The sequence below is a fragment of the Ranitomeya imitator genome, chromosome 4 (genome assembly GCF_032444005.1).
Source record: "Ranitomeya imitator isolate aRanImi1 chromosome 4, aRanImi1.pri, whole genome shotgun sequence".
NCBI lineage: Eukaryota > Metazoa > Chordata > Amphibia > Anura > Dendrobatidae > Ranitomeya > Ranitomeya imitator.
The window spans coordinates 347,762,469-348,339,184 of record NC_091285.1 but is presented as its reverse complement, the minus strand read 5'-3'; the positions used below and the strand labels follow the sequence as shown (position 1 = coordinate 348,339,184).

The following is a 576,716-nucleotide window of genomic DNA, read 5'->3' as shown; positions in this document are numbered from 1 at the left end:
ATATGATAAAGACAATGACCGTAATAAGGACAGTTGGTGGGCAGACACCTTCTCCTTTCTTAATCCAGCCAATTGGTTTGAGGGACTTGCGGCTGGATAGCTGGATTCTTGCAAAGTTTGTTACATGTCACTGCCTTTATCCTTGTCATATATGTAATACTAAAACTTGTTCTTTGGTGTATTTCTGTATGTATTAGGAAATTCTGCACTAAGACAACTAATGATGAAACCAAAAGCGTTGCCACGCCTGCTTTTCTCTACACCGATTTCACAAAGTTACCTGATGAAGATGTTGAAGCCAAGCGCATGGCTATCTTCAAAAGATCCCCACCACTGTTATCAACAATTGTTATTCAGAAATTCTAGTATACAGGGGGGACGGGTACGCCGCAACAGCCATGGCTGGTAACATGGCACCAGTCATGTGAAGACCAGTACCCCTCGAGCTTATAGCTTGGGATAGTACCTCTGATGCTGGACATTAATTAACAAAATTTATCTAGGGGGGAATGTGAAGGAACAAGTTATGAAAGATTCTCCATTTTGTGCTTTGACTCCATTTTGTTGTTGGTTAAAGATAAATTCTGTTATTTACTTAGGTAGAAGGTTACAGCTGCTATGAACTAACTGTCCTGTTTCTCACGAAGATAATATTTTGTTATTCAGCTAGTCTATGGTTCATAATTGGTATAAAGACCTTGAGTGTTCTAATTGGAGCCGAGCCAGATAAGAGACTCGTGGGGGTATCGCTATACAAGACTGAGGCATCTGTTAATATGTTTTTCTATGCCAAAAAGACATGACCATATCTGTAGTTCCCATTTTTCCTGTATCCTCATGGGTTAAGTTTTTCCTGTATTCTTATAGGTTAAGAACTGTGAACGTGTTCTTATGCTGATTGGTTGAAGTATAATTTCTATGACTATGAAAAGTCAGACAATAAAACGGGGGCCCAGAGATCTGCTCGATCCCCCACACAGAGGCACGAGTCTCCGTCTGGTCATTTTCAGTTGCCGGCAACGCCCTTTAGATTAATTTGGAAATCACTGAGTCAACCGTGAAGGATCACTTTAGATCTTCCCTCAACAACGTCACCCTACCCCGCCCCCTCTGGCCTCACTTCGCCGGGAACACTATGCGCACACTATTCCACCTCCCCACTATATAAGGAGGTCTCTGGCGCTCCGTTCCCCAGCCTGCACTTGCGGTGGATACCGCGTGCTCTCCCCACTCATCAGGCTGGTAAGTCCCATATACCACACGCTCTCTGTCCCAGCAGTGTAGGGTGTTATCCCTCTTACATAGTCTCTGCTTATACTCTCCCGGTATCTTTCCTGCTCAGCCCACAACAGCTGTGACTCCACGTGACATATTTATTGGGCGGGTAAGTCCTGTGTACCTTTTACTCTCACTACTTAGTGGCTCACTAGCGCCATGCACTACATACTATACTTATCCCTCCTGCAGATAGCGTCACTTGTGACATTCTACCCTGCATCTGCAGATCGTTTCCAATAGGCTGGAGTCCATATACCTTCAGGTTTTCTTCTGGTAGGAATCATATACCTACACAATCTAGTGGCTCACTGGCACAATCCACATTTTATCTATCTCTCCTACAGAAAGCGCCATCTGTGCCATACTCCCCTGTGTCCACAGATTACTATTACCTGAATTCCACATAGCTCCAGGCCTTTTCTCTGGTATGTAATCATCCTATATGGCACATCTAGCCCTATAGCATCACGGTTTTTGGCCCATTTAGGCATACACAGGTACATGTCTTTATGTATTTAATTTTCCCTCAGATGCATTTTAGCTCTCATCTCGGGGCTCTTTCAACATACTAGTTATCTAGGTAGGTTTACCTTTCACCTATACTTCACGGCACAGTGTGTCTCTCATCACCACCTTGCCATACCTCTTTCCTCTAGCTCCCTCCTCCACGGTACTATATCTGCACGTATATGACCAATTTGTTCAAGCATGCATATCTCGGCAAACCTTGTTTTGATGGTCCTCCTATGTGGCTACTATTAATTTTCTCTGCAAACATGACCTTTTGTGTTGTATATACTTTTGTTTATTTATTATATTCTGTTTATAGTTATTTTTGTATTTTTGATGAAGGTCCAGAAAAGTTTGCAGGCTTCCTGACAGGTATCAAGATTCAAGTTCGAACAGACAATAATCTCCTGGCCCACCTTGAGAATGCTAAATTGGGGACCTTAAAACAACGGTGGGTGGCTCGCCTAGCCAAGTTCGACTTTACCATCCGTTATCGTTCTGCTACCGAAAACGCAAATGCTGATGGGCTGTCAAGAGTGACTGTGGAGACTCCAGTGGGGGATTTTGATGAGCAACTCGAAGAGGAAGAAACCCCAGACTTTCGCAAGTTTAAGTCCCCAATGGTTGCAGCCCAGTCAAGAAGGGAGGCCTGTGCATTACCCTGGTCCCTGGGGAGAACCAATGAGGAATGGGGACACGTTCAGGATGAAGACGAATGGCTGAGACAGATGAAATGGTGGGTAACTCAAAAGCGGAAGCCTGGCAAACAAGAGAGAGATGATCTAGACTCTGAAATGAGGAGTGTGTTACATCAGTGGGATAGACTGGAGGTGCGAGAGTCAGTGCTATATCATAAGAATCATAAGAGGCAACAGCCAAAAGATATGGATGTAAGGTGGCAAGTTGTCATCCCAGGAAGAATGGCTCAAGAAGTACCTAAAGAAGCACACGAATTTGGAGCGCACTTCGGCCCCATGAAGACCTACCAATGGTTACAACGGTATGTGTATTGCCCCCGGTTGGAGTTTGTAGTGGAAGAGGTTTGCCGGCAATGTCGAGTATGTGACCTCATTAAAAGTACCGAACAGAGGGCACCCATCCAGACCATACAAACTAAGGAACAGCTAGAAGTCTTGATTATCGACTACGTCCTAGGCCCGGGGGCTGCAATACTGTTTGGTGATGACCAATCATTTCTCTAAGTTCGCAGTAGTCACTCCGACTAGAGATCAGATTGCGGAATCGGCGGAGCGAGCCATCTGTCAAGACTTCATCCGGGTGTATGGGTGCCCAAAGCGCATCCACTCTGACCAAGGCGCATGTTTCCAAGGCAAAGTGATGGAAGAATTGTATCGTATGTATGGCATCGAGCAGTCCCGGACCACCCCTTACCACTCTCAAGGCAACAGAGCTTGTAAACGCTTCAACCGAACCTTACTTAAAATGCTGAGAATGTTGGAGGAGGATAAGAAGGCGTTTTGGCCAGACTATCTGCCGGAATTGGCCTGGACCTACAACAATCGGGTCCACTCCACCATGGGTTATACCCCCTATCTACTGTTATTTGGAAGAGCTGGATGAGAGATCTTTGAGCTGAATTTGGAACAGCCAGAGGAGCTGATGGAGCGAACTGTCACCTCATGGGTGAAAGAGCATCGGCAACGATTGCAAACGATACGGCGGTTGGCGGGTCAGTAGCTGCAAGAAAAAGAACATACGGGCCACAAACCAACTCAAGACTTACGGCTACAACCTGGAGACCGAGCATTAGTCAGAGAGAAAAGCCCCAAGGGAAAACTAAGTGAGAGATGGGAAGTACAGCCGTACAAAGTTATTGAGCGAGTGTATGCTAATGGCCCTGTCTACAAGGTACAGATTGAGACTGGGGCATCCGCCCCTAGAGTACTTCACAGAAATATGCTGCGGCCTTGCCGGTCTGAGGTCTGTTCTATGCCATTGTCGCCTGAGGGCGCTACTCCACTTCCTGAATCTGTCATACCTGATGGTGAAATCGATGATGAGTGGTGGACCGTCCCTGACACAGTAGGGGGTCCTCAGCCGCACAGAGACTGTAATCCCATGGATGTACCAGTACCGCCATGCGAGGACGAGACCAGACAAGAGCTCACAATGTCTCCTGCAACAAGTATTCCTCTGGAAGATAGTCAAGCCTTGCCTGACAGCCTAGAGCTTCGGAGATCCCTGAGGCCTAATGCAGGGGTTCCACCAGTCCGATATGTAGAACAGTGTGCTCTGTCTGTTTTACCACCTTTATTGCCTCCTCTATAGGTGCTTTCTCCGCATTACATGTTCCTCCATTACACTTTTACCCTGATTCTGTGATGGCCGAGGACGACCATCATTAAGAAGGGATGCATGTAAGAGGGTGGTGCTGTTATGGACAGTAAGGAACACGCTGTCACTTTTAGAGGCTGCACCCCCTTGTCTGGCATGATGGAATGTTCTGCTTCTCCCCTGCAATAATCGTTGTAATGAAGTAGTCTGTACAGAGTGCAGGTGTGGAGCTGGAGCACCGTGTGTGAGCTGAGGCTGCTGGAGAGAGGACTTTTTGTGCTGATAGCTGAACGAGAGAAAAACTGTGTCCTGATATAGCTGCAAGAGAGCCACGAAGATACAGAGAAAGGGATTTACAGTTTCCAGGAGCATCCCTAGGATCCAGAAGCAAGGAGAAGACCATGTTTCACAGAGTGGACCGAAAGCCGTGCGCACCACCGTATTAGACTGCTGGGGGCCCCTGGGACTTGACCTGATTCTCCAAACATCACCGTGAGTTTGACCCTGTTTGGTGCACCTGTTAGAGCCTAGTGTAGGCTTCAATAGTCAGTACACGGGAGCCGTGTGGCCTGCTTAATAAAGGCCAGGGAGGGTATATGTAGAGTAGCATCATCACTTGTTTATTGTTTACATTTGCTTGTTAGACATATTTTGAGTTTGTTATAGCTGGAACACCGTGCTATTTTACAGAAAAGATAAAGTTTATTACTCTTGTAAATTGGCTTTTGCCATTGTATACCCATTTGCATCTTCCTCATTCCCTTCATTCCTTGCCTTCCAATAAATCTGCCCTTTGTTGTTCGCACCTCATCTTGTGTACAGTAGTCTTCCTGCACCGTGGTGGTCCCCCGGCCATCGCTTCAGTATGGAGACAGGGAGGTATGGAGACAGATGGGACAGATGGAGATAGATGGGGCAGGATGGAGACACATTGTGCAGGATCATGGGGCAGGATGGAGACACATGGTGAAAGATCATGGGGCAAAGTGGAGACACTTAGTGAAGGATCATAGGGCAGGATAGAGACAAACAGATGGGGCAGGATCATGGGGCAGCATGGAGACAGATGGGGAAGGATGGAGACAGATGGAGCAGGATCATGGGTCAGGATGGAGACATATATGGAGGGATGTAGACAGATGGGACAGGAACATGGGGCAGGATAAAGACATATGATGCAGTATCATGGGGCAGGATGGAGATATGGTGCAGGATGCATCATGTGGTGCAGCATCATGGGCAGGATGGAGAAAGATATGGAGACAGGGAGGTATGGAGACAGATGGGACAGATGGAGATAAATGGAGCAGGATGGAGACACATGGGACAGGATCATGGGGCAGGATAGAGACAAACAGATGGGGCAGGATCATGGAGCAGCATGGAGACAGATGGGGCAGGATGGAGACAGATGGGGCAGGGAACATGGGGCAGGATGAAGACACCTGGTGCAGGATCATTGAACAGATGGGGCAGGATGGAGACATATAGTACACGATGGGGAGATCATAAGGGGCAGGAAGGGACATCACATGGGGAGAATGAATACTAATGAGGGCAGGATGGAAGAACATGTGGATGGAGCCAGGAATGAGACACAAGGGTGCCAGATTGAGGGATATTATTACCCTAGTGCAGGGGTGGGGAACCTTTTTCCAGCCGGGGGCCTGGAATTTCTACCATCATTCTGGGGCCACACAAAAATGATCAGCTTGAAAATCACCCTGGTATATTTAGTCAATTAATTACGGTAACTCACCCTTAATGTGACGGCTGGAGCTGCTTCTCTTTGGTGCAGCTGTGATGATAGGTGATACTGATCATGTTGCTTCTCACAGCTGCTTTTCCAGGGTTATGTCGACCAGGAGAACAGTCAACTTTTTGACATAATAAGTTTTGTTTATCATATACATCACATAGGAGATGCTGGGACTACTGTATATACATCACATAGGACATGCTGAGACAGCTGTATATACACGTCTTAGGACACGCTGGAGCTGCTGTTTATACATCACACAGGAGATGCTGAGACTGCTGTACCTATATCACATTGAGGATGCTGAGACAGCTGTATATATAATTTAAAGCATAGCCAGGAAAAAAATGCACTAAAACTTAACATTTATTAGATATGATAAACCTAGTACAAACATACAATCAACAATTCCGCAGTGTAAGTGCTCATGATTAGCAGTGCTCAAGTAAAAAATTGTTCAATCTCACCAGTATAGGTTTTTGTTCATGTTCTTCAAGACCTATTTATTTGAATAAAAAAGCCAGAGCGGGAGGAGAGAAAGGGGGATTAAAGGGTAAAGATAGAACAGTCTTTCTGTTTCTCCCTGTCGTGCCCTTGTAGTACTCCCACTCTGACAAGGGCAGTACCCAAGTATGGACCTGTGTGACGCCCCAGGGTCCTGGTTGTCACAGTGGCATTGCTTTCCTCACGGGGAGAGTGAAGTTATGTTTGGAAGCGATGAAGGATATCTTTTATCAGGTAATCACAATGCATACAACATGTTCACACTCCAGGTCAGAAGGGGGAGCTCTAAGCCTAGTTTAGGGTGAACTCCTCTATAAATACATTCTGATCTGGAGGGAAAGGGTTCAGAAAGTTACAGACAGAGAAGAGAGCAGACCGACATAGAGTGTCAGAAGGTCTGAGAGGGCCCTTTAGTCTGAAGTGCTACAGCCCCAGGAGAAAGAAACATACAGAAGCACAGAATATCATTCAGTGAGTGTGCGGTAGCCGGGATACCGAGGTTGTAAGGGACTCTACGACTTACATCAGAGAGCGGCAGGACAGCTGAACTACAAGTTACTTGTCCTTTGCACACACCTGAAGACACAGTAACACATAGAGCCCGGGGCGTGATAGAGTCCCTGTAAAAAGTCTCGAGTTACCTGTCATACAGGTATTGTCCTATTCTATATGGGAGACAGAGGGAACTGTGAGGACCTTATCTGAAGCCACAGGCTCCACACCGGGAGCCCTGGGGATATAATTCACTTGCGGGAAGTTATACCATCTAGCTGCCATAACATCACCCCAAAGGACCCCTTAAAGCAGCGTCGGTCCCCACTGAACGAATACCACAGGTGGCATCACGAACATAAACTTTATTCAATTTCCCCTTTTACATGGGCGCCCAGGACAACGGACAGGGTCGCCACCATGACATCCCCATGTGAACACCGGACCCGGTACCAGGTACCCCATGGCCCTGGTTGGCGACTCACCTGCTTATAAAGGGCCCATGAATAATGTAGCCTCCCTGAGTATTGTAACCTCCCTACGCGTTTCCTCCCCTGTCAAGGGGATTCATCAGGGGAAAAGAATGAAAAAAGCCAACAGGTTGCTTGCAGTGGCAAGTTTGACCTGGCTAAACTAACTTGTGGTGTCAGTGCCTCTGTACGGGAATGAATGTACGGGACCATTCATTCCCGTACAGAAGCACTGACACCACCAGATAGTTTAGCCAGTTCGGACTTGCCACTGCAAGCAACCTATTGGCTTTTTTCATTCTTTTCCCCTGATGAATCCCCTTGACAGGGGAGGAAATGCGTAGGGAGGTTACAATATTCAGGGAGGCTACATTATTCATGAGCACTTTATAAGCAGGTCCATACTTGGGTACTGCCCTTGTCAGGGCGGGAGTATTATAGGGGCACGACAGGGAGAAACAGAAAGATTGTTCTATCTTTAACCTTTAATCCCCCTTTCTCTCCTCACGCTCTGTTTTTTTATTCAAATAAATAGGTCTTCAAGAACATGAAAAAGAACCTATATTGGTGAGATTGGACCATTTTTTACTTGAGCACTGCTAATCATGAGCACTTACACTGTGGAATTGTTGATTGTTTGTTGTCCTAGGTTCATATTGGTTTTTTAACATATCTAATAAATGTTAAGTTTTGGTGCATGCTTTTCCTGGCTATTTTTTAAATTATAGTGTTGCCTGATTAGACAGGTAATTTTGGAACAGATAACTCTGATCCTTTGTGCTCAGGGGCTGGCTGGCACTTTTCAGCCTGGGGGGCAATCACAAGGCAGTGGCCCACCAGTTGCGGTGGACCACCCCTGCCCTCCTTATCTCTGGTCCCTGCATTAAAGCAGCAGAAATAACATGCTTTAAAAAATGGGAAGGTATATAGATATGGGAACAGAACGGAGCTTGCTGAATAGATATGGGAATACAAGCAAGCTTACTACCTACATAGATACTGCAACAGAAGAAAGCTGACTGCATAGACACGAGAATGGAACCAAGATTACTACATACATACCTGAACTGAAATGAGCTTACAAAAAAGATATGTGAGCAGAATCAAGCTTACTACAAAGCTATGGGAAAAGAACGGAGCTTACTACAGAGATAAGGGAGCAGAGCCAAGCTTTCGCTAACTAAGTCTACTACATAGATAGAGCAATAAAACCAAGACTCCTACGTAGATATGGGAACAGAACCAAGCTTACCGCATACATATGGTACCAGAATCTAGATTACTACATTGATACAGTGCCAGAACCAAGCTTACTGCTTACATATGGTACTATAACTGAGCTGATTTACAAACATACATACAACTCCAGAAACACGGACATGTAAAACACACAGTATGGCAGGGGTGTTGCTAGGGTCATAAAAGATCAGGGGCCCAAGCCCCAAAGTGCATGTCTCCCCATACGACCCCCCTCTAGCTATTTAAAATAGCATCAATACGTGTATAATTACAGTATATACTGTTGCTAACCAAAAACACACAATGCAATAACCAATATTATAAAATTACGGCTATAAAATGACAAATAATACGGCTACACAATGTCAACTACCATAACCACTACACAGCGAATACATAATATTATCATATTACCATTACCTCTACATAACAAAACACTTTATATAAATACCAATGACACCACTATACACCTTCTACTACATAATGACTGAAACACATTAAGCTGTTACTAAATAAAAAAAAGAAAACAAAAATGCTACTAAAGAGCAATAATACCACCTTATAGTAACCGTATATTGGTAGATCCCAGCCCTGCACATACATGTGATTACAGTACAGTCATATATAGTAACTTACAGATGACGTTTTTTTCTGATTCAGGTGCCCCTATGAAAACTATTAATTTCCCTATTTATAACAAATAATGTCCTCTGGGTTCCCAACCAGCTCTGTATACAGTGGGTACGGAAAGTATTCAGACCCCTTTACATTTTTCACTCTTTGTTTCATTACAGCCATTTGGTAAATTCAAAAAAGTTTATTTTTTTCACATTAATGTACACTCTGCACCCCATCTTGACTGAAAAGGAAAAACTGAAATATCACATGGTCATAAGTATTCAGACCCTTTGCTCAGTATTGAGCCTTCTTGGGAATGATGCAACAAGTTTTTCACACCTGAATTTGGGGATCCTCTGCCATTCTTCCTTGCAGATCCTCTCCAGTTCCGTCAGGTTGGATGGTGAACGTTGGTGGACGCCATTTTCAGGTCTCTCCAAAGATGACCATTGGGTTTAGGTCAGGGCTCTGGCTGGGCCAGTCAAGAATGGTCACAGTTTTTCTTAAGTCGCTCCTTTGTTATTTTTGCTTTGTGCTTAGGGTCATTGTTTTTTTGGAAGGTGAACCTTCGGCCAAGTCTGAGGCCCACAGCACTCTGGAAGAGGTTTTTATCCAGGATATCTCTGCACTTGGCCGCATTCATGTTTCCTTCAATGACAACCAGTCATCCTGTCCTTGCACCTGAAGAACACCCCATAGCATGATGCTGCCACCACCATATTTCGCTGTTGGCATTGTATTGGGCAGGTGATGAGCAGTGCCTGGTTTTCTCCACACATACCGCTTAGAATTATCACCAAAAAGGTCTACCTTCATCTCATCAGACCAGAGAATCTTACTTCTCATAATCTGGGAGTCCTTCATGTGTTTTTTTAGTAAACTATTGGGGCTTTCCTATGTCTTGCACTGAGGAGAGGCTTCTGTCGGGCCACTCTGCCATAAAGGCCCGACTGGTGGAGGGCTGCAGTGATAGTTGACTCCATCTCCCTACTGCATCTCTGGAGCTCAGCCACAGTGATCTTGGGGTTCTTCTTTACCTCTCTCACCAAGGCTCTTCTCCCACGATTGCTCAGTTTGGCTGGACGGCCAGGTCTAGGAAAACTTCCGGAGGTCCCAAACTTCTTCCATTTATAAGCGTCTGTTCTATAAGGAACCTTGAGAACTGCAGAAATTCTGCTGTAACCTTGGCCAGATCTGTGCCTTACCACAATTCTGTCTCTGAGCTCCTTAGCCAGTTCCTTTGGCCTCATGATTCTCATTTGGTCTGACATGCACTGTGAGCTGTGAGGTCTTATACAGACAGGTGTGCGCCTTTCCAAATCAAGTCCTATCAGTTTAATTAAACACAGCTGGACTCCAATGAAGGAGTAGAACCATCTCAAGGAGGATCACTAGGAAATGGACAGCATGTGACTTAAATATGAGTGTCTGAGCAAAGGGTCTGAAGACTTATGACCATGTGATATTTCAGTATTTCTGTTTTATTAAATTAGCAAAAATTTCTACCTTCCTTTTTTTTTTCAGTCAAGATGGGGTGCAGAGTGCACATTAATGAGAAAAAAATGAAGATTTTTGAATTTACCAAATTGCTGCAATAAAACAAAAAGTGAAAAATTTAAAGGGGTCTGAATACTTTCCATACCCACTATGTATATAGGATAATATGTAAGTGGTGTATATTACGCAATGACTACAGACATCAGATATTACACCAGTCACATATCCAGTATATACCATCAGATGTCTGTGCACGTAGTATATTACATATAGTATACAGGATATGTGACTGGTGGGTGATATGTCTACAAACATCAGATGTCATATACAGGATAGTATGTGACTGGTATACTGTATATAATACTACGAGTACAGACATCAGGTGTTTGACCATCACATACAATATTATCTACTATATAACATCTGATATCTGTACACATAGTATAAGGGTATGTTTCCATGGTCAGGAAACGTAGCTCTTTGGATGCAGCGGATACCCCGCTCCGCCCAAAGTGCTGCCCCCCTTTGTACGCGTGGTGATTCCGTCTGTGTTCATTGAGCACATGCGCATGCGGAATCACCGCATCCTGTACATAGAGTGGGTTATTTATCTTGCGGAGACGGAGCGTCTTCTCCGCAAGATAGACATGCTGCGATCTAGAAAGACGCGCTGCATGTGCGTAAATGCAGGGCCGCCAGATGCGTCCCTGCACGCATAGTGGAGATGGAATTTCATAAAATCTCCTCCACTATGCTGTAATATCTGGACGCTGCGGATATACACAGTGTCCAATCCGCAGCAAATCCTGATGTATTATGCCACGTGGAAACATGCCCTTACACATACAGGATAATATATTACTTGCATATGAAACATTGTCATACAAACATCAGATGTTGTACGGTATACACATGTGTATGTATGTAGATACGTATACATGAGAGTGTGCATACTGTATAACATCTCATGTCTGTACGCAAAGTATAAGGCCATGTTCACACTTGCGCATATTTGCCATGTTTTTTTTCTGCGCAGATTTGTTAACAAAACCTGATGCCAGCAAAGTGAATGAGAAACGTGAAGTGTCCTGCAGATGTTGAGTATTTCTTGACTTAGTTCACACAGGGCGTTTTTGCAATGTATGTTATTGTTGATGCTTTTCTTATGCAAATTTTCAGCTGCATTTTACAGAACCAGCAAAGTCTATGAGATTTCAGAAATCTCATGCACACTGTTTTTTTGTCATCAGGATTTTGTGCTTTGCATGTTTTTTTGCACAATGGAGCATGTCACTTTCACCATTTGTTTACCCACTGAAATGAATGGGTGGTGAAAAAATGCTGACAAAACACACCAAAAACTCAGGTATCAGGTTTTGCTGCGTTTTTGTGCCAAAACCCTGATTCTATAGAATAGGACTTTTTTTTTAAACACTTAGCTTTATCAGCATGCACAAGAGACAAATCTAGGATGCCAAAACCGCAGCAAAAACCTCATTAAAAACGCAGCAAAAAACGCAGGAAAAACAAACGTTTTTCTGCAGCTTCTTTCCTGCCAAGAGATCAGGTTTTGCTGCAGAAAAACCGCATAGTGTGAACTTACCCTTTTAGATTTGGTGCAGAGAATAATCTGCAGCATGTCAATTCTCTGTGCATTCTTCCCTGCGTTTTTCACCATTGATTTCACAATCAGTTAAAAGCGCAGGGATAAAAAATACTGGTTTTGTAGCTGCGTGTTTCCTGCAAAGAAAGGCTGAAATTTTACTTTGTGCACATTCCCCAAGGGTATGTCCACAGACATTTCTGCCCCATTTCTGTCTTTCTTTGCAGGAAAAAGGCTGCATATAGTAGTTTTTGAGGTGTTTTTTACATGCAATTTTATTGCAGATTTGTCCCCACTTATTAGGCCGGGATCACACACAGTGCGCTATGGCCGAGTCTCGCAGGTTAAAACCAAGCTCTGGCACCGACACTCCAGAGCGGAGCATGCGGCCGCACAGCAATACATGGAGCCGCACGCTCTGGAGTGTCGGTGCCAGAGCTTGGTTTTAACCTGCGAGACTCGGCCGTATCTCACTGTAGTGTGACTCCGGCCTTAAGGTACCGTCACATTAAGCGACGCTGCAGCGATATAGACAACGATGCCAATCGCTGCAGCGTCGCTGTTTAGTCGTTGTGTGGTCGCTGGAGAGCTTTTTACATTTACAATGGTAACCAGGGTAAATATTGGGTTACTAAGCGCGGCCCTGCGCCACCCTGTGTGTGATGCCGATCCAGCGATGTGCTCACTTGTAACCAGGGTAAATATCGGCCCTGCGCTTAGTAACCCGATGTTTACCCTGGTTACCATTGTAAATGTAAAAAAAAACACTACATACTTACATTCCGGTATCTGTCTGTCCCCCGGCGTCACCTTCCCTGCACTGTGTAAGCGCCGGCCGTAAAGCAGAGCGGTGACGTCACCGCTGTGCTCTGCTTTACGGCCGGCCGGCGCTGACACAGTGCAGGGAAGCTAACGCCGGGGGACGCGACAGACATCGGAATGTAAGTATGTAGTGGGGTTTTTTTTACATATACAATAGTAACCAGGGTAAATATCGGGTTACTAAGTGCGGCCCTGCGCTTAGTAATCCGATATTTACCCTGGTTACAAGTGAACACATCGCTGGATCGGCGTCACACATGTCGATTCAGCGATGTCAGCGGGTGATCCAGCGACAAAATAAAGTTCTGGACTTCTAGCTCCGACCAGCGATGTCACAGCAGGATCCTGATCGCTGCTGCGTGTCAAACACAACGAGATCGCTATCCAGGACGCTGCAACGTCACGGATCGCTATCGTTATCATTCTAAAGTTGCTCAGTGTGAAGGTACCTTTAGTCTGCGTGAAATCTGCAGCAAAAGCACTGATAAAAGTGATATGCTGAAGATTTACATCTCTACCAAATCTGCAAGGAAAAAACATAAGGAATGTTTGCACGAGACATCAGGATTCTCAGTCACTTGATGGCATTAGGAATCCCTTTAGGTTTTGTGACAAATCTGTGCAGAAAAATCTGCGACAATCTGCAGCGTGTGCACAGGCCCTAACACATACAACATAACATATAAGTGGCATTTGATATACTGTTAGGCCGGGTTCACATTAGTGTTTGAGTCCCCAGCGTGGTGCTGTGGACTTGTTTCCTTAAGCTCTGCCTACTTCCACATGCGTCCTGTCTACCTATCTTTAACATTGTGTACGCAGAGACATGTGTTGTATGCGGTGCGACGTTTTGATGTGCCTGCCGAATGCAACATGTTGCATTTTCTTCTGTTCTAAGGGGACGTCAAAATGATGCACGCGGATGCATCCACATACAATGCATGTCCCTGCGTACACAATGTTAAAGATAGGTACGCAGGACGCATGCAGAGTAGGTGGAACTTAAGGAAAGAAGTCCGCAGCACCACGCAGGGGACTCAAACGCTAATGTGAACTTAGCCTTATACAGTATACGCATTTTTGTATGTATAATACAGATCTAACATAGTGTGTACACGGTATAACCTCTGATCTCTGTATTATTCTTTGTACCAGGCTCAGGCTGGATCAGTCCAGGGCAGGATTCAGTATTGTGTCTCTGGTCACTCTGAGGTACAGGGATGGAGATTTATTGCAGGAGATTGAACTTTCCTGCAGATCTGGTGATCCTGGAGCTGATAACCTGTCACTGACAGGGCGACCCTGAAAGTTCACTCTCCTGCAATAAATCTCAGTGATCAGCAGAGCGGCCGCTGACTCTATACAGGAGCGGCCCTGCTCACCACACAGAAGCTCTACAGCACTCACCATCAGGTCTCCTGTCTGAGCCGCCCACAAGCTCCTCTCCGGCCGGAAGAAGATACAGCCGCGCTCCCCCACTCCAGCAGAGCAGACGGCCGCACACAGGGAGCTGTGCCTGCGTCTGTGTCTCCTCCACTGTGATGCTGCCTGCACAGCTAAAACAAGGCGGCCCCCTGGCGGCCTTAATCAGCTGCTTAGTGACCGGCCCAGGGGGCAAATGCCCCTTTTCCACCTGGGCCAGTCCGCCCCTGTTTGTGCTGGATATTACAGCTGTATATATATCACATAGGAGGCACAGGGACTATTGTATACACATCACATAGCTGTATCACTACAGTGGTGACACCACCTCCTTCCTTTAATTGTACGGCCAAATATGTCACCCCTCTTATATGATACAACTGTACCACCATAACATTGTCACCTCTACTATTGAATTTATAGCTACAGTACATCACTATTTAATTATTAATTCATGGCCTTCAGCTCAGTCTGGAGCGATGGTGACTTGATGGATGAACTATCGGTAGGGAGATCAATCTCGTGCAAGCCTAGATAGGTCCACCAGGGTCTTTTCCTCCATTATCTTGATTGTATCAAGCCATTGGGTTCTTCTTCTTCTCCTAGTTTCTTCTATTTTTCCAATCATGATGTCCTTCTCCAGTGATAGTTCGCTTCGTATGATGTGCCCAAAGTAGGCAAGTCGTAGCTTGGTGATGGGTACTTTGAGTGACGTGTCTGGCTTGATTTGTTCCAAAATTGATTTGTTTGTTCTTCTTGCCATTCCTGGTATTGATAACATCCTTCTCCAGCACCACATTTGAAAAGGCATTGATTCTTCTTCTGTCTTACTTCTTCATCGTCCAGTTTTCCCATTTGTACATTACCACAGAAAAGATAAAACTATGTATAAGCCGTGTCTTCGTCGCCATTGAAATGTTCCTCATTTTGAAGACCTTGTCCAGTGTCTTCATTGATGATTTGCCCATAGCTATACAGATATTCACTTCTGGTGTTGTCGTTTCATCTTGAGTGATCATCGATCTGAGTAGGCGGAAGTCTTTTACAGCTTCCAGTTTGTCGCCGTTTATCTCAAATGTGTCCGGTTGTACCTGTCAGTAGTCAATAATATCTTTGTCTTCTTTGTGTTGAGTAAAAGTCCCTGGTTGAGTTTTCCATCTGGACACTCTGTAATAATTCCATCTACGCTTGTTACTATCAATATTAAATTGCCTGCATATTTCAGATTGCTGATGATTCGTCCAGCAATGTTTATTCCTTCTTCCTTTGAATTACAATACATTTATTATTGCAATACCAAACACAGCCTAAAGAGAAGAGTGGCGCTATACACCAGACAACCCATTTCAATCCAGAACTGTGAAGGGTAAGACATATTAGACAGAGGAGAGTATTTTGTGTCCTACTTCTGAATGTGAAGATAGTGTAGAGTATAACTCCAGCGCTGGGCTATATGGTTACTTGTTACAGTTATGCATCGGACAATGGGTGTTACATGTAAGGTTTGTCCATTTACTACTGACATTTCTGTAGGGATCAGGCAGACCTAGCTAAGAATCAAAAGCTGAACATGAATATAAATGTTCATATGGTGCCTTTGATATCAAACTTGGAAGCATAAAGGAAACGTGTGAATGTGGTTTTCTTAAAAAAATAAAATAACACAAATTGCAGCATAATTTCTCTCAGTATCTAAAATTATCACCAATTTTACCCTATATCCGTACTTAACCCCTCTGTGACCTTAGACGTACTATCCCGTCGAGGTGCCCTGGGCTTATCTGACCCTGGACGGGATAGTACGTCATAGCCGATCGGCCGCGCTCACGGGGGGAGCGCGGCCGATCGCGGCCGGGTGTCAGCTGCTTATCGCAGCTGACATCCGGCACTATGTGCCAGGAGCGGTCACGGACCGCCCCCGGCACATTAACCCCTGGCACACCGCGATCAAAGATGATCGCGATGTGCCGGCGGTGCAGGGAAGCACCGCGCAGGGAGGGGGCTCCCTGCGGGCTTCCCTGAGCCCCCCGCAGCAACGCGATGTGATCGCGTTGCTGCGAGGGTCTCCTCACCTCCCTCCCTGCTCGAGCCCCGGATCCAAGATGGCCGCGGATCCGGGTCCTGCAGGGAGGGAGGTGGCTTCACAGAGCCTGCTCAGAGCAGGCACTGTGAAGGCTGCAGCGCTGCAAGTCAGATCAGTGATCTGACAGAGTGCTGTGCAAACTATCAGATCACTGATCTGTGATGTCCCCCCCTGGGACAAAGTAAAAAAGTAAAAAAAAAATTTTCCAAATGTGTACAAAAAATAAAAAAAAATATTCCAAAATAATGAAAAAAAAAAAAATATTATTCCCATAAATACATTTCTTCATCTAAATAAAAAAAACAAAACAATAAAAGTACACATATTTAGTATCGCCACGTCCGTAACGACCCGACCTATAAAACTGTCCCACTAGTTAACCCCTTCAGTAAACACCGTAAGAAAAAAAAAAAAAAACCGAGGCAAAAAACAACGCTTTATTATCATACCGCCGAACAAAAAGTGGAATAACACGCGATCAAAAGGACAGATATAAATAACCATGGTACCGCTGAAAGCGTCATATTGTCCCGCAAAAAAAGAGCCGCCATACAGCATCATCAGCAAAAAAATAAAAAAGTTATAGTCCTGAGAATAAAGCGATGCAAAAATAATTATTTTTTCTGTAAAATAGTTTTTATCGTATAAAAGCGCCAAACCATAAAAAAATGATATAAATGAGGTATCGCTGTAATCGTACTGACCCGAAGAATAAAACTGATTTATCAATTTTACCAAACGCGGAACGGTATAAACGCCTCCCCCAATAGAAATTCATGAATAGCTGGCTTTTGGTCATTCTTCCTCACAAAAATCGGAATAAAAAGCGATAAAAAAATGTCACGTGCCCAAAAATGTTTTCAATAAAAACGTCAACTCGTCCCGCAAAAAACAAGACCTCACATGACTCTGTGGACCAAAATATGGAAAAATTATAGCTCTCAAAATGTGGTATTGCAAAAAATATTTTTTGCAATAAAAAGGGTCTTTCAGTGTGTGACGGCTGCCAATCATAAAAATCCGCTAAAAAACTCGCTATAAAAGTAAATCAAACCCCCCTTCATCACCCCCTTAGTTAGGGAAAAATAAAAAAAAATGTATTTATTTCCATTTTCCCATTAGGGCTAGGGCTAGGGCTAGGGTTAGGGCTAGGGCTAGGGTTAGGGCTAGGGTTAGGGCTAGGGCTAGGGTTAGGGCTAGGGTTAGGGCTAGGGCTAGGGTTAGGGTTAGGGCTAGGGTTAGGGCTAGGGTTAGGGCTAGGGTTAGGGTTAGGGTTAGGGCTAGGGTTAGGGCTAGGGTTAGGGCTAGGGTTAGGGCTAGGGTTAGGGCTAGGGTTAGGGTTAGGGCTAGGGTTAGGGCTAGGGTTAGGGCTAGGGTTAGGGTTAGGGTTGGGGCTACAGTTAGGGTTGGGGCTAAAGTTAGGGTTAGGGTTTAGATTACATTTACAGTTGGGAATAGGGTTGGGATTAGGGTTAGGGGTGTGTCAGGGTTAGAGGTGTGGTTAGGGTTACCGTTGGAATTAGGGTTAGGGGTGTGTTTAGATTAGGGTTTCAGTTATAATTGGGGGGTTTCCACTGTTTCGGCACATCAGGGGCTCTCCAAACACGACATGGCGTCCGATCTCAATTCCAGCCAATTCTGCGTTGAAAAAGTAAAACAGTGCTCCTTCCCTTCCGAGCTCTCCTGTGTGCCCAAACAGGGGTTTACCCCAACATATGGGGTATCAGCGTACTCAGGACAAATTGGACAACAACTTTTGTGGACCAATTTCTCCTGTTACCCTTGGGAAAATACAAAACTGGGGGCTAAAAAATAATTTTTGTGGGAAAACAAAAAGATTTTTTATTTTCACGGCTCTGCGTTATAAACTGTAGTGAAACACTTGGGGGTTCAAAGTTCTCACAACACATCTAGATAAGTTCATTGAGGGGTCTAGTTTCCAATATGGGGTCACTTGTGGGGGGTTTCTACTGTTTAGGTACATTAGGGGCTCTGCAAATGCAATGTGACGCCTGCAGACCAATCCATCTAAGTCTGCATTCCAAATGATGCTCCTTCCCTTCCGAGCCCTCCCATGCGCCCAAACGGTGGTTCCCCCCCACATATCGGGTATCAGCGTACTCAGGACAAATTGGACAACAACATTTAGGGTCCAATTTCTCCTGCTAACCTTGGAAAAATACAAAACTGGGGGCTAAAATATAATTTTTGTGGGAAAAAAAATATTTTTTATTTGCATGGCTCTGCGTTATAAACTGTAGTGAAATACTTGGGGGTTCAAAGCTCTCACAACACATCAAGATGAGTTCCTTAGGGGGTCTACTTTCCAAAATGGTGTCACTTGTGGGGGGTTTCTACTGTTTAGGTACATTAGGGGCTCTGCAAACGCAATGTGACGCCTGCAGACCATTCCATCTAAGTCTGCATTCCAAATGGCGCTCCTTCCCTTCCGAACCCTCCCATGCGCCCAAACGGTGGTTCCCCCCCACATATGGGGTATCAGCGTACTCAGGACAAATTGGACAACAACTTTTGGGGTCCAATTTCTCCTGTTACCCTAGGGAAAATACAAAACTGGGGGCTAAAAAATAATTTTTGTGGGAAAAAAATTTTGTTTTATTTTTATGGCTCTGCATTATAAACTTCTGTGAAGCACTTGGTGGGTCAAAGTGCTCACCACACCTCTAGATAAGTTCCTTAGGGGGTCTACTTTCCAAAATGGTGTCACTTGTGGGGGGTTTCAATGTTTAGGCACATCAGTGGCTCTCCAAACGCAACATGGCGTCCCATCTCAATTTCTGTCAATTTTGCATTGAAAAGTCAAACTGCGCTCCTTCCCTTCCGAGCTCTCCCATGCGCCCAAACAGTGGTTTACTGCCACATATGGGGTATCAGCGTACTCAGGACAAATTGGACAACAACTTTTGAGGTCCAATTTCTTCTCTTACCCTTGGAAAAATAAAAAATTGGGGGCAAAAATATAATTTTTGTGAAAAAATATGATTTTTTATTTTTACGGTTCTGCATTATAAACTTCTGTGAAGCACTTGGTGGGTCAAAGTGCTCACCACACATCCAGATAAGTTCCTTAGGGGGTCTACTTTCCAAAATGGTGTCACTTGTGGGGGGTTTCAATGTTTAGGCACATCAGTGGCTCTCCAAACGCAACATGGCGTCCCATCTCAATTCCTGTCAATTTTGCATTGAAAAGTCAAATAGCGCTCCTTCCCTTCCGAGCTCTCCCATGCGCCCAAACAGTGGTTTACTGCCACATATGGGGTATCAGCGTACTCAGGACAAATTGGACAACAACTTTTTGGGTCCAATTTCTCCTGTTACCCTTGGTAAAATAAAACAAATTGGAGCTGAAGTAAATTTTTTGTGTAAAAAAGTTAAATGTTCATTTTTATTTAAACATTCCAAAAATTCCTATTAAACACCTGAAGGGTTAATAAACTTCTTGAATGTGGTTTTGAGCACCTTGAGGGGTGCAGTTTTTAGAATGGTGTCACACTTGGGCATTTTCTATCATATAGACCCCTCAAAATGACTTCAAATGAGACGTGGTCCCTAAAAAAAAATGGTGTTGTAAAAATGAGAAATTGCTGGTCAACTTTTAACCCTTATAACTCCCTAACAAAAAAAAAAATTGGTTCCAAAATTATGCTGATGTAAAGGAGACATGTGGGAAATGTTACTTATTAAGTATTTTGTGTGACATATCTCTGTGATTTAATTGCATAAAAATTCAAAGTTTGAAAATTGCGAAATTTTCAAAATTTTCGCCAAATTTACGTTTTTTTCACAAATAAACGCAGGTACTATCAAAGAAATTTTACCACTATCATGAAGTACAATATGTCACGAGAAAACAATGTCAGAATCACCAGGATCCGTTGAAGCGTTTCGGAGTTATAACCTCATAAAGGGACAGTGGTCAGAACTGTAAAAATTGGCCTGGTCATTAACGTGCAAACCACCCTTGGGGGTAAAGGGGTTAAATTATTACTAACTAAGAATAGGATATAATCTCCGCGCTAACTACATGAAATGGAGGGTACAACAGACCTAAAAAATGCCAAAAAGAATAGGTATATACAAAAATTATATATAGAAGGGAATAAGATATGATATACCGTACTCACTTGTTATAGAATATTTGCCGATTTGGGCAGCTATATGGGAGCTTTGATGCTTGAAAAAGGAGAGTATATGTACAATATGCTGGAAAATAATAAAATGATATTAATACCGTGACTATAAATTGTATATAATGTGCTGAGGATAATGAGGGGTACTTACTGGCAGACAATGCTGCATGAGAAATTGAGTGAATCCTCAGTGTAAAGTGGGCATAGGCTAGATAGATGGCCAGTACACGGAGACTGGTTATAGTAGAGAAATACACTGGAACAATGTATTGCGGAGCTACTGCCGTATATAAAAAGGAAATATTGAAAATATATAACAGGGTAACAAATGCAGTGCTCCTACCTGGCTCGCCCCCTGGGGCACTGCATTTGTTACCCTGCTATATATTTTCAATATTTCCTTTTTATATACGGCAGTAGCTCCGCAATACATTGTTCCAGTGTATTTCTCTACTATAACCAGTCTCCGTGTACTGGCCATCTATCTAGCCTATGCCCACTTTACACTGAGGATTCACTCAATTTCTCATGCAGCATTGTCTGCCAGTAAGTACCCCTCATTATCCTCAGCACATTATATACAATTTATAGTCACGGTATTAATATCATTTTATTATTTTCCAGCATATTGTACATATACTCTCCTTTTTCAAGCATCAAAGCTCCCATATAGCTGCCCAAATCGGCAAATATTCTATAACAAGTGAGTACGGTATATCATATCTTATTCCCTTCTATATATAATTTTTGTATATACCTATTCTTTTTGGCATTTTTTAGGTCTGTTGTACCCTCCATTTCATGTAGTTAGCGCGGAGATTATATCCTATTCTTTTTTAGTCCACTCATCCTTTGCAGGTATACGCACAGAGCCTGCTTATATCTCCAGCGGCTTCTGCATTTCCACTTCACCCCTGTCGCTAGTGGTAAGCGCCAGTGGTATCTTTCTGTTTTTTCTATTACTAACTAGTTGTAAGGCCATAATAATGTTTAAAGGTGTTAATCCAGAAAGAGAGTAAACTAACAAACAAACTGAAATAAATGTGCAGGAGCAGCTGCTGTAGTCACAATGCAAAAGCAGAAAGAAAAGAGGCAACAAAATTCTGCAACCGCAAGTATGTAAACGGCCAGATTTATTACACAGCTCCGAGAAACGTGAGGTTCTTAGCGCACATTTTGATCAAACTGTGCGAGCCCATCTGCCAACGACAAGGCGACCTCTTCAGATGGGACCCTACACTAACACTACACTAACCGGTATTAATGAAGCCCCTATGTCTAATGTTGTTGATCCAGAAGAAGGCAAAAAACCCTGGACACTCTCAGCCAATTTGTGACTCAGGGAAAAAATTCCTTCTTGACCCCGGGAAAAGGCGATCAGTTCTAGAACCCTGGATCAAACCCTGCTACTAATACTATGGCTATTATTATCCTCCCACATTATCGGTTGTTATTTATTTATTATTATTATTGTTTCTATTCTAGGTAATGTTTATTCTAGTATTAAAACTAAAATCATTACTATATGCGTATTATTAAAATGCTAATTTAATAACTGTTATAATTATTTTATGCTTTTTCTCCTTTTTCTTCCTTATTATAAATATTCTACCATTGCAGCTTTAATTATTTTTTTGCTATAAATATTAAAAGACTATTGTATGTTTTCTGCTATAAATATTACTACTATGCTATGTATATGCTTTTGATCCAGAAGAAGGCAAAAACCCTTGGACACTTTCAGCCAATCTGTGTCTGAAGGGAAAAATTCCTTCTTCACCCCGGGAAAAGGCGATCAGTCCTAGAACCCTGGATCAAGCCGCCTAATTCTAATAAAATGTGTATATTGTGTTATATTAATAGAATAGTGGTTAATACTAGCTGACTACCTTGTTATGACAACTGCTTCTCTATATCCTATTTATACTACTGTAACTAATTGTTTATATTATTAATTATTATTAATGCTACGCCCCTACCAATAATAGGGTCCCTATGTTACTTAATGCTACATCAAACCTGCTGTTATAACTACTAATTTTATTACTTTTACATTTTTATTCCTACTGTTTTTTACTATAATTACTACTTTTTGTTACTACTATGATAGCTGCTATTACAGTTTTTCCTACTAATATTAATATACTGCTTCTCTCATATTATTATACCACTCTTATTGCTATTCTTTTTTATACTTACCTCCCAGTATTCGCCGTATATGATGTTATCGGCTGAGAGGTCCTAGCAGGATTGTCCAGATGATGTTCTTCTTTCCTCTCATATACTGGTTGATATATTGGAGGATGTGGCACTGCGTGGTCCTGCTGCTTCTTCTGGCCTCTGTCCTGCTGCTTCTTCTGGCCTCTGTCCTGCTGCTTCTTCTGGCCTCTGTCCTGCTGCTTCTTCTTGCCTCTGTTGTGGTCTCTCTTCTGGCGCCAATCTTAATTGTGATTTTGACCTCTTTTTTCTTCCTTTCTTCTTTTTGGGTTCTCTGCTCTTCATCCAGGTCCATACACAGTACTTTAGCCCGCATTGCCCTTGCTTCTTGTTCTGTGATCCTGGTCTTCATGGATGGTGCAGGCTGCTCTTCATATTCATGCCTTGGTGTATATTTCTTCTGGGCTTCTGGGCTGGTCGGCATGAGGCGCTAAGAAGACAGCAGATTAAGTTACTCATGTAATAAGACATTCCTATACACCCTTGTGAAATTAAAGGCAGCAGTATAATCTTCTCAGTAACCTCCATCTTGTAGAGGGGTGACGGCAGAAACTTCATACAGAAGGCCAGTCTTCTGAATGCCTCCTCCGGTGTGATATCAACTGCAGAGAAAAGAACCAAATATAAGGATCACCCATAACCATACAGAGAGGATGTGACAGGGCGGCACTACTGATCGCCATATTGCTAACCATCCCGCTAAAGTGCTAGGAGCACGTCTGACCACAGCACAGAGAATGGTCATCTAACAGTGTGAGGAATCTCACCTGATCCAACGCTGGATGAAGGTCCGTTCCCCATGGTCTTGCTGTGGTCTTCACTCGTGTCGAAATCTATCAAAATCCTGCAAAATAGCAGAACAGTCAGAATAGGTTTTGGGCTCATTGACCAGGGTGTACCGTTACTGGAAACTTTGGGAAACACCGTCTGTGTGTTTAGGAGGCATTGCGGGGGCAAAGGCAACATTGGGCAATGTGCAGGATATGACAGTTCTATATCCAATATCTGCCCTCCCCCATTATTATGTGCTGTATATGGAGGAATATTCGGAATAATCGACTTTGGTCCGTTCTCCGCTCTGCAGGCGCCGTTCTCTATGGAGGAAGGAGCTGATGTTAAATATTGGACCCATCCAATAAGATGTGACAAGTGGTGACAGCGGAGTATCAGCCGCCGGCTCCTCATCATGTGCATGCCTCTATGTGAAGCATTGGGATAAATAAGAATAGTTAGTAACAGAACATCTCGGGTTATTCTGTGTGAATATGTGATGAGATAATCAGCCGTGACTTATATAATATTACAGGTTTATACCTGAAATGTCGCGGTTGTCGCAGGTGTCTGTCTTCACTCTCTGCTGAGATAGAACAGACTAAGCATAACTGACGTTTGTGTTTTTTTCAAATTCAAATCTAACAATCCTACTGGTTGTTTATTGCCATGGTGACAGAAGTCACTGATAATTTAAAGGGACATTAATAGTGAATTTTACTACACTGTGTGCAGAATTATTAGGCAAGTTGTATTTTGGAGGATTATTTTTATTATTGATCAACAACTATGTTCTCAATCAACCCAAAAGACGCATAAATATGAAAGCTTAACCCCTTTCTGACCTCGGACGGGATAGTACGTCCGAGGTCAGAAGCCCCGCTTTGATGCGGGCTCCGGCGGTGAGCCCGCATCAAAGCTGGGACATGTCAGCTGTTTTGAACAGCTGACATGTGCCCGCAATAGGCGCAGGCAGAATCGCGATCTGCCCGCGCCTATTAACTAGTTAAATGCCGCTGTCAAACGCAGACAGCGGCATTTAACTAACGCATGCGGCTGGTCAGCCGGAAATGACGTCATCGCCGACCCCGTCACATGATCGGAGGTCGGCGATGCTTCTCCATTGTAACTATAGAGGTCCTTGAGACCTCTATGGTTACTGATCGCCGGTAGCTGTGAGCGCCACCCTGTGGTCGGCGCTCACAGCACACCTGCAATTCTGCTACATAGCAGTGAACAACAGATCGCTGCTATGTAGCAGAGCCGATCGTGCTGTGCCTGCTTCTAGCCTCCCATGGAGGCTATTGAAGCATGGCAAAAGTAAAAAAAAAGTTTAAAAAAATGTGAAAAATAAAATATAAAAGTTTAAATTACCCCCCTTTCGCCCCAATCAAAATAAATCAATAAAAAAAAATATCAAATCTACACATATTTGGTATCGCCGCTGTTGTGAATTCTGTGGCTGAATTCACTCCTGTGGTCACAAGTGGTACTGCAGCTTCTGAGCTTCCTCCCTCAGGTGTTCTGGTGAGCTCGTTAACTGCTTCATTACTTAACTCCGCCTGATGCTGCTATCCTTGCTCCTTGTCAATGTTTCAGTGTTGGATCTGAGCTTCTCCTGATTGTTCCTGTGACCTGCTGCTCTGTATAGCTAAGTGCTTTTTGCTTTTTTGTTGCTTTTTTTCTGTCCAGCTTGTCTTTTGTTTTGCTGGAAGCTCTGAGACGCAAAGGGTGTACCGCCGTGCCGTTAGTTCGGTACGGTGGGTTTTTTTTTTGCCCCCTTTGCGTGGTTTTGCTTTAGGGTTTTTTGTAGACTGCAAAGTTTGCTTTACTGTCCTCGCTCTGTCCTAGAATATCGGGCCCCACTTTGCTGAATCTATTTCATCCCTACGTTTTGTCTTTTCATCTTACTCACAGTCATTATATGTGGGGGGCTGCCTTTTCCTTTGGGGAATTTCTCTGGGGCAAGTCAGGCCTATTTTTCTATCTTCAGGCTAGCTAGTTTCTTAGGCTGTGCCGAGTTGCCTAGGTAGTTGTTAGGCGCAATCCACAGCCGCTTTTAGTTGTGTTTAGGATAGGATCAGGTGTGCAGTCTACAGAGTTTCCACGTCTCAGAGCTCGTTCTTGTATTTTTGGGTATTTGTCAGATCACTGTGTGCGCTCTGATCGCTAAGCACACTGTGTTTCTGGATTGCCTTCATAACACCTGTCATTAGCAAACATAACAGTACAAGGAGCCATACTAATGATTCTCAATAGAGGGAAAGAAAAGGTTCTGACATCATTTTTTTTTTTTTTTTTTTCCTGCTCTGTGTTCACTTTTTTTTTTTTTCCCCTAGACATTTGGGTGATTCTGGACACAGGTGTGGACATGGATATTCAGGGTCTGTGCTCTTCAATGGATAATCTCATTATAAATGTACAAAAAATTCAAGATACTATTGATCAGAAATCTATGTTAGAACCAAGAATTCCTATTCCTGATTTGTTTTTTGGAGATAGAACTAAGTTTCTAAGTTTCAAAAATAATTGTAAGCTATTTCTGGCCTTGAAACCTCATTCTTCTGGTAATCCTATTCAACAGGTTTTGATTATTATTTCTTTTTTGCGCGGCGACCCTCAAGACTGGGCATTTTCTCTTGCGCCAGGAGACCCTGCATTGAGTAGTGTCGATGCGTTTTTCCTGGCACTCGGATTGCTGTACGATGAGCCTAATTCAGTGGATCAGGCTGAGAAAAATTTGCTGGCTTTGTGCCAGGGTCAGGATGATATAGAAGTATATTGTCAGAAATTTAGGAAATGGTCAGTACTCACTCAGTGGAATGAATCTGCGCTGGCAGCTTTGTTCAGAAAGGGTCTCTCTGAGGCTCTTAAGGATGTCATGGTGGGATTTCCTATGCCTGCTGGTTTGAATGAGTCTTTGTCTTTGGCCATTCAGATCGGTCGACGCTTGCGCGAGCGTAAATCTGTGCACCATTTGGCGGTACTGCCTGAGGTTAAACCTGAGCCTATGCAGTGCGATAGGACTATGACTAGAGTTGAACGGCAGGAATACAGACGTCTGAATGGTCTGTGTTTCTACTGTGGTGATTCCACTCATGCTATTTCTGATTGTCCTAAGCGCACTAAGCGGTCCGCTAGGTCTGCCGTCATTGGTACTGTACAGTCCAAATTCCTTCTGTCCATTACCTTGATATGCTCTTTGTCGTCGTTTTCTGTCATGGCGTTTGTGGATTCGGGCGCTGCCCTGAATCTGATGGATTTGGATTATGCTAAACGTTGTGGGTTTTTCTTGGAGCCTTTGCGGTGTCCTATTCCATTGAGAGGAATTGATGCTACACCTTTGGCCAAGAATAAACCTCAATACTGGGCCCAGCTGACCATGTGCATGGCTCCTGCACATCAGGAAGTTATTCGCTTTCTGGTGTTGCATAATCTGCATGATGTGGTCGTGTTGGGGTTGCCATGGCTACAAACCCATAATCCAGTATTGGATTGGAATTCCATGTCGGTATCCAGCTGGGGTTGTCAGGGGGTACATGGTGATGTTCCATTTTTGTCGATTTCGTCATCCACCCCTTCTGAGGTCCCAGAGTTCTTGTCTGATTATCAGGATGTATTTGAAGAGCCCAAGTCCGATGCTCTACCTCCGCATAGGGATTGTGATTGTGCTATCAATTTGATTCCTGGTAGTAAATTCCCTAAAGGTCGATTATTTAATTTATCCGTGCCCGAACACGCCGCTATGCGCAGTTATGTGAAGGAATCCCTGGAGAAGGGACATATTCGCCCATCGTCATCACCACTGGGAGCAGGGTTCTTCTTTGTAGCCAAGAAGGATGGTTCGCTGAGACCGTGTATTGATTACCGCCTTCTTAATAAGATCACTGTTAAATTTCAGTATCCCTTGCCATTGTTATCTGACTTGTTTGCTCGGATTAAGGGGGCTAGTTGGTTCACTAAGATAGATCTTCGTGGTGCGTATAATCTGGTGAGAATCAGGCAAGGAGATGAATGGAAAACTGCATTCAATACGCCCGAGGGTCATTTTGAGTATCTAGTGATGCCGTTCGGACTTGCCAATGCTCCATCTGTGTTTCAGTCTTTTATGCATGACATCTTCCGTGAGTATCTGGATAAATTCCTGATTGTTTACTTGGATGACATTTTGATCTTCTCAGATGATTGGGAGTCTCATGTGAAGCAGGTCAGAATGGTTTTTCAGGTCCTGCGTGCTAACTCTTTGTTTGTGAAGGGATCAAAGTGTCTCTTCGGTGTGCAGAAAGTTTCATTTTTGGGGTTCATCTTTACCCCTTCTACTATCGAGATGGATCCAGTTAAGGTCCAAGCCATCCAGGATTGGATTCAGCCGACATCTCTGAAAAGTCTGCAAAAGTTCCTGGGCTTTGCTAATTTTTATCGTCGCTTCATCTGTAATTTTTCTAGCATTGCCAAACCATTGACCGATTTGACCAAGAAGGGTGCTGATTTGGTTAATTGGTCTTCTGCTGCTGTGGAAGCTTTTCAGGAGTTGAAGCGTCGTTTTTGTTCTGCCCCTGTGTTGTGTCAGCCAGATGTTTCTCTTCCGTTCCAGGTCGAGGTTGATGCTTCTGAGATTGGAGCAGGGGCGGTTGTGTCACAGAGAGGTTCTGATTGCTCAGTGATGAAACCATGTGCTTTCTTTTCCAGGAAGTTTTCGCCCGCTGAGCGTAATTATGATGTGGGCAATCGAGAGTTGCTGGCCATGAAGTGGGCATTCGAGGAGTGGCGTCATTGGCTTGAAGGAGCTAAGCATCGCGTGGTGGTATTGACTGATCATAAGAACTTGACTTATCTCGAGTCTGCCAAGCGCTTGAATCCTAGACAGGCCCGTTGGTCGTTATTTTTTGCCCGCTTCGACTTTGTGATTTCGTACCTTCCGGGCTCTAAAAATGTGAAGGCGGATGCTCTGTCTAGGAGTTTTGTGCCCGACTCTCCGGGTTTATCTGAGCCAGCGGGTATCCTCAAGGAAGGAGTCATTGTGTCTGCCATCTCCCCTGATTTGCGGCGGGTGCTGCAAAAATTTCAGGCGAATAAACCTGATCGTTGTCCAGCAGAGAAACTGTTCGTCCCTGATAGGTGGACTAATAAACTTATCTCTGAACTTCATTGTTCGGTGTTGGCTGGTCATCCTGGAATCTTTGGTACCAGAGAGTTAGTGGCTAGATCCTTCTGGTGGCCATCTCTGTCACGGGATGTACGTACTTTTGTGCAGTCCTGTGGGATTTGTGCTAGGGCTAAGCCCTGCTGTTCTCGTGCCAGTGGGTTGCTTTTGCCCTTGCCGGTCCCAAAGAGGCCTTGGACACATATTTCGATGGATTTCATTTCTGACCTTCCCGTTTCTCAAAAGATGTCAGTCATTTGGGTGGTCTGTGATCGCTTTTCTAAAATGGTCCATCTGGTGCCCTTGGCTAAATTGCCTTCCTCCTCTGATTTGGTACCTTTGTTCTTTCAGCATGTGGTTCGGTTGCATGGCATTCCTGAGAATATTGTTTCTGACAGAGGTTCCCAGTTTGTTTCAAGGTTTTGGCGAGCCTTTTGTGGTAGGATGGGCATTGACCTATCCTTTTCCTCGGCTTTCCATCCTCAGACTAATGGCCAGACCGAACGAACCAATCAGACCTTGGAAACATATCTGAGATGTTTTGTTTCTGCAGACCAGGATGATTGGGTGTCCTTTTTGCCGTTGGCTGAGTTCGCCCTTAATAATCGGGCCAGCTCGGCTACCTTGGTTTCTCCATTTTTCTGCAATTTTGGGTTCCATCCTCGTTTCTCTTCAGGACAGGTTGAGTCTTCGGACTGTCCTGGTGTGGATTCTGTGGTGGATAGGTTGCAGCAGATCTGGACTCAGGTAGTGGACAATTTGATCTTGTCCCAGGAGAAAGCTCAACTTTTCGCTAATCGCAGACGCCGTGTGGGTCCCCGACTTCGTGTTGGGGATCTGGTTTGGTTATCTTCTCGTCATATTCCTATGAAGGTTTCCTCTCCTAAATTTAAACCTCGTTTTATTGGTCCGTATAGGATTTCTGAGGTTCTCAATCCTGTGTCTTTTCGTTTGACCCTCCCAGACTCCTTTTCCATACATAATGTATTCCATAGGTCGTTGTTGCGGAGATACGTGGCACCTATGGTTCCATCTGTTGAGCCTCCTGCCCCGGTTTTGGTGGAGGGGGAATTGGAGTATATTGTGGAGAAGATTTTGGATTCTCGTGTTTCTAGACGGAAACTCCATTATCTGGTTAAATGGAAGGGTTATGCTCAGGAAGATAATTCCTGGGTTTTTGCCTCTGATGTTCATGCTTCCGATCTTCTTCGTGCCTTTCATGCGGCTCATCCTGGTCGGCCTGGGGGCTCTGGTGAGGGTTCGGTGACCCCTCCTCAAGGGGGGGGTACTGTTGTGAATTCTGTGGCTGAATTCACTCCTGTGGTCACAAGTGGTACTGCAGCTTCTGAGCTTCCTCCCTCAGGTGTTCTGGTGAGCTCGTTAACTGCTTCATTACTTAACTCCGCCTGATGCTGCTATCCTTGCTCCTTGTCAATGTTTCAGTGTTGGATCTGAGCTTCTCCTGATTGTTCCTGTGACCTGCTGCTCTGTATAGCTAAGTGCTTTTTGCTTTTTTGTTGCTTTTTTTCTGTCCAGCTTGTCTTTTGTTTTGCTGGAAGCTCTGAGACGCAAAGGGTGTACCGCCGTGCCGTTAGTTCGGCACGGTGGGTTTTTTTTTTTGCCCCCTTTGCGTGGTTTTGCTTTAGGGTTTTTTGTAGACTGCAAAGTTCGCTTTACTGTCCTCGCTCTGTCCTAGAATATCGGGCCCCACTTTGCTGAATCTATTTCATCCCTACGTTTTGTCTTTTCATCTTACTCACAGTCATTATATGTGGGGGGCTGCCTTTTCCTTTGGGGAATTTCTCTGGGGCAAGTCAGGCCTATTTTTCTATCTTCAGGCTAGCTAGTTTCTTAGGCTGTGCCGAGTTGCCTAGGTAGTTGTTAGGCACAATCCACAGCCGCTTTTAGTTGTGTTTAGGATAGGATCAGGTGTGCAGTCTACAGAGTTTCCACGTCTCAGAGCTCGTTCTTGTATTTTTGGGTATTTGTCAGATCACTGTGTGCGCTCTGATCGCTAAGCACACTGTGTTTCTGGATTGCCTTCATAACACCTGTCATTAGCAAACATAACACGCCGCGCTCAGAATCGCCCGATCTATCAATTAAAAAAGCGTTAACCTGATCGCTAAACAGCATAGCGAGAAAAAAATTCGAAACGCCAGAATTACGTTTTTTTGTCGCCGCGACATTCCATTAAAATGCAATAACGGGCGATCAAAAGAACGTATCTGCACCAAAATGCTGTCATTAAAAACAACATCTAGGCATGCAAAAAATAAGCCCTCAACCGACCCCAGACCATGAAAAATGGAGACGCTAAGAGTATCGGAAAATGGCGCAATTTTTTATTTTTAGCAAAGTTTGGATTTTGTTTTCACCACTTATGTAAAAAATAACCTAGTCATGTTAGGTGTCTATGAACTCGTACTGACCTGGAGAATCTTAATGTCAGGTCAGTTTTCGCATTTAGTGAACCTAGCAAAAAAGCCAAACAAAAAACAAGTGTGGGATTGCACTTTTTTTGCAATTACACCGCACTTTGAATTTTTTTCCCGTTTTCTAGTACACAACATGCTAAAACAAATGATGTCGTTCAAAAGTACAACTCGTCCCGCAAAAAATATGCCCTCACATGGCCAAATTGACAGAAAAATAAAAAAGTTATGGCTCTGGAAAGGAGGGGAGTGAAAAACGAACACGGAAAAACGAAAAATCCCAAAGTCATGAAGGGGTTAATATTTTTGGAAGTTGTAGTGTTTTTTTTTTTAGATTTGGCTATCTTACGAGGATATCTGTTTGTTCATATAACTATTACTGTGCAGACTTATTAGGCAACCTAATAAAAAAACAAATATATTCCCATCTCACTTGTTTATTTTTACCAGGTAAACCAATATAACTGCACAAAATTTAGAAATAAACATTTCTGACATGCAAAAACAAACCTCCAAAAATTAGTGACCAATATAGCCACCTTTATTTATGATGACACTCAGCAGCCTTCCATCCATAGATTCTGTCAGTTGCTTGATCTCTTTACGATCAACATTGCATTCAGCAGCCACCACAGCCTCCCAGACACTGTTCCGAGAGGTGCACTGTTTTCCCTCCCTGTAGATCTCACATTTTATGAGGGACCACAGGTTCTCTATGGGGTTCAGATCAGGTGAACAAGGGGGCCATGTCATTATTTTTTCTTCTTTGAGACCGTTACTGGCCAGCCACGCTGTGGAGTAGTTGGAGTCATGTGATGGAGAATTGTCCTGCATGAAAATCATGTTTTTCTTGAACGATACCGACTTCTTCCTGTACCACTGCTTGAAGAAGTTGTATTCCAGAAACTGGCAGTAGGTCTGGGAGTTGAGCTTCACTCCATCCTCAACCTGAAAAGGTCCCACAAGTTCATCTTTGATGATACCAGCCCATACCAGTACCCCACCTCCACCTTGCTGGCATCTGAGTCGGAGTAGAGCTCTCTGCCCTTTACTGACCCAGCCTCTGGCCCATCCATCTGTCCCATCAAGAGTCACTCTCATTTCATCAGTCCACAAAACCTTTGAAAAGTCAGTCTTAAGATATTTCTTGGCCCAGTCTTGACGTTTTATCTTATGTTTCTTGTTCAAAGGTGGTCGTTTTTCAGCCTTCCTTACCTTGGCCATGTCCCTAAGTATTGCACACCTTATGCTTTTTGTTACTCCAGTAACATTGCAGCTCTGAAGTATGGCAAAACTGGTGGCAAATGGCATCTCGGCAGCTTCACGCTTGATTTTCCTCAATTCATGGGCAGTTATTTTGTGCCTTTTTTGCTCAACACGCTTCTTGCGACCCTGTTGGCTATTTGCCATGAAAAGCTTGAATGTTTGGTGATCACACTTCAAAAGTTTGGCAATTTCAAGACTGCTGCATCGCTCTGCAAGACATCTCACAATTTTGGACTTTTCACAGCCCGTCAAATCTCTCTTCTGACCCATTTTGCCAGAGGAAAGGAAGTTGCCTAATAATTAAGCACACCTTATATAGGGTTTTGATGTCATTAGACAACAACCCTCCTCATTACAGAGATGCTCATCATCTGATTTACTTAATTGGTAGTTGGCTCTCAAGCCTGAACAGCTTGGAGTAGGACAACATGTATAAAAAGTATCATGTGATCAAAATACAACCTGCCTAATAATTCTGCACACAGTATACATGCTAGTCCCCTTTGACACCATTTAAGCACATGGATATGTGTTGTAATTCCCTGCACAGATTATAGGCGCAATACTATGCAGGAAAATGATATGAAGGACCAGTGTCCCATTTATTCTAAGGTTTGGTGCTGGTCCCAGGAATTGGGTTCTAGCAATATGTCTTCGTTTACCAAAAACCCTGTATTTGCTTCTACTTCACTGCATTTTGTGAGGTCATGATATCTTATTATCTAGTTGGATTGCTCAAGGGAGTTTCTGTTGTGTGATTTACAATTAAGAATAAAATTGTTGTCACCTAGGAGAGGCATGTTCAATAAATATTAGGATTAGGCAGGGCCGCCATCAGGGCATTACTGCCTTGACTGGCGTATGGGGCTCGATGAGCAGAGAGGGCCCAAAATGCCCCATCTGTCTCCTTCCTGCTTGATGATCCTGCATCCATCCATGTGACATGGTGCAGGATGGAAACACGTGGTTCAGGATCATGGGGCAGGATGGAGACAGATGGGGCATGATGGAGATACATGGTGCAGGATGGAGACAGATGGGACAGGATCATGGGACAGCATGGAGACAGATGGGGCCGGATGGAGACAGATGGGGCAGTATGAAGACAAAGGGCAGGATAGAGATAAATGGTGCAGATTCATGGGCAGGGAGAAGACATAGGCCAGGATGGCGACAGATGGGACAGAATCATGGGACAGCATGGAGACAGATGGGGCAGGATGGAGACAGATGGGGCAGGATGGAGACAGATGGGGCAGGATAGATACATATGGGGCAGCATCATGGGGCAGGATGGAGACAGATGGGACAGGATCATGGGGCAGGATGGAGACACATGGTGCAGTATCATGGGGCAGGATGGAGATATGGTGCAGGATGCAGACATATGGTGTAGGATCATGGGCAGGATGGAGAAAGATTTGGAGGTATTGTAAGAGGGTGGTGTTATTATGGACAGTAAGGAACACGCTGTCACTTTTAGAGGCTGCACCCCCTTGTCTGGCATGATGGAATGTTCTGCTTCTCCCCTGCAATATTCGTTGTAATGAACTAGTCTGTACAGAGTGCAGGTGTAGAGCTGGAGCAGCGTGTGTGAGCTGAGGCTGCTGGAGAGAGGACTTTTTGTGCTGATAGCTGAACGAGAGAAAAACTGTGTCCTGATATAGCTGCAAGAGAGCCACGAAGATACAGAGAAAGGGATTTACAGTTTCCAGGAGCATCCCTAGGATCCAGAAGCAAGGAGAAGACCACGTTTCACAGAGCGGACTGAAAACCGTGTGCACGACCGTATTAGACTGCTGGGGGCTCCCCTGGGACTGAACCTGATTCTCCAAACATCACCGTGAGTTTGTTCCTGTTTGGTGCACGTGTTAGGGCCTAGTGTAGGCTTCAATAGTCAGTACACGGGACCGTGTGGCCTGCTTAGTAAAGGCCAGGGAGGTTATACGTAGAGAAGCATCATCACTTGTTTGTTGTTCACATTTGCTTGTTAGATATATTTTGAGTCCCCCGGCCATCTCTTCAAGTGGCACTGCGAGCAGGATACTGTCACCAAGATGGAGGCAGCAGACAGCAATGGCGGGAATGCTAATGTTAATGGAGATGCTGTGGGCATTGGTGGAACCCCTGCAAGGACACTCCCTATGGGCACCATATTTAGTGTGCTACCAAAGTTTGACGGCAAGAATATGCCACTGTCTGACTGGGTGTCCCGGCTGCAAAGCACCCTGAAGTTTTATAACATCAGCCTAGACATTGAAGTGGACATTGCGTTAACTGCCCTAGAGTGAGAAGCCCATAGAAACATCTGCCTACAACCAGAACTCACCCGCAGAACCCTGAAGGAGCTAGTAAAGTTCCAGGAAGAGATCTACGGCGAGACTGCTAGTGCCGGACACCTTCATGCCAAATTTTTCTCTATGCTGCAGCGGGAAGAAGAAGGAATTTCTCAGTATGCAACAGCACTGCAAGAAGTGTTAGCAGAGGTGCAGAGAAAAGAGACGGATGGATTTGACGGCATGGGCTCTAAAGACCGGATACTCCGGGAGCAATTCATTCTGGGACTGCACAGCACATCCTTGAGGCGAGCACTGTCAGAACGGGTCCGGGCAGATCCGGCTCTTATGTTTCGTCAAATCCTGGCGGAAACAGTGGCCAGAAGTAAAGAAGAGAGCTATGCATCTGGGGTGATGCATGTCCAGGGCGCCAATACCAGAGGGGACCCAATCCATCAGGAGGTGCTGGTCCAGGTGATGCAAGACTTGCAGCGGTCCCTTTTCAACATGCAAGAGAAACTGACCCAGATGGAGCGAAGAGTGGGGGTGCTACAACAGTCTGACCCACCGTACTCATGCAACCATACTTCAGCCCGACTGATAAGGGATCAGTGGGAGCAAGCCCCCTCCCGTCAGGCATCGGCGGCACAAGGACAGGCTCGAGGTACCCCCCGGTGAGGTGGGGGAATCCAGTGCTGGGAATGTGGAGGACCGGGGCACCATGCCAGAGACTGTTGGAACTATACTCAAGGCCAGCGGAAGCCGCCGTTAAACCACCAACTCCCGCAGTAGTGCGGCACTCTGCGGGGGAGGCGAGGAGAGAGGCCGCTCCATATCATAATGAACACTTGATTGCTGGGAGCCCCATCCTACGTGCTGAATTCGAATGAGTTCTAGTGGATTGCCTGGTAGATACCGGGTCACAAGTGACAATGATGCCAGAAACGTATTTCAAGCAGTATTTCCAGGACCTGGCCAAGCCAGAAAAAGAGACATTGATCCGGTTGTTTGCTGCCAACCAACAACCGATCCCGGTTACAGGGGTCGTGGGGATGAATATTCGAATCTGTGGGCAAGAAGTTGGGAGAAAAGGGATCCTGCTAGTCCCTGAGTCTATCAAGCAAGATGTGCCTGTAGTACTGGGAATGAACATCCTACGTGAACTCGATCAGATTATGTTTACCAAACGGGGACCTGGATATTGGAAGAAAGCTACTACACATAAGCCTACTCAAGAAGCCCTTCAATGACTGATCCGCGTCTGTGGGACGCAGAAGAGTGTGCCTTCTTATCAGACGGTAGGGGTCATCAGGGCTCCTGGTAAAGAACCTGTAATGCTAGCTCCCGAGTGAGAAACTTTAGTATACCTTCCAGTGGGGACTCACCGCAACCTTGACGGGTTGGAAGTGGTTGTTCAGCCTGTGGTAGGTGGAGGAGTGGACCAAGAAGTCATGATAGCTCATACGATAGCTGTGGTCCAGCGAGGACATGTCCCCATAAGAGCTTTGAATGTGGGCCCCGGGGAGGTCACCTTGCCACGAGGGACAGATCTGGCCCTGGTGTACCTACATAAGGGTGAAGTGGTGAGTCAGAAGGAGATGTCTTTATCACCAAAAGAAGGCGTGGAGTGGACCCTAGCATTTGCTGCGGGGGACGAAGAGATGCCATCCCCCGAGTGGAGTGGACGGGTCATCCTTGATCAAATGGAAGTGGATGTGAAGGCTCTGGGCACTGAGCATGTGCAAGCAATCGAAACTATGCTGTGGGAAAATCAGGCCGCATTCACCCGTCACGCCGAGGAAGCCCAACGCGAAACGCGCGTCGGGGCTGCTGCAGAGACAGGCACTGGCACATGGGTAAGATGAGCGGCGTACTTGGCACATTTACTTACCTTCTGGTCCCGTAGGTGATGCAGCGTGTATTGAACTATGTACCCCATATTGGGATATAGTCTCATACTTTTGAAGCACTTTAGATTGCACTAAGCACTTTCTTAGTATACGCTGTACCATATATAGTACGGGGTGATCTGCTCTATCTTCCCTGAGTGTTACTACAGTTGCTTTTTGCTCTCTGTACAAGCATCATGTCTGAATTCTGTGTTGTTACTATGTAGTTATTATTTTTTTATTATTTTTTCGTTTTTGTATTATCATTATTAAAATTACTGAACTTTTATTAGAGTGTATTGGACTTTGTACTCCATGGAGTCTTTGTAGGATTAGTGTTTTTGGAGTGTCCTGGTTACTATGTCCTAACTGATATGGGATGTTATCCCGGAACATATCTCTAAACTATGTATCAATGGTATTTGTTCTTTGCTGTTGTACACAGATGGTAGCCTTCATGGGCTCGGTGCAGCACGTTCTCAGATACAGGTTGGACATGAGAGAGTCATAGGGTATGCCAGCAGGTCCCTGCGAGACAGCGAAAGAAAGCCTCACAATTACAGCTCCTTCCGGTTAGAGCTCCTTGCCCTGGTGTGGGCCATGACAGAAAAGATTGCAGGCTTCCTGACAGGTACCAAGATTCAAGTTCGAACAGACAATAATCCCCTGGCCCACCTTGAGAATGCTAAATTGGGGGCCTTAGAACAACGGTGGGTGGCTCGCCTAGCCAAGTTCGACTTTACCATCCGTTATCGCTCTGCTACCGAAAACGCAAATGCTGATGGACTGTCAAGAGTGACTGTGGAGACTCCAGTGGGGGATCTTGATGAGCAACTTGAAGAGGAGGAAATCCCAGACTTTCGCAAGTTTAAGCCCCCAATGGTTGCAGCCCAGTCAAGAAGGGAGGCCTGCGCATTACCCTGGTCCCTGGGGAGAACCAATGAGGAATGGGGACACGTTCAGGATGAAGATGAAGGGCTGAGACAGATGAAATGGTGAGTAACTCAAAAGCGGAAGCCTGGCAAACAAGAGAGAGATGATCTGAACTCTGAAATGAGGAGTGTGTTACATCAGTGGGATAGACTGGAGGTGCAAGAGTCAGTGCTATATCGTAAGAATCATAAGAGGCAACAGCCAAAAGATATGGAAGTAAGGTGGCAAGTTGTCATCCCAGGAAGAATGGCTCAAGAAGTAGCTAAAGTAGTCACTCCGACTAGAGATCAGATTGCGGAATCGGCGGAGCAAGCCATCTGTCAAGACTTCATCCGGGTGTATGGGTGCCCAAAGCGCATCCACTCTGACCAAGGCGCATGTTTCCAAGGCAATGTGATGGAAGAATTGTATCGTATGTATGGCATCGAGCGGTCCCAGACCACACCTTACCACCCTCAAGGCAACGGAGCTTGTGAACGCTTCAACCGAACCTTACTTCAAATGCTGAGAATGTTGGAGGAGGATAAGAAGGCGTGTTGGCCAGACTATCTGCCGGAATTGGTCTGGACCTACAACAATCGGGTCCACTCCACCATGGGTTATACCCCCTATCTACTGTTGTTTGGAAGAGCTGGACGAGAGATCATTGAGCTGAATTTGGAACAGCCAGAGGAGGTGATGGAGCGAACTGTCACCTCATGGGTGAAAGAGCATCGGCAACGATTGCAAATGATACGGCGGTTGGCGAGTCAGCAGCTGCAAGAAAAAGAACATACGGGTCACAAACCGACTCAAGAGTTACGGCTCCAACCTGGAGACCGAGTATTAGTCAGAGAGAAAAGCCCCAAGGGAAAACTAAGTGAGAGATGGGAAGTACAGCCGTACAAAGTTATTGAGCGAGTGTATGCTAATGGCCCTGTCTACAAGGTACAGATTGAGACTGGGGCATCCGCCCCTAGAGTACTTCACAGAAATATGCTGCGGCCTTGCCGGTCTGAGGTCTGTTCTATGCCATTGTCGCCTGAGGGCGCTACTCCACTTCCTGAATCTGTCATGCCTGATGGTGAAATCGATGATGAGTGGTGGACCGTCCCTGACACAGTAGGGGGTCCTCAGCCGCACAGAGACGGTAATCCCGTGGATGTACCAGTACCGCCATGGGAGGACAAGACCAGACAAGAGCTCACAATGTCTCCTGCAACAAGTGTTCCTCTGGAAGATAGTCAAGCCTTGCCTGACAGTGTAGAGCTTCGGAGATCCCAGAGGCCTAATGCAGGGGTTCCACCAGTCCGATATGTAGAACAGTGTGCTCTGTCTGTTTTACCACCTTTATTGCCTTCTCTATAGTTGCTCTTTCCACATTGCACGTTCCTCCATTACACTTTTACCCTGATTCTGTGATGGCCGTGGACGACCATCATTAAGAAGGGAGGCATGTAAGAGGGTGGTGCTGTTATGGACAGTAAGGAACACGCTGTCACTTTTAGAGGCTGCACCCCCTTGTCTGGCATGATGGAATGTTCTGCTTCTCCCCTGCAATAATCGTTGTAATGAACTAGTCTGTAGAGAGTGCAGGTGTGGAGCTGGAGCAGCGAGTGTGAGCTGAGGCTGCTGGAGAGAGGACTTTTTGTGCTGATAGCTGAACGAGAGAAAAACTGTGTCCTGATAGAGCTGCAAGAGAGCCACGAAGATACAGAGAAAGGGATTTACAGTTTCCAGGAGCATCCCTTGGATCCAGAAGCAAGGAGAAGACCATGTTTCACAGAGCGGACAGAAAGCCGTGCGCACCACCGTATTAGACTTGACTTGATTCTCCAAACATCACTGTGAGTTTGACCCTGTTTGGTGCACCTGTTAGAGCCTAGTGTAGGCTTCAATAGTCAGTACACGGGAGCCGTGTGACCTGCTTAATAAAGGCCAGGGAGGGTATATGTAGAGTAGCATCATCACTTGTTTATTGTTTACATTTGCTTGTTAGACATATTTTGAGTCTGTTATAGCTGGAGCACCGTGCTATTTTACGGAAAAGATAAAGTTTATTACTCTTGTAAATTGTCTTTTGCCATTGTATACCCCTGTTTGCATCTTCCTCAATTCCTTCATTCCTTGCCTTCCAATAAATCTACCCTTTGTTGTTCGCACCTCATCTTGTGTACAGTAGTCTTCCTGCAACGTGGTGGTCCCCCTGCCATCGCTTAAGTATGGAGACAGGGAGGTATGGAGACAGATGGGACAGATGGAGATAGATGGGGCAGAATGGGGACACATGGTGCAGGATCATGGGGCAGGATGGAGACACATGGTGAAAGATCATGGGGCAAAGTGGAGACACTTAGTGAAGGATCATGGGGCAGGATAGAGACAAACAGATGGGGCAGGATCATGGGGCAGCATGGAGACAGATAGGGCAGGATGGAAACAGATGGAGCAGGATCATGGGTCAGGATGGAGACATATATGGAGGGATGGAGAAAGATGGGACAGGAACATGGGGCAGGATGGAGACACATGATGCAGTATCATGGGGCAGGATGGAGATATTGTGCAGGATGCATCATGTGGTGCAGCATCATGGGCAGGATGGAGAAAGATATGGAGACAGGGAGGTATGGAGACAGATGGGACAGATGGAGATAGATGGGGCAGGATGGAGACACATGGGGCAGGATAGAGACAAACAGATGGGGCAGGATCATGGGGCAGCATGGAGACAGATGGGGCAGGATGGAGACAGATGGGGCAGGGAACATGGGGCAGGATGAAGACACATGGTGCGGGATCATTGAACAGATGGGGCAGGATGGAGACATATGGGACAGGATGGGGAGATCATAAGGGGCAGGATGGGACATCACATGGGGAGAATGAATACTAATGAGGACAGGATGGAAGAACATGTGGATGGAGCCAGGAATGAGACACAAGGGTGCCAGATTGAGGGATATTATTACCCTAGGGCAGGGGTGGGGAACCTTTTTCCAGCTGGGGGCCTGGAATTTCTACCATCATTCTGGGGCCACACAAAAATGATCACCTTGAAAATCACCCTGGTATATTTAGTCAATTAATTACGGTAACTCACCCTTAATGTGATGGCTGGAGCTGCTTCTCTTTGGTGCAGCTGTGATGAAAGATGATACTGATCATGTTTCTTCTCACAGCTGCTTTTCCAGGGTTATGTCGACCAGGAGAGCAGTCAACTTTTTTGTCATAATAAGTTTTGTATATCATATACATCACATAGGAGACGCTGGGACTACTGTATATAAATCACATAGGACACGCTGAGACAGCTGTACATACACCTCTTAGGAGACGCTGGAGCTGCTGTTTATACATCACACAGGAGATGCTGAGACTGCTGTATCTATATCACATTGAGGATGCTGAGACAGCTGTATATATAATTTAAAGCATAGCCAGGAAAAAAAATGCACTAAAACTTAACATTTATTAGATATGATAAACCTACTACAAACATACAATCAACAATTCCGCAGTGTAAGTGCTCATGATTAGCAGTGCTCAAGTAAAAAATGGTTCAATCTCACCAGTATAGGTTTTTGTTCATGTTCTTCAAGACCTATTTATTTGAATAAAAAACCCAGAGTGGGAGGAGAGAAAGGGGGATTAAAGGGTAAAGATAGAACAGTCATTCTGTTTCTCCCTGTCGTGCCCTTGTAGTACTCACACTCTGACATGGGCAGCACCCAAGTATGGACCTGTGTGACGCCCCATGGTCCTGGTTGTCACAGTTACATTGCTTTCCTCACGGGGAGAGTGATGTTATGTTTGGAAGCGATGAAGGATATCTTTTATCAGGTAATCACAATGCATACAACATGTTCACACTTCAGGCCAGAAGGGGGAGCTCTAAGCCTAGTTTAGGGTGAACTCCTCTATAAATACATTCTGATCTGGAGGGAAAGGTGTTGTGAATTCCACTCTTGGGCTCCCTCCGGTGGTTGTAAGTAGCATTTTTGTGAGTTCTGCTCTTTGGCTCCCTCCTGTGGTTTTGAGTGGTATGGCTGCTTATTGGATTTAGCTTCAGCAGCTGTTTTCACTGATCGTCTTTCTGGCTCGGCTATATTAGTCTGGCCTTATCCCCATTCAATGCCAGTTGTCAATTGTTCCTGCCTGGAGTCATTGCTCTTAGGACTTTCCTGACACTCTGACCAGTTCATCAAAGCTAAGTCCTTGCTTGTCCTTTTGCGGTTCTCTTGTTGTGGACTTTGTTGTTCAGCACTTTCTTTGTTTTTGTTCATTTGTCCAGCTTTTCAGTATGGATCTATTCAGCTAAGCTGGAAGCTCTGGGCAGCAGAGTTCTCCCTCCACACCTTTAGTCAGATGTGGAGATTTTTGCATTTCTCTGAGGTGGACTTTTTTCTAGTTTTTATTACTGACCGCACAGCGTTCTGTCCTGTACTGTTTTCTATCTAGCTAGAAGTGGCCTCCTGTGCTAAATCTTGTTTCATACTACGTATGTCATTTCCTTCTCCTCTCACAGTCACTATTTGTGGGGGGCTAATCTATCCTTTGGGGATTTTCTCTGAGGCAAGATAGTTTTGCTGCTTCTATCTTTAGGGGTAGTTAGCTCTTAGGCTGTGACGAGATGCCTAGGCAGAGTTAGGAGCATTCCATGGCTACTTCTAGTGTTGTGTTGAGCTTAGGGACTGTGGTCAGTATAGTTGCCACCTGCTCAGAGCTAGACGCATGTCGCTCCTTAATCACCAGATCATAACAGTACAACTGGCCAAAAATGAGCTGAATGCCTCTCAAAAGAAGGAAGAGAAAAAGAGTTCTGAGCCATTTTTTTTTTCTTTAGTTTGTTTTGTCTTTTTCCTTCCTCTTGATCTCTGGGTGATTCGGGATTTGGATGCAGGCATGGATGTTCAGGGTTTGTTTTCTCGTGTGGATCAGCTTGCTGCAAGAGTACAGAGTATTCAAGATTATGTGGTTCAGACTCCGGCCTTAGAGCCTAGAATTCCTACTCCGGATTTGTTTTACGGGGATAGATCTAAGTTTTTGAACTTTAAAAATAACTGCAAATTATTTTTTGCTCTGAAACCCCGTTCCTCTGGTGACCCCATTCAGCAAGTAAAGATAGTTATTTCTCTACTGCGTGGCAACCCTCAGGACTGGGCATTCTCACTTGAGTCAGGGAATCCGGCATTGCTTAATGTAGATGCATTTTTTCAATCGCTCGGATTATTGTATGACGAACCTAACTCTGTAGAGCATGCTGAGAAAACACTGTTGGCCCTGTGTCAGGGTCAGGAAGCGGCAGAATTATACTGCCATAAATTTAGAAAATGGTCTGTGCTCACTAAATGGAATGCCAGTGCTCTGGCAGCAATTTTCAGAAAGGGTCTTTCTGAAGCCCTTAAAGATGTTATCGTGGGGTTTCCCACGCCTGTTGGTTTGAGCGAATCTATGTCTCTGGCCATTCAGATTGATTGGCGCCTGCGCGAACGCAAAGTGGTGCACCATATGGCAGTGTCCTCTGAGCAAAGTCCTGAGCCCATGCAATGTGATAGGATTTTGACTAGAGCGGAACAGAGGGAATACAGACGTCAGAATGGGCTGTGTTTTTACTGTGGTGATTCTGCTCATACTATTTCTGATTGCCCTAAGCGTATTAAGAGGGTCGCTAGATCTGTTACCATTAGTACTGTGCAGCCTAAGTTTCTCCTTTCTGTGACCCTGATTTGCTCATTGTCATCTTTTTCTGTCATGGCGTTTGTGGATTCAGGCGCTGCTCTGAACTTAATGGACTTAGAATTCGCTAGGCGCTGTGGTTTTTCTTTGCAGCCTTTGCAGAGTCCCATACCCTTGAGGGGTATTGATGCTACACCATTGGCCAAGAATAAACCTCAGTACTGGACGTAGATGACTATGTACACGGCTCCTGCACATCAGGAAGATTGCCGTTTTCTGGTGTTGCATAATTTACATGATGTTGTTGTACTGGGTTTTCCATGATTACAAGTACACAATCCAGTGCTGGATTGGAAATCAATGTCTGTGACTAATTGGGGTTGTCAAGGGGTACATAGTGACGTTCCTTTGATGTCAATTTCCTCTTCCCCCTCTTCTCATGTTCCTGAATTTTTGTTAGATTTCCAAGATGTATTCGATGAGCCCAAGTCCAGTTCCCTTCCTCCACATAGGGACTGTGATTGTGCTATTGACTTGATTCCTGGCTGTAAGTTCCATAAGGGCCGACTTTTCAACCTGTCTGTGCCAGAGCATACCGCCATGCGGAGCTATGTTAAGGAGTCTTTAGAGAAGGGGCATATTCGGCCGTCTTCATCACCATTGGGAGCGGGATTCTTTTTTGTTGCCAAGAAGGATGGCTCCTTAAGACCCTGTATTGATTATCGCCTTCTTAATAAGATCACGGTCAAATTCCAATACCCTTTACCTTTGCTCTCTGATTTGTTTGCTAGGATTAAGGGGGCTAGTTGGTTTACCAAGATTGACCTTCGAGGGGCATATAATCTTGTTCGTATTAAACAGGGTGACGAATGGAAGACTGCATTTAATACGCCCGAAGGCCATTTTGAATACATTGTGATGCCATTTGTGCTCTCTAATGCTCCATCTGTGTTCCAGTATTTCATGCATGATATTTTCCGCAATTATCTTGACAAATTCTTGATTGTGTATTTGGATGATATTTTGATTTTTTCCGATGATTGTGAGTCTCATGTGAAGCAGGTCAGGATGGTATTCCAGATCCTTCGTGATAATGCTCTATTTGTGAAGGGGTCTAAGTGCCTATTTGGAGTTCAGAAGGTCTCTATTTGGGGGTTTATTTTTTCTCCTTCGTCTATAGAAATGGATCCTGTTAAGGTCCAAGCCATTCATGACTGGATTCAACCCACATCTGTGAAGAGCCTTCAGAAATTTTTGGGCTTTGCTATTTTTTATCACCGTTTTATTGCCAACTTCTCTATTGTGGTTAAACCCCTGACCGATTTGACGAAGAAAGGCGCTGATGTGACTAATTGGTCCTCTGAGGCTGTTGAGGCCTTTCAGGAGCTTAAACGCCGATTTACTTCTGCCCCTGTGTTGCATCAACCTGATGTTTCTCTTCCTTTTTAGGTTGAGGTTGACGCTTCTGAGATTGGGGCAGGGGCCGTTTTGTCACAGAGGAATTCTTGATGGTTCCTTGATGAAGCCATGTGCCTTCTTTTCTCGGAAGTTTTCGCCTGCGGAACGCAATTATGATGTCGGCAATCGGGAGTTGTTGGCTATGAAGTGGGCATTTGAGGAGTGGCGACATTGGCTTGAGGGAGCCAAGCACCGCATTGTGGTCTTGACCGATCATAAGAATTTGATTTACCTTGAGTCGGCCAAGCGGCTGAACCCTAGACAGGCTCGGTGGTCCCTGTTTTTCTCCCGTTTTGATTTTGTGGTCTCGTATCTTCCAGGATCTAAGAATGTTAAGGCGGATGTCCTCTCTAGGAGTTTTTTGCCGGATTCTCCTGGAGTCCTTGAGCCGGTTGGCATTCTTAAGGAAGGGGTGATTCTTTCTGCCATCTCCCCTGATTTGCGGCGGGTGCTTCAAGAATTTCAGGCTGATAGGCCTGACCACTGTCCTGTGGGGAAGCTGTTTGTTCCTGATAGATGGACGAGTAAGGTGATTTCTGAGGTCCATTGTTCAGTGTTTGCTGGTCATCCTGGGATTTTTGGTACCAGAGATTTGGTTGCTAGGTCCTTTTGGTGGCCTTCCTTGTCGCGCGATGTCTGTGCTTTTGTGCAGTCCTGTGGGACTTGCGCCCGAGCCAAGCCTTGCTGTTCCCGTGCTAGTGGGTTGCTTTTGCCTTTGCCCGTCCCGAAGAGGCCTTGGACGCATATTTCCATGGATTTTATTTTGGATCTTCCTGTGTTCCAGAGGATGTCTGTTATCTGGGTGGTTTGTGACCGGTTCTCTAAAATGGTCCATTTGGTACCTTTGCCTAAATTGCCTTCCTCCTCTGATTTGGTTCCATTGTTTTTTCAGCATGTGGTTCGTTTGCATGGCATTCATATTGTGTCTGACAGAGGTTCCCAGTTTGTTTCCAGGTTTTGGCGGGCTTTTTGTGCTAGGATGGGTATTGATTTGTCTTTTTCTTCGGCGTTCCATCCTCAGACCAATGGCCAAACTGAGCGAACTAATCAGACCTTGGAGACCTATTTGAGATGCTTTGTGTCTGCTGATCAGGATGATTGGGTGTCTTTCTTGCCGTTGGCCGAGTTTGCCCTTAATATTCGGGCCAGTTCGGCTACTTTGGTTTCGCCTTTCTTTTGTAATTTTGGTTTCCATCCTCGTTTTTCTTCAGGGCAGGTTGAGCCTTCTGATAGTCCTGGTGTTGATTCTGTGATGGACAGATTACAGCAGATTTGGACTCATGTGGTGGACAATTTGACGTTGTCCCAGGAAAAGGCTCAGCGTTTTGCTAACCGCCGTCGGTGTGTTGGTCCTCGGCTTCGTGTGTGGGATTTGGTTTGGTTGTCCTCTCGCCATGTTCCTATGAAGGTTTCTTCCCCTAAGTTCAAGCCTCGGTTTATTGGTCCTTATAAGATTTCTGAGATTATCAATCCTGTGTCTTTTCGTATGGCCCTTTTAGCCTCTTTTGCCATCCACAATGTTTTCCATAGATCTTTGTTGCGGAGATATGTGGTGCCCGTTGTTCCATCTGTTGATCCTCCTGCCCTGGTGTTGGTTGAGGGGGAGTTGGAATATGTGGTTGAGAAAATTTTGGATTCTCGTTTTTCGAGGCGGAAGCTTCAGTATCTTGTCAAGTGGAAGGGTTATGGCCAGGAGGATAATTCTTGGGTTGTTGCCTCCGATGTTCATGCCGCCGATTTGGTTCATGCTTTTCATTTGGCTCATCCTGATCGGCCTGGGGGCTCTGGTGAGGGTTCGGTGACCCCTCCTTTAGAGGGGGGTACTGTTGTGAATTCCGCTCTTGGGCTCCCTCCGGTGGTTGTAAGTAGCATTTTTGTGAGTTCTGCTCTTTGGCTCCCTCCCGTGGTTTTGAGTGGTATGGCTGCTTCTTGGATTTAGCTTCAGCAGCTGTTTTCACTGATCGTCTTTCTGGCTCGGCTATATTAGTCTGGCCTTATCCCTCATTCAATGCCAGTTGTCAATTGTTCCTGCCTGGAGTCATTGCTCTTAGGACTTTCCTGACACTCTGACCAGTTCATCAAAGCTAAGTCCTTGCTTGTCCTTTTGCGGTTCTCTTGTTGTGGACTTTGTTGTTCAGCACTTTCTTTGTTTTTGTTCATTTGTCCAGCTTTTCAGTATGGATCTATTCAGCTAAGCTGGAAGCTCTGGGCAGCAGAGTTCGCCCTCCACACCATTAGTCAGGTGTGGAGATTTTTGCATTTCTCTGAGGTGGACTTTTTCTAGTTTTTATTACTGACCGCACAGCGTTCTGTCCTGTACTATTTTCTGTCTAGCTAGAAGTGGCCTCCTGTGCTAAATCTTGTTTCATACTACGTATGTCATTTCCTTCTCCTATCACAGTCATTATTTGTGGGGGGCTAATCTATCCTTTGGGGATTTTCTCTGAGGCAAGATAGTTTTCCTGCTTCTATCTTTAGGGGAACAAAGTTAAAAGAGGGGTATAGGACACACAATGAGCGTAATCTTGTAAACCATGACAGAACATGAAAAATGGGGCGTTTTCACCGGTGAGGTCCCCTCATCCCTCTCCCCCCACGGGCATCAGGTGAGCTCTCCCTGCGATTGTATGTCTGACATTGGGGCCGTTCTGGCCACCCACGGCCTTTGGCTGTGCGCTCCAATTTGAGTGTCAGGGCAACGGCGAATCCCTCTCACACCATACTACTTTTACCATATGATTTACTTGTTTCTATTTGGTGTGATAGGGATCGTTATGGATGCCATCTTGTACATGCTGCTAGGCTCTGCACACGTTTAGTCACCCATTAGTCAGGCACTGCCACTGCGGTGGGGGCTTCTTTTTGGCCAGTGTATTCTGGCTCCTGTCAGCTTGGTGGGACATATTTTGTTCTGTGTTCCCACCTATCCCAGTTTATGGTACCACGCTTTTTGCAGGGTACTCCCCTTTATTGCCAGATTACAACCACCTTATTACTCTACGTGGGGGCAGTGGGTTGTGGGATGTGTTTCTCCCCCCCTTTTTTCATGTTCTGTCATGGTTTAAAAGATTACGCTCATTGTGTGTCCTATACCCCTCTTTTAACTTTGTTATATTAATAAAGATTTTTTACATTATTACTATATGCTCCTGTTCCTCCTTCCATTTCATGTTTAGCGTTTGGAGCGATTATATAGAGTCTGAGTGACTACTACATACACTTGTTTAATTTTCTTTCCCAGATCTCTGATATTATGTACTCGGTATCTTGTTTGGCATTTCTATCATTAGGGGTAGTTAGCTCTTAGGCTGTGACGAGATGCCTAGACAGAGTTAGGAGCATTCCACGGCTACTTCTACTGTTGTGTTGAGCTTAGGGACTGCGGTCAGTATAGTTGCCACCTGCTCAGAGCTAGACGCATGTCGCTCCTTAATCACCAGATCATAACAGAAAGGGTTCAGAAAGTTACAGACAGAGAATAGAGCAGACCGACATAGAGTGTCAGAAGGTCTGAGAGGGCCCTGTAGTCTGAAGTGCTACAGCCCCAGGAGAAAGAAACATACAGAAGCACAGAATATCATTCAGTGAGTGTGTGGTAGCCGGGATACCGAGGTTGTAAGGGACTCTACGACTTACATCAGAGAGCGGCAGGACAGCTGAACTGCAAGTTACTTGTCCTTTGCACACACCTGAAGACACAGTAACACATAGAGCCTGGGGTGTGATAGAGTCCCTGTAAAAAGACTCGAGTTACCTGTCATACAGGTATTTTCCTATCCTATATGGGAGACAGAGGGAACTGTGAGGACCTTATCTGAAGCCACAGGCAGTAAGGGACTACAACTCCACCGCGCTAAAGGAAGGCTTTTAACTCCACCTGTCAAAGGGGACTCTGGATTCGCTTCCAAGCCAGCCGGACACTGCCTGCCCTGTGATCTGGTATTCTGGACAGTGGCTGCCTGAAGTCTTCAAAAACCAGGTAAAGAGAAGGCAAACCTGTGTCCTCGTTCGTTACTGCACCCTTCACCATAATCTTCCATCTACATACCGGGAGCCCTGGGGATATACTTCACTTGCGGGAAGTTATACCATCTAGCTGCCATAACACCACCCCAAAGGACCCCTTAAAGCAGCGTCGGTCCCCACTGACCGAATACCACAGGTGGCATCAAGAACATGAACTTTATTCAATTTCCCCTTTTACATGGGCGCCCAGGACAACGGACAGGGTTGCCACCATGACATCCCCATGTGAACACCGGACCCGGTACCAGGTACCCCATGGCCCTGGTTGGCGATTCACCTGCTTATAAAGGGCCCATGAATAATGTAGCCTCCCTGAGTATTGTAACCTCCCTACGCGTATTCCATTCATTCCCGTACAGAGGCACTGACACCACCAGATAGTTTAGCCAGGTCGGACTTGCCACTGTAAGCAACCTATTGGCTTTTTTCATTCTTTTTCCCTGATGAATCCCCTTGATAGGGGAGGAAATGCGTAGGGAGGTTACAATATTCAGGGAGGCTACATTATTCATGGGCACTTTATAAGCAGGTCCATACTTGGGTACTGCCCTTGTCAGGGCGGGAGTATTATAGGGGCACGACAGGGAGAAACAGAAAGATTGTCCTATCTTTAACCTTTAATCCTCCTTTCTCTCCTCACGCTCTGTTTTTTTATTCAAATAAATAGGTCTTCAAGAACATGAACAAGAACCTATACTGGTGAGCTTGAACCATTTTTTACTTGAGCACTGCTAATCATGAGCACTTACACTGTGGAATTGTTGATTGTATGTTTGTCCTAGGTTCATATTGGTTTTTTAACATATCTAATAAATGTTAAGTTTTGGTGCATGCTTTTCCTGGCTATTTTTTAAATTATAGTGTTGCCTGATTAGACAGGTAATTTTGGAACAGATAACTCTGATCCTTTGTGCTGGATATTACAGCTGTATATATATCACATAGGAGGCACAGGGACTATTGTATATACATCACATAGCTGTATCACTACAGTGGTGACATCACCTCCTTCCTTTCATTGTACGGCCAAATAACTGCAGATATGTCACCCCTCTTATATGATACAACTGTACCACCATAACATTGTCACCTCTACTATTGAATTTATAGCTACAGCATATCACTATTTAATTATTAATTCATGGCCTTCAGCTCAGTCTGGAGTGATGGTGACTTGATGGATGAACTATCGGTAGGGAGATCAATCTTGTGCAAGCCTATATAGGTCCACCAGGGTCTTTTCCGCCATTATCTTGATTGTATCAAGCCATTGGGTTCTTCTTCTTCTCCTTGTTTCTTCTATTTTTCCAATCACGATGTCCTTCTCCAGTGATAGTTCGCTTCGTATGATGTGCCCAAAGTAGGCAAGTCGTAGCTTGGTGATGGGTCCTTTGAGTGACGTGTCTGGCTTGATTTGTTCCAAAATTGATTTGTTCGTTCTTCTTGCCATTCCTGGTATTGATAACATCCTTCTCCAGCACCACATTTGAAAACGCATTGATTCTTCTTCTGTCTTACTTCTTCATCGTCCAGTTTTCACATTTGTACATTACCAAAGAAAAGATAAAACTATGTATAAGCCGTGTCTTCGTCGCCAGTGAAATGTTCCTCATTTTGAAAACCTTGTCCAGTATCTTCATTGATGATTTGCCCATAGCTATACAGATATTCACTTCTGGTGTTGTCGTTTCATCTTGAGTGATCATCGATCTGAGTAGGCGGAAGTCTTTTACAGCTTCCAGTTTGTCGCCGTTTATCTCAAATGTGTCCGGTTGTACCTGTCAGTAGTCAATAATATCTTTGTCTTCTTTGTGTTGAGTAAAAGTCCCTGGTTGAGCTTTCAATCTGGACACTCCGTAATAATTCCATCTACGCTTGCTACTATCAATATTAAATTGCCTGTGTATTTCAGATTCCTGATGATTCGTCCAGCAATGTTTATTCCTTCTTCCTTTGGATTACAATACATTTATTATTGAAATACCAAACACAGCCTAAAGAGAAGAGTGGCGCTATACACCAGACAACCCATTTCAATCCAGAACTGTGGAGGGTAAGACATATTAGACAGAGGAGAGTATTTTGTGTCCAACTTCTGAATGTGAAGATAGTGTAGAGTATAACTCCAGCACTGGGCTATATGGTTACTTGTTACATTTAGGCATCGGACAATGGGTGTTACATGTAAGGTTTGTCCATTTACTACTGACATTTCTGTAGGGATCAGGCAGACCTAGCTAAGAATCAAAAGCTGAACATGAATATAAATGTTCATATGGTGCCTTTGATATCAAACTTGGAAGCATAAAGGAAACGTGTGAATGTGGTTTTCTTAAAAAAATAAAATAACACAAATTGTAGCATAATTTCTCTCAGTATCTAAAATTATCACCAATTTTACCCTACATCCGTACTGAAATTATTACTAACTAGTTGTAAGGTCATAATGTCTAAAGGTGTTAATCTGGAAAGAGAGTAAACTAACAAACAAACTGAAATAAATGTGCAGGAGCAGCTGCTGTAGTCACAATGCAAAAGCAGAAAGAAAAGAGGCAACAAAATTCTGCAACCGCAAGTATGTAAACGGCCAGATTTATTACACAGCTCCGAGAAACGTGAGGTTCTTAGCGCACATTTTGATCAAACTGTGCGAGCCCATCTGCCAACGACAAGGCGACCTCTTCAGATGGGACCCTACACTAACACTACACTAACCGGTATTAATAAAGCCCCTATGTCTAATGTTGTTGATCCAGAAGAAGGCAAAAAACCCTGGACACACTCTGCCAATTTGTGACTCAGGGAAAAAATTCCTTCTTGACCCCGGGAAAAGGCGATCAGTCCTAGAACCCTGGATCAAACCCTGCTACTAATACTACGGTTATTATTATCCTCCCACATTATCTATTGTTATTTATTTATTATTGTTATTGTTTCTATTCTAAGTAATGTTTATTCTAGTATTAAAACTAAAATCATTACTATATGCATATTATTAAAATGCTAATTTAATAACTGTTATAATTATTTTATGCTTTTTCTCCTTTTTCTTCCTTATTATAAATATTCTACCATTGCAGCTTTAATTATTTTTTTGCTATAACTATTAAAAGACTATTGTATGTTTTCTACTATAAATATTACTACTATGCTATGTATATGCTTTTGATCCAGAAGAAGGCAAAAACCCTTGGACACTTTCAGCCAATCTGTGTCTGAAGGGAAAAATTCCTTCTTGACCCCGGGAAAAGGCGATCAGTCCTAGAACCCTGGATCAAGCCGCCTAATTCTAATGAAATGTGTATATTGTGTTATATTAATAGAATAGTGGTTAATACTAGCTGACTACCTTGTTATGACAACTTCTTCTCTATATCCTATTTATACTACTGTAACTAATTGTTTATATTATTAATTATTATTAATGCTACGCCCCTACCAATAATAGGGTCCCTATGTTACTTAATGCTACATCAAACTACTAATTTTATTACTTTTACATTTTTATTCCTACTGTTTTTTACTATAATTACTACTTTTTGTTACTACTATGATAGCTGCTATTACAGTTTTTCCTACTAATATTAATATACTGCTTCTCTAATATTATTATACCACTCTTATTGCTATTCTTTTTTATACTTACCTCCCAGTATTCGCCGTATATGATGTTATCGGCTGAGAGGTCCTAGCAGGATAGTCCAGATGATGTTCTTCTTTCCTCTCAAATACTGGTTGATATATTGGAGGATGTGGCACTGTGTGGTCCTGCTGCTTCTTCTGGCCTCTGTCCTGCTGCTTCTTCTGGCCTCTGTCCTGCTGCTTCTTCTTGCCTCTGTTGTGGTCTCTCTTCTGACGCCGATCTTAATTGTGATTTTGACCTCTTTTTTCTTCCTTTCTTCTTTTTGGGTTCTCTGCTCTTCATCCAGGTCCATACACAGTACTTTAGCCCGCATTGCCCTTGCTTCTTGTTCTGTGATCCTGGTCTTCATGGATGGTGCAGGCTGCTCTTCATATTCATGCCTTGGTGTATATTTCTTCTGGGCTTCTGGGCTGGTCGGCATGAGGCGCTAAGAAGACAGCAGATTAAGTTACTCATGTAATAAGACATTCTTATACACCCTTGTAAAATTAAAGGCAGCAGTATAATCTTCTCACTAACCTCCATCTTGTAGAGGGGTGACGGCAGAAACTTCATACAGAAGGCCAGTCTTCTGAATGCCTCCTCCGGTGTGATATCAACTGCAGAGAAAAGAACCAAATATAAGGATCACCCATAACCATACAGAGAGGATGTGACAGGGCGGCACTACTGCTCGCCATATTGCTAACCATCCCGCTAACTGCTAGGAGCACGTCTGACCACAGCACAGAGAATGGTCATCTAACAGTGTGAGGAATCTCACCTGATCCAACGCTGGATGAAGGTCCGGTCCACATGGTCTCGCTGTGGTCTTCACTCGTGTCGAAATCTATCAAAATCCTGCAAAATAGCAGAACAGTCAGAATAGGTTTTGGGCTCATTGACCAGGGTGTACTGTTACTGGAAACTTTGGGAAACACCGTCTGTGTGTTTAGGAGGCATTGCGGGGGCAAAGGCAACATTGGGCAATGTGCAGGATATGACAGTTCTATATCCAATATCTGCCCTCCCCCATTATTCTGTGCTGTATATGGAGGAATATTCGGAATAATAGACTTCGGTCCGTTCTCCGCTCTGCAGGCGCCGTTCTCTATGGAGGACGGAGCTGATGTTTAATATTGGACCCATCCAATAAGATGAGACAAGTGGTGACAGCGGAGTGTCAGCCGCCGGCTCCTCATCATGTTCATGCCTCTATGTGAAGTATTGGGGTAAATAAGAACAGTTAGTAACAGAACATCTCGGGTTATTCTGTGTGAATATGTGATGAGATAATCAGCCGTCACTTATATAATATTACAGGTTTATACCTGAAATGTCGCGGTTGCCGCAGGTGTCTGTCTTCACTCTCTGCTGAGATAGAACAGACTGAGCATAACTGACGTTTGTGTTTTTTTCAAATTCAAATCTAACAATCCTACTGGTTGTTTATTGCCATGGTGACAGAAGTCACTGATAATTTAAAGGGACATGACGGTATTATTGCACAATAGTGAATTTTACTACACTGTGTGCAGAATTATTAGGCAAGTTGTATTTTAGAGGATCATTTTTATTATTGATCAACAACTATGTTCTCAATCAACCCAAAAGACTCATAAATATGAAAGCTTAATATTTTTGGAAGTTGTAGTGTTTTTTTTTAGATTTGGCTATCTTAGGAGGATATCTGTTTGTTCAGATAACTATTACTGTGCAGAATTATTAGGCAACTTAATAAAAACCAAATATATTCCCATCTCACTTGTTTATTTTTACAGGTAAACCAATATAACTGCACAAAATTTATAAATAAACATTTCTGACATGCAAAAACAAACCCCCAAAAATTAGTGACCAATATATCCACCTTTCTTTATGATGACACTCAGCAGCCTTCCATCCATAGATTCTGTCAGTCGCTTGATCTGCTTACGATCAACATTTCGTGCAGCAGCCACCACAGCCTCCCAGACACTGTTCCGAGAGGTGCACTATTTTCCCTCCCTGTAGATCTCACTTTTTATGAGGGACCACAGGTTCTCTATGGCAGAGGTGTCAAACTGCATTCCTCGAGGGCCGCAAACAGGTCATGTTTTCAGGATTTCCTTGTATTGCACAAGGTGCTGGAATCATTCTGTGCAGGTGATTAAATTATGACCTGTGCAATACAAGGAAATCCTGAAAACATGACCTGTTTGCGGCCCTCGAGGAATGCAGTTTGACACCTCTGCTCTATGGGGTTCAGATCAGGTGAACAAGGGGGCCATGTCATTAATTTTTCTTCTTTGAGACCGTTACTGGCCAGCCACGCTGTGGAGTAGTTGGAGTCATGTGATGGAGAATTGACCTGCATGAAAATCATGTTTTTCTTGAACGATACCGACTTCTTCCTGTACCACTGCTTGAAGAAGTTGTATTCCAGAAACTGGCAGTAGGTCTGGGAGTTGAGCTTCACTCCATCCTCAACCTGAAAAGGTCCCACAAGTTCATCTTTGATGATACCAGCCCATACCAGTACCCCACCTCCACCTTGCTGGCGTCTGAGTCGGAGTGGAGCTCTCTGCCCTTTACTGACCCAGCCTCTGGCCCATCCATCTGTCCCATCAAGAGTCACTCTCATTTCATCAGTCCACAAAACCTTTGAAAAGTCAGTCTTAAGATATTTCTTAGCCCAGTCTTGACGTTTTATCTTATGTTTCTTGTTCAAAGGTGGTGGTTTTTCAGCCTTCCTTACATTGGCCATGTCCCTGAGTATTGCACACCATATGCTTTTTGTTACTCCATTAACGTTGCAGCTCTGAAATATGGCAAAACTGGTGGCAAATGGCATCTCGGCAGCTTCACGCTTGATTTTCCTCAATTCATGGGCAGTTATTTTGTGCCTTTTTTGCTCAACACGCTTCTTGCGACCCTGTTGGCTATTTGCCATGAAAAGCTTGATTGTTCGGTGATCACACTTCAAAAGTTTGGCAATTTCAAGACTGCTGCATCGCTCTGCAAGACATCTCACAATTTTGGACTTTTTAGAGCCCGTCAAATCTCTCTTCTGACCCATTTTGCCAGAGGAATGGAAGTTGCCTAATAATTAAGCACACCTTATATAGGGTTTTGATGTCATTAGACAACAACCCTCCTCATTACAGAGATGCTCATCATCTGATTTATTTAATTGGTAGTTGGCTCTCAAGCCTGAACAGCTTGGAGTAGGACAACATGTATAAAAAGTATCATGTGATCAAAATACAACTTGCCTAATAATTCTGCACACAGTATACATGCTACTCCCCTTTGACACCATTTAAGCACATGGAGATGTGTTGTAATTCCCTGCACAGATTATAGGCGCAATACTATGCAGGAAAATGATATGAAGGACCAGTGTCCCATTTATTCTAAGGTTTGGTGCTGGTCCCAGGAATTGGGTTCTAGCAATATGTCTTCGTTTACCAAAAACCCTGTATTTGCTTCTACTTCACTGCATTTTGTGAGGTCATGATATCTTATTATCTAGTTGGATTGCTCAAGGGAGTTTCTGTTGTGTGATTTACAATTAAGAATAAAATTGTTGTCACCTAGGAGAGGCATGTTCAATAAATATCAGGATTAGGCAGGGCCGCCATCAGGGCATTACTGCCTTGACTGGCGTATCGGCCCCGATGAGCAGAGAGGGCCCACAATGCCCCATCTGTCTCCTTCCTGCTTGATGATCCTGCACCATGTGACATGGTGCAGGATGGAAACACGTGGCTCAGGATTATGGGGCAGGATGGAGACAGATGGGGCATGATGGAGACGAAAAAACTTTGGTTCCCGCTCCAAAATGCTTGATTAAAACTTGGTACTTTATTATTCCATATATAAAAAAGCAAGGGCTATGAAGCTCTCCGGAGCACAACGGGAAACGAGCAACGCGTTTCGATCTTCGCAGATCTTTATCAGAGCTACATACACATAGACAAAATCACATTAAATAGCCACCACTAACCAATGAACAATTACCGTGAAATCACGTGGTATATACAGGTCCTGTAGGTAAAAGACTTAAACCATACAATTAAATACATGCAAAATGTACAAATTAAATAAAAACACTGTGAACAGAGAAAACATAAATAATAAAACTCTAATTATAGTGCTTTGGCACAAAGCACTATATTGTTATTCCACCGTAGATAACTTCTTATTATTATTAGGCTTTTTTCTGCAATTAATGCGGCCCGAATCGCTGCACGCACAGACTCCAGTGAGGTTTCATTTCGAAGCCAGCGTTCCTGAGAGGTGTGCTAAGTATTTTTCGTGTCGATCGGATTTGTAGTTTTGGCGCAATTTGCTTTTGAAATTTTGGCTCAATGTATTTCAATAGGGAAATTGTGCCATAAGCTTATAATGGCTGATTTCTGAGGCAATTTCAAAATAACTGCCAACTGCCACCTGGCTGATTAGCTCATTCATATGTTCAGTCAGATCCAGTTACTATGCCAACGCCTACGAACTCTACATGACCCCACCAGGACACAGTTTTGCCAGATAATATCAGCTCATAAAGTGACCCGCACACCAAATCTGACCCTGAGGTGCCCAGCCCACCAAATCGGAGGCCGAGGGGCTCCGACCTCCAAATCGGAGGCCGAGGGGCCCCGACCTCCAAATCGGAGGCCGAGGGGCCCCGACCTCCAAATCGGAGGCCGAGGGGCCCCGACCTCCAAATCGGAGGCCGAGGGGCCCCGACCACCAAATCGGAGGCCGAGGGGCCCCGACCACCAAATCGGGGGCCGAGGGGCGCCGACCTCCAAATCGGAGGCCGAGGGGGCCCCGACCTCCAAATCGGAGGCCGAGGGGTCCCGACCTCCAAATCGGAGGCCTCCAAATCGGAGGCCGAGGGGCCCCGACCTCCAAGTCGGAGGCCGAGGGGCCCCGACCTCCAAGTCGGAGGCCGAGCGGCCCCGACCTCCAAATCGGAGGCCGAGGGGCCCCGACCTCCAAATCGGAGGCCGAGGGGCCCCGACCTCCAAATCGGAGGCCGAGGGGCCCCGACCACTAAATCGGAGGCCGAGGGGCCCCGACCACCAAATCGGAGGCCGAGGGGCCCCGACCACCAAATCGGAGGCCGAGGGGCCCCGACCACCAAATCGGAGGCCGAGGGGCCCCGACCTCCAAATCGGAGGCCGAGGGGCCCCGACCTCCAAATCGGAGGCCGAGGGGCCCCGACCTCCACATCGGAGGCCGAGGGGCCCCGACCTCCAAATCGGAGGCCGAGGGGCCCCGACCTCCAAATCGGAGGCCGAGGGGCCCCGACCTCCAAATCGGCCCCCGAGCGGCCCCGACCACCAAATCGGCCCCCGAGCGGCCCAGGCCACCAAATCGGCCCCCGAGCGGCCCCGGCCACCAAATCGGCCCCCGAGCGGCCCTGACCACCAAATCGGCCCCCGAGCTGCCCCGACCACCAAATCGGCCCCCGAGCTGCCCCGACCACCAAATCGGCCCCCGATCGGCCCCGACCACCAAATCGGCCCCAGAGCGGCCCCGACCACCAAATCGGCCCCCGAGCGGCCCCGACCACCAAATCGGCCCCCGACCGCCAAATCGGCCCCCGAGCGGCCCCGACCACCAAATCGGCCCCCGAGCGGCCCCGACCACCAAATCGGCCCCCGAGCGGCCCCGACCACCAAATCGGCCACCGAGCGGCCCCGACCAAAAAATCGGCCCCCGAGCGGCCCCGACCACCAAATCGGCCCTCGACCACCAAATCGGCCCCCGAGCGGCCCCGATCACCAAATCGGCCCCCGAACGGCCCCGACCACCAAATCGGCCCCCGATCGGCCCCGACCACGAAAACGGCCCCCAAGCGGCCCCAACCAACAAATCGGCCCCCGAGCGGCCTCGACCACCAATTCGGCCCCCGAGCGGCCCCGACCACCAATTCGGCCCCCGAGCGGCCCCGACCACCAAATCGGCCCCCGATCGGCCCCGACCAACAAATCGGCCCCCGAGCGGCCCCGACCACCAATTCGGCCCCCGAGCGGCCCCGACCACCAATTCGGCCCCCGAGCGGCCCCGACCACCAAATCGGCCCCCGAGCGGCCCCGACCACCAAATCGGCCCCCGAGCGGCCCCGACCACCAAAACGGCCCCCGAGCGACCCCGACCACCAAAACGGCTCCTGAGCGGCCCCGACCACCAAATAGGCCCCTGAGGGGCCCAGCCCACCAAGTCAGCCCCTGAGGAGCCCCCCCACAAAATCAGCACCTGAGGGGAACCCAAGTGTGAAAGTTATGCAGGGGCAGCCCGGGCACCATTCCAAAGCACTATCTGTAGTTCCTTCAGGAAATACCCATCTAGTTAAATCTGTTATTAGTAATGATACATCAATTCATTGCGCTTATTTAAACCGGCTGGAAACCGGGTATTCAGATGGTAAATCCAAAAGGGTTTGCGCATAAAAAGGCATCTCCTAGTGTTCCCACCCCGTGGAGGTTTATTAACTCGTTCTATACCATATGCACGAAAGTATTTGGTATTGCCAGCATGCTGCTGGGTCATAAAGTGTTTAGACGCCGCCGATACTGTGCGATTGGAGACTCCTACATAATTTATATCATGCAAATGTTCGTATATACGTGTCTTCAATTTACGAGAGGTACAACCAATATAAGATAGATGGCATAGAGTGCAGTCAATTTTATATACTACAAATGTAGTATTACAATTTATATATTGCTTGATATTGAAGCTTTTACAATTTGTAGAGTCGCTAAATGTTTTGGTAACAAACGCATGGGCACAAGTACTACATCTATTACTACCACATCTATAGAAGCCTGTAACATCAAGCCATGTTCTGTTCCTGTTTTTATTTGTGCAGAACAAGCTAGGTGAAATTCTGTTACCAATGGTTACGGCTCTTCTAGGTATCACATTGATTCCCGTCCTTAAAATTTTAGCCAGACTGTCATCCTCATATAAGATGGACAAAAAAGTTATTTACAATACCCTTAATTAAATTGAATTGTGGGCTGAATTGTAAGCATATAAAAGGTTTTTTATGTGTATCCACTGAAGCTGATGAAGAAGTTGATGCTGCTTCTGATGTAGTTACATTTTTTCGTTCTTTATAATCAACTATTTTACGTGCTCTATTTAGTGTCCACTGAGGATAATTCCTACGTTTTAATTTTGCTGATACCATATCAATTTCATCTTTTAGGACACAGTGTTTGCTATAATTACGTTTCACTCTGGTGAACTCACCAACGGGAATAGCCTGAATGGTGTGCCTCGGATGACCACTATTAGCATGCAAAATAGTGTTGCCACTAAGTGATTTATGGTAAGTCTTGGTTTCAATAATTTGATCAGCAACACCACTCAAGTTCAGATCCAAAAAATTGATTTGGCTTTTGTCATGTCTGTAAGTAAATTGGATATTATATCCATTAGAATTCAAATAATCAGCAAAAACCGGTATGGCAGACACATCGGCGGCCCAGATGATAAGTAGGTCATCGATGTATCTACCATACCACATGATGCAGGACAAAAAAGGATTTGAAACGGAAAAAATAAAATTATATTCCCAGAATGCCATAACGAGGTTTGCCAATGAAGGTGAAAATTTGGCACCCATGGCCACACCAGATTTCTGTAAACAATAATGTTGATCAAACATAAAAAAATTGTGTGTCATGAAGAAAAAGGTGACCTGCAAAATATAATGTTTCAAATCAATGGAATAATCACTAAATGTGTCCAAATGAAATTGAAGCGCCTGCAATGCTACATTGTGAGGAATACACGTATAAAACGAAACAACGTCACAACAAAGCCAAGTATATTCAGCTGACCACTTTTTAGTTGAAAAAATTTCCAGTACTTCTTTTGAATCTTTAGTATACCCCGGAATTCTGCTCACAAGTGGCTGAAGCAGAGAATCAATCCATTCGCACAAATGTTCATTTGCTGAGCGTATCCCAGATACAATAGGTCTCATTTGGGGAATGGCTTCTTTTTTGTGCACTTTAGGCAGTCCGTGTAAAATCGGACACACAGGGTCCTGTACAATCAAATATTCAGATTGTTTTTTAGTCAGGACTCCCAATTTGTAACCTTCTTCAATAATGGAGTCAGCTTTGTTTTTGAACTCCCACGTTGGATCTTTATGAAGTTCAATATAGGTGAGTGGATCAGACAATAGTTCCATGATTTTCATCTGATAATCCACAGCATTTAACACAACCACAATTCCCCCCTTATCAGACATTTTGATTATGATGTCCTTCATATCCTGAAGTTGTTGCAATGCTTCCCACTGTTTTCTTGAAAAATTACTGTTAAATTTAACTTTATTGGAGACAATGTCATCATTTAAAATTTTCAGCTCACGTTCTAGTACTTCCTGAAATCGGTCCATGCAGTCTGACCTTGTTTGAATGGGATAAAAATAAGGATTTCTAATTGTGAGTTCGTGAGACTGATCAATACCAATACGATTGGACACGTCATCTTCACTCAAAGACTGCAAGGCAACCAATGAGACTTGTTCCGAAAAATCCATACCTCGATATTCATTAGAATGTCTAACATTAATATTCTCTGACTCACAATTCACATTGCTTTCCTCGTGATTCAAAAAATGTTTTTTGATAGTGAGATTACGGATAAATTTATTGATATCAAGCAAAGTAGTAAATAAATCGAATGTCTGATTAGGGACAAAATTCATGCCCAAGGACAAAACCGAAAGTTGGTCATCAGTCAAAGATCTAGAAGAAAGATTCAAAACATTGTCATTATTATTTATTTGAAAAGACGCTTCCTGTGGCGTGTGGTAACCCCTTGGTATTCTACGGTGTTTCCTGCCACTGCGCCTTTGGCGTTTTTTGAATGACGAAAAAACTTTTTTCTTCCAGTATTAGCCAAGTCGTTTGAAGATATATCTGACATGCTGTGATTATTATCCGATGATTCAGGATCGGAGGACGTAAAATTTACATGTGATTTGGCTGCTGCCTGCCTGCGGTGAAATTGGCTACTTTTCAAAATGGACTTGGGAGTCCTATTAACATTTTCCCATTGCCCCCATTCAAATATCTTATTGGTAGCGTAGTCACTCAAATCTCTAGCAAATTTTCTCTTTTTTCTTTCCATGATGTCTTCCTCCAATCCAGAAATATTGTCGTGCATTTTCTTAATAAGAGAATCAAATTGTGCCAGAGTTTTAAATTGCATTAAGGAGGAATTCACTTCATCCATTTCCTTTTGAATCTCACTAAGTCGTGTGTCTTCATATTTGACAATTAGTTTCATGAGACTCAATGAGCAATTGCTCAAACTAGTGTTCCATTCCTCCATAAATGAAGTTGAATATATAGTAGTGGGCAATTTCTTAATTCGTAAACCACGAGGGACCATATCTTTAGCCAAATAGTTCTTTAAAGTGGTTTGATCCTACCAAACTCTGGTTTCTTGTGATAGAAGTTTTTCAAGATTGCTCACACCACTATTTAAATCTGGCACAGCGCCAAGATCCTCCACTTCATTAGAGAACACATGTGCCGCTTTGAGAGATCTATCTCGTAGTAAACTGGTGGCCATGATGAAAGTTTACTAATAAAAAACGTGTGTTCCCGTATATGTGCTTGAATGTCCAAATATAATATGCAATTATCAAATGGGAGCAATCCCGGGAGCAACGGCAATCAAAATCGTAAGAAACATAGAAACAAGGGAAAAGCCAGCTCACCAGGCAGCCGCAGCAGGTGCACGGAACCTCCACGTTGATCCACGTAGTTATAACAGGGAAGACGAAAAAACTTTGGTTCCAGCTCCAAAATGCTTGATTAAAACTTGGTACTTTATTATTCCATATATAAAAAAGCAAGGGCTATGAAGCTCTCCGGAGCACAACGGGAAACGAGCAATGCGTTTCGATCTTCGCAGATCTTTATCAGAGCTTCATACACATAGGCAAAATCACATTAAATAGCCACCACTAACCAATGAACAATTACCGTGAAATCACGTGGTATATACAGGTCCTGTAGGTAAAAGACTTAAACCATACAATTTAATACATGCAAAATGTACAAATTAAATAAAAACACTGTGAACAGAGAAAACAAATAATAAAACTCTAATTAAATCTGTTATTAGTAATGATACATCAATTCATTGCGCTTATTTAAACCGGCTGGAAACCGGGTATTCAGATGGTAAATCCAAAAGGCTATGCGCATAAAAAGGCATCTCTTAGTGTTCCCACCCCGTGGAGGTTTATTAACTCGTTCCATACCATATGCACGAAAGTATTTGGTATTGCCAGCATGCTGCTGGGTCATAAAGTGTTTAGACGCCGCCGATACTGTGCGATTGGAGACTCCTACATAATTTATATTATGCAAATGTTCGTATATACGTGTCTTCAATTTACGAGAGGTACAACCAATATAAGATAGATGGCATAGAGTGCAGTCAATTTTATATACTACAAATGTAGTATTACAATTTATATATTGCTTGATATTGAAGCTTTTACAATTTGCAGAGTCGCCTAATGTTTTGGTAACAAACGCATGGGCACAAGTACTACATCTATTACTACCACATCTATAGAAGCCTGTAACATCAAGCCATGTTCTGTTCCTGTTTTTATTTGTGCAGAACAAGCTAGGTGAAATTCTGTTACCAATGGTTACGGCTCTTCTAGGTATCACATTGATTCCCGTCCTTAAAATTTTAGCCAGACTGTCGTCCTCATATAAGATGGGCAAAAATTTGTTTACAATACCCTTAATTAAATTGAATTGTGGGCTGAATTGCAAGCATATAAAAGGTTTTTTATGTGTATCCACTGAAGCTGATGAAGAAGTTGATGCTGCTTGTGATGTAATTAAATTTTTTCGTTCTTTATAATCAACTATTTTACATGCTCTATTTAGTGTCCACTGAGGATAATTCCTACGTTTTAATTTTGCTGATACCATATCAATTTCATCGTTTAGGACAAAGTGTTTGCTACAATTACGTTTCACTCTGGTGAACTCACCAACGGGAATAGCCTGAATGGTGTGCCTCGGATGACCACTATTAGCATGCAAAATAGTGTTGCCACTAAGTGATTTATGGTAAGTCTTAGTTTCAATAATTTGATCAGCAACACCACTCAAGTTCAGATCCAAAAAATTGATTTGGCTTTTGTCATGTCTGTAAGTAAATTGGATATTATATCCATTAGAATTCAAATAATCAGCAAAAACCGGTATGGTGGACACATCGGCGGCCCAGATGATAAGTAGGTCATCGATGTATCTACCATACCACATGATGCAGGACAAAAAAGGATTTGAAACGAAAAAAATAAAATTATATTCCCAGAATGCCATAACGAGGTTTGCCAATGAAGGTGAAAATTTGGCACCCATGGCCACACCAGATTTCTGTAAATAATAATGTTGATCAAACATAAAAAAATTGTGTGTCATGAGAAAAAAGGTGACCTGCAAAATATAATGTTTCAAATCAATGGAATAATCACTAAATGTGTCCAAATGAAATTGAAGAGCCTGCATCGCTACATTGTGAGGAATACACGTATATAACGAAACAACGTCACAACAAAGCCAAGTATATTCAGCTGACCACTTTTTAGTTGAAAAAATTTCCAGTACTTCTTTTGAATCTTTAATATACCCCGGAATTCTGCTCACAAGGGGCTGAAGCAGAGAATCAATCCATTCGCACAAATGTTCATTTGCTGAGCCTATCCCAGAGACAATAGGTCTCATTGGGGGAATGGCTTCTTTTTTGTGCACTTTAGGCAGTCCGTGTAAAATCGGACACACAGGGTCCTGTACAATCAAATATTCAGATTGTTTTTTAGTCAGGACTCCCAATTTGAAACCTTCTTCAATAATGGAGTCAGCTTTGTTTTTGAACTCCCACGTTGGATCTTTATGAAGTTCAATATAGGTGAGTGGATCAGACAACAGTTCCATGATTTTCATCTGATAATCCACAGCATTTAACACAACCACAATTCCCCCCTTATCAGACATTTAATTACATCAGAAGCAGCATCAACTTCTTCATCAGGTTCAGTGGATACACATAAAAAACCTTTTATATGCTTGCAATTCAGCCCACAATTCAATTTAATTAAGGGTATTGTAAATAAATTTTTGCCCATCTTATATGAGGACGACAGTCTGGCTAAAATTTTAAGGACGGGAATCAATGTGATACCTAGAAGAGCCGTAACCATTGGTAACAGAATTTCACCTAGCTTGTTCTGCACAAATAAAAACAGGAACAGAACATGGCTTGATGTTACAGGCTTCTATAGATGTGGTAGTAATAGATGTAGTACTTGTGCCCATGCGTTTGTTACCAAAACATTTAGCGACTCTGCAAATTGTAAAAGCTTCAATATCAAGCAATATATAAATTGTAATACTACATTTGTAGTATATAAAATTGACTGCACTCTATGCCATCTATCTTATATTGGTTGTACCTCTCGTAAATTGAAGACATGTATATACGAACATTTGCATGATATAAATTATGTAGGAGTCTCCAATCGCACAGTATCGGCGGCGTCTAAACACTTTATGACCCAGCATGCTGGCAATACCAAATACTTTCGTGCATATGGTATAGAACGAGTTAATAAACCTCCACGGGGTGGGAACACTAGGAGATGCCTTTTTATGCGCGAAGCCTTTTGGATTTACCATCTGAATACCCGGTTTCCAGCCGGTTTAAATAAGCGCAATGAATTGATGTATCATTACTAATAACAGATTTAATTAGAGTTTTATTATTTATGTTTTCTCTGTTCACAGTGTTTTTATTTAATTTGTACATTTTGCATGTATTTAATTGTATGGTTTACGTCTTTTACCTACAGGACCTGTACATACCACGTGATTTCACGGTAATTGTTCATTGGTTAGTAGTGGCTATTTAATGTGATTTTGTCTATGTGTATGTAGCTCTGATAAAGATCTGCGAAGATCGAAACGCGTTGCTCGTTTCCCGTTGTGCTTCGGAGAGCTTCATTGCCCTTGCTTTTTTATATATGGAATAATAAAGTACCAAGTTTTAATCAAGCATTTTGGAGCTGGAACCAAAGTTTTTTCGTCTTCCCTGTTGTAACTACGTGGATCAACGTGGAGGTTCTGTGCACCTGCTGCGGCTGCCTGGTGAGCTGGCTTTTCCATTGTTTCTATGTTTTGCATGATGGAGACACATGGTGCAGGATGGAGACAGATGGGACATGATCATGGGAAAGCATGGAGACAGATGGGGCCGAATGAAGACAGATGGGGCAGGATGGAGACATAGGGCAGGATAGAGATAAATGGTGCAGATTCATGGGCAGGGTGTAGACATAGGCCAGGATGGAGACAGATGGGACAGTATCATGGGACAGCATGGAGACAGATGGGGCAGGATGGAGACAGATGGGGCAGGACAGATACATATGGGGCAGGATCATGAGGCGAGATGGAGACAGATGGAGCAGGATCATGGGGCAGGATGGAGACATATATGGAGGGATGGAGACAGATGGGACAGGATCATGGGGCAGGATGGAGACACATGGTGCAGTATCATGGGGCAGGATGGAGATATGGTGCAGGATGCAGACATGTGGTGTAGAATCATGGGCAGGATGGAGAAAGATTTGGAGGTATTGTAAGAGGGTGGTGCTATTATGGACAGTAAGGAACACGCTGTCACTTTTAGAGGCTGCACCCCCTTGTCTGGCATGATGGAATGTTCTGCTTTTCCCCTGCAATAATCGTTGTAATGAACTAGTCTGTACAGAGTGCAGGTGTGGAGCTGGAGCAGCGTGTGTGAGCTGAGACTGCTGCAGAGAGGACTGTTTGTGCTGATAGCTGAATGAGAGAAAAACTGTGTCCTGATATAGCTGCAAGAGAGCTGTTATGAAAGGCAATTCAGTACTACAATGGACATAGCGGTCAGAGCACATACAGTGATCTGACAATAACCCAAAATCATAGAACGAGCTCTGAGACGTGGGAACTCTGCAGACCGCAATCCCTAATCCTCTCCAAACAACACTAGAGGCAGCCGTGGATTGCGCCTAACTCTGCCTATGCAACTCGGCACAGCCTGAGAAACTAACTAGCCTGAAGATAGAAAATAAGCCTACCTTGCCTCAGAGAAATACCCCAAAGGAAAAGGCAGCCCCCCACATATAATGACTGTGAGTTAAGATGAAAAGACAAACGTAGAGATGAAATAGATTCAGCAAAGTGAGGCCCGACTTTCTTAACAGATCGAGGATAGAAAAGGTAACTTTGCGGTCTACACAAAACCCTAAAGAAAACCACGCAAAGGGGGCAAAAGACCCTCCGTACCGAACTAACGGCACGGAGGTACACCCTTTGCGTCCCAGAGCTTCCAGCAACAAATTAGACAAGCTGGACAGAAAAAAATAGCAAACAAATAGCAAAGAAGAACTTAGCTATGCAGAGAAGCAGGCCACAGGAATGATCCAGGGAAAAGCAAGTCCAACACTGGAACATTGACAGGAAGCCAGGATCAAAGCATTAGGTGGAGTTAAGTAGAGAAGCACCTAACGACCTCACCAGATCACCTGAGGGAGGAAACTCAGAAGCCGCAGTACCACTTCCCTCCACCAACAGAAGCTCACAGAGAGAATCAGCCGAAGTACCACTTGTGACCACAGGAGGGAGCTCTGCCACAGAATTCACAACAGTACCCCCCCCTTGAGGAGGGGTCACCGAACCCTCACCAGAGCCCCCAGGCTGACCAGGATGAGCCACATGAAAGGCACGAACAAGATCGGGAGCATGGACATCAGAGGCAAAAACCCAGGAATTATCTTCCTGAGCATAACCCTTCCATTTAACCAGATACTGGAGTTTCCGTCTAGAAACACGAGAATCCAAAATCTTCTCCACAATATACTCCAATTCCCCCTCCACCAAAACCGGGGCAGGAGGATCAACAGATGGAACCATAGGTGCCACGTATCTCCGCAACAATGACCTATGGAATACGTTATGTATGGAAAAAGAATCTGGAAGGATCAGACGAAAAGACACAGGATTAAGAACCTCAGAAATCCTATACGGACCAATGAAATGAGGTTTAAACTTAGGAGAGGAAACCTTCATAGGAATATGACGAGAAGATAACCAAACCAGATCCCCAACACGAAGTCGGGGACCCACACGGCGTCTGCGATTAGCGAAACGTTGTGCCTTCTCCTGGGACAAGGTCAAATTGTCCACTACATGAGTCCAAATGTGCTGCAACCTGTCCACCACAGTATCCACACCAGGACAGTCCGAAGACTCAACTTGTCCTGAAGAGAAACGAGGATGGAACCCAGAATTGCAGAAAAATGGCGAAACCAAAGTAGCCGAGCTGGCCCGATTATTAAGGGCGAACTCAGCCAAAGGCAAAAAGGACACCCAGTCATCCTGATCGGCAGAAACAAAGCATCTCAGATATGTTTCCAAGGTCTGATTGGTTCGTTCGGTCTGGCCATTAGTCTGAGGATGGAAAGCCGAGGAAAAAGACAAGTCAATGCCCATCCTACCACAAAAGGCTCGCCAAAACCTTGAAACAAACTGGGAACCTCTGTCAGAAACGATATTCTCTGGAATGCCATGTAAACGAACCACATGCTGGAAGAACAATGGCACCAAATCAGAGGAGGAAGGCAATTTAGACAAGGGTACCAGATGGACCATCATAGAAAAGCGATCACAGACCACCCAAATGACTGACATCTTTTGAGAAACGGGAAGATCAGAAATAAAATCCATAGAGATATGTGTCCAAGGCCTCTTCGGGACCGGCAAGGGCAAAAGCAACCCACTGGCACGAGAACAGCAGGGCTTAGCCCGAGCACAAATCCCACAGGACTGCACAAAAACACGCACATCCTGCGCCAGAGACGGCCACCAAAAGGATCTAGCCACCAACTCTCTGGTACCAAAGATTCCAGGATGACCAGCCAACACCGAACAATGAACCTCAGAGATAACTTTATTGGTCCACCTATCAGGGACAAACAGTCTCTCCGCTGGACAACGATCAGGTTTATTAGCCTGAAATTTTTGCAGCACCCGCCGCAAATCAGGGGAGATGGCAGACACAATTACTCCTTCCTTGAGGATACCCGCCGGCTCAGACAAACCCGGAGAGTCGGGCACAAAACTCCTAGACAGAGCATCCGCCTTCACATTTTTAGAGCCCGGAAGGTACGAAATCACAAAGTCAAAACGGGCAAAAAACAGCGACCAACGAGCCTGTCTAGGATTCAACCGCTTAGCAGACTCAAGATAAGTCAAGTTCTTATGATCAGTCAATACCACCACGCGACGCTTAGCTCCTTCAAGCCAATGACGCCACTCCTCGAATGCCCACTTCATGGCCAGCAACTCTCGGTTGCCCACATCATAATTTCGCTCAGCAGGCGAAAACTTCCTGGAAAAAAAGCGCATGGTTTCATCGCTGAGCAATCAGAACCTCTCTGCGACAAAACAGCCCCTGCTCCAATCTCAGAAGCATCAACCTCGACCTGGAATGGAAGAGAAACATCTGGTTGACACAACACAGGGGCAGAAGAAAAACGACGCTTCAAGTCTTGAAAAGCTTCCACAGCAGCAGAAGACCAATTGACCAAATCAGCACCCTTGTTGGTCAAATCGGTCAATGGTTTGGCAATACTAGAAAAATTGCAGATGAAGCGACGATAAAAATTAGCAAAGCCCAGGAACTTTTGCAGACTTTTCAGAGATGTCGGCTGAGTCCAATCATGGATGGCTTGGACCTTAACAGGATCCATCTTGATAGTAGAAGGGGAAAAGATGAACCCCAAAAATGAAACCTTCTGCACACCAAAGAGACACTTTGATCCCTTCACAAACAAAGAATTAGCACGCAGGACCTGAAAAACTGTTCTGACCTGCTTCACATGAGACTCCCAATCATCCGAGAAGATCAAAATGTCATCCAAGTACACAATCAGGAATTTATCCAGGTACTCTCTGAAGATGTCATGCATAAAGGACTGAAACACTGATGGAGCATTGGCAAGTCCGAATGGCATCACTAGATACTCAAAATGACCCTCGGGCGTATTAAATGCAGTTTTCCATTCATCTCCTCGCCTCATTCGCACCAGATTATACGCACCACGAAGATCTATCTTGGTGAACCAACTAGCCCCCTTAATCCGAGCAAACAAATCAGATAACAATGGCAAGGGGTACTGAAATTTAACCGTGATCTTATTTAGAAGGCGGTAATCTATACAAGGTCTCAGCGAACCATCCTTCTTGGCTACAAAAAAGAACCCTGCTCCTAATGGTGACGATGACGGGCGAATATGCCCCTTCTCCAGGGATTCCTTCACATAACTGCGCATAGCGGCGTGCTCAGGCACGGATAAATTAAACAGTCGACCTTTTGGGAATTTACTACCAGGAATCAAATTGATAGCACAATCACAATCCCTATGCGGAGGTAGGGCATCGGACTTGGGCTCATCAAATACATCCCGGTAATCAGACAAGAACTCTGGAACCTCAGAAGGGGTGGATGACGAAATTGACAGAAATGGAACATCACCATGTACCCCCTGACAACCCCAGCTGGACACCGACATGGATTTCCAATCTAATACTGGATTATGGGCTTGTAGCCATGGCAACCCCAACACGACCACATCATGCAGATTATGCAACACCAGAAAGCGAATAACCTCCTGATGTGCAGGAGCCATGCACATGGTCAGCTGGGTCCAGTATTGAGGCTTATTCTTGGCCAAAGGCGTGGCATCAATTCCTCTCAATGGAATAGGACACTGCAAGGGCTCTAAGAGAAACCCACAACGCTTAGCATACTCCAAGTCCATCAAATTCAGGGCAGCGCCTGAATCCACAAATGCCATGACAGAATACGATGACAAAGAGCAGATCAAGGTAACGGACAGATGAAATTTTGACTGTACCGTACTAATGGTGGCAGACCTAGCGAACCGCTTAGTGCGCTTAGGACAATCAGAGATAGCATGAGTGGAATCACCACAGTAGAAACACAGCCCATTCAGACGTCTGTGTTCTTGCCGTTTAACTCTGGTCAAAGTCCTATCGCACTGCATAGGCTCAGGTTTAAGCTCAGGTAATACCGCCAAATGGTGCACAGATTTACGCTCACGCAAGCGTCGACCGATCTGAATGGCCAAAGACATAGACTCATTCAAACCAGCAGGCATAGGAAATCCCACCATGACATCCTTAAGGGCTTCAGAGAGACCCTTTCTGAACATAGCTGCCAGCGCAGATTCATTCCATTGAGTGAGCACGGACCACTTTCTAAATTTCTGACAATAAATCTCTATCTCATCCTGACCCTGACAAAGAGCCAGCAAATTTTTCTCTGCCTGATCCACTGAATTAGGTTCATCGTACAGCAATCCGAGCGCCAGGAAAAACGCATCGATATTACTCAATGCAGGATCTCCTGGCGCAAGAGAAAATGCCCAGTCCTGAGGGTCGCCGCGCAAAAAAGAAATAACAATCAAAACCTGTTGAACTGGATCACCAGAGGAGCGAGGTTTCAAGGCCAGAAATAATTTACAATTATTTTTGAAACTCAGAAACTTAGTTCTATCTCCAAAAAACAAATCAGGAATAGGAATTCTTGGTTCCAACATAGCTTTCTGATCAATAGTGTCTTGAATCTTTTGTACTCTTGCCGAGAGCTGATCCACAAATGAAGACAGACTTCTAATGTCCATCGCTACACCTGTGTACTGAACCACCCAAATGTCTAGGGGAAAAAAAAGGCAAAACACAGTGCAAAGAAAAAAATATGGTCTCAGAACTTCTTTTTTCCCTCTATTGAGAATCATTAGTACTTTTGGCTTCCTGTACTGTTATGAAAGGCAATTCAGTACTACAATGGACATAGCGGTCAGAGCACATACAGTGATCTGACAATAACCCAAAATCATAGAACGAGCTCTGAGACGTGGGAACTCTGCAGACCGCAATCCCTAATCCTCTCCAAACAACACTAGAGGCAGCCGTGGATTGTGTCTACCTCTGCCTATGCAACTCGGCACAGCCTGAGAAACTAACTAGCCTGAAGATAGAAAATAAGCCTACCTTGCCTCAGGGAAATACCCCAAAGGAAAAGGCAGCCCCCCACATATAATGACTGTGAGTTAAGATGAAAAGACAAACGTAGAGATGAAATAGATTCAGCAAAGTGAGGCCCGACTTTCTTAACAGATCGAGGATAGAAAAGGTAACTTTGCGGTCTACACAAAACCCTAAAGAAAACCACGCAAAGGGGGCAAAAAGACCCTCCGTACCGAACTAACGGCACGGAGGTACACCCTTTGCGTCCCAGAGCTTCCAGCAACAAATTAGACAAGCTGGACAGAAAAAATAGCAAACAAATAGCAAAGAAGAACTTAGCTATGCAGAGCAGCAGGCCACAGGAATGATCCAGGGAAAAGCAAGTCCAACACTGGAACATTGACAGGAAGCCAGGATCAAAGCATTAGGTGGAGTTAAGTAGAGAAGCACCTAACGACCTCACCAGATCACCTGAGGGAGGAAACTCAGAAGCCGCAGTACCACTTCCCTCCACCAACAGAAGCTCACAGAGAGAATCAGCCGAAGTACCACTTGTGACCACAGGAGGGAGCTCTGCCACAGAATTCACAACAGAGCCACGAAGATACAGAGAAAAGGATTTACAGTTTCCAGGAGCATCCCTGGGATCCAGAAGCAAGGAGAAGACCATGTTTCACAGAGCGGACAGAAAGCCGTGCGCACCACTGTATTAGACTGCTGGGGCCCCCTGGGACTTGATTCTCCAAACATCACTGTGAGTTTGACCCTGTTTGATGCACCTGTTAGAGCCTAGTGTAGGCTTCAATAGTCAGTACACGGGAGCCGTATGGCCTGCTTAATAAAGGCCAGGGAGGGTATATGTAGAGTAGCATCATCACTTGTTTATTGTTTACATTTGCTTGTTAGACATATTTTGAGTCTGTTATAGCTGGAGCACCGTGCTATTTTACGGAAAAGATAAAGTTTATTACTCTTGTAAATTGTCTTTTGCCATTGTATACCCCTGTTTGCATCTTCCTCATTCCCTTCATTCCTTGCCTTCCAATAAATCTACCCTTTGATGTTCGCACCTCATCTTGTGTACAGTAGTCTTCCTGCACCGTGGTGGTCCCCCGGCCATCGCTTCAGTATGGAGACAGGGAGGTATGGAGACAGATGGGACAGATGGAGACAGATGGGGCAGAATGGAGACACATGGTGAAAGATCATGGGGCAAAGTGGAGACACATGGTGAAAGATCATGGGGCAAAGTGGAGACACTTAGTGAAGGATCATGGGGCAGGATAGAGACAAACAGATGAGGCAGGATCATGGGGCAGCATGGAGACAGATGGGGCAGGATGGAGACAGATGGAGCAGGATCATGGGTCAGGATGGAGACATATATGGAGGGATGGAGAAAGATGGGACAGGAACATGGGGCAGGATGGAGACACATGATGCAGTATCATGGGGCAGGATGGAGATATGGTGCAGGATGCATCATGTGGTGCAGCATCATGGGCAGGATGGAGAAAGATATGGAGACAGGGAGGTATGGAGACAGATGGGACAGATGGAGATAGATGTGGCAGGATGGAGACACATGGGGCAGGATCATGGGGCAGGATAGAGACAAACAGATGGGGCAGGATCATGGGGCAGCATGGAGAAAGATGGGGCAGGATGGAGACAGATTGGGCAGGGAACATGGGGCAGGATGAAGACACATGGTGCGGGATCATTGAACAGATGGGGCAGGATGGAGACATATGGGACAGGATGGGGAGATCATAAGGGGCAGGATGGGACATCACAAGGGGAGAATGAATACTAATGAGGGCGGGATGGAAGAACATGTGGATGGAGCCAGGAATGAGACCCAAGGGGGCCAGATTGAGGGATATTATTACCTTAGGGCAGGGGTGGGGAACCTTTTTCCAGCCGGGGGCCTGGAATTTCTACCATCATTCTGGGGCCACACAAAAATGATCACCTTGAAAATCACCTTGGTATATTTAGTCAATTAATTACGGTAACTCACCCTTACTGTAATGTGACGGCTGGAGCTGCTTCTCTTTGGTGCAGCTGTGATGATAGGTGATACTGATCATGTTTGTTATGATCTGGTGGCCTTGGATCAGCATGAGACGTACTCTGGAGAAGGTGGTCCCTGTACTGACCGCAAACCCTGAACCTAGCAGCGCAACTAGAAGTAGCAGTGGGGGTACCTAACACTCCCTAGACCCCTCGGCATAGCCTAAGATCTAACTACCCCTAAAGACATTAACAGGAAACCTATCTTGCCTCAGAGAAAATCCCCAAAGGACAGATAGCCCCCCACAAATATTGACTGTGAGAGGAGAAGGAAATAACATACGCAGATATGAAATCAGATTTTGGCATAGGAGGACATACTAGCTATAAAGAAAGAATAGAACAGAGTACTATGCGGTCAGTATAAAAACACTAGAAAATATCCACCGCAGAAAATACGGATCACCACATCTGACTAAAGACATGGGGGGTATATCTGCATCTCCAGAGAAATAGCTAGGCTGCAAAAAATCCTTCACAGACCAAGCTGGACAAGACAAAAACATGAAAATGCACAGAGCTATAAGGTCCACAGCAGGTGGACAGCAAAAACAAAACCAGGACTTATCTTTGTAGAAAAACACAGCAAACTGGAGAGACCAGCAGGGAAGTGAATCCTTCAAGAACAATGGACAACTGGTACTGACTAAAGGATCCAGCAAAGCTATATACCCCAGTCAGTTTTGCAATTAGTAGATACACCTGTCCACTCCTGCAGTCCAGGCACAACTGCACTACCCTCTACAACCACCGGAGGGAGCCCAAAAGCTGAATTCACAACACATGTTGCTTCTCACAGCTGCTTTTCCAGGGTTATGTCGACCAGGAGAGCAGTCAACTTTTTGTCATAGTAAGTTTTGTATATCATATACATCACATAGGAGACGCTGGGACTACTGTATATACATCACATAGGACATGCTGAGACAGCTGTATATACACCTCTTAGGAGACGCTGAAGCTGCTGTTTATACATCACACAGGAGATGCTGAGACTGCTGTATCTATATCACATTGAGGATGCTGAGACAGCTGTATATATAATGTAAAGCATAGCCAGGAAAAACATGCACTAAAACTTAATATTTATTAGATATGATAAACCTAATACAAACATACAATCAACAATTCCGCAGTGTAAGTGCTCATGATTAGCAGTGCTCAAGTAAAAAATGGTTCAATCTCACCAGTATAGGTTTTTGTTCATGTTCTTCAAGACCTATTTATTTGAATAAAAAAGCCAGAGTGGGAGGAGAGAAAGGGGGATTAAAGGGTAAACATAGAACAGTCTTTCTGTTTCTCCCTGTCGTGCCCTTGTAGTACTCCCACTCTGACAAGGGCAGCACCCAAGTATGGACCTGTGTGACGCCCCAGGGTCCTGGTTGTCACAGTGACATTGCTTTCCTCACGGGGAGAGTGATGTTACGTTTGGAAGCGATGAAGGATATCTTTTATCAGGTAATCACAATGCATACAACATGTTCACATTCCAGGCCAGAAGGGGGAGCTCTAAGCCTAGTTTAGGGTGAACTCCTCTATAAATACATTCTGATCTGGAGGGAAAGGGTTCATAAAGTTGCAGACAGAGAAGAGAGCAGACCGACATAGAGTGTCAGAAGGTCTGAGAGGGCCCTGTAGTCTGAAGTGCTACAGCCCCAGGAGAAAGAAACATACAGAAGCACAGAACATCATTCAGTGAGTGTGTGGTAGCCGGGATACCGAGGTTGTAAGGGACTCTACGACTTACATCAGAGAGCGGCAGGACAGCTGAACTGCAAGTTACTTGTCCTTTGCACACACCTGAAGGCACAGTAACACATAGAGCCCGGGCCGTGATAGAGTCCCTGTAAAAAGGCTCAAGTTACCTGTCATACAGGTATTGTCCTATCCTATATGGGAGACAGAGGGAACTGTGAGGACCTTATCTGAAGCCACAGGCAGTAAGGGACTACAACTCCACCGCGCTAAAGGAAGGCTTTTAACTCCACCTGTCAAAGGGGACTCTGGATTCGCCTCCAAGCCAGCCGGACACTGCCTGCCCTGTGATCTGGTATTCTGGACAGTGGCTGCCTGAAGTCTTCAAAAACCAGGTAAAGAGAAGGCAAACCTGTGTCCTCGTTCTTTACTGCACCCTTCACCGTCATCTTCCATCTAAACACGGGGAGCCCTGGGGATATACTTCACTTGCGGGAAGTTATACCATCTAGCTGCCATAACATTACCCCAAAGGACCCCTTAAAGCAGGTCCCCACTGACCGAATACCACAGGTGGCATCACGAACATAAACTTTATTCAATTTCCCCTTTTACATGGGCGCCCAGGGCCATGGACAGGGTCGCCACCATGACATCCCCATGTGAACACCGGACCCGGTACCAGGTACCCCATGGCCCTGGTTGGCGACTCACCTGCTCATAAAGGGCCCATGAATAATGTAGCCTCCCTGAGTATTGTAACCTCCCTACGCGTTTACTCCCCTGTCAAAAGGATTCATCAGGAGAAAAGTATGAAAAAAGCTAATAGGTTGCTTGCAGTGGCAAGTCTGACCTGGCTAAACTAACTTGTGGTGTCAGTGCCTCTGTACAGGAATGAATGTACGGGACCATTCATTCCCGTACAGAAGCACTGACACCACCAGATAGTTTACCCAGGTCGGACTTGCCACTGCAAGCAACCTATTGGCTTTTTTTCATTCTTTTCCCCTGATGAATCCCCTTGACAGGGGAGGAAATGCGTAGGGAGGTTACAATATTCAGGGAGGCTACATTATTCATGGGCACTTTATAAGCAGGTCCATACTTGGGTACTGCCCTTGTCAGGGCGGGAGTATTATATGGGCACGACAGGGAGAAACAGAAAGACTGTTCTATCTTTAACCTTTAATCCCCCTTTCTCTCCTCACGATCTGGCTTTTTATTCAAATAAATAGGTCTTCAAGAACATGAACAAGAACCTATATTGGTGAGATTGAACCATTTTTTACTTGAGCACTGCTAATCATGAGCACTTACACTGTGGAATTGTTGATTGTATGTTTGTCCTAGGTTCATATTGGTTTTTTAACATATCTAATAAATGTTAAGTTTTGGTGCATGCTTTTCCTGGCTATTTTTTAAATTATAGTGTTGCATGATTAGACAGGTAATTTTGGAACAGATAACTCTGATCCTTTGTGCTGGATATTACAGCTGTATATATATCCCATAGGAGGCACAGGGACTATTGTATATACATCACATAGCTGTATCACTACAATGGTGACACCACCTCCTTCCTTTAATTGTACGGCCAAATAACTGCAGATATGTCACCCCTCTTATATGATACAACTGTACCACCATAACATTGTCACCTCTACTATTGAATTTATAGCTACAGTATATCCCTATTTAATTATTAATTCATGGCCTTCAGCTCAGTCTGGAGCGATGGTGACTTGATGGATGAACTATCGGTAGGGAGATCGATCTTGTGCAAGCCTAGATAGGTCCACCAGGGTCTTTTCCGCCATTATCTTGATTGTATCAAGCCATTGGGTTCTTCTTCTTCTCCTTGTTTCTTCTATTTTTCCAATCATGATGTCCTTCTCCAGTGATAGTTCGCTTCGTATGATGTGCCCAAAGTAGGCAAGTCGTAGCTTGGTGATGGGTCCTTTCAGTGACGTGTCTGGCTTGATTTGTTCCAAAATTGATTTGTTCGTTCTTCTTGCCATTCCTGGTATTGATAACATCCTTCTACAGCACCACATTTGAAAAGGCATTGATTCTTCTCCTGTCTTACTTCTTCATCGTCCAGTTTTCACATTTGTACATTACCACAGAAAAGATAAAACTATGTATAAGCCGTGTCTTCTTCGCCAGTGAAATGTTCCTCATTTTGAAGACCTTGTCCAGTGTCTTCATTGATGATTTGCCCATAGCTAGACAGATATTCACTTCTGGTGTTGTCGTTTCATCTTGAGTGATCATCGATCTGAGTAGGCGGAAGTCTTTTACAGCTTCCAGTTTGTCGCCGTTTATCTCAAATGTGTCCGGTTGTACCTGTCAGTAGTCAATAATATCTTTGTCTTCTTTGTGTTGAGTAAAAGTCCCTGGTTGAGCTTTCCATCTGGACACTCCGTAATAATTCCATCTACGCTTGTTACTATCAATATTACTATGTTACTATCAATATTAAATTGCCTGCGTATTTCAGATTGCTGATGATTCGTCCAGCAATGTTTATTCCTTCTTCCTTTGAATTACAATACATTTATTATTACAATACCAAAAACAGCCTAAAGAGAAGAGTGGCGCTATACACCAGACAACCCATTTCAATCCAGAACTGTGGAGGGTAAGACATATTAGACAGAGGAGAGTATTTTGTGTCCTACTTCTGAATGTGAAGATAGTGTAGAGTATAACTCCAGCGCTGGGCTATATGGTTACTTGTTACATTTAGGCATCGGACAATGGGTGTTACATGTAAGGTAACTACTAACAACTAACTAGTTGTAAGGTCATAATGTCTAAAGGTGTTAATCCAGAAAGAGAGTAAACTAACACAAACAAACTGAAATAAATGTGCAGGAGCAGCTGCTGTAGTCGCAATGCAAAAGCAGAAAGAAGAGAGGCAACAAAATTCTGCAACCGCAAGTATGTAAACGGCCATATTTATTACACAGCTCCGAGAAACGTGAGGTTCTTAGCGCACATTTTGATCAAACTGTGCGAGCCCATCTGCCAACGACAAGGCGACCTCTTCAGATGGGACCCTACACTAACACTACACTAACTGGTATTAATAAAGCCCCTATGTCTAATGTTGTTGATCCAGAAGAAGGCAAAAAACCCTGGACACTCTCAGCCAATTTGTGACTCAGGGAAAAAATTCCTTCTTGACCCCGGGAAAAGGCGATCAGTCCTAGAACCCTGGATCAAACCCTGCTACTAATACTACGGCTATTATTATCCTCCCACATTATCTGTTGTTATTTATTTATTATTATCATTGTTTCTATTGTAAGTAACAATTATTCTAGTATTAAAACTAAAATCATTACTATATGCGTATTATTAAAATACTAATTTAATAACTGTTATAATTATTTTATGCTTTTTCTCCTTTTTCTTCCTTATTATAAATATTCTACCATTGCAGCTTTAATTATTTTTTTGCTATAACTATTAAAAGACTATTGTATGTTTTCTGCTATAAATATTACTACTATGCTATGTATATGCTTTTGATCCAGAAGAAGGCAAAAACCCTTGGACACTTTCAGCCAATCTGTGTCTGAAGGGAAAAATTCCTTCTTGACCCCGGGAAAAGGCGATCAGTCCTAGAACCCTGGATCAAGCCACCTAATTCTAATAAAATGTTTATATTGTGTTATATTAATAGAATAGTGGTTAATACTAGCTGACTACCTTGTTATGACAACTACTTCTCTATATCCTATTTATACTACTGTAACTAATTGTTTATATTATTAATTATTATTAATGCTACGCCCCTACCAATAATAGGGTCCCTATGTTACTTAATGCTACATCAAACCTGCTGTTATAACTACTAATATTATTACTTTTACATTTTTTATTCCTACTGTTTTTTACTATAATTACTACTTTTTGTTACTACTATGATAGCTGCTATTACAGTTTTTCCTACTAATATTAATATACTGCTTCTCTAATATTATTATACCACTCTTATTGCTATTCTTTTTTATACTTACCTCCCAGTATTCGCCGTATATGATGTTATCGGCTGAGAGGTCCTAACAGGATTGTCCAGATGATGTTCTTCTTTCCTCTCAAATACTGGTTGATATATTGGAGGATGTGGCACTGTGTGGTCCTGCTGCTTCTTCTGGCCTCTGTCCTGCTGCTTCTTCTGGCCTCTGTCCTGCTGCTTCTTCTTGCCTCTGTTGTGGTTTCTCTTCTGGCGCCGATCTTAATTGTGATTTTGACCTCTTTTTTCTTCCTTTCTTCTTTTTGGGTTCTCTGCTCTTCATCCAGGTCCATACACAGTACTTTAGCCCGCATTGCCCTTGCTTCTTGTTCTGTGATCCTGGTCTTCATGGATGGTGCAGGCTGCTCTTCATATTCATGCCTTGGTGTATATTTCTTCTGGGCTTCTGGGCTGGTCGGCATGAGGCGCTAAGAAGACAGCAGATTAAGTTACTCATGTAATAAGACATTCCTATACACCCTTGTAAAATTAAAGGCAGCAGTATAATCTTCTCACTAACCTCCATCTTGTAGAGGGGTGACGGCAGAAACTTCATACAGAAGGCCAGTCTTCTGAATGCCTCCTCCGGTGTGATATCAACTGCAGAGAAAAGAACCAAATATAAGGATCACCCATAACCATACAGAGAGGATGTGACAGGGCGGCACTACTGATCGCCATATTGCTAACCATCCCGCTAAGTGCTAGGAGCACGTCTGACCACAGCACAGAGAATGGTCGTCTAACAGTGTGAGGAATCTCACCTGATCCAACGCTGGATGAAGGTCCGGTCCACATGGTCTTGCTGTGGTCTTCACTCGTGTCGAAATCTATCAAAATCCTGCAAAATAGCAGAACAGTCAGAATAGGTTTTGGGCTCATTGACCAGGGTGTACCGTTACTGGAAACTTTGGGAAACACTGTGTGTTTAGGAGGCATTGCTGGGGCAAAGGCGACATTGGGCAATGTGCAGGATATGATGGTTCTATATCCAATATCTGCCCTCCCCCATTATTATGTGCTGTATATGGAGGAATATTCAGAATAATAGACTTTGGTCCGTTCTCCGCTCTGCAGGCGCCGTTCTCTATGGAGGACGGAGCTGATGTTAAATATTGGACCCATCCAATAAGATGTGACAAGTGGTGACAGCGGAGTATCAGTCGCCGGCTCCTCATCATGTGCATGCCTCTATGTGAAGCATTGGGATAAATAAGAACAGTTAGTAACAGAACATCTCGGGTTATTCTGTGTGAATATGTGATGAGATAATCAGCCGTCATTTATATAATACTAGATGGCAGCCCGATTCTAAAGAATCGGGAGTCTAGAATCCATATATACTTTATTTATTCAAATGTAAGAATAATACAATTAATAAATAATAGTAAGAAAGAACAAAAATAATAGGCAGTATATGGAGAAAACACCAAACAAAAGTTCAAAATTGGTGTGAAAATGTCACTGAACCACTTCACAACTAAATATATATAGTTTTGGTATATGGTATTATCATTTTTTTGACGAAATTCGGCAGGAGCTTGAAGAGCAACGTCACTGGGCCCGCCTCCACGCAATAGAAACTTGCTGTGAGGTAAAAATTCAAAAATCACACCAAAATGGCGGGCGGAGTGTGTCACAGTACGGCACGTTTCTGATTGGTCGCTCGCAGCAGGCGGCAACCAATCAGACACTGGACACTGTTGACGTCACTTATCTCCGGACACTAGCTCCGGACATTAGCTCCGGACATTAGCTCCGGACATTAGCTCCGGACATTATCTCCGCACATTAGCTCCGGACATTAGCTCCGGACATTAGCTCCGGACAAAGCCACGGAAGTTGGCACAAATTGCAGGAAGTAGTATTCTAGGCAATTAATCACCGGACATTAGCTCCGGACATTAGCTCCAGACATTAGCTCCGGACATTAGCTCCGGACAAAGCCACGGAAGTTGGCACAAATTGCAGGAAGTAGTATTCTAGGCAATTATATATTAGATTACAGGTTTATGCTGTACCTGAAATGTCGCGGTTGCCGCAGGTGTCTGTCTTCACTCTCTGCTGAGATAGAACAGACTGAGCATAACTGACGTTTGTGTTTTTTTCAAATTCAAATCTAACAATCCTACTGGTTGCTTATTGCCATGGTGACAGAAGTCACTGATAATTTAAAGGGACATGACGGTATTATTGCACAATAGTGAATTTTACTACACTGTGTGCAGAATTATTAGGCAAGTTGTATTTTAGAGGATTATTTTTATTATTGATCAACAACTATGTTCTCAATCAACCCAAAAGACTCATAAATATGAAAGCTTAATATTTTTGGAAGTTGTAGTGGTTTTTTTTTTAGATTTGGCTATCTTAGGAGGATATCTGTTTGTTCAGATAACTATTACTGTGCAGAATTATTAGGCAACTTAATAAAAACCAAATATATTCCCATCTCACTTGTTTATTTTTACCAGGTAAACCAATATAACTGCATAAAATTTAGAAATAAACATTTCTGACATGCAAAAACAAACCCCCAAAAATTAGTGACCAATATATCCACCTTTATTTATGATGACACTCAGCAGCCTTCCATCCATAGATTCCGTTCAGTCGCTTGATCTGTTTACGATCAACATTGCGTGCAGCAGCCACCACAGCCTCCCAGACACTGTTCCGAGAGGTGCGCTGTTTTCCCTCCCTGTAGACGAGATTGATTCGGCTCTAAAAAAATGGGAGACTGAAGTGATACAAAATAAAACAAGGAAGTACCAACGTGATATGGCTGACCGTGAGCAAGGCAGGATGTTCTGTCTTCCTCCACGTAGGATGCTGTGTGGATTCCAACATACGGCTAAACCTTCATCCACATCCCAGTAAACAGACTGTGTTGATGCTTAAGTCTTGTTTATTAGGGTGATGATAACCAAAACTATAACGTTGAACAACAATGGTGGACAGTATTCATAGTAGATGATCGAATAGTGAATGATGTTGATGTACAAAGTGGATGTTCAGTGAATAATCATAGTGGATGACTGATCATAGTGGATGACTGATCATAGTGGATGACTGATGAAAAACTGTAAAGAATAACAGCATTTCAGTATATGCACATACAGGGTGCAATCACATAAATAACTGGGACATAACAGCAAGAATTATACAGAGTGCATTACACAGTAATTCTAACAGCACTGCCCTATTCTATACAAGAATGCATCTATGTACATGCAGAGTACACCTGAACCTAACTGCAAGCTGCAAAGCACATCTGCCTAACTATATCTGACTATAGGAGCTGCATAAGGCTTAAATACTAACACAAACATAAGATGCATTAAACCTTTATAAACGTACCGAGATCCGTTAGGACAGGGGTAAGAAAGTAAGCGAGACAGGAGCACGTGTGCCTCTCTGCAGATCTCAGGAAAAATGGCTACTGAAGCTTGTCTTCACAAGAAGAATATGGGCGGAACTAACCCATAAGACATTGCTCTTAGGAGGGAAAGGTTGGTAAACAACATGAAAAGTAGGCAACTGATGACCTCCAGTGGCCACAACTTGAATAACATGATAATTAACTCTTTGCACATTAAGATGGGCAGAACACTCCCCGCTTGGCGTCAACAGATGCCACAATTAGGTTCTTTTGGGGAAAATAATAATACAAGCTCGGTAACGGGTCTGAGGAACAGTTTGTTTTCTCCAAGCTTGCACACTCTGACCTCTACTTTCCGCACTTTCCCATCTTTACTGGGCAGGGTCTTAATGACTAGGCCGAGTGGCCACTCGTTCCGATGTGACTGACTGTCTTTGACGAGTACAACATCGCCAGATTGAATGTTTGAGCGGTCTTTCTGCCACTTTGTCCTGCTTTGCAGAGTGGAGAGATACTGTTTCCTCCATCTATTCCAGAAGACGTTGGACACGCTTTGTACTTGCCTCCATTGTCTGTAGAGGTCTTTGTCATTGAATTCTCCGAGTGGAGCTTTCGGGACACAGGTTTTCTGTGTGAGTAACATTGCAGGGGTAAGGATGGATGGATCTCCAGAATCACTAGAAAGTGCTGTCTTGTAGGACTGGGTTACAAGAAATAGACAAGCTATAGCTCGAACAAGTGACTTCCATGTGGAGAACCTGCTGAACCGGTGAGATTCGAGGTGGCAACTTGAAATCTCTGTATGTAGAGCAGACACTTGAGGTCGGATCTCTTCGTCTGTGTCTGGACCCACTAGTTCGAAAGTTTCAGGCCTGCTGATGTGGGACATCGAACGGTACAAAGAGGTAGGACCTGTGAACCATGAAGTGTCCTTCAGATGACTGGGTGCAACGGATCTAGTCGCGTGGTCCGCAGGATTGTGATGAGTAGGTACGTAGTGCCACTGATTAGGGTCGGTGGATCTTCTTACCCGAAGTACCCGGTTGCTGACGTAGACGTAGAAGCGTAGTGTCTCGTTACAGATGTACCCCAGTACCACCTTGCTATCGGTGTAGAACTCTGCATCCCCGATCTTCAGGCCCATCGCATCCGAGACCAGCTCGGCTAACTCAACTGCGAGGACAGCAGCACAGAGTTCCAGTCTGGGTATCGTGTGTTCACGAAGTGGCGCCAATTTCGTCCGGCTCATAACGAACCCGATATGGCATTGTCCGCTTACGTCTGTGGATTTGAGGTACGCTACTGCTGCAATCGCTTTGACTGATGCATCACAGAAAATACAAAGTGTTTGCGTTTTGACCTCTGTGGATGGCACAGGAGCATACGGTCGCTTCACACGAAGGTTGGTCAGGGCTTCAAGAGACTTCCTCCACTCTGCCCACAGGTCAGCCTTTCCCGCTGGAAGTGGATCATCCCAATCAGTAGTGTCTTGGGTGAAGTCCCTGAGCATCAGCTTCCCTTGGATGGTTACTGGAGCTACGAACCCCAAGGGGTCGTATAAACTATTGACGAAGGAAAGAACTCCTCTGCACGTGAAGGGTTTCTCATCCTTGCTGATCTGAAAGGTGAAGGTATCTGTCTTCAGGTCCCACAGCAATCCAAGGCTCCGCTGCATGGGAAGGGGGTCGATGCTGAGGTCTAAATCCTTTAGATCGCTGGAATAGTCTTCAGAGGGAAAGGCTTCCATCAACTCTCGGCTGTTGGAAGAAATCTTGTGTAACCTTAGGTTAGACTGAGCGAGCATGTCACGAGTCCTCTTTAGTAGACTGATTGCGGCCTCACTTGTCGGTGTGGACTTCAAACAGTCATCCACGTAAAAATCCTTTTCCACAAAGGACCTGACGTCCGAGCCATACTCTTCTTCACCCTTTTTGGCAGAATGTCGGAGGCCGTAGATTGCGACCGCTGGGGAAGGACTGTTCCCAAAGATGTGTACCCGCATCCGGTACGCTGCGATGTCTTCATCCGGGTCGTTGTCACGGTACCAGAAGAACCTCAAGTAGTTTCTGTGTTCCTCTTTGACGAGAAAACAGTGGAACATCTGTTGTATGTCAGCCATAAATGCCACTGAATCTCTACGGAAACAGAGTAATACTTCCAGAAGTCTGTTGTTGAGGTCTGGGCCCGACAGTAAGACATCATTCAATGACACGTCTTCGCATTTGGCACTTGAGTCGAATACCACTCTAATTTGACCTGGCTTCTTAGGATGGTACACTCCGAAGATGGGCAGGTACCAACAGTCCTCTCCGTGTCGAAGTGCAGGTGCAATCTCTGCGTGGTTGTTCTGGAATATCTTTCCCATGAAGGTAAAGAAATGTTCCTTCGTCTCAGGTGACTTCTGAAGCTTGTGTCTTAGGGAGATGAATCTGCTGTAGACCAATTCCTTGTTGTTGGGTAGGCGTCTCCTCTGAGGTCGAAATGGTAGAGGTGCGACCCAACTATTCGACGTATCCTTGACTATTTGTTCGTCCATGATGTCCAGGAATATCTTGTCTTCTATAGACATCGCTACCTTGTTGTCTTCCTTCGTCCTGTGGAAGACTGTACATCCTATGTGGTCTTGTTCACCTTCACAGGCGTGGTCTTCGTTGATAGGAACTGAGAAAGGGCAAGGTAGGGGAGTGCTGCTCGGTAGTTCCTTTACCAGCAGACTATTGTGACACGGCTGTAAGAGAGATGGACGTCCATTTTCTAGTGTGCTGGTAAGCATACTGTTGACTGAGGCCGGCTTGTGTGCTCCTCCTAGACAGACATCTCCTACAATGACCCATCCAAGGTCTTGCCTCTGCGCATATGGAGCATTCCGTGAGCCATTGATATATTCTCTAGTCTTGTGGACTCGTAGTATATCTCTTCCCAGAAGTAAAGCTATTGGCGCTTCTGGTTCCAACTTAGGTATCAGGTGGGCTATACGCTTCAGGTGGGGGTGATACGTTGCCACCTCTGGTGAAGGTATCTCAGACCTGTTGTCAGGAATCTGGTTGCACTCCAGGATGGTCGGTAGTGACAGACAGGTCCTGCCATCCATGGACTCCACTTTGTATCTGGTTGCTTTCCTCCCCGCCGTCTCGACGGTACCTGAACATGTCCTAAGGGAGTAGGGAGAACTGGGGCCTACAATGCTGAAGTTTTCAAAGAAGATGGACCTGGCTAAAGACCTATTACTTTGGTCATCTAGGATTGCATATATCTTGAGCGCTTTGTCTCTGTGGCCTGTTGGATAGACTCGGACAAGGCAGATTTTTGAGCAGGATCTTCCTCCCTTGAGTCCCTTAGAGATCTCCGTACATTGAGAGGTGACCGCAGGGGTGTCTTCGACGGTGTTCTTCTGTTTCTCATCGTGCTCCTCTGCTTGTGACAACACTCCTGGAGGTGGTCCAGGATGCAAGGCTGTATTGTGATCCGTGCTGCTGCATTCTGCAAATTTCACGCTAGCTCCACAGTTCCTGGCGAAGTGAGAGGTCGTAGCACAGCATTTGAAGCAGATGTTGTTTTCCTTGAGGAAACCTTTGCGATCCTCTAAAGTCTTCTCCCTGAAGGCTCTGCACTTTAGTAGAGGATGTGGTTTCCTGTGTAGAGGACACTGCTTACTGACATCCTGAGGTTTGCTCTCTTCCGTAGGGGGCTTAGTTGTCTTGTGTGGAGGACCTGTGGAATCAATATCAGTTTTATGGACTGCCACGGGTGTCTTACTGGGTTTGACACCAGGGGTAGTGGAACATGACAGAGTGAAATCAAAACTAGGGTCATTTCTGATCTTGGCTTGCTGGGTGACAAACTCAACAAATACAGTAAAAGGAGGGAATGGTACGTTATGAATTTGTTTATACCGTGAACCATGTATAATCCACCTTTCTTGAAGATTGTAAGGAAGTTTTTGTACTATTGGATTGACACCCCTAGCAGTGTCTAAGAATGCCAATCCAGCCAAGTGACCTTCCTTCTGGGCGACCTGTAACTCTATCAATAAATCACTCAATTCTCTAAGTCTTTGATAACCCTTGGGCCCTATCTTAGGGAAATCATCAATTCTTTTGAATAAAGCATTCTCTATTACTTCTACGGACCCATAGCATTCGTCAAGTCTTTCCCACACTTTACGTAAACCTATGTGTGGGTATTCTATGTTAATGTCTCTTAGTCTTTTAGCATGCTCGACCGATTCAGTTCCAAGCCACTTTACCAGGAGATCTAACTCCTCACTACTAGAAAGGTCCAGTCCCTGAATGGCGTTCTGGAATGAAGCTCGCCATGACCTGTAGTTTTCGGCTTTGTCAGTGAACTTTACAAGTCCTTTTGTTACCAGTTCTCGGCGGGCAAAGAACTTTGCCAAGTCTATGGTGGCTTGATCAGTGTTGGTACGAGCCGGTATGTTATAGCCATGTCTAGTGTGTGGTGCATCACCATACCTGTGAGATGCTCTTGGCTTTGGACAGTCTGCATAGTACCTTTCTGGTGAAGAAGATGTCTCTTTAAGGTGAGGTGGGAGCTGTACCTTCTTCTCAGTGGAACGATAGCTGTGGCCGACTCCTCTGTGTTGGACGTCTTATTGTTTGTAGTAGTGAAGTTCGGGGTTGGATCGATGATAATCGGCGTTGGCTGATTGTTGTAGTCTGTCGAGGGTGTTGTCCATGCTGGAGTGTCGATGAACGTACTCTGCGACGCGCTGAGCTGGATCTTGCTGCTCTAGATCTGTTCCAAGAACGTTGCTGCGTCTCTCATAATCAGGATCCTTCTTGGCTTCCAAGTACTCTGCCTTAGCTATTGCAGCTGCTGCCTCTTTGTCTACCATAAGTCTTTCTAGAGACACTTGCAGGCGCGCACCTTCTGCTTCTTGCTCTGCCCGCAAACGTGCGGTTTCAGCCTGCAAATGTGCATTTTCTGCTTGATGCTCTGCTTGTCTCAGCTTTAGATGCATTTCTTTCTCGGCAAAGGAGGACCTCGCTTTGGCTGCTTCAGCTTCAGCACGAGCGACAGCGGCCAGCTCTGCTAATGATGACCTGTTAGAGCTTGCTCGTGACCTCGTCTTGAGTGAGGATGTGCTGTTTCGAGACATTGTGCGCTTAGCTGCGTACTGCTGAGTGTTTTGGTGGGAAACTGAGTCTAGGTGCGGTGAGCTTCCGCGTGGCGGGAATGATGTAGCTCCTCTTGGCGGGCTGCAGTATAGTCCTGCGGCTGTATGGCGGCTGCTGTGATACCCGAATGCGGAGCAGTGTGGGTGTTAGCGGTTCCGTACAGTCTGATCAACTAGAGCCTGCGACCGGCTATCAGTTTCACTGAAGGCAGCTAATCTGTTCTTACTTTACAATCACCGCCTGCGACTGGCGGTCTCGTTTTTCACTGTTCTGTCTTCCTCCACGTAGGATGCTGTGTGGATTCCAACATACGGCTAAACCTTCATCCACATCCCAGTAAACAGACTGTGTTGATGCTTAAGTCTTATTTATTAGGGTGATGATAACCAAAACTATAACGTTGAACAACAATGGTGGACAGTATTCATAGTAGATGATCGAATAGTGAATGATGTTGATGTACAAAGTGGATGTTCAGTGAATAATCATAGTGGATGACTGATCATAGTGGATGACTGATCATAGTGGATGACTGATGAAAAACCGTAAAGAATAACAGCATTTCAGTATATGCACATACAGGGTGCAATCACATAAATAACTGGGACATTACAGCAAGAATTATACAGAGTGCATTACACAGTAATTCTAACAGCACTGCCCTATTCTATACAAGAATGCATCTATCTACATGCAGAGTACACCTGAACCTAACTGCAAGCTGCAAAGCACATCTGCCTAACTATATCTGACTATAGGAGCTGCATAAGGCTTAAACACTAACACAAACATAAGATGCATTAAACCTTTATAAACGTACCGAGATCCGTTAGGACAGGGGTAAGAAAGTAAGCGAGACAGGAGCACGTGTGCCTCTCTGCAGATCTCAGGAAAAATGGCTACTGAAGCTTGTCTTCACAAGAAGAATGTGGGCGGAACTAACCCATAAGACATTGCTCTTAGGAGGGAAAGGTTGGTAAACAACATGAAAAGTAGGCAACTGATGACCTCCAGTGGCCACAACTTGAATAACATGATAATTAACTCTTTGCACATTAAGATGGGCAGAACACAGGACATACAAATGGTACAATATACGTGTACCTAACAACACTTTTCCTAGAAGCCGTTCTACTTCCATCTCTTCTGTATCCTCGGTGGAGGACAGAACACAAAGAATGGAAAATAATAGACCAATCTGGAATAAAAGGGATCAGGAGAGAAATGAGTGGAGAAATGGACGATTGAGAAACAAGCGAAAAATGAATACCTCTCCTATGATGGATAAAAAATTGAAAACTAATGTATTAGAGGTATTTAATTTGTCCACTCATATTCTCTCTGAGCCACAAAAAGAAGTGTTGGGGCTGAGCCTTTCATTTTCCCCATGTAATAATTTTGATTTTTTTTTTTATAGCATTAAAGGACCTGCATCTTTTTGCCCGGAAGATCATTTTAAAACGACTCCATTTGCGCTCTTCAGGAAATGCTGAAATCACTGACCCTACTGAAATAGAAACAATGAGAAACCTGGAGGAGTTGGAGCAGGAGTCTCTTGCTATGGGGGTAAGTGCCTCTCCACCTCATATTTCAGCCAGATGTACCACTTTTCCCCCCTTTTCCCTCTGAACACAAGTAGAAATCTTCATAAAATTAGTGATGGAGGATTTCAACAAAATTAGCAACTATAAAAAAGAGATAACCTCACAGTTAAACAAAGGGAGGCACTACAAGAAATTAAAATGTGGGATGACGTTGTCATTAAACCGGCGGATAAGGGGGGAAACGTGGTCATCTGGCCTGTGGAGAGGTACGAAAAAGAGGCCTTCAGGCAACTAAGAAATAAAGATACATACACCCCCCTATCACAAAATCCTCTTCCTAAATTTCAAGCCCAATTGGAAAACATTCTGGAAATGGCCTTTGAAAGAGGTATTATTAACAAAAAAACCTTGGGTGGACTTTTGACCCAATGCCCTGTAATACCTACCTTCTACCTGCTCCCCAAGGTCCACAAGGATCTGTCTTCTCCTCCGGGGCGTCCGATTGTCTCTGGCATGGGAGGGCTGTGTGATACAACGTGTAAATTTATTGAACACTATTTAAAATCACAGGTTGAGACGCTGCCCTCCTATGTCATGACGTCCTGCGATGGGTTGATGGCCTTGTCGTGGAGAAGGATATGCTACTGGTCACGGCGGATGTCAAACAACTATATACCAGTATCCGCCATGCTGATGGGATGAGGGTCACTAGATTTTTTCTGGAGTCCAGTAATTTGGATCCGGACTTACGTGAGCTGGTGTTGGAGTTGTTGGGGTTCATCCTTACACACAATTGTTTTGTTTTTAAAGACCGTTTTTTTCTCCAGAGACAGGGCACTGCTATGGGGGCGGCCTGTGCGCCTTCCTATGCAAATTTGTTCCTTGGCTATTGGGAGCGTGAGGTTTTTCAGGGTGGTGCACAGTCCGCCCCTTTTGTCCACCAAATTCTTGGTTGGTATAGATATATCGATGATGTTTTATTTATATGGCATGGCCCTGTCCTGGAGTTACAGGAATTTATGGTGGGATTGAACAACAATGACTCCAACATCAAGCTCACGTATGTGTATCATCATAGTGAGATCTCCTTTCTGGACATTACGTTAAGGGTCCAGGAAAATGGTGAAATTTATACCGATATGTATCGGAAGGAGACCTCTGTGAATGCACTTTTGCATTCAACCTCATCCCATCCAGCCTCCATGATAAGAGCCATCCCCATAGGACAGTTCCTTCGGGCTCGAAGGATCTGTGCCTCTGATTCACTTTTTGAGAGGCAGGCTGTGGACCTTGGGGAGCGTTTTAAACAATGTGGCTATAGTGGTCGGACTATTAGGAAGGGGTACCTAAGGGCAAAAAAATCATGCAGGAATGATCTTTTGGTTGAGAGAGGTAGGACCAAACAAAAAACTTGGGATAATCAACCTAGATTTGTGTCAACATTTAATCACAGGTGGGAGGAGATGAGGCATGTGTTAACAAAACACTGGCCTGTCCTGGTTACTGATCCCTTACTCAAGAGATGCTTATCTGACCAACCTCCTATGACAGCAAGAAGATGTAACAACATCAAAGACATACTAGTCCATAGTCACTACATGGCAAAGATACCAGACCCTTTTAAAGCAGGGAGACAAAAAAATGGTTTCTTCCCATGTGGTGACTGTCTGGCCTGCAGAAACCTTGTCAGATCTGCTACATTTACGTCATCAGATGGGAAACGTGAATTTGGGATAAAAGACTACATCACATGCAGCACGACTCACGTCATCTATTATGCTACCTGCACATGTAAACTTGTGTACATTGGATTGACGTCCAGGGAGTTGCGTGTTCGCGTACGTGAACACGTGAGAGATATTAACCCCTTTCTGACATCAGACGTACTATCCCGTCCAGGTGGGGTGGGCCCCCATGACCAGGGACGGGATAGTACGTCATGCCCTTTAATGCGACACTGCGACTTAAGTCGCGGTGATCACATTAAAATTCCGACGCCATCTTACCTCAGGGAAGATGGCCTCGGCATCCTGGGGTATGGCGTCCCCTCCCCCGCCTCCCGATCGCTGTGATTGGCTGTTCAATTCTGAACAGCCAATCACAGCCTTTCTCATTGTTTCAGCCAATCAGCTTGGCTGAAACAGTGAGGTTCCAGGCTAGGATCGAGTACCGATGTACTCGATCCTGGGGCCGGTGCCTGGCAACCCAGGCACCGGCCAAAACCCCCGGATTGGCGCGATCGACGATCACATCGATCGCGCCAATCGCAGGGCATAGCGGCGGTGTTACCGCGCTGTGCCCTGCCTGAAAGTGCCTGATCCGGAGCCGCAGGGCAGCTGAGGAAGGCTCCGGATCCTGCAGCTGTGATTGGCGCGATCGATGTGATCGTCGATCGCGCCAATCAGGAACAGTCCCGCCGGATCGGCGCGATCGACGATCACATCGTTCACCGTCGATCGCGCCGATCGCAGGGCACAGCGGCGGTGTTACCGCGCTGTGCCCTGCTTGGAAATCCAGCCTCATCTGCCTGCCACCTCCCCCACCACCTCCTGCAGCTCTGCCAATCAGGGCACAGCAGCGGTGTGCCCGCGCTGTGCCCTGATGGTGACCTGCCGGTGACCTGCCGGTCACTTGCTGGTGACCTGCCGGTGACCTGCCTATGATCGGAGCTGTGAGCTCCGATCATAGGCTGGTGCCTAGCGACACCGGCGTCACCAGGGCCACCTTTGATTGGTGGGATCGATGTGATCATTCGATCCCACCAATGACAGGTCACAGCAGCGGTGTGACCGCTCTGTGACCTGTCTCACCTGTCCCTGACCTGTCTGACTGCTCTTCAGGAATCCTCACACTTGGTGAGGATTCCTGAAGAGCGGTCACGCTGACAGATCCCCTCCTGTGCTGAGACTTGTGGTGCCACAGTAGCCTGTGACACCACAATTCTTGCTAAAGAAAGAAGACAGAAGAAAGAAGACAGAAGAAAGAAGAGAGACTACAACTGTAAGTGTTCATCCCCGATCCCGGCCCGATCTTACTTCACCCCCCCCCCCCCTTACCCATCCTCCCCTTCCCCTTCCCCCTCCACCCCCACTTTGCGCCGTGTCCGTCCGTGCCCAAATATAGCAGCCGCCGAGCGTTGATTGGTGACGCAGTTCACCGATCAACACTCGTGCTCGCTTTTCTTTCCCACATCCCCGTCCACGCACCCCGCCGCTGCGTCTGAACCCGTGCCTTTCATTTCTTTTTTTTTTTCCCACATCCCCGTCCACGCACCCTGCCGCTGCGTCTGAACCCGTGCCTTTCATTTCTTTTTTTTTTTTCCCACATCCCCGTCCACGCACCCCGCCGCTGCGTCTGAACCCGTGCCTTTCATTTCTTTTTTTTTTTTTACACATCCCCGTTCACACACCCAGCAGCCGCCGAGCTTTGATAAGTGACGCAGTTCACTTATCAGAGCTAGGGCCTGCTGTTTTAGACTTTTCCTTTTACAGGTATTTTTTTTCCCTTTAGCTTTTTCCTTTCAGAATAGTTTGCACCAAACACTATCCCCCCCCCACACGTACACAGTTATCAATAAATATTACACCCAAGCACCATAATCACACAAAAAATGTCCCGTTCGTCCCAGCAGCGCTATTCATTGGAGGAGGCATATGCTTTCCTTGCCTCCGACACTGATAGCGAGGGAGAGGATCCCACATTCCTTTACTCTTCAGATTCTTCATCCTCTTCCTCCTCCTCATCTTCCTCCTTGGGTCCTGCGGAACCGCCACGCAGACGCCCCAGGAGAGAAGATCAGGCAGCGCCCACTCCTGAAAATGAACCAGCGCGACCCTCTTCGGACCCCATATGGACCTCGCCCCCCGAAAATTACGAGCCACTGATTCCTGATTTTGTGGCAGAATCAGGAATCAAGTTTGACACCACCGGCCTCACAGAAATAGACTTTTTCAAAGTCTTTTTCTCTGAGGCTTTCGTTAACCTCATGGTGGAGCAAACTAATTTGTATGCTCGGCAATTTTTGGAGCAAAACCCCCGTTCATCATTTTCTAACTGGTCTCCTGTGGACGCAGTTGAAATGATGCAGTTTTGGGGCCTGGTCCTCCATATGGGGATCGTGAAGAAGCCAGAAATTCGGCAATATTGGAGTGTAGATATTTTATATAACACTCCAGTGTTCCGAATGGTCATGGTTCGGACGCGTTTTGAGGCCATCCATAAGTTTTTGCATTACAACGATAATGCACGGTGTCCCGCACGAGATGACCCCAATTTTGACCGTCTGTACAAAGTTCGGCCGGTCATCGAACACTTCAGCAAAAAGTTTGCTGAAGTGTACGTGCCCAAAAGGGACATCTGTGTGGATGAGTCCTTGGTTCATTTTAAGGGGCGGCTCAGATTCCGTCAATACCTGCCCAGCAAAAGGGCCAGGTACGGAATCAAACTCTACAAGCTGTGTGAGAGTACCTCAGGGTACACCTACAGCTTTAGAGTGTACGAAGGGAAGGACAGCAGGATTGAACCGCCTGAGTGTCCTTCCATCCTGGGAGTGAGTGGGAAAATTGTGTGGGATTTGGTGCACCCACTGCTGGATAAAGGTTATCACCTCTATACTGATAACTTTTATACCAGCATCCCACTCTACAAATCCCTCTCTGCGCGAGGTACCGCAGCCTGTGGTACTGTCCGCAAAATTCAGAGAGGCCTCCCGAAGACGCTACTTGGGCAGATGCTCAGAAAAGGTGAGAGCAAAGCCCAATGTAGCGACCACCTGCTGGTGGTCAAGTACAAGGACAAGAGGGATGTCCTTCTCTTGACCACCATACACGGTGATGGCAGTGCCCTCAGCAGTGTACGGGGTACCTCAACACAGGTCTGCAAACCGGACTGTGTACTGGGGTACAACAAAAACATGGGGGGCGTTGATCTCTCCGATCAACTCCTCCAACCGTACAGTGCTTTGAGGAAGGCCAAGGTGTGGTACAAAAAGCTGTCCGTGTACATCGTACAAATGGCAATGCTCAACGCTTTCCTGCTGTCACGATGTGCACGACACACTGATACGTCGTACCTTCAGTTCCAGGAGGTAGTGGTTAAGGCCCTGATATTTGGCACGAGGGAAGGAGCGGGCCCCAGTACTTCCGGAACTGAGGGTGCTCGTATCATACCAGGTCAGCATTTTCCGGGGGTGGTCCCGCCAACTGATAGAAAAAGTAAGCCGCAAAAAAGGTGCCGAGTGTGCTACAAAAGAGGAGTACGCAAGGACACCATCTATCAATGCGACACCTGCCCCGACAAACCTGGCCTGTGTATGAAGGACTGCTTCAAATTGTACCACACCTCCATGCACTACTAATTTACTTAACAGGAACCAGTAGATTAGTTCCAAAGAGGGGGCACATCTAAGTAAGTTCCTTGGGGGTCTAGGTTCCAAAATGATGTCACTTGTGGTTTTTTTTTACTGTTTAGGCACATCAGGGGCTCTGCAAACGGAACATGACGCCCTCAGAACTAGTCCATCAAAGTCTGCATTCCAAATCGTCACTGCTTCCCTTCTGAGTCCCGAAGTGCCCAAACAGTTTTTTCCCACATATGGGGTACTAGCGTACTCAGAACAAATTGGACAACAAATTTTGGGGTCCAATTTCTCCTGTTACCCTTGGGAAAATAAAAAATTGGGGGCTGAAAGATCATTTTTGTGGGGGAAAAAATAGAATTTTTTATTTTCACACCGGGCATCATAGACTTTAGTGAAGCACTTGGAGGTTCAAAATTCTCACGACACACCTAGATAAGTTCCTTAGGGGGTCAAGTTTCCAAAATGGGGTCATTTGTGGGGAGTTTCTACTGTTTAGGCACATCAGGGGCTCACCAAATGGCACATGATGCCTGCAGACAATTCCATCAAAGTCTGCATTCCAAGACGTCACTACTTCCCTTCCGAGCCCCGAAGTGTGCCCAAACAGTAGTTTTCTCCCACATATGGGGTACCAGCGTACTCAGGACAAATTCAACAACAACTTTTGGGGTCCAATTTCTCCTGTTACCCTTGGGAAAATAAAAAAATGGTGGCTGAAAGATCATTTTTGTGGGGAAAAAATAGAATTTTTTATTTTCACACCGGGCATCATAGACTTTAGTGAAGCACTTGGAGGTTCAAAATTCTCACGACACACCTAGATAAGTTCCTTAGGGGGTCAAGTTTCCAAAATGGGGTCACTTGTGGGGAGATTCTACTGTTTAGGCACATCAGGGGCTCACCAAATGGCACATGATGCCTGCAGACAATTCCATCAAAGTCTGCATTCCAAAACGTCACTACTTCCCTTCCGAGCCCCGAAGTGTGCCCAAACAGTAGTTTTCTCCCACATATGGGGTACCAGCGTACTCAGGACAAATTGGACAACAACTTTTGGGGTCCAATTTCTCATGTTACCCTTGGGAAAATAAAAAATTGGGGGCTGAAAGATCATTTTTGTGGGGGAAAAAATAGAATTTTTTATTTTCACACCGGTCATCATAGACTTTAGTGAAGCTCTTGGGGGATAAAAGTGCTCACCACACACCTAGACAAGTTCCTTAGGGGGTCTAGTTTCCAAAATGGGGTCACTTGTGGGGGGTTTCCACTGTTTAGGCACATCAGGGGCTGTCCAAACGCGACATGGCGTCCGATCTCAATTCCAGCCAATTTTAGCTTGAAAATGTCAAACGGTGCTCCTTTCCTTCTGAGCCCTGCCATGCGCCCAAACAGTGGTTCCCCCCCACATATGGGGTATCAGCGTACTCAGGACAAATTGGACAACAACTTTTGGGGTCCAATTTCTCCTTTTACCTTTGAGAAAATAAAAAATTGGGGACTAAACCATCATGTTTGTGGAAAAAATAGGATTTTTTATTTTCACGCCCGGGCGTTATAAACTTTCGTGAAGCACTTGGGGGATAAAAGTGCTCACGACACAACTAGATAAGTTCCTTAGGGGGTCTAGTTTCCGAAAATGTCAAACGGCACTCCTTTCCTTCTAAGCCCTGCCATGCGCCCAAAAAGTGGTTCCCCCTCACATGTGGGGTATCAGCGTATTCAGGACAAATTGGACAACAACTCTTGAGGTCCATTTTCTCTTTTTACCCTTGGGAAATTAAAAAAATTATTGCTGAAAGAACATTTTTGTGACTAAAAAGTAAAATGTTAATTTTTTCCTTCCATGTTGCTTCTGCTGCTGTGAAACACCTGAAGGGTTAATAAACTTCTTGAATGTGGTTTTGAGCAGCTTGAGGGGTGCAGTTTTTAGAATGGTGTCACTTTTGGGTATTTTCTGCCATATAGACCCCTCAAAATGACTTCAAATGTGAGGTGGTCCCTAAAAAAAATGGTTTTGTAAATTTTGTTGTAAAAATGAGAAATTGCTGGTCAAATTTTAACCCTTGTAACTTCCTAGAAAAAAAAATTTTTGTTTCCAAAATTGTGCTGATGTAAAGTAGACATGTGGGTAATGTTATTTATTAACTATATTGTGTCACTTAACTCTCTGGTTTAACAGAATAAAAATTCAAAGTTGGAAAATTGCGAAATTTTCAAAATTTTTGCCAAATTTCCGTTTTTTTCACAAATAAACGCAAGTTATATCGAAGAAATTTTACCACTATCATGAAGTACAATATGTTACAAGAAAACAATCTCAGAATCACTGGGATCCGTTGAAGCGTTCCAGAGTTATAACCTCATAAAGGGACAGTGGTCAGAATTGTAAAAATTGGCCCGGTCATTAACGTGCAAACCACCCTTGGGGGTAAAGGGGTTAAGGGGGCATGTGATGTAGTGGATGAAGCAAATTTAAAACCTATTCCCAAACACTTTCGCAGACATCACAATTGCAACCCCAAAAACCTAAAAGTCTGGGGGATTGACAGGATTCGGGTGGGCATAAGAGGCGGTGACGCAAAACAGAAACTGGCTCAAAGAGAATGCCGCTGGATCACTGTTTTGAATACACTTGCGCCAGCGAGTCTCAATGAGCAATTGACCTTTAGTTCCTTTTTGTAGAAATTTATTCCGGATCTTTTTAGTTTATTTGGTTGTTGCTGTTGTTTTTAATTATTGTATGTGTTTTTATTCATTTTTTCTTTCTTGATCAATTATTACACAGTTACCTTTTCATGTGTACTCTTCATTCACCGTTGACGTGGTCCCCCCACCGGAGGAGATGTATGTGACCCATATTTTAGTCACCATATTGCCGGACAATTGAGGCTACAGCTAAACTTGCCATTTGGACACTTGTGATGTCACAGCACCTGCGGAGCGACAGGAGAAAAAATATATACGAATCACTGTTCACTTTTACATTTTTATGTAATTATTGTTTTTCACATATCTTCATGGTCATTGATATTTACTTTGTTTATTTATATCAAAAATATGTAACGCAATTCATCTCTTTCTTAATTTACGTTTTCTGTATATTATCATATTTTATTTTTCACTCCTTCTTTGTATTCATTCTCATCTTCATGTATATTTTCCTTTATTTTCTGAGGATGTGCATTTTTGCGGCATATACTGGGCTATTTCTATTAGTCCGTTTTATTAAGATAAAGATGCCGCCCCCTTCTTTCCTCTTTTCTCCTTTCCCTTCTCCTTTTTTAGGGCACTAGTTATTCACTATTTCCTTTCTGTGGCCGCCATACCGCCGCTTTTAATGGGGATACTTACGCTCCTCCTTCTGGCATTGGTCCACTGCGAGCATGTCTTCTGCCATTCAGTGTCTGGGGCATTGCGGGCGGCGCCGGTTGATGACGCGTGCGGTGCAGTGACGTCATCGCGATGGAACTGGCCGCGGCGCCATCTTTGGACGCTGTCTGGGATGCAATTCCCGACTGTGCGAGCGGCGACATGCGCCGCACCAGGTGGTACCAATTACACTATCTGGGGATCTTTAAATAACACCACCGGTTTTCTAGCAGCACCGCCCCCTGACGAAGCTGACGCGAAACGCGCGTTGGGGCTACAGCGTGGTGTTCTCCTGAGTGCCATTTTGTGGGGTAAGGATTCAGGGTTTTTATGTGATCGTTCACTATACTGTCAGTGATTGGAGCCTGTGTACAGGGCTCTGAGATCCGTCCACACGGACTTGATTAGCCTCTTTAGACCTGATACACCCTGACCCCTTCCCCCTCTGTTTAATTGTCGCACTATGCACTTTATGAAAATATAAATTGGCATCAGTTTTTCTCCACGTTGTTTTTTATCTGTGTTCCATAGCTATCTCTTCTGCCTGCAATACCTTCGTGTACTACTTTTTGTATTGTTTGAAATTTGATTATTGTCTATGTACATTTAATAAACTTGATATTTTTATGGACATATACTCCGTTTTCTTCTATATAATGTTTTCCCTCCCTGTAGATCTCACATTTTATGAGGGACCACAGGTTCTCTATGGCAGAGGTGTCAAACTGCATTCCTCGAGGGCCGCAAAGAGGTCACGTTTTCAGGATTTCCTTGTATTGCACAAGGTGCTGGAATCATTCTGTGCAGGTGATTAAATTATCACCTGTGCAATACAAGGAAATCCTGAAAACATGACCTGTTTGCGGCCCTCGAGGAATGCAGTTTGACACCTCTGCTCTATGGGGTTCAGATCAGGTGAACAAGGAGGCCATGTCATTATTTTTTCTTCTTTGAGGCCGTTACTGGCCAGCCACGCTGTGGAGTAGTTGGAGTCATGTGATGGAGAATTGTCCTGCATGAAAATCATGTTTTTCTTGAACGTTACCGACTTCTTCCTGTGCCACTGCTTGAAGAAGTTGTATTCCAGAAACTGGCAGTAGGTCTGGGAGTTGAGCTTCACTCCATCCTCAACCTGAAAAGGTCCCACAAGTTCATCTTTGATGATACCAGCCCATACCAGTACCCCACCTCCACCTTGCTGGCGTCTGAGTCGGAGTGGAACTCTCTGCCCTTTACTGACCCAGCCTCTGGCCCATCCATCTGTCCCATCAAGAGTCACTCTCATTTCATCAGTCCACAAAACCTTTGAAAAGTCAGTCTTAAGATATTTCTTAGCCCAGTCTTGACGTTTTATCTTATGTTTCTTGTTCAAAGGTGGTGGTTTTTCAGCCTTCCTTACCTTGGCCATGTCCCTGAGTATTGCACACCTTATGCTTTTTGTTACTCCAGTAACATTGCAGCTCTGAAATATGGCAAAACTGGTGGCAAATGGCATCTCGGCAGCTTCACGCTTGATTTTCCTCAATTCATGGACAGTTATTTTGTGCCTTTTTTGCTCAACACGCTTCTTGTGACCCTGTTGGCTATTTGCCATGAAAAGCTTGATTGTTCGGTGATCACACTTCAAAAGTTTGGCAATTTCAAGACTGCTGCATCGCTCTGCAAGACATCTCACAACTTTGGATTTTTCAGAGCCCGTCAAATCTCTCTTTTGACCCATTTTGCCAGAGGAAAGGAAGTTGCCTAATAATTAAGCACACCTTATATAGGGTTTTGATGTCATTAGACAACAACCCTCCTCATTACAGAGATGCTCACCATCTGATTTACTTAATTGGTAGTTGGCTCTCAAGCCTGAACAGCTTGGAGTAGGACAACATGTATAAAAAGTATCATGTGATCAAAATACAACCTGCCTAATAATTCTGCACACAGTATACATGCTACTCCCCTTTGACACCATTTAAGCACATGGAGATGTGTTGTAATTCCCTGAACAGATTATAGGCGCAATACTATGCAGGAAAATGATATGAAGGACCAGTGTCCTATTTTTTCTAAGATTTGGTGCTGGTCCCAGGAATTGGGTTCTAGCAATATGTCTTCGTTTACCAAAAACCCTGTATTTGCTTCTACTTCACTGCATTTTGTGAGGTCATGATATCTTATCTAGTTGGATTGCTCAAGGGAGTTTCTGTTGTGTGATTTACAATTAAGAATAAAATTGTTGTCACCTAGGAGAGGCATGTTCAATAAATATTAGGATTAGGCAGGGCCGCCATCAGGGCATTACTGCCTTGACTGGCGTATGGGGCCCGATGAGCAGAGAGGGCCCACAATGCCCCATCTGTCTCCTTCCTGCTTGATGATCCTGCACCATGTGACATGGTGCAGGATGGAAACACGTGGTTCAGGATCATGGGGCAGGATGGAGACAGATGGGGCATGATGGAGACACATGGTGCAGGATGGAGACAGATGGGACAGGATCATGGGACAGCATGGAGACAGATGGGGCAGGATGGAGACAGATGGGGCAGGATAGATACATATGGGGCAGGATCATGAGGCGGGATGGAGACAGATGGAGCAGGATCATGGGGCAGGATGGAGACATATATGGAGGGATGGAGACAGATGGGACAGGATCATGGGGCAGGATGGAGACACATGGTGCAGTATCATGGGGCAGGATGGAGATATGGTGCAGGATGCAGACATGTGGTGTAGGATCATGGGCAGGATGGAGAAAGATTTGGTGGTATTGTAAGAGGGTGGTGCTATTATGGACAGTAAGGAACACGCTGTCACTTTTAGAGGCTGCACCCCCTTGTCTGGCATGATGGAATGTTCTGCTTCTCCCCTGCAATAATTGTTGTAATGAACTAGTCTGTACAGAGTGCAGGTGTGGAGCTGGAGCAGCGTGTGTGAGCTGAGACTGCTGCAGAGAGGACTTTTTGTGCTGATAGCTGAATGAGAGAAAAACTGTGTCCTGATATAGCTGCAAGAGAGCCACGAAGATACAGAGAAAGGGATTTACAGTTTCCAGGAGCTTCCCTAGGATCCAGAAGCAAGGAGAAGACCATGTTTCACAGAGCGGACAGAAAGCCGTGCACACCACTGTATTAGACTGCTGGGGGCCCCCTGGGACTTGACTTGATTCTCCAAACATCACTGTGAGTTTGACCCTGTTTGGTGCACCTGTTAGAGCCTAGTGTAGGCTTCAATATTCAGTACACGGGAGCCATATGGCCTGCTTAATAAAGGCCAGGGAGGGTATATGTAGAGTAGCATCATCACTTGTTTATTGTTTACATTTGCTTGTTAGACATATTTTGAGTCTGTTATAGCTGGAGCACCGTGCTATTTTACGGAAAAGATAAAGTTTATTACTCTTGTAAATTGTCTTTTGCCATTGTATACCCCCTTCCAATAAATCTACCCTTTGATGTTCGCACCTCATCTTGTGTACAGTAGTCTTCCTGCACCGTGGTGGTCCCCCGGTCATCGCTTCAGTATGGAGACAGGGAGGTATGGAGACAGATGGGACAGATGGAGATAGATGGGGCAGAATGGTGACACATGGTGCAGGATCATGGGGCAGGATGGAGACTGTTGTGAATTCCGCTCTTGGGCTCCCTCCGGTGGTTGTAAGTGGCACTTTTGTGAGTTCTGCTCTTGGGCTCCCTCTTGTGGTTTCTAGTGGTATGGCTGCTCCTTGGAGTTAGCTGTCATCAGCTGCCTCCACTTATCGTCTCTTCTGCTCGGCTATTTAAGTCTGGCTCTATCTTCAGCCAGTGCCACTTGTAAATGGTTCCTAGTTGGATTCACATCTCTTTGGAGTTCCCTGTTATCCTGACCAGTTCAGCTAAGCTAAGTTTTTGCTTGCCCTTTTCTGTCCATAGATTGTGGACTTATCCATTTTGTGCTTTCTATGTTTGTCCAGCTTATCAGTGTGAATTTATTCTGTCTTGCTGGAAGCTCTGGGAGGCAGATTTGCCCTCCACACCTTTAGTCAGGTGTGGAGATTTTTTGTAAACTCTGCGTGGATTTTTGTAGTGTTTTATACTGACCGCACAGTATTCCATCCTGTCCTATCTATTTAGTTAGACTGGCCTCCTGTGCTCATCCTGGTTTCATTCTGTGTATGTCTTTTCCCTCTCCACTCACAGTCATTATTTGTGGGGGGCTAATCTATCCTTTGGGGATTTTCTCTGAGGCAAGATAGCTTTCCTGCTTCTATCTTTAGGGGTAGTTAGCTCTTAGGCTGTGACGAGATGCCTAGGGAGAGTTAGGAGCATTCCACAGCTACTTCTAGTGTTGTGTTGAGCTTAGGGACTGCGGTCAGTACAGTTACCACTTCCTTCAGAGCTCGTTCCATGTTGCTCCTAGACCACCGTATCATAACAGTACAAGTGGCCAAAAATGAATTAAATGCATCTCAAAAGAAGGAAAAGAAGGTTCTGAACCATTTTTTTTTTCTGTGCTCTAGTTTGTCTTTTTCTTTTTTTTTTTCTTTTCCTCTTGATATCTGGGTGGTTCAGGATATATGCTTTGGCATGGATGTTCAGGGTTTGTTTTCTCGTGTGGATCAACTTGCTGCAAGAGTACAGTGTATCCAGGACTATGTTGTCCAGACTCCGGCTTTAGAGCCCAGAATTCCTACTCCTGATTTGTTTTTTGGGGACAGATCCAAGTTTTTGAACTTTAAAAATAACTGCAAATTGTTTTTTGCTTTGAAACCCAGTTCTTCTGGTGATCCCATTCAGCAAGTAAAAATCATCATATCCTTGCTGCGTGGTGACCCTCAAGACTGGGCTTTTTCTCTTGAAACAGGGGATCCGGCATTATTGAATGTAGATGCATTTTTTCAAGCGCTCGGATTATTGTATGACGAACCTAATTCTGTGGATCATGCGGAAAAAACCCGTTTGGCCTTGTATCAAGGTCAGGAAGCGATTTCAAAGAGAAAAAAAAACTCCAAGTAAATGTGGCGCTAAGCACCTACGGATTTTTTGAATTCATCCACTTCATGTGAAAAATGTTAAAAAATTCATTTATTTTCTCAAAATAAAAAAATAAAATATATTTGTAAATTTTTTTTAAAAAACAGTACAACGCGTTTTGGCTGCTATTTTTACACTACATGGTAGCCTCTTGTTAGTCATCAGGAAAAGAGAACCTGATCCCCGGTCCCGCCCTGCTAATCCCTTCTAGGAACCCTCATAAATAAGAGAACTTGGAGGTTGTAACATCATTTTATAGTGCTTATTGTATTGTTTGTTCTTTTTGTTTTTTTACTACCTGATGAAGGCTGCACTGTAAAAATAGCAGCCGAAACGCGTTGTACTGTTTTTTAAAAAAAATTTACAAATATATTTTATTTTTTTATTTTGAGAAAATAAATGAATTTTTTAACATTTTTCACATGAAGTGGATGAATTCAAAAAATCCGTAGGTGCTTAGCGCCACATTTACTTGGAGTTTTTTTTTCTCTTTGAAATCGCCACCTATGTGGATCTGAAGCAGGATCAACACATAGTTCTCCAAAGTGAGCTGCACACCTTCTTGGATTATACAACATACGAAGAAGAGTTGCCTAAAGAATTGATTCCTTGAGAATCTCAACGTGCATTTCTTACCGATAGAAGGTGAGCATAACTACAAATAAAAGAAATGTTTTTAACTTGTTGGTAAAAACGTATTACACTCAGAGGAAGCGCCGCACTTGTCTCTTTTGTTCCCCTCTTTCCCTAAACCAGGGTATTTCTAAAGGTCAGGAAGCGGCAGAGTTATACTGCCAGAAATTTAGAAAATGGTCTGTGCTCACTAAATGGAATGAAGAGGCTCTGGCTGCAATTTTCAGAAAATGTCTTTCTGAAACTCTTAAAGATGTTATGGTGGTCTTTCCTATGCCTGCCGGTTTGAGCGAATCTATGTCTCTAGCCATTCAGATTGATCGGCGTCTGCGCGAGCGCAAAGCTGTGCACCATATGGCAGTATCCTCTGAGCAAAGTCCTGAACCTATGCAATGTGATAGGATTTTGACTAGAATAGAACAGCAGGAATTCAGACGTCAGAATAGGCTGTGTTTTTACTGTGGTGATTCTACTCATGTTATCTCTGATTGCCCTAAGCGTACTAAGAGAGTCGCTAGGTCTGTTACCATTAGTACTATACAGCCTAAATTTCTCTTATCTGTGACCCTGATTTGCTCATTGTCGTCTTTTTCTGTCATGGCATTTGTGGATTCAGGCGCTGCCCTGAACTTAATGGAATTAGAATTCGCCAGGCGCTGTGGTTTTTCCTTGCAGCCTTTGCAGAGCCCTATTCCTTTGAGGGGCATTGATGCTACACCCTTGGCCAAGGATAAACCTCAGTACTGGACACAGATGACTATGTACATGGCTCCTGCACATCAGGAAGATTGCCGTTTTCTGGTGTTGCATAACCTGCATGATGTTGTTGTACTGGGATTTCCATGGTTACAGGAACATAATCCGGTGCTGGATTGGAAAACTATGTCGGTGACTAGTTGGGGTTGTCGAGAAGTACATAATGATGTTCCTTTGATGTCAATTTCCTCTTCCCCCTCTTCTGAGGTCCCTGAGTTTTTGTCGGATTTCCAGGATGTATTTGATGAGCCCAAGTCCAGTTCCCTTCCTCCGCACAGGGACTGTGATTGTGCTATTAACTTGATTCCCGGTTGTAAGTTCCCTAAGGGCCGACTTTTCAATCTGTCTGTGCCAGAGCATGCCGCCATGCGGAGCTATGTTAAGGAATCTTTGGAGAAAGGGCATATTCGGCCCTCTTCGTCACCATTGGGAGCGGGTTTCTTTTTTGTTGCTAAGAAGGATGGCTCCTTGAGACCCTGTATTGATTATCGTCTTCTTAATAAGATCACGGTCAAATTCCAATACCCCTTGCCTTTGCTTACTGATTTGTTTGCTCAGATTAAGGGGGCTAGTTGGTTTACTAAGATTGACCTCCGAGGGGCATATAATCTTGTTCGTATTAAACAGGGTGACGAATGGAAAACTGCGTTTAATACGCCCGAAGGTCATTTTGAATACCTTGTGATGCCATTTGGGCTCTCTAATGCTGCATCTGTGTTTCAGTCTTTCATGCATGATATTTTCCGCAATTATCTTGATAAATTCATGGTCGTATATTTGGATGATATTTTGATTTTTTCCGATGATTGGGAGTCTCATGTGAAGCAGGTCAGGATGGTGTTCCAGATCCTTCGTGATAATGCTTTATTTGTGAAGGGGTCTAAGTGCCTATTCGGAGTTCAGAAGGTCTCTTTTTTGGGTTTTATTTTTTCTCCCTCATCTATAGGAATGAATCCTGTTAAGGTCCAAGCTAATCATGACTGGATCCAACCCACATCTGTGAAGGGTCTTCAAAAATTTTTGGGTTTTGCTAATTTCTATCGCCGTTTCATTGCCAACTTTTCCAGTGTGGTTAAGCCCCTTACTGATTTGACGAAGAAAGGCGCTGGTGTGACGAATTGGTCCTCTGAGGCTGTTGAGGCCTTTCAGGAGCTTAAACGCCGATTTACTTCTGCCCCTGTGTTGCGTCAACCGGATGTTTCTCTTCCTTTTCAGGTTGAGGTCAACGCTTCTGAGATTGGGGCAGGGGCCGTTTTGTCTCAGAGGGAGTCTGATGGTTCTTTGATGAAACCGTGTGCTTTTTTTTTCCAGAAAGTTTTCGCCTGCGGAACGCAATTATGATGTCGGCAATTGGGAGTTGTTGGCTATGAAGTGGGCGTTTGAGGAGGGGCGACATTGGCTTGAGGGAGCTAAACACCGTGTTGTGGTCCTGACCGATCATAAGAATCTGATTTACCTCGAGTCGGCCAAGCGGCTGAATCCTAGACAGGCTCGATGGTCCCTGTTTTTCTCCCATTTTGATTTTGTGGTCTCGTATCTTCCGGGATCTAAGAATGTCAAGGCTGATGCCCTCTCTAGGAGTTTTTCTCCTGATTTTCCTGGAGCCCTTGAGCCGGTTGGCATTCTTAAGGAGGGGGTGATTCTTTCTGCTATCGCCCCTGATTTGCGGCGGGTGCTTCAGGAATTTCAGGCTGATAGGCCTGACCGCTGTCCAGTGGGGAAGCTGTTTGTTCCTGATAGATGGGCAAGTAAGGTAATTTCTGAGGTTCATTGTTCAGTGTTGGCTGGTCATCCTGGGATTTTTGGTACCAAAGATTTGGTTGCTAGGTCCTTTTGGTGGCCTTCCTTGTCGCGCGATGTGCGTGCTTTTGTGTAGTCCTGTGGGACTTGCGCCCGGGCCAAGCCTTGCTGTTCCCACGCTAGTGGGTTGCTTTTGCCTTTGCCAGTCCCTGAGAGGCCCTGGACGCATATTTCCATGGATTTTATTTCGGACTAGCTGAAGAGCCCGGCGTTGCCTGGGCATAGTAAATATCTGTGGTTAGTTATAGCACCTCACTTCTCTTATTTTCCCATCACGCCTCTCATTTTCCCAATCACATCTTTCATTTTCCCCCTCACATCTCTCATTTTCTCCCTCACACCTCTCATTTTCTCCCTCACTCCTCTCATTCCCCCCTAACACTTGTCATTTCAACCTCACATCTGTCATTCTCTGATCACTCCACTATTTTTCCTCACTTCTCTCATTTTGCACTCACACCTTTTCATTTTCACCTCACACCTCTCATTTTCACCTCATCACCTCAGTATATACATGTTTGTCATCTCCCTTATATATAGTATACATCTGTATGTCATCTCCTGTATATAGTATATACCTGTATGTCATCTCCCCTGTATATAGTATATACCTGCTGTGTGTCATCTCCCCTATATATAGTATATACCTGAATGTCATCTCCTTCTATATATAGTATATACCTGTATGTCATCTCCTCCTGTATATAGTATATACGTGTGTCATCTCCCCTGTATATAGTATATATCTGAGTGTCATCTCCTCCTGCATATAGTATATACCTGCATGTCATCTTCTATATATAGCATATACCTGTATGTCATCTCCTCCTGTATATAGTATATACCTGTGTGTCATCTCCCCTGTATACAGTATATATCTGAGTGTCATCTCCTCCTGCATATAGTATATACCTGCATGTCATCTTCTATATATAGCATATACCTGTATGTCATCTCCTCCTGTATATAGTATATACCTGTATGTCATCTCCTCCTGTATATATATGTACCTATATGTCATCTCCTCTATATAGTATATACCTGTGTGTCATCTCTCCTGTATATAGTATATATCTGTGTGTCATCTCCCCTGTATATAGTATATACCTGTGTGTCATCTCCTCCTGTATTAGACCTCGTTCACACGTTATTTGCTCAGTATATTTACCTCAGTATTTGTAAGCTAAATTGGCAGCCTGATAAATCCCCAGCCAACAGGAAGCCCTCCCCCTGGCAGTATATATTAGCTCACACATACACATAATAGACAGGTCATGTGACTGACAGCTGCCGTATTTCCTATATGGTGCAATTGTTGTAGTTTGTCTGCTTATTAATCAGATTTTTATTTTTGAAGGATAATACCAGACTTGTGTGTGTTTTAGGGCGAGTTTCGTTTGTCAAGTTGTGTGTGTTGAGTTGCGTGTGGCGACATGCATGTAGCGACTTTTGTGAGATGAGTTTTGTGTAGCAACATGCGTGTAGCAACTTTTTGTGTGTCGAGTTACATGTGACAGGTTAGTGTAGCAAGTTGTGTGCAGCAAGTTTTGCGCATGGCAAGTTTTGCGCGTTGCGAGTATTGTGTGTGGTGCCTTTTGAGTATGTGCAAATTTTGTGTGAGGCAACTTTTGCATGTGTTGCAACTTTTGTGCATGTGGCAATTTTTCCGCGTGTGCAAGTTTTGCGTGTGGCAAGTTTTTCATGAGGAGAATTTTGCACTTGTGGCGAGTTTTGCAAGAGCCTAGTTTTTGCATGTGGCGAGTTCTGCGCGTGCCGAGTTTTGAGTGGCGACTTTTGTGTTTTGACTTTTATGTGGCGAGGTTGGTGTATTTGTGGTGAAATGTGTGCTGAGGGTAATATGTGTTCAAGCACGTGGTAGTGTGTGGCGCATTTTGTGTGTGTTCATATCCCCGTGTGTGGTGAGTATCCCATGTCAAGGCCCCACCTTAGCAACTGTACGGTATATACTCTTTGGTGCCATCGCTCTCATTCTTTAAGTCCCCCTTGTTCACATCTGGCAGCTGTCAATTTGCCTCCTACACTTTTCCTTTCATTTTTTCCCATTATGTAGATAGGGGCAAAATTGTTTGGTGAATTGGAAAGCGTGGGGTTAAAATTTCACCTCACAACATAGCCTATGACGCTCTCGGGGTCCAGACGTGTGACTGTGCAAAATTTTGTTGCTGTAGCTGCGACGCCTCCAACACTTTTCCGTTCACTTTTTTCCCCATTATGTAGATAGGGGCAAAATTGTTTGGTGAATTGGAAAGCGCGGGGTTAATATTTCACCTCACAACATAGCCTATGACGCTCTCGGGGTCCAGACGTGTGACTGTGCAAAATTTTGTGGCTGTAGCTGCGACTCCTCCAACACTTTTCCTTTCACTTTTTCCCCATTATGTAGATAGGGGCAAAATTGTTTGGTGAATTGGAATGCGTGGGGTTAAAATTTCACCTCACAACGAAGCCTATGACGCTCTCAGGGTCCCGACGTGTGACTGTGCAAAATTTTGTTTCTGTAGCTGCGACGCCTCCAACACTTTTCCTTTCACTTTTTTCCCCATTATGTAGATAGGGGCAAAATTGTTTGGTGAATTGGAAAGCGCGGGGTTAATATTTCACCTCACAACATAGCCTATGACGCTCTCGGGGTCCAGACGTGTGACTGTGCAAAATTTTGTTGCTGTAGCTGCGACGCTTCCAACACTTTTCCTTTCACTTTTTTCCCCATTATGTAGATAGGGGCAAAATTGTTTGGTGAATTGGAACGCGCGGGGTTAAAATTTCGCCTCACAATATAGCCTATGACGCTCTCGGGGTCCAGACGTGTGACTTTGCAAAATTTTGTGGCTGTAGCTGCGACTCCTCCAACACTTTTCCTTTCACTTTTTCCCCATTATGTAGATAGGGGCAAAATTGTTTGGTGAATTGGAACGCGCGGGGTTAAAATTTCACCTCACAACGAAGCCTATGACGCTCTCAGGGTCCCGACGTGTGACTGTGCAAAATTTTGTTGCTGTAGCTGCGACGCTTCCAACACTTTTCCTTTCACTTTTTTCCCCATTATGTAGATAGGGGCAAAATTGTTTGGTGAATTGGAACGCGCGGGGTTAAAATTTCGCCTCACAATATAGCCTATGACGCTCTCGGGGTCCAGACGTGTGACTGTGCAAAATTTTGTGGCTGTAGCTGCGACTCCTCCAACACTTTTCCTTTCACTTTTTCCCCATTATGTAGATAGGGGCAAAATTGTTTGGTGAATTGGAACGCGCGGGGTTAAAATTTCACCTCACAACGTAGCCTATGACGCTCTCGGGGTCCAGACGTGTGACTGTGCAAAATTTTGTTTCTGTAGCTGCGACGCTTCCAACACTTTTCCTTTCACTTTTTTCCCCATTATGTAGATAGGGGCAAAATTGTTTGGTGAATTGGAAAGCGTGGGGTTAATATTTCACCTCACAACATAGCCTATGACGCTCTCAGGGTCCAGACGTGTGACTGTGCAAAATTTTGTTTCTGTAGCTGCGACGCTTCCAACACTTTTCCTTTCACTTTTTTCCCCATTATGTAGATAGGGGCAAAATTGTTTGGTGAATTGGAAAGCGCGGGGTTAATATTTCACCTCACAACGTAGCCTATGACGCTCTCGGGGTCCAGACGTGTGACTGTGCAAAATTTTGTTTCTGTAGCTGCGACGCTTCCAACACTTTTCCTTTCACTTTTTTCCCCATTATGTAGATAGGGGCAAAATTGTTTGGTGAATTGGAAAGCGCGGGGTTAATATTTCACCTCACAACGTAGCCTATGACGCTCTCAGGGTCCAGACGTGTGACTGTGCAACATTTTGTTGCTGTAGCTGCGACGCTTCCAACACTTTTCCTTTCACTTTTTTCCCCATTATGTAGATAGGGGCAAAATTGTTTGGTGAATTGGAACGCGCGGGGTTAAAATTTCGCCTCACAATATAGCCTATGACGCTCTCGGGGTCCAGACATGTGACTGTGCAAAATTTTGTGGCTGTAGCTGCGACGGTGCAGATGCCAATCCCGGACATACACACATACATACACACACACACACACACACACACACACACACACACACACACACACAGACACACATTCAGCTTTATATAGTAGATCTTCCTGTTTCCCAGAAGATGTCTGTTATCTGGGTTGTTTGTGACCGTTTCTCTAAAATGGTCCATCTGGTACCTTTGCCTAAGTTGCCTTCCTCCTCAGATCTGGTTCCATTATTTTTTCAGCATGTGATTCGTTTGCATGGCATTCCGGAGAATATTGTGTCTGACAGAGGTTCTCAGTTTGTCTCTAGATTTTGGCGGGCCTTTTGTGCTAGGATGGGCATTGATTTGTCTTTTTCTTCGGCGTTTCATCCTCAGACTAATGGCCAAACTGAGCGAACTAATCAGACCTTGGAGACCTATTTGAGCTGCTTTGTGTCTGCTGATCAGGATGATTGGGTGTCTTTCTTGCCGTTGGCCGAGTTTGCCCTTAATAATCGGGCTAGTTCGGCTACTTTGGTTTCACCTTTCTTTTGTAATTTTGGTTTTCATCCTCGTTTTTCTTCTGGGCAGGTTGAGCCTTCTGATTGTCCTGGTGTTGATTCTGTGGTGGACAGGCTGCAGCAGATTTGGACTCATGTGGTAGACAATTTGACGTTGTCTCAGGAAAGGGCTCAGCGTTTTGCCAACCGCCGTCAGTGTGTTGGTCCCCGGCTTCGTGTGGGGGATTTGGTTTGGTTGTCTTCTCGTCATGTTCCTATGAAGGTTTCTTCTCCTAAGTTTAAGCCTCGGCTTATTGGTCCTTATAAAATTTCCGAAATTATTAATTCGGTGTCTTTTCGTTTGGCTCTTCCTGCCTCTTTTGCCATTCATAATGTTTTCCATAGATCTTTGTTGCGGAGATATGTGGTGCCCGTTGTTCCCTCGGTTGACCCTCCTGCCCCGGTGTTGGTTGAGGGAGAGTTGGAATAAGAGGTTGAGAAGATTTTGGATTCTCGTTTTTCGAAGCGGAGGCTTCAGTATCTTGTCAAGTGGAAGGGTTATGGCCAGGAGGATAATTCTTGGGTTGGTGCCTCTGATGTCCATGCCACCGATTTGGTTCGTGCTTTTCACTTGGCTCGTCCTGATCGGCCTGGGGGTTCTGGTGAGGGTTCGGTGACCCCTCCTCAAGGGGGATGTACTGTTGTGAATTCCGCTCTTGGGCTCCCTCCGGTGGTTGTAAGTGGCACTTTTGTGAGTTCTGCTCTTGGGCTCCCTCTTGTGGTTTCTAGTGGTATGGCTGCTCCTTGGAGTTAGCTGTCATCAGCTGCCTCCACTTATCGTCTCTTCTGCTCGGCTATTTAAGTCTGGCTCTATCTTCAGCCAGTGCCACTTGGAAATGGTTCCTGGTTGGATTCACATCTCTTTGGAGTTCCCTGTTATCCTGACCAGTTCAGCTAAGCTAAGTTTTTGCTTGCCCTTTTCTGTCCATAGATTGTGGACTTATCCATTCTGTGCTTTCTATGTTTGTCCAGCTTATCAGTGTGAATTTATTCTGTCTTGCTGGAAGCTCTGGGAGGCAGATTTGCCCTCCACACCTTTAGTCAGGTGTGGAGATTTTTTGTAAACTCTGCGTGCATTTTTGTAGTGTTTTATACTGACCGCACAGTATTCCATCCTGTCCTATCTATTTAGTTAGACTGGCCTCCTGTGCTCATCCTGGTTTCATTCTGTGTATGTTTTTTCCCTCTCCAATCACAGTCATTATTTGTGGGGGGCTAATCTATCCTTTGGGAATTTTATCTGAGGCAAGATAGCTTTCCTGCTTCTATCTTTAGGGGTAGTTAGCTCTTAGGCTGTGACGAGATGCCTAGGGAGAGTTAAGAGCATTCCACGGCTACTTCTAGTGTTGTGTTGAGCTTAGGGACTGCGGTCAGTACAGTTACCACTTCCTTCAGAGCTCGTTCCATGTTGCTCCTAGACCACCGTATCATAACAGGAGACACATGGTGAAAGATCATGGGGCAAAGTGGAGACACTTAGTGAAGGATCATGGGGCAGGATAGAGACAAACAGATGGGGCAGGATCATGTTGCAGCATGGAGACAGATGGGGCAGGATGGAGACAGATGGAGCAGGATCATGGGTCAGGATGGAGACATATATGGAGGGATGGAGAAAGATGGGACAGGAACATGGGGCAGGATGGAGACACATGATGCAGTATCATGGGGCAGGATGGAGATATGGTGCAGGATGCAGACATGTGGTAGACATGGGCAGGATGGAGAAAGATATGGAGACAGGGAGGTATGGAGACAGATGGGACAGATGGAGATAGATGTGGCAGGATGGAGACACATGGCGCAGGATCACGGGGCAGGATAGAGACAAACAGATGGGGCAGGATCATGGGGCAGCATGGAGACAGATGGGGCAGGATGGAGACAGATTGGGCAGGGAACATGGGGCAGGATGAAGACACATGGTGCGGGATCATTGAACAGATGGGGTAGGATGGAGACATATGGGACAGGATGGGGAGATCATAAGGGGCAGGATGGGACATCACAAGGGGAGAATGAATACTAATGAGGGCAGGATGGAAGAACATGTGGATGGAGCCAGGAATGAGACCCAAGGGGGCCAGATTGAGGGATATTATTACCCTAGGGCACGGGTGGGGAACCTTTTTCCAGCCGGGGGCCTGCAATTTCTACCATCATTCTGGGGCCACACAAAAATTATCACCTTGAAATTCACCTTGGTATATTTAGTCAATTAATTACGGTAACTCACCCTTAATGTGACGGCTGGAGCTGCTTCTCTTTGGTGCAGCTGTGATGATAGGTGATACTGATCATGTTGCTTCTCACAGCTGCTTTCCCAGGGTTATGTCGACCAGGAGAGCAGTCAACTTTTTGTCATAATAAGTTTTGTATATCATATACATCACATAGGAGATGCTGGGACTACTGTATATGCATCACATAGGACATGCTGAGACAGCTGTATATACACCTCTTAGGAGACGCTGGAGCTGCTGTTTATACATCACACAGGAGATGCTGAGACTGCTGTATCTATATCACATTGAGGATGCTGAGACAGCTGTATATATAATTTAAAGCATAGCCAGGAAAAACATGCACTAAAACTTAACCCCTTAGTGACAGAGCCAATTTGGTACTTAATGACCGAGCCAATTTTTGCAATTCTGACCACTGTCACTTTATGAGGTTATAACTCTGGAACACTTCAACGGATCCCACTGATTCTGAGAATGTTTTTTCGTGACATATTGTACTTCATGTTAGTGGTAACATTTCTTTGATATTACTTGCAATTATTTATGAAAAAAACAGAAATATGGCGAAAATTTTTAAAATTTTGCAATTTTCAAAATTTGTATTTGTATGCCCTTAAATCAGAGAGATATGTCACGCAAAATAGTTAATAAATAACATTTCCCACATGTCTACTTTACATCAGCACAATTTTGGAAACAAAATTTTTTTTTGTTAGGGAGTTATAAGGGTTAAAATTTGACCAGCAATGTCTCATTTTTACAACACCATTTTTTTTAGGGACCACATCACATTTGAAGTCATTTTGAGGGGTCTATATGATAGAAAATAATGAAGTGTGACACCATTCTAAAAACTACACCCCTCAAGGTTCTTAAAACCACATTCAAGAAGTTTATTAACCCTTTACGTGCTTCACAGGAACTGAAACAATGTGGAAGGAAAAAATGAACATTTAACTTTTTTTTGCAAACATCTTAATTCAGAACCATTTTTTTCATTTTAACAAGTGTAAAAACAGAAATGTAACCATAAATTTTGTTATGCAATTTCTCCTGAATACGCCAATACCCCATATGTGGGGGTAAACCACTGTTTGGGCGCACTGCAGAGCTTGGAAGTGAAGGAGCGCCGTTTTACTTTTTCAATGTAGAATTGGCTGGAATTGAGATTGGACGCCATGTCGCGTTTGGAGAACCCCTGATGTGCCTAAACAGTGGAAACCCCCCACAAGTGACCCCATTTTGGAAACTAGACCCCTTAAGGAACTTATCTAGATGTGTGGTGAGCACTTTGAACCCCCATGTGCTTCACAGAAGTTTATAATGTAGAGCCGTGAAAAAAAAATCGCATTTTTTCTACAAAAATTATCTTTTTGCCCACAAGATTTTATTTTCACAAGGGTAACAGGGAAAATTAGACCACAAAAGTTGTTGTGCAATTTCTCCTGAGTACGCTGATACCCAATATGTGGGGGTAAACCACTGTTAGGGCGCACCGCAGAGCTTGGAAGAGAAGGAGTGCCGTTTTACTTTTTCTATGTAGAATTGGCTGGAATTGAGATCGGACGCCATGTCGCGTTTGGAGAGCCCCTGATGTGCCTAAACAGTAGAAATCCCCCACAAGTGACCCCATTTTGGAAACTAGACCCCCCATGGAACTTATCTAGATGTGTGGTGAGAACTTTGAATGCCCAAGTGCTTCACAGAAGTTTATAATGCAGAGTCGTGAAAATAAAAAAATATTTTTTTTTCCACAAAAAAGATTTTTTAGCCCCCAAGTTTTTATTTTCACAAGGGTAACAAGAGAAATTGGACCCCAAAGGTTGTTGTCCAATTTGTCCTGAGTATGCTGGTACCCCATATGTGGGGGTAAACCACTGTTTGGGCGCACGGCAGAGCTCGGAAGGAAGGAGCACCGTTTTGGAATGCAGACTTTGATAGAATGGTCTGCGGCAATTATGTTGCGTTTGCAGAGCCTCTGATGTACCTAACCAGTAGAAACCCTCCACAAGTGACCCCATTTTGGAAACTAGACCCCCCAAGGAACTTATCTAGATGTGTGGTGAGAACTTTGAATGCCCAAGTGCTTCACAGAAGTTTAGAATGCAGAGTGGATTCTCCCACACCGTCTCCTCCATCTCCCACTGACCAGCCAGCATGGGGCTTTTTCTTCCGGTGACCGCGCTGATCCATTTTTTTGGATCTCTACTCCTTGTGAGCATACTTTATATATAGCTTGGTCTCATTAGCAACAGGTTGCCACCAGGCTGTGTTTTCACAGCGGGCATACCCAGCTTTTGGCCTGATACCTGCTTCTATTTCATCTTTGCTAGCAATCCCAGTGCTGCTGTATATTGGGCTTTGATTCTGGCTTATATCCAGTTATTACTATATAGCACTGGGTTTGGTGCTGTTGGTCTTTGACAACTCTGGGGACGCCCTGTGTGTTGTCACTTTTTGTGGGAGTATATATACATATGGTTAATGCCAGTTACTTTTTTTAGGTTTAAATGTATACCTTATATTGTATTTAACTTTCCGATACTGATATATATTATTACTGTACCAGTATCCATTTTTTGCCTTTCGCTGGTTTAACACCGCATGGGGGGAATGGTGTGCTCGTGTTTGATCCTTATGGATCAGGTTTTAATTGGTTTTATATTTTGTATGTCCTTTGCTTCTACACAATAAAGTTGTATCTTATTATATATATATTGTAGGTGTGCACGCATTTATGCAGTGTCTTTCTTCTTTTGTTCAGTATTTGTAGTCTCATGCATTGTGTAGCACCCTGATTTACATTGTGCCTATACCTGGTATTGGTAGTGCTCCGAACAAGTCTTGTTTTGATTAGAATGCAGAGTCGTGAAAATAAAAAATATTTTTTTTCCACAAAAAAGATATTGTAGCCCCCAAGTTTTTATTTTCACAAGGGTAACAGGAGAAATTGGACTGCAATAGTTGTTGTGCAATTTATCCCGAGTACGCTGATGCGCCATATGTGGGGTTAAACCACTGTTTGGGCGCACGGCAGAGCTCGGAAGGAAGGAGCGCCTTTTTGGAATGCAAACTTTGATAGAATGGTCTGTGGGCATTATGTTGCGATTGCAGAGCCCCTGATGTACCTAAACAGTAGTAACCCCCCACAAGTGACCCCATTTTGGAAACTAGACCCCCCAAGGAACTTATATAGATGTGTGGTGAGAACTTTGAATGCCCAAGTGCTTCACAGAAGTTTATAATGCAGAGTCATAAAAAAAATATATATATATATTTTTCCACAAAAAAGATTTTGTAGCCCCCAAGTTTTTATTTTCACAAGGGTAACAAAAGAAATTGGACCCCAAAAGTTGTTGTCCAATTTGTCCTGAGTATGCTGGTACCCCATATGTGGGGGTAAACCACTGTTTGAGCGCACGGCAGAGCTCGGAAGGAAGGAGCGCCGTTTTGGAATGCAGACTTTGATAGAATGGTCTGCGGGCATTATGTTGCGTTTGCAGAGCCCCTGATGTACCTAACCAGTAGAAACCCTCCACAAGTGACCCCATTTTGGAAACTAGACCCCCCCAAGGAACTTATCTAGATGTGTGGTGAGAACTTTGAATGCCCAAGTGCTTCACAGAAGTTTATAATGCAGAGTCATAAAAAAATATATATATATATATTTTTCCACCAAAAAGATTTTGTAGCCCCCAAATTTTTATTTTCACAAGGGTAACAAGAGAAATTGGACGCAGAAGTTGTTGTCCAATTTATCCCGAGTACGCTGATGCCCCATATGTGGGGGTAACCCACTGTTTGGGCGCACGGCAGAGCTCAGAAGGGAGGGAGCACCATTTGACTTTTTGAGCGCAAAATTGGCTGTCGTGTTTGGAGACCCCCTGATGTACCTAAACAGTGGAAACCCCCCAATTCTAGCTCCAACCCTAACCCCAACACACCCCTAACCCTATTCCCAACCTGATCCATAATCCTAATCACTAACCCTAACCATAATCACAACCCTTACCCCCAAAACAACCCTAATGTCAACCCTAACCATAACCCTAATCAAAACCCTAAATCCAACACACCCCTAATCCTAATCTCAACCCTAACCTCAAACCTAACCCTAATCCCAATACACCCCTAATCACAACCCTAACCTTAACCCTAATCCCAAACCTAACCCTAATCCCAAGCGTAACCCTAATGCCAACCCTAACCCTAATACCAACCCTAATCCAAACCCTAACCCTAATCCCAACCCTAGCCCTAACTTTAGCCCCAACCCTAACCGTAGCCCTAAGGCTACTTTCACACTTGCGTCGTTTGGCATTCCATCGCAATCCGTTGTGTCTATGGGCAAGAAACGGATCCTGCAAATGTGCCCGCAGGATGCGTTTTTTGCCCATAGACTTGTATTGCCGACGGATCGTGACAGATGGCCACACGTCGCGTCCGTCGTGCACTGGATCAGTTGTGTTTTGGCGGACCGTCAGCACAAAAAAAGTTCAATGAAACGTTTTTTTGTACGTCACATCTGCCATTTCTGACTGCGCATGCGTGGCCGTAACTCCGCCCCCTCCTCCCCAGGACATAGATTGGGCAGCGGATGCGTTGAAAAACTACAGCCGCTGCCCACGTTGTGCACAATTTTCACAACGTGCGTCGGTATGTCGGGCCGACGCATTGCGACGGCCCCGTACCGACGTAAGTGTGAAAGAAGCCTAACCCTAAATTTAGCCCCAACCCTAACCCTAAATTTAGCCCCAACCCTAGCCCTAACCCTAACCCTAGCCCTAACCCTAACCCTAACCCTAGCCCTAACCCTAGCCCTAACCCTAAATCTAGCCCTAACCCTAACCCTAGCACTAACCCTAGCCCTAACCCTAACCCTAGCCCTAACCCTAGCCCTTTGCCCTAACCCTAGCCCTAACCCCAACTGCTGTTCTCCTGCCGGCCAGCTGATGGAGACAGATGGCGGGCGCACTGCGCATGCGCCCGCCATTTTCTTTTGCCGGCGGCCAGGAGGAGCAGCAGGAGGATCCAGGGACACAGGTGAGTATGATAGGGTCCCCGAATCCCCCTATTTCTCTGTCCTCTGATGTGCGATCACATCAGAGGACAGAGAATTACACTTTACTTTTTTTTTTTTTTTTTTGCGGTCGCCGGTAAACAGTTAATTACCGGAGATCGCAAAGCAGGGGTCGGTAAAACCGACCCCGATCGTGCTCTTTGGGGTCTCGGCTACCCCCGGCAGCTGAGACCCCAAAGACCGTTGCGGGGCCGGCCGGCAGGCGCACTGCGCATGCACCCGCCATTTTGAAGATGGCGGCGCCCACCGGGAGCCACGAGGAGCACCGGGGGAGACAGGTAAGTATTGGGGGGCTACCTGGGACCCCTTTTCTCTGTCCTCCGATGTGCGATCACATCGGAGGACAGGGAAATTAAAAAGAGATTGCGGGTTTTTTTTTTGCGATCGCCGGTAAACGGTTAATTACCGGCGATCGCAAATACGGGGTTGGTAAAAAAAAACCCGAATCATGTTCTCTGGGGTCTCGGCTAATCCCCGGTAGCCGAGACCCTGGAGAAAATCCGACTCTGGGGGGCGCTATTTATTTTTTCCACAGCGCCGTTAATTAACGGCGCTGTGGTTTAAGTACCCTTAGCGGCCGCCGTTAAAAGGCGTATCGGCGGTCGCTAAGGGGTTAATATTTATTAGATATGATAAACCTAGGACAAACATACAATCAACAATTCTGCAGTGTAAGTGCTCATGATTAGCAGTGCTCAAGCAAAAAATGTTTCAATCTCACCAGTATAGGTTTTTGTTCATGTTCTTCAAGACCTATTTATTTGAATAAAAAAGCCAGAGCGGGAGGAGAGAAAGGGGGATTAAAGGGTAAAGATAGAACAGTCTTTCTGTTTCTCCCTGTTGTGCCCTTGTAGTACTTCCACTCTGACAAGGGCAGCACCCAAGTATGGACCTGTGTGACGCCCCAGGGTCCTGGTTGTCACAGTGACATTGCTTTCCTCACGGGGAGAGTGATGTTACGTTTGGAAGCGATGAAGGATATCTTTTATCAGGTAATCACAATGCATACAACATGTTCACACTCCAGGCCAGAAGGGGGAGCTCTAAGCCTAGTTTAGGGTGAACTCCTCTATAAATACATTCTGATCTGGAGGGAAAGGGTTTATAAAATTACAGACAGAGAAGAGAGCAGACTGACATAGAGTGTCAGAAGGTCTGAGAGGGCCCTGTAGCCTGAAGTACTACAGCCCCAGGAGAAAGAAACATACAGAAGCACAGAATATCATTCAGTGAGTGTGCGGTAGCCGGGATACCGAGGTTGTAAGGGACTCTACGACTTACATCAGAGAGCGGCAGGACAGCTGAACTGCAAGTTACTTGTCCCCTGCACACACCTGAAGACACAGTAACACATAGAACCCGGGATGTGATAGAGTCCCTGTAAAAAGACTCGAGTTACCTGTCATACAGGTATTGTCCTATCCTATATGGGAGACAGAGAGAACTGTGAGGACCTTATCTGAAGCCACAGGCAGTAAGGGACTACAACTCCACCGCGCTAAAGGAAGGCTTTTAACTCCACCTGTCAAAGGGGACTCTGGATTCACTTCCAAGCCGGCCGGTCCCTGCCTGCCCTGTGATCTGGTATTCTGGACAGTCGCTGCCTGAAGTCTTCAGTAAACCAGGTAAAGAGAAGGCAAACCTGTGTCCTCGTTCTTTACTGCACCCTTCACCATCATCTTCCATCTACACACGGGGAGCCCTGGGGATATACTTCACTTGCAGGAAGTTATACCATCTAGCTGCCATAACATTACCCCAAAGGACCCCTTAAAGCAGGTCCCCACTGACCGAATACCACAGGTGGCATCACGAACATAAACTTTATTCAATTTCCCCTTTTACATTGGCGCCCAGGGCCACGGACAGGGTCGCCACCATGACATCCCCATGTGACCACCGGACCCGGTATCGGGTACCCCATGGCCCTGGTTTGCAACTCACCTGCTTATAAAGGGCCCATGAATAATGTAGCCTCCCTGAGTATTGTAACCTCCCTACGCGTCTCCTCCCCTGTCAAAAGGATTCATCAGGAGAAAAGAATGAAAAAAGCCAACAGGTTGCTTGCAGTGGCAAGTCTGATCTGGCCAAACTAACTTGTGGTGTCAGTGCCTCTGTACGGGAATGAATGTACGGGATCATTCATTCCCGTACAGAGGCCCCTGACACCACCAGATAGTTTAGCCAGGTCGGACTTGCCACTGCAAGCAACCTATTGGCTTTTTTCATTCTTTTCCCCTGATGAATCCCCTTGACAGGGGAGGAAATGCGTAGGGAGGTTACAATATTCAGGGAGGCTACATTATTCATGGGCACTTTATAAGCAGGTCCATACTTGGGTACTGCCCTTGTCAGGGAGTGAGTATTATATGGGCACAACAGGGAGAAACAGGAAGACTGTTCTATCTTTAACCTTTAATCCCCCTTTCTCTCCTCACGATCTGGCTTTCTATTCAAATAAATAGGTCTTCAAGAACATGAACAAGAACCAATACTGGTGAGATTGAACCATTTTTTACTTGAGCACTGCTAATCATGAGCACTTACACTGTGGAATTGTTGATTGTATGTTTGTCCTAGGTTCATATTGGTTTTTTAACATATCTAATAAATGTTAAGTTTTGGTGCATGCTTTTCCTGGCTATTTTTTTAAATTATAGTGTTGCCTGATTAGACAGGTAATTTTGGAAAAGATAACTCTGATCCTTTGTGCTGGATATTACAGCTGTATATATATCCCATAGGAGGCACAGGGACTATTGTATATACATCACATAGCTGTATCACTACAATGGTGACACCACCTCCTTCCTTTAATTGTACGGCCAAATAACTGCAGATATGTCACCACTCTTATATGATACAACTGTACCACCATAACATTGTAACCTCTACTATTGAATTTATAGCTACAGTACATCACTATTTAATTATTAATTCATGGCCTTCAGCTCAGTCTGGAGCGATGGTGACTTGATGGATGAACTATCGGTAGGGAGATCGATCTTGTGCAAGCCTAGATAGGTCCACCAGGGTATTTTCCGCCATTATCTTGATTGTATCAAGCCATTGGGTTCTTCTTCTTCTCCTTGTTTCCTCTATTTTTCCAATCATGATGTCCTTCTCCAGTGATAGTTCGCTTCGTATGATGTGCCCAAAGTAGGCAAGTCATAGCTTGGTGGTGGGTCCTTTGAGTGACGTGTCTGGCATGATTTGTTCCAAAATTGATTTGTTTGTTCTTCTTGCCATTCCTGGTATTGATAACATCCTTCTCCAGCACCACATTTGAAAAGGCAATCATTCTTCTTCTGTCTTACTTCTTCATCGTCCAGTTTTCACATTTGTACGTTACCACAGAAAAGATAAAACTATGTATAAGCCGTGTCTTCGTCGCCAGTGAAATGTTCCTCATTTTGAAAACCTTGTCCAGTGTCTTCATTGATGATTTGCCCATAGCTAGACAGATATTCACTTCTGGTGTTGTCGTTTCATCTTGAGTGATCATCGATCTGAGTAGGCGGAAGTCTTTTACAGCTTCCAGTTTGTCGCCGTTTATCTCAAATGTGTCCGGTTGTACCTGTCAGTAGTCAATAATATCTTTGTCTTCTTTGTGTTGAGTAAAAGTCCCTGGTTGAGCTTTCAATCTGGACACTAATAATTCCATCTACGCTTGTTACTATCAATATTAAATTGCCTGCGTATTTCAGATTGCTGATGATTCGTCCAGCAATGTTTATTCCTTCTTCCTTTGAATTACAATACATTTATTATTGCAATACCAAACACAGCCTAAAGAGAAGAGTGGCGCTATACACCAGACAACCCATTTCAATCCAGAACTGTGGAGGGTAAGACATATTAGACAGAGGAGAGTATTTTGTGTCCTACTTCTGAATGTGAAGATAGTGTAGAGTATAACTCCAGCGCTGGGCTATATGGTTACTTGTTACAGTTATGCATCGGACAATGGGTGTTACATGTAAGGTTTGTCCATTTACTACTGACATTTCTGTAGGGATCAGGCAGACCTAGCTAAGAATCAAAAGCTGAACATGAATATAAATGTTCATATGGTGCCTTTGATATCAACCTTGGAAGCATAAAGGAAACGTGTGAATGTGGTTTTCTTAAAAAAATAAAATAACACAAATTGTAGCATAATTTCTCTCAGTATCTAAAATTATCACCAATTTTACCCTACATCCGTACTTAAATTATTACTAACTAGTTGTAAGGTCATAATGTCTAAAGGTGTTAATCCAGAAAGAGAGTAAACTAACACAAACTGAAATAAATGTGCCGGAGCAGCTGCTGTAGTCACAATGCAAAACCAGAAAGAAAAGAGGCAACAAAATTCTGCAACCGCAAGTATGTAAACGGCCAGATTTATTACACAGCTCCGAGAAACGTGAGGTTCTTAGCGCACATTTTGATCAAACTGTGCGAGCCCATCTGCCAACGACAAGGCGACCTCTTCAGATGGGACCCTACACTAACACTACACTAACCGGTATTAATAAAGCCCCTATGTCTAATGTTATTGATCCAGAAGAAGGTAAAAAACCCTGGACACTCTCAGCCAATTTGTGACTCAGGGAAAAAATTCCTTCTTGACCCCGGGAAAAGGCGATCAGTCCTAGAACCCTGGATCAAACCCTGCTACTAATACTATGGCTATTATTATCCTCACACATTATCTGTTGTTATTTATTTATTATTATCATTGTTTCTATTGTAAGTAATGTTTATTCTAGTATTAAAACTAAAATCATTACTATATGCGTATTATTAAAATACTAATTTAATAACTGTTATAATTATTTTATGCTTTTTCTCCTTTTTCTTCCTTATTATAAATATTCTACCATTGCAGCTTTAATTATTTTTTTGCTATAACTATTAAAAGACTATTGTATGTTTTCTGCTATAAATATTACTACTATGCTATGTATATGCTTTTGATCCAGAAGAAGGCAAAAACCCTTGGACACTTTCAGCCAATCTGTGTCTGAAGGGAAAAATTCCTTCTTGACCCCGGGAAAAGGCGATCAGTCCTAGAACCCTGGATCAAGCCGCCTAATTCTAATGAAATGTGTATATTGTGTTATATTAATAGAATAGTGGTTAATACTAGCTGACTACCTTGTTATGACAACTTCTTCTCTATATCCTATTTATACTACTGTAACTAATTGTTAATATTATTAATTATTATTAATGCTACGCCCCTACCAATAATAGGGTCCCTATGTTACTTAATGCTACATCAAACCTGCTGTTATAACTACTAATTTTATTACTTTTACATTTTTATTCCTACTGTTTTTTACTATAATTACTACTTTTTGTTACTACTATGATAGCTGCTATTACAGTTTTTCCTACTAATATTAATATACTGCTTCTCTAATATTATTATACCACTCTTATTGCTATTCTTTTTTATACTTACCTCCCAGTATTCGCCGTATATGATGTTATCGGCTGAGAGGTCCTAGCAGGATTGTCCAGATGATGTTCTTCTTTCCTCTCAAATACTGGTTGATATATCGGAGGATGTGGCACTGTGTGGTCCTGCTGCTTCTTCTGGCCTCTGTCCTGCTGCTTCTTCTGGGCTCTATTGTGGTCTCTCTTCTGGCGCCGATCTTAATTGTGATTTTGACCTCTTTTTTCTTCCTTTCTTCTTTTTGGGTTCTCTGCTCTTCATCCAGGTCCATACACAGTACTTTAGCCCGCATTGCCCTTGCTTCTTGTTCTGTGATCCTGGTCTTCATGGATGGTGCAGGCTGCTCTTCATATTCATGCATTGGTGTATATTTCTTCTGGGCTTCTGGGCTGGTCGGCATGAGGCGCTAAGAAGACAGCAGATTAAGTTACTCATGTAATAAGACATTCCTATACACCCTTGTAAAATTAAAGGCAGCAGTATAATCTTCTCACTAACCTCCATCTTGTAGAGGGGTGACGGCAGAAACTTCATACAGAAGGCCAGTCTTCTGAATGCCTCCTCCGGTGTGACATCAACTGCAGAGAACCAAATATAAGGATCACCCATAACCATACAGAGAGGATGTGACAGGGCGGCACTACTGATCGCCATATTGCTAACCATCCCGCTAAGTGCTAGGAGCACGTCTGACCACAGCACAGAGAATGGTCATCCAACAGTGTGAGGAATCTCACCTGATCCAACGCTGGATGAAGGTCCGGTCCACATGGTCTTGCTGTGGTCTTCACTCGTGTCGAAATCTATCAAAATCCTGCAAAATAGCAGAACAGTCAGAATAGGTTTTGGGCTCATTGACCAGGGTGTACCGTTACTGGAAACTTTGGGAAACACCGTCTGTGTGTTTAGGAGGCATTGCGGGGGCAAAGGCAACATTGGGCAATGTGCAGGATATGACAGTTCTATATCCAATATCTGCCCTCCCCCATTATTATGTGCTGTATATGGAGGAATATTCGGAATAATCGACTTTGGTCCGTTCTCCGTTCTGCAGGCGCCGTTCTCTATGGAGGACGGAGCTGATGTTAAATATTGGACCCATCTAATAAGATGTGACAAGTGGTGACAGCGGAGTATCAGCCACCGGCTCCTCATCATGTGCATGCCTCTATGTGAAGCATTGGGATAAATAAGAACAGTTAGTAACAGAACATCTCGGGTTATTCTGTGTGAATATGTGATGAGATAATCAGCCGTGACTTATATAATATTACAGGTTTATACCTGAAATGTTGCGGTTGTCGCAGGTGTCTGTCTTCACTCTCTGCTGAGATAGAACAGACTAAGCATAACTGACGTTTGTGTTTTTTTCAAATTCAAATCTAACAATCCTACTGGTTGTTTATTGCCATGGTGACAGAAGTCACTGATAATTTAAAGGGACATGACGGTATTATTGCACAATAGTGAATTTTACTACACTGTGTGCAGAATTATTAGGCAAGTTGTATTTTGGAGGATTATTTTTATTATTGATCAACAACTATGTTCTCAATCAACCCAAAAGACGCATAAATATGAAAGCTTAACCCCTTTCTGACCTCGGACGGGATAGTACGTCCGAGGTCAGAAGCCCCGCTTTGATGCGGGCTCCGGCGGTGAGCCCGCATCAAAGCTGGGACATGTCAGCTGTTTTGAACAGCTGACATGTGCCCGCAATAGGCGCGGGCAGAATCGCGATCTGCCCGCGCCTATTGACTAGTTAAATGCCGCTGTCAAACGCAGACAGCGGCATTTAACTAACGCATCTGGCCGGTCAGCCGGAAATGACGTCATCGCCGACCCCCGTCCCATGGAGGCTATTGAAGCATGGCAAAAGTTAAAAAAAAAGTTTAAAAAAATGTGAAAAAAAAATATATAAAAGTTTAACCCCTTTACCCCCAAGGGTGGTTTGCACGTCAATGACCAGGCCAATTTTTACAATTCTGACCACTGTCCCTTTATGAGGTTATAACTCCGAAACGCTTCAACGGATCCTGGTGATTCTGACATTGTTTTCTCGTGACATATTGTACTTCATGATAGTGGTAAAATTTCTTTGATAGTACCTGCGTTTATTTGTGAAAAAAACGGAAATTTGGCGAAAATTTTGAAAATTTCGCAATTTTCAAACTTTGAATTTTTATGCAATTAAATCACAGAGATATGTCACACAAAATACTTAATAAGTAACATTTCCCACATGTCTCCTTTACATCAGCATAATTTTGGAACCAATTTTTTTTTTGTTAGGGAGTTATAAGGGTTAAAAGTTGACCAGCAATTTCTCATTTCTACAACACCATTTTTTTTTAGGGACCACGTCTCATTTGAAGTCATTTTGAGGGGTCTATATGATAGAAAATGCCCAAGTGTGACACCATTCTAAAAACTGCACCCCTCAAGGTGCTCAAAACCACATTCAAGAAGTTTATTAACCCTTCAGGTGTTTAATAGGAATTTTTGGAATGTTTAAATAAAAATGAACATTTAACTTTTTTACACAAAAAATTTACTTCAGCTCCAATTTGTTTTATTTTACCAAGGGTAACAGGAGAAAATGGACCGCAAAAGTTGTTGTGCAATTTGTCCTGAGTACGCTGATACCCCATATGTGGCAGTAAACCACTGTTTGGGCGCATGGGAGAGCTCGGAAGGGAAGGAGCGCCTTTTGACTTTTCAATGCAAAATTGACAGGAATTGAGATGGGACGCCATGTTGCGTTTGGAGAGCCACTGATGTGCCTAAACATGGAAACCCCCCACAAGTGACACCATTTTGGAAAGTAGACCCCCTAAGGAACTTATCTGGATGTGTGGTGAGCACTTTGACCCACCAAGTGCTTCACAGAAGTTTATAATGCAGAACCGTAAAAATAAAAAATCATATTTTTTCACAAAAATTATATTTTTGCTCCCAATTTTTTATTTTTCCAAGGGTAAGAGAAGAAATTGGACCTCAAAAGTTGTTGTCCAATTTGTCCTGAGTACGCTGATACCCCATATGTGGCAGTAAACCACTGTTTGGGCGCATGGGAGAGCTCGGAAGGGAAGGAGCGCCGTTTGACTTTTCAATGCAAAATTGACAGGAATTGAGATGGGACGCCATGTTGCGTTTGGAGAGCCACTGATGTGCCTAAACATTGAAACCCCCCACAAGTGACACCATTTTGGAAAGTAGACCCCCTAAGGAACTTATCTGGATGTGTGGTGAGCACTTTGACCCACCAAGGGCTTCACAGAAGTTTATAATGCAGAGCCATAAAAATAAAACAAAATTTTTTTCCCACAAAAATTATATTTTAGCCCCCAGTTTTGTATTTTTCCAAGGTTAGCAGGAGAAATTGGACCCGAAATGTTGTTGTCCAATTTGTCCTGAGTACGCTGATACCCGATATGTGGGGGGAACCACCGTTTGGGCGCATGGGAGGGCTCGGAAGGGAAGGAGCATCATTTGGAATGCAGACTTAGATGGATTGGTCTGCAGGCGTCACATTGCGTTTGCAGAGCCCCTAATGTACCTAAACAGTAGAAACCCCCCACAAGTGACCCCATATTGGAAACTAGACCCCTCAATGAACTTATCTAGATGTGTTGTGAGAACTTTGAACCCCCAAGTGTTTCACTACAGTTTATAACGCAGAGCCGTGAAAATAAAAAATATTTTTGTTTTCCCACAAAAATTATTTTTTAGCCCCCAGTTTTGTATTTTCCCAAGGGTAACAGGAGAAATTGGTCCACAAAAGTTGTTGTCCAATTTGTCCTGAGTACGCTGATACCCCACATGTGAGGGTAAACCCCTGTTTGGGCACACAGGAGAGCTAGGAAGGGAAGGAGCACTGTTTTACTTTTTCAACGCAGAATTGGCTGGAATTGAGATCGGACGCCATGTCGTGTTTGGAGAGCCCCTGATGTGCCGAAACAGTGGAAACCCCCCAATTATAACTAAAACCCTAATCTAAACACACCCCTAACCCTAATTCCAACGGTAACCCTAACCACACCTCTAACCCTGACACACCCCTAACCCTAATCCCAACCCTATTCCCAAATGTAAATGTAATCTAAACCCTAACCCTAACTTTAGCCCCAACCCTAACTGTAGCCCCAACCCTAACCCTAGCCCTAACCCTAACCCTAGCCCTAACCCTAGCCCTAACCCTAGCCCTAACCCTAGCCCTAGCCCTAACCCTAGCCCTAACCCTAGCCCTAGCCCTAACCCTAGCCCTAACCCTAGCCCTAACCCTAACCCTAACCCTAGCCCTAACCCTAGCCCTAACCCTAGCCCTAGCCCTAACCCTAGCCCTAGCCCTAGCCCTAATGGGAAAATGGAAATAAATACATTTTTTTTTATTTTTCCCTAACTAAGGGGGTGATGAAGGGGGGTTTGATTTACTTTTATAGCGGGTTTTTTAGCGGATTTTTATGATTGGCAGCCGTCACACACTGAAAGACCCTTTTTATTGCAAAAAATATTTTTTGCAATACCACATTTTGAGAGCTATAATTTTTCCATATTTTGGTCCACAGAGTCATGTGAGGTCTTGTTTTTTGCGGGACGAGTTGACGTTTTTACTGAAAACATTTTCGGGCACGTGACATTTTTAGATCGCTTTTTATTCCGATTTTTGTGAGGAAGAATGACCAAAAACCAGCTATTCATGAATTTCTATTGGGGGAGGCGTTTATACCGTTCCGCGTTAGGTAAAATTGATAAATCAGTTTTATTCTTCGGGTCAGTACGATTACAGCGATACCTCATTTATATCATTTTTTTATGGTTTGGCGCTTTTATACGATAAAAACTATTTTACAGAAAAAATAATTATTTTTGCATCGCTTTATTCTCAGGACTATAACTTTTTTATTTTTTGCTGATGATGCTGTATGGCGGCTCGTTTTTTGCGGGACAATATGACGCTTTCAGCGGTACCATGGTTATTTATATCTGTCCTTTTGATCGCGTGTTATTCCACTTTTTGTTTGGCGGTATGATAATAAAGCGTTGTTTTTTGCCTCGTTTTTTTTTCTTACGGTGTTTACTGAAGGGGTTAACTAGTGGGACGGTTTTATAGGTTGGGTCGTTACGGACGCGGCGATACTAAATATGTGTACTTTTATTGGTTTTTTTTTTTATTTAGATGAAGAAATGTATTTATGGGAATAATATTTTTTTTTTTTTTTTCATTATTTTGGAATATTTTTTTTAATTTTTTTTACACATTTGGAAAATTTTTTTTTTAACTTTTTTACTTTGTCCCAGGGGGGGACATCACAGATCAGTGATCTGACAGTGTGCACAGCACTCTGTCAGATCACTGATCTGACTAGCAGCGCTGCAGCCTTCACAGTGCCTGCTCTGAGCAGGCTCTGTGAAGCCACCTCCCTCCCTGCAGGACCCGGATCCGCAGCCATCTTGGATCCGGGGCTGGAGGGAGCAGGGAGGGAGGTGAGACCCTCGCAGCAACGCGATCACATCGCGTTGCTCCGGGGGTCTCAGGGAAGCCTGCAGGGAGCCCCCTCCCTGCGCGGTGCTTCCCTGCACCGCCGGCACATCGCGATCATCTTTGATCGCGGTGTGCCAGGGGTTAATGTGTCGGGGGCGGTCCGTGACCGCTCCTGGCACATAGTGCCGGATGTCAGCTGCGATAAGCAGCTGACACCCGGCCGCGATCGGCCGCGCTCCCCCCATGAGCGCGGCCGATCGGCTATGACGTACTATCCCGTCCAGGGTCAGATAAGCCCAGGGCACCTCGATGGGATAGTACGTCTAAGGTCACAGAGGGGTTAAATTACCCCCCTTTCGCCCCAATCAAAATAAATCAATTAAAAAAAATATCAAATCTACACATATTTGGTATCGCCGCGCTCAGAATCGCCCGATCTATCAATTAAAAAAAGCGTTAACCTGATCGCTAAACAGCGTAGCGAGAAAAAAATTCAAAACGCCAGAATTACGTTTTTTGTCGCCGCGACATTCCATTAAAATGCAATAACGGGCGATCAAAAGAACGTATCTGCACCAAAATGCTGTCATTAAAAACAACATCTCGGCATGCAAAAAATAAGCCCTCAACCGACCCCAGACCATGAAAAATGGAGACGCTAAGAGTATCGGAAAATGGCGCAATTTTTTATTTTTAGCAAAGTTTGGATTTTGTTTTCACCACTTATGTAAAAAATAACCTAGTCATGTTAGGTGTCTATGAACTCGTACTGACCTGGAGAATCTTAATGTCAGGTCAGTTTTCGCATTTAGTGAACCTAGCAAAAAAGCCAAACAAAAAACAAGTGTGGGATTGCACTTTTTTTGCAATTACACCGCACTTTGAATTTTTTTCCCGTTTTCTAGTACACAACATGCTAAAACCAATGATGTCGATCAAAAGTACAACTCGTCCCGCAAAAAATATGCCCTCACATGGCCAAATTGACAGAAAAATAAAAAAGTTATGGCTCTGGAAAGGAGGGGAGTGAAAAACGAACACGGAAAAACGAAAAATCCCAAGGTCATGAAGGGGTTAATATTTTTGGAAGTTGTAGTGTTTTTTTTTTTAGATTTGGCTATCTTAGGAGGATATCTGTTTGTTCATATAACTATTACTGTGCAGACTTATTAGGCAACTTAATAAAAAACAAATATATTCCCATCTCACTTGTTTATTTTTACCAGGTAAACCAATATAACTGCACAAAATTTAGAAATAAACATTTCTGACATGCAAAAACAAACCTCCAAAAATTAGTGACCAATATAGCCACCTTTATTTATGATGACACTCAGCAGCCTTCCATCCATAGATTCTGTCAGTTGCTTGATCTCTTTACGATCAACATTGCATTCAGCAGCCACCACAGCCTCCCAGACACTGTTCCGAGAGGTGCACTGTTTTCCCTCCCTGTAGATCTCACATTTTATGAGGGACCACAGGTTCTCTATGGGGTTCAGATCAGGTGAACAAGGGGGCCATGTCATTATTTTTTCTTCTTTGAGACCGTTACTGGCCAGCCACGCTGTGGAGTAGTTGGAGTCATGTGATGGAGAATTGTCCTGCATGAAAATCATGTTTTTCTTGAACGATACCGACTTCTTCCTGTACCACTGCTTGAAGAAGTTGTATTCCAGAAACTGGCAGTAGGTCTGGGAGTTGAGCTTCACTCCATCCTCAACCTGAAAAGGTCCCACAAGTTCATCTTTGATGATACCAGCCCATACCAGTACCCCACCTCCACCTTGCTGGCATCTGAGTCGGAGTAGAGCTCTCTGCCCTTTACTGACCCAGCCTCTGGCCCATCCATCTGTCCCATCAAGAGTCACTCTCATTTCATCAGTCCACAAAACCTTTGAAAAATCAGTCTTAAGATATTTCTTGGCCCAGTCTTGACGTTTTATCTTATGTTTCTTGTTCAAAGGTGGTCGTTTTTCAGCCTTCCTTACCTTGGCCATGTCCCTAAGTATTGCACACCTTATGCTTTTTGTTACTCCAGTAACATTGCAGCTCTGAAATATGGCAAAACTGGTGGCAAATGGCATCTCGGCAGCTTCACGCTTGATTTTCCTCAATTCATGGGCAGTTATTTTGTGCCTTTTTTGCTCAACACGCTTCTTGCGACCCTGTTGGCTATTTGCCATGAAAAGCTTGAATGTTCGGTGATCACACTTCAAAAGTTTGGCAATTTCAAGACTGCTTCATCGCTCTGCAAGACATCTCACAATTTTGGACTTTTCACAGCCCGTCAAATCTCTCTTCTGACCCATTTTGCCAGAGGAAAGGAAGTTGCCTAATAATTAAGCACACCTTATATAGGGTTTTGATGTCATTAGACAACAACCCTCCTCATTACAGAGATGCTCATCATCTGATTTACTTAATTGGTAGTTGGCTCTCAAGCCTGAACAGCTTGGAGTAGGACAACATGTATAAAAAGTATCATGTGATCAAAATACAACCTGCCTAATAATTCTGCACACAGTATACATGCTACTCTCCTTTGACACCATTTAAGCACATGGAGATGTGTTGTAATTCCCTGCACAGATTATAGGCGCAATACTATGCAGGAAAATGATATGAAGGACCAGTGTCCCATTTATTCTAAGGTTTGGTGCTGGTCCCAGGAATTGGGTTCTAGCAATATGTCTTCGTTTACCAAAAACCCTGTATTTGCTTCTACTTCACTGCATTTTGTGAGGTCATGATATCTTATTATCTAGTTGGATTGCTCAAGGGAGTTTCTGTTGTGTGATTTACAATTAAGAATAAAATTGTTGTCACCTAGGAGAGGCATGTTCAATAAATATTAGGATTAGGCAGGGCCGCCATCAGGGCATTACTGCCTTGACTGGCGTATGGGGCTCGATGAGCAGAGAGGGCCCAAAATGCCCCATCTGTCTCCTTCCTGCTTGATGATCCTGCATCCATCCATGTGACATGGTGCAGGATGGAAACACGTGGTTCAGGATCATGGGGCAGGATGGAGACAGATGGGGCATGATGGAGACACATGGTGCAGGATGGAGACAGATGGGACAGGATCATGGGACAGCATGGAGACAGATGGGGCCGGATGGAGACAGATGGGGCAGGATGAAGACATAGGGCAGGATAGAGATAAATGGTGCAGATTCATGGGCAGGGTGTAGACATAGGCCAGGATGGCGACAGATGGGACAGAATCATGGGACAGCATGGAGACAGATGGGGCAGGATGGAGACAGATGGGGCAGGATGGAGACAGATGGGGCAGGATGGAGACAGATGGGGCAGGATAGATACATATGGGGCAGGATCATGAGGCGGGATGGAGACAGATTGAGCAGCATCATGGGGCAGGATGGCGACAGATGGGACAGGATCATGGGGCAGGATGGAGACACATGGTGCAGTATCATGGGGCAGGATGGAGATATGGTGCAGGATGCAGACATATGGTGTAGGATCATGGACAGGATGGAGAAAGATTTGGAGGTATTGTAAGAGGGTGGTGTTATTATGGACAGTAAGGAATACGCTGTCACTTTTAGAGGCTGCACCCCCTTGTCTGGCATGATGGAATGTTCTGCTTCTCCCCTGCAATATTCGTTGTAATGAACTAGTCTGTACAGAGTGCAGGTGTAGAGCTGGAGCAGCGTGTGTGAGCTGCGGCTGCTGGAGAGAGGACTTTTTGTGCTGATAGCTGAACGAGAGAAAAACTGTGTCCTGATATAGCTGCAAGAGAGCCACGAAGATACAGAGAAAGGGATTTACAGTTTTCAAGAGCATCCCTAGGATCCAGAAGCAAGGAGAAGACCACGTTTCACAGAGCGGACAGAAAACCGTGTGCACCACCGTATTAGACTGCTGGGGGCTCCCCTGGGACTGAACCTGATTCTCCAAACAGCACCGTGAGTTTGTTCCTGTTTGGTGCACGTGTTAGGGCCTAGTGTAGGCTTCAATAGTCAGTACACGGGACCGTGTGGCCTGCTTAGTAAAGGCCAAGGAGGTTATACGTAGAGAAGCATCATCACTTGTTTGTTGTTCACATTTGCTTGTTAGATATATTTTGAGTCCCCTGGCCATCGCTTCAATTGGCACTGCGAGCAGGGTACTGTCACCAAGATGGAGGCAGCAGACAGCAATGGCGGGAATGCTAATGTTAATGGAGATGCTGTGGGCATTGGTGGAACCCCTGCAAGGACACTCCCTATGGGCACCATATTTAGTGTGCTACCAAAGTTTGACGGCAAGAATATGCCACTGTCTGACTGGGTGTCCCGGCTGCAAAGCACCCTGAAGTTTTATAACATCAGCCTAGACATTGAAGTGGACATTGCGTTAACTGCCCTAGAGTGAGAAGCCCATAGAAACATCTGCCTACAACCAGAACTCACCCGCAGTACCCTGAAGGAGCTAGTAAAGTTCCAGGAAGAGATCTACGGCGAGACTGCTAGTGCCGGACACCTTCATGCCAAATTTTTCTCTATGCTGCAGCGGGAAGAAGAAGGAATTTCTCAGTATGCAACAGCACTGCAAGAAGTGTTAGCAGAGATGCAGAGAAAAGGGACGGATGGATTTGACGGCATGGGCTCTAAAGACCGGATACTCCGGGAGCAATTCATTCTGGGACTGCACAGCACATCCTTGAGGCGAGCACTGTCAGAACGGGTCCGGGCAGATCCGGCTCTTATGTTTCGTCAAATCCTGGCGGAAACAGTGGCCAGAAGTAAAGAAGAGAGCTATGCATCTGGGGTGATGCATGTCCAGGGCGCCAATACCAGAGGGGACCCAATCCATCAGGAGGTGCTGGTCCAGGTGATGCAAGACTTGCAGCGGTCCCTTGTCATCATGCAAGAGAAACTGACCAAGATGGAGCGAAGAGTTGGGGTGCTACAACAGTCTGACCCACCGTACTCATGCAACCATACTTCAGCCCGACTGATAAGGGATCAGTGGGAGCAAGCCCCCTCCCGTCAGGCATCGGAGGCACAAGGACAGGCTCGAGGTACTCCCCGGTGAGGTGGGGGAATCCAGTGCTGGGAATGTGGAGGACGGGGGCACCTTGCCAGAGACTGTTGGAACTATACTCAAGGCCAGCGGAAGCCGCCGTTAAACCACCAACTCCCGCAGTAGTGCGGCACTCTGCGGGGGAGGCGAGGAGAGAGGCCGCTCCATATCATAATGAACACTTGATTGCTGGGAGCCCCATCCTACGTGCTGAATTCGAATGAGTTCTAGTGGATTGCCTGGTAGATACCGGGTCACAAGTGACAATGATGCCAGAAACGTATTTCAAGCAGTATTTCCAGGACCTGGCCAAGCCAGAAAAAGAGACATTGATCCGGTTGTTTGCTGCCAACCAACAACCGATCCCGGCTACAGGGGTCGTGTTGATGAATATTCGAATCTGTGGGCAAGAAGTTGGGAGAAAAGGGATCCTGCTAGTCGCTGAGTCTATCAAGCAAGATGTGCCTGTAGTACTGGGAATGAACATCCTACGTGAACTCGATCAGATTATGTTTACCAAATGGGGACCTGGATATTGGAAGAAAGCTACTACACATAAGCCTACTCAAGAAGCCCTTCAATGACTGATCCGCGTCTGTGGGACGCAGAAGAGTGTGCCTTCTTATCAGACGGTAGGGGTCATCAGGGCTCCTGGTAAAGAACCTGTAATCCTAGCTCCCGAGTGAGAAACTTTAGTATACCTTCCAGTGGGGACTCACCGCAACCTTGACGGGTTGGAAGTGGTTGTTCAGCCTGTGGTAGGTGGAGGAGTGGACCAAGAAGTCATGATAGCTCATACGATAGCTGTGGTCCAGCGAGGACATGTCCCCATAAGAGCTTTGAATGTGGGCCCCGGGGAGGTCACCTTGCCACGAGGGACAGATCTGGCCCTGGTGTACCTACATAAGGGTGAAGTGGTGAGTCAGAAGGAGATGTCTTTATCACCAAAAGAAGGCATGGAGTGGACCCTAGCAGTTGCTGCGGGGGACGAAGAGATGCCATCCCCGGAGTGGAGTGGACGGGTCATCCTTGATCAAATGGAAGTGGATGTGAAGGCTCTGGGCACTGAGCGTGTGCAAGCAATCGAAACTATGCTGTGGGAAAATCAGGCCGCATTCACCCGTCACGCCGAAGATTTCGGCTGTACTGAAGCCATCACACATGAGATACCAACTGGGGAAGCTCGTCCAATTCGAGAACGATACCGGTAGATCCCGCCCAAGATGTATCAAGAGGTGAAAATATTACTGAGGCAGATGCTGGATTCAGGAGTGGTGCGGAGTAGTCAGAGCCCTTGGGCAGCCCCGGTGATGCTCGTCAACTAAAAGGGTGGGACCATCCGGTTCTGTGTAGATTACAGGAAACTCAATGCCTGCACTGTTCGAGACTCGTATCCGTTGCCCCGCATCGAAGAATCTTGACAGCGTTGGGGAAAGCCAAGTACTTCTCCACCCTGGACCTAGCAAGTGGATACTGGCAAATAGCCATGGCAGAGAAAGACAAAGAGAAAACCACCTTCATCCTCCCTATGGGGCTGTTCGAGTTTAACCGGATGCCCTTCGGACTCTCCAATGCTCCAGGCACATTTCAACGGCTGATGGAAAAGTGTTTGGGAGACTTAAATTTTGAGGCTACCCTGATCTATCTGGATGACATCATTGTGGTTTCAGCCTCATTCGAAGAACACCTTGCCCGGCTTGGAGAGGTACTCAGAAGACTGCGGGCTCATAACCTGACGGTGAAGCCAAAGAAGTGCCACCTCTTCAAGAGAGAGATCGAGTACCTGGGCCACATAGTGTCACAAGATGGAGTTCTACCCTCGCCAGAAAAAGTGGCTACTATCCAGAAGTGACCAGTCCCTCGAACAGTGAGAGAACTCCAGGCCTTCCTGTGACTCGCTGGGTACTACCGCCGGTTTGTTAAAGACATCGGAAGGTGGCGAGTCCGCTCAATGAGTTGCTGAGGGGGACCCTGGGCACAGAGACTAGACGAGGCCTTCCAGGCTATAAAGAATGCCCTTACTTCAGCCCCGATTTTGGCCTGCGCAGACTTCGATCAACCGCTCCTGTTGTACACAGATGTCCTACAAAGACTCCATGGAGTACAAAGTCCAATACACTCTAATAAAAGTTCAGTAATTTTATTAATGATAATACAAAAACGAAAAAATAATAAAAAAATAATAACTACATAGTAACAACACAGAATTCAGACATGATGCTTGTACAAAGAGCAAAAAGCAACTGTAGTAACACTCAGGGAAGATAGAGCAGATCACCCCGTACTATATATGGTACAGCGTATACTAAGAAAGTGCTTAGTGCAATCTAAAGTGCTTCAAAAATATGAGACTATATCCCAATATGGGGTACATAGTTCAATACACGCTGCATCACCTACGGGACCAGAAGGTAAGTAAATGTGCCAAGTACGCCGCTCATCTTACCCATGTGCCAGTGCCTGTCTCTGCAGCAGCCCCGACGCGCGTTTCGCGTTGGGCTTCCTCGGCCCCCCGTGTGACCTGCTTAATAAAGGCCAGGGAGGGTATATGTAGAGCAGCATCATCACTTGTTTATTGTTTACATTTGCTTGTTAGACATATTTTGAGTCTGTTATAGCTGGAGCACCGTGCTATTTTACGGAAAAGATAAAGTTTATTACTCTTGTAAATTGTCTTTTGCCATTGTATACCCCTGTTTGCATCTTCCTCAATCCCTTCATTCCTTGCCTTCCAATAAATTTACCCTTTGTTGTTCGCACCTCATGTTGTGTACAGTAGTCTTCCTGCAACGTGGTGGTCCCCCTGCCATCGCTTAAGTATGGAGACAGGGAGGTATGGAGACAGATGGGACAGATGGAGATAGATGGGGCAGAATGGGGACACATGGTGCAGGATCATGGGGCAGGATGGAGACACATGGTGAAAGATCATGGGGCAAAGTGGAGACACTTAGTGAAGGATCATGGGGCAGGATAGAGACAAACAGATGGGGCAGGATCATGGGGCAGCATGGAGACAGATAGGGCAGGATGGAAACAGATGGAGCAGGATCATGGGTCAGGATGGAGACATATATGGAGGGATGGAGAAAGATGGGACAGGAACATGGGGCAGGATGGAGACACATGATGCAGTATCATGGGGCAGGATGGAGATATGGTGCAGGATGCATCATGTGGTGCAGCATCATGGGCAGGATGGAGAAAGATATGGAGACAGGGAGGTATGGAGACAGATGGGACAGATGGAGATAGATGGGGCAGGATGGAGACACATGGGGCAGGATAGAGACAAACAGATGGGGCAGGATCATGGGGCAGCATGGAGACAGATGGGGCAGGGAACATGGGGCAGGATGAAGACACATGGTGCGGGATCATTGAACAGATGGGGCAGGATGGAGACATATAGGACAGGATGGGGAGATCATAAGGGGCAGAATGGGACATCACATGGGGAGAATGAATACTAATGAGGGCAGGATGGAAGAACATGTGGATGGAGCCAGGAATGAGACACAAGGGTGCCAGATTGAGGGATATTATTACCCTAGTGCAGGGGTGGGGAACCTTTTTCCAGCCGGGGGCCTGGAATTTCTACCATCATTCTGGGTCCACACAAAAATGATCACCTTGAAAATCACCCTGGTATATTTAGTCAATTAATTACGGTAACTCACCCTTAATGTGACGGCTGGAGCTGCTTCTCTTTGGTGCAGCTGTGATGAAAGATGATACTGATCATGTTTCTTCTCACAGCTGCTTTTCCAGGGTTATGTCGACCAGGAGAGCAGTCAACTTTTTTGTCATAATAAGTTTTGTATATCATATACATCACATAGGAGACGCTGGGACTACTGTATATAAATCACATAGGAGACGCTGAGACAGCTGTACATACACCTCTTAGGAGACGCTGGAGCTGCTGTTTATACATCACACAGGAGATGCTGAGACTGCTGTATCTATATCACATTGAGGATGCTGAGACAGCTGTATATATAATTTAAAGCATAGCCAGGAAAAAAATGCACTAAAACTTAACATTTATTAGATATGATAAACCTACTACAAACATACAATCAACAATTCCGCAGTGTAAGTGCTCATGATTAGCAGTGCTCAAGTAAAAAATGGTTCAATCTCACCAGTATAGGTTTTTGTTCATGTTCTTCAAGACCTATTTATTTGAATAAAAAACCCAGAGTGGGAGGAGAGAAAGGGGGATTAAAGGGTAAAGATAGAACAGTCTTTCTGTTTCTCCCTGTCGTGCCCTTGTAGTACTCACACTCTGACAAGGGCAGTACCCAAGTATGGACCTGTGTGACGCCCCATGGTCCTGGTTGTCACAGTTACATTGCTTTCCTCACGGGGAGAGTGATGTTATGTTTGGAAGCGATGAAGGATATCTTTTATCAGGTAATCACAATGCATACAACATATTCACACTTCAGGCCAGAAGGGGGAGCTCTAAGCCTAGTTTAGGGTGAACTCCTCTATAAATACATTCTGATCTGGAGGGAAAGGTGTTGTGAATTCCACTCTTGGGCTCCCTCCGGTGGTTGTAAGTAGCATTTTTGAGAGTTCTGCTCTTTGGCTCCCTCCTGTGGTTTTGAGTGGTATGGCTGCTTATTGGATTTAGCTTCAGCAGCTGTTTTCACTGATCGTCTTTCTGGGTCGGCTATATTAGTCTGGCCTTATCCCTCATTCAATGCCAGTTGTCAATTGTTCCTGCCTGGAGTCATTGCTCTTAGGACTTTCCTGACACTCTGACCAGTTCATCAAAGCTAAGTCCTTGCTTGTCCTTTTGCGGTTCTCTTGTTGTGGACTTTGTTGTTCAGCACTTTCTTTGTTTTTGTTCATTTGTCCAGCTTTTCAGTATGGATCTATTCAGCTAAGCTGGAAGCTCTGGGCAGCAGAGTTCACCCTCCACACCTTTAGTCAGATGTGGAGATTTTTGCATTTCTCTGCGGTGGACTTTTTTCTAGTTTTTATTACTGACCGCACAGCGTTCTCTCCTGTACTATTTTCTATCTAGCTAGAAGTGGCCTCCTGTGCTAAATCTTGTTTCATACTACGTATGTCATTTCCTTCTCCTCTCACAGTCATTATTTGTGGGGGGCTAATCTATCCTTTGGGGATTTTCTCTGAGGCAAGATAGTTTTCCTGCTTCTATCTTTAGGGGTAGTTAGCTCTTAGGCTGTGACGAGATGCCTAGGCAGAGTTAGGAGCATTCCATGGCTACTTCTAGTGTTGTGTTGAGCTTAGGGACTGCGGTCAGTATAGTTGCCACCTGCTCAGAGCTAGACGCATGTTGCTCCTTAATCACCAGATCATAACAGTACAACTGGCCAAAAATGATCTGAATGCCTCTCAAAAGAAGGAAGAGAAAAAGAGTTCTGAGCCATTTTTTTTTTCTTTAGTTTGTTTTGTCTTTTTCCTTCCTCTTGATCTCTGGGTGATTCGGGATTTGGATGCAGGCATGGATGTTCAGGGTTTGTTTTCTCGTGTGGATCAGCTTGCTGCAAGAGTACAGAGTATTCAAGATTATGTGGTTCAGACTCCGGCCTTAGAGCCTAGAATTCCTTCTCCGGATTTGTTTTACGGGGATAGATCTAAGTTTTTGAACTTTAAAAATAACTGCAAATTATTTTTTGCTCTGAAACCCCGTTCCTCTGGTGACCCCATTCAGCAAGTAAAGATAGTTATTTCTCTACTGCGTGGCAACCCTCAGGACTGGGCATTCTCACTTGAGTCAGGGAATCCGGCATTGCTTAATGTAGATGCATTTTTTCAATCGCTCGGATTATTGTATGACGAACCTAACTCTGTAGAGCATGCTGAGAAAACACTGTTGGCCCTGTGTCAGGGTCAGGAAGCGGCAGAATTATACTGCCATAAATTTAGAAAATGGTCTGTGCTCACTAAATGGAATGCCAGTGCTCTGGCAGCAATTTTCAGAAAGGGTCTTTCTGAAGCCCTTAAAGATGTTATGGTGGGGTTTCCCACGCCTGTTGGTTTGAGCGAATCTATGTCTCTGGCCATTCAGATTGATTGGCGCCTGCGCGAACGCAAAGTGGTGCACCATATGGCAGTGTCCTCTGAGCAAAGTCCTGAGCCCATGCAATGTGATAGGATTTTGACTAGAGCGGAACAGAGGGGATACAGACGTCAGAATGGGCTGTGTTTTTACTGTGGTGATTCTGCTCATACTATTTCTGATTGCCCTAAGCGTATTAAGAGGGTCGCTAGATCTGTTACCATTAGTACTGTGCAGCCTAAGTTTCTCCTTTCTGTGACCCTGATTTGCTCATTGTCATCTTTTTCTGTCATGGCATTTGTGGATTCAGGCGCTGCTCTGAACTTAATGGACTTAGAATTCGCTAGGCGCTGTGGTTTTTCTTTGCAGCCTTTGCAGAGTCCCATACCCTTGAGGGGTATTGATGCTACACCATTGGCCAAGAATAAACCTCAGTACTGGACGCAGATGACTATGTACACGGCTCCTGCACATCAGGAAGATTGCCGTTTTCTGGTGTTGCATAATTTACATGATGTTGTTGTACTGGGTTTTCCATGATTACAAGTACACAATCCAGTGCTGGATTGGAAATCAATGTCTGTGACTAATTGGGGTTGTCAAGGGGTACATAGTGATGTTCCTTTGATGTCAATTTCCTCTTCCCCCTCTTCTCATGTTCCTGAATTTTTGTTAGATTTCCAAGATGTATTCGATGAGCCCAAGTCCAGTTCCCTTCCTCCACATAGGGACTGTAATTGTGCTATTGACTTGATTCCTGGCTGTAAGTTCCATAAGGGCCGACTTTTCAACCTGTCTGTGCCAGAGCATACCGCCATGCGGAGCTATGTTAAGGAGTCTTTAGAGAAGGGGCATATTCGGCCGTCTTCGTCACCATTGGGAGCGGGATTCTTTTTTGTTGCCAAGAAGGATGGCTCCTTAAGACCCTGTATTGATTATCGCCTTCTTAATAAGATCACGGTCAAATTCCAATACCCTTTACCTTTGCTCTCTGATTTGTTTGCTAGGATTAAGGGGGCTAGTTGGTTTACCAAGATTGACCTTCGAGGGGCATATAATCTTGTTCGTATTAAACAGGGTGAGGAATGGAAGACTGCATTTAATACGCCCGAAGGCCATTTTGAATACCTTGTGATGCCATTTGTGCTCTCTAATGCTCCATCTGTGTTCCAGTATTTCATGCATGATATTTTCCGCAATTATCTTGACAAATTCTTGATTGTGTATTTGGATGATATTTTTATTTTTTCCGATGATTGTGAGTCTCATGTGAAGCAGGTCAGGATGGTATTCCAGATCCTTCGTGATAATGCTCTATTTGTGAAGGGGTCTAAGTGCCTATTTGGAGTTCAGAAGGTCTCTTTTTGGGGGTTTATTTTTTCTCCTTCGTCTATAGAAATGGATCCTGTTAAGGTCCAAGCCATTCATGACTGGATTCAACCCACATCTGTGAAGAGCCTTCAGAAATTTTTGGGCTTTGCTATTTTTTATCACCGTTTTATTGCCAACTTCTCTATTGTGGTTAAACCCCTGACCGATTTGACGAAGAAAGGCGCTAATGTGACTAATTGGTCCTCTGAGGCTGTTGAGGCCTTTCAGGAGCTTAAACGCCGATTTACTTCTGCCCCTGTGTTGCGTCAACCTGATGTTTCTCTTCCTTTTTTAGGTTGAGGTTGACTCTTCTGAGATTGGGGCAGGGGCCGTTTTGTCACAGAGGAATTCTGATGGTTCCTTGATGAAGCCATGTGCCTTCTTTTCTCGGAAGTTTTCGCCTGCGGAACGCAATTATGATGTCGGCAATCGGGAGTTGTTGTCTATGAAGTGGGCATTTGAGGAGTGGCGACATTGGCTTGAGGGAGCCAAGCACCGCATTGTGGTCTTGACCAATCATAAGAATTTGATTTACCTTGAGTCAGCTAAGCGGCTGAACCCTAGACAGGCTCGGTGGTCCCTGTTTTTCTCCCGTTTTGATTTTGTGGTCTCGTATCTTCCAGGATCTAAGAATGTTAAGGCGGATGCCCTCTCTAGGAGTTTTTTGCCGGATTCTCCTGGAGTCCTTGAGCCGGTTGGCATTCTTAAGGAAGGGGTGATTCTTTCTGCCATCTCCCCTGATTTGCGGCGGGTGCTTCAGGAATTTCAGGCTGATAGGTCTGACCACTGTCCTGTGGGGAAGCTGTTTGTTCCTGATAGATGGATGAGTAAGGTGATTTCTGAGGTCCATTGTTCAGTGGTGGCTGGTCATCCTGGGATTTTTGGTACCAGAGATTTGGTTGCTAGGTCCTTTTGGTGGCCTTCCTTGTCGCGCGATGTCCGTGCTTTTGTGCAGTCCTGTGGGACTTGCGCCCGAGCCAAGCCTTGCTGTTCCCGCGCTAGTGGGTTGCTTTTGCCTTTGTCCGTCCCAAAGAGGCCTTGGACGCATATTTCCATGGATTTTATTTCGGATCTTCCTGTGTCCCAGAGGATGTCTGTTATCTGGGTGGTTTGTGACCTGTTCTCTAAAATGGTCCATTTGGTACCTTTGCCTAAATTGCCTTCCTCCTCTGATTTGGTTCCATTGTTTTTTCAGCATGTGGTTCGTTTGCATGGCATTCCGGAGAATATTGTGTCTGACAGAGGTTCCCAGTTTGTTTCCAGGTTTTGGCGGGCTTTTTGTGCTAGGATGGGTATTGATTTGTCTTTTTCTTCGGCGTTCCATCCTCAGACCAATGGCCAAACTGAGCGAACTAATCAGACCTTGGAGACCTATTTGAGATGCTTTGTGTCTGCTGATCAGGATGATTGGGTGTCTTTCTTGCCGTTGGCCGAGTTTGCCCTTAATAATCGGGCCAGTTGGGCTACTTTGGTTTCGCCTTTCTTTTGTAATTTTGGTTTCCATCCTCGTTTTTCTTCAGGGCAGGTTGAGCCTTCTGATAGTCCTGGTGTTGATTCTGTGATGGACAGATTACAGCAGATTTGGACTCATGTGGTGGACAATTTGACGTTGTCCCAGGAAAAGGCTCAGCGTTTTGCTAACCGCCGTCGGTGTGTTGGTCCTCGGCTTCGTGTGGGGGATTTGGTTTGGTTGTCCTCTCGCCATGTTCCTATGAAGGTTTCTTCCCCTAAGTTCAAGCCTCGGTTTATTGGTCCTTATAAGATTTCTGAGATTATCAATCCTGTGTCTTTTCGTTTGGCCCTTTTAGCCTCTTTTGCCATCCACAATGTTTTCCATAGATCTTTGTTGCGGAGATATGTGGTGCCCGTTGTTCCATCTGTTGATCCTCCTGCCCTGGTGTTGGTTGAGGGGGAGTTGGAATATGTGGTTGAGAAAATTTTGGATTCTCGTTTTTCGAGGCGGAAGCTTCAGTATCTTGTCAAGTGGAAGGGTTATGGCCAGGAGGATAATTCTTGGGTTGTTGCCTCCGATGTTCATGCCGCCGATTTGGTTCGTGCTTTTCATTTGGCTCATCCTGATCGGCCTGGGGGCTCTGGTGAGGGTAAGGTGACCCCTCCTTTAGAGGGGGGTACTGTTGTGAATTCCGCTCTTGGGCTCCCTCCGGTGGTTGTAAGTAGCATTTTTGTGAGTTCTGCTCTTTGGCTCCCTCCCGTGGTTTTGAGTGGTATGGCTGCTTCTTGGATTTAGCTTCAGCAACTGTTTTCACTGATCGTCTTTCTGGCTCGGCTATATTAGTCTGGCCTTATCCCTCATTCAATGCCAGTTGACAATTGTTCCTGCCTGGAGTCATTGCTCTTAGGACTTTCCTGACACTCTGACCAGTTCATCAAAGCTAAGTCCTTGCTTGTCCTTTTGCGGTTCTCTTGTTGTGGACTTTGTTGTTCACACTTTCTTTGTTTTTGTTCATTTGTCCAGCTTTTCAGTATGGATCTATTCAGCTAAGCTGGAAGCTCTGGGCAGCAGAGTTCGCCCTCCACACCATTAGTCAGGTGTGGAGATTTTTGCATTTCTCTGAGGTGGACTTTTTCTAGTTTTTATTACTGACCGCACAGCGTTCTGTCCTGTACTATTTTCTATCTAGCTAGAAGTGGCCTCCTGTGCTAAATCTTCTTTCATACTATGTATGTCATTTCCTTCTCCTATCACAGTCATTATTTGTGGGGGGCTAATCTATCCTTTGGGGATTTTCTCTGAGGCAAGATAGTTTTCCTGCTTCTATCTTTAGGGGTAGTTAGCTCTTAGGCTGTGACGAGATGCCTAGGCAGAGTTAGGAGCATTCCACGGCTACTTCTAGTGTTGTGTTGAGCTTAGGGACTGCGGTCAGTATAGTTGCCACCTGCTCAGAGCTAGACGCATGTCGCTCCTTAATCACCAGATGATAACAGAAAGGGTTCAGAAAGTTACAGACAGAGAATAGAGCAGACCGACATAGAGTGTCAGAAGGTCTGAGAGGGCCCTGTAGTCTGAAGTACTACAGCCCCAGGAGAAAGAAACATACAGAAGCACAGAATATCATTCAGTGAGTGTGTGGTAGCCGGGATACCGAGGTTGTAAGGGACTCTACGACTTACATCAGAGAGCGGCAGGACAGCTGAACTGCAAGTTACTTGTCCTTTGCACACACCTGAAGACACAGTAACACATAGAGCCCGGGGTGTGATAGAGTCCCTGTAAAAAGACTCGAGTTACCTGTCATACAGGTATTGTCCTATTCTATATGGGAGACAGAGGGAACTGTGAGGACCTTATCTGAAGCCACAGGCAGTAAGGGACTACAACTCCACTGCGCTAAAGGAAGGCTTTTAACTCCACCTGTCAAAGGGGACTCTGGATTCGCTTCCAAGCCAGCCGGACACTGCCTGCCCTGTGATCTGGTATTCTGGACAGTGGCTGCCTGAAGTCTTCAAAAACCAGGTAAAGAGAAGGCAAACCTGTGTCCTCGTTCGTTATTGCACCCTTCACCATCATCTTCCATCTACATACCGGGAGCCCTGGGGATATACTTCACTTGCGGGAAGTTATACCATCTAGCTGCCATAACATCACCCCAAAGGACCCCTTAAAGCAGCGTCGGTCCCCACTGACCGAATACCACAGGTGGCATCAAGAACATGAACTTTATTCAATTTCCCCTTTTACATGGGCGCCCAGGACAACGGACAGGGTTGCCACCATCACATCCCCATGTGAACACCGGACCCGCTACCAGGTACCCCATGGCCCTGGTTGGCGATTCATCTGCTTATAAAGGGCCCATGAATAATGTAGCCTCCCTGAGTATTGTAACCTCCCTACACGTATTCCATTCATTCCCGTACAGAGGCACTGACACCACCAGATAGTTTAGCCAGGTCGGACTTGCCACTGTAAGCAACCTATTGGCTTTTTTCATTCTTTTCCCGTGATGAATCCCCTTGACAGGGGAGGAAATGCGTAGGGAGGTTACAATATTCAGGGAGGCTACATTATTCATGGGCATTTTATAAGCAGGTCCATACTTGGGTACTGCCCTTGTCAGGGCGGGAGTATTATAGGGGCACGACAGGGAGAAAGAGAAAGATTGTTCTATCTTTAACCTTTAATCCTCCTTTCTCTCCTCATGCTCTGTTTTTTTATTCAAATAAATAGGTCTTCAAGAACATGAACAAGAACCTATACTGGTGAGCTTGAACCATTTTTTACTTGAGCAGTGCTAATCATGAGCACTTACACTGTGGAATTGTTGATTGTATGTTTGTCCTAGGTTCATATTGGTTTTTTAACATATCTAATAAATGTTAAGTTTTGGTGCATGCTTTTCCTGGCTATTTTTTAAATTATAGTGTTGCCTGATTAGACAGGTAATTTTGGAACAGATAACTCTGATCCTTTGTGCTGGATATTACAGCTGTATATATATCACATAGGAGGCACAGGGACTATTGTATATACATCACATAGCTGTATCACTACAGTGGTGACATCACCTCCTTCCTTTAATTGTACGGCCAAATAACTGCAGATATGTCACCCCTCTTATATGATACTACTGTACCACCATAACATTGTCACCTCTACTATTGAATTTATAGCTACAGTATATCACTATTTAATTATTAATTCATGGCCTTTGGCTCAGTCTGGAGCGATGGTGACTTGATGGATGAACTATCGGTAGGGAGATCAATCTTGTGCAAGCCTATATAGGTCCACCAGGCTCTTTTCCGCCATTATCTTGATTGTATCAAGCCATTGGGTTCTTCTTCTTCTCCTTGTTTCTTCTATTTTTCCAATCATGATGTCCTTCTCCAGTGATAGTTCGCTTCATATGATGTGCCCAAAGTAGGCAAGTCATAGCTTGGTGATGGGTCCTTTGAGTGACGTGTCTGGCTTGATTTGTTCCAAAATTGATTTGTTCGTTCTTCTTGCCATTCCTGGTATTGATAACATCCTTCTCCAGCACCACATTTGAAAACACATTGATTCTTCTTCTGTCTTACTTCTTCATCATCCAGTTTTCACATTTGTACATTACCACAGAAAAGATAAAACTATGTATAAGCCGTGTCTTCGTCGCCAGTGAAATGTTCCTCATTTTGAAAACCTTGTCCAGTATCTTCATTGATGATTTGCCCATAGCTATACAGATATTCACTTCTGGTGTTGTCGTTTCATCTTGAGTGATCATCGATCTGAGTAGGCGGAAGTCTTTTACAGCTTCCAGTTTGTCGCCGTTTATCTCAAATGTGTCTGGTTGTACCTGTCAGTAGTCAATAATATCTTTGTCTTCTTTGTGTTGAGTAAAAGTCCCTGGTTGAGCTTTCAATCTGGACACTCCGTAATAATTCCATCTACGCTTGTTACTATCAATATTAAATTGCCTGCATATTTCAGATTCCTGATGATTCGTCCAGCAATGTTTATTCCTTCTTCCTTTGAATTACAATACATTTATTATTGAAATACCAAACACAGCCTAAAGAGAAGAGTGGCGCTATACACCAGACAGCCCATTTCAATCCAGAACTGTGGAGGGTAAGACATATTAGACAGAGGAGAGTATTTTGTGTCCTACTTCTGAATGTGAAGATAGTGTAGAGTATAACTCCAGCGCTGGGCTATATGGTTACTTGTTACAGTTATGCATCGGACAATGGGTGTTACATGTAAGGTTTGTCCATTTACTACTGACATTTCTGTAGGGATCAGGCAGACCTAGCTAAGAATCAAAAGCTGAACATGAATATAAATGTTCATATGGTGCCTTTGATATCAAACTTGGAAGCATAAAGGAAACGTGTGAATGTGGTTTTCTTAAAAAAATTAAATAATATGAATTGTAGCATAATTTCTCTCAGTATCTAAAATTATCACCAATTTTACCCTACATCCGTACTTAAATTATTACTAACTAGTTGTAAGGTCATAATGTCTAAAGGTGTTAATCCAGAAAGAGAGTAAACTAACACAAACAAACTGAAATAAATGTGCAGGAGCAGCTGCTGTAGTCGCAATGCAAAACCAGAAAGAAAAGAGGCAACAAAATTCTGCAACCGCAAGTATGTAAACGGCCATATTTATTACACAGCTCCGAGAAACGTGAGGTTCTTAGCGCACATTTTGATCAAACTGTGCGAGCCCATCTGCCAACGACAAGGCGACCTCTTCAGATGGGACCCTACACTAACACTACACTAACCGGTATTAATAAAGCCCCTATGTCTAATGTTGTTGATCCAGAAGAAGGCAAAAAACCCTGGATCAAACCCTGCTACTAATACTACGGTTATTATTATCCTCCCACATTATCTATTGTTATTTATTTATTATTATTATTGTTTCTATTCTAAGTAATGTTTATTCTAGTATTAAAACTAAAATCATTACTATATGCGTATTATTAAAATGCTAATTTAATAACTGTTATAATTATTTTATGCTTTTTCTCCTTTTTCTTCCTTATTATAAATATTCTACCATTGCAGCTTTAATTATTTTTTTGCTATAACTAAGCCCTGCTGTTCTGTTGGTCAAAAATGACCGACTTTGAACTTCAATATTCTTTAAAATATTCAAGATGCGGCTCTGAAACCCGTGGCCGACCGACCCATCCTCATTTAAGTCAATCAACCACAAGTTTCAGAACCGCATCTTGAACACCCCAAAAAATACCAAAGTTCAAAATAGGTCTCCCCAGACCGAACAGAACAGCAGGGTTTTAAAAGACTATTGTATGTTTTCTGCTATAAATATTACTACTATGCTATGTATATGCTTTTGATCCAGAAGAAGGCAAAAACCCTTGGACACTTTCAGCCAATCTGTGTCTGAAGGGAAAAATTCCTTCTTGACCCCGGGAAAAGGCGATCAGTCCTAGAACCCTGGATCAAGCCGCCTAATTCTAATGAAATGTGTATATTGTGTTATATTAATAGAATAGTGGTTAATACTAGCTGACTACCTTGTTATGACAACTGCTTCTCTATATCCTATTTATACTACTGTAACTAATTGTTTATATTATTAATTATTATTAATGCTACGCCCCTACCAATAATAGGGTCCCTATGTTACTTAATGCTACATCAAACCTGCTGTTATAACTACTAATATTATTACATTTACATTTTTATTCCTACTGTTTTTTACTATAATTACTACTTTTTGTTACTACTATGATAGCTGCTATTACAGTTTTTCCTACTAATATTAATATACTGCTTTTCTATAATATTATTATACCGGTCTTATTGCTATTCTTTTTTATACTTACCTCCCAGTATTCGCCGTATATGATGTTATCGGCTGAGAGGTCCTAGCAGGATAGTCCAGATGATGTTCTTCTTTTCTCTCATATACTGGTTGATATATTGGAGGATGTGGCACTGCGTGGTCCTGCTGCTTCTTCTGGCCTCTGTCCTGCTGCTTCTTCTGGCCTCTGTCCTGCTGCTTCTTCTTGCCTCTGTTGTGGTCTCTTTTCTGGCGCCGATCTTAATTGTGATTTTGACCTCTTTTTTCTTCCTTTCTTCTTTTTGGGTTCTCTGCTCTTCATCCAGGTCCATACACAGTACTTTAGCCCGCATTGCCCTTTCTTCTTGTTCTGTGATCCTGGTCTTCATGGATGGTGCAGGCTGCTCTTCATATTCATGCCTTGGTGTATATTTCTTCTGGGCTTCTGGGCTGGTCGGCATGAGGCGCTAAGAAGACAGCAGATTAAGTTACTCATGTAATAAGACATTCCTATACACCCTTGTAAAATTAAAGGCAGCAGTATAATCTTCTCACTAACCTCCATCTTGTAGAGGGGTGACGGCAGAAACTTCATACAGAAGGCCATTCTTCTGAATGCCTCCTCCGGTGTGATATCAACTGCAGAGAAAAGAACCAAATATAAGGATCACCCATAACCATACAGAGAGGATGTGACAGGGCGGCATTACTGATCGCCATATTGCTAACCATCCCGCTAAGTGCTAGGAGCACGTCTGACCACAGCACAGAGAATGGTCATCTAACAGTGTGAGGAATCTCACCTGATCCAACGCTGGATGAAGGTCCGGTCCACATGGTCTTGCTGTGGTCTTCACTCGAGTCGAAATCTATCAAAATCCTGCAAAATAGCAGAACAGTCAGAATAGGTTTTGGGCTCATTGACCAGGGTGTACCGTTACTGGAAACTTTGGGAAACACCGTCTGTGTGTTTAGGAGGCATTGCTGGGGCAAAGGCAACATTGGGCAATGTGCAGGATATGATGGTTCTATATCCAATATCTGCCCTCCCCCATTATTATGTGCTGTATATGGAGGAATATTCGGAATAATCGACTTCGGTCCGTTCTCCGCTCTGCAGGCGCCGTTCTCTATGAAGGACGGAGCTGATGTTAAATATTGGACCCATCCAATAAGATGTGACAAGTGGTGACAGCGGAGTATCAGCCGCCGGCTCCTCATCAGGTACATGCCTCTATGTGAAGTATTGGGATAAATAAGAACAGTTAGTAACAGAACATCTCGGGTTATTCTGTGTGAATATGTGATGAGATAATCAGCCGTCATTTATATAATATTACAGGATTACACTGTACCTGAAATGTCGCGGTTGCCGCAGGTGTCTGTCTTCACTCTCTGCTGAGATAGAACAGACTAAGCATAACTGACATTTGTGTTTTTTTCAAATTCAAATCTAACAATCCTACTGGTTGCTTATTGCCATGGTGACAGAAGTCACTGATAATTTAAAGGGACATGACGGTATTATTGCACTATAGTGAATTTTACTATACTGTGTGCAGAATTATTAGGCAAGTTGTATTTTGGAGGATTATTTTTATTATTGATCAACAACTATGTTCTCAATCAACCCAAAAGACGCATAAATATGAAAGCTTAACCCCTTTCTGACCTCGGCCGGGATAGTACGTCCGAGGTCAGAAGCCCCGCTTTGATGCAGGGCTCCGCGGTGAGCCCGCATCAAAGCTGGGACATGTCAGCTGTTTTGAACAGCTGACATGTGCCCGCAATAGGCGCGGGCAGAATCGCGATCTGCCTGCGCCTATTAACTAGTTAAATGCCGCTGTCAAACGCAGACAGCGGCATTTAACTACTGCATCCGGCCGGTCGGCCGGAAATGACGTCATCGCCGACCCCGTCACATGATCGGAGGTCGGCGATGCTTCTCCATTGTAACCATAGAGGTCCTTGAGACCTCTATGGTTACTGATCGCCGGTAGCTGTGAGCGCCACCCTGTGGTCAGCGCTCACAGCACACCTGCAATTCTGCTACATAGCAGTGAACAGCAGATCGCTGCTATGTAGCAGAGGCGATCGCGTTGTGCCTGCTTCTAGCCTCCCATGGAGGCTATTGAAGCATGGCAAAAGTAAAAAAAAAAGTTAAAAAAAATGTGAAAAATAAAAAAATATAAAAGTTTAAATCACCCCCCTTTCGCCCCAATCAAAATAAATCAGTAAAAAAAATATCCAATCTACGCATATTTGGTATCGCCGCACTTAGAATCGCCCGATCTATCAAATAAAAAAAAGCATTAACCTGATCGCTAAACAGCGCAGCGAGAAAAAAATTCGAAACGCCAGAAATACGTTTTTTTGGTCGCAACGACATTGCATTAAAATGCAATAACGGGTGATCAAAAGAACGTATCTGCACCAAAATGCTATCATTAAAAACAACATCTCGGAACGCAAAAAATAAGCCCTCAACCGACCCCAGATCATGAAAAATGGAGACGCTACGAGTATCGGAAAATGGCGCAATTTTTTATTTTTAGCAAAGTTTGGATTTTGTTTTCACCACTTAGGTAAAAAATAACCTAGTCATGTTAGGTGTCTATGAACTCGTACTGACCTGGAGAATCATAATGTCAGGTCAGTTTTCGCATTTAGTGAACCTAGCAAAAAAAACAAACAAAAAACAAGTGTGGGATTGCACTTTTTTTGCAATTACACCGCACTTTGAATTTTTTTCCCGTTTTCTAGTACACGACATGCTAAAACCAATGATGTTGTTCCAAAGTACAACTCGTCTTGCAAAAAATATGCCCTCACATGGCCAAATTGACAGAAAAATAAAAAAGTTATGGCTCTGGGAAGAAGGGGAGTGAAAAACGAACACGGAAAAACGAAAAATCCCAAGGTCATGAAGGGGTTAATATTTTTGGAAGTTGTAGTGTTTTTTTTTTAGATTTGGCTATCTTAGGAGGATATCTGTTTGTTCAGATAACTATTACTGTGCAGAATTATTAGGCAACTTAATAAAAAACAAATATAGTCCCATCTCACTTGTTTATTTTCACCAGGTAAACCAATATAACTGCACAAAATTTAGAAATAAACATTTCTGACATGCAAAAACACACCCCCCAAAATTAGTGACCAATATAGCCACCTTTATTTATGATGACACTCAACATTCTTCCATCCATAGATTCTGTCAGTCGCTTGATCTGTTTACGATCAACATTTCGTGCAGCAGCCACCACAGCCTCCCAGACACTGTTCCGAGAGGTGCACTGTTTTCCCTCCCTGTAGATCTCACATTTTATGAGGGACCACAGGTTCTCTATGGGGTTCAGATCAGGTGAACAAGGGGGCCATGTCATTATTTTTTCTTCTTTGAGACCTTTTACTGGCCAGCCACGCTGTGGAGTAGTTGGAGTCATGTGATGGAGAATTGTCCTGCATGAAAATCATGTTTTTCTTGAACGATACCGACTTCTTCCTGTACCACTGCTTGAAGAAGTTGTATTCCAGAAACTGGCAGTAGGTCTGGGAGTTGAGCTTCACTCCATCCTCAACCTGAAAAGGTCCCACAAGTTCATCTTTGATGATACCAGCCCATACCAGTACCCCACCTCCACCTTGCTGGCGTCTGAGTCGGAGTGGAGCTCTCTGCCCTTTACTGACCCAGCCTCTGGACCATCCATCTGTCCCATCAAGAGTCACTCTCATTTCATCAGTCCACAAAACCTTTGAAAAGTCAGTCTTAAGATATTTCTTGGCCCAGTCTTGACGTTTTATCTTATGTTTCTTGTTCAAAGGTGGTCGTTTTTCAGCCTTCCTTACCTTGGCCATGTCCCTGAGTATTGCACACCTTATGCTTTTTGTTACTCCAGTAACGTTGCAGCTCTGAAATATGGCAAAACTGGTGGCAAATGGCATCTCGGCAGCTTCACGCTTGATTTTCCTCAATTCATGGGCAGTTATTTTGTGCCTTTTTTGCTCAACACGCTTCTTGCGACCCTGTTGGCTATTTGCCATGAAAAGCTTGAATGTTCGGTGATCACACTTCAAAAGTTTGGCAATTTCAAGACTGCTGCATCGCTCTGCAAGACATCTCACAATTTTGGACTTTTCACAGCCCATCAAATCTCTCTTCTGACCCATTTTGCCAGAGGAAAGGAAGTTGCCTAATAATTAAGCACACCTTATATAGGGTTTTGATGTCATTAGACAACAACCCTCCTCATTACAGAGATGCTCATCATCTGATTTACTTAATTGGTAGTTGGCTCTCAAGCCTGAACAGCTTGGAGTAGGACAACATGTATAAAAAGTATCATGTGATCAAAATACAACTTGCCTAATAATTCTGCACACAGTATACATGCTACTCCCCTTTGACACTATTTAAGCACATGGAGATATGTTGTAATTCCCTGCACAGATTATAGACGCAATACTATGCAGGAAAATGATATGAAGGACCAGTGTCCCATTTTTTCTAAGGTTTGGTGCTGGTCCCAGGAATTGGGTTCTAGCAATATGTCTTCGTTTACCAAAAACCCTGAATTTGCTTCTACTTCACTGCATTTTGTGAGGTCATGATATCTTATTATCTAGTTGGATTGCTCAAGGGAGTTTCTGTTGTGTGATTTACAATTAAGAATAAAATTGTTGTCACCTAGGAGAGGCATGTTGAATAAATATTAGGATTAGGCAGGGCCGCCATCAGGGCATTACTGCCTTGACTGGCGTATGGGGCCCGATGAGCAGAGAGGGCCCACAATGCCCCATCTGTCTCCTTCCTGCTTGATGATTCTGCACCATGTGACATGGTGCAGGATGGAAACACGTGGTTCAGGATCATGGGGCAGGATGGAGACAGATGGGGCATGATGGAGACACATGGTGCAGGATGGAGACAGATGGGACAGAATCATGGGACAGCATGGAGACAGATGGGGCTGGATGGAGACAGATGGGGCGGGATGGAGACATAGGGCAGGATAGAGATAAATGGTGCAGATTCATGGGCAGAGTGTAGACATAGGCCAGGATGGAGACAGATGGGACAGGATCATGGGACAGCATGGAGACAGATGGGGCAGGATAGAGACAGATGGGGCAGGATGGAGACAGATGGGGCAGGATAGATACATATGGGGCAGGATCATGAGGCGGGATGGAGACAGATGGAGCAGGATCATGGGGCAGGATGGAGACAGATGGGACAGGATCATGGAGCAGGATGGAGACACATGGTGCAGTATCATGGGGCAGGATGGAGATATGGTGCAGGATGCAGACATGTGGTGTAGGATCATGGGCAGGATGGAGAAAGATTTGGAGGTATTGTAAGAGGGTGGTGCTATTATGGACAGTAAGGAACACGCTGTCACTTTTAGAGGCTGCACCCCCTTGTCTGGCATGATGGAATGTTTTGCTTCTCCCCTGCAATATTCGTTGTAATGAACTAGTCTGTACAGAGTGCAGGTGTAGAGCTGGAGCAGCGTGTGTGAGCTGAGGCTGCTGAAGAGAGGACTTTTTGTGCTGATAGCTGAACGAGAGAAAAACTGTGTCCTGATATAGCTGCAAGAGAGCCACGAAGATACAGAGAAAGGGATTTACAGTTTCCAGGAGCATCCCTAGGATCCAGAAGCAAGGAGAAGACCACGTTTCACAGATCGGACAGAAAACCGTGTGCACCACCGTATTAGACTGCTGGGGGCTTCCCTGGGACTGAACCTGATTCTCCAAACATCACCGTGAGTTTGTTCCTGTTTGGTGCACGTGTTAGGGCCTAGTGTAGGCTTCAATAATCAGTACACGGGAGCCGTGTGGCCTGCTTAGTAAAGGCCAGGGAGGTTATACATAGAGAAGCATCATCACTTGTTTGTTGTTCACATTTGCTTGTTAGATATATTTTGAGTCCCCCGGCCATCGCTTCAAGTAGCACTGCGAGCAGGGTACTGTCACCATGATGGAGGCAGCAGCCAGCAATGGCGGGAATGCTAATGTTAATGGAGATGCTGTGGGCATTGGTGGAACCCCTGCAAGGACACTCCCTATGGGCACCATATTTAGTGTGCTACCAAAGTTTGACGGCAAGAATATGCCACTCTCTGACTGGGTGTCCCGGCTGCAAAGCACCCTGAAGATTTATAACATCAGCCTAGACCTTGAAGTGGACATTGCGTTAACTGCCCTAGAGGGAGAAGCCCATAGAAACATCTGCCTACAACCAGAACTCACCCGCAGTACCCTGAAGGAGCTAGTAAAGTTCCAGGAAGAGATCTACGGCGAGACTGCTAGTGCCGGACACCTTCATGCCAAATTTTTCTCTAGGCGGCAGCGGGAAGAAGAAGGAATTTCTCAGTATGCAACAGCACTGCAAGAAGTGTTAGCAGAGGTGCAGAGAAAAGAGACTAATGGATTTGACGGCATGGGCTCTAACGACTGGATACTCCGGGAGCAATTCATTCTGGGACTGCAAAGCACATCATTGAGGCGAGCACTGTCAGAACGGGCCCGGGCAGATCCGGCTCTTACGTTTCGTCAAATCCTGGCGGAAACAGTGGCCAGAAGTAAAGAAGAGAGCTATGCATCTGGTGTGATGCGTGTCCAGGGCGCCAATACCAGAGGGGACCCAAACCATCAGGAGGTGCTGGTCCAGGTGATGCAAGACTTGCAGTGGTCCCTTGTCAACATGCAAGAGAAACTGACCCAGATGGAGCGAAGAGTGGGGGAGCTACAACAGTCTGACCCACCGTACTCATGCAACCATACTTCAGCCCGACCGATAAGGGATCTGTGGGAGCAAGCCCCCTCCCGTCAGGCATCGGAGGCACAAGGACAGGCTCGAGGTACCCCCCGGTGAGGAGGGGGAATCCAATGCTGGGAATGTGGAGGACGGGGGCACCTTGCCAGAGACTGTTGGAACTATACTCAAGGCCAGCGGAAGCCACCGTTAAACTACCAACTCCAGCAGTAGTGCGGCACTCTGCGGGGGAGGCGAGGAGAGAGGCCGCTCCATATCATAATGAACACTTGATTGGGAGCCCAATTCAACGTGCTGAATTCGAAGGAGTTCTAGTGGATTGCCTGGTAGATACCGGGTCACAAGTGACAATGATGCCAGAAACGTATTTCAAGCAGTTCCAAAATTGATTTGTTCGTTCTTCTTGCCATTCCTGGTATTGATAACATCCTTCTCCAGCACCACATTTGAAAAGGCATTGATTCTTCTTCTGTCTTACTTTTTCATCGTCCAGTTTTCACATTTGTACATTACCACAGAAAAGTTAAAACTATGTATAAGCCGTGTCTTCGTCGCCAGTGAAATGTTCCTCATTTTGAAAACCTTGTCCAGTGTCTTCATTGATGATTTGCCCATAGCTATACAGATATTCACTTCTGGTGTTGTCGTTTCATCTTGAGTGATCATCGATCTGAGTAGGCGGAAGTCTTTTACAGCTTCCAGTTTGTCGCCGTTTATCTCAAATGTGTATCTGTCAGTAGTCAATAATATCTTTGTCTTCTTTGTGTTGAGTAAAAGTCCCTGGTTGAGCTTTCAATCTGGACACTCCGTAATAATTCCATCTATGCTTGTTACTATCAATATTAACCCCTTAGCGACCGCCGATACGCTTTTTAACGGCGGCCACTAAGGGTACTTAAACCACAGCGCCGTTATTTAACGGCGCTGTGGAAAAAGTGAATAGCTCCCCCCAGAGTCGGATTTTCTCCGGGGTCTCGGCTGCCGGGGGGTAGCCGAGACCCCAGAGAACATGATTCGGGGTTTTTTTTACCGACCCCGCATTTGCAATCGCCGGTAATTAACAGTTTACCGGCGATCGCAAAAAAAAAAAACGCAATCTTTTTAATTTCTCTGTCCTCCGATGTGATCGCACATCAGAGGACAGAGAAAAGGGGTCCCAGATAGCCCCCCGATACTCACCTATCTCCCCCGGTACTCCTCGTGGCTCCCGGTTGGCGCCGCCATCTTCAAAATGGTGGGCGCATACGCAGTGCGCCCGCCGGCCGGCCCCGGGAGAATCTTTGGGGTCTCGGCTGCCGGGGGTAGCCGAGACCCCAAAGAGCATGATCGGGGTCGATTTTACCGACCCCTGTTTTGCGATCGCCGGTAATTAACTGTTTACCGGCGACCGGAAAAAAAAAAAAAGCAAAGTGTAATTCTCTGTCCTCTGATGTGATCGCACATCAGAGGACAGAGAAATAGGGGGATTCGGGGACCCTATCATACTCACCGGTGTCCCTGGATCCTCCTGCTGCTCCTCCTGGCCGCCGGCATCTTCTGGGCTAAAGAAAATGGCGGGCGCATTAGGGTTAGGGCTAGGGTTAGGGCTAGGGTTAGGGCTAGGGTTAAGGCTAGGGTTAGGGTTACGGCTAGGGTTAGGACTAGGGCTAGGGTTAGGGCTAGGGTTAGGGCTAGGGTTAGGGCTAAATTTAGGGTTAGGGTTGGGGCTAAATTTAGAGTTAGGGTTGGGGCTAAATTTAGGGTTAGGGTTGGGGCTAAATTTAGGGTTAGGCTTCTTTCACACTTACGTCGGTACGGGGCCGTCGCAATGCATCGGCCCTACATACCGACGCACGTTGTGAAAATTGTGCACAACGTGGGCAGCGGATGTAGTTTTTCAACGCATCCGCTGCCCAATCTATGTCCTGGGGAGGAGGGGGCGGAGTTACGGCCACGCATGCACGGTCAGAAATGGCGGATGCGACGTACAAAAAAACGTTACATTCAACATTTTTTTGTGCTGACGGTCCGCCAAAACACTGATCCAGTGCACGACGGACGCGACGTGTGGCCATCCATCACGATCCGTCGGCAATACAAGTCTATGGGCAAAAAATGCATCCTGCGGGCAAATTTGCAGGATCCGTTTCTTGTCCAAAACGACGGATTGCGACGGATGCCAAACGACGCAAGTGTGAAAGTAGCCTTAGAGCTAGGGTTAGGGTTGGGGCTAAAGTTAGGGCTAGGGTTGGGGCTAAGGTTAGGGTTAGAGTTGGGATTAGGGTTTGGATTAGGGTTTTTATTAGGGTTAGGGTTGGCATTAGGGTTACGCTTGGGATTAGGGTTAGGTTTGGGATTAGGGTTAAGGTTAGGGTTGTGATTGGGGTGTATTGGGATTAGGGTTAGGTTTGAGGTTAGGGTTGAGATTAGGATTAGGGGTGTGTTGGATTTAGGGTTTTGATTAGGGTTATGGTTAGGGTTGACATTAGGGTTGTTTTGGGGTAAGGGTTGTGATTATTGTTAGGGTTAGTGATTAGGATTATGGATCAGGTTGGGATTAGGGTTAGGGGTGTGTTGGGGTTAGGGTTGGAGCTAGAATTGGGGGGTTTCCACTGTTTAGGTACATCAGGGGGTCTCCAAACACGACAGCCAATTTTGCGCTCAAAAAGTCAAATGGTGCTCCCTCCCTTCTGAGCTCTGCCGTGCGCCCAAACAGTGGGTTACCTGTTATGAACAGGTAATTCAGAACCACAATGGACCTTGAAGTTCAGAGCACACAAAGTGACCTGACAATTACCAAAAACATAGGACGAGCTCTGAGACGTGGGAACTCTGCTGGCCGCAATCCCTAATCCTATCACACCACACTAGAGGTAGCCGTGGATTGCGCCTAACGCTCCCTATGCAACTCGGCACAGCCAGAGAAACTAACTAGCCCTGAAGATAGAAAAATAAGCCTACCTTGCCTCAGAGAAATTCCCCAAAGGAAAAGGCAGCCCCCCACATATAATGACTGTGAGTAAAGATGAAAATACAAACACAGAGATGAAATAGATTTAGCAAAGTGAGGCCCGACTTACTGAATAGACCGAGGATAGGAAAGATAGCTTTGCGGTCAACACAAAAACCTACAAACAACCACGCAGAGGGGCAAAAAGACCCTCCGCACCGACTAACGGTACGGAGGTGCTCCCTCTGCATCTCAGAGCTTCCAGCAAGCAAGAAAAACCAATATAGCAAGCTGGACAGAAAATATAGCAAACAAAAGTAACACAAGCAGAACTTAGCTATGCAGAATAGACAGGCCACAGGAACGATCCAGGAGGAAGCAAGACCAATACTAGAACATTGACTGGAGGCCAGGATCAAAGCACCAGGTGGAGTTAAATAGAGCAGCACCTAACTACTTAACCTCATCACCTGAGGAAGGAAACTTAGAAGCCGCAGTACCACTCTCATCCACCAAAGGAAGCTCATAGACAGAACCAGCCGAAGTACCACTCACGACCACAGGAGGGAGCCTGGCCACAGAATTCACAACAGTACCCCCCCCTTGAGGAGGGGTCACCGAACCCTCACCAGAGCCCCCAGGCCAACCAGGATGAGCCACATGAACGGCACGAACCAGATCGGCAGCATGGACATCAGAGGCAAAGACCCAGGAATTATCTTCCTGACCATAACCTTTCCACTTAACCAGATACTGGAGTTTCCGTCTCGAAACACGAGAATCCAAAATCTTCTCCACTATATACTCCAATTCCCCTTCAACCAAAACCGGAGCAGGAGGATCAATAGATGGAACCACAGGTGCCACGTATCTCCGCAACAATGACCTATGGAACACGTTATGGATGGAAAAAGAAGCTGGAAGAGTCAAACGAAAAGACACAGGATTAAGAACCTCAGAAATCCTATATGGACCAATGAAATGAGGCTTAAATTTAGGAGAGGAAACCTTCATAGGAATATAACGAGATGCCAACCAAACCAAATCCCCAACACGAAGTCGGGGACCCACACAGCGCCTGCGGTTAGCGAAACGTTGAGCCTTCTCCTGGGACAAAGTCAAATTGTCCACTACATGAGTCCAAATCTGCTGCAACCTATCCACCACAGAATCCACACCAGGACAGTCCGAAGACTCAACCTGCCCTGAAGAGAAACGAGGGTGGAACCCAGAATTGCAGAAAAACGGCGAAACCAAAGTAACCGAGCTGGCCCGATTATTAAGGGCGAACTCAGCCAAAGGCAAAAAGGACACCCAATCATCCTGATCAGCAGAAACAAAACATCTCAGATATGTTTCCAAGGTCTGATTGGTTCATTCAGTCTGGCCATTTGTCTGAGGATGGAAAGCCGAGGAAAAAGACAAATCAATGCCCATCCTAGCACAAAAGGCTCGACAAAACCTCGAAACAAACTGGGAACCTCTGTCAGAAACTATGTTCTCTGGAATGCCATGTAAACGAACCACATGCTGGAAAAACAATGGCACCAAATCAGAGGAGGAAGGCAATTTAGACAAGGGCACCAAATGGACCATCTTAGAGAAGCGATTACAAACCACCCAAATGACCGACATTCTTTGAGAGACGGGGAGATCCGAAATAAAATCCATGGAGATATGTGTCCAAGGCCTCTTCGGGACCGGCAAGGGCAAAAGCAACCCACTGGCACGAGAACAGCAGGGCTTAGCCCGAGCACAAATCCCACAGGACTGCACAAAAGAACGCACATCCCGCGACAGAGACGGCCACCAAAAGGATCTAGCCACCAAATCTCTGGTACCAAAGATTCCAGGATGACCAGCCAACACCGAACAATGAACCTCAGAGATAACTTTATTCGTCCACCTATCAGGGACAAACAGTTTCTCCGCTGGGCAACGGTCAGGTCTATTAGCCTGAAATTTTTGCAGCACCCGCCGCAAATCAGGGGAAATGGCAGACAAAATTACCCCCTCTTTGAGAATACCCGCTGGCAAGCAAACCCGGAGAATCGGGCACAAAACTCCTAGACAGGGCATCCGCCTTCACATTTTTAGAGCCCGGAAGGTACGAAACCACAAAGTCAAAACGGGAGAAAAACAGCGACCAACGAGCCTGTCTAGGATTCAACCGTTTGGTAGACTCGAGATAAGTCAAGTTTTTGTGATCAGTCAAGACCACCACGCGATGCTTAGCTCCTTCAAGCCAATGACGCCACTCCTCGAATGCCCACTTCATGGCTAGCAACTCTCGATTGCCAACGTCATAATTTTGCTCAGCAGGCGAAAATTTCCTGGAAAAGAAGGCGCATGGTTTCATCATCGAGCAATCAGAACTTCTCTGCGACAAAACAGCCCCTGCTCCAATTTCAGAAGCATCAACCTCGACCTGGAACGGAAGCGAAACATCTGGTTGGCACAACACAGGGGCAGAAGAAAAACGACGCTTCAACTCCTGAAAAGCTTCCACAGCAGCAGAAGACCAATTGACCACATCAGCACAGTTCTTGGTTAAATCAGTCAACGGTTTAGCAATACTAGAAAAATTATTGATGAAGCGACGATAAAAATTAGCAAAGCCCAGGAACTTCTGCAGACTCTTCAGGGATGTTGGCTGAGTCCAATCATAAATGGCCTGAACTTTAACAGGGTCCATCTCGATAGCAGAAGGAGAAAAAATGAACCCCAAAAATGAAACCTTCTGAACACCAAAGAGACACTTTGACCCCTTCACAAACAAAGAATTAGCACGCAGGACCTGGAACACCATTCTGACCTGCTTCACATGAGACTCCCAATCATCCGAGAAGACCAAAATATCATCCAAGTATACAATCAGGAATTTATCCAGGTACTCTCGGAAGATGTCATGCATAAAGGACTGAAACACTGATGGAGCATTAGAAAGCCCGAATGGCATAACCAGGTACTCAAAATGGCCTTCGGGCGTATTAAATGCTGTTTTCCATTCATCGCCCCGTTTAATACGCACAAGATTATACGCACCACAAAGATCTATCTTGGTGAACCAACTAGCCCCCTTAATCCGAGCAAACAAATCAGACAGCAGCGGCAAGGGGTACTGAAATTTGACCGTAATTTTATTTAGAAGGCGGTAATCAATACAAGGTCTCAGCGAACCCTCCTTCTTGGCCACAAAAAAGAACCCCGCTCCCAATGGTGACGATGACGGACGAATATAACCCTTCTCCAAAGACTCCTTCACGTAACTCCGCATAGCGGCGTGCTCAGGTACAGATAAATTAAACAGTCGACCCTTAGGAAACTTACTACCAGGAATCAAATCGATAGCACAATCACAATCCCTATGCGGAGGTAGGGCATTAGACTTGGGCTCATCGAATACATCCCGGTAATCAGACAAGAACTCTGGGACCTCAGAAGGGGTGGATGATGAGATAGACAGAAATGGAACATCACCATGTACCCCCTGACAACCCCAGCTGGACACAGACATTGATTTCCAATCTAATACTGGGTTATGGACTTGTAGCCATGGCAACCCCAACACGACCACATCATGCAGATTATGCAACACCAGAAAGCGAATATCCTCCTGGTGCGCAGGAGCCATGCACATGGTCAGCTGGGTCCAATACTGAGGCTTATTCTTGGCCAAAGGCGTAGCATCAATTCCTCTCAATGGAATAAGACACTGCAAGGGCTCCAAGACAAACCCACAGCGCCTAGCAAACTCCAAGTCCATCAAATTCAGGGCAGCGCCTGAATCCACAAATGCCATGACAGAATAGGAAGACAAAGAGCAGATCAAAGTAACGGACAAAAGAAATTTTGACCGTACCGTACCAATGGTGGCGGACCTAGCGAACCGCTTAGTGCGCTTAGGACAATCGGAGATAGCATGAGTGGAATCACCACAGTAGAAACACAGCCCATTCTGACGTCTATGTTCTTGCCTTTCAGCTCTGGTCAAAGTCCTATCGCACTGCATAGGCTCAGGTTTATGCTCAGAAAATACCGCCAAATGGTGCACAGATTTACGCTCACGCAAGCGTCGACCGATCTGAATGGCCAAAGACATAGACTCATTCAGACCAGCAGGCATAGGAAATCCCACCATGACATTCTTAAGGGCTTCAGAGAGACCCTTTCTGAAAATAGCTGCCAGCGCACATTCATTCCATTGAGTGAGCACGGACCACTTTCTAAACTTCTGACAATAAATCTCTATCTCATCCTGACCCTGACACAGAGCCAGCAAATTTTTCTCTGCCTGATCCACTGAATTAGGTTTGTCGTACAGCAATCCGAGTGCCAGAAAAAAACGCATCAATATTACATAATGCAGGATCTCCTGGCGCAAGGGAAAATGCCCAGTCTTGAGGGTCGCCACGTAATAAAGAAATAATGATCTTAACTTGTTGAACTGGGTCACCAGAGGAGCGGGGTTTCAAAGCCAGAAATAGTTTACAATTATTTTTAAAATTCAAAAACTTAGCTCTATCTCCAGAAAATAACTCAGGAATAGGAATTTTAGGTTCTAACATAGGATTCTGAACCACTAAATCTTGAATGTTCTGTACTCTTATAGTGAGATTATCCATCAAGGAGGACAGACCCTGAATGTCCATGTCCACACCTGTGTTCTGAACCACCCTGATGTAAAGGGGAAAAGAAAGACAGAACACAGTGCAAAGAAAAAAAAATGGTCTCAGAACTTCTCTTTTCCCTCTATTGAGAAGCATTAGTACTTTGGGCCTCCAGTACTGTTATGAACAGGTAATTCAGAACCACAATGGACCTTGAAGTTCAGAGCACACAAAGTGACCTGACAATTACCAAAAACATAGGACGAGCTCTGAGACGTGGGAACTCTGCTGACCGCAATCCCTAATCCTATCACACCACACTAGAGGTAGCCGTGGATTGCGCCTAACGCTCCCTATGCAACTCGGCACAGCCTGAGAAACTAACTAGCCCTGAAGATAGAAAAATAAGCCTACCTTGCCTCAGAGAAATTCCCCAAAGGAAAAGGCAGCCCCCCACATATAATGACTGTGAGTAAAGATGAAAATACAAACACAGAGATGAAATAGATTTAGCAAAGTGAGGCCCGACTTACTGAATAGACCGAGGATAGGAAAGATAGCTTTGCGGTCAACACAAAAACCTACAAACAACCACGCAGAGGGGCAAAAAGACCCTCCGCACCGACTAACGGTACGGAGGTGCTCCCTCTGCGTCTCAGAGCTTCCAGCAAGCAAGAAAAACCAATATAGCAAGCTGGACAGAAAATATAGCAAACAAAAGTAACACATGCAGAACTTAGCTATGCAGAATAGACAGGCCACAGGAACGATCCAGGAGGAAGCAAGACCAATACTAGAACATTGACTGGAGGCCAGGATCAAAGCACCAGGTGGAGTTAAATAGAGCAGCACCTAACGACTTAACCTCATCACCTGAGGAAGGAAACTCAGAAGCCGCAGTACCACTCTCATCCACCAAAGGAAGCTCATAGACAGAACCAGCCGAAGTACCACTCACGACCACAGGAGGGAGCCTGGCCACAGAATTCACAACAGTTACCCCCACATATGGGGCATCAGCGTACTCGGGATAAATTGGACAACAACTTCTGTGGTCCAATTTCTCCTGTTACCCTTGTGAAAATAAAAATTTGGGGGCTACAAAATCTTTTTTGTGGAAATTTTTTATTTTTTTTTATTTTTATGACTCTGCATTATAATCTTCTGTGAAGCACTTAGGCATTCAAAGTTCTCACCACACATCTATATAAGTTCCTTGGGGGGTCTAGTTTCCAAAACGGGGTCACTTGTGGGGGGTTACTACTGTTTAGGTACATCAGGGGCTCTGCAATCGCAACATAATGCCCACAGACCATTCTATCAAAGTCTGCATTTCAAAACGGCGCTCCTTCCCTTCCAAGCTCTGCCGTGCGCCCAAACAGTGGTTTACCCGCACATATGGCACATCAGCGTACTCGGGATAAATTGGACAACAACTATTGCAGTCCAATTTCTCCTGTTACCCTTGTGAAAATAAAAACTTGGGGGCTACAATATCTTTTTTGTGGAAAAATATTTTTTATTTTCACGACTCTGCATTCTAAACTTCTGTGAAGCACTTGGGCATTCAAAGTTCTCACCACACATCTAGATAAGTTCCTTGGGGGGTCTAGTTTCCAAAATGGGGTCACTTGTGGAGGGTTTCTACTGGTTAGGTACATCAGGGGCTCTGCAAACGCAACATAACGCCCGCAGACCATTCTATCAAAGTCTGCATTCCAAAACGGCGCTCCTTCCTTCCGAGCTCTGCCGTGTGCCCAAACAGTGGTTTACCCCCACATATGGGGTACCAGCATACTCAGGACAAATTGGACAACAACTTTTGGGGTCCAATTTCTCTTGTTACCCTTGTGAAAATAAAAACTTGGGGGCTACAATATCTTTTTTGTGGAAAAAAAAAATATTTTTTATTTTCACGACTCTGCATTCTAAACTTCTGTGAAGCACTTGGGCATTCAAAGTTCTCACCACACATCTAGATAAGTTCCATGGGGGGTCTAGTTTCCAAAATGGGGTCACTTGTGGGGGATTTCTACTGTTTAGGCACATCAGGGGCTCTTCAAACGCGACATGGCGTCCGATCTCAATTCCAGACAATTCTACACTGAAAAAGTAAAACGGCACTCCTTCTCTTCCAAGCTCTGCGGTGCGCCCAAACAATGGTTTACCCCCACATATTGGGTATCGACGTACTCAGGAGAAATCGCACAACAACTTTTGTGGTCTAATTTCTCCTGTTACCCTTGTGAAAATAAAAATTTTGGGGAAAAAAAGATCATTTTTGTAGAAAAAATGCGATTTTTTTTTTCACGGCTCTACGTTATAAACGTCTGTGAAGCACATGGGGGTTCAAAGTGCTCACCACACATCTAGATAAGTTCGATAAGGGGTCTAGTTTCCAAAATGGTGTCACTTGTGGGGGGTTTCCACTGTTTAGGCACATCAGGGGCTCTCCAAACGCGACATGGCGTCCAATCTCAATTCCAGACAATTTTACATTGAAAAAGTAAAATGGCACTCCTTCTCTTCCAAGCTCTGCGGTGCGCCCAAACTGTGGTTTACCCCCACATATTGGGTATCGACGTATTCAGGAGAAATCGCACAACAACTTTTGTGGTCTAATTTCTCCTGTTACCCTTGTGAAAATAAAAATTTGGGGGCAAAAAATCATTTTTGTAGAAAAAATGCGATTTTTTATTTTCACGGCTCTACGTTATAAACTTCTGTGAAGCACATGGGGGTTCAAAGTGCTCACCACACATCTAGATAAGTTCTTTAAGGGGTCTACTTTCCAAAATGGTGTCACTTGTGGGGATTTTCCACTGTTTAGGCACACCAGGGGCTCTGCAAACGCAACATGGCGTCCGATCTCAATTCCAGACAATTCTACATTGAAAAAGTAAAATGGCACTCCTTCCCTTCCAAGCTCTGCGGTGCGCCCAAACAGTGGTTTACCCTCACATATGGGGTATCGACGTATTCAGGAGAAATCGCACAACAACTTTTGTGGTCTAATTTCTCCTGTTACCCTTGTGAAAATAAGAATTTGTGGGAGAAAAGATCATTTTTGTGTAAACAAAAGCGATTTTTTATATTCACGGCTCTACGTTATAAACTTCCGTGAAGCACTTGGGGGTTCAAAGTGCTCACCACACATCTAGATATGTTCCTTAAGGGGTCTAATTTCCAAAATGGTGTCACTTGTGGGGAGTTTCCACTGTTTAGGTACATCAGGGGCTCTCTAAACGCGACATGGTGTCCAATCTCAATTCCAGCCAATTCTGCATTGAAAAAGTCAAACGGCGCTCCTTCACTTCCAAGTTCTGCGGTGCGCCCAAAAAGTGGTTTACCCCCACATATGGGGTATTGGCGTATTCAAGAGAAATTGAATAACAAAATTTATGGTTACATTTCTGTTTTTACACATGTAAAAATAAAAAAAATGGTTCTGAATTAAGATGTTTGCAAAAAAAAGTTAAATGTTCATTTTTTCCTTCCACATTGTTTCAGTTCCTGTGAAGCACGTAAAGGGTTAATAAACTTCTTTAATGTGGTTTTGAGAACCTTGAGGTGTGTAGTTTTTAGAATGGTGTCACACTTCGTTATTTTCTATCATATAGACCCCTCAAAATGACTTCAAATGTGATGTGGTCCCTAAAAAAAATGGTGTTGTAAAAATGAGAAATTGCTGGTCAACTTTTAACCCTTATAACTCCCTAACAAAAAAAAATTTTGGTTCCAAAATTGTGCTGATGTAAAGTACACATGTGGGAAATGTTATTTATTAACTATTTTTCGTGACATATCTCTATCTTTAAGGGCATAAAAATACAAAGTTTGAAAATTGCAAAATTTTAAAAATTTTCGCCATATTTCCGTTTTTTTCATAAATAATTGCAAGTAATATCGAAGAAATGTTACCACTAACATGAAGAACAATATGTTACGAAAAAACAGTCTCAGAATCAGCGGGATCCGTTGAAGCGTTCCAGAGTTATAACCTCATAAAGTGACAGTGGTCAGAATTGTAAAAATTGGCTCGGTCATTAAGTACCAAATTGGCTCTGTCACTAAGGGGTTAAATTGCCTGCGTATTTCAGATTGCTGATGATTTGTCCAGCAATGTTTATTCCTTCTTCCTTTGAATTACAATACATTTATTATTGAAATACCAAACACAGCCCAAAGAGAAGAGTGGCGCTATACACCAGACAACCCATTTCAATCCAGAACTGTGGAGGGTAAGACATATTAGACAGAGGAGAGTATTTTGTGTCCTACTTCTGAATGTGAAGATAGTGTAGAGTATAACTCCAGCGCTGGGCTATATGGTTACTTGTTACATTTAGGCATCGGACAATGGGTGTTACATGTAAGGTTTGTCCATTTACTACTGACATTTCTGTAGGGATCAGGCACACCTAGCTAAGAATCAAAAGCTGAACATGAATATAAATGTTCATATGGTGCCTTTGATATCAAACTTGGAAGCATAAAGGAAACGTGTGAATGTGGTTTTCTTAAAAAAATAAAATAACACAAATTGTAGCATAATTTCTCTCAGTATCTAAAATTATCACCAATTTTACCCTATATCCGTACTTAAATTATTACTAACTAGTTGTAAGGCCATAATAATGTCTAAAGGTGTTAATCCAGAAAGAGAGTAAACTAACACAAACTGAAATAAATGTGCCGGAGCAGCTGCTGTAGTCACAATGCAAAACCAGAAAGAAAAGAGGCAACAAAATTCTGCAACCGCAAGTATGTAAACGGCCAGATTTATTACACAGCTCCGAGAAACGTGAGGTTCTTAGCGCACATTTTGATCAAACTGTGCGAGCCCATCTGCCAACGACAAGGCGACCTCTTCAGATGGGACCCTACACTAACACTACACTAACCGGTATTAATGAAGCCCCTATGTCTAATGTTGTTGATCCAGAAGAAGGCAAAAAACCCTGGACACACTCAGCCAATTTGTGACTCAGGGAAAAAATTCCTTCTTGACCCCGGGAAAAGGCGATCAGTTCTAGAACCCTGGATCAAACCCTGCTACTAATACTACGGATATTATTATCCTCCCACATTATCTGTTGTTGTTAGTTATTTATTATTATTATTATTATTATTGTTTCTATTCTAAGTAATGTTTATTCTAGTATTAAAACTAAAATCATTACTATATGCATATTATTAAAATACTAATTTAATAACTGTTATAATTATTTTATGCTTTTTCTCCTTTGTCTTCCTTATTATAAATATTCTAACATTGCAGCTTTAATTATTTTTTTGCTATAACTATTAAAAGACTATTGTATGTTTTCTGCTATAAATATTACTACTATGCTATGTATATGCTTTTGATCCAGAAGAAGGCAAAAACCCTTGGACACTTTCAGCCAATCTGTGTCTGAAGGGAAAAATTCCTTCTTGACCCCGGGAAAAGGCGATCAGTCCTAGAACCCTGGATCAAGCCGCCTAATTCTAATAAAATGTGTATATTGTGTTATATTAATAGAATAGTGGTTAATACTAGCTGACTACCTTGTTATGACAACTACTTCTCTATATCCTATTTATACTACTGTAACTAATTGTTTATATTATTAATTATTATTAATGCTACGCTCCTACCAATAATAGGGTCCCTATGTTACTTAATGCTACATCAAACCTGCTGTTATAACTACTAATATTATTACTTTTACATTTTTATTCCTACTGTTTTTTACTATAATTACTACTTTTTGTTACTACTATGATAGCTGCTATTATAGTTTTTCCTACTAATATTAATATACTGCTTCTCTCATATTATTATACCACTCTTATTGCTATTCTTTTTTATACTTACCTCCCAGTATTCGCCGTATATGATGTTATCGGCTGAGAGGTCCTAGCAGGATTGTCCAGACGATGTTCTTCTTTCCTCTCAAATACTGGTTGATATATTGGAGGATGTGGCACTGTGTGGTCCTGCTGCTTCTTCTGGCCTCTGTCCTGCTGCTTCTTCTGGCCTCTGTCCTGCTGCTTCTTCTTGCCTCTGTTGTGGTCTCTCTTCTGGCGCCAATCTTAATTGTGATTTTGACCTCTTTTTTCTTCCTTTCTTCTTTTTGGGTTCTCTGCTCTTCATCCAGGTCCATACACAGTACTTTAGCCCGCATTGCCCTTGCTTCTTGTTCTGTGATCCTGGTCTTCATGGATGGTGCAGGCTGCTCTTCATATTCATGCCTTGGTGTATATTTCTTCTGGGCTTCTGGGCTGGTCGGCATGAGGCGCTAAGAAGACAGCAGATTAAGTTACTCATGTAATAAGACATTCCTATACACCCTTGTAAAATTAAAGGCAGCAGTATAATCTTCTCACTAACCTCCATCTTGTAGAGGGGTGACGGCAGAAACTTCATACAGAAGGCCAGTCTTCTGAATGCCTCCTCCGGTGTGATATCAACTGCAGAGAAAAGAACCAAATATAAGGATCACCCATAACCATACAGAGAGGATGTGACAGGGCGGCACTACTGATCGCCATATTGCTAACCATCCCGCTAACTGCTAGGAGCACGTCTGACCACAGCACAGAGAATGGTCGTCTAACAGTGTGAGGAATCTCACCTGATCCAACGCTGGATGAAGGTCCGGTCCACATGGTCTCGCTGTGATCTTCACTCGTGTCGAAATCTATCAAAATCCTGCAAAATAGCAGAACAGTCAGAATAGGTTTTGGGCTCATTGACCAGGGTGTACCGTTACTGGAAACTTTGGGAAACACCGTCTGTGTGTTTAGGAGGCATTGCGGGGGCAAAGGCAACATTGGGCAATGTGCAGGATATGACGGTTCTATATCCAATATCTGCCCTCCCCCATTATTCTGTGCTGTATATGGAGGAATATTCGGAATAATCGACTTTGGTCCGTTCTCCGCTCTGCAGGCGCCGTTCTCTAAGGAGGACGGAGCTGATGTTAAATATTGGACCCATCCAATAAGATGTGACAAGTGATGACAGCGGAGTATCAGCCGCCGGCTCCTCATCATGTGCATGCCTCTATGTGAAGCATTGGGATAAATAAGAACAATTAGTAACAGAACATCTCGGGTTATTCTGTGTGAATATGTGATGATATAATCAGCCGTCACTTATATAATATTACAGGTTTATACTGTACCTGAAATGTCGCAGTGGCCGCAGGTGTCTGTCTTCACTCTCTGCTGAGATAGAACAGACTGAGCATAACTGACGTTTGTGTTTTTTTTAAATTCAAATCTAACAATCCTACTGGTTGCTTATTGCCATGGTGACAGAAGTCACTGATAATTTAAAGGGACATGACGGTATTATTGCACTATAGTGAATTTTACTATACTGTGTGCAGAATTATTAGGCAAGTTGTATTTTAGAGGATTATTTTTATTATTGATCAACAACTATGTTCTCAATCAACCCAAAAGACTAATAAATATGAAAGCTTAATACTTTTGGAAGTTGGAGTGTTTTTTTTTTTTAGATTTGGCTATCTTAGGAGGATATCTGTTTGTTCAGATAACTATTACTGTGCAGAATTATTAGGCAACTTAATAAAAACCAAATATATTCCCATCTCACTTGTTTATTTTCACCAGGTAAACTAATATAACTGCACAAAATTTAGAAATAAACATTTCTGACATGCAAAAAGAAACCTCCAAAAATTAGTGACCAATATATCAACCTTTCTTTATGATGACACTCAGCAGCCTTCCATCCATAGATTCTGTCAGTCGCTTGATCTGTTTACAATCAACATTGCGTGCAGCAGCCACCACAGCCTCCCAGACACTGTTCCGAGAGGTGTACTGTTTTCCCTCCCTGTAGATCTCACATTTTATGAGGGACCACAGGTTCTCTATGGGGTTCAGATCAGGTGAACAAGGGGGCCATGTCATTATTTTTTCTTCTCTGAGACCGTTACTGGCCAGTCACGCTGTGGAGTAGTTGGAGGCATGTGATGGAGAATTGTCCTGCATGAAAATCATGTTTTTCTTGAACGATACCGACTTCTTCCTGTACCACTGCTTGAAGAAGTTGTATTCCAGAAACTGGCAGTAGGTCTGGGAGTTCAGCTTCACTCCATCCTCAACCTGAAAAGGTCCCACAAGTTCATCTTTGATGATACCAGCCCATACCAGTACCCCACCTCCACCTTGCTGGCGTCTGAGTCGGAGTGGAGCTCTCTGCCCTTTACTGACCCAGCCTCTGGCCCATCCATCTGGCCTATCAAGAGTCACTCTCATTTCATCAGTCCACAAAACTTTTGAAAAGTCAGTCTTAAGATATTTCTTGGCCCAGTCTTGATGTTTTATCCTATGTTTCTTGTTCAAAGGTGATGGTTTTTCAGCCTTCCTTACCTTGGCCATGTCCCTGAGTATCGCACACCTTATGCTTTTTGTTACTCCAGTAACGTTGTAGCTCTGAAATATGGCAAAACTGGTGGCAAATGGCATCTCGGCAGCTTCACGCTTGATTTTCCTCAATTCATGGGCAGTTATTTTGTGCCTTTTTTGCTCAACATGCTTCTTGCGACCCTGTTGGCTATTTGCCATGAAAAGCTTGATTGTTAGGTGATCACACTTCAAAAGTTTGGCAATTTCAAAACTGCTGCATCCCTTTGCAAGACATCTCACAATTTTGGACTTTTCAGAGCCCGTCAAATCTCTCTTCTGACCCATTTTGCCAGAGGAAAGCACACCTTATATAGGGTTTGATGTCAGTAGACAACAACCCTACTCATTACAGAGATGCTCATCATCTGATTTACTTAATTGGTAGTTGGCTCCCAAGCCTGAACAGCTTGGAGTAGGACAACATGTATAAAAAGTATCATGTGATCAAAATACAACTTGCCTAATAATTCTGCACACAGTATACATGCTACTCCCCTTTGACACCATTTAAGCACATGGAGATGTGTTGTAATTCCCTGCACAGATTATAGGCGCAATACTATGCAGGTAAATGATATGAAGGACCAGTGTCCCATTTTTTCTAAGGTTTGGTGCTGGTCCCAGGAATTGGGTTCTAGCAATATGTCTTCGTTTACCAAAAACCCTGTATTTGCTTCTACTTCACTGCATTTTGTGAGGTCATGATATCTTATTATCTAGTTGGATTGCTCAAGGGAGTTTCTTTTGTGTAATTTACAATTAAGAATAGAATTGTTGTCACCTAGGAGAGGCATGTTCAATAAATATTAGGTTTAGGCAGGGCCGCCATCAGGGCATTACTGCCTTGACTGGCGTATGGGGCCCGATGAGCAGAGTGCGCCCACAATGCCCCATCTGTCTCCTTCCTGCCTGATGATCCTGCACCATGTGACATGGTGCAGGATGGAAACACGTGGTTCAGGATCATGGGGCAGGATGGAGACAGATGGAGCACGATGGAGACACATGGTGCAGGATGGAGACAGATGGGACAGGATCATGGGACAGCATGGAGACAGATGGGGCCGGATGGAAACAGATGGGGCAGGATGGAGACATGGGGCAGGATAGAGATAAATGGTGCAGATTCATGGGCAGGGTGTAGGCATGGGCCAGGATGGAGACAGATGGGACAGGATCATGGGGCAGGATGGAGACAGATGGGGCAGGATGGAGACAGATGGGGCAGGATGGAGACAGATGGGGCAGGATAGATACATATGGGGCAGGATCATGAGGTGGGATGGAGACAGATGGAGCAGGATCATGGGGCAGGATGGAGACATATATGGAGGGATGGAGACAGATGGGACAGGATCATGGGGCAGGATGGAGGTATGGTGCAGGATGCAGACATGTGGTGTAGGATCATGGGCAGGATGGAGAAAGATTTGGAGGTATTGTAAGAGGGTGGTGCTGTTATGGACAGTAAGGAACATGCTGTCACTTTAAGAGGCTGCACCCCCTTGTCTGGCGTGATGGAATGTTCTGCTTCTCCCCTGCAATAATCGTTTTAATGAACTAGTCTGTACAGAGTGCAGGTGTGGAGCTGGGGCAGCGTGTGTGAGCTGAGGCTGCTGGAGAAAGGACTTTTTGTGCTGATAGCTGAACGAGAGAAAAACTGTGTCCTGATATAGCTGCAAGAGAGCCACGAAGATACAGAGAAAGGGATTTACAGTTTCCAGGAGCATTCTTAGGATCCAGAAGCAAGGAGAAGACCACATTTCACAGAAAGCCGTGCGCACCACCGTGTTAGACTGCTGAGGGCTCCCCTGGGACTGAACCTGATTCTCCAAACATCACCGTGAGTTTGTTCCTGTTTGGTGCACATGTTAGGGCCTAGTGTAGGCTTCAATAGTCAGTACACGAGAGCCGTGTGGCCTGCTTAGTAAAGGCCAGGGAGGTTATACGTAGAGTAGCATCATCACTTGTTTGTTGTTCACATTTGCTTGTTAGACATATTTTGAGTCCCCCGGCCATCCCTTCAAGTGGCGCTGCGAGCAGGGTACTGTCACCAAGATGGAGGCAGCAGACAGCAATGGCGGGAATGCTAATTTTAATGGAGATGCTGTGGGCATTGGTGGAACAATGGTTTACCCCCACATATGGGGTACTAGCATACTCGGGACAAAATGGGCAAAAACTATTGGTGTCCAATTTCTCCTGCTACCCTGAAAATAAAAAACTGCTTGCTAAAACATCATTTTTGAGGAAAGAAAAATGATTTTTTATTTTCACGGCTCTGCGTTGTAAACTTTTGTGAAGAACTTGGGAGTTCAAAGTGCTCACCACATATCTAGATAAGTTCCTTTGGGGGTCTAGTTTCCAAAATAGGGTCACTTGTGGGGGGTTTCTACTGTTTAGGCATATCAGGGGCTCTGCAAATGCGACGTACCTCTTTTGATAGCATGGTGGGTTCCTTTGCCAATTTTTGGTTTCCCACTTTTTAATGCCTATTATGTTTGTAATTTTGTTTTTTGTTTTCAATAAAATTTTTATTTTTTTACATCTTTGGTTCTTGTGTACAATTTTTTTTATCGGATTTTCATGTGTTTTTGTACTGAACTGTTACCACGTCCATTGTTGGTTAAATAGGTTTTGGCATCCATTTAGTCTAATTAGATTTTGTTTTGTGTGTGGATACCCCTATTTTTTTGATTCAACTCCTTTGTCTTCAAATGCGACGTGACGCCCGCAGACCATTCCATCAAAGTCTGCATTTCAAAACGTCACTACTTCCCTTTCGAGCCCCCGACGTGTGCCCAAACAGTGGTTTACCCCCACATATTGGGTACCAGCATACTCAGAACAAACTGGGCAACAACTATTGGGGTCCAATTTCTATGTTACCTTTGTGAAAATAAAAAATTGCTTGCTAAAACATCATTTTAGAGGAAAGAAAAATGATTTTTTATTTTCACGGCTCTGCATTATAAACTTCTGTGAAGCACTTGGAGGTTCAAAGTGCTCACCACATATCTAGATAAGTTCCTTGGTGGGTCTAGTTTTCAAAATGGGGTCATTTGTAGGGGGTTTCTACTGTTTAGGCACATCAGTGGCTCTGCAAATGTGACCAATATATCAACCTTTCTTTATGATGACACTCAGCAGCCTTCCATCCATAGATTCTGTCAGTCGCTTGATCTGTTTACAATCAACATTGCGTGCAGCAGCCACCACAGCCTCCCAGACACTGTTCCGAGAGGTGTACTGTTTTCCCTCCCTGTAGATCTCACATTTTATGAGGGACCACAGGTTCTCTATGGGGTTCAGATCAGGTGAACAAGGGGGCCATGTCATTATTTTTTCTTCTCTGAGACCGTTACTGGCCAGTCACGCTGTGGAGTAGTTGGAAGCATGTGATGGAGAATTGTCCTGCATGAAAATCATGTTTTTCTTGAACGATACCGACTTCTTCCTGTACCACTGCTTGAAGAAGTTGTATTCCAGAAACTGGCAGTAGGTCTGGGAGTTCAGCTTCACTCCATCCTCAACCTGAAAAGGTCCCACAAGTTCATCTTTGATGATACCAGCCCATACCAGTACCCCACCTCCACCTTGCTGGCGTCTGAGTCGGAGTGGAGCTCTCTGCCCTTTACTGACCCAGCCTCTGGCCCATCCATCTGGCCTATCAAGAGTCACTCTCATTTCATCAGTCCACAAAACTTTTGAAAAGTCAGTCTTAAGATATTTCTTGGCCCAGTCTTGATGTTTTATCCTATGTTTCTTGTTCAAAGGTGGTGGTTTTTCAGCCTTCCTTACCTTGGCCATGTCCCTGAGTATCGCACACCTTATGCTTTTTGTTACTCCAGTAACGTTGTAGCTCTGAAATATGGCAAAACTGGTGGCAAATGGCATCTCGGCAGCTTCATGCTTGATTTTCCTCAATTCATGGGCAGTTATTTTGTGCCTTTTTTGCTCAACATGCTTCTTGCGACCCTGTTGGCTATTTGCCATGAAAAGCTTGATTGTTAGGTGATCACACTTCAAAAGTTTGGCAATTTCAAAACTGCTGCATCCCTTTGCAAGACATCTCACAATTTTGGACTTTTCAGAGCCCGTCAAATCTCTCTTCTGACCCATTTTGCCAGAGGAAAGCACACCTTATATAGGGTTTGATGTCAGTAGACAACAACCCTACTCATTACAGAGATGCTCATCATCTGATTTACTTAATTGGTAGTTGGCTCCCAAGCCTGAACAGCTTGGAGTAGGACAACATGTATAAAAAGTATCATGTGATCAAAATACAACTTGCCTAATAATTCTGCACACAGTATACATGCTACTCCCCTTTGACACCATTTAAGCACATGGAGATGTGTTGTAATTCCCTGCACAGATTATAGGCGCAATACTATGCAGGTAAATGATTTGAAGGACCAGTGTCCCATTTTTTCTAAGGTTTGGTGCTGGTCCCAGGAATTGGGTTCTAGCAATATGTCTTCGTTTACCAAAAACCCTGTATTTGCTTCTACTTCACTGCATTTTGTGAGGTCATGATATCTTATTATCTAGTTGGATTGCTCAAGGGAGTTTCTTTTGTGTAATTTACAATTAAGAATAGAATTGTTGTCACCTAGGAGAGGCATGTTCAATAAATATTAGGTTTAGGCAGGGCCGCCATCAGGGCATTACTGCCTTGACTGGCGTATGGGGCCCGATGAGCAGAGTGCACCCACAATGCCCCATCTGTCTCCTTCCTGCCTGATGATCCTGCACCATGTGACATGGTGCAGGATGGAAACACGTGGTTCAGGATCATGGGGCAGGATGGAGACAGATGGAGCACGATGGAGACACATGGTGCAGGATGGAGACAGATGGGACAGGATCATGGGACAGCATGGAGACAGATGGGGCCGGATGGAAACAGATGGGGCAGGATGGAGACATGGGGCAGGATAGAGATAAATGGTGCAGATTCATGGGCAGGGTGTAGGCATGGGCCAGGATGGAGACAGATGGGACAGGATCATGGGGCAGGATGGAGACAGATGGGGCAGGATGGAGACAGATGGGGCAGGATGGAGACAGATGGGGCAGGATAGATACATATGGGGCAGGATCATGAGGTGGGATGGAGACAGATGGAGCAGGATCATGGGGCAGGATGGAGACATATATGGAGGGATGGAGACAGATGGGACAGGATCATGGGGCAGGATGGAGGTATGGTGCAGGATGCAGACATGTGGTGTAGGATCATGGGCAGGATGGAGAAAGATTTGGAGGTATTGTAAGAGGGTGGTGCTGTTATGGACAGTAAGGAACATGCTGTCACTTTAAGAGGCTGCACCCCCTTGTCTGGCGTGATGGAATGTTCTGCTTCTCCCCTGCAATAATCGTTGTAATGAACTAGTCTGTACAGAGTGCAGGTGTGGAGCTGGGGCAGCGTGTGTGAGCTGAGGCTGCTGGAGAAAGGACTTTTTGTGCTGATAGCTGAACGAGAGAAAAACTGTGTCCTGATATAGCTGCAAGAGAGCCACGAAGATACAGAGAAAGGGATTTACAGTTTCCAGGAGCATTCTTAGGATCCAGAAGCAAGGAGAAGACCACATTTCACAGAAAGCCGTGCGCACCACCGTGTTAGACTGCTGAGGGCTCCCCTGGGACTGAACCTGATTCTCCAAACATCACCGTGAGTTTGTTCCTGTTTGGTGCACATGTTAGGGCCTAGTGTAGGCTTCAATAGTCAGTACACGAGAGCCGTGTGGCCTGCTTAGTAAAGGCCAGGGAGGTTATACGTAGAGTAGCATCATCACTTGTTTGTTGTTCACATTTGCTTGTTAGACATATTTTGAGTCCCCCGGCCATCCCTTCAAGTGGCGCTGCGAGCAGGGTACTGTCACCAAGATGGAGGCAGCAGACAGCAATGGCGGGAATGCTAATTTTAATGGAGATGCTGTGGGCATTGGTGGAACAATGGTTTACCCCCACATATGGGGTACTAGCATACTCGGGACAAAATGGGCAAAAACTATTGGTGTCCAATTTCTCCTGCTACCCTGAAAATAAAAAACTGCTTGCTAAAACATCATTTTTGAGGAAAGAAAAATGATTTTTTATTTTCACGGCTCTGCGTTGTTAACTTTTGTGAAGCACTTGGGAGTTCAAAGTGCTCACCACATATCTAGATAAGTTCCTTTGGGGGTCTAGTTTCCAAAATAGGGTCACTTGTGGGGGGTTTCTACTGTTTAGGCATATCAGGGGCTCTGCAAATGCGATGTACCTCTTTTGATAGCATGGTGGGTTCCTTTGCCAATTTTTGGTTTCCCACTTTTTAATGCCTATTATGTTTGTAATTTTGTTTTTTGTTTTCAATAAAATTTTTATTTTTTTACATCTTTGGTTCTTGTGTACAATTTTTTTTATCGGATTTTCATGTGTTTTTGTACTGAACTGTTACCACGTCCATTGTTGGTTAAATAGGTTTTGGCATCCATTTAGTCTAATTAGATTTTGTTTTGTGTGTGGATACCCCTATTTTTTTGATTCAACTCCTTTGTCTTCAAATGCGACGTGACGCCCGCAGACCATTCCATCAAAGTCTGCATTTTAAAACGTCACTACTTCCCTTTCGAGCCCCCGACGTGTGCCCAAACAGTGGTTTACCCCCACATATTGGGTACCAGCATACTCAGAACAAACTGGGCAACAACTATTGGGGTCCAATTTCTATGTTACCTTTGTGAAAATAAAAAATTGCTTGCTAAAACATCATTTTTGAGGAAAGAAAAATGATTTTTTATTTTCACGGCTCTGCATTATAAACTTCTGTGAAGCACTTGGAGGTTCAAAGTGCTCACCACATATCTAGATAAGTTCCTTGGTGGGTCTAGTTTTCAAAATGGGGTCATTTGTAGGGGGTTTCTACTGTTTAGGCACATCAGTGGCTCTGCAAATGTAACATGATGCCCGCAGACCATTCCATCATAGTCTGCATTCCAAAACGTCACTACTTCCCTTCCGAGCCCTGCCGTGTGCCCAAACAGTGGTTTACCCCCACATGTGAGGTATCAGTGTACTCATGAGAAATTGCCCAATAAATTTTAGGATCCATTTTATTCTGTTGCCCACGTGGAAATGAACAAATTGAGGCTAAAAGAATTTTTTTGTGAAAAAAAAAGTACTTTTTCATTTTTACGGATTAATTTGTGAAGCACCTGGGGGTTCAAAATGCTCACTACGCATCTAGATAAGTTCCTTGGGGGGGTCTAGTTTCCAAAATGGGGTCACATGTGGGGGAGCTCCAATGTTTAGGCACACAGGGGCTCTCCAAACGCGACATGGTGTCCGCTAACGATTGGAGCAAATTTTTCATTCAAAAGTCAAATGGCGCTCCTTCCCTTCGGAGCCTTGCCGTGTGCACAAACAGTGGTTTGTGACCACATATGAGGTATCGGTGTACTCAGGAGAACTTGCCCAACACATTTTACGGGGTATCAGCGTACTGAGGACAAATTGCACAATAACTTTTGGGATCCATTTTCTCTTTTTAACCTTGGGAAAATAAAAAAATTGTTGCTAAAAGATCATTTTTGTAACTAAAAAGTGAAATGTTCATTTTTTCCTTCCATGTTGCTTCTGCTGCTGTGAAGCACCTGAAGGGTTAATAAACTTCTTGAATGTGGTTTTGAGCACCTTGAGGGGTGCAGTTTTTAGAATGGTGTCACTTTTGGGTATTTTCAGCCATATAGACCCCTCAAACTGACTTCAAATGTGAGGTGGTCCTTAAAAAAAATGGTTTTGTAAATTTTGCTGTAAAAATTAGAAATCGCTGGTCAAATGTTAACCCTTATAACTTCCTAGCAAAAAAAAAATTGTTTCCAAAATTGTGCTGATGTAAAGTAGATATGTGGGTAATGTTATTTGTTAACTATTTTGTGTCACATAACTCTCGTTTAAGAGAATAAAAATGCAAAATTTGAAAATTGCGACATTTTCAAAATTTTAGCCAAATTTCCATTTTTTTTCACAAATAAACGCAAAAATTATCGACCTAAATTTACCACTATCATGAAGCCCAATATGTCACGAAAAAACAATCTCAGAATCGCTAACATTCATTGAAGCGTTCCTGAGTTATTACCTCATAAAGGGACACTGGTCAGAATTGCAAAAAATGGCCAAGTCATTAAGGTCAAAATAGGCTAGGTCATGAAGGGGTTAAAGCAGCGTCGGTCCCCAATGACCGAATACCACAGGTGGCATCACGAACATAAACTTAATTCAATCTCCCTTTTACATGGGCGCTCAGGGCCATGGACAGGGTCACCACTGTGACATCCCCCTATGAACACCGGACCCGGTAGCGGGTACCCCTTGGCCCTTGCGGGCGACTCACTCTGCTCTCCCCATCTCCCGACTCTGGCTGCAGCACGCCACTGAATGTATCAGGATCAGGTCTCAGGCATCCGTAGGAGCTCCTAGTACCCGCACACTACTGAGGCAATCGCTACAGGTGCTGAGCTGGGACCTGGGGCTGAGCTGATGTATATACAGGGGCTGGTGTATATACAGGTCACGGGCTGGGGGCAGGCTGTGGCTGATGTATGTATATACAGGGGCTGGGGGCTGGCTGTGGCTGGGCTGATGTATATGCTGGGGCTGGCTGCTCTGATGTGTATACAGGTGTTGGGGATTTGGGCTAATGTATACACGGGCTGGGGGCTGGCTGAGGCTCGGCTGATGTATATACAGGGGCTGGGGGCTGGCTGGGCTGACGTATATACAGATGCTGGGGCTGGCTGGGCTGATGTATATACATGTCACATGCTAGGGGCTGGCTCATGTCCTTTGTGTAGTCTGGCCCCAATATCTGCAGCCTGGGTCCCAGCTATCCATACAAGACCCCATATGTCCCTTATCCTGCTCCCCCATATATCTATCCTGCCCCCCCCCCCCCATATATCCAACATGGTCCCTTGTCCTGGCTTACATATATCAATCATGGCTTCATGTGCTGCCCCCCATATATCCATCCTGGTCCCTCTTGCTGCTCCCCCCATATATCAATCATGGCTCTATGTGCTGCTCCCCCCATATATCCATCCTGGTCCCTTGTGCTGCTCCTGCCATATATCTATCCTGAAGGACACTGGTGACCTTTTGAGGAGAGTAGACGGAATTCAACTAGAGAGTGATATGCTGTTGGTAACAGCTGACGTTGAATCGTTATACACGAGCATTCGCCATGAGGATGGCCTTCGGGCCACAAGATTTTTCCTGGGTACTTCCAATTTACCAGCGGACATTGTGGAATTGGTGTACGATTTGTTGAAATTTGCACTCACCCATAATTTTTTTCTCTTTAAGGGGTCCTTCTTCCTGCAGCTCCAGGGAACAGCTGTGGGGGCTCCTTTTGCCCCGGCTTATGCCAATCTGTTCCTGGGGCTGTGGGAGAGGGACCTCTCCCTGCCGGATACATCGTCGTCAATGTGCCGCGTCCTCTCATGGACGCGGTACATTGATGACATTTTGATTATCTGGCAGGGATCAGGAGAACTATTACAGGACTTCATGGCATCACTGAATAATAATGATCGTAATATATTTCTAACATATACGAGTAACAGTGATGGCTCTGAGTTCCTTGATGTCCGTTTTATGCGTGACACTAGTGGTGAGTTGCAGACAAATATTTACCGTAAGCCAACATCCACAAACTCTTTGTTACATGCCTCCTCATCGCACCCTAGCCACATGATTCAATCTATACCAACTGGGCAGTTCCTACGACTGCGGAGACTGTGCTCCACGGAGAATGATTTCTTGGCACAGGCACAGGAACTGAAAGGTAGGTTAGTAGAACGTGGGTATAGTAATCGCATGATAAAAAAGGCCTTTAATAGGGCCAAACATGCGTCCAGGCATGTGCTCTTATATGAGTCTAAAGTCAAAAAAGATCAGGAGATTGTCAGATTCGTTACTAACTTCCACTCTCAGTTTCCTATGATGAGGAGAATCTTGGATAGGTCCTGGCATATTTTAAAAGCGGACCCAATAATTTCTCGGTTTATTCCTGAGAAGGCGGGCATTGCGGCCAGGCGGTTCAAGAACTTATGTGATCTGTTGGTTCATAGCCACTATTCTAGTGAGCCGAGAACCATATTCTTGGATAAAATGCCGGGTAGGAATGGATGTAGACCCTGTGGGCATTGTGTCGCCTGCGCCAATATTGATCAATGCGACACCTTCTCTAACTCAGATGGATCTCGCCAATTTTCCATACGTAAACGTGTTACCTGCTTTAGCAGGAATGTCATCTATTACGCACTGTGTCCGTGTGACAAAATTTACGTCAGAATGACGACACGACAGTTTAAAGTGCGGGTTAGGGAACATGTCAGAGGGATCATGGCGGCAGGCGACAATGGGGATGCATCCTTATTAAAAACTATACCCCGGCATTTTTTGAAATATCATGGTAGCGATGCCAGCCTCCTCAGAATTAGAGGAATTGATATGTTGGAAGTTGGGATGCGTGGTGGTGCAAACTTTAAAAGACTGGCTCAAATAGAGTCCAGGTGGATCTGGACCTTAGACACCGTCCACCCAAAGGGATTAAATGAGAATATTAGTTTCGCTCCGCTTCTCTGATCACAGGTTCTGACTGGTGTGTTGGGTACCATGGTCCTTTAGGATTCTGTTGCTTGTTTTTATTGGTTTACTTTGTTTTTATTCCTTATAGCATATATGTGTATATAGATGTATTGTCGGTGCCGAGCCCGGATAGAGTCGTATCCACGAGGGACGAAGAGTTCGTTTGGAATGATATCTTCGGTGGATCATCAGAAGACATAGACCCACATTATTTCCTTCCCCTCCCTTTCCGATATGGGATTCTGATCTTATGGAGACTCAACAAAAGAGGCTAAGCCTGAAGATGAAGGACACATAGTGTTATTCTTCCATTGGGAGAGTCCTCTCTGATTTTGTATGCAGAATATGGACAATGTCGTGTTGGAGGCCTCCTAGGAATTTGTTGGTTGGGATCAGCATAGGAAAATAGGGATTTTTGTGTGTACTCACCGTAAAATCCTTTTCTCCGAGCCACTCATTGGGGGACACAGGACCATGGGTTATGCTGCTGTCACTAGGAGGCTGACACTAAGCTGAGACAAAAAAAAGGTTAGCTCCTCCCCTGCAGTATACACCCTCGTACTGGCTTCCAGACACCCAGTTCAGTGCAAAAGCAGTAGGATAGTAACAATATAACAATTAACATTAGAATATAACATGTCAAACAAACAGTCAAGATCAAAAAACAAGATCACGAGCCGAAAGGCTACCAGGGTGGGTGCTGTGTCCCCCAATGAGTGGCTCAGAGAAAAGGATTTGACGGTGAGTACACACAAAAATCCCTATTTCTCCTTCGCCTCATTGGGGGACACAGGACCATGGGACGTCCCAAAGCAGTCCCTGGGAGGGAAACAATACAACCAAATAACTCCGTGTACCATCTGACTACAAATGCGCAACGGCCGCCTGCAGGATACGTCTGCCAAGGGCCGCGTCCGCAGAGGAGTGAATGTGAACATTGTAATGCTTTGTGAAAGTATGCAGGCTGGACCACGTTGCAGCCTTGCAAACCTGCTCCGCTGTTGCCTGGTGCCGGATGGCCCAGGAAGCACCCATCGACCGAGTGGAGTGAGCTCTAATCCCCGCCGGGATAGGACTGCCCCTGACCCGATAGGATTCCTGGATAGCAGATCGGATCCATCTGGCTATCGTGGCTTTAGACGCAGCCAAACCCTTTCTGTGACCCTCCGGGAGCACGAAAAGGGCGTCCGATTTTCTGAAGTGAGCCGTTCTGGAAATGTACCTCCTGAGGGCCCTTACCACGTCCAGAGTATGGAGAGCCTTCTCGACCCTATGTTTGGGCTGCGGGCAAAAGGAGGGAAGAATGATGTCCTCATTGAGGTGGAAAGAAGAGACCACCTTCGGAAGAAACGCCGGAGAAGGACGTAGGACTACCTTGTCCTGATGAAAGGCAAGGAAAGGAGCCCGGCAGGATAAAGCGGCGAGCTCTGAAACCCTTCTGATGGACGTCACCGCTACCAGGAAGGCAACCTTCCAAGAGAGAACAGAGAGCGGGACGTCCTGAAGGGGTTCGAACGGAGGTTCCTGAAGAACCCCCAGGACCAAGTTGAGATCCCAGGTCTCTAACGGCATCCTGTAGGGGGGAACCACATGGGAGACTCCCTGAATGAAGGTCTTGACCTGAAGGTTGGTGGCGATCCTACGCTGGAAAAGCACGGATAACGCTGAGATCTGACCTTTGAGGGAACTCAGGGCCAAACCGGAATCCAGACCAGCCTGAAGGAAATTCAAGATGCAAGGGATAGAGAAAACGAGCGGAGGGTGACCCCGGAGCCTGCACCATGAGAAGGATTTCCAGACGCGGTGGTAGATGGAGGCGGAAGACGCCTTGCGAGCGCTTAACATGGTGGGGATGACCTGCTGAGAGAAACCGGCACGAGTTAGAATCCAGGTTTCAACAGCCACGCCGTTAAACGTAGGGCCCCTGAGCTCTGATGGTAGATCGGTCCTTGGCGAAGCAGGTCTGGGCGGTCTGGCAACCTCAAGGGAACGTCGGCTACGAGCTGAACGAGCTCCGCGTACCAAGCGCGACGAGGCCAGTCTGGGGCGACCAGGATGACTGGAACTCCCTCCGTCTTGATCTTTCGGATCACCTTCGGCAGTAAGGGAAGGGGAGGGAACACGTATGGGAGCTGAAATTGATGCCACGGAGAAATCAGCGCGTCCACTCCTATGGCCTGGGGATCCCGAGATCGAGCAATGAAGTTGTGGACTTTGGCGTTCAATCTGGACGCCATCAGATCCACGTCCGGGGTCCCCCAGCGAAGACAGATCTGGTGAAAAACCTCTGGGTGGAGTTCCCACTCCCCCGAGGCAAGGCCCTGGCGGCTCAGGAAGTCCGCCGCCCAGTTCTCGACTCCCGGAATGTGCACCGCAGAGATGATGGAATGGTTGGTTTCGGCCCAACGAAGGATGAGGGAGACTTCCTGCATCGCCGCCCTGCTGCGGGTACCCCCCTGGTGGTTGATGTAAGCCACCGCCGTGACGTTGTCCGATTGGACTCGTACTGGGTGACCCGCGAGCAGGGCGTGAAAGCGACTCAGTGCAAGTCTGATAGCACGAATCTCCAGGATGTTGATGGGGAGTCTGGATTCCCGAACTGTCCAACGGCCCTGGGCAGAGTGGTGAAGAAACACCGCCCCCCAGCCAAGAAGACTGGCGTCGGTAGTTACCACTAACCAGCGGATCGGGAGGAAGGACTTCCCCTGGAGAAGAGACGAGCCCAGGGTCCACCATACGAGAGATTGTCTGACCCGCGGGGACAGGGGGCAAGGACGGTCGAGAGATGAGAGACTCCTGTCCCAGTTGTCCAGCAGAGCCTGTTGGAAGGGACGGAGATGGAGTTGAGCAAAGGGAACCGCTTCGATTGCTGCAACCATCTTCCCCAGGATCTTCATGGCGAAACGAATGGTTCGCGGACGAGGATGGCATAGCGCTCGGGCTCCCTGATGAAGCGCTTGGGCCTTGGACCGGGGAAGCAAGACCAGCCCCCATGAAGTGTCCAGGATCATTCCCAGAAAGGAGATCCGACGGGCAGGAACGGGAGAGGACTTGTCCAAGTTGATCAGCCAGCCCAGGCGCAAAAGAGAATCCAGGGTAATGTGGACGCTTGACTCGCAGGCTTGGAAAGACGGGCCCTTTATGAGGAGATCGTCTAAGTAAGGTAACACGACGACTCCTCGAGAATGAAGGATGGCCATGACAGCCGCCATGACCTTGGTGAATACCCTGGGCGCCGTGGCAAGACTGAAGGGTAAGGCCGTGAACTGGAAGTGGTCCTCCATAACGGCAAAGCGGAGGAACCTTTGATGAGGTGGGAAAATCGGGATGTGAAGATAGGCATCCTTGATGTCTATCGAGGCCAAGAATTCCCCTCTTTCCATCGAAGAGATGACCGATCTGAGGGATTCCATCCTGAAGTGCCGGACTCTTACGCACTTGTTCAGGAGTTTGAGATCCAAAATGGGTCGCACCTTTCCGTCCTTCTTTGGCACGACGAAGAGGTTTGAGTAGAAACCTTTGAACCTCTCGTGTTCCGGGACCGGAACAATGACCCCGCTCTGGCGGAGAGCGTGAATGGCGCAAAGAAGAGCGCGAGACTGAGCTACCGAACTGGGAAGACGAGAGGGGAAAAACCGAGTTGGAGGAGGAGAGGAGAACTCTATCTTGTAGCCAGACGATACCAGATCCCTGGCCCATTCGTCGTGCATGACGGAGAGCCAGGCTTGCTGAAAAAGGATTAGGCGTCCGCCTACTCTGATGGTATCGACTGGCACCGTTCCCGAGTCATTGAGACGGGAATCTGGGAGGTCTGGAACCTCGGGTTCTGGGCTGCCTCGGTTTCCCGCGCCAGGAAGGATTCGGCCTGAAGGAGGGACGAGCGTCTCTGTCTGTGCGGGCGGAACGGTCTGATCTGGGAAGACCGGAGGGGTTGGACCAGGCTGGGCTGGTACGAAAAGGCCGAAAGCGAAAGTAAGGCTGGCGCTGGAAAGCCGCCTTGGGCCTCTGTTGGGGAAGGAACTTGCTCTTTCCCCCTGTGGCGTCGGAAATAAGCTGGTCAAGCTTTTCGCCGAAAAGTCGCCCGCTTTGAAAAGGGAGGGAGATCAGAGATTTCTTAGAGGAGGAATCTGCGCGCCACTCCCTGAGCCAAAGAGCCCTTCTGATAGCGATGGCGTTGGAAGCCGCCGATGCTGCGCAATTCGCCGCGTCGAGGAATGCGAACATCACGTAATCACTAGCCATGGCTAACTGCTTGGCTAGGTCTGCCATCTCAGACGGGAGGTCCTGTTCATTAATGGATTTCGCTAGAGCATCCGCCCAGGAAACCATAGCCTTGGTCACCCAAGCCGCGGTGAAGGAGGAGGACAGGGAAGAGCCAGAGGCTTCATACACTGAACGAGCTAGAGAGTCTAGCTGGCGTTCAGTGGGACTCTTAATTGAAGCGCCCTCCGGAACTGAAAGAAGCGTTTTAGAAGCTAGGCGTGAGACCGGCGGATCTACTAAAGGGGGATCCGTCCAGTCTTTCACGAGATCCGCTGAGAAGGGATACTTTGATACCAGGTCCTTCTTACCCGTGAAACGCTTATCTGGATGCTCCCTGTGACGCCTGACTATATCCAGAAAGGCTGGATGAGATGCAAAAGATTTGTGGGAACGTTTGGATCTGGTAAAAGAGACCGCGTGTTCCGGAGCGGAATTAGCGTCATCATCCACCTTAAGTGCGTGATTGACTGCTACAATGAGGGAGTCAACCGTAGCTCTGAACTCCGGAGCCTCCGGGTCCAATGATACCTCGGACTCATGTTCAGAGTCGTGAACGCTGAGAGCCCCCAAAGAGGGTGAGCGAGAGGTGGAGCCGCCAGAGTCTGAGCGGCGAGGAGAGCGCTCAGGAGAGGTAGTGCAGATCCGTTTTCGGGATGACCGAGCCTCTTTATGGAGAGAGCGGCCCCTGCTGACCGACGATTCCCCTGCTATGGAGGGATCTCTTAACGCCTGTAACGGATTACCCCGTTCCCCGGAAGGATTTTGAATGGATTTGATGGCGTTGGCTAAAAAATCCACGGACTGCGAGAGTGAAGCGACCCACGGGGGGGGGGGGGGGGACTAGGTACGCCAGAGTCGGTGGCGGTGGAGGGCTCCTGGGCACATGGAGCATCGCAGGCAGAGCAGAGGGGAGAACTTTGAGGTCTAGGAAGAGGGGCCTGGCAGGTGGTACACGCAGAAAAAAAGGTCGTATGCACCTTAGAGGATTTTTTAGACCTAGACTGCGACATGATTCTAATGCAAAAAAGCCCACAGGGGCTATAAACTGGCCTGGGAAGCAGAGGGCGACGCTGCAGAGGAGAAGCTGACGATGTCTCCTTACCCCGGTCCTGTGTCCCGCTGTCCTGGGAAGCCGGACTGTGAAGCCTGAGATAGGAAACTGGCTGCACGTGGGCGCTGTGACACTGAGATGCGGCAGAGCTGGAGCTGCGGCGTGTAGTGAGGACCAAGATGGCCGCCGAGATCAGGAGAGAGATCTCGGCGGCTGCGAGAAGCGCCAGGGACCGGGGAACGGCGCCGCCGATGACGCGCAGGAGTGGGCGGAGCCTATCGGCAGCGACCAGCGGCTAGGCCGAAGCCGGGGGCTAAATTTGCGGCCTCGGCCCGGCGCGCGGCCGCAAAGAGCCGATGCTTCAGCCCACCGATACTGCGCTACAGCCCCCAATGTGCCATGTTAGGAGGAGCCCTCCGGACCGCCGGCGACCCCCCCCATCCCCCACGAGACACTTACCCCGAGGAGGTGAGAGGAGCCTTAGGATGGCTGGGACGGTGCAGGGGTTGGGAAGCCTCCATCCACCAGCCCCAGACAGGGGGGTGGAGAGGAACCGTCCACCACCTGAGTCACACAGAACATTGGTGATGGAGTGTGGTCTGCACGGACGCCACGGGGATAGGGCCACTGTACAGCCGAGGGTAGAACCTGGTGGACAGGGCAGATGTCCGGCAATAAAAAGGCCTGGCTGCAGAGGAGGATACTGGAGGTAAAACACCAGTGCTCGTCTGTATAGAGTGGGGAGATCGGCGCCCTTTTAGGGAAAAAAACCGTCGCCCAAAAAAAGGTCAGCTCAGGCAGTGTCTCCCACGTCGCAGGAGAGGATACGGTGAGGTGAAAACTCCCGTGCTCGCCTGTTGTTGGTTCGGGGGAGATCGGACCCTGAAAGAATCCGTCGCCCCCTTCGTCCGGAATAGATTAAAAAGAAAAAATCCGTGAGATTAAAAATCAGTGTGCCTTCTACGGACACTAAGCTTGAAATGGGTGTCTGGAAGCCAGTACGAGGGTGTATACTGCAGGGGAGGAGCTAACCTTTTTTTTGTCTCAGCTTAGTGTCAGCCTCCTAGTGACAGCAGCATAACCAATGGTCCTGTGTCCCCCAATGAGGCGAAGGAGAAAGGCTATTGTTTAATTCCATACTTGGACATCACGGGGGGATATGATTTTGTTGTCCGCTGCTGTACGCTATTTATATCGAGGGTCTGATACTTGCCTGTATACCTGCCTGTATTTTGTAATGTTCCGATTATAACTTGATATGTCGCCAAATTATGCCCTAATTGGGGTGAAATTATTACTGTATTAATCATTGGCTGTTTATACTATTTCTTGGGGACTATTGGGTGTTAACATCTTAACCGTTTACAAATTTCTTTGGACACATACCGGCAGTGTTTTCCCTGTATCCGGATATTCTGATGCTGCGGTACCTTCTCTGTGCGCCACCTAGCGTCCGGATGTTTTGGTCATGTGTTGCACCAGTGACCACTTCTCCGGCGCGTGTGGGCTGCGCCGACCGGTATCGTGGTTGTCATGGATACCGTATGTCACTTCCGGCCATGCGCACTAGGCAGTATGGACGCTATCCACAGCTGTGTTCAGCGCCGCGGTGTGACCGGCTTCCGCGCTTGAGAGGGGGATGGTGGCCACGTGGGGCTCCGGTGTTGGCCTCTCCTTCACCTTCTGCGATCGCCGGCTTGCCGGAAGCCGGACTGTGAAGCCTGAGATAGGAAACTGGCTGCACGTGGGCGCTGTGACACTGAGATGCGGCAGAGCTGGAGCTGCGGCGTGTAGTGAGGACCAAGATGGCCGCCGAGATCAGGAGAGAGATCTCGGCGGCTGCGAGAAGCGCCAGGGACCGGGGGGCGGCGCCGCCGATGACGCGCAGGAGTGGGCGGAGCCTATCGGCAGCGACCAGCGGCTAGGCCGAAGCCGGGGGCTAAATTTGCGGCCTCGGCCCGGCGCGCGGCCGCAAAGAGCCGATGCTTCAGCCCACCGATACTGCGCTACAGCCCCCAATGTGCCATGTTAGGAGGAGCCCTCCGGACCGCCGGCGACCCCCCCCATCCCCCACGAGACACTTACCCCGAGGAGGTGAGAGGAGCCTTAGGATGGCTGGGACGGTGCAGGGGTTGGGAAGCCTCCATCCACCAGCCCCAGACAGGGGGTGGAGAGGAACCGTCCACCACCTGAGTCACACAGAACATTGGTGATGGAGTGTGGTCTGCACGGACGCCACGGGGATAGGGCCACTGTACAGCCGAGGGTAGAACCTGGTGGACAGGGCAGATGTCCGGCAATAAAAAGGCCTGGCTGCAGAGGATACTGGAGGTAAAACACCAGTGCTCGTCTGTATAGAGTGGGGAGATCGGCGCCCTTTTAGGGAAAAAAAACCGTCGCCCAAAAAAAGGTCAGCTCAGGCAGTGTCTCCCACGTCGCAGGAGAGGATACGGTGAGGTGAAAACTCCCGTGCTCGCCTGTTGTTGGTTCGGGGGAGATCAGACCCTGAAAGAATCCGTCGCCCCCTTCGTCCGGAATAGATTAAAAAGAAAAAATCCGTGAGATTAAAAATCAGTGTGCCTTCTACGGACACTAAGCTTGAAATGGGTGTCTGGAAGCCAGTACGAGGGTGTATACTGCAGGGGAGGAGCTAACCTTTTTTTTGTCTCAGCTTAGTGTCAGCCTCCTAGTGACAGCAGCATAACCAATGGTCCTGTGTCCCCCAATGAGGCGAAGGAGAAAGGCTATTGTTTAATTCCATACTTGGACATCACGGGGGGATATGATTTTGTTGTCCGCTGCTGTACGCTATTTATATCGAGGGTCTGATACTTGCCTGTATACCTGCCTGTATTCTGTAATGTTCCGATTATAACTTGATATGTCGCCAAATTATGCCCTAATTGGGGTGAAATTATTACTGTATTAATCATTGGCTGTTTATACTATTTCTTGGGGACTATTGGGTGTTAACATCTTAACCGTTTACAAATTTCTTTGGACACATACCGGCAGTGTTTTCCCTGTATCCGGATATTCTGATGCTGCGGTACCTTCTCTGTGCGCCACCTAGCGTCCGGATGTTTTGGTCATGTGTTGCCCCAGTGACCACTTCTCCGGCGCGTGTGGGCTGCGCCGACCGGTATCGTGGTTGTCATGGATACCGTATGTCACTTCCGGCCATGCGCACTAGGCAGTATGGACGCTATCCACAGCTGTGTTCAGCGCCGCGGTGTGACCGGCTTCCGCGCTTGAGAGGGGGATGGTGGCCACGTGGGGCTCCGGTGTTGGCCTCCCCTTCACCTTCTGCGATCGCCGGCTTGCGCTACGGTTGCTATGGACACAGAACGACACTTCCGGTTTTCGTGTGCTGCATACTTCCGGTCTCGGCCTTTTTAAACACACGGTTTATGCATTGTGGTATGCCCCCTGACGAAAGTGCTTCACTGAAACGCGCGTTGGGGCGGGCGCACATTCCCTGGACACCCTGACCGCATCTGTTGTAAGTAAATACTTCTATCATGCATTTATGAGATGTGGGAACTGTTGGTAATTACGGTAACTATGTGATGTATATGGGGAGATCCCCGCAGTTCTGGCCCCTTAGCTCTCTTTCCAGCGGCAATTGCTTTTGATATAATGGTGGCCACATACCAATTTGGTATGGAGTGGGTGTGTCCAGGGTCTGTGCTCCCCTGCGTTTTCTTCGCATAGCATGTTTTAGGATATGGTTCTTATACTTCATTTCTATTCACGAGTGTCTGTCATATTTTATTAATAAAGTGGATTTATATTTTTTGCATATAATCTTGACTTTAGTATCGTTCCTTTTTGTGGTGTGTTGTTTTCAACATTGACGATTAGTCATATTGTCCTCCGCTAGTTGGGTCTGATTGAGGACTACATTTATAATGCGGTTATGCTTTATGAGCTACTGTTCATATATCTATCATGGCTCCTTGTGCTGCTCCCTCCATATATCCATCCTGGTCACTTGTGCTGCGTCCCTCATATATCAATCATGGGCCCATGTGCTGCTTTCCCCCCCATATATCCATTCTGGTCACTTGTGTTGATTCCCCCCCCCCCCATATATCCATCCTGGTCCCTTGTGTTGCTCTTTCCCACACCATATATCCAATCTGGTCCCTTGTGTTGCTCTTTCTCCCCGCTCATACATTCATACTGGTCCCTTGCGTCGCTCTCTCTTCCCCCCACCAATATATCAAAACTGGCCCCATGTGTTGCTTCCCCCCCCACCCCCCATATATCCATACTGGTCCCTTGTGTTGCTCTCTCTCTACCCCTCATATATCCATACTGGTTCCTTGTGTTGCTCCCCCCCCCCCATATATCCATACTGGTCCCTTGTGTTGCTCTCCCCCCTCATATATCCATACTGGTCCCTTGTGTTGCTTTTTCTCCCTTCATATATCCATACTGATCCCTTGTGTTGCTCTCTCCACCCCCACATGTCCATACTGGTCCCTTGTGTTGTTCTCTCTCCCCCTTATGTATCCATACTGGTCCCTTGTGCTGCTCCCCCATATATTCATACTGGTCCCTTGTGTTGCTGTCCCCCTCCATATATCCATACTGGTCCCTTGTGTTGTTCTCTCTCTTCCCCCTCATATATCCATACTGCTCCCTTGTATGTAGTATTATTCTGTCAGTCTGGTGGTAATATGTGATCTGGTCATGGTGTGGCGGTATTTGTTCCTTGTATGTGGTATTATAGGTCACTATGTGGTGGTAATTTGGTGTCTAGTCATGGTGCGGTGGTATTTATCCTATGTATGTGATATTATTGGTCATTGTAAACATTGAAAAATAAATAAAACTATATCTAAATTGTATTGGATATTTTAACAAATGATTAACAGGATAGAGTAGAGTTCGGCCAAAAGAATCTACCTTGTCGTGGTGGCAGATTAAAAAATCTTTTGGCCAAAACTAAAGCTGCTGGCTATGTATGTGATCTGGTGATGGGAACTGTTAATGCGTGATTGGCGAGGACGTGGTGCAGAAATTGAGTTTTTCCAAGAGAAGGTGATGGGACTGTCGAGAGTTCGAGGGGTGGAGGTGGGGCGAAGTCTCAAGGGGGCCCCGAAAATTTTGCCAGTATGGGGCCCAGAAATTCCTAGTGGCAGCCCTGATGACCCTAATACTAGATCCTTACACCAGGAACATACTGACCTGTTCAATGATGTCCTTGGCACCGGAGGAAGATTCATCAAAGAGTGCGGGATGGTAGTTACACTCACTGGTCAGCATTTCGTTTAAGATGACACCTAACGAGTACCAGTCTACTCCTGCGTTATACTCCTCCATGTCCAGGATCTGCCATAGAGCAGCATTATTAGTAGTGCTACCTCTCATATGTCACCGCACTTATATGTCACTCATTGTTATGTGATCCTATAGTAATGGCAGTAAGTCTTACTACTCAGTCAGGAGACGCAAAGGATCTTTCAGAATTATGCTCCATAAATGAAAATAATAAAGGATATTTAAAATCAGAATGAATGTAATATAGATGATTGTGACGGCACACACAACGCTCAGCTCATTGTGCTACCGACTCAGACTTTAAAACTTTCACCCTCAGGCAATTTTCAGTTTTTTGGTTTTCTTTTTTTTCCTCCCCTTCTCCCAAAGCCATACTGTTTTTTATTATTTTTCCATCCCCATAGATGTATGAGGGCTTGTTTTTTTGCAGGACGTGTTCTACTTGAATGACACCATTTATTTTATCATGTGATGCACTGGAAAGTGGTGAAAAAAATTCCTAGCTCATTGAAGTTGCAAAAAAAGTGCAATTCCACAATTTCTTTTTTTACTTACCATGTTCTTATTACGGTAAAACTGACCTGGCAATATGATTATCTAGGTCAGTATAATCACGCTGATACCAGACATGTATAATTTTTGAGGGGTTTTTAAGTGATGAAAAAAATTCTAAAATTTGTAAAAAAAACAAAACAACAAAAAAAGCCCTTTGCTTATGTCGCCATTTTCTGAGACCCATAACGCTTTAATTTTTAATGATATTGTGCTGTGTGATGGATTATTTCTTGCATCCTGAGGTGACTTTTTTATTGATACCATTTTGGGGTAGATACAATGTTTGATCACCCCTTAGTGCTTTTTATTACAATGTTGCGCTGGCCAAAAAAAATAAATTCTGGGGTTTTGTTTTTTTCTCATCATGCCGTTTACTGATCAAATTAATTTATTTTATATTTTGATTGAAACAAACAGAAAAACTGAGGTGGTCCTATTAGTGATTGACAGCTATCTCCACTTATACAAAAGAAACTGTCAGTCACTGATAGGACCGCCCACTGGACCAAAAATCCCAGAGACAGCAGAGGGTTAAATGATGAAATCACAGGTAATATTGAATATTTTCTCACAAAACTATATATCAATCTGCTCAGTTCCCCCTGCTCTACAATATGGTGGCTGCAGATTGGACTGCATTTTCATGGTGACAGGTTCCCTATAAGGCCCATGATGGCTGATTAAATCATCCGTCATCAGCCGGAAAAGCATCATATGTCATGATGGGGTTAAGGGGCTATACAGATATTATGACTGATAGTATTGAGGTGATGGCAGGCCTTGTCTAATATACACAGAGCAGCTTAGACCGACGTACTTGATACTTCAGACACTTGTTATCTAATAAATGCACATAAAATACATTTTCCTGTGTCGTTATTATGCATTTTATTGCCATTTTAGGATATCTATGGTCCGATACCTCTACATTACACCTGGACGGTCATTGTTCACTATCCATGTAGCCATGCGGCTAGGAGGAATAGGAGATGCTGATCCTCCCATTTGGTGATTGTGGGGTACATAGCAGTGAACCCCCAGGGGTCATACATTTTTCACCGGTTCTGGGGATGAGTGATATAGTGTCAATGCTTTAAAGGGGGTTTCCAGTACTTTTATATTGATGATCAGAACAGGTCATAAATATAAGTTGGTGGGGGCCAACAACCGGCAGTTCCACTGATTAGCTGTTATCACCTCTGCTGGTGGTTGGATATAACCATTAAACAGACTTCACAGCTCCGCTCACTGGTTAATGGTGGCTGCTGGGTACTACAGATTAGCCCCTACTGAAATGAACACAGGCTGATCTGCAGTTCTCGGTACTGACCACTAAACACTACAGAGGTGCGATGTTCTGCTCTGGTTACATCAGATTGCTGCCAGAGGTAAGAACAGCTAATCAGCGGGATCGTACTCCATGATTTTATATTGATGAACAAGCCTAAATAAAGCTACAAAACATAAAAATAATCTATTCACGCATCGGGAGTCATGTAACCCTCGGTTCCAGCGAAACCGGTGGCTGTTTGCTCTGCGTGCATGTTCTCAAGTGCAAGACCGTAATTCGTGATCTTAATATGGCCCGTCTCAGCCACCAGGATGTTCTCGGGCTTTAGGTCTCTGTAAGAAAAAGAAAAGTAACCTGAGTATAAAGAAAGTGATCTTCTTATATCTGTGGTGAAATGATGACATTTGTGACTAAACACATTTTCTCTTCCTACTGTTCTTCCCTCACCTGAGATGACCCCTTTCTATATGCCCGGTACCACTGTAGGGATTACTGTATGACACATGACGGCCGCTCATCTGCAGCTTCCTGACAGTGACACCAGATAGGACAACTAGACCCCTGATACAGGGCATCAGTCAGCAGGTCTCCAGGGGGGAGGGACTGAGTGCAGCTAAGCTTTAACCCCTTTACCCCCAAGGGTGGTTTGCACGTTAATGACCAGGCCAATTTTTACAATTCTGACCACTGTCCCTTTATGAGGTTATAACTCTGGAACGCTTCAACGGATCCTGGTGATTCTGACATTGTTTTCTCGTGACATATTGTACTTCATGATAGTGGTAAAATTTCTTTGATATTACCTGCGTTTATTTGTGAAAAAAAAACGGAAATTTGGCGAAAATTTTGAAAATTTCGCAATTTTCCAACTTTGAATTTTTATGCAATTAAATCACAGAGATATGTCACACAAAATACTTAATAAGTAACATTTCCCACATGTCTACTTTACATCAGCACAATTTTGGAACCAAAATTTTTTTTTGTTAGGGAGTTATAAGGGTTAAAAGTTGACCAGCAATTTCTCATTTTTACAACACCATTTTATTTTAGGGACCACATCTCATTTAAAGTCATTTTGAGGGGTCTATATGATAGAAAATACCCAAGTGTGACACCATTCTAAAAACTGCACCCCTCAAGGTGCTCAAAACCACATTCAAAAAGTTTATTAACCCTTCAGGTGCTTCACAGGAATTTTTGGAATGTTTAAATAAAAATTAACATTTAACTTTTTTTCACAAAAAATTTACTTCAGCTCCAATTTGTTTTATTTTACCAAGGGTTACAGGAGAAAATGGACCCCAAACGTTGTTGTACAATTTGTCCTGAGTACGCTGATACCCCATATGTGGGGGTTAACCACAGTTTGGGCACATGGCAGAGCTCGGAAGGGAAGGAGCGCCATTTGACTTTTCAATGCAAAATTGACTGGAATTGAGATGGGACGCCATGTTGCGTTTGGAGAGCCACTGATGTGCCTAAACATTGAAACCCCCCACAAGTGACACCATTTTGGAAAGTAGACCCCCTAAGGAACTTTTCTAGAGGTGTGGTGAGCACTTTGACCCACCAAGTGCTTCACAGAAGTTTATAATGCAGAACCGTAAAAATAAAAAATCTTTTTTTTTCACAAAAATTATCTTTTCGCCCCCAATTTTTTATTTTCCCAATGGTAAGAGAAGAAATTTGACCACAAAAGTTGTGGCACAATTTGTCCTGAGTACTCTGATACCCCATATGTGGGGGTAAACCATTGTTTGGGCGCATGGGAGAGCTCGGAAGGGAAGGAGCGCCGTTTGACCTTTCAATGCAAAATTGACAGGAATTGAGATGGGACGCAATGTTGCGTTTGGAGAGCCACTGATGTGCCTAAACATTGAAACCCCCCACAAGTGACACCATTTTGAAAAGTAGACCCCCTAAGGAACTTATCTAGATGTCTTGTGAGCACTTTGACCCAATAAGAGCTTCACAGAAGTTTATAATGCAAAGCCGTAAAAATAAAACAAAAATTTTTTCCCACAAAAATAATTTTTTAGCCCCCAGTTTTGTATTTTCCCGAGGGTAACAGGAGAAATTGGACCCCAAAAGTTGTTGTGCAATTTGTCCTGAGTGCGCTGATACCCTATATGTGGGGGAGAACCAGCGTTTGGGCGCATGGGAGGGCTCGGAAGGGAAGGAGCGCCATTTGGAATACAGACTTAGATGGAATGGTCTGCAGGCGTCACATTGTGTTTGCAGAGCCCCTAATGTACCTAAACAGTAGAAACCCCCCACAAGTGACCCCACATTGGAAACTAGACCCCCAAGGAACTTATCTAGATGTGTTGTGAGAACTTTGAGCCCCCAAGTATTTCACTACAGTTTATAACGCAGAGCCGTGAAAATAAAAAAAAAATTTCCCCTCAAAATTATTTTTTAGCCCCCAGTTTTGTATTTTCTCGAGGGTAAAAGGAGAAATTGGACCCCAAAAGTTGTTGTCCAACTTGTCCTGAGTGCGTTGATACCCCATATGTGGGGGGGAACCAGCGTTTGGGCGCATGGGAGGGCTCGGAAGGGAAGGAGCGCCATTTGGAATGCAGACTTAGATGGAATGGTCTGCAGGCGTCACATTGCGTTTGCAGAGCCCCTAATATACCTAAACAGTAGAAACCCCCCACAAGTGACCCCATATTGGAAACTAGACCCCCCCACGAATTTATCTAGATGTGTTGTGAGAACTTTGAGCCCCCAAGTGTTTCACTACAGTTTATAACGCAGAGCCGTGAAAATAAAAAATCTCTTTTTTTCCCACAAAAATTATTTTTTAGCCCCCAGTTTTGTATTTTCCCAAGGGTAACAGGAGAAATTGGACCTCAAAAGTTGTTGTCCAATTTGTCCTGAGTACGCTGATACCCCATATGTTGGGGTAAACTCCTGTTTGGGCACACGGGAGAGATCGGAAGGGAAGGAGCACTGTTTTACTTTTTCAACGCAGAATTGGATGGAATTGAGATCGGTCGCCATGTCGCGTTTGGAGAGCCCCTGATGTGTCTAAACAGTGGAAACCCCCCAATTATAACTGAAACCCTAATCCAAACACACCCCTAACCCTAATCCCAACAGTAACCCTAACCACACCTCTAACCCAGACACACCCCTAATCCTAATCCCAACTGCAAATGTAATCCAAACCCTAACCCTAACTTTAGCCCCAACCCTAGCCCTAACCCTAGCCCTAACCCTAGCCCTAACCCTAGCCCCAACCCTAGCCCTAACCCTAGCCCTAACCCTAGCACTAGCCCTAACCCTAGCCCTAACCCTAACCCTAATGGGAAAATGGAAATAAATACATTTTTTTAATTTTTCCCTAACTAAGGGGGTGATGAAGGGGGGTTTGATTTACTTTTATAGCGGGTTTTTTAGCGGATTTTTATGATTGGCAGCCGTCACACACTGAAAGACGCTTTTTATTGCAAAAAATATTTTTTGCGTTACCACATTTTGAGAGCTATAATTTTTCCATATTTGAGTCCACAGAGTCATGTGAGGTCTTGTTTTTTGCGGGACGAGTTGACGTTTTTATTGGTAACATTTTCGGGCACGTGACATTTTTTGATCGCTTTTTATTCCGATTTTTGTGAGGCAGAATGACCAAAAACCAGCTATTCATGAATTTCTTTTGGGGGAGGCGTTTATACCGTTCCGCGTTTGGTAAAATTGATAAAGCAGTTTTATTCTTCGGGTCAGTACCTCATTTATATCATTTTTTTTATGTTTTGGCGCTTTTATACGATAAAAACTATTTTATAGAAAAAATAATTATTTTTGCATCGCTTTATTCTGAGGACTATAACTTTTTTATTTTTTTGCTGATGTTGCTGTATGGCGGCTCGTTTTTTGCGGGACAAGATGACGCTTTCAGCGGTACCATGGTTATTTATATCCATCTTTTTGATCGCGTGTTATTCCACTTTTTGTTCGGCGGTATGATAATAAAGCGTTGTTTTTTGCCTCGTTTTTTTTTTTTTTTCTTACGGTGTTTACTGAAGGGGTTAACTAGTGGGACAGCTTTATAGGTCGGGTTGTTACGGACGCGACGATACTAAATATGTGTACTTTTATTGTTTTGTTTTTTTTATTTTGATAAAGAAATGTATTTATGGGAATAATATATATATATTTTTTTTTCATTATTTAGGATTTTTTTTTTTTTTTTTTACACACTTGGAAATTTTTTTTTAAACTTTTTTACTTTGTCCCAGGGGGGGACAATACAGATCGGTGATCTGCCAGTTTGCACAGCACTCTGACAGATCACCGATCTGTCAAACAGCGCTGCAGCGTTACCAAGTGCCTGCTCTGAGCAGGCACTTGGTAAGCCACCTCCCTCCCTGCAGGACCCGGATCCGCGGCCATCTTGGATCCGGGACTTGCTGCAGGGAGGGAGGTAAGAGACCCCCGGAGTAACGCGATCACATCGCGTTGCTGCGGGGGTCTCAGGGAAGCCCGCAGGGAGCCCCCTCCCTGCGCGATGCTTCCCTGCAGCGCCGGCACATCGCGATCATCTTTGATCGCGGTGTGCCGGGGGTTAATGTGCCGGGGGCGGTCCGTGACCGCTCCTGGCACATAGTGCCGGATGTCAGCTGCAATAAGCAGCTGACACCCGGCCGCGATCGGCCGCGCTCCCCCCGTGAGCGCGGCCGATCGCGCTGGACGTAATATTCCGTCCTTGGGAATTAAGGCCCACCCCACATGGACGGAATATTACGTCCAATGGCAGAAAGGGGTTAAGGGCCCGTGCACATGACCGTATTTTCTATCCGTGTGCCATCTGACAAAGCATTGTATAGCACTCGGACCAATGTTATCCTATGGAGCCGTCTGCATGTCTGATTTTTTCCTTGAACCGATTGCAGCATGCCTGAGTTGGCTCTAATTATCGGATCACACTCAGCCATGCAAGTCAATGAGTCCATGGAACACATCGGACTGCACTCGGATGACATCTTAGTGCAGTCCGATTTCCACGGACTGACAGAATGGAGAAGATGGAGACATTTTTTTTTCCATCGTGTCCTCATCTGAAAAAATCAGATTACACCATGATCAAATTCTGTTCAGCGTTTAATCAAAGTGCAATTTCCAGAATGGTCCGGATTCTCTTATATGAGAGAAGATACGCTGGTGTGACCCGGCCTCACACTGACTAAATTACCTGTGGATTACGCCCTCAGAGTGGAGGAACTGGATCCCACACACCAGTTCGGCGGCATAGAATCTGACAAAGAGAAAGTGAATAAGAATCAGATCCCATAGATGGTAAACTTGGGAATTCTTACTAGTCAGTAGGAGCATTATTCTATATTATTCCACTCATAGGACAATTTTCTATCAGTTTGGCAGTCTGTCGTCATGTAGAGTGACTGCTGACTTTTCTTCCGAGACCGGACAACTCCTTTAACACATTACCTGGCATTGGTGATGTCAAGTGGCCCCTTCATGTGTAGTAGTTGGTAAAAGTCCCCGCAGCTCATGTATTGCATGCCAAGGAAAATATTCATCTGTAACATGGGACATGTGCACTTATTATACAGGAAGGACAAATACACATTTGAAGGGCTTTTCATCCAAGAAAGTTATCGCATATTGCTAAGATACGTAGTCACTCCATAGAAAGGTGGTTTATCTGCTGTGACCCTTAAAGGTCTAAACAATGATATATAATATATTAATACATTTATAAGGTCTGGTTTCAGCCAATGTTTGGTAATTATTATTTTTCTTTTAATTATAGACATAGGATCAGATTTATTATTTGCATTTTTTAATCACTTTCCTTTTTGGTCGTGTGCTATTTGTTGTCGTTTTTGGTGCCAAATTCTTCAAAGTGGTTCTCACAATTCAAGAATTTGGTGCAAAGTCAAAAATTTCTTTCCTGCCTGAACTGTTTTTGCCACTTTTTTGGCCCTAAAAATCACACATTTTGCAAATTGGGCAAAAATTGAGCCAAAAAGCTGGCATAGTCAAAAATACACCAAGAGGGACTGGAATGAAGATTGCATCACGTGTGACTTTTAAAAAAAATCATAATTGATGAATCAGGTGAAAACATCTGGGATCACTAAACTCTGCCAACAAAGTGAAAAAAAAAAAAGAAAAAGCAGGCGAGCTCATACAAAATAGACTAAATAGTATAATGAATTGGGTGCAAACACAAAAAGGCCTAAAAACACACAAAACCAGGCAGAAACCAGATGCAATGGCAATGATGAACCAAGGCTATAATGTTATCTTTCTGCTTTGCATGGAGCTGCTATTTTTCCCACTTTTCAAAAGGTGGAGTAAAAGATTGTTCTAAAGTCCTATGTAGTCCCAAATAATAGCAATGTAAAGTGCAGGCTATGCAGAAAGCAACAGCTGTGTCATAGTAACAACAAAAACGTAATAGGCCGTGTAAAACACCAATACAAAAAGTTTCTTTGTTTTTTTTTAGTATGCTAAAGTAGCCAAACATAAAAATCATATACATCTGTTTTTCCATAATTAATATCAGATTCATGGAGGTCCAATCAGCTGTTACCATCTCCACCAAAAGCTGGATGTAAACAATGTACGGAGCAAATAAGGTTTAGTGGTCGCTCCTGGGTTCTGCAGGGCAGCTCCAATTCAGACGAATAGGCAACCGACATCAAAGAAGTGGCCAAACCTTGTAGCGCTAAGTAGTCACAATTATACCTTCGTCTGGAATCCAAAGTCTGCGTGGACGAGGAAGGGGCTTCCAGATGCCAGCTGAAGAACTCGCCTCTCCACCATGACGTCCAGCCTATCCCCTCCGGCTAGCAGGGACCTTTTGCTGATGATCTTTCACAGCAAATTCTTGGCGGGTTAAAGTGTCTTCCGCCATTAGGACCTTTCCAAAGCTTCCAAAGCCGAGCACATGGTGGAATAATAATCTATCCTTGATGGAATGAGAGATTGTGCTGGAGCTTGATGGCCAAACACCGCTGCATCCTATCGGGAGATAAATGCCAAATATCACAGTAAATATAACATTTACAGGACATTATTCACACTGAGGAAATCCCCTGTTCTAAGTAAAGCTAGTACTTCATTTTATAAAGTGTGGTAATAGATTTTATTAATAAGCAACTTAGTATTCATGTAATCATTTTACATGGTTTTGTGTGTTAAAAAAGAGAAGTGATAACATGACATGGCTGTTACAAGGTTTATTAACATGAACATTCAAAGGGTTTTTCCATAATGACACTTATGACTAGAGACAAATCGCATGGATTTTACCAAAACATTTGATTTACAGTGAATTTATTCTCAGCTAATTCAATTTCCTTTATTAAGCTCAGGGGTAATTGGTTATGGAAAGACTCCCAAAGCATAGTAAAGGTAAGAAGAAGAAGAAACAAAGACCAAAAAAACTAACACTCACCTCACTTCTCACTTTTTCTGCTCTTTGTTTCAAACAAGTTCCTTGGCCCTGCTCCTTACTGCCAGCGTGCATTGATGGAACCCAGTTATCTTCACACTAAGCCAGGACTTCCAGCCGTGAGTAGGCCTGGGATGTCCGTGCCTATGCAAATGAATATCCCCAGCCTACTCGCAGCAGGAAATCCTGGTCTAGAGTCATGAAGCAAGTCATGATGTTGGGACATGCACTACGACCTAATGACGAGAACTCTAGACCAGGACTTCTAGACCCAGGGACATTAAGGGTCTACTCCCAGGGTCGGCGTCAGCACCCTGCGCACCCGGGCAAGTGCCGGGGCCCTGAGCAGGCAGGGAGCCCACTCGCTGTCGGGGACACTGGCGCACTATTGTGCCGGCCCCCATGAGTGGACCCCCCTTCTGCTCCGGGCCCCGGCACTTGCGATACTTACCTCTCCCGGTTCCAGCGCTGCAGCGTCTTCCATCCTCTGACTGAGCATAATATTGGGCCCATTATTCTGTTTGGAGCAATATATGGGACTCATTATTCTGTATAGAGGACTATGTGGTGCCAATTATACTGTATGGAGCACTATATGGGGCCATTATACTGTATGGGGCAATATATGGGGCTCATTATTCTGTTTGGAGCAATATATGGGGCTCATTATTCTGTATAGAGGACTATGTGGTGCCAATTATACTGTATGGAGCACTATATGGGGCCATTATACTGTATGGGGCAATATATGGGGCTCATTATTCTGTTTGGAGCATTATATGGGGCTTATTATTCTGTATAGAGGACTATGTGGTGACAATTATACTGTATGAAGCACTATATGGGGCTCATTATTCTGTTTGGAGCATTATATGGGGCTTATTATTCTGTATAGAGGATTATGTGGTGCCAATCATACTGTATGAAGCACTATATGGGGCCATTATACTGTATGGGGCAATATATGGGGCTCATTATTCTGTTTGGAGCAATATATGGGGCTCATTATTCTGTATAGAGGACTATAATGTCCGGTTTCTGAGCTAATGTAGAATGCACAATAGATATCACTCATGTAATGTAAGAACTAAGTGAAATCTTTGGCATTGTACTATACCCAGGGCCGTATTTGCTACTAGGCACTTGAGGGCACGTGCCTAGGGCGGCAAGATGGGGGGGGGGGGGCGGTACCCAGGGTGGATAAAAATCAATGTTTTTAATAAAATTAAAAAAAATCGGATTTTTTTTATTTAAATCGGATTTTTTTATTTGAATTGGATTTTTTTCAATAAACTGCTTTTTGAGGAAAATATTTTACCATCCAAAGGTTCTTCCATCATGAGATAAAGCGGAGTTGTTTAACTCAGTAGAATAAAGGCTGTATATGTGTAACCTTCCCAATGCCGTGCTCTTCCAGAGGTTTCCGTAGGATTAGTGTGCAGTTTCTCTCCTATATTATCACAGACGCTCGCTTTACTTACGCAGTTCTCAAAACTGAATTTGACTCCGCACAGGTCCCAGCCTCTTCTTCACGGCAAAAATGTTACAACATGAACAGAGTTGAGAAAAAGACCTTAATCCTATTGTTCTACAAACCTATGAATACAGAATCAACCCCTTCAGTGCCAAGTCCAAGAAGTTAGACAATATGTTGCTGATTGTTTGGAGTGGAATAGATCTGCACAACAGAAGAAGAATGTGAATCTAAGTGTGAGGAGGAGGAAGGGCAAGCAGACAAGAAAATGAAAGTGAAACTTTGAGCACAATACTGCAGCATAGCCACAGACAGACAAGTCTGGATCTGTTTGTGTGTACGATCTGAGGTTTATTACATTCTTTCCTTATAATGGCAGCAGGCCGTAAAAGAGACCCAGTTTGGGAATATTTGAATGAAGCTCCTTCGCCTATCGGTAAGGCAGGCATGCGTGCAAAATGCAAACGATGCAACAAAGAGATGCAAGGCCTGGTGGCGCGAATGAGGCAACATCATGAGAAGTGTGGTGATGAAGATGACCAAAGAAACACTTCTGAACAGGCAGGATCTTCAGGTTGGTAAACATTTTTATTGAATCCTATTTCTAAAGACTGAACTGTCATGTGTGAGAAAAATTATATTTCTTATTATTACTGCATGTTACTGTCATTTGGTACAGTTATGAAGAAAAACAAATATTCCTTTTGGGGCAGGGGCAGTGATGTGTTGTGTACAATAAGCAGAAATTGTATGAACAATAAAATAACAGCATTGACTTTTTTGTTTAGGGGAATTCATGGATTCTGGAAACTATCCACCTCCAAGATCACCATCATCCTGTTCTACAGTTTCAGAGTTATCCATCCAGGATAGTGCTTCATTAGCAGCAGCATCATCATCAGACACCCACAACCACATATCACCATCACCCAAAAGGAAGAAAAAACCTTTACCTCCTGGAACCACCATAGATAGGTTTGTGATAAGAACTAGCAGATTAGAAAAAGAGTTGATTGATTAAAAAATTGCCCAGTTTATTTATGCAACGAACTCTTCTTTCCGTCTGACTGAGAACCCACATTTCATTAATATGGTTCAGTCACTGAGACCAGGATACAGTCCACCCAGCAGAGCTGATGTTGCAGGGAAACTGCTGGATCAAGTGTATGACAGAGAAATGGAGCAATGTGCAACAGCTCTGGAGGGTAAAATTGTTAACCTAAGTATTGATGGGTGGAGTAATGTCCACAATGATCCTATTGTATGTGCTTGTATAACAGAAGAAGGTAAAGTCTTCCTTGCACAAACAACTGATACGTCAGGAAATGCACACACAGTAGAATACTTACAAGAAGTGGCAGTAAAAGCTATAACGACATGTGAACAAAAATTCAAATGTCTAGTACGCAGTTTGGTCACTGACAATGCTGCAAACGTATCCAAGATGAGAAGAGATTTAGAAGAGCAGGGAGGGAATACAAAGCTGCTAATAACATATGGTTGCAGTGCTCATTTGCTGCACCTCTTAGCCAAAGACTTAAGTGTTCCAGAAATAAAGGCTAATGTTGTTGAAATTGCTACATACTTCCGTAATAATCATTTTGCTGCAGCAGCTCTGAAAAGGATGGGTGGAACCAAGCTAACGCTCCCACAAGATGTTAGATGGAACTCTGTGGTGGACTGTTTTGAGCAGTATATCAAAAACTGGCCTATTCTGATGACACTTTGTGAAGAAAATCGAGATAAAATAGATGGCACTGTCACGGCCAAAATCCTCAACATTGGGCTTAAGAGAAATGTTGAACATATGCTGAGCTTCCTGAAACCCATCTCTCAAGCTTTAAACAAAATACAGAAAAATAGCTGTTTTATTGCGGATGCTGTTGAAATTTGGAAGGAACTGAGTGAACACTTAAAAACAGAACTACACATGGACAGAATTAAATTACAAGCAGTAAACAAACGAATGGGACAAGCACTGACTCCAGCTCATTTTTTGGCAAATATTGTCAATATCCAATATCAGGGTCAAAACCTAAGTGCTGAGGAAGAGGAGTTAGCTATGACATGGGTATCCAGCAATCATCCATCTTTAATGCCAACTATAATACACTTCAGAGCTAAGGGGGAACCATTCAAGAAATATATGTTTGCTGAAGATATTTTAAGGAAGGTCACACCAGTAAACTGGTGGAAGTCACTTAAGCGCTTGGATTTAGAGACTGTTCAAGTAATGATTTCACTTTTAACAGCAGTAGCTTCTTCTGCAGGCGTTGAAAGAATATTCTCTTCCTTTGGACTCATTCATTCTAAATTGAGAAATCGGTTGGGACCCAATAAAGCAGGAAAGCTTGTTTTTCTTTTCCAGATTATGAATAGGAACAAAGAAGAAGATGATGATGAAGATGACGACAAGTGAGCTACAGAGGACAGCAGGGACAGTAGTATTTAAAGGGAACCTGTCACCTGAATTTGGCGGGACTGGTTTTGGGTCATATGGGTGGAGTTTTCGGGTGTTTGATTCACCCTTTCCTTACCCACTGGCTGCATGCTGGCTGCAATATTGGATTGAAGTTCATTCTCTGTCCTCCATAGTACACGCCTGCACAAGGCAAGATTGCTTTGCGCAGGCGTGTACTATGGAGGACAGAGAATGAACTTCAATCCAATATTGCAGCCAGCATGCAGCCAGTGGGTAAGGAAAGGGTGAATCAAACACCCGAAAACTCCGCCCATATGACCCAAAACCAGTCCCGCCAAATTCAGGTGACAGAGTCCCTTTAAGTTTTTCATGTGTCGGCTGGGCTGACAGTCTACGTTTCTTATAATATATATATATTTTGTTTAGCCAAATTAGTTAACAAACATGGATGTTTGTTTAACATACATAGTAACATAGTTAGTAAGGCCGAAAAAAGACATTTGTCCATCCAGTTCAGCCTATATTCCATCATAATAAATAAATACCCAGATCTACGTCCTTCTACAGAACCTAATAATTGTATGATACAATATTGTTCTGCTCCAGGAAGACATCCAGGCCTCTCTTGAACCCCTCGACTGAGTTCGCCATCACCACCTCCTCAGGCAAGCAATTCCAGATTCTCACTGCCCTAACAGTAAAGAATCCTCTTCTATGTTGGTGGAAAAACCTTCTCTCCTCCAGACGCAAAGAATGCCCCCTTGTGCCCGTCACCTTCCTTGGTATAAACAGATCCTCAGCGAGATATTTGTATTGTCCCCTTATATACTTATACATGGTTATTAGATCGCCCCTCAGTCGTCTTTTTTCTAGACTAAATAATCCTAATTTCGCTAATCTATCTGGGTATTGTAGTTCTCCCATCCCCTTTATTAATTTTGTTGCCCTCCTTTGTACTCTCTCTAGTTCCATTATATCCTTCCTGAGCACCGGTGCCCAAAACTGGACACAGTACTCCATGTGCGGTCTAACTAGGGATTTGTACAGAGGCAGTATAATGCTCTCATCATGTGTATCCAGACCTCTTTTAATGCACCCCATGATCCTGTTTGCCTTGGCAGCTGCTGCCTGGCACTGGCTGCTCCAGGTAAGTTTATCATTAACTAGGATCCCCAAGTCCTTCTCCCTGTCAGATTTACCCAGTGGTTTCCCGTTCAGTGTGTAATGGTGATATTGATTCCCTCTTCCCATGTGTATAACCTTACATTTATCATTGTTAAACCTCATCTGCCACCTTTCAGCCCAAGTTTCCAACTTATCCAGATCCATCTGTAGCAGAATACTATCTTCTCTTGTATTAACTGCTTTACATAGTTTTGTATCATCTGCAAATATCGATATTTTACTGTGTAAACCTTCTACCAGATCATTAATGAATATGTTGAAGAGAACAGGTCCCAATACTGACCCCTGCGGTACCCCACTGGTCACAGCGACCCAGTTAGAGACTATACCATTTATAACCACCCTCTGCTTTCTATCACTAAGCCAGTTACTAACCCATTTACACACATTTTCCCCCAGACCAAGCATTCTCATTTTGTGTACCAACCTCTTGTGCGGCACGGTATCAAACGCTTTGGAAAAATCGAGATATACCACGTCCAATGACTCACCGTGGTCCAGCCTATAGCTTACCTCTTCATAAAAACTGATTAGATTGGTTTGACAGGAGCGATTTCTCATAAACCCATGCTGATATGGAGTTAAACAGTTATTCTCATTGAGATAATCCAGAATAACATCCCTCAGAAACCCTTCAAATATTTTACCAACAATAGAGGTTAGACTTACTGGCCTATAATTTCCAGGTTCACTTTTAGAGCCCTTTTTGAATATTGGCACCACATTTGCTATGCGCCAGTCCTGCGGAACAGACCCTGTCGCTATAGAGTCACTAAAAATAAGAAATAATGGTTTATCTATTACATTACTTAGTTCTCTTAGTACTCGTGGGTGTATGCCATCCGGACCCGGAGATTTATCTATTTTAATCTTATTTAGCCGGTTTCGCACCTCTTCTTGGGTTAGATTGGTGACCCTTAATATAGGGTTTTCATTGTTTCTTGGGATTTCACCTAGCATTTCATTTTCCACCGTGAATACCGTGGAGAAGAAGGTGTTTAATATGTTAGCTTTTTCCTCGTCATCTACAACCATTCTTTCCTCACTATTTTTTAAGGGGCCTACATTTTCAGTTTTTATTCTTTTACTATTGATATAGTTGAAGAACAGTTTGGGATTAGTTTTACTCTCCTTAGCAATGTGCTTCTCTGTTTCCTTTTTGGCAGCTTTAATTAGTTTTTTAGATAAAGTATTTTTCTCCCTATAGTTTTTTAGAGCTTCAATGGTGCCATCCTGCTTTAGTAGTGCAAATGCTTTCTTTTTACTGTTAATTGCCTGTCTTACTTCTTTGTTTAGCCACATTGGGTTTTTCCTATTTCTAGTCCTTTTATTCCCACAAGGTATAAACCGCTTACACTGCCTATTTAGGATGTTCTTAAACATTTCCCATTTATTCCCATTTATTATCTGTATTCTCATTTCTGATTCTCATAAGCAAATAACTTATGCTGTAATGTTGTTATTGTTTCAGTTGAATAAATCTATTTAAATTGTTATTAAGGTCAGGATTATTTTTCTCCTTCCTAAGTACAACAGAACAGTGGTGTCCAAATATGAATGATTAACCCATTAAACTGGGGAGAAAAAAGTAATATAAAAAGTGATTCTAAAAATCTTCATCTACTTGCATGTTAAAGTAGCAAGAACTAGTTTAGGTAGAAACTTTGATTTAAATCAAGCCTTACTGACTAGTGATTTAAATCGTGATTTAAATCAGTTAGATTTAAATCAAATCCACCCTGGTGGTACCTGAGCACGGCAAGATTTTTTTTTTATTATTTATTTATTTTTTAAAGTCCGGGTCCGCCTGCCCTCCCTCCTCCTCCTCCTTCCCGCCCGCCCTCCATCCTTCTCCCTGCCCACCTCAGTCTTCTGGCTGCTGCTGGAGTCTCGGATCCAGTACTGCACAGAGGGCCGGAAGCGGAAACAAGTCACACCGCAGGTCCGCCCCCTCCTCGCTGAAGCGCCAAGTTCAATTTCTGCCTGACAGTCCTGTGTGCGACTCGGCCGGCCTGCCTCTGTCTTCTGGCAGCTGTTGGTGTCTCAGATGATCCCACCAGGGGCGGGCAGGGTGCAGATGCCCCCGGGCCGGTCCCCCAGCAGCAGGTTCAGGCAGCCACATCCCTGCACTGCAGACGCCCACACTGTGCAGTCAATGTGTGCTAACTCACCTGGCTGGAAGGAGGAGATCCAGAGCGGTACAGCGCCCCCGGTCCAGATCACTGCTGGCTAGGGAGGTCTTGGGATCTGACAGTGACAGCCAAAGAGAAAAGGGAGGAAAAAAATCATCTTGGAAGGCAGGGTGGATTTGATTTAAATCTAACTGATTTAAAACACGATTTAAATCACTAGTCAGTAAGGCTTGATTTAAACCAGTGATTTAAATCAAAGTTTCTACCTAAACTAGTTCGTGCTACTTTAACATGCAAGTAGATGAAGATTTTTAGAATCACTTTTTATATTACTTTTTTCTCCCCAGTTTAATGGGTTAATCATTCATATTTGGACACCACTGTTCTGTTGTACTTAGGAAGGAGAAAAGTAATCCTGACCTTAATAACAATTTAAATAGATTTATTCAACTGAAACAATAACAACATTACAGCATAAGTTATTTGCTTAAACAAACATCCATGTTTGTTAACTAATTTGGCTAAACAAAATATATATATATTTTAAGAAACTTAGATTGTCAGCCCTGCCGACACATGAAAAACTTAAATACTACTGTCCCTGCTGTCCTCTGTAGCTCACTTGTCGTCATCTTCATCATCATCATCTTCTTCTTTGTTCCTATTCATAATCTGGAAAAGAAAAACAAGCTTTCCTGCTTTATTGGGTCCCAACCGATTTCTCAATTTAGAATGAATGAGTCCAAAGGAAGAGAATATTCTTTCAACGCCTGCAGAAGAAGCTACTGCTGTTAAAAGTGAAATCATTACTTGAACAGTCTCTAAATCCAAGCGCTTAAGTGACTTCCACCAGTTTACTGGTGTGACCTTCCTTAAAATATCTTCAGCAAACATATATTTCTTGAATGGTTCCCCCTTAGCTCTGAAGTTTATTATAGTTGGCATTAAAGATGGATGATTGCTGGATACCCATGTCATAGCTAACTCCTCTTCCTCAGCACTTAGGTTTTGACCCTGATATTGGATATTGACAATATTTGCCAAAAAATGAGATGGAGTCAGTGCTTGTCCCATTCGCTTGTTTACTGCTTGTAATTTAATTCTGTCCATGTGTAGTTCTGTTCTTAAGTGTTCACTCAGTTCCTTCCAAATTTCAACAGCATCCGCAATAAAACAGCTATTTTTCTGTATTTTGTTTAAAGCTTGAGAGATGGGTTTCAGGAAGCTCAGCATATGTTCAAAATTTCTCTTAAGCCCAATGTTGAGGATTTTGGCCGTGACAGTGCCATCTATTTTATCTCGATTTTCTTCACAAAGTGTCATCAGAATAGGCCAGTTTTTGATATACTGCTCAAAACAGTCCACCACAGAGTTCCATCTAACATCTTGTAGGAGCGTTAGCTTGGTTCCACCCATCCTTTTCAGAGCTGCTGCAGCAAAATGATTATTACGGAAGTATTTAGCAATTTCAACAACATTAGCCTTTATTTCTGGAACACTTAAGTCTTTGGCTAAGAGGTGCAGCAAATGAGCACTGCAACCATATGTTGCAGCTTTGTATTCCCTCCCTCCCTGCTCTTCTAAATCTCTTCTCATCTTGGATACGTTTGCAGCATTGTCAGTGACCAAACTGCGTACTAGACATTTGAATTTTTGTTCACATGTCGTTATAGCTTTTACTGCCACTTCTTGTAAGTATTCTGCTGTGTGTGCATTTCCTGACGTATCAGTTGTTTGTGCAAGGAAGACTTTATCTTCTTCTGTTGTTATACAAGCACATACAATAGGATCATTGTGGACATTACTCCACCCATCAATACTTAGGTTAACAATTTTACCCTCCAGAGCTGTTGCACATTGCTCCATTTCTCTGTCATACACTTGATCCAGCAGTTTCCCTGCAACATCAGCTCTGCTGGGTGAACTGTATCCTGGTCTCAGTGACTGAACCATATTAATGAAATGTGGGTTCTCAGTCAGACGGAAAGAAGAGTTCGTTGCATAAATAAACTGGGCAATTTTTTCATCAATCAACTCTTTTTCTAATCTGCTAGTTCTTATCACAAACCTATCTATGGTGGTTCCAGGAGGTAAAGGTTTTTTCTTCCTTTTGGGTGATGGTGATATGTGGCTGTGGGTGTCTGATGATGATGCTGCTGCTAATGAAGCACTATCCTGGATGGATAACTCTGAAACTGTAGAACAGGATGATGGTGATCTTGGAGGTGGATAGTTTCCAGAATCCATGAATTCCCCTAAACAAAAAAAGTAAATGCTGTTATTTTATTGTTTATACAATTTCTGCTTATTGTACACAACACATCACTGCCCCTGCCCCAAAAGGAATATTTGTTTTTCTTCATAACTGTACCAAATGACAGTAACATGCAGTAATAATAAGAAATATAATTTTTCTCACACATGACAGTTCAGTCTTTAGAAATAGGATTCAATAAAAATGTTTACCAACCTGAAGATCCTGCCTGTTCAGAAGTGTTTCTTTGGTCATCTTCATCACCACACTTCTCATGATGTTGCCTCATTCGCGCCACCAGGCCTTGCATCTCTTTGTTGCATCGTTTGCATTTTGCACGCATGCCTGCCTTACCGATAGGCGAAGGAGCTTCATTAAAATATTCCCAAACTGGGTCTCTTTTACGCCTGTTGCCATTATAAGGAAAGAATGTAATAAACCTCAGATCGTACACACAAACAGATCCAGACTTGTCTGTCTGTGGCTATGCTGCAGTATTGTGCTCAAAGTTTCACTTTCATTTTCTTGTCTGCTTGCCCTTCCTCCTCCTCACACTTAGATTCACATTCTTCTTGTGTTGTGCAGATCTATTCCAATCCAAACAATCAGCAACATATTGTCTAACTTCTTGGACTTGGCACTGAAGGGGTTGATTCTGTATTCATAGGTTTGTAGAACAATAGGATTAAGGTCTTTTTCTCAACTCTGTTCATGTTGTAACATTTTTGCCGTGAAGAAGAGGCTGGGACCTGTGCGGAGTCAAATTCAGTTTTGAGAACTGCGTAAGTAAAGCGAATATAGGAGAGAAACTGCCCACTAATCCTACAGAAACCTCTGGAAGAGCATGGCATTGTGAATGTTACACATATACAGCCTTTATTCTACTGAGTTAAACAACTCAGCTTCATCTCATGATGGAAGAACCTTTGGATAGTAAAATATTTTCCTCAAAAAGCAGTTTATTGAAAAAAATCAGATTTAAATAAAAAAAATCGGATTTAAATAAAAAAAATCCGATTTTTTAAAAAAAAACATTGATTTTTATCTACCCTGTTGGAAGGGTAAGTGGAGAACACTGGGCCAGAGCGAGGCCTGCAGTGAGGCACTCATGCCAGCTGGCAGCACATACCTTTCGACAGTCTCGGATTCAACTCATCCACATCCCTCCACCCGCAGAGCCGTGCACTGCACATAGCCTATATGACTGCACTGTTTGCACAGGACCTTTGATGAGGTCACAGGAGGGGAGGAGTCGGGGTCATATGATCAGGGGCCTCAGTGTATGCAGGACTCTGCTGTGCTGGTTGTCATGGCGATGGATGAGGGTAAGGGTACCGTCACACCATACCATTTCGATCGCTATGACGGTACGATTCGTGACGTTCCAGCGATATCGTTACGATATCGCTGTGTCTGACACGCAGCAGCGATCAGGGATCCTGCTGAGAATCGTACGTCGTAGCAGATCGTTTAGAACTTTCTTTCATCGCTGGATCTCCCGCTGTCGTCGCTAGATCGGTGTGTGTGACACCGATCTAGCGATGCGATCCAGCGATGCGTTCGCTTGTAACCAGGGTAAACATCGGGTTACTAAGCGCAGGGCCGCGCTTAGTAACCCGATGTTTACCCTGGTTACAAGCGTAAAACTAAAAAAAAACAAACAGCACATACTTACATTCTGGTGTCCGTCAGGTCCCTTGCCGTCTGCTTCCCGCACTGTGATTGCCGGCCGTAAAGTGAAAGCAGAGCACAGCGGCTGTGCTTTCACTTTCACTTTACGGCCGGCAGTGAGTGCGGGAAGCAGACGGCAAGGGACCTGACGGACACCAGAATGTAAGTATGTGCTGTTTGTTTTTTTTTAGTTTTACGCTTGTAACCAGGGTAAACATCGGGTTACTAAGCGCGGTCCTGCGCTTAGTTACCCGATGTTTACCCTGGTTACCCAGGGACCTCGGCATCGTTGGTCGCTGGAGAGCTGTCTGTGTGACAGCTCCCCAGCGACCACACTACGATTTACCTACGATCACGGCCAGGTCATATCGCTGGTCGTGATCGTAGGTAAATCGTATAGTGTGACGGTACCCTAAGTTTATGTGTGGGGTAAGGAGGGGTTTACAGTGTGGATGGAGCAGAGCCGCATGTGTTACAGGTGTGCGGAGCGGAGCCGGGTGTGTGCGAGGTGCACGGAGCGGAGCCGGGTGTGTGTTACAGGTGCGCGGAGCGGAGCCGGGTGTGTGCGAGGTGCACGGAGCGGAGCCGGGTGTGTGCGAGTTGCACGGAGCGGAGCCGGGTGTGTGCGAGTTGCACGGAGCGGAGCCGGGTGTGTGCGAGGTGCACGGAGCGGAGCCGGGTGTGTGCGAGGTGCACGGAGCGGAGCCGGGTGTGTGCGAGGTGCACGGAGCGGAGCCGGGTGTGTGCGAGGTGCACGGAGCGGAGCCGGGTGTGTGCGAGGTGCACGGAGCGGAGCCGGGTGTGTGCGAGGTGCACGGAGCGGAGCCGGGTGTGTGCGAGGTGCACGGAGCGGAGCCGGGTGTGTGCGAGGTGCACGGAGCGGAGCCGGGTGTGTGCGAGGTGCACGGAGCGGAGCCGGGTGTGTGCGAGGTGCACGGAGCGGAGCCGGGTGTGTGCGAGGTGCACGGAGCGAAGCCGGGTGTGTGTTACAGGTGCGCGGAGCGGAGCCGGGTGTGTGCGAGGTGCACGGAGCGGAGCCGGGTGTGTGCGAGGTGCACGGAGCGGAGCCGGGTGTGTGCGAGGTGCACGGAGCGGAGCCGGGTGTGTGCGAGGTGCACGGAGCGGAGCCGGGTGTGTGCGAGGTGCACGGAGCGGAGCCGGGTGTGTACGAAGGCCAAGGAGCAGAGCCGGGTGTGTATGAAGGGCAAGGAGCGGAGCCGGGTGTACGGAGCGGATCGGCATGTGTGCAGAGCCACATGCGTGTGTGTGTACGGAGCAGAGCATTATGTGCGGCCATTATACAGTATGGAGCACTGTGTGGTGTATATGTGTATACTGTGGCCCCCTGTGTAGTGTATCTGTGATACATATACATGTCCCCGCCTTTGTAATAACGTCCCCTGTCCTGTATTAACGTTTCCAGTCCAGTAATCCCATCCCCCGTCCTGTAATAACATACCTTGTCCTGTAGTAATGGTCTGTCTTGTAAGTAGGATCACAGGAGGCCGAGTCCCTTCCTCTGGAAGTCTGCAGTGGCAGAAGTGGGACAATGCAGCGGGCCCTGAATGGGAGGAGGGGGTGTCCCAGGGGTGCAATGCTGCGGGCTTGATGTTGGCGGTGAGCTAAGTGGAGTGCATTGCTTTCCTGGCGGACATATTTCTGAAGCTGTGTGCCAGTGGAGGCTGCGCATGCGAAGATTGTGATCTTGGTCCAGATGCGATCTCAGTCTGCGCATGCGCTGCCTATGGCGGGCGTCTTCCTGAAGCTGGGAAAACAATGCATTTACGCCGTAGCCAGGAGCCCTCATTATCATAGGAATATAGGTAATTGTTTTTCTAAAGCTTTAGGGTATGTAAACACGCTGCGGATTCCATTGCGAATTTTCCGCAGCGGATTTGATTAAATCCGCAGTGCAAAAAGTACTGCGGATTTATCGCGTTTTTTTGTGCGGTTTCCACTGCGGTTTTAGACACCTGCGGATTTTTAATATGGAGCAGGTGCCAAACCGCTGCGGATTCCGCACAAAGAATTGACATGCTGCGGGAAATAAACCGCAGCGTTTCCGCTCGTTTTTTTCCGCAGCATGTGCACAGCGGTTTTTGTTTTCCATAGGTTAACATTGTACTGTACACCGCATGGAAAACTGCTGCGGATCCGCAGCGTCAAAACCGCTGTGGATCCGCAGCAAAAACCGCAACGTGTGCACATGGCCTTATAGTGTAGTTTTAGGTCAGGGAGGGATGGTTAGGGATGAGCTAGGAAGGTGCAGGGACAGGTAGTGATGGCTACTTGCGGACATGTGCGGCACTTGCGGTTTTGCATTTGCGGTGAGACAAAAAAACACTGCTAGCAGCGTTTTTTTTCTGCTATTGCAAGAACCGCAAGTGCTGCACATGTCCGCAAGTCCCATAGGGAATGAATGAGGCCGAACACAGTGTTGCCGTAAGTGACGCGTTACACGGCAGATGAGGAAAAACTGTTGGATCTGCCGTGAATGGCAAAAATCACTGATGTGAAAGTAGCCCAAGTCACTGCCAACAGTGTCTGCATTATTCATACTCACCAATGGGGGAGGCAGCACGAAAAATGCCTAGGGCAGCAGAAACTCTAAATACGGCCCTGACTATACCTATATTCTCTGCCGTATCAGTGCATTATGAATTGTGGTATGTGTTAAAGGGGCCCACCAGGACTCTTTCGCCCAGGGCCCATGAAAACCTGGAGCCGGCCTTGCGGCCAACCCCCACGATCCTCGTTTTTTAGTATATTATGTGGTACAGTGAAAGCTGTCATTCAAGACTACAACCTATCTTGCAAAAAACAGCCCTCCTATGGCTAGGGTATGGCCTCTAAAGAGGTTGTCCTCTACTTTTACCTTGATTGCCTATCCTTATGCTAGGTCATTAATGTCTGATCGGCAGGGGTCCGACACCCAGCACCCCCGCTGAGCACTTGCCGAGCTGCTCCATCTACACATAGTGGTCGGGCTTGGTACTGCACGGCCACCTATTGATTAGAATAGGAAGAGGATGTGTAGGACTAAGGGTACCGTCATACAGTGGCATTTTGATCGCTACGACGGCACGATTTGTGACGTTCCAGCGATATATCCGTGACGTTCCAGCGATCTCGCTGTGTCTGACACGCTCCTGCGATCAGGGACCCCGCTGAGAATCGTACTTCGTAGCAGATCGTTTGAAACTTTCTTTCGTCATCTAGTGTCCCGCTGTGGCGGCATGATCGCATTGTGTAATAAAGGTGTGCACGATATTGTATACGATGTGCGCATAGTAACCAACGGCTTCTACATCGCACATACGTCATGAAATTATCGCTCCAGCGTCGTACATTGCAAAGTGTGACCGCAGTCTACGACGCTGGAGCGATATTGTTACGATGCTGGAGCGTCATGGATCGTACCGTCGTAGCGATCAAAATGCCACTGTGTGACGGTACCCTAAGCCTCGGCCACCACACGTAGACGGCCAGCTCCGCAAGTGCTTCCAGCCGGCACCACCAATAACAGGTAATCGGTGGGGGTGCCAGCCCACAGCCGATCAGGCATTAATGACCCATCATGTGCCCCCTGATCAGGCAATAGCAGTGCTTTCTAAATCACACAGGTGAATCCGCATGTGTCTGTATGCATTTACCTCATCTAATGAATGGTAGGTGAAACTACGCAGCGGAGACTAGCATCTCTGGCAGATAATTGACTTACGCCGGCTCATAAACCCGCGCCACGGGGCAGTTTACACAGAATCAAAAAGCTCAGGGGGCGTGGGACTTCAAGAAATCCCATCCACTGTGCTTGGGCTGTAGAACCCAGCATTCCTGATCGTTGGCACATAGCCGACCACTCCACACATACTGAGGGAAAATACTGACCAAATACTGAACACGTGAACGTGGCCTTAGTGAGCGGTGGGGGTCCAAGCACTGGGACCTGATGTATTGGGCACTCCTCTCCCCGTTAGGCCTCTTTCACACTTCAGTTGTTTGGCGTCAGTCACTACCGACATAGTGACGGATCCGTCACAATTGTTGAGAAAACGGTTCTAACGGATCCGTTTTTTTGACGGATCCGTTACTTGGGGGTTGTCTGGGAAAAGTATCTACTTTTTGGAGCATGCGCAATTGAAAAAACGGATTGGGGCGATGGATCCGCTGAAAAAAACGGTTGCGGCGGATCCGTCGCCCATAGGCGGCCATTCTATGGAATGGCGGACGCGATGGATCCGTTGCGATCCGCCATTTCGGCGTTGACAAAAAACGTTTCATTGTCCGTCTATTTTCAGAAAACGTCCGCCAAATTTCGACGGATCCGTTGCATGGCGGATGGAACGGACGACCATCCGTCACAATCCGTCGCTAATGCAAGTCTATGGGAAAATAACAGATCCGTCAAAAAAAATTGACGGATCCGTTATTTGAGGAAAATGGCGGTTTTAGACTGACGCCAAACAACTGAAGTGTGAAAGAGGCCTTAGATGGCGTGGCAGTGCGCCTGCTCCGCTCATTGCCTATGGGGCAGCGCTCAGTAGGGCCACAAAAGGTCCCGGTGTGCCGATCATTGCGGACCCCAGTGTCACACCCACCGAACAGTTACCTGGGCTTGGTATAGGTGATCGTTCAGAACGCCATTTACACAACCACAAAAGCCACAATGTACTTGTCCTGTAAGGGGCAGGGCGGGCACACTACACAGATTCTTCCATAGTAATAATGACTGAGGCCAGGGAGAGGGAGGTGACCCCCCGCCCCTCCAGTCCCAGAGCACCGGGATGGTGACTGGGCGCTGCTGCGAGTCCACACCCGCCAGGCTGCAGTGCACAGTCACAGTCACCCACTAGGGGGAGAGCATGAGAGCGCCCTCTATTATCGACTGTAAACTACACTTCCCAGCAGCCAATGCAGTACGTATACCCCGTGATCACGCGTGAGTCTTTAAACCAACCAATGAAAAGTCGCTATTTTTTGTCACGTGGGTTCTTCCGAGTCCAGAGGGAAGTTTGAATACTGTGTGTAGCCGTTTTCGCCGGGGTGAGAGCCGTCCCTCCCATGCTGCGGTCCCCGGGAGAGCGCTCAGGTTCTCAGGTGCGGTGTTCTGTAGTGACGGTCACCTCCGTCCGGTGCCCGTGTGGCTGTAGCTGAGGGTCTTGGTAATGCGCACAGCGGGCCCTCCCCACGGGACGCCAGCCAGCCGGTGCTGTGGGTGATGCGCGTCCTGCACCCGTGTACCTGTGCCCGACACGGACCGTGGTGCCTCGTATCCATCCCTTTCTGTACAGGCCGGCACTGCGCTGTCACTGCTGCCGGCTATGGGCCTGTGTAGCTATGCCGACCAGCAGTGTGACACTTCATCTTCCTCTCTGGCTTCTGCTGCCACATATTATTATTATTATTATTATTTATTCCATGGTGCTTCACATGTATATAGCAGAGCGCTGTCCCGTATTATTATTATTATTTATTATAGCGCCATTTATTGCATGGTGCTTCACATGTATATAGCAGAGCGCTGTCCCGTATTATTATTATTATTTATTATAGCGCCATTTATTGCATGGTGCTTCACATGTATATAGCACAGCGCTGTCCCGTATTATTATTATTATTTATTATAGCGCCATTTATTGCATGGTGCTTCACATGTATATAGCAGAGCGCTGTCCCGTATTATTATTATTTATTATAGCGCCATTTATTGCATGGTGCTTCACATGTATATAGCAGAGCGCTGTCCCGTATTATTATTATTATTTATTATAGCGCCATTTATTGCATGGTGCTTCACATGTATATAGCAGAGCGCTGTCCCGTATTATTATTATTTATTATAGCGCCATTTATTGCATGGTGCTTCACATGTATATAGCAGAGCGCTGTCCCGTATTATTATTATTTATTATAGCGCCATTTATTGCATGGTGCTTCACATGTATATAGCAGAGCGCTGTCCCGTATTATTATTATTATTTATTATAGCGCCATTTATTGCATGGTGCTTCACATGTATATAGCACAGCGCTGTCCCGTATTATTATTATTATTTATTATAGCGCCATTTATTGCATGGTGCTTCACATGTATATAGCAGAGCGCTGTCCCGTATTATTATTATTTATTATAGCGCCATTTATTGCATGGTGCTTCACATGTATATAGCAGAGCGCTGTCCCGTATTATTATTATTATTTATTATAGTGCCATTTATTGCATGGTGCTTCACATGTATACAGCACAGCGCTGTCCCGTATTATTATTATTATTTATTATAGCGCCATTTATTGCATGGTGCTTCACATGTATACAGCACAGCGCTGTCCCGTATTATTATTATTATTATTATTATTTATTATAGTGCCATTTATTGCATGGTGCTTCACATGTATACAGCACAGCGCTGTCTCATATATTATTCTAGCGCCATTTATTGCATGGTGCTTCACATGTATATAGCACAGCGCTGTCCCGTATTATTATTATTTATTATAGCGCCATTTATTCCATGGTGCTTCACATGTATATAGCACAGCGCTGTCCCCTATATTATTCTAGCGCCATTTATTCCATGGTGCTTCACATGTATATAGCACAGCGCTGTCCCGTATTATTTATTATAGCGCCATTTATTCCATGGTGCTTCACATGTATATAGCACAGCGCTGTCCCGTAGTATTATTATTATTTATTATAGCGCCATTTATTCCATGGTGCTTCACATGTATATAGCACAGCGCTGTCCCATTATTATTATTTATTATTATAGCATCATTTATTCCATGGTGCTTCACATGTACATAGCACAGCGCTGTCCCGTATTATTATTATTATTATTTACTATAGCGCCATTTATTCCATGGTGCTTCACATGTATATAGCACAGCGCTGTCCCGTATATTATTCTAGCGCCATTTATTGCATGGTGCTTCACATGTATATAGCACAGCGCTGTCCCGTATTATTATTATTATTTATTATAGTGCCATTTATTGCATGGTGCTTCACATGTATACAGCACAGCGCTGTCCCATATATTATTCTAGCGCCATTTATTGCATGGTGCTTCACATGTATACAGCACAGCGCTGTCCCGTATTATTATTATTATTTATTATAGTGCCATTTATTGCATGGTGCTTCACATGTATATAGCACAGCGCTGTCCCGTATTATTATTATTTATTATAGCGCCATTTATTCCATGGTGCTTCACATGTATATAGCACAGCGCTGTCCCATATATTATTCTAGCGCCATTTATTGCATGGTGCTTCACATGTATACAGCACAGCGCTGTCCCGTATTATTATTATTATTTATTATAGTGCCATTTATTGCATGGTGCTTCACAAGTATATAGCACAGCGCTGTCCCGTGTTATTATTATTTATTATAGCGCCATTTATTCCATGGTGCTTCACATGTATATAGCACAGTGCTGTCCCATATATTATTCTAGCTCCATTTATTCCATGATGCTTCACATGTATATAGCACAGCGCTGTCCCGTAGTATTATTATTTATTATAGCGCCATTTATTCCATGGTGCTTCACATGTATATAGCACAGCGCTGTCCCATTATTATTATTTATTATTATAGCATCATTTATTCCATGGTGCTTCACATGTACATAGCACAGCGCTGTCCCGTATTATTATTATTATTTATTATAGCGCCATTTATTCCATGGTGCTTCACATGTATAGAGCACAGCGCTGTCCCGTATTATTATTTATTCTAGCGCCATTTATTCCATGGTGCTTCACATGTATATAGCACAGCGCTGTCCCATTATTATTATTATTTATTATTATAGCATCATTTATTCCATGGTGCTTCACATGTATATAGCACAGCGCTGTCCCATATTATTATTATTTATTATTATAGCATCATTTATTCCATGATGCTTCACATGTATATAGCACAGCGCTGTCCCGTATTATTTATTCTAGCGCCATTTATTCCATGGTGCTTCACATGTATATAGCACAGTGCTGTCCCATTATTATTATTTATTATTATAGCATCATTTATTCCATGGTGCTTCACATGTATATAGCCCAGCGCTGTCCCATATTATTATTATCTATTATTATAGCATCATTTATTCCATGATGCTTCACATGTATATAGCACAGCGCTGTCCCGTATTATTATTTATTCTAGCGCCATTTATTCCATGGTGCTTCACATGTATATAGCACAGCGCTGTCCCGTATTATTATTTATTCTAGCGCCATTTATTCCATGGTGCTTCACATGTATATAGCACAGCGCTGTCCCATTATTATTATTTATTATTATAGCATCATTTATTCCATGGTGCTTCACATGTACATAGCACAGCGCTGTCCCGTATTATTATTTATTATAGCGCCATTTATTCCATGGTGCTTCACGTGTATATAGCACAGCGCTGTCCCGTATTATTATTTATTCTAGCGCCATTTATTCCATGGTGCTTCACATGTATATAGCACAGCGCTGTCCCATTATTATTATTTATTATAGCATCATTTATTCCATGGTGCTTCACATGTATATAGCACAGCGCTGTCCCGTATTATTATTTATTATTCTAGCGCCAATTATTCCATGGTGCTTCACATGTATGTTGCACAGCGCTGTCCCGTATTATTATTATTTATTATTATAGCGCCATTTATTGCATGGTGCTTCACATGTATATAGCACAGCGCTGTCCCATATTATTACGGTAATTATTATTCTAGCGCCATTTATTGCATGGTGCTTCACATTTATATAGCACAGCGCTGTCCCGTATTATTATTGTTATTTATTATAGCGCCATTTATTGCATGGTGCTTCACATGTATATAGCACAGCATGTCCCGTATTATCATTATTTATTATTCTAGCGCCAATTATTCCATGGTGCTTCACATGTATATAGCACAGCGCTGTCCCGTATTATTATTATTTATTATAGTGCCATTTATTGCATGGTGCTTCACATGTATATAGCACAGCGCTGTCAAATATATTATTTATTATTATAGCACCATTTATTGCATGGTGCTTCACATGTATATAGCACAGCGCTGTCCCATATTATTATTATTACTTATTATTCTAGCGCCAATTATTCCATGGTGCTTCACATGTATATAGCACAGCGCTGTCTCATATTATTATTTATTATTATAGCGTCATTTATTGCATGGTGCTTCACATGTATATAGCACAGCGCTGTCCCATATTATTATTCTTTATTATTCTAGCACCATTTATTCCATGGTGCTTCACATGTATATAGCACAGCGCTGTCCCATATTATTATTATTATTTATTATTCTAGCGCCATTTATTCCATGGTGTTTCACATGTATATAGCACAGCACTGTCAAATATATTATTTATTATTATAGCGCCATTTATTGCATGGTGCTTCACATGTATATAGCACAGCGCTGTCCCATATTATTCTTATTTATTATTATAGCATCATTTATTCCATGGTGCTTCACATGTATATAGCACAGCGCTGTCCCGTATTATTTATTATTCTAGCGCCAATTATTCCATGGTGCTTCACATGTATATAGCACAGCGCTGTCCCGTATTATTATTATTTATTATAGCGCCATTTATTGCATGGTGCTTCACATGTATATAGCACTTCACATGTATATAGCACAGCGCTGTCCCATATTACGGTAATTATTCTAGCGCCATTTATTGCATGGTGCTTCACATTTATATAGCACAACGCTGTCCCGTTTTATTATTATTATTTATTATAGCGCCATTTATTGCATGGTGCTTCACATGTATATAGCACAGCGCTGTCCTGTATTATCATTATTTATTATTCTAGCGCCAATTATTCCATGGTGCTTCACATGTATATAGCACAGCGCTGTCCCGTATTATTATTATTTATTATAGTGCCATTTATTGCATGGTGCTTCACATGTATATAGCACAGCACTGTCCCATATTATTATTATTACTTATTATTCTAGCGCCAATTATTCCATGGTGCTTCACATGTATATAGCACAGCGCTGTCAAATATATTATTTATTATTATAGCACCATTTATTGCATGGTGCTTCACATGTATATAGCACAGCGCTGTCCCATATTATTATTACTTATTATTCTAGCGCCAATTATTCCATGGTGCTTCACATGTATATAGCACAGCGCTGTCAAATATATTATTTATTATTATACCACCATTTATTGCATGGTGCTTCACATGTATATAGCACAGCGCTGTCCCATATTATTATTATTTATTATTCTAGCGCCATTTATTCCATGGTGCTTCACATGTATATAGCACAGCGCTGTCCCATATTATTAGTAATTATTATTCTAGTGCCATTTATTGCATGGTGCTTCACATGTATATAGCAGAGCGCTGTCCCGTATTATTATTATTTATTATTATAGCGCCAATTATTCCATGGTGCTTCACATGTATATAGCATAGCGCTGTCCCTTATTATTATTATTTATTATTATAGCGCCACTTATTGCATGGTGCTTCACATGTATATAGCACTTCACATGTATATAACACAGCGCTGTCCCATATTATTATTCTTTATTATTCTAGCACCATTTATTCCATGGTGCTTCACATGTATATAGCACAGCGCTGTCCCATATTATTATTATTATTCTAGCGCCATTTATTGCATGGTGCTTCACATGTATATAGCACAGCGCTGTCCCATATTATTCATTATTATTCTAGCGCCATTTATTGCATGGTGCTTCACATGTATATAGCACAGCGCTGTCCCGTATTATTATTATTATTGCGCCATTTATTGCATGGTGCTTCACATGTATATAGCACAGCGCTGTCCCGTATTATTATTATTATTATTTATTATTCTAGAGCCATTTATTGCATGGTGCTTCACACACACATATATATATATATATATATATATATATATATACATATATATATATATATATATATATATATATATAGCACAGCTCTGTCACATATTATTATTTATTATTCTAGCGCCAATTATTCCATGGTGCTTCACATGTATATAGCACAGCGCTGTCCCATATTATTATTTATTATTCTAGCGCCAATTATTCCATGGTGCTTCACATGTATATAGCACAGCGCTGTCCCATATTATTATTATTATTTATTTTTCAAGCTCCATTTATTCCATGGTGCTTCACATGTATATAGCACAGCGCTGTCCCATATTATTATTATTTATTTTTCAAGCTCCATTTATTCCATGGTGCTTCACATGTATATAGCACAGCGCTGTCCCATATATTATTTATTATTATAGCGCCATTTATTGCATGGTGCTTCACATGTGTATAGCACAGCGCTGTCCCATATATTATTATTATTATTATAGCGCCATTTATTGCATGATGCTTCACATGTATATAGCACAGCGCTGTCTCATATTATTATGTGTTATTATAGCGCCATTTATTGCATGGTGCTTCACATGTATATAGCACAGCGCTGTCCCATATTATGTGTTATTATAGCGCCATTTATTGCATGGTGCTTTACATGTATATAGCACAGCGCTGTCCCATATTATTATGTGTTATTATAGCGCCATTTATACCATGGTGCTTCACATGTATATAGCACAGCGCTTGCCTCATATTATCATTTTGTTATTATAGCGCCATTTATTGCAAGGTGCTTCACTTGTATATAGGGGTGCGAGAGTGTTAGAGGGGAGGCCATAGAGCAGGAGGTTACAGTAGTCGAGGTGGGAGATGATGAGGGCATGGACTAGGGTTTTTGCAGAATCTTGGTTTAGGAATGTACAGATCCATGAAATGTTTTTGAGTTGAAGGCGGCAGGAAGTGGAAAGGGCTTGGATATGTGGTTTGAAGGAGAGATCAGTGTCAAGGATTACCCCGAGACTTCGAGCTTGTGGGACTGGAGAGAGTGGGCAGCCGTTTACTGTAATGGATAGGTTCGTTGGGGGGGGGGGGTCGCGTGAGATGAGGGAAAGACAATGAATTCTGTTTCGTCCATGTTAAGTTTTAGAACTCTAGCGGAGAAGAAGGATGAAATAGCGGATAGACATTGAAGGATTCTGGTTAGTAGGGAGGTGATATCTGGTCCAGAGATGTAGATCTGTGTGTCATCAGCATAGAGGTGATACTGAAAGCCATGAGATTCTATGAGCTAGAACTCAACCTTGCGGGACTCGACAGATAGTGGGCGAGGTGAGGAGGTGGTGTGTGAATGGGAGACGCTGAATGTTCGGTCAGTTGGGTATGACGAGATCCAGGATAGGGCCAAGTCTGTGATGCCAAGGGATGAGAGGGTCTGTAGTAATAGGGAATGGTCCACTGTGTCAAAGGCAGAGGACAGGACCAGGAGGAGGAGGATAGAGTAGTGTCGCTTGCTCTTGGCAGTTAATAGGTCATTGGTGACCTTAGTTAGGGCAGTTTCAGTGGTGTGGTGTGACCGGAAGCCAGATTGTAAGCGGTCGAAAGGGGAGCAGGAAGATAGATGGGAGGACAGTTCAAGATGGACGTGTTGTTCCAGTAGTTTTGAGGCATAGGGGAGAAGTGATATAGGGCGATAGCTAGATACAGAGGATGGGTCAAGAGAGGGCTTTTTGAGGATAGGTGTGATTGAGGCATGTTTAAAGCTTGAGGGGAAAACGCCAGTTGTTAGTGATAGGTTGAAGAGATGGGTTAAGGTTGGGATGAAGACTGTGGCGAGGTTTGGGATGAAGTGGGAAGGGATTGGGTCAAGTGCACAGATGGTTAGATGTGCGATCTTGAGAGTAGAGTGGAGAGTCGATCTTCTGTAATTGTGGAGAAGTTGGTTTTCGAGGTGGAGGGCTGGGTAGTTGGGAGGAAGGGCTCTGGGGTTGTCGACTAAAACTGTCTCTGCCTCATTTTTCAAGCAGAAGATTGAGAACATCAAAGTCCTCAGCTGAGTGGGGAGGGAGGAGGTGCTGGGAGACGGGGGAGAGAGTTGAAGGTGTTGAATAACACCTATTACATTATTATGTCTTAAGGTACCTTCACATTAAGCGACGCTGCAGCGATACCGACAACGATCCGGATCGCTGCAGCGTTGCTGTTTGGTCGCTGGAGAGCTGTCACACAGACCGCTCTCCAGCGACCAACGATGCTGGTAACCAGGGTAAACATCGGGTAACTAAGCGCTGGGCAAAGCTTAGTAACCAGATGTTTACCCTGGTTACCATCCTAAAAGTAAAAAAAACAAACAGTACATACTTACCTAACGCTGTCTGTCCTCCAGCGCTATGCTCTGCACTCCTCCTGTACTGTCTGTGTGAGCACAGCGGCCGGAAAGAAGAGCGGTGACGTCACAGCTCTGCTTTCCGGCTGACCGACGCTCACAGCCAGTACAGGAGGAGTGCAGAGCACAGCGCCGGGGACAGACAGCGGTAGGTAAGTATGTACTGTTTGTTTTTTTTACTTTTAGGATGGTAACCAGGGTAAACATCGGGTTACTAAGCGCGGCCCTGCGCTTAGTTACCCGATGTTTACCCTGGTTACCAGTGAAGACATCGCTGGATCGGTGTCACACACGCCGATCCAGCGATGTCCACGGGAGATCCAGCGACGAAATAAAGTTCTGGACTTTCTTCAGCGACCAACGATCTCCCAGCAGGGGCCTGATCGTTGGTCGCTGTCACACATAACTATTTTATTAACGATATCGTTGCTACGTCACAAAAAGCAACGGTATCGTTAACAATATCGTTATGTGTGAAGGTACCTTTATTCTAGCGCCATTTATTGCATGGTGCTTCACATGTATATAGCACAGCGCTGTCCCATATATTATTCTAGCGCCAATTATTCCATGGTGCTTCACATGTATATAGCACAGCGCTGTCCCGTATTATTATTTATTATTCTAGCACCAATTAGTCCATGGTGCTTCACATGTATATAGCACAGCGCTGCCATTGTAGACTGTGTATGGGCCCATTAGAGACCTGCACACAGCGGATATCCACACTGCAACTGCAATCCTTAACCGTATTATTCGTGCTGCAGATGTTGCCGCTGCACCATGTCCGCAGTGCTCTTTACCACAGTGGGGTCTGCGGTGGCATTTCCAATGTCTGAGGTCCCCTAGTGGAAATATCCCACAGGATCGTTCCCTTGGTAGTCACTACATTCTGTAATGCAGCTCGCTACTTTCCATTTCTATTGACACAATCAGTAATATCAAGCGAAGCCGCCATAAAAACAACAGCGTTGTCTGAGCAATAAAGGTGACTGTGCTTGTAAAGTGCCATTGCCCATCCAGACAGCTCACTACAGGGGTGCTATGAGCCAATCCCCCCACAAATCATATATTAATATCCTATCCTAGGTCTTGGCTGTGAAATTTGAAGTACCTGGAAGCCCCTTTAACTCTGTAGGCCTTCCTGGCATATAAAACTGCTATCTTGCATGTTTTCCATGTGAGGTTCTTGTCCAAATCAGCATAATCGCAGCCCAACCTGTGTCCTGGGTGAGAGCGTGATCCAGCATGTTGGATTTCATCTCCTTCCTACCATGGAATCTAAGCATCACCGGAGATGGCTGACGCCTGGAGAGATGGCTGTCTGCCAGTGACTATTTTATTTTCCTGGTGTGGACGCTGGCTCTCCATGAAATCATGATTCCAGGATGAATATTGCTGCTCTGGCTAAGCTGAATGTGCACAGATGATTGGTGACGGTCTCTTTTCTCAGATCACTGTTAGGCTGCCGTCACACTATCACTATTTGGTCAGTATTTTATATCAGTATTTGTAAGCCAAAACCAGGAGTGGGTGATAAATGCAGAAGTGGTGCATATATTTCTATTATACTTTTCCTCTATTAGTTCCGTTCCTGGTTTTGGCTTACAAATACTGATGTAAAATACTGACCAAATACTGCTAGTGTGACGACAGCCTTAGAAGCACTGCTGGAACTTGTGTGAATACACCCCACAGATGTGCTACTTGCATGCTAATGATGTGCTCTTTCTATAGGTGGTATAAATCATCCGTAATGGATGCGACTGGAGGTGAGGAAATCTAACTCTTTATATTGCATAAATGACTACATTTAAAAATGAAAGATCTGTCAATAATTTAGATGTTTTCAGGAGGTTAGATATGTCTTCAGAGCACAATAGGCTGTTAAAGGGAACCTGTCACCCCCAAAATCGAGGGTGAGCTAAGCCCACCAGCATCAGGGGCTTATCTACAGCATTCTGGAATGCTGTAGATAAGCCCTCGATGTATCCTAAAAGATAAGAAAAAGAGGTTAGATTATACTCACCCAGGGGCGGTCCCAGTCCGGTCCGATGGGTGTCGTGGTCCGGTCCATCGCCTCCCATCTTCATCAGATGACGTCCTCTTCTGGTCTTCACGCTGCGGTGCAGGCGTACTGTGTCTGCCCTGTTGAGGGCAGAGCAAAGTACTGCAGTGCGCAGGCGCTGGGCCTCTAACCTTTCCCGGCGCATGCGCACTGCAGTACTTTGCTCTGCCCTCAACAGGGCAGACAAAGTACGCCTGCGTCAGAGCCGCAGCGTGAAGACCAGAAGAGGACGTCATCCTATGAAGATGGGAGGCCCCGGACCGAACCGCGACACCCACCGGATCGCACCTCCCGCCCAGCTTAGTATAATCTAACCTCTTTTTCTCATCTTTTAGGATACATCGGGGGCTTATCTACAGCATTCCGTAATGCTGTAGATAAGCCCCTGATGCCGGTGGGCTTAGCTCACCCTCGATTTTGGGGGTGACAGGTTCCCTTTAAAGGGGCTCTCCTCTCCTGGAGAACCGCAGCCTAATCACTTCACAGCCCCAATTAAAGTACAAACAGAAGATACTCTCGGCAGCACCATTCCAGCAATGCCTGATATTCCTGACAGGTCCTGGATCTGCTGCAGACAGTCGGCGGCCTCTGAGCAGCTTTAGCTCATCAACATTTCACCACAACCAGCATCTGTTATGTTGAAATGGTAAAGAATGCTGGCAATCAGCGCATGCAGCTGACAACAATGTGTTATGACCCATCGGGAATATCCGACATGGTTAGAATGGTCACTGTGTGAGGCAAGTATCCATTGCGTGTTTATATTGTAAACAAGACCCAGCAGTGGACCACCCCATTAAGCTGAGCCTTTGGCAAGCCATGGTTGAACGTTAATTTGACTATCTTTCCTGAATGAAAAAAAAAAAAAAAAAAAAAAAAAATATATATATATATATATATTATTCTTATGTCCCCTGAAAACAAAAAGATCAGGTGTTGAAATTCCTGATGATGTGGGTTAGGATTGGGATGGTCAACTTTAATCTCATGTTTCGATGGACATTCCCTGCGATCAGTTTTAGGCTATGTGCACACGTTGCGGATTACTGTGCGGGTTGTTCCACTCAGTTTTTGAAAAATCTGCAGGTAAAACTCATGCACATATGTGTCGTCACAGTGGTGTTGCTTTCCTCCAGGGTAGAGTGATGCTACGTTTGGAGGCAAGGAAGGATAACTGCATCCAGGTACCACAAACATGCAACACTTCACACTCCAGGCCACCAGGGGGAGCTTTTGCTACTATTTACTAGGTCACTCCCCATATTGATATTTAACTGGTAGTCTGTAGGGAAAGTTAGTTAGTTGCTGGCTGAGCTCAGCTCAGTTAGTTCCAGACAGCCATCTGAGGAGGACAGAGGGTCCATGGAGCTTTGCATGCCCACAGAGATGCAGCTCCCAGAAAGAGACATTGAAGGCCGAATTGTTTGCAGTGAGCGTGCAGGAGAGGATACCAGAAGGGGACCAGCCCCGAGCAGGCTGCCTTCTTCTGAGGCGCAGAAACGCCGGTAGCCGGAACACTTAGGTTGTGAGGACCTCTACACCTTACATCAGAGACTGGCAGGACAGCTAATTCCACGTTACCTGTCCGCACCTATACCCAGGAGGCACGGTGACAACCCATAGAGCCGGGTCATCTAAGAGATCCTATAAACAGGCTCAAGTCACCAGTCATACGGGTTTTGTCCTATCCGGGGAACAGAGAGAGAGATAACATCAGTGAGGACCTTATGTGAAGCCATAGGCAGTAAGGGACTACACCACTACAGCGCAAAGGAAGGCTTTTATTTTCCACCTGGACTAGGGGACTCTGGACTTGCCTCCAAAACGGCTTGACCCTACCTGCTCTGTTGTCTGGTGCCCTGGACTGTGGATGCTGGAGTCTTCAGTAAAGGTAAAGAGACTGCAACCTTGTGTCCTCGTTCTTCACTGCACCTCTCACCATCCTACCATCTACACACCGGGAAGCCCTGGGGATACACTTCACCTGTGGGAAGGTATACCATCTACCTGCCATAACATCACCCCAGCGGACCCCTTAAAGCAGCGTCGGTCACCCTGACCTAATACCACAGGTGGCATCACGAACACAAACTTTATCCCTTTAAAGACCTTTCCCCTTTTATACGGATGTCCCAGGGCCACGGACCGGGTCAGCCACCGTGACATCCCCCTGTGAACACCGGACCCCGTACCGAGTAACCCACGGCCCTGGCGGGCGACTCACATACCCTTAGTAACGTGTGCACATACCCATCGTCTCGTGACTTGTTCTGGAGATGCTTATTCTGTTCTTGAGGTGCTTTTATTTTCCATAGGTCCATGTATTGTGTAAATGGGTTATGCAGGATTGCAGACCCTGTTGGCAGTAAGCATGTAGACTTTTTTTTTGCTGAGAGCGGAGTCTTTTTTTTTTTTTTAATAAATGAACCCAATCTGCTGATTTCTCCAAGGCCCCATTCACACATCAATTTATCAGAAGAAATAAAAAAAACTATGCAATAAACAGACCAATTTTTAATCCATTTGCTGGGTCAGTTTTCATCTGGTTTTACTATCCATGTGCAATTACATTTAAAGGGAACCTGTCACCCCGAAAATCGCGGGTGAGGTAAGCCCACCGGCATCAGGGGCTTATCTACAGCATTCTGTAATGCTGTAGATAAGCCCCCGATGTTACCTGAAAGAGGAGAAAAAGACGTTAGATTATACTCACCCAGGGGCGGTCCCGCTGCTGGTCAGGTCGGATGGGTGTCTCCGGTCCGCTGCGGCGCCTCCCATCTAAATTACAAGACGTCCTCTTCTGATCTTCAGCCACGGCTCCGGCGCAGGCGTACTTTGCTCTGCCCTGTTGAGGGCAGACAAAGTACTGCAGTGCGCAGGCGCCGGGCCTCTGACCTTTCCGGCGCCTGCGCACTGCAGTACTATCCTCTGCCCTCAAGAGGGCAGAGCAAAGTACGCCTGCGCCGGAGCCGTGGCTGAAGATCAGAAGAGGACGTCTTGTAATGAAAATGGGAGGCGCCGCAGCGGACCGGAGACACCTATCCGACCTGACCAGCAGCGGGACCGCCCCTGGGTGAGTATAATCTAACGTCTTTTTCTCCTCTTTCAGGTAAAGGTACCGTCACACTAAGCGACGCTGCAGCGATACCGACAACGATGTCGCTGTTTGGTCGCTGGAGAGCTGTCACACAGACAGCTCTCCAGCGACCAACGATCCCGAAGTCCCCGGGTAACCAGGGTAAACGCAGGGCCGCGCTTAGGCTACGTTCACATTAGCGTCATGCGACGCAGCGTCGCCGACGCAACGCACGACGCATCGGAAACGCACACAAAAACGCACCTTTTTTGACGCAAGCGTCGGACGGATGCGTCGTAAAACGCAGCGTTTTTGGTGCGTTTTTGGTGCGTTTTTACAAAAAACGCAGCGTTTTACGACGCATGCGTTGTCAAACACTGATTAGATCTTTACACACAATTTAGTGTCTAGACACTAGATAACACCACCAATGAATAGAAGAGGGTGGGTCTAGTGTCTAGACAATCGATAATGCCACCAATGGGTAGATGGGGGTGGGTATTAATGTAATAGTGGTATACATACCCCGGCATAGATTATTTCCAACCATAGAGCATCAAGATGGATCGTCCCATGGAGAGTATCTACCTCAATTTTCAGCTGGAATTAGCCCTTGCTATTGCTTATGCTATTGCCTGTCATGAACAGAGGAAAAGAGACAAACTACGGAGAAGGAGTCGTCGGCGTTTTTGGCTACACCCTATAGTGGAAGTCCGAGAGAGTCGTGGAGCCTACGATTGTCTGTTTGGCGAATTAAATGAGAACCAGGACAAATACTTTGAATACACCAGGATGTCAAAAGACAGCTTCCGATATCTGCTGCGTCTGGTGGAAGGAACCATTTCCAGGCAGGACACGCAGCTCCATAAATCGATTTCCCCTGAGGAACGTCTGCTGGTGACTCTACGGTACGTAATGGAATGTGAAGGATTTATATGTTCTTGCCATTTTTTAAAGTAACGTGTTTTTGTTTTGTGGGGTGGGGGGATTGTTATTAAAAATGAAAAATTATTTCATAACAATTTTATTAATTATATTTATTTATTTTTCTTCTTGTCAGTTTCTTGGCTACCGGAGAGACATTGAGATCACTGCATTTCCAGTTTCGGATTGGAGTCTCAACACTGTCGGGTATTATTGCCGACACATGCCGCGCATTGTGGGACAACCTCCGGGAGGAATTTTTACCCATCCCTACAAGAGAAATATGGCTTGCCAACGCCCAAAAATTTGAACAAGTGTGTTCTTTCCCTAACTGTATTGGAGCCGTGGATGGGAAGCACATTAGGATTACCAAGCCTTCAAGAAGTGGATCTCTTTTTTTTTTTTTTTAATTATAAAAAATACTTTTCCACCGTGCTGATGGCAATTGCAGGTGCGGACTGCAGGTTTCTCGCTGTGGACATTGGAGCGTTTGGTCGTGCAAATGATTCACGGACATTTAAGGAGTCTGATATGGGCCGAAGATTGTACAATAACAATTTTAATTTCCCCCATCCACGACCTCTTCCCAACACCGACGGCCCGGCCCTGCCATTTGTTGTTGTTGGTGATGAGGCTTTTCAAATGAGTGGCAACCTACTTAAACCGTACTCAAGTCGTGGGTTGGACCGCACCAAAACTATATTTAATTATAGACTGTCCAGGGCCAGAAGAACTGTGGAGTGCGCCTTTGGCATCTTGGTCTCCAAATGGCGTATCTTAGGATCCGCCATAAATTTGAAAATTGAAACAGTGGATGAGGTGGTGAAGGCGTGTGTGGTTCTCCACAATTTTATTATTGATAAAGAGAGAGTCAACGTGGAACTCGATGAACCCATACCAAATCCATTGCCTGATTATCAAGCTCATCCTCTGCGGACAACTGTGGAGATTGCTCATATGAGGGACCAATTTGCTGCATACTTTGTTTCTGATGTTGGCCGTGTTTCATGGCAAGATCAAATGGTTTAATTCTTCGTGTTATTATGATGTCATGTAAACACTGTGGAGTCCATGTCATTTAACCATACTATGTAAGGTTATTGTTAAAATGTCCCCTGATTGTATAATGCGTTGTGTTTTGAAATAAAGTTCTTGTGCCTTTCCGTTTTCACCAAACAAATCTCCCATACGTTTTTCCATAGTAATAGAATTGTAAAATCCAATTTTATTGAAAGTAATGTGTGTCACACAAACTTTGTTTGTTCCATAGTTTTGACGTCTAACATAATCGGCTCCCACCTTGTCAACCATTTTTAATCCTGCAGACTATTTGCATATGGAACCAGGCTTGACAAGGAGGGAGACGATCAGGTTTGCAAAACTCTACAGAGTTAACACTATTGTACTCAGGATGCTAGAATTCGTCCAGAGTCAAATAGTGGCGACACTGAACATTGCTTCCACCTCACCTGACCAATAATCTTAAGGTACATTAATAAAACTATTATCCAACGATACCGACCAGTGATACGACTGGACCGAGATCGTTGTTTAGTTGTCGCGTGGTTGCTGGAGAGCTGTCACACAGACAGCTCTCCAGCGACCAAAAAAGAGCAAGTCCCGTGTAATCTGGGTAATGTTATGAAGCGCTTTGCCACACTCACGATGTTTACCATTGTAAATGTAATTTTAAAAAATACAAAAAACCCTTACACTCCGGTGTGTGAAACATCCATCGCCGTCAACTTCCCGGTACTGTGCCAGCCCTAAAGCACAGCACAGCGTTTATTAAGTCAACGGTGTGCTCAGCTTTACGGGCGGGAATCAGTGTCAGTGCGGAAAGATGACGGCGAGGGACGTGGTAGACACCTTTTTATATTTGTGGGGTATTGTTCACTTTTTATTTGAGTGTTCAGTGCGCTAGTAACCCAATATTCCCTTGTTTAAAACAAAGACATCGCTGGATCGGTCTAAACTCGCCGATCCAACAATGACAGCGTCTGATCAGTTACCCAAAAAAAATTCCAAATCATTCGCTGACACCAAAAAACTCACAGCAGGGGCTCAATCGTTTTACAATTTCAGAAAAGATAACGTTGGTTACACACAAAAACCAACTTTATCTATACTGAAATCGTTGTGTGATGGTACATTGTAAACTTGACATATTGAGCAATGCTGTTTGTGTTTGTAACATCTGATAGTACACTGAGCGACAGCCCTATAAAACAATGAAAAAAACAAATTGATAAATATTGTCAGACATTGCACATCAGGTGTTACAAAGACAATAATTGTGTATACGGCGCAAGGTGTGATTTGGTGCAAACTTTATTTGAGACAATAAAAACTAATTTTTAAAAAAAAAAAAAAACTTTTATTTAGGGTACAAAAAAAGAAATTTGGGAAATGTTATTAGGGGTACCAACATCCGCAATTAAAGGGGATTGATATCCCACACTTTTTGGGGGTGTTGAGGAGACCGAGGAGGAGGACGAGGGGGAGGAAGCAGCATACTCTATGACACTAGACGGGATGCCGACATCAACCCAGGCAGTGGATGGTGGCGAGACTAGCAAAGCAGGAGGTGAGGGAGGAGGAGGGACGACCAGTGTCCTTGGCTGGCTACTCCGGCTCCGGGTAGACCCAGGCTGTGATGGTGTACTCCTTGTAGACCCAGGCTGGGTACTGGGTGTACTCCGTGTAGACCCAGCCTGGGTACTTGGTGTGCTCCGGGTCGACCCGGGGTGTTTTCTGGTGGTACTTTTGGGAGCAGCCATAGCCAAGGTCGTAGTACTTGTCGTCGTCGTCTTCTTCTTTTTCCTCCTCTCTCCCTCTGGGTGTGGGTCGGCTTCCCGTCTGTGTCCCCTTGAAGGCCTGTCAGGCTCTGAACTTTGGGGCTCTGTTCTGTGGTGGCGGTGGCCCTCGGCATGCGGAGCTCTGTGGTGGTGCTCTGCAGCAGGAGTCGGAGTCATGGCAGCCAGCGATGGTACTGCGGGCATATTTGTCGCTGACTGCATGACCCGAGCCTGCTGCAGAGCACTGACATATACATTGTTGCAGCCCTGCATGACCGAAATCTGGAGTTCCGGCGTAAGATGTTCAACCATGCCGTTGTGAATGGCATTAAAAAAATGTTTGGCCGGCCTCGAGAGATCCGTTTCGATGTTTTCAAGGCGCCGTTCGATATTGCACATTTTATCGCACAGCGCCTTGAAACCATTCTGAAATACGGTGCTCAGATGTAAAAATTCGGCCATGGGCGCCCTGTCCGAGGCCCGCTGACGCTGTCGGGAAGACCCAAAGGAAGGAGCGACAGAGGCCTCGGCCAGGGGAACATCTGATGGACCGGCTGCCGGTTCGCCAGATTGTGGTGGTGCAGACCTGCTCTCGCTGTGGGATGGCTGCGACTGTTCAGATGGCGCTTCACAAAGGACCGCTCCAGAGGGTCGGACAGCCTCGCGGGTGCTGCTGTGTGTTCTGTGAAAACATAAGGAAACCATTAGTATACTAAATATCACATTTCACATGCGTCATTAATTAACTTTACCGCCAGGTATCCATTGCCGCCATTAATATTAACCTATTTTTAATATTGACACTGCATATGCACCATCAATATTAAAAAAAAAAAAGGTATTTATTTAATTCACAATAGTCACCCATGGTTGTGGTTTGCAACGCCAGACAATTATGCTTACGTTGGAACTGCCATGACGTCACGGTCATGTGACCGAGACGTCATCACAGGTCCTGCGAGCTGAGCAACCATGGGAACATAACCTGCTTTGCAGTGGAATGTATGCCGTATCTATTATATTTTACTTTTTTGTGTATAAAAAATCGGGGATACACCGGGATAGCCACTATACTACTACACTATTAAATATTGGCTGGGCATGGCCAATCTACTATTTTTCTGTGTTCTGTATACTTCAGATTTCAGTGAAATTGCTAGTAAGTCAAGCTCAACATTGTAGTAATCCCAGAAGGCTCGGAGCACGGAGCCGCTGTGTCAAGTGTGAGAAGACCAGAAATGAATAAAAAATTCTAGGTCAACGAGGCGTGAAAAGTAAAAACAAAATACTTTATTCACTTCAATCAGAAGCAGAGGATGAAACATCTGCACAATACAATAAAAACACTATTTACGCGTTTCAGGTCTGATGTTCCCTGTCACCTGAAACGCGTAGATAGTGTCTATTGTATTGTGCTGATGTTTCATCCTCTGCTTATGATTGAAGAGGATAAAAGTATGTATTTTTTACGTTTCACGCCTCGGTGAACTTGCCTTTTTTTCTTCATTTCTATACTTTGTACTTGCCAAAATAAATGGCTGGGCAATAAGCTCCGCGGCTGGAATGTAGTATGTGAATATGCATGTTGTAAAAACTAGGTGTGTGCATAGGTACTATACTTACTCTCTGCTTTCAAGGACCGGTCGCAAGAAGTGCAGTATACGGTTATACTTGTACACCGGGGTCCTTGAAGCGGCAGCACCACTACGAGTCTGTCCCTCCTTTTTCAGGCCCCTCCTGAAGCGGTCCTTCATGGAGCGCCATCTGGTCTTCAATTGTTTAACTGTGTATAAATTGAAAAAATAAAAAAGGTTTTAGATAATATATTGAAAACGATTACGCAACCGTGTGCAATCCCAATAGAAGACATCACAGACGGTTGTGTAATCCTGGCATGATGGGTCACAGCAGCATTTTGGAAATACTTACGGAAACTAGCTTTCGCCTTGGGGGAAGCGCTGTCGAAGCCATCCCACAGCGATTGTGCCACCTCTTTCCACAGACGCCGCAATATGCCCTGGTCCGCGTGCCGGGGGTCACGGCTGTCCCACAACGGGCCCCGTGCTTCAATGGATGCCACCATCATGTCAATATTGAGTGGTTCATCCAGGGCCCGTTGTGAAACCTAGAAAAAATGGAAAATATTAATGTTTGAAAGATAAAAAAAATTGTCCCTACCTCCTCCACCGCCACCTACTACACACAACACCACAACCTCCCACCACCCCCCATAACCGCAAAAACAAAAAAATTAAACAAAAAAATGAATAGATTTGAAATAAATACTTACTCTCCGTCCTGCAGCCACAGCTTGGCCCCGTGGTCCCTGCTGCTGCTCCCTCTCTTACTCCTGGTTCTCCTCCTCACTTGAAGAAGCCTGCAAAATAGTTTACCAAAAAGTTGAGTGACCCATCTACAAATGACAGCGAATATAGTAAGCAATAGTAGATCATGTACTCACCGGACTCCTCAGCGGTGGGGTGTGGCTGGAATCGCTGCCGCTGGCCATGACAAATGCAATTCTGAAAAAAGAACAAAATAACATTGATCCTATGCTCCTATGCACAATCCAGCAATATATAAAAAAAAAAAAAAGTCATTTAAACCACAAAGAACATTGCACTCCAACTGAACTAACGCTGAGCAAACAACACTGCCACATTGATTAAATTAAAGAAACAATGGCAGAGACAACCCAATGGCAGAGTACAAAAGCCTAAAGATAAGAAAACTAATCTACAACAGACAGACCCTATGTAGTAATCCCAAAAGGTTTTTTTTTTAAAAAAAAGTACAGTATGCACGGAGCAACACAAAAAACACAATAGTTTTTTGAAAGTAAAAAATTAACAACCCCCAAAAATTAAGGGCAGAAACATTAATAACACACCATACTTTACAATAAAACCGACAGGGACGGAGACAATAAAAGGGCCATACAACGCCATACATCACAACCATAAACATACAACGATGTCTTTACACAACCACAGTGCTGAACATAATACACAACTTGCAATAAAAAATTAATAAATGTAATAAAAGGGCGCAGAATCATTCCATACTACCATACTTAACAATAAAACCGACAGGGCCGGAGACTATTAAACGCCATCATATAACGCAAGAAAACATCACAACTGAATACAAAAAACACCACCAAACCAAAAAATGGAAACGAAAAATCTATCCTGGAAAGAACAATAATCAAGGCCGGAGACAATGAAACGCCATCCTATACAACGCCATACATCACAACCAGACTAAAAATACCACAATATCTTTAACCACAGTGCAGAATATAATACACAACTTGCAAAAATAATTTAAAAAAACATGTAGAAAATGCACAGAATCATTCTATACTTACATCTCTGGACAGCGGATGAATAGTAGAAGTCGTCTGGTGTTCTGGTGTGATGCCTCTAGATGTTCTGGAGATGTGCCTCTGGTGTCTTGCCTCAAGATGCTGCAGCAGAAGTGACAAACAATCCAACATTTTCTTTATATATGGGGGATGTTTTTCTCACTGTCTAGACACTTTTTTGTTTCATTTTATCTAACGACGCATGCGTCGCACGACGCACGCACGACGCACACCCGCGACGCAAGTGCGTTGTCAATAGGTTTCAATGGGAAATTGTAACGCATTGACGATGCAAGTGCGACGCGCGCGTTTTTTGGACGCTACAAAAATGCAACATGGTAGCGTCTCCGACGCCACCCATGTGCGGTGAAACGACGCATGCGTTGTGCGTTTTACCGAAAACGCACGACAACGCAACGCATGCGTCCCCAATGATAAAGATAGGGGCGCATGACGCATGCGTTGTCGTGCGTCGGCGACGCTGCGTCGCATGACGCTAATGTGAACGTAGCCTTAGTAACCCGATGTTTACCCTGGTTACCGTTGTAAATGTAAAAAAACAAACACTACATACTTACATTCCCGGTGTCTGGTCATGTCCCTCGCCTTCAGCTTCCCGCACTGACTGAGCGCCGGCCGTAAAGTACAGCGGTGACGTCACCGCTGTGCTGTGCTTTACGGCTGGCCGGCGCTCACCAGTCAGTGCGGGAAGCTGACGGCGAGGGACCTGACCAGACACCGGAATGTAAGTATGTAGTTTTTTTTTTTTTTTACATTTACAACGGTAATCAGGGTAAACATCGGGTTACTGAGCGCGGCCCTGCGCTTAGTAACCCGATGTTTACCCTGGTTACCAGTGAAGACATCGCTGGATTGGCGTCACACACGCCGATTCAGCGATGTCTGCGGGAGATCCAGCGACTTTCCTCAGCGACAAACAATCTCCCAGCAGGGGCCTGATCGTTGGTCGCTGTCACACACACCGATTTCATTAACAATATTGTTGCTACGTCACAAAAAGCAACGATATCGTTAACGATATCGTTGTGTGACGGTACCTTAACATCGGGGGCTTATCTACAGCATTACAGAATGCTGTAGATAAGCCCCTGATGCCGGTGGGCTTACCTCACCCGCGATTTTCGGGGTGACAGGTTCCCTTTAAAGAAAAACCTATGGTTTCCCAAGCTTTTATGTGTAATTGATAAAATAACATCCCAAGGATGCAAGTTATATGGCTGTCCTCAAGGTGTGAGTGGGGTTGGAGTAGAATTTAAAGGCCTTTGTCCTCGCAATTCTTATAAAACCCCTCTGCCCAAATTCTACATTTTGTTTTGATGGTATACTTCATTTTTCTTAAATGCCTTCTGATCTTTCTGGTTTTAGATTTTACCCTGTTGACAGATGAAAAGTTTGATTTTGATATATCACTGTCTCCTACGAGGTAACGTGTCTCCGTCATTGAATATATCCTGAGATTCTGGTCATGTACTACATTCATACTTATGGTCCTTTTTTATTTTTTTTTTTATTTTTCTTGTTACAATAGTGTTAAAGAAGACAATGATGACGAAGTGTTCATTGGGCCTGTCGGGCATAAAGAGAAATGTGTTAGTGCTGTATTAAAGAGTCAGTCGTCTGAAGAGAGAGTCTCTCCTCTGAATACGGAGTCTGTGCTATGGAGTCCCCTGAGTGGGGATAAATTTGTTGAGATTTTTAAAGAAGCCCATTTACTTGCCCTCCAGCTGGAATCTTTTGTTAGTGATGACCCAAAGAAAGTGGAACCTCCACAGACCGTACCAAACCTAACCGTAGAGAAATTTGTTCAAGCGTCCAAGTCAAAACTGAACCTTTTTGATGAATTTAATGAGGTCCCTAAAACTCCAGTGGACATTAAAAGAGAGACTTATTGTATACAGGAAAGTCCATTCCACCAGCTTCCTCCCGCAGTTCAGCAAAGATTTACTGGATCTAACAAAAAGGCTGAAAATTCAGGGAGTGTGAAGACTCAGAATCTCACTAGTCCCTTGAATGTACCAAAACTGGTGAAGAGTCACGTGTCATCTCCACTGGCACTGAAAACTAAACCTCAGATAAAAAGTGGTGGTTTATTGGCAAGCAATGGTAAAAGTGTAAGCAAGCTACAACCGGTGAAGGCACCTGCTGTACACACGAAAAACAACCGCTTGGCTGTGGAGAAGGTAATTGCGCCAATACCTGTTCTCCATGTATGTGATTTGTATGTAGAGCACAATTCGGCTTTAATGTATAAGAAAAATAGATGTTCCCACAAGTCCACGTCAGGGCTTCATAAACGCAACATAGAATCCTTCATAAGGTGGTTGGTGTAGGACTCAGAAGAAAATCTGTGGGGTTTGTGTAGGGTTTCTGCCTCAGTTTTCAGACACTTTGGCTACCCACACACAACTGTGGGTCCCATGACCCAAACGAACAGCCTCACAGGCATATATGAGGCTTGGTTCAGGTCAGGAGTAAACACATTCTTATATGAACTGGAAATGCGGATGTATGAAGCTAACCTTACCCCTTTAATAGCCTGATGAAGGACTCTGCCCAAGTGTTACATGTTTGTGAATACTCAGTGATTCGGGAAATATCTTGATGTTTTATTTCCATCAAGTCTGGTATCTAGCTGTCATGAGCCACAGACCTTACATCCACAAGATGTGATTGTATCTGCTTTCTTGTACGAAAAAAGAAATACGAGTGTGAAGAGCTTGCAGGGGTCGTCACGAAGATAACCACTGTCCATATGCAGGGTCAGACTGGCCCACCGTAGAACTGGAGGATTCTCCGGTGGGCCCAGGCACTGACACCTGCTGGCATACTGGCCAGCAGCTGCCTAGGGCACCCACTGTTCCGGAGCCCCCAGCCAGTGGGCAGCTGCTATGGGGGACCACCGGTGCCAGCACAGCGGCAGGAAGCAGAAGCTGGCTAAAGCCTGTCACTGCTGCTAAAGAGAAATTAATATTCACTCTTCCCCACGCCCCCATGGGCGTGGAGAGGGGTGAATATTTATTTCACTTTAATATCGGGCAGTGTTTGCCGCAGTCTGCAGCAGGCGAACATGTCAGCCATGTTCTCAGTGATGCCCGCACTGCTCTCTGACTAACTGTTGAAGTCGCGAGCAGGCCCTCCTCCCAGCGTGTACGTCACTACTACTCTCTGCTTCGGCGCTCAGAGCTACTCGGAGAGCAGTGCGGGCGTCATTGATAACACGGCTGACATGTTCGGCCTCTGCAGACTGTGGTGCACGATTTGTACGTAACAGAGCGCTCTTGTGTCCTGCTGACTTTTTAGGTTACCGCTTTTCCCTGCAATGAACACGCAGGGAGAGTGGTGCAGCTCTTGATAAGGCTAACACTGGCTGTGCTGCGGCCAATCAGTGTTAGCTTTGTTTGTGTCCTCTTCTCCCCAGCTGTACAGCACAGCTCAGGTAATGAGCTGCTGTCATCTGTAAGGCACGCTCCCCTCCCCCACAGTGTAAGCAGCAGAGGGAGACAGAGGACTCACTGCTACAGTTGCAATGGTTGAACAAGGGCCCCCCTGCCAGCCTAAGGCTATGTGCACACGTTGCAGATTATTTGCGGTTTTTTTTAGCGTTTTTGCGCTATAAAAACGCTATAAAACCGCAAATCTGCATACATTAAGCACCCTATAATTTTTAATGAAATCCGCAATTTCTGTGCACATGATGTGCGTTTTTCCGCATGAAAAACGCATTGCGGAAAAATAATGAACCTGCTCATTAATTTTGCGTTTTTTTTTTCGCGGTTTTCCCACTGTCTAATGCATTGGGAAATGTCTGGGAAAAACCGCGCAAAAAATGCGCAAAAAAACGCATGCGGATTTCATGCGGATATCTGGCAGAAATGTCCGGATTTTCACAGGAATTTTCTGCATGAATTCCTGAACGTGTGCACATAGCCTTAAAGTGTAAATGGAGGGGCATTAGTCTGGGGTGATAGAGAGGGAGGGGCTAAGTTAGGGCTGAATGAGGGCTCCATTTCCTCATCTCTTCTGTCACTCATGACTGACTGCACCTCCTCCCTCTGTCCCCTGCCTTAGCCCTCTCCCACTATACAGCTCTAGAAAAAATTGAGACCACTGCACAGTTTTATAAAAATCAGCTTCTCTACATGTCTGCCAGCCATTCCATTCCAGTGTCAGTTGAATTCCAACCAGAGTACACCTCATTCTACTTACTGTGCTTCTGATTAGGTGATCACCTGATCCAAATCTTATTTAATGAAGGAAAGTATAAAAAACACTGCTGTGATGTTCTCAATCCTCTTGCAATAGGACAAGCTGGATGGCAAAACAAGTGCTAGTAATATCCCAAAAGTAATAGGTATGAAAAAATAACTTAACCATGCCAAAGGAGTTGAAAAGAAAAGTCTTGAGTGAGGTAAAGGGTGCAATTCTGGCTTTACTAGCAGAGGGACACAGTGAGCGTCATGTTGCCCCCATACTTAAAATTTCTAAGACAGCAGTCCATTATAACAAGGCCAAGCAGCAGTCATTGGGGACAACAAAGCTACAGACCGGCAGAGGGCGAAAACGACTGTTCACTGACAGGGATGACCGTCATCTTATTCGAATATTACTCAGCAACCGCAGGAGGACATCAAGTGACCTACAAAAAGAATGGCAAAAGGCAGCTGGAGTTAAGTGCACAGCTAGAACAGTTTGCCTCCTAGAGGCAGGACTCAAGTCATGTAAAGTTAGAAAAAAGCCTTTCATCAATGAGAAGCAAAGGAAAGCCAGGCTAAAGGTTGCCAAAGACCATAAGGATTCGACCATAGAGGACTGGAGTAAGGTAATCTTCTCTGTGTCTTATCAGCTTTGCCCAACACCTGGTCGTCTAATGGTTAGACGGAGACCTGGAGAGGCGTACAAGCCACAGTGTCTTGCGCCCGCTGTGAAATTTGGTGGAAGATCGGTGATGATCTGGGGATGCTTCAACAAGGCTGGAATTTGGCAGATTGTTCTTTGTGAAGGACATAGGAATCATGCCGCATACAAGGTTATCCTGGAAAAACAGTTGATTCTTTCTGCTCAGGCAATGTTCCCCAACTCTTGAGGACTGGTTTTTCCAGCAGGACAATGCCCCATGCCACACAGCTAGGTCAATCAAGGTGTGGATGAAATCAAATCCCTGTCGTGGCCAGCCCAATCTCCAGACTTGAACCCCCATGAAAACCTCTGGAATGTAATCAAGAGGATAATAGATAGCCACAAGCCATCAAACAAAAAAGAACTGCTTAAATGTTTGTACCAGGAGTGGCATAAGGTCACCCAAAAGCAGTGTGAAAGACTGGTGGAAAGCATGCCAAGACGCATGGAAGCTGTGATTAAAAATCATGGTTATTCCACAAAATATTGATTTCTGAACTCTTCCGGAGTTAAAATATTAGTATTGTTTCTAAATTATTATGAATTTGTTTTCTTTGCATTATTTGCAGTCTGCAAGCAATTCACTTTTTTTGTTATTTTGACCATTTCTAATTTTCAGAAAATACAAAATTTATTGCTTGGAACTTTGGAGATATGTTGTCAGTAGTTTATAGAATAAAAGAACAATTTATATTTCACTCAAAAATATACCGAGAAAGATCAGACAAACTGAACATTTTGCAGTGGTCTCTTAATTTTTGCCAGAGCTGCATGACCCCTAACTGAGCCCTCTTCCACTATATGACCTCTGACTGTGTCCCCTTCCCCTGTATCATGCCTGACTGTGCCACTCCCTCTGCATCACGCCTGACTGAGACTCTCACCCCCTTTATCATCCCTGACTAAAACTTTTCTTTCCCTACTACTAATAAAATGAGGCCCTTCATAAAACGTTATGGCCTTATAGGTGGCAGAGATTCTTCTGTAAAAAGTGTATGGGGGAAGGTGAGGGAAAACACTCTCGATATTACTCCAATGTCAACATAAGTCACCTAGGACCCCCATCACTATAAGGGGACATTCACATATTGTATTTGCTGCAGAAATCAAACAGCAAATTAACAGCAGAAATATCCACGGAGACATTGTGCAGATATTGCTGTGTTTGCTACTATGTAATGTCGCACCTCTTACTACTGACCTGATTCTTTGTATCACAAAGGATGAAATCGGTGGTGAATATGCACAGTATGAATTGACACATTGTTCATGTTAAGGCTATGTGCCCACGTTGCAACTTGCAGATTAGCCTAAGGAATTTTTTTTGTGGATTCTGCATCTTTTGGGAGAAAACGCAGGTGCGGATTTGTCGCGTTTTTTGTGTGGATTTCTTGCATTTTTTACCCCTGCAAATTTCTATAATGGAATGGGTACAAAAACGCTCCAGATCTGCAAAAAAGAAATGACTTGCTACTTTTAAACCACAGTGTTTCCGCACGGAATTTTCCTCACCATTAGCACAGCATTTTTTTTTTCTCATTGATTTACATTGTACTGTAAATCACTTGCGGATCTGCAGCGTTTCTGCGCAGAAAATCACCCTATATGAACTCGGGAACCCTCTGCCGCCAATCCCAGCTTATCCCAGAGTACCAAGTTCCCCTGAGTGGGCTTCATCTCTGCCACATCCCATGGCTTCTCTGATCAAGAGATTGAACCCTCTGTGGCTCGGAGTGCTCGCAGGACCGATATATATGGGTCTTCTCCTACATGGGAGCTGTCGGCTAGCAGGGGCCACAAGTATTCTAGAAACGTACAGGCGTCTAGAAAATGGAAGCTTCATTTCCTGATCTCTCTCCCCAATGATTTGCTGAGAACAAGACTCTGAATATGGATTGGATATTGCCTTGGATCTGGACTCACCAGAGCTTCAGAAGAGGATGGATTCACCTATTTATATCAACCAATCTCTGTAGATTGATGAGGGCTACGGTTCCACTCTAAATCACGCAGTGTCCCTCATAAGGAGACTAAACTCCCTCGCAGAGCATTTGTCATTCACACGGACAGGGACCTTCCGGATAAGCAATATGGAAACACGTGGGGTGTCCCCTCCACGTATACCACCCTACGACGTGGGATGCCATGCCTGGTCTGTTTCTTAGGGGCGACAGGTCCTTTTAGAGGGCACCGATCTCCCCACGCCATCAATAGACGAGCACATGGAGTGTCGCCTCCATGTATACTCTTCTGCAGCCAGGCCTAACACCGGAACTAACCCTGTCCACCTGTTGACCTGAACTCTGTGGATGTACAGTGGCACCCTTTTTTGCCGTCCGAGCACCCCTCTCTGCATCTCCACTATTTAGCGGCTGATGCAAGAAGGCGGACGATCCCTCTCCACTCCCCTGTTAAGAGGGTGGTGGATCGAGGGTTCATCATTTTAACTCCGCACTGTCAAAAGAGAGCGGGGGTAGCAAGAGACGGCTTTTCCTGACCTGGATGCAGCCGCGCATTCTGCCACTTGGCAGATTAACTGGATAGAATCTCCTGTGGTTTGTCTACCAGTATTCCTGCCCGATGGGTCATCAATTAAAATTACAACTGACTGTCAGATAGCAAATCTGGTTCATTCCCTCTTGCAGCCTCGGGTTGAGTGCTCTACCCTTCCTTAGCCACCGCATGGCGTGCTAGAGCAATGGTCTCCTGGTCGGAGACCTTATCTACTTTGATTCACATCAGTAACCTTTTCCCGAAGACACTACAGCTGGTCATTCAAATTTCTTGAGCGGGAGACTAGCTGGTTCACGCCTCTTGGATGCAGCTAGTTGAGCGGAGCTGTCAGCAGCAAATGCCATTACACCCAGAAGGGCATTGTAGCTCAGAGTATGGAAGCATACTCTGCGATCAAAAAACCTCTGAAATCACTCCCTAAGATGGCATGTTTCCTATAGACCCAACCAGCAGTGGAAGATTGTCTAGATCTAGGTGATCTTGGTTCCAAAAGGGGGGACCAAAAAGTAAGACCGATCCTGGACCTCAAACTTTGACCAAGCTGGACAAGGTCCTCCTTTGGATGGAGGTCCTCCGCTCAGCCATTACTTCAACTGAAAAAGGGTGGAGTTTCTGGCATCTACCGACATTCGGGATGCTTACCTTCACATTCCTATTTTCCCCTCTTCAAAAATTCCTTTGCTTTTCCATTCGCAAACAGCATTTTCAAGTCACGACCTTGTCCTTCGGTCTTGCTACCGCACCCTGAGTGTTCGCAAGGGTCATGGCGGCCATAATGTTCCTCTTGCACCTTAGAGGTGTGGTCGTCCTGCCCTATACAGTCGACTTTCTAGCCGCTCTTCCAGGACTACGCTGAGTCATCTAAATCAATTGCTATACCCTCTCTCTCATGGGCTGGCAGCTACATCTAGACAGGTTTTTTCCTCTTTTCCAGCCCAGCAGATATCCTTTTTGAGGATGATCCTGGACACTTCCAGAGGGTTGGTATTTCTCCCTTGAGACAAGGCCGTCGCCCTTCAACTCAGAACTCACTTACTTGATCACTCATTCCATTCGATTTGCTGGGAGGGTCGTGAGGAGAAATGGGGACAGCAATGGAAGCTGTTTCCTTTGCTCCGCTTATTTTCTGTAGGTCAATCAGGCTTTCAGAGGGTAGTCTCAGGGCTTCTTCCTTCATCCAGGGGAGTTCCTTCCAGTTCAATGATTATTAGTGACTACCGATGCCAGCCTTCTTCTCCCGATCTTTGTTCTGGGGATCCGAACGTCACGGCTAGTCCTACAGCAGGTCCTCTGCCTTCTGGCGGGTCACCCCATCCGAATTCAATTGGATAATGCCACAGCTGTGCCACACGTCAATCATCTAGCAGGTACCCACGGTCAGGCATCATGGACGAGGTACCTCTCATTCTCTGATGGGCCGAGATCTATCATTCGGTGATCTCGGCAGTACACATCCCAGGAGTAGATCTCTGGGCGGTAGACTTCTTCAGCCATCAGGGTCCCGCCTCAAGTGTGTGGGAACTTCACCCGGAAGTCTTCCATCAGATCTGCATTCACTGGGGCACTCCAGATGTAGATCAGATGGCGTCCAGACTGAACGCCAATGTACTCGTGTTCATGGTTCGGCCTCAAGATTCAAAAGCCATTGCAGTGAATGCTCTGGTTCTTCCGTGGTACCAGTTTCCATAATCTGCCTTCCACTACTTCCAAGAGTCGTTTGGAAGCAGGAAGGCCCCCAGTGGTCTTGGGAGATCCACACGGACCACGTTGGGTTTTTTGTTTGCGGAGCTAGTACTTTTCCATCTTATTGCAACAAAACTGCAAGTAGGAACTTTCTCGCAGGGAGTTTTCACATGTGGTCCTTCCCTTTCACATACCATTAGATCTTTGGGACCTTAAAGGGAACCTGTCATACCCCCCAGGCATTTTTAACTGTAGGAGCCATCTTGTGCTGCACTTTGTCAAGGTGGCTCTTTTTAGTTGGTGTCACTGCCAACGCTGAAATAATCGTTTATAATTTGTCCCTCATATCTCTAATTTATCAGAGGGGCATGTCTTTCCCCCCTGACAAAAACTCCTCCCTGCCATCACTCAGGGCCTTCGTGCGCTACCTCCATTTCCTTCATGAACGTCCCCGGCACCTGCACTGTAAGTTCAAAGGGCAGCGCAAACTGCGCAGGCCCAAAAGGAGAAAAAAAAAAAAGATCCTGGGAGTCTTACAGCGGACTCCTTTTTGATCCGGACAGACTTTACTATCAGGGAAGGTCACCCCTTTTTTTTTTTTTTTTTTCTCTGCGATCTCGTCATCTTGACAAGTCTTTGGAGCTAGACGCTCTATTCTTTCAGACTTTTTTCCTTATTACCATCAAGGCAAGGTTGTCCTCAGGCCATCCCCGTTCCTTGTTACCAAAGTGGTATTGTGTTCCCAATGTTACGAGGGCATCGTTCTTCCCTCATCTCTTTCTGCACCAGTCCACAAAACGGGATGGGTTCTCCACATTCTGGACGAGGTGAGTGCTCTGAGTAGGTACGTATCATGCACAACGTCCTTCCGAAGGTTGGACACCTTATTTGGACTTCCTGACGGTCAGACGAAGGCTTCCTGACTGTTACAGGAAGGGTTTAGCCATTTCATCGGCCATGTTAGCCTGGTGGATTCGTTACACCATCCAGGATTCCTTCCGGGTTAGACGTCAGCCTGACTCCACTCCACTCTGTCGATCTAGGTTTTCTTGGGCTCTAGGTACCAGGCATCGATAAAGCACGCCTGCAAGCTTGCGGGTTCATCCAGTCCACATGCAGTCTTGAAGCACTATAATTCCCAGACTTCCGCAGATGTGAGTCTGGGCAGGTGGACTCTGCAGGCCACGGTGGCGCTCTTGTAAGTAGCGGTTACACAGGGCCTGATCTGATGTTGTACCCACCCAGGGACTGCTTTGGGACGTCGCACGGTCTGTGTCCCCCCAATGAGGCGAAGGAGAAATTGGGGTTTTTGTGTATTCACCGTAAAATCCTTTTCTCCGATCCATTCATTGGGGGGACACAGCTCCCACCCTGTTATTAGCTTGTGCTTGTTTTATAGTTTGACATGTTATACTCTCATATATAATTTGACATGCTATACTCTCATATTGTTGTTATTGATCTCCTACTGCTTTGGCACCGAACTGGTTAGCTGAGAGCCAGCAAGAAGGTGTATACTGCAGAGGAGGAGCTAACTTTTGTTGTATCACCTAGTGTCAGCCTCCTATTCGCAGCAGCATACACCCACGGTCTGTGTCCCCCAATGAATTGCTCAGAGAAAAGAATTTTACGGTGAGTACACAAAAATCTCTATTTTATTATTTTTTTTCCCTCTCTCCACAGCCCAAAGCCATTAAGAAGACTAGTCCAGCTAGAAGGAAAAATCTTAGCAGCCTGGGTTCTACTGAGGACTTGCTTTCTGATAAATCTGGAATGGCTTCTGATGTCAGCGATTCTTCCTTCAATACCAGCATTGTAGGCTCAAGCAAAAGGACTCTACCTGTGCCAAATAAGGTGATCGCTTGGATATGAACTGGGGCAGATTTGGCTTTTTTAGAACTTTTAGTATAGTTTCCTACACTGATACTGCAGTTACTCCTGAGATTGCTCACAAACTTTTGCATCAATGTAAATCCATCCACATTTTGGCTTAATTTGGGTCTTGCTTTTTTTTACCCAAATTATCTGTGTCTTGCACAATTTGTTTTAGACAATTTTTGATGTGCTTGAAAAGGGTGTGACCTAAACTGCTTCCAAGAAAGATAATGTAAATTTATCACTTACCGTGTCTGAGGGATGTGAGCATGGATCTCTACAAGCAATGGCAGATAGTTACTCGCTAACCTCCCCTCCTATGCTTCACCGACTGTACATGGTAAATCTGGGAAGGAAGATGCACTGATGAATTTTAACATGTTTTATTCACAGTATCTTGATGAGAAGATGAAGTGATTAAGATGAGGTAGAATATGGAGGGTTGTAGGATAGAGGTAACATGAGAATCCTCTCTTCAGTCTTGCGTGCAGTGATTGCACACGGACCAAAAACGTCCAACCAACATAGGATAAGCACAGAGCCATCATTTACTTATCAGCCATCAGATTAGATATTTGCTGTTGTTGCAGTTTTCCTCTTGTCTTGCGATACTGAATATGGTGAATTAAATGTGTAACGTTGCTCTTTGCTCCCATAATCCAAAGGCCTGCAATTCTTGAAGCACCTTCAGTGAAATATCTGCCTTGATGTTTGATCTCTTCATGGCAATGTCATATTAGTAGCTTGGTAATATGGTGACTGCCAGGAATAATTAGAAGGTTCTTTTCTGCATCCTCCAACTAGGCTTTGTTTGAACAACTACTAACCCTTAGTAAACCCTTGTCAAATACTGTTCTTAGGAATGCCTTGCTTTTTACATATACATTCCAGTTCCTTGTAAAACATTCTGCTGCACATTATGTATTACAAATGGTTCACTCAGAGCAATGTTTTCTGCAGAGTGACTTGACAGATGTGCCAACCACAACATTTGGTGTTACTGTCCTTATTGCAATAGCATTGTACAATGTGGACTAACCTTCCAATGGCGTGAACAAGCCTTGACCATCTGGAGAAGCAAACAAATCCCTGACAGTCCAATCTTCTCTTCGGATTGCTAGATGAGTGCTGACATCAGACCGGATATTTGGGTCAATGACTGGATCCTGAAGGTTGAAGCAGTCTGGAATGGCAGTGTCTTCAAATTGGTCACCAAGGAAAAAATGCGAAAAGGGGGGGAAAGGACATGTTATACTCTTTTGTACCTCGAGCCGTGGTATGCCAAATGTTTCCTGCATGTTGTATGTGAACTTGGACACTACTGGATTCACGCCATAAGCAGTATCAAGATAACTCGGTGCTGAAAGACATGGGTCAAATTTTGCCAATTTTATTTCGTTTAGCAGGTCACTTATATCTTGAAGTTTCTGGTTGTCCTTGTTGCTTATCTCTGGAAAGTTTTCAGTCTCTTAAATAATGCACATTCTGTGACTTCTGCGCTACTGTAGGTTTCTTCCACTCTCTCCCATGCTGCAGTAAGACCTGCATCTGAATGGTTCACATGAACTTCTCTTATTGTCTTGATGCTTTCTGCTGATTCTGGGCCTAACCCAGTTAACAAGCAAATCCAGTTCTTCCTTGGCAGTAGGGAGGTGAAGCTCTTGGTTTACCGCTTGAAGAGTCGACTATAGTTCTCTGCCCGATCATCAAGCTTTGAGAGACTGAAGTTTATTAACTCCCTGCAAATCATGTATCTTGCGAAGTCAGACATGTCCAATCTCCCGGTAATAGTTGCCGGATTAATTTGTGGTATCTCTATGGGATGTAAGCTCTCTGGATTATGACTGACGTATCAGGACAAAATCATGCGACACGAGGGGTAAGCTGCGGTTTAGGCTCCAGGGAGTCCACTGGCTGTGGCCTAAATTGTGGGCTAGTGCTGGAAGTTTACTTTGTCAGTATTGGGTGGCAACAACTCTTGACTTGCGGGTGCATTCATGTGAGAGAACAGAGGTGGCACTGGTGCGGAAGTTGTCTTGGCATGTAGTTGGTTGGGATCAGCTGCTATCAGCGGGGTCTTCCAATTTTGGAATGAGGCAGTCCATATTGACATCTTGACCTTGTGCTTGTTCAATGACTTTGTTTAGCGACGGCTGTTGTTTATTCCTTCTCTGCTTTGGAGTATTTTTAATTGGGTTTCCATCTCTGCTTCCTTCCTAACAAAGAAGCTTTTGACTGTAGCTTCCTCTGCAGTTGCACTGATTTCTAGTAGTTTGTCAGCCAATGTTGACTTTTTACAATGAGATGATCTGGAAGATAGAGATGTGAGTTTGGTTGACTGTGTGCGATGCAGAGTTTTGCCTTATCCTTGGAGAGTTTTGCCTTATCCTTGGCATCACAGCTCTGCTGTGCCATCATCCCGGTCAGTTACCCAGGAATGTGATGTACTTTGCAGATAGTCTCTGGTAGTGATCATGGGCAGCAGTTAAACGATTCAATGTGGCGGTTAAATCTGCGTCATTGTTAGAGCGCGGAAGAGCTGCTAAATAGTGATCAGCTCTGCATCATAAGTCAGCTAGGTCGTCATGGAACTCGTCTAGTTGTGTCAGTTCTCTGACCTTTGTTGTCAGCTAGGTTACACGTTTGGAACGTACGCCATGTTCTGCAGTAAGCGTGAATTTTGCTCCCAGTGCATCTCTGGCGTCCAGAACATGATGCACTTGCTGCACAGAGACTCCATGGAACTTTTCAGATTTGATGTATGGACGAAGAGGACAAAATGTGACAACTTTTTTACATCGCACCAACAGGCCGCTGTTGCTAAAACGAAAACTTGCTATGCTGGGCACTGTAAGAAAAAGCAAGCCTGAACTGCAGCAAGGTGTCGTTGCTGAAATATGTTCAATGTTTTACTTTACTGTAGATACCACAGTGGTTTCTTACATTCTCCCCAAAAAACACCGCTCATTCTGATGAGCATTATGCACCATGATAATGTAGTCGAGGTGACAAAAAGCCGCAGATGATATTAGATAATGCCACCAATGGGGCAGTTCATACACTAGATCAACTAATGGCTACATACACAAGCAATCACAAAACCAATTGGTGGCCAATGGTTTTATTTTATAGCATTTTTGATGTATCTGTCTAGAATACATTTATTTTATGGCGTGAAATAAACCCCGATTGGAACGCCAATAAACTGCAGAAACAAAGACTTTGAAAGAATTAGGGAAGTCACTTGGAAAAGTAAAACTCTGAAATGAAGAGGCAGCAGCCTTGGTAACCTGTATCCTGCAGTATGTATCCTCAACAGCGCGGACACATGGCCTCCCCAAGCATTGGAAAAAGCCTAAAGGGAAAAGATGCAGGGTTTGTCCATCTTCTGTGTGATAAAACAAATATTACATGTTCTGGTTGTAGTAAATATTTATGTAAAGCACAAGTTATTTCTGTGCAGAATGTAAGTGCCTGAATATAGCAATAAGTGAACATGTAAAAACCTTTTGCTAAAGAGAATAAAGAAATCTGAAGTTTGTTTTTTTTCATTTGTTTTTGACCAACAATGTTCACAAACAGTTAAATAATGCAACTGGTACTCAAATGATGCACTCGGAGTAAGTAGCTAAATGCCATATTAACAGTTTAATAGGCTGAACAGGACAAGTGTATAGCCAACGCGAATAGAACAGAGGAGGTTACCGGTGACGTCTGTCTGACCTTTGATAGTGTCTACACTGACAACCCTATAAGTGTTTCTTGAAACGGAAGTGGCCAATTTCAAAGGGGTTGGCGTCTTTTAATAAAATTTCTCCACTGACTAGGGTTTGAGAGGGATATATTATTTTGTAATAAATTCATAGACTGTATACGCCTTTCCCTGGTCCACCACCCACAAAGTCTCACTGCTTCAGCTACCGGTGTCTGGCATTGGCTGCAGCGCTGATGTCATGTTGATAGCTCGGCCAACATGGAATGTCCTCTACATGGGAATGCCCGCTGGAGCTGTTGAGCTCAGAGGCTGACATGTCAGCTCTGCAGTCACTAGACATCAGGATCAGCAGCAGAGACTTGCTGGCAGACCATGGGAAAGGGAGTGCAGCTCACCCTTCCTTTTCTTTTAAACCTCAAACTGCAACCTGGGGAGAAATTTAGCTGGAGAACAACCCCTTTATTTCTGTCCAACAGTTAACTCTTTTGGCCTTCAACATTGCTTGATATTTCACTACAATACAAGTGTAAAGGGCATTGTCTACTTAATACGACATGTAATTTTGTATGATCCATTGTTTTGTTTTTTTGTTTGTTTTTTCCCCTTCCCTCCAGGCTGGGTTAAACAAGGTACTGTTCAAGACCCCTTCAGCTACAGCAGGTTCTAGAAGGAATACCTCCTCGTCCTCATCCTCCCATTCCAACACGAGTCTGAACTCCAGTCTGTCCCTGTCTCCGCCTGCAGCTAATGGTAGGAAGCTGTCACTTCATCACGATGCATGTTGGCTGTCTTCATTTCTTACACTGCAATATTTGGCTTTGCTGCTAATTTTGTCATGATTATTTGCTTTTCAGCCAAACTAAATGCGTCTCTGAACACATCCATGAACACGTCGGTCACCAGTTCAAGAATAAAGCCCAACACAAGCCGACTTGCACTTGTTCGCCCTCATAGTGGCATAGGGTCTTCTACGAAAAACACAGACTTATCCAATGGTCACCTGAAGCCAGCGGCAGAATCCAAACCAGCTGGTAACAAATCTGCTTCCGTGATGGTTTCCCAACCTCAGACTCCGTCTGGCAAGATTCAGAGGCAAGCGTCTGCACCCAACTTACAAAGATTGCCTGCCTCCATTAAAATGGAAAGTGCTGTAAAAGGAACGAGTGCCAAACCCCAGGCAAGGGTAATGCCTACTCCTACAAGTCGACTGAGGCTTGCACAAAAGCAGGATGGTACGAGCTTATCTAATACCTCCTTTTCCCCACCGCCACCCCTCTTCTCTCCTTGGTCAATAATACATTCTGCTTCACATATATGTTTTCATGCAGTACTGTCACCTGATCGCGCCATGGGAAAGTCCACTAGGCCATCTCGGTTACTGTCGTGTGGGGAAATTGGAAGGTAATATCAGTTTAGGCAGACTAAATTTACTTTCTTTATTTCCCATATATATGGTTGTCAATTTATTTGCTTGAAGAATCTCACCAGGTTTTTGCTACCCTGTCTGAGGAGCATAATGTATAGACAAAGATCCCAATTCCATCAGTGTCACTTACTGGGCTGTTTGCTGTAGTTTTAATAGTCTCTTGCTGATAAAATACCTGCAGCAATGTAGTCCTCCATAAAGTGAGACTGCTGGAATTGTGTTCTCTCCGCCTACATTATGCTGTTTTAAGTAGCAAAAACTTGGTGACAGATATTCTTAAAAAAAGGAAAAAAATTCAAGCATGACCCCCTTGGTTGCATCCATCCGTGGCCGCCATATATGCCTCTCTCTGCACCTATCTGAACCGTCGTTTTTAATTTTTGCTTCATAAATCAGTAGTGCACGTGAAAATAAGCAACTTTGTAATATATCTCCTATCCCTTCTATCTACATAGGAGATGGCGGCTGATACAATTCTGTCCCAGTAATGGGAAAGTCTGTCAACACTGAATACAGATTTTACCTCACAAGTGAGAATCTTGATCAATTCTTGCGGAGAAAAAAAAGCCGATCTCTATGATAAGATACATTATAAAGTTGCTTATTTTCATGTGTACTATTGATTTATGGAATAAAATTTAGACTGGTTACACTCTAACCTCTGGTTGCAGTAGTAATATTGACAGATGTGACGTCTTTTCTGCAGGACCATTAGGGACCTCCGGAGCTGAAGCCAGAGGTTCAAATGAAGAACGATTATTATTCTATTTTTTTTCTTGCTGGATTGCCGTAGATGTCGTTCCCTATTGCACGAGGGGTAAAGCAATGTGAACCTGTTCACACTGAGCCCTAGTGCACATGCTGTACATTTTAGTATTGGCTCTGCTTGGCCCTTTTGTAGAAGTGTAATCAAAATACAAAAACTGTTTTGTCTGCTTTAGTGGGATTGCTCAGAGCACACCATTGGGAACCGCAAAAGGCATGGCAGGCAATACAGCACTAAGGAGCATATCTGCAACTCCCAACTCAAAACTGGTGTCTGCCTTACCAACGCCGAGCAGCCACCGAACATCTGGAATTGTGACACCAAGAACTATCCCAAGGCCCCTTTCTTCTCTGCGACCTGCAACCGCTGTCCATGCATCCATCCAATCTGCTAAAAAGTCACCTACTTGGTAAATGGGTCAAAATGTATTAATTTCTCTGTAATAGCCTAGCTAAGAAGTCATCAAACCTGCATCGTGACCTAGGGGACGGGTGCAAGTCTTCGGCTATAGGTTGCCAATTAATGTCCTTTTTGATAATTATTGAGTGAGTTGTTGGATCACCCTAACTTCACTAAAGGTTTGATTACTCTGTGGGAAACACAACTGTTCGAGCTTTAGATGTTCCTTAAGTGCGGAATACATTGGTAGACATTACTATATACTATTGGAGTGGTGTAAGCACTTTATTGCACCAATTATAAGTGACTCTAAGGCCATGTGCAGACACTGCCAAAAGGAAGCAAAATTTGTTAAAAAAATTTTTAGTTGAATTCTGGCACAAACTTTGTCCATGACAATGTGGCAAGTCTGAAAAAAAACACTTAATATGGAGAGCTTGACGCTCAGACCTATGTGTATTTTTCTGCATATTTTGTACTTTGCTGATTTTAGGTGCAGATTTTACACTGGTTAACTGTGTAAGGTGGGAAATTGGTTACCAAAGTTTGATGCAGTGATTAAAACAGGCTTCATTTACTCCTGTATGAATTGCTTTATAAATCTGCTTCTAGCTATGAAGAGTGTGAACAGGTTCTGGGCAAAGTCACCAAGAGTCCATGCTCACCGGCTGAGGAAGACCATGCAGCTTCTACAGTACGATGCTCCTTGAACTTTTCTCCTGAAAGCAAACCTGACCTCATAGCCCAAAGTGAACAGACTGAGTCAGTGGCTGAGAAACCACCAGAGGCAAGATTGCAATTTAATAGGTTCTTTTTTGTTATTGTTGTGCGTGATGATAGAAATGATGTATTTATAAGTGTTTTTTTCCTCCCCCAGGATTTAATTGACATTGCAGTGGATAAAGCTGATATTAAATTAAGAAAGACGTCATCTGTAGATGCTGAATGTCAACCTCTTATCGACCTGTCAAACACTCCTGAACTTAATAAAAGACCTGTCCCACTCAAGCCAGCTAATACTGGGCAGGTAAGTTACACCTACCCCAGATTATTGTATAGCTCTTACTCCTAATGTTTTTCTGAAGTAGTGGTTAATGCTGGGAGACACTATAACTAGAATGCTGCTCTTTGTATTTTTTGTCTAATTCCATGAATCAATATTGTGCTAGCAGCAAGCTGACATCTGGTTTATTTATTTTACTTAGCAAACAGAGGAAAATAAGGGGTACAAGAATAGTCAGCTCACTAAACTTTGATAAATAGCAGGAAAAAGGGATACCCCCAGCGGTAGCCAAAAATGTAAAAAATATAGGTTTCTTAATCATATTAAAATCTATAGTAGCAGGTCACCAAAAGAGATCAGTAGACATGGGGAAAAGCAGACCAACTAGTCTCAGCTTTGCGCCTTAATCATGGTATATACCCTAGTTTCTGTACTGTAAAGTTATCCCCTTTCTGACATCGGGCATAATAATACACAAATTGCAATCCATCCACGGATATTAACCTGTTAAATGCCACTATCAAACTCTGACAGCGGCATTTAACAAGTGCTTCTGGCAATCGCGCCGGAAATACACCCACCAGTGACCTGTGTCACGGGTCACCGATAGGTTGGCATGACAACCAGAGGTGTCCTGCAGACCTCTATAGTTGTCACTGCCAGATTTCTATGAGCGCCACCTGGTGGTCGGCGCTCATAGCAAGTGAGTAATTCCCATGGAGACTATTGAAGCGTGCCAAAAGTAAAACAAAAAAATAAATTTTAAAAGAGAAGTTAAAATCACCCCCCTTTCACCCCATTCAAAATAAAGCCCAACACAAGCCGACTTGCACTTGTTCGCCCTCATACTGGAATAGGGTCCCCCCCCTCCCCAGGCATTTTTAACTAACTAATGCTGCATTCTGTCAAGGTGGCTCTTTTAGTTGTGGTACCTTTCAACGCTAAAATAATCATTTTTATAATTTGTCCCTGATACCTCAAATTTCTCCTGGGGGCATGTCTTTTCCCCCGGACACAAGCGCCTCCCAGCCGTCGCTCAATACTCTGAGCGCCGGGGTCCACTTCCTCTGCCTTCATTAACGTCCCACTGGGGCCCCGGATTTACCGCCTTGTCAGTGACCACCGTGGTGCGTCCCTCGCTTCCCAGACGACCTTCCGCGGTCGGAGCAGCAGCCGCAACAGCGACCACTTTGAGGAAGTGAACACGCAGCAGTCGCCCGCGTGTTCTGCTGCAGCCCCGACGCCTGAGCTGTAAGTTCGAAGGGCAGCGCAAACTGAAACTGTCCCTTTCTTGTTGCCCGCTCTTTACAAGGTTTTTCATTTAGTCCTAGTTTGATGTGTAGCGGTGAAAATAACATTTTCTTAGCATCAACCAATGGTTCATTATGTCCATTTTTTTTTTTTGACCAGACTGAAGTTTCTCTTCCCTGGATATTGCCAACATAATATAACCGAATATGAAAAAGTCTTCACTTCCACACACTAACTGCATTACATTTCTCCACAATTTACACTTCTAAAATAAAATTGACAAGTAAATGAATTAACAAAAAAAAAAAAAAGATGGCTTTAGTTTTTTTTTTTTTTTTCATTTTTTTTGTCTTTAGCAGCATCAAATCAATACGAATAGTTATTTTTGTTCAGTTTACAATTTTGTTGTTGAACAGTGTTATCGGTAGCAAGGGTTCCTTCCCAATTGTCCAGGGTAAAGCGGCTGCTCATCACCTGCCAAATGTGCGACAGTCATCCATCAGGTGATGTTATGCAAACGGGAAGTGTGCTGCCAAGAACAATCTATTAACATGCAGCTGGCCTGTCTACACACAGATAAGCCAACGTGTAGCCAATCAGCCATGTAACCACCGAAACCGACAAGTGTAAACCTACGCTAAGGCTATGTGCGCACATTGCGGAGTCAATCTGCAGCGTGTGCACGTAGCCCTCTTTCAGATACCCAATTTTCTCCTATGTAGAGTTTCTCCACCTTCGGCCACCAGTGCAGAGTTTTTTTTTTTTTTCCCTTCTATTTTGCCTGGAATCTGCCTGAAAATGCTCAACGAATGTTAAAAACAATGAACATATGCACAGCAATGTCAAAATGACTTGCTGTGCATGTGTTGCATCTTCAACTTTTAAACAGCTGCAAAAATTGACCGTCCCATTCTTCTGGCCTCTTACTGCCACAATTTGCCTCCTCTGCCACCATTTTTATATATCATAGCACCCAGAAAAAAGCTTTACAAATAGCCATATGTTAAAATATATAATTTTTATTAGAAAAAATACGAGATATATTAAAAAGTAATAAGACCACACAGTCACAAGTACAAGGAAATAGGTGGGTACACCCAGGAATATATATAGTAAAACTTAAAAATCCATACAACTATGGAAAAAAAAAGGGGGACAAATCAATCCTTGATCCTATTATGCATGTATGTTAATCAAAAATCATATGTGGCATGCTATAGGCACCCACAGGAGAATACTAGTGGCTCCATATAAGCATGAATAAATAGGCCCCTATTTTATAATAGCAATGTTGCAGTTAAATAATGGGGCACATGAAAATAAATATCAACTATAGTATGCAATTGAAGATATAATATTAAGCTGAGATTGCAATCACTAGTATGTCAGTAATAAATGCATCCTAAGAATATCCAATATCGCAAAGTAACCGTGGACGTATGCATGGTATAGTTACCTAGGCAAGTAAGGGCGGGAGCCCACCACACCCACCCACCATGTGATGCACTTCCTTTAGTTATTTGTTCTTATTCTCTGTGCTTTACAGAATTATACTTGACTGTATGTGACACGGCTCATAGTTTTGCTGTAACCATCTATTTATATATATTATTTTTACCTTTTTTTCTTTTCAGTTGATTGATTTGAGTTCACCACTTATTACACTGAGTCCAGTAGGGAACAAAGAAAATCTGGAATACGATTCTCCGCTCCTGAAGTTTTAACATTTGCGACTTTGAGAATGCTTGACTGGTGAATAAAACCATGTGGACTATTACCCTCAAGGCTCTGCCTACCGTATGGCATAGTTACATACTCCTAATGGAGTGAATGTACATGGTGCAATGGGCAGTTAGTTTTGCTGTATACATGAACTCTAAAAAATGGTAAACGCCCCAAACATCTGCTTTTCTAGAGTAATAAGGTGTTAAAAAAAAAAAATGCTCCCTCCTTACCCGTACATTGTTTGACATGTTTGTGCCATCCAGCTGCTGCCCATTTTCCTGCATGATGGCAGTACCATCCACACATGCCCTCATTGTGTGCATCTGGCCTTTAGAGCCAGTAAATCATGAGAAATGAAGCAGTCACGTCTTGCAGTGCCAGCCTTTAGTGGATGTAATTGCCTGGCCACTCTACAGAGACGGCGTGCACTGGCTGAGCTAAAGGAAGCAGTAGGGCACAGCATTTTAGATGGATATGGCATTTTTAGTAAAGTGGCACTGATTTAGTTTTTACAAATTAGACATTTTCCATAACGCACTGCCATAGATACTGATGAATACAAAGAGGACCGGTTATCGGTCTATATTACAATATACATTCCTCACAAAATAATGCTTGAGTTTCTTCCCTAGAGATTTGGAACATGCCGTTCTCCATAATTCTTCCTGGAAGTGAAGGCAAGATTAGTGCTACCATACCCCTTGGCAGTGGGGTGTAGTGCCAGTCTCTTTACAGACAGTGTAAGGCCACATCTAATTCACAAAGGAGTGATTGCTAGGTGCGAGTTTGCTTCCAGGAAGTTCATAGGAATGGCAGAATAGTTAAGAAAAGAATTGTCATTACACCGAAAATACCAGAATTGACTAAATTGCACATGTCCGGGAATCTTGAGGGTTCTCGTTGCGGATGTGCCCGTTTACAAATAAGTCCACATGGACTACAAGAATAGTGCCTGGAAAAGAACTGTTTAATTGTTCACAATGTATTGTCTTTACACAGAAGGTACCGTTCTAAATGCTTGTGTATGGGTTAAATGTTAAAAGAATGTAATGTACAGAAGCAATTGTTAAGATTTCCTTTCATTTAATTGTAATTTTGTGTAATTAAAGATTGAATACATCTTTTGTATTGTGACTAATCTGTGGTATATTCTTTTTCTAATGGTATTTGTCCAGGATATTGCATAGACGCCTAGCCTATAGAACGTTAATGTGTGGATCAGTGGAGGTCCTGCCTCAGTGCTTGTTCAGTGTTGGACTGGCACAGCAGAGCAGTGGACAATCCTCTGGTGGATCCTCCCTCTTTGCTTCTGTATGTTTTGGAGCCGAGACACATCTGAAGTTTGGAGCATCATTTAAGATGGCACTGGCATCTACATTGAGTTCTGCAGTGCTACCTTAAACCTCTCTGGAACCTTAACATCCCATTACTTCCCTTTCACACACACTTCTATCTTCCTTGTCACCTGAATTTGGAGGGAACTATTTTCAGCCATAGGGGCGGGGTTTTCGGGTGTTTGATTCACCCTTTCCTTACCCGCTGGCTGCAATATTGGATTGAAGTTCATTCTCTGTCCTCCGTAGTACATGCCTGCACAAGGCAAGATTGCACAGCGCAGGCGTGTACTATGGAGGACAGAGCATGCAGCCAGCGGGTAAGGAAAGGGTGAATCAAACACCTGAAAACCCCGCCCCTATGGCTGAAAATTGTTCCCTCCAAATTCAGGTGACAGAGTCCCTTTAAGGGTTTGCTTGCTGCAGCTACATTGAATGAAGCCGGTTTTCCTGCACTCAATGGTAAAGCAAGTTTGTTTTATATTTATTGGGAATGTTTGTGTACACTGTATGTGAGCAATTATACACATATATAGTTGCTCATTCAGTTATGGGTGACTGGAGGGCCCCATCTCACAAAACCCATATCTTACAGCCTCCCTCACAAATAATATGCAAGTATTAAACGCGTTCGATATACAGGTCCTTCTCAAAAAATTAGCATATAGTGTTAAATTTCATTATTTACCATAATGTAATGATTACAATTAAACTTTCATATATTATAGATTCATTATCCACCAACTGAAATTTGTCAGGTCTTTTATTGTTTTAATACTGATGATTTTGGCATACAACTCCTGATAACCCAAAAAACCTGTCTCAATAAATTAGCATATCAAGAAAAGGTTCTCTAAACGACCTATTACCCTAATCTTCTGAATCAACTAATTAACTCTAAACACATGCAAAAGATACCTGAGGCTTTTATAAACTCCCTGCCTGGTTCATTACTCAAAACCCCCATCATGGGTAAGACTAGCGACCTGACAGATGTCAAGAAGGCCATCATTGACACCCTCAAGCAAGAGGGTAAGACCCAGAAAGAAATTTCTCAACAAATAGGCTGTTCCCAGAGTGCTGTATCAAGGCACCTCAATGGTAAGTCTGTTGGAAGGAAACAATGTGGCAGAAAACGCTGTACAACGAGAAGAGGAGACCGGACCCTGAGGAAGATTGTGGAGAAGGACCGATTCCAGACCTTGGGGAACCTGAGGAAGCAGTGGACTGAGTCTGGTGTGGAAACATCCAGAGCCACCGTGCACAGGCGTGTGCAGGAAATGGGCTACAGGTGCCGCATTCCCCAGGTAAAGCCACTTTTGAACCATAAACAGCGGCAGAGGCGCCTGACCTGGGCTACAGAGAAGCAGCACTGGACTGTTGCTAAGTGGTCCCAAGTACTTTTTTCTGATGAAAGCAAATTTTGCATGTCATTCGGAAATCAAGGTGCCAGAGTCTGGAGGAAGACTGGGGAGAAGGAAATGCCAAAATGCCTGAAGTCCAGTGTCAAGTACCCACAGTCAGTGATGGTGTGGGGTGCCATGTCAGCTGCTGGTGTTGGTCCACTGTGTTTCATCAAGGGCAGGGTCAATGCAGCTAGCTATCAGGAGATTTTGGAGCACTTCATGCTTCCATCGGCTGAAATGCTTTATGGAGATGATTTCATTTTTCAGCACGACCTGGCACCTGCTCACAGTGCCAAAACCACTGGTAAATGGTTTACTGACCATGGTATTACTGTGCTCAATTGGCCTGCCAACTCTCCTGACCTGAACCCCATAGAGAATCTGTGGGATATTGTGAAGAGAAAGTTGAGAGACGCAAGACCCAACACTCTGGATGAGCTTAAGGCCGCTATTGAAGCATCCTGGGCCTCCATAACATCTCAGCAGTGTCACAGGCTGATTGCCTCCATGCCACGCCGCATTGAAGCAGTCATTTCTGCCAAAGGATTCCCGACCAAGTATTGAGTGCATAACTGAACATTATTATTTGATGGTTTTTTTGTTTGTTATTAAAAAATACTTTTATTTGATTGGATGGGTGAAATATGCTAATTTATTGAGACAGGTTTTTTGGGTTATCAGGAGTTGTATGCCAAAATCATCAGTATTAAAACAATAAAAGACCTGACAAATTTCAGTTGGTGGATAATGAATCTATAATATATGAAAGTTTAATTGTAATCATTACATTATGGTAAATAATGAAATTTAACACTATATGCTAATTTTTTGAGAAGGACCTGTACATCTGCACACTCTCTTACTGACAGCAGTTTGCGGGGGTGAGCTACAGGCCCTTATTTAGTTATGACCTTTTAGTTGATATAGCACTTTTCATAAAAAGTCTACAAAAGTGGAGAATTGGAGAGTTCTCTTTTTTAAACTAATAGAAAGAATTCCATCCAAGTCCTAACCCAGATGCTGAGACAGTGGGAAAAGCACAAGTGAAAGAAATCATGCCAAGGTTTGGGATACAGAAGAGGATATATAGCGATAATGGCCCGCATTTTGGAAATAAAATAATTACAGCAGTGGGATAAAGTTTTACAATAGAGCTGGAAAATCATTGTACATATCGGCCTCAGTCGGCAGGGCTGGTAGAAACACATCGTGGGATACTTAGAAACCAACTGATCAGGATCGACCCCATTCAAAATGATGTATGGCAGACTATGTTACGCCCCAACTCATACCATTTGTAAGGGAAAGGCTCGGCATTAAATTTGAGGTGGCAGAAACAATTTTTCTTTTATTGGCAAACCAAAAAAAAAAGGTTTTATCATCTCGGTCCTAGATATTGGTCCTTCTTCAGAAGCTGATTGCCATGTGGTATCCTGAAAGTGTATGTAAGATGCAGCTGTGTAGGGATGGCGACCTCTGTCGCTGTAGCACCAGAGCCATATTACAGCGGCAGAGTTCACAATTCCTACTGCCGTGCATCTTGCAGATAGTTTCAGTATTCCGCAAGGCAATCCGTTTCTGATGAAGGTCCAATATCTCAGGACCGAAACGGTAAAAAATGTTTTGAGGGATTGCCAATAAATGGCAAATTTGTTTCATTCACTGCAAATTGAGGGCCGAGTCTTTCCATTGCTAATATATGTCGGACCCCAGATCGAGTGCCTCATCTCACAACCAGGGAAAGCCGTATATTTCTACTGTACATCAGACCATTTGTAAGGCACGATGAGGAAGCTGACCAAGCGTCAGCAGAATATTAGACAAAGATGCTAACAAGTGGGGAGATCTCTACTCCAGGGCAAACTGTTCCTCAAGGATCAATTGTGAAACCTGGAGATTGGGCCCTGATTAAAGAGATTAAGAAGAAGCATTGGCATAATCCCAGATTGGAAGGACTATGCCAAGTGTGGTCAGAGTGGCTGAGCGGAACCTGCAGCCTCACCTTTCTCACTACAAACTGTACAAATCCTGATGCCCTTCCACCTGTTCTCAACGGGGGATCTCACTGGGCCATAGGAGGTCCTATTAAATGACTAGTACAGGTCCAAAAGCATCCCGGGTGGGTCCTTCTAGCCACAAATTCACAGATAGGGGGGTTCCAAATTAGTTTAAAGCTAGAAACCAGAAAGCTGGAGGGTTTGGGTCTCTCCTGTTCTGGTGGGCTACAGTAAATAAAAATGTGGATTGGATTAATGACATATATTACAACCAACAGAGGCTTGTCAATTATACATGAGATGCAGTAAAGGGCATTGCAGAACAATTGGGTCCAACTTCCCTAATGGCTTGGCAGAATCGAATGGCGCTTGATATGTTACTAGCCGAAAAAGGTGGTGTATGTAAAATGTTTGGAAATTACTGTTGTACTTTTATCCCCAATAATACAGCCCCAGATGGTAGTATAACCAGAGTCCTGGAGAGCCTGACATCCCTGTCTGAGAACCTAGTGGAAAATTCAGGGATAAATGATCCATTTATAAACCCGTTGGAAGGACGGTTCGGCAAATGAAGCGGACTAACTGCCTCACCACTGCGTGATGGCAGCCATATTGGTGACCTGCAGATGTTGGTGTGTACCTTGCATAAGAGGACTTCTCCAGAGACTGATTGGCATCACTATAACTAAACCCATGTACCAGAATGAGGTACCATTTGAGAGACCTATCATAGCTACCAGGATGATGGCAAACCCTGAAAAGCCCAGTCAGGGAAGGGATTGCTTGAATGGTATGGACATTTGGGATAGATTTTGTATAAACAGGAGGGAAGTGTTAGGGAAATCAAGCGTTAAAATTTACGGCAAAATGTATTTCCAAGAGATGTTCTCATGGCAGGAACAAAAACATGTTTGGAGATTTGTATGTATTAAACCCCTGTTTCTGGGGCAGAGATAGAATGAGACTGTGACCTTGGATTTATACAGGACTTGTGTTAGCAACACCTGTGGGTTAGATAAGGAGGCGTATTTGGGAGAGACAATTCAAGACAGCGTTGTCACTTCAAGTATCTTCTATAACTAGTAGTGATGAGCGAACATGCTCTGGTACTAACCAAGGGTCTTTGACGTGCTCAAAAAATATGTTCAAGTCCCCGAGGCTGTTAGACAGCTGCAACATCTGTGGGGATTGTCTGTTTGCTAGGCAATGCCTACATGTATAGAGGCTGTTAGACAGCTGCGAGACATGCAGCCACGGGGACTTGAATATATTTTTCGAGCATGCTCAGATAACACCTTATCCAAGCACATTCGCTCATCATCACTTTTTCTGCAGGCAAAGCTTACAAAAGCAGGTTTTGCTGCTTTTTATGTCTCTTGTACGTTGACAAAATGTAGTGCTTCCCTCCCCCCCACACACACACACAAAAAAGATGCAACTTCCTTAGGTTTTTGCACCAAAAACACAATAAAATCCGATACCTGCGTTTGTTGCTGTGTTTTCGCACTTACTCTTTGCTTTCTAAGGGTGAAAAACGTAATAAGTTACATGCTGCAGTTTTCAGATTCAGTCAGGAAGAAAACCTAAGTGTGGACATGAGATTTTGGAATCTTATAGCTTTTGCAGGAGCTGTCAAACGCAGCTCAAAGTTTGCATGAAAGAAAAGAGCAAAAATTGAGGAGACTGAGGCCCCTAGTGCTGTGTGTTATCCTAGAGCTGTGGGCATCACTGTTCACTCTCCCTCAGCTATATAATGCCCACATGGCCGTACACAGGAGTTACCAGGTGCTCCTTATCTTATTCCAATGCTCAGTGGGGGCACTGGTGGTGGTCAGGGCTCAGTGGGGGCACTGGTGGTGGTCAGGGCTCAGTGGGGGCACTGGTGGTGGTCAGGGCTCAGTGGGGGCACTGGTGGTGGTCAGGGCTCAGTGGGGGCACTGGTGGTGGTCAGGGCTCAGTGGGGGCACTGGTGGTGGTCAGGGCTCAGTGGGGGCACTGGTGGTGGTCAGGGCTCAGTGGGGGCACTGGTCAGGGCACTGGTGGTGGTCAGGGCTCAGTGGGGGCACTGGTGGTGGTCAGGGCTCAGTGGGGGCACTGGTGGTGGTCAGGGCTCAGTGGGGGCACTGGTGGTGGTCAGGGCTCAGTGGGGGCACTGGTGGTGGTCAGGGCTCAGTGGGGGCACTGGTGGTGGTCAGGGCTCAGTGGGAGCACTGGTGGTGGTCAGGGCTCAGTGGGGGCACTGGTCAGGGCTCAGTGGGGGCACTGGTGGTGGTCAGGGCTCAGTGGGGGCACTGGTGGTGGTCAGGGCTCAGTGGGGGCACTGGTGGTGGTCAGGGCTCAGTGGGGGCACTGGTGGTGGTCAGGGCTCAGTGGGGGCACTGGTGGTGGTCAGGGCTCAGTGGGGGCACTGGTGGTGGTCAGGGCTCAGTGGGGGCACTGGTGGTGGTCAGGGCTCAGTGGGGGCACTGGTGGTGGTCAGGGCTCAGTGGGGGCACTGGTGGTGGTCAGGGCTCAGTGGGGGCACTGGTGGTGGTCAGGGCTCAGTGGGGGCACTGGTGGTGGTCAGGGCTCAGTGGGGGCACTGGTGGTGGTCAGGGCTCAGTGGGGGCACTGGTGGTGGTCAGGGCTCAGTGGGGGCACTGGTGGTGGTCAGGGCTCAGTGGGGGCACTGGTCAGGGCTCAGTGGGGGCACTGGTGGTGGTCAGGGCTCAGTGGGGGCACTGGTGGTGGTCAGGGCTCAGTGGGGGCACTGGTGGTGGTCAGGGCTCAGTGGGGGCGCTCTGCCCGGTATCCATTACACGCTCTTGTCCTTTCCACTGCACAGACATCACCATAACCGTCCACAATGGAGACATATCAGTATGGCTATGGAGTGAGGGAGGAAACCCATGGGAGAACATACAAGCTCCGTGCAGAGTACTAACCACTGAGCCACCGTGCTCTTACACACTCCGCAATGTGTCCAGTGGTTCTCCCGTAGGTTCCTCAGGAGACACCAGATTCATCTGATCTAGATTTTAAAAAAAGCAGGAATCAGTCTGATTCCTGCTTTTTTTTTAAATCTAGATCAGATGAATCTGGTGTCCATATTCTGTGAATGCGGCAGGGAATGCGGCATGAATACGAGGAGTGACCCCACACGGCCCTGACTCCCCCGTGCAGCCGGTACTGAATCTGTCTGATGAGGACTGAGGCCGCGCGTTACCCCGGCCAATCACTACCTGACTGTGGGAGCTGCGCCACCTGGTGGCAGCGTCTGCTCTAGCACCAGCTCTTGTGTATAGCTGGGAACTCTTCGTTGTACCCGAGTTCCTGGCCGGACCGTTATAACTTCTGCACCGTTCTACAGCTGTAGGCACCGGCGTGACTTTCCCTGAGAAACACATGCGACACTGGCGACATGCAGACGGTGCGGCATGTGGTGTGCGCGATGTCTGGCGGGGTGGACAGTGCAGTGAGCGCCCTGCTGCTGAGCCGGAGAGGTGAGGGGCAGAGCGCTTCATGGCACCACTCACACAGTGATCATCTATGGACAGTGACTTTCTCTGAGAAGCGATGGGTAGTGATTGGCAGGGCCCGCACACGTGCTCCTGTTTGTGCTGGCAATCTATCCAGGGAGGCATGGTGATGGGGTCACGGTGTGAATGTGCTGCAGGACGGTGTGCTTGGCTATGGGAAGGTCACGGTGTGAGTGTGGTGCAGGACTGTGTCAGTTATGGGAGGGTCACGGTGTGAGTGTGCTGCAGGACGGTGTGTCAGTGATGGGAGGGTCACGGTGTGAGTGTGCTGCAGGACGGTGTGTCAGTGATGGGAGAGTCACGGTGTGAGTGTGCTGCAGGACTGTGTTGGTGATGGGAGGGTCACGGTGTGAGTGTGCTGCAGGACAGTGTGTCAGTGATGGGAGAGTCACGGTGTGAGTGTGCTGCAGGACTGTGTTGGTGATGGGAGGGTCACGGTGTGAGTGTGCTGCAGGACAGTGTGTCAGTGATGGGAGGGTCACGGTGTGAGTGTGCAGCAGGACGATGTGCTAGTGGTGAGGGGTGTCCATGTGAGTATGAAATGTTGTTCCTATCACCCACACTTCTGAGGGCACGGTGGCAGTTTTCCCCGCACAGTACTGTCACTTGGGCCTGGACTTCTGAGCAGACATGTTCCTGTAGGGCCGTACAGTGGGCACACACCACACTGCTAGCCCTTGTCCCTGGTTCTTGTGAATACATTTGCCCCTTGATCACAGCCCTGTATTACAGGGTGCCACGCTGGCTCCCATAGCAGCTGGTGACAGGAGCAGAGCTATAATGGTTAGTTAAACCTCCGGTGGGAGCCATGGGGGGTCCAAGCTGTCCCATTGGTCCATATGAGGAGACCAATACTAAATACCTGTGATGATCGGGACCCCTGTTCAATCTCCAATGCACAATCTACAAGTTGTGCCACAGGTGCCAGTGCTGAGGACGGTCACAACCATGTTCTAGCCCACATTTGGGTTCAAGATGATGAATGGTTTATGGCGGCCGTGCAGATCTCAGACTTTGTTTATCCAGTTCACACTAGTCTTGCTCCTATGGGCGACCACCTTTCCGCTGCATGTGGGCCGGTGTCCCCGTGGTCCGGCTGCTGATTACTGGTACCACGTGTGCCACTGTCTGTGTGTAGAACGCTTCCACATAATGTGCTGCTGTCCTTTAGGTTATCAGGTGACTGGTGTCTTCATGAATAACTGGGATGTGGTGGACGAGCACGGTGTGTGCAGTGCGGAGAAGGATTGTGAGGATGCCTACCAGGTCTGCCAGAAGCTGGATATCCCCTTCCACCAAGTGTCCTATGTGAAGGAATACTGGCACGATGTGTTTAGGTAAGTGGGGTGACCCGCTGGGCAAACCGGGAGGCAAGACGTCTCCCTCCTTATACATGTATAGAGCACATTGACTATATTAATTTTTCTATGTTTTTCTTAGTTATTTCCTCAGTGAATATGAGAAGGGAAGGACCCCGAATCCAGACGTGTTGTGCAACAAGCATATTAAGTTTAACCACTTCCTAAACTACGCGATTGTTAACCTAGGTAGGACCATGTGTGCAAGCAGCTCTGATCTGAGGAAGAACGTTCCACATCTGAAAAGATTGTTCCATACTTTGCAAAGGGTTTGTTCTGTAGACCACATTCACTGCGGGTAACCGTATACTGGCATCTTGTGTCTTGATAGTACAATGTAAGATGTCCCTCTATCCATTATGTACTGGGAGGAAGACAATTTAACAGTTGACAAGCAGAATTATTTTCAGTATACTTGTTGTTTAGTTCTTATATCATTACAATTCTGGCATCCTGCAGCCCCAACAAGAAAGAGCTTACTCAAGACTGACTTATCTCTCCCGTATGGAGCAAGACCCCCTTAGAGGCAATCAACACTGACAATTTCACTTCAGTCACAGAGCATGAAGATGCAGACGTGTATTAGATCCTATTTGGATAAAATGTCAAAGTAATAGATGCTCATTAAAGTACGCCTCCAGACGAAATTGAGCCCAAACTCCGTTTTTATGCGCAGTTTCTTTCTCTTCCTACAACTAGAGGCAGCTAATGGTCATTCAAACGTTTTAATACAATTATTACTGATACACCCTCTAAGCAGAGATTATCACCTAGTCACAGAATAGGGGAGATCTGGGACCCCAACTATTGCCGAGTTCCCTGTTTGAATGGACTGGCAGTTGTGTATTTGCTTGGCTATTACGGTCATGTCCCATAGACATTAAAAGGAGTGACACCATGAAAGGATGACCACTGCTCTACTGAAACTAGTGCCATGGGACCCCCATTCACAAGATCTTGTAAGGTCCACCAGGTTCCCAGAATCATCACCTACCCAAATGAAGATTAGAAGTGTGAGAACACCCCTCTAATAACTTTTAATGGGAGTCTGTAACTCCCTGGGACACTTTTCAGCTATTACTATGGGCATACAGATAATAAAAATATTAATCTAGCCTCGCTTGTATGCCTCAGTTGCTGTCTAGATGTGGAGAAATAGATTTTTATTTCACTATGTTAATGATTTCTTCCAGGCTCCGGGGTGTGGGTGTCTGGAAGTAATCCCTGCCTCAGCTCTTCATTGTACTATCACCCCCTCCCATGCACATCACACTGACCGGTGATGTGCAGTTGTCAGCGTTCTCATGTGCAGGCACCGGTGCACAAGAACGCGGACTACACAGACCATAGGAAGAGGTGCGGATTGTTGAGCGAGTGCAGGGCACATGCGTGGGATTCCGGAGCATGGGAGGGGGGTAAGAGTATAATGAAGAGAGGAGACTGACTTCTTCCAGTCACCACACATGCCCCGGAGCCTGGAAGAAATCAATAACATAATAAGTCTATTTCTCCACATCTAGACATCAACTATGAGGCATACATGTAAGGCTAGATTAACATTTCTATTACCGGTATGCCCATAGTAATAGCTGAAAAGTGTCCCAGGAGGTGACAGATTCCCTTTAATATGTTCTGGACCAACCAAATACCTGTGATGTTGTTATATCCCGAATTGATTTGTTTGCATAATCCTACTTTTACCACAATAGGGGCTGATGCTATAGCTACTGGGCACTATGCAAGAATATCACACGAGGATGAAGAAATATTTCAGCACCCATATATAAGGACTCCACAGACTCTATTTAGGAACAGATTTGAAATAAGGAACAGTAAGTATTTGGGAATAAACTATTCGTTATAGTATTGTCATTGTCAGGTACCCTCTACCACGTGTTCTTTATCCAATGTCCAGATGTGACGCTTCTTCAGGCTGCCGACCACTTCAAGGACCAGACCTTCTTCCTCAGTCAGATATCTCAATATGCATTACGAAAAACCTTGTTTCCACTTGGAGGTTTGTCGAAGGACTTTGTGAAGAAGATTGCAGCAGAAGCAGGATTTCATCATGTTTTAAAGAGAAAAGAGGCAAGCCATGTACATGCAAAGCTTAAAAAATGCATAAAGACAATCGTCCATCAATTAATTATCCTCCTTGAAACCATGGAAAAAGTTTGGTCTCTGATACCTGTGCTGCCTTCTAACCCCCATTGTAATCGTCTCTGCACTGCAACAATAGACCTCTAGCATACATAGCACAGAGGATTCAGGCTTTCTTTCAATCAAAGCCATGAAAGTGTTGTAGCACAGAAGGGTGAAGATGGAGGCATCCCACGTTCAATATTCCCGATAATTTCCATTTGCCCAGAGTATACAGTTGTGTGAAAAAGTGTTCAATACAAAAGTGTTCAGGTTGTCCAATACATTGGATAATGCCCCCATTTAAACCTTGTAAAGAAATATTTTTGTAAATATCTCTCGTTGTCATCTGGGCCACTATCGCTGACTGTTCACTCGGCATCACCTGACCCCAGCTGCAGCCACCGTTGACATCCTCTGATGTCACGTCAGTTCTGGTTCTCCTGGGTGTGACCCAGACACGTACACCCCTCCTGATTGACTTGGCTGTGGACGAAGTTTCACCGCATGTCACAGCCCAGTATCCGCTCACAGGCACAGATGGCAACGAGAGGTATTTACAAAAATACTTCTTTACAAGGTTTAAATCGGTGGTTGCATTATACAGGTCCTTCTCAAAAAATTAGCATATAGTGTTAAATTTCATTATTTACCATAATGTAATGATTACAATTAAACTTTCATATATTATAGATTCATTATCCACCAACTGAAATTTGTCAGGTCTTTTATTGTTTTAATACTGATGATTTTGGCATACAACTCCTGATAACCCAAAAAACCTGTCTCAATAAATTAGCATATTTCACCCATCCAATCAAATAAAAGTGTTTTTTAATAACAAACAAAAAAACCAACAAATAATAATGTTCAGTTATGCACTCAATACTTGGTCGGGAATCCTTTGGCAGAAATGACTGCTTCAATGCGGCGTGGCATGGAGGCAATCAGCCTGTGACACTGCTGAGATGTTATGGAGGCCCAGGATGCTTCAATAGCGGCCTTAAGCTCATCCAGAGTGTTGGGTCTTGCGTCTCTCAACTTTCTCTTCACAATATCCCACAGATTCTCTATGGGGCTCAGGTCAGGAGAGTTGGCAGGCCAATTGAGCACAGTAATACCATGGTCAGTAAACCATTTACCAGTGGTTTTGGCACTGTGAGCAGGTGCCAGGTCGTGCTGAAAAATGAAATCTTCATCTCCATAAAGCATTTCAGCCGATGGAAGCATGAAGTGCTCCAAAATCTCCTGATAGCTAGCTGCATTGACCCTGCCCTTGATGAAACACAGTGGACCAACACCAGCAGCTGACATGGCACCCCACACCATCACTGACTGTGGGTACTTGACACTGGACTTCAGGCATTTTGGCATTTCCTTCTCCCCAGTCTTCCTCCAGACTCTGGCACCTTGATTTCCGAATGACATGCAAAATTTGCTTTCATCAGAAAAAAGTACTTGGGACCACTTAGCAACAGTCCAGTGCTGCTTCTCTGTAGCCCAGGTCAGGCGCCTCTGCCGCTGTTTATGGTTCAAAAGTGGCTTTACCTGGGGAATGCGGCACCTGTAGCCCATTTCCTGCACACGCCTGTGCACGGTGGCTCTGGATGTTTCCACACCAGACTCAGTCCACTGCTTCCTCAGGTTCCCCAAGGTCTGGAATCGGTCCTTCTCCACAATCTTCCTCAGGGTCCGGTCTCCTCTTCTCGTTGTACAGCGTTTTCTGCCACATTGTTTCCTTCCAACAGACTTACAATTGAGGTGCCTTGATACAGCACTCTGGGAACAGCCTATTTGTTGAGAAATTTCTTTCTGGGTCTAAGGGTACCGTCACACTATACGATTTACCTACGATCACGACCAGCGATATGACCTGGCCGTGATCGTAGGTAAATCGTAGTGTGGTCGCTGGGGAGCTGTCACACAGACAGCTCTCCAGCGACCAACGATGCCGAGGTCCCTGGGTAACCAGGGTAAACATCGGGTAACTAAGCGCAGGACCGCGCTTAGTTACCCGATGTTTACCCTGGTTACAAGCGTTAAACTAAAAAAAAAACAAACAGCACATACTTACATCTGGTGTCCGTCACGTCCCTTGCCGTCTCTGCTTCCCGCATTGTGACTGCCGGCCGTAAAGTGAAAGTGAAAGCACAGCCGCTGTGCTCTGCTTTCACTTTACGGCCGGCAGTCACAGTGCGGGAAGCAGAGACGGCAAGGGACGTGACGGACACCAGATGTAAGTATGTGCTGTTTGTTTTTTTTTTAGTTTAACGCTTGTAACCAGGGTAAACATCGGGTAACTAAGCGCGGTCCTGCGCTTAGTTACCCGATGTTTACCCTGGTTACAAGCGAACGCATCGCTGGATCGCATCGCTAGATCGCTAGATCGGTGTCACACACACCGATCTAGCGATGACAGCGGGAGATCCAGCGATGAAAGAAAGTTCTAAACGATCTGCTACGACGTACGATTCTCAGCAGGATCCCTGATCGCTGCTGCGTGTCAGACACAGCGATATCGTAACGATATCGCTGGAACGTCACGAATCGTACCGTCGTAGCGATCGAAATGTTATAGTGTGACGGTACCCTTACCCTCTTGCTTGAGGGTGTCAATGATGGCCTTCTTGACATCTGTCAGGTCGCTAGTCTTACCCATGATGGGGGTTTTGAGGAATGAACCAGGCAGGGAGTTTATAAAAGCCTCAGGTATCTTTTGCATGTGTTTAGAGTTAATTAGTTGATTCAGAAGATTAGGGTAATAGGTCGTTTAGAGAACCTTTTCTTGATATGCTAATTTATTGAGACAGGTTTTTTGGGTTATCAGGAGTTGTATGCCAAAATCATCAGTATTAAAACAATAAAAGACCTGACAAATTTCAGTTGGTGGATAATGAATCTATAATATATGAAAGTTTAATTGTAATCATTACATTATGGTAAATAATGAAATTTAACACTATATGCTAATTTTTTGAGAAGGACCTGTACAATGTAGTGGACAACCTTTTTAAGAGAAAAAGAAATCCAAACCTACAGGGCCCTGTGTGAAAGTGTTTGCAATCCCACCATCCACCCTCCTTTAAAACATAAATTTACTGTTGTTTATCACCTCTTTGGGAAGCGGAGTTCAAATTCCCTAACTGGCCTTATTACTGCCACATCTGTTCTCAAGCAAGAAATCACTCACTAGCCTGACAAGGAGAAGTAGAGTAAAAGACCCTCAAAAGCTAGACCTCATGCCGTGATTCAAATACATTCTGGAACAAATGAGAAAGTACTTGAGATTTTTCAGGATGGAAAAGGTTATAAAGCCATTTTTAAAGCTTTGGGACTCCCAGCGACCCACTGTGAGAGCCATTATCCACAAATGGCAAAAACATGGAACAGCGGTGAACCTTCCCTGGAGAGGCCGGTCGTCCAAAATTACACCAAGAGTGCTTCGACGACTCATCGTAGAGGCCACAAAAGACCCCATAACAACATCCAAAGAACTGGAGGCCTCCCTTGCCTCAGTTAAGGTCAGTATTCATGACTCCACCATAAGAAAGAGACTGGACAAAAATGGCCTGCATGGCAGTGTTCCAAGACGAAAAAACACCCCTGAGCAATAATAACATAAAGGCTCACCTCAGTTTTGCCAGAAAGCAATAGAGAGCAGCTGGATGAACTTGCCGTGGGCTGTCTGCACTCCCCTAGAAGTGACCTGTAGTTGTTGTAACTAGGGATGCTCTTAGGGTACGTTCAGACTAGCGTTGTGCTAGTGTGCGTCGGCGCCGCGTCGGGCGACGCAGCGGCGACGCACGCGTCATGCGCCCCTATGTTTAACATGGGGGACGCATGCGTTTTTGCTTGTTGCATTTTGCGACAAATGCGTCTTTTTTGCCGCAAGCGTCGGACCAAGAAAACGCAAGAAGTTGCATTTTTCTTGCGTCCGATTTTCGGCAAAAAACGACGCACGCGTCGCAAAACGCAGCGTTTTTGCGTGCGTTTTGCCGCGTTTTTCGGTGCGTTGTGCGTCGCGTCGCCGACGCAGCGGCGCACAACGCTAGTCTGAACGTAGCCTTAAAGGGCGCATGCGCAGAGTTTCTAATAGATTCTATTGGAACTGCTTGCTTGTGGAAAGCAACGTCTGTGCTTTCCCGGAAATGACATAGCACAGTTAAAGGCTACAGTAACCAGGGACGCTGATCTGAAGCACATAAGTAAGGGATGGTTATGTGCATACAATGAGTTCATAAGTATTGCTCAATTAGTTGTACAAACCAAAACATATACGCATCCGGGAAGCATTGATGGGGGCTAGATGAATACCACGGAGAGTCAGTCAGTAATAGATGTAAGGTTGCATGAGTGGTGTTATTGAAAGATGATAGTCTATTGCAGATAGAATACTGTTCATCTGCTGTATGTATGTGAATATAATGTTAATTTCTGTAAAGAATAGAGTGGATCATGGGTGAAGAAGGGGGATGAAACGGTTTCAGAGTAACACATGACTTCGGAAATTGAACATCACATCAACAGTAAAATGTGGTGGTTGTGTGATGGTCTGGAACTGTTTTGCAGCTTCGGGGCCTAGAAGACTTGCTGTGGTAAATGGAGCCATGAATTCTGGTGGCTATCAAAAAATTCTGAAGGAGAATGTCTGGCCATCTGTTCGTGACCTCAAGGTGAGATGCGCACCTGGGTTATGCAGCAGGATAATGATCCAAAACACACCAGCAAGTCCACCTCTGGTTTTAGAAAAGCAAAGTTAAGACTTTGGAGTGGCATAGTCATACTCCTGACCTTTATCCAACTGAGATGCTGTGGCATGACCTTAGAAAGGCAGTTCATGCTCTGAAACCTCCAATGTGGCTGAATTACAACAATTCTGCAAAGATGAGTGGGCCAAAATTCCTTCTGAGTGTTGTAAAAGACTCGTTACGAGTTATCACTAACGCTTGATTGCAGGTGTTGCTGCTAAGGGTAGTCCAATCAGTTATTGGGTTTAAGGAGCAATCACTTTTCTCCTACGCCTCATAGGCTCTTCACACTCTGGATCTAGTGAGAGCTCTTGGGAGATATGTCTCGCGGACGGTGTCTTTCCGCAAGTCAGATGCCCTATTTGTGCTTCCGGAGAGGCATAGGAAGGGCCTAGCCGCTTCAAAGGCCAAAATAAGCCAAGTGGATTCGCTCGGCTATTCAGGAGTCCTACCGTGTCAGGGGCATACCAGTCCTAGCAAGTATTAAGGCTCACTCCACTCGGTCAGTGGGCGCCTCTTGGGCCATTCGGCACCAGGCGTCAGCACAACAGGTCTGCAAGGATGTGACTTGGTCCAGCTTGCATACTTTCACAAAACACTACAGTATTCATTCTCAGGCCTCTGCAGATGTGGCCCTCGGCAGGCGGATTCTGCAGTCGGCAGTAACACATCTGTAACTCGTTGGTACATGTGGCAATAGTTGATTGTTCCCCACCCAGGGATAGCTTTAGGACTTCCCATGGTCCTGTGTCCCCCAATGATTAGCTCGGAGAAAGGATTTTACGATGAGTACATAAAAATCCTTATTTTCACACAGCGCCCTGTAGGTTTGGATTTCTTTTTCCCTTAATAAAGACCTTCATTCAAAAACTGCGTTTTGTATTACATTGTGTTATCTTTGTCTAATATTTACATTTTGTTTGGTGATCTGAAACATTTTTTTGACAAACATGCAAAAGAATAGGAAATCAGGAAGGGGGCAAACACTTTTTCACACCACTGTATATTTCCTTCCTACAAAAATATCTGAATTGAGAGGGGGGGGGGGGGGTCCAGTAAAACTTCTCGTTTGTCAGTTGCCTTCTGTTTACTATTGCACTGTAGAAATGAGATTTGTTTTCTCAGATTGGATGGAAGATCCAGTTTAACTGTACAAACTGTTGCATGTTCAGTTTTATTATTTTTTTTCTTAAACTGTTTTTGAGACCCCACATACAGTTATGGAATAATTTTTGTTTCATTTTATAGAGCATGGGGATCTGTTTTATCGGTGAGAGGAATTTTGAAAAGTTCATCCTTGAGGTCAGTATTGTGAGTTTTGCAGTAAATGTTATGTACCATTTATTCCTTAATATATTGTTCTGTATTCTTAAGTATTTAGAGCCCCAGCCTGGGAACTTTGTTTCAATTGAAGATGGAAAAATTTTGGGTACACACAAAGGTATTTTTTTCAAATTTTTTTTTTTTTTTTTTTGTAAAATTGGTGATTTCATAAAAAAATATATATTTATACAAGTTTATCCGACTTTAGTGTCTTTTGAGCTGCATTGTTTTCTAGATGTGTTGATGGATGCCACATGCAATCCGTAATATGATCGTGTCTTGCACATATATGGAGGAGCAGCAGTAAAAGGGGTTGTCTGGCCCTGGGTAAATTTTTAGCAAGCCCTGTCACAAGCCAAACCTCGTAGATATTATGCAAAAATTATGTTTTTATTTGTGTGTACAGTCATCACCAGGTGCTCAGTAGCGTATGAAGAATTTGACAGACAAGTTAGGGTTAGGCTAGGTTCACTTTGCGTTAGGGCAATCCGTTTAGCGCATAGGCTAACGGACTGCGCTAACGCAATGTTCCAAAAGGGATCACGTTTGCCGATCCCACTAGCGCAGATGCCCAATCTGCGCTAGCGAGGAACGGACCTCGAACGCTGCAAACAGCGTTCGAGGTCTGTCACTCAAATGACGGCACATCGCTAGCGCACGTCCATTGTGGACGTGCGCTAGCGATGCGTTTGCCATTGCAAGCAATGGCGGCGTTGACGGACTACGTTACACCGCGTTATGCCGCGGTGTAACGTAGTCCATTTAACGGGTTCACACAACGCAGTGTGAACCTAGCCTTAACGTTTCGATCAAGGATGGTCTTTGTCAAAACCTTACTTTCAATAAGGAATAGGGTGTGCCAAGAAGAAAATCAGTCCGGAATGAGCGGAATCTGTAAAGGTCCAGGAGCGCTATGTCCATCTCATTGGTGATGCAGTCAATGAGACGGTGGTCAGAGCACGAGCGGACACACCTCCTCCCTGTCTGTGTGAGACCCTGATCTAATGCCTGTAATACAAAAGCATTGCAGAGTATTAAGGTACCTTCACACATAACGATATCGTTAACGATATTGTTGCTTTTTGTGACGTAGCAACGATATCGTTAAGGAAATCGTTATGTGTGACAGCGACCAACGATCAGGCCCCTGCTGGGAGATCATTGGTCGCTGAACAAAGTCCAGAACTTTATTTCGTCGCTGGATCTCCCGTGGACATCGCTGGATCGGCGTTTGTGACACCGATCCAGCGATGTCTTCACTGGTAACCAGGGTAAACATCGGGTAACTAAGCGCAGGGCCGCGCTTAGTAACCCGATGTTTACCCTGGTTACCAGCGTAAAAGTAAAAAAAAAAAAACACTACATACTTACCTACCGCTGTCTGTCCCCGGCGCTGTGCTCTGCACTCCTCCTGTACTGGCTGTGAGCGTCGGTCAGCCGGAAAGCAGAGCGGTGACGTCACCGCTCTGCTTTCCGGCCGCTGTGCTCACACAGACAGTACAGGAGGAGTGCAGAGAAGCAGAGCGCCGGGGACAGACAGCGGTAGGTAAGTATGTAGTGTTTGTTTTTTTTTACTTTTACGCTGGTAACCAGGGTAAACATCGGGTTACTAAGCGCGGCCCTGCGCTTTGTTACCCGATGTTTACCCTGGTTACCTGGGGACTTAGGGATCGTTGGTCGCTGGGGAGCTGTCTGTGTGACAGCTCTCCAGCGACCAAACAGCGTTACGGTAACATACGTTATCGGTATCGCTGCAGCGTCGCTTAATGTGAAGGGGCCTTTAGATCAGTGATCAGGGAAGGGAGAGTTGATGTCCCTTACTGGGATAATGTAAAACAAAAAGTACACATTCGGTATCACTGCATCTGGAATGACCCAAACTAAAACTGTCCCGCTAGTCAACCCCTTAATTGAACACTGTAAAAAAAAAAAACAAAGCAAAAATGATGCTTTATCATCATACCCCCGAACGAAAAGTGCAATAAAACGCGATCAAAAAGACGAATGTAAAAAAAAGTCTTCACTGAAAATGTTCTCGTGGTCCGCAGAAAACAGAGCTGTATGGCGGCTTATCAGAGGAAAAATAAAAGGTATAGCTCTCAGAATAAAGGGATGCAAAAATAATTTTTCTATAAAAGTTTTTTTGCGTAAAAGCTCCAAAACATTAAAAAGAAATGTCGTATCGCTGTAATCGCACTGAGCTGAAGAATAAAGGGGTACAATTTCCAAAATGGGGTCACTTAAGGGGGATTCTGCTTTTCTAGTACTTTGGGGGGGCTCTGTATATGGAGTCCGCAAACTGTTCTAGGAACAACTCTGCTCCAGGAGGCAAATTATCCGTATTGATAAGCAGTACTGTACAGCCTCATATGGGGTGTTTCTACATTCAGCAGAAATTGTGGGACACATTTTGGTGCCATTTTTATCCATTTGCCAGTGTGAAAATATAAAATCTATTGCTAAAGCTAAATTTTGGTGGTAAAAATGTTTTTATTTTTCCTTCACTGCCCAATTGTATAAAATTCTGTGACACACCCGTTGTGTCAATATGGTCACTGCTCCCCTAAAGGAGTTCAATAAGAGGTGTAGTTTGTAAGATGGGGTCACTTTTGTTGTAGGGGGAAAGCGGGGGGGGGGGGGTTCTGCTGTTCCGGCCACTGAAGTGCTCTGCCAATGTCACATGGCGCTCTAAACCAGTCAAGCAAACTCATGTGAACTCCAATAAGGCGCCTCTCCCCTTCTGAGCTTTGCATAGTGCTTCAAAATTCAACAAATTTTGGGGTCCATTTTTTCCTGCTATCCTCGTGAGAGTGAAAAAAGATTTTGGGCTAAAGCATCATTTTTGTGGGAAAAATGTGATTTTTTTTTTTTTTTTTTTTTTTCTTTTTCTTTTTTCTTATCTATTCTATTTTCAAAGATCAACATTGTAAAACTCTGTGAAAAACCTGTGGGTTCAACGTGCGCACCACATATCTAGATAAATGCCTAAAGGGGTCACTACTTGTGTGGGGTTTCCACTGTTTAGGCACATCAGAGTCCCCTCAAAGTCACTTCACATGTAATTTGGTCTCTTAAAAAAAGAAAATGCTTTTGTAGATTTATGGTAGTTGTGAAAATGAGAAATCATTTGTCAACTTTTAACCCTTGTAACTTGCAATCTTTTATGTTTCAAAAATTGTGCTGATGTATTTTAGACATGGGGAAATGTTCTTTATTAACTGTGTTGTGTGACATGACTGATTTAACCCCTTAGCGACCGCCGATACGCCTTTTAACGGCGGCCGCTAAGGGTACTTAAACCACAGCGCCGTTAATTAACGGCGCTGTGGAAAAAGTGAATAGCGCCCCCCAGAGTCGCATTTTCTCCGGGGTCTCGGCTGCCGGGGGTAGCCGAGACCCCAGAGAACATGATTCGGGGGTTTTTTTACCCACCCCGCATTTGCGATCGCCAGTAATTAACCGTTTACCGGTGATCGCAAAAAAAAAAAACAAAAACGCGATCTCTTTTTAATTTCTCTGTCCTCCGATGTGATCGCACATCGGAGGACAGAGAAAAGGGGTCCCAGGTAGCCCCCCAATACTCACCTAGCTCCCCCGGTGCTCCTCGTGTCTCCCGGTGGGCGCCGCCATCTTCAAAATGCCCGCCGGCCGGCCCCGCGAGAATCTTTGGGGTCTCGGCTGCCGGGGGTAGCCGAGACCCCAAAGAGCATGATTGGGGTCGATTTTACCGACCCCTGTTTTGCGATCGCCGGTAATTAACTGTTTACCGGCGACCGCAAAAAAAAAAAAAGTAAAGTGTAATTCTCTGTCCTCTGATGTGATCGCACATCAGAGGACAGAGAAATAGGGGGATTCGGGGACCCTATCATACTCACCTGTGTCCCTGGATCCTCTTGCTGCTCCTCCTGGCCGCCGGCAGAAGAAAATGGCGGGCGCATGCGCAGTGCGCCCGCCATCTGTCTCCATCTGCCGGCCGGCAGGAGAACAGCAGTTGGGGCTAAAAGTAGGGTTAGGGGTAGGGGTAGGGCTAGGGCTAGGGTTAGGGGTAGGGTTAGGGGTAGGGTTAGGGCTAGGGTTGGGGCTAAATTTAGGGTTAGGGTTGGGGCTAAATTTAGGGTTAGGCTTCTTTCACACTTACGTCGGTACGGGGCCGTCGCAATGCGTCGGCCCGACATACCAACGCACGTTGTGAAAATTGTGCACAACGTGGGCAGCAGCTGTAGTTTTTCAACGCATCCGCTGCCCAATCTATGTCCTGGGGAGGAGGGGGCGGAGTTACGGCCACGCATGCGCGGTCAGAAATGGCGGATGCGACGTACATAAAAACGTTTCATTGAACGTTTTTTTGTGCCGACGGTCCGCCAAAACACAACTGATCCAGTGCACGACGGACGCAACGTGTGGCCATCCGTCACGATTCGTCGGCAATACAAGTCTATGGGCAAAAAACGCATCCTGCGGGCACATTTGCAGGATCCGTTTCTTGTCCAAAACGACGGATTGCGACGGAATGCCAAACGACGCAAGTGTGAAAGTAGCCTTAGGGTTGGGGCTAAAGTTAGGGCTAGGGTTGGTGCTAAAGTTAGGGTTAGAGTTGGGATTAGGGTTAGGGTTTGGATTAGGGTTGGTATTAGGGTTAGGGTTGGCATTAGGGTTACGCTTGGGATTAGGGTTAGGTTTGGGATTAGGGTTGAGATTAGGATTAGGGGTGTGTTGGATTTAGGGTTTTGATTAGGGTTATGGTTAGGGTTGACATTAGGGTTGTTTTGGGGTAAGGGTTGTGATTATGGTTAGGGTTAGTGATTAGGATTATGGATCAGGTTGGGATTAGGGTTAGGGGTGTGTTGGGGTTAGGGTTGGAGCTAGAATTGGGGGGTTTCCACTGTTTAGGTACATCAGGGGGTCTCCAAACACGACAGCCAATTTTGCGCTCAAAAAGTCAAATGGTGCTCCCTCCCTTCTGAGCTCTGCCGTGCGCCCAAACAGTGGGTTACCCCCACATATGGGGCATCAGCGTACTCGGGATAAATTGGACAACAACTTCTGGGGTCCAATTTCTCTTGTTACCCTTGTGAAAATAAAAACTTGGGGGCTACAAAATCTTTTTTGTGGAAAAATATATCTATATATTTTTTTTATGACTCTGCATTATAAACTTCTGTGAAGCACTTGGGCATTCAAAGTTCTCACCACACATCTAGATAAGTTCCTTGGGGGGTCTAGTTTCCAAAATGGGGTCACTTGTGGAGGGTTTCTACTGGTTAGGTACATCAGGGGCTCTGCAAACGCAACATAATACCCGTAGACCATTCTATCAAAGTCTGCATTCCAAAACGGCGCTCCTTCCTTCTGAGCTCTGCCGTGCGCCCAAACAGTGGTTTACCCCCACATATGGGGTACCAGCATACTCAGGACAAATTGGAAAACAACTTTTGTGGTCTAATTTTTCCTGTTACCCTTGTGAAAATAAGAATTTGTGGGCGAAAAGATCATTATTGTGTAAACAAAAGCGATTTTTTATTTTCACGGCTCTACGTTATAAACTTCTGTGAAGCACTTGGGGGTTCAGAGTGCTCAACACACATCTAGATAAGTTCCTTAAGGGGTCTAGTTTCCAAAATGGTGTCACTTGAGGGGTTTCCACTGTTTAGGCACATCAGGGGCTCTCTAAACGTGACATGGCGTCCGATCTCAATTCCAGCCAATTCTGCATTGAAAAAGTCAAACGGCGCTCCTTCACTTCTAAGTTCTGCGGTGCGCCCAAAAAGTGGTTTACCCCCACATATGGGGTATTGGCGTATTCAGGAGAAATTGCATAACAAAATTTATGGTTACATTTCTGTTTTTACACTTGTGAAAATAAAAAAAAATGGTTCTGAATTAAGATGTTTGCAAAAAAAAGTTAAATGTTCATTTTTTCCTTCCACATTGTTTCAGTTCCTGTGAAGCACGTAAAGGGTTAATAAACTTCTTGAATGTGGTTTTGAGAACCTTCAGGGGTGTAGTTTTTAGAATTGTGTCACACTTCATTATTTTCTATCATATAGACCACTCAAAATGACTTCAAATGTGATGTGGTCCCTAAAAAAAAAATGGTGTTGTAAAAATGAGAAATTGCTGGTGAACTTTTAACCCTTATAACTCCCTAACAAAAAAAAATTTTGCTTCCAAAATTGTGCTGATGTAAAGTAGACATGTGGGAAATGTTATTTATTAACTATTTTTCGTGACATATCTCTCTGATTTAAGGGCATAAAAATACAAAGTTTGAAAATTGCAAAATTTTAAAAATTTTCGCCATATTTTCGTTTTTTTCATAAATAATCGCAAGTAATATCGAAGAAATGTTACCACTATCATGAAGTACAATATGTCACGAAAAAACAATCTCAGAATCAGCGGGATCCGTTGAAGCGTTCCAGAGTTATAACCTCATAAAGTGGCAGTGGTTAGAATTGCAAAAATTGGCCTGGTCATTAAGTACCAAATTGGCTCTGTCACTAAGGGGTTAAGGGCATTTAAATGCAAAGTTTGAAAATTGCTAAATTTTTGCCAAATTTCCAATATTTTCACAAATAAACAAAAGTCATGTCGAATAAATTTTACCACTATCATAAAGTACAATATGTCATGAAAAAAATATTCTCAGAATCACCGGGATCCGTTGAAGCGTTCCAGAGTTATCTAATATATAAAGCTGAATGTGTGTGTGTATGTCCGGGATTGGCATCTGCACCGTCGCAGCTACAGCCACAAAATTTTCCACAGTCACACGTCTGGACCCCGCGAGCGTCATAGGCTATGTTGTGAGGCGAAATTTTAACCCCGCGCTTTCCAATTCACCAAACAATTTTTGCCCCCATCTACATAATAGGGAAAAAGTGAAAGGAAAAGTGTTGGAGGCAAATTGACAGCTGCCAGATGTGAACGATTTAAAGAATGAGAGCGATGGCGCCAAAGAGTATATACCGTACAGTTGCTAAGGTGGGGCCCCGACATGGGATACTCACCACACATGGGGATATGAACACACACACAAAATGCGCCACACATTACCACGTGCTTGAACACATATACCACCTTCAGCACACATTTCACCACACATACACAAACCTTGCCACAAAAGTCGAAACACAAAAGTCGCCACTCAAAACTCGCCACGCGCAAAATTTGCCACATGCAAAACTCACCACATGCAAAACTCGCCACATGTGCAAAACTCACCTCATGGAAAGCTCGCAACACGCAAAACTTGCACACGCGGAAAAATTGCCACATGCACAAAAGTTGCAACAGATGCAAAAGTTGCCTCACACAAAACTTGCACATACTCAAAACGCACCACACATAAAACTTGCCACGCGCAAAACTTGCTGCATACAACTTGCTACACTAACCTGTCACATGCAACTCGACACACAAAAAGTTGCTACACGCATGTCGCCACACAAAACTCATCTCACAAAAGTCGCTACATGCATGTCGCCACATGCAACTCAACACACACAACTTGACACATGAAACTCGCCCTAAAACACACACTAGTCTGGTATTATCCTTCAAAAATAAAAATCTGATTAATAAGCAGACAAACTACAAGAGCAACAAATGTACCATATAGGAAATACGGCAGCCGTCAGTCACATGACCTGTTTATTATGTGTATGTGTGAGCTAATATATACTGCCAGGGGGGAGGGCTTCCTGTTGGCTGGGGATTTATCAGGCTGCCAATTTAGCTTACAAATACTGAGGTAAAAATACTGACCAAATAACGTGTGAACGAGGTCTAATACAGGAGGAGATGACACACAGGTATATACTATATACAGGAGGAGATGACATACAGGTATATACTATATATAGGAGGAGATGACACACAGGTATATACTATATATAGGAGGAGATGACACACGGGTATATACTATACACAGGAGGAGATGACTTACAGGTATATACTATATATAGGAGGAGATGACACACAGGTATATACTATATACAGGAGGAGATGACACATAGGTATATACAATATACAGGAGGAGATGACATACAGCAGGTATATACTATTTACAGGGGAGATGACATACAAGTATATACTATATACAGGAGGTAGAGGCAGACACAACCAATATACAGAAGTACCCAGAAAAAACACCAAGCAGGGAATAGATATAAAATGCCTTTATTATATGCGATTGGCAAAAATAATATAACAAATTGTGCGCACAACAGGACATGAGAAATTTACAACAAATTAGATATAAAAAATATATATTAAAAGAAGATGGTAAAGGCTGACCCGATTGTATTTATATATCTAGATGTAAGGTTAGTGCTACCCTATTTTTAAAAAAAAATATATATATATAAAATATGAAAAAATTATAACAGAATTTTATGACTAAAAAATTTTTTGGACAAAAATTTATATGTGAGGTAGTATATGCAAATTGCGATATGTAAAGTGCAGAGTTGCAATTACCAAGAAATACCCATATATATCAGCCTACTTGTGATGCCCTATAGGTCGTAATGTACCTCACATATACAACGTGCAAAAAATGGTTATATGTGCCAAATAAAATATATAAAGTGCAACGTGACTAAATACAAATACCATATATTGGCCTACATGTAATTCAACGTATAACGTGTGCAAACAGCAATTTAAATGTGCAAAGGGGCAGTTATCTCGACCAAAGTATCACACAATATAGGTAATGATATACCTCTCATATATAAAGTGCTATGGTGAAATGTGCAAGCTGCAATTATATATTATGCCAATGAAAGATTACAAAGGATGCCAGTATATATCAGCCTAAGTGAAATGCAGCACAGCCACAAAAGTGTTCACAGGTGCCTTAATAAAATATGCTTAAATGCAGAGTCTCACTGCAGAGAAGATCCAGCAGGAGCCCCACCACAGAAATGAATCTAAAGTGCAGGGTGTAGGAGATAGGGATATGCACACAATCTACCTTTAAATAGCAGGGTCAGCCACGTCTTTTGATAGCGCACCCCAACGCGCGTTTCGGATCTTAATCCTTCGTCAGGAGATGACATACAGGTGTATACTATATATAAGGGAGATGGCAAACATGTATATACTGAGGTGAAAATGAAAGGTGTGAGTGCAAAATGAGAGGAGTGAGGGAAAATAGTGGAGTGATCGGAAAATGACAGATGTGAGGTCGAAATGACAAGTGTTAGGGGGGAATGAGAGGAGTGAGGGGGGAATGAGAGGTGTGAGGGGGGGAAAACGAGGTGTGAGGGAGAAAATGAGGCGTGATGGGAAAATAAGGGAAGTGAGGTGCTATAACTAACCACAGATATTTACTATGCCCAGGCAACGCCGGGCTCTTCAGCTAGTAAGTACATAAAGTGACAGTGGTCAGAAAATGTAACCTGGTCAGGAAGGTGCTAATAAGCCCCCTCAACCATTTCACATGTAGACTCCCTCTAGATCTCTGGACTGGCTTACTTTGTTAATGATTGTAATGGTTGCAGCAATACTAGCAGTAAAGCGCGCACGTGTGCATGTTGTGCGTGTTTTTTTTTGTTTTTTTTTCCTCCCATCTGTCTGCAGGTTCCGTCCACACACTTTACACACTTTTGATGTGCATGTAGCTCTTTCAGAGTCCATCAATACCTTTACATGGCCAGTCCGTTAGTTGCCTGTGTCACTCCAGCTCCGTTCCCTGGCCAGCGCTGCTTCCTGCCTGACTGACGGCTCCATGGCCTGATGTTGCGCAGCATAGAGGCTGTCTCTCAAGCAGGAGGCATTGCCCAATGTGTTAGTGTGTATAGTTTGGGGTATGAAGTCCTGCTGACAGATGCCCTTCAACTAATTTTTACAAAGTGTTGCAGTGTGAAACATTTTGCCTTTTGTGGGATTTTTTTTTTTTAGGATTTTTGTGGAGAAAAAAAAAAATCTCCGTAGTGGTGTGAAACCACTTATGTGCTGTGGTCTGTAGTAGAACACCCTGCTGCATGGTCCGCGGTCAGCGTGCATTTCTCTACCGAAAGGGATTCTGGAAAAAAGAATCCAATTTATTTCTAAACCTCTTGTTATAATTTTACCATTCAGCTGTTAATTGTATCCATGAACTTTAGATTTTTTTTTGTTCAGTGTAACAAGTTTATGATCTGACGGACAAAAGACAGTAGTAGTATGTGTATAGAAAATGCATATATACGGTAATTTCCGTATTTGTGCGGCAGCTAATAAAATCCACATGCATTCTTTTTCCCAGGTTGGTTTCTTTTCACTTTGGGCCAGAGAGCAAGAATAGGCGGCCAACGAGACGCATGGTTTGTGGTGGATAAAGATGTTGCAACAAGTGAAATTTTCGTGGTGAGTTTTAAGATAAATTAGTCTCTAATTTACAATCCCGTGTGGCTGTTATTTAGTCATTTTAGACCTGGTAAAGGTGTAGATTTTTCTCTGCTTGGTTTTTTGGTGCTTGTCGGTTTCTTGCATTTCCTGGATGTAATCATGGAGTGTAGCTGTCCTGCCTGTTACAGACGAGTACATGGACATAGAACAATGACTTGTATGGGAGCGTTTTGTGACTTGTGCTGAGGCCTTTGCCCGTAGTCTGGGCAGGCGAGCTGCCTTCACTGTACAGCGGGTGCTGCCATCCACCGACGTCATAGAAAGGTTACCTTTCCTTGTAATCCTGCCTTTAGTAAGGAGGTGACAGAAAGTGATCGCTACAGTGTGGAAATTATCCAGCTATTAATAGGTTAAGTAGTCGGCATGAAAACTACAAGACTGTCAATGTAGATGATGGCGGAGGGATGGTGTCTGAGAGAGCAGGTAAGAAGGGGATAACATGCAGAAGAGTTGCCCTGGAGGGAAGAGGGGCAGAGTGCCTATAGATCTATAGGAGTCTTCACATGGGAAGCGTTGAAGAATCTGTCACCAGTTTTTTGCCTCCTAATCTGAGAACATCATAATGTAAAGACATAGACCCTGATTGCAGCAATGTGTCACTTACTGGGCTGCTTGCGGTGGCTTTGATAGTGTGCTGATAAAACAGATTTTTATTACTTGAGGAATAGCAAACCTGCTGCCATGCAGACACACCGTGCCACTAACACTGATTTTGAGATGTCAGTGGGCACTCTGCATAGGCAGAAAGCATATCTTGGGGTGGGGTTTTACTGAGCTCAGCATTCGGAGAACTGCTAGATCTCTAGAAGATAAATCAGTCCTTTAATTAAAACAGCAGCACCCAGTAAAGTAGGTGATACATTGCTGGAATCGAGGTCTCTGCTCCTACATCATGCTGCTCTCAGATGGGATAGTAAAAATCTGCTGACAGATTCCCTTTATGAATGTGCAGGTATTTAGTGCCTGTAAATGTTGAATGAGCCTCCAATGTGAAGGACCACGGGCGGGTCTATGGAACTGCAGGATCTTGGTAGTTTGGGAGTAAGTTGGTGTGTTACAGGATAGTTCTGGTTGTCACCTAAAGTTATGAGTTGTATTTCAACATATTAGATGCTATGTATTCATTGACCAGCGCATTCACAACTAGTGACGGTTCTATTCTGTATGTTGAAGGCCCCATGCACAGATCACCCTGCCTTATTCAGGGACTTGCTGCGGACTGACAGAGTGCATTGGATTTCAGAGGAGCCTCCTGCAGAGCTGGTGAAGAATAAAATGATGGAGTGTCATTTTAGATTTCAACACCAGATGGCACTAGGTACATTTGTCATAGAAATGATTTCCTTCCATCTGTGTTGAACCATGCTGTATGTTCTAGGATGTTTGCCATCTGTTTACTTGCAGTAGCATCATACAATATAAATAGACTTTTAACATGGAACCTGGGAAAACCTGCTGTACATCTGTGTACACATTTATCACAACATGCTAATTAAGAAGAGGGGGCAGGGCACAGGTTATCTGGGTAATGTTTAGGAGGTAGCCACGTAACAAATTGGCATTGGGGTGTTAGCTCATTATTTAGAAACATAGCTAGGTCTGTTTGTGTTAATAAATAAAAAAAAAAAAAAAACCCTAAGATAATTGGCACTGCCTTGGTTGTGTCCACTCCTCTATGGCGGCCAGTCTGCACACGGCATCCTGGGCAGGCCATTTACAATTCCCATGTTATGTAATTAGGCCGATCATGATGCGGTGTGCCCAAGTAAGTGGCTAGAGGCTCCCAGAATGCTGTGTACGAGGTGAAGGCCGGCTGCCGGGGAGAACGGGGCACCAGATCAGGGCAGCGCAAATCACTCATCTCTAGTAGAAATCATTTTTGAGAGAAACTGTCATTTTTTTTATGATAATGCACTAATGAACTATTCCTATTGAAGGACTACCAAGGTAGTATGGTAACTTGAAATACACAAGCTTTTACAAGTGCATCTATCGGTCCTGCAAACTCCGCATGCAGACCTGGCCTCTGTCCATCCTACGGACAGGAACAACAAAATGGATGGAAGTAGAATACTGCAGCAATGTTACAGCCATTGAAGCACCCAAACCTGCGTAGAAACAGAGGTCAGGTGCACATGCCGAGCTGGGCACCTCTATGGCAGCGCTCAGTGTGTGCTCTTGCTAGCGGCTCCCTGCAGTGCCACCTGACTAGTCCCTGCAACCATGTAAACCTGCTGATTCCTCCCTCAACATGCCCAAATATCTCTCCAGTCCAAAGTGTGCTCATTCAGTTTCAGAATTACACTTTATACAGGGGTAAAAAGATACATGCATGTGTAATGAATAGAAGACCTATCCATTCCGCATGTGACACATTCCGGATATCTCCAATTAGTAAAAATGCACGTCCATTATGAGCTGTTTAAACCTACCCTTTAAAGGGAGAACCCCTTGTAAATCCCCCCAGATTGCTGCATTGAATAAAATAAACTTCCTTTCCCCCTGGACTGGCACAGTTTGCCCATTCTAAGCCCAGGGTCCCACGCCAGTGCTGTGATATAACCAAAAATGTCCTGTGACTGCTACAGCTGTCAAGTGACGTTGTGCCACAGGATCATCATCATTATACCTATAACTGGAAAAGATGCATGCAGCAGTCTGGGGGTATTTGAAAGGGGGTTGTCCAGTGGTGGGCAGCAATTTTTTTTTTTTTTTTTTTGTTTATTTGGTTTTCCTCAAATAATTTTTTTTCTGGAAATGAAAAATTGAGCAGTTTCTCAACATCTGCCCCAGCATTGCAGGACCCACCTTTGTTCTAAAGTATTGCTTATTTCAAGCATTCAATTCAACATAGTCTACAGTACTTTCTATAGGTGAACTTTAATATTCGCTTCCAACCTACAAATTAGAGATTTTGCTAACTCCCTATATGGTAAAGCGGGAGCTTCGATCCCCACGGATTTCGAGAAAATTTGCAGGAGAGGCGTGAACACCAGGGGTCTGATTTCAGAAATTTACAACATTTTATCGGATCCACAGGATGGGTCTGGTGAGTCTTTTCTATATATGCGCAAGTGGGAGGCTGCCTTGGAGCGGCGTATTTCTCCCCGAGAGTGGTCTGTCATTTGGAGGAATGCCGCAAAATCATCAGTGTGTACTCTCTACAGAGAAAATATCTATAAGATACTAATGCACTGGTATCACACTCCAGAGTTTCTGCATGGACTGAATCCCTCTATCCCTCCCTCCTGTTGGAGATGTGGGGGAAGCACTGGTTCTCTTGTCCACATATTTTGGTCATGCCCAAAAATTGTGCCCTTTTGGGGTCAGGTTAAGTCCCTCATCGATAAGGTATTGCATGCAGACATAGAACTAAACCCGCTAGTGCTTCTCCTTGGTCACGGGGCGCCGGGTATGGGCAAACTTTCCAATAGATTATTGCAACATATCCTTACGGCGGCCAGATGCCTGATTGCGCGTCTTTGGAGACAGCCGAGTCCCCCTTCGCTTCAGATCCTCCTTGGACGGATCATGGATGTCAGAAGGATGGAACACCTTACAGCCTTACTAAATGACTCGGTGGTGCGCTTCCAGGCTATATGGTCCCCGTGGGATTATTATGCAGCGGGATCCGACCTGTAGTGCGACTGAGTTCGGATTTGATTAATCGATTTAACTGAGGTTTTTCCCTTTTTTTTTTTTTTTTTTTTTTTCCCTCTCTCTTTCCTCCCTTCCCTCTACACCTTATTGTCTTGTCTTTGTCATTTACGTCTTTGTAGAATTAAGGTCATTGATAGCCTTATATCGTTTATATTGTTTACAGAAACTAAATACTTGTAAGACCCTGTTTTGTTATAAAATGTTTAATAAAATAAAAATTTTATGGTTAAAAAAAAAAAAAATATTCGCTTCCGGCATAGGTTTTCAAGCCAAAAGCCTGTAGTTGATGCTGAAGAGAGCTTGCACTTCAATTATGGTCTAATGAGACTGATGGAACAGCCATGTCTGTCAGTACCATCAAATTAAATGGAAAAGTGGTTGAGCATGTGCGCAACACTGCACCATCTGCACAAAGGTCTTAGGACCCACCATCCCCAGGATCAATGGTCTGTAAGCAAAGTTACACTAAGCAGTCTAGGAAGTGCACCTGTAATGCTTACATATTAGTAAGTGCCACAACACAGTAGTAAAGTAACCAAACTTTGTAAGCATTTTTCATCTTGCATGTTTGACATTTTGAAAAGTACCGTATTTGCTCTTTAACCCTTTTGAAATGATTAATGCAAATTTACATCATATAGCTATGTTACATAGCCAGCATCTGCCCACAAAAACATCTGATGGAGCTTGCTCCAATCACTGTTTAAACCATTTAAATGCCACTGTCCATCGCTATCAATGTCCACTAAATGGCACACCAGCTCCCCACTACGTGATCACTGAGAATTGATAAGTTGTCATTGCATCCTAGGGCTTGCTGAAGCTAGACTGTTGATTTGGCCCCTTCTAACATTTCTGCTATCTCGCTGATGGATTTCTTCTTTTTTTCAGCCTAATGGTCTGTCTATCTTCCATTGAGGGCTCATTTGACCGCATGTTGTAGGTTCACAGCAACAACAGATTTCATATGCAAATGCCACACACAGAATCAGCTTCTGACCTTTTACCTGCTTAATTGATGATGGATTGCGGGAATAAGCCATGCAGCCCAGTAAAGAGCTTTTGAGATAATTGTCCAATTACTTTTGGTCCCTTTTAAGATGGGGCAGCTACATATTAAAGAAATGTAATTGCTAAACCCATACTCCAACTAGAATGTAAATGCCCTCTAATTAAAGCTGAGAGGCTGCACTTTAAGCCCTTATTGATTATATAACTTTCATGAATGTATGGGTTTCTTAAATTGCTAAAATGACAACTTGTTGGGTCCAGAAATATTTGGACAGTATCTGTAGCTCTTGGTCGGGGGGAGCCTGTTGGTATTTACTGCAGCCTTGGCTAAGCCGCATGAGTCAGCCCTGGTTCTGTAGGTGCGGCTATACCTCCGACTATATTAGATAATGGCCAGAACCACTGAATCTGGATGTGAGAATGCCCTAATAATTTGCATGGCTGCTCAGAAAATTGACAGGAAGCATTTGCTCGAGTTAAAATTTGCTGCCTGACATTTAACATTCTGTCGGATGTTCCTTAGTGATGGATCCCGGCCAAGCGTCTCATCATGACGTGTCCCTAACAATGTGCAGTTTACACTGCGTTGCTAGGGAACAGGTGACAGAATTTCCACAAAAAGGAAAAATCTCCTTTAAATTCTCTGCATCCTTCCTGCTGCCTATCAGCAAACCTCTTTAATATTGTCCCCTTCAGCCTGCTGAAGATCTGCATTCCCCCAGCATCATGCATCTGATTACTGGGTCACCCATCCAGGCCCATGTGTCTGTATTCAGCCGCAGCTTTCTGCCTGTCTATGCCGACTGAGGGACAGGCTACAGGTCCGCTCTTCTGTCCCCACTGCCCTCAGTAATGCCATCTGTAGCGTTGGCGGGTATCTCTGGCTGCCGTGTCTGTGATTATGGGAGCTCTTGGGAAGATTGTGCATCATGCTGTTGGACTTGTTCCTTGATGTAATGCACCCACAGTGTTCTGTAATCCCCGAGAAATGCGCTGCCTGTCACGTCTTGTTGCCTAGCTTAGAAATTATGTCTGAGACTTTTACATTTCAATAGTTACATTGTTCACAGGGTGAAGCAAACTTCTAATTGCCATGGGCATGATATGCGATGTAAACCATAATTATGGCTATGCACAGGGCTAGGAGCTGCCAAGCTTCAGAGCTGTCAGTGATTACCTTGTGTGCTGATCCACTTGTATATCCTATGTATTGTGCACCCATGCAATGCTTGCAAAGGGATAGAGCTGTAGCACTGTATTACTTTCCAGCGTTGTCCTAACACACTTGTATTCCCATTTCTAGTGCCATGTGTGCTAACGCTGAACCAGGATGGCACAGTTTGGGCAACATTAGTGAAGCCAATACGAGCCCTTACACCTGGACAGGTAGGTGAAAGGATGGATTCTATATTGGTCAGTATTTTGTGTCGATATATGGAAATCAAAGCTAGGAAAGGTCTAAAACACACATACAAATCTGTTCATTATAGCATTTCTCTGTAGGCTCCAGGCCTGTCTTTTCTTGCAAATACTAATGCAGGTTATGGATGTATAAAAAGTGGTCTCTAGTTATGGCCTGATGATTGGCTGTCCAGAAACGTGTTCATTCTGACCATTGTCCTGTGTGAACCTGCCCAGTGATCGGCCGTCACATATACATCACTTTGTCATTAATGGTTTTCGCTGTGTGGCCTGCTGTTGGCAGCAGATCCCTTCATATGAACAAGAGATCATTCCCCCCATACTACATTATGGGGGGAATGATCATTTGTGCAATCTATAGCACCACGTCGCAATCATAACCAGCACTTACCATTTCTCTGGATGGCGCTCTTTATGAACAGATCATCTGCCCACGTAAAAGAGCCTTTGTTCTCCATTGGCAAACTTAATATGACTAAATATCTAGAGGAACATTCCTGAAAGGGCGAAGTATTGACTGAAGGCTATAATGTTGATACTGTTACACAGCTTTTTTTATTGTATTTTTTTTTTTAACTCCATTCTATTCTAAAAAAAAATATTATGCTACTTTTTCATTGGCAGTTACTAGGTACGTATGAGGTTCCCCACTGTCATACAGCACTGGTGAAAAATATATAATTGAACAAGTTTGTTATGGACCTGGAGATTATGGACAACCCAAGCTTAATCAATTAAGGACTCTAATTAAAAAAAAAAAAAAAAAAAACCTGTATACTATCCTCTTGCAGCAGTGTCCTTCAACTTTTGTTGTTCAGCCTTTGTTCCTTGATCATCTGCTCCTAACACAGTATGATGTTGCCTCACTATGATGCCCATGACCAGTACTGACAAAAAACCTAAACCCACTCTCCTAACCCCATTCCCCACTACTCCGGTCCGTGCAGTGTACTGAGGCACGATATAGGGGCTACATTGGGCCTGCTATGCTCTCAGATGCATCGGATCAGTGGTAGAAGAGGCTGCTGACTGCTCCCTCCTCCATCATTGTATTCACCGGTATCTGCAGCTCAACCTCTGGGCACGGTGCACTAATGGGTCTGCCCTACCTGGGGGCAAGTGGTGGAAAGTTACTGTCTGCAGGTGAAGCTTGTCAATCATGTTCTGATCCCATTCTAGCAAAATATATGAAAATACATATATTGGGTTTTGGGTTGGTGGCATGGAAAGATTTGGGCACCACTGTTCAAAATTAGGTGTTACTGTGAACTTTGAAGCAAGTTGAAGATGAAATGATCTGTAAAGGGGCTATAGTGAAAAGATGACACATTTCCTTTGTATTTTAGGCAAAAATATAAATCTACTGTATATAATTTTGTTGGGTTTTTTTTGTTTGATTTTTCAGTAATCTTGACCAAGGGTGCCCAAACTTTCACAACCACAAAATTCCATAGACAATTGTGAGCCTTTCTTTTTGGCCAAATGAGCTAAATGTGTTGGATATCTACATAATGGAATGACACTTTGAGTAGTTCTTCTGCCCATAAAGAGAGAACGGAGCCATATGGCCGACAGGCTGTGCATATCTGATGCTCATTAGTGACTAATGTAACCATGGTTATGGATCATCTCAAGAAATGTCACTTACTGACAATATGTCTTCCAAATGTTGGCAACAGAGTCTTCCAGCAATATCCGGTGCCATGAGAAAATGTATTTCACTCGGTCCTCAATCTGAATGATTTTGCCTTTAAAGAGAAATGTATGCAGTTTGCCTTGTCAGTTCCATTTGCAGAGAGATGAAAGTGTTTGTGGGGTCCACGGAGCGGCCTTGTAAGCGGCCTTGTAAGTGTGGGGGGCTGATGAGTTGTCATAGCAAGCGGAAGAAGGGCTCCATGTTTGTTGGCTCCTATTAAGTCTTGCCTGTGAGAGATCGGTCACTTGTATAATGCACTGCGATATACAAGTATTGTACCAGCAATTTAGGTGACTGCAGGTTCCAGTTCCCAACATGATAAAAAGTTAATAAAAAAAATCGTGTAAAAATGTCTTAAATCTCCCACACAAGAAAGGGTCAAAGCTTTATTTACCAATATTGGCACCAATAAAAGAAAAATTGTCTATAGCATATGTAATATATATGCAATATATCTATCTATGTAGATATTTATTATTACTAGCTGAAGAGCCCGGCGTTGCCTGGGCATAGTAAATATCTGTGGTTAGTTATAGCACCTCACGTCTCTTATTTTCCCATCACGCCTCTCATTTTCCCCCTCACATCTCTAATTTTCTCCCTTACACCTCTCATTTTCCCCTTCACTCCTCTCATTTTCCCCCTCATTCCTCTCATTCCCCCCTAACACTTGTCATTTCGACCTCACATCTGTCATTTTCCGATCACTCCACTATTTTCCCTCACTCCTCTCATTTTGCACTCGCACCTTTTCATTTTCACCTCACACCCCTCATTTTCACCTCACGCCTCTCATTTTCCCCAGTATATACATGTTTGTCATCTCCCTTATATATAGTATACACCTGTATGTCATCTCCTGCATATAGTATATACCTGTATGTCATCTTCCCTGTAAATAGTATATACCTGCTGTATGTCATCTCCTCCTGTATACAGTATATACCTGTATGTCATCTCTTCTGTATATACTATATACCAGTATGTCATCTCCTCCTATATATAGCATACACCTGTATGTCATCTCCTGTATATAGTATATACCTGCTGTATGTCATCTCTATATACCTATGTCATCTCCTCTTTTATATAGTATATACCTGTATGTCATCTCCTCCTGTATATAGTGGGCAGCACGGTGGCGTAGTGGTTAGCACAGCAGCCTTGCAGCGCTGGGGTCCTGGGTTCTAATCCCACCCAGGACAACATCTGCAAAGCGTTTGTATGTTCTCTCCGTGTTTGCGTGGGTTTCCTCCGGGCACTCCGGTTTCCTCCCACATTCCAAAGACGTACTGATAGGGATTCTAGATTGTGAGCCCCATCGGGGACAGTGATGATAATGTGTGCAAAACTGTAAAGCGCTGCGGAATATGTTAGCGCTATATAAAAATAAAGATTATTATTATATACGTGTGTCATCATCTCCTCCTGTATATAGTATATACCTGTGTCATCTGCTCATATATATATATATATATATATATATATATATATATATATATAATCTGTATGTAATTTCCTCCTGTATTAAACCGCATTCACACGTTATTTGGTCAGTATTTTTACCTCAGTATTTGTAAGCTAAATTGGCAGCCTGATAAATCCCCAGCCAACAGGAAGCCCTCCCCTCTGGCAGTATATATTAGCTCACACATGCACATAATAGACAGGTCATGTGACTGACAGCTGCCGTATTTCCTATATGGTACATTTGTTGCTCTTGTAGTTTGTCTGCTTATTAATCAGATTTTTATTTTTGAAGGATAATACCAGACTTGTGTGTGTTTTAGGGCAAGTTTCATGTGTCAAGTTGTGTGTGTTGAGTTGCATGTGGCGACATGCATGTAGCGAGTTTTGTGAGATGAGTTTTGTGTGGCGACTTGAGTGTAGCAATTTTTTGTGTGTCGAGTTGCATGTGACAGGTTAGTATAGCAAGTTGTGTGCAGCAAGTTTTGCGCATGGCGAGTTTTGCGCATGGCGAGTTTTATGTGTGGTGCGTTTTGAGTATGTGCAAGTTTTGCGTGAGGCAACTTTTGCATGTGTTGCAACTTTTGTGCATGTGCAAGTTTTGCGTGTGGCGAGTTTTCCATGAGGTGAGTTTTGCACGTGTGGCAAGTTTTGCGTGAGCCTAGTTTTGCATGTGACGAGTTTTGAGCGGCGACTTTTGTGTTTCGACTTTTATGTGGAGAGGTTGGTGTATGTGTGGTGAAATGTGTGCTGAGGGTGGTATATGTGCTCAAGCACGTGGTAGTGTGTGGCGCATTTTGTGTGTGTTCATATCCCCGTGTGTGGTGAGTATCACATGTCGGGGCCCCATCTTAGCAACTGTACGATATATACTCTTTGGTGCCATCGCTCTCACTCTTTAAGTCTCCCTTGTTCACAGCTGGCAGCTGTCAATTTGCCTCCAACACTTTTCCTTTCACTTTTTCCCCATTATGTAGATAGGGGCAAAATTGGTGAATTGGAACGCGCGGGGTTAAAATTTTTCCTCACAACATAGCCTATGACGCTCTCGGGGTCCAGACGTGTGACTGTGCAAAATTTTGTGGCTGTAGCTGCGATGGTGCAGATGCCAATCCCACGCACGCACGCACGCACGCACGCACACACACACACAAATTCAGCTTTATATATTAGATAATGGTGAGTTAAATGTTCATAAATACAACTTGTAGGACACAAAACAATCTGGTGCTGACACATGTCCCTTTGATACTGCGCTGTAAATCTCAGACCAGCGTTTGTGGTGTGTATTGCTCCTGCAGGACGAGGCCGCACAGCAGTGAGTACACTGCCCAGTGGAGACTGGTCTATACTACAATGTGTAGCTGGGGACCTTAGGTAACTATTCAGTGCAGGGTAATGTGAGAAATTGGCCGCCTGTGTGATGAATCTGGATGATTACATGTCCACTTACTAATCTCCTAACAAACACATGTTATATTCTTGTAATGAGAGAACCCTTAATTGCCCAAAATAAGTCAGGCTAAAGAACACCGTTTTGATGCTGCCGTCATGGATCCGCGTCTTCTATGTTTCTTTCTTGGCATATTACCACGCACTTAAGCACCATATGAGAAAATGCATTTCCTCTTAAGAAAGCACAAGTAACTCTAATCCAGGAGATGCCCCCATCTGTCGCGTTGTTCTATCGAGGTGCTTTAGTTATACCTGCTCCTGAAAAGTTGGATGACAACATGCGGTATGCCCACCAGCTTTTCTCAGCTCCTGAATGGCAAAGCCATCATGTTATACAGGACACTTTGACAGATGCGTGCAGGGATACAGAAATTAAGACTAGGAGCACTAGGTGAAAACCCTTTTCGGAAGCTGTATTTTATGGAGCTGATGAAATGACACGCATGGACACTCTGAGCTAGTTTTGGCATGAGGTCCACATCGGAGTCCGCTGTCTGCTTCATCACCTTATGTCAGGGTACTACACATCAAAATAAAATGAGGAGCCCTTCTGTCTGCACAGGGACCTATTAGAAGTTCTCCTGGAGTCCTTGTTTGTTACACGCTTTCAGTGCTATAACTTCTGTTTGTTTTGCTTTTTTGCCAGTTTGCGGTTTTCTACAAAGGAGAGGAATGCCTTGGAAGTGGTAAAATTGTGAGGCTGGGACCTTCACTGTACACATTACAAATGGGCCAAGATAGAATGAAGTCAGCAGCAAATGTGACGACAGAGAATGCTAAAGATATGGATCCATTAACCTGACCGCTGCGATCTAACTGGCTAATTGGAAGAATTTAGTGAAACCCGAGCCAGCAAATTATGGAGGAACGAAAGCACACTCTGTCTCTGTGGTAATTAAGGGGCAAGTTCTGGCAGACTTTGACTGGCATCCTACCTCTGAGGTCTTCCATACACAATAATGGATTGTTCTCTACAGTCTATGGACCTGTACATCTCTGAGAGAAGAACTTGTATAGATGACTACATTACTATTTTATTTTTTTAATTAAATTCTGTTAAAGACTGGCCAATTATAGTGCAATATAAATACATTTTTTGCGTAATCTCCTATTTTCACTTATTTCTTCCTTTTAACATTAGTACATGTCCTCATGATGAAACAAAGGAAACCTAAGTCCTTGATGTGCATGCAAGATATATGGAGCATTCTCGGGAGCGGAGTGCACGCCATACATTGCAGCTGTTGGCTGTGTTCCACAGCCAGCACCCAACTGTAAGGGAATACTCCGGAGCGGAGTGCACGCCATACACTGCAGCTGCTGGCTGTGTTATACGGCGAACACCCAACTGTAAGGGAATACTCAGGAGCGGAGTGCACGCCATACACTGCAGCTGTCGGCTGTTTCACAGCAGGCACCCAACTGTAAGGGAATACTCAGGAGCGGAGTGCACGCCATACACTGCAGCTGTCGGCTGTGTTATACAGCCAGCGCCCAACGTAAGGGAATACTCAGGAGCTGAGTGCACACCATGCACTGCAGCTGTCTGCTGTGTTACACATCAAGCACCCAACTGTAAGGGAATATTCACATGCAATGTTTTTTTAAGCAGATAAAAAGCTGCATTTTGCAATACCAGGAAAAGCAATGAGACTTCAGAAATCTCCTACACATGCATTTTTGTTTGTTTTTTTAAATCTACAGCATTTCAATTCTTCAGTGTTTTTTTTCACCCATAGAAAGTAATGAAGCCAAAAACACATCAAACAGGTTTTGCAACTTTTTTGGTGAAATTAGAACGAACTTTATTAAGCATGTGCTGTGGACACAACACATAAAATTCACACCAAAAAATAAAAGCTGCTTGTGAACATAGACAACTGCTGGTTCAGCAGTTTAACACATAAGATGCTTATTATTATTTGTGACAATTGCATTTAAACAGTTTGATTCAGACAGTGAGTCACGATCAGCAACTGTTTTGACCCTCCAGCCACTCCAGCTGATAATGCTATCATGGCTTCCGGTGGCGCACTGAAGGCCTCCCTTTTCTGAGGTTTGTATTCCAGTGCTTTATGTGGCTGTGCTACATAGAAAATGTGTTAATTTAACATTCTACTTGAGTGTTGAACCTGCAATCAAACTTGACTGATAAGGCTACTTTCACACTAGCGTCGACTAGCGTACCGACGCATCCTGTGACAACGCAGCACAACGGGGGCAGCGGATGCATTATTGCAACGCATCCGCTGCCCCATTGTGAGTTGCGGGGAGGAAAGTGTTCCTCAGGATTACTTATATATGTCTGGATCCCCTTAATATGATACTCATTCACAATGCATGTACACAAGACAAAGTATGATTAGATGATACATGATTACGGATGCCAGATCCAATCTTATATATATCCGGATCCCCTTAATATGACACTCATTCCGGCCGTTGAAATACCAGACAAATCCCTTGGAAACACAAAAGGTCTGTCACCTATATATTCATAAGTATAGCCCTTATACACTCGACGCGTTTCCCCTCTATAAGTATATGAGGTTCATCAGGAGTAAAAAAGTTTCCAAAGGGTTACTTAGCTTCTCATAGTTGACAGGTTTTAGCCGATACAGTCCTTAGCACCTCAGGGCAGGTCCCCTCTTGATATGGTGCCTCAGGAAAAGTGCCAAACATACGTTTTATAGCCTACCCATTATCCATTCATACGTATCATCTGGTTGCTTTAGCGTGCGTGTCAGCACATCGCATATCCGGTTCCCAGCCAGCGTTCCAGATGCCTCACGTGATCCAGATTGTGACTACACTTCCTGCAGTATCTGCGCGCAGGCGTGAATCCCTGCGCATGCGCTGATGCTACTGCGCTCCAGGTGTGCGTTTCACCTGCTGCGCCTGCGCACATACGATTACCATTCACCAATGAGGGCGCTGATTTCTCTAACACGCATGCGCCATTAACATGCAGGTATTATATATCCTTATAGCCACTGGAAAGCCCGTGACCTGAATTCAATGATTCATGTGCCCAGATCCCGGCAGCTGCGCATGCACTGATGTCATTGCATTACAAGTGTGTCACCCATTGCGCATGCGCCACTCCCATCAACGTTCACCTGCAGAGGAACTTAATTTCTTGCTCCTATAACTATGCCGGCACATTCAGTGTTCAGATGTTATATCATATTTATACCTGAACAGACGCATGGCTGCAATCTACACACATGCTACATCCACTGCGCATGCGTTCTTTTCACATTACTAGGGATAATGCGACCAATCATCATATGATGATCACCACAAAATAATCAATTTTGACAGACAGACATCATATAGGTACTATTTATTGTTCTTCTTCACATATTTCCTTATGACAAGTGCCTAATACAGATAAAGGCACAATTAAATATTAGGCGTGTAACCTTCAGCCACAAATCTATGCATAGCCGAGCCTTTCATTTTCTTTTTCTGGCCACCAACGCATGTACCCATCCCATTATTTCTATCAAAAACAATGCTTTTGACGAATGACTGCAGATGTAACGTCCCAAAAATAAAGACAGATAATCATATATATTTAACCTATTCGGGTCAATGTTGCAGGTAAACTTATTGCCGATTTTTCATCAACAGGGAACAACTCATAAGTAACAACCAAAGTTCATTTGTTCATTCAATCCCCTTGGGGAGACCGTATCCAGTCTATGGATCCATTTTAATTCCTTTTGAAGAATTATTCTGTCCCAATTCCCACCACAAATTGATGGAGTCACCACTTCTATAACATAGAAGGAGAAAGAATCGAGGTCTCCCTGGTGCACACCCCGGACATGTCTCGATATAAGAGTGTCCATGGCGTGCCTGATATTCCCTAGGTGATCCCCTATCCTTCTCCTCAATTCTCTTCTGGTTTTTCCCACATAGTTCATAGGGCAAGTACATTTAAACAGATATATCAAACCGCTTGTCTTGCAGTTGGCAAAGTGTAAATTTTTAAACACTTGGCCTGTACTGGCACTGGAAAAACAATTTCCTGTTGATACATAACCACAAAAAGAACAGCCACAGCACCGAAACGTGCCCAGCTGTCTTCTATCAAGCCAAGTACCACTCTTTTTTGGGGGAGTAAAAGTGCTATGTACAAGTTGATCCCTTAGGGATCTCCCCTTTTTATAGGTGATCGTGGGTGTATCAGACAAGAATTCCTTTGTCTGTGTCCACCAATAAAATGTCCCAGTGTCTACTGACAATGTCCCTCACCTCCCGGGAACAGTCATCAAAATTCCTAATTCACAAGGGGGTCCGACTCCTCGTTACTCTTGGGTTGCAGGAGGCTAATCCTTGGAATTGTTTCCACATATTTAAACATCTCCTGAAGAATGTTATTGGGATAGCCCCTTTCCAGGAATCTATTCCTTAGATCCCGTGTTTCCGCATAGAAGGACGAGTCTGAGGAGCAATTTCTCCTAGCCCTCATATATTGTCCCTTGGGTATCCCCCTTCTGAGCCCATAAGGATGATGACTGCTCCATCTGAGCAAATTATTTGTAGAGGTGGGTTTTCTGTATATAGTAGTCCCCAGGCGGCCTTCTCTGTCCTTACTAATTGTAATATCTGGGGGCACCACCAGGACAACCTCTCTTCATCAAAAACCACAGTGTCCGAGCGCATGCGCGGGCCTTGGCTGAGTCGGACATGACCAGCTGAGCTCCGCATCCCAACGAGCCAATATAACCCTGAAAAGAGCTGTGATCGCAGCGAAAACTACGACCGCAGCAAAGACTCACCACAGGGCATCGCAAAAGTGACTATGCCGAAGAAAGGGAGCGCAGGTCAGTCAGCAAACCGCACAATAGAGGAGCTCCTCATACAAAGCAGCGTGGGCAAGATGGCCGCCGCAGCAGCTCCCTCCCCAGCCTCCCACACAGCGGTAAGCAGCGGAGCTGAAATGGAGGAGCCTGGTACTGCAGGAGAGGCAGTGGTTCCCACGGCAGGCTTAGTAAAAACGCTGCAAGAAACATTCCGCTCTGAGTTGAAATCAGCCATGCATAATATTACCTCACAGATTCAGGAGATAATGCAGCGTACCTCCAACCTGGAAGACAAGATGGAGGCAGAAGTGGAAGCCCTGGAGGAGGCCCAGGAGCCCATTAAAATTCACACTGAGCGCATAATGGTTCTGGAATTAAAGTGTGAAGACTTTGAGAACAGCTCTCGTAGAGGCAACATACGTATCAGAGGCCTCCCAGAGTCTATTATAGCTCTTAAAGACACAGCTGCAGCGCTGTTTAAAGCATTACTTCCAGACGTGGACCCCACACTACTTCATATTACGAGGATTCACAGAGCCTTGGGCAGACCGCGAACATCAGAACTTCCCAGAGATGTTGTGCTTAAAATGCACTATGAAGAGTCGAGAGACCTAATCCTGTCTGCAACCAGAGAAATGTCCTCCCTACCTGGGCTGCCAAATTCAGTGCATCTTTTTGCTGATTTTTCACCCTCTACGCTCGCTAGGAGAAGGTCACTTAAACCGGTCACTGCAGCACTTCAGGCAGTAAATATCAAGTACCGATGGGGGTTCCCGTTTGCTTTATTACTTACCCATGGTAACGAGTCGTTTATATGCCGGTCCTTGGAGGAGGGAACAAAAGCTCTTGAACGCGCTGGAATCCCTATCCTGGAAACCATACCCCCCAGCTGAGACTAAAACAGCGCCCGCAGAGGGAATGGACTCGGACCCCTAGAACCTGGAGCCAGAATGCGCGGGTTACTTGAGCCTTTCCTGGGATCGTTTAGAGATTTCCTCCATGATTAGAGCTATAGTGCCATAGCTCTAGTGCAGTGGTCCCCAAATCCAGGCCTCGAAGGCCGCCAACAGTGCAGGTTTTCAGGATTTCCTTAGTATTGCACAGGGGTTGGAATCATCACCTGTGCAGATGATCACATTACCACCGATGCAATACTAAAGAAATCTGTTATGATCTGGTGGCCTAGGAGCAGCATGAGACATACTCTGGAGAAGGTGGTACCTGTACTGACCGCAAACCCTGAACTTAGCAGCGCAACTAGAAGTAGCCATGGGGGGTACCTAACACTCCCTAGACCCCTCGACACAGCCTAAGAACTAACTTCCCCTAAAGACAGAAACGGCAAAACTATCTTGCCTCAGAGAAAATCCCCAAAGGATAGACAGCCCCCCACAAATATTGACTGTGAGAAGAGAGGGAAATAACATACGCAGACATGAAATCAGGATTTAGCATAGGAGGCCATACTAGCTAAAAAGAAAGAATAGGACAGAGTACTATGCGGTCAGTATTAAAACACTAGAAAATATCCACCACAGAAAATACAAATCACCACATCTGACTAAAGACATGGAGGGTATATCTGCATCTCCAGAGACACAGCTTGGCTGCAAAAAATTAATCCTTCACAGACAAAGCTGGACAAGACAAAACATGAAAATGCACTGAACTATAAGGCCCACAGCATATGGACAGCAAAAACAAAGCCAGGACTTATCTTTGTTGAAAAGCTCAGCAAACAGGAGAGACCAGTAAGAGATGTGAATCCTGCAAAAACAATGGACAACTGGCACTGACTAAAGGATCAAGCAGGACTAAATAACTGAGTCCAAATTGCAAAAAGTGAACACACCTGATAAATGCTGTGATCCGAAGACAACAGCACTACCACTCATAACCACCGGAGGGAGCCCAAGAGCAGAATTCACAACAGTACCCCCCTCTTGAGGAGGGGTCACCGAACCCTCACCAGAGCCCCCAGGCCGATCAGGATGAGCCAAATGAAAGGCACGAACCAAATTGTCAGCATGAACATCGGAGGCAACAACCCAAGAATTATCCTCCTGGCCATAACCCTTCCATTTGACCAGATACTGAAGCTTCCGCCTCGAAAAACGAGAATCCAAAATCTTCTCAACCACATACTACAACTCCCCATCAATCAACACCGGGGCTGGAGGATCAACAGAGGGAACAACGGGCACCACATACTTCCGCAACAAAGATCTATGGAAAACATTATGGATGGAAAAAGAGGCTGGAAGGGCCAAACGAAAAGACACTGGATTGATAATCTCAGAAATCCTATAAGGACCAATAAACCGAGGCTTGAACTTAGGGGAAGAAACCTTCATAGGAACATGACGGAAAGACAACCAGACCAAATCCCCAACCCGAAGCCGGGAACCAACACATCGACGACGGTTAGTAAAACGCTGAGCCTCCTCCTGAGACAACACCAAATTGTCCACCACATGAGCCCAAATCTGCTGCAGCATGTCAACCACAGAATCCACACCAGGACAATCAGAAGGCTCAACCTACCCTGAAGAAAAACGAGGATGAAAACCAAAATTACAAAAAAAAAGGCGAAACCAAGGTAGCAGAACTAGCCCGATTATTAAGGGCAAACTCGGCCAATGGCAAGAAAGCCACCCAATCATCCTGATCAGCAGACACAAAGCATCTCAAATAAGTTTCCAAAGTCTGATTAGTTCGCTCGGTTTGGCCATTTGTCTGAGGATGAAATGCGGAAGAAAAAGACAAATCAATGCCCAGCCTAGCACAAAAGGCCCGCCAAAACCTAGAAACAAACTGGGAACCTCTATCGGACACAATATTCTCCGGAATGCCATGCAAATGAACCACATGCTGCAAAAACAACGGAACCAAATCAGAAGAGGAAGGCAATTTAGGCAAAGGTACCAAATGAACCATCTTAGAAAACCAGTCACAAACCACCCAGATAACAGACATCCTCTGGGAAACCGGAAGCTCTGAAATAAAATCCATAGAAATATGCGTCCAAGGTCTCTCAGGGACCGGCAAAGGCAGAAGCAACCCACTAGCGCGGGAACAGCAAGGCTTAGCCCGCGCACAAATCCCACAGGACTGCACAAAAGAATGCACATCCCGCGACAAAGAAGGCCACCAAAAGGACCTACCAACCAAATCTCTGGTACCAAAAATCCCAGAATGGCCAGCCAACACAGAACAATGAACCTCAGAAATCACTTTACTAGTCCATCTATCAGGAACAAACCGTTTCCCCACTGGACAGCGGTCAGGTTTATTAGCCTGAAATTCCTGAAGAACCCGTCGTAAATCAGGGGAGATGGCAGAAAGAATCACCCCTTCCTTCAGAATGCCGACCGGCTCAAGAACCCCAGGGGAATCAGGAAAAAAACTCCTAAAGAGGGCATCCGCCTTAACATTCTTAGTACCAGGAATGTACGAGACCACAAAATCAAAACGGGAGAAAAACAGGGACCATCGAGCCTGTCTAGGATTCAGCCGTTTGGCAGACTCGAGGTAAATCAGATTCTTATGATCGGTCAGGATCACAATACGGTGCTTGGCCCCCTCAAGCCAATGTCGCCACTCCTCAAATGCCCACTTCATAGCCAACAACTCCCGATTGCCGACATCATAATTGCGTTCCGCAGGCGAAAACTTTTGAGAAAAGAAGGCACACGGTTTCATCAAGGAACCATCAGAGTTCCTCTGAGACAAAACGGCCCCTGCCCCAATCTCAGACGCGTCAACCTCAACCTGAAATGGAAGAGAAACATCCGGCTGACGCAACACAGGGGCAGAAGTAAATCGGCGTTTAAGCTCCTGAAAGGCAGAAACAGCCGCGGAGGACCAATTCGTCACATCAGCGCCTTTCTTCGTCAAATTGGTCAGAGGTTTAACCACACTGGAGAAGTTGGCAATGAAACGACGATAAAAATTAGCAAAGCCCAAGAATTTCTGAAGGCTCTTCACAGATGTGGGCTGAATCCAATCATGAATGGCCTGAACCTTAACCGGATCCATTTCTATAGATGAGGGAGAAAAAATGAAACCCAAAAAAGAAACCTGCACTCCAAAGAGGCACTTCGACCCCTTCACAAATAAAGCATTATTACGGAGGATCTGAAATACCATCCTGACCTGTTTCACATGAGACTCCCAATCATCGGAAAAAATAAAAATATCATCCAAATATACAACCATGAATTTATCAAGATAACTCCGAAAGATATCATGCATGAAGGATTGGAACACAGATGGAGCATTAGAGTCCGAATGGCATCACAAGGTATTCAAAATGGCTTTCGGGCGTATTAAATGCAGTTTTCCATTCGTCACCCTGCTTAATACGAATAAGATTATATGCCCCTCGAAGGTCAATCTTGGTAAACCAGCTAGCCCCCTTAATCCTAGCAAACAAATCAGTAAGCAAAGGCAAAGGGTATTGACATTTGACCGTGATCTTATTCAAGAGGCGATAATCAATACAGGGTCTCAAGGAGCCATCCTTCTTGGCAACAAAAAAGAACCCCGCTCCCAACGGTGAAGACGATGGCCGAATATGCCCCTTCTCCTAAGACTCCTTTAATATAACTCCGCATGGTGGTATGTTCAGGCACAGACAGGTTGAAAAGTCGGCCCTTAGGGAACTTACAACCTGGAATCAAGTCAATAGCACAATCACAGTCCCTATGCGGTGGAAGGGAACTGGATTTGGGCTCATCGAATACATCCTGGAAATCTGACAAAAACTCAGGAATTTCAGAAGAGGGGGAAGAGGAAATTGACATCAAAGGAACGTGACCATGAGCCCCCTGACAACCCCAACTAGTTACAGACCTAGATCTCCAATCTAACACCGGATTATGTAGCTGTAACCATGGAAAACCCAGCACAATATCATCATGCAAATTATGCAACACCAGAAAACGCAATCTTCCTGATGGGCTGGCGCCATGCGCATGGTCAGCTGTGTCCAAAACTGAGGTTTATTTATAGCCAACGGTGTAGCATCAATGCCCCTTAAAGGAATAGGGTTCTGCAAAGGCTGCAAGGGAAAACCACAACGTCTGGCAAATTCTAAGTCCATTAAGTTCAGAGCGGCGCCTGAATCCACAAATGCCATGACAGAAAATGACGATAATGAGCAGATCAAGGTCACAGATAACAGAAATTTAGGTTGTACAGTACTGATGGTAACAGAACTAGCGATTCTCTTTGTACGCTTAGGGCAATCAGAAATAACATGAGCAGAATCGCCGCAGTAAAAACACAACCTATTCTGACGCCTGAATCTTTGACGTTCAGCTCTAGACAAAATCCTATCACACTGCATAGGCTCAGGGCTCCGCTCAGAGGACAACGCCACAGTGTGCACAACTTTGCGCTCACGCAAGCGCCGATCAATCTGAATGGCCAGAGACATAGAATCACTCGGACCAGCAGGCGTGGGGAACCCCACCATAACATCTTTAACGGATTCAGAATGTCCCTTTCTGAAAATTGCCGCCAAGGCATCCTCATTCCATTTAGTCAGTACAGACCATTTTCTAAATTTCTGGCAATACGATTCTGCCGCTTCTCGACCCTGACACAGGGCCAACAAGATCTTCTCAGCTTGATCCACAGAATTAGGCTCATCATACAATAACCCCAATGCTTGAAAGAAAGAATCGACGTTAAGCAAAGCAGGATTGCCAGTTTCCAGGGAAAATGCCCAATCCTGTGGGTCACCACGCAGCAGGGATATGATGATTTTAACCTGCTGAATAGGATCACCAGAGGACCGGGGTCTCAATGCAAAAAACAGTTTACAGTTATTTTTGAAACTCAAAAATTTGGATCTGTCACCAAAGAATAAATCAGGAGTGGGAATCTTAGGTTCTAAGGCAGGAGTCTGAACAATATAATCTGAAATACCCTGTACCCTAGCAGCAAGCTGATCCACACGAGAAACTAACTCCTGAACATTCATGTTATTACTAGGTTCCGTAGCCACCCAGAGATTAAGAGGGAGGAAAAGACAAAATGGCTTAAAAAAAAAAAATGGTTCAAAACCTTTCCTCCCTTCTTCTGAGATGCAATTAACTCATTGTTGGCCAGTTGTACTGTTAAGATCTTGGTGGCCTAGGAGCAGCATGAGACGTACTCTGGAGAAGGTGGTACCTGTACTGATCGCAAACCCTGAACTTAGCAGCGCAACTAGAAGTAGCTGTGGGGGGTACCTAACACTCCCTAGACCCCTCGACACAGCCTAAGAACTAACTTCCCCTAAAGACAGAAACGGGAAAACTATCTTGCCTCAGAGAAAATCCCCAAAGGATAGACAGCCCCCCACAAATATTGACTGTGAGAGGAGAGGGAAATAACATATGCAGACATGAAATCAGGATTAGCATAGGAGGCCATACTAGCTAAAAAGAAAGAATAGGACAGAGTACTATGCGGTCAGTATTAAAACACTAGAAAATATCCACCACAGAAAATACAAATCACCACATCTGACTAAAGACATGGAGGGAATATCTGCATCTCCAGAGACACAGCTTGGCTGCAAAAAATTAATCCTTCACAGACAAAGCTGGACAAGACAAAACATGAAAATGCACTGAACTATAAGGCCCACAGCATGTGGACAGCAAAGACAAAGCCAGGACTTATCTTTGTTGAAAAGCCCAGCAAACAGGAGAGACCAGTAAGAGATGTGAATCCTCCAAAAACAATGGACAACTGGCACTGACTAAAGGATCAAGCAGGACTAAATAGCTGAGTCCAAATTGCAAAAAGTGAACACACTTGATAAATGCTGCGATCCGAAGACAGCAGCACTACCACTCATAACCACCGGAGGGAGCCCAAGAGCAGAATTCACAACAGAAATCCTGAAAACCTGCACTGTTGGCGGCCTTCGAGGCCTGGAGTTGGGGACTCCTGCTCTAGTGCCTTGGTTTTACGTTACGCCCCTTTGGCTAGTTATTAGCAGAGTCGGTCTGCTGTGGTTGAAAGTTAAAGTTAGTTATAACTTATAATTAATATGTGATCCATCCATGCTTGTTATCATATAATTAGCAAGGGTTAGGCCGTTGGGCTCCAGTACATGCTGCCTGACTGGGCCGATTTCTGGGATTCCCTTTTATTATGGAGCCCCGGAATATAGCCTTGAAAGGGTACTTTACCCAAATGTTCAATTGTTCTTTGTTTTAATGTCTTTGTCTCCCCTTGTGTTGTCTTTTCCCTTTCGTTTCTCTACAGATGTGAACATGCTCAACTACTCAACTTATCTCTGACGCGACTTCCTGGCACGTCGACGAGACCGGGCAATAGCCACTGGCGGATCATTAGCGGTAATAAATTTTACACCCATGTGTAGAGTATTGTCTCATAATGTGAATGGGTTCAACTCACCCATGAAGCGTAAAAAGGCATTTCTAGACTATCACAAACATAAACCAGACATCATATGCTTGCAGGAAACCCACTTCTCTAAAACTTCTAGCCCTAAATACTTTGACTCCAATTACTCTCGTTTCTATCTGGCGGCATGGGAGCGTAAGACTAGAGGCGTAGCTATACTACTTAAAAATAGCCTACCAATTCAAATTGAGGGCACTGTAGAGGACCCAGACGGCAGATTCATTATTATATATGGTAACTTGCAAGGGCAAAGCATCTGCATAATAAACAGTTACATGCCCACTGCAACTCAAACACTTGTATTGAAATGAATACTATCTAAGATATCGGTAATCCCCTATCAACATCTGATTTGGTGTGGGGACTTCAACTTCACTTTGAACCCTGCTCTTGACTGCACTGCAGCAAAGCGATCAGACATATCCAAGAGAGACAGACAAAGGATAATTAAATTGATGAGTGAGTATAGACTAGTTGACGTATGGAGGGAGACAAATAATACCACAAAAGGATATACCTTTTTGTCTACTGTACATAAAACTTACTCAAGGATAGATTTACACATAACCACAGCAAATACATTGCCGGGGGTACTGTTCTCCCGCCAAGTCCCGTCCTCTTGGTCGGACCATGATGCAGTCCTCTCAGTATTTAAGTTTAACGTAAGCACATCTAAACTGTTCAGATGGCGGCTAAATAACTCTTTATTGACAGACCCAGAAATAGCTGCTAACATCAGCAATGACCTTAAGCTCTACTTTCAAACTAACGTTAATGAAGAGTCATCCCCGGGAAATATATGGCAAGCTCACAAGAAATATATCACTGGTACCATAATCAAGTTGGCCACTGCTAGGAAAAAAAACAGATCTGAATTACAATCCAAACTAGAAAACAAATTACTAAATCTTGAACAAGCAAACCAGCAGTCCTCTTCACGATATCTGATCAAGCAGATACAAGACGTCAAACATCCAGCTAAATACCGTCCTTACACATAGAACAGAGCGTGCCCTAGCATGGACAAAGGCCTCTTTTTATAGACAGGCAAACAAACCAAATAAATTACTAGCACGACAACTGCGCCAAAAAGAGTCCTTAAATACTATCCACTCAATTAAAAATAGTAACGGACATATCTCTGCACATCCTGAAGATATTTACAGTGAATTTCATAGTTTTTATAAAAAATTATCCTCATCACCTTAACCCCTATCCCACAAACCCCCCCCCCAACATATCCTGCAATCCTTCCTGCAGCATCTATCACTCCCTAAACTTAATGAATCCTCTTCCCAATCGCTGCAGGCTGAGATATCAAACGAAGATGTGGAGCTAATAATTCAAAAACTGAAAACTGATAAAGCCCCTGGGCCCGATGGACTTACAGCGCCATATTATAAAAAATTTAAGGAAATTCTCACACCACACATTACAAAATTCTGTAATGAACTATTAAATGGATCCCAAATGCCCTCAGAATTCTATATAGCTCATGTTGCAGTAATTCCCAAACCCAAAAAGGACCACCTGTTAACTAAAAATTACCGACCTATCTCGTTACTTAATGTTGACTAAGGGTACCGTCACACTATAAAATTTCGATCGCTACGACGGTACGATTCGTGACGTTCCAGCGATATCGTTACGATATCGCTGTGTCTGACACGCAGCAGCGATCAGGGATCCTGCTGAGAATCGTACATCGTAGCAGATCGTATGGAACTTTCTTTCATCGCTGGATCTCCCGCTGTCATCGCTAGATCGGTGTGTGTGACACCGATCTAGCGATGCGATCCAGCGATGCGTTCGCTTGTAACCAGGGTAAACATCGGGTAACTAAGCGCAGGACCGCGCTTAGTTACCCGATGTTTACCCTGGTTACAAGCGTTAAACTAAAAAAAAACAAACAGCACATACTTACATTCTGGTGTCCGTCAGGTCCCTTGCCGTCTGCTTCCCGCACTGTGACTGCCGGCCGTAAAGTGAAAGCAGAGCACAGGGGCTGTGCTTTCACTTTCACTTTACGGCCGGCAGTCAGTGAGTGCGGGAAGCAGACTGCAAGGGACCTGACGGACACCAGAATGTAAGTATGAGCTGTTTGTTTTTTTTTTAGTTTAACGCTTGTAACCAGGGTAAACATCGGGTAACTAAGCGCGGTCCTGCGCTTAGTTACCCGATGTTTACCCTGGTTACCCAGGGACCTCGGCATCGTTGGTCGCTGGAGAGCTGTCTGTGTGACAGCTCCCCAGCGACCACACTACGATTTACCTACGATCACGGCCAGGTCATATCGCTGGTCGTGATCGTAGGTAAATCGTATAGTGTGACGGTACCCTTAAAAATATTCACATCCATTATTACAGATAGAATCAACAAAGTACTCCCCTCCCTTATACACAGAGATCAAGTAGGTTTCATACCAAGGAGACAGGGACCGGATAATATAAGACGAAACCTAAATACAGGTCCTTCTCAAAAAATTAGCATACAGTGTTAAATTTCATTATTTACCATAATGTAATGATTACAATAAAACTTTCATATATTATAGATTCATTATCCACCAACTGAAATTTGTCAGGTCTTTTATTGTTTTAATACTGATGATTTTGGCATACAACTCCTGATAACCCAAAAAACCTGTCTCAATAAATTAGCATATCAAGAAAAGGTTCTCTAAACGACCTATTACCCTAATCTTCTGAATCAACTAATTAACTCTAAACACATGCAAAAGATACCTGAGGCTTTTATAAACTCCCTGCCTGGTTCATTACTCAAAACCCCCATCATGGGTAAGACTAGCGACCTGACAGATGTCAAGAAGGCCATCATTGACACCCTCAAGCAAGAGGGTAAGACCCAGAAAGAAATTTCTCAACAAATAGGCTGTTCCCAGAGTGCTGTATCAAGGCACCTCAATGGTAAGTCTGTTGGAAGGAAACAATGTGGCAGAAAACGCTGTACAACGAGAAGAGGAGACCGGACCCTGAGGAAGATTGTGGAGAAGGACCGATTCCAGACCTTGGGGAACCTGAGGAAGCAGTGGACTGAGTCTGGTGTGGAAACATCCAGAGCCACCGTGCACAGGCGTGTGCAGGAAATGGGCTACAGGTGCCGCATTCCCCAGGTAAAGCCACTTTTGAACCATAAACAGCGGCAGAGGCGCCTGACCTGGGCTACAGAGAAGCAGCACTGGACTGTTGCTAAGTGGTCCCAAGTACTTTTTTCTGATGAAAGCAAATTTTGCATGTCATTCGGAAATCAAGGTGCCAGAGTCTGGAGGAAGACTGGGGAGAAGGAAATGCCAAAATGCCTGAAGTCCAGTGTCAAGTACCCACAGTCAGTGATGGTGTGGGGTGCCATGTCAGCTGCTGGTGTTGGTCCACTGTGTTTCATCAAGGGCAGGGTCAATGCAGCTAGCTATCAGGAGATTTTGGAGCACTTCATGCTTCCATCGGCTGAAATGCTTTATGGAGATGAAGATTTCATTTTTCAGCACGACCTGGCACCTGCTCACAGTGCCAAAACCACTGGTAAATGGTTTACTGACCATGGTATTACTGTGCTCAATTGGCCTGCCAACTCTCCTGACCTGAACCCCATAGAGAATCTGTGGGATATTGTGAAGAGAAAGTTGAGAGACGCAAGACCCAACACTCTGGATGAGCTTAAGGCCGCTATTGAAGCATCCTGGGCCTCCATAACATCTCAGCAGTGTCACAGGCTGATTGCCTCCATGCCACGCCGCATTGAAGCAGTCATTTCTGCCAAAGGATTCCCGACCAAGTATTGAGTGCATAACTGAACATTATTATTTGATGGTTTTTTTGTTTGTTATTAAAAAACACTTTTATTTGATTGGATGGGTGAAATATGCTAATTTATTGAGACAGGTTTTTTGGGTTATCAGGAGTTGTATGCCAAAATCATCAGTATTAAAACAATAAAAGACCTGACAAATTTCAGTTGGTGGATAATGAATCTATAATATATGAAAGTTTTATTGTAATCATTACATTATGGTAAATAATGAAATTTAACACTATATGCTAATTTTTTGAGAAGGACCTGTATAATACACTCATCGACCAATTCTCACCGGCCTACTATGCTTCTAGCCTTGGACATTGAAAAGGCTTTTGACTCCGTGTCATGGCCATACCTTTTTTAAGTACTATCTTTATTCGGTCTCCCCACAAACTAGTTAACTGTCTAACTTTACTATATGACAAACCAACCGCATATCTTAAACTTCCGTCGCTGCAACCTACCCCAATAAATATGAGAGGAACTAGACAGGGATGCCCTCTTTTGCCAGCTCTATTCGCCTTGGCAATGGAACCTCTCGCCGAAGCCATAAGGAAAAACGCCGATATCTTAGGACCTACCGATTTGGGAGATCAATATAAAGTCAGTCTGTTCGCAGACGATTTGCTTCTAACCCTCACTAACCCCCATACCACCCTTCCAGATTTATTCTCACTACTTCGCGATTTCGAGTTAGTATCAGGGCTTAAAATAAATATTGATAAGTCAGAGGCCCTTTTCCTGAACACATCTGAAAAAGATCAAACATATCTAGTGTCGCAATTTGGCTTTGAAAAAAAAGAGCACTACCTAACCTATTTGGGGATTAACCTTACATCTAGCAAATCAACTTTATATAAATGGAACTATACCCCCCTTATAAAGAATTTCCAAAGAGATCTGACTAAATGGTCATCACTAACACTTTCATGGCTAGGCAGAATAAACGCCATAAAAATGGTCTCTCTCCCAAGGTTTTTATACCTATTCCGCTCCCTCCCCATTCCAGTTCCCTCTGGAGTTTTACGTGATATACATTCTATGGTTTCCAAATTTATATGGCAAGGGAAGAAACCTAGGATCAAACAACAGATCATGTTTATTCACCGTAAAAAGGGAGGATTCTCCTTGCCTAATTTCATAAATTATTATATAGCTGCCCAAATTGCCCAGTTGACCAGAATATGTTCAACTATAGATAAACCTAGATGGGTCCAACTGGAGTCATTTTTATTAAAACCTTACTCTCTGATGGGCCTGCTGTGGACTGAAGCAAAACTCCCGAAACATGTCTCTATTAACTCACCTTTTGCGACTCAGTCTCTGCTCCTCTGGAGGAAGGAGAGGTTTAAGAATGAGCTGCAAACCAAGAATACGCCACTAAACTCACTATTCAACAACCCAATGTTCCCCCCAGGTCTTGATCCCCAACCCTTTTCCTGGTGGATTCTGAGAGGAATAACTACAATAAAACATCTCTGCTCCCCGTTTAATGTAGTATTATCTAAGGAGGAGTTCATTCAAAAATATGAACCGCCAGTCCGGGAAGCAAATCTTTGACTTTATTAGGAAGAGTGTACAGGATGGGAGATCTTTTCAAATCACTGGATTCGAACAAAAATGTTTAAGCGATCCACTTGGTGGGGGGGTTATCTCTTACTTATACTCATCCCTTACCACTATACAAGAGGAGAAAAAGCTTAGATTTATGCAACAGTGGGAGGAGGATCTGGGGTTTGACATCTCACTGGAGGAATGGCAGCGCTGCTGTAATGCCTTATTAAGAGGTTCCCACCAAGTATCTTTAGTTGAATCATCCCTCAGAGTTCTACATAGAACATACCTGGTTCCTATTAGGCTGCATGCCATATATCCTCAGATTTCTGACAAATGTTTTGGAGGTTGTGATGCACCTGGAGATATGGGGCACATATGGTGGACCTGCCCGATGGTGGCTGATCTGTGGCGGGAGGTGAAACTCTTGGTGGATAAGATGTATGGAAGAGAGACACCAATGAACCCATTGACCTTCCTCCTAGGATTAAAACCGCAGGGATTATCCAAAAATTTACACAGACGTGGTTTTATTGGGAAAGGCGACCAAAATACACATAGCGTCAAATGAAGGTCTCCTTTGCTCTCAATTTCTCTTGTCAAAGATAGAATGAACACTATTAAGATGTATGAGCGCATCCAAGCGACGAGAACCGATAGCTGGAACTCCTTTCTTCAAATCTGGTCGCCATAGCTGGATCTAAATCCGGATGATCAAATGAGGCTAGCTCTCACTCTTTCTCCGTGAGGCGTCGACTCCTTTCTTCCTTCCCGGTGGATTGATGGTACCTGATTTGGCCGGTGTCAGTGTCCGACTGATATTTATTGTTATGAGAGAAATTTTTTTTTTCTTTTTTTTTGTAAAATCGTAGAGTGGTTTTATAAAGTTCATGTCCTAATGTTCATACCCTTTTGTTTCTGTCTTGTCTTTGTCTTGTCTTAAATCCATTAACATTAATATCCCCCCTCATATACTGCCAAGTTATTGTTGATATTTGTGAAATTTCTGTACATTCAATACTCCCATGTTGGGAGACCTTTGTGATATCCTTTAATTAAAAATTATTGAAACAAAAAAAACCACAGTGTCCTCCCACCAGCCCAGGAGCAAGTTGGCAAACGTGGGGGCACATGGACTGCCCATAGCCGTGCCCCTGAGCTGGTGGTAGAACTTCCCATCAAAAAGAAAATAATTATGGGTTAATATAAATTGTAGAAGGCGGCCTATAAACTGATTATGTTCCACAAACTGGATCCCCCTCGATTTTAGAAAAAAGTCAACACCTCTGAGACCTGCATCATGAGGGATGCTGCTATATAAAGCTTCCACATCAATCGATGCCAATAAAGTATCCTCCCAAACTGTAATGTCCTCTATTTTTAACAAAAGATCGGGGGTATTGCTTATGTAGGATGGTAGGGCTGTCACGAAATCCCTTAGGACTTTGTCAATATATATGCCACAATTCTGTGTGATGGAATCGTTACCTGAAACTATCGGTCGTCCCTTCAATGGTACTAACCCTTTGTGCACTTTTGGAAGGGCATAAACCACAGGTATTGTTGGTGTTTTTTTGTGTCATGAAGTCCTTCTCATTCTTAGATATCAACCCAGAATTCAAAGCCTCATTCAATATACAACTCAGTTCAGAATTGAATTTTTCAGTGGGGTCTTTATGTAATAGCCCACATGTTGACTCATCGCTCAGTATCCTAAGATACATATCTCTATAGTTATTATAATCCAATATCACGAGGTTGCCCCCCTTGTCAGATGGTTTGAACACCAGCTCTTTCTTCTCCGATAGGGCATCAAGAGCCCTTCTTTCATAAGAGGATAAATTTGACGTAGTTTCTTGAGATCGGTCAATACCAATTGCATGAATATATCGACACTAGTGTTCATAGACAAGGCTTCAATTTGGTAAATGGACCTGCTCCTATTGGTCTCGAGCTCTCTTGCAACATGCCAGTCAAAATCCTGACATCTGATAATTTAGTCATATCAAAACCCAAGATCATGCATTCGGCCTGATCATGATTTCTGAAGAATTTCTTCCATTTCAACTTACGGGCAAAGAGATTCATATCTTTAACCCATTCGAATTCATTAAATCTATTTGTCGGGACAAAACCCAAACCCCTGTCAAGAACTGTCCTCTCCACATCAGACAAGACATAGGATGATAAAGTAATTATCCTATTATCGTCATTTTTGCTCTTTAGTAGCGAGGAGCCCCTAACCGCTCCCTTAGTTGATAGGGCAACGCTCGCCTCTCTAAAAAAGTAGAAGAGGAGGACGCAACTGATGATCCAGACGTGGCGGAATGACCTGAAAAAGATGTTTGATGACCCATTCCACCTCTTGATGTAGCATATCTCTTCTTCCCTGTCCTCCCCCATCTATCTCTATGGGGCCTGAAGGCTGGGCTTGTGTTATTACCGCCTGTGTTCCTAAAGGACTCACTCCTTTCACTGTCTGATGTCTCAATATCTGATGATGACACACTCAGAGCTTCACCTTTTTGATACAGATTCTCTTCTAATAAAAAACTAAACACTCTATTGTCCTTAAAGTCACGACTGTCCCGATTAAATTGCTTATGCTTCCTTTCCTTAATATCAGCTTGAATTTTTTCTATATTAGTTTGAAGGGTTGATTCCCTTCTATTAAAGTCAGGATCACTTCTATACTTGGTAGTATTATCTATTAATTCCGTCAGCCTCCTGCTTGTTCTATCAAATGTGTTTTTCTCCTCCTGCAAGAGGATCTGCATAAATCTTACTGAACTTTCGATTAGCTCATTCCGCCACTTGTGCAATAGCTCAGGTGTCCTAGCCCTGCGTGCTGGAATGATATTTAATCTCAGTCCTTTGGGTATAATTTTTGTTTTTATGTAATTCTCTAATGACTGTACCTCCCACCAGGACTTGATATTGTCTCTATAGCACCCGTTAATTCATGAAAAAGATCCCTAAGATCCGGTGATTTAGATGAATCCCCTGTACCCTTGGAGTCACTAAAAATATCTCTGGCGTCAAATGCCCATGATTCCCTGTTGATCGGCCCTGCAAGAAAACCTGCCATAAAGGCTAATTAAACATTCACAGAAAAGAGAAAAAATATCTTTGGGGATCTATATTGTTTAAGGAACTCACAGAAAAATCCCCATTGCTTAATGGATAAAAAATTACCTTTTATTAATTAAAAATTCCCAATTAGTGCACTACAAAAAAACATCACCATGACAACAACATACCATAGAAAAGACCAGGGTGGTGCCTGACCCTGCACTCCACTACATGCACCCTACCTGCCAGCGGAGGTTGGCACCCTACTACCTGCGCAAATGGCGCCACCACTCAACGTCGACTATCCCTTCTACCCCTATCGGGCCCTGATAAGATGGGATAAGACTGTCTTAATCATGCATACTATACCCCAATCATTTGTATAGTCCACACTGATAGAGTGGCAAATCTCCAATTGTATCTATCCTGCCCCTACCTGTCAACGGAGGTTGGCACCCTATTTTAGTACGCCAGTGGCGCTCCCGCTCCTCGGCGGCTATCCTCTGTTCTGTCCCTTATAAAGCAGTTGAGGGCAATATTAACTAAGGTGCTGTAGTGCTTTGAAGTGTAGAAAGTGTTCCTCAGGATTACTTATATATGTCTGGATCCCGTTAATATGATACTCATTCACAATGCATATACACAAGACAAAGTATGATTAGATGATACATGATTACGGATACCAGATCCAATCTTATATATATCCGGATCCCCTTAATATGATGCTCATTCACAGTGCATATATACAAAACACGGTATTAATTAATGATTTTGATGATACATAATTCAGGATACCAGATCCAATCCATACACCGGCCGTTGAAATACTAGACAAATCCCTTGGAAACACAAAAGGTCTGTCACCTATATATTCATAAGTATATCCCGTATACACTCGACGCGTTTCCCCTCTATAAGTATATGAGGTTCATCAGGAGTAAAAAAAAGTTGCCAAAGGGTTACTTAGCTTCTCATAGTTGACAGGTTTTAGCCGATACAGTCCTTAGCACCTCAGGGCAGGTCCCCTCTTGATATGGTGCCTCAGGAAAAGTGCCAAAGTACATACGTTTTATATCCTACCCATTATCCATTCATACGTATCATCTGGTTGCTTTAGCGTGCGTGTCAGCACATCGCATATCCGGTTCCCAGCCAGCGTTCCAGATGCCTCACGTGATCCAGATTATGTGACTACACTTCCTGCAGTATGTGCGCGCAGGCGTGAATCCCTGCGCATGCGCTGACGCTACTGCGCTCCAGGTGTGCGTTTCACCTGCTGCGCCTGCGCACATACGGTTACCATTCACCAATGAGGGCGCTGATTTCTCTAACACGCATGCGCCATCAACATGCAGGTATTATATATCCTTATAGCCACTGGAAAGCCTGTGACCTGAATTCAATGATTCGTGTGCCCAGATCCCGGCAGCTGCGCATGCGCTGATGTCATTGCATTACAAGTGTGTATTTCACCCATTGCGCCTGCGCCATCAACGTTCACCTGCAGAGGAACTTAATTTCTTGCTCCTATCAATCTACACACATGCTACATCCACTGTGCATGCGTTCTTTTCACATTACCAGGGATAATGCGACCGATCATCATATGATGCATTACGCCACGGAGCTGTATTTAGCTCCGTAACAGTGAGGTCACCACAAAATAATCAATTTTGTACTTCGCCCCAAAGATAGACATCATATAGGTACCATTTATTGTTGTTCTTCACATATTTCCTTATGATAAGTGCCTAATACAGATAAAGGCATGATTAAATATTAGGCGTGTAACCTTCAGCCACAAATCTATGCATAGCCGAGCCTTTCATTTTCTTTTTCTGGCCACCAACGCATGTACCCATCCCATTATTTCTATCAAAAACAATGCTTTTGACGAGTGACTGCAGATGTAACGTCCTAAAAATAAAGACAGATAATCATATATATTTAACCCATTCGGGCCAATGGGTATTAAAACATAGTCTTCCCCTCCCCCCTCAAATGCTGGGTTTGTAAGAAGCACGGTAGAAAGAGTGATTCCTGGTACTATTGCCCCACGTGCCCATCCCAACCAGACCTTTGTAACGCCCCGTTTTGAGACTTACCAGAACTCTTTCAATTATTGTTTTGTTTTTTAATTTATATTTTCTGCTTAGTGGGCCACAGTAGAGTAATTTTTATCGAACAAGTAATGAAGAGAATATTTACATCAGTAAATCGTACTTTACCCCATTTCGCAATTAATTCCAGGACTTGATCAATCACATACCAAACTGCTATTCCGACAAATTCTCATCCACGTGCCCACCTCTGTATACTCCAGAGTGTGGACCCCACAAATGCTCTTAAAGTAATTCCAGGACTTGATTACTGCCATAAACATTTTTGATCATTCATCTTAGGTTGACTGTTTTTGTGACCGTCTTGCTAAGCAAAATTTTTGTTTTCATTTATATTACTTATGTATAATTTATATTGGTGATACGACCATGATCATATTGTTGGAGGATCTCTAATAATCTCTAATAATGAGGATGTTCCGCACTTATACACTATGGTCTTTACTGCATGGTTCTTGCCAGATCTCTCGTACCAGACAATACTTTATGGATTCCGTAGGGGATTAGTTGTTTGTGCACATAATGGTTCCGACCTTGGCCGGAGCCTTCTATGGTGCACCACATCTATTGGCACATTCGTCTCTCATATAGGGATTGATGGAGCTAAATGGACGTTGTACGACCAGTCTCTGAAAAATAAAGCTGTCATTCTAACCCTGCTGGTGTTCTTTCATCTATGGAACAAACTCAGGATTGCCATATTGTTGGCTGCATTTTCCTCCACATTTTGCCCTTCATACAGTTTATTCTTCCTGCTACAATATACGCAGTATCTCCCCCAGACTGCTCCATTCCAAGTCCCCCCACCCCACTGCCCCTCACTATACTATGTCATCTTTCACAATCCCCCATAATGTCCCAAATAGCCACATTGTGTTCTCGTAGTAACATTACCATTTCTTCCCCTGGCTCCTCATCTAAAATAACATTACATTTAATTTTCGGCTCCTCCATGGAGCGCCCAACGTCTTCTCTGCCTGTGCAGCCCTGCTGATGGCAGCAGTGTGATGACCTCATCATACTGCTGCATGTCAGGGCGGAGGATGACGAGCGCTTTCTCTGCCCCACTCCCAAAGCCACAGTGTTCAAATGTGTCATAAAGAAAAATTAAAAATCCATAAAACATTTCCAGAGAGGGGATATACCATCCTCACACTGAACCTATGGAACTAATTATAACTGGGGAAGAGAGAAACTAATTAAAATGGGAAGTGAGAGCTGACACTTCCATCGCCATTGAAGTAGGGGCCTCCTGCAATGACCAGGTAATTACAGCAAGATTATTTGCTGGGAAAAATACACCAAGTCTGAGATTTTGTACACAGAGGTTGGGAAGTGCGATTCTAAAGCAAAGAGCTTCCCCTGATAAAATATTCTTTCTGAGACCTTTTGGAGCCAGTGTTCAGTAATGAATATTGGGGTCTGCATTGATCTGATATTTATTTACATTTTCAGAGTCGTAGGGATGAGACGAACATCACCATAAGGGCTCATACCCATCTGCGAGAAAAAAAACGGTCCGATTTCCAGACTGAAAAGACGGACGAGTGCTATGCGAGCGTCATGCGATTTCCGTGCAATTTTTTTTCTCCCCCCCCCCCCCCCCTCAGAACATTCGTATGACATGCGATTTTAACATGAGGTTTTACATTCAGCAGCTCTGTATGTAAAATCTCATGTTAAAATCGCATTGTAAAATACAACTGTACACATCGTTTTAAAACCAAATAATCTTCAAAACATATACCGTATTTTTCGCTTTATAAGACGCACCTGATTATAAGACGCACCTAGATTTTAGAGGAGGAAAATAAGAAAAAAAATATTTTGAGCCAAATTGTAGATGACTCACTGTTATGGGGGATCTGTGGTGACACACTGTTATGGGGGATCTGCAGGGTACACACTTATGGGAGGATCTGCGGATGACACACTTATGGGAGGATCTGCAGATGACACACTTATGGGGGATCTGCGGATAACAGTTATGGGGGATCTGTGGTGACGCACTGTTATGGGGGATCTGCGGATGACACACTGTTATGGGCGATCTGTGGTGACGCACTGTTATGGGGAACTGCGAATGACACACTGTTATGGGGATTTGTGGTGACGCACTGTTATGGGGGATCTGCGAGTGACACACTGGTATGAGGATCTGCGGATGACACACTATACGTTGTGCAGGGACAGATATCTGACTGGTGGAGGCAGCTCGGCAACAGTTCCCTCCACCAATCAATATCTATCCCTGCAGAGGAGCAGGAGAATCATGCTTCTTTCCCTCCTCTGCTTTAAGGCTCTGTGTGCAGCGGAGCCCAGAATTCACCCTACTGCCAGCTAGTATTGGCCAAGAACTACTGCAGCGCATGCGCAGATCGAGAGCTCAGTGAATGAGGGCGCCGTCTGCGCTTGCACTGGTTCGGTGGCCATTTTTTTGAAGTCCTGTGCGGTAGGCACAGGCGCTTATTCCGGAAACCGGAAACTCCGGATAGCGGAAGTGCAATGGCGCCGCCCTGCACTGTGCCACCTGAACAACGGATGAAACCGCACCGCCCCACCGGTGACCCTGCCTTCTGCCAGCCCACCTGTTCCACAGCCGCTGCCAGCAACACAGTAAGAGATTCCTTCAATTTTTCCCTATTTTTTTTTACTGTTCCGATTGTAAGACGCACTCCCATTTCCCCCTCAATTTGGGGGAAATAAAAGTGCATCTTACAAAGTGGAAAATACGGTGTGTATATATATATATATATATATATATATATATATATTAATATATTAGATAGATTAGAAGCCGGCAGATGCCGCGTACAGTATAGGATAGGTTAGAATAGAAATATGCACATAGTATAGGCATGTGTGTGTATGTATGTGTGTGTGTGTATATATATATATATATATATATATATATATATATATATATATATATATATATATATATATATATATATACACACACACACACATACATACACACACATGCCACACACTATATATATATATATATTAGTGTATGTATGTGTATATGTATGTATACAGTACAGACCAAAAGTTTGGACACACCTCATTTAAAGATTTTTCTGTATTTTCATGACTATGAAAATTGTACATTCACACTGAGGCTATGTGCACATGTTGCGGATTAGGCTTAGGAATTTCTGGTGCGGATTCTGTCTCTCCTGGCAGAAAACGTACCTGCGGATTTGTAGCGTTTTTTGTGCGGATCCGCAACGGTTTTTGTGCGTTTTTGCTGCGATTTTCTTGCGGATTTGCTGCGTTTTTTACCCCTGCGGTTTTCTATTGGAATGGGTACAAAAACGCTGAAGATTCACAAAAAAGTAGTGACATGCTACTTCTTTTAAACCGCAGCGTTTCCGCAGCGGATTTTCCGCAAAGTGTGCACAGCATTTTTTTTCTCTCATTGATTTACATTGTACTGTAAATCAATTGCGGATCTGCAGCGTTTCTGCACCTCAAAAAACGCTGCGGATCCGCAGAGAATCCGCAACGTGTGCACATAGCCTCAAGGCATCAGAACTATGAATTAACACATGTGGAATTATATACTTAACAAAAAAGTGTGAAACAACTGAAATTATGTCTTATATTCTAGGTTCTGTGAATGTACAATTTTCATAGTCATGAAAATACAGAAAAATCTTTAAATGGTGTGTCCAAACCTTTGGTCTGTACTGTAAATATTTCATGTGTACATTGTATAGTGCCTTTTTCCTATTTTCTATGGCAGTAATGCATTTTCAATGTTCTGGAGTAATCATTCATGGTAAATCATGGTGCAACCTTTTTAGTTTTTCATTAACATAAGGCTGGCAGAACCTCTCTAACGTATCGGATCAATGGATGATGCTATGCAGGAAATGTTTCATCCCTTTATGAAGGCAAAATCACGATAATGAGCATGAAAACAATATCTACTGCCTGAGCTCTCAAGGGGCAAAAATATTGTGTAATTTGGGGATCTCATAATATTCTGAAAGACCCAGCACATCTCACAACTAAACCCCACATGAGCTCACCAAGGGCAGGGATGTGGGCGTAACTTTGATCTAATAAAAAGCAGAAATTGGGTTTGGTCATTTTTCAGTTTTGGTAGCTACAGCTTGCGGTAGCCTTGTCTGTTTTTCGAAGGAGTACCTCCCTCCACTAAGCTATGAGCCATTTCCATGACAACAAGTTTAGTATTTGTATATATATACCATATGCCCACTGTATTTCCCCAATAACTAGCCTAGTAGTGGACACAGCGGCGGCCATCTCTCGTTAGTCAATAGCTTGATTGCCCTGACAAACTGCTTGCAGCGGTGAGATCTGTATGATCTTCCCAATGTCATCCCTGACAAATGGGTAACAGCAGTGGGATCTGTGTGACCCCCCGGCTGTTATCTTTGACAAAATGTATTTGTGTCTTTCAGATGCAAATACATTTGAATATGGGAAGAAGTAACTGTGTTTCCCAGACAACTCCGCGGGCCGCACATTGTTTGGAGGGCCGTATGCAGCCCACAAGCCTGCTTTAAGGGAACATGTATGAGAAGGTGAAACTCTGCCCCTAAAGGATTGGCGACCCTATAAGTAAGACTTAGGCTACGTTCACATTTGCGTTGTTGAACGCAGCGTCGGCAACGCAACCAACAACGCATGTACACAATGCAGCGTTTTGCGACGCATGCGTTGTCATAAGATCGTACAGAGCAGGAATTTCGGCGCAGGGAAAACGCTACAAGTAGCGTCCTCTGCACCCTGTCTGTGTGTCAATATGACGCATGCGTCGTAAAACGCAATACAACGCATAGCGGCGCATGTCCATGCGCCCCCCATGTTAAAGATAGGGGCGCATGACACATGCGTCAGTATGCGTCGACGACACTGCGCCCAACAACGCAAATGTGAACGTTACCTAAGATGGAGGGGGACAAATGAACCTTAGAATGATTTTATAACAATATTTCTTACTGCTTCTGCACTTTCCCAATTTTAGCCCAATATTGACAAAGCTGCATTCAGTGTTACATTAACAAGTCACTCATGCAGCTTCACCTCTATGAACTTCAACGTGTTGACACCTTAAATAAACTTATTAAGCAAAGCTGAAAAGAAAGTTGCTCTACTTGTCCCAGCTTTTTAACCAAGAAAAAGGGGTTAATCTAAACGATAAGATTAAATGGAGTCGTATGCAGAGTATTATTCTAACCGAGAATGTGCAGAATAAAACATTCCTTGGCTAATTTCCTTAAAAAACACATAATACCTACTTTGTGCTGGACATTTTTAGGTCATGTACACATGAGTGTGTAAGCTTTGTGGATGTACACAATGGATACTCAGCCAATAACACACAAGAAATTTGAGTCCAGCAAAGGAACTGTTGTCTGCGTGTCAAGCCCAAGTCAATAGTTTGGAAACCTGATCCAGCAGATAAAGTTTCGCTTGTGTCTTGTAACCATGCATGGATTTCAGTTGTATTAACAGGGAATAAATGTCTGGTTGCTTTTGGTTCCAACATATAAAAATAAATTGATCTGTAAAAAAAATTGAAGGAAGATTTCAACAGTTCCACAGAAATGTGGAAGTAATAAAAAGTGTCCTACGGTCGTCCAGAAATTCCAGTTTCTTCTACTTTGCTGTAACAGGTGACTGATAAAGCATATGCAAATGCCATAACTGACAGGTCCCTTTCAGATCTGTTATTCTGGTTAATCCCGGCAATATTTGTTCTCCGCACCCTTGGTTGAATAAGAAACCTGCAGGTCAACTCAGAGCGTATGTATTTAATTCTAGCTGGGTCCAACGGCGTAAAATCCAGAAAACTTGTCTGCATCACAACCTTTGTCTCAGGTTTCCTTACATTTGTCACCTTTCTCACTTTTCCTATCTCAGTTCATTTTAACCAATGCAGGGTAAAGAAAAACAACCCAAAAAACTGTGGTGTTCCCATGAACAAACCGACCATCTGCTATTGCCTGATCGTACGAGAATTTTTTAGTTATTCTGCTGATGGCTTCTGTGCATACCCTGAATGATTTATAAGGATACGCAGTTTTGTTACGGAAATTCCAGCAACAAAAAATCTGTTTCATATATATGAATGGCGTTGTTTCTGCACACATAGAAATTTCTGCAACAAACCTGACATGTGTAAATGTATCCTCAAGGAACCAAAGGCACTGGGTGCTGCCATATGGTGCTGTCATGAGACACCATATTCCTACCTAGAAACAATGCAGAAGTGGGTTGGTTAGTGTCCCGCATATTAAAAAATCACAATCTTATTCATTTCTTCCAGTTTTCACTATTCATAAGTTTATATAGGATTTGGATCCTTTAATGGCAAAAAGCAGTTTACGGAAAGAATACATTAAAAAAAGTCAGATCTCGTAAGACATCCTTAGTAGTGATGAGCGAACATGCACGTCACTCGAGTGACATCGGGCGCTCGGGTACGTATCGAGTACAGTGGGTGCACAAGCGCCATGCTCGAGTCCCCAGGGATTGCCTGTCATACACAGTACTGCCATAGCCAACATAGCCACAGTATTACCATGTCTGGCAGGGACTCTGAGCATGGCGCTCGACCACCTGCGATACTCGATATGTACCCGAGCAGCCCGATGTCACTCGACTGGTGAGCACGCTCGCTCATCACTTATCCTTGGGGGGTTTTTAACCTGAAAAAACAGCTATGAAATTTATGGTGTTTTTACTTAACAAGCTATTGTTTGCCGACCTAATGAGCCACTACAGCATGGGGTCACACTGCCTGCTTAATTACCGTATAAATAATAATCATTCACAATGGAGGTTTGTGCATCACAGCATTAGGTGATGGCAGATGGCATACTCGAGAATTAGATGTTCTCTGCCACTAGATAGCAGGAGAAAGAGCAGAAGCAAACGACAAATGGAAATAGCAGCCTAAAGGCTCACTCAGGCATTATATTTTCTCGTACTAGTTCCGTCCGTGTGTTTCACGTATAGAACCTGTGCCGTTTATAGTCTACGGAGCTGCTCACATGTCCACACATAATCAGGTCGGATTTTCATTCAAGTCACTGACCAAACTCGACAATGTAAGTTTGTGGGTCGGTGAATAAATTGGCACTCGTTTGTCATATTTGTGCTGCCTGTTTTTCATGATCTGTTTGATAGGAGAAGCCCGAGAAACGTACTTTTTTTTTTCTCTTATACGAGACTCTGATGGTAAAAACTGACACACTGGCCAAGCTGATGAAAATCGTACCAAAAACACTGATCAAAGGGTGTGCAACCAAATATGAAGTTAAAGATGCCAACAATTTTGACCTGCCCATTTTTGGGGTTTTGTGTGAAATTTTGTCCATTTTGCTTTTTTTCTCCTTTTTTATGTTGTTCCAATACACACAAAGGAAATAAACATGTGCATAACAAAACCTGTGTATTTGACATACGGTAATTTTCTGGGAGAAATACTTCATTTCCTGGAACAATTTCAGTGGTGCCAACACTTTTGGTCATGACTGTAGATGTACCAAATGTATCACATTAGTGACATTCTGCGTCCTGTTCGACACTTTCTCATACTTAGTCCATAACGAAGTTGGCTTATTTTAGGTTATTAATTTGAGCGTAAAAACTAGTAAGGTACCTAGGTTTGGTTTTTTTTGCTCGTATCAATAATTCATATTTCTAAATGCATTTCTGTAATACATAAATAATGAACAATGCAAAGACAAGTTGAACATTTTAATTTACCATTCCATCTTATCAGTTCAGTTTTTCTCCAGTGTTTTGTACATCAATAAATATACATGTAAAAAAAATCCAGTGTCTAGTATTTGTCATAAAAATAATTTTAAAAATTACAAAACACCTTGCCAATATTTAACACTTGTTTGCCTTTCCAAGCACTGAGCAGGGTCACAATGTACATTCTACAATCGTTATCTGCAATGGACCTCTGTACATAGATGCTGCATACTAACTGACTCCAAAAATGCACTGATGTAGACAGAAAACATATACAAAGCATTCGGAAATGGACATTTTTTTTTTTGTTATAAAAACTTGGGCTCTAAATGAGGTAACAACACTGTGACTGAATGTATCCATGGAAGGAAGAAAGCCAAAATTTGTGACTTGCTGTAAGGCACTTCTTTGACACCAAACATCTACTCCATGTGTATTGGTTGGCCTTCTCTGTTACACGCAGCCATGTCGGGGGAATATTGCTACAGAGTCCATCGTACAATGTTAGTGAATGATGGCTGTTACTGTATAAACTATGTGGCGAGGATTATGCCTTCAATCCATTTCACCGTCAATTTAGAGGCCAGTTCTACAGTGCAATTTTTCCGCAATGTGTGAGCCGATGAGCGGGTCTACACCAGGCGAGACACGGGGCAAGCATCCAACAGGTAGTGTGCACATGTCCCATAGAGTTTAATAGAACACGGCCATGATACCTGCTTGGTGCTGGACGGTCATTTCAACAACTGTGCTGTCCCTTGTGTCAGGTGTAGTTGTTTCCACCCTGCTCCTCAAAAATCTGAATTTATTGATAATGGGCAATCGGCAATAATAAGAACACTTGTACTTGATTATCTGCCAGGGTAAAAATGCCGGCAGTCACCCAGAGAATGAGCGCAATTAGATTTTTATGTATGCGCATCACCCACATTAATAAATGATGTGCTGCCGATAACAAGTACTGTATATCTGTTCTGTACCTTGTTCTGTCACCCTTTCAAAAAAAAAAAAAATGAGTAAACATAGCCGGCTGACTACAGTTACTGGCCTAAATCGGCTAGTGTAAATGGGCCGTAAGGCACTAATTAATGGTGGAGCCACTTGCACCCCTCTGTATGCAATAGGACAGCAAAACTGGTAAACCCTGCCCGCTGTTAAAGCTGAGGCGCAAAAGGAAGACATTGGGGGGGTTAAAAAGTTAAGAGTCCCCATTTCAAAGGGGTTGTCCAAGAATACAGCATTGATGACTTAAGTGATCAATATCAGATCAGTGGGGTCCAACAGGCGGAACCCCCAACACCCGATCAGCTGTTATTACCCTCAGTGGTGACTGGATGTGAACACTGAATGAAGCTGTACAACACTGCTCTGCCCAATGCGTAGTGGCTGTTGCCAAGAACTGATTGTTAAGGGTGCATGGTTCGGATTCTCGACAATCTGATATCGGACAACCCTTTAACTAATCCTGGGCAACTTTTTAAAGGGAATCTGTCAGCAGTTTTTTACTACCTCATCTGAGAGCAGCTTGATGTAGGCAAAGAGACTCTGAATCCAATGATGTATCACTTAGATTACTGGGTGCAGTCATTGTGACACAATCAGAGCTTTTAGATGTAGCATGAAGCAGAGCTGAGAAAGCTAGCCCCGCCCACACCAGGCTCTGTATGTACATTTGTCTATTGAGATGAGCTGCTTATCACAGGAGGGGGCGTGGTTAGACCTGTGCTCTTGCATTAGCTAGTTCCAGAAGTGATAAAAACCCCTACTGTACGTAAACAATAGCACACAGAATGAAAAGTGAAACATTGTTGAATTCAGTATTTTAACTCCTACATCATGCTGTCCTCAGATTACATAGCAAAAATCCTGCTAACAGATTCCCTTTAAAGCTAACCTATGTGAGGAAGATCTTCTCTGTAGTATAATATGGCTTCCTTGTGTATGTACAAACTCCAGTGACTGCAGTAGGCTCTACAAAAGCTGATCAGCTCCTTCCAAAATCAATGGAAGCCAATAAAATAAATCTAATCGTGCAATTATTGGACACTGTGTCAGTAGCTGGCCACGGAGATGTAGGGGCACAGCACACAATGGCACTCACATTCTCACTTCACAGTCTGCAATGTATGCCAGCACATGGTGATGTCAGGTCTGATGAAACACACGTAGTGGCATTGTCTTTATGGTGGACAACACATTCCAGCTGACATGAAAAGGAACCCCAGAAAGGGTCACAGCCGGATGGAAATCCATAGAAAGCCTTAAATCCCTAAAGGCGGAGATTGTGAAGTGATGGTAACGACAAGGAAAGCAGGTACTTGGCAGCACAATGATTCTTGTGGCTTAGGACACAAGTTTGTAAAATAATCACCATTACAAATTTCACTTTAAAATAAAAAGTAATAATGAATTTTCTGAAAAAATAAATTGTTAATATTCAAGTAACATTGTGCAATCTTAATATGAAAAATATCTGTCATCAGCAGGTCTCAGAATATCGAAGAAAAACTAGTTCTAGTGGAAAATGTACAAAAAGAGTTCTCTTTTTTTAAAGTCTTCATAAAAAATATATAAAAAATATCTACAATCAGTGTTACAGGTTTATACATCGGGTGAGACTTTTAAGACACATTAGAACGTGGTGAAATGAATGAAGGGCACTTGGTGTCATATTCCGGAGCATATTGTTCAGTAGGCTGGAAAGTCACATTGTGACAGAACGCACGCAAATCAGCAGTGACTGGGCGCCCGAGGAAAGGGCCGTCTGTAGATTACCGATTTCAGCATAGTAGGCCTATTGTATTTACATTAATTCAAGAGTCCATAGCTTAGACTGCACCACAGAGCAGCCTCCTCTGCAATGTATGGCTCCGGGTCCCGCCAGTCTCTACTGGGAGGTCCTCTTCATGCCGGGCAGCGGAACCTTGCTTATCGTCACACATTTGGCACTGGGTGCTGACAGCACAGCCTTCCGATAGATATGTATATTAGTAAGCAGTCACAAGTCTGCCGTATTAGGTAATTGCATTAGCAACAATATATCCTCAACCACAACACTTGGGCTTTTCTGTATTGTTCCAGGTGTCCAGGGCTTCACAAGCTTGGGGCGAGGGTTCCCGATCACTATCAGCCTTCACAGTTTCCTGATGATTCAAATTGAAGTTTCATTACTGCCGCTGTTCATAAAAGAAGGGACCGTGCAGGGTTAGGGTTAGATACATATTTGAGATTAGTTGGTTGCTCATGCATACATCCAAGGAAAGAAGGTATTCACAGAACAAGCATGCAAGGACAACCCTGCCACCAGTTGGCCCAGTTCGGTACCCATGCAGTTTTACTAGTGATGTGGAGGAGATCTAGTTACCAATTGTATTGCTTTACAAAACGTTTCCCATATGTTAAAATCTGACTTTCTCCTCCAAGGGGATCAGATTGCTTGTTACCCTATAAAATAACAGGATAGCCTGCCTCAATCAGTCTGACAGTAGTCAATATATAGGACAAGAAAACCAAACCGAGACACATGAGTTCAGATTACCAGGACAAAAAGTGTATGGGTATGTTCACACGTTCAGGATTTCCATCCTTTTTTTTTCAGGACAGTTTTTTTTAAAAAACTGCAGCTCTTGGCAGAAAACGCAGGTCCTTTTTTTGGTCCTTTTTTGATGCGTTTTTTTATGCGTTTTTTGATGCGTTTTTTGATGCGTTTTTTTATCCTTTTTTTATGCAGTTTTCTATGCAGAGACTGTGTGTTTCCTAGGAAGCTTTTTAGGGCTAAAATGGCTGAAAATACCCTAACCCTACCCCTAACCCTACCCCTAACCCTACCCCTAACCCTACCCCTAACCCTACCCCTACCCCTATTCTAACCTTAGAGAAAAAAAAAAATTCTTAATTTTTTTATTGTCCCTACCAATGGGGGTGACAAAGTGGGGGGGGTGTCATTTACTATTTTTTTATTTTGATCACTGAGATAGGTTATATCTCAGTGATCAAAATGCACTTTGGAGCGAATCTGCCGGCCGGCAGATTCGGCGGGCGCACTGCGCATGCGCCCGCCATTTTGCAAGATGGCGGCGCCCAGGGAGAAGACGGCCGGACGGACACCGGGTAAGTATAAGGGGGGGAGATTAGGGCACGGGGGGGGGGGGCATCGGAGCACGGGGGGGGGCATCGGAGCACGGGGGGGCGGGATCGGAGCACGGGGGGGCAGCCACACTCCGCCCACGCACTTCCGCCCGCTCCCCCGCACTTCCTGCTGCAGCGGTTCTGCACATCAAATCGCAGTAAAACCCGCAGATATATTTTTGATCTGCGGGTTTTACTGCGATTTTGACCTCACAATGGAGGTCTATGGGTGCAGAACCGCTGCGGTTCAGGAAAAAGAAGTGACATGCTCCTTCTTTTTTGCCGCAGCTATTCTGCGCGGCTTTTTAAACGAAATTACGGATCATGTGCACAGCAGTGACTGTTTTCCATAGGGTTACATTGTTATGTACCCTGCATGGAAAACAGCTGCGGAACCGCAGCGGCAAAACCGCTGCGGTTCCGCAGTAAAAAACGCACTGTGTGAACATGGCCTAAGAAGAAAAATTGCTTTTATTGAACAGTATAAGGGCGAGTGGTGGTACAGAAGGCGTGCACAATAAATGAATAAAATATCAAGAGTGAACACAGCAATAAATGTTGGAAAAACATAGAAATTCACTGTAACCATGGATGTATGTATAAAGTGCAGAGTGCCAGCAGCAATCAGAGGAGGGACTTACAACTACAGGTACTTCTCCCTAAATTAGAATATCAAAGTGAATTTATTTCAGTTCTTCCATACAAAAAGTGAAACTCATGTATTATATAGAGTCATTACAAACAGAGTGATCTATTTCAAGTGTTTATTTATACTAATGTTGATGATTATGGCTTACAGCCAATGAAAACCCAAAAGTCATTATCTCAGTAAATTAGAATACTTTATAACACCAGCTTCAAAAATTATTTTAAAAACTGAAATATTGGCCAACTGAGATATATGTTCAGTAAATGCACTTAATACTTGGTCGGGGCTAATTTGGATTAATTACTGCATCAATGTGGCATGGAGGTGATCAGCCTGTGGTACTGCTGAGGTGTTATGGAAGCCCAGGTTGCTTTGATAGCAGCTTTCAGCTCGTCTGCATTGTTGGGTCTGGTGTCTCATCTTCCTCTTGATAAAACCCCATAGATTCTCGATGGGGTTAAGGTCAGGCGAGTTTGCTGGTCAATGAAGCACAGTGATACTGTTGTTTTTAAACCAAGTATTGGTACTCTTGGCAGTGTGGACAGGTGCCAAGTCCTGAGGGAGAATGCACTGACTTTTGTCTTGATAACACACAGTGAACCTACACCAGCAGATGACATGGCTCCCTAAACCATCACTGATTGTGGGACCTTCACACTAGACCTCAAGCAGCTTGGATTGTGGCCTCTCCACTCTTCCTCCAGACTCTGGGACCTTGATTTCCAAAGCCTTTGAAGGTGTTATTTGTTAATTATTCTAATTTACTGAGATAATGACTTTTGGGTTTTCATTGGCTGTAAGCCATAATCATCAACCTTAATGGAAATAAACACTTGAAATAGATCATTCTGTTTGTAATGACTCATATATTATATACTTTCACTTTATGTATTTGAGAACTTAAATAAATTAACTTTTGATAATATTCTAATTTTGTGAGGAGCACCCGTATCTCAGGTGACTCACATGTTTGCATTATATATTTTTGGGTCATTTATATGGATATCAAAATTTATAATTATAAATATATATATATATATATATATATATATATATATATATATATATATATATATATACACACACACACACACACCGTACATACTCATGTATAAGCCTAGTTATTCAGCCCATTTTTTTGTGCTGAAAATGCCCCCCTCGGCTTATACACAAGTCATTGTCCCAGTTTATGGTGGGGGAGGGGGAGCAGTGGGTCACAGGAGGCAGGAGCGGCTGCAGCTAATGCCTCTGTCCCTTGCTAAAGAGAAATGAATATTCACTGCACTGGCAATGAATATTCATTTCTCTTATAGTGCATGCACAGTTAAAGCCGCAGCTTCTGGACTCTAACGGGTCATTAAGGTAATGAATATTCACCTCTCTCCACTCCCATAGGAGTGAGCGGGGACACGTGATCGTCTGGCTGGAACAGCTGCAGGAAGTCGGAACAAGATACAGCAAGGGCGCGCAGGGAGGGTAAGTAGGATATTTTTCTTTTTTTAATGCTTTTATTATGGGCGGCCATACATACAAGGATGGGGATAAGTAGCCACGCATACAAGGATGGGAATAAGGAGCCATGCAGACGAGGACGGGGATAAGGAGCTATGCAGACAAGGATGGAGATAATGAGCCATGCAGACAAGGATAGGGATAAGGAGCCATGCATACAAGAATGGGGATAGGAGCCATGCATACAAGGATGGGGATAAGGAGCCATGCAGACGAGGACGGGGATAAGGAGCCATGCAGACAAGGATGGGGATAAGGAGCCATGCATACAAGGATAGGGATAAGGAGCTATGCATACAAGGATGGAGATAATGAGCCATGCAGACAAGGATAGGGATAAGGAGCCATGCATACAAGGATAGGGATAAGGAGCTATGCATACAAGGATGGAGATAATGAGCCATGCAGACAAGGATAGGGATAAGGAGCCATGCATACAAGAATGGGGATAGGAGCCATGCATACAAGGATGGGGATAAGGAGCCATGCAGACAAGGATAGGGATAAGGAGCCATGCATACAAGAATGGGGATAGGAGCCATGCAGACAAGGATGGGGATAAGGAGCCATGCATACAAGGATGGGGATAAGGAGCTATGTATACAAGGATGGGAATAAGGAGCCATGCAGACAAGGATAGGGATAAGGAGCCATGCATACAAGAATGGGGATAGGAGCCATGCAGACAAGGATGGAGATAAGGAGCCATGCAGACAAGGATAGGGATAAGGAGCCATGCATACAAGAATGGGGATAGGAGCCATGCAGACAAGGATGGGGATAAGGAGCCATGCAGACAAGGATGGAGAAAAGGAGCCATGCATACAAGTATAGGGATAAGGAACCATGCATACAAGGATGGGGATAAGGAGCCATGCAGACAAGGATGGGAATAAGGAGCCATGCAGACAAGGATAGGGATAAGGAGCCACGCATACAAGAATGGGGATAAGGAGCCATGCAGACAAGGATGGAGAAAAGGAGCCATGCATACAAGGATGGGAATAAGGAGCCATGCATACAAGGATGGGGATAAGGAGCCATGAATACAAGGATGGGGATAAGGAGCCATGCAGACAAGGATGGGAATAAGGAGCCATGAATACAAGGATAGGGATGAGGAGCCATGAATACAAGGATGGGAATAAGGAGCCATGCATACAAGGATGGGGATAAGGAGCCACGCATACAAGGATGGGGATAAGGAGCCATGCAGACAAGGATGGAGATGAGGAGCCATGCAGACAAGGATGGGAATAAGGAGCCATGCATACAAGGATGGGAATAAGGAGCCATGCATACAAGGATGGGGATAAGGAGCCATGAATACAAGGATGGGAATAAGGAGCCATGCATACAAGGATGGGGATAAGGAGCCACGCATACAAGGATGGGGATAAGGAGCCATGCAGACAAGGATGGGGATAAGGAGCCATGCATACAAGGATGGGGATAAGGAGCCATGCAGACAAGGATGGGGATAAGGAGCCATGCATACAAGGATGGGGATAAGGAGCCATGAATACAAGGATAGGGATGAGGAGCCATGAATACAAGGATGGGAATAAGGAGCCATGCATACAAGGATGGGGATAAGGAGCCACGCATACAAGGATGGGGATAAGGAGCCATGCAGACAAGGATGGAGATGAGGAGCCATGCAGACAAGGATGGGAATAAGGAGCCATGCATACAAGGATGGGAATAAGGAGCTATGCATACAAGGATGGGGATAAGGAGCCACGCATACAAGGATGGGGATAAGGAGCCATGCAGACAAGGATGGGAATAAGGAGCCATGCAGACAAGGATGGGAATAAGGAGCCATGAATACAAGGATGGGGATAAGGAGCCATGCAGACAAGGATGGGGATAAGGAGCCATGAATACAAGGATGGGGATAAGGAGCCATGCAGACAAGGATGGGAATAAGGAGCCATGAATACAAGGATAGGGATGAGGAGCCATGAATACAAGGATGGGAATAAGGAGCCTTGCATACAAGGATGGGGATAAGGAGCCACGCATACAAGGATAGGGATGAGGAGCCATGCATACAAGGATGGAGATGAGGAGCCATGCATACAAGGATGGAGATGAGGAGCCATGCATACAAGGATAGGGATGAGGAGCCATGCATACAAGGATAGGGATGAGGAGCCATGCATACAAGGATGGAGATGAGGAGCCATGCAGACAAGGATGGAGATGAGGAGCCATGCATACAAGGATAGGGATGAGGAGCCATGCATACAAGGATAGGGATGAGGAGCCATGCATACAAGGATAGGGATGAGGAGCCATGCATACAAGGATGGGAATAAAGAATGGGGATAAGTAGCCACGCATACAAGGATGGGGATAAGGAGCCATGCATACAAGAATGGGGATAAGGAGCCATGCATACAAGAATGGGGATAAGGAGCCATGCATACAAGGATGGGGATAAGGAGCCATGCATACAAGGATGGGGATAAGGAGCCATGCATACAAGGATGGGGATAAGGAGCCACGCATACAAGAATGGGGATAAGGAGCCATGCATACAAGGATGGGGATAAGTAGCCACGCATACAAGGATGGGGATAAGGAGCCATGAATACAAGGATGGGGATAAGGAGCCACGCATACAAGAATGGGGATAAGGAGCTATGCAGACAAGGATGGAGATAAGGAGCCATGCAGACAAGGATAGGGATAAGGAGCCATGCAGACAAGGATGGGGATAAGGAGCCATGCAGACAAGAATGGGAATAAGGAGCCATGCAGACAAGGATGGGAATAAGGAGCCATGAATACAAGGATGGGGATAAGGAGCCATGCAGACAAGGATGGGGATAAGGAGCCATGAATACAAGGATGGGGATAAGGAGCCATGCAGACAAGGATGGGAATAAGGAGCATTAAATACAAGGATGGGAATAAGGAGCCATGCATACAAGGATGGGGATAAGGAGCCACGCATACAAGGATGGGGATAAGGAGCCATGCAGACAAGGATGGGAATAAGGAGCCATGACTACAAGGATGGGGATAAGGAGCCATGCAGACAAGGATGGGGATAAGGAGCCACGCATACAAGGATAGGGATAAGGAGCCATGCAGACAAGGATGGGAATAAGGAGCCATGAATACAAGGATGGGGATAAGGAGCCATGCAGACAAGGATGGGGATAAGGAGCCATGAATACAAGGATGGGAATAAGGAGCCATGAATACAAAGATGGGGATAAGGAGCCATGCAGACAAGGATGGGGATAAGGAGCCACGCATACAAGGATGGGGATAAGGAGCCATGCAGACAAGGATGGAGATGAGGAGCCATGCAGACAAGGATGGGAATAAGGAGCCATGAATACAAGGATGGGGATAAGGAGCCATGCAGACAAGGATAGGAATAAGGAGCTATGCATACAAGGATGGGGATAAGGAGCCACGCATACAAGGATGGGAATAAGGAGCCATGAATACAAGGATGGGGATAAGGAGCCATGCAGACAAGGATAGGGATGAGGAGCCATGAATACAAGGATGGGAATAAGGAGCCATGCAGACAAGGATGGGGATAAGGAGTCACGCATACAAGGATGGGGATAAGGAGCCATGCAGACAAGGATGGGAATAAGGAGCCATGAATACAAGGATGGGGATAAGGAGCCATGCAGACAAGGATGGGGATAAGGAGCCATGAATACAAGGATGGGGATAAGGAGCCATGCAGACAAGGATAGGGATGAGGAGCCATGAATACAAGGATGGGAATATGGAGCCATGCATACAAGGATGGGGATAAGGAGTCACGCATACAAGGATGGGGATAAGGAGCCATGCAGACAAGGATGGGAATAAGGAGCCATGAATACAAGGATGGGGATAAGGAGCCATGCAGACAAGGATGGGGATAAGGAGCCATGAATACAAGGATGGGGATAAGGAGCCATGCAGACAAGGATGGGAATAAGGAGCCATGAATACAAGGATAGGGATGAGGAGCCATGAATGCAAGGATGGGAATAAGGAGCCATGCATACAAGGATGGGGATAAGGAGCCACGCATACAAGGATGGGGATAAGGAGCCACGCAGACAAGGATGGGGATAAGGAGCCATGCAGACAAGGATGGAGATGAGGAGCCATGCAGACAAGGATAGGGATGAGGAGCCATGCATACAAGGATAGGGATGAGGAGCCATGCAGACAAGGATGGAGATAAGGAGCCATGAATACAAGGATGGGGATAAGGAGCCATGCAGACAAGGATAGGGATGAGGAGCCATGAATACAAGGATGGGAATAAGGAGCCATGCATACAAGGATGGGGATAAGGAGTCACGCATACAAGGATGGGGATAAGGAGCCATGCAGACAAGGATGGGAATAAGGAGCCATGAATACAAGGATGGGGATAAGGAGCCATGCAGACAAGGATGGGGATAAGGAGCCATGAATACAAGGATGGGGATAAGGAGCCATGCAGACAAGGATGGGAATAAGGAGCCATGAATACAAGGATAGGGATGAGGAGCCATGCAGACAAGGATGGGGATAAGGAGCCATGAATACAAGGATGGGGATAAGGAGCCATGCAGACAAGGATAGGGATGAGGAGCCATGAATACAAGGATGGGGATAAGGAGCCATGCAGACAAGGATGGGGATAAGGAGCCATGAATACAAGGATGGGGATAAGGAGCCATGCAGACAAGGATGGGAATAAGGAGCCATGAATACAAGGATAGGGATGAGGAGCCATGAATGCAAGGATGGGAATAAGGAGCCATGCATACAAGGATGGGGATAAGGAGCCACGCATACAAGGATGGGGATAAGGAGCCACGCAGACAAGGATGGGGATAAGGAGCCATGCAGACAAGGATGGAGATGAGGAGCCATGCAGACAAGGATAGGGATGAGGAGCCATGCATACAAGGATAGGGATGAGGAGCCATGCAGACAAGGATGGAGATGAGGAGCCATGCATACAAGGATGGGGATAAGGAGCCATGCAGACAAGGATGGGGATAAGGAGCCATGCAGACAAGGATGGAGATGAGGAGCCATGCAGACAAGGATAGGGATGAGGAGCCATGCATACAAGGATAGGGATGAGGAGCCATGCATACAAGGATGGAGATGAGGAGCCATGCAGACAAGGATGGAGATGAGGAGCCATGCATACAAGGATAGGGATGAGGAGCCATGCATACAAGGATAGGGATGAGGAGCCATGCATACAAGGATGGGGATGAGGAGCCATGCATACAAGGATGGGGATGAGGGGACAATTCATACCCGACTTGTACTCAAATCAATAAGTTTTCCCAGTTTTTCGAGGCAAAATTAGGTGCCTCGGCTTATACTCGGGTTGACTTATACACGAGTATATACGGTACATGTTTTTCTGTCCACTAACACCACTTTACAGTATATATATATAGTTGTAATCCCTCCTCTGGTTGCTGCTGGCACTCTGCACTTTATATATACATCCATGGTTACAGTGAATTTCTTTCTATGTTGTTCAACATTTATTGCAGTGTTCTCATTTTAGTTGATATTTTATTAATTTATTGTGAGCGCCTTCTGTGCCACCACTCGCCCTTGTACTGTTCAATAAAGGCAATTTTTATTCATACTTTTTTGTCCTGGTAATCTGAACTCACTGTTTACACCGTGTCTCGGTTTGGTTCTCTTGTTGGTTTTCTTTTGACAATCCGAGTATTTTTTTTTCATTTGTGTCCATATTGACACTAGTAAGAATTTATAACCCGTATAATTAAAATATTAGAATATGCCAGGTGTCTTTTCTCGATCCTTGTACATATATGTCTAATATAAGACAAGTAAGGGTGGGTTCACACAGCTTCAAAATCTACATGAAACCCCCTTTTTGAACATGTTTTTGAGTCAGCTCCTTATTGGATTTAATGGGAAAATACCTTCGAAAAAAACAAGTGCACTATAGCAGAATGTTATCATTAAAATCATTAGGAAGCTTACTCAAAGAATATTTGTAGTGTTTTTTTTCATGTGGATTTTTGAGCAGAAACTCACTTCACAACCCACGTCACAACACACAGAATCCACCCTACATTGTCCACCAATGGATATTTAATGCTCTATCTACCGTAGAGGCAAACATGGCACATCACTAAGGGCTCGTTCAGATGACCGTATTATTGGACCAATGTTAGTCTATGGGTTGCGCACATTTCAGATTTTTTTACTTGAACAGTCTCTGAAATAATCGCTGCATGTCAGAGTATGATCCGCTATTTGAATCATGCTCAACCATGCAAGTCTATAGTTGCGGTGAGACCATAGAGCTGCACTCAGATGACATCTGAGTGCAGTCTGATGTCTGCGGACACCACAGAGAAGATGGAGAAATTTGGTTCTCCATTTTCTCCTCACAGTGTGCTCGGATTCTGTCATCCAAGAGAATCAGATCACACTATGCTGATGCTCTAATCAAGTTCAGAGCTTGATCAGAGTGTAATTTGCATAATAATCGTCCCGATTCTTTCGGCTGAGAGAATCTACGGCCGTTTGCATGAGCCCAAAGGCAGCACGATAATTAAAATACTTCCAGACTTGCCCTTATTACAAACATATAGGAATATACTGGGTAACATTACAGCACTACTATAAAACTGCCCGTGGTACTACTGCAGCTGTCATGTACTGAACGCACAACGAACCCCACAGAAGAGACAACATTTTGCCGATATCCTATCCAGTATACCACTAAGGCCTTATTCAGATGTCTGTGCTGCACATAACCGATTTCATGGGTAGAACACGTACCCATTACAGTCAATGCTGCTATACACAAATCCATGTTATTCCTTTATCACAGATGAAAAGTGGCAGTACAAGTTTAAGGACCCACGATAAACACGTTCCGCACACGGATGGCAGCAGTGTACAGTCTGTGTGCTGTCCTTGTTTAACATTGCAAAGTATAGGAGAAGCTTTGTAATTTATGAATCCATATGTGAAAAACACTGATGATACACTGACCAAACACTGATGACACACTGACCAAACACTGATGACACACTGACCAAACACTGATGATACACTGACCAAACAGTGATGACACACTGACCAAACACTGATGACACACTGACCAAACAATGATGATACACTGACCAAACACTGATGATACATTGACCAAACACTGATGACACACTGACCAAACACTGATGATACACTGACCAAACACTGATGACACACTGACCAAACAGTGATGACACACTGACCAAACAGTGATGACACACTGACCAAACACTGATGGCACACTGACCAAACACTGATGATACACTGACCATATACTGATGACACACTGACCAAACACTGATGACACACTGACCAAACACTGACCAAACACTGATGATACACTGACCAAACACTGATGACACACTGACCAAACACTGATGATACACTGACCAAACACTGATGACACACTGACGAAACACTGATGACACACTGACCAAACACTGAGGAGACACTGACCAAACACGGATGACACACTGACCAAACACTGATGATACACTGACCAAATACTGATGACACACTGACCAAACACTGATGACACACTGACCAAACACTGATGACACACTGACCAAACACTGATGACACACTGACCAAACACTGATGACACACTGACCAAACACTGATGATACACTGACCAAACACTGATGACACACTGACCAAACGCCGATAATACACTGACCAAACACTGATGACACACTGACCAAACACTGATGACACACTGACCAAACACTGATGACACACTGACCAAACACTGATGATACACTGACCAAACACTGATGATACACTGACCAAACACTGATAACACACTGACCAAACACTGATGATACACTGACCAAACACTGATGATACACTGACCAAACACTGATAACACACTGACCAAACACTGATGATACACTGACCAAACACTGATGACACACTGACCAAACACTGATGACACACTGACCAAACACTGATGATACACTGACCAAACACTGATAACACACTGACCAAACACTGATGATACACTGACCAAACACTGATGACACACTGACCAAACACTGATGACACGCTGACCAAACACTGATGACACGCTGACCAAACACTGATGAGACACTGACAAAGGGCTCTTTCACACTTTAGTGTCTCCAGTACTTGTGGTGACAGTTTTCACAGGTACTGGAGACACTGACACACGTAGACCCATTCAAATGAATGGGTCTGTGCACATATCTGTGTTTTTTCATGGACCGTGTGTCTGAGTGACCCACACGTTGACATGTCTGTTTTTGTGCAGCTGCACGGAGAACACGGACCCATTCAAGTCAATGGGTCCGTGTAAACACGTACCGCACACGGATGCTGTCCGTGTGCCGCATCAGTATCACACAGATGGCCTCCGGGGAAGAAGCATTACAGTAAGCGCTGTTCCCCGCAGTGGCGATCGGCGCAAGCAGAGGAGAATGATGAGAGTTATGTTAAAGTCCGAATGATGACAGCAGGTGGGGGCTTTTGGGACTCTTACCCTCATCATCCGACACCTGCTGCCGCTAATAACAGTGACAGCAGGAGCGGATGATCGGGGTATTCCTCAGCCGCCGCCTGCAATATAACACAATAAATGAATGAAAAACCTGACGTGGGTTCCCCCCTATTTTCTTAAACCAACCAGGCAAAACTCACGGCTGGGGGCTGCAACCCTCAGCTGTCAGCTTCAGCAAGGTTAGTTATCAAGAATAGAGGGGTCCCTACGCTTTGTTTTTAATTATTTAAATAAATAATTTTAAAAAAATGGCGTGATAACCCCAACCTTGCAGAAGCTGACAGCTGAGGGTTGCAGCCCCTAGCTCTGAGTTTTGCCTGGTTCTAGGAAATAAGGGGGAACCCACATCTGTTCTTTCATTCATTTATTTTGTTAGATAACAGGTGGCGGCTGAGAAATACCCCGATCATCTGCTCCTACTGTCACTGTTAGGCCGGGATCACACATGCGAGAAACACGTCCAAGCTCTGGCGCCGGCACTGTGGAGCGGAGCGTGCGGCTCCATGTGTTCCTATGCGGCCGCACGCTCCACTCTGGAGTGCCGGCGCCAGAGCTTGGATTTCACATGCGAGACACGGACGTGTTTCTCGCATGTGTGATCCCGGCCTTATTAGGGGCAGCAGGTGTTGGATGATGGGGGTAAGAGTCCCAAAAGCCCCCACCTGCTGTGATCGTTCGGACTTTAACATAACTCTCATCATTCTCCTCTGCTTGCGTCAATCGCCGGCAGAGCAGGGGAGAATGATGAGAGCCGTCTTCAGCACCAGTCGCCAGGGAACAGCAGTTACTGTAGCGCTTCTTCCCCGACGGCCATCCGTGTGGTACTCATGCGGTTGCCACATGTGTGCCGCACGTATTACACACACGGACACACAGATATCTCCGGTACTGGAAAGATCAGGATGTGTGAAACTGACCAAATACTGATGACACACTGAGCAAACACTGATGACACACTGAGCAAACACTGATCACACACTGAGCAAACACTGATGACACGCTGACCAAATACTGATCACACACTGAGCAAACACTGATCACACACTGACCAAATACTGATCACACACTGAGCAAACACTGATGACACACTGACGACACTAGTACCATTTTTTGTGTATGGCCGGGGTCACACTAGACCGTAATACGGACGAGTGCAATGCGATAAAAAAATCGCATAGCACTCGTCCCAATGTTAATCAATGGGGCAGCTCCCATCATCCGATATTCTCTCGGCCGTATTCAAGATCCGAGTGAAATCGCAGCATGCTGCAATTCTCAGCGTATCTCGGCCGAGAATCGCTAATGAAAGTCTATGGGGGTGAGAAAAAAAATCGCACAGCACACGGACCATCAGTGTGACTTGCGAGAAATTCTCAGGCATTGGGCAGGTGACAGGAAAGGCTCAGCCATTATTTGCTCATTTTGCAAGTGTGTGAGAAAATCTCACCATACGGATGTCACACGGATGTCACACAGATCATTGGATGCGAGAAAATCGCATCCTCGCACTGCACACGGATCACTGTTTTGGTAACATTTGTGCGATTCTCGTCCGTCAAAAACGGACCGTTTTTTTATACGTTGTGTGTGTCCCCGGCCTATGTGGTAAACACTGTCATCTGAATGAGGTCTATACACATCCCATATCTTCCCGGCTGCTCCACAGAACAGTTCCTGCGCTCTCTGACACAATCCCCGGTTACGCAGACTTACTTATTACTTACTCAGAATCTGACGTTTCCCCATTTGCAGGCGACACTTGCACACTCATCGCTATGCCGTTGAGCTGCTCCCGAGAATGGTCTCTCCGTGCATTTTTCAGGGCTATCGTATTGTCTGTCACCGGACGGACGCCATCATTTGAACAGACAGAGGAAGTCCTTGATGAGATTGTACTTTGATTATAATCAGCCAACTTCTCCCGTAGGCGATTCTTCATGTTCTTGTCGGTCAGAGGAGGGGGGTATGTGACTTTGTTTTTCAGAATTCCTATTACAAGCATTGTAAACATTAACTGAATGTGCAGATCAGTAAAGTATTAGGCTCTGAATTAATAATAATAACCTTTAGCTGTTGTAGGTCCCTACAGTAGACACGTACATGAAATTCCCAGCCCCGCAGAGTGACTGCGCCTGATCAGGGCGAGCTGCACTTACAGCATCTTACACTGTTCTTAGAAAACGTTAGGGGAATGTATCACGAGGAATTGTTGTTGCCCGGGTTTGCACTACATTGATCCCAGTGTTACTTGCGGTTTAATAACTTTAGCTGATTTTTACACATTAAGAATTGCAACTTTTGGCAGTATTAAGACATTTGCAATCCATTAACTTTGCTTAGATATACTTGCTCAGCACAAGTCAGCTTTCTCACACAGTTCAAAAGTGGAGAGACCAGGATACAAATCACAAAAAGCTGCAATCAAAATAGCATGTGGCACAATGTAAAGGGGATCTGCAAACATAATCTGACGAAGACATTATCATTAGAGTACTAATTGTCTAATGCCATGTAATCCTTCTGCTCTTATAACTCTGCCGTCACCACTGACTGGCAGCTTTCTGCCTATGCAGTGTGCACAGAAACATGCCAACATTCAGAAAACTGCTATAACTGCAGCAGACAAAACAGTGATTTTATCAAAACCACATCACTTGTCTTAGGATCTCTGTCACCATACTGCTGTCAGACAACATAGCAAAACACCTTTTAAACATTGCAACAACAAGAACAGATGCAAAAACTTGTTCAATTTCTTCTTTATGCTGTTGGCAATCAACCAATCATTGGAGTCCTGTGACAAAATTCAGCAGGAACATGGCCACTTGTTTTATAGGCAACATTCTCTATTTTTTGCTCTTTTTCTATTGTATGGGGCAGGTAGTTGACCCTTTCCTGCTGCGTACCTTGGGCTATCAGAACAACATGCCTTCTTATAAGCTAGCACTGATGTCACAAATCCTTCAAAGCAAAGTTTGAAAGGGACTGTGGGTGACGCAGGAAGAATAAGTCATGGATGGTTTTTTTTCACTGAGTAAACTTGACTCATTAGGTAAATATAATGGGACACATAGATCATTGTCAGGTATGGAAGCTGCATTGTAGGTGGCTATGCATCATTCCATAGCAGTCTATCTAATCTAGCCAGCTACCAGGAGTCCTGCCATATCAGGCTCTGATACCCACACATCTATCTATACTTATGCCATACGTTCTCTATCCTGCTGGCTTCACAGGACTCCACAATAAAATGAATAAACGGGGGCTAGATTTCTGCCAGACATCAGACCTACTACCAGCTACACTCAATGACATTGCAGTCTCGCTCTTCTAACCTAAAACTCTTTACGGATAAGGTGCTGGGCCCAGGTAAACAATGATGGAATGGAGGCCACCCCCTGGCACCCCACTGATCATCTCAATCACGGATCGCCCAGTTTTACCTTTCCTGAGCTCCGGCTGCTGATTGTTATGATGGTTGGTAAGTCTGCCATCGTTGTTCTGAATATCGTTCTCCTTGTCATGAGGGGGGTCTCCGCAGTGATTGACCTTGTTCTCATTGTGCAGCTCCACATTTACTTTGGTCTCCACTTTCAACTTGCATTTGCTATCCTGATCTTCGCTGTCGCTGGCAGTCACGCCGTCAGTTGGCCAGTAGGGTCTTACATGATTCGGAACTGAATCCACTGCACATGGAAGCAAGACGTAAAAAGAATACAATTATCAAGACACCATCCAAGCTGGAGATGCTTCCCACCAGCCATTCTGGTCATTGCTCAAACGTTTCTGTCCATTAGAAAATAGAAGAAGTGATCTGATTGGTTCCCCTGGGAAAAATTTCCAGTTTTTGCCCCCAAAACCTTTTTTTTTATTATTTTTAGTGTGGGACTTATAGGACCCAGATCAGGTTGCTTTTATTTTCTAAAAACTGTCTTGCTGGTATCTGTTGAGGGCAAGTCCTAATATTATCTTGCACTATTATACCCAATAGTTTTTCACTTTCCACTATCAGATCCTTCTTTTGAGTGAAAAGAGTATGAACAATGTTTTCTTATAAATAATTTACAATTTGAAAACTTGACGTTTTCGCTGTGTATTTTTTTTCACACTTGAATCTCAAGGGTAAAAAAACCCTTCACATCACAGTACCAGCAAAGTGATAGATTTCTGAAATCTCATGCACGTGTTGCTTATTTTTTCCTTGCAAATTTGAACCATCAAAGTATTTTTTTTTTCATTAAAGAATTTCAATTTTTTCAGGATTTCTTCCCCATTCAAATGAATGGGAATAAAAACGCGAGGAAAAACAGATAAAAAATGCATGTAAAAGTGTATAAAAACCGAGTATTTTACACAGCGTTTTTCCTGCCAACGATCTGGTTTTTGATCCAGGAATATCTGCTGCAAATACTCAAATTGTGCACATCTCCTAAGTGTTGGGAGCTCGTTACCTTTCGGGGTGCTATGAACTGGTCCCCGCTCATTATTTTTGGGGCTAGTTGGTTTCCACTGTTGCTCTGCTTCATTGTCCTCTTCTTCGCTGTCGGACGAGTGAGAGGAGGCGTACGAGCTGCTGTGCTCATCCAGGGAAAGCTCGCTGTCTGAGTCCGAGTCCTGCCCTATAAAGAGGAATGTGCAATAGTTTTAGGAACGTATTAGACGCTTCGAAAAACTTTGCTAGATCACGAACACATGAAAATGTGGCGAATGCTACAAAATATACAGAGTAATAAAATGATTTCAGAAGAATGGTCCAGTTTCCTTACCGTGGGAGTGTGTGCGGTTTCTGTGGAATTGGGCAGCATCGACTTCTGTGATGCCGGCACGGGTCTGTCCTGAAGACAAGCTAAGCTTCTGAGCCCCATCATCCCTGTATTTAGTAACCATTTCAAAGTAAAAAATATAAAAATGCCTAAAATGGCTCATACATAGAGGAAGACCTGAAATTTAGCAAAATGTATGGCAAAAAAGGAAGTGCAGGAGAAAGTAAATGATGTATTTTATAGGTAGGATATAGAGAGGGTGATTATGTCTGCAGTAATCGGCAATTCAGCTTCCTAGCATGCAAGTAAAGCCTAATCCAGCCATTAACGAGGCACATGTATTCATATACATAGACATATAGTACAAGCCAGACATGCAGAGAGCAGCACTTTTATTTCACAGCACATGTCATTTAATAGCACTATTTTCATTTCACATTTGGTCCATGTATACATCTGTTTTACAAAACAAAACCTTACCCCTCCTCCCCCCCAAAAAAGAAAAGTTTCCATGGGCAAATGTATGTCAAAGGAGTTTACAATTTTCCATTGTTTTCCCTAGATGGGTTGTGTAGGCATACTTTCCAACCCTATTGGACACTGGACGCCCAACATTGGGTTTCCGCGGCCAACACCGGATGCCCAGCAAGTGGGCATTGTGCAGATTCTATATACTGGGGGGAAAAAAGTTTGTTTCCTATTTTTTGTAATAGAAGTAAAAAAATACAACCATGGCCCAAAGGTGAAGTGAACAGAGGCCAGCATTTCTAACATTCGCCTTTCTAAAAATCTTTAATTGTGTCACCACCAGTTAGATGTGGTTGCATATGTAATCACAGTCATTCACTATTTTTAATCTCTTTTACAAATTTACATTAGCAATTTATAGTAGTTATTGTAAAGACACAAGCCAAGCGCCATGCACCCGCCACCGGATTACCTGAGAATATAAGCAAGGTAGCTATTGTGGCTCTTGGCTGACCTGACGGTGCTCTCCAAAGAGACTGTGGATTCTCCGATGCCCAGTCTGTACATGTTGGATTCATCCATACAGGTGTTATTGTAATTCAGCGTCCGCTACAAATGACAAAACATTGGAAGCTGTCTTAATCAATTCCATGGTTCCATGTTTCTACTTCTTTAAAGTTATAAAAGTTTGACCCATTTAAATGGCAGCACAACTCTAGTTCTAGTATGAGGAAAACCAAGCAAATGAGCCGGAACATAAGTTAGTATAAGTGCAATATGTAGGTGCACATTCACACTGTAGTCATTTAACAAACAAAGCCTATGATAAAAACAAAATGAGCAAATATCCTGTAGTAAGTATCTCAATAGTAATAGTACGTGTTAATAACATAGGGTATGTAGATAACACTAACACTTTGATTTAAACAAAAAACTTAAAAGCCATCTCACCTGGACAAGGTGAACCCTTTTTGTGGTGAGATGGTTTTTAAGCTTTTTTTTATCAAAATAGTGTTAACTAAGTACCCTATGTTATTAATAAATACTATTACTATTCACTTATTTAGAGGGTATTTGCTCATTTTGTTTTTATCTTTGGGTCTGTCTATTAGGTGTGAGGGTAGATACTGAGACATATGTTCTGCTGAAAAATTATAGTATGCCAACCATGGTAGAAATCCAATAGATAATGTTTTATATCTAATATATAATTGCCTAGAATACTACTTCCTGCAATCTAATATATAATTGCCTAGAATACTACTTCCTGCAATTTGTGCCAACTTCCGTGGCTTTGTCCGGAGCTAATGTCCGGAGCTAATGTCCGGAGCTAATGTCCGGAGCTAGTGTCCGGAGCTAGTGTCCGGAGCTAATGTCCGGAGCTAATGTCCGGAGCTAATGTCCGGAGCTAAGTGACGTCAACAGTGTCCAGTGTCTGATTGGTTGCCGCCTGCTGCGAGCGACCAATCAGAAACGTGCCGTACTGTGACACAATCCGCCCGTCATTTTGGTGTGATTTTTGAATTTTTACCTCACAGCAAGTTTCTACTGCGTGGAGGCGGGCCCAGTGACGTTGCTCTTCAAGCTCCTGCCGAATTTCGTCAAAAAAATGATAATACCATTTACCAAAACTATATATATTTAGTTGTGAAGTGGTTCAGTGACATTTTCACACCAATTTTGAACTATTGTTTGGTGTTTTCTCCATATACTGCCTATTATTTTTGTTCTTTCTTACTATTATTTATTAATTGTATTATTCTTACATTTGAATAAATAAAGTATATATGGATTCTAGACTCCCGATTCTTTAGAATCGGGCTGCCATCTAGTACTATATAATTACTAATACAAATACATTATATGTATGGCTGAAAGTGTTGGCACCATTGAAATTGTTCCAGAAAGTGACGTATTTATCCCACAAAATTATTGCAATTACACAGGTTTTGTTATACACATGTTTATTTCCTTTGTGTGTATTGGAACAACAACAAAAAAAATAATTACTAAAAATGCTAATTGGAAATAATTTCACACAAATCCCAAAAATGTGACGGACAAAATTGTTGACCCCCTCAACTTAATATTTGGTTGCACACACTTTGGAATAAATAACTGCAATCGTTTTCTATAACCATCAACAAGCTTCTTATACCTCTCAGCTGGAATTTTGGACAACTATTCTTTTGCAAACTGCACCAGGCCTCTCATATTTGAGGAATGCCTTCTCCCAACAGAAATTTAAGATCTCTCCACAAGTGTTCAATGGGATTTAAATTTTTATAGCCGGACTCTTTGCTGGCCACTTTCGAACTTTCCAGTGCTTTGTTTCCATCCTATTCTGGGTGATTTGTGAAGTATGTTTGGGGTCATTGTCCTGCTGGAAGACCCATGACCTAGGACGCAAATTCAGCTTTCTGACACCGGGCACTATATCGCGACCCAAAATCCGTTGATAACTTTCAGATTTCATGATGCCTTGCACACAGTCAAGGCACCCAGTGCCAGAAACAACAAAACAACCCCAAAACATCTTACACCCTCCACCATATTTGACTGTAGGTAACATGCTCTTTTCTTTGTAGGCCTCTTTCTGTTTTCGGTAAACAGTAGAATGTTGTGCTTTACCAACAAGCTCTATCTTGGTCTTGGTCTTATTTGTCCACAAGTCTCTTTCCCAGAAGGATTTTGGCTAACTCATGTACATTTTAGCAAACTGCAGACTGGCTTTATTACATCTCTGTATCAGCAGTAGAGGCCTCCTGTCGTAGTGTTTCATTCCATTCAAATGTCAACAGATAGTTTGCGTTTACACTGATGCACCCTGAGCCTGCAAGACAGCTGGAATTTCTTTGAAACTTGATTGGGGTCGCTTAACAACCATCTGGACTATCCTGTGTTTTGTCATTTTTTCTCTGCTGTCCACATCTAGAGAGAATAGCTCCATGGACAAAGGAACATCAAGATCTCTGGAAATGGACTTATAATCGTGAGATTGTTGATATTTTTCTACAATTTAGGTTCTCAAGTCCTCAGACAGTTCTCTTTTCCTCTTTCTGTTCTCCAGGCTTAGTGCGGCACCCACAGACACAAAATGGAAAGATTGAGTCAACTGCTCCCCTTTTTATCTGGTTTCAGGTTTGAGTTTCATATTGCCCACACCTGTTATTACCCACAATATTGGAAAGGTGCCAACAATTTTGTCTGGCCCATTTTGGGGGTTGTGTGTGAAATTATATCCAGTTTGCCCTTTTTTTCTGTTTTTTATTTGTGTTGTTCCAATACACACAAAGTAATTAACTCGTTAAAGGGGCAACGATGACTTCCTCTCTGAAGAGACAATTAACAAAACATGTGCAATTGATTTACTTTTCTGGAAAAAAAATGCTCCCTTCTCTGAAACAATTTCAAGGGTGCCCACACTTTCAACCATGACTGCCTATACATAATATAAATAAATAATACGCACGCACACACACAACATATATTACTTGATTGTCTCCATTCGTCTTCTGTCTGCAAACAATGTCATTCCTACATCACAAGTGACAAGTTTTAACCTGGAATATCATTGGTGGCATCAACAGGGGGCAGTAGAGAGACGCCCAGAAAGCGACTTACAGTTAGTAATGTGGCTCTGGTTGTTGTGGTGTCATCCGCCAGGTATTTCTTTCCAGTAAATGTATTCTTTAACTGCTTTCTGACTTCTTTGTTAAATACACAATGGAAAAAGAAAATGAAGAGTCCCTGGAGTAGGAAAAGGAAAGAAAAATCTGTCACATTTAGCTGCATTTTATGATCGTCTAATGACACAAGTAATGTGATCTGGAAGCAAGAATTGAAAACTGAGAAACCTAACTGAGCCACCATGCAGATGGTGGCTTTGCCTGAACCAAAGGAATTACTTTCATCATTGATAATCTAATCTAAAGGACTATAAGGATGTCTAGTATCTATTACTAAGAAATGTGAAATGCAGACAGTTATGTACTAGTCCTTGGCAAGCACCTTCACCAGGGACGCAAGGTATTAGAAAAGAGTGGGTCATCTTAAGACCTGAGAAATACTAACTGTCGGCATGTTACCTGCATACAGCTGAAAATGGCAAAAAGGTAGTGAAACGTCATCACATCGCTGTTCACAGCCATCAGCCCCAGTAGCCATGTGGCACTGATCAGGAGCAGCAGGAGGAAAGCCGTCCTCAGCGATGATCTAGAAACATGACTTTCTTCGTTAACATGTGTGTGTTACTTCTGTGGATGCTTAGATAAAATCAGTTTATTATTGGCCTCTACACTTACAGGACTCCAGCTTTCTCAAATGCTCGTGGTCTCCGTCCACAAGATGTCTTCACGGCTAGTACGAAGATGACTGTATTAATCTGTAGGCAAAATGTCATGGAAACAGTTATGACATGCTTATTATTCCTGTCACTCTTCACCAGAGATTGCCGTTCTCTACTGACTTGTTCCACGGCCATCAAATGATTACTAGTAGTTCAGTCCTTGATGGCAGCCAGTCTTCACTGCATCTGGGCATCTCTTGTGACTAATAGGTCTCGAGCGATGCCATGATACTGTGGGGCCTAGTAAGCACCAGTGGCAGCCAGGATGCCGTGCTGAGGAGGCCAAGTGAAGACCAGCTGCCACGGAGGACCACACTAGACTGCAGACCCAGGGAGCAAGAACGGAATTGCTCATCTACAATTACTAGGTGCAGTCTACTGAGGAGACCCACGCAAGCACGGGGAGAACATACAAATCCGTGCAGATGGTGGCCATGGTGGGATTTGAACCCAGGACCCCAGAGCTGTAAGGCTAAAGTGCTAATCACTGAGCCAATCTTTGCAATATGATGGTTCCAATGACAAGGGCAAAAACTCTACTAAAACTAAACCATTTCTTCTGAAGATACTTACGGCGACCACAAAAGCGATGGGGCCAGCGAAACTCCAGATTAGGGTGTCATGTACTGAGAGCCAGCAGAAGTCAGGGTTTCCATAACCTTGAGGATCCAGGCCAACAGCAAGTCCTGATGAGTAAAACATAAAAAAATATGATTTCTCCCATGGAAAGACTAGAACAATTATATCCATGAGGATAGTGAGAGCATTGAAGAATAAAGAGATTATTCAGCTGTTACACAAAGGAACCTACAAGAAGGAAATTATAGCACAGCGAAGAAAATAGTAATTATACAAGACTTATACATATAATAAACGGGGCCGAGGAAAATATAACGCATGTATGCCTATTGCATTATCCTATGCACTGTTCATCTGTAGGACATTTCATTTTTACAAATTCCTTCTATTTCTCTTTCTTTGTGCTTTATTGTAGTATTGAGCGTAAAACAGGTCACAAATACTACAACAACTGAAACCCTGCAGAAAAGATGTGAAAGCTCCAATAACACTGCCCTGGGCCCTGGTGATGTGCAAACATTCCTGTAGGTAATATTGATTCTACCCCGGAGCACTCTTAGGACAAAGATGATCGGATTGTTCAACACTGCAGTTCTCCATCACTCAGCGGCTTACAGAACTGTACAAATCCTAAGTCAATGTTCCCAGCCACTGACAAAACCGTACATATATTCACCAGCACGCTGACATGCAGTGTCGGGCTGGGGAGCCAAGGCCCACCAGTAACATTGATTTTGAGGGCCCACTTTCTCCTGCATACAAATATTACACGACCCTGGTTCACAAATTTACCCATATCTCTATCAAATAAACTGTGTAGTTTGATTAATGAATGATGAGATGCTGCTTTTTTCTGTAGAGAGAGAATCAAGTGAATTATGACAAGTACTACCCATACAGTGGGGTTGGGGGCCCAGATCTGCACAGGAGCCCACCGGGGGATTCCCCTGTTACCCTGTGGGCCAGTCTGAGCCTGCTGATATGCAATATTACCAATGTACGCATACCCATGGATGGATGGCGTCCTGCCAGCCTGGTCAATAAGGAGGTAATGTACAAAGAAGGAGAACTAAGGCAAGAAGCCCAGTAACTCGGACATTAGAGACCTCATGGGTGATGTAATATATAGAACATTGGGTAGTTGCCCTGACCAAAGGTCCAATGGATGGTGATATACCTGTGATAATGGCTGGCATCCCATAACCGATCACATAGTAGAAGTGCATGTAACCGGTGCATGGATTGCAACATACCTGTGATAATGGCTGGCATCCCATAACCGACCACATAGAAGTAGAACATGTAACCGGTGCATGGATGGCGACATACCTGTGATAATGGCTGGCATCCCATAACCGACCACATAGTAGAAATACATGTGACCGATGCATGGATGGCGATATACCTGTGATAATGGCTGGCATCCCATAACCAATCACATAGTAGAAGTTCATGTAACCGGTGCATGGATGGCGACATACCTGTGATAATGGCTGGTATCCCATAACCGACCACATAGTAAAAACGCATGTGACCGGTGTCAATGTTCCTCACTTCCGTCAGCATACGATAAATGTGAAGTCCTTCGACAAACATCCAGGCAAAAGTGCTCATGTAGAAGTAATGCAGAAGAATGGCAATCACGGTACACACAAACTATATACAAGAAAAAAAAGGAATGTAACTCCCCAATGTGAATCATATGGAAGGTTTATGTTATTGAGCACAATACAATGGTCAGCGGTCTCTGGTGGAAGGGACAGTTTTATTACATAGTATGCTTCTGCTAGGGTATGTGCACACGGCGGCTCCTACACCAGCGCCTTTTGCCATGTACAGCTATTGCATTTGTATGTATAGAACGTGGCGGCAGACAAGACACCCAAAGAAGGAACATGTCACTTCCTTTTACTGCTTCAGAGTTTTTGAACCCTAAAATAGTTAAAAGAAGTGCCATGAGATGGGACATGTGCATAGCCATGTGGTTTTGACATTGCTGTGAACTATATTCATTTTATGGGTCACCAGATAAAGACGCCGTGTGCACACACCATTACTTGTCTATAGGTCTCCTGTAAATTCTGCTGATCTTACTGGTTTCCTTGGACATCTACGCTATCTGATATCACTGTACTTTACTGCAAAACTTGAAAGCTAACACTAATTGAAAAAATATCTACTGTATATACATAAGCTACACCTTACAGCTTTCGGCTCAGGAGTGTATTTTACATTCTCATTTTCGGTAGAGTCGTCAGTTGTTCCTAGTAACAGGACCCAAACTGCGAGTACTAAGCCTGTGACGACAAGGTACACCAACAGAAGACACAGGGAGGATTGGCTTCTCTCCAGCATTAATATTTGCACAGTGCAGTGCTATAGAAAGTCTGTTTTTCCACTAATTCTGCATCCAGGACCTTAAACGATGATGATGCCCTTGCTAGTAAACTTACAAAGAAAACCCGATATGGAGCAATAAGGACATTAATCACCCACGACCTTTTGTAAGGGGGTTTATGGCCGCTCCCTGAAACAGTCTTATTTGCTCACAGAAAGGCCATAACTCAGGCTGTGAGCCAAGCAGTCATGAATTATTTCAGCTCCAGCATTCCTGCCCTGTCTTAGGTTTACCAGCGCATGACGTGTCAGGCTGCAGATCAAGTGCAGGTACGGATGATTAATCTGGTACCACAATGCCAGGGATGTCTGATGGTACCAGTGCCAGATGTGAGGAACATCTTGTGAAATAGCGCATACTGGCTGAGGCATGGGAAGCAGGCGGTAATATAGGATTCTGTACATTCACCGTACATGCCGGAGATACACAGACAACCAACTGGGCCATTTGCACAAATCCCCAATCGGCGTTCCAGACAGATGTCATAAACCGCCACATACTGGCAACATAACGCGACGTACATGAAGAGGCTCTCACTTACTGGATTTTCTGTCTGGTTGATGCCAATGAGAAAGACTAGCTCAGAAAAGAAGAGGGCGGCCACTAGGTTTTTGTGGATATTGTGGATGTTGGATCGTAATGTTCTGATGATCACAAGTAAGATGAAAGTCAGCAGCAAGGCCGCCAGCGAGACAGACACAGACGTGTATGTGATGATCTTCAGAGGAAGCACCTCCCCATTCTGTTAAGGAGACAATTCACAGGTCATTGTATGTGGCCATGGGGCAGACAAAGACGGACATGGAATAACTCAGAGAGAGACTTTTTGTACTACCAGATGGTCTCCATTCATTAAAAATGGAATAGTGCAATCATGGAGCAGTCCCAGAATATATGGCGGTGCACGTATTATCAACAGTTTTGGCTTTTATCCTATGTCATGTGACAAGGCTCGTTAGAGGGTCCATACTGACTTTTAGGATCGCTACTTCCTATAGGAGGAACTAGAGTTCTAGTCCTCTTCCTCCCTGAAGAGATAAAATACATGCAGTAGGAAGGAGTGGAAGTGTGGCACTCACCAATATGGACAAAACCCCAGTTCTTTACTTCACAAATTAAATCACGGTTGTGGTGATGGCAGACGGTGGACGTTTTATGCACCTGCATGGCCATTAGAAGGGTACAGAAACACAAAAGTCACCGGTTTTGACAACCCGTTGTTCTCCTTGTGCTTTAAGTTATGAAATAATGGACTTTTGGTTTTTTAGCATATTGGTGAGTGCCGCACATAAGGTATACCTGGCATGGGCCCGCACAGATCTATATCACGGGGTGTGAACGCAGCTGCAGACTTTCTCAGCTCCAACAGATTAATACTCATCCACTTCACTTAGCCTCTTAGACATACCCGCTCTTCAGAACTAAGCTGATAATCTGACCACTCTTTATGTGACACGTGATTATTATTATCATCTCAACCCAGATTTAAATATAATGTTTTATTGGCCCCATCCTTTCCTTTTCTTGATTCCCTCCCTGTATACTTGCTTTAGACAGATATCTACTTGACATTTGGACTTCAGTGATACCTGATGTATATCTGATCTCCTCTTCCAATGGAAATTCAGTTTGAACATACAATTATTATTTCTTATTATTCAGCAGCAACTGCTGCATCCAAGATTTCCTACTAGGGCATTTGTGCCCTAAAGGGTAGATGGTTCATGAAATATCCGTGCATCGCGGTTTACATTCACGCTGCCAAGTCCAGACTGGCATGTTTGGTACGACGCAGTCAGTATGCTCCACTGTTTGGTAAATCCTGCTGTAGAATAAGTAACGAGGAACTTACTTCTCGCTTTGAAATGTCCATCAGCACAGCAAAACTGGTCATATGGTTACACTGGCAGGTGAGGTGGCTTTTATTTCTGAAGACTAGGTCACAGCCTTTGGAGGACCACCCTCCTGCGCCACCAGTTCTGTTTCAGAAGAGAAAAGAAAACTAGTTTTCTAAATTCCCCATAGAAATGGATGTGTGAGTTCATCAATGATTTCAGCCTGCGAATGACAGATACTTAAATGGAATCTGTCACCAGGTTATTACTACCCCATCTGAGAGCTGCATGACTTAGGGGTAGACACCAGTGAGCTATCACTCAGTGATTTTACTAACCGCGGCAAACATCCCAGTAAGCGACACATCACTGGTAACAGGGTTTCTGTCTCTACATTCTGCTGTTCTCGCATTAGACAACAAAAACGCGGTGACAGATTTTCTTCAAGAAAAAGAGACACTTACATAATGGAGTGGTTCCAAAATACACACACCGGTTTGGTCCTCTCCTCGGTCTCTAACATTGTATATTCTAGCATTATTGGCTTGTCCAGTTGAGATGGTAATGGTTCCCCTTCGTTGTGCACAGATGCGCTTACAATCGGTGTGTTAATAATTGGTCGGTTAGGAACTCTGGGATGTAAGAGAAAAGGTACAAATGATAACAATTTATACTGATAATATGGTAAACTGCCACGATCAAATCTCAGGGGGAAAACAATAGGACTTTCAAGAAGGCACCTAGTCATATAGATCTGTGATTATGGTACTTCTGTTAGCGGACAGTAAAAGGCGAGCATGGTGTCACCGCGCCCATGAGCGTCGGATGTACCTGTCTATGGTCACCTATTCCTAGCTCTTTCTTTCATGCGATTTTTCCTGCGTGATCTTACAAGTAGTACATTACACTATATTATGACGCAAACTTAGACTTTTATGACAAGAATACGACAGAGGATTGAGAGAGATTTTGCCGGGTCATTGTAAAAGTACCTTAAGCTCCTGCGGTCAGGGTCATAGGTTTCGGGTAGGAGCTGCCCCAAAGAGCGATACACTATCACCATAGCTATAGCATGCTGATTGGAAGGATCTGGCTGCCTCTTTTTCCGTTTAGAGAGACGGGAGTCATATTCCTCATCACTGTCAGGATATAGCTGGTTGGAAGGCTTGACGGTGGGCAGATCTACATAGAAAAACAACTAGTTGTAATATAATAATGTGAGTCTTTACAATGCCATTAAGGAAGCGTTAAAGCTTTTATTTCAGACTGTATACAGTGGTAAAATGTTATGATGGATGGTGCAGAACAATAAAGATCCACAATGAAAGCTTTGAATTGGTAATAAAATGTCTCGGATTCCGGCGAGGTCATCTATGAATATACCCGCTATACAGCGCAATTCTCTGACAGTTCTGGACACACTTACTTATTAGTTTCCAGGCAGTCCTACGTCACTAGTGATGAGCGAGCGTGCTGGGATAAGGTGTTATCGGAGCATGCTCATGCCCTAATTGAGTATTTTCGGTGTTATGGGAAAAAAATGCTTGAGTCACAGTGGCTGCATATCTCCCGGCTGTTCGACAGCCGCAACGCACGTAGGGATTGCCTAACAAACAGGCGACTCCAGCGTTTTTTGAAAGCGCAACGAAAATACTCGATTAGGGCACAAGCGCGAACCTTATCATAGCACTCTCGCTCATCACTAGTGCTCTACCAAAGAAATCCAAGCACTCGTTCAATATAATTATTTATTTTTGAAGCACCATTAATTCCATGGTGCTGAATATGTCAAAAGGGTTTACAAAGATATATAAAATACAGTAAACTAAAAAAAAAAAACTAGAATAAAACAAAAAAAGCGAATGTCCTGTAGTTAGTAAATAAATAGTAGATGTGACTTAAGGTACCTTCACACATAACGATATTGTTAACGATATCGTTGCTATTTGTGACGTAGCAACGATATCCTTAATGAAATCGTTATGTGTGACAGCGACCAACGATCAGGCCCCTGCTGGGAGATCGTTGGTCGCTGAACAAAGTCCAGAACTTTATTTCGTCGCTGGACTCCCTGCAGACATCGCTGGATCGGCGTGTGTGACACCGATCCAGCGATGTCTTCACTGGTAACCAGGGTAAACATCGGGTAACTAAGCGCAGGGCCGCACTTAGTAACCCGATGTTTACCCTGGTTACCATGCTAAAAGTAAAAAAAAACAAACACTAGATACTTACCTACCGCTGTCTGTCCTCCAGCGCTGTGCTCTGTGTTTACCCTGGTTACCAGTGAAGACATCGCTGGATCGGTGTCACACACGCCGATCCAGCGATGTCTGCAGGGAGTCCAGCGACGAAATAAAGTTCTGGACTTTGTTCAGCGACCAACGATCTCCCAGCAGGGGCCTGATCGTTGGTCGCTGTCACACATAACGATTTCATTAAGGATATCGTTGCTACGTCACAAATAGCAACGATATCGTTAACAATATCGTTATGTGTGAAGGTACCTTAACTCTCGTAGTGTCAGGAGACCTCAGAAGAGATGGGCGCAGAGCATGAACCAAAAAGATAACCATGACAGACTGGTGCAGAGGGGGAGGACACTGCCGTCACCAGCTTACAGGCTATTGGGGAAGGGCACAGTAGGTCGAGGTTGGGGCAGCTCTGGGGATAGTGAGGGCTACTGTAATGGTGTGCATGCCATTATACTAACAATTTCCATATTATTCATGCTGTCCATATACCACCACATGATGTACAGCATGCACTATGTGCCAATCTAGGAAGGACAGCTAGGATTCCATCTTAATCTGCTCACACAAGGATGAATGAGACTTGTTTTTACTCAGACGAAACTAGAGAGAGCTCATGTATTAAAGTTGAACACATCAAGAGCAGATCTAAAGAATGACTTTATATCTCATGTACTGTAATGTTTATCCCCCCACATCTCATGCAGAACACATTTACAATGACTTATACATTTCTGATGCAGTGATTAGTCATTTTAAGTGATTTATGGCACTGAAAGAAATGAAGACGTTGACAACAATGATGATTGACAAGTGGTAGTTTATGCTGATTTATCGTCCTGTATAATAATATAATAATCAGGTGACTGGAGATACAAACCTACCATATTGTACATGTTATATAGAAACACAGCTATATATATCTTTATATATAGAAACACAGCTATATTACATTACCACAGTTGTCTAGAAATATATATATCACCACTGCATGTTGCCTAACACAGTTAAGTCCGGTATTAACAAAGATGAGTGAAAAAAAGACTGTAATTTTACCTTTTTTTTCAGGGGGCTTAAACAAAGTATCAGGGAACAGGACTGACGACTCCAAGTCTTTAGGATAATCTTCATATATCTCATTAAACTGGGGCACTTTGGCTCCACTGAAATTCGCCTTGTCAAATATGTCTACAGCAATAACTGGAGGAAAGAAGTCGCAGAATTGAAGGTATGGATTACATCCTTACTGCAAGCAAACATCTTAGTGGAATCCCAGTAAGTTTCACAAATGTTATAATCAGAACAGGTTTTTGTACCTAAACTGTACAGAAATAGTTACCCTGACTGGTTACACTGTATGGGTGCAAGGCCTTAGCTCTGAACCCATTACATATAGATGAAATTATAATGTACATATATACTCCTCAACATTGAAAGAAGGAAATGTCATGGGGTTATGGAAATCAGAGGATGGATAGACATGTTAATGATATGCAAATAATGGAAAAAATAGAAACAAAAGTTTCAAAACATCTTGATTTATTCAATATTGAGTTTGAGCATCACATATGGAAATACATGCACTTACCCGCCTTGGCATGATCAGCGCTTACCCGCCTGAGGAATGTTCTGCCACGCTCAATGAATTTGGACACACAAATCATCAAGATCCACTGCTGGCAGCTCCCTTTGCAATTTCTGAACAATGACGTCCTAGATATAAGAGGCATTGGAGACCATTGTAGCACGAGGTGGTGAAAAATGGTTCCTGATACTTTGGAAAAATGATCGTACCACTGGTTTCACGACCAGATCAATGAATGCCAAGCTGTTAGTGAACCTGGATGAAGATTGAACCACACATTATGCCAACTCACAGCATAATCATGGGAGTAGTACCAGAGAGACGTTCTTACGTGAAGGTGATCGTTTTGCCCACGCAGTCTCCAGATGGAATAATGGAGGTGAATGGCCTTCAGTGATGACTTCCGATTTTGTCTAGGAAGCAATCATAGCTGGAGATTGGTCTGGATACCGAATGGGTCATGCCAAAAGAGGCCTTCACAACGAACATCACACTAATACTACGCCTGGGATTATGGTATGGGGTGGCCTAAACTACAAAGAAAAGTAGAAAATACATAGGAATGGACCTCCTTTTCTCCGTGTACTGTGACTAAGAACGTATCTGTTCAAAACGCGTAAGGAAGTCCATTCCTACGTATTTTCTACTTCATTTTTCCATGGATTTTTCATTCGCATTTTAACATGAACTAAGTTTTGTGTTTTCAATTACCCTCCTGCCTATGAGATGCTGAACACACCCTTTTCCTTGTAACTCTCCCCATTGTCGACAAATGCCATATCTGTGCACTGACCTGGAATCATGTCCATAAACTGAATACACCATTAGGTGAGCTGGATATATCCACAATTTTTGTGTGTTGGCATGAAGTATGGTAGCTGGTTTCCTCTAGTCTTCATTAGTCTTCTTCTCTAGTCTACACGAACAGATTGGAATTACATTGATCTGGTCGTAGAACCAACAGTCTGGTCATTTCTCCAATGTCCCGGGAGATGTTTTTCAACATGACAATTCCAGGACGCAAGTTATTCGTGTTACTGTAAGCAGCCTAAAAGGCCTAAATGTACCAACATGGCCTGCAGCATCTCTGGAATTGTCTCCCATCGAGCACGTCGAGTATTTAGGACGTCATTGTTCGGCAGGCAAACGCAGAGGGACCTGCAGATATTGATGATTTGTCTCTCCAAGTGCATTCACATGGCAGAACAATCCTCAGACAACCATTAATACCCTCATGGAAAGCAAAGGCGAGTAAGTGCATGTATTACCATGTGTGGGGCTCATACTCAATACTAAATAATGCAAGGTGTTTTGAAAAAAAAAATTCATCATTTGTAAATTATTAACATGTCTGTCCATCCTGTGATTTCCATAATTCAACGACTTTTGCTTCTTGGTGTTGCAATTTCAATGTTGAGTTGCGTATGTTGATTTAATGAGATAGTGAACATTAAGAGTAATATTTCAATGTAAAGAAGCCAAACATACCGTGTAAAACATAACTCTGAGGCATGACTTGATCATCACTATGTGTGTACTATGCCGCTGACAAACACTCCCTTCCTTTAATACCTGAGATCAGGACTACGCTCTTAAAATGTTCATGAGTCACCAGAGGATAGTAAAACTCATTTACTACGACTCACACATATGTTCTGAGATTTATGTATTTTCTAGAGTCTCAGCCTTTTTCCCAAATGGTAAAGTACATCTTTAAAACAATATGGCATTGACTTGAAAAATGGAAAAGGATTTTCACAGTAAGTTTCTTAAGCGTTTTTCAATTACTCTAAAGTAATACTTACTAATATTTTTCGCAACGATGATAAAGGGCTTCATATAGGTTTTTTTCATGTTCCGGGCCATGTTGTTGGCATATTCTTCATAATGTTTCAACAGATGTGCGGTGCCCCCTTCAGTCCTCTGGATCTGGTCCCAATACTCTTTGTTGCTGTGATCTAATATTATGCTGCCTGCATGGATGACGTTCTGTAAAATGAAGTATTAGAGAGAAATTTGCCATGATATACAAATCTGTCTTCAGTCAGTGTTCTCTATGTGTCTTAGGAGGCACAAATTTCACCTCCATCTTTTTCTTCCTGTAATATTGTTGGTACATATAAAGTAGAAAATTTGGCAAAAAAATGGAGGTGCATGTTTTACTGTTCTATCAGCTCGAGAAAAGTACATACCAGCCCTTGAGTCCTGTGGTCTTTCAAGTTGAGGACACCTTGAGGATACAGTTAGATCCTCGGATTTTCTGAGAAATATGTATTTCCAGTTTTGGTAGATTATGGAAAAACATTAAAAATGACTGAAACTCAGCAAGGTTTTATTCTCTCATAATGGACTTCTTGGTTGCAAATTGCATTACTTACCAGTAATCCCTTAAGGCAGCTTTCACTGGTAATTCTTAGCCAAGTTCAGAGATTACGACAATTATTAAACTAGAAACCCAACACTGCTTTGGCTCCAATACTCAGTGCTGTTAAGAAATTAGGACTCCGCCTCCAAGAGTCTGAGAAGAGTGAAAGAAGCTTAGAGCCCCGGGCAGCAGACGTATTAACCTGTCTTCAAGGAACGTTGATGATCTTTTGATATTGTCATTCAACAGTCCAACTTATATCTGACTTGTAGATCATTATTTACCGCGTCCGGTTACCATAAATCCTCAGTATGTTTTATACAACTGCCTTAGGCTGGTTTCACATTTGCGTTTAGAAACGCAGCGTTTAAAACGCAAACGCATTTGGTGAAAAAACGCGTTTAAACGCAGCGTTTTTTATGCGCATGCGTTTTTGCATGTTTTAACGCAAACGCGGCGCTTTGACGCGTTTAAACGCGTTTTTTCCTGCGTTTGCGTTTATGAAACGCATGATGAGAAGTGTGTGACAGCTGCCAATCATCAAAATCAACTAGAAAACCCACTATAAACATAAATACCTAGGGTTAGAGTTAGGGTTAGGATCCCTAGTAACCCTAGGGATCCTAACCCTAACACAAACCCTAACATAAACCCTAACACAAACCCTAACACAAACCCTAACCCTAACACAAACTAACACAAACCCTGACACAAACCCTAACCCAAGCCCTAGCCCTAACCCTAGGGATCCTAACCCTAACCCTAAGGGATCCTAACCCTAACCCTTAGGGTTAGGGTTAGGATCCCTTAGGGTTAGGGTTTGTGTTAGGGTTTGTGTTAGAGTTTGTGTTAGAGCTTGGGTTAGAGTTTGGGTTAGAGTTTGGGTTAGAGTTTGGGTTAGGGTGTTTTCTTGTGATTTTCTATAAAAACGCATGCAAACGCATGTGCTTAAAAACGCATGCATTTACATAGACATCAATACGTTTTTTTGCCGCGAAAAAACGCATGCGTTTTTTTTGCGGCAAAAAAAACGCCGCAAAAATTACTACATGTTGCATTTCTGCAACACAACGCATGCAGAGAAAAACGCATGCATTGCAAAAACGCGTCAAAACGCATGCAAAAAAACGCATGCGTTTTTAATGTTAAATATAGGGGGGAAAACGCATACTTTTTTGCGTTTTTTACCGCAAAACCGCAAAAAAAAAAACGCAAATGTGAAACCAGCCTAACTCAGAAAACACAAAGTGATTGTTCTAAATATGTTAAAATCATAAAACGCAGTTTTGTAAATTGTGAAAAATAAACTGGAACACACTGTCGCCCTTAGAATTATTCAACCCCAATTTCACCTTAGGATTGTAAGCAAAATTTACACATTTTCTGCTGTTTACAATAAGCCAATGAAGCTAGAACAACCGAAATGAGTAGTCTCATGTTCAGAACTGGTTACAATTGTAAAGTTCTTGTAAAGACAAGCACTTTTTTTAATTTACCTGTTATTAAAAGTCCTCTCAGTTCTCAAGAACAGATGGATTTTTTCATCTTGCAGTTTTTAGGTTATTGCCCAGGTTACCAAAAACTTTTGCAGTGGCTGTGTGCACTTACAAGCTTCAGATCCCCTGTGCTTCTCAGATGCTGCAGAGGTAACACTACCTCTGCTAGAAACAGCGGCAGGCACACACATCAAACAGTCAATCTTCCTGATTGATATATTTAGGTGCGAATTACATGTATTTTTTTGGCGGAAACACACAAAAAGCGTGTGTGTCTTTTATCTGTGAATTTTACTCATCTTATGGAAGTCTATTGGGAAAATCTGCACAGAAAACTCTGTGAACTCGCAAGAAAAATTGACATGTTGAGGACTTGAAACAAGCCTCTCAGGTCACAGTGGTCAGGAGATTTCCATGACGCAGCAAAAATACGCAGCATCAAGAATGCACCAAAGTTCATCATAGCCTAAGATATACAAATCTACTGACCCAGAAGCTCCAGCATGTTCAAAATGATATAAGTCATAGATGGTTTGGGATTCTGTTCTGTGAAGCAATTAAACAAAACTGGAATTTTCAAGCCAGTGGCTTAGAAGTAAGGTCTGGAGGCCAACAGTGGAGCACAGCAGTGGCTTGGTGATGTTCTGGTGCTGCTTTGCTTCCTTTGGCACTGAAAAACTGCATTGTGTCATAGGGAAGAGGAATCCCTTCAGGCGTCAGGAAATTCTAGAAGAAAACATGTCTTCTGTGAGGAAGCTGAAGCTTGAGCGTCATTGGTCCTTCCAACAGGACAATAATCCCAAGGATACCCTAGAGCCTGCAATGGCTCGGTTTCGGAAGTCCTGGAAGATTCTGGAGTGGCCATCACAGTCGCCTGAATTGTTTTCTATAGAAAATCTTAGGTGGTATCTGACCAGAGCAGTTGCAGCACATTATTTGTTTTGAGCTATTTAAATTGCTCTGGTTTATTGCAAGTAACAGAAAGTCGGCAAGTTTGCTAATGAACCTAATTTGCAGCAATGGGAGTTGAATCATTTTGGTTGCAACTATGGTTATATCCTAAAGTATGTCAACTTCGAAAACGTGACGATAATAAAACCACAATTAATAAAGACTGTGTATCCTGGACCATTTCATCAGTAGAATGGAAAATGCACGTTTTTCCCCTATCATTCCTATGTGGTCTGGTGACCGGTGGACCTGCAGCAGCTGACTATCTACACCTTGTAACCTGTTATGTGCACACAACCATAGAAGGTAAGCATTATTTTTTGTTGATACCGCATAAGACCCTATTGCTCTCTTTTTGCCCCCAGTTCCTGTACAATTATACTCCAGAGACAGCATCGTGTGTACATATGAACAATCGAATGCCATTTAATTGCTAGAATTACTTTGCTATTTTATTTACTCTTATATTTATCATTCTAAGATACTCTACTGTTTTCTAAGGTCCAATCCTCTTCTCAATCCCATACAATATGTATGCTACCAGCAGCGACATAACATATTAATACATAACGCATACAATGATGTGACGGGGAAGACACAGTATATAGAAAGGAGCGTATCAGTTCTGCACTACACATGATAGCTAAGCATACCTCATTAAATTCCACATCTCTAGTGGCCGCCAAGTCGAAACCTTGCTGCTGGCTCTCATACTGCAGCACCCGCACAAGCATCTGATAGCTGGTCCTGATGTCATTCCCATAGAAAGACTTGGTGTAATTGGTTGCATTCTGCAGGACTCGAGCAATCTCAATGGACTTCACTCCATCCAAAGTGGTCTCATTCCGGTGAAGCTTTTCATTCTGTAACAGATGGACAATAATCAGAGTATTTACTTAGTTCACTATTGTTTTGCATTCACAGACTGATACTGGACTGATAATAATTAACAATTTACAGGCGAAGGTCAGCGCCATCTCATTAACAGGTCCATGTTACTTCTATGCAATCTGGCGGTGAGCTGTGCACATACCCATCCCACGCGTAGTGCTCTAGTGCAATATGACTGGTATAACGGCACCACATGCACAGGATTCCTGACATTCATCACAACACAGTGTATTTGTAGAGCTGAGTACACAGGCTGCGGGCTGTCAGCAGGGGAATAAGAGTCACTTTACCAGCATCTTCCATGAGTGAGCAGCACCCAGTGTAGGGTTGACCATGCACATAACCTGGGCACCCACCACCACACTAACAACAAACACGCAAATCATTTCTAACTGACACAAAACATAAATGCTAAATACCAAAGAAGATGACTTAAAGAATAATCATTGTTTTCATTTTTAGTTTATAAACCAATAATACACATGTAAATAATCAGCTTTGTAATATATCTTATCAGACAGATCTGCTTCTTTCTCTGCCAGGACCGATCGTTGGTTCTCAGAATTCTCAGTGATCACAGATTATCACATTACTCAGCGGGGAGATGACAGCCAGCATTTATAAGACTCTATGTAGAAAGAATGACGAGGAGCTCGGCCGCGAGCTCTACATAGAATCTTACCAGTAGCAGCCGCCATCTCCTATCTCAGTAATGGGAACGTCTGTCTGCACCGAATACAGATTTCACCCATGAACTGAGAACTTTAAGAATGTACGATCACTCCTGTTGGAGAAAGAAGCAGATCTCTCTGATAAGATATATTACAAAGCTGCTTATTTTCATGTGTATTATTGATTTCAGAAATAACAATCAATTAGGTAATGTATTTACAATGAAAGATTATTGTGAACGAGGATTCTTAGGAACACTTGTTCGCGATAATCTTTCAGTGTTACCGGAGTGATAGTCACCCAGGTGAAAAGATCTTCTGTCGTGTACAAAAAATCTTTGTTCTCGGCAGCACATCCTCCGGTGTAAACAGGACTCACGCTGCCGAGAATAATATCAGCTTGTGAGCATGGAATGACCTATTACAGATCATTTAGAGTACATCGTTAACCACAGTTTGCCACTGTATTTAGGCTATTAAAGGATAAACGATCGGTAGAGATTTACCAGCCGGTGGTTGTTTAGCGCTGCCGGTCGGTCAGTGTGAGTGGACCATTAGCCACAACTGGGCATCCAGTACAAGAGCAGTATATCCTAGGTCAGTAGGGGGCTTCATTACCGTAATGGCTGGACTGCTTTGTTGCCCACCTATGGTACATCACTAAATGCAAGCTAAAGTAGGCCACCTGCTGAGAGGCCGGCCATCAATAGTGCCCTATTTGTGACCGGCAATTCTATGGAGTCTGGTGCAGCTTCCCCCTGAATTGTGTGCTTACATGAGGGCTGGTAAAATGGACCCGGGGTTTGGCAGATTAGCGATGCTCTTACCAGGGTTTTTAGTTCCAAGAAGGTCAGTGTGGTACAGTTGAAGAGTTCGGGAGGAAGCCAGCCTTTTTCCTCACTACAGTGCCGGATCGCATTCCCTGAAGGAAACAAATGTAGGAACTGAACACAAAAGTAGGAAGAAACCTAATACAGGATGTTACCTCATCATATAAGAGCCGATTAATGATTTCAGAACCAACCAGAATACCAGCATTAGATATTATCTATAAGACAGGTTTTATTGTTTCATGGCATCAAGGATCAAGACCATGTATGAAGGAAAGCAACTGAGAACCTTTCTAGACACCACACTATGTTCTTCCACTAGACTGGCACCTGGGCAATGGTGGCAAAGCAGTACAATGTAGTGTGGCTAACAAAAAAATCTGTCCATCAAGGTTTCTATTACTCTTCGTAAATGAACCATAGCAATGATTGCCTAAAGCTTTGATAACGGACTAGATTAGTAATATCTTTTCTAACACTGATTTTCACAACTTATATGGGTATTCCCACCTCCAAATCCTACCCCAATAAGTTGTAGGTCACTATCTTGCTTACCCCATGTACCCCATGTACAGGTGCATTGCAGTAGCTTAGGTATCCATAGTTACGACCACTCACACAGTGACCGTTAGTTAATTAATTACCATTAATCGTAACCATGGATACCTAAGCTATTGCAATGTTCTGCACATGAGTTAAGCGGCATGGCGAATCAGAAGAACTATACTACATTTCTAATTGGATTTATTTGCTAATATTATCATTACTCCTACTACATATTGGAATAGGACCTTGGAGATGGGAACACCCCTTAATACAACACATGCTAATAAATACACTGAACTGACCTAGAAAGGCTATATGATCCAGTAGATGAATGGACCTGTCCCATGGTGATTTACATCATGCTAACTGGACGGGTGTTTCTTACACTTAGCTGGTGGAATCTATCAAACATCTGTCGAGTCGGTCTTTAAGCCTCGTCTTTTGTGGGATGGCTGAAAGTTTTAGATTTCTGGTTACTCAGTACAGATTTTCCTCAGGGCAGTAATACTATGACAGTCCTTCTATGGCACCTGATCTGACATTATAAAACCAGAGTAACCCATAAATAAGGACTAACTAACAAATCTTAACCCCACCAGCCCATAAACTAGTTCTCTATACGTCGCATACATCGCTAGCCGTCACATGTAGAGGAGATGAATTGTCCCAACAATTACACTGCCATTGTGCTGGCTGCATTCTGCGGAAATGAACAGTCTGAGGTGTGCAGGGTATGACTCAGGGGGTAAATAATTTAGTGCCGAGCTTGTCATGCCCACCATGCATTACCGTGGCAGTGTTTAACTCTGAAGGTAATGGTAGTGGGTGAGAAGAAGCCTCCTATAATTATCAACAATTATAACGCACATATGTTTTACTGTGTCAGTGCTCTTCAAAATGGATAATGATCTGATTAACAAAGAAAGGTAATCCCATAAAAGCAGCAGGTAATAGGGCGACAACTGTGCAGGAGAGTGGGGCGACAGGCATTATGATTCTGAACCATGAGAGCTGGGCCTCAGGGCTCGCTCAGACGGGCGTATTGTATGTGTGCTGTCAGCACACTGACCAATGTTACTCAATAGTACAGCTTTTCACACAGACCGACCACTGGTGATATATGGACACACGGAACGAAAAAGGGAGGACAAACAGACCAGCATACAGATGGAAAACTGCTCTTTTTTGAGGACACAAAACATGCAGGTTTACAATTCCCAATGTTTCCAACAATTATGGAAATTCCAATCCTTCACGATTAGTGGAAAAAGATTGGAAGGACCATAACATAATTGTATCAGAGAATTCTCATCTGTCCTGTAACATTTACAAACACGATGCGTCAGCACACTGCGATGAATGAATACATGAACTCTTCATTTGATGAGCCCGGTTCGGCACATGAAGAGGTAGGACATATAGTGGATAGGGACCATCCACATTAAAAGGTCACCTTGACGTGGTTGGATGGCTTTTGCTCTCTGTGATAAAAAAACGCTAACTAAGTAGCTCACATTTTTAACGTTTGCAGCGATAATGGAGATCATGTATTCATTAATCACAGTGCACTGACACACAGTGTATGTATGTGTTTGTATATTGGCCACATAGCGTACATTAATTTAATACTAAAGTTGTGCGGCCCTATTTTTCTTTTTGCAGCCCAATGGCATTATTACACTCTCAGTATGCATACCCATGTTTTTCATCCATGTTGTATAAAATACAAGTTTGTTGTATTCTCATAATCACAATTCCATTAGGATTTCAGGAGGTATAGTGAAGATAATGTGTCATCAGAAATTACACTATAAAAAATTGTCATACTTGCCACTAGGCCTAATATCAGACTTCCTGTTCTGTACAGAAGACATTTCAGTAGTCTCCTTATCACCACAGCCAGGATTACAATGAAGGTAACCAGGGTTGTGGAGTCGGAGTCTGTTTTGGTGGAGTCTGAGTCGGTGTCATGGATATTGAGGAGTCGGAGGTCTGGCACCCTGAAGGGATCACCTCCTTAAACAGTAGACACTGGGTCCACTATTCACAATAGGAGATGGTCACAGATCACCTCCTCTCCCTCTTCACAATGTCCTGATTAAAACTTGTTCATTAAACAGTCTGTTAGGCTAATATGACAATTGCTAATATTTTTATAAAGATATCAAAATGGAGATATGAAGGAAAAAATATATATTTTTAGATACATTTATTCCATTTTCTGATGACACATTCCCTTTTGAGTCCTATGGGCTCCTGTTCATTGTCTGTACACACATATTGACATGCCATCATGTGGGATCTGATTAACAAATTTTAGCAATAACATTTTAAAACAATTTTCTTTTTTTGTTAACTTTTCGGCAGCTTTCTATGACAACATTTATACACCTTGAAAGTTTCATATACTTCTACAAGCAGGTTTTACGGCTAGACTCACCGACAGATCCCTTGGGACAAGGAACAGCAGCTGGTTGACCAAACTTGGTCTGTGGCCACCAGATTCCAGCCTCGAAGGCTTTAGGACATGCATTATAAATCACTGCAATAAAAGGAGAAACCATATCACACATCGCTCACGATAATGGCCTTGACCGACTGGCACATGTAAGCTCCCGTATAGTTAATGACTTCATCACGGAGTAAGGAAATGGCAGGCTTGTAGAGAAATGATAAGCATGTGATGAACAAGCTTGTATTATTATCATAGAGAACCACAATGGTGAACAGACCATACCAGGGAAGACAGACTTTCTTTCACTGTTCAATAACATTTCATTTCTTGTCACCCTCTACTGTTCACGAGCCAAGAATAATAAAATTGTCATAGTCTCTGCAGCTGTTCCCTGCAGACTCATCCTGTGCCAAACAAGGTTTAAAACAACAAAACCCAATGTCGCTTCTAGTGATTTAGTAGGAACGCTGGTCATGGAAACACACATGGTTTCCTTTCTAGTGAAATTATGGTAGAAGAATGCATAAAATCCCATCTATATGTATATTGGGAATGATCATCAGAGACGGTGTGTTCGGAGCTGTATGTATGCAAGTTGCGCACTGACACTACACTATGTACTCAGTTTATACAATCTGGACATCATGTCAAGTGTTGTATGTTCTGCGACCTATGATATCATGTATCAATTAAGACAGTGTTTTTCCATGAGGTGTTTGGTTAGAAAGCAAACCTTGGCTGTGTCTGCCTAACCCACCAAATTACAGAGGATGGCGGAAGGAATGAACTCCATCTACCATACATACATAATTCAACCATGATACATAACAAAGAGGTTTAGCGGAACACAACACTATCAATCATAGGTTTAATTTAATGTTCGTACCTTCACAGCCATCATTAGTGACCTCTGCAAAAGGATTGTCGCAGCGGTTGCACTGGCGCCCAATGACGCCAGGTTTGCATGGGCACTGACCAGTCTCCATGTCACACCCACGTTCATATGCTCCTGAAGGGAAGCAGTCACATGGGTAACAAGTGTCACTGTCTTGTGGTCTGTAGTAATTGTCCTGGAAAGAAGACAAAAAGACTAATTACTAGAAGATATGTATCTGATCTTTTTATTATGCTTCCAGAGAATCAATGGCCATTTTTTCATATAGCTGTAGAAATATACGGCACTCCGTCAAGGAGAATGTGGTGCTCGAGTAGGCGTATTAAAAAGGTTTTTAATGGCAATCCAAAACAATATTTAACGTTTCGGTGCTATTCCGGACCTTCATCAGAAAGTGCCGCAGGATAGGATGCACGGTGGCAGCACGATGGGAGTGTGTCCCTAATTGCCTTAGTATAGCGCTATAGTAAGGACGCACTCCCACAGCGCTGCCACCTTGCATCATAGCTCCTATCCTGCGGCAGTTTCTGGTGAAGGTCCAGAATACAACCGAAACGTTAAATATTGGAAACGTTAAATATTGTTGTTGAATAGCCATTAAAAACCTTTTTGTTCACACTCTCCAAAATTGAGTGCGGAGTTTTTCTCATCATTTTTTCACATAAGAAAATATCAATTGGGTGAGTATATAATTTGTCTCTCTGAAGTGGGGATCTTTTGTAAGTTCTTGTAAGCTATTTATCTATATAGTCATTTGGACATTAAACCATTCTTCACACTTTAAAAGGAAACTATCCTCAAGACACGATACAATGTTTAAATCATGTTTCTGTGTTAAAAGTTGTCTTTTTTCAGCCTAACTATGTTACTATTTATTAGGTTCTGTAGAAGGACGTAGATCTGGGGATTTATTATGATGGAATATAGGCTGAACTGGATGGACAAATGTCTTTTTTCGGCCTTACTTACTAACTATGTTACTAAAAGTATATATTTTTAATTGCTGGCAATCGTTTTCTTTTTAACATATCACAATCTGTATTAAAAATAGAAATTTGGCAATTTTCACACTGACCACTAGGGCTTTTTTAGATTCTAACTTCCTGTTTCAGGAAAAAACACATGTAACGTTAGGCACAATAAAAAGACACTGACCATCTAGCTGTGACATCATCTTTTGTGATTGCTGGACCTTTGGCTATAATCATTGTGTAAAAAAAGTCATTTTAAACCTGCCTTTACTGATATAAAGCATTGCTGAAAATGCTTCCTGAAAAGGCAGGAAAGTGAGGGTATGTTCCCAGGGTCAGTAAACGCTGCGGTTTGGACGCTGCGTACCTCCGCTGCGTCCAGCACAGTGGATGACATCAGTGCACCACATCCAGAGGGGATCCACCCTATGTGCCAAGGACTACATTGCTATTAACATATTGCCATGACAAAGCTAAGTAGCATTTTCTAACATGTATATGTACTCCTGATGACCCTCATGTGAGAGGGAAAACGCGTCGAGTTTATTTTCTTAGAAATATGCTTTGTGGGCTTTTGTTATATGAGGAGCTCTTCATCTGATTTGCAATGTGCATTATGGCTCCAATTATGGAGACATGATTTGGGGAAGCTGTGCGGGAATCAACTCGGGGGAGTTCTTCTCCGCTTCATTCTTTGTATTATAGTGGACATTTGTTAAATTTATCCTATCTGCATATCACAGTGATTCGCATGCTTCCTATTGTTGAGCTCCCCTGAAATCATGCACTACATTTGAGTCCCACAGTCCATATGACCCTATCATGCTATATGTAAGCACTCTAGCTCTTCACAGACTGTAAGATTCCTTCCATAACTACCCTTCTTAGGGTTTGTTTGAGATAGCCATCGAGGAGCAGGGGTGCCAACCTCCGCTGACAAGCAGGGTCAGGACAGGGACAGTGTAGCCCGCTGTCTGCAATACATATTACACCTGTCCTGTCCCTCCCCTCATTACATCTTTACTACTGGTTATATCTTCTCCTGTTGTAGGTTTTTCATATCTTCCATATAGGGTTTCCAAGGGTAAATGGGACAGTGGACGATGAGCGGGGGTGCCACTTGCGCAGGAATAGGGTGCCAACCTCCGCTGGTAGGTAGGGTGTTTTTTGAGCTCTAGAGTAGGGCCAGGCACCTCCCTGGGCCTTTTACTGTTTTTATTTTGGTGATGGTATTGTCTTTTGTGCACCTTTAATTTTAGATTTGTCAATAAAGGTTTTTTTTTAATATAGTTCATTGGGGTCCCTTTCTGTGAATTTATGGTAACCTGTACTCCAAAGTTAATATTTTCTGCACTGTGATCTTGAAAATGATTCCAACACATCCTTACCTTACAGCGGCATTCTCCATTTGTCTTATTACAATCAGGGTCAAATCCTTTACTAACATCACAGTTACAGGGTCCACAAATAGGATTACCCCACCAGCCTCTAGGACAAGGTAAATCAACTCTAAAAATGGGAGATAAAAAGAAACATTAGATAAAGGAAAGATAACAATGCAGAATAACTACGGGATGATATCAGCTTGAGATAGAACACTTGGCAGCAGTAAGACAGCAGTCACTTTCCCCTTACTTGTTCTCACAGTATTGTCCATAGTAGCTTGCTCCACATTCACACGTGTAGCCATGAGAAGAGCTTGGCTTTCGAGCACAAGTAGAGACATGTTCACAGGGGTTCAAGCTGCACACATCTACGCAGTCTCTCCCAAAGAACCCTAGAGGAAAGTAGAGGATACAGTTACATGTGCTGCTGGGCAGATGCCATGTCAGAGCAGAACCCTTTCAGATACCGTGATGAATGCCGATAATGCCACACATGTGTTATATGTCTGTGAGCGAGGGGAGATCATTAGGGTGGTGTTTTTTCTAATCCTTGGTAGTTTAGGGTCACAAGGTGCACATTAGGTCACTATTATACAACACGGTGCACAAGTAGCCAAGTATGCTGATATATGATCAGTGACTCCTGTCTGCTGCATGGATGGACTGCTCGAGTCTGGCAGTGCCTTATAAGATTACATTTAATATATTATTGAAATTTGCCAGTTTAGAATGCTCACCAGACATAGTAATTATAACCTAAACCCCTTAATCTCTTAGGGGCTACAAATAATCATTACTGAGTTACACAGGTTGAAAAAAGACCTAAGTCCATCAAGTTCAACCTTTCTCCACCAATTCTACAGTTGTTAATACATATTACACTGTATATTAAAAATAGTCCTTTTTTTACAGCTACTTTTTGATAAAGATAATTCTCGGGTCCTTTTTTACAGCTACTTTTTGATAAAGATAATTCTCAGGGTGACCTTAACCCTGTCAATATGCCTTATCTGAGCATAATTAAGTCATGGAGAACTTGGCGGTGTGTGCATTATATGGTTGGCCAGCACAGGTGAAATGCTTCCTCCACCAACTGCAACTGTCTATAATGGGTTAGAGAACTGGACTTGTCCTGATCTTCAGATTTCTATGCTGGCTTCTATTTTGTCATGAGACTCAACCTTAAAGAACACATTTTTTCCCAGCTTCCACCAAAAGTATAAAGAATGGCTTTTCTGTACATAAACGTATATACAAACCTACTTTTAAACAAATGCAAAATGTATGAAGTTAGTCCTACCTGGTTCACAGTTACAAGAAAAACTATCCCAATCATCAGTGCAGTCACTGTTGTAAGGACATGGATTGGCATCACAAGGATTGTCAACCTCACAGCCACTTTCCACGTTGATGACTTCAGCCTTATTCATGTTAAGTGTTCCTATATTCGTTGCCGTTTCTCCCATTCTTACTCCCTAAATATTGAATAATAGAGGATAAGGCGTTTACACCAATGACCATGCTATGACAATGATAATTTCACTTGATGCAATAATTTACGGCAGTAATTTATTTCTTTGATGCCTCTTGTAAACAGTGCACGCAAGTATTACTAACGGTTCCTTTTGGTCATCCAAGAGAAAAACAGGACAGTAAGAACACCCTAAGGGCCTGTGCAGACGACCGTATTTTCGTTCCCAGTGCACTCAGAAAAAATATTAGATCGCACTCGGACCAATGGAGCCATGACCGAGACGGTCCTAGAAAAAAAACTGCAGCATATCCAATCTGAAACGGATAACAATCGGACAGGAACGTCAATGATTCCATGGAAAATAAAATGGACTTCTCTTTGATGACACCTGAGTGTAGTCTGATTTTCACGGACTTACAAAATTGAAAAGATGGAGACATTTTTTTTCCCCAATATTCTCCTACTCTGAGAAAATCGAATCACACTCTGACCATACTCCGATGAGAGTGTGATTAGCACAATTGGCCCGATTCTCTCGGATGAGAGAAAATATGTTTGTGTGACCCTCCCTAGCCTTAGGCAAAGGTCCTGAGTTTTTGATGAATTACAGTTCCAGGGAAGTACCATAAAACTTGAGTATAAGCTGAGTCGCGTATAAGCCAAGGCACCTAATTTTGCCTTGAAAAACTGGGAAAACTTATTGATTCCAGTATAAGCCGGGTATGCATTGTCCTCTCATCCCCATCCTGGTATGCACGGCATCCTCATCCCTATCCTGGTATGAATGGTTCCTCATCCCTATCCTGGTATGCATGGCCCCCTCATCCCCATCATGGTATGCATGGCCTCCTCATCCCCATCCTGGTATGCATGGCCTCCTCATCCCCATCCTGGTATGCATGGCCTCCTCATCCCCATCCTGGTATGCATGGCATCCTCATCCCCATCCTGGTATGCATGGCCTACTCATCCCCATCCTGGTATGCATGGCCTACTCATCCCCATCCTGGTATGAATGGTTCCTCATTCCCATTCTGGTATGCATGGCCCCCTCATCCTCATCCTGGTATGAATGATTCCTCATTCCCATCCTGGTTTGCATGGCTCCTCATCCTTACCCTGGTATGCATGGTCCCCTCATCCCTATCCTGGTATGCATGGCTCCTCATCCCTATCCTTTATGCATGGCCTCCTAATCCCCATCCTGGTATGCATGGCCTCCTCATCCCCATGCTGGTATGCATGGCCCCCTCATCCCCATCTCGGTATGCATGGCTCCTCATCCCCATCCTGGTATGCATGGTTCCTCATCCCTATCCTGGTATGCATGATCCCTCATCCCTATCCTGGTATGCATGATCCCCTCATCCCTATCCTGGTTTGCATGGTTCCTCATCCGTATCCTGGTATGCATGGTCCCCTCATTCCTATCCTTGTATGCATGGCACTCTCATCCCTATCCTTGCATGCATGGCTCCCACCAAAAAAGCATTAAAAAAAAAGAAAATAATAATAATAATAATAATTTTTATTTATATAGCGCCAACATATTCCGCAGCGCTTTACAAGTTATAGAGGGGACTTGTACAGACAATAGACATTACAGCATAACAGAAATACAGTTCAAAACAGATACCAGGAGGAGTGAGGGCCCTGCTCGCAAGCTTACAAACTATGGGGAAAAGGGGAGACACGAGAGGTGGATGGTAACAATTGCTTTAGTTATTCGGACCAGCTATAGTGTAAGGCTCAGGTGTTCATGTAAAGCTGCATGAACCAGTATGTAGCAGTACAGACACAGAGGGCTAATACTGCATAAAGTGTATGAGAACATGATGCGAGGAACTTTTTTTTTTTTTTTTATTATAAATAGGCCACACAGGGATCGTTAGGTTAATGCATTGAGGCGGTAGGCCAGTCTGAACAAATGAGTTTTTAGGGTACGCTTAAAACTGTGGGGATTGGGGATTAATCGTATTAACCTAGGTAGTGCATTCCAAAAAATCGGCGCAGCACGTGTAAAGTCTTGGAGACGGGAGTGGGAGGTTCTGATTATTGAGGATGCTAGCCTGAGGTCATTAGCGGAGCGGAGGGCACGGGTAGGGTGGTAGACTGAGACCAGGGAGGAGATGTAGGGTGGTGCTGAGCCATGGAGTGCTTTGTGGATGAGGGTAGTAGTTTTGTACTGGATTCTGGAGTGGATGGGTAGTGTTATGACCCCAATGGCGAGGGTCTCAGAGGAACGTGGAAGTCTGCAAGATACAAAAATCCAGCTCATAGGGCAGTGGTAACTGGGTTGACCATATATCTACTCCTAACGCCAACACTAGAAGTAGCCGGGGGTCATACCTACGTTGATCCTAGATGACTCGCGCCAGCCGGAGAATCTAACTACCCCTAGTAGAGGAAAACAAAGACCTCTCTTGCCTCCAGAGAAAGGGACCCCAAAGCAGGATAGAAGCCCCCCACAAATAATAACGGTGAGGTAAGAGGAAATGACAAACACAGAAATGAACCAGGTTTAGCACAGAGAGGCCCGCTAACTAATAGCAGAATATAGAAAGGTAACTTATATGGTCAACAAAAAACCCTATCAAAAATCCACACTGGAAATTCAAGAACCCCCGAACCGTCTAACGGTCCGGGGGGAGAACACCAGCGCACTAGAGCTTCCAGCAAAAGTCAGGATACAGATTAGGAACAAGCTGGACAAAAATACAAAACCAAAAACAAATAGCAAAAAGCAAAGTAAATGACTTAGCTGAATAACCGGACCAGGATCAGTAGACAAGAGCACAGCAGATTAGCTCTGATAACTACGTTGCCAGGCATAGAACTGAGTGTCCAGGGAGCTTATAAAGCAACGCCCCTAACTAACGACCCAGGTGCGGATAAAAGGAAAGACAGAAAAACCAGAGTCAAAAAACTAGTAACCACTAGAGGGAGCCAAAAAGCAAATTCACAACAGTACCCCCCCCTTAGTGAGGGGTCACCGAACCCTCACCACGACCACCAGGGCGATCAGGATGAGCGGCATGAAAGGCACGAACTAAATCGGCCGCATGAACATCAGAGGCGACCACCACACGATGCTTAGCACCCTCGAGCCAATGACGCCACTCCTCAAATGCCCACTTCATGGCCAACAACTCCCGATTGCCCACATCATAATTTCGCTCGGCAGGCGAAAACTTCCTAGAGAAAAAGGCACAAGGTTTCATAACAGAGCAACCAGGGCCTCTCTGCGACAAAACGGCCCCTGCTCCAATCTCCGAAGCATCCACCTCAACCTGAAAGGGAAGTGAGACATCGGGCTGGCACAAAACAGGCGCCGAAGTAAACCGGCGTTTCAACTCCTGGAAAGCCTCCACGGCAGCAGGAGCCCAGTTAGCTACATCGGAGCCCTTCTTGGTCATATCCGTCAAAGGTTTCACAATGCTAGAAAAATTAGCGATAAAACGACGGTAGAAGTTAGCGAAACCCAAGAACTTCTGAAGACTCTTAACTGACGAGGGCTGAGTCCAATCAAGAATAGCTCGGACCTTGACCGGGTCCATCTCCACAGCAGAAGGGGAAAAAATAAACCCCAAAAAGGGAACCTTCTGTACACCAAAGAGACACTTTGAGCCTTTGACAAACAAAGAATTTTCACGCAAAATTTTAAAGACCAACCTGACCTGCTCCACATGCGAGTCCCAATCATCAGAAAAAACCAAAATATCATCCAGATAAACGATCAAAAATTTATCCAGATACTTCCGGAAAATGTCATGCATAAAGGACTGAAAAACTGAAGGCGCATTGGAGAGCCCAAAAGGCATCACCAAGTACTCAAAATGACCTTCGGGCGTATTGAATGCGGTTTTCCATTCATCACCTTGCTTAATGCGCACAAGGTTGTACGCACCACGAAGGTCTATCTTGGTGAACCACTTGGCACCTTTAATTCGGGCAAACAAGTCAGACAACAGCGGCAGAGGATACTGAAATTTGACAGTGATCTTATTTAAAAGCCGATAATCAATACAAGGCCTCAAAGATCCGTCCTTTTTAGCCACAAAAAAGAATCCTGCACCAAGAGGGGAAGAAGACGGACGAATATGTCCTTTCTCCAAAGACTCCTTGATATACGAACGCATAGCGGTATGTTCAGGTACCGACAGATTAAAGAGTCTTCCCTTAGGAAATTTACTGCCTGGAATCAAATCTATAGCACAGTCACAGTCCCTATGAGGAGGCAATGCACTGGACCTGGACTCGCTAAAGACATCCTGATAATCAGACAAATACTCCGGAACTTCCGAAGGCGTAGAAGAAGCAATAGACACAGGCAGGGTATCCCCATGAATACCACGACAGCCCCAACTAGAAACTGACATAGCCTTCCAGTCCAGGACGGGATTATGGGTCTGTAACCATGGCAGCCCTAAAACAACCAAATCATGCATTTTATGTAAAACAAGAAAACGTATTACCTCGCGGTGTTCAGGAGTCATGCACATGGTAACCTGTGTCCAATACTGCGGTTTATTTGCTGCCAATGGCGTAGCATCAATACCCCTAAGAGGAATAGGATTTTCTAATGGTTCAAGAGTAAAACCACAGCGCTTAGCAAATGACAGATCCATAAGACTCAGGGCAGCACCTGAATCTACAAACGCCATGACAGGATAAGACGACAGTGAGCAAATCAAAGTTACAGACAGAATAAATTTAGGTTGCAAATTTCCAGCGGTGACCGGACCAACAACCTTAGCTATACGTTTAGAGCATGCTGAGATAACATGTGTAGAATCACCACAGTAGTAGCACAAGCCATTCCGGCGTCTATGAATTTTCCGCTCATTTCTGGTCAGGATTCTATCACATTGCATTAAATCAGGTGTCTGTTCAGACAACACCATGAGGGAATTTGCGGTTTTTCTATCACATTGCACCGAATTAGGTGTCTGTTCAGACAACACCATGAGGGAATTTGCGGTCTTGCGCTCCCGCAATCGCCGGTCAATTTGAATAGCCAGTGCCATAGCATCATTCAGACCTGTGGGCATGGGAAAACCCACCATAACATCTTTAATGGCATCAGAAAGACCATTTCTAAAATTAGCGGCTAGTGCACACTCGTTCCAATGTGTCAGCACGGACCATTTCCGAAATTTTTGGCAATACACTTCAGCCTCGTCCTGCCCCTGAGACATAGCCAGCAGGGCCTTTTCTGCCTGAATCTCAAGATTGGGTTCCTCATAAAGTAAACCGAGCGCCAGAAAAAACGCATCAATATCAGCCAATGCCGGATCTCCTGGCGCCAGCGAAAAAGCCCAATCTTGAGGGTCACCCCGTAAGAACGAAATAACAATTTTTACTTGCTGAGCGGAGTCTCCAGATGAACAGGGTCTCAGGGACAAAAACAATTTACAATTATTCTTGAAATTCCTAAACTTAAACCTGTCTCCGGAAAACAGTTCAGGAATCGGTATCTTAGGTTCTGACCCAGGACTTCTGATAATATAATCTTGTATGCCCTGCACACGAGTAGCCAGCTGGTCCACACTTGTAATCAAGGTCTGGACATTCATGTCTGCAGCAAGCATAAGCCACTCTGAGGTAAAGGGGATGAAGAAAAAAAAAATGCTCAGAATCTTCTTTCTTATAATCCCTCTTTTGCAATGCATTAAACATTTAATATTGGCCTGGCAAACTGTTATGACCCCAATGGCGAGGGTCTCAGAGGAACGTGGAAGTCTGCAAGATACAAAAATCCAGCTCATAGGGCAGTGGTAACTGGGTTGACCATATATCTACTCCTAACGCCAACACTAGAAGTAGCCGGGGGTCATACCTACGTTGATCCTAGATGACTCGCGCCAGCCGGAGAATCTAACTACCCCTAGTAGAGGAAAACAAAGACCTCTCTTGCCTCCAGAGAAAGGGACCCCAAAGCAGGATAGAAGCCCCCCACAAATAATAACGGTGAGGTAAGAGGAAATGACAAACACAGAAATGAACCAGGTTTAGCACAGAGAGGCCCGCTAACTAATAGCAGAATATAGAAAGGTAACTTATATGGTCAACAAAAAACCCTATCAAAAATCCACACTGGAAATTCAAGAACCCCCGAACCGTCTAACGGTCCGGGGGGAGAACACCAGCGCCCTAGAGCTTCCAGCAAAAGTCAGGATACAGATTAGGAACAAGCTGGACAAAAATACAAAACCAAAAACAAATAGCAAAAAGCAAAGTAAATGACTTAGCTGAATAACCGGACCAGGATCAGTAGACAAGAGCACAGCAGATTAGCTCTGATAACTACGTTGCCAGGCATAGAACTGAGTGTCCAGGGAGCTTATAAAGCAACGCCCCTAACTAACGACCCAGGTGCGGATAAAAGGAAAGACAGAAAAACCAGAGTCAAAAAACTAGTAACCACTAGAGGGAGCCAAAAAGCAAATTCACAACAGGGTAGCCAGTGTAATGACTGGCACAGGGTAGAGGCATCGGTGTAACGGTTGGTGAGGAATATGATCCTGGCTGCAGCATTCAGGACAGATTGGAGCGGGGAGAGTTTTGCAAGAGGGAGGCCGATTAGTAGAGAGTTACAATAGTCCAGACGAGAATGAATAAGTGAAACAGTAAGAGTTTTTGCAGAGTCGAAAGTAAGAAAAGGGCGAATTCTAGAAATGTTTTTGAGATGCAGGTAAGAAGAGCGAGCCAGTGATCGGATGTAGGGGGTGAATGAAAGGTCAGAATCAAGGATGACCCCAAGGCAGCGGGCATGTTGCTTTGGAGTAATGGTGGAACCGCACACGGAGATGGCAATGTCAGGCAAAGGTGGGTTAGTAGAGGGAGAGAACACGAGGAGTTCAGTTTTTGACAGGTTTAGTTTCAGATAGAGGGAGGACATGATGTTAGAGACAGCGGTAAGACAATCACTGGTGTTTTCTAAAAAGGTCGGTGTGATATCAGGAGAAGAAGTGTATAATTGGGTGTCGTCAGCATAGAGATGGTACTGGAAACCAAATCTACTGATTGTTTGTCCAATAGGGGCAGTATACAACGAGAAGAGGAGGGGGCCTAGGACTGATCCTTGAGGAACCCCAACAGTAAGGGGAAGGTGAGAGGAGGAGGAACCAGCAAAACATACAGTGAAGGATCGGTCAGAGAGATAGGAGGAGAACCAGGAGAGAACGGTGTCCTTGAGGCCGATGGAGCGGAGCATAGTGAGGAGGAGCTGATGATCCACAGTGTCGAATGCTGCAGAGAGATCCAAGAGAATTAGCATGGAGTAGTGACCATTAGATTTAGCTGTTAGTAGGTCATTAGAGACTTTAGTGAGGGCAGTTTCAGTAGAGTGTAAAGAGCGGAAGCCAGATTGAAGAGGGTCGAGAAGAGAGTTATCTGAGAGATAGCGGGTAAGACGGGAGTGGACCAGGCGTTCGAGGAGTTTAGAGATGAAGGGAAGATTAGAGACAGGTCTATAATTAGCGGCACAGTTTTGATCGAGGGATGGTTTTTTAAGTAATGGATGTATGATGGCATGCTTAAATGAGGAGGGAAAAATACCGGAAGTGAGGGAAAGGTTGAATATTTTTGTTAGGTGAGAGGTGACAGCCGGGGAAAGGGACTGGAGGAGATGTTTTGGAATGGGGTCACTGGTGCAAGTGGTCGGGCGAGAAGATGCAAGGAGCCTGCTTACTTCTTCTTCTGTAACTGCTTCAAAGTCAGAGAGTGAACTAGATGCAGTGGGGGAGGGAGGACAGTGCATGGTATGAAGAGATTGGGAGATGATTTCCTGTCGAATGTGGTCAATTTTTTCTTTGAAGTAATTGGCCAGATCGTCAGCACGGAGATCCGTGGTTGGGGCCTGCTCTCTTGGGTTGAGTAGGGACTGGAACGTGTCAAAGAGACGTTTAGGGTTATTGGACAGGGAGGTGATGAGGGTGTTGAAGTAGGTTTGTTTGGAGAGGTGAAGGGCAGAATTGTATGTCTTTAGCATGAACTTATAATGGATGAAATCTTCGGGTAGATTAGATAATCTCCACAGACGTTCTGCGCACCTGGAGCACCGCTGCAGGAAACGTGTTTGCAGCGTGTGCCACGGTTGTTGCCGTCTGATATCCTACTTACCCTTCCTGCGCTCCCTCGCAGTGTCTTGTTCAGGTGCCAGCAGCTGCTTTATGCTTGTAAGTAGGGCATGGCAGGATCGTCATGCGCTGCTCACAAGCAGGGCACAGCTGCCGGAATACTCACTGCTCCCCACGTCGGGACTATGTGTGTGGAGGGCAGTGAGTATCCATTGCCATTAAGTAGTGCGCACAGTGCCAGCCACAGCCACCGGGCGATCACGTGTAACGGCTACTTAAGGAAATGAATATTCACCTCTCTCCACGCCTATGGGAGTGGAGAGAGGTGAATATTCATTTCTCTTTAGTAGTGGGGACACGTGACCCCCTGGCAGCTGCTGGAAGTTGGCGGCTGTAGCTGACACTGTGCGCGCTATTACAGAGAAATGAATATTCACGGCCAGCACAGTGAATATTAATTTCTCTTTAGCAGCGGGCACAGGAGTTAGTTGCAGCCACCGGTTCCTGCCTCCTGTGACCCGCTGCCGCTCCCCCTTCATCGTCTGGGACAATGACTAGCGTGTAAGCCGAGGGGGTTGTTTTCAAAACAAAAAACTCGAGTATGCACGGTATATGGGATTTATAGGAATATCCTGCCCACTGTGCTTATTTTTTTTACATAACGTACACTGACCTGAAGCATGTGTTTGAAATTCGCAACATGTCTATCTCTGTTGTAGTAAATAGATGTTTTTTTTAAAGATTTTTCCCATACACTTTAATGAGATGAGAAAAATCCACAATAAAAACAACATATGTGTTTTGATTCCATTTCCACAGCAGAAACACACTAAAACAACACAAATGACCGTGGCAATAAAGTTTTACAAAAGCCAAATACTAGAAAGCATAAAAAATGTAATAAAAAATTACAAGTAACCTAATATAGCTAATAGATCCAGAAAATCTGTAACATCAAAAACTCACCAAATACTGTGGGAGCGTAGACTAAGGCTAGGGTCACATTGCGTTATGTGACCGCGTTTAACAGACTACGTTACACCGCGGCATAACGCGGTGTAACGTAGTCCGTTAACGCCGCCATTGCCTGTCATTTGAGTGGCGGACCGCGAACGCTGCTTGCAGCGTTTGCGGTCCGTTCCTCGCTAGCGCAGATAGGGGATCTGCGCTAGCGGGATCGGCTAACGCAATCCCTTTTGGGACATTGCGTTAGCACAGTCCGTAGCGCTATGCGCTATACGGACTGCCCTAACGCAATGTGACCCTAGCCTTACCAATAATAAAGTGAATGTATAGTTGGTCTACTATTTAGTGAAGGAAGAAAATTTTTTTAAAATAATTACTATTAATACTAAAAAGTTACCTTCATGCAGCCAGTGAAGCCCTGTGCTACATGGCCGTCTGTGTCAGATAATCCACCAACAAAGATGGCCTTCAGTTTCACACCCGGAAGATCATTGCCAATTTCCACAGAGTTCTGTCAAGACGCAGAGGAAAACACTATGAGCAAATAATCCTTTATTTTAGTGGAATCATTAACTCTTTCCTCGAGTTTCACTTTCTCGCGAACTAGATGTACAAAAAGAACTTTTACATGACAGGTTAAAGGTAAACTGCAACTTTACAAACTTGTATGATGGCAGATTAATTTCTACCTGATAAACCCCATAGTCCAGATACATGATGGCCAAATACTTGATGTCCTTCCCATCCTTGGAGCTCTTCAGCTCTATGAGCAGGTGATGCCATTCTCCGTCACTGACCCTCATCTGCTGGATCTTCATACCAGCTACACGAGTGACGCCACTGTACACTTCAAAGTCCAGGTAACTGTTCAAGATCTGTTGGAAAAAAAGTGTTGTAGTTCTACATGTTATTTCTACTGCCAAGTATCATGTGATCATTGCTGATGTATACCATATATAATTATATATGGACTGCAACAGTGGGCATCCAAAATTAGATCCAATGTACATCGGATGTCTAAGAATGCTGGGCAAGAAAATATTCTCTGTCTGTGGAGAGAAGACATGGATGCCGGCAGACTGGTAGGTGCACACCCTTAATAGTATATGGCAGGGGGAAATTACATTGATAGTTAATTTTCCCACGTGCTAGATATCACTTATATGAGTGTAACTGGTGTAGTAACATACTCACCGGTAGTGGTCTTCTCCCGGTATCCCCCCACTCCGGCGTCTGTATCCTGACAGATCACTATGTGGAGCGGTGGCTACAATCTCAATGTTAGTCTATGGGACTCACAATCAGGCTACAGAACCTTGTCCTAATACCTTGTCCTAAAGTCACATAGATTTACATTGAGAACACTCACAAAGTTCCCCCGCTTCACACAACAGCCACTGTGCGACTGGGCAGGTCACAAATGCCGTGCAGGAGCGGGGCTGATACCTGGAGAAGCCGGAGGCCGGTGAGCATATTACTACACTAATTACAGGAAAGAAATATATCTTGGTACCGTGTTAGCCAGTAGATAGAAAAATATTTAGAATTTAGACTCTCAATTCTAAATATTTTTCTACACTAATTACACTCATATACCTCATATCTCGCAAAAATCACTACAGTGGTCCTTTAGTAAATTAGCAGGTCAGCTTTTAAGAGCAACTTAGGAGACCTTGGGTGATATATATATACTAGATGGTGGCCCGATTCTAACGCATCGGGTATTCTAGAATATGCATGTCCACGTAGTATATTGCCCAGCCACGTAGTATATTGCCCAGCCACGTAGTATGTTGCCCAGCCACGTAGTATATTGCACAGTCACGTAGTATATTGCCCAGCCACGTAGTATATTGCCCAGTCACGTAGTATGTTGCCCAGCTACATAGTACATTGCCCAGCGACGTAGTATATTGCCCAGCCTCGTAGTATATTGGCCAGTCACGTAGTATATTGCCCAGCCACGTAGTATATTGCCCAGTCACGTAGTATATTGCCCAGCCACGTAGTATATTGCACAGCCACGTAGTATATTGCCCAGTCACGTATTGCCCAGCCACATAGTATATAGCAGAGCCACGTAGTATATTGCCCAGCGACGGAGTATATTGTCCAGCCACATAGTATATTGCCCAGTCACATAGTATATAGCAGAGCCACGTAGTATATTGCCCAGTCACGTAGTATATTGCCCAGCACAGAGCCACGTAGTATAGAGACTAAAAAAAAAGAAAACATATACTCACCTTCCGAAGGGCCGTTGAAGTCCTGCTATACTTACCATCCGCCACCTCGCGACGCTCGACGCAACGCTCCCGGGACCGCTCCATTGCAAGCGGCAGCTTCCGGTCCCAGGGCTGGTGTGAGCAGGACCTATGATGACGTCGCGGTCACATGACCGTGACGTCACGGCAGGTCCTTGTCGCACACCAGCCCTGGGACCAGAAGCTGCCGCTTGCAATGGAGCGGTCCCGGGAGCGTGGCGAGGAGCGGGAAAGGCGGCGGAGGGTGAGTATAGCAGGCTTTTTGTTTTTTTTATTATATTTAACATGACATTTTTACTATTGATGCTGCATAGGCAGCATCAATAGTAAATAGTTGGGGACACACAGGGTTAATAGCAGCGGTAACAGAGTGCGTTACACCGCGGGCCGTTACCGCTGCCATTAACCCTGTGTGAGCGGTGAGTGGAGGGGATTACGGAGCGGGCGCCGGGCAGCGAGTGCAGGGGAGTAGGGGAGGGACTAATCGGACTGTGGCTATCGCGGATTGGTCGCAGCAGCCATGACAGACAGCTGCCGAGACCAATCAGCGAATGAATAACCATGACAGAAGGACAGACAGACAGACGGAAGTGACCCTTAGACAGATGATTTTCCTGACGTCCACAGCAAACAGACACAGTCTAAGTACCCCAAGTAGCAATGGGTGTGGAATTTCATGCGTTACTTACAGATGTATTGCTACGCATTGTCCTACACTTTATTATTTATTTAAATAGCACCATTAATTCCATGGTGCTGTACATGAGAAAAGGGGTTACATACAGGGTTATAGATATCGTTAACAGTAAACAAATTTACAGTGACAGACTGGTACAGAAGGGAGAGGACCCTGTCCTTGTGGACTTACGTTCTATGGGATAATGGAGAAGAGACAGGAGGTCGGGTGCTGCAGCACTGGTGGTGGTGAGGTGGCAGCTCGTGTGGTTGGTGATGTGGCGGCAGCTTGGGTGGTTGGTGAGGCGGCGGCTCAGGTGGTTGGAGAGGCGGTGGCTTGGGTGGTTGGTGAGGCGGCAGCTCGGTTGGTTGGTGATGCGGCAGCACTGGTGGTGGTGAGGCGGTAGCTCGGGTGGTTGGTGATGTGGCGGCGGCTAGGGGGGTTGGTGAGGCGGCAGCTCGGGTGGTTGGTGATGTGGTAGTAGCTCGGGTGGTTGGTAAGGCGGCAGCTCGGGTTACATAGTAGCTTACATAGTAACACTTGTTCACCTACCTGGATGTTAATCTTTGTTGAAGAACCAGCATTAATTTGCATCAACATGCCAGTAGGCTGGCGGGTTCTAAACATTATCCCAATGAACCATGGCACCGACACTGTAACATCCAACTCAGGCCATATAACAATGCCATTTCCTTGGAACCGTTGTGGAAATGGCATTACTGAAAGAAAATAGTTTATTAGAAGGAATACGGTAATTCTGAAATTTCATACTGTTTGAATGATGAAGAAAAGCTGTGCAATAATAATACATGGAATCTATCACCAGGTATTCGCCACCCATTCTTGGAGCAGCATAATGTAGAAGATAATTTACTGTAATTGTTTTGATAAGATCTCTGCTTTATTATCAGGTGATTATTACTAGAGGACTAGGAAACATGCTGTAGTCCTCTTTATTTATGAGCTCTGTATAACCCCGGCCCCACCACTGATTGGCAGCTTTCTGTGTACACTGTGCATAGGCAGAAAGCTGCCAATCACTGGTTTGGGAGAGGTTACACAGAGCTCAGCCATCAGAAAAATGGTAGACCTGAAGTTATTTTATCAAAACTGCAGCATCAGTCCAAGCAAGTGATACATTGCTGGAATCGGGATCTATGCTCCTACATTATCCTGTTCTCAGATGGTGGGGAAAAAACCTGCTGACAGATTCCCTTTAAGTCACTGTTAGACTCCATAATTATAAACCATCGTCAGCCCTAATTCATAGCTGTCTGATATGTAGTGTTTTAATCAAACTGGAAGCATAATATTTGAATTAATCATGTTGTTTATATAAATGCATCACAATGATGCCGAACATTAGGAAGTCTAGTTTAAGTCCGTCATGTAATACATGAAATGAAAGATTGTGCATGAAGTAATGACTCGGAAACAGCTCCGGACAAATTATAACCCACATACAAAGTGGGCTGGATTTACTGTTGCATTAGCACTGGTTTTTCTGTTGTGTTTTGGATGTTTTGTCCCTTTTTTGTTTCTGTGTTTGCCTATTTCTTTTAGTTGATTGCTGTGTAGAGAATTTAGTATTTCCTGATGTTTTTCTTTTGGAAAAGTCAAATATGCATTCCAGGCCACCTCCCAACCCTCCCACCCGAATAATTTTATGCACGCCAGACATTTTGGCCAACATTTTGCAGCAGTTTAACATTGCACTAAAAAGTCACAAAACGGGCTAAGGCTGAGAGTAAAGAACATTTTTTATTTTGCCCAAAATTCATGAATTGCCTACATCATTTTGACAAATTTGGCCTGAACGTCAGTAGATACACAAGACAAAAAAAGGGACTTAGAAAAAATTGTAAATAATGAATTAGGCCCTGTATGCCAACACTATTGGCAAGTCACAATAATAGCAGTACATACCTTGCTCACAATTTTTCCCTCCATAATGCAGAGGACAATCGCAGAAGTAGGTGTTCCACTTATTAACACAGGTCCCCTGGTTCTGACATGTATTGGTATCACAAAAGTTCCGCTTTGCAGAGCAACCTTCAAATGACGAATATCAAGCCATTAGTAACACGTGCAAGAACAGTTTTAAGTTGGGTCATTATTGAAAAATATATATGTTCTAAAAGGCCGTTTCAAAGACATTTCTAGCATATTAATTGAGCAAACCTTCAAGGACTAATCGTTATTGATTCTATCATCTCCAGTAGCACAAAAATGAAGGCCCCCATGAACTCCATGTATGTCTGTACAATCCTTATTGCTGTAAGTGGAAAGTGTGGAAACAACCTACATATCATAAATGGGTATAATGATGATCCCTTCACAATGAATAATTTAACTGAGACTTGCTGTTTAATAGATGATTATCCACTTTTCTCCTTCGTGTTATTCTATCTCCTCTGCCTGAAAAGTTTCACTGAAACCTGTAAAGATTATTATATACGATACTTCCATTTTATGTCTTGCTGCTCTGTTTCAGTTTAGCGAATTTATAAAAAAAAAACACACACACACAAAAGTGTTGCCTCAATGATAAATTACCTGGTAAAGTGCCATTATTGGCTATAAAACTAGCCATGTCTATCGGTCTACTGTCTATTGTTAAGTTCCTCATGCATCCAATGAACTGTCTGTTCTGTACTGGGAAATCCTCCGGTAAATCAGGAACGCCTCCAAGCAATAGAGGTCCAGTTAAGTCAAGAGACCTAGAAAAACATGTACCACATTACATACATGACAACTTTTTCATTCCAACCTGCAAACCACAAGATTCATTAATGACCCTTGGGAAACTATAACCAACCATGATTGAGGCCTAAAAAGAACGAGCAATTTATGCTTGACCAACACAAAAAAAAATCACTTACTTCTTGGACCCAGTTTGGGTTCCCTGGGCAGCACAGGTGTAGTTCTTGATAAGGTTCCCAAACCTTATAGCTACGGCAGTGTCACAGTCATCTACAGTAACTACAGCCACCTTCTCTCCCGATGGACCATGAGGAATTCCCAGCCTTCCAATGTTGGGCTAGAAGAAAAGAACATTCATATTAAGCACAGTACATGGCATATTAAGATATCAAATCAAATTCAGCATAATACCATATAAGAAAATGTTCACAAAAAAACTGAGAAAATATCTGTCAAAGACGAACAGGAAATGCTGCCTTCACATCACCTGACCCAAGCATGGTTAAGCAGAGTTTGGTTGACTTTTCTAAAACAGCCTGAAGATGAATAGTTCCTTGACTTTTGTGGCTGCTAAACTACTGGGTCTGGACAATGTTTTCCGTAGGCAGGTGCTGGCCAGTCATATATTGTTTTTAGTGCAGTCCTGGGATTTACATGGATATTATTAACCTCTCTGTAAAGCAAGTTTATAAGTGGCCCGGTGGTCTGCATGTTCTCCTGGTGGTTCAGCAGCTATGGCAGTCATGTATTCAACGAGCGAGTGGTAAGTCACACTGTAATTAATGACCAATGGCAGTATGTTTTCTATTGTAACACATAATTAATGTGCAGTAAAGCACTCCTAAATATGTCAGTAGTAAGGACACAGGCAGGTTCATTTTAATTTCCAGCTAGAAATGCAATGATTATCTCTAGGAACAGGCGTTCCACAACTTTTCCAATACAAGTCGTAGTGATGCTACAATGTATTCATGCAGAAAACCCCATGCTCCCCAATTTACTGCATTTCCACAGAAAATAAATATTTTTATAGAATGATCATCGAAATCTTTCAACATCCTAATCATACAATATTTAAAGGGGGTTGACCAAACCAGGATGACCATTTTTTAAATTAAGTACTCCCCTATGTAAAATAATGTAAAAAAAAAACTTATACTCACAGCACACAGTCCATTCCAGTGATGTCGGAACGGATTCTACCGGGGTTCGCGTCACATTATTATACCGCGTGAGCCCTGCAGCCAATAAGCGGCCACTATTGGGGCTGTCCACTCTTATTTCCCGAGGACAAATGTCGGACAGGCAGAAAAAAGTGAAGAGTGCATCATCCCATTAGCGACAACTGATTTGCTGTGAAAAGCTCAACAAATGCCACGCAAACCCCAGCAGGCCTTGCTAGAATGGCTGAAGGTTAGCGTGACTTTTTATATTAAAAAAGGGATTACTTCATATAAAGCGGGGTTGTCCAAGTACAGACATATGTGTTCTTGTTAGGTCATTAGATGATAATTGTTTATTGATATATTGAAAATCAAGGAAACATTCAAGTGATCCCCCAGTCATTGGGTTGGTCTACCAATCTCTGCTTTGTGGCAATATTTCATTTAAAGCCTCACCTACTGCCAGTAACTACGATATCAGAGTCAGGAACTGGACTTCTCACTGCAGACAGTCTGTTGTGTTCACCACATTAGGAACAAAGCAATTTGTCTTTTCAGCTAATAGTAAACTGATGTCTTTTGTCTGGCTAGTATTATTGTTTGCATTACAAATCCCTCAGCTTTCATGTCTCCTTCTGCATTATTTTTATTCTCCACACCAATGGACGTAGGGGTGTAGGCCTCGCTGAGGCACAATAAGAGCTGTCGATCACATAGAATAAGTTGTAATGTTGTTGTAAACCTGGATTGGTAATAACTGGTAAATCGGTCAAACCATCGAGACTCCACTGAAGGCCACAACAGAGGGTCCTAAATTCCGAGTGTGAATTGAGTAGCAGTCAAGCATGTGTGCTATCGCTCTATTCATTATCTATGGAAGTGCTGAAAATAGGCCAGTGTTGTGTTGGCTATCTTCGGCACTCCCACAGACAATGAATGGAATGGTAACACACTCTACTACTCTATTCACACACAGGATTCTGGACCCCGATCTTCCCAGCCGCAGCCACTCACCAATCTACCTGTTATTACCCAGCCAGTGGATAGGTGAACGATAGTGATAACTCTTTACCACCAGAATACTCCTTTAAGCATAGCTTTGATAGAAGTAACAGTATCAAGCAAATCAATTAGAGCTACATGGAACTGCAGGGAACAATGTTCTCCTTTATACTAGACGACTAGACGGAACAAGACCTTTCTAATAGTCATGCTCTGTAGTTTCTGTGCAGCCCCTACCTGTATTTCAGGTAATACAGAGCAAAGCGCTCAAGTAATTGTTGTCTTCCTCTATACCAGGAGATTTGGCATTCTTGTACAAAAGGTGTAAAATAAACTGCTTAACATACAGCGAGGTCACGAAGAAACAAATTCACTCTGTGCAGTGAATGGCGTTTGGAGTACGGCAAGTTGGATCATTATTGAATATATGGAGGTTTTTCAGTACATATATTATATTATATCTACTATATAATTGTCTAAGGGTCACTTCCGTCTGTCTTTCTGTCACAGATATTCAGTGATCGCGGCCTCTGTCTGTCATGGAAATCCAAGTCGCTGATTGGTCGCGGCAAAACAGCCGGGCACAGTCCGGAAGAAAATGGCCGCTCCTTACTCCCCGCAGTCAGTGCCCGGCGCCCGCATACTCCCCTTCAGTCACCGCTCACATAGGGTTAATGCCGGCGGTAACGGACCGCGTTATGCTGTGGGTAACGCACTCCGTAACCGCTGCTATTAACCCTGTGTGTCCCCAACTTTTTACTATTGATGCTGCCTATGCGGCATCAATAGTAAAAAAAATGTAATGTTAAAAATAATTAAAAAAACAAAAAACCTGCTATTCTCATGCTCCGTAGTCCAACGATGTGCTCGCGCCGGCCGCCATCTTCCGTTCCAGGCGATGCATTGGGAAATTACCCAGAAGACTTAGCGGTCTCGCGAGACCGCTAAGTCATCTGCGTAATTTCGCAATGCATCCTGGGAACGGAGGATGGTGGCAGCCGCGCGCCTATCGCCGGAGCTTCGTTGGATCCCAGGGGGTGAGGATATAACTATTTTTTATTTTAATTATTTTTTTAACAGGGATATGGTGCCCACACTGCTGTATACTACGTGGGCTGTGTTAGATACCGCGTGGCTGCTATATACTACATAGGTAGTGTTATATACTACGTGGCTGCGATATACTGTGTGGGATGTGCTATATATTACGTGGCCACTGTTATATACTGCGTGGGCTGTGCTATATATTATGTGGTCACTGTTGGTGCCCACAGTGCTGTATACTACGTGGGCTGTGTTAGATACCGCGTGGCTGCTATATACTACATAGGCAGTGTTATATACTACGTGGGCTGTGTTATGTACTGCGTGGGCTGTGCTATATATTACGTGGCCACTGTTATATACTGCGTGGGCAGTGTTATATACTACGTGGCTGCTATATACTGCGTGGGCTGTGCTATATATTACGTGGCCAGTGTTATATACTGCGTGGCCTGTGTTATATACTACGACGCCTGTGTTATATACTGCGTGGCTGCTATATACTGCGTGGGCTGTGTTATATAGTACATGGTTGTGTTATATACTGCGTGGCCACTGTTATATATTGCGTGGCCTGTATTAACGCATCAGGTATTTGTCTGCTATATACTACATGGCTCCTATATACTACGTGGCCTGTGCTATATACTATGTGGCTGCTATATACATACATAAATACATATTCTATAATACCCGATGCATTAGAATCGGGCCAACATCTAGTATATTATAATTTATATACATATATACAGTATATATAAAATTATTTTTCAATTTACTGATATACTTTCTGTTTTATTTCCATTTTCAAGATCTCAGTTTGCCGTCAGTGAAAAAGCACAGCTTTATTAAACTACCAAACCTGTACAACACTAATACATTCTACTGGACACAGTAAAACTTTTCATTAGATATTTGAACCAGATTTGCCATAAATTTACAGCGCTTGGTTCTGTTCTTTAACCCTGCACCATTGTAAACTCAGTTAAGCTCTTGCTCCTGTAATCTAGTAGACAGGTCAGATCTCCTGCTACGGAGGCCCTGGGAGAAAGACAGAACTGGTTTATTACGGCTTTTGTCTTTTCTTTAGCTGGCTATATTGTGCTCAGTAAGTGATATGCAGTGAACACAACTTTCCTAAGACCTGGCAATCAACATGATCGCAGGGTCTGACCTGCTCAGCCTAATACAGCAACGTAAAAAAATATACCGTATATAAAATAATGGTAGCTGACGAGAGGAGAGGCAAGAACGAAAAAACTGCCAGTTCATTCATGCCTGATCATGAAGGGGTTAATAAAACGTATAAAAAGAAAAACCTAAACTGTTATATAGGTGGCAGAAAAATCTGAATAATAGATTTAGTCTAAGGTCCATTTGTTTTCTGCATAAACAGGATATAAAAAGAGCAGAGTTCAGCCAGGAAAGTGGAAATGGCCAAACCTGTTATGTCATAATGTCATAATGAAGAAGGGTCATGCTGACATCTGTGCAGGGGGCGGACTGCTTTCCTCCATACTAGAGGTCAGCACCGGACTGGGACTGAAATTCAGCCCAAGAATTTTCAGGAACATCCAAAAAGAAAATTGAGAATCCAGCTTCTAGAATTCCAGGCTTTTATTGAACAAAATGTAAAAACATCATAGAGAAAGTTTCATGGTGATTTAGGAGCAATGTGTGTCAAACGCCCTTCTGGCGTTCTTTCTCCTGAGTACCAGGAATAGCAGTTTGTGTAGATTGTTTTACTCTCTATTTGAACTTCCTTACTCACTCACCGGTCATTGAAGCAAGGAGGACAGCTACACTGTTCACTCAGGTGGCCCCTTCCTCCTGATGACTCCAGTCCCACTGCTGGAACCAGGGAGGTCTGTGAGGAGAGAAGTTTAGGCCGCACCTCCCTCGCCTGCGACTGAGTTGCTCCTCACCACATCAAAAAGGCTTCAGCAGAGTGAGTGATACACAGCAGGGAGCGGCCCCTCTGGCAAATGCCAGAACTGCCAGATAGCCAGTCCGGCCAGTACCGTACACATTTACAATTGGTCATTTGCAGTTAATGTCACAGAATTAGGAAACTGGCATTAATACAGCCAACTATTGGGTATACACCATGTTCCAAATTATTATGCAAATGCCATTTTTCTCAGATTTTCCTAAATGGTCGGTGCAAATGACAGTCAGTCTAATAACAGTCATCACCCGTTAGAGTATATATCAAATTTTATTGAAGAAACCTCCCAATGATAACAGTGTAATCTCCAAAATGAATAAAACCTCAAAATGCACTATTATTAGGCACAGTAGAATTTCTAAACATTTGATATGCTTTAAAGAACTGAAAATGCTCATTTGTGGAATTTGCAGCATTAGGAGGTCACATTCACTGAACAAAAAAGCTATTTAACTCCAAAACATCCAAACAGGCCAAGTTACAAGTTAACATAGGAACCCTTCTTTGATATCACCTTCACAATTCTTGCATCCATTGAACTTCTGAGTTTTTGGAGAGTTTCTGCTTGTATTTCTTTGCATGAAGTCAGAATAGCCCACCAGAGCTGCTGTTTTGATGTGAACTGCCTCCCACCCTCATAGATCTTTGGCTTGATGATACTCCAAAGGTTCTCTATAGGGTTGAGGTCAGGGAAAGATGGTGGCCACACCATGAGTTTATCTCCTTTTATGCCCATAGCTTGTAGATTGTGAGCCTTCGCGGGCAGGGTCCTCTCTCCTCCTGTACCAGTTATGACTTGTATTGTTTAAGATTATTGTACTTGTTTTTTATTATGTATACCCCTCCTTACATGTAAAGCGCCATGGAATAAATGGCGCTATAACAATAAATAATAATAAATAAATAAATAGCAGCCAATGACTCAGGTATTCTTTGCAGCATGAGATGGTGCATAGTCATGCATGAAGATGATTTTGCTCCTGAATGCACAATTCTGCTTTTTATACCATGGAAGAAAGTTGTCAGTCAGAACTCTATATACTTTGCAGAGGTCATTTTCACACCTTCAGGAACCTCAAAGGGCCCTACCAGCTGTTTCCCCATGATTCCGGCCCAAAACATGACTCCTCCACCTCCTTGCTGACGTCGCAGCCTTGTTGAGACATGGTGACCATTCACCAACCATCCAATACTCCATCCATCTGGACCATCCAGGGTTGCTCGACACTTATCAGTAAACAAGACTGTTTGAAAATTAGTCTTCATGTGTGTCTGGGCCCACTGCAATTGTTTCTGCTTGTGAACACTGTTTAGGGGTGGCCGATTAGCAGGTTTATGAACCAAAGCAAGCCTTTGAAGGATCCTATACCTTGAGGTTCGAGGGACTCCAGAGGCACCAGCAGCTTCAAATATCTGTTTGCTGCTTTGTAATGGTATCTTGGCAGCTGCTCTCTTAATCCAATGAATTTGTCTGTCAGAAACCTTCCTCATTATGCCTTTGGTTGCATGAACTCTGTCACTGCTCTGTTTCAGTCACAAATCTCTTCACAGTATGATGATCACTCTTAAGTTTTCATGAAATATCTAATGTTTTCATACCTTGTCCAAGGCATTGCACTATTTAACGCTTTTCAGCAGCAGAGAGATCCTTTTTATTTCTCATATTGCTTGAAACTGAACTGTGGTGCGTGTTGAAAATACGTATCGTGCCAATTCTCTTATGGTAAAAATGCATTTTATTTACAGACTTTCCCCAGAGACTTGAATGAGATGAGGGAAATCCATAGGTAGAAATGCTTATGTGTTTTAGTGAGTCTCCACAGCAAAATTCACACTAAAATACATGAAATACGCACATGCCTTTATCAATAAAGTTTTATCAAAGCTAAGTAACAGGAAGTATCAGAAACAAAGCAGTTTTATTTAGGATAAGACATACCAAAAAAGAGATAAAAACCACAGCTGAACTGCAGATACTCAAAGTGGGAATTTAGCCTAAAACTGGATTCCGTGGGATGGAAAAACATATTGCTATGCCATCCATAACTTTTTTGTGGTTTCCTATAGAATACAGAATAATTTGGGGGCCTCTGTCTGGAAATAGAGACCAATGGACAAGTTCAACTTGTATTTTGGAAGCATTCCTGACGTACACACTATATGTTGGGTAATAACGTGGTGTGAACATAGCCTAAGATAGTATAAAAACATTATAGCTGTTATGCTAATTTATTGATGGGTGCAGAAACAAACAATGATCCATTATTACTAAACAATCAGATTACTACATTAATAAACAAGTCACCTGCTATTTTGTGTAAATGGTTGTCCAGTCAGGCAAAAAATATTCTGAAACTAGCGCAAAATAACAAATAGTAAACGAGTCATCTTACAATCCACCGCCATTCTTGTTCCTGTGCTTCCAGGATCTAACGCCGGTCTCTACTTCCTGCTTTAGAAAAGACGTCTTCAACCCACATATGTGAGCTGCCTCAGTCAGTGACTGGCTGCAGAGGTCACATGTCATAACTGGATGGAGAAGCAAAGATCGACAGTGGATTCGGAAAGTGTCGGAGCCAGAGTGGTGGGGGATGGATAACGTGAGTATGGCTTCTTTCATTCTGAACTGTTTTCACAATAATTCTGCTGGCATCAATGACCCCTTTTAAGTATTATTTATATCGGATAAACTTGAGAGCTTAGTTTGAGATATGCGATAAGAAATGTTTTGAATCTTCCTGAGTGGGCTCCTCAGTACTCCTTTGTACTTGCTGAGGATTGGCTGAATGCTCGCATGAATTTTGGGGGTAGTGAATATTTCTAGTCATAATGTACTAAAATTAAAGTTATACTATTAAAGAAAAACTTTGTAATTCACAATCCAACAAGAAGACAAGAGCTGGATACTGAGAGTAGAAGACACAGAAGTGTGGAGATACCTTCTGTCTCCAAAGTTAAGACAATCTGCTCATTAGTTGTCCAATCATCCCTGGAGAATCATTTCATTAATCTTTTGGCCTCAGCCCAACAATCCAGTAGATAACACAATGGAAACTCATTTCCCAGGCATCCCCTTCCTGCTCCATTGCTCACAAGTCTATGTTACCTTTTATGCAATGTTTTCCATGAAACAGGGCAATACCACTCATTGGAAGGAGAATTTGTGACTAGCTATGACAGCGCTTTCAATTGTCTGTGACACAAAATACATCAATCTTTATACAGCCATAACAATATAAAATATATATAATATAACCATAAAAATGCTGTATGCTTGAGCTATACTGAAAGCTCCCATAGAACCCAGGGTAATGACCTAATAATTGCATATAGTAAAAAAAAATCCTCCTACATTCCATATGTATCTGATCTCCTGCCAATCCATTCCAGCACATTATCAATTACCATGTAGACTTTTCTGATCTAATAGATACAGATTTAGATAAACACACAGAGCAGTAGAATAAGTGGAATATTTGTAGCTATATATGCCAACTTGGTTTAATGTACTTTATGAGAAATGTAATAGCTACTAACATGGATTTATCCAATGTATTCACCATTTAATATGGTTAGTACAAATGTGTCTAGATAGAAGAATATGGGATGCTGTGGCCTCCTCCCAATGTCTGCTTCTTATGTATGGACAACTACCCAGTAACGAAGAATTAATATTTCACTACAAATAGTCACGAAGATGATGGAAAAAGAATAATGAATATGAATCGTGTTTAATAACCATAAGGTGTAAAATGTGTCAACCTCAGGTAAACGGTGAAAATTGATACTCAGATGCACTGGTATGTAATGTACCTGAAGGCATGGCCAGCAAATCACTTGAAGATAATGAATGCGGCCTTCTTTCTCCTAAACACCATGCTTTCTGCTGTACCTGCAGTGAATACTATACCCAGGCCAATTTGTCAAAATGGAAGAAGTAAAGTGACTTATCAGAGAAGTATTTAATCTGAGTGATGTGCGTGTCAGTGACAACATTGTAGCAGGTGACGGTCTCCTATAATGCCTGGTGAGCACGGGTGATTGGCAGAAAACTCAGATATAAGTCAGTGGGAGTTGAGGCCATGAGTAGCTTCTATATGTATTGAATTACCCCCTTGGAGCACTCATCTGGCTCAGCTGTGTTTCAGCTTGCCGAGCAGGCAAAGGTCTAGGACATGCATGTAAGAACCCCAAACCCAAGCTCTGAGACACAGATCATTTCACTGGAATGCTTCCAAATCTACTTAAGCCCGTCAGTAAAACACGCAGAAAGGCGCTGCACGAAAGTGGATTCACCCACGGTTTTCCAAGTCACCACGAAATCTTGTACTAGCTCCATCTATAATGGTGGATCTATCTTGACGACCTTTAGAGAATCTGGAAAGGTCTGAATTAAAGGCTTTAGAACAAATAATACAATATGCTGCATGACAGGCGCGGTATATTTGTCAAAAAAAAAAAAAACTAAGCCACCAAGACATGCTTAGCCGTAGAAAATGAGATGCCAAGCAAGTTAAAACTACGTTCCCACAATGAGAATTTAGTGCGCTATTGATGCTGTAGATTTTTTGCCACATTTCTGCACTTATTTGCTAACTGGGATTACTTATGCTTTTATTGTTTTCATCACTTTTTTTTCTGCTGTGATTTTTGTCTCATTTTGGTACGTTATGCTTTAACCCCTTTACCCCCAAGGGTGGTTTGCACGTTAATGACTGGGCCAATTTTTACAATTCTGACCACTGGCCCGTGATGAGGTTATAACTCTGGAACGCTTCAACCGATCCCGGTGATTCTGACATTATTTTCTCGTCACATATTGTACTTCATGATAGTGGTAAAATTTCTTTGATATTACTTGCATTTATTTATGAAAAAAACGTAAATTTGGCGAAAATTTTGAAAATTTCGCAATTTTCCAACTTTGAATTTTTATGCAATTAAATCACACAGATATGTCACACAAAATACTTAATAAGTAACATTTCCCACATGTCTACTTGACATCAGCACAATTTTGGAACCAAAATTTTTTTTTGTTAGGGAGTTATAAGGGTTAAAAGTTGACCAGCAAGTTCTCATTTTTACAACACCATTTTTTTTAGGGACCACATCTCATTTGAAGTCATTTTGAGGGGTCTACATTATAAAAAAAATAACCAAGTGTGACACCCCTCAAGGTGCTCAAAACCACATTCAAGAAGTTTATTAACCCTTCAGGTGTTTCACAGGAATTTTTAGAATGTTTAAATAAAAATGAACATTTAACTTTTTTTCACAAAAAATTTACTTCAGCTCCACTTTTTTTTTATTTTACCAGGAGTAGCAGGAGAAAATGGACCCCAAAGGTTGTTGTACAATTTGTTTATAATGCAGAGCCATAAAAATAAAAAATCATATTTTTTTCCACAAAAATGATCTTTTTGCCCCCAATTTTTAATTTTCCCATGGGTAAGAGAATAAATTGGACCCCAAACGTTGTTGTAAAACTTGTCCTGAGTACGCTGATACCCCATATGTGGGGGTAAACCACTATTTGGGCGCATGGCAGAGCTCGGAAGGGAAGGAGCGCCATTTCACTTTTCAATGCAAAATTGACAGGAATTGAGATGGGACGCCATGTTGCGTTTGGAGAGCCACTGATGTGCCTAAACATTGAAACCCCCCACAAGTGACACCATTTTGGAAAGTAGACCCCCTAAGGAACTTATCTAGATGTGTGGTGAGCACTTTGACCCACCAAGTGCTTCACAGAAGTTTATAATGCAGAGCCGTAAAAATAAAAAATCATATTTTTTCACAAAAATTATCTTTTCGCCCCCAATCTCTTTTTTTTCCCAAGGGTAAGAGAAGAAATTGGACCCCAAAATTTGTTGTACAATTTGTCCTGAGTACGCTGATACCCTATATGTGGGGGTAAACCACTGTTTGGGCGCATGGCAGAGCTCGGAAGGGAAGGAGCGCCATTTGACTTTTCAATGCAAAATTGACTGGAATTGAGATGGGACGCCATGTTGGGTTTAGAGAGCCACTGATGTGCCTAAACATTGAAACCCCCCACAAGTGACACCATTTTGGAAAGTAGACCCCCTAAGGAACTCATCTAGGTGTGTTGTGAGAGCTTTGAACCCTTAAGTGTTTCACTACAGTTTATAACGCAGAGCCGTGAAAATAAAAAATCTTTTTTTTACCACAAAAATAATTTTTTTAACCCCCAGTTTTGTATTTTCCCAAGGGTAACAGGAGAAATTGGACCCAAAAAGTTGTTGTCCAATGTGTCCCGAGTACGCTGATACCCCATATGTGGGAGGAACCCCTGTGTGGGCACACAGGAGAGCTCGGAAGGGAAGGAGCACTGTTTTACTTTTTCAACGCAGAATTAGCTGGAATTGAGATCGGACGCTATGTCGCGCTTGGAGAGCCCCTGATATGCCTAAACAGTGGAAAACCCCCAATTATAACTGAAACCCTAATCCAAACACACCTCTAATCCTACTCTCAACGGTAACCCTAAACACACCCCTAACCCTGACACACCCCTAACCCTAATCCCAACCCTAGTCCCAACCGTAAATGTAATCCAAACCCTAACCCTAACTTTAGCCCCAACCCTAACCATAACTTTAGCCCCAACCCTAACCCTAACTTTAGCCCCATCCCTAACTGTAGCCTTAACCCTAGCCCCAACCCTAACCCTAGCCCTTACCATAGCCCTAACCATAGCCCTAACCCTAGCCCTAACCCTAGCCCTAACCTTAGCCCTAACTCTAACCCTAGCCCTAACCCTAGCCCTAACCCTAATGGGAAAATGGAAATAAATACATTTTTTAAAATTTTTTAATTTTTCCCTAACTAAGGGGGTGATGAAGGGGGGTTTGATTTACTTTTCTAGCTGGTTATTTAGCGGATTTTTATGATTGGCAGCCGTCACACACTGAAAGACGCTTTTTATTGCAAAAAATATTTTTTGCGTTACCACATTTTGAGAGCTATAATGTTTCCATATATTATTCCACAGAGTCATGTGCGGTCTTGTTTTTTGCGGGACGAGTTGACGTTTTTATTGGTAACATTTTCGGGCACGTGACAATTTTTGATCGCTTTTTATTCCAATTTTTGTGAGGCAGAATGATCAAAAACCAGCTATTCATGAATTTCTTTTGGGGGAGGCGTTTATACCGTTCCACGTTTGGTAAAATGGATAAATCAGTTTTATTCTTTGGGTCAGTACGATTACAGCGATACCTCATTTATATCATTTTTTTATGTTTTGGCGCTTTTATACGATAAAAACTATTTTATAGAAAAAATAATTATTTTTGCATCGCTTTATTCTGAGGACTATAACTTTTTTATTGTTTCGCTGATGATGCTGTATGGTGGCTCGTTTTTTGCGGGACAAGATGACGTTTTCAGCGGTACCATGGTTATTTATATCTGTCTTTTTGATCGCGTGTTATTCCACTTTTTGTTTGGCGGCATGATAATAAAGCGTTGTTTTTTGCCTCGCTTTTTTTTTTTTTTTTTTACCGCGTTCACTGAAGGGATTAACTAGCGGGACAGTTTTATAGATGGGGTCATTACAGACGTGGCGATACTAAATATGTGTACTTTTATTGTTTTTTTTTTATTTAGATAAAGAAATGTATTTATATGAACAATTTTATTTTTTTGGGGGGGGGGATTTTGGGGGGAATTTTTTTAAATGTGTTTTACACATTTGAATATTTTTTTTTTACACTATAACATTGCTGTGCACTGTGTCAGATCAGCGACCTGACATGCGCAGCTGCAGGCTTCACATTGCCTGCTCTGAGCAGGCGCTGTGAAGCCACCTCCCTCCCTGCAGGACCCGGATGCCGCGGCCATCTTGGATCCGGGCCGGCAAGGAGAAGGAGGAGGTAAGAGACCCTCGCAGCAACGCGATCACATCGCATTGCTGTGGGGGTCTCAGGGAAGCCCGCAGGGAGCCCTCTCCCTGCGCGATGCTTTCCTACACCGCCGGCACACCGCGGTGTGCTGGGGGTTGATGTGCCGGGAGAGGTCCGGATGTCAGCTGCGATAGTCAGCTGACACCCGGCCGCGCTCCCCCCAAGAGCGCGGCCGATCGCTATGACGTACTATCCCGTCGGTGGTCATACGGGCCCACCCCACCTCGACGGGATAGTACGTCAGATGTTAGAAATAAATAAATTAAATAAATAAAACTATGTTGTTTTAGGTGTCTTTCACACGTCCGTGTCTCCAGTAAGTGTGGTGACAGTTTTCACACATACCAGAGACACTGAAGCAAGTAGACCCATTCAAGTGAATGTGCGCATGTCAGTGTTTCCACACATTGTGTGTCCGTGGGCAAAACACGCTGACATGTCTGTTTTTACCGTCAGCAAGGGCCGCAAAACGTCCCACACATGTGCACTCGCATGACACACATAGATGTCATCCGTGTGACACGCACAGGCAACAGGGAAGAAGCGCTACAGTAAGCGCTGTTCCCCTGGCGCCGGGTGCTCAAGACGGCTCTCATCATTCTTCCCTGCTCTGCCGGCGATCAGGGGAGAATGATGTGTTATATTCAGGTGAGAACACTGACAGCAGGGGGCGTCTGATGGGACTATTACGCCCATCAGCCTACACCTGCTGCCGCAAATAACAGTGACAGAAGGAGAGTCTGATGGGAGTATTTCTCACCCGCCGCCTACACTATGAATAAATGAAAAACCCGGCATGGGTTCACCTGTATTTTTGATAACCAGCCAGGCAAAACTCACAGCTGGGGACTGCAACCCTCAGCTGTCAGCTTCAGCAATGCTGCTTATCAAGAATAGAGGTGTCCCCACATTGTATTTTTTAATTATTTAAATAATTTTAAAAACTGCGTGAGATTGCATTTTTGACAACCAGCCTTGCTAAAGTAGACAGCTGGGGGCTGGTATTCTCAGGCTGGTAAAGGGCCACTGATATAGCCCCCCCCAGCCTAAAAAACAGCAGCCCGCAGCTGCAAAGAAAAGGCGCATCTATTAGACGCGCCAATTCTGGTGCTCTGCCCGACTCTTCCCACTTGCCCTGTAGTGGTGGCAGGTGGGGTTCATATTTGTGGGGTTGATGTCATGTTTGTATCGTCTGTTAACATCAAGCCCACGGCTTAGTAATGGAGAGGCATCTATAAAACACCTATCCATTACTAATCCTATAGTTATCTGGTAAATAAAGACACAGCCAGAATAAAGTCTTTTATTAGAAATAAAACAAACCACAGTTTTTCATTTTTATTTAAAAATAACACACACAGTTATACTCACCTAACACTTAGTTCAGTGAATCCCTCGTCTCCAGTAATAAAACAAAAATAAAAAACAACAATATCCCTCACCTGTATATCGTTCTGTCCCATGCCATAATCCATTCTGGGGGGATAAATAGTTTTCAACCTGGACGGTGCCAAGATGCGACCGTCCAGACCGAGAACCACTGGTGAAAGAGCTGCAGCGAGACCAGCATCATTGATCAGCGGTGACATCATCGTGGTTACTGCTGGTCAGTGAGCCTGCGTTGCCAGCAGGGCAGAACTGCGGTGACCTTAGCATCATGGGGAAAAGCCTGAAGTAATATGTTTTAGTGATTTTACATGCATCACTACAGTATTATGTTTTGGTGGACTGTCTACTAATCTACTATATAATTGTCTAAGGGTCACTTCGGTCTGTCTGTCTGTCCCTCTGTCACGGTTATTCATTCGCGGATTGGTCTCGGCAGCTGCCTGTCATGGCTGCCGCGACCAATCAGCGACGGGCACAGTCCGATTAGTTCCTCCCTACTCCCCTGCACTCACTGCCCGGCGCCCGCTCCGTAATCCCCTCCACTGACCGCTCACACAGGGTTAATGGCAGCGGTAAAGGCCTGCGGTGTAACTCACTCCGTTACCGCTGCTATTAACCCTGTGTGTCCCCAACTATTTACTATTGATGCTGCCTATGCAGCATCAATAGTAAAAATATGTCATGTTAAAAATAATTTAAAAAAAAACAAAAAACCTGCTATACTCACCATCCGCCGCCTTTCCCGCTCCTCGCCACGCTCCCGGGACCACTCCATTGCAAGCGGCAGCTTCCGGTCCCAGGGATGGTGTGCGACAAGGACCTGCCGTGACGTCACAGTCATGTGACTGCAACGTCATCATAGGTCCTGCTCACACCAGCCCTGGGACCGGAAGCTGCCGCTTGCAATGGAGCGGTCCCAGGAGCGTGGCGAGGAGCGGGAAAGGCGGTGGATGGTGAGTATAGCAGGACTTCAACGGGCCTTCGGAAGGTGAGTATGTGCTTATTTTTTTTTTAACTCTCTATACTACGTGGCTCTGTGCTGGGCAATATACTACGTGACTGGGCAATATACTATGTGGCTGGACAATATACTCCGTCGCTGGGCAATATACTACGTGGCTGGGCAATATACTACGTGGCTCTGCTATATACTATGTGGCTGGGCAATATACTACGTGGCTGGGCAATATACTACGTGGCTGGCCAATATACTACGTAGCTGGGCAACATACTACGTGACTGGGCAACATACTACGTGACTGGGCAATATACTACGTGACTGGCCAATATACTACGTAGCTGGGCAACATACTACGTGGCTGGGCAATATACTACGTGGCTGGGCAATATACTACGTGGCTGGGCAATATACGTGACTGGGCAATATACTACGTGACTGGCCAATATACTACGTAGTTGGGCAACATACTACGTGACTGGGCAATATACTACGTGGCTGGGCAATATACTACGTGACTGGGCAATATACTACGTGACTGGGCAATATACTACGTCGCTGGGCAATATACTACGTGGCTAGGCAATATACTATGTCGCTTGGCAATATACTATGTGACTGGGCAATATACTACGTGGCTGGGCAATATACTACGTCGCTGGGCAATATACTACGTGGACATGCATATTCTAGAATACCAGATGCATTAGAATCGGGCCACCATCTAGTCTTCTAATAAAAAGCTTTAATGGTGGAATTAGAAACGTGTATGTATGGTCCTTATAAAACAATGACAGTGTATGATAATAAAACATAGACTTGTTCTCACCCTTATTTGATTTTCCATGTGGACGGAAAATATTTGCATTGCTAGTAATGTGCATATTAAGGCCTAATGAGACCTGTCATCTGAAATGTCACAGACCTGCTGATCTCTTACTCGAGAAAGGAACCAAAATTATACTTTAGCACGGCATAAATTGTTCAGAGGTAATTAACTTCAAACAGGCAAAAACAAGACATGTGTTTGCCTGCTACATTGTACTTAGTATGGCGTTTTCTCATAGACTAAAGTTGTGTCTTATTGTTATTCTGGCTTGTCTTGACAACACCAAGGCTTAGAATCGAAACGCAAATCCCTAAGACAGGCAGAAAAAATGTAATTATTGACACTCTACTGCATGTGCTATGATGCCATAATGATTGCAAGGTAAGGATTGAGATTTAGATTGGAAAATGTATGGGCGATAAGGACTACCGGCGATAAGCTTTAAGGGACCTACTCTCAAGATTCATGTAGCTACAGCTACCTGCAACTGGTGTGAATCTATTCACAAAACCAGGTCAGTAATCTCCAACTGGCATCTGCGCCTCTTCGTTTGATTAGCCGACGTGCCACGATGACGCATGTGCGTAATGACACAATTACGATGCAGTGCCGGCTAAACCAAAACAATGCCAGGAAGTACTAGGCAGTTCTAAGGCCTCCGATTCAACAACCCTGAGATTACTGGCCTTGGCAATGGACAGAGTCTTGCAAATCAATTTGTTCCTACAGGATCTACCACTTTCGTTGTTGCGTCTAAAAACAGTTCAAAAGTCTTTTTTGATCTCCATCTTGGAACTAAACTGATAATGGGGCATAATTATTCTAAAATGTAAAAAATTCTTCACCTGACAAGCAGATTACACAGTGGTATGTTCTAATGACACTAGCCTGGTATATACTTGTGGGATTCTTGAACGCCAAGTGTCTATGTAAGGTATTCTCACATAGTATTCATAATAACCCAAGAAAGAGACGGCACCTTATAAGGATGACAGCTGCTTATAGTGATAAATTACTAAACTAATCTGAAGTCAAAACAGTGGAAGGCATCGGCTGCAAGAAGCTCATCTCCCCATCCTGACGCCTGCTGCCTTCTACGAGTCAACTGCTCTTCAGCTGTCCTGCTAGCCATAAAGCATCTGATTATAATAATAATGTCACTCGGCACCAAAAACAGCACCACTCCAGACTACTCCAGTCTACAGATACATGCCATCACACCCAAAACCTGGAGACAGAGCTGGCAAGCATGTTATTTCAACTCTGGACAACCCCTTTTACATATACAATTGCTAGACAAGGAATTATCCAGAATTCACTATTGGTTTTATATGTCTTCCCTAATGCTATGTTCCTGTCCACAAAAGTGTCACCAGTTGGTAAATTTCTTTAATTTCTAGAAGGTATTTGGTCATTAAAAGCCACGTGCAGTCAGGTGTACAGTGCATGTGAGGACATCTCACCATCGGTGCTCTACACAACAGGTAAAAGTACTCTATAATTCATAACTATGAATATTTTACATCCAGGCACAGAGAAATTCTTGAAAAGATGGACGTGCAGAGCTACTAAAAAATGCAATCAATTATATCTAATTTGGAATGCCACAGAAATCTAGAACATCTGCCGTCATATTGACCTGTCTTTCGGGTAGCTTAACGCTTCTCGATTCCACACTGTTGGAGCACCTGAAAATTAACACATATGTAGTGCTTTTATACAGACAATCTGTCTCCGATCGGCTGTGCTGTGTCACTGAATTTTTAATCAATTGGTTCAGCATAAAAATTAGCGTCCTCATTGTCTTCCTATAGAGAGGGGCACATATGTCTTGTGCTTTTTGCATCTGTACAAAGAGCAATGAGCTAACATACTGTCAGTAGTGGTCTCAGGAAGTCACCCCGAGAGCCCGCACAGGTCTCCTTTGTAGTGCATATGCCTGGTGCACACAATAACTCAGCAGTAAAGTGAATTCAACATCTGAAGTCTTTAGGATTCAGGTCAACGAATTACGTGCAATCGGTCATCTCATTGTCCACTTTACTGCATCACTGGCTTTCAACCAGAGGAATCCTTCATATCCATTTTCCTCAACTGTGATGCTCTGCTTTTCATGAGGATAACAAACAAGATACTTCATCTACATATGTGTAAGAGATGGAAAAATATTATTAAAAAATCCTCCTAAAATTCAGTTTCTGGAGTAAAACCATTGAATAAAGCCCAGTGACCCCGATCAGACACCTGCTGTGCCTAATAGGATTGTGTCCATTCCAAATACTGTGATGGAAGGATTTACCATAACAATAGGTCAGTATTATGTATAAAAAGGACAGAAAAAAAAGATTTTTAATGCCATGAGTTCAACAATTTTTGGTATTGGTTTTAAACATACATATGTACACTCACGTGAGGACATTCTATAATGATCCACATGAAATACAAGATGAAAAAACCCATTTGTGTTGAGGTCATACATGAAGCTTCATGGAAGATTTATGATCTGAGGGTTGTAGGCCGGACACTCAGCTATGAACAAAACATTGAGAGAACAGTCTTTTCTTTGCCCAAGGCAGCATTCACATGATTGTACATTCAGCCTAAATACTGTCCATGAAAAATCTGAAAGCACTCAGGCCAATATTATTCAACAGGTTCAGATGACCTTTTTGACCTAATGTCCGCATGAGAAAAAAATTGCAGCATGCACTATTATTTTCGGGATTTTGGATGAGACTCACCTATTCAATTCAATGGTTGCCCAAAAAATGAGATCCCATACAGATCATCTGTATTGCATCCAATGTTTATGGATACACTGCAATTTTTACATAAAAACCGTACTTGGTCTTTTCTAAACTTTATGAGCTAGCAATGTATAAAAAACGAATGTAATAAATGTGTGGGTGTAAAAAACAGACATACTGATGACAGTACTGATAAGAAATAGTCCTTGCTTCGGCATGATAATCGGATGATTTTTTTATACGAAAATGTGCCATAATCGATGTTGACTATACATGTGATGAAACATACAGGAAAGAAACTTCAGTACTTTTGCACAACTCTCTGTTCTCTAACAAGCGTTAGCGTCCCCAGCGCCTGCACTGTAAGTATTTTTCCCGGCATGCACAGTTGCGTTGCCTTTCTAACTTACAGCGCAGGCGCCAGGGACGCTAATGAAGCAAGAGGAGGCAGCGCCCGGCGCGCACAGGCCCGGGGTGACGGCTGTGGTGCGTCTGATTAGCAGGAAAGACCCGCCCCGGGACGATTTCACAGTATGAGGGGGCACATTTTATAAGCGTTTGTTTCAGCGTGTGCAGGGAGCATAACTAAAAGAGCCACCTTGTCAGAATGCAGCATTAGTGCTGCACAAGGTGGCGCTTTTAGTTACAAAAGCCTGAGGGGGGTGACAGGTTCCCTTTAAGTGCCACAGCGTATCATCAGCAGGTTGCAACAGAGATACAGAGAGACTGGAAAAGTGACAGAATGGCAGAGAAGTGGATGTCCTTTGGCCACATCCCATAGAGACTACAGCTTCATTGTGAACAATGCCCTTCGGCACTGGATGATGAATGCCACACAACTCCAGGAACATTTAAGGGACGTGAGAGGCACCCAAGTGTCATATCAGAGAATTCAAAACCATTTATATTAGCGTGGCCTGTCTTCTAGATGACCTGCAAGAGTACCTGACCACGCCACCAGGCACAGGCGTCATCATCTTGCATGGGCCATGGAGCATCTATGCTGGATGAAAGACCAGTGGGCCTCAATGCTGTTCACTGACGAAAGTTGACTCACGGTGAGCAGAACTGATGGCCGCCAATGATGTTGGAAACGCCAAGGAGAATGCTATGTATCAGACACTCTGGTTAATAGATGAGCCTATGGTGGAGGTGGTGTTACAGTGTGGGTGGGTGTGTCTAGTCAATACAGAACTGCCCTACACTTTGTGAATGGTACAGTGACATGCCCCTACTGCTTGACGAACATCATGAATCCAGGCATTGTGCCTCAGCACAAACAACACAGGCCTAATTTCATGGACGACAATGCTCCAGCTCATAGAGGTCACATCACTATGGAACAACTGCTGGAGACTGGGGTACCTCAAATAGAGTGGTCTGCACTCTCTTAAGACCTGAATCCCATAGAAAACCTATGGGAACAGCTGAGTCTATGTGTAAAGGTTCCTAAATCTGTACCCCAGAAACTCAATTACCTGAGGGTCGTCCGTCAAGAAGAGTGGGATGCCACGCCTCGGCTGATAAGACTTGTGAACGGCACAAGACATCGTTGTCAAGCTGTAATTTATGCTCAAGGCCACATGAAAAATTATTGAGACACTGACATTATTGGTTGGGGTATAGACACCACTGTTCTTGGCTTTTGCTTCAATAAATTGTTTCAGATGAGAAGATCACCACTGCATGCTTCTACTTAAATGCCCTACTTTCATCAAAAAATATCACTGTAGAGTGAACGTTTTCTATAAATTTCCCCCGAAAACCAAATATCCCTAACTTTTTGCGAGTAGTATATATACACTCGCTGACAGAAGTTATGTCGCTTATCCATGTTATGTAAATAAAAGCTTATAACCTGACGTTAAATTCATCCATTGGTTGTATAAATTATTCTATTGAAAGCTGAAACCCTCCGAAATGTGGTTTAGGTTAAGAAAATAAATTGGCATCAATGCAGAAATATTGATCAATTAATGGACACAGAATGGTCAGATTTTGGTAAGACAAAAGTTGCTCTTTGTATGAGGTGTCCAAAGTAGGCAAGATCATTGCTTCAAGTGACTTGTCTGGCTTGATTTGTTCCAAAATTGATTTTTTTGTCTTCTTAACATCCATGGTACTGATAACATCCTTGTCCAGCACCCTATTTCAAAGATGTTGATTCTTCCTGCCTCTTGTTTCTTTATGTTCCAGGTTTGGCATCGGCATATTACCACACTAAAGACCAAACTATGAGCTATGTCTTCGTCGCCAGTAAAATGTTCCTTAATTTGAAGATCTTATCTAGTGACTTTATTGTTCATTTCCCCATAGTTATTCTCCTATTAACTTCCAGTGTCATTGCTGCATCTTGAGTGATGATTGATCCGAGTACCGTATATACTCAAGTATAAGCCGAGATTTTCAGCCCAAATTTTTGGGCTGAAAGTGCTCCTCTCGGCTTATACTCGAGTCAAGGTGGGTGGCAGGGTCGGCGGGTGAGGGGGTGAGGGCGCTGAGGCATACTTACCTAGTCCCAGCGATCCTGACGCTCCCCCTGCCGTCCCACGGTCTTCTGTGCTGCAGCTCTTCCCCTCTTCAGCGGTCACGTGGGACCGCTCATTAGAGAAATGAATAGGCGGCTCCACCTCCCATAGGGGTGGAGCCGCCTATTCATTTCTCTAATCAGCGGTGCCGGTGACCGCTGATAGAGGAAGAAGCTATGGCAATGAAGACCAGCTGTGACAGGCAGAGGGAGCCGGACGTCGGGACCAGGTAAGTATGTAATATTCACCTGTCCCCGTTCCAGCCGCCCTCTGCCTGATCAGTCAGAGCGGAGAGAGACGCCGGGACCGGACGCCGGAACGAGACGCCGGGAGCTGCAATCAAGAGCGGTGAGTATGGCTTTTTTTTTTTTTTATTGCAGCAGCGGCACAGATTTATGTGGAGCATCTATGGGGCAGTATGAACGGTGCAGAGCACTATATGGGGCACAGATATGGGGCAGTATGAACGGTGCAGAGCACTATATGGGGCACAGATATGGGGCAGTATGAACGGTGCACAGCACTATATGGCACAGATATGGGGCGGTATGAACGGTGCACATCACTATATGACACAGATAAGGGGCGGTATGAACGGTGCAGAGCACTATATGGGGCACAGATATGGGGCAGTATGAACGGTGCAGAGCACTATATGGCACAGCTATGGGGAAATAATGAACGGTGCAGAGCACTATATGGCACAGCTATGGGGAAATAATGAACGGTGCAGAGCACTATATGGCAGAGCTATGGGGAAATAATGATCTATTTTTATTTTTGAAATTCACCGGTAAATGCTGCATTTCCACCCTAGGCTTATACTCGAGTCAATATGTTTTCCCAGTTTTTTGTGGCAAAATTAGGGGGGTCGGCTTATACTCGGGTCAGCTTATACTCAAGTATATACTGTAGTTTGAAGTCCTTTACAACTTCCAGTTCGCTGCCATCCAACTCAAAGGTGTCGTACCTGGCAGTAGTCAATATCTTTGTCTTCTTTGTGTTGAGTAGCAGTCCCATGCACGCGCTTTCCATCTTAACACTACGTAATAAGTCCTTCCTTCCATCTACGCTTGTTGCTATCAATGTTGTATTGTCTGCGTATTTAAGATTGTTGATGAATATGCAGCAATTTTGCTTCCTTCTGCTTTATTGGCAAGTCCAACCTTCCTGGAAATAGTTTCTGCATATAAGTTGAAGAGAAATGGTGACATAACCTTGAAGCATGATGTGTCGCCATGTTCTTTTCGAACTGTTGCTTCTTGGTCGGTGTAAAGATTCCTATTGAGGCTGATCAGATGATTTGTCACACCCATATCCTTCATGGTATTACAAAGTTTCTGACTATCCATAGTACAAGCAGCAAAGTAATGTCTTATGTAACAGTAGCACTCTTAAAGTGTGCAAGTGTCTAATACTACGCATCCGTGAAAGACAATTGTGCGTTCATCAAGAAAATGTCACTGTTCTTGTCTGAAAATAACTTCTTGCAGCTCCCTCTACTCACGGGCGTTATGAAACAGTGCACACTTGGAATAAGATTGCTTTACAGACGCAAGCTCTCACAGGACGATACAAGTTACAATGACCTCATCTTGGGGAGAAAGTTGCTAAGAGACAAATGGGATATTCCTTTAAAAAGGCTTTCATGGTTCATGGTTACATTTGTGCCTTAAAAGTCAATAGGCAGAGACAGTGCCCTCAAGCCTGAAAAGCCGTGAATAGAAAGAGTAAAAAAAAATGCAATTTCCTCCATTTATGCTGCATTGAAAACTCTGAATGTGAAACCAAGGGTTCCTATAGGTATATTATAAGGATACTCACATGGTTAAGTTAAGCTATTTTATATCTATATGCGTATAATTCACAGGAACTAAACAAATGATAAAAAGACAGTGGTCAAGCTCTTCACACAATTATCCCTTTAAAAAAAATAGAATCTATTTTTTTTACTCTCTGATTAGCTTTTAAACTGTTGGTAAAACTCACATATCACATGGAGGTACACATAAGATGTACGTTGGTCAAACCTGCCACATAGATGGGAAATGGCAGGCTGGCTCATGTATATGAGGGACCTCTCATCCATTTATGTAAATGGGGACCCCTGATGGCAAAAGTTGTAGGAAATAACAAATAGACATATGTATTTTCATAACTTTTCTTTTCTACTTTATTTTAAGTAACCCTAGTAGACTTTAACCCCTTAGTAACGGAGCCAAATTTTTTAAATCTGACCAGTGTCAATTTATGTGGTAATAACTCTAGAATATTTCAACAAATCCCAGTGATATTTATACTTTAGGATAATGGTAAATTTAGGTTGATATGTTTTGTGTTTATTTATAAAAAATATCAGAAATTTGAGAAAAATGTTAAAAATTTTACAATTTTCAAGCTTTGAATGATTATCCCTTTAATCCAGATGGCCATACCACAGCAAACCATTAATAAATAACATTTCCCACATGTCGGCTTTACATCAGCACCATTTGTAAAATGTTATTTTATTTTGTTAGCATTTTAGGAGGTTTAAAAATGTAGCAGCAATTTTTCATTTTTTCAAGAAAATTTACAAAATTAACTTTTTTAGTGACCTATCCATGTTTAAAGTGCCTTTAGTGGACCCATATATTGGGAAACCCCCAAAAGTTATACCATTTTAAAGACAGCACCCCCTGACATATTGAAAACGGCAGTCAGGTAGTTTATTAACCCTTCAGGTGCTTTTCAGGAATTAATGCAAAGTGGTATGACAGAAATGAAAATGTGTATTTTTACCACCTAAATGCCTCTAACTTCTGAACAGATTACTACAGCCGTCAGACTCTAAGGCCAGAATTTGGTTGTGAATTGCCACGGTAAACATCAGGACCACACAATCATGATCTCTGAGGGCCGATGGGGAGAAATAGGAAGCCCCCACACTCTGTTAACCATTTATAATGATGTTGTCACTATTGACAGCAGCATCTAAGGGGTAAACAGATTTGGACAGTGCCATCGCTGATCATGGCTGATGCAGCAAGTTGTCAGCTATAGTGCACAGCCGACAGCTACTGGATTGTCACCTGTATGGGGAGAATATTCTCTTATATCTCAGGTCAGTTAAAAGACGTATTGGCTGTCATTAAGGGGTTAACCTGCAATTGTTTATACTACATATGCACCTACAGTTAGGTCCACATATATTTGGACAGAGACAACATTTTTCTAATTTTGGTTATAGACATTACCACAATGAATTTTAAACAAAACAATTCAGATGCAGTTGAAGTTCAGACTTTCAGCTTTCATTTGAGGGTATCCACATTAAAATTGGATGAAGGGTTTAGGAGTTTCAGCTCCTTGACATGTGCCACCCTGTTTTTAAAGGGACCAAAAGTAATTGGACAATTGACTCCAAGGCTATTTCTTGGACAGGTGTGGGCAATCCCTTCGTTATGTCATTCTCAATTAAGCAGATAAAAGGCCTGGAGTTGATTTGAGGTGTGGTGCTTGCATTTGGAAGGTTTTGCTGTGAAGTAAACATGCGGTCAAAAGAGCTCTCCATGCAGGTGAAACAAGTCATCCTTAAAGGGACTCTGTCACCTGAATTTGAAGGGAACATTCTTCAGCCATAGGGGCGGGGTTTTCAGGTGTTTGATTCACCCTTTCCTTACCCGCCGGCTATCTTGCCTTGTGCAGGCATGTACTACGGAGGACAGAGAATGAACTTCAATCCAATATTGCAGCCAGCATGCAGCCAGCGGGTAAGGAAAGGGTGAATCAAACACCTGAAAACCCCGCCCCTATGGCTGAAGATTGTTCCCTCCAAATTCAGGTGACAGAGTCCCTTTAAGCTGCGAAAACAGAAAAACGCATCCGAGAAATTGCTACAATATTAGGAGTGGCAAAATCTACAGTTTGTTACATCCTGAGAAAGAAAGAAAGCACTGGTGAACTCATCAATGCAAAAAGACCTGGGTGACCACGGAAGACAACAGTGGTGGATGATCGCAGAATAATCTCCATGGTGAAGAGAAACCCCTTCACAACAGCCAACCAAGTGAACAACACTCTCCAGGAGGTCGGCGTATCAATATCCAAATCTACCATAAAGAGAAGACTGCATGAAAGTAAATACAGAGGGTTCACTGCATGGTGCAAGCCACTCATAAGCATCAAGAATAAAAAGGCTGGACTGGACTTTGCTAAAAAACATCTAAAAAAGCCAGCACAGTTCTGGAAGAACATTCTTTGGACAGATGAAACCAAGATCAACCTCTACTAGAATGATGGAAAGAGAAAAGTATGGCGAAGGCGTGGTACAGCTCATGATCTAAAGCATACCACATCACCTGTAAACCACGGCGGAGGCAGTGTGATGGCTTGGGCATGCATGGCTGCCAGCAGCACTGGGTCACTAGTGTTTATTGATGATGTGACACAGGACAGAAGCAGCCGAATGAATTCTGAGGTATTCAGAGACATACTGGGTGCTCAGATCCAGCCAAATGCAGCCAAACTTATTGGTCGTCGTTTCATACTACAGATGGACAATGACCCAAAACATAAAGCCAAACCAACCCAGTTTATTAAAGCAAAGAAGTGGAATATTCTTGAATGGCCAAGTCAGTCACCTGATCTCAACCCAATTTAGCATGCATTTCACTTGTTAAAGACTAAACTTCAGACAGAAAGGCCCACAAACAAACAGCAACTGAAAACCACCGCAGTGAAGGCCTGACAGAGCATCAAAAAGGAGAAAACACAGCGTCTGGTGATGTCCATGAGTTCAAGACTTCAGGCAGTCATTGCCAACAAAGGGTTTTCAGCCAAGTACTAGAAATGAACATTTTATTTAAAATTATTGAATCTATCCAATTACTTTTGGTCCCTTTAAAAACAGGGTTAAGTAAATAAGGCAGCACACTGCAGCGCTAAAACATGTAAACTTGAAAACACGAAATTTGAACTGCATTACTGCACTAGAAATATGAAAAATGAGAGCTTTTAGCGCATAAAAATGGCCAATTTTATGTGTACCTGGTAGCCCCGTTACGGCATCTCTCTTATACCAGGTCCTAAACTTGCCTTACCTCGCTGAGAATAAACGTCTCCATCTGAATGGGTACATGTGAAAACCTCTTCCTAGACTAGACTCCTAAACCCTTCTTCCAATTTTAATGTGGATACCCTCAAATGAAAGCTGAAAGTCTGAACTTCAACTGATTCTGAATTGTTTTGTTCACAATTCATTGTGGTAATGTCTATAACCAAAATTAGAAAAATGTTGTCTCTGTCCAAATATATATAATAAGTTACTTTGCAATTTTCACCACTATCTACTGGGACTTAACACATATACTGTACATAGCTACAAAGGTCAGACCCAGATTTGATATTTTGTATTGAAGTGTCTAATGAGCGTGTGCAAAGGGCATTGAGGAGGTAAGGGTAGCAGGGTCAGCTGTCACATCTACTGTGAATGAATAGTGGAGGCTTTGCTACCCGTGCACAATTATCTGCCATTGTAAAGGTACCGTCACATTAAGCGACGCTGCAGCGATATAGGCAACGATGCCGATCGCTGCAGCATCGCTGTTTCGTCGTTGTGTGGTCGCTGGGGAGCTGTCACACAGACAGCTCTTCAGCGACCAACGATGCCGAGGTCCCCGGGTAACCAGGGTAAACATCGGGTTACTAAGCGCAGGGCCGCGCTTAGTAACCCGATGTTTACGCTGGTTACCATTGTAAATGTTAAAAAAACCAAACACTACATACTTACATTCCGGTGTCTGTCGCGTCCCTCGCCGTCACCTTCCCTGCACTGTGAAAGCGCCGGCCGTAAAGCAGAGCGGTGACGTCACCGCTGTGCTCTGCTTTACGGCTGGCCGGCACTGACACAGGATGCAGGAGGAGTGCAGGGAAGCGGACGCCGGGGGACGCGACAGACACCGGAATGTAAGTATGTAGTGTTTGTTTTTTTTTACATTTACAATGGTAACCAGGGTAAACATCGGGTTACTAAGCGCGGCCCTGCGCTTAGTAACCCGATGTTTACCCTGGTTACAAGTGAAGACATTGCTGAATCGGCGTCACACACGCCGATTCAGTGATGTCAACGGGTGATCCAGCGACGAAATAAAGTTCTGGCCTTCTAGCTCCGACCAGCGATCTCACAGAAGGATCCGGATCGCTGCTGCGTGTCAAACACAACGATATCGCTATCCAGGTCGCTGCAACGTCACGGATCGCTATCGTTCTAAAGTCGCTCAGTGTGAAGGTACCTTAAGCCTGCCTCGGCTGATAAGAAAATTTCTGTAAACTCTTCCTAACAGAACAAGAAGTAGGAGTCTAAAAAGGCCCAACAGGTTAATGTGAAAATTGTAAAACTATGATTTGAAAAAAAAAAAAAAATAAAGACAGCAATATAAAATATATATTTTTAAATACATGTAACATAAACACCTGATTGAAACAATAGGTCATTTTCTGATTATAGCTTTCCTTTGAGACTCGTACCATTGGCGGCTTAATTCTAGATTTTAATTACCGGTACTTTGATTTGACAATTTCTTTCCAATTTTTCACAATGCATCAAGCAAGCTACACGATCTGGAATTAAATCAGGAAAGTTTTATTAACTATGAAAACTCTTATTATTTCTAGATATGTATGAATAAATCGACAACAGGGTGTTATCAATTGGGGGTCTTGTACTCTCTGACACTATCCTATCAACACTATATGGCTTTGCAAACACACCCCTATGACAAGGGTATGGCAACACCCAATTGTCAGTTTACAGAGGAACTGCACACCAAAGAATTATTAGAAAATTGCTATTTTTAGGTAAATCCTTGTGGTTACTGAAGCAGCCATGTTAGAACTGACAGATCATCTCTAAGCTCTAGCAGATGAACTACTAGCACAAGCAAGCCTCACATTGCTTGCCAACGGGAACAGCTGCACTACACAGAGAGGCAAACAATCAGTTAATATCTGTCACCGCTAAGGGTGTGAAGTTGACTGCAAGCAGTTTTTCAGCTGCCAAAAATTGGTCCCAGGGGTCCCAAGAGATGACTGCAAACAAAGGGTGATCTAATGACAATATGTCACAAATTGTCATTTTTCAAGCCTCACATATTGGATAACAACTGCCCTAAACAAGCGGTTCAGTTAAAGTATTTTCTTGTAGTGAAAATTAATTAAATTAATTAATACGACGGACTGGCATAATGTTTAATTTATGGTTTCTGAATATAAGAGCAATAATTTTTCTTTCTAGTTACCATGAACTTCCGAGGAACACCAACACATAAATAAGGAAAGCGGGTTCGGTAGTAGCTACTGGTCCTTACTTTCTTGATACAGTAGTAGGAATGAATAAGAAGCAGCCAAGGTCAGGGACCAGCAACCGCCAGTGAAACTAACTGAACTCGCACTAATTAGAAATCCTCCAAATAATTAGCAAAAGCTCATTTTCAAAGGCTATTGTGGTTTAATATAGAGGCACGGTACAAAGCCCTGGTACCGGGGTTGTACTCAAATCACTCGGGACTGCTGCCCACTGACCTGGAGGAAAAGGGAACAAGGAAAAATGTCAATTAAGCACTAGGGACTGAACATTCCAGAAACATTACCGAGCCTTTCCATATGTACCGGAGTAACATTATACACAGCCAATGTCTAGTTAATACGCCAGTGAAACCTGAGCGCCCTATTTACGAGCCCTGGCACACCTTTTGTTCACCTTTCCCGCATCATCCCAGTCCTTAGCTTTCAGCTTATTGTTCGGCATGAAATCAAACACACAGTCACCACCAACCTCCCTTGTGTGTCAAAACGAGACACATTTTCGAGACACTTCAGTATGCCTGCAGGTTCAACAAGGTCTTGGATTCTCCAGCCAATCATATTAAAAAATAACTCCCCTTGACAATGCCTGTTACATCATGTATGCCGGTTACGTAGTTTGAGAAAGTTGCTTCAAACAGACGTATAAATCGCCTGCCAGGAAGCTGTCGTTTCGTTACCTCCTAGATCAGGCTAATGGAGTAATGCTAAAAAACAAAGTGAGACCCTACTGAAATCAATAATCTGACTGTAATATAGAAGAAAGTGTTACGTGACCACAGTGCCGATAATAGGCAGCGGTATACAAGAACAGCACCTGTTCCTGGGAAGAGCAAGTAGTGAATAAGTTACAATTTAAAGGGGCTGCCTGGTCCAAGGGCCACATCGGTAGTAGATTGACGCTTATCTGAGCCCGGCAAACCTCCTATTACCTGCTGGCTTCCCCGATGCCTCTTCTTAGTAGTAAGGGGCCACGTCATACATTCATTGCACTGCAACGGTGATGTTGCACCTTGGCTACTACAAAGAAGAGGCGGTGTGGATGCCGGTAGGTAAGAGAAAGACCTGAGCCCTGCAAACCTCCTATCACCTACTGGCTTCCCCGATGCCTCTTCTTAGTAGTAGTAAGGGGCCACGTCATACATTCACTGCACTGCAACGGTGATGTTGCACCTTGGCTACTACTAAGAGGAGGCGGTGGGGATGCCGGTAGGTAAGAGAAAGACCTGAGCCCTGCAAACCTCCTATCACCTGTTGGCTTCCCCGATGCCTCTTCTTATTAGTAGTAAGGGGCCACGTCATACATTCATTGCACTGCAATGGTGATGTTGCATCTTGGCTACTACTAAGAGGAGGCGGTGGGGATGCCGGTAGGTAAGAGAATGTTCGCAGGGCTCAGGTCTACGGACTGATCGTTGGCTATAGCCAAATCTTTTTTCTCAACTGTAGTTATTATTAAAAACTTGATTTTCAAATGTATTTTAAGATAACAAAGTTTCTTTCCCCCAAAATACATGTGGTGGTATTTTTATAGTTCTTGATCTATTGAAGGAAGTGACTACACAACGTTTAGTTTAGAAACAGAATCAAAAGTCCATATACTGTATGACCTACTGTATGATTGTGAGTTTCTAGGTCAAGAAGAATTCTTTATTCCCAAACGGTTTTAAATATTGCCATTATCAGCTTTATTAAATTATGATTAATATATAAAAAAAAATTCATCATACAAAGCTTTATTAAAAACAAATGCAAATCCAGTAGAATTGTGTTATATGACAACAAGACCCAAAAGGAGGGAGGTTGAAAAAATGTTCAAGATTATTGGTCAAAGAAAGGTATACACAACTCAGGACATTGAGGCTATGTGCACAGGTAGAATGGTCCACTGCAGACTTCTCCGCAGCGTATTTGATAAATCTGCATGGCAAAAACACTGCGTTTTCCTGCGTATTTATCGCGGATTTACCGCAGTTTTTGTGCGGATTCCACTGCGGTTTTCTACTATGGAGCAGGTGTAAAACCACTGCAAATTCCGAAAAAGAATTGACATGCTGCAGAATGTAAACCGCTGCGTTTCCGCGTGTTTTTTTCCGCAGCATGGGCACAGTGTTTTCGGTTTCCCATAGGTTTACATTGTACTGTAAACTCATGGGAAACTGCTGCGGATCCATAGCTGCGGATCCGCAGCAAAATCTGCATTGTGTGCACATAGCCTAAGAAACAAGACACAAAGTAATATGGCAACACAAGCAACTATCTAGAACTTTGAGTGCCTGAAGAAAGAGCCCCTGTGCTCTGAAAGCCTGCAAATATATATTTTTCTGGTTAGCCGATAAAGGTATCACTCCGAGAATACTTTAGTCATTTTTCGGCATAAAAGTATTTACATCGATTTTTCTGGCTAACATGGTACCACAATATAATTTTTTATTGTACATCATGGATGTCAGAATAAAAGAATTTATGACAGTTGCAGCAATTGTGGGAATGCTGGCCAATATTCATATAAACAATTGATAATAAATACAGTATTCCAATAATCAGCGATCAAGGCAAACAATACCTAAAAACATCTCAGTGTAAAATATATAAATATTAAACATTAAATATTCACCTTCAAACCATACTTATTGGCTTTAATCTAATGGCAGTCATCTAGTTTCTTTGTATAGGGGGTTTCCTACCTTGTTGTAGTACTGTACTTGTACAGAATGCCATTGTCCATCGCTTACACCTCCTTCAATGTACGGGCTGACGGTGGTTGTACTTTCCCCTGTAACAAGGAAACATAACCATCTCCAGTTATTAAATAAAATCTCAATTACAATTTCACACAAAATGTCTTTAGTCACATAATACCTATTTATGTTTAGACTGACTTTGGCAACAGTCACTATGGCATTGCATAATTTTTTCCAATATTCTTATTTTTATGAAGTGTCTATTCAATGCCTCTATACAAATAATGTAGATAAAGAAAGTGACACAACTTTGTAGGTTGCTATGAGAAATCCCTATTTGTTTGAAATTACTTCCATGAAATGAAAAGGGTGAGTTATGGTACCATTCTCAAACTCATTTTAGAACAGTTTTGATATATTATAGGAGCAGCATAGTCTTGCTGATCGGTGGGCGTCCAGGTACTGAGACCGCACCGATTGTTAAAAACTCCGCACTGCAAGAGCTGTGCGCACAGAACGGTGTGTGGGTTCATTACTTAGTCTATGGGTTTGAACATTACCTCTCCCAGAGCTGTGTATGGACCCATAGGCTTACTATTGAGCCCATCCACAGTGGTGGGGGTCTTTACTATATATATATATATATATGTATATATATATATATATATACATATATATATATATGCGTGTGTGTGTGTGTGTGTATATGTATATACACTTTTATAAAATGACAGGTATCCTTTAAGTTCCTATCCTGAGAGACCTTGCAATACATTACTATTAACACCATTCCCATGCACATGTCTATACTGGTCATTAAAAAGAATTTCAGGAGAGAAGGATTCCTTAGGAACTATAAAACGTCAAATAAATGACAGAGTAAATCCCTCCACTCTGAAAACAATTTACAATATTCATCGGCAGAGGATGCAACTGCTGGATAAAGGTTACAGGATCAAGAAAAGTCCCATCCCCATGCGGCAGTGTACCCTGGAGAGACTGCGCGGCTCAACAGTATGTTCTGCCGGTGAACAACTACCGCAAAGCAAACATTGACAGAACCTTAGAAGAACGGGTAAATAAAGGCACGGCTTTCTGAAAGTCAAACACGGCCAGCTTCTCGCTAAGATTTGATGATAAGCACTCCAATGTGACAAGCGGTGACACACCGAGATAAGGTGTGCGCGGGGCTCCGGCATCACCGTGCTACTGTATGTGCTCACCTCGGCAACTCATATATGAGGATTAGAGGTGGGCAAAGCAGTGACTGGGGATGCAGGGGGTATATTCTTGTCTGAAGGTTTTATTCACACATCACCATTTGTCATCAGTATTTCTAAGCCAAAACCTAGGAGTGTCTCCAAAACACAGAACAGGTGTCAATCTTTCAAGCATAGATGTCCTTTATCAGGTTTTGGCATACAAACACAGATTCATAAACACTGGTGTGAATAAGCCCTAACAGCACAGAACCCAGACCAAGGTTATTCCAGATGAGTGTCTTTTCACTGACCAAATCGGCATGTGAAAAAATGGCATCATGCACTAGTGTCTTCTGTAGATCGGATGAGATTAAGTCTACGGGTGCTCAAAAAAGTCAGATGTCAAACGGAACCATAGTATTGTGTCTGATTTGTACGGCTACATTGCAGTTCTGTAACAAAGGGAACTGTAAATGGTTAATAGCTGCTGCTGTAAAATAACCGATTGTAGACAGATGACAAGTGAGAAAAATATCGTCCCACTTTTCTGGACAGAACTTTTTTATACGCTCGTGTGAATGTAACTTAGGGTGGGTGATTTGAAGAGGCGAGTACTGATTGTTTTTGTTTGTTTTTTTCTAAGCATCTGCTGCCCTTTTTTATTTTTCTCATAAAAAGTTAAACAACCCCCTTAGTTGTAGGCAGGAAGGCTGCATAAATCCGGCCAGGCACAGCCATAGATATCACTAATATCAAAGCGAGCAGAGAGGAAATGACAGAACAACAATCCCATGTTATTGGAAGGTCTGCCGAGCGCTCGCGATTCAGGTGACTTTTCCCCACCTTGTTTTCCAGCTTCTCGCAGCTTTGCGGCCAGGCCCTTTCATGTCCGGGCTTCGTACCTCCCACATAAACACCCAACCGCAGACGATGCATACAAATGAGTCCTATCAGGCCCCAGATCCTGGAACAAGGCAGCCAAACTGATTCTCTCACACCCTTTATGGTAAGAAGCTTCGAACTAATTCCAAGAAGACATTGGGAGTCTTGGTTTAGACTTGAACGCCAATAAATTAATCTGCAGCTCGCAATAGATAAATAAATGTGTCATATTATCCCTAGGGTCTAGTAAAACCAGCAACAAGCTCCTGCATGCTCAACCGCCCATAAAGTGCGAGGCAGAACACTGCAACACAATATGGCAGTGCCCGAATTGTCAAGAATTTACACAAATCTAGGCTAATCTCTACTAATTGCGAAAAAAAGGAAAATATCCACCAGAGTTGTAGGACTGAACACTATAAAACAACCCCGAACGCATGTTAAAATCAGGGACTGGATGCAGACGGCTCTGCCGAGGCATGCACAATACCGAGCGTAAGACCCAAGCTCTGTAATTATAACTTTCATAGCGAGGTTCCAATTACGTTCTATCCAGGGGCGGCAGGAGCACAAAATTTGTCTAAAATATTGTGACAGACGTTAATACAAGAAGTATTGCACCTCGTCGTCTGCGTGACGCTTGTCTTATTTGTTACATTTTTATTTTTGATTTGGGCACAAATTGTAAAAACAAATTTGCTGTCTAATTTGACAACTAAATTTAAAAACTGGATTCCGCATTAATTTACCGTATTTCATGGGAAATGATATTATTAAAATAATTTAACTCTTGTGTTAACTTAACATCATATTTTATTGTTCCTTGTTGTCTGACATTTGCGATAATTTTTTTTTAAAGCTTTAATTTTTTTTAAATGTATTTATTTACAATCTAGAAACACAATGACTGTACGAATTGACAACAGACTTGTTTTTACTAACTACCCCCTTTCTTTAACTCCGAGATGGGAGGTTGATGCCCGCAGGTGTATAGAACGAAAAAGTAGGTAACCGAATACCTGGTTTGCTGTAATTCATAACCCGACAACTTTTTTTTTTAAAACAGGAGGGTTTGTCCCAACACGAGATCAGTAAGGATCGGAGCAGCTGCAGTAGCTACCCTTATTGTGTAGAAACATACATACCCACACGGCAATTTTCCATGTTTTTGCACTTTAGTTTTTTCCTCCCTTCTCTCATGAGACATAACATTTTTCATTTTGTATTGACATAGTCGTTTGAGAGCTTGCTTTTTGCCGGACTAGTTGTACTTTTGAGTGACACAATTTACTTTGCCATAAAGTCTACTAAAAAAAACAGGAAAAAAAATTCTAAGTGGATGAAAATGCTAAAAAACAATTGATATGTCTCCATTTCCTGGGGCCATCCATTTTTTCATTTTCCGGCGATGTAGCTGTGTGAGAGCTTTTTAATGCATGGAGATAGTCTTTTTATTGGTGTACATTCAATGTTTTGATTACCTTTTTAGTATTTTTTAAGGAAAGTGCTTTGGTGAAAAGGTGTCAGACGTTCCAGCATTTACCGTTGGTGTTTAATAATTGTATATTTTGATTGATTGGACTTTTAAGGACCTGACAAAGCCAAATATGCTTTTTTTTTATTTATTTATTTTTTACTTGTAAAAGAGTTGGATTTAATCTTTTATATTTTTTTTACTTTTTTATTTTCATGTTATTTTTTATTCCCCATAGTGGAAATGAAGCTGCGATCACTATATACTGGAATACTAATGTTTTGTAGTATATATTTAAACTGAGGGCATTTCCACTTGAGCACTTGTCTGTCTCTTGCAGAAGACCACTAGTATGTATAACCTGTCATTATTATATATGTAGATTCTAACGTTTCAGGCATAATAAATAACAAATGTAGCGAGCTGACAATAAGAATTATAAAGCAAGGTATGGGATGTGGCACAGGTAGGATTCTGCTCAGCAAGTAGCCGGCTGTCCTGTCAATGCTGTCAGACACGGTAGCATCACTGACTACTTAGGTGGGTTACCGGACTGCTGTTATAACCTAATCTGCTGGTAATTGTCCCGGAAGGGCGCTATGGAAAAGTCGCTTAATCCTACGATAATAGTCTTACTTGTGTTGCAAGAACTGACCTTTATTGGTCATTTACATGTGTAATTGAAATCTGGTATAACGAGGTACTGATCCGTAGTCGTGCAGCGATGAAAGACTAAATCTGTCATCATTTGTTATTAATATGTGGAGACTATAATTGTCATTTCTTCCATTGTATAATATGCAGGGCTTGGACTGTCTCCCTTCATAACAATATGACTGTGCAAAAATGACAAGCCATGAAACATTCAATTAGACATAGGTTTTGAATAATGCAGTCATGATGTAGAACTAGGTTATGGGCAATAAGCTGTATAAATGTAAGAGAAATGATTGCACTGCTACAAGAAATTAAATTGAACTTAATAAGAATTGCTCAAAAATCCCTCAAATTGAGCTGAAAATATTAGTATTGGAAGGTGACTTCAAGTCCCAGAGAGCCGGGGAGAGCAAACATAGCATGCCTTGCCATAGTCAGAGAAGGAATGGCTATGTCACATGCATTCATGCTAGCGTCAACTTTTTAACCTGTCAATTTCTGGCAGTTGCATTTAAAAGGATGGATTACCATGGCAGCCTGGGACCTTCTGAAGGCCCCCATGTCTGCTATCTTGGCACTCATGTGAAGCCCAGCCACATGTTAGGCAGTCCCGGGGTTATGAACACGATAGGATCTCCAGGTTGGTTTTTTAAGTTGAATTTGTCTGTGAGTTGGAACAGGTGCAAATCTGGCAAATGGTTAAAAAAAAAAAAAAAAAAAAAAACATGAAAAACACCATTCAACTCTCTGGCCGCCTGGGTTTCTCAATGAACTCCTCTGACATCATAACCCTAGACTTTTAACGTCAGCCCAAGCAAAGATCAAGTTCTTAGGTATTAAGTAGCATTGCCCACAGTTGCCTTAAAGGGACTCTGTCACCTGAATTTGGAGGGAACAATCTTCAGCCATAGGGGCGGGGTTTTCAGGTGTTTGATTCACTCTTTCCTTACCCGCTGGCTGCATGCTGGCTGCAATATTGGATTGAAGTTCATTCTCTGTCCTCCGTAGTACATGCCTGCGCAAGGCAATCTTGCCTTGCGCAGGCGTGTACTATGGAGGACAGAGCATGCAGCCAGCGGGTAAGGAAAGGGTGAATCAAACACCCCAAAACTCTGCCCCTATGGCTGAAGATTGTTCCCTCCAAATTCAGGTGGCAGAGTCCCTTTAAGTTTATCACAAATTTGTTTTTACTTTTCTTGGCTGAGCTCAAGCCAGGTGTCTAGCATCTCCTATACTACTCCTGACTTCCATGCTACAGCCACCATTATTTCCAAGCTCAGTCCAGCTTACTACTAGGCATTATCCACATTTACCACTCAGCAAGCATCTACTTCACACCTGACTTCTGCAATGCTGCTAAGGAGTCTCTTCAAGGGAATCTCCAGTTTGCCAATACTACACTGTATTCTTGTGGTTAAAAACTATATACAAGTTCCAGTTTGCATACATGGCTGCTATTACCTGCTACCTGCTGGAAGATAGCAGACAGCATTTCCTTCCTTGTTTTACCTGCAATTAACCATTTCACCACTAGAAGATACCAGACAGCATTTCCTTCCTTGTTTTACCTGCAATTAACCATTTCACCACTAGAAGATACCAGACAGCATTTCCTTCCTTGTTATACCTGCGATTAACCATTTCACCACTAGAAGATACCAGACAGCATTTCCTTCCTTGTTATACCTGCGATTAACCATTTCACCACTAGAAGATACCAGACAGCATTTCCTTCCTTGTTATACCTGCGATTAACCATTTCACCACTAGAAGATACCAGACAGCATTTCCTTCCTTGTTATACCTGCGATTAACCATTTCACCACTAGAAGATACCAGACAGCATTTACTTTTTTGTCACACCTGTGATTAACCATTTCACTGTGATTAATCAGTGCCGTGCTGGAATATATTAAACCGTATTCACTTTTCTGTAATTCCTGTAGTTAACCACTGCCTTGCTGGAATCCATCTCACCAAGTGAGCCCATAATAATACTGACCAATATAATATACCGTATTTTTTGCTTTGTAAGACGTACTTTTTTCCCTGGGGTGCGTCTTAGAAAGCGAACATGCCTTACCGGGGGGGGTGTCCAGGTCTCATCTCACAAGATCTTGATCCTGAGATCATCATCAGCACATGCGCCGCCCCCGGCCGCGGCCATATTTATATAGACCAGCACACGTGGAACCCTGGAAGTGCAGGGGCTCTGGCCTGTCGCAAAATGTTGGCAGAGCCCCGGGCAACGCCGGACACCCACGCAGCAACCGCTGGGCACCCGGAGACACCCAGCAGCAGCACAAGAACCCCGTAGCAGCACAAAGATCACTGCAGCAGCGTACCACACATCAGAGCCCCCACTTATCCCTGCCTGCGGCCTGGAGCATCACCCCTATCCTGCCTCCTCCAGCAGCGACCCTGGGACCCCACTTCACTGCAGCCACCACCCCAGGTAAGTAGTAAGATGCAAGGATTATAAGAATTTATTAAAAAATATTTTTTTCTTATTTTTCTCCTTAAAATTTGGGGTGCATCTCATAATCCGGAGCATCTTATAATCTGAAAAATACGGTAATACTGCCAAGTCATCTTTACCATAAAATGAACACCTAAATAAATAACGGTGAAAACGCATTGTTGTTTTTTTTTAACCATTTTATCCCGCTTGTAATTTTTCCCGTCATTCAAAACTCAAAACTACAACCTTCCCATAAAGGCAAGCACTTAAACAGCTATGTCTAGGGAAAAATAAAAAAGTAATGGCTCTGGGAAGAAGGGAAATAAAATGTACAAAAAATAAAAAATTGTCCTGTCTGCAAGGGGTTAAGGAACGTGTGCCTCAGATTTCTAAAGGCCCCTTCACATTAAGCGACGCTGCAGCGATACCGACAACGATCCGGATCGCTGCAGCGTCGCTGTTTTGTCGCTGGAGAGCTGTCACACAGACCGCTCTCCAGCGACCAACGATGCCGGTAACCAGGGTAAACATCGGGTAACTAAGCGCAGGGCCGCGCTTAGTAACCGGATGTTTACCCTGGTTACCATCCTAAAAGTAAAAAAAACAAACACTACATACTTACCTAACGCTGTCTGTCCTCCAGCGCTGTGCTCTGCACTCCTCCTGTACTGTCTGTGTGAGCACAGCGGCCGGAAAGCAGAGCGGTAACGTCACCGCTCTGCTTTCCGGCTGACCGACGCTCACAGCCAGTGCAGGAGGAGTGCAGAGCACAGCGCTGGAGGACAGGCAGCGTTAGGTAAGTATGTAGTGTTTGTTTTTTTTACTTTCAGGATGGTAACCAGGGTAAACATCGGGTTACTAAGCGCGGCCCTGCGCTTAGTTACCCGATGTTTACCCTGGTTACCAGTGAAGACATCGCTGGATCGGTGTCACACACGCCGATCCAGCGATGTCCACGGGAGATCCAGCGACGAAATAAAGTTCTGGACTTTCTTCAGCGACCAACGATCTCCCAGCAGGGGCCTGATCGTTGGTCGCTGTCACACATAACGATTTTATTAACGATATCGTTGCTACGTCACAAAAAGCAACGATATCGTTAACAATATCGTTATGTGTGAAGGTACCTTTAGGGGCATTAGAAACAAGAACCAGACCTCAATCAGTGAACAATAAAACTTTCACACTCCTTATCTATGAACTGCTCCAATATTTACTGCTTTCTCTCCTCTCCACATTGATGGCTCTACTTCAGTCACTTGTCTTATTAACAGGAAAGATATTTATCTTGGTACGGTGTTAGCCAGTGGATAGAAAAATATTTAGAATTGAGAGTCCTCAGTGGTTGATACCTTTTAATGGCTAACTGAAAAGATGGTAACAAATTGCAAGCTTTCGAGACTACTCAGGTCTCTTCATCAGGCATACAACTATGGACAAAACATGTCACTCTCGGGCTAAGCCTACAATTTATGGGCAGGTAGAGCTGATAACCCAAAAGTAGCATGTACAGTAGAGTAGGACCCATCAGAGGGAGGTCACCTTGCTGTGGTTGATGGGCATACATTAATTGGCCAATTTATACGCTAAGATTAGGAACCTTCATTTTCATCTAATACTGTAAGTTTTGTAAAAAAAAAAAACAAATGTAAAAAAAATATTTAAAAAAAAAAATGTTTTTGAGAAGTATCTATTTTGAATATTTTCTTTTGTGCTTTCACATTGATTAGATTCATGCACATGTGCTGCTGTGTTCTTTTTTGTGTATATACTGTGTGTATATATATATATATATATATATATATATATATATATATATACACATACATACAGTTATATGAAACAGTTTGGGCACCCCTATTAATCTTAATGTTTTATAAAAATTGTTTTTTTTTGCAACAGCTATTTCAGTTTCATATATCTGATAACTATTGGACACAGTAATGTTTCTGCCTTGAAATGAGGTTTATTGTACTAACAGAAAATGTGCAATCTGCATTCAAACAAAATTTGACAGGTGCATAAGTATGGGCACCCTTATCATTTTCTTGTTTTAAATACTCCTACCTACTGAAACTGAAATAGCTGTTGCAAAAAAAACAATTTTTATAAAACATTAAGCTTAAGATTAATAGGGGTGCCCAAACTTTTTCATATAATTGTATTTTTTTTTAACTATTGCAGGTTGACATAATCTCTTGTTGGTTTCCCATGACTCTGCATTAAAAGCAATGGTTTTTAAAAAAATATTTTTGGAATAAGAAAAAATAGTTACCTAAAATTCCAAGCACCAGCGCTGGCAACTGGTGATCATCCTCCCCTGAGAAAGGCATGGGGAAGAAAGTCATCAACATGCTCTATGAACACTTAGCAAAGTGGGTGACTACTCTGGCTTCCACAGTACCATGGTGATTTAATATAGTCACTCAGCGCCTGCGGCACTTATTCCCAGGTAACCTCCCAAATTCCAAATTACTATACCTAAATACCCCGCCTAATGCAAGAAAATGAGTTTGGAAAGGGTAATTAATAATATAGTTTGCATATTGAGATATGCAAATAATTCTATAAAATGCGCTATAAAAAGGAAAGTGGTACATCATGTGAATTATAATGGTTTCCTCACAGGCCATAACTCACCTGCCGAGAAAGTTAGTTGAATCTGCTCCTCAATAATTTCGAGTGCAATGAAGTCATGCTTTTCATTAAACCTGCCATTGTAAAGTATCAGTGCATTCCGCTCCCTGGTGGCAAATCTGAAATACAAAGGCCACCACATTCTAGACATTTAATGACAGAGGAAGGGGTCAAAAGTCAGAAACAAAAAGAAGAGACATAACAGAGAAAAACACCATTGCAATATTCTCACCAGGCAGTTACATTTTGGTGACGTGAAGAATGGATCGCTTAGAAAATTGTGGGATGCTCAGCGGAAAGTCCAACACAGAATGCTGGAGACCAGTCAGGGACATTGCGAGGCGGTCATATGGCATTTACATTGCTGTCAATTTTTTTTGTTACATGGTTACGTAGGTTGAAAAAAGACCTAGGTCCACAAGTTCAACCTTTCTCCACCATTTGTACATTTTGTCACTAATTTAACTATTATATTGACTTTCTTCCAAATTGCATATGTGACATAGTCAAATGATGACCAAAATTGTCATAAATTACCGTAACTTAAAGTGCAGATGGGTTTGGGATATTTCTGCAACTAAAAATCAGTTTCATTCATGTACGAGGTTGTTTTGACGGCAAGCACATGGATTTCTACAAGCTACAACAAATCTGCCATATTGGGATACACCAAAAGATAAAAGTGCAAAGTGAAATTCCCAGGAAACGCTAATGTTTAGTTATTTATTACACTCACTTATATAGTGCTATTAATTTCACAGCGCCCCATTGGGGGGGTCAGAAAATAAATTCCCTATCACTCTTTGGAATGTGGGAGGAAACCGGAGTATCCGGAGTAGACCCATGCAAACATAGAGAGAACGTATATACTAGAACCCTAACCCTATCCAGAGGAGACCCATGCAAACATGGATAGAACATACATACTAGAACCCTAACCTTATCCGAAGGAGAACCATGCAAACATGGAGAGAAAATACATACTTAAACCCTAACCCTATCCGGAGGAGACCCATGCAAACATGGAGAGAACATACATACTAGAGCCCTAACCCTATCCAGAGGAGACCCATGCAAACATGGAGAGAACATACATACTAGAGCCCTAAGCCTATCCAGAGGAGACCTGTTATGAATAGGTAATTCAGAACCACAGTGGACCTTGAAGTTCAGAGCACACAAGTGACCTGACAAAAACCACAAAACATAGGACGAGCTCTGAGACGTGGAAACTCTGCTGACCGCAATCCCTAAACCTATCAAACCACACTAGAGGTAGCCGTGGATTGTGCCTAATGCTCCCTATGCAACTCGGCACAGCCTGAGAAACTAGCTAGTCCTGAAGATAGAAAAATAAGCCTACCTTGCCTCAGAGAAATTCCCCAAAGGAAAAGGCAGCCCCCCACATATAATGACTGTGAGTAAGATGAAAATACAAACACAGAGATGAAATAGATTTAGCAAAGTGAGGCCCGACTTACTGAATAGACCGAGGATAGGAAAGATAGCCTTGCGGTCAACACAAAAACCTACAAACAACCACGAAGAGGGGCAAAAAGACCCTCCGCACCGACTAACGGTACGGAGGTGCTCCCTCTGCGTCTCAGAGCTTCCAGCAAGCAAGCAAAACCAAAAAAGCAAGCTGGACAGAAAATATAGCAACAAAAGTAACACAAGCAGAACTTAGCTTATGCTGAGTAGACAGGCCACAGGAACGATCCAGGAGGAGGCAAGACCAATACAAGAACATTGACTGGAGGCCAGGATCAAAGCACTAGGTGGAGTTAAATAGAGCAGCACCTAACGACTTAACCTCATCACCTGAGGAAGGAAACTCAGAAGCCGCAGTACCACTCGTGACCACAGGAGGGAGCTTGATCACAGAATTCACAACAGAGACCCATGCAAACATGGAGAAAACATACATACTAGAACCCTAACCCTATCCGGAGGAGACCCATGCAAACATGGAGAGAACATACATACTAGAACTCTAACCCTATCCGGAGGATACCCATGCAAACATGGAGAGAACATACATACTAGAACCCTAACCCTATCCGGAGGAGACCCATGCAAACATGGAGAGAACATACATACTAGAACCCTAACCCTATCCGGAGGAGACCCATGCAAACATGGATAGAACATACATACTAGAGCCCTAACCCTATCCAGAGGAGACCCATGCAAACATGGAGAAAACATACATACTAGAACCCTAACCCTATCCGGAGGAGACCCATGCAAACATGCAGAGAACATACATACTAGAACCCTAACCCTATGCGCAGGAGACCCATGCAAACATGGAGAGAACATACATACTAGAACCCTAACCCTATCTAGAGGAGACCCATGCAAACATGGAGAGAACATACATACTAGAATCCTAACCCTATCCGGAGGAGACCCATGCAAACATGGAGAGAACATACATACTAGAACCCTAACCCTATCCGGAGGAGACCCATGCAAACATGGAGAGAACATACATACTAGAACCCTAACCCTATCCAGAGGAGACCCATGCAAACATGGAGAGAACATACATACTAGAACCCTAACCCTATCCGGAGGAGACCCATGCAAACATGGAGAGAACATACATACTAGAACCCTATCCGGAGGAGACCCATGCAAACATGGAGAGAACATGCATACTAGAACCCTAACCGTATCTGGAGGAGACCCATGCAAACATGGAGAGAACATGCATACTAGAACCCTAACCCTATCCGGAGGAGACCCATGCAAACATGGAGAGACCATAGATACTAGAACCCTAACCCTATCCGGAGGAGACCCATGCAAACATGTTGAGAACATACATACTAGAACCCTAACCCTACCCGAAGGAGACCCATGCAAACATGGAGAGAACATGCATACTAGAATCCTAACCCTATCCGGAGCAGAGCCATGCAAACATGGAGAGAACATACATACTAGAACCCTAACCGTATCCGGAGGAGACCCATGCAAACATGGAGAGAACATACATACTAGAACCCTAACCCTATCCGGAGCAGACCCATGCAAACATGGAGAGAACATACATACAAAAACCCTAACCTTATCCGGAGGAGACCCAAGCAAACATGGAGAGAACATACATACTAGAACCCTATCCGGAGAAGACCCATGCAAACATGGAGAGAACATACATACTAGAACCCAGGACCCCAGCACTGCAAAGAAACAGTGCTAACCACTGAGCCACTGTGCTGCCCACTAATATTGGCTAACGCACATCTATTGCTAACCACTTAGCCACGTGCTGCCCAGTAAGGGTATGTGCACACGTCAGGATTTTCTAGCAGAAATTTCTTGACAAAAACCGGACATTTCTGCCAGAAATGCACATGCGTTTTTTTCGCGTTTTTGACATGTTTTTTGTACGTTTTTTGTGCGTTTTTTCCCAAATGCATAGAATAGCGGGAAGAACGCAGAAAATCCGCAAAATTAATGAACATGCTGCTTTTTTTACCGCAATGCGTTTTTTTGCGGGAAAAAAACGCATCATGTGCACAAAAATTGCAGAATGCATTCTAAATGATAGGATGCATATGTCTGCAGTTTGTAATGCGTTTTTATCGTGAAAAAACGCCAAAAAACCTGAACGTGTGCACATACGCTCATACTGGCTAACGCACATCTATTGCTAACCACTGATCCGCCGTGCTGCCCACTAATACTGGTTAAAGCACATCTATTTCGGTCCGCATCCAATGCAGCTAGAGACAGTTAGAAATCTTTGGAACTTACATAAGAGAGACAGTGAAATGAAAGCGCTGCCTTAATCCTTTGAAAGTAACAAAAGACAGTGGGGGGAAGCTTCTAGTGGTCATTTCACAGTAGGGCTTCTCAAAATCTCCAGGGGGGCACTTGCACTTAAATCCTCCGATAAGCAGGTTAATGCAGGTGCCACCATTCTTGCAAACCCCAGGGACACAGCGTCCAGACCTTGAGCTCACTTCACAGTGTTCTCCTGAGGAAGAAAACAGAGAAGACAACATTTTAGTATTCAACCAGCTTCATACTAACAGAAAATAAACTGTACATGTATCATGTCCTTACGGGAGGCCATCCAGATATAATATACTAACCGGCTATATAAATAATGGCTAAAAAAAATACCACTGGATTTATTTTAAAAAATTGACAAATACATTATATGTTTACTCATACATATATACAGCTGATGAAATAAGTATTAAAATACGCCACCAATTTTTCTACATAAAATATATATCGGCAGGCGCTATTGACATGAAATTCTCACCAGATGTCGGTAACAACCCATCCAAATCCACACAGGCAAATAAATCAAACCATTGATGTCCATAAATTTAGATATGTATTATAATAATAGTAATAATAATAATGAGAAATGACCCAGGGAAAAAGTATTGAACACGCTTAATGAAATTTAATTAACCCCTTCTAGACATTGGATGTGCTGCTACGTCCTATTTTGCAATGCGCTCCCTTCCCTCTGCCGAAACAGTAGTTTTTCATCACATATGCGGTATCAGCTTACATAAGTAACATTTTTGTGGGAAAAATTAAAATGTTAATTTTTTCCCTTCCACATTGGTTTATTTCTTGTGAAGCACCTGAAGGGCTAATAACCTTCTTGAATGCGGTTTTGAGCACATTGAGGGATGAAGTTTATAAAATGGTGTCACTTTAAGGTACTTTCTGTCATATAGGACCCTCAAAGTCACTTGAAATGTGAGGTGTTCCCTTTAAAAAAATGGTTTAGTAAATCTTGTTGTAAACAAGAAAAATTGCTGATTAACTTTTAAGCCTTCTAACTTCCTAACAAAAAAATTACGTTTCAAAAATTGAGCTGATGTTAAGTTGACGTGTGGGAAATGTTATTATTAACTATTTTGTGTCGTACAACTATTTAGTTCAAGAGAATAAAAATTCAAAGATTCAAAATTGTAAAATTTACACATTTTTTTGTCAAATTTTCAATATTTTCAGAAATAAATGCAAATCACATTGACCAAAATTTACCACTATTATGAAGTACAACATGTGCCAAAAAAACAATTTTAGAATCACTAGGATATGTTCCAGAGTTATTACATCATAAAGTGACACTGGTCAGAATTTGGCCTTATCAGGAAGGTGAAACCAGGCTTGGTGCTGAAGGAGTTAATACTTCATATTAAAGCCTTTGTTTATTATGAAAGCTTCCAGATGCCTCCTGTATGGAGAAACTAGTCACATGCATTGCTCAGGTGTGATTTTGGCCCATTCTTCCACAGAAACACTCTTCAAATCCTGAAGGTTCCATGGGCTCTTTCTATGAACGCTGAGCTTTAGCTCCTTCCATAAATGTTCTATTGGATTCAGGTCAGGTGATTGGCTGGGCCTTTCTAGCAGCTTTATTTTCTTTTTTTGAAAAAATTGAGGGTTTCCTTGGCTGTGTGTTTGGGATAATTGTCTTGCTGAAATGTCCTCCATCATTTCATCTTCCATCTTCATGGCAACACATTTTTTTCAAGAATGTCTTGGTGCATTTGTCCATTCATCCTTTTGTCATTCACATGCTTTTTGATCAGCAAGAGCCTTGCATGGTGAGAGTGCATACAGGCCAAGGAGGTTGAGTGCATTACTCATTGTTTTCTTTGAAACAAATGTACCTGATGATTCCAAGTCTTTCTGTAGCTCTCTACAGGTGGTCTGTGGCTCTTGGACAACTCTTCTGATAATTCTTTTCACTCCTCTGTCTGAAATCTTGCAGGAGCACCTGGTCGTGGATTGTTTAGGGTGAAATAATGTTCTTTCAACTTCCAGATTATGGTCCCAACATTGCTCACTAGAACCTTCAGTAGTTTAGAAATTCTTCTGTAACCAATGTCATCAGTATGCTTTGCAAAAATAAGGTTGTGAAGGTCTTGAGTCAGCTCACTGGTTCGAACTATCATGAGATGTTTCTTGTGTGGAACCTTGGTAATGAGACACATTTTTATATGCCAACAATTGAACCAGCTGATATTTAATTACTAAGTAGCAGGATTGCTTTCTAATTATTGACTCATGACTTTCCATGTTTTTTTTGCACTTCTGTCTTCATGTGTTCACAACTTTTTTCTTGTGCAATTTCTCATTATTACATACAGTATAACTTAATTTATTGACATATATGGCTTGATTCTTTGCCTGTGTGGATTGGATGGGTTGTTGCCAACATCTGATGAGAATTTAATGTCAATTGTACTTTTAGAACTATATTTACTCAGAAACTTATTTCACCCACTGTGATCAATGAAAAATCAGAACTAAAAAGAGCCACGTAGTCGGCACATTAAGACCTAGAAAATTCATAAGTTTAGTGGTTACCATTAAGTATTCAGTGTGCTTACTCCGGCCCTGAATTCCATGATGTGCAAGCTATTTTAATTAGTAGAATCCAAACAGCAATACCAAACATTTACAAAGAAACCCGAAATACCATTTTGAGAATTGCCATAAAAAGCAATGTGATGTTATTCTTCGTGCAGATATACAGGTCTTTAGAAGACATGGCTGATGAGAGCAGCTCAGCTAGAAAATGACTAAAGGTATTGTCACACTAGACGATATCGCTAGCGATCCGTGACGTTGCAGCGTCCTCGCTAGCGATATCGTCCAGTGTGACAGGCAGCAGCGATCAGGCCCCTGCTGGGAGATCGCTGGTCGGGGAAGAAAGTCCAGAACTTTATTTCGTCGCTGGACTCCCCGTAGACATCGCTGAATCGGCGTGTGTGACACCGATTCAGCGATGTCTTTGCTGGTAACCAGGGTAAACATCGGGTAACTAAGCGCAGGGCCGCGCTTAGTAACCCGATGTTTACCCTGGTTACCATCCTAAAAGTAAAAAAACAAACAGTACATACTTACATTCAGCTGTCTGTCTCTTGCCGTCTGGTTCCTGCACTGACTGCTGGCCGTAAAGTGAAAGTGAAAGCACAGCACAGCGGTGAGTCACACAGCGGTGACTCACCGCTGTGGCTGTGCTCTGCTTTCACTTTACGGCCAGCAGTCAGTGCAGGAACCAGACGGCAAGGGACAGACAGCTGAATGTAAGTATGTACTGTTTGTTTTTTTTACGCTGGTAACCAGGGTAAACATCGGGTTACTAAGCGCGGCCCTGCGCTTAGTTACCCGATGTTTACCCTGGTTACCGGGGACCTCGGGATCGTTGGTCGCTGGAGAGCTGTCTGTGTGACAGCTCTCCAGCGACCAAACAGCGACGCTGCAGCGATCCGGATCGTTGTCGGTATCGCTGCAGCGTCGCTAAGTGTGACGGTACCTTAATGTTTGACCAACAATGACTAATCCCTTTACTAGAAGAAGCCCTTGGGCCAAATGAGAAACTAAAGAAAAATAATAGGGCGAGATGTCTTCTTTGCAAATAGAAAACTCTAAAACAAAGCCTTTCACTGTAGTAACAATTATCAGTCCCAGGCCGGGTGCTCCGATATCTGCCATTGCTTCTACCTTATGATGATGAATCGTCAGTCACTGCCACTACTGTCTCGGGATATTGGTGGAGCAGAGGACATGATAAGGATACAGCCGAGGAACATTGTCACGGTGTAACATTGTCTGTGACAACCGAACATTGTCAGACTTATCGGAAGCTGTGATCACAACAGGTGGCAGAACCACCACAAGTAAATATCCTCAGGTAATGACTGCAAAAAGCGGACACAGATTAATTACTGTACATTAAACCACAAATTGCTCCTGAATAGGTTAACTGCTGTGTAGGAAAGCAAACATGCCCTAATCAGAGTGATGCCACGCACTAAGAACAAGGATGGACCAAATATTGTGGAGCCGATCAGATGAATCCAAAAGCCAGAGGCCTCCACAGTCCTAGAAACCAACTGAAAACAACCAGGAAAGTCAGGTACCAGTTCTAATGTTCCAGGCTAACTAGAGCTGGCCATACACTTTACATACCTATCCTTCCCATCTTTCCCTATACATATGTTTTCAATAGGGAGAGGGGAGAAAGCAGTTGTCAGACAATTCTCAACTTTCTCCAAGAGTCAGGACATCCCTTAGATGGCTCACCATTCTCAGTGAAATCAGTGAGAACAAAATCAGAAAGTATGGCTACCACAATTTCTAAAATTTGACAAAGCCTAAACGTAGTAAATGCGTGTAATGTTGTAAAACTGCACTAAAGAGGACAAAGAATAAGCCTTCATTGTTGTACATACTCCAACTTCATCTCACATGAAAGGTTAACGATGGTTTGAGGGAAAGAAATTAAGACTCCGATTCATCACATTGATTACGCCAGATTGCTGGAGTAAAATGGTTTTGAAAATTGCTAAATCTTTGCGTAACATGGAGAAAGTCTGCGACTTATAGCAGATAGCTGGGGCAAATCGAGGGATAGTGACGCCTACGTGTCTACTTCATGAAGATCCTTGCAGACTTTTTTTTTCACCTGCATTTGAATCCACTGCAATTCCACTATGTGTGACCAAACACTTATCATAAGTCAACAAAAAACAGAAAAAAATAGCCAATGCAGAAAAAAAAACTTGCCATTCAAAAGATTGACTTAAAAGAGGACCTTTTACTGGATTATTTCTATTTAAACTGGGTACCTTCTCACACTGCCATTGCTCCACTGATTTTAGGTCAGTTTTTCTATTTTTTTGAGTGCCCCTCCGTTCCAAAGTCATGCCTTATGGTAATAAAGAAGCAAACTGTCCTTCCAACCAACTGGGTGTATACCATAGAACTTGTCTGTGGGTGCAGCATTGTTTTTATGGGCCGGTGTCAGAGGAGAAAAAGAAAATGCCCACAGAGACGTTCTATGGTACACGCCCAGTTGGTTGAAGAGAAAACCAGCATCTGTATTATTGGTGAGCATAACTTTGGAACGGAGGGTAACAGGAAAAAAAGATGAACTTTTTTAGAATTAGTGGAACAGAAGCAATTCGAGGAGTTTTGACAATTCCAGTGAATGATCCTCTGTAAAGGCCCCAACACACATTAACACACATTAACAATAGGGGAAATCTGTCAGTTGACAACTATTTAAGGTACCGTATATGGGAAACTGAAGGGTCTTCTACTCTGTCCTAAAACTACAGCTTATTGGCACTGAAAACCATAGTAAAATAGAAATATATGAAATTGGAAGCTCCAGCTATCCTGATTATGACATTCCAAAATATAATTTAGAGAAAATAGAACAAACTCTTAATTACCCTGCTGTCATGTTACCAGAAAATGCACTTTGTGGATCAGTTTACCTTGGTGTTAGTAACAGAAGCCTCACTAGATAAGGTAACTTTCATCATGTCTAAATTACGGATAATTGCTGTAGGCCGAGGAAGGACCTTCAAAGGAATGGGAGGAAGAACAATGACATTTGACCATGAGTATCCTCCAAAGGAAGTTGTTCAGGGATTTTTAAAGTTGGGTTACCCACTGTGATTCGTGGACTGAGCGCTATCTGTGTTGCCCGCTCCATCATCAGTCTTTAGTAACTCCTATCGTAAAGATGACAGACTGTCAGATTTTGCAGGAGCATATTTCCGAGTTGCCGCCCGTTGAAAGGGTAATATGAAGAGCAAGTAGTCCCTGGCTGGCTCGACATTCCAGCCGACATTACCACACCAACAGGATCATTCAACTGCAAGTTCATTCACAGGCCGAACAATGCTTCACATTAACATGCAGCGGATCACAGCTCACAGATAACACAACTGGTAAAAATAAACTTTAAGGGCTCTGAAATTCACAGCCAAGATTATTTGCAACAAAGAAACCGAGAGTCACCGCAGGGGCTTACCCCAACACAGGGGCTTACCCCAACACGGGGGCTTAAGCAGCCTCATATTGTGGATGAAATAGTAGATTCACAAGACAGGACGATTCCTAAAAGCGGAAGGTGCGGGGACAAGCCACAAGTTTTGTCATGTTTTCTAATTAATATTAATGAGGTAAGCTCTTCTTATACTCAAGACAATAGTAATCCTGCTTCCATTCACATCCGCGGCTTCACAGCACACAGGCGGCCGATCTGAGGACCGTGTACAGGGACCCAGCCACTGTGCTTTCTGTAAGCAGGGGGCTGGGCAGTGAGAAATGTCGAAGATATCATACTATTAGGCCGGAGTCACACTCGCACGTTCAATGCGATAAACTTGCACGAGTCTCTCGCATCAAGCCCCGGCACTGCAGCGAATACTCGGGACATAGAAATACATGCAGCCGCACACTCCGGTCCCGAGTGCCGGCAGAAGTGCGGGTATTGATGCGAGAGACTCACGCGCATTGAACTCGCAAGCGTGACTCCGGCCTTAGGTACAAACAGGTGCAACGCACACTAAGAGCGCAGAGGAACACGGAAACACGGTTGCTAAACTTCACTACTGCTATAAACAACATACATAGAATGGTTTGCAAAAGTATTCACTCTCTTGGCAGTTTTCGTGTTTTAATACCTTAGAACCTGGTATTTCACTGTTTGTTTTTTAAGTTTGCATCAATTCTTGTAAAGACCATGACCACAACTGTGAATGTTTGGTTTCCCTTTTTGTTGTGAAGCAAACAATGAATAAGACAAAACAACAGAAAACGTCAGTGTACATAACTACTCAATTCTCCACACCCCACCCCGCCACCCTAACCTCCTTTTGCGGTAATTACAGCTGCATGTCACTTTGGATAAGTGTCGATCAGCTTTCTACATCTTGCCACTGGGATTTTTGCCCATTCCTCAAGGCAAAACTGTTCCAGCACCTTCAGGTTAGATGATTTCCTCAGGTGAACAGCAATCTTCAAGTCTGACCACAGATTCTTAATTGTATTAAGGTCTGGTCTTTGACTGGGTCACTCCAAGACATTTACACATTTCCCCTTACACCACTAAAATGTTGCTTTAGCAGTATGCTTTGGGTCATAGTTTTGTTGGAAGGTGAACCCACGTCCAATTCTCAAATCACTGAGACTAAAACAGGCTATGCTCAAGAACATCCTTGTATTTCGTATCATACATCTTCCCCGTGACTCGTACCACTTTCCCTGTCCCTGCTGCCAAAAAACATCCCCACAGCATGATGATGCCGCCAGCATGTTACACTTTGGGGATGGTGTTCTTGGGGTGATGAGTTTTGTTGATTTGCGTTTACCTTGTTGAGCAAAAAGTTCAAGTTTGGTCTCATCTGACCGCAGCACCTTCCTCCATATATTTGGCGAGTCTCCCACAAGTCTTTTGGCAAACTCAAATAGAGCCTTACAATTTTTGTGTGTAGGTAAAGGTTTTTTTCTGCCCACTCTTTCATTAAGGCCACCTCTATGGAGAGTATGGCTTATTGTGGTCGTATGGACAGATACTCCAGTCTCTGCTTGGGAAGTCTGCAGCTCATTCAGGGTTACCTTTGGTCTCTGTGCTTCCTTAGCGATTAATGACCTACCTGCCGGGGCTGAGGGTTTTGGTGGGCAGCCCTCTCTTGGCAGGCTTCTTGAGGTATCCTGTTCTTTCCATTTGATAATGGATTTGATAGTGCTCCAGGGAATCCTCAGAGATTGGGATATTTTTATAACCCAACCCAGACTTGTACTTCTGAACAACTTTGTCTCTGCCTTGTTTGGAGATCTCTTTGGCCTTCAGTGTGTTGTTTGGTTGGTGGTGCCTCTTGCTTCATGGTGTTGCATCCCCTGTGGCCTTTCGGAAAAGGTGAGACAGACCATGTGACACTTAGATTGCACAGAAGTGGACTTCCTTTCATGAAGGTAAGTGTTTGCACCAGAAATTTTTATGGGCTTCTTAGCAAAAGGAGTGAAAAGATATGTAAACTATTAGGGCTGATGTATCACACACAAATCAGATTACAAACATATTTAAACACAGGTTGTAATGTAATAAAATAGCTAAAAAGCCAAGGGGTGAATACTTTCACAAGCCACTGTAGAATTCTGGTTCTTAGTTTAATCAAGGGTAATAAAGAAATACACAGGGCACATTCAAATGAATGTGATATCTGCAAAACAAAGGACAGGTCTCCCAGAGTGACAGACATATTAGTAACTGCTCCTCTCTGTGGTCCTGAGATAACGATCCTGACTATTATTATTATTATTTATTATTATAGCGCCATTTATACCATGGCGCTTTACATGTGACTATCCTCTCCTCCGTTAACACAGAATTTCCTAAAAGGGCCAAAAATAGACAGAACTCACCTAAAGTAATACAACAAAATATGCAGGCAACCAGGACATTAAAAACTGTGGACCCAATATATTAACCATTTTTTGCCAGAATTTTGTTGTAAAAATCCTTAAAATGTGCTAATATATTTGTGCACCTTAGATTTGTAAAAAATGTTGCAACTCTTGCTATTTTTTCACCATTCTTGGCCATATCCATCAACTTAACCAATGCTGCTTAACTAAATCATGATCATTCACGTTGCTAACAAGGTCTAAATTATTCCGGAAAAAGTACCGTACTCTAGTCCCTGACTGCAATAACATTTCTGTTAGATAAGCTAGCTCTCTGCTTAAAATGGGGTAGGTACTGAGAAGAAAAATACATCAGTCATTAAAAATTATTTGGCATACTAGAAGATATTGATGGTTTATTCCTAAATTGCATAATTTTCCAATGTTTCGGCCCTTTAAGGCCTTTTTCAAGTATTATCTGAAAGTAGATTGCATGAAGGATTACTTGCGTTGCGGAACTCGTGGCACCACTCAGTAAATATGTTGTTAAGATATATGATCTGGACACAAATCTACATGAGAATCTGCCTCCAATGCTTATGTAAATGAACAGGGACATTAGTGAGATCAAAACTAACACAGTACAGCAGAGTTAACACAGTTATGAGACAAGGTTCACTTCTGTTGTACTAGCATAAATTTGCACTGCAGGTATCCCCTCATAGTGCTTTAGCTTCCATCTCACGGGTAGCCAGGGTTGGGGGGGGGTTCACTGCAAGTGTGCTTGCACTGAGACAAGAATGAACTCTGCTGTAGTGAGATGACTACTATAATAAGCAGAGTTGCCAGCACTATGAGAGGACCACTCCTGCTGCAAATGTTTATAATGAGACAAAGTTCACTTTGGCTGTTCTGTGTTAGCTCTGCTGTACTGTTTTAGTTCTGCTGTACTGTTTGCTCTGCTGTACTGTGTTAGCTCTGTTGTACTGTGTTAGCTCTACTGTACTGTTTTAGTTCTGCTGTACTGTGTTAGCTCTGTTGTACTGTTTGCTCTGCTGCACTGTGTTAGCTCTGTTGTACTGTGTTAGCTCTGCTGTACTGTTTTAGTTCTGCTGTACTGTTTGCTCTGCTGTACTGTGTTAGCTCTGTTGTACTGTTTGCTCTGTTGTACTGTTTGCTCTGTTGTACTGTGTTAGCTCTGTTGTACAGTGTTAGCTCTGTTGCACTGTGTTACCTCTGTTGTACTGTGTTAGCTCTGCTGTACTGTTTTAGTTCTGCTGTACTGTTTGCTGTGCTGTACTGTGTTAGCTGTTGTACTGTTTGCTCTGCTGTACTGTGCTAGCTCTGTTGTACTGTGTTAGCTCTGTTGTACTGTGCTTGTTCTGATCTCACTGGAGAACTGTGTGTGACTATGAGTGAAAATTGTCAGTCATTACTTGGTTCATACTGGTAACACCCCTTTGGAGTTAAAATAATCTCTGACAGATCCTCGTGCAAATAAGTGTCTGACCCACAGATCATCACAACTCATTTACATGTAAGTAAAATGTGGATTTCTCTGGAATAACACATCAGATTGCAGATATTAAAGTATAATTTCATTCAGCTTCCTATGATCTGCATGCCCATATAGACGGCTTAGAAGGGTTGATTCTACTGACAGATTCCCTTTAAAAGGCGCATGCCTCCTAATGAACTAGGCACATCTTATTACAGCACACTGTTGATCAAGACCTAAAAAAAAAAGCCAGTATTGATTAATCGGCTGCGTTGTGTTTAGGGACCTTGGTGTAGTTCTACTAAGCCTGGAAAACAAGTAGTTTCTATACTTTTTATACATCTTTCATTTCTAGATTTAGCGATACCTAAAGATTTTACTCTGTAAAATACTAAAGGGGTCAATCTGTGACTTCGACATCAGACCAACACATACAGCTAGCCTCACTGATTGAAGAGGTCGCTAACTGTCTTCGCAAGCAGGAAATCACCCAGCTAGCTATCTTTCGCCAATGTTCTGTATAACAGACAGTCGTACCTGTAAATTCTTCATTACATTCACAAGAGTAGCCGCCTTCCCGGCTTCGACACAGTCCATTATTTCCACAAGGGTTGGAGTAACAGAGATCAATTTCTGTTTCACAGTAATCCCCAGTAAATCCAGGAGGGCAGCGGCACCGCAATCCATTGATGGGATGAATGGGGCGGAAAAGTACTGTATTGGAGCTTATGAAAGGAGCTGAACTGTCAAATTTTAATACGGAAACGCACTTCATGTAGTTTTCACAAGGTTCTCTCAAGCAAATGTTATCATCAAAAGGCAAGACCCGCTGAGTGGAAATCATTGTGAGCAGCGTTCGGTTTAGGTAAATTTGTTCTTGGAGATCTTCAGAATGGAAGAATTTGTTTCGCACCCCACCAGGAAGCAAGGCAGAAAATGTCACATTGAGAATGTTGGAGCTCACGTCAGTATCGTTCTGAATATTGAAGACAAAGATGCCGTCCTTGGTTGTAGACAAGACAGTGGCCACTCCTTCCACGAACAGAGACAGGAGTGGGGACAGAAACTTCTCCTGAGACATGTTTTCTAGCCGGACCGTGATGCTGTTGGTCAACATGTCATCTGTGATGATGGTAGCCCGTAGGGTGCAGTGAGCAGTGACACTGTGAACCCCATCTGCAGGAGGAAAAGAGCACAAAATGAGTATATAACATTCTATATCTAAGCAAACGTAACACTCATTTCTCAAGAACTAGGAAAATTAAAGGAATTATCCAGATTTAAAAAAAAGTCTACATTCTTCCAGGAACTTAAAAAATACTCATCACACCTGTCCATGGTTGTATCGTGTATGGCAGCTCAGCTCTACTGGCGTGAAAGGGGCTAGGCTGCAATACCATACATGGCCTGTGGATAGGAATGGCGCCGTTTACAGAAATCAGCAACGATTGTCTATTACATCATTTACGTTATTGAGAGATAAACTGTGCATTGAACCCTTTTTACAATGGAGGTATCTATATTAACATGCAGATTTAATCATCAAAATGTTGGATGCACATGTTCCTATCAGATTTACACTATATTCAACCTTTAATGATCTCCCTGCATTAAAGAACCGTGGGCGTCATATGATGGTATCAAACTAAGTATGTAATGTAAATGTATTTATTTGGTTTGTGCAGCCAGGCTTTTCTCATCTTAACAACATCAAATTCCGCCATTCTTTAGAATAGAGTGGTACACATGTATGCAATGTTCTGAAGAAGCGGACATAAAAGCTGAGCAAAGAGTCTGATGCCGCTGTCACCGCTCCCTGGTGAGTATCTGTCAGAAATGATAAGAAGCTATAAATTAGAAGACCCCACAGCAGAACCTTGGTCTTCAGACCCTATACCAAAGACAAGACACTGTCAGATCGCCAGTATAATGGCCACAAATAGCAGGAAGGTTCAAGATACAATAAATCCCAATATGAATTCTCATTGGTTCTCTCTAAAGCTGAGCGCTATAAATCATGCTGCAGAATATCCCCAGACCCTACACTAAATCATCGATAGTCTCTACTACTCAACATCCCCTCCATTAGCAGCTTCTCGACATACGTCATGGTTTTATGGCTAAGGCTAGGTTCAGATTGCGTTAGTGCAATCCGTTTAGCGCCTAGCACTAGCGGATTGCGCTAACGCAATATGATATAAAGGGGTCGCGTTAAACGTCCCCGCTCTCGCAGATCTCCGATCTGCGAGAGCGGGGAACGGACTGCGGGCGCGCCTCGGACGCTGCAAGCAGCGTCCGCGGCGCGCCGCAAAACACCGGCGCATCGCTAGCGCGTGCCGAAAATGGCACGCACTAGTGATGCGCGTCCCCATTGCTGTTAATGGGCGCGCTAACGGACGCGTTGCACGGCGTTAATTTCGCGGTCCCATTAACGCAATGGGAACCTAGCCTTATCATTCCTTATGTTCTCCACAACAAACTTTTTTTTATGTCTATCCTTTAGGCTACCGACGGACTGCAAAAACACGACACATCCGTCGCACAACAGATACAACGTGTGGCAATCCGTCGCAATGCGTCGCTAATGAAAGTCTATGGAGAAAAAACGCATCCTGCGGGCAACTTTGCAGGGTGCGTTTTTTCTCCAAAACAATGCATTGCGACGGAGGCCAAACGACGCTAGTGTGAAAGTAGCCTTAGAGGGGTTTTCCAGTTCCAGCCAATCACTGGGCTCAGTGGTAAATGGCGTCTACAGATCTCCTGAGCCCAGTGATTAGCTGCAGCCTGTAAGCAATCACCAGAGCAGCAGCAGGGAGGCAGCCCTGGACCAGAGGAGGGTGAGTACCAGATCAGTTTGGTATTTTATACCTCTGCTAGAATACTGACGATGACAATTTCAAAATAGAAAACATCTTTAATGAAAGTTGTAACAATTATAAGAATGTTAAAGGGAGCCACTTTACTGAAATTAAAGACCAGCAATTTTTCATTTTTGCCATTTCGTTTTTTCTTCAATTTCTTCCAAGGGCCGTAACTTTTTTTTTTTTTCTGTCCACATAGCCAAAAGCAGGCTATGTAGTTTTGAATGACACCATCGATTTTGCTTTATAATGTACTGAAAACAGTTAAACACATCCGAGCGGGAGGAAATAGTGAAACAAATGCTATGTCACCATTGGTTGTTAGGTTTGTCTTTACACTGTTCACTGCATGGCAAAAAAATCGGTACAATTATGACAATAGCAAACTTGTACAGATTTTTTTTATTTACTTGGTTTAAAAAAAAAAAACATTTTCTAAGTCTGTAGAAAAAAATCTTGGTTCGCGATCCTATTTTCTGAGACATTTTTATTTTTCCATCGAGCTGTGTGAGGGTTTATTTTTTCCGTGTTGAGCTGACAATTTCATTGATACCAAACCGACCAAACCACTGCACGGCCAGCTCTACCCTCACCTACTGTATCCTCACCCATCCATTGTAGATTGTGAGCCCTCGCGGGCAGGGTCCTCTCTCCTCCTGTACCAGTTGTGACTTGTATTGTTCAAGATTATTGTACCTGTTTTTATTATGTATACCCCTCCTCACATGTAAAGCGCCATGGAATAAATGGAGCTATAATAATAATAATAATAATAATAATAAACAATACCATTATCATCTTTATTTTATTTATCTGGATGTGGTGATTAAAAACAAGGTTTGGATTTTTTTCTTTTTATAGTGTTTACCATTCGGGTTAATTAATTTTATAATTTGAGAAAAAATACTTTTATTTAAATTATAGATTTTTTTACTTATTTTGTATTATTAGTATCCTTAGGCGAGCTGAGCTGCTGATCCTTTGTCAATGTATTGCAGTATGTAGTATAAATCACAGTGTGAAAAGAAGCTCAGCTTGTGGTTGGGCTTCATAGGAATACCAAGACTGCAGCTATAGAGGCCTTCAATGGGCCCCTATCTGCCATGGAAGCCATTGGTATCTCGTGGGTCCGATGAGAGCCGAAGCGCATGCACTAGCGAGCATTTTATTTAAATACCAGTGTCATAAATTGACAGCAGCATCTAAATGGTTAACAGCAGCAATCTGAGCTCAGCTACAGCTGCTCCTGTTAGGGTATGTTTCCACAGTCAGGAATGGCTCAGTATTTGCTCAGGATTTGACCCAGGTGAAATCTGCATCTGAGGTCACTGGCAGGTCACTTGTGTTTTTGATGCATTTTTTTCATTGCATGTGTTTTTTTGTCACTTGAAATAAAGCTTACTGAAAGTTGGCTTCTGGTAAAGAAAAAAAAGTGATTTCCTGTTTGCAGATAGGGTACGTGCACACAGTCAGTAAACGCTGCAGATTTTCTGCGTACATCTGCAGCGTCCATCCCGCAGCGTCCAACCCGCAGCATCCAGATGTTACAGCATAGTGGATGGGATTTCAAGAAATCCCATCTCCACTATGCGTTCAAAGTCACAGGTGGCAGACCTGTGTATACGCACATGCTGCATGTCTTTATAGACCGCAGCATGTCTATTTACGATGCAGAGACACTCAGTCCCCGCAGCATAAATTTCCCATAGACTATCATTACATGTGGTAAAACCACATTAGTCACATCCGTAATAACTGCAGGAACGCAGCTTACTACACATGTATACTAATTTACATATCTTGAATCTTTTGTCACATCCGGAAGTACGTGACAGGCCGGTGTCACACTTGCGAGTGTGATGCGAGTGTGAGGCGAGTGTCTCGCATCAGCACCTGGCGCTGCCGCCGGCCTCAAACCGATGTGTGCAGCTGCATACAAATACATGCAGCCACACACTCCGGTCCCGAGTGCCGGGTGTTGATGCGAGAGACTCGCGCGAGCTTCTCACATCACACTCTCAAGTGTGACACCGGCCACACAGGTATACACCGGTGTGACACCGGCCACACAGGAATATGTAATGTCCATTCCTTTTAATTTTTTTAATAAATTTTTTTTTTTAAATGACGTGGGCTCCCGCGCAATTTTCCAAAGCAGCAGAGGAAAAGCAATTGACTGGGGGCCGATGTTTATAGCCTGGGAAGAGGGTAATACCCATGGAGCTTCCCAGGATATTAATATCAGCTCACAGCTGTATACTTAGCCTTTACTGGCTATTAAAATAAGGGGAACCCCCACAAAAAAATGACATGGGGTCCTCCTAAAATTAATAACCAGAAAAGGCTAGGCAGACAGCTGCGGGCTGATATTAATAGCCTAGGAAGGGACCATGGATATTGCCCCCCCGGCTACAAACACCAGCTCACAGCCACCCCAGAAATGGCACATCTATGAGATGCGCCAATTCTGGCACTTAGCCTCGCTCTTCCCACTTGCCCTGTAGTGGTGGCAAGTGGGGTAATAGTTTGGGGGTTAATGTCACCTTTGTATTGTAAGGCGACATCAAGTCCATTAGTAATGGAGAGGTGTCAATAAGACACCTATCCACTACTAATCCTATAGTTGTTATAGGTTAAATAAAGACACAGCCAGAATAAAGTCTTTTAATGAAATAAAACATCACACAGTTTTCTCATCTTTATTGCTCTGCTAATTCCCTGAATCCCTCGATCTCCAGCAAAAAAAAATAAAAAAGTAAACCAACACAAATACTCCCTGTTCAGACGTAGCCCTTAATAACGAGTGTCCCACAATGAGCCCAGCACTGCTACACCTGGATGCCTGACATCCAGATGTAGCAGAGCTGGAAGATGACCACCGGAGATAACTCTCCGGTGGTCACTTGTACTGCAGTTCTCACAATCAGCTGATCGTGAGAACCAGCCTTGTGATCGGGTAACCCGGCGGTCATGTGAACGGCAGTTCTCGCTGTGAGCTCAGTCATCGCGAGAACTGCAGTGGACGCGGACTTCCGGCGGTCACAAGGTAAGAGATTATTTAAATTTGTTTGCATGCGTAGTAAGCTGCGTTTATGCTGTTATTACGCATGTGATTAACCCCTTCCCGACCTGTGACACAGCGTATGCGTCATGAAAGTCGGTGCCAATCCGACCTGTGACGCATATGCTGTGTCACAGAATGATCGCGTCCCTGCAGATCGGGTGAAAGGGTTAACTCCCATTTCACCCGATCTGCAGGGACAGGGGGAGTGGTAGTTTAGCCCAGGGGGGGTGGCTTCACCTCCTCCCCGTGGCTACGATCGCTCTGATTGGCTGTTGAAAGTGAATCTGCCAATCAGAGCGATTTGTAATATTTCACCTATTATAACTGGTGAAATATTACAATCCAGCCATGGCCGATGCTGCAATATCATCGACCATGGCTGGAAACATTGATGCAGTGCCTTTTACCCGCGGATTTTTCAAAAATGATGCTGAAAAATCTCACACGAATCCGCAACGTGGGCACATAGCCTTAGGGTTAGGGTACCGTCACACTATACCATTTTGATCGCTACGACGGTACGATTCGTGACGTTCCAGCGATATCGTTACGATATCGCTGTGTCTGACACGCAGCAGCGATCAGGGATCCTGCTGAGAATCGTACGTCGTAGCAGATCGTTTAGAACTGTCTTTCATCGCTGGATCTCCCGCTGTCATCGCTAGATCGGTGTGTGTGACACCGATCTAGCGATCTAGCGATGCGATCCAGCGATGCGTTCGCTTGTAACCAGGGTAAACATCGGGTAACTAAGCGCAGGACCGCGCTTAGTAACCCGATGTTTACCCTGGTTACAAGCGTAAAACTAAAAAAAACAAACAGCACATACTTACATTCTGGTGTCCGTCAGGTCCCTTGCCGTCTGCTTCCCGCACTGTGACTGCCGGCCGTAAAGTGAAAGCAGAGCACAGCGGCTGTGCTTTCACTTTACGGCCGGCAGTCAGTGAGTGCGGGAAGCAGAGGGAAGCAGACGGCAAGGGACCTGACGGACACCAGAATGTAAGTATGTGCTGTTTGTTTTTTTTAGTTTTACGCTTGTAACCAGGGTAAACATCGAGTTACTAAGCGCGGTCCTGCGCTTAGTTACCCGATGTTTACCCTGGTTACCCAGGGACCTCGGCATCGTTGGTCGCTGGAGAGCTGTCTGTGTGACAGCTCCCCAGCGACCACACTACGATTTACCTACGATCACGGCCAGGTCATATCGCTGGTCGTGATCGTAGGTAAATCGTATAGTGTGACGGTACCCTTAGGGTTGGAATTAGGGTTGTGGTTAGGGTTGTGATTAGGGTTATGGCTACAGTTGGGATTAGGGTTAGGGGTGTGTTGGGGTTAGTGTTGGAGGTAGAATTGAGGGGTTTCCACTGTTTAGGCACATCAGGGGTCTCCAAACGCAACATGGCGCCACCATTGATTCCAGCCAATCTTGTATTCAAAAAGTCAAATGGTGCTCCCTCACTTCCGAGCCCCGACGTGTGCCCAAACAGTGGTTTACCCCCACATATGGGGTACCAGCATACTCAGGACTGTAAGACTCATGCTGGTGTGGTAGTTGGAGGCAGGTATATCTCGCCCAGGTGTTTGTCCTATGTGAATTAGGCCACTCAGTATCTTCAGGGTGCTAATGGGTTAATGATTGCAGGAATAAAAGATGACCAGCTGGTGGTTTCCAGTGTCTGCCTGGGGCACACAGATTGCCTGCCTGTGTGAGACAAACGTGAGTGAAGAGCTGTGCTCAAGATCTGTGTGATGTTAGCTGGGTGGGAGAAGCCCCCCCAGTTGTTGAGATAGCAACGTATTTGTTTAGTTAGTGCCGGACAGGCTAGGATTTATTTTTATGTTTTGTTTTGTTCATGTTGCTTTCATGTTAATAAATCTGACCTGAGGTCAGCCTGCTCAGAAACCTGCTGTACGCCTCAGATTCAATGCACAAACCACGTGACCTTTGACCCCAGCAAAGGCGATCTCAGAGTGTTTTGTCACAGGACAAACTGCGCAACAATTACTGGGGTCCAATTTCTCCTGTTACCCTTGTGAAAATAAAAAAATGCTTGCTAAAACATCATTTTTGAGGAAAGAAAAATGATTTTTATTTTCACGGCTCTGCGTTGTAAACGTCTGTGAAGCACTTGGGGGTTCAAAGTGCTCACCACATATCTAGATAAGTTCCTTGGGGGGTCTAGTTTCTAAAATGGGTCACTTGTGGGGGGTTTCTACTGTTTAGGCACACCAGGGGCTCTGCAAATGCAACGTGACACCCGCAGACCATTCCATCAAAGTCTGCATTTCAAAAGTGACTACTTCACTTCCGAGCCCCGACGTGTGCCCAAACAGTGGTTTACCCCCACACATGGGGTATCAGCGTACTCAGGAGAAACTGGACCACAAATTTTGGGGTCCAATTTCTCCTGTAACCCTTGGGAAAATAAAAAATTCTGGGCTAAATAATTGTTTTTGAGGAAAGAAAACGTATTTATTATTTTCACGGCTCTGCGTTATAAACTTCTGTGAAGCACTTGGGGGTTCAAAGTGCTCACCACACATCTAGATAAGTTCCTTTCGGGGTCTAGTTTCCAAAATGGGGTCACTTGTGGGGGGTTTCTACTGTTTAGCCACATCAAGGGCTCTACAAACGCAACGTGACGCCCGCAGAGCATTCCATTAAAGTCTGCATTTCAAAACGTCACTACTTCACTTCCGAGCCCCGGCATGTGCCCAAACAGTAGTTTACCCCCACATATGGGGTATCACCGTACTCAGGAGAAACTGGACAACAACTTTTGGGGTCAAATTTCTCCTGTTACCCTTGGGAAAATAAAAAATTGCAGGCTAAAAGATCATTTTTGAGAAAATAATTTTTTATATTATTTTCATGGCTCTGTGTTATAAACTTCTGTGAAGCACTTGGGGGTTCAAAGTCCTCACCACACATCTAGATTAGTTCCTTTGGGGGTCTAGTTTCCAAAATGAGGTCATTTGTGGGGGATCTCCAATGTTTAGGCACACAGGGGCTCTCCAAACGCGACATGGTGTCCGCTAACAATTGGAGCAAATTTTCCATTCAAAAAGCCAAATGGCGTGCCTTCCCTTCCGAGCCCTGCCGTGTGCCCAAACAGTGGTTTACCCCCACATATAAAGTATCGGCGTACTCGGGAGAAATTGCCCAACAAATTTTAGGATCCATTTTATCCTATTGCCCATGTGAAAATGAAAAAATTGAGGCGAAAAGAATTTTTTTGTGAAAAAAAAGTACTTTTTCATTTTTACAGATCAATTTGTGAAGCACCTGAGGGTTTAAAGTGCTCACTAGGCATCTAGATAAGTTCCTTGGGGGGTCCAGTTTCCAAAATGGGGTCACTTGTGGGGGAGCTCCAATGTTTAAGCACACAGGGTCTCTCCAAACGCGACATGGTGTCCGCTAACAAATGGAGCTAATTTTTCATTCAAAAAGTCAAATGGCGCTCCTTCCCTTCCGAGCCTTACCATGTGCCCAAACAGTGGTTTACCCCCACATGTGAGGTATCGGTGTACTCAGGAGAAATTGCCCAACAAATGTTAGGATCCATTTTATCCTATTACCCATGTGAAAATGAAAAAAATGAGGCTAAAAGAATTTTTTTGTGAAAAAAAAGTACTTTTTCATTTTTACGGATCAATTTGTGAAGCACCTGGGGGTTCAAAGTGCTCACTATGCATCCAGATAAGTTCCTTGGGGTGTCTAGTTTCCAAAATGGGGTCACTTGTGGGGGAGCTCCAATTTTTAGGCACACTGGGGCTCTCCAAACGTGACATGGTGTCCGCTAAAGAGTGGAGCCAATTTTTCATTCAAAAAGTCAAATGGCGCTCCTTCCCTTCCAAGCCCTGCCGTGCGCCCAAACAGTGGTTTACCCCTACATATGAGGTATCAGCGTACTCAGGACAAATTGGACAACAACTTTCATGGTCCATTTTCTCCTTTTACCATTGTGAAATCAAAGAAATTGTTGCTAAAAGATAATTTTTGTGACTAAAAAGTTAAATGTTCATTTTTTCCTTCCATGTTGCTTCTGCTGCTGTGAAGCACCTGAAGGGTTAATAAACTTCTTGAATGTGGTTTTGTGGACTTTGAGGGGTGCAGTTTTTAGAATGGTGTCACTTTTGGGTATTTTCAGCCATATAGACCCCGTAAACTGACTTCAAATGTGAGGTGGTCCCTAAAAAAAATGGTTTTGTAAATTTCGCTGTAAAAATGAGAAATCGCTGGTCAAATTTTAACCCTTATAACTTCCTAGCAAAAAAAAATTTTGTTTCCAAAATTGTGCTGATGTAAAGTATACATGTGGGAAATGTTATTTATTAACTATTTTGTGTCACATAACTCTCTGGTTTAACAGAATAAAAATTAAAAATGTGAAAATTGCGAAATTTTCAAAATTTTCGCCAAATTTCCGTTTTTATCACAAATAAACGCATAATTTATTGACCTAAATTTACCACTAACATGAAGCCCAATATGTCATGAAAAAACAATCTCAGAACCGCTAGGATCCGTTGAAGCGTTCCTGAGTTATTACCTCATAAAGGGACACTGGTCAGAATTGCAAAAAACGGCAAGGTCTTTAAGGTCAAAATAGGCTGGGTCATGAAGGGGTTAATAATTAGATGTGATTTTACCGCATCTAATGATAGTCTATGGGAAATTTATGCTACGGGGATTGAGCGTCTCCGCATCGTAAATAGACATGCTGCGGTCTGGAAAGATGTGCCGCATGTCCGGATACACAGGTCTGCTGCCTGCGTCTTGTAATGCATAGTGGAGATGGGATTTCATTAAATCCCCTCCACTATGCTGTAACACCTGGACGCTGCGGGTTTGACGCTGCAGCTGTACGCAGCGTCAAACCCGCAGCGCTTCCTGACTGTGGAAACATACCCTTAAGTAGAGATTGATGTAGGCTATGTAACACAGCTGGCATCTGCCATGTGTGGAGAGAGCTGAGCTCCTGAGCCCTTTCCATGCTTGCAGACCCCAGAGCTGTAAGTGCTAAGGGGTTAAATCAATAAGGTTTGATTATATTCAACAATTTCTGAATGTGACCGCTAAAGTTCAGCAAAAGATTTCATCTTAGTCTTTATTTCACAAAAATATAAATTCATGTAAGTTAAAGGCTTCCCTAGTTTACAAAACTCATTATCAAACACCTTCTTGGAAGAATTCAGTTTTTCGTCTAGTTCCTGGGCGTGTGTCATCAGTATTAGGTATCAGGTTCGTGTCAAGACAACTACTGTATCTTACTCAGCCTTCGAGAGGTCACCAGTCTTCCATCACTACAGAGATCCTATGACTGGCTGGCTGTGCCGCACACTGTCTCCATGCCTTGTTCACCGTATACTCCTTAACGGGAGCTCGTCAGCACCAAAGGACAGTTCACACCACGCACAGGCCTTCAGTGCACGCACCCTTACCGCAGCCGAGCATTTCAGCATGCCTTCCCACATATTCCCCCCTTGCTGGCTCCCTCAAAGAAAGAACCTGTCATCACATTCATTCTGCACGAACCACAGGCATCATGATACAGACACTGTATGGAATTTTTTACTCTGAAAGCTTTGGTAGGCTTTGCAAAGCTGCTAGGTCCCTGGTCAGCTTCTTCCCATCCCTTTTGAATATCATGTCTCTTCCTATTTGTGCGTAGCATTCTATATAAATGCCACTAGGGACTATAGCCCTGATTCATTAATGCCTTTACAACAGTTGTTTGTTTAGTTTTCTGGGGGTTTTTTGCGCCTTTTACACTTTTTTTACGTCTATATTGCTTGTTATTTTTTTGTTTTCCGCTTTGTTGGTGGCGTTTAGTGATTCCAGATTTCTGTGCCCGATTTTTCAATTGCGACTTTTTAATAAGTCACAAAATTTGGTGACCCAAGTGGTATAGTCTTATGCCTGGTTCTCAAAAGTCACATCTTTTGAGACTTTTCGCTCACAAAGCTGCGAAAATGTTTAAGAACAAGAAAGAAACCCTATGTTTGAGTTTGCACCAAATTCATGAACCTCATGCGCCATTTTGATGAAATTTGAGCAATAAACTTCAGCGAATACCGCAAAACAAAAACAGAAAAGTGACTTTAAAAAAAAACAGCATATAATGAATGAGGGCCCATGTGTTTCAGCTGACTAGTCTGAGCCAGATTCCCACTCCCTTTGACTGACAGATCTCTATGTACACACATCGGGAGTGACCTATCAGTAAAAACAAAGTGAGGCGTAAAGAGAGATCTTTCTGCAAAAAGAGTGTGAGATGTCAGGAGAAACTATCAGTAAAAAGGGTTGTGAGGTATAAGGAGAGACCAACAGTAAGAAAGGGAGTGAGGTGTAAGGATACCTATCAATAAAAAGGGAGTGAGGAGTAAGGAGAGACCTATTGGTAAAAGGGGAGTGAGGAGTAAGGAGAGACCTATTGGTAAAAGGGGAGTGAGGTATAAGGAGAGACCTATTGGTAAAAGGGGAGTGAGGTGTAAGGAGAGACCTATTGGTAAAAGGGGAGTGAGGTGTAAGGAGAGACCTATTGGTAAAAGGGAAGTGAGGTGTAAGGAGAGACCTCTTGGTAAAAAGGAAGTGAGGTGTAAGGAGAGACCTATTGGTAAAAGGGGAGTGAGGTGTAAGGAGAGACCTATTGGTAAAAGGGAAGTGAGGTGTAAGGAGAGACCTCTTGGTAAAAAGGAAGTGAGGTGTAAGGAGAGACCTCTTGGTAAAAAGGAAGTGAGGTGTAAGGAGAGACCTCTTGGTAAAAGGGGAGTGAGGTGTAAGGAAAGACCTATCAGTAAAAGGGGAGTGAGGTGTAAGGAGAGACCTATCAGTAAAAGAGTGTGGGACCAGGAGAAGCCGCCAGGGACCTACCTTGGACTAATCAGACACATAGTCCCCGGCTCTAACACTCAGAGTAAAACATACCAGCCAGTTACTGATTCATTCTGCACTTGGTTCGGGCAGCAGAAATCAGATGGCATGTTTTCTTGAATTTTTTTCTGCAGTGCCGAAACAAAGAAAACAGATCATTACCCAGTGTCTACTGGTCTAACTCAGCTAATAGTGTGAAATCCCCCATTCAAGGCCGCCATCCTGGAGAACCTAACACACCCATGCATTACTAGAGGAATCTACTGACTGGCATGAGCAGCCTGTAATGCTTATATCCCTGTGTTGGTGAGACAAAGACAATAACCACCCAAATATTTCCCCAAATTAAAATACCAAGCTATTTATTTCCATAGTTTATTGTTCACTTGGCCATGTCTCGTCAATAGTTCCTGTTTTCTATGAAACGTTGTCATGCTGTATGGAATAGTATAAAGCAGATAATATAATCTAGCGGAACTTGCCACACCTTTCAGATCCCGTTAGTATAAGCTGGACACTATCTGCATGCAAACCAGCAGGTGAATGAGGACGTGTGCACAGAGAAATCTAACATATATGTGATGTTTGCATTAGTGACATCATGTTAGGCACATGGGGGGGGGAAAGGGACATTAGTTTTGGACGGCTGCCACTGGAGCCACGCATAACACTTTAATCAATAGAAAAATGTGTTTCCTGTTTTCAGAAGGATGAAACAGATGAAAGCGGATTGTTATCAGTAGTCCGGCACACCATTTTCCAGAGTATGGTCTGGGCTCACTGTAAACTCTATGGTTCATCTGGTAAACCCTACATTTAGCCATGCAGGTGGCACGCGGTAGACAAAGGTATAAATTACATCTAGATAACAAGATTGGGATTGGTTAGGACCAATGTTCCCACAACATTTAATACTGAGACTTTCCTTCATTGAGGATTATTAAAGCGTAACCATCATTTTAATCAATAAGCAGATTCCTCTGATAAACTGGATTACAAAGTTGCTTATTTTCATATGCTCTATTTATTAAATACAAAATAAAATGACGGTTACTCTTTACATTGTTATTGATTGCGCAAAACTGTGCCTTGATACAGTCCATGCTATTATCTATAAGTGATGAAAGGGCGGATTGTTACACAGATTTATAGCAGTAGCGCTATATGAATTCATTGAATCCACTTTTTAGGACATGCTTCAGATGGTGACATGCCATAGCAAACAAGAAACCCAAACCCAACGTTCACAAACCTTAATGCTTTCTACATTTACGTGCAAAAGACGCAAAGGAAGAATCATAATAAAGTGGGTGACAACAGCGCATTGTCCAAGCGCACTACATAGGTGCTAAAATGGCAAATAAAAATGTAAGGAATGGCAGCCTGTGTTTGCACAGAGAACATCTGTCAACAAAGCAGAATGTGCTGTGTCCTACAGGCTAATTTGACAGCAAAGGGATTAATCTAAAATCATTAATTATTAAATAATTGATGAAGCAAACAATACACCAGCTTAGGCTATAGTAAAGATGTGACTACAGCCATTGCACTGCCTAAATACAGGTATAAACCTTTTATAGAGCGCATGATGGACATATATGAGTAATACAGCTTGTTTATTTAATAGCAAGATCCACCTTCCAATAAATGCACAAGGCATAGATCATCCAATGAAGATAGGATCCAGTCTCAAAGGACATGATCTGACAGCCCAACCGCCCTGAAGGGGATGTCCAGGATTAGAAAAAAATAGGTGTTTTTCTTCCAGAAACAGAGCCACTTTTATACATAGTTTGTTCTGAGTATTGAAACTCTATTTGCATTAGTCGGGCTGCAATACCAGACATAGCCATTAAGGAAAAGTGGCAATGTTTACGGAAAAAAACAGACTTTAAGGCTTTGTGCCCACATTCCAGATTTTTAGCGTTTTTGTGGCAGTTTTCCACTGCAAAAACGCTTAAAAAACGCTTACATTAGGCATCCCATTATTTTAATGCATTCTGCAATTTTTGTACTCATGCTGCGTTTTTTCCGCAAAAAAAACGCATTGCGGAAAAAAAAAAGCAGCATGTTCATTAATTTTGCAGAAAATCTGCGGATTTGCCGCTATATTATTTTTTTGCGACGCTCCAGAAAAAAAAACGTGAGATAAACGCGAGCGGATTTCCTGCGAAAGGAGTCCGGTTTTGATCAGGAAAATTCTGCGAACAATCCTGAACATGGGCACATAGCCTGACCTAACCTGCAAAAAGCATTTCAAAGCCGTCAGCAGTTGAAGTTGGTCTCTTCATGTGCACTGCGCAGGGATCTCTGCATGGAACACTCCCCAAAACCTCCCGCACACAGCCCAGAGCAACTGCACAACAACAGACAGCCTGCTTTCAATGTTTGGGCTGATTTGCAGCGCTGGGATCCTGGGTTCAAATCCCACAAAGGACAACATAAGCAAGGAGCTTGCATGTTCTCCGTGTATTTGTGTGGGTTTCCTCCCTCACTCCAAAGATATACTAATAGAGAACTTAGGTTGTGATGATAATGTCTGGAAAGTTCTGTGGAATATGAAAGTGCTATATAAGTAAATAAAATAAAGTTCCCTCTCTTGGTCTTGATTATAGCAACAAAAACATATACAGGTATGCTTAATTACTTCTGGACTGCCATAGACTTTATACTTCTGGGAAGACCACATTTTGTCCTGCAATGATGAATGATGTTCTAAAATATCAATGCAAGGTGTGTAAGCAGCTAACACAAGATCGTGCAGCTCTAGAGGCTGGAAACTGACTGCCAAACTTCCAGGATGAAGATAAACATGATTTATTACCATGTTTACCAAGTTCGATCTCTGTATACACAGTGTTGAACCAGTGCTTCTGTGTATAGATTAGAAAGCACTGACAGTGCTTCCTCTTCCATACCCTGCCTATTTATAATAAAGTGTAGGTAGGGCTCTGCTATGCAAGCAGGGTGCTGAAATTACCCTGTAACTGGAAAAATATACCAGTAACAGGGGAAATTAGCAATAAAATGTATTAATATGTTAAAACGCCGTCCCCAAATACCTTATGGGGGTTGTAAAATAAATAATAAAAAACAAAAACATTAAAAAAAAAGCATTAAACAAAAAAATAAAACTTAAAAAAAGAAAAAGACACTGTCAGTCTGAATTGCTGTTTGAAGCCCAACCGCCAAATTTGTCCAATATATAAATGTAATTTCTGTGGAAAGAGGAACGTACTAAAGTAGTTTCTACAATGCAATAGTGGGCATCAAAAAGTGAAAAATCAACACATTTTTACATCAGTTCTAAAAAAAAGCCCCATACATTGTGAAAAAAAGAGGCAAAAACGATATGAGTTTCCAAAGGAGAAAAAATATTAGAGAGGTTATTAAAAGCACATATGAAAAAACTCGAAAATGTGACTGGTCGAGAAGGGGATAACATAGCCTGGGCCTGAACTGGTCAAACAGTTTTCAGGGTCTGCTTTCTAGTACTGTCAGCAGTTTTCAAAGCAAAACCGCTGACAGCAGGCTTTTACCATAATCTATTGTCAATTTTTAATCACAAAACTGAGTGAATTCCCTCTAAGCAGTAATTTACTGCCCAATTTGCAGCTGTGTACAACCAGCCAGTCAAACATGATGCTCTTAGGAACTGAGACTAGCATAATCCAGGAGATCAAACATGATACCATTAGGATCTGAGGCTGGCCTAGTCCAGGAGGTCAAACATGATGCCATTAGGATCTGAGGTTGGCCTAGTCCAGGAGGTCAAAAACAATGCCATTAGGATCTGAGGCTGGCGTAATCCAGGTCGTCAAACATGATGCTCTTAGAATCTGAGTCTGGGGTAATCCAGGAGGTCAAAAACAATGCCATTAGGATCTGAGGCTGGTGTAGTCCAGGTCGTCAAACATGATGCTCTTAGGATCTGAGGCTGGCGTAATCCAGGAGGTCAAAAACAATGCCATTAGGATCTGAGGCTGGTGTAGTCCAGGTCGTCAAACATGATGCTCTTAGGATCTGAGGCTGGCGTAATCCAGGAGGTCAAAAACAATGCCATTAGGATCTGAGGCTGGCGTAATACAAGAGGTCAAACATGAAGCCCGTAGGATCTGAGGCTGGTCTAGACCAGAAGGTCAAACATGATGCCCTTAGGATCTGAGGCTGGCGTAATCCAGGAGGTCAAACATAATGCCATTAGGATCTGAGGCTGGTCTAGACCAGGAGGTCAAACATGATGCCCTTAGGATCTGAGGCTGGCGTAATCCAGGAGATCAAACATGAAGCCCGTAGGATCTGAGGCTGGTCTAGTGCTGGAGGACAAACATGATGCCCTTAGGATCTGAAGCTGGCGTAATCCAGGAGGCCAAACATTCAGACTCCTACCTATGACTGCGTCTTTGTCTCACTCAGCTGTGACTTTTCCCACACTTTCCCACACTACTGGCAATAAAAAAGTCAGTCGGTACAGCTTTAACAATACTTTGCTGCACAACCCCATGTTTTCCAAATCTCTAGTAACACTATATTACAGTATACATCTAAGGCCACTTGTAGCTGTTATTTCGGAGCACTGTGCAGTCACTCGTTCCAATGATATTACAGCTGCTACCCAAAACCATACTGGTTACCCATATTACCCCCTGAGCAGTTGTCACTTCAGATTTATTGTTTCCCTCCTGTTGACCTCCAGCAAAACAGCCACTTGTCACCAGTGGAATTCCTGCCATAGTTGTGGCATAACTGTGCATGCAGCGCACGACATCTAAGCCTAGGCCTAGGATCTGGTCTCCTCATCAGACAGGTGAGCCGACAGGTGACACAAGTGCACAGAAACCTCTACAACAATCCATACTAAAATGAAGAACCATAATGCAGATAAGAAGATGTCTGCCAGAGTCCAAGATGTTCGGCCTCTCTGAAGCCGCACAGTAAGCTGATACGGCATCTAAAAAAAAAACATTCAGGTGTATTTTCAAAGGGACTATGACTAAATAAATAAATAAAGAACATAAAAGCCAACAAGAAAATAATTGCCATTCATATGTGTAGATAAACACTGCACCTCACTTTAGAGCTCTGTAGATGTTTACTTCTATATACATAGAAATGTAGGGTACACACCTCTCCTCCAATGCACCTCTACAAAATGGGCAGTTAGGGAGAAACATCATATATTGTGGTCTTTCAGAAAGAAGAGTGCCATTTGTTGATGAGTATGCGTCATTGGCCTATGGCAAGGTAAGGGTTACTACAGGACTTGACTCATCTGCTGGTATTCCACCGCCTGCAGCCAGCGTTTATTCTGTCCCAGATAGAGTTACTCGGGGTTTTGGGTGGTGTCATGACTAGGTAGAGATACAACACTGATTGCTCACCAATGCAACCAGCAACCACTAGTAGAAACTCATAATAGCAAAATGTGAAGACCACAAGCGTTATGAAATTGAGCATATGTTTTAAGAGGGTGGGGGGGCTGCTGCCAGATCCCTCTGGTGTCACGTTTATCATCCCCTGAAAGCAAAAAGATTGGAAGTTTGCATTTAAATTGCCCAAATCGTTCTTCTGTCCCAGAAAAGTCAGGAGGCCCCCATACACATCAGATGGTCATTAGCTCCCACTGAAATCCAAGAGTTTGGTCAACTTTAATCTACTCGGTGGCGGTGTTTAGTCTACCGGAGGTAGCAGACAACAAGGTTCAGATAGGATCAATCTTCAGAAGCCAAATTCTACTGTTGGACCTATGACAGTACCTATGATTACATTAGCAACAATACCTATTTTTTATCAAGAATTATCATCATGCAGTTTACATACAAAAATATTCACAAAGAAAAAAAAAATATAAAACAGAAGAATATATATTTAACAACAAAACTCAAATCCCACCAAGGACAACCTCTGCAAGAAGTTTGTATGCTCTCCCGCTGTTTGTGTGGATTTCTTCCGGGTTCTATGGTTTCCTCTCACACTCCAAAGACATACTGATAGGCAATCTAGATTGTGAGCCCCATTAGAGACAGTGATTTTGTCTGTAAAGTGCTGCACAATATGATGGCGCTATAAAAACAAAGCATAATGGTAACAAACAAACAATTTATAAAGCCAAGAGTCCAATAATCACGCACTGCAAAGACTATACGAACATAACCATGGCTGAAGTGTAAAGCACTGAGGAATATGATGAGCAGCACAGAAAAGGCAGAGGGTTAGAGAATCGGCATGTTAGGAGATACGTACAGGGGGTCAGAGAATCGGCATGTTAGAAGAGGTACGTACAGAGGGTCAGAGAAATGGCAGGTTAGAAAAGGTACGCACACAGGGTCAGAGAATTGACATGTTAGGAGCGATACACAGAGGATCAGAGAATCGCCATGTTAGCAGAGATACGCACAGAGGGTCAGAGAATTGGCATGTTAGGAGAAGTACACACAGAGGGTAAGAAAATCGGCATGTTAGGACAGATACGCACAAAGGGTCAGAGAATCACCATGTTAAAACAGGTATGTACAGAGGGTCAGAGAATTTGCATGCTAGGAGAGATACACACAGCGGTTCAGAGGATTGGCATGTTACAGAGGGTCAGAGGATCGGCATGGTAGGAGACATACGCAGAGGGTCAGAGAATCAGCATGTTAGAAGTAAGCACGGAGGGTAAGAGAATTGGCATCTTAGGAAAGGTATGCAAATAGAGTCAGAGAATCGGCATGTTAGTTGAGGTATGCACAGAGGGTCAGGGTCATGTTAGGAGAGGTATGCAGAGAGGTCAGAGGATCGGCATGTTAGGTAGATACACACAGAGGGTCAGAGAACCAGCATGTTAGGTAGGTACACACAGAGGGTCAGAGAATCAGCATGTTAGGTAGGTACACACAGAGGGTCAGAGAATCAGCATGTTAGGTAGGTACACACAGAGGGTCAGAGAATCAGCATGTTAGGTAGGTACACACAGAGGGTCAGAGAATCAGCATGTTAGGTAGGTACGCACAGAGGGTCAGAGAACCAGCATGTTAGGTAGGTACACACAGAGGGTCAGAGAACCAGCATGTTAGGTAGGTACACACAGAGGGTCAGAGAATCAGCATGTTAGGTAGGTACACACAGAGGGTCAGAGAATCAGCATGTTAGGTAGGTACACACAGAGGGTCAGAGAATCAGCATGTTAGGTAGATACACACAGAGGGTCAGAGAATCAGCATGTTAGGTAGGTACACACAGAGGGTCAGAGAACCAGCATGTTAGGTAGGTACACACAGAGGGTCAGAGAATCAGCATGTTAGGTAGGTACACACAGAGGGTCAGAGAACCAGCATGTTAGGTAGGTACACACAGAGGGTCAGAGAATCAGCATGTTAGGTAGGTACACACAGAGGGTCAGAGAACCAGCATGTTAGGTAGGTACACACAGAGGGTCAGAGAATCAGAATGTTAGGTAGGTACGCACAGAGGGTTAGAGAACCAGCATGTTAGGTAGGTACACACAGAGGGTCAGAGAACCAGCATGTTAGGTAGGTACACACAGAGGGTCAGAGAACCAGCATGTTAGGTAGGTACACACAGAGGGTCAGAGAATCAGCATGTTAGGTAGGTACACACAGAGGGTCAGAGAATCAGCATGTTAGGTAGGTACACACAGAGGGTCAGAGAATCAGCATGTTAGGTAGGTACACACAGAGGGTCAGAGAATCAGCATGTTAGGTAGGTACGCACAGAGGGTCAGAGAATCAGCATGTTAGGTAGGTACGCACAGAGGGTCAGAGAACCAGCATGTTAGGTAGGTACACACAGAGGGTCAGAGAACCAGCATGTTAGGTAGGTACACACAGAGGGTCAGAGAACCAGCATGTTAGGTAGGTACACACAGAGGGTCAGAGAATCAGCATGTTAGGTAGGTACGCACAGAGGGTCAGAGAATCAGCATGTTAGGTAGGTACACACAGAGGGTCAGAGAACCAGCATGTTAGGTAGGTACACACAGAGGGTCAGAGAACCAGCATGTTAGGTAGGTACACACAGAGGGTCAGAGAATCAGCATGTTAGGTAGGTACACACAGAGGGTCAGAGAACCAGCATGTTAGGTAGGTACACACAGAGGGTCAGAGAACCAGCATGTTAGGTAGGTACACACAGAGGGTCAGAGAATCAGCATGTTAGGTAGGTACACACAGAGGGTCAGAGAACCAGCATGTTAGGTAGGTACACACAGAGGGTCAGAGAATCAGCATGTTAGGTAGGTACACACAGAGGGTCAGAGAACCAGCATGTTAGGTAGGTACACACAGAGGGTCAGAGAACCAGCATGTTAGGTAGGTACACACAGAGGGTCAGAGAATCAGCATGTTAGGTAGGTACACACAGAGGGTCAGAGAATCAGCATGTTAGGTAGGTACGCACAGAGGGTCAGAGAATCAGCATGTTAGGTAGGTACGCACAGAGGGTCAGAGAACCAGCATGTTAGGTAGGTACACACAGAGGGTCAGAGAACCAGCATGTTAGGTAGGTACACACAGAGGGTCAGAGAACCAGCATGTTAGGTAGGTACACACAGAGGGTCAGAGAATCAGCATGTTAGGTAGGTACGCACAGAGGGTCAGAGAACCAGCATGTTAGGTAGGTACGCACAGAGGGTCAGAGAACCAGCATGTTAGGTAGGTACACACAGAGGGTCAGAGAATCAGCATGTTAGGTAGGTACGCACAGAGGGTCAGAGAACCAGCATGTTAGGTAGGTACACACAGAGGGTCAGAGAACCAGCATGTTAGGTAGGTACACACAGAGGGTCAGAGAATCAGCATGTTAGGTAGGTACACACAGAGGGTCAGAGAATCAGCATGTTAGGTAGGTACACACAGAGGGTCAGAGAATCAGCATGTTAGGTAGGTACGCACAGAGGGTCAGAGAATCAGCATGTTAGGTAGGTACGCACAGAGGGTCAGAGAACCAGCATGTTAGGTAGGTACGCACAGAGGGTCAGAGAACCAGCATGTTAGGTAGGTACACACAGAGGGTCAGAGAACCAGCATGTTAGGTAGGTACACACAGAGGGTCAGAGAACCAGCATGTTAGGTAGGTACGCACAGAGGGTCAGAGAATCAGCATGTTAGGTAGGTACGCACAGAGGGTCAGAGAATCAGCATGTTAGGTAGGTACGCACAGAGGGTCAGAGAACCAGCATGTTAGGTAGGTACACACAGAGGGTCAGAGAATCAGCATGTTAGGTAGGTACGCACAGAGGGTCAGAGAACCAGCATGTTAGGTAGGTACACACAGAGGGTCAGAGAATCAGCATGTTAGGTAGGTACACACAGAGGGTCAGAGAACCAGCATGTTAGGTAGGTACACACAGAGGGTCAGAGAATCAGCATGTTAGGTAGGTACGCAGAGGGTCAGAGAATCAGCATGTTAGGTAGGTACGCACAGAGGGTCAGAGAATCAGCATGTTAGGTAGGTACACACAGAGGGTCAGAGAATCAGCATGTTAGGTAGGTACACACAGAGGGTCAGAGAACCAGCATGTTAGGTAGGTACACACAGAAGGTCAGAGAACCAGCATGTTAGGTAGGTACGCACAGAGGGTCAGAGAATCAGCATGTTAGGTAGGTAGGCACAGAGGGTCAGAGAACCAGCATGTTAGGTAGGTACGCACAGAGGGTCAGAGAACCAGCATGTTAGGTAGGTACACACAGAGGGTCAGAGAACCAGCATGTTAGGTAGGTACGCACAGAGGGTCAGAGAACCAGCATGTTAGGTAGGTACACACAGAGGGTCAGAGAATCAGCATGTTAGGTAGGTACGCACAGAGGGTCAGAGAACCAGCATGTTAGGTAGGTACACACAGAGGGTCAGAGAACCAGCATGTTAGGTAGGTACACACAGAGGGTCAGAGAACCAGCATGTTAGGTAGGTACACACAGAGGGTCAGAGAACCAGCATGTTAGGTAGGTACACACAGAGGGTCAGAGAATCAGCATGTTAGGTAGGTACACACAGAGGGTCAGAGAACCAGCATGTTAGAAGTAAGCACAGAGGTTCCGAGAATCAGCATGTTAGGTAGGTACACACAGAGGGTCAGAGAACCAGCATGTTAGGTAGGTACACACAGAGGGTCAGAGAACCAGCATGTTAGGTAGGTACACACAGAGGGTCAGAGAATCAGCATGTTAGGTAGGTACGCACAGAGGGTCAGAGAACCAGCATGTTAGGTAGGTACGCACAGAGGGTCAGAGAACCAGCATGTTAGGTAGGTACACACAGAGGGTCAGAGAATCAGCATGTTAGGTAGGTACGCACAGAGGGTCAGAGAACCAGCATGTTAGGTAGGTACACACAGAGGGTCAGAGAACCAGCATGTTAGGTAGGTACACACAGAGGGTCAGAGAACCAGCATGTTAGGTAGGTACACACAGAGGGTCAGAGAACCAGCATGTTAGGTAGGTACACACAGAGGGTCAGAGAATCAGCATGTTAGGTAGGTACGCACAGAGGGTCAGAGAACCAGCATGTTAGGTAGGTACGCACAGAGGGTCAGAGAACCAGCATGTTAGGTAGGTACACACAGAGGGTCAGAGAATCAGCATGTTAGGTAGGTACGCACAGAGGGTCAGAGAACCAGCATGTTAGGTAGGTACACACAGAGGGTCAGAGAACCAGCATGTTAGGTAGGTACGCACAGAGGGTCAGAGAACCAGCATGTTAGGTAGGTACACACAGAGGGTCAGAGAACCAGCATGTTAGGTAGGTACACACAGAGGGTCAGAGAACCAGCATGTTAGGTAGGTACACACAGAGGGTCAGAGAACCAGCATGTTAGGTAGGTACACACAGAGGGTCAGAGAACCAGCATGTTAGGTAGGTACACACAGAGGGTCAGAGAATCAGCATGTTAGGTAGGTACGCACAGAGGGTCAGAGAACCAGCATGTTAGGTAGGTACGCACAGAGGGTCAGAGAACCAGCATGTTAGGTAGGTACACACAGAGGGTCAGAGAATCAGCATGTTAGGTAGGTACGCACAGAGGGTCAGAGAACCAGCATGTTAGGTAGGTACACACAGAGGGTCAGAGAACCAGCATGTTAGGTAGGTACACACAGAGGGTCAGAGAACCAGCATGTTAGGTAGGTACACACAGAGGGTCAGAGAACCAGCATGTTAGGTAGGTACACACAGAGGGTCAGAGAATCAGCATGTTAGGTAGGTACGCACAGAGGGTCAGAGAACCAGCATGTTAGGTAGGTACGCACAGAGGGTCAGAGAACCAGCATGTTAGGTAGGTACACACAGAGGGTCAGAGAATCAGCATGTTAGGTAGGTACACACAGAGGGTCAGAGAACCAGCATGTTAGGTAGGTACACACAGAGGGTCAGAGAACCAGCATGTTAGGTAGGTACACACAGAGGGTCAGAGAATCAGCATGTTAGGTAGGTACGCACAGAGGGTCAGAGAACCAGCATGTTAGGTAGGTACACACAGAGGGTCAGAGAACCAGCATGTTAGGTAGGTAGGCACAGAGGGTCAGAGAACCAGCATGTTAGGTAGGTAGGCACAGAGGGTCAGAGAACCAGCATGTTAGGTAGGTACACACAGAGGGTCAGAGAACCAGCATGTTAGGTAGGTACACACAGAGGGTCAGAGAACCAGCATGTTAGGTAGGTACACACAGAGGGTCAGAGAACCAGCATGTTAGGTAGGTACACACAGAGGGTCAGAGAACCAGCATGTTAGGTAGGTACACACAGAGGGTCAGAGAACCAGCATGTTAGGTAGGTACACACAGAGGGTCAGAGAACCAGCATGTTAGGTAGGTACACACAGAGGGTCAGAGAACCAGCATGTTAGGTAGGTACACACAGAGGGTCAGAGAACCAGCATGTTAGGTAGGTAGGCACAGAGGGTCAGAGAACCAGCATGTTAGGTAGGTAGGCACAGAGGGTCAGAGAACCAGCATGTTAGGTAGGTACGCACAGAGGGTCAGAGAACCAGCATGTTAGGTAGGTACGCACAGAGGGTCAGAGAACCAGCATGTTAGGTAGGTACACACAGAGGGTCAGAGAACCAGCATGTTAGGTAGGTACACACAGAGGGTCAGAGAACCAGCATGTTAGGTAGGTACACACAGAGGGTCAGAGAACCAGCATGTTAGGTAGGTACACACAGAGGGTCAGAGAACCAGCATGTTAGGTAGGTACACACAGAGGGTCAGAGAATCAGCATGTTAGGTAGGTACGCACAGAGGGTCAGAGAACCAGCATGTTAGGTAGGTACGCACAGAGGGTCAGAGAATCAGCATGTTAGGTAGGTACGCACAGAGGGTCAGAGAATCAGCATGTTAGGTAGGTACACACAGAGGGTCAGAGAACCAGCATGTTAGGTAGGTACACACAGAGGGTCAGAGAACCAGCATGTTAGGTAGGTACACACAGAGGGTCAGAGAACCAGCATGTTAGGTAGGTAGGCACAGACGGTCAGGATCACGTTAGGAGAGGTGCACACAGGATTTTCTAAATCCCATAATCATGATGGTGAACCATTTCGACCATATAATGCAACTGCTGAAACAAAAATCCTCTGATGTGAAATTATAGGAGTTGCTCCCTTTTATAACACATGTGGCTTGATCTCAAACAGCCATCCAAAAAAGCAACAAAGAAGCAATATGGCCATAAGATAACAAAATTTTATTTAGAACATATGTAAATACAAAAATTCAAAAACATATAATAAAAATATGAGGAAGAGAAAAAATGCAAAAAGACTAACCACCGAGAGGCAAAATATAGTACCAATGTTTAAATGTACAAAATAAGATGGTAGAATACTATTAATAATGTCAACGTAGAGAGTGTTATACATTGGAGATCTAACCATGAAAGGTAGGAAACATTATAGACAAGATAAAACAAAACAAATATGCCTCAGTCAATAATGGGAGAAAGGATTTTCACCTTTTAAATAAAGGAATTTCTGATTTTAAACAGAGAAAACTCTAAAAAAAAAGTATTAAATTAATGATATTCTGACATGTTCAGAGTTTACATTTAAAATGGAATAAATGGCGCTATAAAAATGTATAATAATAATAAAATAATAATAATAAAATGGGCCTGAACCCCACCCCGCTGTGTGCCTGTAACCGTCACCTCTGCTCACGCCCTTCAATAAAGTCTGGGCCTCAAGGAAGAAAAACCTGTCCAATAGTTGAAATCACCTGTAGACCTGCATTTACTAAGGAAACGCTGACTAATGCACTCTGGAAGTCAAATGCATTGTTTGTAATATAGGGGCAGGACGCAGTCTGGGATAATGTTACAATGATATACCTAGCCATACACACTGAGGGACACATCGCTCCTCTTGTGTACAGTACATGTGGATAATAATCTCCGGGATCTGTCACTGGGGTGGCCACTGGGGCAACATCATAGCTTTTCTAGAAGTCCAGTATGGCCAAAGGAACAGATCAGGAAAATATTGGGAAGGATTTATCAGTACTGTTAGTGACGGCTGTAAAATGCGCCACTTAATCTCCTGGGCAAGCAGCATGAGCCACTGTGATAATCAGCAGAGGACTAGTAATCCTGCTGCCGTATAGTCCTCCATATTCATGAGCTCTGTATAACCCCGCCCCACAACTGAGTGGTAGCTTTCTGTGTACACTGTGCATAGGCAGAAACCTGCCAATCAGAGCTCAGCATTCAGAGTACTGGTATATCTGCAGCAGATAAAACAGGAATTTTAACAAAACTGCAACAAGCAGCCCAGTAAGGCTGGTTTCACACTTGCGTTTCAAAACGCATGCGTTTTAAAAAAAAAAAACACATGATGAAAAAACGCATGTAAACGCGTGCAAACGCTGCGTTTTTTTGATGCATGCGTTTTTGCATGTGGTGAAAAAAACGCGGCGTTTTGACGCGTTTACATGCGTTTTTTCATGCGTTTGCGTTTTTTAAACGCATGCAGACAAATGTGTGACAGCTGCCAATCATCAAAATAAAGTAAAAAACCCACTATAAACAGAAAGAGCTAGGGTTAGGGTTAGGGGTAGGGATCCTAACCCTAAAGGGATCCTACCCCTACCCCTAACCCTAAAGGGATCCTAACCCTACCCCTAACCCTACCCCTAACCCTACCATTAAAGGGATTAGGGTTAGGGGTAGGGTTAGGGTTAGGGGTAGGGTTAGGGGTAGGATCCCTTTATCAATTTTATGGTGTGGGGTGGATTATCAGTGTGTTTTTATGTTTTGTTTTTTTTTTTAAACGCATGCGTTTTTAACGCATGCAAACGCATGCACAAAAAAAGCATGCGTTCCCATTGACTCCAATGTGTTTTTGACCAAAAAAAAACGCATGAAAACGCATGCATTTTTTTGTGTCCAAAAACGCCTCTCAAAAATACTACAAGTTGCATTTTTGAAAATGAACGCATGCAGTAAAAAAACGCATGCGATTGAAAACGCGACCAAACGCGTACACAAAAAAACGCATGCGTTTTCAATGTTAAATATAGGGAAAAAACGCATGCTTTTTTTGTGCAAAAAACGCTGCAGACAAAAACGCAAGTGTGAAACCACCCTAAGTAACACATTGCTGGAATCAGGGTGTCTGCCCCACTCAGACGGAGCAGCAAAAACCTGAAGATAGGTTCCCTTTAAACGGGAGTCAGAACCTTTTGTCATGAAACAAAAATGTGAGACTCTCACACAGCGCAAGGTGTTTCTGTTACTAGTACAACCACAGGTACGAGAGGAAAGCACAACCTGCAGGTGTTGGATATATTAGCTTTCACTGTTTATACAACCTGAGTTTGTCCAAGTCCGGGCGCAGCGTCATGGAGGACTAGCCTCAAGGTCACATTCTAGCCATGCTCTGGCAGGAAACCCCATGATATTATCCAGCACACCTATAGCATAGTCACTATGGTACTATCTTGTGATTGGGACTGACCTGTATGTATATTATATTCGCCTTCTGGTCCGTCACAGGTCAGGGAGTGCATACCTACAATCAATGGGATTCTCAGGAAAGCCTCACTTATGAGTTGATGGAACCAACAGTGTGCATACCATAAAGGATGGCCAATAAACTTTGGCTATGTTCAGAAGACATTTTGCTGCCTTTCATGACTCCGTTGGGAGTTTGTTGGAATCCACCAAGAAAGATAATTCAGACTTGATGCCTTTTCTACATTATTGGGTCAAGCTCAAAGGCTGGAGACCACCAGAAAGGAGGATTATGTGGTAAAAGGCTCTGATGGAGACATCTGAATGGTATGTTTCTGGGATTCAAATGTAAGCCCCCAACAGAGTGAAGAAGTAGCAGGTGAGAAGGACCTGTAATGGCCTCTTCTCCCCGTGGTCCTGTAGAAACCATAGTATGCCGATGCTTGCAGTGACAGTAAGCAAGCGAGCACATTTATCTAGTATTTAACAAACATTTTCAGAACAACAAGAAGCTATTCTCCCATCATCTGTGCTGTTCCTGTACTTTACCGTCACGCTGAAGCTGTGGAACGACGGCGGGCAGATTAACTAATCTTCATTTTTACACTGTGTAAATTCAGATTAGATTTAGTCATACAATGTCCTGAATTTCTCACAGTGGCCCCCGATGGGTGAGAAATCGGGAGCATGCTTAGAAACTTTGTCTAACTTTACACCACCTTTCGCTGACTTGTGTGCCAACATTTTTGTTGCATATAATAAGCCCCCCTTGACATGATTTACAGAATTAATCAGACAAGGACATCATTTTCTCATCTCGTCCTGCTTTAAAGAGGTAAAGAATGTATCAACAAAACAACAGTCATTTGGTGCCAGCTAAATAGTTAACTGGATGAAGTGGGCATCTGTTGGGTGGAGAGCACAGCTGTGCGCCACGGAAGCACTGACACGGGAATCCATTACAGGTTGGCATTAGGGAGATTTGTTAAGAATGTAAAGCGCTGCCAATGATGTTTTACCTTTCCTTCTCATGTAAACATGGCCAATTCTTATCAGAACACAAGAGGAGATAAGTATGTGGGGGAAATAAGGCGACCTGGCGGGCACATTCCTCGCAACAAGTAGGAGACAGCCACTGGGGAAAACTCCCGAGAGATCCGTTACAGTCCCGGATATCATTTCACCAGATTTTAGACTTACAACCATCCTCAAGTGTTTTGTCTTTTTTTCTATAATATCACTTTTACTACTTGTTTTAATTCTCGACATTTGTAGGTTATTATGTCTACAAAAAATATGCTTTTTTTCCCCCAATACAGTTTATTGAGCCCTGTAAATCAACTGCATAAAAGTTCAAGTTGTCAAATAATTTCTTTGAATTTGAAAATAAAACTATTACTTTAGACATCATTAGAGCAAGCCGAGTAAGTGATACATCAATGGAATCAGGGTCGCTCTCTATTTTCACATCATGCTGTTCTCAGATGGTGCAGCAAAACCATGGAGACAGATTCCTTTTAAGGCTATGTGCACATGTAGCTGCAGATTTTTCCGCATCTGTTTTTGTAAATTCGCAGGTAAACCGCACTGCGTATTACCTGCGAATTTACTGCGGAATTACAGCGGATTTAGTGCGGATTCCACCTGCGGTTTTACACCTGTGGATTCCTATTAAGGAGCAGGTGTAAACCATAGCGGAATCCGCACAAAGAATTGATATGCTGCGGAAAGTAAACCGCTGCGTTTCCGCGCGGTTCTTTCCGCAGCATGTGAACTGCAGATTTTGTTTTCCATAGGCTTACATGGTACTCTAAACTCATGGAAAACCGCAGCGTACCCTAAAAGGTGTGGCATATTCCAATTGGGAAACATTATGTCTGGACCAGCCGCAGGTCTTCAGATCTGAACTTGACGACCTTCTAAGCATAAGAGGCAATCAAGCTCAAGCCTATCTGTATATCGTGGACCTTACTTGGATCGTGAATGCTGGATGTGTGTTTGTTTAAGAACTAATGCCGACCACAATTACATACAGTACAGACCAAAAGTTTGGACACACCTTCTCATTTAAAGATTTTTCTGTATTTTCATGACTATGAAAATTGTACATTCACACTGAAGGCATCAAAACTATGAATTAACACATGTGGAATTATATACTTAACAAAAAAGTGTGAAACAACTGAACACATGTCTTATATTCTAGGTTCTTCAAAGTAGCCACCTTTTGCTTTGATGACTGATTTGCACACTCTTGGCATTCTCTTGATGAGCTTCAAGAGGTAGTCACCGGGAATGGTTTTCACTTCACAGGTGTGCCCTGTCAGGTTTAATAAGTGGGATTTCTTGCTTTATAAATGGGGTTGGGACCATCAGTTGTGTTGTGCAGAAGTCCGGTGGATACACAGCTGATAGTACTACTGAATAGACTGTTAGAATTTGTATTATGGCAAGAAAAAAGCAGCTAAGTAAAGAAAAACGAGTGGCCATCATTACTTTAAGAAATGAAGGTCAGTCAGTCCGAAAAATTGGGAAAACTATGATAGTGTCCTCAAGTGCAGTGGCAAAAACCATCAAGCGCTACAAAGAAAATGGCTCACATGAGGACTGCCCCAGGAAAGGAAGACCAAGAGTCACCTCTGCTTCTGAGGATAAGTTTATCCGAGTCACCAGCCTCAGAAATCGCAGGTTAACAGCAGCTCAGATTAGAGACCAGGTCAATGCCACACAGAGTTCTAGCAGCAGACACATCTTTACAACAACTGTTAAGAGGAGACTTAGTGCAGAAGGCCTTCATGGTAAAATAGCTGCTAGGAAACCACTGCTAAGGACAGGCAACAAGCAGAAGAGACTTGTTTGGGCTAAAGAACACCAAGAATGGACATTAGACCAGTGGAAATCTGTGCTTTGGTCAGATGAGCCCAAATTTGAGATCTTTGGTCCCAACCACCGTGTCTTTGTGCGACGCATGAAAAGGTGAACGGATGGACTTTACATGTATGGTTCTCACCGTGAAGCATGGAGGAGGAGGTGTGATGGTGTGCGGGTGCTTTGCTGGTGACACTGTTGGGGATTTATTCAAAATTGAAGGCATACTGAACCAGCATGGCTACGACAGCATTTTGCAGCGGCATGCTATTCCATCCGGTTTGCGTTTAGTTGGACCATTATTTATTTTTTAACAGGACAATGACCCCAAACACACCTCTAGGCTGTGTAAGGGCTATTTGACCAAGAAGGAGAGTGATGGGGTGCTACGCCAGATGACCTGGCCTCCACAGTCATCAGACCTGAACCCAATCGAGATGGTTTGGGGTGAAATGGACCGCAGAGTGAAGGCAAAAGGGCCAACAAGTGCTAAGCATCTCTGGGAACTCCTTCAAGATTGTTGGAAGACCATTCCAGGTGACTACCTCTTGAAGCTCATCAAGAGAATGCCAATTCCACATGTGTTAATTCATAGTTTTGATGCCTTCAGTGTGAATGTATAATTTTCATAGCCATGAAAATACAGAAAAATCTTTAAATGAGAAGGTGTGTTCAAACTTTTGGTCTGTACTGTACATTTGGGTGGAATAAGGTCCAAATGTGGCTTTGTTGCCTTGGGAGGGTTCCAGCTTAGTCTACACTAGGAGTAAAAAGTGTCAAACAGTCCAAGGCACAGTCAATATGATCAATCCATTGTGGAGCACGTAAGCAGAACCAGCCCAGTTTCCAGCCTTCGGAGTCAACAGTCCCCCAGGCACCTGCGGCCCCTCAGAAATCCACCGATGGCTCCTACAATCAGTCTTGACTTTCAGTATATAACGCCTCCAGAAAGCAAGCTGGCTGGGTAAATACTGTCTCCACACCTTATCGACCGCACCACATAATCTTTTATCAACCAAGATAGGAGAACATTATAAACACATGAAACTGTAGATGACTTCTTGTTTGGACAAGGCAAAATAAAATGAACACAGCTAGAAAAATTCACACCTGAGACAAACAGAGAACAATGCTGCCCCATGTTAGCGCAGGTGCACCTCTGCATATTACACTCACTGAGCAATCACAAATACCGGCAGCGTGCCGCCTACAGGTATACCTGTCTCCTGCACAATGGCCGCCATTAGGAGGTCATGGTAGATTAGGTCACGATAGGAACTGGACTGCGTCTGTCGGGCACTTTACTGGGAGATGCCCAATAACTGCCATTCTTAGAGCAGCGCTTCTCAAACTGGGCAGCGGGCATCACCAGTGAGGCGCCCCATATTTCCCGGGAAAGGCACACTGGGGAGACAGATTTCATATGTGGCATAAGTCTTTCTATGACTAGCGATATTTTGTTTAGTAATGTAATTCATTGATTTTATAGTTATAGCACTGTTATATTGGATTCTGGAGACAAAGATGATATTTTTTGTCCTCCACTACAGATGGTGAGGCCCGACTTTAGGTTGGTCTGCCTAAAGAAGCTCTAGAATAAAAAGTATAAAACTTTGAGAAGTCCTAATTTAGAAAGATGGATTGGCCATATTGGATATAAGCCTACACAATCCTTCTTTTTGCCTGTGAGATAAGCCACCATCACAAGAGAGATAATAGGCATTCAACCAAAAAGTAGCCAATAATAATAATAATTATAATAATAATAATAATTATATAGCGCCTACATATTCTGCAGAACTTCACAATTAAGTAGGGACATGTACAGACAATAACAAGAGAAAGTAACACATAGTTCACCAGACACAGGAGGAGCGATGGCCCTGCTCACAGGCTCACAATCTATAAGGACATAGGGCAGACACAATAGGAAAAGTGCTTGTTATTTCAGGCCCAGCCATTATAATAAATAATGATTTTCATATAAAGCTGCATGATCCGGTCATCAGCCAGAATGTTTGAGCGCAATTATCAAGTAGCAGTTATCATGTGCATGGAGGGTGGGGAGACAGATGAATAGTAGGGTGCAGATTCTAACAATGTGTAGTAGGAGGGAACAGGGAGAGTTAGGTTAGTGAGTTGAGGTAACAGGCCTGTCATATCATCTGGGGAAGAGCATTCCAGAACACTGGTGCAGCATGAGAGAAGTCTTGGAGACGGAGGTGCGAAGTTCGGATAATGGAGGATGCTAGTCTTAAGGTACCGTCTCACAGTGGCACTTTGGTCGCTATGACGGCACGATCCGTGACGCTCCAGCATCGCTCCATTATCGCTCCAGCGTCGTAGACTGCGGTCACACTTCGCAATGCACGACGCTGGAGCGATAATTTCATGACGTGTTTGTGATGTAGAAGCCGTTGGTTACTATGTGCACATCGTATACAATATCGTGCACACCTTTGTTACATGATGCGATCATGCCGCCACAGCAGGACACTTGACGACGAAAGAAAGTTTCAAACGATCTGCTACGACGTACGATTCTCAGCGGGGTCCCTGATCGCAGGAGCGTGTCAGACACAGCGAGATCGTAAGTATATCGCTGGAACGTCACGGATCGTGCCGTCGTAGCGACCAAAGTGCCACTGTGAGACGGTACCTTTAGATAAGTTACAGAATGGAGGACATGAGTAGGGCGATAGACAGAGATAAGGGAGGCGATATAGGGTGGTGCAGAACTGTGGAGAGCTTTGTGGGTGAAAGATAAATTTGTATTGTATTCTGTAATAGGCAACCAGTGCAATGACTGGTACAAGGAGGAGGCATCAGTGAAGCGGCTGGACAGAAAGACGACCATGGCTGCTGCATTCAGGACAGACTGGAGAGGAGAGAGTTTGGTTAGAGGGAGACCGATCAGAAGAGAGTTGTCGTAGTCCAGACGGGAATGAATAAGTGCAACATTAAGAGTTTTAGCAGTTTCAAAGGTGAGAAAAGGTCGGATTGTGGAGTTGTTTTTAAAATGAAGGTAACATGAGCAAGTGAGTGATTGGATATAAGGAATAAAGAAAAGTTCTGGGTCAAATATGACCCCAAGACATCAAGGGAGTTATGGTGTATCACCCAAGGTAATATCGGGGATAGGTAACAGAGTAACAGAGGGATGAAACGAAAGGTTACTTTTGGAGAAGAGATGTATAATTGGGTGTCATCAGCATAGAGATGATGCTGGAAACCAAATCTACTGATGGTTTGTCCAGCAGGGACTGTGTCTAGAGAGACAAGGAGGAGGCCTAGGACTGAGCCCTGACAGTATGGGGAAGAGGCCTTGTGTATATGTATATAGCCTGATATATTCACCTGCCTATCAGCTGTCAGGGCTTGTCTGCCATGATCTCAACCAGCGCCCATGCACGAAGAAAACATCTACTCAATTGCAACAAAGCCGGATCAGTAAAAAAATGAACACAATTAGCTTAAAACTGCATTATACATTTCCCAACAGCCTCTACCATGACTGGGACAAGGAGAAGGAGACAACAACAAAGAAAAAGCTTTCCTGTTATATTAGTGTCCTTACACAAAGTGACATGGATGCAGGTCTGTGCTTATAGAGCTTATGTGATGCCATTCAGAAAGACGGAGTAAGGAATGGCTTCTTTTACAAATCTCGTAATATGCTACTATAAAAAGATCTGTTGGAAAAATAGGCTTCCTTAAAGGGGTTGTACTCAAAGGGGGGTTGTCACCAGGCTGTGAGACCCTGATTCCAGCGATGTGTCACCCTACTGAGCTGCTTGCTGTAGTTTTGATAACAAGACTGTTTTATCAGCAGTAGATTAACACTAGAGGACTAGTAAACCTGCTGCCATGTAGTCCTCCATAGTCATGAGCTCTGTATAACCCCGCCCCCAACACTGATTGGCAGCTTTCTGTGTACACTGTGCATAGACAGAAAGCTGTTAATCATTGGTGTGGTTGGGGTTATACAGATAACTGCTAGATAAAACAGTCATTTTATCGAAATGACAGCAAGCAGCCTAATTGGCGACACATCACTGGAATCAGGATATCTGTCCCTACACAATGCTGCTCTCAGGTGGGAGAGCAAAACCTGATGAAAGATTCCCTTTAAGCTCCATAAAAGTCACATAACATAACACAATTTTACAGTAAGGTAGGTCAAGCAAACATAGAGCAATTACAACAATAGTTTACAAAGAGTGATATAAGCTTATCACTGGCTGAATACCAAGCGTCGGGGTCGCAGGACGATAAACACATTCCTGATTTTGGAATTATTTTTTAATAACACTTGTTACCACCAGAAATATTTCAAACATTTCCCCAAATATGAACTCTATGTGACTTGTCTACAGAAACTGAGTGGGGGGTCAGTTGTACTCCATGTGTGAATGTTTCCTGAACCAGTCGGGCTGGTTAATCAATACTACTGGGCAAGAGACTGAAGATAAAAGCACAGGAGACATTTTACTCTCAGTAATCTGCGAATGTTCACTACTCAAGAAATGAACCTGCACCCTTCTTACACTGCGGACCCCATTGTTTTCCAATACTCAATGGCAATGTATTGAAGTGTAAAGAATCTATTAATTTAAGAAGGAAACTCTCCACTGATCCAGGGGCCCGGCTAAGGGTTGGGCTTCCCCCTCAAGCTATGTGAAGTGTTGTCAAGTCCTCCTGTATAGAAAAGGCTTCCAGAAGTCTAAGTAAAAACCCTGAAGAAACACTGAGTATCTGCTAAGTTAGAGCGTGCATAGGTGTCACCACACAGCTGTCGCGTGACCAGGGGCTTCTCCCCTGTCCCTAACACTAGGTGAAGATGCCAGGGTCTCCACCCTTGCCTTATCTCCAGAGTCAGCCCTCCGTCTGTCCTCTCCCACCCAGGAAAGAGGGGCGCAACTGTGCACCGTAGTACACCAACCCGACAAACAAGGGGTAGCAGAAAACTCCAGAGGAATGCACCTGGACATAATAAATACACCTCCAGAAGCCACACAGCAAATGCTAGCTCTGACAAGGATTTGCAACCGAGCCAAGATTATAAAGGGGAAAGAAGTGGCTAACTGAGCTTAGCTGCGAGCACAGAGACTTCCAACATGGCCGATTAACCCCTCTTCTGCCAGAAGGAATAAACACCAGTAAAATGAAGAAGCGCTTCTTCTCAGTGCCGAAGTAGGAGCAATAAGACGCTGTGGTCTTCTGGCTCCACAATGTCGCAGTAACCCCATGACACTAGGTTTTTGTAGGGCCAGAGCACCTGGTAATAAGACAGAAGATCCTTTACCTTTGGAGCCAGGCAGATTGTTAGAATAATTACAGCAGCAGGATAGGAGGGTCCTGTAATCTCAGTGACCTGGTTACTTGTGCCAGTGATAGTTACACAAAAGAGCCCAAGGAGGCAGCAATGGACCAACAGACAGCAGAATATATATATATCAGTAATTTTTGACAGCTATGCTTTGATTTCTTTGTGTGGATTGGACAGGTTGCTACTAATATCTGGGGGAATGTCATGTCAATAGAATCTTTAGAAGTATAGTTACTTAGTAAATTGTTGCCGTGTTCAATACTTATTTTACCCGCTGTAGACAACATCGGCAAGGAGTCTATGTTCTCCCTGTGTTTCTGTGGGTTTCCTCTGGTTTCCTCCCCCACTCCGAAAGACATGCTCGTAGGGAATTTAGATTAAGTCCCAATGGGAACAGTGATGGTAATGTATGTAACGCGCTTTGGAATATGATGGCACTATATAAGCACAGCATAATATACAACTATATAATAAATAATATAATAATAAACTGCCTCCCATACTTCTACACAAACATGTACATTGGGATCAGCTGAACATACGGTTACTGCCTTTGGGAGAGAAGGCTAAGGCTCTGTTACAGTGTTGAGCACAAAGATCTGAAGGACCAAGACTCAGGGGCCACATCAGTCCTGAGATCCGAGAACCTACTCTTATATGCTGGCATTCCCAGCAAATCTTTTCATCGACCAGACGCAACGTCATCATTGTGGCATGACGCAAGTATGAGGCTGTGCTGGGCATGCTAACCAGAAAAGCTAATGTCAGCCAGCTGGTAGGACGGGGGTCGCAGAGTTCACCTGTCCTAAGTCTTGGAATCCAGGATTCAGAGGGGCACGGTAACTGAAGAGACTCACCTGCAAAATCATGAAAGTAGGTCTTGAATGTCAGCATGTGCTGCCAACTAGCCGTGCATGCCTCTCCTGGTGCCAGGGTCCAACTAATCGTTTCACTCATCAGTATTCTGTTCCCAGCTGGTGAGGAACTGATAAGTTCTAGGAACACGAAGCCGAACAGTAATGGTGGTCTGTTGGGTTTCCATATTACCCCTATAAATACTGCAGTGTCTGCGGACCTCAGACAGTAATCAGGTATACTCATCATTGCCTTGCTTATTGTACAATTTAATGTGAGTGTCCACAACTTATGCAATTCTAGCCCCAAACACAGTTGGCAGAACCCAAGGCTTTGTTTATGTATTGTTGGAATTTGGTCATGTAATTTTTTTTGCGATCAGCTCAATCGGATGTTTAATAACTTATCCCAATGTATTTTAGGACACTTTAGTAAACGTTTGGATTTGGCATATCTCCCATAGCCTTCTCAAAATGGCATGCTGCAAATGAAACCAAATCAAAAAGGACTGATGCTGGAAACACACGTTTCACTCCTGAAAGTGGGAATTGATCCGATGTGATGTGGTGGTAAATAATGCTGTCTCCCTCCTGGCAGGCTGATATCAGCAGGCACAGTGCTGTATGTGATCGTCCTTATTTATGTGGCCCCCAGGCATTCATAGGAGACATAATGTAACATGGTGGTTACTCCTCATTGCTCAAACCAACTTTATTTTCAGAATCGAAGAGAAAGCCTTGTAAAGACACATCCATCTCTCATTCCATCAGAGCTAGCGCTGGGACTATCAAATGAAGAGAAAGCCCTGGCTACAGTTATCAGAATCAACTGCATCCTTAATCTCTCCGGTTATCATTGAGATGCACTATGGTAAGGCCAGGTGCAAACAAGCACATTTTCGGTCCGAGTGTGATCCGACAAAACATTGGATTGCACTCTGACCAATTATATTCTATTTCTATCAAGGAAAAAAAAATCGCTGCATGCCTAAATTTGATCCAATATTTTGGATCACACTCAGCGGAGTAAGTCCAAGGAAAACATCGGACTGCGCTCACATGACATCTGAGTGCAGTCCAATTTCCATGGATTGACAGAATGGAGAAGACGGAGACATTTTTTTCTCCATCCGAGAGAATCGGATCACACTAAAATCATACTCTGAAATTTGCATAATCAACCTGATTCTCTCGGATGAGAGAAAGTCTGCATCCAACCTAAGAAACACTAACTAACCTTGGGCTGAGCTGTGTTGTGAGCGGCTCATACGATTGTGTACTTGTACATCTACGTCCTACAGGAAAATAAGTATTTAATACACTGACAATTTTGCAAGTTTTTCTACCTACAAAGAATGGAGAGGTCTGTAATTTTTATCGTAGGTACACTTCAACTGTGAGAGACAGAATCTAAAAATGAAAATCAGAAAATCACGTTGTATGATTTTTACATAATGAAATTGCATTTTATTGCATGAAATAAGTATTGGATCACCTACCAACCAGCTCTCAGAGACCTGTTAGTTTTTCCTTAAGAATCCCTCCTACTCTGCACTCATTTCCTGTATTAATTGCACCTGTTTGAACTCGTTACATATATAATAAAAGACACCTGTCCAAACACTAAATCACACTCAACCTTCCACCATGGCCAAGACCAAAGAGCTGTCTAAGGACACCAGGGACAAAACTGTAGACTTGCACAAGACTGAGATGGGCTACAGGACAATAGGCAAGCAGCTTGGTTAGAAGGCAACAACTGTTGGCACAACTATTAGAAAATGGAAGATACACAAGATGACTGTCAATCTTCCTCAGTGTGGAGCTTCATGCAAGGTCTCGTCTCGAGGGGTAAGGATCATTCCGAGGAAGGTCGGGAATCAGCCCAGAACTACATGGGAAAATCTGGTCACTGTCCTGAGGAGAGTTGGGACCACAGTCTCAAACATTACCGTTAATAACACACTACGCCATTGTGGATTAAAATCACTCAGGGCAAGCAGGGTCCCCTGATAATGCCAGCACATGTCCAGGCCTGTTTGAAGTTTCCCAATGACCATCTGGATGATCCAGAGGAGGCATGGGAGAAGGTCATGTGGTCAAATGAGACCAAAATAGAATTTTTCGGGATCAACTCCACTTGTAGTGTTTGAAGGAAGAAGATGGATGAGTACAACTCCAAGAACACCATCCCAATCGTGAAGCACGGTGGAGGAAACATCATAATTTATGGATGATTTTCTGCAAAGGGGACAGCACGACAGCGCCGTACTGAAGGGAGGATGGATTGGGTCATGTATCGCAAGATTTTGGCCAACAACCTTCTTCCCTCAGTAAGAGCATTGAAGATGGGTCATGGCTGTGTCTTCCAGCATGACAATGACCCGAAACACACAGCCAGTGCAACTAAGGAGTGGCTCCATGAGAAGAATTTAAAGGTCTTGGAGTGGCGTAGCCAGTCTCCAGACCTAATCCCAATAGAAAATCTTTGAAGGGAGATGAAATTCAATGTTGCCCAGTGACAGCCCCGAAACCTAAAAGATCTGGAGAAGATCTGTATGGAGGAGTGGGCCAAAATCCCTGCTGCAGTGTGTGCAAACTTGGTGAAGAACTAGAGGAAACATCTGACCTCTGAAATTACAAAGGTTTCTGTACCAAATATTAAGCTCCATTATTCTACTGTATCAAATACTTATTTCATACAATAAGAATCATACAATGTGATTTTCTGGTTTTGATTTTTAGATTCTGTCTCTAACAGTTGAATTGTGCCTATGATAAAAATTACAGACCTCTTCATTCTTTGTAGGTGGGAAAACGTGCAAAATCGGCAGCGTATCAAATACTTATTTTCCCCACTGTATAAGGCCCCAATAACCTTACGCTTGCCAAAAAAAAAAGAGTGCTTTCGGCATGTCGGGATGTATGTGTAGCTTTTCTATTTTAACACTATTCAATACAGAGGTAACGTGCAAATAAAATGTACTGCCCAGTGTTGTTTTTAAATTGGTGCCCATGGGCGACGTATGCATCGGAGGATCTTGAAGGAGCTATATGTTGGGAGAATTTCCTAATGCTGGCACACCATAGGCTAACAGCTTGTTCACACGCTGCGATTTTGCCACGTATTTTCTGCGTGTTTGTGCCATGGAAATATCACAGCTTTTTACAGTGCCAGCAAAGTGAATTACATTTCTAAAATCTCATGCACACACTGCTTCTTTTTTCTTTGCAGATTTGAACCATCAAAACTTTTTCTTTTTTCAAATCTGCAGCCTGTGAATTCTTTCAGTGTTTTATCCCCATTCAAATGAATGAGAAAAGAATGCAAGTAAAAACGTATGAAAAACATGTGTATTATATGCAGCATTTTTCCTGCCAACGCTCTGTAAAAATCTGCTGTAAATACTCAATGTGTGCACATATCCTTAGCCTTTTTCAGGAGAATTCCGCCATGGAAACAGACTGAAAAGCCTAAGTATTTCTATGTTTCTAAAAACAGCAAGCGGTTAAAAGAAGTCTCATGTCCATTCTTCTGGCGACTTCCGCTCAAACACCCTCTCTACATTACATTAAAAGTCAATAAGAAAGCTCAAAAAAGGCACCCGGAATTATGCCCGGACATCTTTAGGAGCGTTTTTCGATTGTTTTTGTTTTTTTAAAAAATGCTAGCGATTTCTTCTTTACTTTAGTGCCGTGTAAAAAAAACAACAGTAAAAAGAAATAATAAAAATCATGGAAAAACCCTCCCAAAAATTACTAGTGGACAAAATCATCGAAAAAATGTTCATGAAACGACCAAAGGAACAACACAAAAGACATGTCAGGGAAAAACGCCAAAGTGTACTGAAGCGTCTTCTGCTTACAAAAGTTTCCGAGTTCACCTAGGTTTAAAAGACTGTGTGCATAGCATTACACCGCAAACAGTGTGTACAGAGCCGTAAGCTGGCCACAAATACTACCCTCTCCTGAATATACTATGCACCATGCTTCATGTCTTCTCAATGGGGAAAGAGGAGACAGTCGTAGTCAAACACCTCTCGGGGGAGGGTCAGAAGCCTCGTGTATGGGGGGAGCCTTTACTAAGGAGAACTGCAGGATCAGGAGAGAAAATGAGATAAAGACGTTTGACACAATTTATGTCTGAATTTTTTTTATAAGGTGTTTTTGGAAATTTATTTTTGGAAATTTTGGGAGAGTTTTGGAAAATTTGCCTTTGTTTGTGACTTTTGTTTGTTAAAGTTGCATTAAAAAAATGCACAAAAACACTCCGAGGCAACGTTCCTACGTAGCATAAATGTTTTTTCCACTGCATTTTTTGGTGCAGAAAATCTGCTGCTTTTAAGGCCCGGGTCACACTTGCAAGATGAAGTGTGATGCAAGAAACTCGTGCGAGTCTCTAGGATCAATACCCAACACTCGAACCGGAGTGTGCGGCTGTATAGAAATACATGCAACTGAAAGCTCCGGTCCCGAGTGATGGCGGCAGTGCCGGGTACTGATGCGAGAGACAGTTTCTCGCATCACACTCACAAGTGTGACCCGGGCCTAACAGTCCAAGGGAAGTGGATGTGATTTCATGAAAAGCTCATGAAAACTAGGGTGACAGGTCTCTCCCTAAATTCAGAGAGAGAGGCCTGTCAGTCTAGGGGAGCAGAGCAGGGAGAAGTCGCCGGAGACCTGCCTCGAAATAGTCATCAGAGACCCATATTTCGGCCTTTGAAAGTAGGCTTTCTATGAGCCACCGCAGCATCTCAGAGCCAGTACATTTTCCCATGGTCCAGAGGTCTCCGCAGTTCAGGCTGTGAGGGAGCACAGCTTCAGTGACATCACCGCTAGTCACTGAAGCTCCGCTCCCAGCATCTCCTCATTTTCAGTATTTTCAGCTGTGGCGGTCGCATCTTGGCACCGTCCTGGTTGAAAACTGCATATCCCCCAGATATGGATTACTGCGGGGGACACAACTACGGACAGGTATGGTATATTGTTGGTTTATTATTTTACTTTTATTACATTTATTAATTCTAGGGGGACCCCACATCATTTTTGGGGGCTTCCCTATTTTAATAGCCAGTAAAGGCTAAGTATACAGTTGTGAGCTGATATTAATAGCCTGCTAAGCTCCAAGGGTATTACCCCCTTCCCAGGCTATAAACATCTACCCCAAGTCGCTGGTTTTCCCTCTGCTGGTTGCAAAAATTGCACGGGACCCCAGGCCCTTTTTTTTCCATAAAATAATATTTTATTAAATACATGTGCAGTAATTTGCACACACACTGTACTAATTGTATTTGTCACTGACGTCTATATAGCTACCTATTCTATATGTATTTACTGTATGCAATCCATCTCTTCTATCCTGTCAGCTCCTGCAGTGATTTTACAGAATCCGGCAGATGAATTATCGGCTCTTTTTCTATATTTATGTGCAATATAAATATATATATGTGTGTGTGTTACTGACATGTATATATCTATGTATTCTATGTGTAGTGTGTGTGTGTGTTACTGACATGTATATATCTATGTATTCTATGTGTATATTTCTATTCTATTCAAACCTGTCAGTGTGATTTTACTGTACACCGCACATGAATTTACCGGCTTTTCAAAGGACACTGATGTGTAAAAAAACAGACAGAACTCGCATGCTGAGCGTGCTGTGAATTTTTTTTCTGCCACCCATAGCCTTGCATTGGTGAGACTTGGACAATATATGCGTAAAATCGCAGCATGCTGTGATTTCACTCGCACGTAGAATAAGCCCGAGAAAAAAAAGGTTATGTGAGCTTCCCTATAGATTAACAATGGTCCGAGTGCTAAGCAATGTTTTCTTGCATAGCACTCGTCCGTATTATACGCTAGTGTGACGCCGGCCTAACAGTGTATTCCGGTGTGGATACCTGCAGAAAAACGCAGAGGGAAAAAAACATGGCATTATCACACATGGAAACATGGCCTAAAGGTAACTGTACTTTTAGCTTAGGTTCCACGGAGAAAACCCAGGTGACCGATTCATTGAGGAGGCTAAATAGGATATCAGGAAACAACACACAATGAAGACTCTGCATATTGTAGGATATTGGCTCTGCCATCATCAGAAATACAATCCAGATGTGAAAGGTCACAATGCAGACAACATAAAATCTGCAATTATTGACTACAAAACAACCAAGTAGTCCAATTAATTTTTAGAATATTTGGCCACACAATGGCTAGCCAGGTATGAGGGGCTTGAGAATAAAGCAGGGCAATTATCTATTATAGCTTTATTACGGTGGCATAGAAAATGTCTAAAGTCTAATACTTGAGCTCCTGGTGAGAAAGCTCAGGCAGTTGAGACAACTGGTGGCCTTTTGTAGAGTGCTATTTAGAGTGAGATTAGCACCTCTTTTATAGAAAGGATCCTGTTCAAGCTACTTTTATTACCAACGTTAATCTCAATACCAGTTTAACAATTGCCTACATCAGACTATGCATACCAATTAAAGGGTGGGTGGAGAGAAAGGGACAAAGAAGAGAAAAGGTCTGGGCAGGATAAAATTGAAGAGGTCCATCCTTGTCTTTTGGCTTAACCTCATCAATACAAGAATATCACATTGATGGGCCATCCTTTCATGGGATACCCACGGTTTTGATGTGCGTTAATTGAGGATGAAAGTAAACTCCATCCTTCTCTAGTGGTGGTTACAGCAGGACATGGATGGCTACCATGCCGGTAGTATGTGTGGAATGCAGAGTGCTCCTTGGTAAACCTACAGAGATCCATGACTACATACTTCTAGTGAGATAACATGATAATAAAAGCAACAAAATATGTTAAAAGCAAATCTACACAGCGTCTTTCCATTCCCAGGAACATCACAATGACTGACATGGGGGATGGGGCTTCCCACTTGACAAAGCTTATGACAGATCTGAGAAACCACAATTCTCAGCCTGTACAATTATCCCATCATTCTTTAGGAACAACCAAAAATGTGAATACTTCGAGCACCTAGGTTATAAATTGCTAGAGTGAGTGAAGTATTGACAAGCCCATAAATAGACACATATTTATCACCGACAGATTCCTCGGAGCTATGATCCTTCAGATTTATCCCAAATCTCGGCGTAGTTTCACATTTAAATCCCCACCTTCAAGTGCCCACTTGTACAGATACACAAAGGCCAGTTTCACAAGAAGCCAATTCACATGGCTGTGTAAGAGGCACTAAGTCAACTTTTTGCAATCAAACTTTAAAGAAACGGAGGGTGAATTAAGGGATAATCTGGGATACTAGGAAATATGTGAGAACTTTTTATCTTCCTGCACGGTTACTATACTAATGCCAAAGTAACCAAGTAGCACATCCAAAAGCTGTATTCACATCTCACATTTTTTCAGCGTTTTTTTCGTGCAGCCAAAACATTCACTCAGCAGTAAACCCATTCTTGCTGGGGGTGTTTTTCTGCGTTTTTCAGGCTTTATCACTTGTGTAATCTGTCTACAGTACAGAGCCTTCAAAAGGTATTCACATCATGGGAACTTTCCTACATATATTCCCGTTACACACACAAACATAGATGTTTTTTAATTGGAATTATATGTGATATACCAACACAAAGTAGCAAGCATTAATGAAGTGTAAGGCTAAGTTCACACTAGGCATTTTTTTATGCTTATTTTCAGCTGCGTATTACAGTACCAGCAAAGTCTAAGAGATTTGAGAAATCAGAAAAGTTTTCCTCAAGTAATGCCCTGCATTTAGCTCCTTCCATCTTCTCATCAAATCTGTCCAGCTTCCCTTTCCCTGAAGAAAAGCATCCCCAAAGCATGATGCTGCTGCCATCATGTTTGACGGTGAGAATGGTGTTTTCAGTGTGATGGGCAGTTTTCCACCACACATAGCATTTTGCATTTAGCACAAAAAGTTCTCCTTAGTTTTGCCAGACCTCCACACACTAGCTGTGTCCTCTACATGTGTGCATGAGCTATCTGAAATCTCGTAGCTTATAGCTTTTGATAGTACTGCAAAATGCAGCTCCTTTTCTGTAGAAAAACAAAATGCTACAAAAATGCCACATGTGATCATAGCCGAAGAGAAGAGACTAAATAAAAAAAAAAAAAATTTTCATGTTACAAGGCATCCTACAAATAAAAACCAAGCCGGAATTACCAATGCAGTCATTCTGAGCTTGAAAAAAGGTGTACCAATGCAACCTTGTGCAATCCTTTCTGGTAAGACTGTTTCCACTTCTTTGCACTGCAGTGTGGACCCAATGACTGACTGTCAGGCATGGCACCACATTTGCAGAAAAATCTCAAGAAATAAAAATATATATAATATACCAACAAGGAAAAAATCTCTGCCTGGCAAAAAATGGTCCTTCATTTCTTTTGGGGTCCTGCGTGTTAAGTGTAATTAAAGCGGCCATTGATGCACGAGCAGCGTTCCGGAGGACCATTGATTTGCTGCTGACAGAAATCTGCATTAACACAATAACATGGACTCGTCGATTTAAAGGGTCTGTTGCTCAGAAAGGGACTACAAAGGTAAATCTTGCAGACTGCATTTACTGTGAAATGCTTTTGTGAAGATTTCAGTCACTATGGTGACCCTTTTCTTACACCAACACTTTTCCTAACCCAGACTCCCATTGTCTCTTGAAAGGGCATGTTTCAAAATTCTGCCAAAACTCAACTTAAAAGCATTAGTGACACGAAGATAATGGATGAGATTACACGTTTGGCAATCTGCACCCTATTTATTTGCTGGAAGATTCCAAGCTGGCAGCTACTGAATTTTGCCAGCCTCTATGCTTTGGTTCACACATTATGTTTCCAATTTAATCACACGTACAACCATGCAGGCTTGGCGTTCCAGGAGGTCAGGGCAATGCTCCACAGGTTTCTCCTTGTAAAGTCAGCAAGTAGCAAAATTACCATCAGAGCTTCTATAATACATTGTATTATAATACTATGGGATGAGAATCTCTACTTCAATATGGCAGCATATTTAGCAAATAATGCCTAAGAGACAGGAAACTATACAGATAAATGTAAGCAGCACCAATAATTCTTGGCAAGTCCAGGTGACCATCCAGTGCGAAAATGGAGGAAACCCAATGTGTACATATATATATATATATGGCAGCCTTCGGAGATGCAATGGCTTACACCCCTCTTCACCTACAGAACACATGCACTGTACGCTAAACCAAGTCTGCAGGTGTACAGGGGAAAATTGGGAAAGTATTTGGGTAACATCTATTTTAAGAGCATGGCCAGCTTGAAGGCTTAGGCTACTTTCACACTAGCGTCGGAATCTCCCCGTCGCAATGCGTCGGGAAGAGATTCCGACGCTAGCGTTTGACGCACTGCACAACGGGTGCAGCGGATGCATTTCTCCGGTGCATCCGCTGCCCCATTGTAAGGTGCGGGGAGGTGGGGGCGGAGTTCCGGCAGCGCATGCGCGGTCGGAAAAAGCGGTCCGTCAGGAGCAAAAAACGTTACATGTAACGTTTTTTGCTCCCGGCGGTCCGCCACAACACGGCGCAACCGTCGCACGACGGTTGCGTCGTGTGGCAAAGCGTCGCAATGCGTCGCTAATGTTCATCTATGGGGCAAAAACGCATCCTGCAAACAACTTTGCAGTATGCGTTTTTTGCCATAAACGACGCATTGCCAGTGTGAAAGTAGCCTAAGGCTACTTAGAGGGAACCTGTCGCCGTGAAAATGCAGGTAGGGTGTTATAGAGTAGGGAGAGCGGAGTACATTGATAAATAGGTTTGTGAGAAAGGATTCACTATCATGTTTTTTTACTTATTTAATCCTCTGCTCTTTCTGGGGTTTTCGGTCCAGAGGGCGATCCTACCGGTGACTGTCTCCGTATGCGCACTTATACACTGTAAGCTTTCAGTCACTGATAGGCCCGCCCACTGGACCAAAAATCCCTGAGAGCAGAGGTTTTCTTATGTGATATATCGTTTTGTGAGTATCCTTTCTCATAAAACTATTTATCAACTGACTCAGCTCCTCCAGGTGTGCAACATGATGCCTGCAGATTGGTCTGCATTTTCATGGTGACAGGTTCTCGTTAAGCCGCCAGCTGTACCGTTCAAATACAACCGTGCAAATGGTGGACGTTTCTATACCAGATGAGTGAGATGAAGCAAAGGATAATAATAATTAGTAAAAACATTGTTGAAATACACCAACTACTAGTGAGTTGGTAAGTTTCGAAAAGTATTTAAGTATGCGAGTCTGACTTTTTGGGGTTGTTTCGCCTTTAGGATATGTGCACACGTTGCAGATTTAGATGCGGATCTGCAGCGTTTTTGGACGCACTGAATTGCATCAAATCCATGTGTAGTGAACAAGCAATGTTAGTCAATGGGAAATTGAGAATTTTTGTGCACATGCTGTGGAAAAAAGGAGTGGATTTGCAGCATTTTATTTTATGTCAATTTTTTTTGCGGATCTGCGGGGTTTCTGCACCCAGTTATTTCCATTGTGTCAGATCAATCTGCAGCAAAACCGCAGGTTTAAAAAAGATCTGCGGATTTGCTGCGGATGTGCCTGCGAGAAACGCTGCAGATCGGGAGGGGGAAGAGTGTGTGGGCAGATACTGTGTGTGGGCGGAGACTGTGTGTGCGGAGAAGATGTGCGTGTCTGTGTGCAGGTTTTGTGTGTGTCTGTGGGGCTGTGTCTGTGTGTGTAGGCCGCCGGGTGTTTGCGGGGCTGTGTGTGTGCGGGGCTGTATGTGTGTGTGTAGGGCTGTATGTGTCTGTGTGTGTGGGGCTGTGTGTGTCTGCGTGTAGGCAGGCATCGTCCGATGGGACTACTAGTCCCATCCGGCTATGCCTGCTACAGTGACAGCTAGTCGGATGATGGGACTGCAGTCCCATCATCCGGATACTGTGTTAAAGTGTAAAAAAACACATACACACATATACAGTACATACATATACACATACAGTGCATACAGTATATACTCACTATACAGCTAATCCCAGAAGCCCTCAATCACCGGTAAAAAAAAAAAATAATAATAAACCAACAATATACTCCCTGATCCGATGTAATCCATTTAATAATGAGTGTCCCACGACGATCTCCCGTGGAGAGCTGTCACATCGGCAGATGCGACCCAATGATACAATGATGGAAGGTACCTTTCCGCACTGTATCCCTCTGTGAATGCAGAGTTCATACTGTCACTTGCGGCACAGCTGCGTGGGAAAATTCTCAAGCAGCAGTGCCGTAAAGTGAGAGGTCATTGAACCTTCAGTGATAACACTGCAGGAGCTAGGCTTGAGCGAAACGGATGGGACAAATTCAAAAGTCGACGACTTTTGGCAAAGTCGGGTTTAATGAATCCCGACCCGATCCTAGTGTGGGATCGGCCATGCGGTCGGCGATCTACGCGCCAAAGTCGCGTTTCGCACGACGCGTTTGGCGCCATATTTTCAGCCAATGAAGGAACGTGGGCAGAGTGATGACATAGGTCTTAGGGGCGTGGACGTCTATCGCCATCTTCTCGCTTCTGCGCTGTAGCGATTTGCAATGTGTAACACCAGCTTTTCTGTTCAGGGACGGAGGGGAGAGAGAGAGAGAGAGAGAGAGGGGGAGGGGGAGGGGGAAGAGGAGGAGGAGGAGGAAGAGAGATAGATTTCCCATTGACTTTGCATTGGGTTTCGTGTTTTGGTCGATCCCCGACTTTTCGCCATAATCGGCCGATCTCACTCGTGTGTGACGCCGATTCAGCGATGTCTTCACTGGTAACCAGGGTAAACATCGGGTTACTAAGCGCAGGGCCGCGCTTAGTAACCCGATATTTACCCTGGTTACCAGTGTAAATGTAAAAAAGAAAACACTACATACTTACCTTCCCGGTGTCTGGTCATGTCCCTCGCCTTCAGCTTCCCGCACTTACTGGTGAGCGCCGGCCAGCCGAAAGTACAGCGGTGACGTCACTGCTGTGCTTTCCGGCTGTCCGGCGCTCACTGTCAGTGCAGAGAAGCACAGCGCCGAGGGACGCGACAGGAATGTAAGTATGTAGTGTTTTTTTTTTTTTTACGTTTACGCTGGTAACCAGGGTAAACATCGGGTTACTAAGCGCGGCCCAGGGGACTTCGGGATCGTTGGTCGCTGGAGAGCTGTCTGTGTGACAGCTCTCCAGCGACCAAACAGCGTCGCTGCAGCGATCGACATCGTTGTCGTATCGCTGCAGCGTCGTTTTAGTGTGACGGTACCCTTATAGTGTGGTGGACATACTGTGCACAGTATTTTAGGCTGCCATCACACTAGCAGTATTTGGTCAGTATTTTACATCAGTATTTGTAAGCCAAAACCAGGAGTGGGTGATAAATGCAGAAGTGGTGCATATGTTTCTATTATACTTTTCCTCTAATTGTTCCACTCCTGGTTTTGGCTTACAAATACTGATGTAAAATACTGACCAAATACTGCTAGTGTGACAGCAGCCTTAATGATAATTGCATCCAAAAAGAGAACAAGAGAAAGCTATAGCCTTAAAATTGTTAACATACTTTATTTCAATCAATTAATAAACAAAAGGAAACAGTGTAATTAAGATTAAAAGGGACTATGCGGATACAAAGTGCAACTGATACAATCGAACCAGACTAAAACCAGGCAGTATCATGGGTCATCAAATATAAAGTATATAAAGTGCAGAGTGCAGCCAAGAGCGTAGAGACGCTTCTGATAGTTAGTAAAAGTGCTAGTGTGCTTTAGTGCACGAATTCTAAGCAGCAAAAAGAGGCTGGTAGGAAAAGGACTATGGGGCTTCACATAATTAGAGTGATCTTAGTAGGATATGCGGCCTAGCTAGGCTCCGGGAAAGTGAGCAAGTCCTGATATAACCAACATAGGTGATGACCCTAAGGAAGTAAAGCACTGTGGCAGAGACACATTACCTGTTAGCCGTGGAGCGATTCCCCAACGCGCGTTTCGCGTGTAGCTTTTACGAGGAGTGAGGTGCAGAGATGGCGTGTTTGCAGCTTATATCATGTGCGGACATAATGGGCAGCGGCTGAGGCAGCGCTCCCGTCGGGGGAATCCAGACGTCACTGGGCCTCGGCGTCATGCGGCAGCGGCGCTCCTCCCCGCTCGACGCGTCAGAGCGGGGAGGCGGCACCGCACCACAGTAGACGCGTTGCCCCAGCAACGCCAGAGCAGGAAGCCCAGCGGGAGCGCACACGGCTGCAAGAGCGGCTTCTGGATATGCAGGTATGCGCAGCGGACAGCAACCATGGGGCTAAAAAGGAGGAAAGCATGAGCTGTCTGATGGGGATAAATCTATCGGGGAAGGCCAGATAGTGTGAACATGTTAAATAAGGGTCCATAAGTGGGCCTACAGTTAAAGTTAAAGTGCATGAGACCAATAGGGAAGGGGTGATAGGAGAGAATAAAAGAATTTGTGTACTATGGGAAAAGCAGAACTGTAAAAAGGGAACTGCCTGCCGACACTAAGGAAGGTGTGAGAAAATAGAAAAAGTGAAGAAAGGCAAATAATCTCTCTATGTAACATAATATGGCATATCTGCCTTTCTTCACTTTTTCTATTTTCTCACACCTTCCTTAGTGTCGGCAGGCAGTTCCCTTTTTACAGTTCTGCTTTTCCCATAGTACACAAATTCTTTTATTCTCTCCTATCACCCCTTCCCTATTGGTCTCATGCACTTTAACTTTAACTGTAGGCCCACTTATGGACCCTTATTTAACATGTTCACACTATCTGGCCTTCCCCGATAGATTTATCCCCATCAGACAGCTCATGCTTTCCTCCTTTTTAGCCCCATGGTTGCTGTCCGCTGCGAATACCTGCATATCCAGAAGCCGCTCTTGCAGCGGTGTGCGCTGCCGCTGGGCTTCCTGCTCTGGCGTTGCTGGGGCAACGCGTCTACTGTGGTGCGGTGCCGCCTCCCCGCTCTGACGCGTCGAGCGGGGAGGAGCGCCGCTGCCGCATGACGCCGAGGCCCAGTGACGTCTGTGGATTCCCCCGACGGGAGCGCCGCCTCAGCCGCTGCCCATTATGTCCGCACATGATATAAGCTGCAAACACGCCATCTCTGCACCTCACCCCTCGTAAAAGCTACACGCGAAACGCACGTCGGGGAATCGCTCCACGGCTAACAGGTAATGTGTCTCTGCCACTGTGCTTTACTTCCTTAGGGTCATCACCTATGTTGGTTATATCAGGACTTGCTCACTTTCCCGGAGCCTAGCTAGGCCGCATATCCTACTAAGATCACTCTAATTTATGTGAAGCCCCATAGTCCTTTTCCTACCAGCCTCTTTTTGCTGCTTAGAATTCGTGCACTAAAGCACACTAGCACTTTTACTAACTATCAGAAGCGTCTCTACGCTCTTGGCTGCACTCTGCACTTTATATACTTTATATTTGATGACCCATGATACTGCCTGGTTTTAGTCTGGTTCGATTGTATCAGTTGCACTTTGTATCCGCATAGTCCCTTTTAATCTTAATTACACTGTTTCCTTTTGTTTATTAATTGATTGAAATAAAGTATGTTAACGATTTTAAGGCTATAGCTTTCTCTTGTTCTCTTTTTGGATGCATTTATCTATTGTAAAAGCTGCCTTTCCTAGGCATGTACTTTTTCTGAGGTTATTGTTATTTTCTGTACCAGTTACAGGTTTTCATCCACGTGCCAGGATGGATTATAAAGCAAGGGACAAAACCTGGCTCTCTTATAATAATAATCTTTATTTTTATATAGCGCTAACATATTCCGCAGCGCTTTACATTTAGCACACATTATCATCACTGTCCCAGATGGGGCTCACAATCTAAATTCCCTATCAGTATGTCTTTGGAATGTGGGAGGAAACCGGAGTGCCCGGAGGAAACCCACGCAAACACGGAGAGAACATACAAACTCTTTGCAGATGTTGTCCTTGGTGGGGTTTGAACCCAGGACTCCAGCGCTGCAAGGCTGCTGTGCTAACCACTACGCCACCGTGCCGCCCCACTTGCGTTGATACGGTATTTTGTGGAGACACTGTGCAATTTAGTACTACTGAGAATGGGCAAAAAACCAAGTTGAGAAACACATTGAAATATCTCCTTAAAAAAAGAACCAGGACCTGGTGGAACAAAGCCTCCCTGAAAGCTATCTGGCCAAGGGCTTGATACCTAGGGGTCTACGTATACGCATAACGCCCTCTTTCCCTATTGAGGATGTCGTTTTTAGAACAAGGTGGGAGGAATCATGCACCTCCTGCTCCAAATCTCTGATTGAGCTTTTAATAGGGAATAATAAAAAAACCCTTGAAAAATTGGACACCGATATAGAATCGACCCGCTCTAAGCTGCTTGACAATCTCCCGTCAGTAGAGATTGAGGCGATCAATAAGGACATTGACAGCCAATTCGCTATATGGGAAAAAGAGGCAAAAGAAACAAAGGCCAGGAAATTTCAAAGAGACCTGAGTGATTTCAATAATGGTTCCATTTACAAATGGCCTTCTGGCGAGAGACGTGAGCGAACCCCTACGCGCTCCTCCTCCGTATCATCCACTTCCTCACGTGAGAGTGGCAGCTCCCATCAGCGAGCTTACAATCTGCGTAAAAACAACCCCACTAAAAGGAATAAGGCACCTACTAAAACTTACGGACGACCGAGCAATACATCTTCCTCCAAAATGCAGGTAATTAATCTATCTAATGTTACCCTTTCGCCATCCCAAATTGAGGTACTTGGTTTAGGTCTATTCTTTTCACCCTCATCCTCATTTGATCCTTTCCTAGCCACCAAAGACCTCCAGCTTTTTGCCCGCAAGCTAGTCTTGAAAAAACTCCATGACAAGCCACAATCTGAGGAAACTTGGTCTGAGGATGAGCTACGAGCCATTGCTATCCTTGAGGAACTCAGTGACGAGCCACCAGACCCTATACCTCCAGGTAAATTTATTCCTCCCGTCCCCAAAAAATTCCCGCCACTCAACCTATTCCCTAATATTGAGTTATTTGTCAAACTTGTCACTCAAGAATTCGAACGGATTAAAACTCCCGTGACTCATCACAACCTGACTTAAGGCCCCGTCACACATAGCGACGCTGCAGCGATACCGACAACGATCCGGATCGCTGCAGCGTCGCTGTTTGGTCGCTGGAGAGCTGTCACACAGACAGCTCTCCAGCGACCAACGATCCCGAGGTCCCCGGTAACCAGGGTAAACATCGGGTAACTAAGCGCAGGGCCGCGCTTAGTAACCCGATGTTTACCCTGGTTACCATTGTTAAAGTAAAAAAAAAACAACCGCTACATACTTACCTATCGCTGTCTGTCCTCGGCGCTCTGCTTCTCTGGTCTGGCTGTGAGCACAGTGGCCGGAAAGCAGAGCGGTGACGTCACCGCTCTGCTTTCCGGCTGACCGGCGCTCACAGCCAGACCAGAGAAGCAGAGCGCCGAGGACAGACAGCTGTAGGTAAGTATGTAGTGTTTGTTTTTTTTTACTTTTAGGATGGTAACCAGGGTAAACATCGGGTTACTAAGCGCGGCCCTGCGCTTAGTTACCCGATGTTTACCCTGGTTACCAGCGAAGACATCGCTGAATCGGCGTCACACACGCCGATTCAGCGATGTCAGCGGGGCCTCAACGATCAAAAAATGGCCCAGGCCATTCCGACACGACCAGCGATCTCACAGCAGGGGCCTGATCGCTGGTACGTGTCACACATAGCGAGATCGCTACTGAGATCGCTGTTGCGTCACAAAACTCAGCGATCTCGCTAGCGATCTCGCTGTGTGTGACGGGGGCTTTACTCACAAAGGTCAGCTCTTTCTGAACTCAAAAAACTAAAAGGGGTTGTGATTAAACAAGCAGATAAGGGGGGCAATGTAGTGGTTTGGCCCGTACAAATGTACGAGAGAGAGGCTTTTCGACAGCTAAGGGATACCTCCTGTTATAAAAAACTGACTTTCAACCCCTCGGTCAAATTTATGGGGGAGTTGCAGGATATCTTGGACAGAGCGTTTGATCAGGGTCTCATAACCATAGATTTAAAAAATCATCTAATACCACTTTATCCTAGAATGGCATGTATATACTTCATACCCAAAATTCACAAAAATGCCCACAACCCCCCTGGACGCCCTATTGTTTCGGGTAATGGCAGCCTGACAGAAATCATCTGTAAATACCTGGATCACCATCTCAAACCCCTGGTCGCGGATCTCCCTTCATACGTCAAGGACACCAGTGATGTCCTCAGGAAGATAGAGGGCATTCCTTTAGATTCCGATATGTGGTTGGTAACAATGGATGTGGAATCCTTATATACCTCTATCCAACATCAGCATGGTATTAGGGCCACACAAACCTTTCTGGAAATGTCTGAACACCAGCCCGATTTTGTCAACTTTCTCCTCACCCTCCTTAGGTTCGCCCTTGAACATAACTTTTTTATCTTCAAACAAAGTATCTATCAACAACAACAGGGGACCGCGATGGGTGCGGCTTTCGCATCATCCTATGCGAATCTTTTTATGGGTATGTGGGAGAGGGACATCTTTTTCTCCAAACCTGTAGCACATATTGAGCGGGTCCTGTTCTGGGCCCGCTATATAGATGATATCCTCATGGTGTGGCAGGGCCCAGAGCGGGATCTCCTTGAGTTCATTGGGATACTAAATGACAACAGGTATAACATTAAATTGACATACAAACATAGCCAAACCACCATTGACTTCCTGGACATCCAAATACTAGGCTCCCCGGGTGGATACCTAGAGACCAGTATATACCGCAAAGACACTGCGGTAAACTCACTTCTGCATGCCACCTCCTCTCACCCTTTGCCCCTCATTTCCAGTATACCTATTGGGCAATTTCTCAGGGCAAGGCGCATATGCTCAGATGACAAGCACTTTAATGAACAGGCAGCTACCCTTACCACTCGGTTTCAGGATAGGGGATACTCCAATAGGAGCATAAAGAGGGGCCTAAAAAGAGCTGAAAAGGCTAACCGTATGGACTTACTAAAACCCCGTAACAAATCTACGTTTGACACGCAAATCCGTTTTATCACCACATATAACCACAATTGGAAGGAAATGCAAGCAGCTCTAACAAAATACTGGCCACTATTAAAGGTTGACCGCACCCTTTCCAAGCATCTCCCGGATCGGCCCTCTGTCACCTACAAAAAATCCCCAAACCTCAAAGACCAACTGGTCCGGAGCTATTACTCTGGTTCCACTCCAGACAAAGCATTTTCGTCAAAAGGACCCAAATGGGGTTTTTACCCCTGTGGCAATTGCATCGCTTGCCCCAATATGCTACGTTCTATCACCTTCAAATCTTGGGATGGAAAAACCACGTTCTCTATTACGCAGCACATCACATGTGATACCTTTGGGGTGGCCTACTACATCTTCTGCCCGTGTCCGAAAATATATGTGGGCCTCACATCAAGACCACTGAAAACAAGAATTAGGGAACACTATCGGGATATCATAAATGCCCGTGAAATCGAGGATCTCGCCCTCCTAAAACCGGTACCTAAACATTTTAAAGTGGCACATGGCTGCAACGCATCCCTTTTAAAAGCAATGGGCATAGACAAAATTCATATAGATGCCAGAGGAGGTAACTGGAGGAAATCCCTTGCCCAATTAGAGGCCCGGTGGATTCACAGGATAGGTTCGGTTCAGCCTTCCGGTTTAAACGAAATTCTCAGTTTCGCCCCATTTCTCTAATACATTTTATTATTCCTTTTAGCTGTTTTATCATGATTTTAATGTCTGTATTTTTTCTTCTATAATAGATTCACACTCCATTACCCATATCCGATTCATGTTCTCTTTCCCACTGCTGAACATTGCGGACACACTGGACATTCACTGCTGACACCAAAAGACTGCACCGGACTCTAGTGGCACAATCTACTCTTCATGGGGTCCACATCTTCCTATTTTGGAATTTTGGAAACGCTTGCGTCATGCTGTTTTTTTATATGTTTTTATTTATGTTTGTATATATGTCTTTCTATACACTTTTCATATGTTTATTTACATGTATCAGGATTTATATAAATAATCTCTCTAGTTCCCTTTTTACAGTTCTGCTTTTCCCATAGTACACAAATTCTTTTATTCTCTCCTATCACCCCTTCCCTATTGGTCTCATGCACTTTAACTTTAACTGTAGGCCCACTTATGGACCCTTATTTAACATGTTCACACTATCTGGCCTTCCCCGATAGATTTATCCCCATCAGACAGCTCATGCTTTCCTCCTTTTTAGCCCCATGGTTGCTGTCCGCTGCGAATACCTGCATATCCAGAAGCCGCTCTTGCAGCCGTGTGCGCTGCCGCTGGGCTTCCTGCTCTGGCGTTGCTGGGGCAACGCGTCTACTGTGGTGCGGTGCCGCCTCCCCGCTCTGACGCGTCGAGCGGGGAGGAGCGCCGCTGCCGCATGACGCCGAGGCCCAGTGACGTCTGTGGATTCCCCCGACGGGAGCGCCGCCTCAGCCGCTGCCCATTATGTCCGCACATGATATAAGCTGAAATCAAAAAGAGAAGTCCCAGACCTAGATACTTAGATAAAACAAAAAGCTTTATTGATACAATAAAAACACAATACAAAAAAAGATGCTGGAATATACCACAAAAGAGGGACCCAAAGTCATAGGAATCCACAAACTAATCCCGATTGTACCATAACCCTATGCCAGAATATTAACAACAATACAGGGAGACAATGCCCCAATCAGCTGTACTGCTGGGTTCAATAAACCAGTGTGCTGGATGTCTGCTGCTATACGCAATACATACATACTAGTGTGCACATAAAATTACCCGATAAGTGTAACATAGAAGTAAACTGGCAGGTACATACCACTATGTGGATCAGCGTGGAGTCCCGGACGTCCCTCTGCCCCTACGCGCGTTTCGCACTGCTTCAACGGGAGGCGTGTCAGGGCAGGGGAGAGACCGGTTTATATATCATGCTAAGGAGCCCCAATAGGTGAAGGATTAATAACAACAGGTGATTCCCTGGAGTGCCGGAATTCAATTAGTATATCGCCTCCCTAAAGGATGACGTAACCGCGCCTGCGCATTAAAGATGATCCCTTTTAACACAAGGAATGGACCACGCATGCGCATACAATAAAAAGCGCAGCTACGTCCCCAAAGAGGATGACGTAACTGCGCCTGCGCACTTGGGATGATCCCTTTAGACACAAGCAATGGACCACGCATGCGTATACCAAAAGGAGCGCAGCCACGTCCCCCAAAGGCAAGCCAATAGCAGAAATCAGGTGGCATAACTCATACAATAACCAAGATAGCGGACATGCACACATAATCATATGTACTAAAGTGCAGGTATAAACCCACATCGATGACCATGTATTGGTAAAAAATGGAGCTGAATAATGACGCATGCCCATAGCGGCCGAGCCCAAGAATAAAAATTGAGGGATCGCAAGCGGTCATGCGCGCCAGTCGATCAGGGCAATTATGTCCCAATCGACCAGCACCACAAACGACCATTCTTAATCCCTCATTGGGCTCGCAGCTCAAGCATGCGTACACAACTCCATATAATCACCAATATTATACTCCAAAGCTTATTCTATCATAGGGTATAGATGGAAAATCCACCCATCCAATAAAATATCCAACATGATTACATTATAATACAAAAAACTAATAACAAAAAAGTGAAATAGTGCCTACGAAAATACAACATATAAATATATATAATATATTATAAATAAATGTCTAAAAGGCTCACATAATAACATATATAAGCATAAAATACCCTCCAAAATGTCTAATTAACAGTTTTATATACGATCAATATTGAATATTATAAGTGTCTATAAAGCCAGTAATACAGCCCCAGATATATACAAAATGAAACATCCTAATAAATACCTACACAAAACACCCCACGAATATATGGAACAGTTTGTATACAATGTCCAATATAAATACACCAAAATACATTATATAAAATGTGGGAAAACATGTCCTCCATATAGGCTCCAGATAATCCATTTCTGCTGTGTATCATCCCCCTTCACATATTGGAACTTCGCATATCCTAATGTCCAATTCTGAATAGAAGCCCCATATAGGAATCAAGTAGATTAGTATGCTAAAATATAAAAACACATGCATTAGTACACAACCAAAAATAAAACTAATACATAACAATAAAACCAACCTCCCCTCCCACCCCAATAAAACTACTACTGCATATTAACAACCTAATCTATTAGAGAAATGCATTAAACCCAAAACTTTCATTGAGGCCCTGTGGAGAGAGTGAACCCAATCTGAAAATCCATTGACTTTCCTTTTTTGCCAACCTTTTACTCACATCACCTCCCCTGGGTCCCAGATCCACAATATCAATGCCCTTGACCCTGAGCAACCGTGAGTTACACTGGTGATGACTTCTAAAATGCCTAGGAAGTGTTTTAAGGGTAGTGATGTCTGAAACTTTTTGAGCTTTGTCGATGTCTAGACAATGTTCTCGCACCCTCACCTTTAACTCACGGCTGGTCATACCGACATATATTTTTCTACAGGGACATTCTGCTAAATATATAACTCCCTTAGTAGAGCAAGTGATATGGGGCCGAATATCAAACTTTCTAGTATCATCAAAGTTTGAAAAATCATAAGCCTTTTTCATATTACCACATCCCTTGCACATCCCACAGGGAAAAAAGCCTTTAGTTCTCACGTTTTTCCTCTCTTTGGACACCCTTTTAGGATCATATGAGCTGTGGGTTAACATATCGCGTAAATTGGGTGCTCTCCTAGCTACAAATGATGGATTAGGAGGTAAAATTTTTTGAAGGATAGGATCGGTAAATAAAATACGCCAGTGCCTTTTAATGATGTTTTTGAGGCTAAACCATTTATTGCTATAGCTTGAAATGAATCTTACCTGATTATCCTCTTCACTACCCGCCAATACTGGTAAATTTTTATGAAGCAAACGTTCTCTTGGAGTATCTCTGGCTCTTATATAGCCCTTATGGACTATTCTGTGATTATATCCACGATCCAGAAATCGTTGTTTTAATATCTCAGATTGCTCTTCAAATTGATGGTCCTCGGAGCAAATTCTTCTGATACGCAAGAATTGGCCAATGGGTATCCCCTGTATAGTAGTTTTAAGATGGGCCGATGATGCATGCAGTAATGCATTAGTTGAAGTGGGCTTCCGGTAAACCGTTGTAGAAATACAGCCGTTTGGAAGGGCTGAAATGGACAAATCCAGAAATTCAATCTTATGGCCAAATTTGAAAGACAGCTTAATGTTTTGTGTGTTCCTATTAAGCTCCTCCATGAAAGATAACAACTCCTCCTCTGAACCTTCCCATATAAACATAATATCGTCAATAAATCGGATCCAATTATGGACTTTATCCACATTTTGGACTCCTTCCTCTTGAAATACCGACCACTCCCAAGCACCCATGAAGAGGTTAGCATAAGATGGGGCGCAGGCTGCCCCCATCGCTGTACCTCGCAATTGTAAAAACACTTTCCCATCAAAGGTAAAGGCATTGTGGGTTAAAACGAATTCAAGCAATGTCATAATGAATTCTGCCATATCATTTCCTATACCACTATGTCTCAAATATCTTCCCACAGCTTTCAGGCCATCAACATGTTTAATGGATGAATACAGGGCCTCTACATCCGCTGTTACAAGAAACATGTTTTCTGTAAGATGCATATTTTCCAAGTGCCCTAATGCCGCCGTGGTGTCTTTGATGTAAGATGGTAATTGTGTGACAATCGGTTTCAAAAAATAATCTATGATGTTACAGATGATCTCACAAAGGCCCTCATTTGCTGCCACAATGGGTCTACCTGGGGGATCAAGCTCATTCTTATGTATCTTAGGAATGAGGTAGAAGGTTGCCAACCTAGGACTCATTTTAAGATGCAAATCCAACAATTTCTTAGGGATGATGTTGTTCTCAAGAGCGGCGGTCAGGATGTCTATTAATTCCATTTTGAAAGTATTCATAGGATTAAACGTAAGCGTTCTATACTCCTGAGAATTATTGAGCAATTTATATGCTTGATTTTCGTACATCTCATTGGGCCAGATGACGATGTTACCACCCTTATCAGCCATCTTGAAAACAACATCATCCCATTCCCTCAACTCTCCTAATGCTCTCCTCTCTGATGGTGTAAGATTATGGTGATTAAATTGTTTCATGTCCCTCAGTCTCTCAACGTCAAGAGCCACCATTTTGGTAAATGTATCCACAGCAGGCACCGTGGTGAGAGGAGGGAATCTAGTAGACTTATTAATTAACCGCATGGGGAATCTACTTGTAGTTTTTTTAAAACCAATTTCCTGGAGAAAAGATGTAGATCCTTTATAGTGGTAAACGTGTCTAGATAGGATGTAGGAGAAAAAGTAAGTCCTTTTTGTAAAACGCTTTTTTGCTCATTGGTTAAAACATGAGTAGATAGGTTAGTTACCTCTACATCTTTTCTCCAGGAAATTGGTTTTAAAAAAACTACACCATAAAGGAGACATGGGGGAATATTTGGCTGGTAGTAATGAACAGGACACTTTGGAAATTCTTGAATCCTTGGCGGAAGAGAGCATGTCTGGTGTAAGTAGATTCCCCATGCGGTTAATTAATAAGTCTACTAGATTCCCTCCTCTCACCACGGTGCCTGCTGTGGATACATTTACCAAAATGGTGGCTCTTGACGTTGAGAGACTGAGGGACATGAAACAATTTAATCACCATAATCTTACACCATCAGAGAGGAGAGCATTAGGAGAGTTGAGGGAATGGGATGATGTTGTTTTCAAGATGGCTGATAAGGGTGGTAACATCGTCATCTGGCCCAATGAGATGTACGAAAATCAAGCATATAAATTGCTCAATAATTCTCAGGAGTATAGAACGCTTACGTTTAATCCTATGAATACTTTCAAAATGGAATTAATAGACATCCTGACCGCCGCTCTTGAGAACAACATCATCCCTAAGAAATTGTTGGATTTGCATCTTAAAATGAGTCCTAGGTTGGCAACCTTCTACCTCATTCCTAAGATACATAAGAATGAGCTTGATCCCCCAGGTAGACCCATTGTGGCAGCAAATGAGGGCCTTTGTGAGATCATCTGTAACATCATAGATTATTTTTTGAAACCGATTGTCACACAATTACCATCTTACATCAAAGACACCACGGCGGCATTAGGGCACTTGGAAAATATGCATCTTACAGAAAACATGTTTCTTGTAACAGCGGATGTAGAGGCCCTGTATTCATCCATTAAACATGTTGATGGCCTGAAAGCTGTGGGAAGATATTTGAGACATAGTGGTATAGGAAATGATATGGCAGAATTCATTATGACATTGCTTGAATTCGTTTTAACCCACAATGCCTTTACCTTTGATGGGAAAGTGTTTTTACAATTGCGAGGTACAGCGATGGGGGCAGCCTGCGCCCCATCTTATGCTAACCTCTTCATGGGTGCTTGGGAGTGGTCGGTATTTCAAGAGGAAGGAGTCCAAAATGTGGATAAAGTCCATAATTGGATCCGATTTATTGACGATATTATGTTTATATGGGAAGGTTCAGAGGAGGAGTTGTTATCTTTCATGGAGGAGCTTAATAGGAACACACAAAACATTAAGCTGTCTTTCAAATTTGGCCATAAGATTGAATTTCTGGATTTGTCCATTTCAGCCCTTCCAAACGGCTGTATTTCTACAACGGTTTACCGGAAGCCCACTTCAACTAATGCATTACTGCATGCATCATCGGCCCATCTTAAAACTACTATACAGGGGATACCCATTGGCCAATTCTTGCGTATCAGAAGAATTTGCTCCGAGGACCATCAATTTGAAGAGCAATCTGAGATATTAAAACAACGATTTCTGGATCGTGGATATAATCACAGAATAGTCCATAAGGGCTATATAAGAGCCAGAGATACTCCAAGAGAACGTTTGCTTCATAAAAATTTACCAGTATTGGCGGGTAGTGAAGAGGATAATCAGGTAAGATTCATTTCAAGCTATAGCAATAAATGGTTTAGCCTCAAAAACATCATTAAAAGGCACTGGCGTATTTTATTTACCGATCCTATCCTTCAAAAAATTTTACCTCCTAATCCATCATTTGTAGCTAGGAGAGCACCCAATTTACGCGATATGTTAACCCACAGCTCATATGATCCTAAAAGGGTGTCCAAAGAGAGGAAAAACGTGAGAACTAAAGGCTTTTTTCCCTGTGGGATGTGCAAGGGATGTGGTAATATGAAAAAGGCTTATGATTTTTCAAACTTTGATGATACTAGAAAGTTTGATATTCGGCCCCATATCACTTGCTCTACTAAGGGAGTTATATATTTAGCAGAATGTCCCTGTAGAAAAATATATGTCGGTATGACCAGCCGTGAGTTAAAGGTGAGGGTGCGAGAACATTGTCTAGACATCGACAAAGCTCAAAAAGTTTCAGACATCACTACCCTTAAAACACTTCCTAGGCATTTTAGAAGTCATCACCAGTGTAACTCACGGTTGCTCAGGGTCAAGGGCATTGATATTGTGGATCTGGGACCCAGGGGAGGTGATGTGAGTAAAAGGTTGGCAAAAAAGGAAAGTCAATGGATTTTCAGATTGGGTTCACTCTCTCCACAGGGCCTCAATGAAAGTTTTGGGTTTAATGCATTTCTCTAATAGATTAGGTTGTTAATATGCAGTAGTAGTTTTATTGGGGTGGGAGGGGAGGTTGGTTTTATTGTTATGTATTAGTTTTATTTTTGGTTGTGTACTAATGCATGTGTTTTTATATTTTAGCATACTAATCTACTTGATTCCTATATGGGGCTTCTATTCAGAATTGGACATTAGGATATGCGAAGTTCCAATATGTGAAGGGGGATGATACACAGCAGAAATGGATTATCTGGAGCCTATATGGAGGACATGTTTTCCCACATTTTATATAATGTATTTTGGTGTATTTATATTGGACATTGTATACAAACTGTTCCATATATTCGTGGGGTGTTTTGTGTAGGTATTTATTAGGATGTTTCATTTTGTATATATCTGGGGCTGTATTACTGGCTTTATAGACACTTATAATATTCAATATTGATCGTATATAAAACTGTTAATTAGACATTTTGGAGGGTATTTTATGCTTATATATGTTATTATGTGAGCCTTTTAGACATTTATTTATAATATATTATATATATTTATATGTTGTATTTTCGTAGGCACTATTTCACTTTTTTGTTATTAGTTTTTTGTATTATAATGTAATCATGTTGGATATTTTATTGGATGGGTGGATTTTCCATCTATACCCTATGATAGAATAAGCTTTGGAGTATAATATTGGTGATTATATGGAGTTGTGTACGCATGCTTGAGCTGCGAGCCCAATGAGGGATTAAGAATGGTCGTTTGTGGTGCTGGTCGATTGGGACATAATTGCCCTGATCGACTGGCGCGCATGACCGCTTGCGATCCCTCAATTTTTATTCTTGGGCTCGGCCGCTATGGGCATGCGTCATTATTCAGCTCCATTTTTTACCAATACATGGTCATCGATGTGGGTTTATACCTGCACTTTAGTACATATGATTATGTGTGCATGTCCGCTATCTTGGTTATTGTATGAGTTATGCCACCTGATTTCTGCTATTGGCTTGCCTTTGGGGGACGTGGCTGCGCTCCTTTTGGTATACGCATGCGTGGTCCATTGCTTGTGTCTAAAGGGATCATCCCAAGTGCGCAGGCGCAGTTACGTCATCCTCTTTGGGGACGTAGCTGCGCTTTTTATTGTATGCGCATGCGTGGTCCATTCCTTGTGTTAAAAGGGATCATCTTTAATGCGCAGGCGCGGTTACGTCATCCTTTAGGGAGGCGATATACTAATTGAATTCCGGCACTCCAGGGAATCACCTGTTGTTATTAATCCTTCACCTATTGGGGCTCCTTAGCATGATATATAAACCGGTCTCTCCCCTGCCCTGACACGCCTCCCGTTGAAGCAGTGCGAAACGCGCGTAGGGGCAGAGGGACGTCCGGGACTCCACGCTGATCCACATAGTGGTATGTACCTGCCAGTTTACTTCTATGTTACACTTATCGGGTAATTTTATGTGCACACTAGTATGTATGTATTGCGTATAGCAGCAGACATCCAGCACACTGGTTTATTGAACCCAGCAGTACAGCTGATTGGGGCATTGTCTCCCTGTATTGTTGTTAATATTCTGGCATAGGGTTATGGTACAATCGGGATTAGTTTGTGGATTCCTATGACTTTGGGTCCCTCTTTTGTGGTATATTCCAGCATCTTTTTTTGTATTGTGTTTTTATTGTATCAATAAAGCTTTTTGTTTTATCTAAGTATCTAGGTCTGGGACTTCTCTTTTTGATTTGAGAGTATCTCATGTTGTGCATCATATATTTGCAGATACTTTGTCCATATATTGATGGACTTTGTTATTTCTGGGGCTATTTTTTGTGATTACATGATATAAGCTGCAAAAACGCCATCTCTGCACCTCACCCCTCGTAAAAGCTACACGCGAAACGCGCGTCGGGGAATCGCTCCACAGCTAACAGGTAATGTGTCTCTGCCACTGTGCTTTACTTCCTTAGGGTCATCACCTATGTTGGTTATATCAGGACTTGCTCACTTTCCCGGAGCCTAGCTAGGCCGCATATCCTACTAAGATCACTCTAATTTATGTGAAGCCCCATAGTCCTTTTCCTACCAGCCTCTTTTTGCTGCTTAGAATTCGTGCTCTAAAGCACACTAGCACTTTTACTAACTATCAGAAGCGTCTCTACGCTCTTGGCTGCACTCTGCACTTTATATACTTTATATTTGATGACCCATGATACTGCCTGGTTTTAGTCTGGTTCGATTGTATCAGTTGCACTTTGTATCCGCATAGTCCCTTTTAATCTTAATTACACTGTTTCCTTTTGTTTATTAATTGATTGAAATAAAGTATGTTAACAATTTTAAGGCTATAGCTTTCTCTTGTTCTCTTTTTGGATGCATTTATCTATTGTAAAAGCTGCCTTTCCTAGGCATGTACTTTTTCTGAGCTTAATGATAATTGAATGCTTTCCAATGACAGGTCTTGCATTTGTAAAATCACACAAAAGGGTTTCTACATACGGAGACATAAGAAAAATGTTTGTGCCAACACATAGAACATATAAACTGAAACCTTGAAAGTTTGCAGAAACAAAAAAGACTAAATAGTAATAAAAAGTTTAAAGGGAACCTGTCAGCAGTTTTGGCCAATATAAGATACGGCCACTGCCTTTCAGGGCTTATCTACAGCATTCTATGTTGTTTATCTGCCCCCCAACCCGACCTGGAAAAGAAGAAAAATAACTTTTATTATACTCACCTGCGGGGTGGTATGATCCGATGGGTGCCACTGGTCTTGGTATGGCACCTCCCATATTCTTACGATCCCCGCCCTCCTGTTTGCTTCGTGTGAATGACGCGTCACCTGAAAGGTGATGGCCGTATCTCTTATGGGCCAAACCTGGTGACAGGTTCCCTTTAAGTCTATGAACCGGACAGTAGACATAAGACCGGAGATTTTCACGCCAGTCTTGATGAGGGAGTGTGTTGTAGTCAGACACTCCGGATTCATAAAGGGGTGCATGCTTCTTAGTGAATCCAGCGTCTGAGAAGTGTCATGCGCCTTTAAGCACCACACCGCAGATCTTACTCCAGTTAAGGACTGAAGTAAGGTTTCTAGTGTAAAGGTATGCCACAGCTCAGTCATGAAGTAGACAAGCTGTGGTGTGGCGCCCGATGCGCCCCAGCTCAGTCCATATTGGGGGAGCTGGGCAAAACAAGTGTGAAAACGACAGAAAATGCACATTTTGGGGGTTGTTGTAATCACTTCGATGGTTTGGGGAACCTGGAATGTGCACACAACATCTTTTTCAGGCGGATTCTGCTTGGAACAGCCATGAATTAGGGCTAAAATCTGCCAAAAAGAATTCACATATGCACAACAAAGTAAAATCGACTTGCTGAGTATATATTCAGCCTTACTGAACTTCTTCCGGCTACTTCAGGCTTCTAAAAAGGTGAAACGCGGAAGGCGCTAAACCACCACCGAAGGAATCAGAAGAGAAGTAAAAAGAAGACTACTGTGGCACCAGAATCTTCCCAAGGGCTCAGCAGGTGCACACACCCCTGGACTGTCTGCACATGTTGTGGATCCATGGGGATCTTCCAAACGAAAATCTGGACGCGTTACTTGCTGAGGATTTCATCTGATGGATTGCAAGAGTGAATATCGCAATACATTCCGCACAAAGAATTAATATGCTGCAAATCCGCACAACAGGTCAATTAATGTTAGGAAATGTCCGCAATTCATAGATAAGACGCCTAAAACCTTATTAACTTAGCTAACACTGTTTTACGGTGCATTTTTGTCAGCACCAAATAGCACTGTGTGCTTTATACCTTACGATTCCTTCACACACACTTTGGTTTTTTTTGTAGATTATTGTATTTAAAAAAACAAACATGAATTTCAAGCATTTTTCATACTATTTTTTACAAGGACTTTTTTTTTTAAGCTCTATTAGAAGCCTAACTGGAAAAAAATGGCAGCACAATGTACCAAGAGCATGCCACAGACTGCTGTAAAAAATGGCACTGTATGTATTATGTTTCATCTATATCTGATTTAATAATATAATTGGCCACAGCGTTTTTTACCAGCACAAACCTGTGTTTCCTGGAAAATATTCTGCGTGTGAAGAGTCTAAGAACCCACCAGACTCAATGTATTTTATGGCTAAAACCCGGGCTTGCCAAAAACTGTAAAAGCAGTGATGTAATATCAGAGGTCAAATAAAAAAAAGACCCCGAGTGGGGAGTGTCCTCATGGAGGTGAACTGTCTGGTAGGGAGACGGGCGCAGTCAATATTCTGGTCACATACTGCTCGAACTCTCATTCCAGCCTATTAATAAATGACAACCAAAACAAATAAAAACCATGAGAACTTCACTTGTTTGAATAGAAACATAAAAATACACAGACGATTGTGACCAAAGGACAAAAGTGTTATAAATGCAAGAGAAACGTTGGCGTTGAAAGAAAATTCCATGCCCACTTCTGTACTGCCGAAATAGAGTAGATATAAAAAAAAGTGTTAGGTGATTGGACCATGACTTCCACATTATTCCCTGGGACCTGAAGGAAAGGAGGTTCCCAAACCTATAGTGATGGCAAAGTCCCAATAAAGTGGAACCAACCCCCCATTAGTATATAGTGAACCAAGTGCATGAGAATGGAGCCAGTTCCTAGAATACTACACTGGTCTGTGCATCTCAGGAAGCTTTAACTTGTGTGGGGGATGAGGATTTTGCGTGAAAGGACAGCTATGCCATAAAGCACTTCACATGACAGAAGTTTACTTTCAATTTCCACATTTTTCAGCGTGACAAGCTGTGACTCATATCTATGGAAGTTGCACCCCGAGCCAACTTATTTGGGATGCAGCACACCCTACACAGTCTCGTCTTTCCCTTAACATACAGTTCAGCGGAATGATTTATTATAGGTTATCAACTGACAAGAAGGTGAACTGAAAATTATACCTCATATATTGCCTGTAAAAGAAACTATAAATTAACAAGACATGTCTCTGGCATTCACATCAGATCTTGTGTTGAGAAGATTATATTCAAAATGGTGGGGAAAAAACCCAATGTGCTCACATCTGCATCCAAGACTGCTACAGCACTAGTCATCCCACCAAATCTTGGCCACCACTACAAAACAAGCAGCTACCGGTGGTCACCAGCTCCGTCCACTCAAACTGGAGTGCCTGGCTGCCGGTGTCATGGATATTGATGTGAGGAGGGCAGAATCACTACCAGGCCTATTCCGGGTTATACAAAGTATACTCGCCAACTAAAATGACTGGCCAACCCACTCACATGATCTCAAAATGTAATTAATCTACTAACGTACTCAGGGTTGTGGAGTTGGTAAGCTAAACCACCGACTCAGACTCTGACTTCTCAATTTCCCTGACTCCCCAGCACTGCACTCACTACTGAGCAGGCACATAAAGTGCAGCACAGATTCATCCCCCCTACTGAGCATGTGCATAAAGTGCAGCACAGATTCATCCCCCCACCCCCTACTGAGCATGTACATAAAGTGCAGCACAGATTCATCCCCCCACCCCCTACTGAGCATGTACATAAAGTGCAGCACAGATTCACCCCCCACCCCCTACTGAGCATGTACATAAAGTGCAGCACAGATTCACCCCCCACCCCCTACTGAGCATGTACATAAAGTGCAGCACAGATTCATCCCCCCACCCCCTACTGAGCATGTACATAAAGTGCAGCACAGATTCATCCCCCCACCCCCTACTGAGCATGTACATAAAGTGCAGCACAGATTCACCCCCCACCCCCTACTGAGCATGTACATAAAGTGCAGCACAGATTCATCCCCCCACCCCCTACTGAGCATGTACATAAAGTGCAGCACAGATTCATCCCCCCACCCCCTACTGAGCATGTACATAAAGTGCAGCACAGATTCAGCTCAGCTAACAACCCAGATCCTTATCAGGAACAGAACAGACATATATAGGACATTTCATCACTTTCCCTAATTATTATGAAAACATTTACATTGTACTACTTTACCCAATTTTTTATATATTTTAGGAGTCGGAGTCAGTCAATTTTATACCACCTCCAACTCCGACTTCACCAAAATGGAAACCAACTCCACCGCCCTGAATTTATGTACCTGTGGTACTACTTTCTCTAATGGTTATCAATGCCCTTCTATGTAAATCACACCCAGTAAAAAGTCGCTTCCATTTTCCACAGAGACGCCTTGACTAAAGGTACCGTCACATTAAGCGACGCTGCAGCGATATAGATAACGATGCCGATCGCTGCAGCGTCGCTGTTTCGTCGTTGTGTGGTCGCTGGAGAGCTGTCACACAGACAGCTCTCCAGCGACCAACGATGCCGAAGTCCCCTGGTAACCAGGGTAAACATCGGGTTACTAAGCGCAGGGCCGTGCTTAGTAACCCGATGTTTACCCTGGTTACCATTGTAAATGTAAAAAAAAAAAAAACACTACATACTTACATTCCGGTGTCTGTCGCGTCCCCCGCCTTCAGCTTCCCTGCACTGTGTAAGCGCCGGCCGTAAAGCAGAGTGGTGACGTCACCACTGTGCTCTGCTTTACGGCCGGCCGGCGCTGACACAGTGCAGGGAAGCTGACGGCGAGGGACGCGACAGACACTGGAATGTAAGTATGTAGTGTTTTGTTTTTTTACATTTACAATGGTAACCAGGGTAAATATCGGGTTACTAAGCCCGGCCCTGCGCTTAGTAACCCGATGTTTAACCTGGTTACAAGTGAAGACATCGCTGAATCGGCATCACACACGCCGATTCAGCGATGTCATCGGGTGATTCAGCGACAAAATAAAGTTCTGGCCTTCTAGCTCCGACCAGCGATCTCACAGCAGGATCCTGATCGCTGCTGCGTGTCAAACACAACGATATCGCTATCCAGGACGCTGCAACGTCACGGATCGCTATCGTTATCGTTCTAAAGTCACTCAGTGTGAAGGTACCTTAAGAAGTGCTCTCACAGGTTAACACCTTTGAATACAAAGAACACTAGTAAAGGTTAGTGGGTTTCGTCAAGTGACATAAAAGATATTTTCCACATTGATACTAAAGAGCTATCCTTAGGAAAGGTCATCCATTTCAGATTTTGGGGTCCAACACCCGTCACCTCCAATGATCAGCTGTTATGAGCCCCACCTGAGAGCACAGAACAAACAGTGTGACAGTGAGATTCTGTACAATGTTCACACCTGGCCATTGGCTCTTGGTTACAGCTAACCAGTGGGGTGCTGGATAGTTCATGAAAATTATTGTAGACAACCCCTTTAATGTAAGTTGTATGACAGATGTTTCAGTCCTTCAATTTTAGCTTCCTACTCCTCTGGTGGAATAAAAACTAGAAATGATAATGTAGATGTTGCCTAAAAGAAAATGAACATTCCTCGTCTGAGAAATCCATATGTACATATAATAAAGGTTCATTGGGAGTGATCACTATTTATTTTGCCAGTAACATCTAAAACATTTATCGCAGTCCCTGACATATGTACTATGCATCTGTCATATCCATAACCTATAAGAGGACAGTCCTATGCCAAAGCATTGTCCTTTTCGCATTTGTTCAGGAACCACGCGTTGGCGAGCTTTTTTTCTCACCACAAAAAATATATACTGTATCATATTTTTCTTGCTGCAAGTCATTTTCATCAAGAAAAAAGTCTTGCTAATAATTCCAGGATCTTTCAGTCTAAAGTCAAGGAGGCAGCAGCACTATGGCAGACTAGGGGATGGAGGGTCTCCAATGGAAGGGTAGTGGAATACCTTCAGTTTGTTGCTGACCTGACTGCTGTATATACTGTCTGGGGTCTAAGGGGTAAGGTTTCTCCTTGTGGAGAGTGACATACCATCTCTGGCTTGTCAAGGTAAGGAGGCTTATTCGCCGTGCAATGCTCCTCTGGGAAATGTGATATGCAAATTGCCTCTTCAGAGAAAAAGAGGACTTAAACTCAATAGTGCCACCTGTTGGAAGTAGCGATCCGACAAGTCACAATCAACCCTTTAACGAGTCTTGCAATATGACTTAGGATGTCTGTTACTTTATCGTGCTGCCACAAGATGAAGCAAGGGACAGTGTCCGCCCGCCAGCCAAGGCCTGCATTAGGTAATGCCGAGGCTTTCCATCAGTCTGCCCACTGCACCAGCTAGTTTGCATTCTAACCAGTAATGCCACCAAGACTTTCACATAGTGCAGGGAATTTAGAATAATGGTAACATCAAACAAATGCTAAGGCAGATCGGCAATACATGCATACTCCGCTATACCACATCCCCATAAATTACAGCACAGCTCCACCTGGAAACAGCCCTCCCGGGATCCCCAGGACCAGACCTACTATTGTATGCTGCGATTTACTGCCACAGTGCTACTCTGGAGTGTCTGCTTAGATTGTCTCCAAGTACCCTACACACAATGACCAAGACCACAATGTCTTCCATATCTGATAACTCCCATATCCTCCCTACACTTCAGCTCTATTAATACTAGAAATGTGCTGAATCTCGGCTTCAGGAAAATAGCCGCCGCGATGTCCATCTGCGCACGCGCGGCATCCTGCGCCCATTTTCCTGAAGCCCCGGGAAGCAGGAGACTCCATCTGCGCACGCGCGGCCTCAGGAAGATGGCCGCGCCCACTGAGAAACCGCTGAATAGCGGCGAGCGCGCTCTTTTTCTACAGCTGCGCAGTGCATTCGGCACTTGCGCATGCGAGAAGCACTACGCCACCAACGGGAACTTAAGCAAGATGTGGGGGAGAAACAGCGCTGTGACCACGCCCATCTGACCTGACCAGCCTGATTGACAGGCGAAAAAGGCCACTTTTGTAAGGTATTTCGGCAGCATAGGTAGGGAATCAGGGGACAAAAAATACCCTATTGTAAAGCACAGCTCAGGCCCTATTTAACGGTATTTTTATCTCCTACTGAAAAAACGGGGTGACAGGTTCCCGTTAAATCGCATAATATCATGGATCAGGTTAGCATAATCTGATATCTTTTTACTGATGTATGTAGTAAGCACTCTCCGTGGCCATGTGAATAGCACTGCATTTCAACCAGTAAATAATAGATGAAATATAGATATAGCCAAATGTACCAGTCTGAAAGAGATTTAGGACTATCCCTGCTGTTCATAAGAACAAATCTAGTAGCAAAAATGTTTTAAAGCTTGTGTCCACATTTTCCCAAAATTCTTTTTGTCCACCATCCATAAGGAATTCTTGCTGGTTTGTATCTACAGCACCTATGCAGGCTTTGTGTGTCGCCATGGTAACAGACAACAAACAAATTCTGAGTATTCTGCTCCTGTAGTCATATTCACTTATAGCTTTCCTCTCCTTTTGGGTAACCTGACATATATACGTTAGTACCAAGGGGGGAGCAACCAAAAGGAGGTTTAAGAGTGCTAGATAGCCAACCAATACTGCACAGAAATTCTACAGAAGCTGCAGAAACAAAACAATAGGACATTTTTAATTGACGCTTATAGCAACGTAGGTTCATTTTCATGTTAGATGCTCTGGGACCAGAAAAAAATATATATAAATGCCGCACTGGCCAGCTTGCCTTAATATTCATATAGAGTACCATACTTTATGGATCAAATACAGGAATCCATGTGAATTTTATCGCATGCTGGTAAGTGCCGCATCTACTGTATATTTTCTTTGGGACCACATCATTGAACTGAGTGTGAATGCTGAGCGCCGTCAGCTATTTCCCATATAAATTCCCTAACTGCAGTAACAGATGGACAGCTGCAAGAGAATATATCATCGTGCCCACCAGCCTATTGTATGGACAAAACAATGACTGGAAAACAAATATAACTGGGATGGTGAGTACTGCCTTAATAAACTGCTTTTTAAGGAAGATTTATGGATTATTTAAAGAGGACCTGTCTCCAGGTCAAACGTGCCCATATTCTGCATTTATTTTATTTCCACTGCTCAATGAATAATCCACTTAAAAAAAAAATCTGTGATAAGGTTCCAGAATTTTAGGCCTCTTTATGTAGTGCTAATAATGCTGAGCGGCCTTAAGTCCCTCCCCAGAGGATCCCGTGAGCCAAACCCCCTTGTAAAGGCCAAAAAAAGGCACCAAAAGAAAGGAGCTCATCTCTGGAGCCATATACAATTTAATAGAAAAAAGGAATACTCAAAGGAACAGGTGAACTAAAATAAAAACACAATCTGCTCACATGACCTGGTGACAGGTCCTCTTGTGTGAGTGGATGAGGAGCTGAATTGCACCCGTGTCTGTGGACTGCCTCTAACGAATAAGACTAGGTCCAGTTGTTTTGTGATCCACAGCTGGCCTACCATTCATACGAGGGCACGCAGACATCACGGTAATGTGCAGCCTCACAACCATCTGCAGTCACCATTGTTCCTATAGTGTATTTAGGTTAGCGTCACTCATTGTACTAGTGTCCAGCCCAGGAAAAGGTGAGACGGACCGGGAAGGTTCCCAGGCCGTGTACTGCAGGGCAAGTCACCAGAGGGTGAGAACAGATCCACATGACGGTGCAGAACTCCATTACAGAACATACTGGCATAACATGGTGTCATCGTCACCTCCAACCTTTATCTTTAACAAGTCTACATTCGGGTGGTCAATAACCTACTGGTACAACACACAACCCAATGCCGTCTACATGACACCACACTCTGCTGCTGTCTACTTGGGTGGTAGAGTAAGACATCATGTCAATAGAAGGGAATGAAGTGGGCGCCTCAACAAAGTATTAATGATTGGATTGTGGTTTATCATTAATGGCAGGAAGCTCATGTAATATTTATTGGGAGGTGTGAGGCGAGCAGCTGCTTAACCTCTCTCTGCAGGCTAATGTCCGGAAAACATATGCTGCAGCCATTTTCCCTCTACTATCTGGCACTGCAGCTGGCATATTCAATGATGCGCCAGACATGCTTATTGTCTCCACAGTCTTCTTCTTTGACCATTGAAATAAACCGCATGTTACTATTAGGAAAGAGTCAGCAAACATAAAAACTGGGCAATAAATGGTTCCACCATTACTAGACACTGCACAACTACTACTAATATACAGGTCTGGCATTGTGGGGGTTAATAATAGTGGCTTAAAGGGGCTCTCCACCACTAGGACAACCCCTTCTTAAACTAAATGATAAAACCGACACTCATCTACCGTGCTGGTGCTGTTCCCGCGGTGTCGGTACTCGATCTCCTCAGGGCTGTGATGCGGTGTTGTGACATGTGACACTGGTACCCAATCAGAGCTGGCGTCAATGTCTCCACCTTCGGACAAACTGAACCTGAAGAGGAAGCCAGGGATCAGCTGCAGCCCGGACTTCCTCTTCATATTCAGCTTCTCCGAAGGCGGAGACAGTGACACCAGCGCTGATTGGGCCCCAGGCATCACGTGTCATTCCACCGCATCACAGCCCCGGGACCGCGAGTGCCGACACTACTGGAACAGAGCCAGCACGGGAGGGGAGTATAGGCTTTATTATTTTATCGGGGCCGAACATTTTGATTAAGAAGGGGGTGTCCTAGTAGTGGACAACCCATTTAACTTGAAGCTCATGGATCCCAATGCAAAATATCTTACAGGATTCTCAACTACCAACAGTCTTTGATAGCGTTAATCTTCTCATATGTGTTAAATGTCCCATAGACAACCCTGCATCCACTATAGTTACACCCAGGTTCTATATAGCTGGAACACTTTTATTAAAGGGGTTGCCTGGTCAAAGCCGATATCAATCCCCCTGTGCGGTGTTGGGGATCGCCGCTTTCTGACCAAACATTAGCATACTACCATACAGTTACACCGAACATTACCATACAGTTACCCCGAACATTACCATACTACTATACAGTTACACCGAACATTACCATACTACCATACAGTTACACCAAACATTACCATACTACCATACAGTTACACCGAACATTACCATACTACCATACAGTTACACCGAACATTACCATACTACCATACAGTTACACCAAACATTACCATACTACCATACAGTTACACCAAACATTACCATACTACCATACAGTTACACCGAACATTACCATACTACCATACAGTTACACCGAACATTACCATACTACCATACAGTTACACCGAACACTATCATACTACCATACAGTTACACCGAACATTACCATACTACCATACAGTTACACCGAACATTACCATACAGTTACACCGAACATTACCATACTACCATACAGTTACACCGAACATTACTATACTACCATACAGTTACACCGAACATTACCATACTACCATACAGTTACACCGAACATTACCATACTACCATACAGTTACACCGAACATTACCATACTACCATACAGTTACACCGAACATTACCATACTACCATACAGTTACACCGAACATTACCATACAGTTACACCGGACATTACCATACTACCATACAGTTACACCGAACATTACCATACAGTTACACCGAACATTACCATACTACCATACAGTTACACCGAACATTACCATACTACCATACAGTTACACCGAACATTACCATACTACCATACAGTTACACCGGACATTACCATACTACCATACAGTTACACCGGACATTACCATACTACCATACACTTACACCGGACATTACCATACTACCATACAGTTAAACCGAACATTACCATACTACCATACAGTTACACCGAACATTACCATACTACCATACAGTTACACCGAACATTACCATACTACCATACAGTTACACCAAACATTACCATACTACCATACAGTTACACCGAACATTACCATACTACCATACAGTTACACCGAACATTACCATACTACCATACAGTTACACCGAACATTACCATACTACCATACAGTTACACCGAACATTACCATACTACCATACAGTTACACCGAACATTACCATACAGTTACACCGAACATTACCATACTACCATACAGTTACACCGAACATTACCATACTACCATACAGTTACACCGAACATTACCATACTAAGTACCATACAGTTACACCGAACATTACCATACTACCATACAGTTACACCGAACATTACCATACAGTTACACCGAACATTACCATACTACCATACAGTTACACCGAACATTACCATACTACCATACAGTTACACCGAACATTACCATACTAAGTACCATACAGTTACACCGAACATTACCATACTACCATACAGTTACACCGAACATTACCATACTACCATACAGTTACACCGAACATTACCATACAGTTACACCGAACATTACCATACTACCATACAGTTACACCGAACATTACCATACTACCATACAGTTACACCGAACATTACCATACTACCATACAGTTACACCGAACATTACCATACTACCATACAGTTACACCGAACATTACCATACAGTTACACCGAACATTACCATACAGTTACACCGAACATTACCATACTACCATACAGTTACACCGAACATTACCATACTAAGTACCATACAGTTACACCGAACATTACCATACTACCATACAGTTACACCGAACATTACCATACAGTTACACCGAACATTACCATACTACCATACAGTTACACCGAACATTACCATACTAAGTACCATACAGTTACACCGAACATTACCATACTAAGTACCATACAGTTACACCGAACATTACCATACTACCATACAGTTACACCGAACATTACCATACAGTTACACCGGACATTACCATACTACCATACAGTTACACCGAACATTACCATACTACCATACAGTTACACCGAACATTACCACACTACCATACAGTTACACCGAACATTACAATACTACCATACAGTTACACCGAACATTATCATACTACCATACAGTTACACCGAACATTACCATACTACCATACAGTTACACCGAACATTATCATGCAGTTACACCAAACACTACCATACTACCATACAGTTACACCGAACATTAGCATACTACCATACAGTTACACCGAACATTACCATACTACCATACAGTTAAACCGAACAATACCATACAGTTACACTGAACATTACCATACTACCATACAGTTACACCGAACATTACCATACTACCATACAGTTACACCGAACATTATCATGCAGTTACACCGAACATTACCATACTACCATACGGTTACACCGAACATTATCATACTACCATACAGTTACACCGAACATTACCATACTACCATACAGTTACACCGAACAATACCATACAGTTACACTGAACATTACCATACAGTTACACCAAACATTACCATACAGTTACACCAAACATTACCATACTACCATATAGTTACACTGAACATTACCATACTACCATACAGTTACACCTAACATTACCATACAGTTACATCGAACATTACCATACTACCATACAGTTACACCGAACATTACCACACTACCGTATAGTTACACCAGCTGTGTTCTTCCATTAATGCAGTGGAAGTTGTGTGAATCATCCAGACTTTACCCTCATTACAATGACGGGCTTCTACAGAAGGCATATCACATATTGATGGATGAGAGCATAATCTACTGTGTTACAAAGTAGTTTTGTCTGGACCTGCTGGCTCCTCACATTGCTGCAAATCAATTCACTTGATTATTACTGGCAGGCTTTGATCATTAATATGAAAGCAGAACGTACAAAGTTGATGTATACTTTGCATTAAAACAATATCCGCCCTAGTGTAGAATATAGAAGTTCAAAGGCAACATTCACATAAATACATAATATATTACTTATGATCATGGTAGCCATATGAGTGACATGAATGAGTATACACAAATAGGTGTGGTCACGTAAGAGGGCATGGCCTAACAATGACACATCTCAGAAAAAAATGTAAAGCCAAATCAGCCTGCGGTGTCCTGTAGCGTAAAAGCATGAACAGCAATGTTCTACTGTATAGAACAGCTCCATAATACAGCACGGTATGAATTCCATATGAACCCATACAGGGAACATGGCATACTGCTGGAATCACCACACACTCATAGCAACCATGATGCCTTAGCACCACCAAAGACACTGATTAGCTGATGAGTGGTCACAATCCAGCTTCCAAGAGGACCACTAGAGCATCATTGAGGAATATGCATGCAAAAGATAGGGTGAGCGTTGTTTTGGGTTTCTTCTTTTTAACCCTTCTAGCTGTATAGAAAAAAAGTGGATAACCCTCTTTAGAAAAAGTAAACCCCGTGGTTTCTTTGTGTAATATTAAAGGGCAAATAGAAGTAATACATGGGTGTGATATACACAGACACACACTACACAGATCCATGGTATAGTTTTGTGTATGAGGATTTAGATAGTTATCTGATCATACAACTGATAGTGACCTTTCCTACTCCAATTACCAGGCACATGCATGTTAACCTTTTTTTTTTTAATTAAATCGAGACTTTTGCCCAAGTTCATAAAAAGTTCACTGTTCCATACAAAAGTGTTCTTCCTATCACAAGTCCTCCACAAGGGGAGAAAGACTCCGAACAAACTTTCGTCCATCACTCTTGACTAAAAGGCCAAAGCAAGGATTGGGAATGGTTGGCCTCTTCTCACTAAAGCTTAGGGAGAAGTCATCTTGCTCTTGGATCCCAGTCCAATTTCGACCATGAGCCAGAACTGATGTCTATCCACCTCTAGAAGGAGGGAGGTAAACAGAAGTAGGAGCTGAAGAACCTGGTAGTGATGCACACCCTTATCTAGACCTCAGGAGGGACATCCCATAAGGGCACCACATCCTGAAAAGTTCTTGTGACAAAAGAAACTTGGAAAGAAAGTGGACACTCAAGTGACAAATAACTAAAAAAAAGTCCAGACAGCTGCCTGCAAATATAAAAATTTCTCATACTGGCCAGCCAGAAGGTCCAGACGGGTAGAGGTGAATGTGAGAAAATGAAGAGCGAGCAAACATGCCTCATATATTAAACTTGAGCTTAGCAAAAATCTGAGAAGCGTGCATCCCAACCAACCAGATAATTAATACATTATCCCTGGACACCCATGAGACACTCATGTCATACCCCTGATCACGGCACTGCAAGCCAAGGGAGAATAAGTCTCCATGCTGTAGAAGCCATTGTTTATTCTGCAGGCTTTGTTTAACCATGATCCTTAGAAATGTTTGCAAGAACATGCAAGGAGCGGCCTGTGCTCATGAAGGTGAGGTAATAATGCATTCAAGTTACTGTTTAATGTTTCAAGACAAAGAAGGGTACTTGAGATATGAAGAAAACACCGATACAGTGCCAGGCCCACAGTAACAGAAAAACAAAGGAACTGGTGCTGGTCTGACAACCCTATTCATCTGTGAGATGACTGGTGTAGGACTGTCACACCTCAAATTTCCTGCTCCCTCTCATTGCCCAACTCCCGGAAATATTGCCCAAAGTGACACTCTGGCCAAAAGCTTGGAATCCAGCTGTCCCTAAACGTGAACTTGACTATTAAGTTAGTCATCTGAAATATAGCTATTAGAGGCATACTAGTACACACCATTGAGTTAGGCCCCATGCACACATTGAGTATTTGGTGAGCTTTTTACCTCAGTATGTGTAAGACTTCTTTCCCACTTCCGTCGTAAGGCGGCCATCAGAATGCGTCGATGCGACTATTGACGGATGTTTTAAAAATAGTGCAAAACGGATGCAACGCATCCTGTATTCTGACGGATGCGTTAAAGTTGGCGATGCCTGAATTTCAATGTAAAAAATTCTGGAGAAAATCCTTCCGGGCATGCTCAGAAGAGAAAACCGGGATACGTCACTGGATTCCTGTTTTTGACAGTCAGCGACGGATCTTGCGCCCATAGGCTTCCATTATAGCCGCCGACGGGCAGAGCAGGACCCGTCGATGAGCGGTTTTCTGACGTGCAGAAAAAACGTTCCTTTGAACATTTTCTCCGCCCGACGGACAGTTATTTTCCAACGGATCCAGTGCACAACGGATGAAACGGATCCCCATCTGTCACAATCCGTCGCTAGTACAAGTCTATGGGAAAAAAACAAGATCTTGCAGAAAAATTTGCTTTTTCAAAACTCGATGGATTATGACGGGAGGTAAAAGATGGAAGTGTGAAAGAGGCCTAAGCCAAAACCAGGAGAGGAACAATCAGAGGAAAAGTATAATAGAAACACGTCACCAGTTCTGTTTTTGGCTTACAAATACTGAGGTAAAAAACTCACCAAATACTCAATGTGTGCACATGACTTTATGGTTTTGCTAAGGCTCTGTACACATTGAGTCTGTTCCTGGCGGCATACTTCAGGAATATCTCTCAACACATACCAGTATACACTCACAACCACGTATTGTAAAAAGTCATATCACACAGTATGAGACACATGCCACACTAAAAGAAAGCTAATCGTACACTATTCTGTCCTCTATCTGGTACATCGAGCCCTGGAGACAATAATCATCTTATTTGTATAGCGCCAACATATTCCGCAGTGATATGGATACAACTGATGTATATGGGCTGTGATGCCGTGTGTACTAAGCCCAAGATTCAGAAAGTCAATTAGAATGTGAATTATGTTGATGCTTTTCTGACTTTCTTCCAAATCTGCTCTTCTCGTAGTGTATTAGGCCTCATTCAGTGGGTTGGCCAAGCCCAATGTTGTACTCTAGACAATTTAGCGTGAAACAGATTTATTTCATTATCACGCCATGCCCCTTGGTCATGCTATCAGCTGTGCAGAGAGCCCCATGGGGTCTTAATCCAGTGCAGGACAGATTGCATACGGCACTGTGCGCTCTGCTTGGAACTAGGACAAGCCTAACCCTCCTCCCTCCATTATATCCCCCCTCCGGCTTACACTTTCTCCACCACCTGGTGTTATTTACCCGTCCAAGAAAAGTCTCCGCCACAGCGGTGTGAAGAACCCACAATACCAGCGACTACTGTCAGCACATTGCATATCAAGACAATAAAGAGGACATCGCCACTCAAAGCAACAGTGGCTGTGCCAAAGGACAAGACACATTCACAAAAGGGGGACCCAACAAAAGAACATTACGTAGCATTATAGACTGATTTTCAGACCCATTGTAGGAAACCTTTTCCATGAATCAGAAACACATTTCTTCATTTACTTTGTGTCCAGACATATTAGTTTTCAATACATCATTTTAGGACAGGGGTACATATTTTTGTAATATGCTTTAATTGCACACCAGTATCAATATCTCAGGTTGCTGGTGGTGAAAGGGAACTTTCCGAAAGTTTGATACCCTTGTATTCGGGTGTAGACATTCTTCTGTAAGGTAAATATATCAATTTTTCTTGTGTCCTGTCTGTGACAATGAAAAATGTATCAACCCAGAAGGATAGCCTACATTAGGCTACGTTCACATTAGCGTTGTGCGGGGCTGCGTCGGGCGCAGCCGTGGCGATGCATGTGCCCCTATATTTAACATGGGGGGCGCATGGACATGCGTTGTCTTGCGTTTTGTGACGCATGCGTCTTTTTGGAGCTACAGAAAACGCTGCATGATGCAGTTTTTTCTGCGCCAAAAATCATGAAAATATGAACGCATGCGTCACAAAAAGCTGCGTTTTGCATGCGTTTTTGCATGCGTTGCGTCGCCGATGCAGCACGGCGCAACGCAAATGTGAACGTAGCCTTACAGAGACATGCGACTGAAGCGATACTTTTGGGAAATATTCCAGATCTGTAACCAGGACCAGCTGACAGGAGAAGTATGATCCACTGCATCCCTGAGTGCACTCCGAGCATTAGTGGGGAACCGGTTGCTCCTAGTTTACAAGTTTTTGCAGGCATTCCTAAAATAATAGATCCACCACTTGCATTGAAGTCTTGAAAATGTCAAACGGGCAAGTAAGAAATTGTTGGGTGATGGTTAATAATTGACTACATTGCTTTCTCAAAGCAAATCAGCCTGTCAAGTTACCCTGAAGATTTAATGAGCAGCTAAGAGCAGAGAAGGACAGCAGCGAGTCGGTAATGTCAGCACGTGAGAACGGCCATCGGAATTCCTGCCTCAATTCTACAGTATGTGAATATATTGAATTCTGAAAAGTGCAGAACATTATAAAATAGGACAGCGCAAGTACAGTATATGGACATAGATTTTACTATACTATGAAAGATACTAGGAAACGTATCCACTGAAGGAAGCAGAATAAAACGAAAAATATTCTCTTTCCCCGTAAAAGGATTGTTTGCAACAGTATCGATTTTTTGATTGATCAGTTTGACGATTACAAATAAAAGAAAAAAAAAATCGCTGTTAAGCTTTTACATTTGCCTACTGGTTTGCAGTCTTTTTCTGCAAAAAAAAAAAAAGGCAAAATTAAATATCACTATATTGCTATGTTCACATGTTGCGTTTGTTTTGCATTTTTTTATTCAAATTAAAAGCAGTTTTTAACAGTACCCGCAAAAGCTATGAGATTTCAGTAATATCATTGTTGCTTTCAAATCTGTGGCATGTCACTTACGGTATTTCACTGTTTTTGCAGCATTTTCTCACCCATAGAAAAGCAATGAGAAAGTGAAAAAAGAACTGCAAAAAAAAAAAAACAATGGCACTTTCAATGCATTTTTTTGTTAATAACACTAACTTTATTCAACATGTACTGTAGAAAAAAGACACATGTAAGCTGCACCTACAAAAATACTGCAGAAAACGCCATAAAAACACTGTGAAAATGCTGGAAAACTGGCGTTTTTCTTGTCAATAGAGCAGGTTTTGGCTATAGAAAACAAAAACTATGTGTAAACATAGCCCTGGGGTTCTGTGTGCACAATATTTTTTTCAGGTTGATCCCGCTTGAAATCCGCCTGAAAATGCGCTTAAAATGTTTTTTAAAATAATTAACACATTCAGTCTTTTGAAGATCTGTTAACAGCTGGATAAAAGAAGTGACCTGGCGATTCTTCCGGCCACCAGTTTATGTATACGGTTTATGTAAAAAAAAAAAATGGCACCATAAAAATGACTTAAACGCCAAAGACCACGGCTCAGAACACTTCCTTTTGGTAACTCAGCGTCACGGGTTTTTTCCCCATGAATAAGGTCACAATCTGACCTCCAGGACACCGTGGCAGAGAGGCCTTACTGAATTGGTAGAAATATGTCATGGCTGTCCATACTTAGCATAGTAATAAAGTTACAGGTCAATAGTTACATTGGCTACATACTTCTACCATGTGACATTTGCAGGTAATGCCATCAATGTACTATCACGTTACAAACCAAATATTTAAAGGCAACCTGTCACCAGAGTGAAGGTCTGGCATGCTGCTATAGGGCTTGGGAACGACGCTGTAACCATGCCGCTATGTAAAGGCTCAGTTTTACTAGTAGGCAGCAAGAGCCGCTAATAATAACTCTAGTGACAGGTTCCATTATCCAGGTACTGAATGTAGCAGATAACACTCTGCACATAGAATTTAAAGGGAACCTGTCACTAGATTCATGCTGCCCGAACCATGGCTGTGCGATTACAGCTATGTTTTACACTGGGCAAAAAATACAATATGTATTGGGTGGAAGAGCTGGAAAATAGTTGTGTTATTGAACTTTTTCTATACTTTAGAACGGTACATTTATTTTTACAAGTTTTTTTTTTTTAAGGGAACATATCATTAGAATCATACTGCTCGAACCAGGGGCAGCAGCAATCAGAGCCTGATGGTGCAATTACAGCCAGGTATGTATTTCACTAAAATACTAACAGATTGAAAACCAGCCGAGAAATATAAGAGCTCTGCTACATGCAGATAAAGACACACACACAGCTCTGCTGCCTGCACATATAGACACACACAGCTCTGCTACATGTACATATAGACACACACAGCTTTGCTACATGCAAATATAGACATACACAGCTCTCCTATATGCACATATAGACACACACAGCTCTGCAACATGCACATATAGACACATACAGCTCTGCTACATGCACATATATACACACACAGCTCTGCTACATGCACATATAGACACACACAGCTCTGCTACATGCACATATAGACACACACAGCTCTGCTACATGCAGATATAGACATACACAGCTCTCCTATATGCACATATAGACACACACAGCTCTGCAACATGCACATATAGACACACACAGCTCTGCTACATGCAGATATAGACATACACAGCTCTCCTATATGCACATATAGACACACACAGCTCTGCAACATGCACATATAGACACATACAGCTCTGCTACATGCACATATATACACATACAGCTCTGCTACATGCACATATAGACACACACAGCTCTGCTACATGCACATATAGACACACACAGCTCTGCTACATGCAGATATAGACTTACACACACCTATGCTACATGCAGATATAGACACACACACAGCTTTGCTACATGCACATATAGACACACACAGCTCTGCTACATGCACATATAGACACACACAGCTCTGCTACATGCAGATATAGACTTACACACACCTATGCTACATGCACATATAGACACACACAGCTCTGCTACATGCACATATAGACACACACAGCTCTGCTACATGCAGATATAGACTTACACACACCTATGCTACATGCAGATATAGACACACACACAGCTTTGCTACATGCACATATAGACACGAACAGCTCTGCTACATGCACACATAGACATAAACACAGCTCTCCTATATGCCAATATAGACATACACACAGCTCTCCTATATGCCCATATAGACACACACACAGCTCTCCTATATGCCCATATAGACAAACTTACATATACACACTGTAGATTACCACATACTGCAGTTCCTGATCAGGACATGTATGGAGGATGCAGCAGAAGAGCATTTGCAGGACCTTCCACTTGATGAAGCTCATTTTAACCAATAGGTCTTGGAATACTAATAATTTCCACAATTGAATGTGTGTAAATAAAATGTTGCTATGCTGAGATAATCTTATAAATGTGCCCCTGCTGTGTACTGTGTAATGGCCGTGTCTGACTGTACAGGGACATGGGCTGATCATACCACAGCTCCTGGGCCGGGGAAGGGGGGGGGGGGGACAAAAGAGAGTACAGACATTACATCCCCGGATCACAGCTGATTGTTTTTGTGAGGTAGAACATTTCCCTGCTTGTTTTTAAACTACCGTATATACTCGAGTATAAGCCGACCCTAGTATAAGCCGATCCCCCTAATTTTGCCACAAAAAACTGGGAAAACTTAATGACTCGAGTATAAGCCTAGGGTGGGAAATGCAGCAGCTACCGGTAAATTTCAAAAATAAAAATAGATACCAATAAAAGTTAAATTAATTGAGACATCAGTAGGTTAAGTGTTTTTGAATATCCATATTAAATCAGGAGCCCCATATAATGCTCCATACAGTTTATGATGGGCTCCATAAGATGCTCCATATTAAAATATGCCCCATATAATGCTGCACAAATGTTGATTTTGACCCCATAAGATGCTCCATACAGACATTTGCCCCATATAATGCTCTACAAGTGTGGATTATGGCCCCATAAGATGCTCCATACAGATAATTGCCCCATATAATGCTGCACATGGCCCCATAAGATGCTCCATACAGATATTTGCCCCATATAATGCTGCACATGGCCCCATAAGACGCTCCGTACAGATAACTGCCCCATATAATGCTGCACATGGCCACATAAGATGCTCCATACAGACATTTGCCCCCATGTAATGCTGCACATGGCCACATAAGATGCCCCATAGAGATATTTGCCCCCATATCATGCTGCACATGGCCACATAAGATGCCCCATACAGATATTTGCCCCCATATCATGCTGCACATGGCCCCATACAGATGCCCCATAGATATTTGCCCTCCTATCATGCTGCACATGGCCCCATACAGATGCCCCATACAGATATTTGCCCCCATATCATGCTGCACATGGCCACATAAGATGCCCCATACAGATATTTGCCCCCATATAATGCTGCACATGGCCACATAAGATGCCCCATACAGATATTTGCCCCCATATCATGCTGCACATGGCCACATAAGATGCTCCATACATATATTTGCCCCATATTCTGTTGCTGCGATCAAAAAAATAAAAAACTTACATACTCACCTCTCAGGCCCCCGGCACTTGCTATACTCACCTTTCCCGTTCCACCGCTGACCGCCGCTGTGTCTTCCCATCCTCTGCGCCGACGTTCAGGAAGAGGGCGGCGTGCACTAATCGCATCACCGCGCCCTCTGACATGAGCGTCACTGCAGAGGACACAGCGGCGCTGCCGGTGGCACAAAGAGCAGATGAGTATTGCTAACTGCCCCCATCATACTTACCTGTTCCTGGCGCCGTCGCTGCAGGCCTGTTCCCCGGCGCCGCATTTTCTTCCTGTAGTGAGCGGTCACCGTTACCGCTCATTACAGTAATGAATATGCAGCTCCACCTCCCATAGAGGTGGAGCCGCATATTCATTACTGTAATGAGCGGTACCATGTGACCACTCAGTACAGGAGGAAGCTGCAGCGCTGGAAGAAGGGACCTGCAGGGACCGCGCCAGGAGCAGGTAAGTATAACTAGACAGCCCCCGCTCTCCCTCCCCTGCCGACCCCTGGGTATGACTCGAGTATAAGCCGAGAGGGGGACTTTCAGCCCAAAAAAGTGGGCTGAAAATCTCGGCTTATACTCGAGTATATACGGTATGTTTTACTTCAAATAAATAATTATTTGTGATCCCCGGCTGTAATGTCTGTATACTCTTTTTGTTCCTCCCTGCCCTGTAGAAGGTCCTGCAGTGTCAGGCAGGAAGAGAGACAGCAGCTCTCTCTGTGATCAGGAAGGAAGGCGGTGCAAGCGTTCTCCTCCATCACAGGAAGCTGCTTCCGCACTATAAGACACACATGCTTTTTATCAAGTGGTTATCTTATTAAAGGGAATGAGTCTTATAGTCCGTATAATGTGGTATTTTTTTTGTCAGGAAGTTAAAAAGGTAAAAAGTTAGTCAGTAATCTCTCATTTTTCAACAAAATTTACAAAAACAATTTTTTTTAGGGACCATATCACATTTCAAGTGTCTTTGAGGGTCTAATATGACAGAAAATACACAAAAGTTACACTATTTTATTAACTTCATCCTTCAAGGCGCCCATATATTCCATATGTTTATTAACCTTTCAGGTGCTTCACAGAAATTAAAGCAATATGGAAGGAAAAAATTAACATTTTACTTTGTCCCACAAAAATGTTGATTTAACTCCAAATTTTGCATTTTCACAAGGGTAACAGGAGAAAATGGACTTAACAATTTGTTGTGCAATTTCTCCTGAGTGCGCAGATACCACATATGTGGTGGGAAAACTACTGTTTGAGAGCATGGCAGGGCTCGGAAGGGAAGGAGCGCCAACTGAATTCTGGAGCTCAATTTTGGCTGGAATAGATTGCAGCACCATTTGACTTTTCGAGTGCAAGATTGGCTGGAATAGTTATCAGACGCCATGTCACTTTTGCACTTTTGAGTCCCCGATGTGCCTAAACAATGGAAACCTTCCACAAGTGACCCCATTTTGGAAACTATAACCTTCAAGGAACTTATCTAGAGATGTGATGAGTACATTGAACCAGCAGGTGCCTCACTGAATTTTATAATGTTCAGCTGTGAAAATGAAAAAATACATTTTTCCCGTAAAAATATTGGTTTTGCCCCAAATATTTCATTTTCACAAGGGTAACAGGAGAAAATACGCAATGCAATTTGTTGTACACTTTCTCAAACACCCCATATGTGGTGGAAAGCTACTGTTTAGGCGCACAGCAGGGCTCGGAAGGGAACGAGCACTAACTGAATTCTGAAGCTCAATTTGGGTTGGACTAAATTGCAGATGGCATGTCACATTTGATGAGCCCCTGACATGCCAAAACAGCAGAAACCCCCACAAGTGACGCCATTTTGGAAACTTGACCTCTCAATGAATTCACGTAGCACCTGGAAATTGCAGTGCACGTACACTGTAGTGCCCGTACATTATTCCCAGCTCTCAGCTCTAGAGACACACATACCGTAACTTAAGTGGACTCTCATCGCTAAAGAAATACCAACCGTGGTTAAATATTTTTTGTAAATATTTTGCTTCATTTATGATTTTTTTTAAAATATTTTTTAATTTTTATTTTATTTTTACTTAGTCTCTCTATGGTACTCTAACTTTTATGACTGTGATCGGTGGTATAATGCAGACGCCTCGTAGACCATGCTCTCAGCATGGTCTAATAGGCTTGCCATAGCTGGGTGACCTGGAGGTTGCCAAGACAGCCCTGGGTTACTATGGCAACAAACGGGCCCTTGCGATGATGTCGTGATGGTGCCGATCTGAAAGGAGACGGAGCACCCTCCTTCTCCCAGCCTTCTAAACGCTGCGATTGTGGCATTTAGGGGGTTAGATGGCCAGGCAGTGAAGACAGACTTGGAGTTAGGAGATGGAAGTTGCTACTAATGAGACTCTATGTAGATAGAAGGAAGGCGCTAGATGCGGAGCTCCTCCTCTCCCTTCTATCTACATAGAATTGTAGCCGTAATCTTCTGTCTCAGTAATGGGAACGGCTGTCTGCACTGAATACAGATTTTATCTCAGAAGTGAGAACTTTGATAATGATTGATCAATTCTGGCAGAGAAAGTGACCGATGTATCTGATAAGATTTATTACAAAGTTGCTTATTTTCATTTGTATTATTAAGTTATGAAGTAAAAATTAAAACAAATTAAAACATCTTCTACTTTTTAAGGGGTGCAAACATAGTGGTGGCAGAAGTCATGGCTGCAACCAGGTCCAAACAACTGTTCAGTGACTAAAATCTACCAACAGTACCAGGTCCAACAAGTAGTGACAGCCCACCCAACTACATAACATGATTTCCACCAAATGCGTCATTACATACAAAGCCATCGTGATGTGTAACCGGGCACAATAAATCCTACACAGCATGGCACAATTAGACGTAACGCGCCATGTAAGTCCTTGGTAGCTAGACCCAGCATAGCCTTTGCAACCAGGGCAGGATATCCAATATATGCTTCGCCAATACTATCCCTGCCGTACACAAAAATCTCCAAGTGCATACAGAGATGCTGAATGAAATATCGGACATTCTCTGAAGCATTGCCTGATAATGTACTTGTGAGACACTGCTCTCAGTGGGATAGAGTAGCAGACTTGGCACCGTTATTAAGAAAGTGTGCCAGGAGGGAAACAAAAGTGGATAAACTGCTACCCACAATGGCCAGCAAACAGAAAGCCCATCTAGCACCGAAGAAAAACGGTGATGTGACCTCACAACCTACGACATAAATCAATGAGTAATAAGAAAACATTTTATTTTCTTTATTAGGCTATGTTCACATATTGCGTCTTTGCTGCGTTTTTTCTTTAATGCAAATCAAAACTTACTTTTTACAGTACCAGTACAAACTAGGAGATGTCAGAAATCTCATCCACACTCGTTTTCTAGATCTGTCAATTCTTTGAGGTTTTTAGCATTTTTACAACAGTTTTGGTGCGTAAAACTAAGTTTATTAAATAAGTACTGTAGACAAACCACACATATAATCAGCAGCAATAAAACAAGCAAAAATGGCAAAGACTAGGCTATTTAAAAGCAGCATTTTTACTGACAAGGGCAGGTTTTGGCTGCTGGAAAAAACCTGCAAAAACGCAATGTATGAACATAGCCTTAAATAGCTGATACATTTCTTTCATCAGTCCTTGTACAGATGATCTGTAGTGATTTATATAACAATATAATAAAATATAGCAGCTACTACACCACAACAGCGGCCATAGAGTACAGGGCCTGTAGCGGGTGATTACAGTCTGTGAACAACGCTGTGAGTGTGTTGGCGCTATTGGACCTGGAATAAATACGGTATCTTGGTCATGTAAAGTATCGTTAGCCTTTGGCATAAATCTTAAGTCATAAGGCTCTGTTCACATCTGCGTTGTGTAGTCGCGCTATCATTTCCTTCAAGTCTAAGCTTCCAATTAGTGGGATACTGGGATTACATGAAACTGTGGTAAAGCCTTTCCGCTCCCAGAAAGCTTAAGTGACTTTCTAACATGTCAGACCTAACGCCAGGGAAAGGAAATCAGGTCACTGAACACATGTTTGTGTAGAAGAAAACACGGCAGAAATTCAGCGATATAACACAGCCATGAACCCAATGACACTTGCCAATTTTTAATAAAGAGTAAGAAAACGGTGATATTTCATTGTTCTTTGATGTGACAGGCCATAAAGTCATACATAAACCGCTGAGTAATGCCATCATCGTTAGTTATTCTTGGATTGTGGAAGTGCCCCAGATTTAGTCCTTCCGTACAGTTGAACTACCGGCATGGCGGAGGGCCCCTGCTATCTAGGAGCCATCAGTGAGAGTAGCGGCCATGTAATATCCTTCACATACTAACCAGGCTGGATGTGGTGGAACAAGGTTTGGGATGTCCTGATTGGCACTCGAATGCTCTTATAGAAGGTGCACTTATGTCTATCTATTCCCATATTGTATGGACACCGAAATTTAAAGCTAAACTGGGAAAGTGACAGGCTTCTTTAATTTACACTTTCGTACACACAATATGGTGAGAACTATACAACCTGGGAAGTAGGGTGACCTGCACCAGACAGGCTTCTCGGAAAACCTGGGGACGTGATGGACACTCCAGCCGCATTAGCCCCTTTCCATGTTATGCGATGATGATCTAAATATGGCAGCCTTGGGTGGAATGGTACTCTACATGCCAAAACCGCTCTGCCTCGTAGTAAGCCACTAAACCATATGGTTAAGGATTTGTGGCCCCAGGGTTATAAAGCTTTTTATACGGGATTCAATCCTGTGATGTATCTGGTTTTGTACTGCTTATTTATGGGTTTAAAACCTTGAGAATACTTAGCCTATGGGCTCTTGCGTGAAATACGGCAGAGTCCCGCAGGTTAAAACCCGGCTCTGCCGCCGGCACTCAGATCGGAGCGTGCGGCCGCGCACACCGCTCCTCAGTGCCGGCAGCAGCGCCGGGGTATTGCCGTGCGAGACTCATCCGAGCCTCACACAGGTGAGAAGGAGCCCTTATCTGTATGTTTCACAGGTAGAACTCATACCTATGATAGTCTATGGGGTAGCTCACATGTCCACTTCTTTCCTCTGGCCAAAAAGTCTCCATGCTATTATATGGACCAGTCTATTATTTATCTTAGTGTCAATTCAAGTCTATGGATCTGTGAGGCCGCCGTCACACATGCGAGTTTTACGGACGTAAGAGCGCAGAATCTACGTCCGTAAAACTCGCAAAAAATACGGCACAATTATTCTCTATGCCCCTGCTCCTATTTGCCGTATTTTACTGATCAGTATTATACGGCTTTCTACGGCCGTACAAAATCGCAGCATGCTGCGTTTGTCACCGTACTGCGCAAGAAATACGCCAATGAAAGTCTATGGAAGCGTGAAAAATACGGATTACACACGGACAAGCAGTGTGACTTGCGAGAAATACGCAGCGCTGTTAGAGAGAAAAGCCGGTAATTCAGTGCGGTGTACAGTAAAATCACACTGACAGCTTACAGTAGAATAGGTAGAATAAATGTGTACACATAGAATAGGTATATATACGGTATATATATGTCAGTGAGACACATATATGTATATATATTAATATTTATTCCAGCGCTAGACAGCTTGAAAGCCGGTAATTCAATTACCGGCTTTTTCCTTCTCCTTCCTAAAACCCGACATGATTTGAGACATGGTTTACATACAGTAAACCATGTCTTCTCTCCATTTTTTTTGCAGATTCCACACTACTAATGTCAGTAGTGTGTATCTGCAAAATTTGGCCGTTCTAGCTCTTAAAATAAAGGGTTAAATGGCGGAAAAAATTGGCGTGGGCTCCCGCGCAATTTTCTCCGCCAGAGTAGTAAAGCCAGTGACTGAGGGCAGATATTAATAGCCTGGAGAGGGTCCACGGTTATTGGCCCCCCCCTGGCTAAAAATATCTGCCCCCAGCCACCCCAGAAAAGGCACATCTGGAAGATGCGCCTATTCTGGCACTTGGCCACTCTCTTCCCATTCCCGTGTAGCGGTGGGATATGGGGTAATGAAGGGTTAATGCCACCTTGCTATTGTAAGGTGACATTAAGCCTAATTAATAATGGAGAGGCGTCAATTATGACACCTATCCATTATTAATCCAATACTAGTAAAGGGTTAAATAAAACACAAACACATTTTTTTAAATTATTTTAATGAAATAAAAACAATGGTTGTTGCAGTATTTTATTCAACGCCCAATCCAGTCACTGAAGACCCTCGTTCTGTGAGTAAAAAAAACATAATAAACCAACAATATACTTACCCTCCGCAGATCTGTAACGTCCAACGTTGTAAATCCTTCTGAAGGGGTTAAAACATTTTGCAGCAAGGAGCTGTGCTAATGCAGGCTGCTCCTCGCTGCAAAACCCCAGGGAATGAGGCTAAAAATAGATCAATGATCTATATTTAGCTTCATTTGCGGTGAGGCGCCCTCTGCTGGCTGTTCATAGATCGTGGGAAATTACCTAGAAAGCCAGGGAGCCAAATTTTGCAGATACACACTACTGACATTAGTAGTGTGGAATCTGCAAAAAAAATGGAGAGAAGACATGGTTTACTGTATGTAAACCATGTCTCAAATCATGTCGGGTTTTAGGAAGGAGAAGGAAAAAGCCGGTAATTGAATTACCGGCTTTCAAGCTGTATAGCGCTGGAATAAATATTAATATATATACATATATGTGTCTCACTGACATATATATATATATATACCTATTCTATGTGTACACATTCATTCTACCTATTCTACTGTAAGCTGTCAGTGTGATTTTACTGTACACCGCACTGAATTACCGGCTTTTCTCTCTAATATATGTGTCTACTGACACATTATATATATATATATATATATATATATATATATATATATATATATATATATATATATATAGACAGTATATATATATTTTCTTTTCTTTTTGGGACACATGGATCACTTCTATAGCGGTATGTTGGTTTTGCTAGCCTGCGAGAAAACCACGCAGTACGGATGCCATACGGATTACATACGGAGGATGCCATGCGCAAAAAACGCTGACACACCCTGCCTACGGAGGAGCTACGGACCACTTTTTTCGGGACTTTTCAGCGTATTACGGCCGTATTATACGGACCGTATTGTTTTACGCTGTGTGTGACGCCGGCCTGAGAAAAAAAATTGTCAGCGCTCAGATGCCATCTATGTGCTGTTCATTTTTTCAGACTGTTTGATAGGTTGAAGAAACCTCCACCAGTTTTTTTTTTTTTCCATCTGAGAAAAACTGATGAAACTCTGACCAAATACTGATGGTAAAAACTGACACACTGACCAAACTCTGATGACACTCATCAAAACCACTGATGAAACTTTACCACAGGTTTTTTTTTTGCGGTAGCGAAAAATCAATGACGCATGAAAGAACGCTTGGCTTACATATGAATACTCTAAGGCTGGCATCACACATACGTGAGATACGGCCGAGTCTTGCAGGTGAAATCCCTCCTCTGGCGCCGGCACTTGGGAGCGGAGCGTGCAGCTCCATGTGTTGCTGTGCGGCTGCTCGCTCCGCTCCGGAGTGCCGGCGCCAGAGGAGGGATTACACCTGCGAGACTCGGCTGTATCTCACGTATGTGTGATCCCGGCCTAATTCCACCAGTTTCTATGTCTTTGTGGACTCGTTTCCCTCTCCGTCACGCCACCCTTCTGTCTACCAGCCCCTTCCCCCCATGTTATAATGCGTAATACTTAATGCTACAACAATTTGGTACATAGTCTAATAGTTATATCTCTACATTTATTATCTTTTCTTTTGCCCTGTACTATGGCTAAATCATTTTCATTATGATGTTCACATATCCGTCTATTAAAATGTACAAAGAAAAATATATATACCGTATTTTCCGGCGTATAAGACGACCCCCAACTTTTCCAGTTAAAATATAAAATCTTCTCAAAAGTCGGGGGTTGTCTTATATGCCGGGTGTCGTCTCATAGGGTGGGTGCGGAGCAATTTGCGGTCGACGTATATAGTGGGGGGGAGTGGTCCCGATGACGAGGAAGGAAGGTGTAAGTGAAGCAAACTGTCAGCGTCTGGGATGCCAGGGGTATGCAAAAAAGAGAGAGAGCGGTGCTGTGCCTAGAAAAACACTCCTCTTTCACTCATCTGGCTCGCCCTTGTATCCTATTATCTCCTTCTCTGCCTCTGCTTCACTTACACCTTCCCGGTGAGGTGCCCCCTCACCTCGTCATTGGGACCGCTCCCCCCACAATATGCGGCGACCGCAGATTACTCTGCACCTGCCCTATAAGACGACACCTGGCGTATAAGACGATACCCGACTTTTGAGAAGATTTTCAGGGGTTAAAAAGTAGTCTTATACGCCAGAAAATACAGTACATATGTTGATCTAAAGCCGAATATTAACTTAAAGGGGGATGTCCAAAGGCAAAACAATTAGTCTCATTATCTAAGCTACTTTCTAATATACTAATAAATTCCCTTCTGCTCCATAACTACATTATATGTTTTTTTTTCTTTACTTCTTGTCTGATGAAGATTCATTTGAGTATCCTCAATGTATGCTGGGATACTCAAACAAAGCATCATCAGAGGAGGGGACCGGAGGCTATGGTCACTGTCACAGTCCATCCCCCCTCCCTGAAACTAAGCATCATCAGGGGCACAGGCTGCGGTCACTGTCACAGTCCCTGCCCCGTCCCTGAAATGAAGTGTCATCAGTAACACTCAATTCAGGGGCTATGCTGTCCCTGCGCTGTACCCGAGTGTCTCCTCCTTTGTGCATTGTCTCCCCCCAGCGCCCAGTGCACGACGTGTTGCTATTCCACACAGAGACGAGTGAAGTCACCTGCGGGTATGGGACTAGTCCTCCGGCACACCGGGTATAAAGACACCACTCTGCAGCCAGCTTGTTACTATTCAGCTAAACAGGGAGGGGACAGGGGCTGTGACAGTGACTGCAGCCTCTCCTCCCCGATGACGCTTCGTCTCAGGGAGGGGGCGGGGACTGTGACAGTGACCGCAGCCTCTCCTCCCCGATGACGCTTCGTCTCAGGGAGGGGACAGGGGCTGTGACAGTGACCGCAGCCTCTCCTCCCCGATGACGCTTCGTCTCAGGGAGGGGGCAGGGCTGTGACAGTGACCGCAGCCTCTCCTCCCCGATGACGCTTCGTCTCAGGTAGGGGGCCAGGGCTGTGACAGTGACCGCAGCCTCTCCTCCCCGATGACGCTTCGTCTCAGGGAGGGGGCAGGGCTGTGACAGTGACCGCAGCCTCTCCTCCCCGATGACGCTTCGTCTCAGGGAGGGGGCAGGGCTGTGACAGTGACCGCAGCCTCTCCTCCCCGATGACGCTTCGTCTCAGGGAGGGGGCAGGGCTGTGACAGTGACCGCAGCCTCTCCTCCCCGATGACGCTTCGTCTCAGGTAGGGGGCCAGGGCTGTGACAGTGACCGCAGCCTCTCCTCCCCGATGACGCTTCGTCTCAGGGAGGGGGCGGGGACTGTGACAGTGACCGCAGCCTCTCCTCCCCGATGACGCTTCGTCTCAGGGAGGGGGCAGGGCTGTGACAGTGACCGCAGCCTCTCCTCCCCGATGACGCTTCGTCTCAGGGAGGGGGCGGGGCTGTGACAGTGACCGCAGCCTCTCCTCCCCGATGACGCTTCGTCTCAGGTAGGGGGCCAGGGCTGTGACAGTGACCGCAGCCTCTCCTCCCCGATGACGCTTCGTCTCAGGTAGGGGGCCAGGGCTGTGACAGTGACCGCAGCCTCTCCTCCCCGATGACGCTTCGTCTCAGGGAGGGGGCAGGGCTGTGACAGTGACCGCAGCCTCTCCTCCCCGATGACGCTTCGTCTCAGGGAGGGGGCAGGGCTGTGACAGTGACCGCAGCCTCTCCTCCCCGATGCCGCTTCGTCTCAGGGAGGGGGCGGGGCGGGGCTGTGACAGTGACCGCAGCCTCTCCTCCCCGATGACGCTTCGTCTCAGGGAGGGGGCGGGGCGGGGCTGTGACAGTGACCGCAGCGTCTCCTCCCCGATGATGCTTCGTCTCAGGGAGGGGGCGGGGACTGTGACAGTGACCGCAGCCTCTCCTCCCCGATGATGCTTCGTCTCAGGGAGGGGGCGGGGCTGTGACAGTGACCGCAGCCTCTCCTCCCCGATGATGCTTCGTCTCAGGGAGGGGGCGGGGACTGTGACAGTGACCGCAGCCTCTCCTCCCCGATGACGCTTCGTCTCAGGGAGGGGGCGGGGACTGTGACAGTGACCGCAGCCTCTCCTCCCCGATGACGCTTCGTCTCAGGGAGGGGGCAGGGCTGTGACAGTGACCGCAGCCTCTCCTCCCCGATGACGCTTCGTCTCAGGGAGGGGGCAGGGCTGTGACAGTGACCGCAGCCTCTCCTCCCCGATGATGCTTCGTCTCAGGGAGGGGGCAGGGCTGTGACAGTGACTGCAGCCTCTCCTCCCCGATGATGCTTCGTCTCAAGGAGGGGGCAGGGCTGTGACAGTGACCGCAGCCTCTCCTCCCCGATGCCGCTTCGTCTCAGGGAGGGGGCGGGGCGAGGCTGTGACAGTGACCGCAGCCTCTCCTCCCCGATGACGCTTCGTCTCAGGGAGGGGGCGGGGCGGGGCTGTGACAGTGACCGCAGCCTCTCCTCCCCGATGATGCTTCGTCTCAGGGAGGGGGCGGGGACTGTGACAGTGACCGCAGCCTCTCCTCCCCGATGATGCTTCGTCTCAGGGAGGGGGCGGGGCGGGGCTGTGACAGTGACCGCAGCCTCTCCTCCCCGATGATGCTTCGTCTCAGGGAGGGAGCGGGGACTGTGACAGTGACCGCAGCCTCTCCTCCCCGATGACGCTTCGTCTCAGGGAGGGGGCGGGGACTGTGACAGTGACCGCAGCCTCTCCTCCCCGATGACGCTTCGTCTCAGGGAGGGGGCAGGGCTGTGACAGTGACCGCAGCCTCTCCTCCCCGATGGCGCTTCGTCTCAGGGAGGGGGCAGGGCTGTGACAGTGACCGCAGCCTCTCCTCCCCGATGATGCTTCGTCTCAGGGAGGGGGCAGGGCTGTGACAGTGACCGCAGCCTCTCCTCCCCGATGATGCTTCGTCTCAGGGAGGGGGCAGGGCTGTGACAGTGACCGCAGCCTCTCCTCCCCGATGATGCTTCGTCTCAGGGAGGGGGCAGGGCTGTGACAGTGACCGCAGCCTCTCCTCCCCGATGACGCTTCGTCTCAGGGAGGGGGCGGGGCGGGGCTGTGACAGTGACCGCAGCCTCTCCTCCCCGATGATGCTTCGTCTCAGGGAGGGGGCAGGGCTGTGACAGTGACCGCAGCCTCTCCTCCCCGATGATGCTTCGTCTCAGGGAGGGGGCAGGGCTGTGACAGTGACCGCAGCCTCTCCTCCCCGATGATGCTTCGTCTCAGGGAGGGGGCAGGGCTGTGACAGTGACCGCAGCCTCTCCTCCCCGATGACGCTTCGTCTCAGGGAGGGGGCGGGGCTGTGACAGTGACCGCAGTCTCTCCTCCCCGATGACGCTTCGTTTCAGGGAGGGGGCAGGGGCTGTGACAGTGACCACAGCAGCTAGTGTAGTTAGGGAGAAGTAGGGCATTTTTAAGGCAAGTACATTACAAAATTGCTTAGATTATGGGACTAAATAGACAGGAAAAAAATATTTAGGTAAGTATTTGGTGCAGAAATTTTTGCACCATGTCTGAACCTCTTGGCAGGAAAAACCCAGCCGGAAAGATGTGTGTTTTTGCTGTGTTTTTACCTGCAGTTTTGGGGCAGATTTTCCCTACTCATTAGCATGGGCGAAATCTAAAGCATTGATACGCTGCAGATTTAAGTCTGCACTAGTGATGAGCGAGTGTACTCGTTGCTCGGGTTTTCCCGAGCACGCTCGGGCGACCTCCGAGTATTTGTTATTGCTCGGAGATATAATTTTCATCGCCTCAGTTGCATGATTTACGGCTTCCAGATATGCTGAATACATGTGGGAATTCATGTGGGGCTCCCGCGCAATTTTCTCCGCCAGAGTGGTAAAGCCAGTGACTGAGGGCAGATATTAATATTTTCATACGCTCGAGTTCATGAATTCATCCAGCAGAGGGCGCATCACCGCGACTCGAGGTAACTACAGTACATTCCCCTGCATTCCATTCATTCACCAAGTTTTACAGTCAGGAGCACAGCTGCATTAGCAGAGCTCCTGGGTGTAAAATGATTTAACCCCTTCAGATGGATTTACAGCGTCGGACAAGACTGCAACGACGGAAGGTATGGAATATTGTTGTTTGTTTTTTTTAACATTGTTTCAGGTGACAAGGGTCGTCAAGTGGATTAAGAGTATAATTAAATATTAAAACACCCTGTGTCTTTATTTCATTAAAATACTTTTTAATAATGTGTGTGTGTTTTATTAACCATTTCGTACTATTGGATTAATAATGGATAGGTGTCATAATTGATGCATCTCCATTATTAACCTGGCTTAATGTCACCGTACAATAGCAAGGTGACATTAACCCTTCATTACCCCATATCCCACCGCTACAGGGGAGTGGGAAGAGAGAGGCTAAGTGCCAGAATAGGCGCATCTTACAGATGTGCCTTTTCTGGGGTGGCTGGGGGCAGATGTTTTTAGTCAGGGGGGGGTACCAATAACCATGGTCCCGCTCTAGGCTATTAATATCTGCCCTCAGTCACTGGCTTTCCCACTCTGGCGGGGAAAATTGAGCGGGAGCCCACGCCAATTTTTTTCTGGGATTTAACCCTTTAATTTAATAGCTAGAGACCCATAATTTGACACAAAGACACTTCTTACATTACTAAAGAGGAATATGTAATAAAAGAAGGGATAGGAGATGGCTTACTGTATGTAAACTATGTCTCATATCCTGTCGGGTTTGTGAAGGAGATAGGAAAAGCCCGCAATTGAATTACCGGCTTTTCTGCTATCTAGCGCTGAATTAAATATAAATATATATATATTATATATATATATATATATATATATATATATATATATATATATATATATATATATATATATATATATATACTGTATATATGTTTTTAAGAATATTTAAGCCGATGGATCCATGATATGTCCATTTTGCAAGCCTGCGAGAAAAAAATCGCCGTACGGAAGCCATACGGATGGCACATGGATAAATTTGTGCGTAAAAATCGCATCCTCGCATTGAATACGGAACAGTGTTTTGGGAAAATTACTGCGTATTACGGCCGTAAAAAAAACGGACCGTATTTACTTACACCTAGTGTGACTCCGGCCTTAGTCTGCTCAGCACCCCATGCTCTGTAACATGGCGCCTGCAGATTAGCCTGCATCCTCATGGTGACCGCTTCCCTTTCACAATATATGGTAAATAAAATCCAGTTTACGCTCACTCCCCAACATAGAGCAATAGTAATATGAATCTTCAGCATTTCAGCACTTTGTAAAGGCCATAAAGACCACAATACATACATATCTTGACAAACTACCATGTATTTCACAATATTAATCCAGAACTACAACAAACGAGTATTGTTTTATCCTCCTTGCAGACAGCCTTGACTCCCAATCATGGTCTTCTTGGAATACAGTAAGATCTGTAAACAGGCCTAATTACTTCTCAACAGAGTGATGGGAAGGCTGGATATTAAGTCTCTGCTAATGGCTACTAACCAGAAAATATTCTTACAGGTTGCACATTTTGCTTCCACGGTCTATTAATCGTCTTCTACATGCTTATGTCTTGTCTGGAGGGGATCACATGGCTGGCCCGTAAGAACTTGCTGTTTTTAAGGTCACAGGTGAAATTTGGTTATGGCTGAAGGGATTGCTACACGCAAACATCTCACCTAAATTACAGGAGTGACCGGCTTTCTACATTCCACTCATATCACACTGGACGAAGCAAAATGCAGTATCCCAAACTAACATGGCTCATAATATTGAAAAGGCTGAGGCCAGGGTGTATCTGAAGGACTTTCATAGCGCCTCTGAAGACCAGGGCTGGGGAGAGTAGAAGCTACTTTTGGGTGAAGACAAAGAATGAACTCTCTGCAGATCTAGAGCTAAAATATATTTGTTGTTAATATTGCATAACTACGATATTTTGTAACTTTCAAAGGAAGGCTACTTTCACACTAGCGTCGGGCTCGGCCCGTTGCAGTGCGTCGGGCCGAGGTTACCGACGCTAACTAGCGTTGTTTGCGCCGCACAACGGGTGCAGCGGATGCAGATTTTCATCGCATCCGCTGCCCCATTGTGAGGTGTGGGGAGGTGGGGGAGGAGTTCCGGCCGCGCATGCGAGGTCGGAAAAAGCAGTCCGTCGGCAGCAAAAAAACATTACATGTAGCGTTTTTTGCTCCCGGCGGTCCGCCACAACATGGCGCAACCGTCGCACGACGGTTGCGACGTGTGGCAATGCGTCGCAATGCATCGCTAATGTTAATCTATGGGGCAAAAACGCATCCTGCAAAAAATTTTGCAGGATGCGTTTTTTCCCATAAATGACGCATTGCGACGTATTGCAAAAAACGCTAGTGTGAAAGTAGCTGAAGTCAGAAAATGTATGATATATTGGAAGCTGCAAGGCCCTTTGATGAAAATATCTGTGAATAACAACTGTTCTTACCAAGGGCCACTTCTGAAGGAATCAGAGCATGGAAACATAGAGGGGTTGGAATTTAGGCCTAAGCGGTGCAACTCGAAAAGGTCTCAGAAGTGATGGAACGTGGTTATGCAGGATGCAGCTCCGCATGGAGCAATATACACGTGGTCTGCAAGTATCTGGAAACCACAACATCTTGGACACAAAGGAGGGATAGTCCTTGTTCCTATGGACCTGTGGAGTACGGGAGGAGCCCTTTTGAATGCCATGAGTGACAATGGAACAGATAAATAAGTTATCATCCTTGGAAAGTTGCTCATGGAAGCCTTACTGACTATATTGTCACATGGATATTGTGAGTGGTAGATACATATAGAGATATACAAACTATTTCTAGATAAAACACTTGCTTGCAAATGCTGTAAATGCATGAATGGTGTGCCGTCATCAGCCAGATCGGACGTTACCTGGAGACATTTGTACAACCTGGACGTGTAATGAAAAGTTCTTGTATCTACAATACCAACTATTGGTTTCATTGTATGGGCGATACTTACTGCCCGCTGAACATCTCGATAGACCTATAGGTCACCCATATGCTATATTAACAGAGTGTCTCCCTCAGGTCACGATGGCTAGTATCTGACTTATAGCTATAAAGGCAGATACAATCCATGTGGTCATTTGGGTATTTAAAAGGAATCTGTCACCAGATTTTTGCCGACAAGATGAGTACTAATATTTGGCCTTGGTTGATACCAGAGTACAGATTGCACTTGATATAATCCACTGAGTATGTGATTTTTTTATTTAAACCTATTGACTATTTTTGGTTGGAATGCTGACTAATGTCTGGATTATTGTTTTTTTCTGCTTAGTACCTGCACAATCCTGATGGAAAGTATCACACGCAGATTCCCAGAGCTATAGAGTTATTATAAACAGTTACTAACCCATAACCAAGTCATAGTTATATAACATTGCCTGTGGTACTTTAGAAAGAGACAGCGATTGTGGAAATGTTACAGGCAGTCTTCGGGCTTGTTTAGACGAGCGTAGTACGTGTGCTGTCCATGTTACTGACCAGTGATATTCTATAGGGTTGTTCAGAATCAGATGACACATTTTTCACACAGACTGAGTGAAATAAAAAATAATCGTAGCATGCACTAGTTTCTCTTCCTTTTTTCAGATCGAGTCAATGGGTGCACACAAAAAAATCATCTCCCATAAGGATTGTTTATAGGGATGACTATACAGAAGAAAATTGCCTGATTTTCTGGACGCAAAATCAGACGATTTCCACATACTCATCTGAAAGTTTAGGGCCACGTTCACACTATTAGTATTTAGTCAGTATTTTACCTCAGTATGTGTAAGCTAAAACCAGGAGTGGAACAATCAGAGGAAAAGTGTAATAAAAACATGTCACCACTTCTGCATTTATCACCCACTCCTGGTTTTGGCTTACAAATACTGAGGTAAAATACTGACCAAATACTGAACATGTAAACGTGGCCTATGAGAACTTTCCAGTGATTTCCGTGTGAAACCGGCCTTAGGGAGAAATACTACATAAAACTGCAGTGTGTTCTCCCTATGATACCTCCCTTGGCCTCGCTCGTCTGCCATGTGGCCTCCCTGTGAGGAGGCTAGAATTTCAGCATGGCAGCTCCGTCTGCTTTATTTATACAGCCGCACTGAGAAGAAAGGGCCCGATCTGTTGCTTCCGCGAGCCAGCTGCACCATGGAAGCACCCACAGGTGCGGATCACTCTGGGTGTTCTCTCGCCACGCTGCATTTAGCACTAAAAGGAAAACATCCAGATACAACGGAGTTACCAAATCATGGGAAAAATTGCAAAAAAAAATAAGCCGACTGATATTGCAGAAGATGGGATGACACTTCACTGTGACATACATTCTTTCTGACATTCCTAGACTGCAAGAAACTAAAATCTATCTTTCTAACCAGTAAAAGATAAGGCATATTGAATGTAAATAGGTGGGATATTTGTAGGCGTGAGGTGTAAGCTTCGCCCTTCCAAGACTTTCTTTTGGGGCTGTAAGATCATACTATTAATGCCATTCAATACGAAAAAACGTTTCATGGTCCGCATTTAACAATGAAAATAATAACTAATAATTTGGAGTGATATACTGGACAATTACCATCACAACCACTTCCATGCCTTCAAGACTCGTGTACAAAAAACTCCACTATAAATATCACAGCAGCGATTTATAGCTTTCTATATAATCTTATTACATACATTTCAGGGAAAGAAAAAAAAAAATCACATTCCGCAGTAGAAAGTGAGAATTCCCCTCCCCCACCGCCTTTGTGAAATACTGCCTGGCTTTATATTACAACAATAGCAAATGGGGGTGTCCATTATATAGTGGAAAAGTGGCCATGTGACCCGCACACAATGGAGGTGGCCATGAGAATGCAGCCTGGTCGCTCCCCCTAAGATATATGTCATGCCATTCACGCAGTGGAGACCTTGCACACTGAGCCACATGGAAATCTCCCGGCCTATACATGAAGACGTATCCGTATGGCTCTATCCACCCCGGGGCGTTATACATCGGCATCAGAACCAGTATTCACTTTTCCATAAAAAGGGTCAACGCAAAAATATATTAGGCCTCAATCATCAAAACGGTCTATAAGAAAACTTCTTTATTGCCCATAGCAGCCAATTACAGTACAGCTCTCATTTTACCAGAACTGTTTAAAAAATAAAAGTTGAGCTGTGATTTGCTGTTATGGGCAATTAATTCAGATTTTGTTTCATACAGATTTAATAATTAAAGGAGTATACCCACCTTCAAGATCCTATCCCATCATGTAGTAGGTTTAATATTAATAATATTAGCAAATACCTCCAATAAGAAATTTGGTATAACTTTTCAGGTTAACTATGTCGCTTACAACATGTGCAGGGCATTGCAATAGCTTACTTATTCATGGTTACGACCGTTCATATAGTGACAGACAGCTCTTGGTGGTCGTAACCACGGATACCTCAATGCCCTACATGGGGAAAGAGGCAAATCTGAAGAACTATACTAAATTTCTAAATGGGGGTATTTGCTAATATTATTACACCTACTACATATTGGGATAGGATCTTGGAGATGGGAATAACCCTTTAAGACCTAATAGGTTTTCTGTTGACTTTGTATAGAAAAGTGAATTCTGATATCTTTTTTATATCAATTGTATAGTGACATGTATCAGAATCTATATAGAGAAAGGGTCAAAACATATTAGGCCTCAATTATCAAAACTGTCTAAAACAAAATCTCTCCTCGTTGCCTATAACAACCAATCACAGTTCAGCTTTAATTTTTTAAACAGTTCTGGTAACATGAGAGCTGTGCTGTAATTGGCTGTTATGGACAACAAAGAGTTTTTGTATTATACAGATCTGATGATTGAGGCCTAGTATGTTTTTGGCTTGGCTTGCCCTGAACAAGCACTCCTGTGTATGGGAAAGTTGTATAAGACAGCTGTCAGCCGAACAATCCGCAGCATCTTTCAGGTGCCAGCCATCTAAGACCGGTTTCACACGTCAGTGGCTCCGGTACGTGAGGTGACAGTTTCCTCACGTACCGGAGACACTGACTCACGTAGACACATTAAAATAAATGTGTCTCTGCACATGTCAGCGTGTTTTCACGGACCGTGTGTCCGTTTGCAAAACACGGAGACATGTCAGTGTTCGTGGGAGCGCACGGAACACACAGACCCATTAAAGTCAATGGGTCCGTGTAAACACGTACCGCACACGGATGCTGTCCGTGTGCGTTTTTCCTGTCATAGGGTTAAAATTGTAAAAATTGTTGCAATACACGGACACGGACACACGTACAGCACATTTACAGAACACGTACAGCACACAGACAGCACAAGGACCCTAAAAACGTACTCACGGACATCACACGGATGGCCTACGTGAGCACACGGACAACTCCGTTACCGTTTTCTCCGGTACCGGAATTATCTGGACGTGTGAGACTGGCCTAATGTGTACGGGTTCTTTAGACTGAAGTCTCTAAGGACAAAGTAGAACAAGCGTCAGTATGTGGCCCCCATTGACAATCACTAGTTTTGATGCCACCAAGTGACATTGTGATCTTTATGCCACATGACGTATGTTGCAGCCTAAAATAATAATGTGACAAAACCATTGGAAATGTACTGCGGCCATAGATAGGAGACTGTTGTAGTTGGATCCTGCTGATATTGATGAGATTATTAAGCAATTTAATCACCATGGCACTCTTTCTGAACGGGTCACGTTATCACTCAGAAAAAAAGTTTTTACAGATCCCAATGGAGCAGATCAAGGAAAAAGAAACAACCTAAACAGGCAGATTTGCCATTCAGGATATTAGGAAAGCTGCTTATTACACTCCATTAGCTATATTGGCAGTTAGCAAGCCATCATATGGTGCATTCACATGTTGCAGCTGTTATTTTTTTTGTCATTATTTAAAAAAAAAAGTTAACATGGCCACAAAGTGTAAACTGCGAGTTTAATGCTGTGTATTTATGCAGCGTCCAACCTGCAGCGTCCAGATGTTACAGCATTGTGGGTGGGATTTCTAGAAACCCCATGTTCACTATACGTACACCGACGCCTGCGGATCACCCACGGAGACGGACATGCGGCACGTCTATTAAGACTTCAGCATGTCTATTTCTCTTGTGGACACGAGAGTCTCCGCAAGAGAGATTTCACCAATATTGGATGCTGTATATCTTCATGGTTCAGTGATCACATGTGGATTTACCTGCACTCATTATAAGGCAGCGCTTTGGACGCAGAGAACATGAGGTACATCCAAAGCGCTGCTGGTTCCGGATCATGGGACGTGAAGACGTCTGTGGATTTCGGTCCGACCACAGACCACAATGCATGCACTGGCCATGTGACCGCTTCATATATTTGTATGAGGCTGCCACACTCCAGTCAGGAGACCTGCTGCCAATCCGTGCACTAGTTGTCAATTTGCGTGGACATCTACTGGAGCCCGTAGACACAGGTATAACTAGTTAATATTTACACAAGTTATATTTTTAGAAAATGACTAACAACAATAGGATCTATTTTGCAAATATTAGGGTTTACATTTTTGGGGGGTGAAATGGGTACTAAATTTGTTACTTACAGCATTATGGTAAGGCAAGTGTACATTCAGATATGGAAGACCACCCGGGCATTAGCCATGGCAAATCAATATACAGCACAGTAAGCTGCAGATTTGGAGGATTTGTGGTATCCCCTAATACCTCTGTGTTTGTGGTTAGTAAAATCCCACCCACTTGCAAGGTGCTGGAATTGCACCATGTGAACATACACTGACAGATGCTACAAGCGGCATGTCATAACATTTACAGCCTTGTGTGCACAACATCATCTAGGGCTAAAGCATGGCTACAAGTTCAGTGGTTTGTGTTCTTTAAGGACCCCTGTCAGGGATCTTGGGGGCTTTTTGCTGACGCTTGTTTAACTGAAATCTCAGCTAAATCCTACATATACAGAAGAAAAAGGTCTTGTTGCTGTATGGAAGCGAATGCTGCCAAAAGCTAATTTTCCCATGAAAAATATGCTCAATGTGAGAAGGAGAAAAAAATCAGCACGCAGGCATTGCGTTTCGTGATTAGCTTGGCTTCGACTGATACCTCTGTAAAGTGATCCAGAATTTCCTTATCCAATTATACAAAAGCCAAGCTCTACGCGCTGTCCTAACATGTCAGTCCGGGCTCTGGCAGGAATCCTTCAGGAGCTCTGTTTAGTCTGTGTCTGTCCCTTGTCTGTAGATAAGAAGGGAAAGTTTATGGGCAGAAAGGACAGGAGCTGGGATCAGTCCTCTGCACCACAAACATCACTTACAGTACTGGAAGGGGGAACGGAATATGAAACCCACTCATATCAATTACAGACTCAAGGTACCGTCACACTTTAGCGACGCTGCAGCGATACCGACAACGATCCGGATCGCTGCAGCGTCGCTGTTTGGTCGCTGGAGAGCTGTCACACAGACCGCTCTCCAGCGACCAACGATCCCGAGGTCCCCGGTAACCAGGGTAAACATCGGGTAACTAAGCGCAGGGCCATCGTTAAAGTAAAAAAAACAAACGCTACATACTTACCTACCGCTGTCTGTCCCCGGCGCTGGGCTTCTCTGCTCTGGCTGTGAGCACAGCGGCCGGAAAGCACAGCGGTGACGTCACCGCTCTACTTTCCGGCTGCCCGCCGCTCACAGCCAGAGCAGAGAAGCAGAGCGCCGAGGACAGACAGCGGTAGGTAAGTATGTAGCGTTTGTTTTTTTTACTTTAACGATGGTAACCAGGGTAAACATCGGGTTACTAAGCGCGGCCCTGCGCTTAGTAACCCGATGTTTACCCTGGTTACCAGCGAAGACATCGCTGAATCGGCGTCACACACACCGATTCAGCGATGTCAGCGGGACCTCAACGATCAAAAAATGGCCCAGGCCGTTCCGACACGAGCAGCGATATCACAGCAGGGGCCTGATCGCTGGTACGTGTCACACATAGCGAGATCGCTACTGAGATCGCTGTTGCGTCACAAAACTTGTGACTCAGCAGCGATCTCGCTAGCGATCTCGCTATGTGTGACGGGGCTGGAGTCACACGCTCAGTATTTGGTCAGTATTTTACATCAGTATTTCTCAGCCAAAACCAGGAGTGGGTGATAAATGCAGAAGTGGTGCATATGTTTCTATTATACTTTTCCTCTAATTGTTCCACTCCTGGTTTTGGCTTACAAATACTGATGTAAAATACTGACCAAATACTGAATGTGTGACAACAGCCTAAGGTGAGCATACAGGCATAATATATTGTACATATGCATTATTATCCATTGCTTATATAGCTCCATCATATTCCACAGCGCTTTACAGAACATGGTCATCCCTGTCCCCACTGGTGTTCACTATCGACATACTTGGAGGAAGCCGCAGTATTCACACAAACATGGAGATTACATACAAGCTCCTTACAGATTCTGTCCTTGGTGGGATTTCAACCCAGGACCCCAGCACTGCAGAGTAATAACCACTGAGCCACTGCATATACACCATTTCACATTACAGTATATAGGCTGCAAAGTACCCAGTAAGGAGTGCATCCACTATACTTTACAGTCCCACTGAGGAACTATCGGTGCCCACATTCTAATGCAGGATACATACACAAAATGCAGCAGACCAGACGACAGCCGGCGCTCACATCTTCTTAAAAGAATTGCTTTATTGATCCAATAGTATAAAAAGGCACAACAAATGGTTGAACACAACAGCACAAAAAAAGCCTGACAAAGGGCCGTGCAGGTCTGAAACATGTTCCCTGGGAGCGCAGCAGATATTTCTTTTTTGCTTTTTTAATTTGTATGCTGTTGGGTTCAACCGTTTTTTGTGCCTTTTGCTCTTACTGGAGCATTTTTCATGCACCTGGACAGGTGAGCGGATGGCTCCTTTTTCACATTTACATACACAAAATGGTACATGAAGCAAACTTGAGAGTAGATAATCTTTATAATAATAATAATCTTTATTTTTATATAGCGCTAACACATTCCCCAGCGCTTTACAGGTTGCACACATTATCATCGCTGTCCCCGTTGGGGCTCACAATGACATAGTACAGGCGCTTACTGCATTTCTGGATGACATCACAAATAGCCTAGATTTCCTTTGGTCGGACATGCTCATTTGTGACAACTGGCCATTGGTTCAGGAATAATCAGCTCTAGAGTACCCAAGATAAGCCAGTACACATATTGGCATACACAGAAAGTAGCCATCACGTGCTAGAAAATACCACCGCATATGGCTCCTATGTGTCTAATGTAGTCAGTTATTAAACAGGAATTTCCCTAAGAAGAAGCAACTGTAATAAAACATTCTAATATTCCCGGAACCTCAATGTTCTTCGTGTAGCCATACGGGCGGATTACCTACATGTAGATGAATACACATAGCAATGCAAAAAACTACACAGGAACCAATCTTGACACGGCTTATATTACAAAGCTACAGGGAAACGGAATCACTTAATTGCAAGACAAGTGTACCTACAAAACAACAGTAACAAATAAGTGTGATGCCACAAAAATGTCAAATATCAGGTTTTCCTGCCATTTGGAGAGATCTATTTTCATAAACACAGCAGATATTCTATATAGTCAACACGAGCAAGATGTAGTCTAAAGGTATGTGCAAACGTTGCGGACTGGCCTGCGGAATTTCCCGCACAGAATCTGCACCTCTTGGCAGAAAACGCAGGGCAAAATGGTTACGGATTTAATGCGGAATTGATGCCGATTTCTTGCGGATTGTCTTGCATTTTTTGATGTGCGGAATTGCCTTACTCAATGTATTGTCAATGGGTGCAGAAAAGCTGCGTTTCCGCACAAATAATTGACATGCTGTGGAAAATAAACTGCTGCGTTTCTGAGCGGAATTTTCCGCAGCACAGCGTCTTTTGTTTTCCATAGGTTTACATGGTACTGTACACCGCATAGAAAACTGCTGAGGAACCGCAGGGCCAAATCCGCAACGTGTGCATATATATATATATATATATATATATATAGCCCTGCAGTATTATGAATATTATCAGGGGCTATAACAGTAATCACCATGATAACAGTCAGTAAGTGCTCAAACAAAAGAGCTGACAGATCTCCTTTATGCACTTTCTTTACTGACCTTCAGAACTCATTGTAAGGTTCCGTCATTAACATTGTTTAGTAGCTTCTAACCCAAATATACAATAGGAGAACCTCTAAGAAACGCTTCACGACCACAAACCCCCTTCTCTTAGGCTATGTTTACACGTTGCGTTTTTCCTGCATTTTTTTCTGCAGACAAGACCTGCTCTAATGAAGCTGCTTAGAAAAAGCAGGTTTTGCTGCATATTTGCTGCATTTTTATCAGGTACGTTTGTCTCTTGTGCGTGCTGATAAAGTTTAGTGCTCCCCACAAACTCATGATACAACTTCCTTAGGCTTTTGCACCAAAAATGCCACAAAACCCGATATCTGCGTTTTTGTTGCTTTTTTAGCACTTACTCATCGCTTTCTATGGGAGAAAAAACACTGAAATAACACTGAAAGAAGTGACACACTGTAGTCAGGGAAAAAAACAAGTGTGTGCATGAGATTTCGGAACTATGTGCACACGTCAGGATTTCTTGCAGAAATTTCCTGACAAAAAACGGACATTTCTGCCAGAAATCCGCATGCGTTTTTTTTTTTTTTTTTTTGCTTTTTTATGCGTTTTTGATGCTTTTTGCACGTGTTTTTCTTTTCAAATGCATAGAATAGTGGGAAAAATGCAAAAAATCCGCAAAATTAAAGAACATGCTGCTTTTTTTTACTGCGATGCGTTTTTTTTGCGGAAAAAAACGCATCATGTGCACAAAAATTGCAGAATGCATTCTAAGTGATAGGATGCATATGTCTGCGGTTTGTAATGCGTTTTTATCGCAAAAAAAAAAACTGAACGTGTGCACATACCCTCTCATAGCTTTTGCTGACACTGTAAAACGCAACTTAAAATTTGCATTAAAGCAGCAAAAAAAAAAACAACATGCATTTTACAGGAGCTTGGAGGGGAGGATAAAATACTATTTTGCTATATACAGTCTATAATTTGTACTTTATCTCACCTTATTCCATAAACAAGTTAAAGGGGTCATCCCAAAAAACATGTTTCCTATTCGTTGGACACAAACTGAATGTATGATGCTGAGGGTCCGTCCCTAGAAGAGAGGATCATACGTCCCCTGTGTGAGCAGACCGTCAGTAAAGCATACGCAGCCACCAGTCCTACTGGCAGATATTGGGGCAGTATTCACACATGGAGCTCTGGGACTCTCGTTCACAGATCTCAGCTTATCATATATGTAGCCCCTATACCATGACTATGTGTATGACACACCTATATTATGTATTATGCTTTGTTTATATATATTAATTCCGCAGCACTTTATATTCCCTATCAGTATGTCTTTGGAGTGTGGGAAGAAACCGGAGTACCCGGAGGAAACCCACGCAAACACGGGGAGAACATACAAACTCTTTGCAGATGTTGTCCTTGGTGGGATTAGAACCCAGGACTCCAGCGCTGCAAGGCACTGCGCCACCGTGCTGCCCAACATGGGGTTATCCACGTTTAAAGACATTTTCCTTTAACAAAAATCCGTACATTTGGAACTAAAAATCATTTTTGAAATTTGGTTTCATTATAATTTTTTCCATCGTTTGCCTTCTATATCCTCTTACTACAGCTGGCTGCAGAATGGGATAACTGAGAATCCATCAGTGAGCTGTTCTAACAGCAGAGTCATGTATCTGGCTTGTTCTCAGCTGATTTATGACAACCACATCAAAGTTGAATTTGCAGGAAAACAAAGAGCCGGTAAAAGCAAAACGGTGAAAATCTTTACTAAAACCCAATTTGAAAAATGATTTTTAACCCTAAAATATGTGCATTTATGTAAAAAAAAGTCAACAAATGTGAACAACCCCTTTATGCTTGCAGAGTGTTTGCCAACCTTACTAAAGAGGCCAGTTCTTGATACCTGAGACACGGATATGACGCAAATGGTTTTTCACGAGATGTATGTACTGCCTAATGGACATCTCTAGACTGCTATAATAGTGATGAAGGAAGGGCTGGACTAGTAAAGCAAGTGTGATGTATGCTGACTGATCAGACTGAAAACACGCCATACACACTGAGAAGAATCACTGAAGCCACGGTCACCTGTAAAATGAGTCGGTCAATCTAGATCCGGTGATGCCGCATGAGATGAAGCCCAGGCGGCTATTCTACACTACAGCCATGTATTCAGAGCCCGTGTGCATGCACCCAGGCACTGCACCAGTACTCAGTAATATAAAGAAACAAGAATAAAATCAATAATATAACAAAATTTGTGTAATAATAGATATCAAAGGCATTTGTAAAGCATCACACAGATCAAGAAAAACCCGTCACACTGCCTCCAATACGTGCTGCAGATTCTTCCAAGGTTGTAAATCTCCAGCACATGGTCCTACAAGCTGAGCAGCTGCTACACCTGTTACATGTATACGCATTACTGTGTACAGTGATGGATAATCTGCATGCTATCATCATACATATACAGATATAAGACAGTTCTGAATGACTCACCAGTAACAGCAACTCTCATCATGGCTTCCAGGGGTCTATTGTTGTCCAAGTCTCTGCTGAGCTTCAGATCTCCAGTGGATGGATCCAGGATGAGAAGATTTAACTCATTGCCCTGAATGAAGCTGTAGTGTAAGGTATCAGACACGTCGGGGTCATAAGCAGGGATTTTTCCGATTACTCCTGATGGGAAGCTATTGGACTTATTGGTCACATAGTTGTTGAAAATAATTTCAAAGTCCTGTAGGACAGGGTCATTGTCATTCTTGTCCAGCAGCTTGACATGGACAGTAGCCCTGCTCACCAATGGTGCCGAGGTGGCCTGAACCACAATCACATACTCCGTCTTCACCTCATAGTCCAGGTCCACTAGAGCGGTCAGGTCCCCATTGAAGAGATCCAGCTGGAAGACCTCGGGGTTGTTACCTTCAACTATTTGGTACATGATCTGGGCATTGGTTCCTTCATCGGGGTCTGTAGCAGTTATCCTGGCCACAACAGAGCCCACCGGACTATTCTCCTCCACAAATATATCCAGCTCATCTTTCTCAAACACTGGAGGGTTGTCATTGATATCTAAAACTGCAACCTGGATGTCCACAGGGACTTTCAAAGGTGGGTTCCCTCTGTCTACTGCAAACGCCTTCAGGTTATACACAGGTACATTTTCCCTATCTAAGCGACGATTTGTCCTAATAATACCAGAGGTGTACTCAATGTAAAAGTCACCATCTCCATCATCGCCTCCCTGAAATGTGTAGGTGACCCTCCCATTCATCCCAAAGTCCCTATCTGTGGCAGATATCTGAAGCACACTGGTGGAAACTGGTACATCCTCAAACACAGCACCCTGATACCTGTCCCTTACAAACTGAGGACTATTGTCATTGGCATCTAGAATTTGGATCTCTACGTAGGTGGTGTCAGACTTCTGTGGAATGCCATTGTCCTTGGCGGTCACAGCCAGGGTATAAGATGCCTGATCCTCATAGTCTAGTTCTATCAGTGAGGTGATGGTCCCAGTATCAGGGTCTATCCTAAACTGAGGAATGTTATCCTCCATGATGTACGTTATCCTGGCATTCTCCCCTGTGTCTTCATCAGTTGCACTTATTGTAACTATGGAAGTGCCTATAGGTTTGTCTTCACTCACACTTACTGTATAATGTGAGCTCTGAAAGACTGGCCTATGGGTATTGGCATCGGTGACGTTGATGAAGACCAGTACAGTGTCAAAGCGTGTGCCATCAGAAGCTGTGACGGTGAGAACATACTGCCTCTCCTGCTTGTAATCCAAGGGTAGAGCTAAGGTGATGAGTCCACCCCCACTCTGGCTAGTGATGGCGAATCGGTTCCTGGTGTTGCCACTTGTGATCTGATATGTGACCACACTATTCACATCCCTGTCCACGGCTGTCATGGTGAGGACACTGCTACCCACAGCAGCGTCTTCATTGAGCCTCAGTTGGTAGACCTTCTCCGTGAAGGTGGGGTTGTTGTCATTGACATCCAGCACCGTTATAGTCACACTGGCCGATGAACTCATAACTGGCTCTCCATTATCTCTTGCCTCTACTCCAAAAGTATAGGACTCCACAGACTCCCGATCCAGCTCCACAGACACGGTAATCCAGCCGGTATTGTTATTGATAACAAAGGGGAAGTTAGGTGGTGTATCCGTCAAACTATATTGTATCCGAGCATTGTCTCCAGAATCGGCGTCATTGGCTTGGATGTGAACTACAGAGTAGCCTATGGGGACATTCTCCAGGACTGTGGCCTGGACTGGGGTGCTCACAAAGATGGGGGCATTGTCATTGACATCCACCACCTGCACTGATACCATGCCCGTCGTGTTGATTAATGGAGGTCGGCCACCATCTTGGGCTTTGATCCTTAGGGAGTATTCCCTGACAGCCTCATAATCCAGCGGGTAAATAACATCAATGTCCCCAGTGAATGAATGGATGTAGAACTGGCCTTTGATGTTGCCACTCACGATGCTGTAGTAGACCATGGCATTGTTGCCCTTGTCCTTGTCCGTGGCCTGGACCTGCAGGATTTTGGTGTTGGGGCTGACATTCTCGGGGACTTGTACCACATAGCGCTTCTCCGTGAACTGAGGGTAATTGTCATTCTCGTCCTCTATGTTGATGTACACTGTGGCCGTGGCACTTTTCGGGCCGGGGTCCTTCCCCTGGTCATTGGCCTCCACGATGAGCTGGTAGTCAGCCACAGTCTCCCTGTCCACTTGCCCCCTAGTCCTGACCACTCCAGACCGCGGGTCTATCTCGAACACGGCATTCACTCCATCGGCGTTGACCAGTCTGTAGAGCATGTTGGCATTAGAGGGGGCGTCCCCGTCGGTGGCCCTTATGGTCATCACTTCGTAGCCCACTTCCAGGTTTTCCCTAATGTTCTCCTTATATACGGACTGTTCGAAGGCGGGGACGTGGTCATTCGTGTCGCTCACTGTCACTGTCAGGTAGGTGACTGACGACTTCCTCGGCGACCCAAAGTCGGTGGCAGTCACCTTCAGCACATGCGTGTTCTTGGTCTCCCGGTCCAGGACCTGGGTGGTACTCACCGTGCCCGTCTCGGCATCTATGTGGAAATAGTCGGCAGACCTGCTGTCAAACAGAGCCTCCATGTAGTACTCCACACGGCCCGCATCGCCCGCGTCCTGGTCGAGGGCCCGCAGGGAGGTGACCCGGGTGCCCGCAGGCTCGTTCTCGGGCACGGACGCCTGGTAGGTACTCAGCTGGAACTGCGGGCTGTTGTTAGGGCTCCGCTTCAGCCTGGGGTGGCCCCCGGAGCGGAGCCGCACCAGCAGAGCCCGGCGGGAGGCGGCATCCTGGCACACCGCAGAGTCCGCACACTGCCGTCCTCGCCACCTGCACTCCGACACCCCCAGCGATGCCCGCAGCAGCTCCTCAGTCCGGGCCACCAGCTCCGGGGAGCACAGGGACGTGCCCGCCTCGTACTCCACGTCCACAGTCCGGTGCTGAAGGTGGCAGCGCTGCCCGTGAGCCCGCACGTCCAGCCTGATGTGCAGAGCGGTGCGCCGGCTCCTGGAGCGCAGATCCACAGACAGCGGCCACAGCGGCTCACACCGGGCTCCGCTCCGCAGCCTCAGCCGCCCCTGCTCCGTCTCCACCGCGCCGCTCATCACCCCCCGCAGCCGGTACGTCCAGTCCGAGCCCAGGGACACATTCACCGCTGCCCCGGGATAAAGGTGAACCTCCAGCCCGTCCGCCGGCTGCAGCAGCCCGAGCACACACAAGCACAGCGCCCACATCTCCAGTCAGCGCGGGCTGCGGGGCGGCATGCCGGGCACTCCGCAACTTCACCCACAGGTCCCACGGTAACTTTACGAGTGAGTCCAAAATGGCTCCCACCCCCTCACAGGCTGCGCCGCTCCTCTCCTCCTCCCCCTCCGCATCTCATTACCATAAACCTGCTCTATCTCCATCAATCCGCCCTGCCGGGAGCTTCCCACCGCAGCCACGGGCACCGAGAGGAGGGGCGCACAGTGTGGGGTCACCGAGCCCTGCCTGCCCGGCACCTGCTGTACCAGCCTATGTACCAGTATATATACCAGACAGTGTGGGGTCACCGTGCCCTGCCTGCCCGGCACCTGTACCAGCCTATGTACCAGTATATATACCAGACAGTGTGGGGTCACCGTGCCCTGCCTGCCCGGCACCTGTACCAGCCTATATACCAGTATATATACCAGACAGTGTGGGGTCACCGAGCCCTGCCTGCCCGGCACCTGTACCAGCCTATATACCAGTATATATACCAGACAGTGTGGGGTCACCGTGCCCTGCCTGCCCGGCACCTGTACCAGCCTATGTACCAGTATATATACCAGACAGTGTGGGGTCACCGTGCCCTGCCTGCCCGGCACCTGTACCAGCCTATGTACCAGTATATATACCAGACAGTGTGGGGTCACCGTGCCCTGCCTGCCCGGCACCTGTACCAGCCTATGTACCAGTATATATACCAGACAGTGTGGGGTCACCGAGCCCTGCCTGCCCGGCACCTGTACCAGCCTATATACCAGTATATATACCAGACAGTGTGGGGTCACCGAGCCCTGCCTGCCCGGCACCTGTACCAGCCTATGTACCAGTATATATACCAGACAGTGTGGGGTCACCGAGCCCTGCCTGCCCGGCACCTGTACCAGCCTATATACCAGTATATATACCAGACAGTGTGGGGTCACCGAGCCCTGCCTGCCCGGCACCTGCTGTACCAGCCTATGTACCAGTATATATACCAGACAGTGTGGGGTCACCGAGCCCTGCCTGAGTGCCCGGCACCTGTACCAGCCTATGTACCAGTATATATACCAGACAGTGTGGGGTCACCGAGCCCTGCCTGCCCGGCACCTGTACCAGCCTATATACCAGTATATATACCAGACAGTGTGGGGTCACCGAGCCCTGCCTGCCCGGCACCTGTACCAGCCTATATACCAGTATATATACCAGACAGTGTGGGGTCACCGAGCCCTGCCTGCCCGGCACCTGCTGTACCAGCCTATGTACCAGTATATATACCAGACAGTGTGGGGTCACCGAGCCCTGCCTGAGTGCCCGGCACCTGTACCAGCCTATGTACCAGTATATATACCAGACAGTGTGGGGTCACCGTGCCCTGCCTGCCCGGCACCTGTACCAGCCTATGTACCAGTATATATACCAGACAGTGTGGGGTCACCGTGCCCTGCCTGCCCGGCACCTGCTGTACCAGCCTATGTACCAGTATATATACCAGACAGTGTGGGGTCACCGTGCGCTGCCTGCCCGGCACCTGTACCAGCCTATGTACCAGTATATATACCAGACAGTGTGGGGTCACCGTGCCCTGCCTGCCCGGCACCTGTACCAGCCTATGTACCAGACAGTGTGGGGTCACCGTGCCCTGCCTGCCCGGCACCTGTACCAGCCTATGTACCAGTATATATACCAGACAGTGTGGGGTCACCGTGCCCTGCCTGCCCGGCACCTGTACCAGCCTATGTACCAGTATATATACCAGACAGTGTGGGGTCACCGTGCCCTGCCTGCCCGGCACCTGCTGTACCAGCCTATGTACCAGTATATATACCAGACAGTGTGGGGTCACCGTGCCCTGCCTGCCCGGCACCTGCTGTACCAGCCTATGTACCAGTATATATACCAGACAGTGTGGGGTCACCGTGCCCTGCCTGCCCGGCACCTGTACCAGCCTATGTACCAGCCTATGTACCAGACAGTGTGGGGTCACCGAGCCCTGCCTGCCCGGCACCTGTACCAGCCTATGTACCAGTATATATACCAGACAGTGTGGGGTCACCGTGCCCTGCCTGCCCGGCACCTGTACCAGCCTATGTACCAGTATATATACCAGACAGTGTGGGGTCACCGTGCCCTGCCTGCCCGGCACCTGTACCAGCCTATGTACCAGTATATATACCAGACAGTGTGGGGTCACCGTGCCCTGCCTGCCCGGCACCTGTACCAGCCTATGTACCAGTATATATACCAGACAGTGTGGGGTCACCGTGCCCTGCCTGCCCGGCACCTGTACCAGCCTATGTACCAGTATATATACCAGACAGTGTGGGGTCACCGTGCCCTGCCTGCCCGGCACCTGTACCAGCCTATGTACCAGTATATATACCAGACAGTGTGGGGTCACCGTGCCCTGCCTGCCCGGCACCTGTACCAGCCTATGTACCAGTATATATACCAGACAGTGTGGGGTCACCGAGCCCTGCCTGCCCGGCACCTGTACCAGCCTATATACCAGTATATATACCAGACAGTGTGGGGTCACCGAGCCCTGCCTGCCCGGCACCTGTACCAGCCTATGTACCAGTATATATACCAGACAGTGTGGGGTCACCGAGCCCTGCCTGCCCGGCACCTGTACCAGCCTATATACCAGTATATATACCAGACAGTGTGGGGTCACCGAGCCCTGCCTGCCCGGCACCTGCTGTACCAGCCTATGTACCAGTATATATACCAGACAGTGTGGGGTCACCGAGCCCTGCCTGAGTGCCCGGCACCTGTACCAGCCTATGTACCAGTATATATACCAGACAGTGTGGGGTCACCGAGCCCTGCCTGCCCGGCACCTGTACCAGCCTATATACCAGTATATATACCAGACAGTGTGGGGTCACCGAGCCCTGCCTGCCCGGCACCTGTACCAGCCTATATACCAGTATATATACCAGACAGTGTGGGGTCACCGAGCCCTGCCTGCCCGGCACCTGCTGTACCAGCCTATGTACCAGTATATATACCAGACAGTGTGGGGTCACCGAGCCCTGCCTGAGTGCCCGGCACCTGTACCAGCCTATGTACCAGTATATATACCAGACAGTGTGGGGTCACCGTGCCCTGCCTGCCCGGCACCTGTACCAGCCTATGTACCAGTATATATACCAGACAGTGTGGGGTCACCGTGCCCTGCCTGCCCGGCACCTGCTGTACCAGCCTATGTACCAGTATATATACCAGACAGTGTGGGGTCACCGTGCGCTGCCTGCCCGGCACCTGTACCAGCCTATGTACCAGTATATATACCAGACAGTGTGGGGTCACCGTGCCCTGCCTGCCCGGCACCTGTACCAGCCTATGTACCAGACAGTGTGGGGTCACCGTGCCCTGCCTGCCCGGCACCTGTACCAGCCTATGTACCAGTATATATACCAGACAGTGTGGGGTCACCGTGCCCTGCCTGCCCGGCACCTGTACCAGCCTATGTACCAGTATATATACCAGACAGTGTGGGGTCACCGTGCCCTGCCTGCCCGGCACCTGCTGTACCAGCCTATGTACCAGTATATATACCAGACAGTGTGGGGTCACCGTGCCCTGCCTGCCCGGCACCTGCTGTACCAGCCTATGTACCAGTATATATACCAGACAGTGTGGGGTCACCGTGCCCTGCCTGCCCGGCACCTGTACCAGCCTATGTACCAGCCTATGTACCAGACAGTGTGGGGTCACCGAGCCCTGCCTGCCCGGCACCTGTACCAGCCTATGTACCAGTATATATACCAGACAGTGTGGGGTCACCGTGCCCTGCCTGCCCGGCACCTGTACCAGCCTATGTACCAGTATATATACCAGACAGTGTGGGGTCACCGTGCCCTGCCTGCCCGGCACCTGTACCAGCCTATGTACCAGCCTATGTACCAGACAGTGTGGGGTCACCGAGCCCTGCCTGCCCGGCACCTGTACCAGCCTATGTACCAGCCTATGTACCAGACAGTGTGGGGTCACCGTGCCCTGCCTGCCCGGCACCTGTACCAGCCTATGTACCAGTGTATACACCATCACATATACCAGACAGTGTGGGGTCACCGTGCCCTGCCTGCCCGGCACCTGTACCAGCCTATGTACCAGCCTATGTACCAGACAGTGTGGGGTCACCGTGCCCTGCCTGCCCGGCACCTGTACCAGCCTATGTACCAGCCTATGTACCAGACAGTGTGGGGTCACCATGCCCTGCCTGCCCGGCACCTGTACCAGCCTATGTACCAGCCTATGTACCAGACAGTGTGGGGTCACCGTGCCCTGCCTGCCCGGCACCTGTACCAGCCTATGTACCAGCCTATGTACCAGACAGTGTGGGGTCACCGTGCCCTGCCTGCCCGGCACCTGTACCAGCCTATGTACCAGACAGTGTGGGGTCACCGTGCCCTGCCTGCCCGGCACCTGTACCAGCCTATGTACCAGCCTATGTACCAGACAGTGTGGGGTCACCGTGCCCTGCCTGCCCGGCACCTGTACCAGCCTATGTACCAGTGTATACACCATCACATATACCAGACAGTGTGGGGTCACCGTGCCCTGCCTGCCCGGCACCTGTACCAGCCTATGTACCAGCCTATGTACCAGACAGTGTGGGGTCACCGAGCCCTGCCTGCCCGGCACCTGTACCAGCCTATGTACCAGACAGTGTGGGGTCACCGTGCCCTGCCTGCCCGGCACCTGTACCAGCCTATGTACCAGCCTATGTACCAGACAGTGTGGGGTCACCGTGCCCTGCCTGCCCGGCACCTGTACCAGCCTATGTACCAGTGTATACACCATCACATATACCAGACAGTGTGGGGTCACCGTGCCCTGCCTGCCCGGCACCTGTACCAGCCTATGTACCAGTGTATACACCATCACATATACCAGACAGTGTGGGGTCACCGTGCCCTGCCTGCCCGGCACCTGTACCAGCCTATGTACCAGCCTATGTACCAGACAGTGTGGGGTCACCGTGCCCTGCCTGCCCGGCACCTGTACCAGCCTATGTACCAGTGTATACACCATCACATATACCAGACAGTGTGGGGTCACCGTGCCCTGCCTGCCCGGCACCTGTACCAGCCTATGTACCAGACAGTGTGGGGTCACCGTGCCCTGCCTGCCCGGCACCTGTACCGGCCTATGTACCAGCCTATGTACCAGACAGTGTGGGGTCACCGTGCCCTGCCTGCCCGGCACCTGTACCAGCCTATGTACCAGACAGTGTGGGGTCACCGTGCCCTGCCTGCCCGGCACCTGTACCGGCCTATGTACCAGCCTATGTACCAGACAGTGTGGGGTCACCGTGCCCTGCCTGCCCGGCACCTGTACCAGCCTATGTACCAGCCTATGTACCAGACAGTGTGGGGTCACCGAGCCCTGCCTGCCCGGCACCTGTACCAGCCTATATACCAGTATATATACCAGACAGTGTGGGGTCACCGTGCCCTGCCTGCCCGGCACCTGTACCAGCCTATGTACCAGCCTATGTACCAGACAGTGTGGGGTCACCGAGCCCTGCCTGCCCGGCACCTGTACCAGCCTATGTACCAGCCTATGTACCAGACAGTGTGGGGTCACCGAGCCCTGCCTGCCCGGCACCTGTACCAGCCTATGTACCAGCCTATGTACCAGACAGTGTGGGGTCACCGTGCCCTGCCTGCCCGGCACCTGTACCAGCCTATGTACCAGCCTATGTACCAGACAGTGTGGGGTCACCGTGCCCTGCCTGCCCGGCACCTGTACCAGCCTATGTACCAGTGTATACACCATCACATATACCAGACAGTGTGGGGTCACCGTGCCCTGCCTGCCCGGCACCTGTACCAGCCTATGTACCAGTGTATACACCATCACATATACCAGACAGTGTGGGGTCACCGTGCCCTGCCTGCCCGGCACCTGTACCAGCCTATGTACCAGCCTATGTACCAGACAGTGTGGGGTCACCGTGCCCTGCCTGCCCGGCACCTGTACCAGCCTATGTACCAGTGTATACACCATCACATATACCAGACAGTGTGGGGTCACCGTGCCCTGCCTGCCCGGCACCTGTACCAGCCTATGTACCAGACAGTGTGGGGTCACCGTGCCCTGCCTGCCCGGCACCTGTACCAGCCTATGTACCAGTATATATACCAGACAGTGTGGGGTCACCGAGCCCTGCCTGCCCGGCACCTGTACCAGCCTATATACCAGTATATATACCAGACAGTGTGGGGTCACCGAGCCCTGCCTGCCCGGCACCTGCTGTACCAGCCTATGTACCAGTATATATACCAGACAGTGTGGGGTCACCGAGCCCTGCCTGAGTGCCCGGCACCTGTACCAGCCTATGTACCAGTATATATACCAGACAGTGTGGGGTCACCGTGCCCTGCCTGCCCGGCACCTGTACCAGCCTATGTACCAGTATATATACCAGACAGTGTGGGGTCACCGTGCCCTGCCTGCCCGGCACCTGCTGTACCAGCCTATGTACCAGTATATATACCAGACAGTGTGGGGTCACCGTGCGCTGCCTGCCCGGCACCTGTACCAGCCTATGTACCAGTATATATACCAGACAGTGTGGGGTCACCGTGCCCTGCCTGCCCGGCACCTGTACCAGCCTATGTACCAGACAGTGTGGGGTCACCGTGCCCTGCCTGCCCGGCACCTGTACCAGCCTATGTACCAGTATATATACCAGACAGTGTGGGGTCACCGTGCCCTGCCTGCCCGGCACCTGTACCAGCCTATGTACCAGTATATATACCAGACAGTGTGGGGTCACCGTGCCCTGCCTGCCCGGCACCTGCTGTACCAGCCTATGTACCAGTATATATACCAGACAGTGTGGGGTCACCGTGCCCTGCCTGCCCGGCACCTGCTGTACCAGCCTATGTACCAGTATATATACCAGACAGTGTGGGGTCACCGTGCCCTGCCTGCCCGGCACCTGTACCAGCCTATGTACCAGCCTATGTACCAGACAGTGTGGGGTCACCGAGCCCTGCCTGCCCGGCACCTGTACCAGCCTATGTACCAGTATATATACCAGACAGTGTGGGGTCACCGTGCCCTGCCTGCCCGGCACCTGTACCAGCCTATGTACCAGTATATATACCAGACAGTGTGGGGTCACCGTGCCCTGCCTGCCCGGCACCTGTACCAGCCTATGTACCAGCCTATGTACCAGACAGTGTGGGGTCACCGAGCCCTGCCTGCCCGGCACCTGTACCAGCCTATGTACCAGCCTATGTACCAGACAGTGTGGGGTCACCGTGCCCTGCCTGCCCGGCACCTGTACCAGCCTATGTACCAGTGTATACACCATCACATATACCAGACAGTGTGGGGTCACCGTGCCCTGCCTGCCCGGCACCTGTACCAGCCTATGTACCAGCCTATGTACCAGACAGTGTGGGGTCACCGTGCCCTGCCTGCCCGGCACCTGTACCAGCCTATGTACCAGCCTATGTACCAGACAGTGTGGGGTCACCATGCCCTGCCTGCCCGGCACCTGTACCAGCCTATGTACCAGCCTATGTACCAGACAGTGTGGGGTCACCGTGCCCTGCCTGCCCGGCACCTGTACCAGCCTATGTACCAGCCTATGTACCAGACAGTGTGGGGTCACCGTGCCCTGCCTGCCCGGCACCTGTACCAGCCTATGTACCAGACAGTGTGGGGTCACCGTGCCCTGCCTGCCCGGCACCTGTACCAGCCTATGTACCAGCCTATGTACCAGACAGTGTGGGGTCACCGTGCCCTGCCTGCCCGGCACCTGTACCAGCCTATGTACCAGTGTATACACCATCACATATACCAGACAGTGTGGGGTCACCGTGCCCTGCCTGCCCGGCACCTGTACCAGCCTATGTACCAGCCTATGTACCAGACAGTGTGGGGTCACCGAGCCCTGCCTGCCCGGCACCTGTACCAGCCTATGTACCAGACAGTGTGGGGTCACCGTGCCCTGCCTGCCCGGCACCTGTACCAGCCTATGTACCAGCCTATGTACCAGACAGTGTGGGGTCACCGTGCCCTGCCTGCCCGGCACCTGTACCAGCCTATGTACCAGTGTATACACCATCACATATACCAGACAGTGTGGGGTCACCGTGCCCTGCCTGCCCGGCACCTGTACCAGCCTATGTACCAGTGTATACACCATCACATATACCAGACAGTGTGGGGTCACCGTGCCCTGCCTGCCCGGCACCTGTACCAGCCTATGTACCAGCCTATGTACCAGACAGTGTGGGGTCACCGTGCCCTGCCTGCCCGGCACCTGTACCAGCCTATGTACCAGTGTATACACCATCACATATACCAGACAGTGTGGGGTCACCGTGCCCTGCCTGCCCGGCACCTGTACCAGCCTATGTACCAGACAGTGTGGGGTCACCGTGCCCTGCCTGCCCGGCACCTGTACCGGCCTATGTACCAGCCTATGTACCAGACAGTGTGGGGTCACCGTGCCCTGCCTGCCCGGCACCTGTACCAGCCTATGTACCAGACAGTGTGGGGTCACCGTGCCCTGCCTGCCCGGCACCTGTACCGGCCTATGTACCAGACAGTGTGGGGTCACCGTGCCCTGCCTGCCCGGCACCTGTACCAGCCTATGTACCAGCCTATGTACCAGACAGTGTGGGGTCACCGAGCCCTGCCTGCCCGGCACCTGTACCAGCCTATATACCAGTATATATACCAGACAGTGTGGGGTCACCGTGCCCTGCCTGCCCGGCACCTGTACCAGCCTATGTACCAGCCTATGTACCAGACAGTGTGGGGTCACCGAGCCCTGCCTGCCCGGCACCTGTACCAGCCTATGTACCAGCCTATGTACCAGACAGTGTGGGGTCACCGAGCCCTGCCTGCCCGGCACCTGTACCAGCCTATGTACCAGCCTATGTACCAGACAGTGTGGGGTCACCGTGCCCTGCCTGCCCGGCACCTGTACCAGCCTATGTACCAGCCTATGTACCAGACAGTGTGGGGTCACCGTGCCCTGCCTGCCCGGCACCTGTACCAGCCTATGTACCAGTGTATACACCATCACATATACCAGACAGTGTGGGGTCACCGTGCCCTGCCTGCCCGGCACCTGTACCAGCCTATGTACCAGTGTATACACCATCACATATACCAGACAGTGTGGGGTCACCGTGCCCTGCCTGCCCGGCACCTGTACCAGCCTATGTACCAGCCTATGTACCAGACAGTGTGGGGTCACCGTGCCCTGCCTGCCCGGCACCTGTACCAGCCTATGTACCAGTGTATACACCATCACATATACCAGACAGTGTGGGGTCACCGTGCCCTGCCTGCCCGGCACCTGTACCAGCCTATGTACCAGACAGTGTGGGGTCACCGTGCCCTGCCTGCCCGGCACCTGTACCGGCCTATGTACCAGCCTATGTACCAGACAGTGTGGGGTCACCGTGCCCTGCCTGCCCGGCACCTGTACCAGCCTATGTACCAGCCTATGTACCAGACAGTGTGGGGTCACCGAGCCCTGCCTGCCCGGCACCTGTACCAGCCTATATACCAGTATATATACCAGACAGTGTGGGGTCACCGTGCCCTGCCTGCCCGGCACCTGTACCAGCCTATGTACCAGCCTATGTACCAGACAGTGTGGGGTCACCGAGCCCTGCCTGCCCGGCACCTGTACCAGCCTATGTACCAGCCTATGTACCAGACAGTGTGGGGTCACCGTGCCCTGCCTGCCCGGCACCTGTACCAGCCTATGTACCAGCCTATGTACCAGACAGTGTGGGGTCACCGAGCCCTGCCTGCCCGGCACCTGTACCAGCCTATGTACCAGCCTATGTACCAGACAGTGTGGGGTCACCGTGCCCTGCCTGCCCGGCACCTGTACCAGCCTATGTACCAGCCTATGTACCAGACAGTGTGGGGTCACCGTGCCCTGCCTGCCCGGCACCTGTACCAGCCTATGTACCAGCCTATGTACCAGACAGTGTGGGGTCACCGAGCCCTGCCTGCCCGGCACCTGTACCAGCCTATGTACCAGCCTATGTACCAGACAGTGTGGGGTCACCGAGCCCTGCCTGCCCGGCACCTGTACCAGCCTATGTACCAGCCTATGTACCAGACAGTGTGGGGTCACCGTGCCCTGCCTGCCCGGCACCTGTACCAGCCTATGTACCAGCCTATGTACCAGACAGTGTGGGGTCACCGTGCCCTGCCTGCCCGGCACCTGTACCAGCCTATGTACCAGCCTATGTACCAGACAGTGTGGGGTCACCGTGCCCTGCCTGCCCGGCACCTGTACCAGCCTATGTACCAGTGTATACACCATCACATATACCAGACAGTGTGGGGTCACCGTGCCCTGCCTGCCCGGCACCTGTACCAGCCTATGTACCAGACAGTGTGGGGTCACCGAGCCCTGCCTGCCCGGCACCTGTACCAGCCTATGTACCAGCCTATGTACCAGACAGTGTGGGGTCACCGTGCCCTGCCTGCCCGGCACCTGTACCAGCCTATGTACCAGCCTATGTACCAGACAGTGTGGGGTCACCGTGCCCTGCCTGCCCGGCACCTGTACCAGCCTATGTACCAGTGTATACACCATCACATATACCAGACAGTGTGGGGTCACCGTGCCCTGCCTGCCCGGCACCTGTACCAGCCTATGTACCAGTGTATACACCATCACATATACCAGACAGTGTGGGGTCACCGTGCCCTGCCTGCCCGGCACCTGTACCAGCCTATGTACCAGACAGTGTGGGGTCACCGTGCCCTGCCTGCCCGGCACCTGTACCAGCCTATGTACCAGTGTATACACCATCACATATACCAGACAGTGTGGGGTCACCGTGCCCTGCCTGCCCGGCACCTGTACCAGCCTATGTACCAGACAGTGTGGGGTCACCGTGCCCTGCCTGCCCGGCACCTGTACCAGCCTATGTACCAGCCTATGTACCAGACAGTGTGGGGTCACCGTGCCCTGCCTGCCCGGCACCTGTACCAGCCTATGTACCAGTGTATACACCATCACATATACCAGACAGTGTGGGGTCACCGTGCCCTGCCTGCCCGGCACCTGTACCAGCCTATGTACCAGTGTATACACCATCACATATACCAGACAGTGTGGGGTCACCGTGCCCTGCCTGCCCGGCACCTGTACCAGCCTATGTACCAGCCTATGTACCAGACAGTGTGGGGTCACCGAGCCCTGCCTGCCCGGCACCTGTACCAGCCTATGTACCAGCCTATGTACCAGACAGTGTGGGGTCACCGTGCCCTGCCTGCCCGGCACCTGTACCAGCCTATGTATCAGCCTATGTACCAGACAGTGTGGGGTCACCGTGCCCTGCCTGCCCGGCACCTGTACCAGCCTATGTACCAGTGTATACACCATCACATATACCAGACAGTGTGGGGTCACCGTGCCCTGCCTGCCCGGCACCTGTACCAGCCTATGTACCAGTGTATACACCATCACATATACCAGACAGTGTGGGGTCACCGTGCCCTGCCTGCCTGGCACCTGTACCAGCCTATGTACCAGCCTATGTACCAGACAGTGTGGGGTCACCGTGCCCTGCCTGCCCGGCACCTGTACCAGCCTATGTACCAGTGTATACACCATCACATATACCAGACAGTGTGGGGTCACCGTGCCCTGCCTGCCCGGCACCTGTACCAGCCTATGTACCAGTGTATACACCATCACATATACCAGACAGTGTGGGGTCACCGTGCCCTGCCTGCCCGGCACCTGTACCAGCCTATGTACCAGACAGTGTGGGGTCACCGTGCCCTGCCTGCCCGGCACCTGTACCGGCCTATGTACCAGCCTATGTACCAGACAGTGTGGGGTCACCGTGCCCTGCCTGCCCGGCACCTGTACCAGCCTATGTACCAGCCTATGTACCAGACAGTGTGGGGTCACCGTGCCCTGCCTGCCCGGCACCTGTACCGGCCTATGTACCAGCCTATGTACCAGACAGTGTGGGGTCACCGTGCCCTGCCTGCCCGGCACCTGTACCGGTCTATGTACCAGTGTATACACCATCACATATACCAGTGTGGGGTCACCGTGCCCTGCCTGCCCGGCACCTGTACCAGCCTATGTACCAGTATATATACCAGACAGTGTGGGGTCACCGTGCGCTGCCTGCCCGGCACCTGTACCGGCCTATGTACCAGTATATACACCATCACACATACCAGACAGTGTGGGGTCACCGTGCGCTGCCTGCCCAGCACCTGTACCGGCCTATGTACCAGAGTATATACACCATCACATATACCAGACAGTGTGGGGTCACCGTGCCCTGCCTGCCCGGCACCTGTACCGGTCTATGTACCAGTGTATACACCATCACATATACCAGTGTGGGGTCACCGTGCCCTGCCTGCCCGGCACCTGTACCAGCCTATGTACCAGTATATATACCAGACAGTGTGGGGTCACCGTGCCCTGCCTGCCCGGCACCTGTACCAGCCTATGTACCAGTATATACACCATCACATATACCAGACAGTGTGGGGTCACCGTGCCCTGCCTGCCCGGCACCTGCACCAGCCTATGTACCAGTATATACACCATCACATATACCAGACAGTGTGGGGTCACCGTGCCCTGCCTGCCCGGCACCTGTACCAGCCTATGTACCAGTATATACACCATATACCAGAGAGTGTGGGGTCACCGTGCCCTGCCTGCCCGGCACCTGTACCAGCCTATGTACCAGTATATACACCATCACATATACCAGACAGTGTGGGGTCACCGTGCCCTGCCTGCCCGGCACCTGTACCGGTCTATGTACCAGTATATACACCATATACCAGAGAGTGTGGGGTCACCGTGCCCTGCCTACCCGGCACCTGAACCAGCCTATGTACCAGTATATAAACCATATACCAGTGTGGGGTCACCGAGCCCTACCTGCCCGGCACATGTACCAGCCTATGTACCTGTATATACACCATATACCAGACAGTGTGGGGTCACTGTGCCCTGCCTTCCCGGCACCTGCACCAGCCTATGTACCAGTGTATACACCATATACCAGACAGTGTGGGGTCACCGTGCCCTGCCTGCCCGGCACCTGCACCAGCCTATGTACCAGTATATACACTATTACATATACCAGACAGTGTGGGGTCACCGTGCCCTGCCTGCCCGGCACCTGTACCAGCCTATGTACCAGTATACACACCATCACATTTACCAGACAGTGTGGGGTCACCGTGCCCTGCCTGCCTGGCACCTGTACCAGCCTATGTACCAGAGTATATACACCATCACATATACCAGACAGTGTGGGGTCACCGTGCCCTGCCTGCCCGGCACCTGTACCGGTCTATGTACCAGTATATATACCCCATCACATATACCAGACAGTGTGGGGTCACCGTGCCCTGCCTGCCCGGCACCTGTACCAGCCTATGTACCAGTATATACACCATATACCAGACAGTGTGGGGTCACCGTGCCCTGCCTGCCCGGCACCTGTACCAGCCTATGTACCAGTATATACACCATATACCAGACAGTGTGGGGTCACCGTGCCCTGCCTGCCCAGCACCTGTACCAGCCTATGTACCAGTATATACACCATATACCAGACAGTGTGGGGTCACCGTGCCCTGCCTGCACCATCACATACACCATCCTATGTACCAGCCTGCACCAGCACATATACCAGCCTATGTACCAGCCTGCGCCATCACATATACCATCCTATGTACCAGCCGGCACCATCACATATACCATCCTATGTACCAGTCTGCACGATCAGATATACCATCCTATGTACCAGTCTGTGCCACCATCACATATACCAGCCTATGCACCAGTCTGTGCCATCACATATACCATCCTATGTACCAGCCTGCACCATCACATACACCATCCTATGTATCAGTCTGTGCCATCACATATACCAGCCTATGTATCAGCCTGCACCATCACATACACCATCCTATGTATCAGTCTGTGCCATCACATACACCAGCCTATGTATCAGCCTGCACCATCACATACACCAGCCTATGTACCAGTCTGCACCATCACATATACCATCCTATGTACCAGTCTGCAACATCACATACACCAGCCTATGTACCAGCCTGCGCCATCACATATACCAGCCTATGTACCAGTCTGCACCATCGCAAATACCATCCTATGTATCAGTCTGTGCCATCACATATACCAGCCTATGTATCAGCCTGCACCATCACATACACCAGCCTATGTACCAGTCTGCACCATCACATATACCATCCTATGTACCAGTCTGCACCATCACATATACCATCCTATGTACCAGTCTGCAACATCACATACACCAGCCTATGTACCAGCCTGCACCATCACATATGCCAGCCTATGTACCAGTCTGCACCATCACATATACCATCCTATGTACCAGTCTGCACCATCACATATACCATCCTATGTACCAGTCTGCAACATCACATACACCAGCCTATGTACCAGCCTGCGCCATCACATATACCAGCCCATGTACCAGTCTGCATCATCGCAAATACCATCCTATGTATCAGTCTGTGCCATCACATATACCAGCCTATGTATCAGCCTGCACCATCACATACACCAGCCTATGTACCAGTCTGCACCATCACATATACCATCCTATGTACCAGTCTGCACCATCACATATACCATCCTATGTACCAGTCTGCACCATCACATATACCATCCTATGTACCAGTCTGCAACATCACATACACCAGCCTATGTACCAGCCTGCACCATCACATATGCCAGCCTATGTACCAGCCTGCGCCATCGCAAATACCAGCCTATGTACCAGTCTGTGCCATCACATATACCAGCCAATATACCATCCTGTGCCACAGCACATATACCAATCTTACCCTGCACCACACACTATACCAACCACATCCTGCACTAGCACACTATATCAGTATAATATACACTGGACCATCACACTGAAACAACTCCAGCCACCGTAGTCTTTACCATGTGCACACTATCATACCGCTCCTCTGACATACAACATTGTATTGTACC

General features: G+C 44.4%; 4 protein-coding genes across 7 annotated transcripts; 2 read left to right on the top strand and 2 right to left on the bottom strand.

Annotated features, from left to right (window-relative positions):
- Positions 1-194,341: 194,341 nt before the first annotated feature.
- Positions 194,342-218,032, bottom strand: LOC138674112 (protein kinase C delta type-like). The gene is made up of 5 exons (XM_069762042.1): positions 217,931-218,032; positions 201,475-201,750; positions 200,209-200,300; positions 199,955-200,017; positions 194,342-195,086 (listed from the first exon to the last, which is right to left on the bottom strand). Exons 2-5 carry the CDS (start codon positions 201,550-201,552, stop codon positions 194,942-194,944), a joined length of 378 nt encoding a protein of 125 aa, XP_069618143.1. The 5' UTR covers positions 201,553-201,750; positions 217,931-218,032; the 3' UTR covers positions 194,342-194,941.
- Positions 218,033-218,310: 278 nt separating this feature from the next.
- On the top strand, positions 218,311-261,241 carry GTSE1 (G2 and S-phase expressed 1). Of its 2 annotated transcripts, XM_069764991.1 has the most exons (12): positions 218,311-218,418; positions 228,338-228,372; positions 240,220-240,277; positions 240,383-241,034; positions 249,631-249,801; positions 254,152-254,287; positions 254,392-254,769; positions 254,866-254,938; positions 255,905-256,138; positions 256,741-256,915; positions 257,006-257,155; positions 260,017-261,241. In XM_069764991.1, the coding sequence occupies exons 2-12, from the start codon at positions 228,357-228,359 to the stop codon at positions 260,104-260,106; spliced, it is 2,133 nt and encodes a 710-aa protein (XP_069621092.1). In that variant the 5' UTR covers positions 218,311-218,418; positions 228,338-228,356; the 3' UTR covers positions 260,107-261,241. The 2 variants fall into 2 exon arrangements, with proteins under 2 accessions (XP_069621092.1, XP_069621093.1); XM_069764992.1 differs by lacking the exon at positions 249,631-249,801.
- Positions 261,242-268,152: 6,911 nt separating this feature from the next.
- On the top strand, positions 268,153-300,143 carry TRMU (tRNA mitochondrial 2-thiouridylase). The gene is made up of 11 exons (XM_069764990.1): positions 268,153-268,326; positions 269,534-269,699; positions 269,803-269,909; positions 271,430-271,552; positions 271,636-271,808; positions 277,856-277,909; positions 277,982-278,048; positions 288,186-288,286; positions 289,502-289,646; positions 294,303-294,385; positions 299,686-300,143. The coding sequence occupies exons 1-11, from the start codon at positions 268,245-268,247 to the stop codon at positions 299,839-299,841; spliced, it is 1,257 nt and encodes a 418-aa protein (XP_069621091.1). The 5' UTR covers positions 268,153-268,244; the 3' UTR covers positions 299,842-300,143.
- A 29,426-nt stretch (positions 300,144-329,569) lies between these two features.
- CELSR1 (cadherin EGF LAG seven-pass G-type receptor 1) lies at positions 329,570-561,707 on the bottom strand. Of its 3 annotated transcripts, XM_069764986.1 has the most exons (36): positions 558,369-561,707; positions 447,415-448,053; positions 436,947-437,169; positions 433,182-433,297; positions 423,869-423,957; positions 392,481-392,638; positions 392,155-392,318; positions 391,525-391,650; positions 390,151-390,317; positions 387,348-387,533; positions 387,056-387,169; positions 377,438-377,612; positions 376,388-376,529; positions 376,141-376,261; positions 373,773-373,956; positions 372,872-372,973; positions 369,883-369,977; positions 368,147-368,356; positions 364,487-364,670; positions 362,153-362,296; positions 359,837-360,026; positions 359,309-359,476; positions 358,862-358,988; positions 357,551-357,751; positions 356,093-356,267; positions 354,606-354,718; positions 353,989-354,068; positions 353,773-353,899; positions 353,309-353,434; positions 350,199-350,293; positions 349,220-349,323; positions 348,905-349,072; positions 347,897-348,139; positions 346,178-346,442; positions 332,951-333,030; positions 329,570-332,729 (listed from the first exon to the last, which is right to left on the bottom strand). In XM_069764986.1, the coding sequence occupies exons 1-35, from the start codon at positions 561,661-561,663 to the stop codon at positions 332,985-332,987; spliced, it is 8,862 nt and encodes a 2,953-aa protein (XP_069621087.1). In that variant the 5' UTR covers positions 561,664-561,707; the 3' UTR covers positions 329,570-332,729; positions 332,951-332,984. The 3 variants fall into 3 exon arrangements, with proteins under 3 accessions (XP_069621087.1, XP_069621089.1, XP_069621090.1); XM_069764988.1 differs by lacking the exon at positions 332,951-333,030 and having other exon boundaries at positions 329,570-332,762; XM_069764989.1 differs by lacking the exon at positions 332,951-333,030.
- Between the last annotated feature and the right edge of the window lie 15,009 nt (positions 561,708-576,716).

Coding starts and splice junctions, on each gene's coding strand:
- TRMU (XM_069764990.1), top strand. CDS start 268,245: ATGCAGACGGTGCGGCATGTGGTGTGCGCGATGTCTGGCGGGGTGGAC. Junction 271,553..271,635: donor CAGATTTGAAATAAGGAACA/GTAAGTATTTGG, acceptor TCCAATGTCCAG/ATGTGACGCTTCTTCAGGCT. Junction 277,910..277,981: donor TTGAAAAGTTCATCCTTGAG/GTCAGTATTGTG, acceptor TGTATTCTTAAG/TATTTAGAGCCCCAGCCTGG.
- GTSE1 (XM_069764991.1), top strand. Junction 256,139..256,740: donor GCTAAAAAGTCACCTACTTG/GTAAATGGGTCA, acceptor ATCTGCTTCTAG/CTATGAAGAGTGTGAACAGG. Junction 257,156..260,016: donor AGCCAGCTAATACTGGGCAG/GTAAGTTACACC, acceptor TTTTCTTTTCAG/TTGATTGATTTGAGTTCACC.
- LOC138674112 (XM_069762042.1), bottom strand. CDS start 201,552: ATGGTGGAGAGGCGAGTTCTTCAGCTGGCATCTGGAAGCCCCTTCCTC. Junction 200,301..201,474: donor ACTTTGGATTCCAGACGAAG/GTATAATTGTGA, acceptor CCCATGTTACAG/ATGAATATTTTCCTTGGCAT. Junction 200,018..200,208: donor CTTGACATCACCAATGCCAG/GTAATGTGTTAA, acceptor TCTCTTTGTCAG/ATTCTATGCCGCCGAACTGG.
- CELSR1 (XM_069764986.1), bottom strand. CDS start 561,663: ATGTGGGCGCTGTGCTTGTGTGTGCTCGGGCTGCTGCAGCCGGCGGAC. Junction 362,297..364,486: donor CATCGTTGCGAAAAATATTA/GTAAGTATTACT, acceptor TCTTTCCTCCAG/TTATTGCTGTAGACATATTT. Junction 333,031..346,177: donor GGGGAAACGTCAGATTCTGA/GTAAGTAATAAG, acceptor GTTATTTTATAG/GGTAACAAGCAATCTGATCC.